This window comes from Falco biarmicus, chromosome Z (genome assembly GCF_023638135.1).
Source record: "Falco biarmicus isolate bFalBia1 chromosome Z, bFalBia1.pri, whole genome shotgun sequence".
Taxonomy (NCBI): Eukaryota; Metazoa; Chordata; class Aves; order Falconiformes; family Falconidae; genus Falco; species Falco biarmicus.
Window position 1 is genome coordinate 57603018 of NC_079311.1, and position 531456 is coordinate 58134473.

At 41.1% G+C, this 531456-nt stretch overlaps 7 protein-coding genes and 1 long non-coding RNA gene across 25 annotated transcripts; 5 read left to right on the forward strand and 3 right to left on the reverse strand.

Moving 5' to 3' along the window:
- Window positions 1-5093: 5093 nt before the first annotated feature.
- On the reverse strand, window positions 5094-220061 carry ZNF366 (zinc finger protein 366). 8 transcript variants are annotated; one of them, XM_056323668.1, is made up of 8 exons: window positions 43418-43552; window positions 42173-42499; window positions 40075-41241; window positions 26270-26339; window positions 20732-22060; window positions 18388-18579; window positions 12686-12860; window positions 5094-10168 (listed from the first exon to the last, which is right to left on the reverse strand). In XM_056323668.1, the coding sequence occupies exons 5-8, from the start codon at window positions 22028-22030 to the stop codon at window positions 9636-9638; spliced, it is 2199 nt and encodes a 732-aa protein (XP_056179643.1). In that variant the 5' UTR covers window positions 22031-22060; window positions 26270-26339; window positions 40075-41241; window positions 42173-42499; window positions 43418-43552; the 3' UTR covers window positions 5094-9635. The 8 variants fall into 8 exon arrangements, with proteins under 8 accessions (XP_056179643.1, XP_056179646.1, XP_056179645.1 ...); XM_056323671.1 differs by lacking the exon at window positions 40075-41241; XM_056323670.1 differs by lacking the exon at window positions 42173-42499 and having other exon boundaries at window positions 40075-40229; window positions 43418-43551.
- Window positions 136772-196470, forward strand: TNPO1 (transportin 1). 3 transcript variants are annotated; one of them, XM_056323658.1, is made up of 25 exons: window positions 136772-137051; window positions 137259-137372; window positions 141140-141215; window positions 157768-157917; window positions 161576-161682; window positions 162780-162913; window positions 165370-165451; window positions 166195-166317; window positions 167965-168083; window positions 170502-170562; window positions 171217-171385; window positions 171934-172086; window positions 173218-173443; window positions 176155-176326; window positions 177776-177862; window positions 178652-178759; window positions 178961-179119; window positions 179214-179301; window positions 179934-180032; window positions 180235-180330; window positions 183155-183230; window positions 184028-184127; window positions 185558-185632; window positions 189464-189606; window positions 191138-196470. In XM_056323658.1, the coding sequence occupies exons 2-24, from the start codon at window positions 137268-137270 to the stop codon at window positions 189569-189571; spliced, it is 2673 nt and encodes an 890-aa protein (XP_056179633.1). In that variant the 5' UTR covers window positions 136772-137051; window positions 137259-137267; the 3' UTR covers window positions 189572-189606; window positions 191138-196470. The 3 variants fall into 3 exon arrangements, with proteins under 3 accessions (XP_056179633.1, XP_056179634.1, XP_056179635.1); XM_056323659.1 differs by lacking the exon at window positions 136772-137051 and adding an exon at window positions 137063-137105; XM_056323660.1 differs by lacking the exon at window positions 136772-137051 and having other exon boundaries at window positions 137112-137372.
- On the forward strand, window positions 206194-306324 carry FCHO2 (FCH and mu domain containing endocytic adaptor 2). 5 transcript variants are annotated; one of them, XM_056323666.1, is made up of 27 exons: window positions 206194-206213; window positions 217357-217448; window positions 223810-223884; window positions 225238-225379; window positions 225471-225623; window positions 229694-229798; window positions 237540-237638; window positions 238754-238850; window positions 260349-260393; window positions 262187-262259; window positions 266453-266477; window positions 274455-274509; window positions 277089-277267; window positions 277825-277839; window positions 278251-278275; window positions 278988-279030; window positions 279715-279809; window positions 286843-286946; window positions 288908-289037; window positions 290595-290654; window positions 292891-293002; window positions 293598-293753; window positions 295845-295977; window positions 298711-298910; window positions 301046-301110; window positions 303620-303784; window positions 304028-306324. In XM_056323666.1, exons 2-27 carry the CDS (start codon window positions 217396-217398, stop codon window positions 304048-304050), a joined length of 2427 nt encoding a protein of 808 aa, XP_056179641.1. In that variant the 5' UTR covers window positions 206194-206213; window positions 217357-217395; the 3' UTR covers window positions 304051-306324. The 5 variants fall into 5 exon arrangements, with proteins under 5 accessions (XP_056179641.1, XP_056179636.1, XP_056179637.1 ...); XM_056323661.1 differs by lacking the exon at window positions 206194-206213 and adding an exon at window positions 206632-206816; XM_056323662.1 differs by lacking the exon at window positions 206194-206213 and adding an exon at window positions 206632-206816 and having other exon boundaries at window positions 277828-277839.
- A 14356-nt stretch (window positions 306325-320680) lies between these two features.
- Window positions 320681-323626, reverse strand: LOC130143112 (uncharacterized). 2 transcript variants are annotated; one of them, XR_008819640.1, is made up of 3 exons: window positions 323444-323626; window positions 322446-322539; window positions 320681-321999 (listed from the first exon to the last, which is right to left on the reverse strand). It is a non-coding gene; the product is annotated as an uncharacterized LOC130143112 (long non-coding RNA). The 2 variants fall into 2 exon arrangements; XR_008819641.1 differs by lacking the exon at window positions 323444-323626 and adding an exon at window positions 322790-323123.
- Window positions 323279-336976, forward strand: TMEM171 (transmembrane protein 171). 4 transcript variants are annotated; one of them, XM_056325740.1, is made up of 6 exons: window positions 323283-323395; window positions 324584-324845; window positions 329094-329222; window positions 329697-330416; window positions 332128-332269; window positions 336652-336976. In XM_056325740.1, the coding sequence occupies exons 4-6, from the start codon at window positions 329786-329788 to the stop codon at window positions 336878-336880; spliced, it is 1002 nt and encodes a 333-aa protein (XP_056181715.1). In that variant the 5' UTR covers window positions 323283-323395; window positions 324584-324845; window positions 329094-329222; window positions 329697-329785; the 3' UTR covers window positions 336881-336976. The 4 variants fall into 4 exon arrangements, with proteins under 4 accessions (XP_056181717.1, XP_056181715.1, XP_056181716.1 ...); XM_056325741.1 differs by having other exon boundaries at window positions 329098-329222; XM_056325742.1 differs by lacking the exon at window positions 324584-324845 and having other exon boundaries at window positions 323279-323395; window positions 329098-329222.
- Window positions 336977-343613: 6637 nt separating this feature from the next.
- TMEM174 (transmembrane protein 174) lies at window positions 343614-345654 on the forward strand. Its single transcript, XM_056325763.1, has 2 exons — window positions 343614-344260; window positions 345230-345654. The coding sequence occupies exons 1-2, from the start codon at window positions 343629-343631 to the stop codon at window positions 345327-345329; spliced, it is 732 nt and encodes a 243-aa protein (XP_056181738.1). The 5' UTR covers window positions 343614-343628; the 3' UTR covers window positions 345330-345654.
- A 154298-nt stretch (window positions 345655-499952) lies between these two features.
- FOXD1 (forkhead box D1) lies at window positions 499953-502231 on the reverse strand. The gene is given in 2 exon segments (XM_056325128.1): window positions 499953-500631; window positions 500633-502231. Coding segments are annotated over 2 exon segments (1266 nt in total). The 5' UTR covers window positions 501745-502231; the 3' UTR covers window positions 499953-500477.
- A 9748-nt stretch (window positions 502232-511979) lies between these two features.
- BTF3 (basic transcription factor 3) lies at window positions 511980-519532 on the forward strand. Its single transcript, XM_056325209.1, has 6 exons — window positions 511980-512132; window positions 512432-512500; window positions 515161-515274; window positions 515470-515671; window positions 518706-518762; window positions 519253-519532. The coding sequence occupies exons 2-6, from the start codon at window positions 512432-512434 to the stop codon at window positions 519297-519299; spliced, it is 489 nt and encodes a 162-aa protein (XP_056181184.1). The 5' UTR covers window positions 511980-512132; the 3' UTR covers window positions 519300-519532.
- The last annotated feature ends 11924 nt before the right edge of the window (window positions 519533-531456 follow it).

Consider the following 531456-nt stretch of genomic DNA (forward strand, 5'->3'; position numbering starts at 1 on the left):
TACTCATGGTAACGGTGATGCACAGGCATAGTGTAGTCCCTTTTTGTACGCCTTTTACATACACTTCTTACCTTTCTCCTACTAGTGGGAGGCTGACCCGAGTGCCCCTACCTGGGCAGCCCTGACAGCTGTCCTGTGGCTGCTTTGACCCAGAGAGCCTTTGGGTCCATTTGAAGGTTGTCACCCTCTTAAAAGCAGGGAAAAACTTCATGTCTCTTCTGTAAAACCAATTGCAATGGTTTGCACCCCACAAGATGAAGCTGGAAATCTTTTGCTCAGTAACCAGTTTGCAAAATGCAGTGGTCAGGAGGTACCATCTGAGGAGACACCTTGGATGGAGAGGACAGGGCTGCAGGGTGAGGAAGGTGTGGTTGCTCCTGGTTGCTCCGATGGCCTTGCCTCCAGGCACGCGTTTGTGTAACTGATTCAGAAAGCAGCAGGAGGGTCAGTAATGTGGAAGTACTAACAAAATCTAACAAAAAACCTGCAGAATAAGGCTTGAAAAGCTGCATATTTAATTAAATGTTTCTGGAGGATTTTCAGGTTTGAACAGTGTAGGATAGCTTTCTACTGGCTGGGCAGCTAGGCCTCGTCTTCATGTTAACATCATAAAGTAGCTCTGGAATGAAGGAAATTTTAGGGATATTTAATGCACAGATTGGAAGGTGTTTAATATTGGTAAGATTACATTTTTTTTTATCAACCTTGATCTCCAGAATGATTACGCTGTTTGTCCCTGTTCCCCTAACTCTTGTTTGTGTGACTCATGGCAATTCAGGTTAAGATTTTAAGGTCAAAAGCTGATGACAGTTGAAATAAAAAAATTAAACTGAAGAAAATCTTCTGATGTACAAGCAGATGTTCTGCTCGTTTTGACAACACTGTAATCAAGGTGCTCGAGCTGCAGAAGACAGGAGGCATATTATCTTTGGCAATGGGATCTTTAACTATGCACTTACAACCCCACATTTGTACAACAAAAGCAAACCTAGGTTTGCTGACTATGCTGCTTTATGAAGCTGTTGTTTTGGGATGACATGAATGGGATGAGATGACCTTCATACCCTGATTAGCAAGATTTTATGGTTGCTGTCAATCCAAAGGGATTTTTTCTTGTGTCATTGGAAGAACTCATATATGGAAACAGCCGCATCATAAATATACTCTGGTTGACTAGACTGCTAATTCATGGGACATAAAGATAAAAGGATGATTAACAATCTTTGTCCACTATGAGTGAATCTGCATGTTCCCACTGCCTGCTATTACTCACATATTCAGTCCGTAATCCGAAGAGTGCAAACCCTGAAACACTGAAACAGTGTTTCAAAATTAATCTAAAAATATGTAAATCTACATCTTGCTTAGAAGTGAGGACTAATGTGCTGTACTTATGGTGCTCTTGGAAATGATACTAAGTGCACCTGGGTCTGTCATTCTGCGTGCCTGTCCATCACACTGGGGTATTCTTCTTTGTTTCAAGCACTCCCTAAAAAATGATGGGAAATGGCTCTGCAGTAGTGGTCTCAGAGTAGATCACCCTGAACGCTTAGGGTCCCCTGTAGGAAGCTGATTAGTGGTCTGCGCACTAGGGTCCTAAAGAATTAATCAGAAAAAAAATACAATGAAAAAAGAGGAAACATATTGTAAACAATTCAAAATAAAAAAGTAAGAAAATATAATGTGCTAGTCTGCTACTATCTGTCAAAAATGCATGCAAGTCATCACTTGCATTTACTTCCCTCAGTATGCATGATAAGATTTACACAAAACCTGGTTCTACACAGAAGCTTAAAAATGCAGAACCAAAGCCCTGGAAAAATAAACCTGCAAGGTTGTGATTGCAAGGAACTGAGGAAGCAGATCAAACCATCTGCAAGGTTATTAGACTCCCACTTTGAGACTACTGGAGCAATGGAAATGGATAAGCCCTACATCAACCAATAGGGTATGAGTAGTTGGGTGGTTTCATGCTGTACAGGGGCTGGATTTGCTAATACAATTAGGGTGGGTAGAAGGACCACTGACCTCACTGCTGAAATCAAACATGTTAGTGAAGTCCTTCATTAGACGCTCCTTAGTGAAATGGGTGCAGCTATTCAAAATGTGTTTGTCCCACAGCTGCATGTTACAGAAGAGTGGGTGGAACAGGCTGCACAAGCATGCCTCATTCCCTCCAAAGTGAAATTACACAGGTTTGTTTAACCTGGGGATGATATAATTAAAATGGAGTTACTTCACTGGAGTGGGTGACATTTGCACAAATCCTCTCTCATGATCCATTCTGCTGGTTGACTCTAGGGTGGTTGCCTCCTGCAGAGTGAAGGTGACAAGCATGTATAAGCGACTGTTATCATAAACAATTCCAGACATTTCTGTAGGAGACATTTCAGAGTGGCATTATTTTGCTGGGGTCTAGTCTCAACTGATTGCTCATGTGAAACCTGCCTCATACAATCCTTTTGGAACCTCCAATGTAATTACTCCCAGTTTAAGAAAAACTCTCATTATGGAACAGCTTTTAATTTTTTTCCCTTAAGATCACATTTCATTCTAAGCTCCCAGGGAGTGTTTGCATGTGCATTTCCCAGACCTATACCATCTTGGACTTGTCTGGTCTCGGTTCTGCTCTCATAGACTTCCAAGATAGATTGTACTAGGCACAATCCTGCCTCAATTTTAATGTAACTTTCTTCACAGCAAGACTTCACGATTGTTGTCAGTTTTCACTATATTTATGTGGCTGGCTAGAGTGTTGATTCCCCCTCTTGTACAAATGCTTTATATACTGATTTTAAAAAAATATCTTGGCCTATGAAACAAAAAAGATCAGGATTCAGTGTTTCTAGAAAAGTCCTGTATCTTGTAGTAGACAATGGCAAGGTCTGCAAAGAATTAAGCAGCTTGCAGAATTCCCTGACACAGATATCACTCTATTGATAGGTATCTTTCTGGGTTGTATCTGCCACTTACCTTTCTAAACTACATTTCTTTTAGAGACATTACTATGATGCTTTATCTGTCATCTGAATCCTATTCCCATCTCCGTTCATTTTATAATATCTTTTCAGAGGATAGAAATAGATTTCTTGCTTTCACACAACTCCATCATTCTCATTTTACTGCACCCTGTCTTTTATTTGGCTAATTAGTCTCTCAATCATAATTTATTCTTTAATGATCTTCCATTCAGAACTGTAAGGGTACTTAAGTACTGAGAAAGTACAGTACAAGCAGAAGATCCCAGCTTCAAAACCACAAGCCAACATTCTCCCCTGATGTAAATTTACAGAGTTCTGTTGAACAAAATTTTCGCATTACAGAGATTTTTCAGTCCAATGAGTAATTCACTGAAGAACAGTGGTGTCTGGATCTTTCCAAATTAAATCATTTATGTAATTGGACTGGATACACAGTATTTTTTCAGACAGGGTAAACAGAACGACAGGACACCGAAGGTTTATTCACAAAGAGGATGTTCTTGGTTCAGCTGTACTTTCTTTGCAGGCTGATCATTAGGGAAATTTATGCTGTGTGATCCAACACACCACCATACCATATCTAGGGACAGCGTTAGCAGTGATCCCTGTTCAGTGTTTCACCATTTCTAGTTGCTGGAATGACGGACTCCCTGCATGTGTTTATTTATTTTTTTTAATATATATTTTTTAATTATTTTATTATTATTATTTTTTATTATGGACCTGTGGGCAAACACATTTATCTGTATCAAAGTACACAAGCTATAGAGTGTATTAATGGGATGAATTTGGCAAGAGGTTGTGTATGCGGCCTTGTTACTTAAACTAGGATTTTAATTTCTTAAAGGTCTAACACACTGCAGCTTAACAGAGACTTGCTCTTCTCAGAGATATCCCATATAATTTGTATCTTACTAGGGTTGGTTTTCCTTTTCATGATTCAACACTTCTTGTCATATCATCGGTATTAATTTGTCTGTCTTCATGAAAATACTTTAGATATACTGAGCCTTTCACCACTTCACTACAGGCACAGAAAAGCCCCCTGCGAACACCTGAGAGGCTCTCTCCTCTACTTGATTTCTGCTTGTTGGAAGACATAAGTGAGCATAGCTCAGTTTAAAAAAAAAAAAAAAATTAAAAGGAAATTTGTGAAAAGGATCAAACACATGTTTTTCTAAATTATATTTTTGTGACTGATAAAAGGGAAACTTTGAGATTCATTAGCACAGGGTCACATGAGAATGAACTATGTCACTCCCCAATATACGCTGTTCCTCCTCATGTAGAGGTAGTTTATAATCTTCACAGTGGTTGTTACGTGCAATCAAAACAAAAGGGAGGGGAAAGAAAACAAAAAAATAGGAAAGCAAAAAAGGCTTAACTCTGCTTCATTCAGCCTTTTACATGTATTTCTAGTGTTTCTATATAGCCTTCTTGCACTTGTTAAGGTATATACCTCTGACAGAAAGGGAATATCTCTGTTTTCTTTATTACTCGAGTTATTTTATAGCCAGCATGCCAGCCGCTTTCTCTCTGTGCTCACAAAGAGCTTAAAATGTTCTCTGTGAAGTCTGATTATGCCAATTCCATCAGGTTCTCATTAAAACAAACACATCCAGGAGTTTACTCCTCACTAGAAGTGATGTTTTCCATTAGAAAAAGAAATGCCGAGCCTCTGAGTTCAGTCTTATGCTTATTTCTTAAGTTGTAAACATATTCCTAATTTCTTAACATCAATTTTATAACTTACCTGGTTGGTTTTTCCTCTCTTTTTACATGATGCAGATATTTGAAACTTCTTTTAAGGATTACGTCTTTCCTTTTTAGCCTGTCTAGGACCAAGTTAACAAATACCATAACCATTCCAGAGCATTCTTTATGTCATCGCTGCAGTCTGTTACAATGAAGCGATGTCTCTACCTCAGATGACCTGGCAGCATTTCTGCCCTTGTCTTCTAACTAGACCTCCATCATTGATTTAGGCTTCCCTTTACAAGGATCACTCTTCATTGGTGCTGAGTGAAGTATGGTCTTGCCAGACCAGCCCCACGCATTTAGTATGTCAACTAGCTAGAGTACCAAGAACTCCAGATCCATTTCAATGCAAAGTACAGCAGTTTCTCCAGTACATGTTTATTTGCTTAAATTAATACAATACATCATACATGCTTTTACTATTGAGATAGAAAGTCAGAAACTAAATCTTCACAGATAGTTGGCCTGTTTTTTGAGTTGGGTCTTTAGATAGGAACCCAGCATTCTATGTTAAATAAATATACACCACAGTATTTGCAAAATCTGTTAGGAGTACAAAATGTTAGCTCTGTTACATCTTGTTCAGCTGAGCAGACATTACTTATTTGCAAAACTATTAATAATTATTAAAAACTCCTTGGAATAATAAATATAGTACTTATATTACTTCTTAACTGTACACTCACAACAGCGGAGTCCAGCAGCACCATAAGAAGACAGAAATCTGAGAATAGCTAGTGGACAAACACAGAGTTGTAAAAAGATGGGTATAGTAGCATTACTTGGTCTTTGCAGTAGCTCGTTTTATAGGACAAAGCACAGAACTTCTATTATAATATTATCATGAAGTGTTTTATCCTTTGAGTTGCTGAACACAGAGCACCTGTCTTTGCCTTCACTGACTGGAGGCTGCCTGGCAGCCAGAACTCAAGTTTACTAGGAGTCAGCTGAGTCCTGGTGGCCGTTCAAAACAGCTTGTTCCAGGGTGACCTACAACTTCACTTTCTCAGTAAATGTGTTGTCTTTCTTTACCTTCAGATTTTACAAACCCAGATTTTGACATTTCATCCACCTACTCTGTTCTTTACAGTGTCTTCTAGAATTCTCCCTGCTGCCCTTAACAGCAGAAAAGCCTCGAATTTAACAAACCACTTGCCTTCACTTGCTTAGACTCATAGTGTGGCCAATTTATCTTTCTTCAGCACAGCTTCTTGAAGTATCTCATTTTGTATGAGTTTGAAAAACACCTGAGTTATATGAGTTTGTGGCCACTCTACTTTGCTCTGATGCTTTGCAGGAGGGTGAAGTTAGGCTTCATATAGTAATGCAGGGAAACGGTATGGATGTGATTTAATATACAAGTGGTGGAGGCTGGGCTTTACTTTCATGTGTTACCATGAGCTGAAAACCCAAATAGCAGAGAAGAGTCAGATAAATACATTTTTTTTTCCACAACATAGCAAGAAGAAGGTAGATAGATTAGGAAGGAGGAAAAAGAGAAAATATATCCCCTAAGGTCCTGGACACAAGCAATGTCTCTACAGGACTTCTGAGCCTCTATTGAAAGCAAAACAAGGAAGCTAATCCCTCGAAAATTAGAGATGGGAAATAACTTTATTATGAGAGCAAATTACTATACAGCATTTTCAAAGCTATTAAAAACCAAAGGCTGTTACTGTCTGTTCCCAAAATGGTGCCAATGTAAATACGTTTGAAAAGCAAAGTGTTTCACAATGATGGCTGTTACTTCACTTTTAATTTGTCCCTTGGGGCCTCTTTGTAACAAATGTCTTAGACCCAGCTGCATTAGGCTCTGCAATACAGAGGACTATCATCTCCTAATGTCTTTGCATGGGTCACTTGGCACTGTCTTCTTATCTCGGTAATAGTTTTGTTTGCAATTCCTCTGACCAGTGACTTAGGGTTTTAGATGAGCTCTTTACTGTTCTAACATGAATTAGTCTTGGGTGTTTGTGAATTAACTTATATGACTATGTGACTGGGTACAGTCTCAAGGCTGCTTTCTAATGGAATATTCTCTGCTTCCTAGGAAGAACGTAAGGAAAGGGATTCACATTAATATTACTCCCAAATAGCATTGCCATTCAGGGACCTCTACTCCTTTCAGCCTGGCTGTATGTGTTTGGCAGTTGCTTTTGCTCCAGCGAGAAGTGGGATTGTAGAAGTGGGTAACTTGGCTGCAGTGACAGTGCCATTGAAAGTGTTTGGGTTAAGCATTGAGGCAACCCAAAACTGTTTGCAGTGATTCCCTTTCCTAAGGACACATCTGGCACTTTCCCTTACAAGTTCTTTAAGGGAACTCTGGACTGCATGGTTCCAGTAGACATAATTTTTGTGGTTACAATGTTATCTACTGGCAGCAGAGCCCTGCTGAAAATGTCTCCTTTGCTCCATTTGCCTGGAGTGCTATTGATAGGTAATCATTTGTCTCTTTCTTGATAAGGATTGCCTAGCTGTTCCATAACACTCTCCAATGCAATGGAAGGGCTGCATGCCTTTCTGCTTTACCCACCACAGAAGTGAAGACACTTGCTTAATTCAACTAATCTGCATGATCAGCATTCTAGAAATTGCAACCAGATTCCTGATTCTTTGCGTATTCACCTTGTCATAGGAACTAATATGGCTGCAAAGGTGGAGTGGACTGATCTTGAATCATGCACAGCTGGAAACTACACCACCTTGAGAAAGACATTTCTTAGAGTCAATGGCTCCCAGCCCTTGGCTGTATACATTCTCAGATTGGAGCTTTTGTCTGGCAGAGACATGATATTGCCAAGAAGGTAACCAAAGGACTTGTTGCCATCTCTGAGAGACGATCTCCTAGACCATGCTGGATTTCTATCTAATAATTTCCCCTCTAGTTTAATAAAGAATGCAGTTACACACATCACTAAAAATATCACTAAACATTTTACGATTCTTCTGCTTGATCACAGTAACTTCCTTGAAAGAAAGATGTCTGCTTTTTTAAGAGGACTTACCTTGCGGTGGAAGCAAGGAAGTTGAATGTATATAAGACAGTTCATCATTGAAATAACACGCTATGTACCTCTGAAATACACCTCATTTTGAAAGACATCATTAGTTCTAGGTCTCAAGTGACCTACATTCTACCTCAATTCAATATCCCCTTTTTATTTTAAAAAATTATGTACATTAGCTGTAGAGTTAATTACATTTTGAATAGTCACCTTTATGTTACAGCTTCTTTTATCAACCACTTTTTCTGTTCTTCATTCAGAATCTTTACTATGCTGTGTTTGAGCCCTGAAAAATGAAACTACCTTCTGCAACCTTAGACTACACAAACACAGTTTTATATGCTGAGTAAGGGCCGCTGCCCTATGAATTGTGATTAACTGGTAGGTGTGAGAATCATTAGCCCTGTGAGTGGTTTCTTAAAATGAGAGAGGGCTGCAGCTACATGACTCTAGCCTTAGCAAGCCATAAGTATATGACTATATTTAATTATAACTTGCTATATATCGAGCAAGGCATTTCAAATCAAGGACTTGACAGTTAAGTGAAGAAGGTAGCAATATTTGGAAAAGATGTACCATATATATGGATTTTAACCTTTTGAGCTGGGATGTCAGAATGACATAAGACTAATTAAATGAATGATTAAAACTTTACTTCCTTATAAGCAATAGGATGGTGTGGGGCTGTTTGTCACCTATCTGGAAGACACAAGCATCAAGATGCCGGTGAGTTATTCATGCAATTAATGGAATGTGTTTTCAGCATCTTTGTTATGAACATGTAATTGTATGGGAATCAGAGGATTAAATGCTGAGAATGACTCAGTAAAACCAGCAAGTTTTACTGGAGCTTACTGGTCAAGCCATGATGACAAGAGAAAAATTGTGACTCTGACAAGAGGAAATCCAAAACCAGTTTTCCTCTGTGAGGCACTGCTTGCCCTGTAAGGGCTGATTTTTGGCATACCTTCTAAAACAGTCTGATCAGACTTGTGTATTTAAAAATCATCCTTGCTAGCCAAGATAAACTGAAGAGATAAATGGTAAAATTGCATTTTCTCAATGAATTACTCATGTTGCTCTATGTGTAATTACAGCAAGCCTTGCAAATGCTACATGCTGCTGCTGCTTATCAGTTGTCTGAGTAGACAGTAGAACAAAATGTCAACACAGCCCATGCTATTTTACTTTAAGAATTGCTGAATATTCCCTCACTGACTGATATATAGCAAAGCACAAACATCCCTTGTGCCAGAGGAAAAGCTTCTGTGACTGTAATAAATTCCAGCCCTTTCAAAGCCTTACAGAGCTGCACTCCACTATCTCACAAAACATTAGTATTTCTTCTTAATTTGTTTCCCATTTCTCATTTTAAGTGGTTGAATTAACAGTCACTTCAGCAAATGAAAGTATTTGGACTGTGTTAGTTCATTCACTCTTAGAACTTTCATGCACATGATGTTTAACAGTACTCTTGTTTATACTTTGAAATTCTTAGTATTTTCAGAGTTTTTGAGACATATAGTTAGAAGTGTTCATATATATTTAGTCAGATAATAAATCAAACACTAAAGTATGCTGCTTGTTGATAACTAGAAAATTGCATATAAGTCTCTACCACCCCAGATAAAGGAAAATAAACTTCTGTACCCACCCCATTGTCTACATCAAATGGATAAGTATAAAAATGTTATTGTTCAATATCCATTGCATTTCTTGGTGACCTTGAACTGCTTTATTTTTTCAATGTATGTGTTCTACCTGAAACTATTTTTATTAATTTGGCTTTCTTATTTCTAAAGACTACTACAAACTTCCAGGCTTTGGTAAATTGTAGTTCCTGTTAAAAGCTATCTGGTTGCAATTTTCCAGCTGTTTTAAAATGTCCATTTTAAATGCCTATAAGCATTGTTTGTTTTTCCATTTTTCTTTCCAGCAATTCTTTCAAACTCTTGTTCCTGTGCTTGAAATACAAGTAATCAGAGAGAGAGTGGCCAAGCCTGGCCTTTTCAAAGGCTCTAAAGCTGAGGTGTTCTTTGTTGTTTGCAAGGTCTCTCTCTCCTTGGCTCTCCTGTTTGTCTGAATTTTCTATTCTCTTCTCCAGTCCTTCCTCACTTAGCACTTCCTTCTCATTGCAGTAGGACTCTCTGAAGTCCTTCATCATGCACTCACGTTTGCCAGACAGATCTTGAGCCACATACAGCTTGTTGTCATCATGGTGGTACGTGGTGGGGCTGTACTGCTCTGCCTCATAGCAGTTGTCTTCCTCTTCTTCCTGGCACAAGTTGCCCTTGGCACTCTCACCATCCAAATGAAATGAGATTGTCTTCCCTTGGCTTTTCTGGGAAAGATCAAAGGGCTCTTCCTGTTCCAAGCTCCTCAAGACATTTGTCTGTGACAGAGCAATTCTTCCTCTTCCAAAACCTTGTAGTGTTTTGAAGGAAGGAGAAAAGGAATGATTTATATATAAGAAACTTCATTACATGATACATGGTTAAAAAACAAAATGTGAGGCGGCCTTCTGTTTCATACTTCAGCTTTGTGTTCTACCCTGCAATTGCCAAGTACTCTACTGTTTACATCTCAGGGCATCTCCTTTCAGATGCTGTTAGAAGAAGTACTTTACAGCCAGCTCAGGACACACAAAATATTGGCTTGTACATGCCAGACACTTGGTGAGGGAGCTAGGAATAAAAGTGAAGTAGCCTGGCCTCTTGTAAACTATTTTTGCTAGTGAACCTACCCACTTCCTCATTACTATTTTTTTTTTTTTTAATGAAAACTTTGATCTAAAGCATCACAGGCCATAATCAAAGTCCCAGGTTTTGTACTTCTTTTTTTTTTCCCCCAGAGGAATGGAAGAGATTAAAAACATGTTAATGTGTTTGTTCTGTGGACACTCTGGTTCAAAGTTACTACTTTAAAAATGAAAAAAACAATCAACTCTCAGCAGTCTACAGCCTCCACTCTCCTTAATTTTTCCTCTTTAATCCACCAAGAAGCCACTTACACCACTGAAAAGCTCTATGGACTACATAGTGCTTCAGCACAAGGAAATCATTATAAACAAGTGATGATTTTGAGCAGTGCAGTGTAAGTCTGAGTGTAATTCTGGACATGGTTTATCTTAATATTTGTTAGAGTGCCTCCTTTCTTACTGGAAATCCAGGGGTTAGGCAGGAGGCATCCGTGGACACAAATACTCTCTGAGCATCGGGATGCACCAAAGATAATTCAGATGCTGCAGGCATAGTCCATCTTAATTAAAAGAATAGTGACATTACTTGGATGAGGATTTCACCCAATTGCAAATAACTACAAAAGCAACTATTTGGCTTTCTTTGGTTTGGTTTGGTTTGGTTTTTTTCTCACAGTAATTGAATTCAGTTTCTGCAGCATCTATGCAGCCTTACCAGATACAGCTGCTACTTTGCAACAGGTTGTATTTGTTAAAATGGTTCATGAGCAGGTGGCAGCCCTTGCAAATTGTTTTGTGCCTGATAAGCCTCCAGGGCTGAAATATCTCTGTACACTGAAAAGCTCTTAGGCTGTCTTCAATTACAAGTAATTGTGTAATTAGCATGGTGCTCTAGGAGATTTTTTTTTTAAAAAAGCACGTTTGTTTCATGACCTTTTAGGATCTTTTTACATTTTATGCCGAATATCATTAAAGTATGTGTTTAACATATGTGCTAGGCTGCCCTAAAGCTTGAATTTCAGAAACATCAAGAAATCTCACGCATGAAAGAATTATTTATCCAGGAAATCTTAACAAAAAACATCTTGGATACACAAGCTCTCAACATAATCCTCCCTAGTTCTCTCACTTTTTTAGATAACATTGGCACGTGTGCATACATAAGGATGACTTTAGGAAGTGTATGTGGTAAGTGGGAGCTAAGAAATGCTTTGCGGGGTACCACGGGTAGTCAAAAATCCATATGCTTTGAGATGGGGGAGGAGCGTTTCCTCCTGTTCACATGATTTTTTGTGAACTAGGTCTTGAACCTGTGGCCTTCACCTAATGTCAGCTATATTAATATGGTACAGAATAACCAAGACATAGAGCCATTCAGGCTTTCATTCTCATTCCAGACTGGAATCCAAAAAGCAGTGAGCAAGTCACATGAAATCTTCTAAATTTTTTTTGTTTCTGACAGTTTTGAATGAATTTATGGTTTATGATGTACCTCGAACATGAGAGAAAATCTATGAACTCCCAACCAGATGTGCCTAGGGCAAAATGTCTGCTTGTCCATGGCTGCTAGGCTGTGGTCTATCAGCCTCTGGGAATCAAGCCCCTTGAAACAGTAGTGTTTATCAAAAAATAACAGAACTACACCTTCAATCAGGAAGACCATGTTATCTAATTACTTCCCTGACCAACTACATGTGCCACAGCCTAACTAAGGCTGATTGTCCACCAGCTTGCTCCCATTTGTGTCTCAGAGTACCCACATGCTGGGAGAAGCTCTGTGGTGCTGTGGATATTTCATCTTGTCACAGTGATGGATGGGGAGCCCTGGGTTTAAGTACAAGAACAGTTGGTATGGCTTGATAAATCCTCTGCTGTCACACTGCTGATCATATTCTCCCTAACACCTGATGACAGCAATGTAGTTAAAATTATTTCCTTTGTGCTCATAAATACTGTCTCATTTTGTCTCCACCTTCTCCTATATCTTAGTCTGTACCTCTGTGTTATCACATATGTAGTCTGAAAGGTCTGACAAGGGTCAATAACTTGGGGATCTCCGATCTGTAGCACTGGAGTAATATAGATAGTTCACAACAACCTCCCAGGTTTATGGGATTTAAATTCTTCCAATAGCATTGGATCTATGGTACAAGATTGCAGATCTGTGGAACAAAGCCCATTTGGGTTTACTGATGCACATCTTCAAATCTTTCAGAGAATAACCTTGCTGAAAAAAAAATTACCTTGAGAATGAAATCCTCTTTCCATCACCCCATGTTTGACTTTCATGTGCCTGGTTAGGTTCCCCTTCAAAGTGAATTTGCTGGGACAGTAGAGGCACTTGAAAGGTTTACTGTCTGAGTGCAAGTGCATGTGTCCCATTAAATTGTGCATTCTGTTAAATTCCTTTCCACAAAGCTGTAAAAACAGTAAAAATAAAAATGATGAGTTCAAAGGGGTACTTTCAAGGAAAACATTTAAAAAGAAAATAGGACCTACTCTTCTCAACTTGAGCCCTGGCTGCTTCTGGATGTAACTTCTGGCTGTAAAGATACAGGCAAAAATCCTAGAGACAAGAATATGTGATTGAGTCTGATCTATCTGGGGCCTTCTGCACTGCTGCCATTTTTTAAGTTTGGTGACTAGGACATACAGTCAAAGATTCCCCCAAAGCAGGGAACATTGTTGTAGGGAGGGGAGAGCCTTAAGTGCATAAACTGGAAGGCTTGTAACTGGAAAGAAATTCAAGGTATAATGTTCTGCACTGGTGAACCATTTTTTTTGTAGTTTATAAATCCAGCCTTTAACCAAGAACAGGCAGAGATGGAGATAAAAAATAAAATCTATGAAGGGTTTCTGTGAAACACTCAAGCAGAATATTACTTCTCCTTAAGCGGAAATTTAATGACTGCATATTTTGCTTGAATTTAGAAAAAGCAATTATTTTTTTCCTTTTTTTCTTTGTCCCACAGTTTTCTCTGATCCTCTTGTCTTCTGTTTACCAACTTCTGTGTTTCGGTGTCTCTGGCGAGTAAGCTGCAATTTAAACAGTCATGGGGCTGCAAGAATGACTCAGCTTTCCCTGAAGCATGTTCCTGCCAGCTCAAGCTATTGATCGTGCAAGTTTCCCTTTGATGAAACAATAAGTGGGTTTTTTCCATTGTTGTTGTTTATCTAGATGTGTCCTTTTGTAGTCTGGTACCTTATAAATCAAATGTATTCTCAAGACATGAGAGTTCGACATTACTGTTACAAGCTTCTAGACTTACTTGTCTTCTGGTCTTTCCTTATAAGGATTTATATTTTTATTCACATTAAAGTGGCTATTTCCATCCTCTGCAAACTTCTGTGTTTGCTTTCGACTTCAACTCCTTCTTTTGGAATGCTTTCATAATCAGATTTTTTTTCTTCTAATGATCTTTATTACTATATGAGCCAGAATCACCACTAACGAGTAATTGAAAGTTTCATCAAGCAGTGTACTCATTTGGGAGAAAATTACTGACAAGCAACTACTGAGATTCCACCAAATTTTTGGTCTAACGACTTCTGATGTGATTTATTTTGATAGTACAGTAAGTCTTCTACCCTACTTTTTGATTCAAATTCACAAAGCCATCACCTGGAATATCTGGATGAAATGTAGGTAAGAAGCAATCCTTGGTGAAATAGTAATGTATCCTTTGCATTTTTAAACCATCTCTTGAGGGAAAATGGAAGCATTTCATTACTACAAAAATTTTAAAATAAAAACTAGACCTAAGTCAATGCTGCAAAAAGAAAGAGTCTGGAAATACTAACTTTTAAAAAAACATTTGCTTCAGCTGCATAATTTCTCTTCTGTGTCTTGCTGTCTGTGATTTTGTTAAAATGAACATTCTAGCAAATAAATTTGTCAGCAAAGTGTTCACCAAGACAGTGGAGGGGGGAAAAAAAAGCCTTTGAAAAAAAGTTATTAATTTGTAAAAGTAAGCTATCTGGTTCCAAGGGTCATCTATCCACTTAGGAAAGAGGACTGTCTTTTCTTTGCATTCAAAGAAAGCTAATATGCCAGATGACTTATATTCAGGGGAACGAATGCACCAGAAACAACTTCTGAAAGCGCTGGGAGGAAACAAAGAGGAGAAGAAGCACTGATGACCACAGAAAATTTACAAGGAAGAACAGCAGCTGATTATATCTTGACAGCTGCTGGAATGACAAGTCAATATTTCTGACTACAAGAACGCCAACAATAATACCTCAGTGCCTCTTAGCAGAAGGCTTCTGGTTATCTGCTTATATTGTGGCTGACCTGTGTTCTCACCAGCTTTTGCTTTCTGATAGCTAAGTCTTTACTTCTCTATCTGAACTGATAATCAAGGAAAATCAGGTTGAACAGGTGGATAGCTGGAGTACTTCCTGCAAATCTGTAACTGTTAAGGTATTGAGTATTAAAATGTGTCTAGTAGGAGCTTTTATTTTGTTTCTGTCAAGGCAATATTAATTTCTCTTTCTTCATAATGAAAAGACACAGGACTTTGTAAAGGATAGCTCCTTACAGCACAGAAGTTCTTTGTCTCTGAATAAAACGGGTAGGTTTTCTATTTCCCAAAGTCATACAGAATCTTACGGATGTGTGATGTGCTCTTGTCCTGAAATCTCTTCTGGGGACATGAGAAAATGGTACTAAAGTGGAGAGGTGTGGCAGGAAAATGAAAGAAACACAGATAGGATTTGTTTGGTTTTTTTTAATGGTGTCTCTATGTGGCACAGTCTCTGGGTAACCTATGCTTTTCAAAAGGCACAAGATGACTTTCAGATTACTGTTAATGATCCAGAGGGTGAAGAGAGCATGCTTTGGGCTCATGGGCTGAAAGACAGCAACTCAAAGCTAGCTGGGGTTCACAGCTAATGCTTCAAGAACAGCCTGAATCTGCAGAACAAACTAGGAAGGTGTACAAGAGTTTCTCTGTGACAGGGCAGTGGTGTGAGCACTGATGAGCAGAATGTGAAAGCTGACCTGAGCCAGTTGCATGGGAGGGAGCTCCAGCAGAACTCATCACAAATAACCTTAGCGCTCAGGGAGATGCAAAGGTCATGCAAGAGAACTTGGGATAGCAGGAACAGCATGGTTTATTTGTGGACCTTGTGTTAGGCTGTCTACTTTAGACAGAATAAAATTCAAGCCCTGAAAAGAAAGACCTCAACTACAAGTCTGCTGAACACACTTTGTTGCACTGACTGGTGAAACGGACTTCAGTACAGTTTGCTGGAAAAGTCTGAATTACTTCAACACTTTGTCTTCTGAAGCCACCACATGAAGTATTGCCCTTCTAGGTATGTCACTCAGTTTTGTTTCTTCCCTAAGTACTTATCTCTCACATTTTCTTTGGTTTTGACTTCTGATCTAATCTCAGGATTTTAAATGGGAGAGCAGTGGAGTTCAAAACATCAGCTTCAAAGTGTATTTGACTGGGCTGGAGAAAACTTCATTGCATTCTTTATCAGAGGTCTGAAACATTGCTGACTTCAGCACTAAAAGCTACTGTAAATTTCATAGAAGCTTCCTCTACAAATCAGAATTAGTACTATTACACCTGTTGGTGCAACTCCTTCAGAAGTCTTCTGTGTGCTTTTTTAAACAGAAACAACTAAGGCAGCGTGGGCTCAGGCCTTTACATGCTACAGACAAGTTGGCTTTTCAGAGAAAAATCAAACACAGATCCAGACTGCAGCTGGATGAGGAAACAGAAGGGACAACTATTTGCTACTGCCTCACTTCAGACAGTCTGTGCTTAGCTGTGATTAGACACATAGGAAAGCCTCATGTTTTCTTTTGTTGTGAGAAAAAGGTAAAGAAAACCATTGCATGCGGTGAAGTAGAAAGGCTACTGCTGTGCTCTCTTTCCCTTACATTCTTCGTCTTCTTTTTTTTTTTTTTCCCTTGGTAAGAAGGGTGTTCCTTTCCTCAAAGAGAGAGGGAGAGGGAGAAAGACTGTAAACTGTCCAAAAGGACCGTGAGAAAACAGGAAGCTTTGAAAAGTACAAGAGAAAGCAAGATGAAATCTATTTGCAGGCGGTTCCCCGGGGACATGTGAGCCATTGTTAAGCAGCCTGTTCATACAGCTATATCCTTCCTTCTGCTGAGGAGGAGCTTGGTGCCAAAAGGCTGCTATCTGGTCATTGCCTTAACCCTCTAAATACCAGCCAGAAATACTTGCTGAAGTCTTTCAAGGGCTCTGCCAGTGAGGTAAGTGATGTTCCTAACACCAAAGAGCAATTCCTGATTCAGCCTTAGCTTGTTACAATCTCCACTCCATTCAGGGGCACTGATGTTGATTCATACTCTTTCCACCATAGGAGAAGCTAGTTCACTGTGCATACTTGTTTCTTTCCTCCTAGGAACACTGGGTGGGGACAGAGAAGGAAAAAAAAAAAAAAGAAAAAAAGAAAAATAGGTGTTCCTGTAGAGCTTTTGTTACTGGTTGGAAAACATACTGGTGGTACTCCAGTTCTTGGTTCAAACTGTTGCCATATCCAAGTTTTAATAGTCTGTCATCATCAAACCCTAACCTGAACACAAACTTGCAGCTCATCTTCACATACCTAAAAAATAGTGTGGCTGCAGGTACTGCATCCAGAACAGATGATCAAACGATTAAGTTCCTTTTCTGAAATTTGACGGGTCAGAGGAGGAGTTTGACCAAATGGGAACAAAAAGACAGGCTTGAAGGTGTTCTCGAAGAGTGAAAGTCTCCAGCAGGCTTGACATGTAACTACCCAAGCATTTCAGTTATAGAAATTATTTTATCAATATAGAATAATGCAAGTTCTAGTATACCTTTTAATAGGACATAAACTAAAATGAAGCAAAATGCTAAAGTTGAAAGACTTTGCTGTTATTTTTTCAAAGCGTAATGTTTCAAACTTATCAAAGGAGAGTGAGGAAGTAAAAAAGATTCATTTTGACATTTTCCTACTAAAATTATCACTGAATGCCATATTTTCCTATGACATTTTGAAGTTCTACATTTTTCAAGAGAAAATAATTCTATTTAAAATTCTAGAAATTGCTTCCAGATCAATCTTCAGTTACTTAGGCATAAACTGTGTAATATGCTCCACTCTGTATTCATATGTCTCTTAGAGCAGGTCAAAGTGGGAATAAAACCTACAACCTTTGACTTCACAAGATATGACTACAGTAACGAACCAGATAAGCAGCAGAAGGAACAGATGTAGTGTCCAATAGCGGGTAAGAATATAAACATGAATCATTCATGAGGAAGTATTGAGCACGGTCAAGAAAACCAAGAAGAGAGGATGGTAAGGGAATGTCATCCTCAAATGTGCTAGAGGGAGGCAGCAAACTGGAATTTGCGCAGGAACCAATAAAGGCCCGATAGTCTTAGAGGCTGTTGTGTTAGGATAGTGATGTCCTGCCCTTAATTTCAGTCTGGTAATTACACTTGGCCCATTCAAATTCCTTCCTTAGCATATTTTGCTGTGGCTTAGAGTCCTTCCCCGAAGCATTGCATAGCATCACTGTGTGAAGTCATGGCTGCTACTTTTCCATGGTCCTCTGTGGGGTGCACAACTTGATATATGCTTTTAGTAAATGTTTCAAGCTACTAAGCACTTAGACTTCTGCAAATGTCAGGTATGTTTATTGTCCTCAAACCACCATGGCATTTAAATGCTCACAAAGCAGAAAAAATATTTAAGGATGAAAGTTACTGGTATTGAAGGAGAAGGGAATAAACCACAGATATTGACCTCAGTTATTTTGTGCTACTTAAGCAGAACCTGGATAAAGAAAGAAAAGCAGGCTGGTTTATGCTAATTTAAATGCAGCTGCAGTAGGTGTTAGCAAAACTTGTTTTTCTAATTCTACCATATTGCAAGATTATAACATCAGGAAAATATCCAATAGGTTAATGCCAGTGCCACCAAATGCACTTACCTTGCATTTAAAGGGTTTGACATCAGAGTGAACAATCATGTGGGCCTTGAGAGTCTGCTTTTGCACAAAGCTCTTGAAGCACAAATGGCATTGATAGGCTCTGATATTGGTGTGAATCAGGACATGTCGCTTCATGTTGGCCAGCAGAGTAAATTCCCGGCCACAAATTCCACATTTGTGCTCTTTCACACCCTGAAAGAAAACAAAAAAATCAGAAAATTATGTAGATGGAAAATTTTCTGGATCATCTCATCTTCAGTACTGCAATATATGAATTATTAATTTTGCATTAGCAAAGAAGGTAATAAATTATTTCACTTTTATCATCATTCATTGAAGTAATAGATACTATTTTTTTTTCTCCTGGCAAATTCTTACAAGGATCTGAGAAGCAGAGAGGGAAAACAAAACGTAAGCTTCATGAAATAATGAGTTTTGTTTCCATCAGTAAGTTTACAAATCAATGAGACATAGTCTGTAGCAGAGCTTCTTAGTCCAACTTTGCTGCTTATGTAAAGTATCAGTCAAATATATATACTTACTGACAAAGAGTAAAAGCTAACCAGTTGAGAGACTGAAGTAGTGCTTGCCTTTGATAATTGAAGGCCACTGGCTTCTAAAAAAGGCATAACCCTGTTTTGAAGAAGATAATCGGAAGTAACTGAGAACTAGTTAAGCAATGTTCACCAAGGAAGGATATACATGTTACATTCAATGAGGAGAAAAAACTGTTCACTCTTAGTGTGACTTGCATTAACCCTAATGGATTGATGGTGTTCTCTCTGTTGTTTACAGAGCATTTCTAGCATCTTTTAAGACATCCAGTCAATTTGCTAATGCATAATTCGATATTCTTGCTCACATCTATGTGGTCTCACTGCCAGCTTCTCAAAAAGTCATTTAGATGTTATGAAAATCAATGAATTTACCACTAAACACTTCAAGATTTTGAGCATAACTTGTTGAAGGTAATGAGGATTTCCTAGTGAAGTGTCGAGAGCAATTACTTCTCCAGCAGGCCCCAATTACAAAGATGACTTGAAACAATTTCTACTTTCAGGCCAGCCAGTGGTTTTCACAGTTAATTGCAAAGCTAAAACTGTGAATACCACAGCAGCTGTAAGTGTTTGCCTATCTGATGTGAGGCTGCATTTGGTCAGCTAAGTACTGCTAATTAGGTTCACAGCTGAGTCCACCTGCAGCTATGGACAAAGAAGCAGAAGCTCTCTAAAGGGTCAGGGGCATTGCACTTCCTGTGACAAAAAACTACCATGTCTTAAATTAGTAGAATTTTACATGGTAAATCCAAAGACCAGGGAATCTCCAAAAAGAGCAGAAATTATAATCATGTAGTAGGGAAGAAAAAGCAAATGTGGAAGTAGAGGCTGTTCCTTTTTAAAATAAAATGTGTTTGTACGACTGAAATGCTGTAGCTTTCTGTATTTTTGATGTTTTTCATAGAAAAACCAGAATTAAAGTGTTAAAAGAAGAAATATGCAAAGCTGGAAGCAAACTCATAAAATTTGGGGTGGTGGTGGTGACTTGACTTCACCACATTTTTATAAAGGTGAATAAGCCAATATCAGATTTTCTTGAATGGAACAGTTACATTTTTCCTATTTTTGAAAGCAATCTTTCTGGATGCATTCCAAAGCCCACTCCTAGCCTAACCTGACTGCTGTCATTGCTGTCAGCAGTGGCAAGACTACCACTTGATAAGAATTGCCTGGGATTACAGTCCTGCTTATCTGCTTTTATTAAGTGGCATTGTGGATAGCTTAAGCATGAAGGGGAATTTTTCTTACGTTGTTTTTGTTTTGTTTTTTTTACCTCAGTGTTTCATTAGAATGATTCTTCAAAATCTGTTGAGTATACTTTCTTTTGCTGCAGTCTACTGCAAATCCACCTACTTCCCAATTAAGGGAGCAAAGTAATAGAGCCAGTTTTCAGTAGAAAATTCCTTTTAAGATTTCAGGGGGGTTTGTGCAGCTCTACACAAGCGTGTTATGTTACAGAGGGTCATTCTGAAGATAAAACCCAGAAATGGAGAGATGTGAATATGGTTTTGGGAAGCAATACGGGTGGTTTAACCAAACAGCTGTCTGGAACAAAGCAGGTTTTGTGCGTACTTTCTTAAGACTGACAGAGACATCTAGCTTCTACTGTTGCCAGCACTGCTGGGGCTTTTGTTCTGCATAGAACTCCCCAGCTGGCAAAGGCCCAGCATGAGGCTCTATAGATTGATTACCTTCTTTCCGTGGCAGTACATACGAATATCTTCAGAGCCTGTAATTCTTGTGCTACCTCCTGATGCAACGTGAGAGCGCAACCCATGCAGGCTTACCTTGTGAGTCAGGGAGTGTTGTTTGAGATGGTGGGGCTGCACAAACTCCATGCCGCATTCAGTGCAGATGTATGGGCGGATGTCTTTGTGCTTCATCATGTGGTTTTGCAGCTGACTTGGGTACTGGAAGGTCTTATCACATTCGGTGCAATTGTACTGTATAGGGCCACGGTGGGTTGTTAAGTGTCTCTTCAGCTGGGCCAGGGTTGGGAAGTCCAGACCACACTCCACACAAATGTTCTCTCGGCCACTCTCGTGCTTCGACTCGTGTGCTTTTAGCTCACTGGGGTAGGCAAAACCTCTGCCACAGATCCTGCAGTTGTAAGGCTTGATGTCACTGTGTTGCATCATGTGTCTCTTAAGGTGACTAGTTTGAGTGAAAGCCTTGTGGCACACCTGGCACTTGTGTGGCCGGGTGCCCTGGTGTGTCAACATATGTGTGTGCAAGTGGCTTAGCTGCTTGAAAAGCTTGCCACATCGGGTGCAAGCATGTGGCTTAATGCCGCTGTGCCCCAAGATGTGCGTGACCAAATTGTACTTGGATGTATAGGACTTCTCACACATGGGACATTGCCAGCGTTTCTGTTCACCCCCCACATCAACATAGTAACTGTCATCTATCTGAAGGTTGACATCTACTCTTTCCACTTTCTGTTTATTTTCACCACCTCCTCTTACTTCAGCCCTCCTGAAGGGTGGCTCTGGAGGTCTTTTCATTTGAAAGGGGTTCCTGAAATGAAAGTTTGGTGGCACAATAAAAGGAAACATTAATCCAGGGTGGACTTTAGGATAATAAGGGTAAGGAGCCTGCATGAATGCTGGGCTGCTGGCCCATGCCATGTTAGGCTTCACTGGTTCTTGCTTAATGGGTTTGGTTCCACCGTGCTCCAGACTTCTATAGAACTGAAAACCAAAGTTACAGAGGTCAATCATCTGGGAACTGTACTTGGGCTGTGCTGGCTGTTGAAACACTAAGGGCAGACTGGAAGAGCCTATGTCATTGTGATCCTCAGATCTATCTGGTGGTGATGAGGAACCCTCAAGGGCGATAGAAGGAGGCATTTTTGTCGGCATGCTCTTGCGCTTCCGAGACCCTCCTTCCAAGGACCCCTGGAATGTTTCCATGTCTCCAAGAGGAGAAGGGCCATAGTGGAAATGTGAGAGGTGTGGTCTGAATTCTTCACCAAACGGAGTTGTTCTGTGTGGCTTTGTAACAGGGCTCAGTGGCTGCAGACAGTGGGAGAAGGGAGATGTTCGGGTACTACCCATATTAAAATTAGTTTCTTCATTCTTCATCATATTTGATTTTTTCCTGTGTTGCCCAAATTCCTTAAAACAAACAAACAAAAAAGCAAACAACCACTAAATCTCTTCATTTCTTCCTGTTCTCCCAGGTTTAACATTTATTGCCTATTTTATTCTTTTGAAGGTTGTTGGGTTTTTTTAACTAAATACAACTAAGGTTGTCTTAGACTCATATAAGACAAAGGCCTTTTAAAGCAGAATTAAATTGGTTAGAGAAGAACAAAGAAGCTTTGGTCTTCCTGCAGTAGAATTGATGGTTTAAATCAAGTTTGACCCATTCAATATTTTTGCAACATAAACGTGCTGTACCATGACCCACAATTTTGCAGTTGAATTCATATGTCAAATTTCTGCTTAATTTAATTCAGCCAGGCTATTTGTGGGCAAAATCCTGTCCTTGGCTGTGCATGCACAGGCTCTAGAAATTGGCGGTGCATCTAAAGGATATGGCAATACAAACAATAATGTGCACATTTATTATGGTTGTGACATGAAAAGCCAAAGCCAAAAAATGTCAAACTCCTTTGTATCATTAACATGTGCTGCTGCGAGAGAAAACAATGGCCAAGTGATCTAAGGACACTGTGTACCATCAGGTTTTGAGCCATATTTCCTGGCTTCTCTCACTTTGTATTGTAATAAGAAGGCGGAGATTAATTTATTTTCTTTTTTTTTTAATCCCAGAGATATTTACCTGGCAGATTTGGGGGAGGAAAGACCTTTGACGTCTCTCTGAGTTACGTTCAATTTTATAGACTTAATCTAGGGGGTTTTTTGTTTCTAAAGAGGTGGGCAAAATCTCTACTATAAAACTAAATAAAGAATTAATGACCACAGCCCCCAGGACTCCAGAGTAATTGACACCTAAAAATACTCAGAGCATTTCTAGTGGCACAATGTGACAAGGCAGATTAATAATTTTCTTCTAGCAAAATTTTGTGTTTTACTGATCATACAGGGAGCTTCTCCTGAATTTGGCACTTATCAAAAATATTGGTTATGAATTTTGGTTCATCTTGAACAAGTTTGCATCTTTTTGCCTTGGCTGTAGAATCATAAGTCCTTTAGGTTGGAAAAGACCTTTAAGATCATTGAGTCCAATTGTAAACCTAGCACTGCCAAGTCCACCACTAAACCATGACCCTAAGCACCATGGCTACATGTCTTTTAAATACCGCCAGGGATGGTGACTGAATCACTTCCCTCAGCAGCCTGTTCCAATGCTTGACAACACTTTTGGTGAAGAAATTTTTCCTAATATCCAAACTAAACCTCCCTTGGCACAACTTGAGGGCATTTACTCTTGTCCTATCACTTGTTACCTGGGAAAAGAGACCAACACCCACCTTGCTACAACCTCCTTTCAGGTAGTTGTAGTGATAGGGTCCCTCCTGAGCCTCTTTTTCTCTAGGCTAAACAACCCCAGTTCCCTCAGCCAGTCCTCACAGGACTTACTCACTAGACCCTTCCCCAGCCCCGTGGCCCTTCCCTGGACACGCTGCAGCCCCTCTACGTCCCTCCTGCAGTGAGGGGCCCAGACCTGAACACAGGGTTCGAGGTGCAGCCTCACCAGTGCCCAGTGCAGGGGGACAGTCCCTTCCCTTGCCCTGCTGGCCACACTGCTCCTGACACAAGCCAGGGTGCTGCTGGCCTCCTTGGCCACCTGGGCACACTGCTGGCTCATGCCCAGCCGGCTGCCGACCAGCACCCCCAGGCCCTTTCCCACCAGGCCCTTTCCAGCCGCTCTGCCCCAGCCTGTAGCGCTGTGTGGGGCTGGTGTGACCCAGGTGCAGGACCCGGCACGGAGCCTTCTTGAACCTCATCCAGCTGGCCTCGGCCCATCGGTCCGGCATGTCCAGACCCCTCTGCAGAGCCTCCTGCCCTCCCGCAGATCAACGCTCCTGCCCAGCTTGGTGTCATCGGCAAAGTTGCTGAGGGTGCACTTGATCCCCTTGTCCAGATCATTGTTAAACATATCAAACAAAACTGTCCCCAATCCTGAACCCTGGGGAGCACCACTTGTGACCAGTCGCCAACTGGATTTATGTCCATTCACTGCCACACTTTGGGTTCAGCTGTCCAGCCAGCTTTTAACCCAACATGGAGCACACCTGTCCAAGCCATGAGCAGCCAGTTTTTCCAGGAGAATGCTGTGGGAGATGGTGTCAAAGGCTTTACTAAAGTCCAGGTACACAACATCCACAGCCTTTCCCTCATGCACTAGGCAGGTCATCTTGTCATGAAAGGAGATCAGTTCATCAAGTAGGACCTGCCTTTCATAAACCCATGCTGGCTGGGCCTGATCCCCAGGTTGTCCCACACACGCTGTGTGATGGCACTTGGGATGATCTGCTCTATAACCTTCCCCATCACCAAGGTCAGGCTGACAGGCCTTTAGTTCCCCAGATCCTCCTTCTGGCCCTTACTGTAGATGGGCATCATGTTGGCTAACCTCCAGTCTTCTGGGACCTCCCTGGTTAGTCAAGACTGTTGATAAATGCTGGAAAGTGGCTTGGTGACCTCTTCTGCCAGGTCCCTCAGTACTCTCAGGTGGATCCCACCCAGCCCCATAGAATTCTATGTGTCTAAGTGTTGCAGCAGGTCACTGACCATTTCCCCTTGGATTAGGGGGTTTCATTCTGCTCACTGTGCATGTCTTCCAGCTCAGGGCCTGGGCACCTGAAGAACAAGGCTGAGGCAAAGTCAGCATTAAGTACCTCAGCCTTTTCTCCATCCTTTGTCACTATGTTTTCCCCCACATCCAATGAAGGATGGAGATTCTCCTTAACCCACCTTTTTTTCTAATGTGTTTATAGAAAAAAAATATATTGTCCTTTACTGCAGCAGCCAGATTAAGTTCTAGCTGGGTTTCAACCCTTCTGATTTTCTCCCTGCATAATGTCACAACATCCTTGTAGTCCTCCTGAGGGATGCACTTATCTAGATATGTGTGTGTGTGTTAGTGTGCACGCATCTATCCAACCAGGCAGAGGTCAGGTTGGAAATCTAGGCGTATTTTCCCTCTGTCACCTGTGACATGTCAGTACTATTTATAAGACTGTTCTTGGAAACGCTGGGTGGAAAGCATGAAGGTGGTTGGAGTACTAAAGACACTCCTGTTTCTTTTTCAGGACGGATAAACCTGCTTCTAAAGATAGATAAAATCACATCTCTGTGACCTAGTTAGGCTGTAGACAAGAGAAGGCATCTTAAAAACCTGCTTGCAAACGGATTACTTCCTTCTTACAAGGTAGACTGTGGAATTATCTTTGAGATACTGCATGAAGTGAAAGGCACAGGGACAAAACTTAAAGATGGAAAATTTAGACAAAGAAATGAATCAATGCACAAAGAAGGATTAGTAAATGAAGCAACAGCTATAGCTTCTCTACACTGATGATTTAAAAGACACCTGTGATGGTGGAAAAAGCTAGAAAAAATTGCTTACACCTGGGACAAGTATCTAATAATTATATCAGAATATGACTTTCAGTCCCTAGCTCAGTGATTTGAAACAGTGTACATATATACACACATGATAGATATCTCTATCTATCTATCTATCTACCTATCTATACACACACACTATATTTGGTGTGTGTGTGTGTATGTGTGAATATGTAATATATGTAACCATGTATGTTCAGAGTGGACTGTTAGGGAGTATGCCTTCTGCCATGTTTTCTTGTCACCCTAACTTCCTGGGCAAAATAAGGAATGGTTAGATCTTGAACACTCTTTGGGTACAAAGGCTTGACATACTAAAAAGGGAGAAAGGGAAGGAAATTCTTTAAATACCAAAAAAGACAACTTCTTTCCAGAATGGGAAAAAGGTGGGGTTTTAAAAATTCGTTTTAAGCAAAGTTAAACTCATAAAATGTGAACGTAAATTCCCTTTAAAGTAGAGGCCTGTCCCTCAAGTATTTTTCATCTTCTGTAACTGATTCTTTCCCAGCAGTATGGGTATAAAGTGCTTCAGAAAGCTCACAGCAGTTGAGAGCCCAACTATGTTATTTACTGCTTCTGTTAGGTTATTGAAATCCTGCCAAAAATGTTACAGAAGTGAGAGTGAGTTGTGTCTAATTGCTGTCTTGTCTTTTGGCTGCTAGCTACTCCCTTCTTCCATTGCCTGTTTTATGCAAAATTTCAATCTTTCTGAAACATGGAGTTAAGGCAGAGACTGTGGAACTGCTTGAAATTACTAGAAAGAAATAATTTCCTTGCACTACTAACCTTTGGATGCTTTCACTGAGCACATGGGTTTATTCCACTGTTCACGGCTATACACATCACAGGAACAAGCCTACAAGGGAAAGTGTTTAAAACAGTCAGTGACCAGCACAATCAGAGAGTTGCTATGTAGTCCAAAAAAGAGAACCTAAAAGGCGAAGGAAAGTGCAGACTTGCAGTCTAAATATGGATCACCTTGCTTCTTTTTTCCCCCTTCAGTCTGCCAAACCACATGATGTAGAAATTAATTCAGGAAATATTAAATGTAGCCTCTCTTCTCATCTCCTTTCATGTTGGTAGCAAACTCTTGCTAATTTGAATAGAAACATGATCTTCACCTTGACCAGAACTTAATCCCATAAAAATGTGAATCCTTAGGAAAGTGTAGAAGAGACTACAGATTTGACCACCATGCAAGAAATAGGTAAGGATCAGTCCCTTCTTCTTTAAATAACTTCAGTAGAGAACTAAAGCTTTTAATAACACAGTTCCCCAATAGTTTTGTTCCATCTGACTCTGGAGTAGCTACTCTCAGTTTAATACGCAAAAATAAATAAATAAATAATGGGGGTGAATTGGAAAAAAATTTGTTTTAAATATTTCTTAGGGACCTTATGTGTTTCCTATATTAGCACTTTAAAACTTTTTTCTTTCCTCAGCACTTAGTATTTAAAATGTCATGCTATGTAGCACAGCAGTACCTGATTCTAAACATTAAGGTTAGTTTAAACCTGGATAGACGTTAAAAATTCTAGCTTTTGTCAGTTGTATTTCATATACTAAGTTTTGAAAACTTGGTCTGGAAAGCTTACTGGGACAGGGATTTCCATGCTGTATTGGTACTCAAACATATACACACACACACTCCCCCGCCTAAATCTAGCACTCTAGAGCTTATGAAAAAGTTATTTTCTTTAGAACAGACAAGCATCCTCACAGTTTCTTTCTTTATGTAGATAAGTCTATTTTGAAATACACTATTTTGAAAAATACAACCACAAACAAGTTCTCTCCCTGCTCTTGCAAAAAAACAACCAACCAACCAACAACAACAAAAGGAGGGAAAAAAATGAAAAAGAAAGTCTGTGGTGAGCTCAGGTAGTTGTGGAGGTATTTCCAAAATAGAATATCTATGCAGCTAATGATGTTGTTAATTTCCATGAAAGAGGAAGAGAGTTTAATACAGAGTATGAATCATCATTTACCTTCTCATTTCCACTCATCGTATTTCTACAAAGGATTAAAAAAGTATGTAAAACATGCTATTTACTCTACAAGCATACACATTGTGACAGTCTCCAGTTAATATTCTGATCTGAAGTCAACAGCAAATTTTATTTATATCTCAGTAGAACCAAGATTCTGCTTCCCATATGAAAGTAACTTATGTCTATAAACTGATAATAATCCCAGCCATAAAAATGTAAGGTTATGAAGTTTCTCAAGCTTAAACACTGACTACTACTGTTCTGATTTTGCTCTTGGGTAACACAATGGCAAAACCAGAAATGAGACCAAGATGAGTGGAAGTCTTATGTCCCTTCTGTCAAAGGGAAATGGGCTACTTTTTAGAAGATTTTCATTTGGTTTTGCTGTTTCAGGAGATGAAACAGAGCAAAGTGTAGGAAACCTAAAGGTGGCTCAATAGGCTGAACAGCATCTCTTAGCTGGAAGAGAAATTCCATGTTTAATTGAACATCTATTACTGTAGAAACCCTAAGAGTGAATTTCTGCTCTCCCCTTGGGGGCCTGAAATATTGCCATCTATAAGGAAATAATGAAATCTAACAGCTGTTTCTATGTTGGATGTGGTAAGAATCAGTGGCAAATAACACACTGTTACACTCTACTAAGCTAAAACCGAGCAGCTGGTGAGCTTTAGCCTTATTGAACAACCAGCCGGGCATTTTTTTTTTTCCAATCTCTGACTTTTGTAAACTGTTATTATAGAGAGAGTATGGAGATTTTACCCCAACCAGCAACTAAGCTCTACACAGCCACTCTCTCCCTCCCTCCCAGTGGTGTTAGGGGAGAGAATCAGAAGAGTAAAAGTGAGAAAACTTGTGGGTTGAGATAAAGACAGTTAACAGGTAAAGAAAAAGCCACTCACGCAAGCAAAGCAAACCAAGGAGTTCATTCACCACTTCCCATGAGCAGGCAGGTGTTCGGCCATCCCCAGGAAAGCCAGGCTCCATCACTCCAAATGTCCCCCCTTCCTTCTCTTCCCCCAGCTTTATATGCTGAGCATGACGTGATATGGTATGGCATATCCCTTTGGCCACTTGGGATCAGCTGCCCCAGCTATGTCCCCTCCCAGCATCTTGTCCACCCCTAACCTACTCTCTGGTGGGGTGGGGTGGGGTGGGGTGAGGTGAGGAGCAGAAAAGGCCTTGACTCTGTGCAAGTTCTGCTCAGCAAGAACTAAAACATCTCCCTATTATCAACACTATATTCAGCATAAATCCAAAACATAGCCCCATACCAGCAACTATGAGGAAAATTCCAGCCAAAACCAGCACAGGGGGTTATGGAAATTTTAACAGGTTTAATGGGGTCTTCTTCATTCAATTCACTTCCAAATAGGTGTTGGTTTTAGATGTTTTCAGTCATACAGCTGTTGAACTAAGCACCAAATTCTTTACTTAGTTTTCACTCATTTGCTATTTATGCAAAACCTGCATCACTCTCAGGATCTGACCAAAGGGGCTTTACTATGATGAACTCATTTTATTTCAGTAGCAAATCAGTGTTTCCCACCAAATCTGCACTGCTTCAAGTTATTTGTCAGACTTTGAAAATGCCAGGAATACCTGTACAAACATGAATGTAATACATTACTGGTAACCAAGTATTTTCAGTGGGTAAGCATCTGATCCCTCCTTATGATTTTCTCTGCCAGTTTCCTTCAGTGGCAGGTCTAACTCTACATAAGCTACTTTTTATTTTCTCTTCCATTTTTTTAATGCTGTGTCCAGTGTGTTAATGGAGTTGTGAAATAATGTTGCAGTTCCTCATTTGTTTTTCTATTGGGAATTTCATAATTTTGGAGAGTTGGAAAACAATCATGGATGTTTTTAACCTGTAATTTTCAAGTGTTTCTTGTCTGTTTTGTTGGTTTTTATGGCCTGTCATAAGTAAGAAGTTGGACTAGATGATAATAATGTTCTGTATCTGTAAAATCTGTGCACCTGCTTTTCGTTTGGACAGTCAGATTTTTATTTGTAACAGTTGCCTTGGTGAATGATGCAGAAGTTCTAAATATGCTCAAAAGATTTAGAGTTATTTCTACACTATGTTCACTAGATATCGGCTCAAACTACCATTGTTATTCAATAATGGATTATTTGTACGGTTTTTTTCAAATGAAAGTATTTTATTTACTCTAGGTTTGAGTGACTATAGTCACTAGACGAGGGCAGAAGGTAAAAGACCATGTTCAGATCCATACCAGAACTTGTCTAAAATCAGTGTCAATCCTACTCTTCTACTCTTTAGAGAAGTACATGCAAGATGTGTTTTCCATCCATGTTCTGCAGGTATAAATATCCACATATCAAGCACACAAATCTGAAAAATGAGCCTCGTTAACATATACTGAGTGTTATGTTGATATACACGTGCTGAGTATATAAACTGAGTACATGTTGTATATAAACTGAGTATATGTTAATAGACCCAAATTGTCCTTGAAGTCTTTATGATACACTACTTGAAGCTAACCTAAAAGATTATTTAAATTCTAGATTAAGAGAGCACTTTTTCTGCCACAGTGTGTGTCCAGGAGAAGACAGAAATATGGACTAACTTGCAAAAATAAACACATGTATAGGGAAAATATCCAAAATCAATGAGTGCAGATACTGATTAGGGAGACGCAAATATTGGGGAAGCCTTAAAAAAGCAGGCCAGAGTTGGGAATAATAGCTGTTGTGGAGTTTAATCAATACTTTTCCAATACAGACACTTGCTTTCTCTCTCTTACATGTATGTAGACCTGGTGTCAAATGAAGCCCGTGATTTAACCATCAGCTTAGTTGTCTTCTGAGATAAGGTTTCTAGTCCCATCCCTTTTGTGAAACAGATATGTCTCCTTAAATGGAGAACACCATCAAGATAAAGATATTTCCATAAATATTCTTCCCCTTTTGTATTACCATAATTAATAGAATTGGAAACAAGTGTACATTTGTTCATGAAAAAGATCTACAATGACTGAAAATGAGAAGTGGACCATATCAGGTTCTTTCTTCCTACATTAGTATGATAGTACTGAGGAGCTCAGTGTCTTTTCACTTCTCCCTGGGAAATTACCTTCATCTACTGGTATAGGCTTCAGGATAAAACAACTTCTTTCCATCAACAAATGTGGTTTATTTCTCAGCAAATGCTTGGTAAAGGAAAACTGATAACCTTGTTAACTCTTCCTAAGGCATAACCAGAGCTCACTAAGGCTTATGGGAAGACTTCCAATGAGCTTTGAAACTAATCCTTCACAGTTTTCCTTGCTATTTATTATGAGTTCTGTTGTCCAATGAGATATGAAAACCCATCTATGTCATGACTGAAATTTGACAATTTTGACAAATGTATATCTATGGGAAAAAAAAATTATATCCTGAGCCAATATGTTAAAAGATGGTAACTTTTGCAGACAAACGTAATGGAAATCATGCAATCACACATCTAAGAAACTTGACTGATTAAAAAATCTGACACTTTTAAACAGTTTAACATCTCACATTAAACAGATGCAACAAGCAATGAACTTTCAAAGATATCTCATATATTAAATAATAATTGTTTTCCCTCCTTGACTCTCTTTTGGCATGTCTTCTTCGCTTCATGTTTGAAGTTTGATCATTTTAGGTATTCCTCCTGCTCTAAGGGATTCCTATGCAGTGTAGCTGCATTAATATTGTCTAGGAGATGACACCAATACAAAGAAACGAGTCTTCTTTCAGAAAACTGTACAACAGAAATACCCTGCCTGTATCATCTTTGTTGTTCCCAAACTTTAATATTTAATTTACATACTTTTTGTTTTATTTTAGCCAGGAAAAACATATTCATTTGCCTGCACTGGCAGTGTGGGCATTGGGTGTATGTGTAACTTTCAGGGAGCACTTTTACAGGAGTACATTTACTTTGGTATCTCTTGTAAAAGAGAAACAGTTTAAAATAGTATAAAATTAATGTGTATTCAGTTTCCACAACTTACAGCTATTTATTTTTTTTTAAATAATTATTGAAAGTATTAAACTAGACTCTGACTCTCCCTCTGCTGAAAGTCTGGAGGAGTCCCACCGCCCACCCTGCCAAGTCTGGTGCACTGTTTGTGGCATCAGATGTGCTTATAGAGCTGTTTATGGCATAATTTGCTTTTCAGTGGTGACACTGATTAGAATAACAAAAAATTGCCTGATGCTGTAGTGAGGTAGCTGTAGATAGTTTTCTTCTCTCCAGTACGAGTGCCGTGTTCTTAGTTTAGTAAAATGGTTTGCTGCCCCTCTAGTTGCTTTTATATATACTCTCTCCTCAGTTTAGAAAAACCTTTGCTGTCGTTCTCACTACTTTTCTGCTGCCTAACAAGACAAGGGGTGGAGGTCATAGAGCAGCATGGCTGGGTTAACCACCAAACATCTGCAGCAGGGCTTTACCAGTAATGCTCCTAGCAGTACTTAGGCCTCATAGACTATCTCAAATGACCACATTTCAATGTCACATACCAAGTGCCCTTTGAGCACAATTTAGGCTTGCTGCTGTTTTGGATCTTTATTTCTCTTTTTCTTATCCTCCTTTCTCCTTTTTTCTCTTTTTTCTTCCTCTTTCTGACTTTTCCTAGTTCTTCTCTAACGTTTCCTTCCCTCTTCACTTCTCTATTCTATCTGTGGTTCACTCCCTATCTGCTTCTCTATTCTATCTGCTGAAATGGTCAGCAACACGTAGACAACCTGGATAATGAAGCAGATGTTAAGTCCACAGGTTCTGAAGTGTCAGCTGCTTACACAAAGCCACCTCAGACCACAGCTATGAATGGTGGGAGCCTGAAAGTCACAGAAGTTTATGTGCTCAAAAGTGTGTGAGGGGACCAAAGGCATCTCCACCTGCCTGAATCTCTGGTACCAACAGGGAATTCAAGGCTTCTATGGGGTGGGAATGAAGGGGAGAGGGAACAGATGTTTGCTGGCAGATCCCTATCTCTGGGTCCACAGCACAGCCCTGCCCCATCCCAGCACCATGGGATCTGGCCCAGTCTCCTGCCTTTCTCTTTTCCTCCTCAGAAACCTGCTAAGTGTAGCCTGAAACAGCTGCTGATGAGGTACAGGAGGATGTAAAACCAACCATATCAGCTCAGGCTAGTAGTGTAGCTAACCCAAGATACCAGTCCTGTGAGGAATATAAGAAACAGGAGAGAGTATCCTGACAACTTCCCAGCATTGTCTGCAGGCCTCCAGCTGTCTGTGGCTCCGAACTTTCCTGATCCAAAGAGGCTGCATTCTGATTTTTTTTTTTAATTCCATGAAGGATGCATGTAGATAAAAGTTATTTAATATAAAAATCCAGAGACAACTGTTTTTGCAGGCTGAAGGGCCTACAGAGATAGGTACAATGTCTTGGGGAAGTGAGCTATCTCTGAGTACTTTGACGTAAGGTATTGCACCTCTGCAGATTTAGAAAGGAGCCAGCGCACTGTCAGCTGCACTGTTCAGGAGGAGAGATGCCCACCTATGCTTTTCTCATTGTACCTCTCCCTGAAAAACTTATATTTCTTCTCCTTAAAGTCCCCTGAAACCCAGGTGTACTGTAGGTCGTTTCACTCATGCCCCACTTTTCACCTCCCCACTAGCTCCCTGAACAGCTGACTCTGTCCTGCTTCAATCTCTCCCATCTTTAGAAACTTATTTTGCCACTGTAAAGCAGCATCATTTTTGCTAAAAACAGTTTAACTGCATAGTCATTATTGGTTAGGGTTTTTAAAATGTACTATGCCTCTCTTCTTTTCTTTTTTTTTCCCCACCAAAACAGGAAAGCAAAATACATTCATATTCTGGATAGAAATTTGGAGGATATGTGGGGGGAAATTTGCCTTAAGCAAGCTAACCACCGTGTGACCCTGGGTTGCTCTTTAAGGCACTCCTATGTTCACATCAAGAAGCAATTGTCTTGGGTACTTCAGACTATTGCACCTGTTTTGAAAAGAAAACAAAAAAGCAAGGCTGACTGCTGAGAGCTGTTGTCCAGGAAATTAGTCCAGGTCTGAGCTTAGGCTGATGATGCACCTTAACAAATTGCACTTACCCATACTGGACTCTCAGTCCCCTCTTCTGGAGCTTTGGCACAGCAGAGAAGGGGTTATGAGGCAGAATGAACTTAAAGGAGCCTCTGTGGCCAAGCCATAAATACAATCACTCAGGAGGCTGACGTGCATTTTAGCTTTCAGTAAACCTGGAGAAACAACACCTGGAGAGGAGCCTCTAGAGGGATGGAGTCTGCAGCCCCTGGCTACCTCCATCTGACTTCTTTCTGCTCCCTGTCCCTTGGCACTTGCATTTTTGTCTGTGTAATGGCCCAGCTACAGCCAAAGGAGAGCAGGGTTACCCTCACAGGCTCTAATTAGGGCATTCCGTTAAGAGGCTGGAGTTGTTCGTCCAGACTCCTCAGGGGGGAGAAGGGAAGTGAATCAAAGTCTCCCACCTTGTGGCTGTTACATTTTGCACTGAATTTGATGTCATTGATGTATATTCAGTTTCATATAAATATTCTCACAGGACTGGGTCCCCAAGAGCATATGGACATAGGTATACTGAGTCTGCAGACCCTGCCCAGGGTTCAGGGCTGACCAGAGCAGATTGGCCATGGTGTTGACATCAGGAGCACACACAGTAGCAGGGCTCCAAATGTATATAGCTTATCGGGTGCCAGCAGACTGCGTAGAAATACAGTTTGATCCTGCCCTCACTAGTTATTGGAACTAATGATGGGTTGGCCAGCTCAGTTAATTACTCAATTAAACAATGGCAGTAATTTGTCCTAAGTAACTGTCCTAATTTGCTCCCTGGCATCATCTACATTGTACTGAAATCATCATGGAAAATTTGGGGTGTAGCTGAGAACAAGATTCAGGATTTGACTGTTATGACGTGATACCAATAAGACAAATTTCTTCCTTTTCTTAAGTGGATAAGGAGCTCTTATGTCAAAACCTGGAACCATAGATCTGCCTCTGCCTTTATAAAGTATGTGGAGTCACTTTAATCACTGTTTATAGAAGTCCTATCACTCTATCCCTGTTTCCTGTCTACTTCCATATCTGCCACTGCAAATTAAAATAGTACCTTTCTGGCACCATAGGAATCCTATGCATTAAATAGTTTTTCCTCTGGAAAATCATCAGATAACAGTAACATGGTTTTAGGGTTTTTTTTCCTCATCATACAGATATAAGAGACAGGGTGAACAGAAGAACAAATAAATAAAAGGAAGGATCTGATCATAAAATAGTAATATTGAATAGAATGTGGAGCTCTTGAAAGAACACTTCGGACATAATCTTTCCACCTACAAAGCACAATCATTAAACACTATAAAGTGAAGTGGAGACAGAGCGGTTTTGTGCTGTACTGTAGTATTATTTTAGAATAAATAATGGAGCTATGCAGAACACCCAAAATTAGAATGATCAAAAAAGCATGCCCTTCCATAACCCTCATGCTGTCCTGCTTGGGCTGTTGTTTTGAAAATAAACCTTTCACTGGCATTCATGACCTTTAAAAAGGAAATAGATTGAGCTTTCCTTCCTACTGTAGTCCCAGTGTTCTTATCACCTCTATGGAGGCCAGAGAGATGGTCTGGCTCCTCCCACCTCTTTGTTGTCTTAAAGGGTAGCGAAGGGCCACCTTCAGCCTCGGTTCTTCAAGCCAGCCTGCTGGCAGCCTCCTTAAATCATCAGTAGTTAATTTCACCTTCTGGATGTTGCACGTGTAAAGCAACAGGTACCTCAAAAAAGAAAGTACCAGGTACTATGTGCATGTATGCTTGGAGAAGGGCCAAGGGAGAAGAGGACTGGATGGGAGAGTTTTCATATAGAGTCTCCAAAACAGATTAGTCAAAAAAGAGTCAAGCTTTATTTAAACATGGGGGAATATTATTAGTCTTCAGCAGGACCACTGTCTTTTGTATTTAATTTGCATTCAATTCTTTGTCTCACACAATTCAAAACTCCTAGTGAAACTGAAGGTTGCTAAAGTGGTAGGAATTGTGTGTTCCAGTAAGATACACCATGCCCTACAAGAACTGGAAGAAGAGGATTTCACCCAGAAACTGACAGAGTTAGGAAAAATATGTCTGCTACTGAATGTTTCTCTTGTTGTCCGGTTCATTAAGAGTAATTACCAGATGATGCTTTCCTAAACATTTAGAAAAGATGAATAGATTTGATTTCATCTGAAGTTTGAGCAGACCTTGCTGGAAAAGCTGCTTGGCTGAAAAGGCTGATTAATCCCTATTAACCTCTGTTACTCAGTTGCAATTAAGCTGGCTCAGTAGTGACTTAGACTTTCCCTCTGAATATAAGTTCAATAGGAAACACAGCAAAGGAATTAGAGATCAGTGCCACTCCTAGGACACCACTGTGTTTATTCCATTGCTATCCAAATAGAAAAAACTAGGAAGCATGAACAATGACACAGAGGTAAAAATGGCTCTTCAGGCAAAACACTGGAGTACTGGAGGAAAGTATTTTATATATATCTGCACTGTGATTAGGGACCTGTTTTCTAGACTGCCAGAGCATAAAAGCTGTGTTAAAGCATTGAAACAGTGCTGAATATCAATTTATTGTTCAGAAAAACTATCATCTTCACATACATCTCACAATGGCATTCAAATAAGGCTTCATTTTTAAAATTCAGTTTCTTTTGTTTGAAGAGGAATGTGCTTAGTTCTTCAGTTCCAGCATAAAATGGTATTTCTGACTGATCATATGAAGTGCCCATAAGGAAGTAATTTAAGATAACTTCCTCTCTGGCTTTGCCCTTCACCTGTGATGCCAAACTTGAGTTTTCTCCTTGACTGAACAGCAAAAAGCAAATGCTTTCCCTTTCTGATCCCCAAAATGCATGGTGCATATTGTCTTTAATTATTTTAGCTTCTAAAAAGTTTTAAAAATAGACATTAGTTTGTTGCCACAATAAAAGAAAATCTCAAATTTTAAACAAATTGTTATTGCTTCTGTGATTTTGATCAATTGGAAAACAAATCTCTGTGTAAATCAACTAGCAGGGAAAAATTATTGACATTAATTATTTTAAACCAAGACAGATTTAAAATACCAATTTTACTGAATTCAATAAACTAGCATGCAGAGTGGGAATGGCAGCTAAGACTTAGCCAAATGTCATCAGCAGATACTGGAGCAGAGACTAGAGCTACAAACAAGACATTACTTTTTGCCAAAGGTGGGGGGCAGGGGGGAAGAGTGAGAAGAAATTCAACATAGTTTGAAATCTGAAATTCTGAACATTTCCCAAACACTCTAGTAATAATCCTTCACCACTGGTGATGCCAAAGGCTTATTCTGTATGCTGAACACAGTTCAGATTTTCATCACAAGAAAAAAGAAACCAAAACCACCATCAAACCACTGTGACACTACCCCGTGACTAAGAATGGGCAACCAGCAATATAACATGAAGTTTTGTAAAACGTCACCTTATATATTAAATTGACTCTTTCTCTCAATCCCCACCCCCCATTCCCCATCATTCTATTCATGCTTTTTCCCTGGAAAAATCCAAGTGTCATGTACAAAAACCTGGAATATTTGATAGAGATTATTGTTGTGTTTTGGGAGGAATAGCAGGCAAGACTAATATATAGGCAGGGGGACATAACCCAGAGTATAAATAGTTGTGTGAATTCTGTTCCATCTTACTGTCCAACCACATTCAGTGCCTTCCACTGGGTGCCTGTTCATGCATTTTTTTCTGTGCTTAGTAATGAACATTCTGGTGAAAATCCTTACTGCAGAGAGAATCCCAAGCCCTGATCATTTGCCTACAGAATACAGTGACATCTGTTCAATTGCATTTCTTTAGCTGTGCTTAAGCTTAAGTGGGTTTCCCTTTTTGTGGGGCATGAAAAAATAAATTAGTGTATTTGGGATCAAAAGTCTTTAATTAGTGTTTTGATTTTTGTGGTGGAGGGAAGAGATAAGGAGATATGGAGGAGGAGCTGGTCAGCACCATTTCTCTGATGCATGTGACTGCTTCCATAGCATGCTGACAAAATGTTACCTACAGACATATAAAATTATTCTGGAAACCTTGGTGGCTTCATATTGTGAGTGCAGCATTATACAGAAAAACTCTTTGAAATAGCATTCACTCTGGTGTGATTCCTTACTGTAGTGCTGCAGAAAAAAATGCTGTTTTCCTGCACCTTCATAAATGGTTTGATTTCTGGGAAGCCTATGAGCACATTGTTGTCAACTTGCTCTTCCAGGAGATCCTCTACAGTTTTCTAGAATTCCTGTCACAGGACAATAGTTTTGGACAATACAAAACACTCTTCATAGCCTCAGAAACCTGCATTGGGGAACCAACCCAGTGTAGGCTGGTGCCTACCAGCTGGGTTTAGAAACTGATGGATGCTCTAAACTCCCCTTTCCTTTTCACCTCCTGGTGCTGTTTTCATTGCAGATATATTCTAAATCCTTTTAAGAAAAAATAGAGGGGTACAAAAATATCTTTCTACCAGAAGTACTGTATGAAAGACACTCCCCTTTCAAATAATTTTTATCTGAAGTTGAAACACTGAACAGAAACACTACTTGCTTTAGAAAGCACCTCAGAGAGAGGACTAAACCTCAAATAGCAGCTATATACCAATGTATTCTTCCTGGATATCTTTAGAGTAGATATATGTAAGTTTGGTTTAAATCTAGTGATTTGGGTGTTGGTAACAGCACATACTTTTTCGCATTTATGAAGTCATTAGTAGCTGACCCAGCATAGAGCCCTCCATAAAACAAAGTCTTTCGTCCCTGCAAGAAGAGTCCAACAGTTACATTGCAACCCTAACCAGAGAAGACTAAAGCATAAGTGGCGTTTGCACACTCAGGAACAGCAACAAACCAGTGAAAAGAAAGACTGGAAGTCATCTTGTCCCTCCCAGTCAACACACATGTGGCTTATCAGAGGGCCTGGTGTCAGAATAAGCTGCTCCCCAAGAAGGGGCAAAGCCATATGCTCCCTTTCCAGAGCTGCCACACCTGCTTCTCCACGTTGGAAACACCACCCTGCAGAATTCTTTCCATGTGGAGAAGTTAGGTGGTTTCTGTTCTTCATCAGGCTTCCAGACAGAGGACTTCGTGGGTAATGCCTGCTTGCTATGCATTAGCGTTCCTTGTAGGACAGCATCATCAAAGAACAACAGCTAAAAATGTATGACCCTTCTTACAGCCTTGCTTTCAATTTCAAATCAGTTGTGCCTTTCTCCAATTCATTAGCAAAAAGTGATATTACCAATGTATGAGACTCAGTTAATCTTGTAGCTTTTTATAATGAAATGAACCTTCAGACTGAATGAACATTTGTATTTTTCAGTGTTCTCTGAATTCTGGTGCTACTAATGAGCATAAGCAGCTGGAAAATTGAGTGTTTCCAGGTTTACTTTTTGTGAATATTGGCAGGGAGAAAATAGGTTTTCAGGAAACACACCTTTTATCCTATTTCTTCTTTTAAATCACATGAATTCATGGATATCCACAAAGTAGAGGGAAAATGTGACAGTGTTTTAGCTTTTCTAGTAGAAGAGGGAGGGAAGAGAAAGCAAGAATGCTATTTTTTTCATCCTTCATCCAAATAATTAATGTGTCTTCCTAACATACAGAGCAGGAAATAAGGAGTGACAGTAAAAAAAAAAGAAAAATATTCACATCATTTCTTCCCTTAACTTTCAGATCATGAAAATATTTTCTTTTAATACAAGATCATTTAGCTTCCAGTGACATGAGAAGTTTTTACAATACATTACACATTGTTGATTTAGAAGGAAAATGCTGAGTTTTGCTTATCAGGATCAGGGTAACATTAGTATAAAGCCATTTGTTTTACAAAAGCAAGTCACAAAGGTATTAAGTTTGGAAGGAACTAAAACAAAGACTAAATAATATTTTTTATTGGATCATTAGTATTTTAGAAGCCAGGCAAGAAGAACTAGTCCTTGCCAGATAGATATGAAGAAAAATCAGACATCCAGCATGCAGTTCAATATGTGTTTTAAATAGCCAGTAAGTGTTAACTTAGGCCTCTTCGTTGAATGAAAATCTGAATATCATCCATAAAATTCCACTGCATTTTAACAGCAACGGAGAGCTCCAGTCTCAGTTTCAGAATATCAGCTTTTCATCAGAAAGAAAATAATTCCAAGTCACCTTTTTTCCATATTTGTTTCTTTTTGAAGGCTTCACATTATTTGTCTCTCTATAATTCTTCCTTCTGCAATATGACATTCCTTCTTTTTCAGTGGTCTGGGATGGTAAACTAGAACAGGGAAAACTAGTGCATTTACAAAGAAAATGCTCCTTTGGTTTTAACAAGTGGTCTATTTTTGAAAATAGGTTGGGGTGTAAAATCAGTCCAGCAAATGAATGAATAATTTTACAACTATTTGTAGCAGTCTACACAGCATTTGTAAGGTCTGTTTGAAGAAGCAGTTTGTTTCTTTGGATCAAGAACATACATTAGTGCTCAGAAGCTATGTATCGTTTCTTATCAACTAACAAGAAGCTGCTTTTCCTTACATACCTTTGCCTGACTTGTGTCCTTAAACCACGGTCACAGAAAAATCCTGTTGCCTAATGCAGCCTGTATTGCTTTTGTTCCTCATGGTGGTATGCTGCTGACATCTCTGGCTGAATGGAGTGGTCCTTTCAGAAATCAGTCTTTCTGCATCATCAAGGCTTTGCAATATCAAAGATTGAAAACAATGTAAATGCTATCTGGGGTAATCCATACTCTTCTGCCTCTGTACATGAGGCTTGTCTTGGGTTGCTACAATGATTCATCCCCCTGTGCTTCTCCCATTCTAAAGCCTGCACATATATCTGGCACTACCAGAAACGGCACCTAAAAGGTATGCCAACATGTTCATCGGTGAGATAGATGCACATTGTGCCTCTGAGTCCACCAGTATCCGCTCTACATTCAGATATTCGTAAGGCAAGGCTCTTATTAATGTGCTTGTTTGAAAGAATGCAAAAAACAATTAAAAACTCCTTAAAATCCAAAGATTCAAATTATCTCCTGGTCAAAAATCCATATTAAAAATGCAAAATGTTACTAGGGAGGTAATTCAGTGCTACTATTCTACATCCAAAACTCATGTTCTCAACAGTTTCCACCATTAAAGAAGCTGATCCTAAAAATAAAAAGGCAATTGACACTTGCAAAAAGATTTCTATCAGTTTCTGGTTTTTAAATCAGACCTGTTAACTTGGGATTTCCATGGGCTGCAACTTATTTTTGGAACATCTTTGCCAGTATTAGTGTAGTTTTCATTTTGTTTTTCAGAACAAAAGCAAAATCTCTGTGTCTTCTTTTTCATTATAATTGAGAACAAATCAAATGGAAATAATGGCTTTAATTCTCTAGGTAAACATATACACTGACTGTCTACTTATGTATGCTATATACATAAATATGGCTTTTAGCAATAGAAGCAATAAGACTGTAAGGAAAATAAACAGAGCCTCTCTCTTTTCAGTCTTGGTTCATTGCTTCAAATTTAGAGGGGTTTTTATAACATTGAGGTGAATAACTGAAAATTCATTTCACAAATATTTAATTTGTGCCATAAGCTGGTAGTAGATCTGCACTCAACGCAGCTTCAGTCTATAACCTTCTCTGCTTGTAAATATCTCAGCATGTGGGATAAGGATAACACATCAGCCAAAACTCTCCTCTTCATGACACCTTGAGGCAGATATTAGTTGTGTTACAAATTACCATTATACTAAATCATGTTACAGTTATCCCAGCAATGAATTATACAATGTGAAAACAAATAAACTGAAAATTATTTTAAAGATGTATTATTTGAAAGAAAAGTAAATCTAATAGGTGAAATCTAAGAATAAAGTTCAAAATTCAAGTTCTATTTTTTACTGTCAAATTATTAAGCATTCCATTAAAAACGCTGTTTCTGTGTGATCATTACTGGGGAAACAGTATGTACTACTTTTGGTCACTTACTATGAGTTTGAACACACATATTCCTTTTTATGTATTTCAGACAATCTCCCAGAGAAATAATTTGTCATATACGTGGTCCATATCAAGAATATATTAATGTTTAGTATCTTGAGAAATAAAATATGTACCTAAAGGCTGGAACTGGCTCTTACCTACATGGTAGACTGAACTTCTGAGCTATCCAAATCAAAACTCACAAGTGATTGCAATCCAGACTACCACTCCGCAGCTGGAGCAAAATACCACAACAGAGTTTATGTACTTTTTTTTTAATGTTTGGGAGACTCCTCTGCTTCTCACTTGAAGTAAAAAGTGGTTTTCCAGTTGTCTGACATGTAGCTGTCAAAATAGCTGTCCAAATAGCTGTCCAAATAATCTATTCAATTTGAGTCAGTATTTAGTCACATAAAACATAAAACACCGTATCCTGAGCGAAAATGTGGCAAGTGGTTTTCAGGGCAACACCTGGCATTTACTTGCTATTAGCAGAGGATCATTTGTCGCTTAAATATAACCAGATAAACCTAATAATTGGTACCAAACTGGACAGAGCTGCAACATAAAGCTACAGAGTTCAAGAAACAAGTTATTTCCACCTCCCTTTAGCAGAATCCATCCACTGCTGCTAAAGTGAAGGGAATCTACAACTTACCCAGAAATCAGGCTGACTTTGGGGTAGATCACTCTTTCCTACGCAAAAACTTGCAGAAAGACACCAGGTTGAGGGGGGAGAAAATCCTTTCCACTGTTTGGCTCAGCAAGGGGTGGGAGCAGCGGGTTGTCCCGGCATGGAAGCACAGGCAGGTGCCCCAGTGGGAGCGGGAGCAGGGCAGCTGGAGCTGCCTGACGGCCCTCCACCATGCCTGCCCAGCATGTGGAGCCAATCTGTCTGGGCTGCAGGCGTCCCGCAGAGGACCCTGCACTTCAGAGAGCTGCAGCTTGAAGAAACACTGCACCAGAAGATGACCAAGCTCTCCTTCTGCAGGGAAATGGACACCTGTCCTGATTCCTTCCCCCACCTCTGCATTCTGCTTTTATAAAAGTGTGGCGCGGAGGGGAGAGGGGGACTTTTCTCTTGCAATATTTGTAATATACTCTTGCATTCAGTCACTCATTCTACATGCCAGTTCTGACTGTTCTGATGGATTTTATGCCCAACATGAAAAATACTGTCGATATCTGCAACAATACAAGCAACAAACGAACATTTGGGTCCATCCCATTTCTGATGCTGGTCATCAGCCTCAGTGTTGTTATATACTACACAACATGTACTTTTTTTTTTTTTTTTTTTTTCAAGTGAGAACCTGGAACTGTCTTACCATGTCTTAAATGTCACTTACCCTAGACGAATCATACACAGAGGTGAGTACAGATAAACATGTATAATCATAAACACAAGATGGTTAGAAGGAAAAAAAAAAGTCCTAGTAATTATTCGCCCACTATAGCACAGGTTGGTGGGTTGGAGCAGACTTCACTAGTGGCAGATGATATATGAAATGCATCAATTTGCATATGACACGGCTTCTGTCTTTGTTTCAGAAATGACCCAGTGAATCTTGCTGAAACGTTCAGGATAAAGCTAGTGAAGCCTGTAACAAGATTCTGGTAGCAGAAGCCATATATGCAAAATTCACAGCAGATTATGTTATGAATATTATCAGCCTCACTGGAAAATACTTTCTTGTCTACGTTGGTAAAAGCGTAGGCTATTATCACCAGTCTCTAAAACCCAGACTACAGGTATCTATAGCTTAAATATACTGCTTGTCAATGCATATGGTTATCTTTCTACCAGTTAAATGTGTATCTGATTAATGCCTTTTCTTAATACAAAAGCATATATATTGCACTTCTAAAGAGTTAACCATAAAAGCATTTTCACTTAACTTACCAGTTGCTGAAGCTGGAAGGAGTCTTGCCCTAAACTCTCTACCTGCTCTCATGTTGGTAATCTCTGTCTCTCCCTCTCTCTCCCTCCCCCTGTGCAGAGATTGCAGTAAACTTAGAAAACTAGCAGGGACAGTGTTTCAAATGACTTAAGAAAGAGAACAGGAACAATCATTTCGTTCTCTTTTTTTTCAGATGAGTACAGTACCTTCAGAAAGAAGGAAGGAAGGGAGGGGAGAGGAAGTCAACAACCCTTTGCTTTCCTGCAAGAAAATAAGGAAACAGCAGATAACAATCTCGTTTTCTCTCAAACAAAATGTTTGGAAAAATAAATATATCCAAACCAAAAGGAATTCCTTAAGTATTATATCTGCATTATTGGCTTCATAAAACCTACTTTACAGCTTGCTATGTGCAACTACATGAAATGCATTTCTGAAGTAGTGTAGGAATAAGACACCCATATCTTATCAGAAAAATTAGCCATAAGCTTGCACAGATAATGCAGGATTTTTCTCTAGAGAAGGAGCAGTCACAGATGTATACACATATCTTGTTTCCACAGTGATATAGGTACAAAACTTCCTAAGACACCTCTTTACTATGAACACAAGAAAATAAGACACTGGATATTTATAGAATGCTTGAAATAAAAAGGGGGATGGAAGGGTTCACAAAAATTATAGGATCATGGCTTAATATTGGAGTTGCAGTAACAAGTATCTTGAAGAATTGCATTATAGAAGGCATCCTGATTTATCCAAACAAAACCAATGTGCTATGTTCTAGAACAGATTTTATACTTTATTTTGTTTCTTTCTTTCCCCAGTAAACATATTTTGACAACCAGATAATGGCCAGCTGGCTGGAGTTATACTTGGGATAGGTTTAGTCCATTGTGCTTCACTGAGTTTTTGTTTGCTTATGCATTTTCCCCTAACTTTATCTATCATCTGAAGACCACTTATAGTGGCTAGATACTCCCCTTCTTTTTCCCCACTGATTTTTTTTCATTCTAGTATTCTTGCCAGTTAACACTTTCGCACTGTTGCTCGGGCTGAATTTTCAGCTAGCCTTGTAATGTGGTACCGAAGATGGGGCTGCTTATTGATGAGCAATTCAGGGTTGACTTCTGAGAGAGACATAAAATGAAAAGACATTTCAGATAGCCCTCTTTCATAAACTGTGCATCCAAACTTCGTTCTGGGAGCAATAGCTAGATTAATGCTGCTGAAATAAATTGAATTATTGCTGTAAATCCAGTGTTAATGGGAGGATGAGATGGTATGGTATCCCTAAAGATTCTACTTTTTTTAATTGTACAATAATGAGAATTGATAAGCTGCAACCTAACATAGGAAGTAGCTCTTCAGCACCTGTGTTCGTTCATGCAGTTCCTGGTGCTATTTCCAGAAGACATCTAGCAATTTTTTGGCTGGAGAGAATTTTATTTTAATATTCAGAAAGTTAAAGCTTCAATAATGGACATCAGTAGCTGACAGACCTGTGCAGGTGTTACAAGTGATCAACATCACCAGTGTTTCCTGGAATGGGTGAGAGCTTAACAGGAGGGTGAATTTTAAAAACAAAATAATGTAATGCACTTAAGGTATGTACTGCAAATGAAGACCTTGATAGTCCCTTGGGAATGGAAGCCCTAATCAAACAGAGCTCTAGTGCATACCAAGCACAAAAGAAGTGGAGGCATGGGAAGCCACTAAATTAATGTGTTGTCCCGTGGGGTCAGTCTAATAACTCAAAAAATCTTGTTCTGTTTTGAAATTGTTTATCAAGATCTTAAAGATGGCAGCAGCTTCCAGGCTTTTAAAATTTGGTTTATTTATTTATTTGCCAGGCATGCAAGGTTAATGAGACCCTGAAGACTGCCATTACATAGCATTTTGTTTCTCTGCACTGGGAACACATTGCAGAGGTTTAGTTGAAAAACTATATGACCAAGTTAGGATCATTCTTACGTAAGTCACTGAGAGTATGCGTTAGTCTGTATCCCTCTGTGAAGGACTTAATTGTCACAGATACCCGTACTTCTTCAAATAGCAGGTTTTCCTTTCTTGAAAATTGTAAAGCTAAAAGGTTGGCCGCAAACATCTACATACCGTTGTCCACAGGTTATAACACTTTGCTATTCTGATTGAAGGAGACTGTGAAAGCTCCTACTTCAGCCATGAAAGCGGCGCATGTAAGCTCTTTGCTAATCCTACCTCAGGTCCCATTGCCAGCAGCCTTTCCACCACCCAGGTGCTTCGAGCTTACTTAGTTGCCCCATGCAGGGCCAGGTAAAGTAATCTTGCTTCCCAGTGTGCAGTCACTGTAGCACTTGACTTGCTCTGACTTCTGCCAGTTTCTCCCAACTGCTGCCAGAAAAGCATAACCTAAGGAAGAAGAGGCACTGAAACTGATTTTCATGCCAGAAAAATTCCTTGCAAGGTCATTGCCTGTGCAAGGCCGAAATCATTGGTATCTAAAGTTAAACAAAACAAGTCACAACAGAAGGCTGTTTATATTTACCCAAGTTTTAAGGGACAAGCTCATCTATTTTTCAGGACATATTTCTGAAAGAAGAGTTAGCCTTTTTTTTTTTTTTAACCTTTTCTCACTGTGCTGTTACAAAAATGAAGCCACTGATACAAATTCAGAAAGGTACAGTAACAGCCTCAATGCAGGTAAGTGAACAACTTCAAGTGTAAGTGCTTTCCAGGTCCTGTACACAGTCACTTGTAAGGAGTGGCTAGAAAAAAAAATAAAATCTTGTGGTCATGCTCAGGGTAAGTCTTGAGGACCAAGAAGATTCCTCTAGTACCAGTCTATGATCAGACTAGATCTTCAACCAGAGTGATAACTACAATGTTAAGGCCTTGGTTTCTCTCTCTTTTTTTTTTTCTTTTTCATTTTTTTAACTCCAGAAGGAAATAAATTGTGTTTCACAGGCTCTTTCCAATGACAGCAGGGATGATTTCCTATATGTTCAAAATAAGAATGAAATAAACAAGTTCAGCAGGCTAAAAATAATTTGAGCCTCTATCCAGCATAGCTAGAAAAGAACATAGAGGTAACTGCAGCAGCAATAGTATTCCACTTCATTTTGGGAAAATGAGACCAGATGCAAAACCCAGAGACATTTACTGGTTTGCTTCATTGCTTTAAGACAATAACCATATATATCTGAACTGTCTGTGAAAAATAAGATTAATATGTTCCTTCTGGCCTACAGAATACCTGTGGCATTTTAGCTGAGTAAAAATAATAGGCTTCTCACTTAGCAACAAAAAACCTGAAGGACACCTAATTGTTTTCCATAAGTCACTCTCTGCTATGCTTTCCTGGTTGCTTTTCTGCATTGCATGTTTACCGCAGACTGTTCAGGAATGAGCTGGCAGAATGCTAATGGGACTAGAGACAAGCAGAGCTGAGCCTAAAGGGCTCTTCTGCACTGCAATGTGTGGGGAATGCGGCTCTAGTTACCGATATTCGATATTTGGTTATGTGTTGCAATTTGTTGTATTGCTGTGCATTAAGCCTGCATACATTGTTACACGATAATATATCTCCAGGGTTGTTGTTTGTTTTTTTATTATTATTTTATTTTTGCAGTCATACTATATGTATTACATTTCATTTCTCAGATTAGAAAACGTTAGCATATTAGAAAATATTCCAAAGATTTTACAGTACCACCTGCTTTTCACAATCATCGTGTGATTAAAGTGTTCTCACAACTATGTGCTTGTACAGCTAGATTTACTACTCTGTCATCTGCATATTTTTTACTTTTTGAGTCAGGTAATATCACTACTTTAATGAACTATTAGCAGTTACAGACTATATCCTTCGGACCAGCCACATTTGTCAATTGTTTGGGGCAGAGAAAAGTGGAAATCTGTATTAAAGAGAGGAGCTTTCCTGGCAATAAATATCTTATTATAATTTAAAGTGGCCTTTATAACTTATCATGGGCCAAACTCATTTCTGGTAAATGACATTGGCTGCAGTCATTTAAAGACAGGCTTTTCCTGTACCCTGTATGTAATCATCACAACTACCTTTATTAAAACAATACCATCAAAAGCTATTTTAAAATAAGATGGTATGATTAAGAGGATGTGTTTTCATCTTTTAACATACGTAAAGTTATGTGAGTAGGTTTGTGAGCCCTATTCAGGTCAGAGGTGGACAAGAACTTGGCTTTGGTCAGTAACTTTGAATTTGGTGTCATGTTTGAAGATCTGTAACATGTGGAAGGTTGCCAAAGTATCCACCAAGTTTTTTGGTGGTTTCTCAAAGCTGGCTATTTGACAGCAGTAAAGGCTGCAGTTTTATGTCTACTTAGACTGGGAAACTAATCCAGCACTACTTCTGGTCTTTCTTGGTAATCTTACTTAATTGCAAGTACTCATGTACTCTAATGTCTACTGTGTACTTTAGCACCTGAAATTACTTAACATGTTCACAGGCTTAGGCTGAGCATCTAATGCTGTAAAATGTGTCACTCTTCAGAAAATACCAGGAAAAGGCATATTTGCATATCCTTCCCTGTGCAGTGATGTTTCTTACTTTGTTAGCTCTGATAATATGACAGTATTTCTTCTGGAAACTCATCTTTCAAGATGGGTTTGAAATTTATATGAATTTATCTAGTTTTTGTGATCAGTCTGTAATTGCAGTAATTTTCATTTTAATTGTTTTAGTCACTTAGCTAATGTAGTGTCTGTCTTATATGAAGTAGATAGTGGTAAATAATTTTTGAGATACACTTTTGTCCTTTAGTTTGTAATATTTTTCCAGAGTATCCAACAGTTGTGCTACAATTGAAGTGTTGTAGGCATATAAAAAAGACCCTTTCTGGAAGCAAAATATAGTGAAAACCTACCACCACTGCTACCAAGTATTGCCCCTCTGATTTATAGCTGATAGGCTGTAAAGCCAAGAAAACTCTTGGGAAATCAGTATTCCACACCTGTGGGAAGGATAATAAAATTGTCTCTAAACCTTTTGCAAACTTTTGGTGCTTTAGAGAAAGAAAGAGAGAGAGAAAAAGAAAGAAAGGAAGAAAGAAAGAAAAAGAGGAAAAGAAAAAATGAATCTGTGTATTTCTTTTGGGTTGGGGTTTGGGGATGTTTATTTATTTTGAGTTTGGGCCTTGATTTTCTTGTAATTGTGGGTTTGTTTTGTACCTTGACACTTGGGAAGTACTAGGCAAAGCACACACGGTACTCTTGTAGTCCTCATTCATTTGCTGCTCTTACCAGCTGCTGTAAGACTTCTCCATAACTGGAGGTAATTGTATTAGGTCACAAGCGTATTAAAGGCTACAGCCAGTAGTCAGACAATGTAAAATAATTCACTGCCTGTGACAGAGCATATGGATTGACACATGAGCTCAAAGGAGTTATCAACAAATAAAAAGTGAGTGTTAAGACATCTAGCCAAGAATAATGAGGGGGAAAGAAAAGCAGAGCTCTTAGGTCTGTTATATTTCCTCTGTTTTTTAAAATGTTTAAATGGGGTTTGGTTTTCATCCTTTTTTATTATTATTTATACAAAACACTTTTTCTAAGACTGCTGTTGTTTTGTAGAAAAGCCTTTGGTTATAACTTAAAGCACAGGGGGAAAAAAAACATTTACAGAAAAAACTTCAGACTACACTAGAAGTCTTGCCACTGGGATTTCTTCAGCTGTACATGTTCCTTTTGCTCACCAGGACTGTTCACTTCAGTTCATACACCAAACCCATACCCTGATACACCACTGGAGACAGCCATTTTGTATATCCATAATGCCAGAATATCCCTTCTAAGAATTTATGACTCAGTAGACAGTGTTGCATGGTTCCTGGTTATTTCAGGAGAAGCTGTCTGTTTGTGTTGTGTGACTGACAACAGTGTTATCTTGTTGGGCAGTTTTAGTTATTTTTTAAAGTCTGTTGAGATTTTTGACCAGCAGCACTTGGTCCTAGACAACAGTCATTGAAAAGGAGGATGGAACAGATGTGGGGCAGAGCTGAAGACTGAAGCTACGGAACAGGTATTGTCTCTGGGCTGTTAGACTTGCATGACTGTGTGTTGAATTTTCTGCAGGTTTTTTGTCTTTGTCAAGCATGGACTTGAAATGCTGGATGCTTTCTCCTGCTGCTTGAGGTAGAGCATTGGAAATAGACTGGAGCTAGAAGCACTGGTGGGATGGATGCATTCAAATAAACTAGCAGGAGTTTGGTACAAGCACCAAAGGAGGTAAAAGCCTGTGTTGTTAACAGGCCAAGAACTCTTCTAGTTTCAATCTGTTCTCTGAAAACCCACAGAGCAGCAGAGTGACACAGAGAGCATCGATGCATATGAGCTTGGAACACTGATCACACAATTAACACATGAATAGCAGGTGGCTTTTCCAACAGTCATTTATCAAGGAACAAAGAAAGCTGTGGGTACAAGAAGTCTCATGCATACCTTTCCCATCGCATATAATTTGACTATAAGCCAACCACTTTATCTCACAAATATGGCAGCCTAGGTGAACCTTTGAGCTCTCCCCGCTAGGCAGTGTGGCTGCATGGCAGTGGTCTCCCCTTGAGCTGGGACGCCTCTCAAGGTTTCTCCTCATTGCTGAGAGACCTTTTTACCAACAGATCTGTAGCAAGCAACCAATATTGTGCATTACCTTGCAGTATGGTAATATTGATTAGTGACTTGGTAACTTCAGTTTTGTCTTTGTAACTTCAGTTAGTGCCTTGGTAACTTTGATTTGTTACTTGATAACTTTGGTTTGTATATTGGTAGACTGGAATCATTGTTCAAATGATGGTGCTGTACAATAGCGTGAACCTTGCCAGTGAACTTCATTAAGTCACACCTTTATAACATCATATCAAAAGCACTTTTGCTAATGCTTTTGACAGTGGTCCTTTAAGTGATCTAAATAACTGATTTGCAACTGTTCATAGTGACCACCTGCGCACTGTTTGCAGCTTTTTGCTGTCTCCTTCCAAGAAGGAATCCTTCCTAAAAGCTGCTGTTAGGTCCAATTACTTTATGCTGTTTGAAGTCTCCTAACTTCATAGGACTGGTTCTTCCTTTCCCACTAATGTATATCACAACTGGTCCCTTTTCACAGGGGTGCGTTAGACACTAAATTATTAGTGGTACTGTGTGGTTTCCTTCTCACCGGACTGTCCCTTTGGGAGATTTTCTCAGTCTAGAACACTGTCAGACCTAGACAACAACATCTGATCATAATTCCTTTTCTTGTGGTTGGTGGGGTTTTTCTGGTGCGACTGAGGCCTCAGATCAAGAGAAAATAAAATTCTCTGGCTGTATAAGTTCTCTACCCTCCACCCTCAGCTGCGTGGGCTGCTCCCCAGGCCCTGCCCCGCTCTGCCTATATTGCTTTTCTGTTTAGGAGTGAGACCCATCTACACAACGGTGAAGTGATCCCAGACACACAGTCTGGACAGAAACCGCCACAACCTCCAGTAGATGCCATCTTGGGGAAAGCTACCTAGAAGATGAACAGTCAGTCTATATACAGCATTGTCGTTTCTGGTTTGTCATAACGTGTCTGACAATGAATAGGTTAATAAGCTGGGGAAAGAGAAGAGAAACCCAAAGGAGCTCCTGAACCATCCCTCAGCATGGGGATGCCATCAGACAAGCCTGTTGTTCCCTTCTCAGACATGCTGTTCACTTTTCTTTTATTGGTCTGAAACCATCTACATTGCAAAGGCTGGTAGCTTACATGATGTGGGAACCTACATTCTCCAGGCACTGAGCATGAAAAGGGGGGAAAGAGAGTCTGTATGTTCTTTGCTTGGCAGCCATCCCATCCACAGAGGTTATGTCCGCACAGTACGTGCCCAGGTGGCTCCAAACCAGGTGGTTAACAAATAGCAATAACATAAAGAGCAGGTTTCTTCTGTGTTCTTTCTCTTAATAACTTCAACATCACAGTTCAGGCTGTGGGAGTGAATCAGCACTCCCAGGACCATACTGTAAACAGCTGTCAACAGGGAGCAACTGGGAGTGACATAATTCTCATGCTTAGATGAAGTATTGTTTTGTTAATTTTCCACATGTAAAGTTACAATGTGGATTAAGATTTTCATAACGCATGGCAAGATTGGTTCCAGCCTGCCCTGTATAACTGTGAAGATTATCTTAATCTCTTACATCAGCATGAACCCTGTGAAGTCCACCAAATTATTTTGGATTTAATGTGCTGCTAGAGCATTACAAAAACTGTCACCAATTGTTTTTCTTGTAATCATTTTTTTTCTGCACCCATCAAGAAAATGAAATTATGGATATTAGAAACCTATTTTATACTGCAGACATAATATAACGATAAACCCAGGCTTTCTTTGGCTCCTGAATTAACTGCTTTCTAATGAAAAATTGTTAGATTACTTACGAAATTGTTCCTGGTTATTATTTTATTTTTAAGTCTAAGATGAACAAAAGTTTACACTTAAACTGCTAAAACATGAAGTGCTAAAATCTCAAAGTTGTTACATAGGCTTCATCTCCTTTCTCATGTATATTTCCAACCAACCGCATGAGTTTTGATTTTCTGTGCAAGAGGAACAGGCTTATGACATATCTCTGCTTGGCCAGTCTGGATGTCTAGTTTTCACCGTGACTGAGCTCACTGAAAATGTCTGTGCTATTCCGAGTACCTTCCAGTTCCTGTGTGGGCCAGGAACCACTGAGGCCGATACACCTGGCTTTTCCAGCCACTCGCCTAGGCAGAGAGTGTGTTGAAAAAGCTAGCGGGATTTATTGAAATGTCTGGTTTTCGTGCAAAGTCTGCTTTCAGGTTGAAACCAAAACAGAAACTGAAAGTCTGATTCTGGTTATGTCTATAATTTCTTCGCTCTAAGTGAACAGAACAATTGTGGAGTCATGCTGGGAAAAACCTGGAGCTTTAAATGTCCCACATGTGGTAGAGGGAAGGTCCCAAGAGGGGCATGAGAGGTTTCTGCTAAGAACAGAAATAAAAGGCAAGATTGTTTAGGGGCAGTATGATTCTGGTTCAGAACCTAGGAAACTGATTCTCCATGGGTGAAAATGTTCATGAAAAAACTTAGAACAGTAAGGAATGGGGTTTTTTCCAAGTCACTTTCCAAGGGATGGCATTTCCAAGAATGCACACTGAATGTGATTCAGTGCAGGCTTAACAAAAAACCCACTCAGATAAGGTATTTTTTTCTTCCACTGGCTAGAACCACTGACAAGCTGTGTCATGCAGGGGGAGGGGAGAGGAGAAGGGAGGAGGAAGGGTCATAGTCTCTGACAGACAGCTGCCTACACCATGCTGATTCCTTGCATCTACCTTGCACAATGGCTGCACCACAGATTTAGCATTCATGGCCAGGGGTGGAAAGTAGCACACGCTCAGGCATCATGGAAAGGCCACCATGTGTCTCTGCAAATGAGGATCCCTGCTCCCTAGCAAGGGACAGTCAGACATTTTCATATCAAATTCAGTTAATTATTCTTGCATTGGCAGATTTAGAATTTTATTCTTGAATTTCAGTAGTATTTTTTCAAGTCCATATATTTTTCATTATTTCTCGTGTTTGCCTTCATTCAGTTCAGAAAAATAAGATTAATCAGTTATACCATCCTTACAAATCAGGTTTGGTATCATTTATCGGGTTTTTTTGGTTTTACAAAATCCAAAGTAAAACTTACCTTTTGGTAACACATTCATCTGAAAGATATTTCAATAATCATTAAGTTTTGTAAACCTTTATTTTATTGCTTTTGGAAAGCAGTAAAATTTGGACTTGAACTACCTGTTGGTTACTTCTAACATTTTTATTGTGACTAGCAAATAGCACACTCATAAAACTTCTTTAATGCAATAGTAAAAAAAATAACTCACAAACTGTGAAGACTTTTTTCTTTTCTTTTCATTCCCCCATGGCCAGCTGTAATACAGATTCCCTTTTCATCTTCTTTGCCAACAGCTGTCACTAAACCAGCTACATGGAGAGACCAACCACACAAAGGTCCTCTGTGTGTTAGCACTAATAATTTGCTCCTGTAATCTGCTAAGCAAACAGTCCTCAGTCTTCGGTGTGTCTCATCATTTTCACAGACTTCATAAAAGGCAGTGTCACTTAAGAATAAGACTTGAAGCACTTCACAGTTGCAAGACAGTTCACATCCTAGTAGAGAATAAAGCAGGAGCTAAGTACTTCATAAAATATCATCCATTCTTGGAAAAAACCTAAAAATTCTGGTTTGCTAGGCTTTTTACTGTGTTCTGTGTGCCATTGCTATAACGGTTCTAGCCTCACAGGTCCCTGTGCTATTTCCTTGGAAGACAGAGGAAGCTCAAGCGTGGCTGTTCATGGGGACGGGGTCTGTCCAGGTGAGCACCACAGAGAACATGTAGGCACCAATGCTTAGCAGTGCTAACTGATGAGGAAACCTCTTCACCCCTGGTCCCTCCAAATGCATGGCAGGGGCTGATCCACCAGGAGAAGAAATGCTGAAGGCTTTCTGTTTCTTGCACCAGCTGGCAGGTCCCAGCACTCAAGCTCAGGAAAGCAGAGCTGTGGTTTGTGCAGCCGTGTGGTCTCAGTATTCTGGACTGCTTTGGGTTTGTGGCTGTGGGACATGATGCAGAAGAGGGGAGCCTGGATGCCTGAGCCCTCAGCAAAGTCAGTGGAGTGAGAGAGACAGAGCCGTTCAGAAGACTAGTCAGAGCACATATGTTAGATATCTAGGATCAGACAGTGTGAATACATCTCTTGGGTGTTAATGTTGTCTCAGATAAGCTCTAGTTGTCTTATAAAGCATCCCAGGGGTTGATCGCAGTTCAAAGGGGAAGCAGAGCCCACAAAGATCCCTACTTTTCTCATGGCTGTCTCACTTCTCTCTTCATCTGGTCCTAAAATGACTTCATGCCTTGGGAGCCCCTGGAATAAGGAAGAAGATGAGAGAATGTGCTGTAAACATAAATGTGACCTTGCTAGCAGGCTTCCCACTTCTGGCAGTCATTCTTCCAGCTGGGCTGCAGAAGGGCAGGAATGAGCTACTGGTGGTGAAGAGAAGGAAAAGCTGGGACAGAGCTGCAGTACTTAGGGCAGGAAGGGTCCCACAGGCAGTACTGAGGTGTGGAAACCGGTGAGTAAACAGTGCCACCAGGCACAATGATTCATTAAAGGGGTAGTTGCTGTTTGCTGGGTCACTCAGAAACCTCAGCATCGCTGTGCAGTGTGCGTGTACCAGGGGGAATGGGGGCACCAGCACCTTGAACAGGTTCTGTCACTAAAACATAATGCTGGGAAGTCACAGACTCATGAATTAACCACCTTCTGGAAGGTGGGTGAAGGGGCAAGGGGAAAGGTATCATTTTAGACCCTTACCCAAAGGCCACCTGCAAGAGCTCTTGGATTGACAGCTCCTCTGCATCTTCAGCAAAGGGAGCTCGTGAGATGGCCAGAGACCTTCACCCTCCCTCTCCTTTAGGCAAAGAGGGAACTGGTCTTTATTTATTTATTTATGTTCTGAGCTTTCTTCCTAGTTTGCTGTTACAGGTCTTGGGACAGCCCATAGAAATGTAGGGACTTCCCCTCCCCGCCTGCTCATGTTTTCAGACCTCATTTTTTCAGGGTCTTTATTTTCATATCCTGAAAATAAAGGAAGACTTCCTTACTTATTATATATATATTTATATATTATCTATTATGCATTCGTTATTTTGGATTCCTGCTATCTCTATGGGCTTTCTTGCAAGCCAAAACAGATTTAAATTCCATGTTATATTTTGTGTGATGTGTATTCAAGAAAAAAAGGGGAAAAATTTCAATTGATATTCACCTTTTATCTGTACTATTGTCTAGGTGAAGACTAAATATGCTACCTAGAAATTATAAAACAAAACAACATGAGGATGGTGGGGTTTCAGCCTTCGCAACATCTCTGTCACAGTTTTAGGAGAGCTAAGTGTTATTTCAAGAAATTATATGGTTTTCTGAGAGGGTAAATTTCAGGTGAAGTATTCTAAAACCAGTGCCTTCTACATGGCTCGACCATTGACTGAGCCATATGACAGGAACAGCACAGTCTGGAAACTGCTTTGAATCCTCCTGATTTCATCTCACCAAAGTTATAGCTCTCCACTCAATCCATTTTGACAACTCATTTCTTTTACAATAGCCATAAAATTGGAAGGTAAGAGCAGTAACTCAAATTAGTTATTTTAGTATTGTCAGTCCTTTCTGTCATGTCTGTTCTTTGTTATGTTAGCTCAAAAGTATTAAAATATGATTTTGTTTGCTATTGCAGAGCAGCAAGCATGCTGTCAACATTAAACAAACAGTTATGATTGCTACATTTTGAAAAGCACGGCCTTAAGCAAGCACTGACATATTCACATATTGTGGTCTTTGCCTTTTATACCCTTTTTTGCTAAAGCAAAACAATTACATTTTGTCTAGACAAACTTGTGCGTTCTGGTGCATTCTGTAACGAATCAGTAGATTTTGTTTATGTATTTTGGATAAAACCCCGGATAAGTAGGTTACAGAAGATAGTACTAGCGCTAACATCACCAAAAATTTCATTTGCAGTAAGTTTAAATAATTCTCTAACTATGATTTATTAAAGGAATGTTTTCTCCATTTTATATCAATCGACAGCAAAACATGACACTATAGTTCCCTGAACACTACTCAGTTCCTGCAAGGTGCTGAATTCCCCAGTCCTCATTGAAAAGAAGAAGTGAGGACGTTCAGCAACATGCTTGGTAGGAGCCTCTGTTACTCCCAAGCACAGAAACTGTTAGTTAAAGAGTCAACTACTGAAGTTAGTACCCCAAAGACAAGCCACTGCCTTCATCTCTACAGCAAATGCCCGTGCTTGAGTGTTCTGCATAAGCTGTGGTTCCCAAGCTAAGTCCTTCTCACCAGCTTTTAAAAGGTGTCCAGTTTCTGATTTGAAATGCTAAATTCAATGTTTAAGCATGTGGAGGATGCTTATGCAACTATCTATCGGAATACAAAACCATATTAAGTAGAGGTGATCTGTGTGAGACTCCTGTGTTAATTCTTCAGCCTTTGATGAGTTGCCCCACCTGCCTTACTTCAATACATCAGGTGTTTCTTTGTTCCAGTGTTAGATATTTGATAAAAATAGTCCTCTACATCTAGTTGGATAGACACTCTGTAGCTTGGTATTTATCCTTTCCTTATAGTCTGTCTGATTTTAAGAATAGAATATGCTAAAAAATCCCCATAATTACTTATTCAGAATAATTTTCTGTGTAGTATGAGAAGCACGGGGCGGGGCGGAATTCACCTGTTAAAAATCTGGTTCTGAGGCTGGAAAGTAACAAAACATAGAACTTCTGGCAGTCTGTAAAACTTTCTCATTTTCAGGCTGACATTTTACCGAATTAATAGGGCACTCCTTATGATTTGAAATGGCTCATAATGATAGACTGTAAAAAATTATTTAAAACCTACCAGTAAAGCTTTGTGAAGACTCACACAAGAAGCCAGCTTGTTCCAGCTACTAGCCTCAGTCTTTACATACTTCTCTTGTCCCATTGCACCCAAGGATGAAAGAAATATTGCTATTAATATAGCTCTTTTGCGCCCAAACTTCCTGTAGGGCCTGAAAGAAACCAGACTTTTTTCCATCTCCCTGCCTGCTTTTCTTTTCTCCAGGCAAGGCTCTTTCCAGCATGCAGGCAGAGCAGAGTAGCGTTTCCACATGCAAGCCACAGAATTGCCCCATCCCATCCCATCCCATCCCATCCCATCCCATCCCATCCCAAGCAGGAAAAATCATGAAAGTAAGGTAATTTTTTGGTATCCCAGTTAACAAACTTAAGTCTCAGCAGCTGGCATTTGGCATGCTTTTTAAAGCCATGCCATTTCTTAAGACAAGTTGATTTCCCAGAGACCTTAAAGAAAACAAGAATATTTTAAATATAGGTTATTTAATTTGAACTGGAGCAATTTTTAAAGTTCCTTTTTATTTCTGTAGGGTTTTGACAGCTTAAAGTTGGTGTAGTCCTTTTGGATCTCAGTTGATACTGTTCTGAATGTTCTGAAATCAAACCAAAGATAAACTTGATATATGCAAGAAACAGCATGGGTTTCTGAAGAGCAAACTTTGTGAGCAGCTATGCATTTTAATAAAAGATGTCTATACTGCTAAATTCCTATATGGGTAGAGTTTTTTGTTTTCCTGCAGAATATTTAGGGATTGAAGTATCTCACCAGTTAATCCACTCACTGTTGAGGCTTGGTGTCTGAGACAGATGTAACCAAAGCAGCCACTGTGTACTAGCAATGTTGTGCAACCATTTTTGAGAAGGGAAATCAAAACCAGCACACTCAGTTTGAAACTACAGGAGAACTAAATGTTAGTACAAGAGAGGTAAATCAGAATTTAACCAGGACAACATGGACCTAATCTCTTATTGCCCAAAATGCTGATGAATTTCAGCCAAATACTTGAATCTGGGGTTTCTTATCACCATGCCTGATGATGAATCCCTGCTTCAAGGGGTAACCTGTTACTACTAAGTGGTAAGCAATAAGACTTTGGAGTAACTTGTCAACCAGTGAAGAAAGACTTGTAGTGGTCAGGTAGTTTCACAAGAAGCTCCACAAAACAGTGGGGATACTTAAGTAAGGTAGTACATTTTCAGAAATTGAAAGGTATATATATGATCCCATATCTTTACTATGGAATAGCAGTAAATGTTCTTAAAAAAGCTTTAGGTCACTAAAAATCCGCTGCACCTTTTATTTGTCTTGAACTGCTTTATTTATTTTCAGTTCTGATTTACATTTTCTACAGCATCTGAGTTCAAACTAACTGTATATACTAACACATTTATCACTTCAAATTTGAAAGAATATTCTTCAGAGTCACTCAGTGCTGGTTCTGCATTTACCTCACAGGGCAGGGGTAAATTCAGGTTCCCTTTTCCTTCTTCAGCTTGCAAGTATATGAAAGAACAGCCACAATCTGGCACAAGGAAAGGAATTTTTTACATGGGTGTTTAATTAGGGATAATTAGATGAAATTAAAAGAAGGAAATTTTAGGATGAATGTCAGGAAAACCTCCTTGACAGCGAGACATTTCAAATTGTGAAATAGTCTCCTAAAGGAAATGGTGGAAACTCCAGTACTTAGGACTTTTAAAGGTGACTGGGCAACACAATGGAAACTATAATGTAGGAAACAAGCAAGCCATGTGGACAGAAAGGTATTAGGCACAAGCTAATGCTTATTTTCTGTGTTTGCATTTCATCATGTGGAACTGCAGCAGCACAATGCTGCAAGTTGACATCAACCCAGAATTGCGACAACCTATAACTGTGACCCCAGAACCACTGGAGAACCACGCACAGCCAGAGATAGGGGGAATGCAAAGACATCTGTCAAGCCACTTCTAGCACTTCTTGTTTGGGGTAAGGGAACACATCTGTCCCTCAGCACCGGTAGAGCTGCACTTCCACAAAAGCACGTATCTCCTGGTAGTCTCTTTCCACTGCTGTAAGAATGGTGGAAAATTAATGTTGCACTATGGCGTTATCTGGGCTTCCAGGAATCTATGTAATGTCGATGTACTTCCTCAGAGTCATCTGTCTTTTGTGTGTGGTGAAAGTTAATATCAAGAAATGTGTAAGTATACAAAAGTTTAGTAAAACTGATGAAACAGCTGGTGTTGCTGCCCCTGAATCTGACTCCTAAATGAACTTTCTGGTTTTCCCAAGAGCACTTTGGGTCAACAACAAAAATGTTGTGCCGCACTTCTCCTGAACTAGAATAGTTGTGGCGCTGAAAATAAAAAACTGAGAGAGCACAGACCATGAGACATCTGTGCAGGGGCATTCCCCTTTAGGGGAAAATACAGGGCTCATCTGACGCTGTAAGCATGTTGTGAGCCTTCCCACTTGTTTCCAAACTCCTGCTGAGAACAGAAATACAGGAATCAACCCAGCACTTCACAGCAAACCAACATTTGCACCATATACTATGAAAATCACTGCTGTTCCTTTGTGAATTGTTAAACATTCATGGTTTAGCATTGGTGAGTGTGTGGTTATTTTTAATCCTGGATGTGCTCTGCAATGTGTCAGTGGTTATCTAAATATGACCCCTAGTGTTCAACTTGGATGACAATAATTTAAGAAAACTAAAGCCCTTGCTAGATGTCCTTTAAGAAGAGTGTCATCTTTTCTGGTTATCCCAATATCCTAACCCAGAAAATTAATACTGAATCATTCCTGTTGTGCAGTAAAAGTTCTTGAGCTCATACCATTTTTAAGGCATAGAACACTGAAGAATCATATGAGGATTTTAGTGGTAATTGTTACAAGCAGGGAATAATCTACATTCAAAAATGTTATTGCAATATTTTACTGTTTGCAGAAAAAGAAAATCTTAAGCAATAAAGCTGCTAATGGTAAAGCACCAGTGGAAGCAGTGGTACACTGCTATGGATTGCATCACAAGGACAGTGATGAAGGCTCAATGGTACAACGGCTGGTACAAGAAATGGTGAGGTAGGTCTTTTTAAGTTTTGTTTCATTCTTGATGCTGCCACTAATATTCTGGTGTCCTTTTCAATAGGTTAAATACTTTTCTGTTCTTGTGTTTCCATCTTGACAAAAATTCACAGACACATTTTTTTGTTTGAGGTTTGTGAGGTTTTAACAATTTGCTGTAACACTGCATGAAATGTTGGATAAAAAACAGAATAAAATTTACTTGCCACCTGCTAGTTTTTAACTACGGGAGAAGGCAGGGAGAAAATCTACATGTATTTTATTTGATTCAAACAATCAGAGCCACAATGTGGGACCATAGGCTGCAGAAGTGTGCAACATCATCAGGTGACACTGCAAGTTGCATGATGTTAAGAGAGGAAGGGCAAAGGTGCAGTGCTTTAGTGTCCAGGCTGCAGATGTCTACCACCTGCTCTGCATGATGCAGTTTAACTCCACCCAGCAACTAAGTCCTGTTCAGACACTTGCTCACACTCTGTACTCCCCCAGTGGGATGGAGAGAAGAATCGGGAAAAAGATAAAACCTGTGAGCTGAGAAAAGAACAGTTTAATTATAGAAATAAAGTAAAATTTAATTACAACAACAACAATAATAATAGTAGTAGTAGTAATAATAGCAATAATAGTAATGAAAAAGGAGATGACAAAAAGAAAGAGAAGAATAAAACCCAAGAAAGACAAGTGGTTCAAAATACAATTGCTCACCACCGTGAGCAGTGGTTTGCACCTCCCAGCCAGCTCCCCACAGTTTATTTACTGAGCATGACGTTCTGTGGTATGGAATGTCCTTTTGGCCAGTTCAAGTGAGCTCTCCTCATTGTGCTCCCTCCCAGTTTGTTGTGCACCTGCTCACTGGAAGAGCATGGGAAACTGAATAGACCTTTATGTAGATATGCACTGCCATCAGTGCGTTAACAACATTATTCTCACACTAAATCCAAAACAAGCACTGTACCAGCTACTGGTAAGAAAAATAACTTTTTTCCAGCCAAAACCAAGCTATCTACTTTGATAAAGGATGGACACAGTTAAACTACTGCTTTAGCCATGTTCCTTTCTTCCTGCTTTGGTGCTTGCTATATTGCCATATGTTTTTTAAAAGGACAAACAGTAATGATACGGACAAAACAGCAGTCACTAAAAGCTTAGAGAATCAGCAGTGACAAGCTGGTTTGCAATGCAGTCCTTTGCTGATTGTTTTAAAGTATGTCAGGCTGTGGATACAAACAAATGATTTATCACATCGTGATGGAAAGCAGTATGTATGACATATATTGTGAAAACACACAATACAGGGCCTCCTGCTTCCTGATTGTGTTTGTTAGCTCTGTGCACACAAGCGTCTTGCAAACTTTACTACTTTGCATCTTGTTCAGATATGGAATAGTTCCTACAGTCTCATTTTTGCTCTCATCTGAATACCTTAAGCATTAATGTGTATCTCTGATGTGCTCTCAAAGCCCTGTGGTTTTTTTGCTTGAGTATTGCTATCACCAGAAGAATCACTGACACTTCAGCTCTGGCCTACAGATCTCTTTTACAGTATGCTGCTTCTTACAGTCTTGTTATGTAAATGTTTCTCTGTGCCTGTTCAAATTTGATCTCCCTGGCAGGAAAGCATGCATCTGCTGGAGGCAGAAATCAGATGTTATTTTTAACTTCCGTGCCATACTCCTCTTAATGCTTTTGAGCTTAAAAATGGAGTGCTGCCACTTTCCATTCCTCCCACTTTACTTGCCCATGGTGGTGAGACAGGATCCAGGTATAGGCTGTTACTCTGAAAAGTAGATTGTAGATGCTGTAAAGGCTTTATTCACCTTTACAACTCTTTCCTTGATCCTTCCTGCCACAAGCAGGGAGAAACCACAGCAGCATGCACATGCTTTGTGTGTTGATGTGAACCAGTTTGTGCTTAAAGCCAGAGTGAGCACAGTCTTCAAGGCTGGAGTTTATTTTCCCAGTTAACGTAACCAGTGCCCTTTCTGTCCTAGGATAAAACTCACCCTGTGTGTACACAGTGTGGGAATCCTTCACCTCCTTGTGGCTCAAGGATCATATCTCTCAACCTGTGCCCGCTAAAAGCGTTGCCTGTGGCACCAGAACCCGAGCAGGGACCTGTCACCAAGGGCACCATTAGCAAAGGAAACACTCTGCTGCAGGACTAGAACTGAGGGAACTGCAAGGTAGGCAACCCAGCCTGGTGATCTTTCCTGACCTAAGAAGGTGATAATACAGCCACTATTGGTGCATCGTTGTGAGCACAAGTCAGAAATTGAAAAACAAGGGCCAGGGTATGGCTTTAGGGGAAGGCACAGCCCCACAGACATTCCTCCCTGCATAGGACACCCAGGGCTTTCTATGGAAAGTGACACTAAGTGAAGGAGTATCATCTGCACTGGTACCAGCTCCAGGGCCAAATTCTGTTCTTATGGAGCCATGGGATTCTGGCTGGGAACCATGGCTCAGATCAAGCACTTTCAGGGAAATGCAGTCAGCCGCTGAAACACAAAATTGTTTGGTCAGGTACAGATTCTGGCACTTTGCCTCTGAAGGGAAACCTGCCACAGGCTTCAAAGGGAGCAGGAAAAGGCCCCACCTGTCTATCTCTTGCTTTGTACGGAGATGATGAAAGACACCCAAAGCAGCAGCAAAATTAGCACATTTGGACGATATCAGCAGAATCTGCAGTTCTGTGCACTGGCTCCTGGGCAGGCCAGCAGGCAGCCAGCAGGGGTTTTCTGCATGCCAAACGTTCCCAAACACTGTGGAAAAATCTTCCTATCTTTTCTTTCCCAAAACTGCTTATTTTCCAAACAGTGATCAAGTGTTGGCAACGCAGCTGTGACTGCTTGGGTGAGGGCAACCCTGTTTGGGCTGCTGCTCTGCAAGGTGAAAGGAAAGCTATTTTAATTCCAGAGGATAAAAACGGCAGAGCTTCAGCTTTCATCTTCTCAGACCAGAACTTTTACTGCCAATGAGTGTTGAACAGACTGTGGGTGTATCTGCAACTATTGCTGTGTCTTTCCAAAAGGTCCTAGATCATGTCAGGGGGTGTGGGGGTGTCCAGGCGAGGAATGTTCCCATAAAATTGCTAGGGTTTTTATCTTTCCCAATTTGCTATTAAGTGTACAGTTTGGAAAAGTTTTGAACATACCTGTGTTGCTCTCTCTCACGTGCTGCTTATCCCTTACTTATCTGTGCCTTTGCCCAGGCGCTGAGCTGTTCTGTGGTTCTCATGTCATGGGCAGTACAGTCACAGCATATGCATTGTGCTTACTCTTGCCAATGCCTGGTAATGACAATAGTTGCAACTCCACAAGAATTTAAGGCAGGGTGAAAAATGTTACAGCAAACACGGGTCATATAACATTCTATGGTGACACTGCAAAGCCATGTTCTCTCCTGTTCAATGACTGGAAGTGCCTCTAGCATTGACCAGAATTGTGGTTCCCATATCACATGTCTGGTGCAAATCTAGTCACCTAACATCCCAATCATTGGAAGGGACGCGATGCTGTCTGTGGGCTGTCTGAGCAATTTGTCTGCCCCCAGCAGCCTCCCTGCCTGCCCCCAAGGATCCTCAGCACAGAGAGCAGTGGGGGCAGGTTGCAGAGTAGAGAAGGTGTTCTGGAAGCCAGCCCAGTCAGTGCCCCTTTCTTGAGATCTGTGTCTTGTACATGCCTTTTGTACAAATCCACGCTAGGCCCATAAGAAATACCATGGAGACAGAGTAGCCATTTTATGGTGACATTCTGCCTTCATTGGAAAGCAAAAGTGATTGCTGCAGACAGGCTGCTACAGGTACTTGAACTACTTCAAGTATTTGTGCAAGAATAATATAATATAATACCATCAGAAAGCCTATTTCTTACTGTACTGGTGAAAGAGCCAAGATATGACTGTGCTTTGGGCCCAGTACAATAGGCACTTTCACAGGAAAAAAAAACACCAGTGACCTTAAACACCAGCAAAGGGAAAGGCTGAGTTCATGCATCAATTATTTAGGACTGAAGATAAAAAAATCTGTTATAGACTGGCTGGCTTAATGTTTAGGGCAGACAGAACACAATAATATGCATTTAAGATACATGTGAACAACTTTTTAAAAGAATTGGTTTGATTTGTTTGTTTGTTTGCTTGCCTGAAGTAGTGCTTTCACACTCCTAGAGTTGTAATACGACTTCTGATATCTGCATTTTGGCTCTGGAATTAGAAGAAAGGGAAGATCATTTGGGTGGATGAATTTGTTATTTCAAGTTTGATTGAAAAGCACTGCTGATGTAAATTAAGCTGTGCTAACTTATACCAGCAGAATATTTGGCCCAACAACTTAGTATAACATCACAGATGGCATATTATCTGTGATTTGACAGTAGCTTGCAATTCCATTACGGTGCGAACCACAGTTCGTTAAATAAGACATAAAACCTACATTTTTCTCAAGTTCCAGAAAAATGAACAGATGAATTCAGAAAATAATGACTACAAAGCTGAAATGGTTATGTTTGGCGTTAATAATAATAAAAAAGATTTGTGCAGTCCCCTAAGCAGAGCTTCTGTATGTCTTTCTGGTAGAGATTGATGGTGCAGATAAAACGTAATGTCACAGAGAGCAGGATTTCCTTGAGTGATACAAATGAGAAAGACATGTTATTGGAGCAGCATTGCATTCAGTCAGAAGGTCAAGTTCAGTGTAATGTTATCCATTAAACAAGATCAGATGTTTTATTGTCCCAAGCCTGTACATTTCACAAACAATGTTATACTTCATCAGCAGGCAATGTGTGTCCTCACAATGCACAGCCTGTGTGTCCTCACAATGTACAGCCTGGCAGCAGGCCAAATGCAGAACTTTGGAGTCTGAGGGCTTTGTGCTAAAGCTTCTAAGATGTTGTCAATCCAGCCTCAGTGTCCAGCAGGTACCTGGGTAAGTGAAAGTGCCAGAGACTAATGTAACATAACTCCATAGAGGGACTCCTAAACGCAAGGAGAATAATTGGGAAAATGAAGGGAAGGAGCTCAGGCAGCTGGTGAAACTCCAAGGCAACCATGTCTCCCAGCAAGTCACAAGAGATAAACAGTGGTGGCAGAAACACAGCCTCTTCGCCTGGAGGAATAAGACGCTACTGCAGTGCCTGGCTACTGCCAGGTCCCATCAGTGGTTATACTAACCACAACTGTTATCAGGCAGGCCACCACGAAGTTCTTACCTGGATGTTAAAGAACACTTTGGTCAACAAGTCTCTGCATTGCACAGAAATCCAAATTCTAAAATGTCTTTAGAGGAGGATGAATGCCTTCAATCTCAGATCAAAATGAGATGCAGGGAAACATATGTTAGAAAATCAAGGCTAGGTCAATTTTTCGCTTGCCGAAGAAACAGTTATCAGTGATTAGAAGAAAGAAAATACAAGTTATTTTGCTGATGGCATGATGGCACTTCAGATCACACATCCTTCTGTTTACTGGAGCATGTTAATCATAAGTCCATTTAAGTCAACCCTTTTTCTGTATTTACTGCTCTGTAACTGGGAGAGAGGAAATTTTCCATGTTCTTTTTGGTTTTGTGTTTTCCTTTTCTTTACTTCCCTGTATGCTCTTCTCTTCAGTGTTGCCTGGCCTTACTTGAATCTTTTGCACCTCTTCAGGCCCGTATTAAGACGGAGTCCTCCAGACACAAAGACTGAGATCTCTTTTGAAGTCTGTAAGCATCAGTGCTTGCTGTGTGAAGCACCCCCTCAAGCTTTCAGCTCAGATGTTCTGCAATCAGAAAATGTGACAGGCCTGAAACCATCCCCCTGAAAAGTAAGTATGAACATTATAAAGTTAGCCACATGAGGGAATATGTACCTGTACCTGGGTATGTGTGTGCACATTTTATATCTGTGGTGAATTATAGGGTTGGAAGAACAAGTCTTCTGAGGAGCAGCTGAGGGAACTGGGGTTGTTTTGTCTGGAGAGGAAGAGGCTCAGGGGGGACCTTATCGCTCTCTACAGCTACCTGAAAGAAGATCGTAGCAAGGTGGGTGTCGGTCTTTTCTCCCAGTAGCAAGTGGCAGGACAAGAGGAAACAGCCTCGAGTTGTCCAACGGGAGGATTAGTTTAGATATTAAAAGGGTTATTAAGCATTGACACAGGCTGTCCAGGGAAGTGCTTGAGTCATCATCCCTGGTGGTATTTAGAAGACATGCAGATGTGGCATGTGGCACTCAGGGACATGGATTATTGGAGAACTTGGCAGTGCTAGGTTAACAGTTGGAGTAGATGATCTTAACAGATGATCCAAATGAATAGTTGTATGATTGTATGATCATTTTGCTGCTGCCTACTGAACCACTTTCATTGTTTCTTATTGCTTTGATGAAAGCACTTTCTCGCAAGCTAAAATCTTAGAGGTAACTAATTAACTCTTAGAGTCATTTTTATATGCTACAGCTACACTGTCCTTTTGTTATTCTCCCGTTTTCTCCTTTTCAGTATTTTTATTTTTTATAAGAATGTCAAGAAATGCCTAAGGGAAACACCTCATTCTTTTTCTTGGTTACCAAACATTACCATCATCTTCCAGTGCTTATGCATATCTGTAGGCTTTGAAGGTAAGAGGAGGGACTGTATTGATTGCAATGAGTGCTGTACTGGGTCAAGTCTGAAAGTCAGTCCTTTGGCAGGTGGACTCTTTTTAAAGTTCAGTTTTAATGCAAACTTGAGTTTAAAAAAAGGACCTACTGGTTTATTTTTCATTCATCTTGAGAATGAGGTGAAGGGAACAGCTGGTGGCACCTATAAGGAGCACAGTGGGTGGGTGAGTGCCCAGCTTCTCTTGCTCCCCTCTCCCTGTAGACACACATCTCTGACTTTGCATGAAATTTGCTTTAAAAATATTTTCAGAATGGCTAGGTGGGAAACCACAGAGGGAAACTTGCAACGATTTCTTGAGAATTTCTCACTGCTTGCCTGGGAACGGTATCTAGAAAGACCTTCAGGAGGCAGCCTCCTCAAGCACTCTCATGATCTGGATGTTCTCTGATTCATGAATCATTATTTTCTTTCTGTAGCATTTTGATGAGGTTTTTGTTTTGATTTTCTAATAAAAAAACACTCCTAGTGATCAAGTGCAGAAAATGTGCTTAGTGGTTAGAAGAGAAATGCAAGAGCCAGGTCATCCAGGTTCTACTTCCCAATCAGCCACTGACTCAACTTGTGTAATTCATGCAATTCCTCACACTTTATTTTCTTCCTTATTGCCCAACATTACTTTCTTCCAGACTGTTGTCTTAATGCTTAATTTATTCATGTCCATGAAGCCCTTGAAGATCATGAAATAAAGGGCATTATGTGAGTGTGACACATCATTGATATTCTTTTTACTTATTCTTCATCATAACTGAGGATGGAAGGAAAGCCAAATAATTTTCCTGAACACTACAATGTTAGGATTAAGTTGTGTTGCTGAAAATAGCCAAGAAGTGTCTTTCTAAAGCCATAATTTCAAGGTTAGCTATCTTCCCTTAATATGAAGGCAAGATTTTATTTAGAAAATCAGGGCCTGACTCAAGTCAGCCCTCCTGCATGTAGGTAAACTTATGTGACTAGGTAGTTAGCTAGATGAGAAAGGGGTTGCAGAATCAGACCCTTAAGATTTTCACTTGCAATTGCCTGCATTAGCATTTGTACTTCAGTTACATTGGTTTAAATATCCTGGGGTATATCATCTCTTTGAACTATACATACAATTAGTGTTAATGAGACTTAAGAGCTCACACCATGAAGTTACTACAGGCTTTTAACTTCGCTTCTGGTGTTTCATTTCAGTTTGATTTCCACCTAAAGAGCAGTATGTTGTATGTTTAATCTAAGCAGACTGTTTGTACAAGAACATCTTATTTATTTGCACATATTTTGCTGATTGTCAACCATTCCTGTTTTAGCAGTTTGATGAGGAGGTGCTGCTAAAGTCACGCACCCTTGACATCAAATTTTACGATGGAGATGTTGAAAAAGGAAATTGCCCTGTTTAGATTAAATAATATCTTACTTTGAAAAGTATCTAGATTTGACAGAAGTAGAATAAGAATTTTGCTGAAGCTATTATACTTTGGAGGAAGGGATGAAAGGATTTCTAGTGCCTACTATATGTTTTCTCAAGCTGACCTGATGTCTCTTAAGCTATATGTATAGTGATTTCAATTAGGAAAGAAAAAAATAAAAGCTGATCAATACGGTAGGGACATGACCTTGAGCTGGATAGAATAAGTAAGGAAGCTTAGACTGAGATCTGAGCAGGGACCTTGTGCTGAGATGGCATCTGAATTAGATACTTTGGGCTCTTTGTCCCCAACAACACTGGAAAAAGACTGGCCACTTTCTTGGAGAAAGTCTTGGAGAGAAGTGGCCCAGAAACAGATACACTGTCATCTGAGGACCTTTTCTAGAGATTTCACATAAAGGTATTTTCCATCTGCATTTTCCTACAGGATAGCTTCACATGAAGGTGGGTGTTTTGCTAGTCTTCTCTATTGTCATTTTATTTAGGGAGAATGTCATATCCAACTGCAACTCTACAATGAAACTTCCACAATTTCATTTAGCATGTCAGACTTTGGCTTTTCTGTTATGAGTTGGACAAGACTTTGTGCTATCCTTAGCCATAGCTTTTGAAATAATATTGTGATATGAATCTCAATGTTCTTTTTTTTTAAGTGGCTTTAACTAAAGGAAGCAGAAAAAAGCTTGAAATGTGAACTGTAAGTGCATGGACAACAGATACCCACCTAGCTAAAGCGTTTCAGCCACATCACTCTGATGGTTGGTTCCTCTTTCTCTAACACATAGGACAGAATTGTCCGTCTTCCTTTTCACAGGTCTTCTATAGCTTTTCTCCCATTCAGTATGACAACATCAGCTTCCACATCTGATCACTCATGATGCTGTCTTACAGTGCTCCCACGCTGGATTGTTACACAGCCTTTTTCCACTTATCATGGTTTAAACCCAGCAGGCGACTAAGACCCACATGGCCACTCGGTCACTTCCCCCCAGTGGGATTGGGGAGAGAATCGGAAAGGTAAAGACAAGAGAAAACTTGTGGGCTGAGATAAAGACAGCTTAACAGGTAAAGCAAAAGCCACGCATGTAAGCAGAGCAAAGCAAGGAATTCACTCACCACTTCCATGGGCAGGCAGGTGTTAAGCCATCTCCAGGAAAGCCGGGCTTTGTCATGTGTGATGGTTACTTGGGAAGACAAACACCATCGCTCCAAATGTCCCTCCCTTTCTTCTTCTTCCCCAGCTTTGTACACTGAGCATGACATGATACGGTACAGCATATCCCTTTGGTTAGCTGGGGACAGTTGTCCCAGCTGTGCCCCCTCCCAACCTATCCTCTGGTGGGGTGGGGTGAGGAGCAGAAAAGGCCTTGATTCTGTGTAAGCTCTGCTCAGCAATAATGAGAACATTTCTGTGTTATCAATGCTGTTTTCGGCACAAATCCAAAACGTAGGCCCATACCATTCACTATGAAGAATCACAGAACCACAGAATGGTCAGGTTTGGAAGGGACCTCTGGAGATCATCTAGTCCAATGCCCTGCCAAAGCAGGTTCCCCTACGGCAGGTTGCACAGGGTTGCATCCAGTCACGTTTTGAATGTCTCCAGAGAAGGAGACTCCACCGCCTCTCTGGGAAGCCTGTTCCAGTGCTCTGTCACCCTCAAAGTAAACAAGTTCTGCCTCATATTCGCATGGAACTTCTGGGGTTTCAGTCTGTGCCCATTGCCCCTTGTCCTGTCACTGAGCACCACTGAAAAGAGCCTGGCCCCATCCTCTTGACATGCACCCTGAAGATATTTGTAGACGTTGATAAGGTCCCCTCTCGGTCTTCTCTGCTCCAGGCTAAAGAGGCCCAGCTGTCTCAGCCTTTCCTCATAAGGGGGATGCTCCGCTCCCCTCATCGTCTTCATAGCCCTCCACTGGGCCCTCTCCAGCAGTTCTCTGTCTCTCTTGAACTGGGGAGCCCAGAACTGGACACAGCTCTCCAGAAGCAGCCTCACCAGGGCAGGGTAGAGGAGGAGGATAGGCTCCCTGGACCTGTTGGCCACGTATCTAATGCACCCCAGGATGACACCATTGGCCTTCTGGGCCACCAGGGCACACTGCTGGCTCATGGGCAACTTGCTGTTGACCAGACCTCCCAGGCCCTTCTCTACAGAGCTGCCTTCTGGCAGGTCAACCCCCAAGCCCCAGCCTGTGCTGGTGTGGGGGGTTGTTCCGCCCCAGGTGCAGGACCCTACACTTGCCCTTGTTGAACTTCATTAGGTTCCTCTCCACCCAGCTCCCCAGCCTGTCCCGGTCCTGCTGAATGGCAGCGCAGCCTGCTGGGGTATCAGCCACTGCTCCCAGTTTAGTGTCATCAGCAAACTGGCTGAGGGTGCACTCTGTGCCTGCGTCCAGGTCCCTGATGAGCGAGTTGAACAGGACTGGAGCAGCACTGACCCCGGGCACAGCGCTGGCCTCAGCCTCCAGCCAGGCTCTGCGCCGCTGATCACAGCCCCCCGGGCTCTGCCGTCCAGCCAGTTCTCAATCCACCTCTCTGTCCGCTCACCTGACCCACACTCCTGAGCTTACCTGGGAGGCTGTTGTGGGAGACAGTATCAGAAGCCTTGTTGAGATCAAGGTAGGCTACATCTACCACTCTCCCCTTGTTTACCCAACCAGTCATTCCATCATAGAAGGCTATCAAGTTGGTCAGGCATGATTTCCCCATGGTGAATGTGTTGACTGTTCCTGGTGATCTTCTTTTCCTCTACATGCTTTGAGATGACCTCCAGGATGAGCCTGTCCATCATCTTTCCAGGGATGAAGGTGGGACTGACTGGCCTGTAGTTTCCTGGGTCCTCCTTCTTGCCTTTTTGAAGACTGGAGTGACATTGTTTTTTTCCTCCAGTCCTCAGGCACATCTTGTGTTCTCCAAGGCCTTTCAAACACGATGGAGAGTAGCTTGACAATAACATCTTCCCACTCCTTCCGCATTTGGGGGTGCAACCCGTAGAGGCCCGTGGATTTGTGGGTGTCAATTTTGCTTAAGTGATCTTTAATGTGATCCTCCTTGGCCAAGGGAGAGTCTTCCTTTCTCCAAACTTCCTCTCTTGCCTCCAGGGTCTGGGAAACTAGAGGGCCAGCCTTGGCAGTGAAGACTGAAGCAAAGAAGGCGTTCAGTAACTCCGCCTTCTACGTATCCTTCATCATCAGGGCATCCACCTCACCCAGCAGTGGGTCTGCATATTCCCTAGTCATCCTTTTCCTGCTGAGGTACTTGAAGATGCCCTTCTTGTTGTCCTCACCCTCCCTCACCAGATTTAATTTCAAATGGACCTTAGCCACCTTCATTGCCTCCCTCCACATTCTGACAACATTACTATATTCCTCCCCAGTGGCCTGTCCCTTTTCCCACATCCCATAAACTTCCCTCTTCCATTTGAGGTTTGCCAGAAGGTACTTGCTCATCCATGCAGCCTTCCAGTCCGCTTTGCTTGATTTCCTACTCATGGGGATGTACCTATCTTGAGCTTAGAGGAATTGATGCTTGAATATTCACCAGCTCTCTTGGACCCCCCTATCTTCTAGGCCCTAACCTATGGGATTGCTCCAAGCAGGTCCTTGAAGTGGCCACATTTAGCTTTTCTGAAGTCGAGGGCTGCAGTCCTACTTGTCCTGCTTCTTGCACACAAGTTACTAAACTCCACCGTCTCGTGCTCACTGCAGCTAAGACTACCCCCAGCCTTCACATCCCCAACAAGCCTTTCTGTGTTTGTTTGTACAAGGTCTAAGAGCACAGCCTGCCTCATTGGCTCCTCCACCAACTGTATCAAAAAGTTATCATCAGTGCTCTGCAGGAATCTCCTGGACCGTGTGCCTGGCTGTGTTGCCTTTCCAACAGATATCAGGGTGGTTGAAGTACCCTATGAGAACCAGGGACATCACAGGCCCTGAGGCTACCACCAGTTGTCTGTAGGCAGCTTCATCGACGACTTCTTCCTGATCAGGTGGCCTGTAATAAACACCCACAACAGTGTCCCCCATGTTGGCCTGCCCCTTAATCTTTACTCATAAGCTCTTGACCTGTTCTGCATCCACCCCTAGGGAGAACTTGATAGATTCCAGTTGCAATTCCATCTCATGTTGCTGGCCTGTCTTTCCTGAAAAGCACACAGCCATCCATGACAGCATTGCAGTCATGCGAGCTATCCCACCATGCCTCTGTAATCGCAATGAGGTCATGGCCCTGTGACCACACACAGATCTCTCATTCTTTCTGTTTATTCCCCATGCTGCGTGCGTTGGTGTACAGGCATTTCAGAGAGGTCATCAAGCACGCCTGTTGCCCAGGAGGGGTGCAAGAGGATCCACCACAGCCACACGCACCATTGAGGTGGCTGGCCACCTGGCACTCATCGTGGGAGACAGCTAAGGCACAAATATTGCTGCTGTGGTTGGGACCGCTTATTCCACAGTTGGATGTGATGGCGTGAGCATTGCCACATTGGACCCCTCCCGCTGAGTCCTTCAGTTTAAAGCCCACCTCACCAAGCTGGCCAGCCTACTGCCCAAGACTCCCTTGCCTCTTCTAGAGAAATGGATCCTATCCCTCCCTAACAGGCTATAGTCAAAGGATGTCCCGTTATCACAGAAGCCAAACCCCTGACAAGGGCACCAACCACAAAGCTAGTAGTCAATGTGCATTACATGTCTATTTCTGGCTGCACCCTTTCCTCTTAACTGGTAAAACTGAAGAAAAATAACTCCATCCCAGCCAAAACCAGGACACTGCTTCATGTTTTGTTGCTCTTTACATCTCCGGGGGGCTCCTCTGCTCCAAGTCAATTAGCCTTGTCACCCATCTTCTTGACTGTGGTACCTACAAAAACATCTGTCTTTCTTAGGGCTAAGACTTTAGCTCATCAGGTTAGTTATTCTCCCTTACAGTTCACTGCCTGACAATATTCATCTGTTTCTTTTGTCTTACACTGTTAATTTTTTGATAACAAAGTCTCTCTGTGCTACTGTTTGTATAGCATGTAGCTGCAGGTTTTGGATCATCTGTTTGGGTCTCTAAGCAGGAACATTAGGCACAGGAACATTACCTACAGGCAAGAGAACTGGAGAAGAGCACCAAGGCTGAACAGGTGTCACTGCTGTTATTAATTGAAGGAACAACACATGGTGAGACTTCAGGAAAATCAGTACATAGTTACACTGTGAAATACAAAGGAGAAAGGAACATGGGAATGGAGGAAAGAGGGACAAAGAGGAGGAACAGGACAGAAAATGACTAAGGAAGAGTGCAGGAGAAATGAATAAGTGTAATGGAGACAAGAGGGGAAAAGGTGAGCTGAGAATGAAGTAAGAACAACAAATAGCCTGGTGAGAAGACAACTGGAAAACTCCAGTTTCTACCATCTCTGAAAGCTCATTTCAGTGATATACCTGAATGCCAAACACCATATTATGAAGCTGAGCTGATGAGTAAGTTAGACCTCTTGCCACATTTTTTCACTTCCATGTAGAGTTTCAAAAAGCTATTTCCACCCATCCATGAACATTGCTTGTATCAGCCCAGCCTATATCTCAGAGTTGACAGTATGCCTGCCCTAGGAGACTGCTGGTGCTCAGAGACAGATCCCCTGTTTACTCCTGTGTGTCCATTCACACCCTCCATCTACTTCTTGGCATAGCACAGTTAACTTTTAAAGGACTTTTTTAGTTCAGATGTTCCCATTCTTTCTTCCCCCAGTTTTTCTATACAAACAGCAGATTGCATTGCATCTTAGATGTCAGTTTGATATACAAAGGGAAAAACAAACCAAAAATACAGCTTTCCTGTTCCCTCTGTCAGGCCTCCTATGCCTCTCTCCTTTGCCAGATGTTTTTTCTTGGCCTTAATTCTAAAGATTTCTGTTTCATTTTCTGTACAGTTATTTAACTTGGCTTTCTATTGACTGCCTGCGTTTTGTTGCTTCTACAGTGCTTTACAAACATGCTGCTAATTCTTCCACTCTCTTTTGAAGCAGAGAGATATTATTCCTATTTTGCATACAAGGAAGATGAGGGAGGGAGGTAGTGAAGTTCATAGAAAGCACTCTGCCTGCACCCAGACCGCAAAACCACAGTATGGTCTCTTATTATTGCTGTAACCACTGTTCTGTGTCAGCCTCGCATTCCCAGATTTCCCCTTCTAAGTATCACAGGCACAAAGACTCCAGTGCCTGCACATCATGGTCATGAACAACTTCCTTTGAGCCTGGAGTGCAGTGACCTTCACAGGTCAGAAGGCAGTCTGTGAACCTCCTGTTACCTGGCAATACAACTGCAAAATCAACTGTAAGTACTGCTCCCTGGGGAATGGCATAAACTCTGTTGTGTCTCTCTGCCTTTTTGCTGGAGCGGTGCAGTCCCAGAGGCATGAAAGGGTTGGGGTTTTTTAATCTTTTTGCATTTGTTAACCAAATGGAAGCAGAGACAATTTTCAACAAATAGCATGGGAGAGCAAAAGCTACTACTTCAGCTTTAAATACTTGAAATAGCCAATTTCTGTAGAAGACTATTTAGAACACTAATACATATGGCAGTATGTGTTTGCTGATCAAATTTATTTTTTTTTTTGCCAAACTCAGTTCCACAATGTTGTTGTGGCTATTGTAAAATTAGCTTGCTCCTATTCTTCTAAACCAAACCACAAACAAAAATCTCGTATTAAAAAAAATCACCTATTATATGTTGATTTCCATTAAAACCTAAAACCTACCAGTTTTAACACATGTAGGGAGTTCTCTTTATTTAAGCCATTCCCTTTGCACTTAATATGTGAGATTGCTTTTTTACATGCTTTACCAAAATATAAATTTTGAAATTGGTGTCAGGAATGATCTCATACCTGGGAACAGAAACAGGGTTACTCCTACAACTTCACTGATACCTAACAACTGTCTAAAACAGCTGAGGTCTAACTTGTGTGTAATCCCTAAAGTAAACAGCGGACACTGAAACTGGCTAAGTAAGTTTGAGAAAAATTGGTTCTTAGACATTTCAGTAAAAGGAATTAAATTCTCGGATTAAATTGCTTGGTCTTGTTGGTCCTTTACTAATAATGTATTCCAGACGGTTTTCTAATTTGTGGAAAAGTACACAATTCTTACTTGATTCACAGTCATGTACATTCCATTCTTCCCTTTAAATTACGCATAGAAGAAAATACTTGGTTATTGAACAGTCTTTTTTTTTGTGAGGAGGATGTTTTTAAGCCCTGTCTGTCTGCAGACGGGTGGTGGAAAAGGCTACACTGTCTCAAGAAATATTACAAGCATTTTGGATAGCAGATGATTTGATCAGATGATCAATAATGAAGTTCATATATTACAGGCAAGTGTTTTTTGTTGTCAGCAGTTGCTCATTTCACTTTAATCTGCAATATCTGGTTTTGCTTTATTAGAAGAGAACAAGTTAGATTTCTCATATGCCTGACATTATATGATTGAATCAGTTCTGTAGTAAAATCACCATCATTACTGGTGATGAATTGGAAATTCCTTCTCAATAATGATGAAGAATGCATTTAAGTAATTGTTGTACATCTAAGTATACATGCAGTCTTTAACAACACTCATATCCCCAAAGCACAGAACTTCTTTCCCTGTACCTTTAAAGTTGGATCTCCAAAATACACATGCATAAAAACAGTGCCAGATTACACAACCTGAAATGAGCCCCACAACTCTTTAACACAGCTCTACAATGTATGGATGTAGGGAGGAGCTCTGTGTGAGAGCTCAAATTACTTCTTTTGGCAATAGAAGAGTACTGACATGAAATCTCTGTGGCATTCAGAGGTTTCCTGAGATTACGTAAATTGAAATAAAAATCAATGTATTTTCTAAAGGAGCCTGTCATTTCAAAGATTCAACACACTAGCAGAAGGACCCAAAATGCCACAGTAGTCCTTGTCTTCTCAGCTGCAAATGCATATGGTTTTCTCTCTGTCTCAAAGCTATTAACTGTACACATTGTTCCAGAGGCCCTTATAGGTAATACATTTCGTGTTAATATTTGCTGTGGAAATAAGTTTCAATTACATTTGGCCCTGAGGATTTCCCCCTGTATATAATTCTTAGCATAGTGTTGGTCTGTGCTGAAAAATTGGCACCATGATGTCATCTTCCAATAATTTCTGCAGCAAGAGGGCTCTTGCAAATTCCCACCAATAATTTGATTGTATAGCAATCTCTGTACATTTACTTAATGAGTATTCAAACAAGTTCAGTCTTATAAAGTCATTGCTCTGGGATCTGCTAGTATTTGTCACACTGTTGAAGCTCCTCTTTAGCCATATTCTCAGGATGCTCAAAGACAGAGTGATGCTTGCCTAGACTGCTGCTGTCTTTAAATTGGTACTACCAACGACACGGACAAATCCTGTTTGGCTCATGTTATGGCTCAAAAATCTAAACCTTCATTCTCTCATAAAGATAATGATCTTTCACATTCTGTTTTATTAAAGTGTAGAGTAAAATTTCTCCCAACTACTTGCCACTGACTGATTGTACTTACTTAAGGGCTGCACTGCTTCGCTATTCGATATTGATGAGTCAAAGCAAGTTTTTGGCGGTCTGACTGGGCTGTTGTAAGGGTTTTTTTGCATGTGGGTCAGCCACCTCCAGTTGGGAAAGTACAAGGATGGTCGTGGTGCCCAGATACCTGATGGCTTCATCAGTATCATGTGATGGTGAGACACAGTGCCCAGAAGATGGTAGTAAAGGTGCCTGTCTTCCCAGACCCCTCACAGTAAACCCTCTCCCAAACACAGTTTGAAAAGGGGACCATAGAAGTTCTTCCAGTACTTTATTTCTTTCTGTATATTTCCCCAAAACCTGATGAAGACATTGGGATCTGCAGTAGGACCATCCATAGATGAATAACTCACTGACTGGGACACCTATGTTCAAATACCTCTATAGAGCTAAATACACACTGGCCAAAGCTTTTAATTAAAATACCAACATACCTAAATAAATATCTAAGCTATCTTTTATTTCCAAGTCCCTGGAAGGTAGCTGGAGTGAGGTTTTTCTGTATTTGTACAAAGCCCCTCTCTTTCACAATCAGTCTTCATGTTCCCTAAGGCTTCTAGTTATGATTTTATTTATTATTTATAAAGCAGCTAAAGTATCTGAAGTATCTCTCAGAGACATAGTTCCTCACATCAGGAATTTACAACCTAAATAATGAAGCCTTGAGGCCAAATCCATTGCTGACATAGGCAGACACAGCTCCACTGTGCTCAGCTGAGTTGCACTTGTGTATTTTAGCAGCCAATGCTTAATCTTGTGTTTGCAAAATCAGATATTGCTACTGCAATAGTTTTGATGTAGTGAATTTGATTAAGTGACTTTATAGCAAGAGGAAAGGATTGCTTAGCTCTGTATGTGTCTTTGTCTATTTGAATTGAGTTTGATAATCAACATATGAAACAATGATTTAAAGAGCCAAATCATTAGATACTTGCTTCATCACAGGCACATAACTTAAAAAAGCAAATTATTTACGTTGTACTCTCCTTTAAGTTGAAACACAAGGGTTACAGATGTCAAAGATAAAAGAAAGTTAAAATGGCATAGTCTATAGCTGCAAGTGCATATGTGAACCAGGGCATACATTATGATGAGTTGAACCTTTGATTTATCTTGAATGGCTCCAACCATCTTGACCTGTCTTTCAGCATATCTTTTTACTATAAACCTGATAGAAGCAAAAAGGCTTTCTGTTTTCTGTATTCCGTCTACTACTATTACACCCTTAATATTGCAAGTATAAGCACTAAACTTTGAAATGTGTTGACAGTTGTGGGAGTGAATCTCTTCTCAGTATGCATTACCACAGACAAATAATAGATTTTAGATATTTCTTACTTGCAGTGGAAATACATAACCATAAATTTCAGGATTGCTGTCTCCATGAAGGAAACGGGAGACTGAAGACCATGTATTTTTCAGACCAAATTGTTACTCTTTGACAGTTTCGGACAGTTATGGGCCTTGGTTTGTTTAGTCAGTATTGGCTTATTCTTGATAACAGAATATCTCCTTGTTTCTCTTTATCAGATTTTTGTACTGAATTTGTAAACAGTGGTGTAAAAGGACATCTAAGCCAAACTCACGGAACTATGAAGTGTTAAAGGAGAGTTACCAACATTCACCTCATTTTAGTGTAGTGGTTTTGGCTCTCTGAAGAGGTATTTGGGAAATCAGGCATGGTGAGGGGATCCAGGGTCAGATGGGGGGATGGGGATGGGCCAAGGCTGGGACACAGTAGGGGTTCATTAAGGGCCACAGCTGGGCACAGCAGGGCAGCAGGGACAGAGCAACCCCTGGGGCCAGGGTTGGCCCCTGCCCCGAGCCCCACTGCCAAATCCACTGCTGGGGGGACCCTGACAGCAACAGCCCTTATCTCTGTGCAGTACTACCAAGATCTTCAAGGTGAAGTAGTTTAGGATGTCCTGGAAGACTATGGATGATATTTCACAGAGCAATTTCCCCATCTTTTCCTCTTGTCTTCTTTGCGGAGGACAAGAAGGCTCTAACACACAGCCCACCCTGCAGAAGACCCCACTGAGGATATGGCTGCCTTGGCAGGAGACACTGCCACAGCAATTCACACCCACGGGGACCAGCCAGCTGTGGCTCTGAGCAAAGCCAAGGAGAGTTATTTAAGTCTCACTTTTCCATTTTTTGCGCACTTAGGACAACCATCATAGAATAACAGTGGAATCAAACCCACATAGCTTCTGCCCTGGTAATCTCTGCCCAAATGATGGGGGCTTTTACCTCTGAGTCCTGAACTAGAAAGACAAATTCGATACTTACATATACCATGTACACTCCTGGCCATTTCTCAGAATGTCAATAATCACAGCATATGGATATTGGGTCTTTTCTTCAACAGCCAGACATCGTCAACAGTGACAAGCATAATCCCCAAGATTCTTCCCTATCTCCCACCCCCACTGTTGTTATTAATTTCTTTACCGAGCACTGGAGTAGGACATTATTTATGTAACACTGCAAAATATGCTAAATGAAATTAAAAACACCACTAGCCAAGGTTTTTGTGGATATTTTTTAATTACTAGGGTTGTACATTTATTGTCCCAAGATCTACCATGCATATTTATGTTCTGTCAGATTTTTTTTTTGGAGGCTTAAATAGACCACATAGCTTCTGGGCCTTTCTCCTAGGCTGTGCTGTGCTGCAGGGCGTCCTTCCCTCAGCCCCAGCTGCTGGAAAGGTACTCTGTCTGCAGGGCTGGTTCCAGGACAGCTCTCCTACTTTATCCATCAAATAGAGTGAGATGCTAGTGTCCTAAACAGATGTTATTCAGCAAAAGTGAGATCAGTGGTTCTCAATGAACATAGCATTTTCAACCGGAGTACACTCACCAAGGACCTTTCTGTGTGTCTGGGGAGAAAGTCCCATTTGGTGCAACTCCATCCGTTTAAATGAGTTCTGTACTCCCTTGTGCCAAGTCTGAACTTGGCGTGTGGTCAGGTTAGTGCTTTGTCACAAAGCCATGAACAGATTTCTACATCTGCAACTGTGTGTACAGTCCCATGGGTTGGTGAAATCATCACATTCCAGACAAGTTTTTAGATCATTTCCCTTCAAGGGTTTAACACACTTAGCATCTCAGCTACAATTCACTGATGGATTGATTGACTTATTAATGATGAATTTAGAGATTATCATTGCCACTATTTGGATGGCATGATGTCATTTAGAACAGAATCTGTTCTATTGCACCACAAAAGCTCCAGAGTAATTCTAAATGAGCTCAAAGTGGCTTGGAATTGAGCAAAAGCATGTGTATGTAAGCATATTTATATATATTCTGATAACCAAGTCTTTAAATCATGTTCAAATTCAGTTCTCCTGCTTCTATTTTTAATGTGACTGGTAGATACATTATGTTATTAGAACTTCTATTTGAGTTTTGTTTTGATCTATATATTCCTTTTCCTGCAATTTAGATCAAAGCCTACAGGATCAGAAACAAATCTGAAAAAATAGTAAAAATGGACCATTTTTGTTAAGGGTTTTTTTCTGTTATTATTTCTACAGTCAATTTATTTGAAGAGGTAGAGAGAGGGGTTACACATACATGAACAATGTAGAGGTCCAAATTACACATGGTTGATTGTGGGTAGAATCTGGCTCATGAAGCTCAGGAAAACAGAAACATGTTACCTTTTATGGGTAACATGTTGTACTTTCTGTTAACACCAAAAGAAAACAAATACTGTTTTCCTGTAGAAATCTTGGTGAACTGGAAAAACAATGGAGGGATGAACAGAAAAGCAAACAAATTCCACCAAGTGGATGTTGATTTTACCTCCCTCTGAACTGCGTCCATGAATTAAATGACTGAACCATGCACTATGTTATATCAAGCAGCTAGAACTTCTTAGACCTAGATGTAATCAAGTTTGTTTCCATGTGTTTTCTAACCTACAGACACAAATGAAAATGAATGGGTAGATGTAATTGTTTGCAGAAATAGGTTTGTTATTTTTTTTCTAGCAACAATTTCAATCCATGGTCTGTAGACCCTGGGGACCTGTGGTCTATTTCTAGTTTTTGAGAAAAGGAGTTAAGGATGGCAGCTCTGCAGTCAATAGGTTTATATTCTCTCAATGTCCCCTAAGAAATTTTTAGGGATCCTGAAATGGCACAAGTAGAACCATAATTTATGCTACTTCAGAATGAAGGTGTCTCAGAAGACCCACCAGAAACAAATAGTGAAATCCCCTTTTTAAGGGACAACACTTCGATCAACATTTTCAGCCCTAGGGCAGGTCTGTACAGCAGTACAAAACACCAAAATCTGCGCATAATCCCTGTGTGCTGCCCACCTGCTTGCAGGCAGTGGGATGGATACTTCCCCTGCACATACTGCCCAGTCCTCTGCCAGCAGCCAGTGTGCAGCCTGGGGTCTTTTGTGGGTCCCAGGTTCCTTTCTGAGGGCCCCACGTTCCTCTCGCAGCCAGCTGTGCTGTGGCTCCCTCCCTAGCTAGACTTCCTCCAGCCTCCCATGTCCTTGCCCTCACTGGCACCACAGTGGAGAATAGAAGGCTGGATATTGAACTGGGAGTTCATGTGGTAAGATGATGGTAGGTTAATTTGGATTCAGTTCTCTGTTTATACGTGCAGCACAGGGATGCCAGCTGTGGAGGCGAAGCCCTTTTGTACTGAGTGTGCCTGCAGCACGTGATTTTTGTATTTCACTGCAGCTTGGAGCTGTGTGCCCTGGCCAAATGTCAGAGCAAAAAGTATGTAAACATATGCACAGATGATTTCTTTTTACTTGGCACAGCAGAGCTGTAACAGCTGTGTTCATGTTTGCTCAGCATGTGTATGACTGTATCGCAGTGACTAGAAGTTTTGGGGGATTGGTTCTCTTTTTTTAAAAAAAATATTTTTATTTTCTTTTTAATAAACAGGAAAGAATGGCTTTAACTTCCCGTAGGAACACAAGAGCCCTTCTACACTCCTGTTGATCATGCATCCCTGCTAGATTTTTTTGAAGCTTCTTGAAGCACATTAGCAGATTTCTAAGAATAGAGTAATTTTCCAAAACACAGAGAGGTTTCCCTTTTCAAGGGATGGAATCAATTGCTAGCAAATTGATGCTTTTAGAATCATCATTTTTTATATGAAAAGAGCACACGCTGTTGTGCATAGAAGGATCTATGCAATGCTTATACAGTGGAACTATAAAATTAATTGATATTGTTTGTCAATTATTTGCTTGTTATTGCCTTTTAATATCAAAAGGGAAAGAGAAATCCATGCTACTCACATTCTGACACAGGGAAATATTAAGCTATATGCTCCTTCCCAAAAGTTTCATTTTTTATATTGCTCACTTTTAGAGTGAGAGAGGCTAAGAAATCACACATAACCGGAGAAAACTAATAGAAGTGCCAATTAAATTAGCCCTTTCATGGTAAACCTGAGTTTCTGCAAAGGACAGTGCTGTAGAACATAACACTTCAGCTCAGATGTCTGAGCTGTGTGGAAAGTCATCCCTGTGAAAACAGGGTAAAATTGAATTGATTTGGGGTGCACCTCCTCCCTTCTCATCACCTCTGCATCTTCTCTAGAGAGGAACAAGGTGTTTGTGTGCCGAGCTTCTCCACAAGAACAGTGCAGCCAGTACTAATCTTCCGAGTATGTTTTTTACCCACGGCCCATAAAGGAAAGATTGTAGAGTGAGCACATTTTTATTTTTAAAATTGTGACCTAGACTGAACTCCAGCTGCCTTATGTAACTCAAGCCTTCTCATTAATATTTTTTCAGCCTATGTTTACTTAGTTGGTAATAACTTATTAATTTAGGTACATGTTCAGACCAGATATTTGATCCTAGCTAAGAATTAAATTCAGGAAAAGTTAGACAGGTAAGAATAATTAGTATGTTTTCCCAGAGTGTTTCTTTGGAATAGAAGTTCTTTTGTTCTGGTAATTTTAGCGTACTTTTTAAAATTACTGTCACTGTGAATGTCTAATTATATGTTTGGAGCATTAGTTTAAAGTGTATTTATTCAAAACAGTTTAAAAAAAATTACAAATTACTGTTTAGAAGTAAATTTTGTCAGCATTTAAAATCATATCACATAATATGTAGTATTGGCTACATGGTAAGTGAGTGACATAGAAGCTGTAGTACCAGCTTCTTGTGTTCATTCCAGTGCCTGGAAGCAGTGGTTGGTTTATGTACCATCAGTACCTCTGAAGAATGAATGTTCATAATCTAACCTAATATAACGGAAGGGAGATCAATTATGTGTATCTTTTAAGAAATATTAAATTCACATAAATATATGTGAGACCAGTAACTATTTCATTTGAGTACCATGCACACAGAAATATTTCTGATATTACATAAGATCCAACAGATTGCATTATAGAGATTGCTTTATTAATTTCTATTATTAAAAAATGGTAAATGTACTATCCTGCAGGGGGAAAAAAATCTCTGAAATTTTGAGTTTCCTTTAAAGACTGAAAACCAAAAAGTGTTCCCTCCTTAGAGGAGGGAAAATGGAATTTTCTTTGTATGTGCCATTCAAAATTGCAGTATTTTGAATGAGGCTGATCATCTCATGAAAAATAATGGTTGCAAAAACAACAAAACATTTGACTTGAAAGTACTGATGAATTTCTTTAAAAGATAGTTACACTAATTGAGTTTAGAAAGTGGTTTACAAGGGGAAAGTCATTGCCAGTATGTTGTGATATTCCAGAAAATCTGGTTAACAGAATGACCTATACAAGACTATTGCACAGCACAATTTAGGGTAGTTTTGAGTTCTAGCAACTATTTTTTAAATATTTATTTATTTATTTATTTATTTATTTATTTATTTATTTATTAGCGATTAGGTTTATATATTATCAAGGCTCTCATATTTCTGAGTTTTGGTGCAAGTGATTTGTGGATTTGTGTTGCCAGTGAGACTCTGCTGAATAGCACTTCCAACCCTAAAAGTCCAGAAATCTGTTTTATTTGTGAATTTTCTTTTCAATTTTGAAGTCCATTAAAAGAAAATAGAGTCTGGCTAACCCACTGAATATTAATCTGCAGAGGAAATGTTTCCTCCAGTTACCCACATTAAAGCTTTTATCTGGTAAAGTTAGTTAGGATGTCCAGATGTCCACCTTCTGTGCTTCACAGGGAGCTTGTACAGAAGACTTGCTGGTCTTGAGAAGTCACTGTGCTTTTCTAGTCCCCTTTGGCAGCGTAAGTTAAACCACACAAAGGCACCCTTGATACAGCATGAATGTGACCACAAGAGGAGCCAGAGCACAGAAACTGTTCCACTCCACCCATTCTGGACTATTTTCCTTAGCAAAGTGTCAGGCTGAGCTTTAATGCTGCGCAAGCCAAGGCAGGAGATATGCTGCACCTTTGCATGGTGAGGGTGACCAAAAGGAGATGAGCAGGGTTCTGCACGATGGTTTTTTTGCTGAGCTGGAAGTATTCCCAATGAATGAGAGGGACTATGTGATCTGGAAGATGAGGCAAGGGACTTAAAATCCCAGCCACCTGTGGGCATTGCTGAAAGATCTGTGGCCTTGAAGCTCAGTTACATTCCAGTCTGCCTATTTTTGTGATGCACAGGGCTAGGGCATTGTGTCATTGTCTTAACAGAATCTGATGTCTAACGTGTTGTGCTGGAAGACCCCAAGACACCAGTGGCAGGGCACTAGGCTGTGCATCTGTTTCTGCCCCGGATTTGTGTAACCCCGCAGTCCAAGCTGAACTTAACAGTCACCACTGGCGTATTGGTGAACAGCAATGGCAAAACTCCCACTGGCCTTCACATTCACCCATTTACATCATCTCTATACTAGAAACATGGGATCTTCATGGGGATTAACAAGACAGAATGGAGCTGTTGGAGGACCTGGAGTTAGCGGGAGTACGAAGACAACTCAGCAGCAGCTTTGTCAGGGCTGCTTCAGCAGTTCCTGTCACCGCTTCTGCTCTTCAGCTGGGGAAGAGCTTTCACAATTAAATCACTTCATTTTGCCCTGCTAGTGTAGTCAGCCTAGCAGAGATTCTTTCATAACACTCAAATGATTAACAGCAGCAGCAGCTTTGACTGTAGCTGGACTAAATCCAGAAAACAACTCTTGAACCGCTTCATGTAATGGCAGCCAAATTCCACATACCAGTTAGAAAATTCACACAACATAGTGATCATCCAAGTGCTCAAGTGTTCTGATACTGACAAATATATTCAGTTATTCCATTTTAATTTGCTGCAAAGTCTTGGCAGAGCTCAAAATACATTCACTTCCAGACTCAGAGTCACTACAGCCTGGGGTAGGCAACAGATAAGGCTCCCTTCACAGGATACCTTTCAACACCATCTATATTTTCCTTTGGGTTGTTAAGATCTAACTTGACTATAGTCTGAGGATAGCCTGTTGTTTTTAAGTTTTAATGGGCTGTTTATTATGTTAGTAGTAGGACAGATTCCCTGCTCTTATTTCATTGTTTTCATAACTTAAAAGAATTTGCTGCTGATACAAAAATAACTTCATCGGAATTTCACTTGACATGAAACCTGAACCTCTAATTAATTGATTTCCTGACAATTCCCGTAGACCAGAAGCACAAGATGGGTCTTATGAAATGCTGGTGTCTTGCAGTAACAGAGAACTCTGATGCTGTGATACGCACAGTTATTCTACAGGCGTACTCACAGTAGCTGTTCAAAATCTGAGTGTTCACTTTTCATTACTAAGAGCTTTTTTATTTTTGCTATGCCTTATTGTCCATGCAGTACAATCTCTGATTCAACGTGCAGAGTGCTATTCATTTCAAACCAGCTCTGCACATTATGCTATTTTTAAAAAGTCATCATTTTAGTCAAACCATTATAATGTAATAGCTTTTGTATCCCAGCCAACACAAAGGCCCCATTACATTGTTGTATTTGTTAAGACAGGAGGAGACAACCCTGCTATGGAGTCACGTAACTGTGAAACAACGTGTTTAGATATTAAGTCAGATGTAACCTCTTAAGTAGGCACTCAACACAAATACGACATAAGCATCTCATTGTTCTTTTTTACTATACAGCTAGTGGAGACCGTCCACTTAGGTAGACTGACAAGTTTCATTTAAGAAGAACCCTGTGTGGTACAGCACCACAGGGAGTCACACGTTAAGGGCCATGTCAGATGTGACACACTGATAAGTTGTGATCGCAGAGCCTATTACATTACAACAAATGTGGGCAGTGTTATTTATAGTTACATATATATTTACATAGCTTTTTTTATATGTGTGTGTGTAATTGTAGTTGCAAAGAAAAATGCCATCTTCTTAAGTTCTTGATAAGAAACATAGGACCATAAAAGTTAAGACAGGCTGTTGACATGGAAGGGTTTTGTCAAAACATCAAGCAGCTTGCTGACCTGGTTTCCTAAATGGCACCGATCATTCACTGAGCTGTTTTGAAAATGGAGCCCCATTACACAAGCTCTACACTGCCGGGCTGTAGGAGCCTTTGCAGGTTTACTCAGCGCAGCGACTGGCAACCAGGATACTGTCAATTATTTCCCAAGCCACGCGATTGTGGCTTTCAGAGCTGCGAAAGCCAGCGCACCTCATCTGAACCACAAAACAGCTGAGGTTGGAAGGAGCCTCCTGCTCAAAACAGTCACAGAGATCAGGCTGCTTGAGGCCATGCAGATTTGGATTTTGAGTTATTGCTGAAGATGGACACTCCACAGCCTCCCTCGGCAACCTGTTCACTGACCCGTGTATCCCCTACAGACTTTATTCTGAGTAGAGGTTTCATTGAAGTCACTAGTATATCTACTTCTAGTCCCCACCAACCTACGACAGGAAAACGTGCTGACAGCAAGTCATCTGAGATAGCGAAGGGCCAGCTAAAAAAAAATGGCATAGTCCCCATAACAAAACATGGAACCAACCAGCAATATTAAGTGCTTAATATCAGAAAGAGTTTTTTAAAAGGCTGGGTGGGAAGGAACTATACTGCATAAATGCAAAGTATATTATTACTACCATCTCATTTGACTGACAGTTGAGATACAGCACCATCTTTAACCCTTTAATTTCTGATGTGCTCTATCTTTTCAGAGCTGTTTCATCCCCAGTCCAGCTGATTCTTGATTAAAGACCTACAAGGCAAAACTGTGAGCTGTTTTCTACTAAGTATGTAATATAATGTCTAAACTGTCGGTTTGTTTCTAAATTTTTAGCTGCTTGAGCTTTTACATTTATCAGAGCAACCTTCTGGACAGTATAAGTGGGAGTGTTATTAAAGGCTCTTGCCTCCAAAAGCTTTTCAGAACCAGTGTTCTCTGTTATCATTGTCCTGGAATTTGACATTGCTTTGCAACAAGAGCAGTAACAACCAACTTGTATTTCTCAGCCCTAGGAAGGAAACCTTTGTGGCCTATCACTATAGCTCCTGAGAACTAAGGCTTGTGGTCTAGATATGTAGTGCTCATTTATTTAAAAGCTAGTGATTTTTGAGTGTCATTAAGATTGACATTCTGGTTGTCGTTTGAGCTTTTAATGTCAATTTATTACTTCATTACTAGTTATAGCCAGTTCCAGAAAAAAATAATTTTGATAAAGCTGTTTGCAAATTAAATTGAAACAAAAGAAAACATTACACGCTATGGATGACCAGAAAGGCATCCCTTTGTATTAAAACATATTTTTTTTCTTGTGAATCAGAAAAAAGTGTCTTTTTCATGAAAAATTTTATGTGAAACATTGCTGACCTTTTCTGGTGAAAAAAAAAAAAAACGATGTAAAATTCTCACATGGCTAAGCTCATTAAAATTTCCTGTTAATGTTTTCTGAATCTGAAAAGAAAGACAGCATAAGAGATCACAACTTTCCTTTTTAATCACAAGATGTAACTGTTACCGAAATCTCGGAATGAAGAACTTATCGACACCAATGTGATGTAGATAAGCAGACACTTCTTTATTGATGGCCGGGTGCGTGAGTGAGTCCTCTCACGATCGACGCACACCAAGTTTCAAAATCAGACACTACATATAGAACTTATTCATACATATTCATTAAGTATTCATGCAGAATCATAATATTTCCCATAAATCATTAACATACTCTCCTCCCATATCCGATTCTGCGCAGTACAACTTAGAAAGGTCCGGAAATGGGTCTGGGGTACAATTTGGGTAGGTGGTATATGAGTCGGTGGTCTCCCCCTGCCGGAATTACCTTTCACTTAAGGTAAGTGTTTCTTGGCCGGCAACTATGGGTTGCTTCACTCGACTCTCCCCAGTTCACATTAATTCTCATTTTGACATTTTAGTACATTCTCCTATGTTACATATAAACAATCATCTCAAATCTTAAGTCTGTCATCTAAGTTCTAAACATTCCTACTAGGTGATTCTGACCAATTCCTCCGGCCTTGGTATGGGGCTGTACAGAGGATTTTTATAGCAGCTTTTACTGTATAACTATAAGTTTCATTAAAATATATTTCTTATCCTTCTATATTTCTATTACATAATTGATTTTATAAAATCAAATAATCAATCAAATAAAGTCAATCAATCTTAACTTATTAGCAAATCTGTAACATAACAATGGTATCTGAATGTACGTCATCTCAAGAGATACCTGAATATATATATACACCTGCATCTGGATCACTGCTCGCAGTGCAAATATCTCTCTACAATAAGCAAACAACTTCTACATGAAACATTTTCAATTGTACTAAAAATCAAGTCAACACTATGTCTGTCTTCTGCTGCAGGCTATAACAGCTCCCTGTAAAGTGGCTGATTTCTGCAGAGCATAGCTCTCAGAAACAGAAGTCAGCAGCATACCAAAAGCAGAAGCAACCATAGTGGCATAAGTCACACTTGCTAAATCCAAATAGCAAGAGTTTCAGTACAACTGTATTTCAGTTCAAATTTCCAGCCCTTGAGGGGGAAATCCAAAGTTTTGGAGCATGTGTTTATGTAAGCATGATACTCAAACCCAGCTTTTACACCTGAAGCTTCAGTGCTCATGTCCAGCATAATCGTTTATGGCCATTTGCTATTGCTTCAAAAAGCCTTGCAGGTCTATTTTTTGTCAGCTTCAGGATATGGTGAGGTACTTGATTTTTCTCACAGCTCCTGCATGAGAGTAGTTTGCCATTAGAAGAGCTATTGGACTGAATCTATGACTGATACAATTTCCATCATCAAAATGAAAATAAAATGCTGTAGGGGATCCTCTTCTTCAAACAGATGGCAAATATTTCTGAGAAATTGCGAATGGATGGGTTAGGAAGCACAGGGTACTACTGATTTTCATGGTCATCACTATGTTTTGTGCTGGCCATTGTACTTCATGGCAAATGCTTACAAAATTTATCAAAAGTTAAAGTCCTGTTGAAACAAAACAGAGCTTGATTTGCACATGACCTCGAATTGCCAATTCTGTGTAAATTACCGTAAGCACTTTTGTCAGGTTTTTTGGGGCTATTTTATTGTTACTGTTTTCATCCAAACACTGTAGTTGGTGGAGAGCCACAGCAATAGTATGAACTAATGAAAAAAATGCGCTGTGTGAGTACATGTTTATGTCCACATGTGAGGGTGCACGTGCATGTGCAAGCAAACAGCTCCCTATAGCAGTCTGCTGAGCGGTGGTTTGGCATCTGCTTCCACAGGTCTCAGCAGAGACCTAGGCCAGCTGTGTCACAGCCTGGTAAATGTTGCCATCTACGGCAGCTGAAGCCAGAACCACACAAACCTGCATCCCCACTCCTGGCACTGCGGATGGCAAGCCTCTGGCGCGGAGATGGGATTAGACAGCTGTGGGCAGAAACACCTGAGATGTTTCTGGAGCTTACCGTGCTGGACCACATCTGCCAGAATCCTGCTCGTAGATATCCCTTTGGAAAAGCAAACATGTTGCCAAAGTTTTACAGAGCAGAGTAACACTTCTAAAATGGAGACCCTTGGTCTCACCTCAGGGTCGTGTTACTAGGGAAAATACTGATAAAGACAGTTCTTGGTGATATAGGGGTTGCATCAGTCACTGGAAGTTAAGTAAATACTTAAAACACGATATTGAATGGTAAAATGCACATCCTTCAGAGCTAAGAGAGTCTGTGCACTTTCAGCTCGCTAGCATCTATGTGGGCCCTTCAAAACTGGTATATGCAAACCCACCTTTGCTCAAGCTCAGGAGAAGGGTGAGGGGCAGGGAGAGAAGTTGAGATGAGAGAGAGCAGCTGGGAGGGGATCAGGAATGCTGTTACCCTTCTGTAGATCCATTGTAGGTGCCTTCAGTGTATCAATGAACAATACCCAATTTGGCTCCAACACTACAAATTCAACTGCATTACAAAAAAAAAAAAAAAAAAGAAGGGAAGGGAAAAGGGAAGGGAAAAGGGAAGGGAAAAGGGAAGGGAAGGGAAGGGAAAGGGAAAGGGAAAGGGAAAGGGAAAGGGAAAGGGAAAGGGAAAGGGAAAGGGAAAGGGAAAGGGGAAAGAAAAAAGGGAAGGAAAAGCTGAAGATAGTTTCCCTGTCATCACATACCAGAGAGATCTCCAATGAAGGCTTGAACAGCCAGAATTGAGGATTTCATAAGTTTTTGCATCAGGACAGACATGAAGGGAAAAGGTTCTGTCCTGACTGTCCCAATTATTGTTTTTAAAACAATAGGCATTGTTCCCATAATGCAAATAATTAAATATATAAATTATCAATATTTTTAATAATTACACAATAATATATTGCATTTTATGTGTTACAGAAATTATATATTCATATCTCACAATCAGATTTTTAAGCTCTGTGTTGTCCAAACATGCAAATAGGGACCTAATTTCTTCACCACTTTCTAAAGTACTAAGACAGTAATTTACATATTCACATGCCTATATATCCTGGCAAGGGCAGCAATACAATACCTGTGTGTGAAAGTAATTGTAATACAGTGGTCTGAGCCTTGAGTGTAACATTGCTGAAAAAAAGAAAACATTGACTGAGATAAAGCAAAGGTCATGTGGCTATGGGGTGGTGCCACGCTTGCTCTTGAAGCACTACTGTTCTGAATGGTTTTTTCTTTAGTATTTTACAGACAACAGAAAGACAAGTAAAGTTACTGAAGCAGAAAATAATAAGAGATAGAAAGGATAAAAATATACCACAATTATACTGAAAGGAGATAGTAAATATATTTCTATTTCACGTGACAGTCAAAGCTCATGGGCAAAGACTCTCACCCACCCAAAAGAACTTTTTGAAGTTTCTGTGGATATATGTGGATATGTGCCTGCATACCCACATATACAGACACACACAAACATACTTGTATATATTTTACATGTAGAAGCTGTTTCATGTGTCAAGATGTGAACTCAATCTGCTTATCTTGATCACTTAGTGTGGCGTGGTAGACTGGCTTATTGAAAAGAATTTGGAAGAACTGGCTTCTCATTCCTGGCCCTTCTACAAAGCATTGTGAAAAGCATTATGTTTTCTTTTTACTCTTTGTTTTCCAGTTAGATAATAATGTAAATCCTGCACTCTTGACAGACCTTGCTGCCTATCTGAAGAATGGTTTCCTTAGTAGGATCCCAAACTAGTTGAAATCTCTTGGCTTTGACATAATAACAATAACAGATAAACCCATCATAACATTTTCATAAATGCAAGTACATTTTTAAGAACTGAACATTACACTTTCCTGGATGCTTTACAGATGAACTGTGGTATACTACCTGGATTTAACATTATTTCAAATTGTGGATACTGCAAGACTGCTCCAATATGCAAGACTGCTCTGGAACCACAAAGGTTGGACCAGATGTGCTTTCAAGGTCACTTCCAACCTGAGCTGTTCTATGATTCTGTGATTTATCAAAGGAAATATGGACCACATATACAGCAAGTGACTGCAAAGATTGAACCAGCTGGCCAAGGTCATCCCTCAGGTGGCTGATTTCAGTGGAGCTATAGAACAAGTTGTTTGGTGCAACATCTTTGGATGCAACTTTTTCTGTTTTGTTTTACAAATTGCTCAGTGGAACCAACAACCAGATTTTACAGAGTAATGTGTCACTTAGAGCAACAAGCAGAAGCAGAACAGATGCCATCATACCAGGTGAAATACTAACAAAACACAGCTTCTGTATCAATGGTATTTCTCCCATTGAGCTTAGTAAGTGTAGTGATAACGGTGAAATGGAAACTATGAACAAATTTGTGTGACTTGGGCATTTCATTCTCTGAATTAATAATGAAGAGAAAATGTCTTTTAAAGTGTTTCTTGTCCACTTAACAAGAGGCTTGGAGGGCTAAACAAGGCAATATGATTAAATTGAAGGCTCAGTCAAAAGGAACCAAATAAAGCTGACTTATAGAATGAGGACTAAATAAGACAATAAGAAAAATTCTTCTGCACCTATATGTTAACACAGTCTGAGCCTAAATTGAGATAGAAGTAGTAAATCCTTAACTGCTTTCACGTAACATCCTCAAAATCTTGAGTAGCTGGTGAAAAGCACTGTAAAGATGTTCAATGCTTTCAAAACCAGACTGTTTAAAAACAAAATCCAGATGTGTAACTCAACAAACTCTTGTTTTTCAGAGGCACTGAAAAATTACCATAACCTTTCACAAAAGTTAGCAGCCATGGTAGTTTGAAAACTATTCTTAAGCCTAAGGGAAGGTATCTTCATCATTGAAGTCATTACATTAATCAGGTTTAACATGTTATCTGCAAATCAGACAGGGTTTAAGCACCATGTCTTTGCATGGGTTTTCCCTGTGAGAAAAAAACATACTTCTCAAAATGTTTAAGACAGCTTCAGTTTATGGTTTTGTGATTTGAGTGAGTGCTTGGAAAGCTAACACCACCAAACTTCCTCAGAAAGAAATGCATTTTCACAGACAACACCAATGACTATATTTTCAGAAGAAAGAGGAAGGAATATCAGGGCAACTGTCCCACACGTTGTCTGTGATGTGAGACCTCTCTCACATCACCTCTCTGCTGTTATTAGGCAAAGCCAAAGTTTATCATCAATGCACCTAACAGCTTGACACACTATTCCTTCTTCTTTGCCACTAATACCATTCCTGGCTGCAGATGTCAGAAGAGAAAGTTCTTTCTTGGCACATACGATCCCTTGCACATACCGCCTCTGTGTTACTTAGTAGCATATATTTGCTTCATTCACAGTTTGAAATAATGCAGAACAGAGGTCCGTCTGCTTGTGAAGACCGTTGCAGGGTTGAGAGCAGCCTCTGTCTGCAGAGCCCGAGTCAGTCTGAACTGCCATCTAGCCAGGACTCTGGCTTCCAACCATGACAGTGAGCATGTGCTACTGCCCAAATGGGAGGGATTTTTCTGTATTTCTACACTTCTGCATTCTGCTCCAGAGCATTGCTCCCCAGCAGGACGCTGCTCCAGGTAGTTTGATTCTGTGAGGGTTATCCTGCAGAAGCACTGTGCGGTGAGATCTGCCTTACCTGGTGGTTTTGAGCAAAGCACAAGAAAGGTACTTTTTATAAACAGCTGGTTTATGGCATGCTTTCTTTGGGAGGCTCTTTTGTATTATCCTGTTATCCATTGAATAACTGAGTTGGAAGTGTTCTAAGCAATGTCATCTGCTGGCCCATAAAGCTCAGGCCAAGAGTTAGTCTGATAAATAAATCTCCAGGTCTGAGCCATACAAGAAATTTTCTGTTGGCCTCAGAACTTCAGAGATCCTGAGTATTGTTCAGCTAGGCATTGGGAAACACCAGGCACAGGGAATTAAATTTAGGCTAGGTGAGCAAGGATTTAATGCTAATTCAGACAGGGCAATCATGGCCAAAGTTCCCCACTTCCAAAAAATGAACATGGCTGTTGCCCATGCTAGTGATGAAATTAAACTGAGACTATTTCTTGGTTTGAGTAATTTTCTGCTAATAGTAACAACGCTAGCTGCCATTGCAGGACCAGATAATTGACTCATCATTTAGGCTATGAACAACTGGCTTTTTGAACCATTCATTCAAGTGGGCAGAAAGCCAGCTGCTTTGATAGGCATACTGTAGTCTCTGACTCCTAGATCAGCATATCACTCTACAAACCTATAGCTGGAATATGACAAGCACAATTTCTTTTAAATTAGCCCCAGTTACAGATCACTTCCCATTAAATTTTAATAAGCAACTCAGAGAAGGTTGTTTCTCTATGGCACCTTGTTTGGTGCAGGAGTCTTTCAGTAGGCACAAACTACCTATTGAGGCAAAGATTAAACTGAAGAATTGTGTGCAACTGTACATTTTGCCTCTGATGAAATGTGGGACTTTTCCAACCACAAAGTTCTATTGGGTTGTATGATTTGCTGCTGTTGGTAAGGTCTGGCATTTGCAATGGCAAAGATCACTATAAATGCCAAGGCTACAAGCTGATTATGGTGTTGGAGGTGTTGAACAGTTGCCAAAAAAGCTACATGTCTACAACTATTGCACTACTGCATACCTGTTACAAGGTTTGGGATTGACTTGACAAACTTCATTTTACTCACTTGTTGCTCAGACTAAGTAGCAGTTTATTTTGCAAGTGCTACTAACATTTTCAAGGGGCTACTCAAGGAGTAACTACTACTCAGGATGAGTAGCAGAAGTACAGTTTGGGGGTTTGTGCTCAATGGAATTTTACCGCTTTAGGAACTTCTTCTATTGAAATTATGGAGAAACTTCATAGCCACTTTTAGCATGACTTGACTGTGTGGGTACTGAAGAACTCAAAACTAAGGCAATGATATCAAAAATTCTCCACTAATACCTCGACTGTCTAAAGAACTCTGTTCAACACAAAACTAGACTATTTTGGAAGAATATTCCCCAAGGATGTTTGAAAATTTCATCTTTAGAGAGTCTTAGCACATATGTTTTGTGAGTTACTTTATTCAGTTGCTTCCTGTACCAGTTTTGACAGACATACGATGAAATTTGTGTTTCTGCCCAGAATGCAAAATAGGTCCTAGTTCTCAGACTGGCTTTTTCTCACTCTAAGTTTTTTCTCTCCATGATTCCTGTTATAATACTATACTGTAACTTCACATGTGTTCTACTATTAGATGGTGTTTCATAGTTTCCTCTGCTTTCAAAAATTGTCCCATTGATTCTTGCTGTTATGTTCCTCTATAGCTCCACATAAAATGCTACCACTGTAAATTTCATGGTATTTAAGAGCTACCACAAAAGGAAACTATGTGAGCTGTGACAGGGAGGGCAGCTGTTTTGTTGTTGAACTACAAGTGGAGCCACAGAACTTTCCTACCCTTTCTCAATAAATAGCCCTTTAGTAGATGATTTATTTCACTAAACATTTTTTTTGTGTGTAAAATACACCAATGTTACACATGTTTAGATGAATCAATTTCACCCAAAATGTGCTATAAACTGACCTGCTGTTGACCTTACTGCAGGGAATCAGATTTTAAAAGCAACAGTAACAAAACACTTATTAAGCAAAATAGAAAACTGCAGCACTTTTTCACATTGACAGACTCAGATTAGTTTATAGTTTCAGCAGGGAGGCTGCAGGTACAAAAACGCAAAAATTTCTGATGAGTATTGGTATGAAGCCATACTCCTCCATTCTTGTCTAACTCTGCTTCTAACTGAAGACATGTACAATAGTAAAACATTCTGGCCCACTCAAAATACCAAGGCCATACATGAGCTCCTCTTGCATACATTGTTGCCAAAGAATAGGCTATATATGGAAGCTTTCATATTTCTGTTTTGATCTTCGTAGATAATGCCCTGAAATAATTCATAATGTAGTGAACTCAGCTGGGGAAATTCTGTAAAACAATGGGACTGAGGCACGTAGTCCGGGGCATAGTACACCAAGAGAGAAACCCTATTTCTGCTCCCAGTCTATTGCTGACTTGCTGGGTATGAGCAGGGACCATTTGGTTGAGCTGTTAAGCACCGCAGCAATACAAATAGACAAGACTAGCAGCTGGCACTATCTCTATGTGTTTCAGGAATAAACATGATGTTCAGGGAGCTTATATGTGCTAGTCAGATACCTTACTGTGTCTAAAGTCAGGGTGAAAATCTTGTTTATCAGAAACTCAGAGAAAATAATCAAATTGCAGCAACAGAAGGTCAGTTTTACTTTCCTGCTGGATGAAGTGAGAAACAAGGAAGAACTTTCTCAATATACATTCTCAGTCTCTTGTGCCTCATTCTGACACTTGGGTTTCAAAAACCATAAATAATAGTCAAGCTTCTAGGGTATTTTCCTTTTGAAGAGTCTTATTTAAATTCTCATAAATTTTTTAATAAAACTTCAGTCTAGGTAGTGAGCCGAGAAATGATCACCAGGCAATGCTGCAGAATGTCCAAGACCCCAAACACAATTCCAACAGGTCACTAGACCATGCCAGTATTGACATAATAAGACAGCTGGGTGTGCAGATAAGGTACAGACCAGGGCACCGAGCAGATGGCTGGGAGCCAGGCATTGCTGCCCCAGCGGAGGAAGGGACACGCTGCCTTCGCAAACGTGTACTCAACATTCACAGCACATGACTGAACAGCAGCCTGGGGGGCAGATTTCCTGGGTGCATTAATAACTTCTGGTATTTTCTGCACCACTATACTTCTTATTATACTCCCATGGGAAAAATTTTCTAAATAACCATATTATTTCTGTTTTGTTTATCCCGCATATGTGATAATATTATACCATACCAGAGATAAGCCTTACCTTTGAATTAACTTTCTAATGCATTGAGAATTTTTACAAACTACATTTGAACATTCAATCTTCTATTCAGCCCCACCTCAGTTGGCATTTGTTCCTCCCCACACTGCAAATGAAGGTGTCAGACACCACTGTAGCTAACTTTTATTTTCTCCTCCAGTTTTCTGTCTCTCTGTCTCTGTCCATGCTGCCTTCTTGCCTTCTTTCTATTTAGATCTTTCCCAGAGACCTAGTTTATTTGTGATCTCACAGACACATTAATCAGCTGTCTTCACCACCCACATGTTTAAGATGAAGAAAGTGAAAAGAAAAATGGTGACGTTTTCTGTCGGAGTGTCAGAACATCCTACCTTGTCTGCATTTATTTCCTAAATAGTTCAGACAGAGACACTTGGGTCTGGGTTTTTTCTAAACAGCAGTGACTTTACAAACATAAGTAATAATAACTGAATTACTAGCTAGTTCAGAACAGTCTAAAATTGTCAGTTGTATGCAACGTGCATGTTGCATTCATGTATATTGCATAAGTACATATTCTTCTGTATCCTGTGAATAGATAAAGGAATGTGTGTCATGAAACCCCCTGCTTTAGACAGCTTATAGCATGAGGCTTGCAGACACTTTTCCCCTGTTATTTCTTTATCAATATGTATAAAAATCCATGCCTTTAACACCAGCCTAACAAGGTTTTCCTGGGAAATTGGATAAGCTGAACTGGCTGAGGCAGTGGGGACTGCCTCACCTAAGCCCTTGAAGAATCTGAGAACTTCTGGGCATTCAAAGCCTGCATATCAAAGTAACTCTCTTTGGTAAAAGGGGTATAATTTAACTCTTTCTAGAGAATGTTATCACATTTTCTAAAAACCTGCTGGGAAGATTACTATCGGTAAGTAAACCAAGCACTGATAGTGAGCATGTATTTGTGAGACATTCTGCACCTCCTTGCAGCTTAATTTCATTGCTTCACTGGGATCAAGCATGAACCTGTTTTCCTACCTGCTGGGATGGCACAAGGCCTTTGGAGCCAGGTGTTCCTGCTAACAGTAAGAAGGACCGTTTTTAACACCTTCTGCTGCAGTGACTCCAGTCATAACCACAAAGGCAAGGCACCCAAAGCAGATGCACATCAAAATCTTAAAATACAAAGCTGATAATACTGTAACTTACTTGAAAACTTCTTTCTCCTGTCGCAAGAACACTATGTTCTATTCTGGGAGACGGCTCTCTTCCCAAAGTGTTCTTGTTTGCCTAATGCATTTGCTGAAGGATAGGACATTATCTGCCTACGCACAAAATGCAGCAGTGGTGTTATTTCTCTAATTTGCATTATTCATCCAGAAGGAGAAAGCTTTTCTTGTCAAAAGGAAGCTTGCTGGGCTGACTTGCTCTGCCTATTATTAATAAATAACTGAAGCATCGTTTTAGTCACCTAAACATAGAACAATGCATTTTATTTGTTTAAAAGCCAGAGCCAAATGAATAAGCAAACATTAATTTTGGTAAAAAACAATAGAGTAAATTCTACGGAGAGGCAAGATTTTTCCAACATGTTCTTACCTGCAAAAGGGCAAGGAAAAAAAAAGAAGAAACGAAGGAGGAAAACAGAGTTCTGACAGTTTAAGGTACTGAATCACTAATTTCAGAAGATGCCCTTTGTAAAAACAGCAGGGTGTGAAAGGCAGACAGGAGAAGGCGAGGATCAAGCCAGGACAGGAACAGAGAGCCAGGCAACGGACTGCAGAATGGGCTCTCAAGTGTTCATTGTTACAACCCCTCGCGTTGGATGCTAGCAACAGCTGGATCCCCAGCAGTTCAATACATCTCACGGCAGTGTAACATTTGGCGCTGATGGGCTTAACATGCACAGTGTTATTTTCACATTTTGCAGAAATATAAATTTGATATCCCTCAGTCTGCCATAGAAACTAACTGCATAGAAGTTACATGCTTTTCTTTTTGGTGTGCTATGTTTTAACACCATTTCACTGTTATGCTTTACCCAATTAATCCAGAGTTAGAGCTCGAAGGTGGGGGAAGAAACCCTCAAAAACACAAAATGCAACTCTTTTCCAACATCGTTTAACTGTGGCTTTCCTGGCAGTCAAGGGAGACTAGCAGGGCTCTTGTCCCCCTATTTGTACCCATTCATGTAGTGGTGCAACCTCCCCAACCCAGCTGCAGCAGCCACAGCCATAGCGCAAACTTCTTGAAGCACAGGAGGAACAGGACTATTATTTCTGCCTGTGGTGATACTGATTTGTGCCACTTTGGAGAGTTCAACCTAAATCTACCTCTCTGCCAGTTTCAGTAGTCTTGAAAAAAAACTTCGTAAAAGTGTTTGATATTTAAAGAAGTAAGAGACTTATATAAAGTATTTATAATTATGATTTGATACTTAAACATGTGAGTTTAGGACAAACTGTGTTAGCCAAGATTTTTGTTCTTAACACATCTGCCTTCTGTATTTCCTACAAATTGGTGTACACATGTGCTTTTGTAGTTACAGTTGTAGTGATATGTTGCATTGACATTATGTCTGTTAACAAGTTGTTGTGCCAGTTTTGCATGACACACATGACAGCAAATTATTGCATAGATGAACAGTCTGCTTAAGCCTACTTGCACCAGCTTTCCAGTGGGAAGTCTCTTCTGTTTGGTATCAATGTCACAGTGACACACCTTGGCTTTGACTGTAGCTTTGAATATTCATGTGCTATTAGGTATTTGTCCTTTGGAAGGTGCTGAACTCACGGACTATAAGGATCGCAGGTGACTACATTTCTCTGGAAAATCCGGGAAATTATTAAGAGAAACTGCAAAATATGTGATGCATTCATAGAAATTCTGCACAGTATGGCCAATTTAATCAATGGCTTAAAAAACCAAAACACAGCTCAAGTGCATAAATCCAGGAGTTATACACTCACCCTAAAAACTAAATATAGACATATCCCTCAGGCTAGCATTTGACATTTAATACTTTTTAATGAGATGCTAAAAATGGTAGGGTTTGTATCATTCCTGCAGCACGGATATTTTTCAATGCCGTAAGTGGAAATAAGTAAATTTTTAGTTAAAGAAAACAATGGAAAAGGGTACAGTGCAAACATGTTACAGTCTACATGTTGCAACACACATAGTGGCTGATGACTGTAGTGGCAGGTCTAACCCTAAGGTGCACATAGGTCATTACTTCTCTGCAAAACATGGGTAAAAGTAAACATGGGTATGTCTGAAGTCATTCTCACAACAAAGTACAGGTAAGCTTTTCTACTTCAGCAGAGGAAACAACTGTGTGGAGTCAGTTGCTGTGGCATCTTTGTAGAGTTGCCCACCTTCCAGCTGGTAATTTCAGGGGACCAGAGCACAGTTACTCCAGGGAAGCCTCTCTGCTCACTGCAGGCAAGTCATCATAGACTCTTTCTAACCTGTTTTTGTCTCATACTTCAGGGAAGATTTCTTCAGTGTCCCCATCCCAGAAATTCATCCATACTGTTCATGTTTTACACAGATTCACTTTTCTGTATGAATGGCGAGTTAGTGTATTTCCTTGTTGCCACTGTCCTCACAGCTACTTTCCCTGTCTGTAGAAAAATGGCAACTTTAATTAAAAAAAAAAAAAGTTTGTCATATTCTAGCTATCATTTCAAAATTGTGTCACGATGTACCAGTCCTGCAAATTCATTTTTTAAAATTAACTGCATATTAAGGCATCTGCCTAGGCAACCAGCAGCTTAGCTACAACTACTACCTATGGTGAATAAGACCCGAAAATCCAGACCTAGCCAAAGACAAACAGAATGCTGGCCATGAGCCAAATGTTGTTCTCCCACATCACTGTGTGTCATTTTGGTGCTGCCAATCTTTTGCTTCTGTTTTCTATTTCATCAGCCTTCATGTCTTCCCTCTGCCTGACTTCACTGCTGGCTTGCCCTTCATCCCAGAGCCTGTTTTGCACGTGAGCTTTGTAGCTGCTTGACTTTCAGTCTTGTCTCTGACCACAGCTCCTGCACAAGTTCTTGGAAAGGTGCAAGTTTCTCCACTTCCTTACCAGGACTCACCCTGATTATCTACTGGCTGCTGGAGATCTGTCTTCTCCTAGCATGTTCCTCGTCATTGGCCACATCTGTCCATATCTAAATAAATATTGTCCTGCAACAGGAAGCAGGCAATAGTGTTACATCTGCCGTGCTGAAAATGAAATGCTTAAAATCTGAGTGTTTTAACTTGTTCCTTTTTCTTACGTAAACTTCCAGCTCAACGCAGCTAAAGGAGTCAGCTGCTGGAGCACCAGATACAATGTGGAGTGAAATATGAGTGTTGACAGGCCAGGGAAATGTCTGAACAAACAGGTTTTTTAACACACCTCCATACTTTTCATGGCAGAGTAGGAGTTGAGATACCTTTCATCACCATGAAAGTCCTAAAACAGTAGTAGAAACAGACCCCTTGTTGTTGCAGCAGCTTTATTACCCATCACTGGCTTTTATACTATTTCAGGCATTTTTGGTGGGAAAGAGACTAATGGAGAGAGAAAAGAAATGAACAGAGGATGGTAATTCTGGCACCAACTGAGCAAGCAGGTTTTCACTGTGCTATGAGCACAGGACATCTTTTGCAGGGTTGCTAGAATTGAAATAGCTTCTGAGAAGTTTCTGAAGTCAAACTTGCATCTCAAATGATCGATCTTCTCATTTTACCTCCTTCCTGCTCTCCCTCACTCAGTTGCACAGATCCTTGGCCATTAAGCAGTGGATTCTTAAAGCAGGGGGCTGGCTGGCATTATAAAGTACATCAAAGATAACTGTTGCAAAATTTCATTACAGTGGATGTACCAGACCTTATGAATCTGGTCTTCACTGAGTACCTAAATGTCTCTTCAAAAGCACAGCAAGTCCATGCCAGAACAGTTTCTGGGATCAGAATCACATTTACCCACCATGAACCAGATTTGCTTGACTAATGAAATAAACTGCTAGGGCAAGGGTTATGCTTAATTTTTCTTTCTTCTTTGAAATAGATAACAGATAGGCCTCTTGCAAATGCTCAAGGCACTCTGGCAGATGGAAAGCTCATAAACCCCAAAGAGGTCTTATGATTTATTAACAGAGTCTAACCAAGGCAATTTAGTGACGGGAATGGAGTGCAGGCTGCAAAGTAAAAGTCTTCCTTTTCTGCTCATCTTGTGTAATGACAGCATATGTACATGAAGAAGAAGAAGAAATTCCCTGTCTGGCAATCTGATATATTATCAATGTGCCACTGTTTGTTGATATCCACAGAGAAAGAATTTTGCTAGCCTGGGTGTGTCAGCAGCAAGGAAATAAAATTTGGATTTGCTATTCTGGTTATTACAAAGAGACATCTTTACTATCAGAAGTCAGCCTCCCAACTATCCACCATTTGAACTGGTGCCTCCTCTTCTTTCAGAAACCAGAACTTTGTCTGTTCTTCAGCATTCTTGTTTGTCATTTCTTTGGACATCGCAGAGGCAGATATTTTGGGAACTCCTTTGGACAATGGCTTCCCCAGCATTTTGCTGCATACCGGCTGGCTCAGAACTGGCATCCTGAAGTTCTGAAAGACAGGGAGAAGATAGGGTATATGTGGAGAAGGTAGAAAGGGAGATGGGCATAGGACAAAAGAAAATAAAACTGAAATAATTGTTTAGGTAATTAACTATATCTGCAGCCTTAGTCAGCCCTTGGTGGCTCATTGTCCCAGTAAAACAAATACGTATCTTTTTGTTCTGTTGAGTCTAGTAGTAAATATGTACTCCCATTTCACAGTATAATTTATTCCCAACCATTTCTTTTCAGATGGAACTTTCCACAGTTGAATTGTTTGTAATTTTTAAATTTTCACTCTGGTTTCATTCAAAACCTCATCAGCTCATCTTTGCTTGCTCCAAAGCCTCAATTAATCCTTTAGCACAGGGCCAATGAAAACTTTTTAAGCAAAGTAACTGGAAAACAAACAAACAAACAATTTGTCTAGAACTGTTTTTTCATTCTTATGCCCCAGAGAAACTTCTGCAGATGATGCTACATTATCATTTAATAATTAACCAGTCATTTTAGTATACAGACTTGCTTTTGTTGCCATGTTAATTACCAGATAGCTATAAATCGGGGGGGAGGGGAATGTTCTTATCAGCATTTAGAATTTCAGCAAGCACTTCATGATGTTATCAGCACTGCAATTTTCTACTCCAAAAATTAATAACTGGAATTATGTATCATACATCCCAAAATTCTTCCAGAATTCAGGTAAACTGTATCCTGCTTTTTTGTTATATTTTCCATAATATTGATTTCCCAAATATATCTAGACATTTGCAGATCTGAACATGGTTTTAAGTGTCTAGGGTACCTGTTGGAAAAATATTTTTGAAAAATAGTTGAACTGTTTATCCAAGAAACAAACCACAGAATCAATGTCAGATTTGACAAGATAACTCAGATACTATCACAACTAGCAGGAAAGAGAAGACTGCTTAAAATCATAAATTATTTAATTGTAATCTCTTTATATTTGGCAATAAAATAATGCAAATTTCTTATATTAACAAAACGGTGGTTCTTCTCTTTCTTTACATTTTCTAAAGTGTTACCCTGCATCTAAATACTGTCTAAAAAGTTGGTTTTAAAAACTAAATGACAGCCATTCCGTTCTTAGGAGCTAAAATTATCGAAGCAATTAGGCCAAGATATTTGTATGCATTGGTCTAAAATGGCTCAATCTTTGAAAAAATGAAGGTATTTTTTATCCTATGGCCAAATATTCTCTTTTCCCACTCAAAAAGTAAAAGAACCAGTAACTAGGAAAAAAATACACTATATAAGTATGGCTTTTTTCAACTGATGAAATGGGACAAGGGGTCCCATTATAAAGGAAAAGCATCAGTACAGTTATGTTTCTGTCACTGGGCCTTCCTGATGGGCTCTGTTTCATTGGTCTATTAACACTATAAATCTATTTTTTTACAGTTGGGATGGGGAGCTGTGCCTTTCTATTTATAGTAAAGACTCTTTTCTTAATCATCTTGTTAAAAATAGCTTCATGGATGGATAAAAGCACAGAATATAACAGTGCAGTCTGGGTTAGGGTCATCAACAGATTATTTCCAGATTATCTGGATTATGCAAATACTCCTGTGAAATGTAGGTGTGTTACAAATTAGAAATTAATCAGATTTTACAAAAACTATTATTAAATCAAGATGACAACTGTTGGCCTCCTTGTATCTAAATCATGATGTATTTTAGTGTGGACTTCATCATTAATACAGCAAAGCATGAAAAGACTAGTAAAACTCATATTCTTAAACTCATTTAAAAAGATCTTGCATTGACTATACCAAGTAGTCTTGGTGTAGGGGTTTTGCTGCTGTTACCCTGTCCACTCCCAAATGAATTTCAAATATGTCTTTATCGTCAAGATTTCCCCCTCCTCCAACATTCCTCCAACAGCTTTAACAAAGCAAACTTCATTTTCACTTGGCAAGTTGGAGCTTTGATTCTTCCTGGAATAGAGTGCAGAAAAAGGCCCATGCATTTCCCCAGTTACACAAAATTCAGTGCAATGGATCAAAACTGTAGCAAAGGGAAAGAACTCCTCTGGATTTTCTCTCATAAACCAAAACACCCTTTCCACAAGAAAGGTCATGCTCTGACCAGAAGAAGCAAGTCAATTCCAAGGGACTCTCCAGAACAGTCTGGCACATAAAATAGCCCTACTCACCAGCAGCTAACTGCAAGACCTACTAATCCCTCTGCATTTCTTGGAAAGAGATAACTTTACAAAATGTAGTGAAGACACAGTCCCACGCTGTATTCATATCTTAAAGTTTATAGACAGACATCGAAATCTCTCTTGCAACTATCATACAACAGAAGTTAGCCTTTGACTGGTGGACTAGAAAATAAATCAAAACACACATTCAAAATTCAGGCCAAAATTTGCTTCCACTCTTCACCAGGAACAGTTCATGTTACAATGGCATTGCTAATACCACTTCTTTGAAAAGGATATGTACAGGAAAATGTAAGCAGAGTTGGTTAGTGCCACTCAATGCACACTGCAGGATCCTAGCCCACCAGAGGAACTAAATTAAAATGCTGACTTAGAAATCAACAGTCAAATTTACTTCAGTCAAATTCACATTAAAACTAGCAAGAAATCAATGGAATGACTCAGAATAAAAAATTGAATGAGGTGCAAAGTATATGAAAATAATCCTTCTGTTCTCAATCATTAAATACTTCATGTGAAAGGAACTGTATTTCTCCTGCCCAAATAATGGCTGCCTATAATCTGTAGGTTAGCAAGGTTAACACAGAAACACATTAATGGACCACAATGGAGACAATTTGAAAGCTCTTCTGTGCACGCCTAATAACTACTTGCTATATGTAACTTACCTATGTGTGATTTAGGATTTCATTATTTGTAATGCAGTCTAATTACCATTTAGATATCTACTGTTGAAGATTCTATTATTTGTTTTAATTTACATGCTATGCATATTTTTGGCAAAATAACTTTCACATCCTCAGACGTGATCATTAGGAAGTACTCTGTCAAAGAAGACAGCCGTCAGAGCAACATCAGAAGCCCTGGGAGAGACTGAGAGGGTCACAGGTGGTTCAGGATGAATTTGCTCCTGTAACAGCCTGGTAACAGTGGTCATGAAATTTTGAATTGTCCACTATTACGCCCAGGTCTGAAAACCTTGTCCTCAACATTTTTTGACTCACTGCCTTGCAAAAGCAGGCTGCAACTTTCTAATTACTTAAGCTTGGAAGTCTTCCATAGATTTTAATGAGCTAGGAGCATTCAATCTGCAGTGTCATAAGCTGCCTTGAGATGTTCAAGTACATACAACCAGCTGTTAAATTCCTATGGAATTTAAGAATGCCAGCATGTTAGTGAATATATGCAGAATCTTTCACGCTTGCCTCTTTGTGCATAAAAAGTCTAAGGTCCTGGCTTTTATTGGCATATTTTTTATGTTTCAGCATTTACAGGGAGAAAGGCAGTCATATATTTCACCATTATGAAATATTAATAACTGGGAATAGAACATCAGTGTTACACAAAAATTTCTATCATCTCTTACTTTGTTGCTTTTGTGATTAGGTTGTGGGGGTTTTTTATTAAAAGGAAAAATATTGGTAGACTTCCTCTGTGATACTTTAATTGGGACCATGGATAGGATTACTGATACCATTTCATGGCACCAGCTTATATGTCTACAGGATTTATTACTCAGTTCATGTCTGCTCTTTTATGGATTTCATCCAAGAGATGCTTGAACACCGAGCTCTTGAAATGTCTCCCTTGTGGTGGTTCAACTGCACTGAGCTGCATCAGCAAATAGCATTGATACTCATGAAGGCAGCAACTGTTACATTCCAGCAGTTTGATTTAGTGCAGAATTTTTATAGATATATTCTGCTGTAACCCTTTTCTATCCATTACTTGATGTAAGCCAGGTCTAAAAATAAGTTTAATACCAGAGTTTAAAAGACTCTGGTATTCTTCTGAAATTTTATCTTGCAAATATGATAAATACTAACACAGATACAATCCATCATGTGAAGAAAAATCCAAATGCATAGTATTTTTCTTAAGTCATGCTTAACCACTTACAGAAAAATGGTTAAAGAAAATAATCTTAATTATCAAAGTATTTTTAAAGATACTTCAAAACATGTAAAATCAAAGATCATTTCTAGAAAGCAAGGCATAGCATCTCTACACAGCTGGCATCTATGTCTTCATATTCAGTTTCAGTGCTGATTCAGTTAGCCTGCTGCATACATAATGGTGGTAATGAGTGAAAATTTGGGTGTGGAATTATGGAAATATCATTAAATATTTGGCTCTAAGCTTTACACTGATATGTCAACATACAGTGAATATGAAGCAGGTTAAAGGAAGAGGTCAGTATGCTGCTAGTTCACTAATCAGCCACTGGCCTCTTACCAGAAACAGCACTCAAATCTCATTAAACTGCTCTTTATCCAAGAATGTACATCAGCTGCCTTCATTGGAGGACAAATGGCATGCAAGCATTAAGGCTCCTAATGCTCTCAGTGGTGAAGGGAAAGAACAAAAATGCAAACAAATAGCATCTGCCAGGTGTTATATTGTGATTATTAAATAATGGACAACACTGGAACAAGAAAAGACAATGACTGAGGCATGGTGACAGGTAGGAGGGAAGAGTCCTCAGTGTTGTGGTTATAAAGCACAAGTCTCAGAACTGATAGATTAAAATGAGGCTGGTAGCTGTTCCAAAGACTTCTCAGGTGATGCCAAGTCACCTAGGCATCAATTTTCAAAATTCTGCTTTTGGACAAGCTTGAAAAATGGGACATGGAAATTATCAGGAGCTCAGAATATCTCACTCTAACCCTAACTCTCTCAATAGTGCCCACAATACAGGTAGATTGTCATGCATTTGCCGTGGTTTAACCCTAGCCAGAGACTAAGTACCACGCAGCTGCTTGCTCACACACCATCTCCCATAGTGTGATGGGGAGTAGAACCAGAAAAAAAGTTAAAACCTGTGGGTTGAGATAAGAACAGTTTAATAACTGAAATAAAAGAAAATAAAATAATAATGATAACAACAACTATGATGACAACAATAATAGCAACAACAATAACAACAATAATATCATCATTTTAATGAAAAGGGAGACAACAAAAAGAGAGAGAGAAATAAAACCCAAGAAAGTGATGCACAATACAACTGCTCACCACCTGCTGACCGGTGGCCAGCCAGTCCCTGAGCAGCGATTGGCAGCCCCTGGCCAACTCCCCCAGTTTATATACTGAGCATGACGTTCCATGGTATGGAATATCCCTTTGGCTAGTTTGGGGCAGCTCTCCTGGCCATGCTCCCTCCCAGCTTCTTGTGCACCTGCTCCCTGGCAGAGCTGGGGAAACTGCAAAGTCCCTGACTTCGGGTAAGCACTGCTCAGCAACAACTAAGGCATCAGTGTGTTATCAACATTATTGTCATACTAAATCCAAACCACAGCACTGCACCAGCTACTAAGAAGAAAATTAACTCTATCCCAGCCAAAACCAGGACACTATTAAAGGTTAATGGACATCAAGTAGAATCTCTACTGCTTGAGGTTCCCCACCTGAAAAATGGCTGCTGCTTCAGGTTAACAAACATTAATGGGAGTGTCTTCACTGTCTCTTACTATAGCATCACTCTACCAAATCTGTATAATTCCAACTTGTATTGCCTGCCTTTCTTAGAAATATTTATTGAAACCTCAAACAGATAGACTTTGGTGGCCATTCTTCCTTTGTAATCTCCCCTACCTGCTGGCAACATCACTGTAAAGACTGACGGATGAAGTGCACAAAGAACTGATGCTCCTCTTGGTCCACTATGATTATGTAACTTCTTCACTTTCTCTGCCAGCTTGTCCTAATTGAGGATGGGCAATCCTAACTGATAGAATGAGCACCCAAAAGCATGCTACTTGTCCTGATTTCAGCTGGGATAGAGTTAATTTTCTGGTGCAGTACTGTGTTTTGGATTTGGTGTAAGAACAGTGCTGGTAACACTGACGCTTTTAGCTGTTGCTAGCCAATGTTTATATCAAGTCAAAGACTTTCAGTTTCTCAGGCCCTGCCAGGGAGAAGGCTGGAGGGGCACACAAAATTGGGAGGGGGCACAGCCACGTCAGCTGACGCAAACTAGCCAAAGGGATATTCCATATCATATGACATCATGCTGAGTATATATAAGCTGGAGGAAGAAGAAGGAAAGGGGGAGCACTCAGAGCAATGGCGTTTGTCTTCCCAAGTAACCATTATGTGTGATGGAGCCCGGCTTTCCTGCAGGTGGCTGAACACCTGCCTGCCCATGGGAAATGGTGAATGAATTCCTTGGTTTGCTTTGTTTGTGTGTGCGGCTTTTGCTTTACCTGTTAAACTGTCTTTATCTCAACCCACAAGTTTTCTCACTTTTACTCTTCCAATCCCCTCTCCCCCCCACTGTGGGGGGAGTGAGCGAGAGGCCACATGGTGCTTAGTTGCCAGCCAGGGTTAAACTACAACACTACTCCATTTCTGTGTACTCCATTTCTGGAACACCCTTCCATGGTCAATATAACGTGTTCTACCATGGCACAAGTATCCAAGGCACTGTATGAACATCAAAGCAACATTACAGTGTGCATGTCAATAACCATTCATTCATGGATTCTGTTCTGGGAAATTACTCGTTGTGCTGAACTACAAAACTGGTGCACTAGAGGTGGGGTATTATTTGGAAATTATCTCAAAATATGTACTACAGGTTAAATAATGAAGTAGATCCTGTTACGGTTAATTTTAGAAAAAATACTGCCTTCACATTGTCCCTGAAAAAAGCACCACAATAGCAAAAAGAAATGTGTTAAATGTTGAAAAAAAGTTAATTTTCCAGAAACAAGTCCCTAATAAAAACATTGCAAGAAAACAATTTCTTATGTAGATCCCTTGCTGCAGAGAAGGCTAATGATACCCGCTGCATTAGGAGGAATATTGCCAGCCGGTATAATTCAGTGTACCTGAATACCTGAAGGGAAGGCACATAGAAGATAGAGCCAAGCTCTTTCCAGTGGTGCCCAGTGGCAGGACCAGAGGTGGAAACACAGAAGGTTCCTCCTGAACACACACTTTTTTTACTGTGAGAATGACTGAGCAGTGGCACAGGTTGCTCAGAGATATTGTGGAGCCTCAATCCTTAGAGATCTTCAAAAGCCATCTGGACCTGGTCCTGGGAAACCATCTTTAGGTGGCCCTGCTTGAGCAGGGAGATTGCACCAGATGACCTCCAGAGGCCCCTTCCATCCTCAACCATTCTGGTATGCTATTCATTATGATTTGAAAAATACCTCCAAAAGAAAATAAAGCCATTCCTGAAGTCTATATAGAATCAGATCCTGTTATGTATTCAGAAATGAGATTTTTCTTACCTAGAACTGCCATATGCTACTTTCCTTGACTGCAAATGATCTGTCTATCAGTTCTAAAATTCAGCATACCAAAGGAATGAACGAAACAAATATTGAATTGCCTTATTGTACCTGAACACATTTTCAGGTTCATAACTTGTTTTTTTTTCTGATTTATGTGTATTTTTTTGTATTTTTTCATAAGGGATATAGCACAGTGATGAGCACAGTAAATCAGTCTTGAAGAATTATATCTATAAAGAAATCATTAGCATAGCTTTCAAAGAAACAAAAAGAAACACTTCTCCAACTGGGCAGTAATATAAATCTTTTGTGGAAAGAGACTTTCTTTTTTAATTGCTAGGGAAGTGAAGATGTTTGATGAATATAAATGTTATTTAAAGATGACAGGCAGAAAGGATGATCAGCTCCTTTGCAGAGCTGGGAAACAAATAGGTTCGCTAGTACACAGTATTTCTTATGGAATAGCCATGTTGGCTGTCAAGCTCTGCTACTAGCTGCTGTCTAGGAAAATTATTTTCAAACTGAAACCACTGATGATCCATGTGGTCATGGTAGTTGGTCATAGACATATAGAGAGCAATATAAAGCAGCAAACACCAAAATGTGGCATTTAGAGTTTTAATGTTAAACTGTGCAAAAAAAGGCTGCAAAAAAATTTGAGGGTTGGCAGAAGTCCATCTGTTCAAAAGGCTGTGGGAAAGAGTTTGCAGTAATGCCAGGAAATTGATACAGAGCCTAAGGTCTGCAAAATTATTACAAGCACCAAACAATCTGCTGTCCCTTTATGACAAGAGGAGGTACATATGAAATAAATACACAATCTGAACATGACAGATCATGAGGCACTTAGAGAAATTCTCCATGTAGAGCCTCTTGGGACTGGAGACTACCTGTTAAGAACTTTGAAAAAGAGACACAAGGTCTCACAGCCTCAAAAGAATTCAAACTAGAAATTTTATGCTTATATTAATAATAAAATCCAGAATTATAAAATTTTGCCCACTGTAGCTGTTTATTTTTCCTTTCAACATCCAACACTAGAAAATAGCACTGGATGAAGATAATGGGAGCCTTTTATTGTACTATATTGTACTCTATTGGCCTACAATATTGAGAGCCACAGACTGTATAAAAATAGAGTAAGTGTATAGAATTTCTCTTTGTAAATGAAAACAATATCTAGTAACACAGTGCTGCTAAGATTGAAAGATATAAACAGCTGACTTTCATCCCTTATGATGCACATTCCTTTCTTCAGCTCCCACGTCTCCACGGGGAATGTGCCTGGTGCAGTATGAAGTACCTCTCTGAAAGCATCTGTATGTCTTCCTGGAATTATCCTTTCCAATGCCCAGGGTTGCAGAGGCAGAAGAGAAAGGACCACAGGTATCACGTCCTCCCCAGTCCTCCACCTTTGAGATGGAGGTGAGAACTAACAATATACCATGCCCAAAGATACGCAAAAGAAATAAAAGTACATTGTGTAGTCTCCACCCGTCCTTTTATGTCTGCAATAGGATCAGACATTATTTTGTGATTTTTTGTGATTTTGTGAAATTATTCTTGCTTTCAAACTGCAACAGTGAACGTAAGAAAGGTTGTGCAATAAATGCCTTCAGTAATCTCCAGGATGATTCTGGCCAGCAGTCAGAATACCCCTGGGGATCATAAAGAAATACATGTCAAAGTAAGAGCTCTGCTGCCATCCAATCAAACTTAATACCTCAAATACTGTAAATTAACTTAGCCCAGTTAAGGACTGTTTAGAACTGTGAGTTTTTTTTCAGGCTCATCTCCAGTATTTTATAGGGGGATACACTGACCAGGAAAGGTCAGTTAATGTCTTTCTAAACATGTGTCCTTAGCAAGAATGTTTACAGCTTATACTGGAACACTTTCCAGGGATGTTTGTCCTTTGATAAATTTCCAGTATCTAAATAAACACAAGTCCAATTACTCATTGTTTCTTCTGGTGGGTTAGGGAAAGAGTGAATTTTTCTCTCATGCCTAACGTGTTCATCATTCTATCTTTTTTTTTTTTAATCAACTTGGAATTTGTTGTTTCAACAGCCATTTTAATCGCGGAGAAAAAAGAGTGATGTTTTTTAAATTACGGTAATGATGCCTTGCTCAAGAGCTGCTAGTATATTTTTCAAAGGTGCTTGTCACTGCAGTGCTGTAATCACCCAGAGTTCCTTTGGAATCATTTTTCTAAGTTAAACTTCAGCATTTTACTAAATATTGGACATCATTATTATATCAAATTGGGTATTCCCATATTTAAAAAGTTGGTGCCCTTTGTGAAATCCAGCTCTTTGGCCTTTTGGTCTCCATTGGGCAATGAGTGAAATGCTAGCACCATATAAAATGTGGGAATGCTGCCAATGCTTTTGATGCAGCCAGTTAGTTAGGGATGATGTCATAATTTTATATTTACTATACAACTTTCCTGGCTATGTAGACCTGGATATGACTTGGATACCATAATATATTTTAAGCTGTAATCATGAAACACATACGATTTTTTTCTTTATATCTGTCAACATAACAAAAAACTTCACCCTAAAACAGAGGAGAAAAGCAATCTAACCTTGTTTGTAATACTGAGATGCTTCATATTATAGCTTTTATACTTCATGCCATTTTGCCATGTCATCATTTTGGCTTTTAGTATTAAGTTATTTACAAATATAACTTGCTGGAATGCAAGCAATCAGTTTCTCTCTTTTTATATCATCATGGCTGAGCACTTTGGGACCATGTATCCTAATGGATGAGTAATTGCATTTCTTCTTAAGCATAGAGTGTAAGAGGGCACACAGAAGTCACAGCTGTGTCAAAGCTAGCACAAATCTAGCTGATGGAATTTGGCATTTTTCCTTTCACTAGATGAGGATTCATTGTCATCTCTTTGAGGATAATTGTGAGAGAAAACAGTAAAATTATATTATTTGGGCAAAATACTGCAACAAGTACTTTTATCAGAACATTTCAGGGCACATACAGATGTATGTGGTACATACAGGATACAAGATCCCTGGATATCCCTTGTATCCAGACCCTTTGAAACTATTCTAGTCCCTTTTTAAAGGATTTGGTAATCACTCTAGACCCCACAGACAGTGCATTTGTTGTGTGTGGGACTTCCAGCTGTCACACAAACCAATAATAACCTCTGCAATTGCTAAGCCAGACTTTCCAAAAGTCTTTTTAGCCAAAGACACTCTGAAAAATTAGTGGTATTCTACAGAGTGCTTGTTCAGCCTCCCATACCTGTCGCCACCTCTCCTTTGCCCTGCCAGCTGTACTGCTAGTGCTGGCAGGACTCTTACCCAGCCAGGCTCACCAGGCAGGCAGGACCCTGCATCAGCAGTGCAGTCAGCTCTGCCCTGGCTCCCAAGCACACCAGTCCCAGAAGCACTGTGCAACAACAGCCAGGCTGCTTCTTCAGGGCCAAGACAGCTTCACCAGGTACACTCCACACCTCAACATTTGAAGTGGGCTTCAGATATAGCAATTTATAAAAACTTAAGTCAAGGAGCAACAAATTAAGTTATACAACATTTTCTTCTAAGAAATAACTGAATAAACTAAAGAGAGGAGAAGAAAGCTGGCAATCCTCCTTCCCTTTCTCTGAGTCCTTTTTATTCCCAACTCCACTGCTCACACATCTTGGATATCTACCTGATATCCTCACTATCTTTTTGTCTCTTCTACAGCTTTTCTCTTTCTTCTAGTACCTTGTCTTAATTTCTTCTCCACAAAGTTTTCTTCATCTTTCTCAAGTTAGCCAATCTCTAACTTCTCACAGTATTTCCTTTCTTTTGATCTCCAGCACTGCTGTCTGGGAGATAACCCACATACAGACCTTCACAGCTGACTAATGTAGTCACCAGCACTGCTCCTGAAAAGAAGAGGGACTTTCAGTGCTCCTTTACTGCTGTTGCCTTCACTCACTGTACAGAAGGAAGCAAGCAGGCTTTGCCTGCATCTCTATGCCACTTTTTGTAAATTTTGTCATTCCCACATAATAAATCTTTGCCTGCTAGGCACTTAACATCTTTTCTGCCGGTTCTACTACTGTCACTTTTCTGGAGTTGAAAACTTCTATAAAACACAGTGCTAGTGGCAACAGATAACATTCTGAGTGCAGATCATTCATCTCCTTCAGATATCTTTAGAAATTTCCTCTGTCTACGAATTCCTACTGTTTCTAAGTGGACAACCAGTAGTTTTATGAAACAGGAATCAAACAGGTTCCATTGTTCTATTGAGAAAACTTGGTTGGCCAACCGAAAACAACAAGAAGATGACAGAAAATATTCATGACGAATTTTCAGCCAGAAATGCTACCTGGACAGATGGTGAATTTGTTTATTACATCTGCAGCTGCCACCAGCCTTGGTTTACATGTTGATGGCCTGCTTCACACGTTTTCCCTATTCCTTTATTTAACATACCAGCTTTTAACCTTTTTGACCTTCAGCCTGTTCAGTGAAACTATATCCATAAAGCATGTATTTTGTTTGGTTTATTTTAAACACAAGCTAATCAATACACTTTTACCTTTACTACAGAGCATTTATATTTTAAATTCCACTTAAAATGTACTTGGCATCCTATGACTAATCTCAGAGAAGTGGCTGGTGTAGATTGCTTCAGGCAGTAACAGCTTTAGTTGCTACTGTTAAATTTATCTTCAATTGTGAATCAAAACCTTTAGGAAGGCAGCTTATTCCTTTGTAGTGATAGGAAATAGGAACTAACTTGAGATAGATCTCAACAGCTAACACTAAACACCGTCTTGCCTGTATGTAGTTGAAAAAATATTTTTAGCTTGGAAAAACGGTGACCCACACGTAAAAAGTTCATAAACATTTCTGTTACCAGCGAGAACTTTCAGCCCCCAGCTTAACAGAGATAGTTTATGAACTTCACTAAAAGAAATACTCTTTGCATAGGCAAAATAGCAGAGATGTTTTCATATTCTTATAGATGAGGAACTAGTTAAGTTAGTAATTTTGCACATACTGAAGGTCAATGGAAAATGTTGTCTATGAAATTAATTAATTATTCTCTGATATTTCTGTCTGAGCAGCACCCCCGGCTGATAATGTATTTCTCACAGTTAGTGACCAAGTTACTCATCTTACTTTGTTCTCACATATAATGCTTCCAAAAGAAAGTTACTAGAGTAACTAGCTGTACACAAATATGTATTTCATTAACTACTTAAATCTTCTTTTCTTCCTTCCATCTGTCCTATTCTTCTTATTGTCTTAAAAAAGGTGTATTAATGCAAATACTCACATTTGCATTTTGTTCTCCCTTTTTAGGACAGCAGTTTTCTATCAGAGTTCTCATTTTTTGCCGGGTTTCTTCATCTCAGTTATTTCTTTTCTAAGGAACACAATAACCGCTAGTACTCTGAAAAATCCACCAACATTAAGAAAGAACAAACATCCTGGCTATCACATGATGGAGAATCACAATTTTGTTTTTCCCCTGACTTTGATGGTCAATAAAACAGTAATATTAACATTTAAATATGGTTCATAACCCTCTAAGTTGGCATCTCACTGATATAAATCGGACAATAACACCTCTTCTACCTGTTGTTTTGAAATTTGCACACTCAGACAAATATCACAGCACCTTTACATTAATTTCAAGGTTTTATTCAATCATAACTTTACACTTACAAATAAAAGACAAAAAATTGGGGCAATTGCGGGACACATTATCACCATCCATAGAACATGTCAGGTTGTTCCCTATTTCTCTGTTCAAAGAACCAAAAATTCAGTTAAGTGATTCTTTGTAAGCTACAGAACAAATTTGCATGGGAAGTGCACAGCTTTCCTCATGACTAAGAAAACTGCTCTTGCATCCAGATGACTTATCTCCACTGCTTGATCCTGCCAAGGAAAATCAGATGCATAAAAGACAGTTGATTAGGGTAACAAATAATAGTGAAAATAACTAGAACTGCTCCTAAGAAAAAAGATCTGTAGTCATGCAGACAGAATTGCAGCCTCCAAACAAAAGAAAATTAAATGCATGTCTGTATAATGCACCATCTAGTGCAATGTAGAGACAATTAAGCTGGTTCCAAATAAACTTAAGAATTCTCAAACACAGGACTTTGTCTTTCCAAGGCAAACTTATTCTGCTGAGAAAATAGGTTCATTAGCCCATGGTTTGCTATGTGCTGTCATGACTAGGCTGTGTTTAGTACCCAGGTAACTCACCCTCACAACATACTGCAGTGCATGAACATGGAGACAAAGTTCATTTTCAATAACCTGTTTCCTTTGTGCATTCTTGATAGAACATCAGCACCACCTGAAATGAACCACCAGGGAAGAACTTTCATTCGTACAGAAGACGTCTTTGATGGACCTCTTCAATTGATACTGAGTGTATGTGGAAAGCAGAAACTACCTAAACAGTTTGTGCTGCTGTCTGTCATTAGAACAAAAAAGAAATATATTTATGTGCCTTCTTTAGGTGTAGCAGCCTAGTGCATCAAGTCTGAAGGTACATTTCAATAGAGCCTAGCTAACCGAAAATGTGTTGTTTGCTTACAATATTTCATTTTATTAAAACAGAGAAATTGTAAGAAAGTTGTCAGGAAGTTAATACACTGTATTTACCTTAAATCTGGTTAAAGTCAGGCAAAGGTCATTCTCATCTTTCATTCTTCCATCCCTTGGTCTCCAGCCAGTGACACACTAGGCCTGGATTGGTTTAAGTGTAATAGCCACCAAAAAGGCTGTTCTGCAGTTGGATATTGTGAAGTACCAGGGCAATGTGGCCACACTGGCTTCCCTGTCACTTTTAGCAGGAATAATTGAATATTGATTATGACACTTTTGTAGCTTTCTTGCACTATGAACTTATTTTAAATACCTATAGTAGGAAGCAGGACATACACCACAACCTAGTATTCTTGTTCCCCACCATACCCACTGAACCCTGTGTTACCGCGAGCTCCTTCCCTCATCTTTGGACTGAAAGCAGGGCCAGAAACAGTGTTATGAGTCTCGTTTTAAATTATGTGTGTGGGACGGACTAGCCTGTATGTTGGTACTGACAAACAGGCAGAAACTATTCCTTCCTTCTACCCCTTCCAACATTAGTACAGTCCCTCTCCTCTACCTACCTCCCTGCTGTTTGTCACAAGACAAACTTCATTCTCAGTCAAATTTGACTGCAGCTGACCAACGGGTTGAAAACTCTTAGGAAAAGAATAGCAGAGGACTGGGCATCCAGGCAGACAACAGAATCACACCGCATTGTGTCAGGAGGAAAGCAGGCCAGGACTCAACTGATGCCATAAGAAATTGATAGGTATGTTTTGTGAATTAATTGCAAAAGTGTGAAAGCTATAGTACCCTGGATTTGAAGCAGCTGCTGTATTTGCAGTGTCCATTTAGATATTCTAGTTTGGATTTCATGCATTAAATGTAAAAAGTGAAAAAGTTAAATGGGCCCATTTTGCTTACATAAATGTACACCTTGTAAATGTTTGCCATATATCACCATGTAAAGCATACAATTTATACTGTGCAAATATATTGTAAATGATTTTCATTGCTGTGCTGTTTAACTTCTTTTTGATTAGAATAATTGTTCTGTTTCTTTCAATATAATAATGTATTATTAAAAAATTTCTACCACCAGCTTTTACTCCAGCCTGTCCAGTTTCATGTTTTCAACATGAGACTCAAGAATCTGGCTTTTATGTCCTTCTTCCTGGCCACAGTAACTGCAACTAATACATTTGCAGCCTAGCACTAAGGCATCTTGCCTGCTGTACCTGTAGCTGGCATGCAGATCCCCAAAGCTAGAGGTAAGCTATAGGACTTAGGTCTCTGTACTCAGGAAGGCTGAACTGGAAGACATAGCCCCATATACCTGCTTTCATGTTAGCTGAGAGATTGGGTTTTATTGTGAGATTGTGGATATACAGTGATTGTTACAGGTATAAGTATTAAGCTATAAATCAATGTATTGTAACTAAATACAGCCTATAACTACAATGCAATCTGCTCTGAACATTATGCAGTAAAATAATACCTGAGAAAAATAACAGGTATTTAATTGGATTGTGTGGATGGGGCTTTTTATAGGGGGAAGCAGCCTTCTGAATAGGCACATACAGGTCTTTCAGCAAGTGCTAGTACTTGCAGAATCACCAGACAGGTCCCATGAAAATCATCAAATTGGCATAAGCATTGGAATAATAGATGATGGACTTGTTATGGGTATAAACTTCTGGTATTCAGACCAGTTGTATTTTCAAGTTTCCCTCTGCAGTGATGAGGATTAGAAAATGACCTTTAAAAGATTTTAAAATTAAATTTAAAAAAAGTTGAAGTAGCCTGGCATATGCTAGAGCTGACGTAACACAGTGACATTAGACAAGTGGCTGGGAAAGCAGATCACTTTATGGAAGACACTGTCAAGGGATTTTGGTTGTTGGGAAAGCATGGTAGTATGCAGTGTGGGCAGGAGGGGCATGTCTATGCCTAAGAGGCAGACAGAGAGTAAGGGAGTATCATCTGGGTGAGGAGTGTGCCTGAGAGAAGGCCATGTGTCCCCAGAAACAGGAGATGCCCAAGGGGACTATAAGCAAAGTTACCAGCTCTGAGTTTGTCTCAAGACTGTGCTTTTCTAAATGTTCTGTAAGCTTTAGAAAATGGGTGAAAATATTTAGCTTTCATTGTTAAATAGCAGTCAAAGAGATAGGATTGCAGAGCAAGTAGAGTTTGCTGCTGTAACTCGCTGGGGTACGCACAGCCATGAATGAATGTGCAGTGGTCTTTCCATGAGAGCTGGCCACAAAAGTCTATCAACCATAGAACCACAGAATAGTTTGGGTTGGAAGGGATCTTTAAGGATCTATGAGTGCACCCACCCTGCTAGGGGCAGGGCCATCTTCCACTAATTCCAGTTGCTCAAAGCTGTGTCCAGCCTGACCTTGAACACTTGCAGGATGGGGCATTCACAACTTCTCTGGGCAACCTGTTCCACCCTCACTATAAAAGATTTCTTCTTTATATCTGGTTTAAACCTACCCTCTTTCAATTTAAAACCAGTGCCCTTTGTTTTGTCACTACAAGACCTGGTAAAAATTCCATCTCCATCTTTCTTACAAGCCCCTTTAAGTATTGAGAGGCCACAATAAGGTCTCCCCAGAGCCTTCTCTTTGCCAGGCTGCACAACCCCAGCTCTCTCAGCCTTTCCTCACAGCAGAGGTGTACCACCCCTCCTATCATTTTAGGGGCCCTCCTCTGGATCCCCTCCATGTCTTTCCTGCACTGAGGGCTCCACAGCTGGATGCAGTACTCCAGGTAGGGTCTCACCAGAGTTGAGTGGAGTGGTAGAATCACCTCCCTTGACCTGCTGGCCAGCATACAATTGTCTTTCTGGGATTTGAGCATACATTGTGAGCTCATGTCCAATTTTTCATCCACCCGTACCCCCAGCCTCTTCTCCACAGGGCCGCTCTCAATCTATTCACTCCTAGAGAAGTCTGGGAAGACCTTGCCTATGCACTTGCATGGCCTACCCTTGATGAAATTGAGGATGCTATGCCTTTGCTGCCTAGCCCTTCACCTCATTTTTCATTTTTGAGATGCTTGACATGCGTCAGCTGCCTCCTGTGGAGCCCCGGCAAGTCCCTGCTGCCACTGGTGTGGGGAGAGGAGCCTGGCCTGGGGGAGCCCAGTGGGGCCCGGGGGTAAGGGCACCTGAGGAGCCTGTTCTTGGCAGTGGGTTGGAGGGACAGGTGCTGCTGCTGAGGGATGAGAGCTCCCTAGGGGAGGTGTGCTGCCCGAGAAGCTCGTGGCCTTTCACTTTTGGGCCTCTCTGGAGGAGGTGGTGGCACGTCAGGAGAAAGGGTGCGTCTGAGGAGGGCACACCCATCCCCAGGGGGACAGCTGCTGGACGCAGTGCCTCGGCACAAAGCCTGCGTCCGAGGGTCTGCAGCGCAGAGCTGCGCGGCACCAGCGAGGCGCCACGAAGCAGCGTCCGTCTGCGTGGGAGCCCGCAGAGGCCGAGAGGCTGGGTGGGGCCGGGCGGCCATTTCACTGCCGTCTCCATCACACCCGCAGCCGCAGGCCTTAGCTGAGGCCACCGTTGCCGGGGTGACCGGCCAGCGGCGCCCCCGTCCTCGCCGGCACGCCGAGCCCCGCCCCGCCGCCGCCCCCGGCCAATCGGAGGGGCGGTGGCGGCGGAGCGAGGTTCCCTTTGTTCAGCCGTTTCGGGGGCCAGAGCGGGCTCGGGCGTAGCGCTGCGGAGGGAGAGGACGAGCTGCTCCCTCGCCACTCCCCTGCCGCCCACTCCCCTGCCGCCGGGCTCTGGGATGGTGTGGGTAGGTGTCCGGGCTGCGAGGGGCGGGCTGGGACGTCCCATCCCCGGCCGCCGCGGCCAGCCCGCGAGAGGGGTGCCGGGCCGGGCCGGGGCGGTCAGCTGCTGCCGGGGCTGCCCGGCGCCGCGGGCCCGGCCGGTGTCAGGGGCCTCCGCGCCGCCGCTGGGAGGGGAGCTGTGGGAGCCCGGCCGTGGGCTGCACCTTCCCGCCGCTGCCGCGGGCTCTGCCGCCTCATGCCGATGGATGGATGGATAGTGGTTGCGTGGGTGGCGGGCGGCCGGGACGGGCGGCGGCCCGAGGGGCGGTCGCGACCTGAGGGCCCACGCGTGGCCTGAGGGGCCGAGCACGCGCCACCTGCACCGCCCGGCTCCTCCCGCTGCTGCGGCTGGTGCCGTCCCCGCCGCCGGGCCGCGGAGTCCGGCACTGCAGCGCGCCGGGAAGTGGCAGCCGGCTCGGGATTCAGGAGCATGGCCGTATTTCCTGCCTCGTTTTCTGGAGCGCGTGGGGTCCCAGCTGTACAGATTTGGCTAGATGGGATAATTTCCAAACACACACACACACACACGCACACCCCACCACCACCACTACCCCCCGCGAAAATGAGAAAGGAGGGAAAACTTGTTTCTGTTTTGTATTTTTGTTAGCGTGCTTAGGGAGGTTGTTCATTTAGGCGCTCCGTGGAAATAGCCAGTGGAACTGGCAAAGCTTTCGTGGAGTAACTGCATAAAGGGCAGGATTGCTTTTCGAGTTGGTGTAAGTAGCTTGATTAGTCAGTAAGATATTTGTCTCCTTGCTGTGAAGGTAATAAATCTTCTCAGCTGAATTTCAGTGCAGGACCTGAGAGATCCTCCAACTGTGAAGATTGTTCTACATTGTATTCTGGCCATCACAGCTTCATAACTTGTTTGCTTGCCTTCTTGCACATTTAAGTAGTCCGTAATGTGGTATTTGAATACTTCACAGGTGTTCTTCAATCCTTACAACACTCATTGAACAAAAAGTTGACTTGTGTCCTATCTGTACATGAGTAGTTGAACAGAAAAAATAATCACATGCCCACAATCATATAAGGAGCCTTTGATAGAAATGGAAAGTAAGCCTGTAAGTCCTCATTCTGCGTCTGCTGTGTGAACTGTAGTTATTTTTGTGTTATATGTGGGAGGTTGGAAGAAAGGTGCCTACAACTGGGAAGAATAGTTTCTATATGATCAGAATTACTTTAGAATGTGTTTCTTAAAAATCTAGCTAGCTAATATTGAAAGCAGTGTAATACAAAAGGATGCTTTTGCAGGATCAAAAGGAAGGATAAAAAAGCAGTTTATCAACTGTCTTTCTCTTAAAGGAGTAAAACTTTGGTTAGAATTAATATAACTAAGGACAATGTTTACCATTGCATACAGGTAGGGATGCACATTTCAGTGACCTCGGAAACTAACACAGATGTAAGCACAGCTGAGAAATAGAGTTAAGCCTGTCTTGTGACAGGAAGGTGAAAATAACATTGATGGTTTTATGAATTTAAGCTTGTCTTGGACTATCTGGCATACCTTTCTATTATATTTATTTAAAACCCTGTTTAGGAGTTCTTGTATGTGGATATTCAAGAGAAGCCAGATATGTGTGCTCAATTTTAGATACATCGTGGCAACCCCAGGGACAGAGCTACCTTATAATCAGGTGATAGGTGTGCACAGAGCTGTCCAGCAGACTGGCAGAGCGGGAGTAGAGTATAATTCAAGTTTCCTTCCCATTCCTGCCTCAGGCACACCAAGATGCTGTGGCTACAAAGGAGGCTGGCAGAAGGCCAGGTATAATCTTCCTTCGTTGAAGCTGCTGTTCACGATCTGTACAGTTTGAAAACTGGGGCTGAAATCAAGATAGATTTTTATCCTTGAAATGTCTCATTGATAGAGATGTTCTTTTGTAGACCTAGTGTTGTTGTCACTGTCATAAAATAATTTGTACAGGTTTGTGAAATTGGTACGCACTGATTAATGCATTATTGTCAATAATTGAAGGTGTGCCAGTGACATGCAACAGGGGAAGGATTTTTTATTTGCTTGTTTTTTAAAGGATAGAACTGGTTTTCCATTATTTTCATGACTTAATTATGTTGCAACTTTGATTAATTTTGACCACAGAAATTAATTTTACCTGTTAATTCTGTTCCAGAATCTATGAACATTTAAACACATCTAAAACGTGTAGTATGTTTTGATCACCAATTCCACTTCTTTCCACTCTTTTCTAGTACTGATTTGGATAGTTTAGGTAGGTTTTCTATATGTTGATAGACTTCAGATATATATAATAAAGTATTACTTATTATATTTCTTCTATTATTAGATATCTTTTTAACATTATAAATATATTCATATAGCTATAGAATGCAATTCACACTGAAATTATATCTATTTTTAAATCTGTCATTGATAGATACATGTGTAGATTCAGTGTTGCTGGGTACATAATTGTTAATGTGTGTACACGTGGATGCCATGGAGTAGGGCATCTTTTAATGGTATGTTATGAAATAAACTTTTAAATGTCACTTTTAGCCTCTAGAAGGTTGTCCTTTGTAAACCAGACTCCAGAATGAAAATTAAACCATTTAAAATATTCCCTGATCATTTCCTGTGTACTGAATTCAAAATACAAAATTCTGAAATTTTGAATTTGCATATATATATATGTATGTGAGTCAAATCTGAAAGGAGACATAAAATCAATAAAATTAATGTTTAAAGGAAACTTGGTCTTTAAATATTGAGTATAAAATAGGAAGTTACTCTTAAATTATTCTTCTATTAAATTAATTTTGTAGAGCATTTTCTACAAGCCATTGTGAGATACCCTTAAATGTTCAAAACGTGCTGTTTCTGATGAGCCTGACGTTAAGTGCATTAGTTTAAATAATAGATCAATGCTAAATATAAAAGCAGAGGGAAAGGCAAGAAAGAATGGTTTTGGCAGGGAATAGAGAATAGGTAGCAGTTGAGTAGGTACAAAGACAGAAGAAAATTCTTACTGTATTAGAACCCAGAAAGGACATTTGCAGAAATGACGGTGAGGTACCCGAGACCACGGTTTCCAAACCTAGTTAGTGGTTATATGATCAGCATCAGTAACTTCTGGCATCCAGGGTCATGTGCTTTCCTAACGATGCAAAAGCAGAACCTTACATATGGTTCCCACCTTTCCTACTGCATGTTCCCTCTTCAAAGTTAGCGTTGTGCAATGCTCACACTTAACCTTCTGTATTCATTCATGCACCCACAGAAGCTTACTCTTAATTTCAGACGTCAGCTGCGTCCTTTGTCCTGTACACACCCAAATCCTGAACCTTCACTTTGAATAAATACAAAGCGGAACCTTGGCTTCCCCTGTGTGCATGTTCTTATTTGACCATGTCTTGGTCTTCCTGTATCCTGAACCAGCAGTGCTGATCTGCCCTGGCGGCAGGTAGAGCTGTTCATTATTGTTGAATGCCAGTGGTGGCTGCGATAGTTCCAAACTGTTTACACAGGCTTTACAGGACCTAGGACTTACTAGAAGTTACTTGTGTTGCTTGTATAAAAGCAGTGAGACACAGAACCTGTGGCTTGGTTCAGTATTTAACATACCATGGAAGCAGACACGAGTGGCTTGTGCACTAGAGTTTGGTTGCCTCTTTTATGAGAAACAAGGAAAAATCAGTAGCAGACAAGTGTGGAGAGGCAAGAGTCTAATTCTCATCAGAAACTAAAAAGCACAAGTCTGCTTTTTATACCAAATAAGCTAAATCAATGCAAAAGTCCAAATAGATACCTGTGTTTTAGTCTGGTTTATATCAGTTGAGCCCAAGTCAGTTGCTCAGGATGGGGGGAGCATAAGCCAACGTTGAATTGAAAGAAATTGTTTTGCACAGGATTTTCCAAATTGACGTATAGGCAAGTTTAAGCTAAATTAGCCTGACTTTCTTGTGCAGGCAAGCCCTGAACTACTTGGCTGGAAATCAGGAGTGACTTCACTGCACTCCGTTAGGTATGTAAGGAAGAAGTAGAAGCTTCAGTTGTTGAATCTGGCTGGTAAGAAGTAGTTCAAACAAGATGAGGTTTCAATGGAGCTTTTGAACAAATGAGAACCAACTGCATTAACAAGGACACAAGCGTCATGTTATTGTAGTCTTTGCTTGTGTGTGAGAAACGAGTTAGCACAAGGCTGAAAACACTAGAGTCTGAAGCAGTGGTGCTTTTGGAGCCCCTTGGAAAAAGAATTAAAGTAAGCCAACTGATGAGAGAAAGTGGTTGGTGTAAAAAAATTTAAAAATGTATGGTTGTTTCATGATGCTCAAAGTGTATACACTAGTGCAAATATGTGTGTGTTTGTTAAAATCTTCTAACCTTTTGTATGTACAAATCCAGTTTAGGCACGCTACCAAGTGACTACAGACACCTTCACTTCCTAAATCCTCCCCCTCTCTGTAGAAGACTTTCTATGGTCTTCCTCTGTTTCTTCATTTAACTGGGTAGGATGCTATAATTTCACACAATTCTTTGCTTCTGGAGAATACCCTATTCTCCCAGAAGAGAACCCTATTGGTTCTCTGAGCCAATGAGTACTTGTAATATGTTTTACAATTTATGGTGAATACATGCCTTTCAGTTTAGCAAGGAAGCGTATTTTAGGTTAGGCACTATCTGTTCTAGTGATTCTCTTGGTGATCACACAGATTCAGAATAGCAAACAAAAATTAAGTACAGCACAGTTGGCACTATTCACAGCTTCCTTCATTTGCAATGTATGTTTCAAGGTAGGCTTTATTTTGTCTGCTGATTCCATTTGCAGTCTTTTAGTGGGTTGGAAAAGACAATACTGATGGGGGAATTCTGTGAGAAAGAGGTTACTCTTGCATGTAACCACTTAAAAGCTTAGTCTTTTTTTGTTTAGTAATTGTACAGCATGTTTGAAGGATGAGGTATGTAGCTTCATATATTTTTTTTCTAATCTAAAAGAAACCTGGGTTTAGTATTTTTTCCTTTTTAGAATAGGGATTTTTATATTGGCGCATGAGATTGAGGATGATTATACGTTGAGATTACTGCCCTTGCTTTGTTTCCTTTACCCTAGGTAACAGGACTAATGGATCATAGTGAGGCTTTGATAACAACAGCTCCACTGTGGTGGGACTCTCCCATTATTTTTTTTTTTTTCTTTTAAAGATAAAATAAGTTAGTGCAGCCTTTTGAGGATCTGCTGGTAGGTTTTGCTTTGGATAAACATATTTCAGGATGTTTCTAAATTCAGAAGTAAAGCAGATTTAATTGGAAATAAGGATGTTTTAAAACTTCTTTACCACACTTATTTCTTGAAGCACTGGAGAAAGAGTATACCCCTGAAAACAAGTAACTATCCTAAATTATATGAGGTCATACAAGTTTGGTTTATACTATGATAGAAATTTTAAAAGTTGGCTTGTAAATTATTGGTAATCTGAGTTGCTGTTTTCACAAATAACACCTGATACTTTAAAAATATTTGGTTCTAATGTAAAATTCTACAGCTAGACAAATAATAGAAAACAACATTTCTATTTTTCATCTAGTTTTTCTGATGCTCTTGTTTTATCAGAGGTAATAGCAGAAGTCATAATGAAGTGTCAGAATTGAGAGATCTGGTGATAAAGTGATAAATAAGGAGGTGAGGTATTATCCAGTATAGGAGAACTTGATTTTAATGTGATAAAACATTTGAGAGATCTGGCGATAAAGTGATAAATAAGGAGGTGAGGTATTATCCAGTATAGGAGAACTTGATTTTTATGTGATAAAACATTAAATCTGTCAGAAGGAGTTCTGGAAAAGGTGCTATGGTGTGTGCTTTTGTGCTCTGCAGTATCCCTTGTGACAACTTCCGTGGAGCTTACAAGAGATACCTCAAGTTCAGAGGAAATTTAACAAGATGTCTCTTTAAGATAATAAAAATCATGACATGGTTGCGACCATATTGCATAGATGAATTATCTCAGCCTTGCATCTAGGAGTACCTGAATGAAGGCAAGCAAATGTATCTTTTCACTTGAGTGAAGTTTAGCTGTTCTGTCTACACTTTCGGTAAGCGCATATTAGAGAAAACTTGTTTATTATACAGATGTCCTTTAATATATGATTAGTCATAGGTGTGTTTGGGACTGAACTCTGCTTTCCTCAGTTAGACTTCTAAGTTCAATTTTGAAGTCCTGAAACAAATAATTAAATTTTGAGTTTGTCTTATCCATGCTAAGCAACTTTTAACACCATTGGTATGCTGTGATGGTAGGGCTAAGTTTCACAAATTTATTTTTTTAATTGTATGCGAGATGCCATTTTAAAGCTAGTACGTTGTCAAATGCTGTTTTGTTATTGAAGATAATTTGGAAGAAATTTTTGAAAAATAATTAAAAGAAAAAAATTGGCTGCCACATCATGTGGAAAGTAGCCAAATCTTTTTTGCAGCTGACTATATTTCATAGTTAATACTGAGTTACAGCAGTGCCCACTAGTTTCACATACAAATTAGGGCTCTAACACATCAGGCAAATGTAACAAAATAATGGCCTTTTCTGCATATGGTTTACAACCGAATTACAAAACAAAGGATAAGTGTTCTACAATAGGCAGATAAAGGGAGAATGAGAGCTATGAGAGAGGCTTAAGGTATCTGTGAACACTGCACCAAAGGAGAATTTCCACATGAAATGTGAGAAATGACAGAAAGTATCTAGTAATTTTTGAGGGGTTTTTTTGAGTGGTCTGATTTAAACAAACCTCAAACAAAAAAAGCCTTTTGTGTTACTTTTTTTTTTTAAGAGCAGCATATGAGAAAGCATGCTGCAAATCAGTAAGTTGAGCCTCAAAGTGAAGACCATAAAATCAGTAGTAGGAAAAAAAGCCCAGATTCTGCACGATGGTAATGATATGTGGTACTGAGACATTGATTTATTCATGTCTGTAGAGAGTTTAACCTGTGACTGTGATTTCAACTCTTCATAGTTTTTTGTTTCAGATAGTGGTTATTTTATTATTTTAAGACAAAGTTGGTATGTAGAATGCCAGCATATTTATTTAGTGGAGTTGGTAAAGCTATTTGCAACAGGGTTTTATTTAAAATGTATTAAAATGGCCTTAAAGTTATTAAATTACCTGTGCACTTAAGGTAAATTGAATTATTTTAAATTACAGTTTCTCCACTAAATAAATTTCCTTTACCTCTGGCAAGGGAAAAAGAAAAGCAAACCTTTAAAAGCCTTGAAATATTTGTTTTGTATTGGTTGCATTATTAGTAGCATTTTAAGGGAATTACTTTACATACGTAGCTATTTCATAAACTAATGTTAAAGTATTTAAATGCCTAAAATATTGAAATCTTACAACTCAAGAATGACAATGAAACTCATCATTCAAAAATTCATCATTAAGATTCATCAAATTAAACTTTTACAGGTTCAGATTCCTTAAGTCTGTCTGGCTTTTCTAACCTGAATGTGTAATGTACTTTTAAATTATTTTTTTTGTACTTTTAATTTATAATTTTTTTTAAAATACATACATTTTAAAATTTTTTTTATGTTTATTCTTTTTGGCATGAAATGCTGCATTTGAACTAGAACGAGGTAAAGTAATTGCTAAGGGGACTGGTATCACTTCGAATGTCTGTAATTTTTGGCAAAGGCTGCATTAACTCCCCAAAGAATGTTACCTGATTATTCATTTATGCAGCAGTCTCTATCTGTTCTGTGTAGAAACAGTAACGTAGCCACTTCAGTGCAGAAGCTTTATTATGGGTGCATTGCTTGCACTTGGACTTGCTTGCAATTTCTTTTACACTCGTTCAATATTGTTTCAAAGCTGGTTTAACAGATACAGTTGTGAGAATGCTTTTTCAAAATAAAAGGGTAGAAATGAGAGAATACGGTAAGAATTGTATCATTATACATTTTCAATTCCTTCCTGTATTTGTGCTTTTTTTTAACCAGACAGTGTAATTCCACCTGTCTAACTGGAATTATTCAGTGATCTCTTAACACCTGTTGCTGGAAAGGGTCATGAAGAACTGTGTAAAAGAACTATAGGATTTCTTTTGTGATATCTATTGGCTTCAAGCTGTAGCAACGTGAATATCTTGTTTAATTGAAAGTCCAAGACTTCTTTCAAATCTCATCGTCAGACATCAAGTCCAAGAGCATTTAGAATATGACTGAATATGCTGAAACTGAAGAAGTAGAAAAATTATTTTGTTGAAACATCCATTTGTATTAGGTAGTGTTCATCTATTTATTGAAATAGTCTTCACTGCTAAGATTATGCTATTTTCTTTACAGATTATCTGGCAAGTTTTATTGTTCTGGTGAGATGAAAACTGGAAATTTTCTAAAGGAGTTTTTAATACTGTTTTAATTTCTGAGGATATTTCTGTATTCTTTTATGTTTGCCTCACATAATTCCTTCTGAGTTAATGTTGAGGTACTGGTATCGTACTGGTTTTTATATTAAACAATAAACAAATCCAGCTCATTTTTATTTGCCGTCTAAAAATACTGATGTTCAGAGGAGGCAAAACCATAATGTGTCTGCAAATTCCTCTGTGTATTTATATGCAGGAACAATCTGGGGGTTGCGGAGGGGTGTCTGTACCTCTACATTTACCCCTCGTTCTTTTTTACCCTCTTCATCATCTGAGGCTTGAAAGGCAAAGAATGTCTGCAGTGATCCTTAGCAATCTCAGTAAGATCAAATAAGTCCTATTTGCTTGTTTACCTTAAGAATTTTGCTTCTTTGATTAAGGTGGCTAGAGCATCATTCCTTTTGTTTATGTGTATGGTTGGAGCAGTTAATTCCCCTCACTGCTAATCACATGTACAGCTTTTTTCTCTTTTGGAGGAAGCTCCTTTCCAGATGAGTAATTATTTGCTCACCCTTTTCCAGGAGGATGCAATTTCAGAATATTTATCTGACATTAGAGATTAGAGAAGGCCACATAACTATAGTCAGGCTCACAGGATAAAAGACTGAATTCGGTTTCTCTCTGAAGCTTTTTAAGTCTTCCATTCATGTCACTACCAATTCATATAGGACTCCCATTAGTCCCTATGCAGCACAGATACCAGCTTTCTGGAGTCACGCAGGGACTAATATAAACCCAAATACTGTCACTTCCTTGAGACAACAGCATCTTAAGGACCTTAGATAAGCCACTTACTGCAGTAAGGAAATTCATCAGCCATCCCGGGAACAATATACTAGCCTTCTGTTACAATGACCAGCAATGGTGGTTTAGCTTACAGTATTGGTGTCAGTATTGCAGGTATCACCAAAGCACCCATGTTGCCACCAATGACAGATCTGACTGTGGTAGTGTCACTGGCAGTAGTATGTCTTAATGTGTGTTCTGTATGTGGATGTTTCAATACACATTGAGTATTCAGGAAAAAACAGGAAGTAGGTGAGTGTGTGATTTTGAATTCTGTACATCCTGGATGCAATATCTTTTGCCATGAAGTAAAAATAAAACCTAATCCTGGCTAATCAGTTCTTAGTGTTCCCATTATCATTTTTGCCTTGACCCCTATACTGAATTCCTAATAATGCCTGATGAATTTTGACCTGAGGAGACTCAGGTTTTTTGAGACCTTTGTGCTCATTTATTTACAGTTGGTGCAGGTGCTTACTGTGAAAAGACAGTCTGATTTAAACAGTGTAAAATAACTAATTTAATGATTTACAACAGAAGGTAATTAAAAGCAAATACATAAAATTAAACTTTTTTTGCTTTACATTTGTAACTTTTTTGTCCTCAATAGATCAGTCATCTCATTTATGCATCAAAACATACCTGCAAATAAATACACCATTTGTCTTGTATTTGTTACTTCTTTCTGCTAGCAGAAGGACCTCAGTACCTTTACATATTCTGTTTCTTATTTAATGAGATTCCTAATTTTTACATTTTAATGTAAAATATACCAAAGATGTTTCTAATGCATAGTTATTATTTATGAGTGTTAAGATGGTGTTGTACAAAAAAAGTACTTAAGCTGGTGGAGTGTTTTACAGGGGATAGATAAGTGATTTATGCCTTAAAATTGGTTGGTTTATTAAAGTATGTATTGACTACAGTTAAGAGAACCACGGATGTATTTTGGTTCATCATGGTGCAGATTTTTCAAAGTTAGCTTAAAAACAGATCACCACTTACTTAAATTACACTTCTTCAGTAATTGTGAATGACTTAATTTTTAAGAAGCAATGCACTCTTTTCAGAGCCAAGAACTTCCCAGATTTGACACTACCCCATGATGAGGTGTACTGTCCTTTGAATTTGCGGTGGTGTACTTCTTAATTGTTGGAACAGGAGATCACTTCCTCTCAGAATGCTTTTGAGAGAGAGAGATGTTTACCATATGCCTATGTCATCAGACCTCCCCCTTGTGTGTCAAGAGTCATTGTCAGAGGATCAGGCACCTTGGAGTCTCATTCAATTACTTTCCTTCCAAGGTTTACAGGGGCTAGGCCACTTTGTCAGACAGGACGTAGAGATAGGAATCTCAGCTGTGTTTGTTGCTTTGGTTTTAGTAATTTCTTCTAGTTGACAAGGATGAGCACATAACTGAACAAAAGTAAATGCTAGAGTTTCAGGGAGCTTCACAGCCTTACATCATTCTCTTCCATGGATGTGGATTTTTCAGCTATAACTTAAATGTTAAAATTTTATCTGCTACTTTTCTCAGGTGTTTTCAAAAGTCTCAGTTCTGATGTATTAATGCGAAACAGGTTCAAAAGCTATGTAGCACTTGGTTTTGTCTCCATCTTGGTGCAGCCTGAATCATCAGTTACAGAAACTTAAGTTAAACCAAAATCCTGCAGCAGACACCAGCTGTTTTGCCTCCTACAGCTAAGAGAAAGAAAACTTAGGGAATTGAATAGGGTTCATATGCACCTGACACTAATCTTACTTGGAAGACTTTTAAGCTGGCAAAAAGCACATGCTGAATTACAGGCATGAGATTTGACAGTAGAGATTTAAGTAAGACTCAATATCCTCAAGAATGACTGCTGCCTTTGCATACGCATTTATCCCTTTGGAATAGACTTGGCCTGTTACAGTAATGACTGTTACCTAGGGCAGAGCATTACACTTTCACCTCCCAGTCAATACTTAATCTTTATTTTCCATGCCTTCAAAAATCCCTCTCACATTAGGCAATTACAGAGGTTCATATGCTTCATATAGGAGGGCTAAGTAAACTACTGTGGAATTTGGAGAAAGAAGTGTGTGTCCGCGAGGGGGAAAAAAAAAACCCAAACCCCACACAAAAAAGCAGAGTGGGGAACGGTTTTACCATTTTAGAATTCAGCTGACAGATCTGCTATCTTCTGTCACAAATTCAGGAGGTGGTGATTTTCTCAAACAGTTCTCCATTCAGTTTCAGATTGTTTTATGACTGCCAGCATTAAGAACATGTACTGCTATTTTAATAGCTAGCATGTGTGATTATAGTGGGGCAAATCATTAGCAAGACGGGATCCTTTCACTTGGCATCTCTGGCTGTGGAAATGAAGCAACAGCAAGTTCAATGCGTCCAAATATATCCTTGTGCAGACTACTAGTTGATCAAAGGCATTTTAAATCCAGGTATCTTTGCAGTTTTGCACTATGTCTACCACTTGTTCAGTCAGCTGGACATTTAATGAATTGTGAGAATGGTGTTTCATCCTATCAAAGTGGAATTCAAAGGACTCCTGATGGTTTCCAAATTGGTGAAAGCTTTACAAGTTTTTTGTCTCTACTGCCTGACAATGTCATGTATCTATTTGAACCCAACAACAGCAATAGACTTGGGTTTCAGTTCTAACTTGTACACAGGCCTGTGCTGTGTGTTGATGTTTGTAAATCAAATTTGCATTGTCTTGTTCTAGAGAACACTGAATGTTAGTGGGTGCTGTGGCCTGTCATCCATTTTATCTGCAATGGTGTGGTGGTTTCGCACCTTTGTCAGTATAGAAACTATATTGCTGTACTCTTTCCTTGGATGCATGAGCAGCAGAGGTATTCATTAAATAAAGAAGGAACATACTTCTGTCAGAAGAGTGGAGTTAGCGGCTGTCAGGTTATCATACATAGTATTTCATCCGCTCTGTGGGATTCCATAGTGCAGGCTTTTACAGATATCTGCAAAAAGAAATACTACTCTTCACCTTTGGGAAAAGGAACAATGAAAATGTGGACAGTTGATACCATAACGATGAGCCAGAACAGCTCTCCCTTTCTCACAGGCAACAGAGTAGCAGATTTCTCAGCAGGAATGTTGCCATAACTGCAGGTACTCTCAGAACAAGTCCATCGTCAAGCAGATGGAGAGCAAATCACATTACAGATTTACTTGCTTCCAGTATTGAAATATCCAGTGTTCTAGAAAATTTGAGTTCAGCTTTGTTACAGTGTGTCGTACTATGGGATCTATTGTACACATATACCACTTTCAGTATGATACACAACATGAGACAAAACCAATTATAGCTGTAATTGTCTCGGGAGAGTAGGAAGCTAGTTTCTTCAGCTTCTTACACTACTGCTAGACATACCAGCTGCAGGGAATGAATGACAGTAGGAAGTGAAGGTCAATTAACTACCCAAATCTGAAATTGTGTTATCTGAAAGCCCATACGTTTGCTACTTTGAATGTTGCTATTAAATTGTGCCTTACAGATAGAAGAAACTCTATCCATAGACAGAAGAAAAAAAGTTCTTTTTTAAGGTAACCTTAACCCTACCAATGAAGCAAATTCTTGGTTTGGTACATTACACAAAACATTTTACTTTAGTCCAAAGCTTACTGTTGGATTTGCCTTGCCTTCTGTTGGGTGGATTTCCTGCTGGTATTGTGTTAGTCAACCTTTTGTCATCCTCTGACATTGAAGAACTCCTAAAAAATGTTTTTTGTGTCCTTAATTACTGGAAGAAGATTCCACTCCTGCATATGGGAACTTTAATACCATTTGTGCAAATTTCACCATGAAGTCCTGCGTTCAACAGAATTGTACTTGCAACAGTGAAACTGTTGCATTAGCCGCCAAGTAGTAAGCTTACAGCCTGTTCTGACTCATGTCCAACGAGTCTCTACAATGTTGAGATCCCATCTTAAAAAAATTCTTCAAAAGTTTCCTCAGACTTCAGTTTAAAACTGTCCTACCTTAGTACCCAAACAGCTCTGGAAGAGTAGAAAATTAATTTCCTAGGTATTTCAGTCATGGATAGAAAATCCTTTCAGACTGTCTTTCTATCCGTCTCCTCAGTAACCTCTCTGGTGCTTCACAGGGTCAAACTGTCTTCTTCTAAAGACTATTCAAATAAATCATTGTGTAATAAATATTAATCTTATGGCTGAACTCAGGAAGACTGCACTAAATATTTTCTAATGGGTTCTCTGATATGCTAGATGTGAGGTGTTTAAGTGAAAGCTTAGGACATGTCTCAAGGTAGTTGGCATTGCAAAATAATGCAGCAGTAGCTATTCTCCATGAGCTCCTTCACATAGACACTTTTATTCTGTATTATGCGAGCTTTTTCTCTGCTCAGTTTAATTCACATTAGCCTAAAATAAGAGGGTTTACACAGAAAGGTATTGTGGAATATCAGATATTTCCTTTGTGCATACACACCTGCTATACACAGAGGTACAGAGAGACACTGTAAGTAGCCTGCACAGAGAATTGGAAGCCTAGATTTTAGCAATGGATTGAATAATCGATTCCATTATTAAATACCTATTTTACAGGTAGCAGTGCCTGAATTTTGTGACAAGAAGATAGCTTATTATAAGTCTTTCTAAAAGAAAAAATATCTAATATTACCAGTGTAGTACAACTAAAGACTGGAAAAAAATTTCTAAGTGGTAAAGTGGCTGAAAGTATCTAATCATTCTGAAATTAGGGCATATTTGAGAATTAATTTTGATTAGAGAGTCATTATTTGAAATGTGTTTCAAAACCGTAGCAGCAAGAAGTGGTACTTCCTAACGATACAGCTTGGAGGCTATGGCATTTGAGGGATGTGACATCTTCCTAGTAGTGCACATCTCTCTTCTGTCTGCTTGTTGGGAGGGATTTGCATCCATCCATCTCCCATTTCTCTTTTTAGTGCACTGAAGCTGCTGGAGGGGTGGGGAGGGTATTCTGTTATGAATCTCCTCTATTTGTACATTTGTCTGTTAACTGTCTATTATTATACAGGTTGCTGATTAGAAAACGGTTCTTAATCCAAGTTCCTGTAATACTTTTTATAACATAATAGAAAGAGATTAAAACACCTAGCACCAAGTACACTCTAATGTGATAGTAATGACACTTTCCGGAAGAAAGATTGGGTTCATCACCCTAGGAAGATGTAAGAATTGAAGCGTGCCTCGTGCATTCAGAGCTACTGTTCTAGCTAGTGGACTTGGAATAAGTTAGCAGCGCTACATATTGTTGCCATTCCTTTTGTCTCCTTGCATGACAGATGCCATGTATGTGTCATTTCAGCCTGATCTAATGGAACATTCTGTGAGAGAAAGGGAAGAGTGTATTGGCAACAAACCCAAATATAAGAAATTTACTTTTTGTGGATACTTGAGTAGAACATGGCAAGGTGTGTGGAGAAATTAATTAAAGATTAGTGTTTGGGGGGGATTTTTGATTATTTATTTTTTTAAATTGCACATTGTGATACCCATGGATTCTGCTAGTGCTTGACACCTGCAACTTGGATAACATAGAAACCAAAGATTAGCCTCAGCATTTGCACAAGGCTCCTGTCTTCAGTGAACTTCTGTCATCTTAACATATGTAGGTGAAGTGTTTCAAATTTATTTCTGGTGCATTCTGCTGATTGAGTGAGGTTGAACCAGGCTATCTTATGTTTTGAATGGTAGCTTTCCTGCCTCTGCCTGGTACTTTGTTTAACATTGATTCTGATTTCTACATGAGAAGATTTTTGCTTGAGGGAAGAAGGTAGTAGAAAACAATTTCTTCTTGACTCAGTTAAATTATTTTCCTCTGTCCTGCTTCCTTACAGAATTTATAGGTTTGTAGATGCATAAGAATAGCTTACAGGTAATGATCAAGAAGAGAAGGCATCCAGCAAGATAAGGGATCTACTTTGATTTCTATATATACTGAGTAGTTCCGAGTGGCAAAGGATCCTGTATGAAACCTAAGGAGGAACCTATCTTGGGGGATGATCATCTATAGGCATTTAAATGTCCCCATTAATTGTAGCAACTCCCATCCATACTCTGATTTGTACGTCTTTTTGTCTCCTTTGCACTGCAGAAAGATCTTACCAGGATTTGATTCTGGTCACAATCATGGAAAGGAAAGCTATGTTTTTCTTAGTTATGGATCCGTGGCCTGCTTCTCTTCCTGCTCTTTCTTGTTCTGTCTCTCAACCTTCCTTTGTGGTCTTTTCCCTTGTTACCCATATTTAATGTTATTTTTTGTCTAGTGCACTTGGTTTCTGATAAAATCAGACAAATGTAATTCTTCTGTATAATTTCTGAATAGTAACTTCTGAAGCTCTAATAAATTTCAAACAAACTTGACAGTGGGCCCAAAGTCTCAAAGATAATCAAGTTTCTACAGCCTTCCTGGTAAGGCAGCATTTAGGGAAATGAGGTACAAATTGGCATGTCCTTGATTTTTTGGACCTCAGCTTTCATCTGCTCCAGCTGTGCAAGCTTCAGTATGGGGAGCCCTCCTACGCGTATGGTATGAGCCATGAACATCAGTTTTAGTGGCCTGGGTCCACATCCTTTGTTTTGACTCTTTCTTGTACTAGAGGGAGACTAGTGGAGATTCACCCTGGTCACAAAAATGTCTTTTTTCATTGTGCCCATTCTTTCCTAGTAACTGGTGGCATGCCTTCACACACCTATCTTTGGTGACTCCATCTTGCAGACATTTTAGTGTGACAAGCTCTCAGGAGGTGTGCTGCTTTAGTAGTCTGTCTCCTAAACAACCCTGTGATAACTGTGGCAATTGGTTAAAGAGAAGAGCTTAAGAAACATTTCTTTTTTTTTTATAAGTTGGTTTTGTTCTCTCCATTGGTTTTGTTCTCTTGTGTGCTGTGCTGCATACTTCTCTGCTGTTTAGCAGGTTTTTGCTGCTTATTCCAGCATGCATGCTTTCCTGACCCATCAAGTAACCCCTTTCACTGTCCTCATTATCCAGATACGTAGATACTCTAAGTACACTGCCTGTCTTGTTGCCTGGGAGGTGCCTTTAGCTGTTTTGTTGGAGACTGTGGTACTAATTTTGTATTCTTCAAGGAACAGTGGTTCATAGTAATAGAAGGAAAGTTGGCTCAGGACACTTCTTAAAGGCACCTGTGGCTGGACAGCTGGCTGTCAGCGTTAGGAAGGTGAGGCACACCGTTAGGAGTCACCAATGTTCCCTGTCCTCAACACCTGTGATGTGCAGCACACATACGGAGTCCTATACTGCAGCAGAAGCAACAGAGCATGAAACTCATTTTCATACAGTCAAGCAAGATGCTTACACAGAGACTAGAAGTTAAGACCATAAAAAGCCAAGGAATTATTTTTTTTCATATTTTAGACCAATTTGAAGTGGCGTGTCTTCATATTTTGTCCATTAGCGTATCAATAAAATAACATTAAAATTGTCATATATAGGTATGTAAGGCGTATGTATTTTATGTATATATAAATATATATATATATATATCTAAATTTCTGATTATGACCTGAGATCTCCCCTGATCTATTTTGAGGCTAAAGATAAGAAACACTAGCTATGCAATGCAGTTTCCTTTGAGTTCCCCCCACCGTGCCTTCTTGTGTGGTTGGCCTTTCCCTCTTTACGCGGGTAATGGGGAGCTGCGCAGACAGGCTCCGCACCGAACCCAGTCACGCAGAGCTACGGCAGGCGGCCACGCAGCTACCGCGGCCCTGCCGCCTGCGCCGGCTCCGCACCGCGGCTGCCCCGCCGCTCGCTGCGCCCCCGCTCGGGCCCGGCGCAGCGGTGCACGCCCGCAGCTGCCCCAGGGGGCCGGGCCGGGGCCGCGCTTCGCCCCGCGTCTTTCGCGGCCGCGGGCGGTGTCCCTGTGCTCGGGCGGGGGGCTGCGGGTTTCCCGCCGGCCGGGATTGAGGGGCCCGCGTTTTGTCGCCACCAGGCTCCTGACGGTGTGGGACGCAGCAGGGACAGGCTGACGACGGCGCCGGCGGGCCCGAGGCGGTCCGGGCGGGCGGAGACGTGCCCGGCGCTAGGACCCAGGAGGACTACAAATTCGCCGTGACTCAGGCTGCTCGGCGCGCAACGCGGCGGGTGGTGACGGGAGTAGGTGGGTGTTGTCCGTGCAGCGGCGGGGCCGGGCGGCTGTGGGGCGCTTGGCTGGGTGCGCGCTGCGCGGCCGAGAGCCGGGGCGGGCCGGGCGCCGCGGTGCCCCTTCCCTCCCTGCGGCCTGCCTTCCTTCCCGCCCCACCGCCGCTCCCGGCCTGGGCCCTGCCGCGCCGCTAACCGCGGCCGCCTGTTGTCTGGTGTTTTCCAGGGAACCAAGATGGAGTATGAGTGGAAGCCGGACGAGCAGGGGCTCCAGCAGATTCTGCAGCTACTCAAGGAGTCCCAGTCCCCGGACACCACCACGCAGAGGGCTGTGCAACAAGTATCCTTGGCCGAGGCCTGCGCCGCGCGGGCGGGACGGGACGGGCGGAGCGAGGCCGCAGCGGCTCGGGCGGGCGCTGGGTAGGCCGGGGGCGGCGGGCGGGGGGAGCGCGGCCTGCGCGGCGTTGTGTCGGCGCTGCGGCAGGCGGCGGCCGGGCCTGCCCGGGAAGCGCCACAGCGCAGTGGGACGAGCCGCAGCCGGAGCAGGCAGCCGTGGCGCGGCGTTTGAACGGCCGAGGCGGCCTGTGGGCCGCGGGGCCGCCTTCCCTGCGGCGGGGCCCGGGCACCTGTTGCGAGCCTGGAGCCAAGGGCCGGGTTGTTTGGTGGGCTTTTTGTTGTTGTTGTTGTTTTGGTTTTTTCTTTTTAAAGCCCGGGCTCTGGCGCGGCTCCGCTGGCGTCCGCCGCTTTCCCGGGTTGCCCCGCGCTGGGCCGCCGTCAGCGCCCAACCCCCCGCCGCGGCGGGCGGGAGCGCGGCCCTGGCGGGTCCCGCCGAGGGGCCGGGGGTGGCCCGGGGAGGGCCGGGCTGAGCGGGCGGCGCGGCGCGGGGTACCCGTCGCCTCTGCGGCACAGCGGGGGCGAGCAGCGGCCTTCTGGGGTAATCCGGCTCTGGGATTCGAGGCGAAAGCCGTATCTGATGTGGGGGTGTGCCCCTGGCGGAGCTGCTGCCTGCACGCCCTCGCTGGCCTGCTGGCTCTGTCACTGCGCATTTTGTTACGTTGTGAGGATGCTTCTGCTTGCCTAGAAGCCCGAGCCGAAAATACTGCTCGTTACACTCGTTAAAATCCACGGGAAGCGGGTAATCTCTGTATGTGGCTTCTTGTGCTGCGTTGCAGGGCATTTGGTGTTGTGTTGTGGATTGTTGGGTTTTTTACCCCCTAAGTGTCTCTTGATTGTCGAAGTGATGAAATAGCAAGGCTTTAAGAACAAAGACTGAGTAAAATAAATCAAACAGAAGCATAGGTCTTGAAAAAGAAAGCCTCATCTGCTGTCTCCTGCTCCTTGAGCTAGCCATATAAGCACTTTAAAATATCTGGAAGTCATGATATTCTATGAAGCATATGAGTTTATAATCTTGATCCCTTTTTACTTAAGGCACTTGTGTGAAGACCTTCACACAAAGCAATGGAATTTATTTAAGTAGGTAAGAATACATATTTATGTGTCCGTATAGAGATATTTACATTATCTTTACAGTTTAGCTTGAAGACATATTTGTTCCACTTTCATAGCAGATGCGGTCAAGCTTAGGAAGGCATCTGTTTTTATGTGAGTGATGTAGGGAGTTTTCATCTCAATCATCTTGTTCCTGCAGATGTGTTTCAGACTTTTAAGATGCTATTGCTTCCTTTGAAAAATTCAAAACAGAAGTGCCCGACTAGGTAGAAAGTGTTCTGATAGTGCCCCCAACTTAAACTAGTGCTCTTTAGTATTTAAAAAGAAAAGGGTTTACAGCAACAGTGTTTGTAGCGTAGCTTTGATGTAAAATTGTATTTTAACGCTCTGCTTCAAATAATACTATCTGGTTTGTTTATTGAAAAATAAAAGTGTACATGTGGGATGGGCATTATGGTTCATGCTATCTGTCTTGAAGATGAGTAGAAATTAATTAACAGAACTTTTTTTTTCATTCAATGTTTGAAATTCTTTTTAAATGGTAGTGGTAACTCCCTGCTGTTCTGAGATACCTATGTGGGCATTCAAGGTCCTCATATATTGGCCTGTAAAGGTTAGAGAGGTGGTGTGTTTTTACCATTGTATTATACAGCAGTTTGGGAAAATGTTCTAATATAACTTGAATGGCCATGTCATATATTTAATTTTTAAATTATAGATGTATATGGCCTTTGAGACTATTTCCACAAAAAAATTGTGATGGCTGTTGTATTGTAGAATCCTACTTGGGTGGTGAATAATGGTTTCAAATTTAAAGTACTCTCAGCTGATAATTTTTCGTAAAATCTTCAGTGTGTTGATTCTGTCATGCTCTTCCATTACGACACTATTTTGGCACGTTTGGGTCCTTAGAACTCAAATATAACAAAGTGGGGAGTATAGATTAGCCAAAACCCTTCGTTAACAGTTATGAATGCTTAAGGTTTCAGATGTTTTTTAAATTAAGATGCTAGATGTTTCTTGGAGTAAAAAAGAAGTGGGTGAAGAAGTTGTTAAGAAAATAGGGCTTATAAGCTGTTCTTTGATTCCTAGACCAAGTAAGTGTTTTGTCATTAAGTTTCTGTTAAATACTGCTCTTCCAGTTCTTTCTGCTCACTGCTTCTGCTGCTTCTTGTTTGATCCATGGTTAGTTGGTCCATTGATCCAACTGCTAGTAATGTTCAACTGACTGATTTGGTGATTATGTTGCTGAAGCTTGGACAACAAGAAAAAAATCTTTGAAATGTGCTATCTTGCTACTTGGCTGTTCCTGGAGGAGCTCTTCGGCTTAGCAGCTTTGACAACAATCTTTGGATATGTAGTTTTTCATTTCTTGGGGCCATATAGAGTGTTCTATATTATTTTCACTTACCTTGACGGTCCTGTTTACATTTCATCTCCTGTGTGTTACACAGAAGAGGAGCTTGTGTGTCTGATCAGTATGCTTTACTCTCTTTATTGAGGGCAAGCTTCTCTAGCAAAGTTAGTACTTGATACGAACAGCCTAAATATCTAAAAACTAAGTTTCTTAGTGTTTGAGACACTGGCTGTTGGTTGTTGGGAAGAAGTAGATCCTTTAGAACTGGAAGGGATTTACTGGGCCATGAAGTCCTAACGTACATGTATTTGACTAAAGTTTAGTTGGTTTGAATGTTTGCAGATTTAGCTAAACAGCAAGCAAAATAACTGCCTATGGGACAAATGATGTTACTACTTCTAAAAGTAATTTTTTTTTAATGTCTTGATTGTTTGCCATACTGATGATATCTAGTAGGTTTAGTAACTTAGAACTGATACTGCACTGACTTAAAATATTGTCAAGCAGAGTACCTGTTAGTACCAGGGCATGAGAACAGGATACAAGGAGAATGCCAGATCACTGCACTAGCCAAGCAGTGTCAAAATAATGGGAAATTAGAGGCAGATGTAATGACAAATTTTGGGAAAAGCAACTACATACCTTCACAGCTGTTGATAAACGTAAGGATTCTTCCTGCAGTTAAGGAGGATTTTGTCATTTGTTTTTTTTGTTTTGTTTTATGAGGCTGTGGATGAGCGTGAACTTCTAGGTACAACTATCTGTGCATTTACAGTTAAACAGGTTCTCACTGCTGAAAACTCAGGCTGTGGCTAGTTACTATCATAAAGAAGTATGTGTCTACTGTTAAAATGAGTCACTTATCAAAATCATAGCTGTTGTATTTTGATGCTGAAATGCTTTTATTTATTGTGGACAGGAAAGAAAGATGTATTATGGGGATTATGTCTCAGTAGATTCCTTAGGTTTGGCAGTCTTGTAAGCGTAAATATTGAAATCCAAAACTGTACAGAGGAAGCTTTTTTGAGTGGCTTTACAAATATTTTTAAGGATCTATTACTTTCTGTGTCTGTCCCTGGATTTACTTTTTTTTCCCAGATTTTCCCAAAACTGAAAGGTATTTCTTCAGTAAAAAAATTACAGAAGCTGGTTTTAGATTGTTCATACTCTGCAATTATAAGCTTATAGTTACAGCTGGTTGAAGTGACACAGCAGTACATAACTCAATAATCTTTGTATCCAGAAAGATAAATGTTGTGTGTGAAGATTCAGCTTTCCTTAACAGTTTCTCTCTTCAGAAACTAGAACAACTCAATCAGTACCCAGATTTCAACAACTACCTGATTTTTGTTCTTACAAAGTTGAAGTCTGAAGGTAAGTTCTTGAGATGTTTACTGTTTTATTCCTTTTTTTTTTTTGTTTTTAAATTTACTTTATTTGGCTTGAAAGAAATAGGAAGCTGATGCCTATGGTCAGTTTGCTGGTTGGTTGAGCTGTATAGTCATGTAGAATTCATGTATCCTCTCGGAAGTCTTTTTGGAAAAAAAATCTGGTAACTTACTAATGCTTGTAGTTTCAGCTTTGGAATAGAATCCATTCTGAATGGCCTGTGAAATCTTCCCAGAAATGTTGGAGTGTCATACCTCTGTTAGACTGCAGTGAAATTGTGGAATAACTTTTATGAATCATGACTACACACATAATAGTACATGCTGATAAATTCAGTTATGATAATGATCTCCCTAGTAATGAGACTGAAATACTTTGGAGATCACATGCTAGAGCTGTCCAAAGATTATGTCTATCAGAATCTTCATTCTGAAGGCTTAATTCGAGTAAAATGCAGTTAGAAATCAACTGGCTACTTACTGTTGTCTTTTTCTTATGGATGTTAGTACAAACTGTATATGGCATACTATGTCGCCTTTACCAGCTGGTAAGTTCAGACAATTCCTTAGTAATGGTCAAGGTGTGTGAAAGACTTGTCTTTTTAGTGTACTAAAGCCACTAATTTGTGAGGTTCTTGACAGTGAAAGAAATTTGTTTCAAGATCTGTTTTAGCACATCTGGCTTCTTTATATTTGTTTCTAATTAATGTGTTCAATTGATTGGATTGTTTTCTGGTTATTTTTCTTTTTCCTTAATATCCTGATACTAGTGCTTTGTGTGCCTTCTAGTGTTTCACCTCTGGGTTTCTGGATGCTTGCTTTTTTCCCTTTGAATTAATTTTACCTACATGTGACCCTGTAACATTCAAAGAATCTGTAAGAACATTTATCTTAACTAGTGTTTTGGTTGTGCTGTCACCTTACTTTGGAAGGAAGGAAATGGAAAGAGGGGAACAAAGTAGATTTTCATATTTGAAGGGGAGAGTGTTTTTGTCCTATGTTGGAAGTCTCCTGATCATCTCCAGGGCCATGGGGGAATACCTCAGATTTGGGAGAGAAAGCTTTCAAGACCTAAATCAGCCAGGATACTGAACTTTTGAGCAAGGTGTCAGTGTAGATACACCATGTGCTTTAAACCATCAACAGAGAAATGAAAAGCAGAGCAAGTCCAGTAGTGGGATCTGGAGTCTGTACAGACGATGTGAGGAGAAGGATGTTCCACTTTTTTCCCCCACAAATTTGTTTTTAAACACTGCCTTACTTGCTAATTTCCCCGTTTTCATTCTATTCACCACTTGAAGTTCTGGATACTGTTCTGTGTTTAGCAGTGCATCAGAGTCTGTCTTCCCAACAGTTCATCTTAGATTATCCAGTAGTCTTCTTTTACCCTTCTTGATGTTTGGACACATAGAGTGTGTTTTCGTGGCAAGGTTCTGGTAGTGGGGCGGGGGGCTACAGGGGTGGCTTCTATGAGAAGACACTAGAAGCTTCCCCCATGTCCAATGGAGCCAATGCCAGCTGGCTCCAAGGTGGGCCCACCACTGGCCAAGGCCGACCCCATCACAACGGTGGTAGTGCCTCTGTGATAACATATTAAGAAGAGGGGATGGAGGTGAGAAATACGCACCAGCAGAAGAAAGGAGTGAGGCTATGCGAGAGCAACAACTCTGTAGATACTAAGGTCAGTGAAGAAGGATGGAGACAAGGTGCTACAGGCACCAGAGCAGAGAGATTCCCCTGCAGCCTGTGGTGAAGACCATGGTGAGGCAGGCTGTCCCCCTGCAGCCCATGGAGGTCTGTGGTGGGGCAGATATCCACCTGCAACCTGTGGAAGACCCCACACTGGATCAGGTGGATGCCCAAAGGAGTCGGTGACTGGTGGGAAGCCTGTGCTGAAGTAGGTTTGCTGGCAGGACTTGTGAACCCATTGAGAGAAAAGCCAACACGGAAACAGGTTTGCTGGCAAGACTTGTGACCCTGGTGGGGACCTATGCTGAAGCAGTCTGTTCCTGAAAAATGGCACTGGAGCAGTGTGTGAAGAACTGCAGCCCCTGGCAAGGACTCACATTGGAGAAGTTCATGGAGAACTGTCTTCCATGGGAGGGACCCCATGCTGGAGCAGGGGAAGAGTGTGAGGAGGAAGGTGCAGCAGAAACCTGTGATGGACTGACCGTAACTCCCATTCCTTGTTCCCCTGCGCCACTCAAGTGGGAGGAGGTAGAGAAATCAGGAATTAAGTTAAGCCTGGGAAGAAGGGAGGGGTGAGGGGGAAGGTGGGTTTTTTTCTGATATGAATGATAATATTTTTAATTTCCCCAAGTCAAGTCCGTTTTGGTCGTGATGGTAATTGCTGAGTGGTGTCCCTGTCCTGGTCTTGACCCATGAGCCTTTTGTTATGTTTTCTCTCCCTGTCTGTTGAGGTTGAGGAGGAGAGTGTTAGTTTTGGTGGGCACCTGGCATTCAGCCAGGGTCAACCCACCACAACACATCAATCTGTTTGGAATTGGATGAAGAGTAGGAGATGCTAACTGTTGCAAAATGGTTGGATGAAGCTGTTTTATCTGAGGGGGAAAAATTAGGATCTGGCAGATTGAGGGGGCAAGAAAGTTGGGGAGAAGTGACAAGTTAATGTCTAAGAAGAGATGTTTCAGATCAGACTGCACTGATACCTTTCACAGCTACATCAGGTCTTTTGGAGACTGCCGAGAAGCAACTGTTGCTTCAGACATGCTCTTGTGCTGCATCAGTGACATTTTTAGAGTCATAATCTTTTTGTCCAAAACCATTATTTCCTAACTTAGTATTTCTAGTTCAGGAAACTTGCAGAATATTGAGGGTGCCATAACTGAGTCTGGTGTTCATGCTTTTCATATTATTTGCCAAGTTCTAAATACCGTGTTACTTCCCTTGTTAGTCCTACCCAAGCAATGATGGAACACTGTTGGTTGGATTTACTTTGAATCCAACCAGCAACCCTCTGTCATCCCTTATTAGTCCTACCCCAGCATGGTAGAGAGACCATCAGATCTGCTGTTCAGTAGCTGCAATACTCTTGCAACTTCTTTTGGACCAGTAAGGGGAAATCGTGATGGACTCATCAGGTAGGTAACTGTCTTCAGTGCAACTGGGAAAGTATTCTTTCCTTTCCCCTCCTGAAGAAGATTCACTTGGCACTGTCCTACAGTCTTGCAAAGTTTGTTGACTAGGGGAAGGAACTTCTGTGCTTTACACCACAGACTAAAGCATAGATATTCATACTTTTGGAAGGTCACACTTTTGTTATGGCCATACTGTCTCAGCAGAAGGAGCTGAAAGTAAGGTTCCAAGATCACTGCCAGTTTATTCAATAAAAATTAATGTGTTTTGATAGTGCATGAGAAAGAGAGATTGGTTTGATAGCAGGTGGGACTAACCTTTTGATTCAGTTTCTGCCACTGTTGAAATCACTGCTGAGAAAACTTTGCTTAAGGATACATTTAGGTAACAGCTCCTCAATGTGGGAATTCTGTAATGGTTCATTGAAGTGTGTGTTGAATAGCCTAATTGTACGGCAGTGGAGGTTGTACACCTCTGCAGGCAAATAACTTTGCAAGCAAATAACGTCACTTGCAAAGCTGGCTGTTCCAAGGCCGGCCTCTAAGATGCATAGGTAAATCTTACGTGTAGGGAATTTGCTTTGGTTTAGCGCCAGAGAGACTGCTTTTCAGTTGCAAAAAGTAGTAACTTCATTTTCCCCCCAATGTTAGCTGCTTCAGATTTCTGTGTCTGAATGCTTGTGACTTGTCGGTTTTAGGTCTGCTGTGATACTCCTGCAAGTACGTGGTAGTTTTCTTGGTTTACAATTATGTGGGCCTTGTTAAGCTGTCAAAGCTTGTTAAGCTTGGGTATTCCTGGAAACAGATGTTGCCCTGCTACCATTTCATCTGTGAAAATATATAGCCTGGCTTGCAGCTTCCTTTCTTTTCCTGAAGTAGTGTGCATTTCTAAAGATAGTGCTGTGAATTTGGATGAACCACAGAATATAAATGATGTTGAGGAAACAGCCTTCAGTCCTGGAAGCCAGACAGTAGGTGGGCTGATGGAATAAAATATGATCCCAAGCCATTAAAGTTTGAGGTGTAGGTCTCTGGTATGTACTTCTCAGGAGGCATGGTGCTCGGAGGTCTTGCTTAGGTGGGTGAGATGGAATCCAGATTAAGATCTGAATGAAAGAAGCTTGGTTTTACTAATTTATCTGTAAATTAACATATTACTCAGATGCTTTGTTAGGTGTAGCTGTGCCTTCTTGGTTCAGTAGGTATAAAACCTCACAGACTATATAGCGGCACTGCCCTGCCTTAGTGTTGGTTTCATGGTTTTGTTTGAGTTCTCTGTGGGTTTTTTTTTCTGGTGTCCCCTGAGCTGAGCTCAGAATTCTGTAGGCTTCTGTATTTTGTTGAAGAGCTGTTTTGTGGAGTGTTTTGAGTTCTTTGATTGCTTTCTGTATTTTGTGTGGTTGACTGAAACAGTCCAGCACTGCAAGGGAGTACCAGCTTTGCCTCTTGTTGCTTTCTTTGCTTGCCTTCAGCTTCCCTTCCTTGTCCCAAGTCATACATTTAGATTCTCCTGCCCTTGTTCGCGTTTTTCTTCTTTAGTCCCAAGTCTGTTCCCTTGGTTGAAAATACAGGAAAGTATTGTCCCAATTTCAGCCTTCTTGCTGAGGCCAGTTCTAACCTTTAGTGAAGGTACGTTGGAGCAGTTGTCCCAAGACATCTGAAGACTGAAGGAGGTGTGAGGTCCTGCTCTGCTATATAGGGAGAGATGAGTGACTCAGATTCACTGGTTCCCCAGGCTGGATTAAGGTGAAATGGCACCAGGGCCCATAAACACGGGGTCTTTGTTCTGGGCTCACACATTGAAGTGGCAATAATAACACTTGGCAATTATCAGTAACTTACAAGGGTAAGGTCTGCATTTCTTGGGAAAGAGAGGTATTGAGTAAGAAAAGGAAAGGAGCAAGAGAAAGAGACGGTAAGGGAATGGGTGGGTGGGTGTAGCTGACAGTCCTGGATCCAGCATTGGTCTGGCCCACAGGGAGTGTCTGGTGCAAAGAGTCACCAGAACCTTTGGGGAGTCCCCCTTTACATATGGTCTTTCTCCACCCCCGACATGCCTTCTCCACTTCTCAGGTAAGTTAGCTCACATGCGTAGTTAACGGTTTCCAGGACATTCACCTTTTGAGGAAGGGTATTCATGAGCTGGGGTGCACCTGCCTCTGCATGGTGACTTTGCCTGCCTGCATGTCAGTTCGTCCTTATGATGCTGCCATGTCCTCGGCCGGGTGGCTTGGTTGGCGCAGTGATCCCTTGCAGTTGCCTCACTGCTTGAGAGAAACTTCTCAGCCCAAACTCTACATACTTAGTTTCTTCTGGGTGTCACAGCAGGTCAGAGGAGGGACCTCTAGGTGTCATAATGCAGACAATTCATACTGCAAGCGTAAGGTGAGTTTGTTTCAGACCTTGGTGACCGTAATGAAGAAACTCCTGAAGTTGTCTGTAGCAAAGCCTTGCTTTGTTTGTACCTTCTGTAGATAAATGTTTATAAGATCCCGTTTATCCCCCCATCTAAAATAGACTGACAAAAAGAGCATTCTTCTTAATTCTTCTGTCTTTTCCTTTTGTGGGACAACTTTGTGAATTGCCTAGTATTTTCTTATTTTTAGCCTGGAATTACTCCATGCTTCAACTCGCACAGCATCCTGAATTTTTGCAAATGATAGATCTGGCTTGCATTAAATTACCAAAAGATGGTGCCCATTGTCATTCACCAAGAATACTCTGTAATCTTCAGAAATTCAATTTGTCAGTTAGGGTGTTGGGTGTGATGACTCTGTTGTAATCGTGCCGTAATATTTTGTTGATGCGAGGTTGTATGAGCATACTGTGTGATGATAGGCCTTACTTGCATCAGTAAAGACTACTCTGTTGCCTTCTGGTAACATTTCTCCGTTCAGCTGTAAGGAGAAACTAAATTGAAACTTTGTAATCTCTGCAGAGCTTCCTGGTGTTTTCCTGCCTGTATCCATTGTTTGTGAACTTCACACCTGTGGGCAAAAAAAGGGAAGCTGTCTTTATTTGGGGGCAGAATTAATGCAGCATTCTGCTTGGCCTAGTGTGGCTTTCATGTTGGTGGATGTTTTATATAAATATTGCAAGAACAAAAGTGGTGTCAAAGGTTACCACTTCTTAAGTAAGATTTGACATACCTAATACCTCTTTATGTGGTGAAAAAGGAACAGAACTACTGATACGATGTGTATTCCAGTTAAAATTCAGACAGTCCGTCCTTATTCCCAAAACTCGCATGTCCTTTCTCAAATCTACCTTTTTATCCTTGGGCAAGAGACAGATGACATGGTTAGTTTGTGCACAGTTTCTGTAAAATTTTGCATTTGTCTCCTTCTCCCCTGTCTGCTGGGTTCTTGTCAGGACCTAGTCTAATGAGAACATATAGACACAAATGTGTGATGGTTGTGGTGGCGTTCTGCTGCCCCATATAGCTGTAGCTAGCTATCCTGTTGCAGCTGTGCAAAGCGTTTGCGATTCTGATCTTGGAATGTGTTTTAGCAACTGACTCTTCTCACCATCCTGACATAACATGGGAACTGTAGTCTTTGGTCTCAACAGGATGTTATCATGATGGATTGATCATGACTGGGTGTAAGGCTATCACAGTCAAGGATCAGAATCGGAACTCTTACTCTGAAGGTGAATGAGCTGGGATTGAGAACAACTGCCTTAGTACTGCCTTTATCATAGGCATTAAGAACGGTCTTTTTATTACCAAAATGCTTTGGATTTTTATAAATCAGTTAGAGCACTGTCTCTGCAATTTTTGATCTTGTTCGTGTGATGACTTAGTCATTTGGAGTACCTTATTTTGACATGGAACGTTGTCACGGAGAAGTATCCCCATCCTCCCGACCCCTCATTTTTGTTTCAGCAGAAGTCCACGAAGATGGTAATTTATTTTCTGGGAATCATGACACTAATAATTCATATAGCTTTGCAAGCGGAGTTTGGAATGGGGTTTTGTAACCCATTACTGGGATCCGAAGTGGTGGTGTGGGTTTGGTGTGAATGTTTTCTGATGAGTGTTGAAATTTGAATTTTATTTGGACAACAGGGCTCATGAGTCTATATATATTAGCTGTATACTAGATAATTCTTCCTTTCCATGCCTCTGTAGGGATATTGTAATGCAGATTTAAGGAAAAGGCTTTTCCTAAGTAGCTGTATGATATAGATGCCACATGTGAGAAGTGACAGATTGTTTATTTATTTATTTAAAGTCATGAAAGCAACTTTGAAGTTATCCAGTGGATTGAATTTTGTGATTCAGTGTTTCAGAAATGCTTTCCTGGAGCTCACTACTCTGAGGAGGCAGAATCAGAGTACGGGATTGCCATTTTTATCTTTCCCTGTCCCTGAAGCCCATACAAGGAAAGCATTGAAAAAGAACAAGTAGAGTAACAAGTTTCTTGATCATAGAGAGAATTTCTAAAGAGCTGCTGGGCATGAATCTTCCGTCAAAATACCCAATGGTCTTTGAGTAATTACCTTAGAGTCTGGGGCTGTTACCTGAGAATTGACTTACTTGTGTCCAGAAGAAACAAAGATCTGCCTGGAGATGCCTATGAGAAGCCCTGGTGACCTGACAGGAACGAAACCGCCTCTAACATTGAAAGAACTCCTCAGGTAGCTGCCTTGGAGGAGTCTGGGGCTGCTACCTGGGAATTCACCTGTATCCAGAGGAGACCAGCACACTCCTGGAGATGTCTGGGAGAATGCCCTGGACCTGCAACCAACATTGAGAAAACTCCTCAGGTAGTTACCTTGGAGGAGTCTAGCACTGTCATGAAGGGAGTGGTTTAGGTTAAGTCACGTGAAGAATCACCATCAAAGGCATGAGCAAAATATTTTGAATAGGAATTTGTGGCAATGCAACTTAACAAAGTTTGGTGGCAAGGTTCATTCTGTTACTTACTGCACAGATACATCACACAAAGAGGAATCAAGTTAAAATGAAGCTGGAATGATTTACAGAGACTAAAAATGTTAAAGGGTAAGAGAGACCCTCCCGTTGAGTCACAAGGTTCCCCTTGCTTTCTAAACTCTTAATAGAGCTTAGGTATGGCTAGATCCAGTCTTAGTCTCGGACTTGGTCAATGCTGTATATCTAAAGGATGTCTAAGGTTTGTTCACAGTTTAAGGTTTATCATAGGATTTAATTAAACTACAAAAGTAACTTAATTACAAATTTGAAATGGTAATACTTATTATGATGTACCTAAATCAATTCATACTGACATGCACGCAAACACAAAGGAATAGATACCTAGATATATGTATGTACAAAGGTATATATATACCTGTTAGAAGTTTTCCTTGAGTTTGGTGAAATACACCAAATGCCTTGGCATTTCTCAACAGGCAAGGGGGTTGAGACTTGAGAAGCAGTCAAATCAGCCTAGGCCTCATCGTCAGCTTTTGGCAATGGTCCCCCTTAGTATTGCAGACTTGGGAATTCGTGAGCCCTGAGTGGTGCCCCACTCCAGGGGAGATTGCTGGTCACAACCTGCTGCAGTCCAGGAGCTCAAAGGGTCTCACTTAGGACTGCTGTTCATAGGGTCAGAGATGATTTGCTTTAGTCAACAGTAACTTCCATCCTGTCCACAATCGTGAGTTTGTAATTACTGGAATTTTTCAAAATTCCAGTGATGGTGGTACATTAGATTCAGATAAAGAGTGTTCCTGGTCTTCTTAGGAGGTGTTATGTTTCAGATAAGGAATGCACCAAGGCTGTCAGGTGGTGCTGTGGTTGAGATAAGGAATGTTTCTGGTACAGCCAGTGCAGTTTTCCACTCCAGCCATGCAAGAGTTGCTGGTGTGGTCAGTGGATGCTTAACTGTCCAGTTCATTACATGGAGAACAAGGCTTAAGCGGGATTCCTAAGATTGTAGAGCAGCCCAGGAGAAGAGGGTGAGATGCACCACCACAGGCTGCTATCTGAGAACTCTGCTGTCTCCCAAGAAGACCAACACACTCCTGGAGATACTTGTTTCCAAGCTCCTGAATGGAGGGAGTCTTTTGTATGTTGGAGACTGATCCATGCTCTGTACCTTGCTGGGAGTGCTCGCAGGCAGCTTTGGAGTGTTTCAGCCTATTGAGTCACCTAGTGCCTTCATGTACTTAATCACATTGAGTTAGGTTCTTCAGAAGTCCTGTTCACTGTAAGCATTTTGGGGGCGAGTCTTGGTATATATTTTCTCTCTAGTAGCTTGTAGAGAGAAAGTACAAAAGTTTTCAGACTTTCCCTTGATTCTTAAGGTTATCAAACTTGTGGGTTTGTTTTCTGTGCCTATTTCTGAAGTTCAGGTAGTCTTGGATGAGGTCTGTTTTGGCCTTGCAATAGATGTGACTTCTGGGGGGTAAGTTGGAAGTATGTAGCCAGCTATTTGAAGCCTTTATTTAGTGTGTCCTGTGAGTTGAATGTAGTCTGCTGCAAGGGATAGCAGAGGATCAGTCACTTTGTTCCTAGTAAGAACTCTTGTGTAGCCAATACTAGGTCAACTAGTCCTTGGTCTGTGCCCCCCTCTGCCACCAACAAATAAACACCAGAGAGAGATGACAGTACTTTTTAGACCTTCTCAAACTGCAGCAATGTCCTGCGCTTGTTACATAGTTTGGGATCTTGTAGTGAAATCATACTCTCATCGCACTAAATCTCTATTTCTTATTAAGGATTCTTCTGGTCTTGATAGAATTCTAGCACTGGTTTAACTGCAGGATCAGGTGGTGATACATAAAATGGCATTAGATAGGAAAAGTGCCAAGACAACCAATTTGTGGTGATGTGACAGAGAAGATGAGAGTAGGAGTGAAACCTGAGGATTAGTTCTTTAAACTTTTTGTGGTTTTGGAAGCCTATAGGGATGTACAAATTTTGGCATTCTGATTGACCTGTGGTCATTATTAGTTAGAATGCAGAAAATTCTGTAACTAACCAACAAGCTAATTTTGATCAGCAGTTCAACACCCTTCCCATATTATCTGCAGCTCAGTTTTATTTACAACATTGTCTTCAGAAGCGCAGCTGTTGCTACTTATTCAATAAATATGCAACAATCAGCATTAGCAGACATTTTCAGCTTTGTTTTGGTGTCTTTACAGATGTTCCTAATCTTAGACAGTTGTGTCAGATTATTTTCTATGACTGACACAAGTCAACTGAGCACTGATTCATTTCAGACTAGCCACTATATTTCAAGGTCATTTTGTGTTCAGAAACACTGAAAGTTTTGAAACATCATCAGTCCTGCTTCTAACATGATACCAAACCATACCAGTTTAAGCAAGAAGTGGTATACTTAAGGTTACTTAAAAATCCAGCTTAAAAAAAAATACAAACCCAAAACTAGACAGTTTTTCTGCTAAGAATCTCCTGAAGGTTTCTCCATACTGTATTCTTATACATTAGGGCAGAAGAAGTTCTAAATCTTCTGCTTCCCATATGACACTGCTGTGGTGGAATATTTTTTTTATTATTATTTTATCTCTTTTAAAAGACAGTCTCTCAATAATGGATCAGAAATCTTCAAGTGCAGCAGACACTGGTCATGTTTTTTATCGCATTTTGTATTTGTATGTATTAAATCCATATCACTAGTTAAAACATTGAGAATGACAGCTTTTCTGAAAAATACTTAACCGGTTTAAGGCTGAAATCAACAGACACAGCAGTTTTGCTTTAGGGAAAAAGTCTTACCCTAACATTTAAAGTTGCCAACATTACAAGAGTAATAGGGAAAAATATAGCCATGCTCATAATCATTATATCACAATCTGTGAATGGATAAATGTTACCCTCATCCTAGTCACTCGGTTCTTTTAGCAATCTAGAAAGTTATGTTGTAAGGAAGAGAGGATGAAAAGGCATGGTGAAACAAAAGCTTACCTTGAACTTGCAGGTGAGCTACAAAAACCTCATTGCTTTCATATAGGCATCCTGTGTCATACAAATCCTCATTAGAGGAAATACAGCTGGTTGAGGACACAAAAGCACTGCAGTAGCCCTAAAAAAATTGAGATCCATGTAACATGGGTTTGTGTCCATTTGCTCTGTCTATAAACCATTAAAATCTGGAACTCATATTAAAGGCTTGCAACAGATTTGAAAATTTACCGAGAAACAAATGGTGATTACGTGATACAGCTTTATAATAAAGTGAGGCAGTGTAAGAGGGGAATCTTCCACTGAACTGATTGGCACCAAAGATGATAGCAAATGCCAGAGGTCTGCTTTGCTTTCTTTTTCTTGTTCTATATGTTCTTGTCAACTATATTTCCAGGTTGACAGAGATAGAAGGAGGCAAGACTGTGATCTTTTTTCTAATGGCTGAAGCATATGGCTGACAGCAGTTATCACAGAATCTATGAAGACTAAAGAGTGTATTACTCAGCTCATAGGCCATCTGCCTGTAATCTCTGTGTTACAGCAAGAACTCGATCCAGACCTATATTACTGTCTTCTGACAGTGTAGCTGTTAAGTTATTGAACACCCTGGATTCCATAAATACCTTTGTGTAGTCATATCAGAAAATCTTTCTCTCAAACTAATATTTTGACTATGGTATGTTTTGGTTTGGGTTTTTTTGTGTTTTTGGGTTGTTTTTTTCCCAAATGCCAGGGTATCAGGTTCTGTCCTGCTTCTCTAGCTCAAGTGATTGCTGTGTGCTTAGCACCAAGTCCTTTGTGACTTTTGCTTGTCACCTCTCAGTATGGTGATGGTTAGTTTTGCTTTTTTAAAAAAAAATCTTTATTCTTTTTCTCACTTGATGAATTCTTTTTCATTCATCAGAGATGCGTTTTTTGCTATGAATCCCGTGGAATCTTTGTTGCAGGTATATAATATAAACACTTAGCATACAGAATAGTCTTTCTTTTATGTTGGCTGAAAGAATCAATTTAACATTCTTCATGAGCTGCATACCATAGGATAGTTCATGAAGAAAAAAATGGTGCTAAAGTTTCACCTTCGTGTGACCTTGATTTTTATCTAAACCAGCTGGCTAATCTGCCTATTTCTGACACAAGGAACTTAATAGTACCTGTATCTCTGATTGGTTAAATTGGAGCTGTTGCCTTGTCCCTTTTGTAATTGTAGCCAGGCATTCTAAAGGATTAATGTTTTTCTTGAATGCACTGTTTAATATTTTCATATTGGACTTCATGCTAATAGTGGCTAATGTACTGTATTTAGTCAGGTTTGGTTTTGACTTCTTTCACCCCCAGAAGATACTGCTGGCTGATACAGAATGAGTAACTATTGCATTCTGCATCTAACCAGCTGCTGACAATGATGGGTTTATTGTGGCTTGAGAGCATTTTAAATCTGTGGAAGCATAGAACAGGCTGGGTTGGAAGGGACTGTAAAGATTATCTAGTTCCACCCCCATGCCATGGGCACGGACACTTTCACTAGACCAGGTTGCTCAAAGCCCCATCCAGCCTGGCCTTGAGCATTTCCAGGGATGGGGCATCCACAGCTTCTCTGGGCAACCTGTTCCAGTGACTCGCCGCTCTCACAGTAAGGGATTTCTTCCTAATGTCTAATGTAAATCTACCCTCTTTCAGTTTAAAGCCATTGCCTCTTGTCCTATCACCACATGCCCTTGCAAAAAGTCCCTCTCCCTACAAGCTCTCTTGCAGGCCCCCTTTAGGCACAAGAAGGCTGCTATAAGGTCTCCCCAGAGCCTTCTCTTCTCCAGGCTGAACAAACCCAGCTCTCTCAGCCTGTCTTCATAGGAGAGGTGCTCCAGCCCTCTGATCATCTGTGTGGCCCTCCTCTGGACTCACTCCAGCAGGCCCATGTCCTGTGCTGGTTTTGGCTGGGGTAGAGTTAATTTGCTGTATAGTAGCTGGTACGGGGCTATGTTTTGGACTTGTGCTGGCAATAGTGTTGATAATACAGAGATGTTTTTGTTACTGCTGAGCAGGCCTTACACAGAGTCAAGGCCTTTTCTACTTCTCACCCCACCCCACCAGAGAGTAGGTTGGGGGTGCGCAAGAATTTAGGAGGGAGAACAGCTGGGACAGCTGATCCCAAGTGGCCAAAGGGATATGCTATACTATATCACGTCATGCTCAGCGTATAAAGCTGGGGGAAGAAGGAGGAAGGAGGGGGACGTTTGGAGTGGTGACATCTGTCTTCCCAAGTAACCATCACACGTGATGGAGCCTGGCTTTCCTGGGGATGGATGAACACCTGCCGGCTGGTGGGAAGTGGTAAATTAGTTCCTTGTTTTGCTTTGCTTGTGTGCGTGGCTTTTGCTTTACCTATTAGCTCTCTTTATCTCAAGCCACGAGTTTTCTTACTTTCACTCTTCCAGTTCTCTCCCCCATCCCACTGCAGAGGAATGAGTCAGTGGCTGCATGGGGCTTAGCTGCTGGCTGGGGTTAAACCACAACACCTTATGTTGAGGGTCCCAGAGCTCAACACAGGACTCTGCATGGGGTCTTACAAGAGCAGAGTAAAGTGGGGAAATCGCCTCCTTTGACCTGCTGGTCATGCTTCCTTTGATGCAGCCCAGGGTACAGTTGCTGTTCTGGGCTGAAAGCACACATTACTTGGTCATATTGTCCTAATTGTTATCAATACCCCAAAGTCTTTCTCCTCAGGGCTGCTCTTAATCCATTGGCCAACCCAGCCTGTATCTGGGCTTGGGATTGCCCCAGCCCAGGTGCAGGACCTTGCACTTGGCCTTGTTGAACTTCATGAGGTTCACACAGGCCCACCTCTCAAACCCATCAAGGTCCCTCTGGATGGCACCCCTTACAATCCAGCATGTCAACCGCACCACACAGCTTGGTGTTGGCAAGCTTTCTGAGGGTGCACTTGATCCCATTGTCCATGTTGCCGACAAAGGTGTTCAACAGGACTTGTCCCAATACAGACCTCTGAGGAATGCCACTCATCACTGGTCTCCATTTGGACATGGAGCTGTTGACCACAACTGTAAGTGCGACCAGCCAGCCAGTTCCTTATCCACTGAGTGGTCCATCCATCAAATCCATGTCTCTCCAGTTCAGAGACAAGGATGTCATGTGGGAGGAGAGTCAGATGCTTTGCACAAGTCCAGGTAGATGACAGAGGAAATTAAGGAAGACATTTGGCTTCCTTCCTTGCCACAGGCAACTTTGAATCTTAGTAACAATTTGTGGAGGACTGGATTTCTTGAAGATGTGTGTACCTATCAGTGGGTTACAGTTATGTAAAACAATCAGAGTTTGATTTTTTTAATTGGTGTAAAAGTTCATGTGGAGATTTTACTTTTAATTCATAATATTTCAGGCAAATCTGAGACTGATAAAGAGTTCAAGTGAGAACTTATTTCTTTATGTCACTCTCCACCTCATCTTTATTAATAATATCTCCAAAACTTCAAACAAAATTACTTGATTTAACTTGCCAAGTAGTGACTACTAATAGTAGCAGTAGTACTTGCGACATCTCACAACCAAGTTATGTGGTTGAGAAATGTTTGTCCACTCATTCAGTCTTCAGTATTTTTACTTAAAATAATAAAGCCTTTCTTCTCTCCTTCTCCATTGTCCCAGATAAGTTATTGGCCCTTGAAATGCAGTGCTGTATAATTGAAATATCTAAACAATATAAAAATTAGAAGTTTTATATTGGTGGGTATTTACAGCTATAGTATAGGTAAAGCTATAGAGTTATTTCAAAGGTGTATGCATAGTGTGGCTTCCTGGTTTGTGATGTTACTGAATTCTATGTAAATGATACATTTGTAAATCAACACATATATAATTATGGAGCATGAAAAATAGTGCTTCTTTAGGAGAACTGAAATACGAACATAAAAACAAGACTCGTCATTATATGATGGCGGCCTGTTTTGGCATTCAAATAAAATCAGTTGAAATTAATTTTAGTTCCTGATCAGCCAGACAAAACCCCTCTTCAGAAAAGTTTCTGTTCTAACTAGCATAGATCACAATGGAAAGCGTCTTTAATGTTCATAAGTCAGACCTTGTGAGTGTAGTGAGTTTTGGTGTTGTGATGCAGTAGCTCTAGTTTGAAAATACTTTCTGTTTGAAAGTTGTATCTCTTATTTGGCTTATCCTTATTTCTGTTGGGATGTTAATAGTTTTGAATGCCCAGAATAGATCCATGTCTAAACTAATTCTTGACAAAAAGGAACTTTGAATTTTTTTTGTATGAAGTCTTGATTTGGGCAAGAAATAAGGATGCTCAAACAAGTGACTAAAATGCTAATTAAAATTCACTTACTGTGCTGATTAGGGTTGCTGGAAACTGTAAATTCAAGTTTTCATATACTAAAAACTAATCCTTTCTATCTAGAATATCTGGATCTCACTTCCAGCATATTTCAGAAGGATTGCCAAGTTACTCATGCTCTTGCTTGAAGAACCAAGCATGAGTCTGCTCCAATATAAATGAAAAATCTAGGCTGTTCTTTTTCTGTTCCTCTTATCCCAATAATTGACAGAAATTTGCAAGTGTCCTGCTTTTGTCAGGGATAGAACTCATTTTCTTCTCAGTAGCTGGAGCAGTGCTGTGTTTTGGATTTGGTGTGAGAACAATGCTGACAGCACACTGATGCCTTTAGTTGTTGCTGGGTAATATTTATACTGAGTCAAGCAGTTTTCAGTTTCTTAGGTCCTGCCAGCAAGAAGGCTGGAGGGGCACAAGAAATTGGTAGGGGACACAGCCGGGTGACCTGGACTAGCCAGAGGGATATTCCATACCATAGAATGTCATGCTTGGTATATAAACTGGTGGGAGTTGGCCAGGGTCTTGGGATTGCTGCTCGGGGACTGGCTGGGCATCGGTCAGCAAGTGGCGAGCAATTGAATTGTGCATCACTTGGGTTTTATTTCCCTTCCCTTTGGATTTTATTCCTTTCTCCCTCTCTCCTTTTTCTCATTATTATTATTATCATAATTATATTTCCATTATTAAACTGTTCTTACTTCAACCCTTGAGTTTTACCTTTTTCCAATTCTCTTCCCCATCGTGGGGGAGTTGGCAGGGGAGGGTGGAGTGATCAAGCTGCTGGTACTTTGTTGCTAGCCAGCCACCTACAGCAGGCAAAAAGAGCTTAGTGGAGAGTACTCAAACTGTTGTCTGAACTTAAATTCTTACTCAGTTCAAATCAGTTCTGGTCACTTTGTTCTTACAGTTCACACTATATAACACTTAACTGTTAACATTGTTTAAAATCTTTTTTCCCCCTTCTCTCTCTAATTATTAATTTAATAGATTAGTAGAACAGCTGATATTTAAAGGGATCACAATACCTTATTTTGTAGAAAAATTGAACACTTTCTGTGGGAGTAGGGGGTGGAGGATTTACTATATATGTGTATATAAGTTTTGCTTTTTTGCATTGTTCTGGCAGTCTGCCTTATTCCTATGAGCTGATTGAAGGTTGACGAGTTATTTTCTGTTGCAGATGAACCAACACGTTCCTTGAGTGGTCTCATCTTGAAGAATAATGTAAAAGCACATTTTCACAACTTTCCCAGTGGTGTAACTGACTTCATTAAAAGCGAATGTCTGAACAATATTGGTGATTCCTCCCCCTTAATTAGAGCTACTGTAGGTAAGTTTGCTCTTATTGCTGTCTTTTGCTTAGTCTATTGCTTCACTAGTGATGTGAAGAGTTACTAAACTCCTAAAACTGTTTGCTTCTGGTAATTGTCACAACTTCACTGTTTAAATGCTGATATTTCTCTTCAGTGTGAATATCCAAGTGTCACACTTAATTTTGCTTTCTGTTCTCTTAGAATTGATTTAGCAATTCAGTTCATATCCCTTGAAATATAACTGAACAGAAGTTTTATTTGAATCTACTGAAATTGAGCTTGCTGCCAATTTCAGTGCCTAAAAACAGGGACAAGGTGAAGGTTTGGCTTTAGAACTATGTAAGCACTCCTCCTGCATCGATGAAACACTTCTGTTACCTGACTTCCTGCCCCCTATATGCAGACATACACACATCCCTTTGGGGAATCATTATACTATGCATAACGCATTCACATAATGACTTTCTGTTTTTAAATACCTTCTGTCGTAAAATGGTAGATGAAGTGTGGTGTGCAGAACATCATAGAACTGGAAGTGACCTAAGAGATGATCTAGTTCCTTTGAAGTTTTGTTGTTACATGGATTTCTGATTTCTTAGGTACTTCTTGTTTTAGTGCACCTCTTCCATAAAATATGCATATTTGCTTTATGTTTACGTATTTCTAGGTAAAGTTGCTTTTCTGTCTGCTTTTTGAGAATATGATTTCCTCCAGTTACTGCAATCATTGTAGTAATTTTCTTGTCCACTCAAAGAACTAGAAAAAAGTAGAATGAATATATATTTGAGTATAGTAGAGAAAATGAAGGTGAGTGTCTGTTCAGAAAGAAATTCAGCTTGTATCAGCTAATTCCTCTTACAAAATAATCTAATTTTTCTATAGGATTCCTTCTCCAGACATCTGGCTTAGGGACTGTGGACTAGAGAAAAATGCTCATCTCTTAGCTTTTTCCTGCTGTCTTGTCAGTTGTTAAGCTGCTTTACTATGAATTTTATTAATGTCTTGTTTTCTTAATGACACTAGAAACAAGTCTTTGAGTGGCAGGTACTTTCGTGATTTCAGTTTGTAGAAGAGTCACACTTGCTTGTTTGTTCATAGGAATTGTCAGTGGAGTACAATGATGTTGACTGAAGAATATATTCCAGCTCTATTTAGTTTACTGCCTTGGGGTTTTTTGGTGGTGGTGGTTTGTGTCATGGGTTTTTTTGGCGAGTGGGAGAGTTGTTTGTTTTCAAGCAGTTATTCTTGATTTCTGCTAGTACAAAATACTTGCCGATTAGTGGCTCAGTTACTGTTCAGCTCTAAGGGATCCTTTCAGGGATTATTCAAGCATGTATGAACTCTGAAGATGAGTAGCAACTGATGAACTGTATGCTTGCCTAAAAGTTGCTATTTAGTGCATGCCATTTAAACTAATGACATGTTGGATCCTTGTAGCCTTAATAATGAGATTGGTCCTGTGCTTGCTGGTACTAGCTAGGTGTAAATGTATTACTGACTATCTAGGCTGCCTTGGTTGCATATGAGTTGGCATGTGATAGAGCTGCTCTTTGGGATGTGTACTGGTTTTTGCAGTTCAAGCACAATCAATTTAATTAGTCAATTTCAGATAAGATCTCTGGAATTCTGATAGGAAGATGACAAGTACATCAAAATACCATCATAGAAGATTTAATGCAGCATTCACTCTCCTTTGTGGTTCCTAGCTTTTGCCTGGTAAACACTAGATGCTGATAATACCTTTTGGCCAAGGTAGAAGGAAACTAATTAAAGCCCATCCTCAGAATTTACCTCACTGAGGACAATGAGCATGGCAATAGAGTCGATTTTAGAACTGTGACTTGAGACCAAATGGTGACTACATACTGTTGTATTCTCACTTATCTTTTACCTCTTCCAATCCTGAAATGTGTACGAGTGTGGAACTTATCTGTGCTGTTTTTAAACAGCTCTGGGTATACTTGTAATATGCGCAAGTTTTACAGCTGAAGGAAAGACTCTTTGAAAACTGCTTTAAGTGTTCTTCCAAAAGGCTTATCCCAAATAGTAACAGGATAACCTAGGAGGAAATACTTCCAGATGCATAGGCAAAAAGTGATCTGAGGCCACTGCCTCTTGCAACAGAGCTGTGCGCAGTTTAGACCATTCATGTCATTATGAACTTTCTGTACAGGTCTGAAAAGAAGCCATTTAATGCTGTGCTAGTGTTTTTTAAATGGTAAGGGGACACTTCGGTGGGGACAAATAAAAAGAACAGTATCAAACTGTTCAGTTTTTGTGATGTTCATTTGTGATGTTCAGTTTAATTAAAAAGAAAAAAAAGTGGATCATTAAGCTGCAGTACAAGTAAAATAAGTATTTTTTTTATTAATGCATCTGATATTCTTTGTAGGACCATAATATTCAGGAGAAGTGCAGTCTTTAAGACTCCATAGATCTCCATAGGCATAGGGAATCTTTTCTATTCGTTGCAGTTATGAAGAGAACTGGACAAACTACTTCCGGACCTGTAAAATTGTGTTTTAATTCTGTCCCCATTTTTGCCCTTTGTCTTTGTGGGCTTTGCAGCCTATTGCATCAAAGAAAACATCATGCAAAATACTTTTTAAGTTACTGTGTGTCTTTATTTACTGTGTCCAGAATGTCCTTATCTCTGTAATGGTGTCCCATATTCTGGTGTAAACAACAGGAATTGTAACATTTTCTGCCAAAGAAAAATGGTAAATTGTAATTTGCTCAATGAAAAAGCTTAGGAAAGCTTTTTCATCACTTGTCACTTAGGAGATTGCTAGTTGTAGTATCAAGTTCTGTGTTCATACTCATTAGAACTAACTGCGAGTAGAATAACGAATTATGCTACCCGTTCCATTTTGTCCTGAGGCAAAATGGATTCATAGAAAGTCAGTCCTAGTTCATACGCAGCCTTCCATGTTCCTGCCACCTAATTAGTTTTTCCTGGGGTTTCTGTGTGTGCTGGAAACAGAGCTGACCTGTCTGTTTGCTGGATCTCAGTCAGCCAGCCAACCCCTAAAGGTGATCACTGGATGACCTGTTTTAGCGTGTAAGCTCTTAGTAGGTATTTCGGTCTTAGAATGCCTCCTTAATGTTTTGTGTAAGCACAGTAAAGTTGTGAACACGTAACTTACCACTGGGTTGTAAGTTTACTGAATGACAGATTCCCACATTCATGCTTTTGTATTATAATAAAGAAATTACTTGAGGTGGGTACTCTATATTTACTGGATGTCTAGATTTGTACAGTGTCTAGTAAATTTAGAGCCAAAGCTGCCATGCAGTGTTTGGGCATGATTCTTTCCTTAACTGGATTTACTTTGTGCTTGATTTCTCATGACTGAGTCCTTCATGGTAGCAGGAAGGGATAACCCACCTTTACATTTCAAAGCCCTTCAAATACCATTTGTGATTAAATGTACTTCCTGGTTTTATGACTGAGTCCTTCATGGTAGCAGGAAGGGATAACCCACCTTTACATTTCAAAGCCCTTCAAATACCATTTGTGATTAAATGTACTTCCTGGTTTTATGCTTGCCAGTTCTTTACAAAATAAGAAATTTCTTAACTACCTAGGTCTTTGAGAGGAATGAGAAAAATTGGTATGAAATATGTGAAGGTGTATATAAGATCTCATTTTCTTCATCCCTCTCATTCCTTTAGGCATTTTGATAACAACCATTGCTTCAAAAGGGGAGTTACAGAATTGGCCTGAACTCTTACCAAAGCTTTGCAGCCTGTTGGATTCTGAAGATTACAATACCTGTGAGGTAAGGAGACTTTTAGAAATAGAAGATTATAATTTGAATTTGATTATTTTTATCTCTCTTCATAGACACGATGTATATGTATAGTATTGCATGTGTGTGTGTGTATATGCACATATGTTCTCCTCAGAGAACAGTGGCTCAAATTTGATGCTTTTTTTCTGCCTGCATTCCATGTTCTTACTGTTTATCAAAACAAATTTGTTTTCTTTGCATAAAAGCAGAAAAAGACTGCAGATGGGTAGTCATAGTATGTCAGCAGAGAAATGTTCTCAAGTTTCCACTCTATGGTGCCTGATCTTTTAAGTGTCGTCAGCATCATCAAGTTGACCCTGAATTTTCTCTTACTTAAAAGTAATGTTCGTTATTCTTGTAACTTAATCTGGAAAAACAATCTGTCATTCCTGTGTCAGGGTGAAATGAGCTGTCTTGTCCAGTTTAGATGAAGACAAAAAAACCAAAACAATTGTTTTAAACTTTGAGGAGACAAAAAGCATTGTCTGATTTTAAAAAAATTTAAAATTGGTGATCACATGGTTTTAGTTACTTGATACTGTCTCCATTGAATGCGTGTGAAGCATTTTGCCTAAAGTAATCCTCAGAGATAGGATAATGGTCCAACACATCATGCTGTTATGTAGTGGTTTAGTGCTGCTTTCTCAAGGAAAAGAAAAAAGCACTTGAAAATGAAACTCAAATTGACCATCATATCCAGAGTTCTGTTTTGCCCCATAATAAACTATGAAAGGAAATACAGTTAGATATGTAATTAAATTGGATAGTTCTGCATGTGGACATTTATTTCTCAAATAATATCTAGCTTTTAAGCCTTTTTTTTTTTTAAATATGACTGAATAGATGGGCATGGAATGCTGAAATTAAAACTGACTCATCTAGCTTGAGAGTTTACAGGTGCAAGTATAAAGTGCTTAAAAGCCTTTAAGGATGTTTCAATTTAACTCCATATTTAGTTAGCTGCATTTAATGTGTTAACTAGCTATATTTACTGTGTTGTGCTGAAATTACCTGTTCTGTACAAAACCTGAAATGTTGCTTTCTTCAGAATGTGTAATAAGAGATTTTTATATTTTTTTAAACAGGGTGCTTTTGGCGCTCTTCAGAAGATATGTGAAGATTCTGCTGAAATTTTAGATAGTGATGTATTGGACCGACCACTCAATATCATGATACCTAAGTTCTTGCAGTTCTTCAAGCATAGCAGTCCAAAAATAAGGTAGGTTTAGGTGTTGTACTACAGTTTCCTGTTAATTTTTTTTTACATGAGCAGCAAGGTAGCCATTTTATAGATCTGTTAAAAATGTGTTTAATTTTTTAAAATGATTCTGCAGAAAGCCACAGAGATTCCATGTGTCAGTAATTTCCTTGTTTATCTGCTTAGTTAATAAATCAGTGTCACGTCATTATAAATCTTCCAAATGTGCAGTCAGCCTACAGTTTTGAAAATCACAGTTTCTTTGAAGTTTTTGCATGTTTGTATGAAAAATTCGATGCTGTGGTTAGAACTTTAATACTCTGATTAGAAAGAACAATTTTGCATTCACTTTGTAATGACTTCAGCAATGGGAGAGTCAATATTATTTTCCTGACAATAATTTCTGAGTTCTTGCAGAAAATGTTTTCTGCTTTAATTGCACCTAAGCCTAGAAAGCTCTTTATCTTTCAGCTGAATCAAGTTAAATGGGTTCATCGTCTTGTCACTGTAAAACTGTATTAATCTCTTCAAAGTAACACAAGTATAGGATAGGATAAAAATTCCAGAATTAAATTGTTATTGCTAATATTCATTACAAAGAACAGTAGCTTTTACCCTGAAACAAGCCAGCTGTGTGCCTCTGCCACAAAGGAGGTTGATGGTATCCTGGGCTGGAGTGCTGCCAGCTCGTTAAGGGAGGTGGTTCTTCCCCCTCATCTTCCAGATGAGGCCACACCTGGGGGTGGTCCAGTGTACTGTGTCCAGTTCTGGGCTGTCCAGTGCAAGAGAGACATGGACATACTGGAGAGAGTCCAGAAAAGGGCTGTGAAGCTGATGAAGGGACTGAAGCACCTGTCCTATGAGGAAAGACTAAGGGAGCTGGGTGGGACTCGGGGAGCTCATCAATGTATGTAAATACCTGAAGGGAGGGAGCAAAAATGACATGGCCAGTCTCTTTCCAGAGGTGCCTAGTAACAAAACCAGAAGCAACAGACACAAACTGAAACACAGGAGGTTCCCTCTGAACGTCAGAAAACATTTTTTTTACTGTGAGAGCAACCAAGTACTAGGACAGATTGCCTACAGAAGTGATGGAGCGAGTCTTCATTCTTGGAGATACTCTGAAGCCACCTGGACATGGTCCTGGGCAATTGGCTGTAGGTAGCCCTGCTTGAGCAGCGGGCTTGGACCAGTTGACCTCCAGAGGTGCCTTCCAACCTCAACTGTTCTGTGATTCGCTGTAATTCTGAAAAATTTGGTTTTTTAACTCCTGTTTGAAAGTTAATTGGAAAGATTCTGCATGTTGGAGGTGGCAATTCTTTATTGCCTGCAGTAGTTGATGGTGAAGACTAAAAGGAAGAGTGTAACCTGGAATATTTCATGATAGGATTCAAATAAGATTTAGAAAATCACCTAAAATAGATGCACACTAAGAAAAATGGGTAACAAAGCATGAACTTGCTCTTATTATTGACAAACTTAATACTACTTCCCTGGAGCTGGAAGAGATGAGAAAAACATGCTTTTTTTCCTTACCACATTATACAGTCTTCACTTTTTTCCTGTGCTGCAATGTTTGTGGCTTTGAAACTGTTAAACGAGTTTCAAGTTTGAAGCAGGCCACCTGCTGACCTGCAGCCTGGTTTCAGTGCACAGTGCTGAAGTATGAAAACTGCTAGTAGTGTCAGTAAAATACTTTCTATTTAAATCTCTTTAAAAAGAGACAACTTTTGAACCATGTTTTGAGGCAGCCTTCCAAGAAACATCTGAACAGATTTGGAGTTACATTAGTAAAAATACTTTAATGGATCTTCAAAAGCTTTAACAGGTAGTTTTACATTGTGCCTTTACTTAGGGAATTTGACTTTTGTATCTGAGAATGAAAGAGACCTGTAAGTAGTGGCTTGCATGAAATGAAAAGGAAGAACTAACGTTTCTCTTTTTGGTATGTTTCTACCAGAAGTGTTTGAGTATGTATCCTACTATACGTGTGTGTTGTTCAAAGCTACAGCTATATTGTTGACAAATACAGGTCTTGCTAAATACTAAAACTATTGCAAAGGCAGTTGGATACTTAACAACAAAGAAGGTCATGCTAAAATGTCACTATTTCACTATGTTAACTTGTATGGAATTGTTAATAGCTAATAAGATCAGTAATGATAATATACTGAAAAAGAACATCCTTACATACTGTTTGGAACAAACGTGCCAGGTGTAGTCATTCTGCTCTTGTTTTTATTTACTGAATACTGTATTTTAAAATATTTATTAGATATATCAGAGTATAAGGTGGTACTTAAGATGTGGTTTAGTAATTTTGGTTGGTAATACTGCAGATGTGCAGATTTGTTCCCCCTTGCCTCTAGAAGATGTTCGAACCTTGCAGTTTGCTTCCTAATGTTTTCAATTTTATGAGCAGTTTAGAAATTGTTTGTAACTCAAAAAAGCATATATTTTAACTGTTCCATTTGTAGGTCTCATGCTGTTGCATGTGTCAATCAATTTATCATCAGCCGAACTCAAGCTCTTATGTTGCACATCGATTCTTTTATTGAGGTGGGTGTGCATTCTTGGTTTGGGGGGGTTGAGTCAGATTACATGTCTGATTTATCAAGAGTTTTGAATTATGTTTTACAACCGCTTCTGCCCTCAAACTCCTCGTTTCTGGCTGCCCATTTTTACTTCAATCCCCATGGATTGAAGTTCATTCTGTATGCTTATGCTCAGAATTGATTAGTCTAAGCACTCTTCCAGCCCAAAAATAGTATTTTGAAAATGCTTCCTCTTCCTAAGTAGAGGAAACACTTGTTCATAAAGGTGTAAAAATAATGGCAGCAGTCTGTCACTTAACTGTGATGGAAGGTGCAATACAAGGCTCATCATGTCACGTGGGTCCATCTGGGTGTCTCTGAATACTGCTACTGAATATGGATAACAAGAGTGGTATTTTAGGTTATCTAGAGTATTTAATTTGATGCTGTTGTTACTGACAGAGTTTTCTGGCTTCGGAAACATGGAGAACTTAATTCGTGTTCAGGAGGAAAAAAAAGTCTAGGAAATGCTGTTCTTGTGTCCATGCTAATATTACATAGTGTTTTGTTTATGTGTAAAATACACATCAAGAGTCTGTAGAGTTCATTTGATAAACCATATGTCTTTAAGAAATAAAATGGTATTCTGAGGTGTGGGAGAGTACAGAAGTACATATGTGCATACTTTTGCTTGCCAGTAATGTCAATTTAAATACAAGTTGAACTAGCTGAACAAGGGATTTTTATACTGGTACTGGTTTCCAACAGAATCTGTTTGCACTTGCTGGTGATGAGGAGCCTGAAGTGCGCAAAAATGTTTGCCGTGCTCTGGTAATGTTGCTGGAAGTTCGAATGGATCGCCTGCTTCCACATATGATTAGTATAGTTGAGGTGAGTCATTTCCCAAACTGCATGCTGAAAAACCTGTTTGGGGTTGCAGAAATAAATTTTTAAAAAGCAGCTTTCATCAGAACAGGTATGTTACTCTTGCACTTGTTTACTCTTAATTTTCCTTCAAGACTTGAGATTGCAAAACTTTCTTATTAGCTAATTGCCAACTTGACATTGTGTTTGATAGGCAATGTCTATGGCAGTTTATTCTTCATTAAGTTAATTGATCCGGAAACAGTCAGGATCAGCTATACTATGGAGCAGCCAGGCACTGCTTGACCCCCAAGTGAGAAGGTAGTGTTAAAAATCTAGTGCTAGTGCTGATACTGCCATAGTTTACACATTGAAGCTGTCACTTTTTTGGGATGTGTTGACCATAACAAGGATAAGGCATGTTATTAAATATAGCTGAGATGCTCTTTGAACTACTAACAATGTTGTCTCCCATTGCATTCAGCTGTAGAGGTTAATGTCGTTCAACAGTTCCTTTCCCTTTCTAAATTAGTGGAGACTTGTCTACCAGAGGACCAGTTGGCTTTGGATTTTCAAGCCCTCTGGGGGAAAAATGCCAAATCTCTTAAGGTACATTAAGGAAGTCTTGGCTGCAATGAGTAGGACATTTTTCAACTCTTCTGAGCTGCAATCTGTTGACAACTCAGAATAGAGCAGTATTTCTGTTACTGTGAGTTCTTAATCGCAATAGTGAACCTTTAGGAGCAGCTTGTGATTTAGTGCAATTCTGTAGGAAGGGGTGCTGTTCTTGGCAAGTCGTGCATCCCTGAAATGCATAAGGACAATAAAGGTCCCTCCATTTTATTTAATTATGAGAATAAAATGGTATTCTGAAGCAACTGAAGAGGGATTTCTTTTGCTCTAAATTAGTGTACGAGGAAAGGTGGCTGCACGGGCTTCCGTGAGGTTTTCTAAACCGAATGGGAGAACCAACTGTTTCAGAAATAAGGGCTGACATGAAAGAATACAGAAATTACTATTTTGGATGTTGCAAGAGCCTTCCCTAAATCATTTTGGCAGTTGTCTGTAAGAAATTAATGTACCAGCATTAGGCTTTCTGTTTGTGCAGCTATTTGATTATTTATGGATTAAATTTTAATAGCAAGCTGAAAGATTTTATACTGAATCTCTGAATTGCCGTTCATGCTAGAAAAATGTGAGATTGCCACCCCCTGGTTATAGGTTCTACTTAATTACATCCTGTCAGGTAATCAAGATTTGGAGGGGAAGCTTTTTTTATGGTACTGGAAATAAAAAGTATTTCCATCTTACTAAGGGTATAGTTGTAACTTTTTTATTCAAAAGTACAAAGGGGGAGTAAAAAACCAAAAATCTATTCACAGGAGACTGCTTTTAATTATCTTGGGTCTCTGCAGTTTCTGGGTAATAATGCTCTTGCTTAATCAGTGCAGAAATTTAGAATTAAATTATCGAGCATTAAGAAGGAAGTCCCTTAGCTTGTTCTCTCACCAGCCTTAAGCAGTCTCTTATGTCTGTTTCTTCTGTTTGCCCCAAGAAACAAAATTGCTATGGTAGCATAGTCTGGTTTTGCAAATGCATTTTCCAATGTTGGTACCTTCTTCTGGACACTTAAAATTTCAATTTATACAAGTAATTTATTTTCATATTGTGTAGTACATGCTTCAAAGGACCCAGGACCAAGATGAAAATGTGGCTTTGGAGGCTTGTGAGTTTTGGCTGACTTTGGCTGAACAGCCGATTTGTAAAGACGTATTATGTCGGCATCTTACTAAGTAAGTATTAAGAATTACAACTCCATTTATTTTGAAATAGTCATTTTTATACTTCAGTTCATTTGTTCCTGGTTACTTTTATAAAGAATGTATCTAGCTTGCAGCATTCTTCAAAGAATTTTCCTGTCGCTAGTTCTTGTGCATAGTGAAAATGCTGTAGGACAGCGTTCATTGAAAAGAATTCTGAGGATTTCAGACCAGTGACCTCCAGAAGCAACCCATACTGTGTCACTGTACTGCTTTACCTCAAGCTTAACAGGCTGTTAAGCTTTACATGGATGCAAAGGTGTGCTAACATGCACTTAATCTTCAACATACATCTCCACATGACAGTATCTATAATATCTGGTATACTGGTGTACTGTAAGCACATCGTGACTCCATGTTGTATGTGCATAGTCATGCAGAGGGATCTCCATTTTAACAAGAATGTAAACCAGCATGACATCAGTTGGATTTAGGAATTAAATTTATATTAATTTCTATTGCAATTTGAAGTTAACGAAAGCTTGTGCAATGTGTTCCTTCATACTTCTGCGGCCTGGTATTTGTTTCAAAATGTATTTTTTTTTTTAAGTTTCAAGAAGTTCCCTTATGCCTCAAAATGTTGATCTTTGATTGAATACGTGTTTTTGAGATGTCAACATCTGCATGTCTTTGTCAGTGCTTGTCACTTTTTTTCCAGATTAATCTGAAGTCTTCTGCAATAGGAAATGAATTTTTTTCAGTGTTCACAGTAAATGGATATTCTTTGGTTTTGTATATGGTGGAAGGTTTTTGAAATTACTGGGGCAGTTCTCTCAAGATCTGGAGTGAAAGAACAGAATCACAGACAGATGCATTTTTCTTAGCAATAAATCAGCAAAATTTCAGTTTTTGTAAGCAGTTAGGAAGTAGAAAGGAATGAAATACCTACTGTAGCAGTGGAGGGGAATAAAAGCTGAAAACAGAACCAATGTTATGAGAAATAGTTTTGAAGTTTTAAAATGGTTTTACTTAGTTCCTACTCTTGTAGCTCAAAAGGCAAAAGAATGATAGCATAATTCTTGAGTACCCAACATGTATATGTATGTGAATAATTGTAGTTTTTAACTACTAGTTAATAACTTTATACTGAGAATAGCAGTAGTTATTAATTACTAGCTAATAACTACTTGTATTAAACCTCTTTTGGCCTACATGAACATTGACACTGCAGCAGGATCATACTCACTCGATTTTTATTTTTCTTAAAAAAAGCTTTAAAATTTCTAGAAAAACAAATGTGAGTAACATTACATTTCTCGATCTTTCAGTGTCATGCTTGTTGAAAGCAACTTACTTGTTAGTGAGTCCTGTTTGACTAGTGAGCTATATAAGTTTGTCAATACTTGATGATAATCTTAAAATTTTATATATTAAACTAAAAGTGGGACAAGATCTTCTAAAAACCTGTTCATGTGGAATCTAACATCTTGTTCCATTCTGCTCCTGCAGGCTTTCTTATAAATTGCATGTCTCCTGCATACTTCATGAAGTATGCTGCAGAAATGCCAACGAATTAGTGATAATGTGTGTAATTACTGTTCCTTCATTAAAAGGTCAGAAGGTAATGTGCCATTGCAATGCCTGATTATTACTGGCCTGGTACCTTCAAAAACTAATACTCCTCACCTGCACTGTATAGAGAGATTGAGTCTGTCACTGCTACTGGGTCAGTCCATGATCATTATTAGCTTATCTTGGCTTGTAATACATATTTTTATGGATTTTTTTTCCTTTTTGTGGAGAATGTGGTTTTTTCCCAAGCATTTGATGTTTTTTGTCTTAGTACTTTTTTAAACTGTACGTCTGTAAAGTGAAGTCCCATAGCCATAACCAGTTTTAATAGCAAAGTAAGTCCTAATACAGATTAGTCAAGATCTCTGCAATGCTGGGGACTTGTCTTACTGAAGTAGTCACTAAAGGATAGGAGGGCTTAATGTAATTAGCCTTGTATCTTTAAGAGTAGTGAGGTAGAGTCGTCGGCAATAACTAAACAGTGACAAGTACTATTGGTGAGAGCCAACTTAGGCACATGATGGGAGTTTGAATTCTTACTGAAAACCTTTAGACTTAATTTCTGAAAGGTGCTTCAGAGTAAATCCATCATATGGAAGAATATCTGGTTTTTAAAATTTAAAACTTAGTTCTGCCATCTGGCTACCTCTAGTTAAAAGTTTGTAATTTGAAACAAACACTTTTTCAGATTTCAAAGTATTGATTAACCTTATGACATGGAGCTTGGTTTAGAGACTAGCTTTTGTTGTCAGGCTAAGTGGGGTTTTTCTTGGTTTGGTTTGGGCGGTGGGGGTTACAACCAAAATTATGGCCCAGGTAACTGAAAACTGGCTTGCTTTTTTATGTGTTACTTTGACATGTATCAATATTTCTTTGTAGGCTGATACCTGTGCTGGTAAATGGTATGAAATATTCAGAGATCGATATTATTCTGTTGAAGGTAAGCATCAACTTTTTTTACTCTTACAGAGTATCTGGTTAGCTTCTGACCTGTTAATCAGAATGATTCAGACCAGAATGGGCAGGTGCAGCCTACCATCCGTCAATGGAGAATTAGCTTTCCAGGGCAGGGTGTGCTGTTCCAAATACTAAATACAACTGCTACCATGTTTGTTGGGAAACACTTGGCGAGCTTTCCTGCTTTGCCCCTGTCCCCTCTCCCCCCGCTCAGACAGAGCTGTGATACCATTACCCATGAACTACTGCAACAATGCAGCTTGAAAAAGAAGTTCAGAATTAGTTTTGATGCCTTCCAGGTTGAATACATGGCTTTTTCCATCAATACATTTTAGAGTATGTCTGTGTACCAGAATTTGTCTATCACTTCTTTCAATTTCATTTCCGTCAAGAGCAGTTTCTTGACAAGAAGGATACCATGTGTGTGAGCTTACTTTTCTTGCTTATATTTTCCTGTTGTTTTTCTGGTAAATGTGGCAGCAGAATGCAGGAACAGCAGCATTTTTAGTTAGCTGGCCAGCACAAGTGGAATGTGAATCTTTTATATGCTTATAAAATCTTGAACTAAAACTACGTTCTTAACTTGCTCAAGCAATATAGTTGGACTAGTTTGTCTGATAAATCATTTTGATGACAGGGGGATGTTGAAGAAGATGAAGCTATTCCAGACAGTGAGCAAGACATACGACCTCGTTTTCATCGTTCACGGACAGTGGCTCAGCAGCATGAAGAAGATGGTATTGAAGATGATGACGATGATGATGATGAACTTGATGATGATGATACTATTTCTGACTGGAATTTAAGTATGTCAGAGTAACGTGTAAAATGTTTTTAAACTTGCATAATACAAGAACCACAGTAAAAAGGGGACTTTGCTTATAGGAATGCTGAGGCTTTGCTTTTGAATACAAAAAAACTATCTGCTGACATCATTGGTGGGAGGGGTGGAGGGGAAGTCTTTCAGATTGACTTACGTAAATGTATTGGCAAAATCTAGCCATTGGTAAGCTTATTTTGAGTATGGCAGATTGAGCTACAAATATTTACTGGATGCAGTTCAAGATAACTTTGGGGCTTAGAATTTTAATTCTACAAGATAATAAAAATCACGTATCACCTACTTCAGTTGAAAAAACCTCTTACACATTGGTAGATGGAGGAGGTTTAATAACCCTTTCTTTTACTTCAGTCTTCCCTCTAAAATTGGTTTGTTTTGTTTTGGGTTAGTTTTGGGTTTTTTTTTAACATGGTACTACTGACAGCCATTACTGGTAGTTCTTTTGAGGATTGTATTGCCTAACTGCAGCTACTTGTATAATAAGCAGAGACTAACGCTCTTAATTCCCCTCAGGAAAATGTTCTGCTGCTGCTCTAGATGTCCTAGCCAATGTGTTTCGTGATGAACTTCTGCCACACATCTTGCCCCTTTTGAAGGAATTGCTTTTCCATCCTGAATGGGTAGTTAAAGAATCTGGTATCCTTGTTCTTGGAGCAATTGCAGAAGGTAAGACAACAGTGCATGCTGAATTAAGCAGCTGTGTGATTCCTTCCAGGTGAATTTACTTATGCAAACAAGTATATGTCCTTAGCTGGTTTGGTTTTGGTCATCTATGTCCACATCTACTAATGGGTGATTACTGTTACTTAATTCTTCATTTTCAAATCCATGAATGTGTGGGAGGCTAAATAGCTTAGATAAATTATTTTCTCTCTTTCTTAACTTTCTTAACTACAGCAACAGAACATATTTATTGGTCTCTTGTGAAATAACACCTTAATTTCATAGAAGAGTAATACTTAATAAATTTGAGCCTTACATTTCATCCAAGTGTTTTCAGAAGACCACCACTCCTGTGACTTGAGTGCCCTGAGGTGCTTATTGTGGATGGTTCTCCAATTTAAATATGATAGCTTCCATTCCTTTGTACTTAGTCTTGCGCGCCTTTTTGCCTGCATTTCTATCCTTTTTGCAAGCTGCAGGAATCTATTTGTGTCAGTGCCAAGATTATTTTTCTCTTCCAACAGTGCCTAGTAAACATACTGTTTTCTTTGTTACTAGAAAACCTTTTTTTTTTTGTTGGTTTTGATTTTAAGTCAGGCCAAGGTAAAAGTAATTCTGGCAAATCTCAGTGTATTAGTGCTCTTGCTGACTTGAAATGTGTCGCTTTTGTTGCTGGTCAGTATTTGTATGGTATTAGGAGAAAACAAGAAGAAATTTAAATTTCTTAAGGTATCCTTTTTAATGATGTGATGATTTGTTGTCAAGATCAAGTCTTTCTCTGCTTGGCGTCTTGGTTACTCTTGAGTAGGACCTCCAAATTTTATAAACTCATTTAATTCGGATGTACTTGCCATACTCCGTTTAATAAAGAAGAATTTCTGCAGAGTAGAAGGAAGCACTGAAATTGAAATATAGATTAAATGAATCTAAGTTTGGTTGAGGATTTTAATTATTATTTAAGTAAAGTTTCTTTTTAGGACAATGTAAATTAGGTAGACTTGGTTTGTATATTGTTAAAATGTATTCCTGTTTATGTAAACGAAACATACAATGAAAGTATGCCCCTTCTAGGAAACAAAACAACAGAACTTTTTGTTAATTCTGGTACTGCAATAGCTGTCTTTTTCTTTCTAGGCTGCATGCAGGGTATGATTCCATATCTTCCTGAGCTGATCCCTCACCTTATTCAGTGCCTCTCCGACAAAAAGGCTCTTGTGCGCTCCATTACATGCTGGACTCTTAGTCGCTATGCACACTGGGTAGTTAGTCAACCCCCAGACACATACTTGAAGCCATTAATGACTGAGTTGCTAAAGCGTATCCTGGATAGCAACAAGAGAGTACAGGAAGCTGCCTGCAGGTGAGCCAAAGCTTGAGCAAAAAGCACTATCCATGACACTGCTTTTTCATGGGAAGCTGTTTTAACCAGTGAATGCATGACTCCGTTTCTAGCTTTTACTGTATTTCCTTCTTTTAAACTTGAGTAGATGCAGCTGCTTCTGAAGTAGTCAAAAACTACTGTGAGTTGTAATAACATGAAAAAAGTTATTTTGTATTTCTCTTGTCCAGTTTGTTTTCAGAGTATATGACTCACCAATCTCAGTAATTTATTGTAGTAAAAGGAACTACCTGTTTGTAACACTTTTTTTTTATTTTATTTCACTGACCTGGAATATGGCTTTTTTCTGATATGCCTATGAGTAAGGTTGTTACTGTTTGCAGTGGAAAACTATCCTATCATTGGATTAATGATGTTTATGTTTAGCTCAGGATTAACAAAACATTTGGGTTACGGTTATATCAAGGGATATTCTCTTTCTTTTGAAGGGAGAACCTGGGATATACGATTCTCTTCTTCCCCTTGTTTGACTATTTTTTTTTTTAATTAATAAATTAATGGTTCCATTAATGGACACACCATTAATGGAATGGAAATATGTGGACCTCTTGTGCAGGAAGCTCATAAATAAAGCTTTTACATGTCAATTTGTGTGGGGCAGGAGTATACACAGCAGACTGCCAAGAAGGTTTCTTCATAAAGCAAAGTTAGATCTGCATCTGATTGTATTCTAAATACTTGAACCAGGTAGCATTATTATTATTATTATTATTATTATTATTAGTGGTGGCAGAGGTAGAATGATGATGATGATGATTACTACACCCCACCCCCAATATCAGTAGTGGCTAAGGACAAGGCTGAGGTCAGAGTTCTTGTGATAAGCTTTGCCCAAAAAGGGACAGATGTATACTTGCCTGAGAACACATACAATGAATTTAATGATTAGTGAATTAGAGTATTAAATATGGTTTCCTTTTTTTCTCTAAATGTTTTCCAAGATTAGGCTAGCAAATTTGTTGGGCTTTAACACCTGCTTCGTTCTGTCTTTTCATAGTGAGTCTTCTGTTCCTTCCTGAATGAGCACAAAAATGTTGATATAACACTACTTCATGCATTTTCAGATCCAGGGAATCAGATTAAGTACAGATTCTACTAAAAAAAACCCAAACCACACCCACCCTCACCCCAAGAAAACCAACCCACACTTCTGATTATACATTCCTTGTCCAAAACATGGTTGAAATGTGCATGTAGTTGAACACAGCTATGTTGCAGTTGTTAAATAATCTCATGTAGAGCTTTTGAAGAAAGTGCAATGGGCAGTCAAAGCAGTTAAGTTGGTAGGAAAGAGATAAAATGGAAATATTAAAAATAACAATACACCTGATTACTGTTTTTATTTAAAGGTCAGTGTCAAACTTATAGCACATTTTTAAATGCTTTCTTTAGAGCAGAGATTCAGTAAAATTACTGTTGCAGCTAAAAAATAAACTGGGAGACTTCACATTAAGGAAAATGTAGAGCTGTTACAAGTCAAAACATACTCACTAGCTTTCTAAATTGCAAGGAAATACCATGGTCCTTCCTGGAGAGGAGCAAAATGCGGCATCCCTACAGTCAATAATTGCACAGTTAATTTCTACCAAACTGAAAATTGGTAGGATACTGGATGTTTTCATCATTGACTTCTGTATCCTAGCCAGATGTCTTAGCTTTCGTTTTTGTGCTGTTGAGAAACTGCTTCTTTAGTTGGTGACACCCAAAAAGGTAGTTTACTGAAACATGTTTTCCTGCTCACATTGGATGGCTTTCTGGAAGAATACTTCATAATAATATAAGTTATAAATAAGTAAAATAAGAATGCTAGCCACTTAGCATTCACAGTTGCATTGTGTTAAGAAAAAGGCATTTCTGTATTTGGTAGCACAGCAATAGGGAATGGTTTGCCTCGTGCGGTGATGCATGCATTTTTAGTGCAGGGATAGGCTAATAATAATCCTGCTGACACAAGCTAGGCCAGTAAATCTTCAATAGCTCATATTTTTTTCCTTTCTTTAGTGTTTCTCTCTGAAGCAGTATATCCAGGGCGGGGGCGGGGGGGTGCGCAGAAGAGTAAGTTTTGTTTGGTTTGGGTCAGTTTTTTTAATACTGTTGTTGAAACACTTGACAGACAACCTGAAAATTTTCCATGATGCCATGACATGTGTTTTGACCAAGCCTGGCTGAAATTGTTTATCCTCTGTCTTTGCTTTTGGTTTCCTGTGTCTTTCTCTATCTGTTTTCTATGCAGTGTACAGCTGAGAGTACAGGCTGATTTTGGCATAATACTGGCACAACAGCACTACCGCTTGTAGGTGCAGCTACAGCATACATTAACAATGTGGGCCATTTTTAAATTAAGTAAACAGCTTTTTGTTTAACCATTTCAGTTAGTATATTATAACTAGTTTACAGTAATGCTTTTCTTGGTCAGGGCTTCTTGTGTATACCTAAAGGGTTTTACAACAGTTTTAATTTTTTTCATCACAACGTAAGAGCCGAATCCTTACATGCTCAATCAAAATAGATCAAGGTTATCTCAGTAATACCATCTTGAAAACACATCTTTGATGAATTTTAGGACTAAATACAGCTTTATGTTTAAACAGAAGTGGATTGTGTGGTGCATTTGGGGTCATCTTGTTTTGTTTTTTCCAAGATACTAACTGGCCTGTTTTTTTGTCCCTCAGTGCCTTTGCTACTCTAGAAGAGGAGGCTTGTACAGAGCTTGTTCCTTATCTTGCATATATACTTGACACTTTGGTCTTCGCATTTAGTAAATACCAGCATAAAAATCTGCTCATTCTTTATGATGCGATAGGAACTCTAGCAGATTCTGTAGGACATCATCTAAATAAACCAGTGAGTATACCTTATGTTCTGTAGCAGCAGTCATAATTGAAAAACTGATTCAGTGGGTTTTGTAGTGTGCTTTACATGTTACAAAACAGAAATGCTGATATTTTCTGATACTAAATATTCACAGGTAAATTACATAGACTGCATGTAGTTTTCCCACTACATAAATACTTGCTATTTTGAATAAACAGTGGTGTGTGTGGTGGCTTGTGAAATGTGCTTCTCATCATATTTTTTCTCAGGCTCAGAATTATTTAGCTCAGAAGAGGTATATGTATCGCTATGGGACTTTAAAGGAATTGGCGGAACGTGTATTTTAATTTCCAATGGCCACTTTTTTTTGGTAACCACTTTAAGCATAGCTAAGCTGCTTTGTGTGTCTCCAATGTGTTGGAGCACATCATCACTAGAAATTGCTTTATCAGAGAGTGGGACAGCCATCCATTGTATATATAAAAACTTTGTCTTTGGACAAAGCACAGATAATTCACAAGAAAATACAGTGGGGGTTTCTTTTAGTGTACATATATTAATTAATAGAATATGTATACATGTCACCTGCATGCATCTTATGTTGGTTATTGAAATTTGTTTTATTTCTCTGGAGTGCTTCACTGACATAGACACACTAGAATAAACCAGTTTGAGTTGTTTTCATGGCATTGTACTTGCCATCCGTGACCCCACACCATCAAAGGACCTCTTTTTCAGTCTCTTTTTGGCTCTGACCACCTTGACATTTGACAATACCAAGAGGAAGCTAAATGGGAGCTCCTGGTGATGGTGGGACTTTCTTCAGTCACTTAGAATTTTATGTCATTGGACAAAGCATTAGCTGGCAGCATCTGTTGGCTTTTTAGATACCTTCTGGGAGCAACAGCACTATAGGGTTACTTTATTCAATGACCTTGTGACTGTGGCTGTGCAGTGACAGGGAAGATGGAACACCTTTATTCAGAAGGGTTAAGTGTCCTTCTGGAGGGACAGGAAGTTACTTTGTTCATGGATGCTTAATTGCTTGAGGAAGAAATTTCAGGAACTTGGGAGGATAGGGTTGTAGCACCAGGACAATGGGAAATCATTGAGAAAAGCAGGTGGCAGATGTACAGCCAGAGCACACTGCTAGTAAAAACATTTTCCCTAGCCTCTAAGGCAATCACAGAGTTTTGTAGCAACCCAGGCAGCTAGTCTGAAACTAAACCTGGAGGAAAAGATTCACTCTGCAAAGGTACATACAGGCTTCAGCAAAAAATCTTAAGACAAAAATTGTAAATTCTCTTGTTAAGCTACTTCTACACATTGCAACAATGATTGAATTACAGTACATCGGGGGAGAGGGGTGTTGCTGAAAAAGAATATATATTGATTCTTAATACATCAGTTTCCTAGCTTTGAAATGAAATGGTATGCAGTGAAGTGTTTCAGCAGCTGATGTGTTTTCATCCTGCACAGGAGTATATTCAGATGCTAATGCCTCCATTAATCCAGAAGTGGAACATGTTGAAGGATGAAGATAAAGATCTCTTCCCTTTATTAGAGGTAAATATTAAAATTTGAGTATTTTTTATCAATTTATTTTAGGAATTACACTTTCTACCAAAGATGCTCCCACTAGGAAGCATGACTATAAAAGCTGACAGAGTTTTCCATTATGGCGAAAATATTCTGGCCATAGTAAGAAAATCTTGTGACTGAGGAAATATCATTAGGTTTGGCAGAAATCTATCTTTTTTTTCACACACACACACACCCCGCCATTCTGGAGTGTTTTCTTCGGGATTCTTCTAGGAAAAAGAAATGTTCCATCCTCCTTTTATTCTTGTCTACTCTCTCCTTGGTCTCCATCCCTTCATTAAAACTGTTGTCAGACAGCCTGAAGGTACGAACCAGACCATGTAGTCTATTCTGTACTTCCTGAGCGTGAAGCAGGAAAGCACCTCTAGAAAAATTATTTTCATAACTCTTAGGTAGTGTTAGGGCTTGCACATGGTCAAGATACTGAAGTTTAGTGTAAGTCCCGGCTGAATTATCCTAATTGGTTTTGTATGCACTTTCTTGGGTACCTCTAAGAAGATGCTGCTGCTGAGAAGTTTTCTCAACTGGCATGCATGGGAGAGAGTAGTAACTTGCTGATAGTTGCCTTGGCTCAGCTAATCCGTACCGCCTTTCTAGGTTGTGTTTACTTAATCAGTTACATGTGCATATGCTTAAAATACTAATATCTTTTACTTTACCTCTCCCAAATAAAAGGCACTTCACAGGTGTGAAAAAAGTAGTGACTGTTTTCTCTCTCTCTCTCTTTTTTTCTTTTTTTTTTTTTATTTCCAGTGCCTGTCGTCAGTTGCTACTGCCTTGCAATCTGGCTTCCTTCCATACTGTGAACCTGTGTACCAGCGTTGTGTAAATCTGGTACAGAAGACACTTGCACAAGCCATGGTATTTTTTTACTGCTATTCCAATATTTTCAGAATCTCTCCTTAAACCAGTTTATTAACTGTATAAAGTTATGTGTGTGTTGGGAGGTTTGTAGTATAACCGTTCAATATATAAATGAAGCGGCAGTTCTGAAACTTTTTTCACACATTCCCCTGAGAAAATCTAATACTAATTTTGAAAATGCATACTTATTTGTTGCAGTTGCATAATGCTCAGCCAGACCAATATGAGGCTCCAGATAAAGATTTCATGATTGTGGCGCTTGATTTACTCAGTGGTTTAGCTGAAGGACTTGGAGGCAACATTGAACAGCTAGTGGCTCGCAGCAATATCCTGACACTAATGTACCAATGCATGCAGGTGAGATGAGTAACCTGTTTGATCCAAGGATTTTTCTTAAGAGAATCACGCTTCTAGATTCTAGAATTCTTTTTTTTTTTCTTCCTCTTTTTAGGATAAAATGCCTGAGGTACGGCAGAGTTCTTTTGCGTTGTTAGGTGATCTGACAAAGGCCTGTTTTCAGCATGTTAAACCTTGCATTGGTATGTTTCTTTTACTTGTTAAATGATCAACTTGTTTTACAAACTGATAGGAGGCTGGTTTAGCCATGTTAAGCTCCCTGTTCTGTGGATTGCCTTTTCATGGTGTTTTAAGTTTTCCTTTTCCTTATCCTTATTCCTGTCTTTGCGACTAATTCTTTCTTAAAATTTAATAAAAGATGTGATTGCATTCTAAGCTTCATTGCTTTTTCACACATAGCTGAATACATAGCTACACAGGTGATTTGAGGGTTATTCAACTATATTGTAACACTACAAGTACTTGGTACCCGTGGTTTTTGTCTTCTCTCATCTTCTCATCTCTCCCCAGCCCCAGTATGGGAAAAGCAGACAAAAGATTTCTAAAGCTGTATAAAGATAAAGCCTATTAAAAACATTTTAAAATTGTAATTTGAAAAGATTTTCATTGATCTGCTTAGGTTTGAAAACCCAGGTTAATCAGATACATAGCAGAAATACAGCTCTTGTTAATTATATGTAGCTCTTCCCAAGTGTTTAAATAGGCTTACATTACTTTTTTTAAAAAAAACCTTCTTTTTTCCTCCATGATCTTACAGTAATGGGACAAGATAGTTGTATTGTGTTATGAGATTTTAAAATGTTGTTCTTTCTAGCTGATTTCATGCCAATTTTGGGAACCAACCTAAACCCTGAATTCATTTCTGTGTGTAACAATGCCACGTGGGCAATTGGAGAAATCTCCATCCAGATGGGTAAGTTTTGGTTTTTTTTCTTTGAATCTCTGCACATTTAGCATGGTTTGTCTAGGGGTTCTGGATTTTTTTATAGTGATACTTCCATGTTAAAATTTAAATTAAATTTTAGATTCTTGTCCTTGTTCAATGTACCCAATCTATTTGGATTATGTATATTAATGGTAATTTTCTTCTGAATTTTTTTTTTTGGCTGTTCCAGGTATAGAGATGCAGCCTTATATTCCAATGGTGTTGCACCAGCTTGTAGAAATAATTAACAGACCAAACACACCAAAGACGTTGTTAGAGAACACAGGTACCCAAAAACTGAACGATACATGAAGGGAATGACAGATTATTTTTTTTTATAATGACTTTAAAAATTGCATAGGGGAACCACACCAGAACTGATATTATTGCTGTGTATTTGGCTTTTATAAGCAAAAGCAACTCTGTTTTGCAGAAGCTCTTACAAGTCTCAGTCTTGCAGCAAACCATCTATCATATATCTAGATTCTTAGTTATTGCTTTCTTACTTCTATAAGTTTTATTGTATTTATTTATCATCTGTTTAAGTATTCTTCCAGTTTTATTTATGTATTGAATATGACAAATGTATGCAGTAACACTTAAAGACCTAGTTCACAGATTTTAATATATGCATGTCCTTACACGTGTACTGTATATATATGTCTAGTGTTTGAGACAAATGTAATTGGCATATATAAAACAAATAATGAACTCATAGAATTTACAAAAAATGCACTCATTTTTTTTAAGACAGACTTGTAATATTGTGCACAAAAATCTAGATCTGTGATGGCAGTTTTACCACAACATAATGAAATTATGTTTAACTTCTATTGACTGGTCACTTAATAACAAATTTCTGAAAAGAATTCTAATAACGGCATGCATGGTTTAGGTTCTAGCCCACAGCTTTGCCTTCCAAATTGGGAGTAATCCCCAAATGCCTTACTGAATCAGAATTTCTGAGGCTTGTTTCTTTTGCATTGATAGAGGGCACGTTCTGGTATGAAGAGCACCTTCCATACTTCAGCAAAACTTTATTAATAATTTGACAGGTTCTGGTTTACTATTTTACTCATTGAGAATTTTTTTTTTTTCTGTTTGCAAACTTAACTGTCCTGCAAGAAAATGACACTTTAGTCATGATACCTGACATGTTTGAAAATGATGCAAATTCAGTGGTACAGTTACATTCTTTGAGCTAAGCAAGAGATAAATTTTCAATTTATATTTTTCCTCTGGCATTCTCTAAACTTAAAAGCTGTACTTTTTCTGCGTCACTTCCCCTACCCCTATTTAGTATGGAAGGTGAACTTGAAGGAAAAATTACCTAGTTGTCTGGCATATTATAGGTACTACTTTTTGCAGAGATAATTTTGGAGCAAATCCCTACTTGTTGTGAAATATACCATGGAATAGGATAGCCATATAAATTTTCTTTCCCCTGCTCCTTGCCCTGCCCCCCTTCCTCTACACCAGTGGATGTGTAATACTTGTAACTGAGAGGCATCCAGTATGTAAATGTTTGCTTCCAGCATTGTTAGAGAATTTTTGGAAGCATCCAGGCACTGACTTTTTCTTTATTCTCTTAATAGTTACTTTAAATGTGGATGCATAACTGCAAATAAATGTTGAGTGTGGTGTACTTATTATAGTTTGTTGTGGGATATTGTGCTGCATGCCACTAGTATATGCAAGAATATTACTGTTTTCTGGTTTAGCTTCTATGTACTGAGCTATGAAAACACTTCTCCAATGGAAACATGAGACCACTTACAGTAAAAGTAATTGCATAGAAAATAATCAGTACATGCCAAGAAGTTGATCTTTGATAGAGATGACTATTCCTGTGAGAATTTACAAACTTAGAAGTGTATTTTCATTTGAAAGTAGCACTTCAAATGCAGTTTTGTAAGTTAGATCTGCCAAAAATTTTACACACTGCGTATTGAAATTGAGTAACATCAGGGAAAAACAGTACATTACCAGTGAGCTGCAGCTTTCATGGAATGAGTATGTTTCAAACTGCTAGTATATCCTACACCAAACTTTTACTGGAGAAAGCATCATCTGCTTTATTGCATGTTTCATGAAACTGTTCACAAATGCCTGTTAATTAGAGTGTTGCATAGTATGTCCCTTGAACATAGGTTTCCTTTCTCTGCTTCATATAAATCTGCTGGATTTTAGTATTATTCATGTATTTTGCTTCAAGTAATCCTGATACATTATTCCCCACCCTTTCCTTTTTCTAAAGATTAATCTTCTGTGAGTTGAGCAAACACCATTAAAACACATTTACGTGATGATACTTTCTTCGGTCTGTCCCTTGGAACAAAGGACCATACTACCTAATCATGTGATGAAGCAGCTTTGCTTTTCATGTGTCCTTATGTCTTGTTTTCAGAAGTCTGATTCTTGCATGACTTCTATGAGGAAGTCTTTTGTGAACAAGAGAAATATTGGGATTAAAGAATAATTTTCTGCAGTCAGTTGCTGCGAGTTAGCATACAAGATAATGAACAAGACAAATATTTGGTGCTCTCTGAGAAGTGTTTCTCATCTATTTAGCATTTTTATATAGACCACTATTTTCCATGTTAAAGTATTTATAAATGTATTTTTACTGACACAGTAGATCTATTAAAATCTTGAATTCTAAATATTTAAAGAAAAATGTTTACAATACTTGATACTAAAACTGAAAATGGTTAATTACTTTTTATCAAGAATATCCATAATAGTACATTTCAATAGAAATTTTTAAATGTATGGTAGCTAAATTTATTGTAAGAGATTACTCTGAAGAGGACAGAATGACTACTTACATCAGAAAGCCTTTGGATTTTAAATTGTGTTTTTGGTGTTCTCTCATTTACTTTAATTTTTCTTTTACCCTGGAGAGTATACCATATATGTTGCTGCCTCTTATTTAGGGGGTGGTAATAAACAGCACTGGTGAAATCTTATGTTTATTATCATACACAGATTCTGTTGGTTTCTGTTTCTGAGTTATTTGTTGTTTTTTCTTTATTTTTTCTCCTCCCCCCTCATTTGCTCATGTCTTGGTTGGCGTTTGGTGGTGTATAACCGTGATTGCGTTACCTTAGCAATAACAATTGGTCGTCTTGGTTACGTTTGTCCTCAAGAGGTGGCCCCCATGCTACAGCAGTTTATAAGACCCTGGTGTGTATTATTCAATCTTTTTTTTTTAATTCATTTTTCTTCACTCTCTTTCTTTCTTTCTTCTCTCTATCTCACTTTTAGATATATTTTCAGTTGGTTACAAAATCTCAATCCTTAATCATTGCCAACCATGTGACTAATCTTGTCCTATCAGGTTTGTGAGTTTTTAGTAGCACCGTCATGTATCCTTTATGTTGTGGCTAACGACTAATTTATGCATGGGATAAGATTGTCACATGCTTGCTGTGTTAAAGCTTGATTATGAAAGAGCATTTTAAAATCCACCAGAATGATAATACAATGCATGCAAATACAGTAAAATTTAAACTGTGCATTACTTTACTTAAAATTCAGTCTGAGGCTTGAATTGCTGTAAGGAGTATATGTTTATAGATTTGTTATGTATAAAATAGCTTGCTTGCTGCTGTAAAAGTTAAATAACTGTTCTGTAAGTGGTACCTGACATAATTCATACTGTGATAGTAGTATATGTCCCGTTTCTAATAATGATAGTTCCTATAAATATTTCAGATACATGTTTCCTTTGTATTTAATGGAATACAGGTCACACTTTCTAACTGCATATAGTGCAACAGGAGAACAAGATTCAGGAGATGATGCCTGATGGGAATACACTAGTAAAGACTTTGGGCAACAAGTGTTTTTCTAAGTGTTCAAAGTAGTATTTCAGATCATCTGATCAGTGTGACTTATTCCATCAGATACTGTCATCTAGTTCTGACTTGATTGAAGAGAAAGTAGTAGAGTTAGCTAAATTTTGTTCTCCAACTTGCTAGGTGCACCTCTCTGCGAAACATAAGAGACAATGAGGAAAAGGATTCAGCGTTCCGTGGGATATGTACCATGATCTCGGTCAACCCTAGTGGAGTAGTCCAAGTAAGAAATATGAATAGATCTAAACTTCTTTTCTTTACTCGTGAAATTTAGTGAAAGCTGTATATGAGGTATGAAAAAGTTCAGTGTGACATGATTTCCTTCAGTACGTGATGTAGCTTTATTTTGAGGCCAAAATGTTTATATTGCAAATGATACATATCATGGTGCTTCGGTAATTGTCACCTAGCAAAGGAAAGGAGAAGAGCATTGTTAAATATAGGTTTGGTCTTTTACTTACAAATAATATGTAAATAATGAACTTCGACTAAAATAATTGTGTTTTGATACTTCTGTCAGGCTGTTGTCAGGTTCTGTATGAAAATAAAAGCCAAAAGCTGACATACTTAAACCTATTTTCCAGATGTAACCTAGGCTTTTAAAACAAGAAGCAGAACAAAAACAGTAACCACCCATGCATTCTTAAAACTTGGGTAGGGAAGGTTCTGTTTCAGCTTTGGATATTGCTTAAATACTCAATGTGACAAGGAACGTGGAACTCTTAAAATAGCTATTAGATCTGAAGAATAGACTGACTTGCTCTTTAGTCTCCACACCTCCAAAATAAAACTGTATCAGTGTAATATTTTCTAAGAGGAAAACAAAGGTAATTTTCCATCTCCCCTGCCTGGAATTCTTCCTGAAACACAAGAATTGAGCCTCTACCTTGTTTTGAAATGTTCAGTTCATTTCACTTGTGCCTTGTTCTGTACTTAGCATTTGCCTCTTCTACTTTCCCTTTTGTTCTTTCACATAGTTTGAGGGGATAATTAAGGACTTTTCATTATCCTGTGTCTCCTTCTCTGTAGCCGTTATCCTTGTTTCTTACCCAAAAGCAAGGGCATTATCAGCTTAATGATTAAATACGTAATGGTGTAGTAGGGGGTAATGCAGGACAGCAGATGAACTAAGTATAGGGATTTTGGGGTGGCTTTAGTTTTGAACCTGTATGATAAACATTCTGTGTGTCCCAGGAAAAACTTCTGGCTCTGATTAAAGTAGTACAACAGCTTTTTTTTCTCCAAATGGAAATGTGCGAGAGTGAGTGAGTGAGTTGTGACTGTCTTGAATTTGGTGCTTGTTATTAAGGTGATTGGTTCTTGAACTTAGTATGTGTACTGAAAGAATCAATGTTAGAGAAGCGTATGTGGGAGGGGAGGGTTGTTGGGGTTTTTTTCTAACTGTGGTTTCGTTTAGTCAAAAATCTGATTAAACCAAGCTATTCCTACACTCAGCTATTTCTATTTCTGAACACTTAGGCATACAATAACTTACTGTTACTGTCTGAATTAACTGAAAAATGAATACATAAAAGCAAAAGCAGTTGTGAATTAGGATGAAAGACCCTGCATAGTTCATAGAATGAACATCAAGCATTGTTTGCAGACCCATAAATTGAGGTTTCTAACCTGTGTGATTGTTTAATCTTATAGGACTTTATTTTTTTTTGTGATGCTGTTGCATCGTGGATTAGCCCAAAAGATGATCTCCGAGACATGTTCTGTAAGGTAATGTTTCTAATATAACAGTATATCCTAACAGTGGTTGTTTTGGATCCTCTGTTGTTTTTTTCTTCCTTTCTGTTCCCACCGTTAGCACTTACTGTATTTGTGTTCATGGAGGCTTCTTCAAAAGGTCATAAATTTTCAGACAAAACAAGATAGAAATTCTAACTTTTTCTTTTCTAACCTATATTTTCTTATATGCATTTGGATTATTCTGAACTTTTTTAAACAATATTGAAAAGTTCACTGGATATCTTATTTGAAAGGATAATCATCATCCTTAAAGAACTTTTCATAATGTCCACCTTACTGAGTTTTACCTGCATTTAAAAGAACATGGTTTTTTATACCATATGTAAAACTTTTATCTGTAGAAAATAAGATTTGTATGGTTCAAGATTCCTTTTCCATGAAGATGCTTACTTTAATTTCTCTTACTACTGCTGGAAGTAAGTTTTCAGGATTGCTTAATTCTCCACAGAATCTCTCTTGGATGAGTTATATGCAAGCAAAAGAACTGTTTGCCTTGTTTAAAATAAGCAAAAAAATCCCACCCGTAATGTGATATATTGTGTTTTGGCACTAATGTATCAGATTAAAAAAAACCAACCAAAAAAACACAACTTACTTCTGTTACATGAACAGTTGCTGTTACTGTTCAGTAGTGTGGCTCCCCTCACAAACTGTAAAGTGAAATCTCTGTTTTTAGGAAGGATGTATGTCAAAAGTTCATGATGCTCCTCTTAAAGAAGAAATAGAGTATATCCCTAAGCACTTACTAGGATAATGGGTTAGTACTGGTGCTTTTTTTTAAAGTAATGCCATGTGTGAGCATTGGAAGAGGAGATGGAACTTTTGTATCCCATCTGTAAGAGCGATGACAGAAATCTCGCTGTCTTAGCCTTTTGGATAACTGGTCTCCTCTGAAGGAGCACCAGGCCCAGGAAATGCACAGCTATGAGTGTTCTAGCATCAGCAAACAGTAAATACAGTCTTGAAAGACAATCCAGGATGCTGTCTGTGATGATTTTCCAAAGCAGTCTCAGTGTTTCTGCACTGGTCCTTCAGCATTGAATACTTGCATCAGTAAGTTAGGTTCCTCTTTTTCAGACTCTTTCCACATTATCCATGTGGGATCTAATGCATTCAAACAAGACACAGTGGTTCTTGGTCACTTGGCATAAGGAAATCCTTGCTTTTTGAAGTGTATTCTTTTGTGGTTTTTTCCATGCAAGAAAGGAAATGAAGCTTTCTTCAAGTGATGGCACGTACAGTTTTTAGATTACTGCCTCATGAATACATGACTGCTGTAGTCCAGTTAGATGTTTTTCCAACAATAATTATGCCTATCAGGAACAATGGGGAAAAAAAAAAAAGATTGCCCAGTGTTTCTTTTGTTTGTTTGTTTGGAGTGTTTTAGCACTAGAGTTGAGAGAGGAAATACCTCTTCCAAAAGTATGGGTGGATGAGCTGCTCATGTTGAACTCTGACACATACCCTAAGAATTTTATCACTTTTTATAAAAGCAAGGTTTCTGAAGACTAGCTGAAGCTCACTTGCTAAAACTCTACTGGAAGATGATTTTTTTCAAGTGTTCCTTTAGTTATACCTGAACATTCTTCAATTTTCAGTAGTTTCTTGGCAGCTGGCTAATCTGACTCTTGGGGTAAGGAAAGAGAGGTGAGCCTGCTTGTGGAAGGTCTTTTCCAGGGAGAAAAGCAGTAAGTTAACTGGGGGCACTGTAATGTCGTTATTACTACATCCTGTTTAAGAGCAACTCTGCTTGAGAACGTTGTGTTGAGGGTGAAATTGGTACCATGAGCTTTAACTTTGACATTGCCTTTTCTGTGAGCATGTGTTCATGACAGACTGTTGCACAATTCAGTATCATTGAATTTAAAAATAGAAAACTTCAGACTCTCTTGGCCTAATTTCCTATGAGGAGGAGCCATTTCATAGTATCACAGAATGGTCAGGGTTGGAAGGGACCTCTGGAGATCATCTAGTCCAATGCCCTGCCAAAGCAGGTTCCCCTACAGCAGGTTGCACAGGGTTGCATCCAGTCACGTTTTGAATGTCTCCAGAGAAGGAGACTCCACCGCCTCTCTGGGAAGCCTGTTCCAGTGCTCTGTCACCCTCAAAGTAAACAAGTTCTGCCTCATATTCGCATGGAACTTCTGGGGTTTCAGTCTGTGCCCATTGCCCCTTGTCCTGTCACTGAGCACCACTGAAAAGAGCCTGGCCCCATCCTCTTGACATGCACCCTGAAGATATTTGTAGACGTTGATAAGGTCCCCTCTCGGTCTTCTCTGCTCCAGGCTAAAGAGGCCCAGCTCCCCCAGCATTTCCTCATAAGGGGGATGCTCCACTCCCCTCATCGTCTTCATAGCCCTCCACTGGGCCCTCTCCAGCAGTTCTCTGTCTCTCTTGAACTGGGGAGCCCAGAACTGGACACAGCTCTCCAGAAGCAGCCTCACCAGGGCAGGGTAGAGGAGGAGGATAGGCTCCCTGGACCTGTTGGCCACGTATCTAATGCACCCCAGGATGACACCATTGGCCTTCTGGGCCACCAGGGCACACTGCTGGCTCATGGGCAACTTGCTGTTGACCAGACCTCCCAGGCCCTTCTCTACAGAGCTGCCTTCTGGCAGGTCAACCCCCAAGCCCCAGCCTGTGCTGGTGCGTGGGGTTGTTCCTCCCCAGGTGCAGGACCCTACACTTGCCCTTGTTGAACTTCATTAGGTTCCTCTCCACCCAGCTCCCCAGCCTGTCCCGGTCCTGCTGAATGGCAGCGCAGCCTGCTGGGGTATCAGCCACTGCTCCCAGTTTAGTGTCATCAGCAAACTGGCTGAGGGTGCACTCTGTGCCTGCGTCCAGGTCCCTGATGAGCGAGTTGAACAGGACTGGAGCAGCACTGACCCCGGGCACAGCGCTGGCCTCAGCCTCCAGCCAGGCTCTGCGCCGCTGATCACAGCCCCCCGGGCTCTGCCGTCCAGCCAGTTCTCAATCCACCTCTCTGTCCGCTCACCTGACCCACACTCCTGAGCTTACCTGGGAGGCTGTTGTGGGAGACTGTCATCTGCTTTTGTTCTTTCTAATATTTGCCTTTTAACCTGCTGTTCTCAGAGCTAACATACGAAGACCTTTTTGATAGTATCATTTAATTTTCATAGTTCTCAGCTAATTTATTACATTGGAAGGTCCAGACTGAAACCCGTAAATATTTTTTTTTTTTTCCCTTCTCACTGGCTTTTGACTACCACTGACTGTGGATCCCTGTTAATTCAAAGCACAAAAGATTTTAACAGCTTCCATTTTCAGTGACAGTCTTACAGATTCCATGGAAAAAACAGAGCTCTCAGCGGATGCTTTTGCATCTGTGCTAAAGCTAACAGGTATTCATTCTCTCAAGTGCTGGCTGCAGATTTGGCTCAGGTTTCTTCCCACAGTATATCACACATTTTGAAAAGAAACATGAATACAGTAATCTTAACATATGTAAGCCATTTTAATTGATGAAATATTTAGCCTTCTGAAGTGGCCTATCTCTAGGTTTTAAGTCACCTTACTCATTAAAAATACATATAGGTATGTATACACACACTAATTTTGTGTGGACAGCTATATTCCATCTGTCACCCTTAAAAGAAACATTTCCGTTAAAAAAGACATTACTAGACTTTCTTTCTTTCTTAGTAGCATTTCAGTATTAAATTGGAGAATTCAAATGGACAGATGTATGATCCAGCAGTTTGTGGCTTACTGCATATGTTGCTCATAAATAATGTAACCTCTGTTTAGTGATTATTTTGACTTCCCCCCTCTTATTTGTAGATTCTTCATGGATTTAAAAATCAAGTTGGGGATGAGAATTGGAGGCGTTTCTCTGACCAGTTTCCTCTTCCCTTAAAAGAGCGCCTTGCAGCTTACTATGGAGTTTAACCTCATGCACTGTAGCTGCAGTCCCATAATTAGAGGTAAGGACACAAATCTTTGGTAACAAGAGCTGTATGACAGACTTCCTCCCTGTTTGCATTATATGAATCAGAGTAGAATTTTTCAGATACACTGGATATCTTCCCTACCCATAAGAAGGAAAAAAAAGTGGGATGATAGTATACCTAAATGATGGTAGCTGTAGCAGAAGCAGTTGTCTGATCCTGTATTTTATTATTACAGAGAGAGAGAGAGAAAGAAGGAAAAAAGACGAGTGTATCGTACACAGGATAGTCTATCAAGATAAGACTGGAAGTGTAGGTATAACGAAGTGACAGTTCAAGTTTAATAAGCCAAGTGATGAACATGATCCTCAAGCCATCATACTCTCTTATGTCTTATGAATTAGTAGATGGCAGGTGTTGTCTAAGCAGGAATATTCATTCCTTTAGGCTGGGAAGGCAAGTTTGTTGATGCACTTCAGCTATGAGAGGTCCCGTATGCTCCAAATCGCATACTAGATCTTTGCACTGAATAAAAGATGTTATGCTGATCTGTAACTGCTGTAACTGTAGAGCATGCTGTTTTGGGGAGGCTGTTGTGTTTATTATTGCCACGTTCCATTTTGTGCATCAATTCAGAATTGTTACTGTTCTGTGCAGAGGATGATTCAACTTCAGCCAAGAAAAGTGACAGTGCATTCTAGAATAATTATATTATACTACCCTGCTTTGTATGCTATCTGTGCACACTATAAAGCAAATTTCCCACGTGTGAAGTAGATGATACTGTGAAGAGATTGTTACACTAACCAAAAAAGAATGTGAATTGAGTTTATTCATTCAGTATAAATTTGATACTTGCTGTAGAACTTTTATACTGAAAATATGTGAGTGAATCATGCAATTCTCTTCTCATTTATTGTTGAATAGACAACTATTTAAAAGTCAGCCTAAGATTTTTTTCAAAGTCAGTGACATAAGAAATCCTGTTTGAACTGTATGTTTGATTTGAACAATGGATTAAAAATAAACCAATGTCAAATATTTACACATTTATCAATGAGGGCGTTCTAGTTCTGGCATAAAGGTGTTTTCCTCTCCTAATGAAGAGGAATCCAAAGTGATAGAATTCATCATGATCTTCAGTTTGAACTGAGGAGACACTATCTATGGCTATCTTGTTTAATCTACCTAAAAGTAAAGTTGTCAGGTCAGTAGCAGATACGTTTAATATTCTTTCTCAGTGTCATCACTACCTCTTAAGTTTGTGCTATGAAAAGCTTGTGAGAATATATAGGACTCGTTTTATCTGTAATCCAAGCTTAGGCACAATAGTGAACTGTCAATGTAGCTTTAAAGCATACATTGTTTCATGAATAATAATTTACTTGATATAAATGGGCTTTTCTCTTAACACACTTAGAAGGTGTAATCTAGGTGTTAATTCATTTTTAAGTTAAAGGTTGGTGCCTACTGCTTAAAAAAGGCAAAAAACCTCTGTTTAAGCACAGATTTGTCAGTTAAGGTTAAAGATAAGATATAATTGTACCTTTATCTTTTTCTTTTACAGGTCCTTCAGTCTGGGAGACTATGAGGGAGCCTCTGCACCCAGGGAAAATGTTACCCTTTACTGGGGGGAAGGGTAAACCAGTAGGGAATACAGTACAATCCCAACCCTACTGGGAGGGGCGGGAGGGAGGTGTTGCCGTCACTGTATTAAGTCGATGTTGGGAAATGTTTTAACATCTGGAGCCTTTGTGGGTGGAAATCTGTCTCCTATTACAACTCTGCACTGTATGTGAAGAAGAAAAAAAAAAAAAAAGAATCTAGTCACAAAACAGCACATTCTGGAATATTATGGGGAATTGTACCAAAATAAGAACCATGTAATTGAATCATAGGGATATGTAAAGAGGAAAACTATTTTGCGCACAATAAAGGAAACCCAAGAATGGGGGTCGCAAACAGTAAAAGGCTTTCTTTTTTCTTTTATGTTTTTTTAAGTAAGGGTTTTCTACATTATTTCATCCTGCTTGATGGGATTCCTAGGTATTTGCATGTTAATGAAGAACTACACAAATGAAGTTAGTACAGTTAAAATGCAGCTTGCATCTGTATTAGGCGCAGGCACTTGCAGTGTACAATATAGAAACCCCATAGTAAATTTAATAAAGGTTAACTTGGACAAAGTGAAGCAACCTGCAAGCTGCCAAATGAGTCACTCCTTTCATTTTTAGGGTAAGGGGAGGGACACTTCAAAGGAAAGATTGACATCTTTATTTTTACATTAAAAAATAATTAAAGTAGTGGATATGATTTAATTATTGTACTTCATTAGATTTAATTTCTAGAGTAAAGCATTATTCTTAATGTGCAGTTTAAGGTTCGGGCATGCATTCTGGCTCATAGTGATCAGAAGTAATTTAGTGGGAAAGTAGCATGCTTGCATCACATAGATTGAAACTGGTATACTTTTACCTATGTTGCGCCAGTTTTGTGTTGCAGTTTACCAATTCAATATAGCCCTGCATTTAAAATTCCTTTTCAAGATTCTGTGGATTTTTATTTGATTAAGAATATAGATATAAAGTACTGTAGTTAACAATTAGGCCTTGAAATACCTTTTTAGGATCTGTTAAGAATAAGATTGATATTGTATTGTGTGTAACCTGCACAATGTGGAAAGCTGATATAGCTGTGCAAAATATTTGCCTCTGTGCTGTCAGTGTGATGTGCTTTCTGCATGGTTATATACTAGTGATTTTATCAGAATCTCTAAAAATGAGTTACATGGTAAGACCCGTTAAAGGCTGCATAAATGTTAGTTGGCACGTAAAGACAATTGTAGAAGTTGATGACATGATTGCTATATTTGTGTTTATTCCCACTCAACATACTACCTTCTATGCTTTCTTTTTGTTCAAAGCATGATCTTAAAGAGATGTTTTAAGTTAATAGATGTAATGCAGGGTATCTACACTGTATCGGCGCATGTTGGTGGCCCTTTGTGATGTAGTTAAATGCACAAGGGTGCAAGTTTAAAGCTACGGAGTGAAAGTTGGTTTGGATCCTCTTCATTTCATTTGTTTAGCTTTTCTGTTGTGGTTTTTTTTCCCTCTACTTACATGTGTTCCTGTGAATAAATCCTTGTTAAGTTAACCCTTTACTTTTCCTTCCATGTGTATTTTCTTAGTACTGTGAATGTGAAATCCTAACTGGTACACTTGATCTTGTGTCCATCTGAAAGTGGCAAGTCTTTAATAATTTAGATTGCCTAAAGAGTATCCCATGATGATAAAGGAAAATGGAGAGATTTTTAACTCTGCTGGTCAGAGGTGATGCCACACCTTTCCATTTTTCAAGTGCTGCATAATTAATCTGCAAAACAAAATTAAGCCATAACAGCCTTTTTGTAGATGTAGTTTCTCACCTTTGCATTGCAAAATGGATACTGGATAACAGGTTTTGGGTTTTTTTGTTTGGTTGGTATTTTTTTTAAGAACTTGCTCTTCTTTGCATGGTTCTGTTCTTCGACTGTTGAATGATTTAGCCATTGCACTGAAGTTTGAGCTGTGTGAGTGTGAACATTAACGAGTTTTTATTTTTATTTTTTTAATGCATGATAGCATGCATGTTTTACATGCCCCCACCCCCTCTTTTTTTGGCTTTGCAAATTTTAATGGATTATGCCTGAAAAATAGTTTGGGCATGTACTGTATGAAGTACATTCACTAATGCTAGTACATAGTATTTATTCAGTTTGGTCAAAATTGCATGTGGTAACTTGCTTTCAAATTACATCGCTTTGGTAGCAAATGCAAAATTCCTTCTTAACTAGTAACTCTGAAGCAAATTAGTAGTAGTCACTAAAACCACTTTAAAAGCAAATTCTGGAAGGGAAAAAACCCCAAACCTTTACAATTTAGCAAGGTGGGATGTTATTTTAGATCCAAACTTGCTTTAATTTTGAGTGTGTTTTGAACATTAGGGAAGAGTTTCAGAGAAATGACATTAAAAAATCTGTAGAAGAAAAAAACTACCCAAATAATTTAGAAAGCCCTTTTAACCAAATAAAACCACTCCACCTCACCCCGGATTAGCTTAGGATGCCACTTTTGTACATACATATTTTAATAGGTATTTGTACAGATGTGAACTGATCTCGTATAACAGCAAGGAAAATAATTAAAATAAGGCAGAAGTAAACAGTACTGACAAAGTAGTCTCTTGTATCAGTAAGTTCTGTCATGGTATATTTTACTGCAAATAAACCATTTCCTATTGCATAATATAGCACAGAGATTTGCAGAAGCCATTTAGGGTTTAATGTGAGGTAAGAAAAGTTCTGAAACAGCATTAACATTTATAATTCAATTATTGCATCATGGGATATGTAAAAAGCATCTTAATTCTTGTGGTGTAGTCTTGACAGTTCTTGAATGTGGACTGAATGTTTTTACTGGTAGAATTGTGAGTTTGTCTTTGTTACATTCCAGTGTTTCTGCCTCTTGGCATGCTAAAAGCACGGCTTACTTCATTTGCTCCTTACACACTGAATAAAGTGCTGTTAGTGTGCTAAACTACAGAAATAGCCGCTGCTAAGTAATGGTGTAGATTTTCTACTTGAATATTTTTGTTGTAGGAACCTCAGGAGGTCAGTGTTTACTGTTTTTTATATATGCCTTTTTCCTGTTTTGAGTTTCCCTTTTTGAAGGATGCTGAGAGTGAACAAAAGCTGCTGATCAACCTAAGTTGGTAACAGAAAGTATATTTACAATCTTTGTAAATGCATCTTTTTGGCAGTTCTAAATTGTTGTTAATCTTAAATGAAGTTCAATACTAAATTTTTTTTCATTACACATTCAGGAAACAGCTCATTTCATTTAGGGAAAAAGATCAGAATAGTTCATTATTTTAACCAGTGCAAGCAAAAATAATCAATTTTGTAAATTTTTTCCAAAGCTTGATTATTTTCTAAATCAGTGAATATGTATATATTTAAATTGTAATAAGCTAATTCTTATGCTTTAGTTTATTGCTCCTTAAAGCTTGTACTCAGAAGATTACTTTTAGAAGAATGGGTTTAAAATTTATAATCATTATAATTTTTAAAAGTTAAGAAATCAGATAAATTTTGTAACTACTGATATACACTGTGATTTTTTTTAATTTTTTTTTGTTAGGACTTTTATGTTAGCTTAGCATCAGTCTTAATTACTTAAACTGCATATATTGTATAGTAGTAAAAAGTATATTTTAAAGCTTCAAGTGGCTTTCCTCAAGCGAAACTCATTGCTACTTAGAAATATTCAAATACTAGCTTTATCTCAGGTGAATACTCTTGTACCCTTTTTGTTCAGAACACATGCTAATAAAAAAGTGTCTTAATTATATTAGTTTATGTATTTAATTTGGGCAGCTTCTCTGTCTTAAACTTACTCTAACCTTCTGTTGTGGGACAATAACAACTTGCTTCACCTATTTTATTCATATTGAACGTATTAACACATAAGGTGCAAAAACATTCTTCCCTTGAGGAGAATGCATCCATATTCAAACAATTAAAAATATTTCTTGAAAAAGGCTTTAAATGCACCGTTATATTAGATATCATTTGTTTCAGATTTTCTCAAGGAAAGAAGTTGCAACTTAACACTAATTGCTTCAATACTGTCTCTTTCATGAGGATGATAGATGCATAAAGCTTCTATATAGGGTCTAAAGAGTAACTTTCTGTCTTAGATAAAGGTTAAGCTCTACAGCAAAATGACAAAACATCCTGCCGTTATCTCAGTATAGACACTGATGTCGTTTGTATACATATTTGTTACATATTACATAAGTATTTCCAGTAACCTCATCTTGAATAACTAAAGCTTGATCAGTAGCTGTGTATTTCACTCACCTATGCATTCTCCAGAATGACTTGCATCCATCAGTCTTACAGGTGTTCTTCTCCAGTAGAAAAAGTTTTTGTCTGCCACTGATGCTTACTCTTTGCACTTAATGGTTGCAGCAAGCCAGTTTTAGATTATTGTTTTAAATGGGAAACTGAGGCAACTTAAGGAAACTTGTTGCTTGCCTTGACGAGTATATTCTGCTAAAATAATGATACTCACTTGAATGTACTTATATGAGGGAAGTTTAAAATGGCTCTATAAGATGAATCCCTGCGTGATGTTACATTATACTTTAAATAAGCCAAATCCACTTCTCAAAGAATTCAGCACTTGCAGTATAGTATCGTTTTCCTGTAAGCTGGTTCTGTTGTGCTACTTTCACCTTAGGTATCTATTTCCTTACTTTGGGTGAGCAACAAAATGGGGTGTTTCTTGCAAGGATGGAGATTAGAAAAAAAGATTTGTATAAGCAGGTTCATTTGGCTGTCGAAATCTCCAGTGTAATACTATCTCTTTTCATGGGAAGAAATAAGTATTTATGTTGTACGTTGTCTGACTTACTAATATTAGAAACTTAAAAAACCTTAAATTGGATGCAGTGTACAAAATAGTTTAAAATGAGAGATGACTGGATCTTTCTGCTGACAACTTAGGTTGTGTGAGTTTTGCTTGAAAGCTTTAAATCTGATGTTTCTGTATTCCACAATGTTGGACTGTTTCCTTCAAACATATCCTCCTGCAACCTCTCAAACTGTACTAAATTGAGTGATATTTCCTGAAGTCTGCCTATGTGCTAACAGAACTTCATTTTAAATAGAATATGGTTTTAATTTTTGATAAGCTGCTGAATTTTAAAGAGTTTTTGGGGCCACCAAATATTTTGGATCATGCAGAGAATATATATTGTACTGTAGTAATTTTGTATTTACATTTGTATGATGTGACATAATAGATGTGAATGTTAATCACTGCTTGATTATGTTAATAAAGTTGTTTAAATATAGATGTTGCATTCCAATTTTTAATGAAAGATGAAAATTTCATGTTCAATTATGTTTTGCCTGACCCAGTAGTGCACTCTTCTGGTTCAAAGGTGTAAGTTCTGGAGTCTTTTGAATAGGGATTTTCATTGTATCTGAAAGGAAATTATCCTAGGATAAGTTAAGGTCAGTTCAGTTTAGATGCTTCATGCAGCTGGAGGGCAGAGCAGTGTAGAAACAGGAGGTTTACATGAACTGAAATTAATGACTGTTGTTGGATGATAACTGGTAGCCGCTTTACTACTGAGAAATGGTACATTGACTGTATTTTTGTTTGAGACATCTGGTAATTGCTAAGTCTGACCAAATGGGAAAGGGGAGGAAAAAAAAAAAGTCTCATTGATTGTGCTATCAGTAATGTGAATAATATACAAGGAGTCAACTAGAAGTAAGTTAAAAATATTCAAGACCCTGAACCAAAACTTCCAGTGGTCTTGGTCTAATTTGATCTAGATTTTATGGGACCATGATAATACAAAATATTTAAAGACCTGTTCTTCCATTTATGTAACTTTATGATACAGTAGTCTCTAAAATAAAAGTATGAAACCAAGAGCAGCAGCTTTCTGGACAAAATTCACCCATGTTGATTTGAACATTTTACGTTTGCTTCTTCCAACATTTAACAGTTGGTCAATAGCATGTAGACAATTTGGAGATTTACATATACCTAGCACAGACAGCTTCTATAGTAATGATTAAATTCAATAAAATGCAGTTATAACTGCTTTCTAGAATAATAAAATTTATAGTATTAATTGCTGCATATTTAGCTGAAAGTCTGCTAATGAAGGACTTCAGTTTCCGCCTCCAGAAAGAGGAGCTGTTAATAGCAGTGTAGGTGTGTAGAGACCAAGCTGATGAGCAGAGATCAGTTCCTGTTGACTGACTGAACTGGTGGCTGTGTGGAAGGGGATGGAGGGAAGTCTTTTATAGCCCTCCTCACTCCCCTTAGGTTGCGGGGTACCTGTGATAGAACATCCTGCTGTCAGTCAGATGTTTTGTTCAAGTCTCCTACTATCAGCTTAGAGCCTGATCTTAAGCTGCGGCCTCTGATTTTGAGTCTGAGGTTAATTAATATCTGCATATACAAACGAGATGAGTAGAGTAAGTACTGTCATCTTCAGTAAGTGAAATGAATGTTATGACTAAGTTTGTGGTCAGGTTGCAGAAGTGCAAAGGATTGTAGTTTCAATGTAGGTCATTCTGTTTCTTAAAAAAAAAAAAAAACACAACCAAATTACATCTAATTTAAAGAGGTACTTGAATGAAAAAGTGTTTCTGTAGGAACATTGTGTGTGTAAAATGTATGTGTGTTAAGTGCTCACAGAGTAAATGTTGGTAGCTTTTATTATCCCAGAATGACTCGCAATGAAACATACTGTTTATATAAAGTATTAACATGTAAAGTACATCTCTTTCAGAGGCATTTACCCTTGTTTTGCATAAAATTAGCATTATATACCATCAAAACCTCCCCAAAGATACCCAAATGTTAATCTGAATAATGGCAGACTTAAAATGAGGTGGTTTCCAGTAATTGCTTTTTTAAGGAAAACATGCAATTATACTGCACATGTATTAATGCATATATGTGTAATTGATGGTATGTAAGGGTTTTTGTGACACCAATTCTTTTTTGCCATACTTTCATTTGAATCATAAAATGAAAATTGAGGTATTTATTTTGTAGCTTCAGGTATAAATTTTGTTGGATTTTAATTTATATTTAAAATGTGGAAATAAATGATGTTGAACTGTTATGCTGACAGTTTTAGCCATTTTTCCTTTTCTTATTGCCACTTGGCAAAATGGATAGTCATAAATTTGTCTATTAAATATACAGGAAAAGTTAACATCTTCCCCTCTGTTCACAACATACAGGTTAATTTGGATGCATAACTACTGCAGTATTACTGTAACTGATAACAATGCATTTAAATCTTCCATTATTTCATTCTGCACACCAGTGCCCAACACAAATTCCAAATAAAATTTTGTTTCCCTGATAATGTGCACAATGAGAAGCAATGTTAATTTGCCAGTCCTTTTACCTTGAAATGATTGTCAAGGAATGTCCATATACATACGGCATATTTAATTTGCAGTTTTCTCAAGCTGTCTTTCAGCTTTACATTCATGTTGACACGCTGAGGGGATTCTGTGGCTTACAGATAGAGAAAATGAAGGGTGTTTCATATTTTGAAAACTCAATAGCAATTGAGACCATAAAAAAAAAAGGAAAAAAAAATAGAGGGATTTGCAAATCCAACAACAACCAACCAACTGTTTTACAACAAAACTCTGAGATGGTACTTTCCTTGCCAGAACTGCTTCTTGACACAAGGCATTTTTCAGTGTCTTCCTTTAACTTAATCATTATCTCAAAAGGAAATGTTAAGTCATCTTATTGTGGGGTTTTTTTTCTTTTTAACATATTGATGGTCACTGTCTTGCATATACGTTTTTCATTCTGAAATGTACATTCTCAAATGAACATTTTGGAACCATGTCCAAAATATTCCCAGGCATATAAATACATGCACCTTTTCATTCTAGCTTTGTAATGCATTGGAAGAACAAATAGATTGCATGGCGAAGTAAGAATTAAGTATTTTCTTTACATACCTTAGCATAAGAGAGTAAGATAGTTGCATAATTTTCTCCAGTACTTTGCCATAAGATGTAGCTAATTTTAGTTTCGCTTATCCCCATCCTCCTTATTGAAGGCCTTGCACACCAGAGCTGTTGTATCTTTGGGCCAAAACCAGATGGAAGCTAGCTGGAACCTTAGGCCACAGCTCTGATATGTTACAAGCATTCACTCATCTGTGTAACTCGTCCATAAAATGGCAGTGTCTAACAGGGGGTTGTTGGACAAGTAATTGCCCAGTGTAATCACTAGTAATTCAGTTTGTCTAAGAACCATTAGGTATCTTGGCTACTTTTATTTCTTTAAAAAAAAAACAACATACCAACAAAAAAAACCCCACCAAACCTCAGTATCTCAATTTCAAATTCAGCAGAAACACCAGGATGCTTCTCAATGTGTGTGGAGACAGGAGGCCCTCTAAATCATTGCTAGTACAAGTCTGCACATCTGCATAAGCACTTAGGCTTTAAGAGTTTTATCAAGGTGATAAGGACACTATGAAGTTCACATCTTTCTTCCAGCCACTCGAGCTGGTGGCTGCCATTAGTAAGCACTGCTATGTGTATCTATGGAGGTTGTGAAGAATCAAAGGTAAGAGTTGTTTTCACATAGTGTGGCTTCTAACAAACGCAAATCATTCACTGTGCATTCTGCACATGCTGCCATTCTGATTTTTAACATGCAATCCTAATGAAGGACCTGCATAACCAAATGTCTTACCTTTCACAGTATTTCAAACAGCTGCTTCTTACCTAGACGGCTTAAGTCTGCCCAGACTAATATCTTTCATTATTTAATCTACTCTCTTCCATAAACTCATTCCCAAACCTTTGCACTTCCTCTTTAAGTATAGTAATAATTATGAGCTGTATTTGGTTTAATTAAGAACAAAAGCACTATTTATTCCATGATGCTGTACTAAGAATACTTTCCTGAGATACCATCTAGTCTTACTAGCTTAGCTTCAGACCCTTCTGCACCAGCTACACCTTTTCCGTTTCTGTTGTATATTATAACCAGGGTGAAGAAGATCTTTGTGGTCTGGACACTGTAACTTGCTTGTGTGGTTCGTACTATGGAGCGCTTTGGTACTAAGTGAAGTTACACAATCAGAGCTTGCTCTTCTAAACATTTCAGATTTGTTTGCTTTTCTCTGAGTTCAAATGCTTTAAATATTTACGTCTTTTTTCATTTAGGTTATTTTTAATAGTTGACTGTAAATAAAAAGCTGCTTCAAGTTCACTGATTGACATATTTGCAGGTAAGTGCCTAAAACATAGACAATGCCAAATACGTTGATATATCAACAGTATAAATTCAGCTAACCATTGAATGTCTTCTTGACAGTATTATAGTGTAATAATTTATAGTGCTATTTCCCCATCTTACATAGAATACAGATTAAAAAAATCACATCTCCTAAATATCTTAGAAATCTCCCAGAATTTTTCATGCAGGGCTGAAGTGTTATTTGAAGTCAGAATGGAATCTACAAACATCAGACTCTTCCAGTTTGTCATTACTAATGTTCACTAATGCTTTCTAATTCTTCCATTTGATTGAAGGTTGATTTGATGAAACATGCTTTTGGCAGCAACAGAGCATGAGAGTAATAAAGGTGCAGTATTGGCACCAAGTGACGCACTGTGAAACAATGCTGCTGGGTTCGTAATTCAAGTAATTGAAGTAATGAAAGGGATGGGATCAAGCTTGGTGACTAGATCAACAGAATTGTGCATTTAAGTATACAGTGAGTCAGATCATATAGCCTAATGGAATACATAATTCCAGGAATGTTGAAAACAGTGTCATTGAAACTTGCTGTAAATCTTCAACAGAACACAGAAATCACTACTAGCTTTGAAAGACCTTTGATGAGCTACTGGACCAAGTTGGGAAAAACTCATTTGACCTTACTGTAAAAAACGTGGCTCTGTAAGTGTGTGCAAGTATTTGTGTTTTATCTTAAACTCAGAAAGATGTTAGAAATATCCATCCAACCCCAAATGTAGGCCATAATCTCACCAGCGTTCTCTCATTAGACCATGATTTGAGTTTGTGCATATATTTCGGAAAAGGGCCCTAGCCTCTCTTAAGATTGTGTGGGAGAATTCCCAGTATCCTTTGAATAAATTACTTCAAGTTGGCTGCATTTGCTGCTAACATTATAACCTCTTTCTCCTACCCAGATTTTTTTTTCCTAAGCTTTTCTAGCTTTAACTTCTGTCTATGGTGGGATTTCATTACACTTTATGTACAACAAGGCTGCAGTAAATGTCTAGTCATGAAGGTAATGTGTAGGTTGTAAGCAAGTGAATTATTAAACCCTGGGTAATGTCTGCAAGTATTCAGGTACAATTGCTTGATTAGAAAATAATCCTGTTTTTTTAAAAATCCTACAAGGTAGCGTGACAGTAGCTACCAAAGTTAAATGACTTTTGAAAGGGATTTAGCTAACAATTCACTCAGTCTTCCTTTTCCCCATCTTTTGTCCTCACAGTGGTAAACAACTCTGACTTTTTATATCACCTTCTGGTGTTAATAATCTTCGGAATGTACCTCAGCTGGCAGTATAAATTCCTGTTTACCTGTCAAGATTCTTTGTGTAGCTCTTTTAACAAGGACAGTAAAAAAAGAAAATGCATTTTTCAAGGCATATTCTCAATCTGGTATACGAAATAGATACATAAAATGGCTCCACCTCCACCAGCTTCTTCAGGTTATCTTTAAAAATAAAGTGCTGTGTTAGATTATGTATTTTACCTGATCCAGTTTCTTACTCATCTTTAGTTTAGAAAGAGTTTTAAATATCAACTGGGTCTTTGGCAGTTCACTGTGAAATTAAGTAATGTAATAATCAGGATCGGTTTTGGCAGTTATTTGGATTCTTTATTCTTTTTTTTATAATCTTAAAATATTAGCATATTCAGTTGTAGGTTCATGTGTCAAGGGTTTTACTAATAATTCCATGCAGTTATTTTACCTAGAGCTCATAATCTATTTTCAAATGGCTTAACATAACGTAAATTAACTTAGGTGAAAATACAATATACAGTCTTTATTGTTCATTCATACTGATGTCTGTAGTCTAAATGCACTGTAATTGTAGTATCCTATTTGACAAGTTCTTTCAAATAACAATTTAGTGTATATAACACATCTCAAATTATCTACACCCTTTAAAAGAATTGATTGTTGAAAATAAGTTAATGTCAACACTTGTAAAACTAGAGGCTGGAAATATGGGAGGATGGGTAAACTGAGATGCGAGAGCAAACTGCCGAATCGGGGATGATTTTCTGAGAGGGTAACTCCAAGCTAAATACCTCCTTGCACATGTATGCCACCCACATTAATGCTAAATTGCAGGAGGGGGCCTGCAAATCAGGACCATAAAGTGGCAATCAGTTAGCTGAAAGGAATGTGCTCGAGCTTGTAGGCCACAAACCCTGGGAGAGCAAGGAATGTGAATAGATAACAATCAACAGGGTGAGTCATGCTGAGAGAAGCTAAGGGAATGAGGAATGGATGGCACCAAGGAAAGGTAACACCTTGCTGTTAATTGATGGCAGTTAACCACCAATCAGGGATTGCCTAGCCTGCAATGCTTAGCTTCAAGAACCAATCTGTTTAAAAAGCGCAGCTTCTGAAAGTGTATATAAACTCGTGCTTCTGTACAATAAATTGACATCTTGCTTGCATCAAGCTGCGTCCCGTCTCTTCATTCGCAGCACTAAACTTTTCAAAAACTAGGATTATATTAATGAAATATAATTTGACTAGTATAGCAAAGAAGAAGCCTCCTTAGCTCCTCATACCCTTGCTATAAGGTTTGTTGTTGTGGTTCTTTAACCTTAACGTTTATGTAGATGGCAAAAATGGGAGAGGAATTGCTTTTAGCTCTCTGCTGAAAAACTGGTAATCCAGAAAGCTACTTGGATCCTCCATGAAAGCTACTGAAAACATTGAACAGAGAGGTTTGTTTTATTATACAGGACTTACTGTGTAGTTACGGCTATCAAAATAATGTTTCTCTCTGTCCACCGCCATGACACCAGGAGAACAAAAAAGAACAAAAGAACAATTGTACTGGGTCAAACACAGTCCACCTAACCCAGTACCCTGTCTTCAGCAGCCAATACCTAGGGAAGATGATAAAATTAAAGTACTATAAGTGATACTATTACAAAGTATTCTCACAGGCTTCACTGACTTGCAGATCAGGGGCTTTTGGAGTAAGTGGTACTGTCTTTGTATTTAGTAACCCATTATGGGTTTCTCAGTCTAGAGAAACCTAGAAACTTTGTCCGGTTTCTCCTTCCTTCTAGCTTGACTGAATTCTCTGATTGTGCTCATCTCCTCTGTTCTTACTTATGAGTCCTCTGTATCGTATTCTTTCTCAGTCATCTCTTTTCCAGCCTGATGAATTCTAGTTTACGTGGTGGATGTTAGTTCCCATACCTTGGATCCTTTTTCTTGTTCTTATCTCAAGCCTTCTGAAGTGTTAGGTGGTTGGTTGGTTTGGGGTTTTTGTTTGTTTCTTTGTGCTTTTGGGTTTTTTGTTAGGGGGGTGGTGGTAAGATGAGGCATACCAGTACTGTGCACAGCATTCATGGTGCAGGCATTCACACACACAGGTTTGTACACTGGATGAGGTTCTCGATTCTTTGCCTAATATGCCTAACAATTTGTATTGAGTATGACTGAGCATCAGTCTCTGCCTTTAAGTACTGTATTAGCTGGTCCCACAAACATCAAGATCTCATGTGATTTATGGCTCAGAGCTTGTCACCTTCTAGAATGACCTTAATAAACTGTCTGGATATTGACCCAGCACATAAAGTTGCCCCCCCATCACACCTCTGTGTGCTTCTTTACACTAAAACTTAAATTCAAATGCAAGATCCTGAGTGCTGACATCTACTAAAACCCACTGCTGAGTATTATGCAAGCATTACTGAAAAAGTGTAGAAATACCCAGCTGGATATTGCCATGGCACTGGCACGCTACATGAACTGCTTCTTCACTCATGCTCACTACATAATATCCAGCAGCACCTAAAGCAAGGTAATCGGCAATCTAGGATTTCCTTATCTAGGCCGGTCTACAAAGAAGCAGCGTGCATACCAGGACTGTCCTTAGTAAGGATTTTTCAGTATGTGCTACTTTAAAAGGTAACTGACAAGATTGGCACGCAGCCTGCAGGTTGGTAAAGTTTAAGGACAGGCCTTTGTTGCTGGCAGAGCTAATTTTATGATACTTTATGGAGTTCAAAAGAAAGTTCACTCCTAAGAAATTAATTTTATTCTGGGGAATTCCAGTGTGCCTTAAGAATGTAACTATTGATCCTGATCATCATCCCTATCAAAGTGGTTTTCTATATAACTGTACCTATGCTGTAGGTTGCATTAAAGCTCAGGTTTATAATTTTGCATTTCTCTTGAATTTTTGTGGGAAGCTGTTGTTGAAAACCTGAGGATGGGTTTGATATTTGTGTGATGATAGATTGCTGCAGCACTGCAGCAGCTACTGCACATCTAGATGCAGCAGTAGATAAGGAATTCCTTTACTACATAGCTTTGAAAATGTGGAAGATGGGAACTTCTCTATGAAATGTGGAAGTGAACCCGACTCTCCATCCATCATAGCATAGTATCTGTCCCTGTGGAAAGTATTTTTCTATCTTCTACGGAATAAAAACCTTCGGCTTTGATCACGCAGCTTTTATCTCAGTTTGCCCTGGTATACGTCCTTACAGGTAACAATGCACAGGTACTGTATTTGTATCCTTCAGATCATAATGCAGGCTGCTTGCTTACGTCAAGTAAACAGATACATAAAGTAGTTTTTTTCTTAAATGTAGACGTACAGCATGTCGTTACTGTTTAGAATTACGGTGCACATGCTTACTGCTATTATCAAGAGACTGATCCAGATCTAACAGTCTTGGGACTTTGAAATTTGGACTGTGAAGGAGGTCCAAAAGTTTTCTCTGTCTTGGGATCAGCAATTTGGCAAGCTTTGCATATACTGAAACTTTGGGAGACACTGCTAGAAAGAAAGGAAGTCCTAAACTTACCATGGAGCTACAGGAAGCGATGGATTAAAGTTACAGCCAATTACTTATTACTGTAATACCAGTTCAGAATGATATGTTTATCTTCCATGAAAGTATCTTTAGTAAAGGTAGTTGAAAGTTTGTAATGCAGAATCACACTGATGTATATTGAGATGAATAATACAGATTTGGCTGTCTTGTTTGCCCGAACTTGTAATTTTTTGCTTGATGAAATTTTATAGCTCTGTAAACTTCTGAACTACATTTTTGCTAATTTGGCTTTCACAGATGTCTTTAATTAGCATAAATTTTATCTAAGTTGGTGAATTCATAAGGTTCTTAAGAGATGACTTGAATGTTCTGCTCTATGCCTTACCTACCTACAATCTTAAAGAATGAAGGCCGAAGGACATCAGTATTAAGGTGGAGGCAGATGAGATTTTTCAAACCAGAACAGATAGGGTTTCCCATGAGGGGGAAGGCAGGACCTTGAACACCCAGCTGCTTACATTTTGTATCTTGGATAAAGCTTTGTGCTGGCAAAACCATAGATAAAAGTCTGGATAAAGTGCTTACCACAAAACAGGACAATGAACTGCAGCCCCCCCCCCCCCCCCCCCCCCCCCCAACACTGCTTAGACCTGCCCCTCTGTTTGAGGGCCCTCAGTAATGAAAACCTCCTCGCTGCTGTACTGGGCAACGAGTCACCTCATTGAGGACTCTCTGGGGTCTCAGAAGGATCCCAGTGGTGCCGACTCCACCATGAAGAAAATACCGAAATACGGTCACTGAAAAGCAGGACTGCAGGTACAGACTGACCACAGATGTGCTCAGCCATCAGCATCACCCCACTGGCTGATAACCTACACCGAGTAAACGAAGGGTCTGGAAACTGAACTGCCGCTGAGGAAGATGAAGGTTTGAAGTAAACCGCTCTCCAGCCTCCATGGCTTCAAATGACGAGCATCATTCTTAGGAGCATGCCACTGAAACGGTAAAATCCTGCGCGCCGAGGCCGCGGGGAGGGTGGGCTGTGCTGGACCCGCAACGCTCCCGCGGCCCGAGCCAGCGCCTGCTCCAGGGACCGGGGACCGCACCCCCCCGGGCTGCAGCGGCGCCCGGCCGCGAAGCCAGCCGAACGGCGTGCACTCAGCCCCGTGCGCGCCGGCGCCCACCGCAGCCGTTCCCTAGCGGTTACTGACTACCTTTGAAGGGCTTTCCTCAAGATTTCGGGGGCAATTTTCCTCACAATTTCGGGGGGGGTGGGGAGTAGGGGGGTGGGGGGGAACTGCCGGCCGCCGCCCCCCCCCCGCCCCGCTGCGGCTCGGCGGGCCCGGCCCCGCGCATGCCCCGGGCGCACGGCACTCTGCGACTGCGCGGGGGCCGCGGCGGCCGGCGGCGGCGGGGCGCATGCGCGAGGCCGGGGCGGCGGGGCTGTGTGGAGGGCGGCGTTCGCACCGTAACGGGAAGGCAGCGCGCCGCCGCGGCGCCCGTTTCCTCCGTTGCGTTCTCGGCGGCTGAGGCGGCCGGGGCCGCGCTCGCTGGTGGCCGGGGCGGCGGCGGGGTGATGATGGCGTACTTCGTGGAGAACTTCTGGGTAGGGAAACGCCGCGGGCCGGTTCCGCCGCGCCGCGGGTGGAGCGGGCAGGGCACGGCACGGCAAGGTGCAGCCGGGGTCCCCTCTGCCGGAGCAGCCTCGGCTCTTACGCCACCCCCGGGACTGGGCCGGGGCCTTGCCGCGGAGGGTGCGGCCGCGGGGACGGTGGCTGCCGCCTCCCCCTGCGCCCGCCGCGGCTCGCTTCGGCCGGGCTGGGCCGTGAGGGAAGCGGCTACCTGCCTGCGCCGCCGCTGCCCCCGCCCGGGCTGCCCGCGGCGGGGAGAGGGGACCGCCGCCCCCCTGCCCCTGCGCCGCCCCCGGCCTCGCTGCGTGCCCCGGGGTCCGCTGGGCGGGGGCGGCGGGGAGAGGGGCCGCTGGGCCGCGGGGGGCGCGGGCACGAGCGGGGGACCCGCGCCCGGGGGTCTGTGCCGCAGGCAGCGCGGTGCGTGGGGGCGGCGTGGGCTGCGGGGCGGTCTGTGGTGGTGAAGCCTCCCAGAACGCAGCGGTCGGGGGAATGGCACCGGCTGGCAGAACTTGGCAGCTGTATCACGCAAACGCAAAGCTGCGCCTCGCAGCGCTGCGCCTTTGTACCGGTAACTTGTCCGTGCCCGCATGTCAGAGGGGGACAGCCCGAGCGGTGGCCAGCTGGGGGGACAGCGGACCTCCCAGCCTGTTGTGGGAACGATGTTGCTCAGCCACCTCTGTGCAGATGTGTATGTTTTTAAGTGGGTAGGTAAATACGCAGAGGGAGAAAATAAAAATACGGATCTGGATTATTACGGAGCCTCACCTGAAATGAAACTTTTCATGGTGACCGTGGCTGGTCTGTAACGTTAAAGTTAAGTGTTATTGTAGCCACTGAGCTGTTTACAATGTTGCTACTTCTTTGCATGTTTAGTTTTTCATCTGCATCTCTAACAGCTAATAGGGGAAACACAAAAATGGTTGGTTGTTGAGACTGAAGCCAAAAAAGGTGAAAATATCTTTTAAATGTCAGCTTTCTCTGTGTAAGCAACAGTTAATATTTAGGAAAAAGTAGTTTCACAAATACGCTATACTATTCTTGAACATAAAGCATAGGTCAAGCCAATTTTCATGCCTTGTTTGCAGCATTGTGTTTAATTTCAACTCTGTAAGTTTTGCTGTCAACAGAATATTAAGATTTAATGAAACAAGATATCACTTTTGCTCTCCTGGCATACAAATCTGTTTAGTTTGAAGCCTTGCTGTGGGAGATCAGCATTAATCTAATATATGGAAATTCTTTTATCTTTCATAAAAATAAGACTTAAATTAATATTAAAGTCACATTTTCTTCGGAAAAGTAACTATCTCCTCCTAAGATTAAAGTAGAAGCTTTTTATTCAGTTATCTCAACTGAAATCAAATACTTTTATATTTAACTATGTTAGGTACTGTGGCGTGTTCATGGTTGATTAGTTGTATTTTATTTTGTTACTAAGTCATTAATTTTGTTAATGTAGTGAAGGCCATGGGCCATTCCCATACACTGTGTTTTCCTGTCTGTGTCTTCCTGAATGCTATCAGCAAATGTGAGGTAGCAGACATCTACCCAAACTTCCCATTCCCTCTTTGTGCTCTACAAAGTCTCTGCCTTATAGCTCTTTTGGCAAAACTCCTAGTGTGGGTCAGCAATGTGTGCCAGGGGAAGGACGTTTTCTTCTGTTGCAGATTTTTCTCCTGCCTCCAAAAATGACACTAAGTAGGACAAAAACAAGTATATTCTTGGTTGTCTTGCAGTTTGCAACAAAGACATTAGACAGGGTCTTAATCTTGCAAAACTTGACTGAGAAACCTTTATAATACCATGGACAGTGTTTATTTTGTGAGAAGTAAAATAAAAAGGAATAGGAACTGCTCCTTCATTGCTGTTGTGGGTAAATATTTTTCAAGATTAACTGTAGTATCTAAATATGGTGGATTTTTAAAATCAGAAGGTATTGAGTTTCTGTATCCTCAGAACCAAGCATAAATTATAGGTTTGTGTGTTTTAAATCATTAGGCTTCTCCATTTCTACTAACTTTTCAGAACAAGTTATTGTTCAGAATTGTTACTGCAGTGCGTTGGAAGACTTGGTGTACAAGCTATGTATGCTTTGAAATGTGGTGAGAAGGTTAAGACAGAAATTGAAAGATTGCTGTTAAAATGCACTGAATGCATAATGACTAAAAATAACCAAGAGAAATCCGTAAGGAGAAGGAAAGGTGGTATTGTGTAGAACTTTGGAACAATTGCCTTCCGTTTTTTGCTTTTGCCTTGCCATTCTTGATAATGCCACACAAAATAATTGTGTCGCCTATGGAATGAGAAATTACACTTTCTAAAAGCACTGATGTGAAAATTAATCCAAAATGTAATTAATATTTAATTTCGATGTACATGCTGTCATTAATTTGCAGCTGAAATTGTGCATTGGAAATGGAATTCTGGATCCTGAGCTGTAGGATGTTCTTTCATGGTTTGTTAATTTGCTGTAACTGATAGGAAAAAACATCAGAAACTTAAGGGACTTAACTGATTCCTTCACAAAAGGGAAGTAACATGTACGTGAATGCGTATCAATTTCTTGAACATTCTTTAGGCTGCTGTTTTTTAAGAACTTCATTAAAGTGCTCACATAAAGAAAACAAATCTTAGCTTCTTTGTGGTGATAATCTGGAAGTCTATGGTGAGACTTTCATCTTGTACTGCTTTTAAAAGTATTTGAATAGTTGCAATTTTGTTTTGTTTTGTTAGAGAATGTAAGAAAAATTGATGTTTTATGGGCTTGCCATCTGTTGACTGCGTCTAAGATGTCATTGAGAGATAAGCAAGACTAATTTTCAGGATGTGTAAAGTTGAGCTAGAGAGACCTGTAATGTCACTTGAAAATTTTTGCTGTAATTTGAAAAATGTAGGCGTCTGTTAATAGACTAGTGCAGCACTCTAGAGCAGCAGTTTTCAAAGCCAGTAGGATACAGTTACTTTTTTTGTGGTATCAAAAATTATAAATTAGCAGTACAGGCTATAAATGGCTCTGATTCTTGAGTTTTAGTCATTCAAGTCACATGGCCAAACATTCCCAACTCCTAGTTCGGATGTTGTCATAAAACATTGGGTGCTTGCTGCTATGTATGTGCTACATCAAAACCATGATGTAATTTAAAGGGAACACTTTCATAAGTTATTTCCGTTATATGTTTTGTCACTTTGAGTACACTTATACTGGTACAGTAGTATGTACCAGTATACTACTATGTAGAGTAAAAAGCATTTGTTATCAGTGACTTACTCTTTTCTTTACACTGCTTCAGAAGTGTTGCATAAGCTTTTACATTGTATTTAAAGTGACTGGTGCAGGTGATACTTCTGTAAATTGTAAGTCTATCAAGTCAACTAAATTAAGCCACTTCATAGACTGTCAGTGTTTTCTTTTATTAATCATTCTAAATTGATTTGATTAAGCTGTTGGAAGTTCTTTGTATAGCTAAAACTGGTCTCTGTAATGCCATTCTTGGTAACTCTGAATGTTCTGGGATATGAAAATGTGTGTTTAAAGTGGCTTTGACAAACTTCTTTTATTTAATTTTTTTTAATTCCTTGTGTTACCTGTAGCTTTTGAGAATGGCTATGAGAATTTTGAGGAGAAAGGAAGATTCTTTTCAAGAGCTTTTCTAACATGTAAGCACTGGTGGTATCCAGGGGTTGATAACCTTAGCTTTGTGAAGAGGCTTGCTCTGGTAAGTGTAAGACGTGTTGTCTTATGCACTTACGTGGTATGAGTGACACCGAGACTTGTCATGCTTCCATCTGGAGTTCCGTTCATGTTTACGCAGTGCTGCTCTTTGGCTTGGCATGCAGTTGGATGCTCACTTTCAGGAGAGCTGTGGTGCAATATTGGCTTAGTCTCCTCCCTCTGCGTGTCTGCATCTAGTATGAGTTGGCAACTTTCCATCTTTTTGTTCAAAAAATATTTTTCATTATCAAGATATAGCGGAAACTCTGTCATTCCTAATATGTGTAGAGCTTCTCTGGAGCAGATCTTTATTTAATTCATTGAAGCTGGAAGAAGAAAATTGAAATTGCCAGGTTGCTTTTGTCTTCAAACTTCACAAAACTTTCAGAACTGAGTTGCCTGTGTAAACATCAGGTGATTGCTTCGTTCTATGTTTTGATGCTCTCAATTTTCTGTAGCTTTTTCAGACACCCAGAGATTGAAATATACTGAAATATACTTTCAAAAATGTAACACCATAATATTAATCACTAGAGTATTTTCCCATATATGGGGCCCATTAAATTAACTAAATTGCCTAGGTGGAAAGGATGAAACACATGTTATTTATTTGAAACTGCAACAAGGCATAACAGTTTAAAGAAAATGATGACAAATTTTTTCAACACATCTGAGTTTACGTATCCCTGGAGTCGGGGGAACTTCTGTTTATTTCTTTGAAGTGTTACTCCTGTATGAGTGACTGAAAAGTCGACAGTACAAATGGACAAACCATAATGAATAATATATGTCTTTCTAAGTTGGTGGCTAAAGAAAAGATTGGGTTTGGTTCATATTTGGAAATTCTATTTTAGAATTGCAGGAATGAACACCCAGGCTCTATTGTTCTGTTGCACTAACATCTGTATGTTAATTGTTACGATAGGATGTCTTTTAAACTGAGTAAGTCAAATCTTATCATTGCTGAACAGTTGCACCTTGTTTCAGCAAATACTGAATTTCACCCCTATGAAGGAGTTGTGCTCCCCCACCCCTCCATTAATGGATTATCTACAGTAACTACTTGGCATATCAGTGCAACTCTGAAATTTTCTTGCTACAAAAATTTTTTTACCAATAGGACTTCTATGGCATTTATGACTTGTGTTAGGATTCTTGCAGGCATAATCTGCTGATCAGAGCTGTGGTTTTTACATACTTGTATCTGACAGAGGAGCATGAGCAGTAATTCATGTGTAAAACTAGCTGTGTAGGACAGCTTCTCTGGACTTGACCAAAACAAGAGGCAAAGGATACAATTTTTTCTATTCTTACCCCCAAGACTAAAGCTATTCTATTTCCCACATTCACTCTTTTCTAGGCTTTTCCTATTTAGCATTTATCTAACAAGGTGGGAAGATGTTGGTCATATTTCATTGATGTATCATGTTTGCCAAAAGCAGTTTTAGAGTTTAACTAGGGTTTGAAAACTTAATTTGGACATTATCCAGTTTTCATTTTATAACAATTTGAAGTAAATTAGGGACCTACGCTTTTTTATGGTTAAAAAGAAATCCTGTAGTTAAATTGGAGTACCACTTCCAAATGTTGTAGTTTGAGTATTTGTCTGCCTGTTCCCTGGGGAATAAGTTATGGGTTTGGTAGGCTATTTTAAAAAGAGGATTGGGCAAGTTATAACTTAAGTGGTTTGTAATTAAAAGTACAGTTTTCTCAGTCTGATCTGTTTCTTCTTTGTAATGTGGCAACGTGGTCACGTTTAAAGGGTTGAAGGAATGATCATGCATGCTTAACCACTGCTGATGCAGGTTCTAAAAGCATAGTTTGAAACGACAGTAATTCACTTATTACTGAAGTGAGTTAGGAAAAAAATCAACTTCATTTGAACTGTCATCAAGCTTCTGAAGTTTGACCAAAAATCAAAACATATTTAAGAACTGCATGTGCCTCCTCTTGTCTCATGTGCTTAGTTTTGCTGTGAAAACAAAATCTGCAGCTGTCTTTTCTTGCTTCTTACACTAGCTAAATGAGTAGTATGTATTTGACCAGTCATAGGAACTTTAAAATCACCTTAATAATTCAGAAACATTTGTTTATGCTGGGTAGAAAGACTGTGTTACTATAGAGAGTATTGACTTTTAACACCAATAGGCATTAGCGTTGAACAGTTTTAGTCCAAAGGAGACAGCTTGCACTTGCGCTTAGGTAATTTGATCAGAAATCTAGGAAATAAATACTGCTGCAGATTGCCTAGAAATTTCTGGCTACTTTACCAAATGTAGATTTTAAATTCAGAATTATCTTGATATGCAACAAACTAACTTATTCTTAACAATTTTCAAAGTCTGTTAAGTAGCTCAGTAAAACAGTTCCTGTAATCTGTTTCCTGTTATGCACAAGTCATGGAAATGCTGAATTCTGACTTCACATTTGCTGACAGGGTTGCTTTCATTTCCATGAGAAAATCATTGCAGTTCGTTCTTGATGAAGGGAAATGGAAGGACTGTCTGCCCTTGCTTTCTGTGACATAATTTATTTTGTATATAGAGTTGGTCAGTAATGCCTTACTGTAGTCATATTGAAATATTAACTTGTATTTGAAGTCTTGTTTCCACGTACAGCTTGCTGTCAGGGGACGTCCATACTATATATACAAAAGAGCTCTTTTACAGCATTATAAAATGGGAAACCATCTCAACAAGAACACTAGCTTCTGAAGAGAGCGTTTTGTTAGCTCTAGGGAAGGAGGAGAAAACTGCTAATGAACTTCAAAGTAATTAAATTGAGCCTATATGGAAAGGGGACCACTTAATGTTTTGCATTCTCATACACACTTTTACAGTTGTTTCTGTTGAGTAATGATGGAATCATCCTCAACAGATGGTGTTTTACCTGCAAAATGACATTCAGAGTGGTCTTTCAAACTGATCTTGGGAGTTTGTTCAATAGAACCTGATGCTTTATGTGGAAACAGAGGTTCCTCTTTCTCCAAGATGCAACTTCTAGAAGAATCGCCATCTGACTTCACTGTCTGTCATAGCAGTGGATGGTAATTGTTGCTGAATGTGAGTGGAAGGTCTTATTTGTTCTCTCTGCTATGTGGTGCATTTATTTTTAAGTAGGCCAGTACTGGGCTTTTAGTGATCCCCGCCATTACTGTCACCACCAGGAAGGAGAAGGTAAAAATACTTAACGAAGAAATATTAGCTAGACACACAATTCCCACATACAGAATTTTATGTGTGTGGGGAGGGGCAGCTTTGAGGAAAAACCACCAAAACACAAATAAACAGTGTTGATGGCATATGTGCACGTAAGAGGATACATACCTGATTTTTGTAAATTGAACTACTTTTCCTCTTAGGCATAGTGTAAATCTCTGTTTTTATTTATTCTATTTATCCTAATGTATTGTGTTTATCCTAGATACAGAGCCTTAACTCTGGTGCTTATTGTATGAATTACTTGAGCTACTCTTTGTGAACGTAGCTGCTGAATGAAGGAGTTGTGGATAGGCCATATAGCTTTCCCTAAGCAGAAAATTGTCTGCTCTCTGCGTTGAGATACCATACTACATTTGACATAGGTACACATATGTCTCCAAACACAAGTAGAAGATAACTCAGTTTATAGAATTGTCATCAGGTTAATCATCAGAACTCTTGATCATGTAAATTTTTTGGCATCTAGATGTTTGTGTGTATAGGCAGAACCTGGTATTTGTAAGGTAGGCTATGCCTGACATTATATTCACAAATGAAAACATGTCCTTTAGTTGTGCAAGCTTAAACCACATAGGCCCTCAAATCTGGGAGCCTGCTTTGGACTTCCTGCTTTGTTTAAACCTTAATATATTTTTCACATAGTCTCTTATCCTGTGATAACTATTGATAATGCATAAAAGATGTGGCTTTCAGGGGACTTTTTTTAATTGAGGAAAGTATCTATTCTGTTTCTCTTGTACTTTCTGCTATGCAATATGATGTCAGGAACAAGAGTAAGACTGATTAGAAAACTTGATTTAAGTGGAAAGATGAGTTCCTTTGCAGTAACCTTCAGTTACAGTTAGGGAATCACATGATATTTGGAATTGGTTCTGGCTCATTTTGTTCTCAAAAGGTTTGCAGAGTTAGATTTCTGATAGATTATCAGCCATCAGGAAGGCTGCAGCCAGAGACTAGGTCATGGCTATGCTACCCTTCCTGTATTTCTGAAGTGGCAGGAAATTTATGGAGCTGCAATATAGAAAAGTCCCTGTTAAAGGTCCCGTTATGAAAAGTTCAGAAGCAGTGTTCAGCACATTTTGATCAATGTGTTGGTTTAGCTAGAAGAAATGCCTTAAGACAAAGGGAAAGAACGTTTCCTAAAGGAGAATTCTGTAAGCTTTTCCGGAAGAAATGCACTTCTTTGTCTGTCTCCAAATTTGGATACAGTAACAACTTCGAAGTAGTTAAGTAAAAATTTTATTTTGTATTCTAATTGAAAATATCAATGATGTTGTAATTATGGAGTTATTCTGGTGGTTTTGTATTACAAAATACAGTGGCATTCAGGGTTTATTCTGTGTAAATAGAGAAGGTTAATAAGCTACCTGTTAGTGCACAAGTAGTCAAAATTATTGTGGGCTTCAAACTACAAGGAGTAATGGTTACATAGAAGTGAAAGGGCAGTGAAACTGTTTAGACTGGTACTTGAGATAATAAGATAGCATATTAAAAAGAAACAAAACATTTCCTACTAATTGATGTTCATATAGTTTTATTTTTCAAACATAGATTCTGCCTTGCTCCATAGACCTGTTAGTTTGCTGTATTTTCACCCATTTAGTTCAGCTTTTACTTTTTACAGACCTTTCTGTAATTGCCCTTACGCCAAAATGATCTGCCTTTTGATGAACTTTTCAGGTTACAACTTGCTGCAGCCTTCGAAAACTGTGATTTTATAGGTGTTTTTTCTTTTTGTTTGTGTTTGTTTTCCCACATGCTTGGAAGAAGTAGAGCAAATAATCATGGCTAGTAATCTGAATCAAATTGCCTTCCATCATATGCTATTTGTAAATGTATGTGTCTGTGCATGATGTACTTTAAGGCAACTTGCTATATTATTGACTGGTGTATTCTCTAGTGCAGTTAACACTTCAGTGTAGTGGGCCTACTACTGTGGCTGCCGCAAAGTTCTTCCATCCACCCGTGGTTGCTTCCACCTACTTAAGCTGGCAGATCCCTGTCTGCCTTCTCCTTGCTGTCACCAATTCTGCTGAGCAGTGCAACTGTTTGTGCCCTCATAGTGATCTGGATCACCAGGTTTTTTTTTTTTATTTGCCAGCTTTATTTTTCTGCTATATAATTTCCCTGATCAGGTGCGCTTTATGGCTGCAAACCCAAATGTTTTTCCAGAAGAGAAAGGACATAAATGTTCGGAGCGGTGTGTGGCCAAATCCTCAGGCTCGTCTCACTGGAGATGTAGAGCGGCCATTGTGAAAGGTCCATGGTTTTAAGGATGTTAAGGTCCTTGAATTCATCCAGAGGAGAACAACAAAGCTGGTGAAAAGGCTGGAAGGAATGTTGTATGAGAAGCAGCTGAGGACTTTGGGTTTGTCTAGTATGGAGAAAAAAAGGCTGAGGGGGTGACCTCATTGTTCATTTATGGCTTCCTGAGGAGAGGAATCAAAGAAGGTTCTGATCTCTTCTCCCTGGGATCCAATGGTAGGATGCATGGGAACAGTTCAAAGCTGTGCCAGGTGAGGTTCAGATATGAGATATTCTTTACTGAGAGGATGGTCGAACCCTGGAACAGGCTTCCTAGAGAGGCGATTGATGCCCCAGGCCTGTCAATGTTTGTGAGGCATTTGGACAATACTCTTAACAACATGCTTTAACTTCTGGTCAGCCCTGAAGTGGTCAGGCAGTTGGGCTAGATGATTGATGTAGGTTCTTTCCAACTGAAATATTCTATTCCTTTCTATTCTGTTCTGTTCTGTTCTGTTCCATTTCACTCTGAACATGCATGCAGTTTTCCTGAGGGCATCCTTCTGCATCTTTTATATCAGCAGTGTTATAGATCGCTTTTGGAAGGCAGGAGGGGAATGAGTAGTCTGATACTAAAAATTCTATAGTAGCACTGCTATTATGCCATGCCTTCCTTTCATTCCTATTGTTGCTATCTCCTGTCCAGAGGAAGTTCATCACAGTGGTGGTAAGCTGGCTGCGTTTATTATCAGTGTTTAGGGCAGTGTCTCAGTTTTAATGGTGAGGTACACCTTACTCACTGGAAAATATTTTAACTTTCAAAAGGGAAGCTACCTGTGAGAAGGAAGGTATTAGTGATTTGGGGTTTTTTTTTACCAATTTAAGAAAAAAAAAGAGAGGAGGAAGATGCATGAAGTGTGAAGAGTTAGAATATCCAGTGATCCCAAAGTGTGCATTTTAGTTTGTGGAAAATAATGAAAGATATGAGAGAATGAAGAGAGACTACAATATGTAGTATGTGTTTATTAAGATGGGAAGTGAAAGAATAAAAGGCATATAGAAATCTAGAAAATAAATTACTTTGAACATAGCTTAGAAATACATAATAGAAGAGTTACCATTAGAAGAGCCGTAGTAGCTGCTGAGGTGATTTTAGACTGTTTTACTTATAGGGGATTGAAGGGAACTAACAGCAATTGGTAAAAAGCTGAAGCATTAGAAATCATGTACTTCATGGAAATTGATCAGTTATTAAAATGCGTAGGTTCTGTAATTTGACCTGTAATAGCTTTATCGTGTTGTGTTTCATAGTTCTACTTTCTTTTCATTAATCTTTAGGGGGAAAGGAACAATGGCTTTGATGTCCTCTATCACAACATGAAACATGGACATTTGTCAACAAAAGACTTAGCAGACTTTATAAGAGAAAGGTAAGTATTCATCCTTGGTAATCCTGGCTCTTTAATATATTGTTTGTGGTTTTCATTTAAGTTTATAATTATCTTTAACAGTAACATGCCAAATATGTCAAAATCAATAAGCATTTTAAAATATCTCTTATAACCTACAAGAATATCTATAGTTTTATTCCATTCGCTTAGAACCGAATTGTGACTCTTAAATATTGATTAGTAACAAGCTTCTAATTTTTTGGATTGGAATTAAAAAACAGGAATGAAAAGCTAGAAGTGTCAAATTAGGTGTCCAGGATTTTATTCAAATTAATCCAAATTTTCCATCATGTTTGGTAGAAAAGCAATAATATAAAGTTGCAGAAATTATCAGTTTAACAAAGTTTTTGACCATAGCTGTAGAATTGGGGTATTAGTGACTGCTAGTATGATCTTATAAAAACTATACTTTTTAAGATGTTGAGAAACTAGGTTCATTAAAGACAGGCAGTGATACATAGGGACAAGAAAATAATATGCAGAAAATAGTAGAGGTTCTTCTTTATGGGGTGGACGGGACAGAACTGCAGTCTGCAGATGTGACAGCTTCCAAAACAGATGACCTAGTGCTGGTTTTCGTTCTTGGTGAGAGAAGATTGCTGCTGTTACATTGAACTTAAGAATTCTGGACAAAATTATTTGTATGTCTACTTTAAAATTTTGTCTTAGTTCAGTTACTGACATCAGGTGACACATGGAAAAAACTTGCAAGAGACTGATTGAGGACCTGTTTCAGTTTCTTGCGATAAAAGGTGACCAAAAAACCAGCTTTTGTTTTCTGGACTTTTCCATCAAAATTTCTGTTTTGGTCTTAAATAGAACTCAACAAAGATTTTCTTTTAAATTTCCACAAAATGTAACCACCACAGATCTGGAAGGTACTCTGTTGCACTGACATTTGCATAGTTTCAAAGTGAATTGGAGAAAATGAGAAAAATCTTTCCACTAAGAAGAAACAAGTGAGTTCCAGACTCCGTATGTGATGGGCAGTCTCCTGTTGTAAAGACTACACCACCCAAGGAATCTTATGTTTCAGGAATCCCCAATTCCAAAGAACTCATTATGAAGTCAGACAGGGTTCCAGTGAAATCCTGCATTGGGTTAAGCAGAGGGATATCGCACTGTTCGTGTTTACCTTGAAATGCTTAAGGTTCACAATCAGAAGCTTGTACTTCTGATATTGACTGTTAAAAATGTTTGCTTTGTGTTATCTTTGTGAGTGCCTGGATCCTTCCTTTGAAACATGCTTTAATTTTTGGAATCACTCAGTTTTTATAGCAGTAGCTCATAGACCTAAGTTGTGTATCACCTGGGCACACTTAATTTTATTAGTTTTACATCTGTTGCATTTTGATTTACCTCCATATTTAGATCAGAAGCTCTCTCACTCATTCTGCTTATCTCCTTTATGTTGTATTCTTTGGGCATGCTCCATTTTATTTATGTTGATATTAAGGAGGAGGGTCTTAAGTAAATGGGTAAAAATAATTTGATGCTATATCTGTCTTAGATTCTTTGCTTTATTATAGTGATACGTAGAATTAACAGTCAAGTTTTATTTGTAACATTCCTAGTAAAAAGAATGTGGCGTTCTAGTTTTTTTCACTCTATAAGCTCCTCCAAATTAAATTTTAAAGAAAATTTGCCTTTGCAATCAATCAATAAAGTATCTGGACCTTTCTCCACATATTAAAAATATTTCAGCTGACGTTTCTGTTAATTAATTCTAGTGATTTGTCAAGAAGGTGACTTTTCTTTTTCCACAGTTAAACAAGATCAAATAACATTTAAGACTAGAGATTAATGACTATGTTTGTGGCATATAGTTTGTAGTTTCAAAGAAAGAGATGGACTTTAAATATTTGGTATCCTCACTTTAAGTGAGTTTATGGGTGCCTGTAGCTAGGCAGGGAAGCCGTTCACTACCATTGTGAAGTTACTGTAGGATGTCAGTCAGTTTCTCAGGAAATCACAGAATGGTCAGGGTTGGAAGGGACCTCTGGAGATCATCTAGTCTAATGCCCTGCCAAAGCAGGTTCCCCTACAGCAGGTTGCACAGGGTTGCATCCAGTCACGTTTTGAATGTCTCCAGAGAAGGAGACTCCACCGCCTCTCTGGGAAGCCTGTTCCAGTGCTCTGTCACCCTCAAAGTAAACAAGTTCTGCCTCATATTCGCATGGAACTTCTGGGGTTTCAGTCTGTGCCCATTGCCCCTTGTCCTGTCACTGAGCACCACTGAAAAGAGCCTGGCCCCATCCTCTTGACATGCACCCTGAAGATATTTGTAGACGTTGATAAGGTCCCCTCTCAGTCTTCTCTGCTCCAGGCTAAAGAGGCCCAGCTCCCCCAGCATTTCCTCATAAGGGGGATGCTCCGCTCCCCTCATCGTCTTCATAGCCCTCCGCTGGGCCCTCTCCAGCAGTTCTCTGTCTCTCTTGAACTGGGGAGCCCAGAACTGGACACAGTGGATTGAGGGAAAGAATCAGAAAAGTAAAAGTGAAAAAACTTGTGGGCTGAGATAAAGGCAGTTTAATAGGTAAATCGAAAGCCGCACACGCAAGCAAAGCAAAACAAGGAATTCATTCACCACTTCCCACCGGCAGGCAGGTGTTCAGCCGGGCTCCATCATGTGTAACAGTTGCTTGGGAAGACAAATGCCATTGCTCTGAACATCCCCCCTTTCTTTCTGCATCCTCAGTTTTATATGCTGAGCATGAGCATGTTATGGACTATCCCTTTGGCTAGTTTGGGTCAACTCTCCTGGCTCTGCTCCCTCCCAGCTTCTTGTGGACCTGCTCTCTGGCAGAGCTGGGGAAATGTGAAAAGTCCTTGATTTAGTATAAACATCACCCAGCAACAACTAAAAAAATCTGTGTATTGTCAACATTATTCTCACACTAAATCCAAAATGCAGCACTGTACCAGCTACTAAGAAGAAAATTAACTCTGTCCTAGCTGAAACTGGGGCAGTAGCATGCATTTATTGCCATAGGTTAAATTCTTGATCTCAAAAGAAATTAGATTGAGCAGTACTTCAACAATATTTTACAACATTGCCCAGTTGTCTCTTGAGTATGTTCTATTTTGCATCTTTGTTTATTTCAAAGAGATTAAGATATGTTGCACACAATTATGTGTTCTCCTCCTTGCTTCACAGAGTATAGTGTGAATATGTGACTGGATGAACAACATTAGGATCCTCCTAAATCTAGTGGGTTTGTGCCCTGGCTTTTAAATACCTGATTTTCTGAACTAATGCCTATGAAAACTAAACACATACGTTTGAACTTTCTTCACATCTGTCCTTTTGAACATATTGGCCACCTTTTTTTCAGAAGTGGAGACACAGGAGAGTGAAAACTACTGAATAAGTAGAGACAGATCAGAGTTGGTGATACTACTTTCAACAAGTTAGAGTACTTAACCTTTGTATGTACTGTTTGACAGTAGTCACCTGTTCAGTCAGGATTGCTGGAGTCTCCAGACTACCCAGATAATTTGCTTTTTTTATGGAGTGATCTCACAGAGAAAGGAAAGATGGCTGAGTGTATTTGGATGTGTAGACTGCTTAGGGCACAAAGGACACATCTGTATGAGGCCAACCTGTTACTTTTGCTGTTCAGGTTTGTGTTTTGGTTGTATGCAGCCTCATAGGGGAAGAACCTATCATTCCCTTTTCTCCTTAGAAATAGTAATGAAAAAGAAAAATTCTATAGGATGTGGGATTTTTTTTTTAAAATTTATAGACAGTTTAAGCATTTTTTAAAGATTTTTCTTCCAAAACTTCTATAAGAACCTCTGAAATTACATGGTTGTTTCCTCTGAAAAAATACCCCAAACTTTGAAATGTGTACATAATATAGTATTTCTGTACTGTATCTGCTGTTCCAAAGAAGGAGCAGAGTTTACCTCCTTGGCTCTGTTCAGTTAGTCAATACCAATTTAGTTTTCAACAGTGTTTTAATAGTTTTTCATTTGTGTTTTTGAGTACTTGTTAATGGTCAAGTACTAAAAGAACTGTGACACAGTTGGATCTTTGGTTCAGAAATATGTCACCTGAAGGAGTGAATTTTGTGGCAAGCAATGTGCTCAATGTTGATAAATCTTGGGTGGGGCAGGTTATCTACTTATCTGTTGGAAGATAGATATCTTTGTTCTATTCTTGGTAAAGCATGTAGAATTTTAATTTTTTTAAAGATGTAAAAATATGAAAAGGTTGGGCTGTCCCCACAGGTTTTTTTTTCTTTAAATACTGGGAAGATTTTGTAGGTGAACTGTATTGTGTTTGTGTGTATTTAACACCTAAACTGTTTACATGTGAGAAGCCACTGTGCTCAGCTAGGGACTGAATAGGTATTGTGTTAGCTTTTCTCCAGAAGTCTTTCAAACATTTTTCTGCACCATTTGCCTGTGAGTGTCATAAAAAGAATCTCCTGGGTCATAAGAAACTGGCAGTGGGTATATTCCAGTTTAACTTTTAAATGTTTAACAGATCCCAAGCAAAGACAGATTTTCAAGTGGGTAAAAATTAATTTACTGAGGCGTTTATACAGTGTTACATTGTGCACCACAGTACTCTGGAAGGTCAGTCAATAGAACAAATGTAGATACATGTACCCAACTGGTCAATAAGAGCATCTTGCAGTTGTTAGTGTTTGTAACTGTTGTTTGTTGATATTATGTGGTAGATTGTGGAACTCCTGTTTTCTGGAGACTGTTCAGGTAACTATGCTGTAAATTGGTCCAAAGAAAAAAAGGTGTGGATTTTGGTCAGAAATCTTGTGTTTAAAAGAAAAAAAAAAAAAAAAAGGCACTGATCTATCAGATTTGGAAAACTTCTACAGAAGCTATTCGTAATTAATGGAAATATATTGTTCATCATGGAAATTAAAAAACCTGTCAGTGTGTCTTCTGGGTGTCTGTGTATATGTGCTTGTTGCTGTGCAGCAAGCAAGAATTCCAAACTTTGGAAACTTGAACTTTTTCTTATCATTAAAATATGTACATATGTAGAAGGAGGATAAAGTTAATTGACTTCTTTTATGGTGAATAACTTCGTGGTTTTTTGTAGATGGTATTTAAAATGTAATTGAGTTACTGCATTTTACAGTTTAATACCCTTTTCCAAACTGATGGTCCAACTGATCGGATGGTTATTTTGTAAGTTCACTAGGTTTAAATGCACACCCCTCTGCTTCAAGTGACCACTGCTGCTTTGTTCTTTTTGCTTGGAAAGTGTTGCTGTAAAGGAGAAATAAAAACCTTTGCCTCAGCAATAACTAGTTATAGCCATGGTATAACTTGAAAGGGGTGAATTCTTCATCTCCCTTTTTTTCCTCTTTTTATTCAGTAGCCCCGGAATAAAGGTACTACATAGCAGGAAAGAAATCACTTCAAGCTTTTGCATTTTCAGGAAAAGGCACTTACAGTATATACTCAAATCCAGGATGCTTCTAAATCTGAGTAGAGACTATGTACTGAATACTGAGTTAGGGTGGAAAATTAAAATAGTGTTTACTCTTTACCTTAGTAATAGGAGGGTGAGGAAGATTAATGGAGGAGGGACTTTCAGGGATTCACTGCTGTGATACCCTGTGTGTGACTGCTACTCCATGGCAAGTGGCCCAGCAGAGGCTGTAAAGAGGAAATCTATGCTGACCCTTGGATTCTGAATTTCCAAAAGACAAATAAAATTGTGGGTTTGAGTGCAGGAAAGGGTAATGAAAATTTATGTATGGAAGAGGTTTTCCAAGATCAGAATATATTGAGACAACCTTCTTCAAAGACGAGTATAAATAGTAGAACGCAATACTTTTCATAGCATGTTATTTTACTGTTTTCCAAACTCCAATATCATTATGTGGGGAACTTAAAACCCCAAAACACCCCATTTTATTTAACATTATTTCTTGGTAAGCATTCCATTTGTTTATGTTAATGTTTTTATTACAAATATATTTGATTTTGTTGCTCTGTAAATCTGTGGTGTTTAGACAGTGTTAGGTGGGTGATTTTTATGTCACTTTGTTCTGACTGTTACCAAAGAATGTTAAAGTCAGAGGGGAACAGCAGAGTATAGGAAGGAAGGAATAGTCTTTTTCAAGTCTTGAGTCCCTAGGTTTTACTTCTTTCTGTTCCCTGCAACATTCTGTCACAGGGTTCTTTGATTTATTTTTAAAATACACTTCTGTGATTTTGCATGTGGTGTTTGAGGTGTCATTAAAGTGAGTCATTTTCAGCTAAAGAAAATAGTCCTGTTTTGGACCTTTAGAATGCATATTCATGCGTCTTCAAATATCTTCAAAATTTCCATTATGCTTTTGATGGCTTTCTTTGACAGGGCTACAATAGAGGAGGCATATTCAAGGTCAATGACAAAACTAGCCAAATCAGCGAGCAATTACACACAACTTGGGTAAGTAGGTGTACGTAAGAAAGAAATACATAACTGCACAGATTCAAGCTTGATTCTTCAACATCATCAATAAAATAATCAGGTACCATAACTTTGTCACCTTTAAAAATGTTTGTTAGTTCTTCAGTAACCATGCAAAATATCATGCAGCTATGACAGAAACAAAGACAGCACAGTTCTTTGTTCACAGTTTGAAAAAATCCAGAGCCCAAACACAGAGGAACTGTCTTTCCTCTGTGTTTAAAGCTGAGTTCTTTTCAGACATAATAAAGAACGTGACTTTCTATTCTGTGCTTCCAACCCTATGGTAATTACTCTGAGGAGGGAACATGTGGTCCACAAATGTGGCAATAATTTATTTATTTATATTATTTCTGCTTTCTGGAGTGTCTTCTCTGTCCTCAGAGATGTTAAGAATGAGAGTTTTCAATAGATTTATTCCATAGTTTAATTAAAGCTTTCTAAGTGAGGTATGTTTTTAAAAACTGAATGATTGATGGTTGTCTTTTCATTAGAAAGATGATGCCAACAAGAACTCAGACTTCTTAGATGAGGCTAGATTTTTTTTTATTTGTAGTAATAACAGCTAGAAAGGGAGCTTTCGTCAGTGCATAATTTGATACCAGTTGCTGCTGCTCTTCAAAGGTTCTGTATCTGCATGTTAGTTTGAACTTCAGTGCTTTAAAAACTGTATAGTACTGATTTTTCAGCAGTGTTAACTAGGAAACTGAGGTAAGAGTGTGTCTTTAGTAGAGAAGCCGTAGCTGGAGAAGTCCATTCAGTATAGAAATCTGAATCTGAGGAATGACCTGTCCCCCACCTCCCTGTCCCATACAGTTAATCTCTGTTAATAAGTAAATCCCTTTTACTGGCAGACCATCTTTGCCAATTTTTTTTCCCAGTATCTTGTAGCTGTAATGATGTAAGATAACTAGAAACTTAACTAACCAAGTAATTTCTGATTTGTTTGCACTTTTCAAGTATATGCATAAAAGTACTTCTACATGTTAAAGTATTTTGAGCTGCTCTTGCATCATCTTTAGGAATACCACTTGGCATTATTGTGTGCTGATGATAGAGAAGATTAAGTGACCTGTGCTGTGTTTTACTCATTAGAGTTAATACAGGTAAAATATAAACCATGGAAAAATTAGTAGATAGGATTCCAAAAACATTTGAAAATTATTTAATAAGAATATGTAGCAGTTGTCGCAGGTTTTGTTTGTTGCAGTTTTAGAAACAGAAGTGAACTTCTATGAACTTATATACTTCAGCACTATTTTAAAAATAGATCATATACAGCTAAAAGGAAAAAATCCAAATGAACATTAAATACTATTTTCCTCAATCTAGGACATTTGCACCGGTTTGGGATGTTTTCAAAACCTCAACAGAAAAACTAGCAAGTTGTCACTTGGATCTTGTGCGAAGATTACAAGAGCTAATAAAAGAAGTTCACAAGTATGGAGATGAACAAATCAAAGCTTACAAAAAGGTTATTAATTTTTTTTCTTAAATATGTCCAGTGACTAGTTAACATTAAAATTAAAATGGATTGGTTTTGACAATCATGTGATATTTGGCAGACTAAAGAAGATGTTTCAGGAACATTGGAAGCAGTGCAAAATATTCAAAGTATCACTCAGGCCTTACAGAAATCAAAGGAAAACTACAATGCAAAGTGTGTTGAACAAGAACGTTTGAAAAAGGAAGGAGCAACACAGAGAGAAGTTGATAAGGTAGTTCTGTGACATCTTACTTTAATTCGTAGTCTTGTCAATCAGTAACCTGTATTCACCTTGTATTAGTAAGTGAAATGCTCAGAAGGGGTTATAAGTAGTTAAAAGTAGTAATTGTGACTATTTCATAATGTGCATGACATTTTGAATACCTAGTTATGTTTTGTTTACACTTACTCCTTATCTCTTCTAACTGCACTGCAGTTCTAATCCTGTATTTTTTGAGTATTTGCATCATATGATAATTTTTTTTAGTGGCTTTTACAGAAATTGCATGTAATTCTTTAAGCATCTATGATGATTTTGGATAAATATCCTTAGGTAAATATTCAATGCCTTGGTATTGAATTGAGGAGTAGGAGGTTTTGTGTTGTCCTTTCAGTGAAACAAAGTAGCTAATTACATGAGTATTTGAAGTCTGTTCCATTGAGAAGAAAAAGAAGTTAACTTTACTTTCAGTGCTAATTTAGAAGGTTCCAGTTTTATGGACCAAAAACCCAAGCGATGTGTATCTTGATGTTGTATTTAATACTGTCCTTGGGTTTTGGGGGAGTGCAATCCAGTCACAGAATCACAAAATTACTAAGGTTGGAAAAGACCTCTGGAGATCATCCTGTCCAACTCTGCTGCTCAAGCAGGGCCACCTAGAGCCAGTTGCCCAGTACATATCCAGAGCTTTTGAATATCTCCGAAGATCAACCTCTGCGGGCAACCTGTTCCATTGCTGACCCACAGAGGAAAAAAGTGTTTCCTGATGTTCAGAGGGAGCCTTCTGTGTTTCTTTTTGTGCCCATTGCCCGTGGTCCTGTCACTGGGCACCACAGGAAAGAGGTTGGCTTTGTCTTCTACATACCCTCCTTTCAGGTATTCATATCTATTGATAAGATCCTCCCTAAGCCTTCGCTTCCTCAGGCTGAAAAATCCCAGCCCTCTCATGGAGGAGATATTCCAGTCCTTTCATCATCTTTGTGGCCCTTTACTGGACTCTCCAGTATGTCCATGTCTCTCTTGCAATGGACAACCCAGAACTGGAGGAGTACTCCCGGTGTGGCCTCACTAGTGCTGAGGGGAAGGGTCACCTCCCTTGACCTTGCTGGCATCACTGTAACTTTTTCCTGTTTTCAGGAAACTAAATAGTAGAGAAAAAGAGGTCATGTTTCCCTGTCTGTAATGATGTCTTCTCTTTTTTAAATCTTGATACCTCTGCCTATTTCTGTTCCAATTGCCTGATCTGTGTAGAACCCTGCCTGTTAGAATGGTCTTAGTGCCTCTTATACCGCTGTCTTCATGGAGCGATAGAGTTGGTTATTGTCTTTTTGCTGGTGACAAAAGTGATCCTTTGACCATGTTCTTCTGATTGTTTTGTCTTTGATATAGATGTATTTTTCCAAGCTTCTGTCTCGAGTGATAGTCATTGTTGGATTCTAGACATGAATCAGAAATATGTGGGTTGGCAGGTGTTTTCCTACCAGTGTATTCAAAGTATAATTTTTCTGAATTCTTTTAAATAGATTGAAACTTTTCAGTAGAAAAAGTTGACGTGATAGAAGGTTTGTTTTTAAAATGTAACATTATCATTGTTCAGCTGGAAACAAAAAAATGTCCAGTCTTCCTGATGTCTACATGAGAAGGGAGAAAGAGGAAGCACTGTAGGATGAAGGCCATTTTTTACTGCTTTATGCATATCCCCTAAATACTTCTGTTTGAGCAATAGGCCATAGTTTAATGCTTTGCAGATACTTAAAAAATGTTTCCAGTGTGAGCAGGTGACCATGACCCTCACATCTCTTCAGTCATGTCTTTATTCAGGTTTACACTTGTAATTTCAGAAACACGGTGACAAAGATTGTATTCATTTATTTTTGGTAGAGAATAGGTTTATTACTTTTAGCACATGAGAAGTGTTTTCTGTCAAAATCTCATAATAACTTCTTAATCAGAAAGCAGAGGATCTGCACCAATATGCTGAGAGCTTATCACAAAGCTAAATATTTGGAAAAATACTTTATTGAATAATCTGAGATATCTGAGACCTTGCAATTTTCATTGCAGCTGAAAGTCAGTGTGAACTTGTGTAATAATTTCCTGTTGTTCTCTGACATGTGAACTTCTCTATTTATAGTGACTTGACAAAAATTCGTTGACTGATCCCTATTATTTCACTTGCTGTAAATCTGCTAAATAGAGTTCTAGCAGTTGCTGCACCTGAGAATAGACATGTCCTGTTTTCAGAAGAGATTACTAATTAATCATACAGTGTTCATGTGTTTTATCATTTTGTCTGTCCTGCTGAGTAGTTGGTTTTTGTAGGTGCTCTTCAGCACATAACACTTAGGTTCTGCTTTCATTAAACATTACAAGAGACAGAGGACATTTTGATTTTGTCAAAATACTATGCATATGGCGTTCAATTACATAACGCTCTACAAAACCCCTTGGTTTTGAAGTCTTTTAACTTGGCATTTCCTTCCTTTTAAATGGTTAAGTTTGAAATAACCTTATTGCTAAGTAGTCTTAATTATTTTTTAAAGGAAGTGTTCATAGAGCACTTTGTACTTGCAGTGTAGTAAATGGCATTTGGAGAGCAAGTTGGGACTGTTTTCTTCTTGGTAATTCTCCTGTGTGAATGTGCAAAGTTAGCAATCATGAAGTAAAATTCAGAACAAGTAACTGGTGAGTTGGATACAACCTGTCATGCTTTCCCTTTAATGCCTGAAGGATCCATATTCTTCATGCAGTGTAGTGTTTTCAGGCTCTGTTACGCTGGGTTTAGAAGACTACATGGTTAAGATCTGCTTAAGCTTTCTTTGTAACTGGAAAAATGGAACTGCAGGTTTGGTTCCTTTTCCTTTGAAGTCCTGGTTGATGTTTCCCCAGGTGAACAAGTGCTAGTACTATCCTGTTGCTCATGAGTTTCAGTTATTTTTCTCTTGGAAATTGCAGAATATAACTCTTTCCTGAGGGCATCTTTGTGTTAATTAATTTGAGTTAATAGATAGTGGTCAGCTTTGCAAGTCATTGCAAGTGATAAACAGTTTTTACTGTGGGAGAGATGAAATTAATTTGAAAGAGGGAAGGAGAGGTATTCAGAGCTAGAACAAATAGTAAATACACAGCTATCTTTACTGCTATCATTAACTACTCAGGATTTCTTCTGAGTTACAACTGATGGGAAATTTCAATGAGATAAAGTAGGCATGTTGAACAAAGAGGCTAGAAAAATGCTGGTGTTCAAGTTTATTTTTATTTTCATTGGCTTTTAAGTAGGAAATAGCAAGAATATCGAAGGTTTGAAAAAATCCATATCCTGTGTCATGCTGTAAACTTTGAAAATAACTTCTTCTCTAACACGAACAATCACTTCATTTAATTTTGTTTTGCATGTAATGTTGGGATTCTCCTGTATTTTGCTTTGTCTTTTGAGAAACTCCCAGAAAGATTTTTTTTTTAATTATTAGTAACCAATAATGGGAGAAAAAAATGAATAAATTATAAAGACAAAAAGGACTATTATAAACAACACCGTGCTGCATAAATTTGGCCATCAGTGTGTTCTGCATTAGCTTCACTTTCAAATACCTCTTAATCTTAAAACTCTCGTTGATGTAATGTCTGTACTTACAAATTGCTTCCTTCATTTCTAGCAGAGAACTGTACCTTCTTGGGTTTTTAACCATTGAGTCTTTCAGAATTGCACAACCCTGCATCATTCCTGTTGCAAATCTAAATATTTGACAGGAGCTAATTTGTTAACTTCAGCAATACAAATTTGATTTCAAAGTAAGTGTATTACAGATTTGTCATTGCTGATAAGGGGAAGAGATTTAAATGAAGTAATTGCTTGGTTACTGTTTTATGTGGTTTATGCATACCTTTAAATAGAAATCTCTAATGGCTTGAATCTGAGTTATTTGGTGGTGAAATTCTGTTATGACACTTAACTGTTTTGATATGCCCCTGGTTACTTTTTATAGATCATCCCAGGCTTTCTTTTAATAGTGACTTTAAAAACCTTAGGTCAGATTGTATGTGTGACATTTGACACTTTTTTTTTTTTTACTGATCTGCAGGCAGCAGTTAAAACAAAAAAAGCTACAGATACTTATAAACTGTATGTGGAGAAATATGCTGCATTTAAATCTGATTTTGAACAGAAAATGACAGAAACTGCACAGGTAAGTGTTACATTAAATGAGTTACCTTTAAAATAGATGAATATATGCTATTTCATCTATGAAGGCATCTGAAATCAAAGCTTTTGGAAAAGTGGTTCAAGATAGAATGGTCTCCTTTGGAAATTAATATGAACAATTATGTCAGAAATAATATGTTTGAAGGGCAAACACTGACCATGTATATTGTGATGGCACTGGCCTTGAACGACACAGTTGAGCACTAGCAGTCTAGAAAGACTTTTTGAAGATATTGTCAGGAAGAAAACAAAATGAACTCCTGGAAATATCGTAGATGCATTGTGATCACGTGGGAAATCCTGTGAATTGCTCTAATTCCAGAACTGATTCATAGGAGTTTTACGTTTTGGGATCCATCATGGTTTTTTCATTATTATTGCAGCAAAACATTTAGTTATTTGCTAAAGTGTCTTCCCAGGGTTTACCTGAGGTTGTAAAAAGTCCTTATATCTGTTGAAGTTTCTAGGGTTTTTTTTAAAGGCTTTTGATCTGTGTTCCAGAGGGTATCAAGTTCTCTGTATCATTTCATATGCTGCTGCTTGTTACATTTTAAAGTTTCTCTTTCAAATCTGTTGATACCAGACTTTTTTTACTGCCCCAGATTTAAAAAAGCAAACATCATCATTCTGATTTTTATGGTTGACATATTTATTTCTACATGTTTCTTGGTTTAGTAAAGCTTTTACAAGATAGGAAATTTCTTTTTAGTTGAAAATTATTTGCACTTTTCATTGTTTTCAAAGGTTCAATTTTTAGGCATAGATGAAATTATTAGAGAGATTCAGTCATATTTGTATTTTTGACATCTAATTGTTAGGGTTTTCCGTAACTCCTTGGAAATTAAGATTTCACAGCATGAGTATTATTTAGGTTGGCATGTAAAAAGCTGCCCTGTCCTAAACTGTAAACTGCTTTCCTACTTCGAGAACTTCGTTAGAATCCGATCTAATTCATCTCTGAATAGATGCTCAACACAGCTGTTAGAGAAAGGAAGCCACATATATCACATACCAGAACTCTTCTCTCCCACCCCTCCATCCAGGCATTTGCAGCAAAGAATTGCACAGGCATGCTACTGCAAAATTCTGCTCTTGACATGACTGTTACATTAGGAGTCTTGACAATCTGCCCCTGAAGAGTTCACAGAAGGCATCTTTTTGTGCAGTATCTTGACGTGGTTCTGGTTGAAGGAGCTGTACTCCCTATGCTTTTTCTTTCCAGTTTGAGTTAAATTTGGTTATGTGCATTGCAAATGCTTGAGGCCAGCTGGATGAGGTTCAAGAAGGCTCCGTGCCGGGTCCTGCACCTGGGTCACACCAGCCCCACACAGCGCTACAGGCTGGGGCAGAGCGGCTGGAAAGGGCCTGGTGGGAAAGGGCCTGGGGGTGCTGGTCGGCAGCCGGCTGGGCATGAGCCAGCAGTGTGCCCAGGTGGCCAAGGAGGCCAGCAGCACCCTGGCTTGTGTCAGAAGCAGTGTGGCCAGCAGGGCAAGGGAAGGGACTGTCCCCCTGCACTGGGCACTGGTGAGGCTGCACCTCGAACCCTGTGTTCAGGTTTGGGCCCCTCACTGCAGGAGGGACGTAGAGGGGCTGCAGCGTGTCCAGGGAAGGGCCACGGGGCTGGGGAAGGGTCTGGAGCACAGGGCTTGCGAGGAGCAGCTGAGGGAGCTGGGGTTGTTCAGCCTGGAGAGGAGAAGGCTCAGGAGGGACCTTATTGCTGCCTACAACTACCTGTGAGGAGGCTGTAGGCAGGTGGGGGTGGGTCTCTTCTACCAGGTAACAAGTGACAGAGTGACAGGACAAGAGGAGATTGCCTCAAGCTGCACCGGGGAGGTTTAGATTGGATATTAGGACAGATTTCTTCACTGAAAGGGTGGTCAAACATTGGAAGAGGCTGCCCAGGGAGGTGTTTGAGTCACTGGACTCAACCTTACTGGAGGTATTTAAAAGACATGTAGGTGTGGAGCTTTGGGACGTGGTTTAGGGGTGGACCTGGCACTGCCAGATTAACAGTTGGACCTGATGATCTCAAAGGTCTTTTCCAACCTAAATGATTCTATGATTATTCTTCATTCCTTTTAAAAAATCTGTCCCTTTTAAATATTATTTCAGAATTTATTTTGAAGTGTAAAACAGTGATGATTGCAGTTACTCACTGCTATAATAACACTTTATTTAAAATAAAAATTCAATAAGAGAACTCATGGGTACCATGGTTGAGGCCATACGGCCTGTTGTACTTCTCTCTCATCTCTGATGTGTGAAGCTGTGTTTTCAGTATGTTTTAAATGAGTACTGCTGATAAATACAGCAGTTGTCCTAGTTCCATGCTTCTTCCTTTGTCACTTATTTGTGTGAGGAACTACCTTGCAGAACTAATCCAGCTAAAACTAATGTTTGAAGGAAGGTTGGCTTTAACCCAGAAGAGACGAGACACTTATGGTCTGGTTAATTAAGAGATCTCACAATCATTTGTGCTGGCACAAATGCAGAGGCAATGTAGTACCAAGAGGAGAGAACTGCATCTTTAAGCTGGTTTAATGTGTGACACTGGTGTGGACTCACTTGCACGTGGCAGTTTGTTTAGCATTGTGTATCTTTAAGTAAAAACATTTGCATATCAGTTATCTTTTTTATATCAATTATGGTATCAAAAATGCCTAGGGCAGTTTGACTAGGATTAGGGTTGGAATTGGCATGTATGATTACAAGCGCTTGAGAATTTTTAGTCTAGGCAACCTTTTAAACTTAACCAATATGTATCTTAAAACAATTCTTGGAAGCAAGTATAATATAAGAGCAACAAAAGAATCATTGAAGTGTAACATTCCTCCTGGAAGTTTTCCAGAAGTAATAGTAGGTGGGATCAAACTGACATGTGAATACATACTGCTGCTACCCAAAATGGTAACATTTTTTGTAGTGTTCCTGTTAGTGTAGCTATTGTATATGCTCAGTAAGCATTCCAGTAACTCCATCATTGTGTGGTTTGTATAGTGTGTGGCTCTTCTGGATCAGGAAGTTCCCACCCTGTTTGTTATTTGCCTTGCTCTGGAAGTTACTGAACCGCCACTGAAGCAGATCCTGTGAATGCTTCTGATCCACTGCAGAACAAGTTCAGTCAGGTGGCTTTAAATCTTTATAGTCTCACAAAAGCTGTCTGCAGTCTATACTTTTACCTTACAAGAAGGAGAATGTGTTTATAGCAGTTGACTTACTGCTCTTTGAAACAGTAAGAAAAAATTTAACAAGTATGATTTCAATAAGCTGGCCTTGCTAAATTGCCCTGTAAACTTGTTCCAAGTAAGCAAGAAAGCTGCAAGTAACGAAAAGGAGTTCCTGTTTAGAACTGACAGAAGATAAACATGAAATGGGTTTTGTTGTCAGTGAATTAGTGGAGGAAAATGTAGGGGCTTTCAGCAAGAAGAATAGCTGAGCTCTTCAGTATGTACTAAAAAAAATATCCATTTGAAAATCATCTACAACAGAAGAAGACAAAAGTAACAGCTTATTTTGTATCTAGGGACAGAATATAAAAGTGCTCTTTCTTCAGCTTTCTTATTTGTGTTATTAGGTAGGTATTATGTATTTAAACCAGGCTGAGATGTAGAGGAGGAAAAAAAAATCTTTTTACTGTATCAGATGTTACAGCTGGGGAAACCTCACCATGCTTTTGGGCTGCTTTGTTGTTTTGGATTTTTTTTGGGAGGTGGCGGTGGGGGGGCAGGGGGGGAGTGGGTAAGCAGGGAGCATGGGGAAGTTGGTTAGGATCTGGTTGGGTTGGGTTGTTTCCCAGTACAAAAGTGGTACAAAGTTACCTCTCTCTACAGACCACGCTTACCTAAATATCTTTACTTCCTTAACTGCAGCAGCCCTTTTAATTAAAATTTTAATTTTCACTTAACATGATAATGGACACCTTGTCACTTTCCACAGCTGGCCACATTGGAAATAAAAATTGCCATTCTGCCAGTAAAAGTCATACCTGTGGAATTTGTTTTAAGTATAATGGTGTAGCTGCATCTACAGTTTGGTTGTAGGAGAGCTACTTTAAAGATGATGCAGTAGGAAAAATAACAGTGCCCATGAATATGTGGAAGCCCACTTTACATGAAACACATCTTAGATTATCTTAATTTAGAGTACATTTCACCTGAAACATACTAGTTCAGAAAAGAAAACCAATGAGGAGTGTGAGCATTCTCAGCTGACTCAGTGCAAAATCAGTAGGCTTAGCTTAAATCTGCCTTATACTGTTCACATTCTGTTTTTCTGAGGACAAACATTTTGAATTGCAGTGGTGTTACGCCAGAAATCATGTAGTAGTCCTCATTTAGCTGTTCCTTTTCTCAGTTAAACTCCACCAATCTTGTTGTATAAAATTTACTTATTGTTCCTCTTCTGTCATTTACAATCTCACCTGCAGTTATCAGCTGAAGTGACTCATGATATGTGATTTTGAGAGGCTGAATTTTGAAACATACTATCTTCCTAATCTTGAATTGCAGGTTGTTATTTTTTGCTGGTTTTATTGTGATTAAAGAAGCAGCATGTCCTGGTTTTGGCTGGCATAGATGTAATTTCCTTCTTAGTAGCTGGTGCAGTGCTATGTTTTGGGTTTCATGTGAGAATAATGTTGATAACGTACCCATGGTTTTAGTTCTTGCTAAGTAATGTTTATACTAAGTCAAGGAGTTTTCAGGTTTTTAGGCCCTGCCAGCGAGAGGGCTGGAGGGGCACAAGAAATTGCGAGGAGATACAGCCAGGACTGCTGACCCCAATGGGCCAAATGGATTTTCCGTAACATACACCATCACGCTCAGTATATAAACTGGTGCGAGTTGGCCAGGGCCTGCCGATTGCTGCTCAGGGACTGGCTGGGCATTGGTCAGTGGGTGGTGAGCAATTGTATTGTGCATCACTTGTTTTTTTCCCTTGTGGATTCTATTCCTCTCTCCCCTTCTCATTGCAATTGTTGTTGTTGTTATCACTATTATTATATTTTATTTTAATTATTAAATTGTTCTAATCTCAACCCTCAAATTTTACCTTTTTCCCAAATCTCCTCCCCATCCCTTTGGGACAGAGGGACTAAGCAAGCAGCTGTGTGGTACTTAGTTGCTGGCTGGGGTTAAACCATGACATGGGAAAATATAGTTCACTGTTGTTTAGAAATTGGATTTGACAGAAATTCCTCACGTTGAAAGATTCTTCTGGGTAAGGTTGTCTTATGCAATTGTTGTGCAGTTGCTAAGAAAGTATATCTTATTTGCCAGATTTTTCACCTTGCTAGAAGCTTTTTTTAAAATCAGGTAGCCCAGTCAATTATTGGAAAGGCTCAAACAGCTAGAAGTGCTAAATTACTCTTCCAACAGTCTTCGGTCCTATCTAGAACTGCATAGACTTGAGTTTTGATGATTCTGCTTTTGAGCAGTCTGTTCAAGAATGATTTTTTAAAAAACATTGTAAAACTTATAGGAAAACATGCATGTTTATAAACAGCAGTAACGCTTACTTAAACTTGGACAGCTAAAGATCCTGTTGATGATGATTTCTCATTTGTATTGTACCTTAAAACACTCAGTGGCTTGCATTTGTGGTGTCATTAACATTACAGATTTATTTTAGTACATCTTTTTTCAATGGACTGGTCATTCAAAAGTGAAAGTAAACAATTTGGTTAGTGATTATATCTGTGATATGAATTACATGGTTGTGTTATAGTAGCTCATTTTATTCTTTGATCAGAACCTTTTTGTATTAGATACTGTACAAGGCCAAGATGGCTCTGCTTCAAGGATTTTCAGTCTTAAGTATAAACAATAAATAAGAAATAGGGAAACAGTTGGGGAAGGGGGATGCTTTCCACTGACATAAGACCAAAAATATCCCTGAATGGCCAACTGTTTTGATATAAATTATAGAGAAGAGTTTAAAGGAGACTGGTACCTCTGTTTTGATGAGTTTTATAGGGAGTTCAGACCAAACATGAAGGAAACATCATTGGCATAATTTCAAAAGCTGACTTTGTGTTTGGGTTAAAATTAAGTAGTGGAAACAGGTACACATTGGAAGGACACATTGTGTACATGTGTTGACACACCAATAGTGACTGACAGCAGATAGTACCATAAGTAGTTTTGAAAGCAAGGGAATATAGTTTATATAATAAGGCAATCAGTAAAATAACTAATATCACAGAGGGTGACCGTATCCTCTGTAATTAAGGGGAAGGCTGCTGGAGACAAAAACTAATTTTAATCCCCTTGATTGATGGCTAGAGAGGCACGTAAATATGGCAGAAGATTGAGGGTTCAGAAGTTAGAAGTACTTGTCTGTATGGAATTGTGTTTGTGAATCACAGTAGCAGGAGGTGTGAAACATGGAGAGATGGTCTTCAGAAAACCCTGTACAAACCAGACAGAGGATTAAGTGGTGCGTCAAAGTCTGGACACACTTGAAAGGACAGTTACAGAAGTAGGAAGAGAACTAGCAAAGAGAAGAAGTAAACAAAGATTTCAAGACAATTATACTTGTCTGTTGGGGAGGATGAGGACATTTTTAGTTCTGATCTTTGGCTAGGAAGGCATCATTGAAAACACTGGAAGAGATTTTGAAATGGCTGTTGGCTGGAAGTCTGCAAAGGTTATATATGGTGAGTTTAAAAATCAAAAAAATGAATCATATGTAAAGAAGCAAAGGATGTAAGTGTTAAAGGAAAAATTCACACAGATGGTGGGTACCACTAGGCTTGCTTTAATCACAACTCAGAGTTGAGCCACTATCTCAGTGAGTGGCAGAGAACAAAGGGATGCAGCACAGCTTAGTACACACTTATAAAATCATTAGTCAATGTCCAGAGGTTTTTAGACGTTCCCTTTGGCCTTGTCAGTTCTGCAAATCCATCACCTGACTGTCCCAGGTGATTCATCTATTCGGTTCCAGTCTCTGCCTCGGTTCCAAGGTCCTCCTCGGATCATGATCTCCTTTCTGCCTGCTTTAACTCACATAGTCCTTCAAGCACAATTAGTCTTTGAACAAGCAATTCCTATTCACATATACTATTTTTTTTAAAAACACCTGCGTTTCTGAGAGCACCTGTGTATACAAATTGATCAGCTATTGTTTCTCTATTCTCCTACTGATTAACTTGACTAAATTTTAAACCAGCCTTGGATTAGGGCTATAAAAGGGACAAGGCCTGGTTCTGCCATTTAGTAGCTCCAGCACTTTAAATTTCTTAATTCAAAATACATTTTCTTTAACAGTAGGTTTAACTAGAAAAAGAGAAAGCATGTGTATATTGTGAGAAGGAGGAGAGGGTGCTAAGAAGGAGGTGGAAAGCAGATCCAAAAATAAGATTTCTGGGTTTAGGTGAAAAAACGAGACTCCTGAATAAGAAGAGGTTTTGGTTTTTTTAAGGATCCTCTAACCCTGTTTTCTTTTGGTAGAAATAGGTCAGATTACGTGGCCGGTTAAAGAGCTAAGTAAAAGAATTGGATGATGGTTATGAAACGATATATTATATTTTAAAGTACATTATTTTGTAACTCTGAATTCCACACCTTCCTTTCTTAAACATTGTAAATACCGTGATCAAGGTCCGGAGGGGGAAAAAAAGGCCGATTTCTTTTTTCCATTTAGTGTATTTAATTACTAGAATTTCAGGTTTAGTATTTCAAGAAATATTTCCATTATGATTAACTGTTTGTATTGCTTTACAGAAATTTCAAGACATTGAAGAAACACACCTTCTTCGCATGAAAGACATTATAGAATCATTGTCAAATACCATAAAAGAAATTCATTTACAAATAGGAGAGGTAATTTTTATATTATCATTTCTTTGTTTGAATTATGCTACATAGTTTTCTTAACCATTAAATGGAACATTTCTTACTGTCTTTGTGTTAATTACAAGATCACATCTTTCAAATGATGGTGAGTTCAAGATAAACTCAAATTTTGATGGCTTCCTGTTCCATTTATAAGTTCAGTATAGCAAAATCTACAGAGTCAGTCTGAATAAATTTTGTCTTAACAGAAAACAAAATATTTTGACAATTTGGAGAACTTTTAGTGTATTTCAAAGTTCTGTTCCCTAGATACTGAAGTAGCACTCATTTCACACAATTAGGGTACCTGTGCTTTTCTTTGACTAAAACTTGAGATTATATCTCTCTGAAAAGTTTCTAAATTTTTTTACACACTTTGGGTTTTAAGAACAAAAGTCGTTCAGTAACAGATTTTGTAGTATCTTTTCTTTAGCTGTAAGTTGGTTTAATTATTAATCCTTGTAAGTAGACCTTAATTTTTAGATGTTTTGTGTGTAATTTTATTTGCATACACTTAAGAGTCGATAATCTCTTCAGTTTTGAGGTTTTCTGCTAATGAATGATGGTCACAAGGGTCATGCTATTTATTTCTAAAGCATATGCATACTGTCTTGTTGGAAAAACTCCTTATTGACAACATGTGATTATTCCTTTATCACACCAAAAACATTACGATAGTAATGCTTTTACTCAAGCAGGTGGGAGCTGTGATAATACAGTAGTTACTGTTCACACCCTTAACTGGTGGTGGCTTAAGAGACTGTTCATATTCCTGACATAGACATGTTGCTGACAAATGCAGAATATGATACATAGACAAGTTGTTTACATGGAAGAAATGGATGTAAATCCTAGACCTGTCATCAAGCTATATTCTTCCATTCTTAATTTGTATCTGTATTGTAGTCACACTTGCTAATACTGAAACAAAGAAGGGATTTCCTTCATAAAATGCCTGTTAATTTGTGGAAGCCCTCTAATATATTTTATAGGGAAGTATTTGGATCCTTAACTCTAAAGAAAACCACTTCTTAAAGTTAATTACATTTTTTTCAATTACTGCTTTTTAAGTTCTTTTTATGTGTGGTGTCTATTTTTTGAAGGTACATGAAGAGTTTATTAATAACATGACAAATACTACAGTTGAGAGTTTAATACAGAAATTTGCTGAGTCAAAAGGAACTGGAAAGGAGAGACCTGGTAAGAGATTAAAAATAAGGGTAGGAAATGTTGATTTTGAAATTATAGATTTCCACTCCTAATAAAAGGTCAAACAAACAAATATTTGTTAATCTGTTATATTTTTAATGTACTTATTTCAAATTTTCAAAATTAATTAGGTTTAATATTAAATAATCCATAGAAATCCACAAATTATTATGTACATATAACATTTGTGTTCATAAAACGTGGCAATTTGTAGCTCTGAGTAGACCTTCATGGAAGCTTTTAAACTATACTGTTCCTTGGTATGACAGTGAAATTTGTCAAGAAACTTCAGTTTCTTGCACAACCTACGTGTTGTCTGCTATGTGTTTCTGTATAAATTCTATTTCAGAACTTTATTTAATAGAAGTTTATTAATATATTTAGAACAGGTGTCTATAAAGCTGGTTATTGAACTGCTGCAACAGTTGCATGAGTTTATTTGGTTATCTTACAAAATTACCCATTTTAATAGATTGTATATGGAGTGTTTCTTTACTAAGCAGTAAATTGAGTAGTACTTTCTGAAAGTATTGCTTTTCGGGTGTGGTGTATATGACTTTCCTGGACTAGCATAAAAAGACAATCTCACATTACTGTGTATCTAGCATTATAGGAAAAATGAAGAGTTCACTTTAATATTAGGGCATGAATACAGAGTCACTAGGTGTGTGAATACAGAATTTCAGTAGTGCTGTTTTCTATTCAGCACTGGGACTCTTGACTAGTATCTCTGTCTTCTGCTATAGAAGCACAAAGGCTTTTTCAGAGTGAGGATGTATTACATAACAGAGTAGAACTTGAGAATTTATATTAAATTGTTAAATATGTTTAGCAGGTATCTTACAATACCTCTGCGAGGTGTTTTGAACATAACATTGTTTCATGTTCTTTCTGTGATCCACTAATGCTGATATCTGAGTGGGCTGAGGTAAGATTGTACATGGAACAATTTTCAAATGTTTCCTGTGTATTTTGCAATTTTCCAGTAAAGATTAAAAAAGGAAAAGTATGAATCTTAGGATTTCAAATTCAGTTGGTCTGATCAGGATAAAGGTGTGAAAATTCAGTGTTCAGACCTCTTGGACTAGCTATTGCCGAGACGTTGTGGCTGGGAATCTCCATCTTGCATTTAGGATTCTGAGTCCCTGAGTTCCAAAGACCCTTGCTAATGTGTCCTAGAGCATTGTGCGCTTCAAGTCATTTATGTTATTAGTGTGATTTTTTTGCTAGACAACATAGTAATTGTAAGAAAAATAACACTTTGCTTTTTAATTTAGTGGGAGCAGTTATACAAACTCTGTACTTGCTGCTTTACAGATTTTTCAAATCCTATTTGTATTCTCTGGGGCCAAATAAAAGCTTTTGCAATAGCAAATGTAATTTCTTCAACTCTTTTAGTAGCAAAGTATTCAAAGAAAAGGTAGTGTGTTTAGTGTGGAAGTGTTTGCACCTTTAATTGTCTTTACAGTGTTAAATTATTGTGTTGATATCAACTTTATAACATGGTGCAGAGGAAAAGCACAGGCAAATTCAGCAGTAAAAGAATCAATTAACAAGAAGTTATGAAGTGTCAAAGACTAGAGACACCAACTGCTAGTGATGTTAATTACAGTTACTGCTTCTATTATACTCATTTTATTAACTTAAGAGTTATGCAGCTTTGATAATTACAAAAATCTGGGAGGCAAAGTGAGGTATCAGTCTTCTAAGAATGAAATGGAAATGTCCAGTGTGGTAAACACTGCTTTTTCTTGATTAAAAAAAATACTTTTCTTCATAGCAAAGTATTTTAACTCATGGAACGAATGTTGAAAGTCTTTCTCTGTGTGATGTATTTATTAATTAGGCTGGAGGAACATAGCTCCTCAGATAAATCTAAATGTGCAATGTAAAAATTACACTGACTTGGTGTATGAAACAGCTGCAGAAAAAAGGTCTTACGGATGCTTAAGATTCCAGTCCTAAATCTGAAGGAAATGCTTTGAAATTCCCCAGGACTATGTAGGTCTTCTCCCTTCCATGTTATTTGTGGGCTAGTATACTAAGATGATGAGTTGCTTTCTGAAATACTGAATTCTGAGAACAAAATAAACTAAAATGATAATACATAACGAAGTAGTTTATTTTAGTATATTCCATCTATAGTTAAAGTTCCTTATAGCTCACTTGCTTCTGTTTAATCTGTAAAAATAAGAATTAATCTGAAATTAAGTACAGAGGAGGGATGTTTTATTGCATGGGCTATAAAGAATTTACAGTAAGATTTTCTAGATATAGGCAATTTTTTTCTTAAACATTCATCTGTGTATCTGAAATTTCTTTGTGCAGTAAATTCCTTTGTACCGGATTATATGGGCTCCCTCTGGTGGCTAATTTCTGTCACCTGAAGTGATAATATACAGGGCCTTGTAGAGTTTTAGTTTTAACACTGTTTTTCTAGTACAAATAACGTTTCTTTCAAGCAGTAATGCTTTGTGATTTTTTTTAACTTCACTTATGGACTTTACAATGGCTCTTTTTTAACTGCTACCTAAACAACTTATCTAGTCAGCTTTATCACCTTCTTACTAAATTTACATTAATTTTTTTAAAATCTTAGTTTATTTTTTAGTTTGCAATTTTTAGTATATATACTATATATATATTATATATACAAATACAGTATTTGAAGAAGTTGGATTCATTATTTGTTTTCTCAATTCCATTCAGTGTAAAAGTAATAGCCACATACATCCAGTTGCAAATCTTTTCATTTTAACTGAAGAAAGAATCACTTATTGTAAAACATTTTAGAACAGAAAGAGAGCTGGCAGGACCTGCAATAACCATTAAGGCTTCAGGTCAGAATTTAATGTGTTCTCTGAACTGTTTCTCACATCCAGAGGGACCTGGGCAAGGTCAAGAAATGGGCCCATGTGAACCTCATGAAGTTCAACAAGGCCAAGGGCAAGGTCCTGCACCTGGGCTGGGGCAATCCCAGGCATCAATACAGGCTGGGGATAAAGGGATTGAGAGTAGCCCTGCAGAGGACTTGAAGTTACTGGTGGATGAAAAGCTGGACAAGAGCCAGCAATATGTACTCACAGCCCAGAAAGCCAACTGTATCCTAGGCCACATCAAAAGAAGCGTGCCCAGCAGGTTGAGGGAGGTGATTCTGCCCCTTTTCTCTGGTGAGACCTCAACTGGCGTGCATCCAGCTTTAGAGTCCTCAATACAAGCAAGACATGGATCTGTTGGAGGGAGTCCAAATGAGGACCGTGAAAATTATAAGAGGAGTGGAACACCTCTCCTGTGAGGAAAGGCTGAGAGAGTTGGGGGTGTTCAGCCTGGAGAAGAGATGGCTCCAAGGAGGTCTTATTGTGGCCTTTCAATACTTAAAGGGGGCTTATAAGAAAAATGACAGACTTTTTAGTAGGGCCTGTGATGATAGGACAAGTGCTAATGGCTTTAAACTAAAAGAGGGTACATTCAGACTAGATATAAGGAAGAAACTTTTTACAATAAGGGTGGTGAAACACTGGAACAGTATGCCCCATGCCTGGTAACATTCAAGGCCAGGTTGGACAGGGCTCTGAGCAACTTGATCTAAGTGGAGATGTCCCTGCTCGTTGCAGGAGGGATTTGGACTTGATGAGCTTTAAAGGTCCCTTCCAGCCCAAACTATTTTATGATTCTGCAATATGTTCCTGCTGTTAGGTCTAATAAATGGTAGGTTTGAAACCATCTGTTGGAAGAAAGTTTTGTCACACACATGGTCTTGCAGTGTTCATCAAAACTTGTTGCTCACTTCGGACGAATCAATTTTCTGTTAGTGATAGGCTGTTGCTCCACGTTCTTAGGAAAATTCATTCATTGCATGGCAGAAAATGTCTGCTTTTCTTCCACCCAAAGTGTATGTTAAATCAATAACAGAGATTATGTTTAGTCCAGATTAATGATATACCAATGAGTGCTAGCTTTATTTACCTAATCTTCTAAGAATCCATCAAAAAAATTGGCTTGTTCCAATATGAAATGTTGATACCGCATGAAATACAAATGCTAGGAAGTATGAGCTCATGTTCTTCCTAGATCTTATGTCTGAAATTGGCATGATAATATCTAATGCATTTGATTGCCTTTATAGCTGTGGTTTATCACAAATTACTTCTAATTTTTAGCTACTGAATTACTGTACCCTGTTCTCATATGTGGGGAGCTAACTGTGTGTTTGTCCCTGTATTAGTTTTTGCCCACTATACAATTTACCCAGAAGGTACCTTGAAGGCCAAGTAAGAAGAATGAGTTGTGTTGCATTGTCCAAAAAACCAGGAATGAAGGCCAAATTCATTAATTAGTTCTGGTGTCATTGTTAGTGGCTGTTTGTAATCTATTAAGTTGTTCCTCTTATTTTTGCATTTTTTTCTTAAAAATCTAATAAGGAAGAAATAAAATTTTGTATTATAATATTAAAAAAAAATTAAAGCCATAATCTTTGTTGGCTCCTGTGCCCTCCAATAAAACAATGATCTGCAGATAGCAACTGCTACATATGCTGTGCCATTATTCAGTGTGGGAGGTGTGGTGAGTCATCTTTTAACTGTAATTTAAAAATTGCACAGTCTGAAGAAGCCAGAACAAGATTTGCAACTGGAACACACAAGTAGGCAGAGAAGATCTGGTAAAGAGGAATAGTCAAATGCAAGTTGTCCTTGAAGTATACTAGTAAAAGCATTAGAATGTGAGCTGTGGAAAACACAATATCCAAAAAGATACTGCATGTCTCTTTTCATTATCCATCCAATAAAGTTGAACTTTATGGAGAGTCTAGAAGAAGTTCGCATTTTTTAAAACATTGTAAAACTAGTGCCTGCAATCCATCAGCTCTTTGGATTAAATGATAACAAAAGTACTTTACACTATTTATTGTCCCCAGTTGTTGTTGGTCAGTCATCACTGGCTCTTGCACATATATTAAAACATTTGACTTTTGTCCTCCTTATCCGTTTAGATATTAAGAATAATAGTGTAAGTCCTTTTAATCAAGTGGTGCTTCCACAGATGATAAGATTCAGAAAAGGACAAATGTAAAATTCCTATACGTTTCCTTCTCCACAAAATCAAAAAAATGGCAATTTGGTCAATAATTGATCAGTGATAGTGGTTAAAAAAATGTTTGGTCTGTTGCTTTTTGGAGCTAATGAAACCTATTTTGGTTTATTTGCCCATGCAGAAAAAATTGTCTCAAGGCTGCTGGTAACTCCAGTCATGGGAAAGTTTAAGGTCATAGATGTCAAATGGGGACATTTATTCAGGATTATTATTTTTTTAAAATGTTGAAGTTCTTTCTGGGAAGGCTGTTGAGTAGTCTAGACTTGAAAAATTTATCAGTGACTTAGGACAGATTTAATGTCAAGATCTCCACTTCCTCAGAATGTAGCACATATCAGAAAAAAATAATCTTGGCATCCTTGTCAATGTGCTAGTGATCCTTGTCTGTTCTGAGGGAACACGTTTGGGAGCTCTGTTTCTGCAGAGCTAACTCATTTTGTATTTTGAAGTCTTAAACAGTAATGGTTTATTTAGGTATGGCATTCCTGCTGAAAGTGTTGTGGACTTTTCACAGGGTGCAGAACTATTGGTAAACCATAATGTTAACAATTTGGATGGCAAGCAAAGCAGTTTAATCTGGATTCCTTACTAGTTCATTAATGCTGCCAGCATTGTCTGTTAGCAGAATCATAAAGCATTAAAGCTTCAATTTAGTAAACATTTCAAAACCAAATTTTACCTAGGCTTTAATTCAACTGATTTCAGATTCCATGAAACCAACTGGATTGTTGGTTATTTGATTAGAATAATGTTTTATGTGGCTGTCTGTTGGCTGTGCTGGGGAGTTAGTGCAGACTTTGGTGTGAACTTATGATGTGCTGTCAGGTCTTTTTTATGTTGCTTATGTGGGCATTTTCGTCCTAAATCCCTATGGGACTTACTCCTTCTGTGTTTTTTCCGAAGAGCTTAAAGTAAGCTGCACAACTGGAAAGCTAGTGCAAATAGCTAGTGCAAATATGTAAATGTACAGTTGTGCTTACTCCATGTTAATCATAGAATCATAGAATTATTTAGGTTGGAAAAGACCTTTGAGATCATCAGGTCCAACTGTTAATCTGGCAGTGCCAGGTCCACCCCTAAACCACATCCCAAAGCTCCACACCTACATGTCTTTTAAATACCTCCAGTAAGGTTGAGTCCAGTGACTCAAACACCTCCCTGGGCAGCCTCTTCCAATGTTTGACCACCCTTTCAGTGAAGAAATCTGTCCTAATATCCAATCTAAACCTCCCCGGTGCAGCTTGAGGCGATCTCCTCTTGTCCTGTCACTCTGTCACTTGTTACCTGGTAGAAGAGACCCACCCCCACCTGCCTACAGCCTCCTCACAGGTAGTTGTAGGCAGCAATAAGGTCCCTCCTGAGCCTTCTCCTCTCCAGGCTGAACAACCCCAGCTCCCTCAGCTGCTCCTCGCAAGCCCTGTGCTCCAGACCCTTCCCCAGCCCCGCTGCCCTTCCCTGGACACGCTGCAGCCCCTCTACGTCCCTCCTGCAGTGAGGGGCCCAAACCTGAACACAGGGTTCGAGGTGCAGCCTCACCAGTGCCCAGTGCAGGGGGACAGTCCCTTCCCTTGCCCTGCTGGCCACACTGCTCCTGACACAAGCCAGGGTGCTGCTGGCCTCCTTGGCCACCTGGGCACACTGCTGGCTCATGCCCAGCCGGCTGCCGACCAGCACCCCCAGGCCCTTTCCCCCCAGGCCCTTTCCAGCCGCTCTGCCCCAGCCTGTAGCGCTGTGTGGGGCTGGTGTGACCCAGGTGCAGGACCCGGCACGGAGCCTTCTTGAACCTCATCCAGCTGGCCTCGGCCCATCGGTCCGGCATGTCCAGACCCCTCTGCAGAACCTCCTGCCCTCCCACAGATCAACGCTCCTGCCCAGCTTGGTGTCATTGGCAAACTTACTGAGGGTGCATTTGATCCTCTTTTCCAGATCATTGTTAAAGATATTAAACAGAACTGGCCCCATTACTCAACCCTGGGGAGCCCCACTGGGGGCTGGATGTAACTCCATTCACAACCACTCTTTGGGTTCAGCTGTCCAGCCAGCTTTTAACCCAACATGGAGCACACCTGTCCAAGCCACGAGCAGCCAGTTTTTCCAGGAGAATGCTGTGGGAGATGGTGTCAAAGGCTTTGCTAAGGTCCAGGTACACAACATCCACAGCCTTTCCCTCATCCACTAGGCCAGTCATCTTCTTGTAGAAGATGAGGTTTGTCAAGCAGGAGCTGCCTTTCTTAAGCTCATGCTGTCTGGGCCTGATCCCCTAGTTGACCCACACGTGCTATGTGATGGCACCCAGGATGATCTGCTCCATAACCTTCCCCAGCACCCAGGTCAGGGTGACAGGCCCAGATCCTCCTTCCTGCCCTTCTTGTAGATGGGTGTTGCACTGGCTAACCTCCAGTCAAGTGGGACCTCCCCAGTTAGCCAGGACTGCTGATCAATGATGGAGAGCAGCTTGGCGAGCTCCTCCAGCAGCTCCCTCAGTACCCTTAAGTGGATCCCATCCAGCCCCATAGACTTGTGCATGCCCAAGTGGAGCAGCAGGTCAGTTACTTTTTCCTCCTGGGCTGTGGGGACCTCATTCTGCTCCTCCTTGTCCCTGTCTTCCAGCTCAGGGGGCTGAGTGCCCTGAGGGCAACTGCTCTTGCTATTAAAGACTGAGGCAAAGGCAGCATGAAGCACCTCAGCCTTTTCCTTACCCTTTGTGGCAGTGTTCCCCCCAACATCCAATAAAGGGTGGAGATTATTCTTGGCCCTCCTTTTGTTTTTAATGTGTTTGTAAAAACATTTTTTGTTATCTTTTAGAGCAGTGGCCAGTCTGAGTTCCAGCTGGGCTTTCACCTTTGTAATCTTTTACCTGCATAACCTTGTGACATCCTTATAGTTCTCCAGAGTTGTCTGCTCCTTCTTCCGAAGATGCTAAACTCTCCTTTTTCCCCTGAGTTCGAGCCAAAGCTCTCTGTTCAGCCAGGCTGGGCTTCTCCCCTGCTGACTTGTCTTCCAGCACACGGGGACAGCCTGCTCCTCTGCCTTTAAGATCTCCTTCTTGAGGAACGCCCAGCCCTCCTGGACCCCTTGGCCCCTCAGAACTATCTCCCAGGGGACTCTGTCAACCAGGCTCTTAAACAGGCCAAGTTTAAGGTAGCCATTCTGCTGACACTCCCTCCTTACTTCACCAAGAATCAAAAACTCTTATCATCTCATGCTCGCTAAGTGCAAGTTGTCCTGTGACCACCACATACCCACCAGCGCTTCCCTGTGTGCAAACAGCAGGCCCAGCGGGACATCTCCCCTGGCTGGCTCACTGACAGCTGTGTCAGGCAGGCATCTGCCCCACACTCCAGGAACCTCCTGGTCTGTGTCCTATCCGCTGTGCTGTATTTCCAGCAGACATCGGTAGGTTGAAGTCCCCCACAAGAACAAGGGCTAGTGATCGGGAGACTTCTCCCAGCTGCTTGCAGAATGTTTCAGCTGCCTGTCTGGCTGGGTGGATCCCTGATCCTTACCCACAAACATTGAACCCTACTGTCCCATCACTCAGCTCCAAGCAGTGGAAACAGTCCCTGACATACGGAGCTACCCCACTGCCTCTCCTTCCTTGCCTGTCCCTTCTGAAGAGCCTGTAGCCATCCCTTGCAGCACTCCAGTCATGCGAGTTTCCCCCCATGTTTCTGTGATGGCGACTATGTCATGGTCTTCCTGCTGCAAGTTCCTTCTGCAAGTGCACATTCCTGTTCAGTTAGTGTGTTGTGTTAAACTACATGTTTTCTATATAATGAAGAAATGTACAACAGGGTAAAGTAGGGAAAAAAAAGGGTTAAGAATAACTGTAATTGTATTGCTGCTAAGAATTTTTAGAAACTAATCCTTTCCCAGACACTGAGAGGCTATGGTGTATTGAAGCTTTCTTTGATTGAAGCTACTTGCTTTTTATGTCCTTCAATAATGAATTCTGCTTTGAGAGAAAGATTTGAAAAAGTGCTGGGTATGGCATTTATTTTTTCCATGGGTTTGTTTGATAACAAAATATATTTATAACTTTTATGAAAATGCTTTTCTAGGACACTAAACAGCAACAAAACAGATGGAAATAAATGCTGAAAATGGTTAATACTAAGTTTTAAACAGCTCTGCATGACATTTGAGCTTCTTTTACACAGAGAAGTGTAACAAAGCAAGTATTTATTTTATGTTCCTATAAATTATTTTTCTTTGTATTTTCTGTAAATATTGTGAATATTTTAGTATTTCCAACACTTGTAATTAGGTGCATAAATAGCCTGAAGTGTCACGATTTCTGAAGGCCTGTGCCCATGCGTAATTCCACACAGAAAGCTGACTGAGGAATGAGTTTAATTTATCAACACTGACAGTATCCAAGCAGTTCAGAAAAGTATTGTTTGTAAAGGAAGGCAGACCATTGCTGTACTTCAGAAGTTAATGGAAGAAATTAAGTGTGGATATCTTCAAGGATTTTTATGAGAAGCTGGGCTTGAGGCAGGTAAAAAAGTATTTAAGGGTTCTGTGCTGTAGAGATCTGGTTTTGATAAGGAGCTGCAAGCTCAAGAGCTGGACCATCAAATGTGTCTTAATTCCTGTCCTAGATATCTATTTTATTTTACCTGCAAAAATTGCATCCCTTCATAACCAACAAATGTCCCAAAACTGATGTGGACTTAAGGAAGTCTCATCTGCCAGCATAGATTTTTAATAATCATATATACCTACGTTGCAAACCTGTTTTAGATTGTGATGTATTTATTTTTAATGGTCTGGAGAGTTATAAATGTACAAGTTTTCTTCAGAAAGTCTCTTAATGCAAGTGGAAGACTAGTAGCATTGATGAAAATACCTTGGACAATGTGTGTAGATACAACAGGGCAAAAGCTGCGTTTTGAATGATCTTGGACACACAGTAAGATGAAGTACTGTTGGGTCCTCTTGAATTTTCTTGCTACAAACAAAAACAGTTGCAGCCTGAGGCAAATAATTTCTCAGGGCTGTGGGAGTAAAGCAATGTCCATTTCAGTAACTTAAGTAGGAAGAAGATATTATTAGGTGATAGTTGTCAGAAGATGCAGTAGCATGCAGGATAGGTGCTATGAGCTTTTATGCACCTGAAAATAGAAATAACATCCTGAGATGTGTTTTATGCTAATAAAGAAAATAAGACCTCTACTTCAGTTACATAAAGTAACGTAACCTGACATAGGATGAATTTTCAGGGAAAGGTTTGGGGTTTTTACTTTGTTTGTTGGAGGCTGGTTTTGTTTGGTTTTTTTTAAGATCGGAAACGTTCTTTGGACAGGATTAACTAGGCCGTTAACTAAATGGCCTTTTCAAACACAAGATTTTCACATGAAGCATATTTATCAAAATCAGAAGGAAGAATTGTATTCTTTTCTCTGGGTTTGGGGTTGGGTTTTTTTCTATCAGAAGATAAAGCTTACAAGAAATTATATTTCCTTAAATCTGGAAAGATTTGGAAACCTGTTTGTAAACATATATGCATGTAGTTCATTCATAGTAGACTGCAATGTTAGAGAAGAACAGTGGCTTGACTTTTAACACAAGCTTTTTGAGGAAAAATGTGGTTTTAAACTAAGGAAGCAAACACAGGAGGGTAAAGTTGGACTTAAAAACAAACTTAAAACCATCTATCTTGTCTAATAGTCTACCTTTCTAATAAAATTTAAATAAATCCAAAACCTTGCATATAATAGTCTATCTAGTATTAGTAGTCACTAAGTTGTGTTGCACAGGTTTCTGCTTCTAATTAACTCAGAATTTCATTGATGATAATACTGCAACATAATAGTACATTATACCAGGACAAACTACTATTGGACAACATCTGCATTGAATTGACTGCCTGGTCAACTACATTTGTATGTCATACTCTTTCTTGAACACAAATATTTATTCAGGCATTTAAAAATGAATTCCCACTTGACTTGTATTTGACCTTTTGTGTCCATGGTGGTTCTCCAGAAGTGCAGGATCTTTTCTGCTTTGTCTTCATTATCTCTTTATTGTGGTCTTAACTGTTATAGATCACCTGGGTGACCTTCAGTGTCAGTAATTCCATTTTAAATGATGTATATTGATTTGTCTGCATTTTGGTAATGTAGGGTACAGTAGGGTACCCCCTGACCTGTTGCCTGAATAGTATGAGGGTAGGAAAAAGGAAAATGTCTAAGCAGTAGCTAATTGAGCTAGCTGCACAGACCCAAGCCCAGTTTTAACCACAGCAATAAAATTCCAAATTCCTATCTTTTACTAATAGTGTCTGTAATTTAAATTCTTTGTATAATTTTGTAACTAATTTGTTTTGAAGAATTTTCTCTGTTGGTTGCTTTTTTTCAGGGGAAAGCGATACCAGAAAAACAGTATAAGAAATGCTGTAACTGTCATTAAACTTCTTCCTAAGCCTTGGAAATTGAGTTTCAGAGAGTCCCTCTCTGTTTTACTGTCATAGCTGATACAGTGCTTTAAAAGGCTATGTAATTCTGTGTCATTTTTGATAGCCCGGTTCAGGAAGAACGGACAGGAGTGGAAAACTGGGGTCTTGTTACATGGATTTGTCCTCTTTGCAACCACCAAGTTGGATACTACTATGGATAATATTGGATAATAGTATGCGTATTTTGTGTCTTTAAATGCTGAGGTACATTTCAAGGTCAAACCTATACTGTCTTGGGCTCCAAGTAGCTCTTTGGGCATAAACATGGGGAAAGATTTTAGGGTAGTCCTTAGTAACATGTCTTGTTGTGCCCGTAGTTTCAACTTTCTTCCCCCACAAAGCAGAAAAAGCAAACCAGGAAGAATTTCACCCTCACTCTCTTTGCTTATTGATGGCACATGTATGGAAACTGATACTTCCCATTTTACAGTTGGGGTGGAGGTGGTTAAGCATGTATACTTTTCTTCCTTTCCCTACAAAATTAATCTTTGTACAAGTAAACACTTTCAAAGCACTACAAAGCAGGAAGATGCTGCCATGGAGAGGATTTTGCCTTAATTGAAAAAAGATTTTTTCTGTCTGAAAAATTCTGGGTATTATAAAATGTATTTTCCTCTTCTTTTGAAGAAACAGGTCCCATTAAACATCTTAACTTCTGATGATTTCATATGTTTAAGTTCAGAACATCAGTAAGAAACCATTCCCCTCTTCATTTACAGGGGCAATGTATGACTGTTACAAAGACATGATTCTTTCAAGTGGTCTTTAAAAGATGAGGGCTATAATTTAACATATTTACAATGTCTAGTGTTCCAAAATCTTAGCTGACTTTAAGAAGAAAACTACTGGAACATTTCTCTGAATTTCTTTCATCGCTGTACTTGCATGGTCTGTTTTCAGCAGGTGAATCACGCAGCATGCAGTCAGGCAGAGGCATTTTTTGCAGATGCTTATATTTATACACTAGGCTTATGCAGTTCTGCTGCTTTGCAGGATTTTCCCACAGGCACCCTGTCGCAAGACTTCACTACTTTCAACCCAATCTGACAGAAAAGTAGAGGTTTCAAAGACTTTATAAAAGTGATGAGTTGAGGAGAGAAGAAGGACCCAAACTAGTCATGCCCTGTAAGGGAAGGGCAGTTGTAATGGTGTAAGTTACTCACCTGGAGAGTTGGCAGACAGTTGTGTGTGTATGTGTGTGTGTTAGCCACCGACTTAAGACTGTGGATACTTCAAACCCAGCCACATGTCACACCCTGTTGTTTATGCAGCCAGAAAGGAAATACGGAGTGAAGCTTAAGTATAGAATCATAGAATGGGTTTAGTTCTAAGTGACCTTAAAGATAATCTAGTTCCAAATATAAAGCAGAAGAAGAATAGAAATGGAAGAGAAAAGGGACTGGGAGTGATGTGGAGGATGGGACACAGGGAACATAACGTTCTGCAGATTGGTCTCTTAGCTGACTTTAATTTTGCGGCTCACACACCTCATGCTTTCATAAACTGTGGCTGAAATTTCCAGTGCTGTTGTCATATTCAGGTATTGCAGGCTAGTTAGATCTCTACTTGAAATGTTGTCTTGGGTATGTGTATAATGTCTCTTGTTAAAAATCCTTGTGTTACCTGAGCACTAAAAATACTTAATTTGTAACAGATGATGTTTGGCACTTTTTTCATTTACAGGAGAAAAAAAAATATTTCTACTTGCTGCTGATAAACATCTTAATTGATAATAATTATTTTAAAGCTACTCAGATTATGATCCTTTTCTGCTTTGTTTTTGCTCTGTAAGCCACATGGAAATACTTCTCCTTGAGAGCAGTGTGCTTGCAAGCATTCATACAGCTTGTGTCAGAAGAGCATGAGATGAATAATGTTTCCTTTGATCCAGTGAACTGAGTGCAGAACTAGAAGCCTAGTAACAGAATTAGTGTTAGAACTGATTGCTTATTTAGTAGATGCTCTCCTTGTATGTTAATTTTTTTATCTAAAAAAATACTTGCTTTGGAAGTGCTACATATGTTGCTACTGATAATTGTAGTTATTTATGCTGCCACTGTCACCCCTATCTTTTCTTTTTCGAAAGGAGTACTATCACCATGCTATAGTTTTCTTTATTCAACATGAATTTGTTTTTAAAAAGAGGATTCAGTCAAGTCTTAAGCATCTCTAGAGGCTATATATCAGCTATGCTGATATATGATCCTGAGGATGCGGTCAAGAGTAGTCAGAAATTCAGTGGTTATTGTGGTGGAACTGTGTATTTGTAGAATCAGAGTAAAGGATACCATTTTACCAGCCTTATTGAAATATTTTCCCTTAGACTGGCCAGTTAACAGGCCAGTTGTATTTTCTGTCCCTTAACCTCTTTTTGGCAAAGTTGAGCTGACTGAAATCCACAAACTAATGTTTACTTGCAGTAGTCTGGTACTAGCATGGTAAATATATCACAAATATATTTTTACCTCAAAGACAGTAATAGCCATTCATCTTTAGTCTGCATTCCTGCAAATAAGCTATGCTTGAATTTGGGTCTGTTTCTTCTTTTTTCAAATTTAGAATAAGTCCTTTTCAGGGGAAAAATAAAATTATCTTTATCTTTTGTAAAAATCACTCTTTTCTTTTTTTTTTTTTTTTTTTTTTTTTTTGACCGGCAACAAAAATGACAAGTTAGTGTTAGAAACAGTAATGTTGAGAAAATACATTTTGGCTTCCTGGCTTCTAAATTTGAAAGCTTGAATTTTTTTATAAACATGTCACAGTATCAGATGATAGCAAGAAAAAGATTGCTTATGTGTTTGTGTACATACATAATTGACCTTTGTGATGCAGCTTGACATCTAAACACTAAAAGCAGTCATTTGTTTTAACAGCAGAATTAATTGAGGCTAAAACAGTCGAAATTCCACTTGTATCAAGCTGTTCGTTAGGAATTGCTGTCTGGCTTTAGTGCTGTCAGAAAAATAACCTGTTCTGCTATGATTAAATAGCAGAATGATGGTCGGTCCACTGAATTTGAGAGAGAGGTTGAATAAACTTTATACTGCGGAAACAATTCAGAAGTGACACGCTGCAAGGGGGGGCAGAATGTGCATTGATATCCAGCTGAGCTGTCAACTGGCACTGAGCCAGGCACGCAAAGCTTTGCCATTTGAAGCAGCATGTGAAGCATATGTAGTTTAAAAAAAATTGTCCTCCTTTCATGCATGATTTACACTTAGAGACAAAGTTCTGTTTTTATCAAATACAAGAATATGGTTTGTTATCACATTTGTAACTACAAGTACAGATTTACAGAGTTTTCTTAAAAGCTTTTGCTTGAAACAGATATGTTAATGTTTATATGTGTGCATGCATGAACTGATTCCTCAGGATGGGAGGAAGGGCAGATAGGGGTTTTTTGAGTGTGAGAGTTTCTGGTTATTAACAATTAAACATCGTGAGTAAAAATACATGCTTAGGTGGGATGATGTTTCTTTCAGTCATGCATATGCCCTTAAACTAGAAAGGAGACAGTTTCCAAAAGCAGATGCAAATGTAACGCAGTTTTTAGTTGATTTGTGACTTCTTGATTTGTTTACCTTTTTAGCTCCACAGGATTTTCCAGTTCATTGATATACTTACTGGGGGCTCTTTTTCAGGGTATGACATAATATTATGTTTTCCTTCCTAGTAATAGTAGTTGGCTTTTATATTTGCCTTGTTTGTTTAAGAATCCAAACAGTATAACTTTTTTTATGACTTTGTTGAGGAAAGTGCAAATTATGGTATTGTTTTGACCTTAGCAAAACATTCTCCGAGTGTCTGCCTCACAGAGGTTTTGTGTAATAAGTATACAGATAGGTTAGAAAACCCGTCTGTAGGGTTTTGCAGCGATAGGTTTTGTAGCTCTTTTCAAGGCAGTTGACAACAAATTTAGCTGTCTTCAAGATAATTAGTGTCACTTGTAGATAGATCAAGTAGCAGGTGTAAGGTTATTTATAAACTCTCTTCTGTAGTTGCCTCATGTATACTCTGAAAATACTGTTCCCATAGATGGGAGCTAAATATGTAGTAGATACTGTAATATAACTTACAGTGTAATTACATCTTCTTCTTTCATCTTTGAATAACATCAGTATCTCCTTATTGCTAGCCATCCACTTTGCCTCATAGTGTCATGAAAGCCCACATACTTACATGCCTTTTGTAACAAGAAAAACAGTACATGTATTTTCCAAACAGTCTAGGAGATGCATCCTGAGCTGCAGACTCACTGGTGCTTAATTTATGCCAGTGTTACTTATTTTAAGTTATTAAATTAATTGAAATAAAATATTTCATTTGGAAAATTGCCTTTTGCCTTTTCTGTTCTAGCAAACCAAAGCTTCCTCATTTTCAGGAGCCTGAGAACTGACCCACCGCCGATTTATTTGCTTCAGTCTCTTGTCAAATAGCAGCTGTCTGTTTCCATGTGCATGTAAAACCCTCATCCAATTGCCCTTTTTTCATGTCTGTATCTGTCCCAGCTGGTAGAATGCTGTGAGCTGCAGCAGCTTGCCTTGGAAAATGCTTTAGGATGGCGCTTGGTGGGAATGTTTACATACAAGTAAAGGAGCTTGCTGATTTTTGACGCCTGCTCACTTTGTAGAATACTAAATTCTCATTAGCAACCTGACAGCTAGGGATCCTTAAGTGACTGAAATCCCACTAGATACTCGTATCTTTTCCTGTTATAAAGGCTACTCTTCATTTACGTACTGTATTTTTTTTTCCGTTCCGTGTGTGAACAATAACAGATACTTTCAAGTCTATGTACAGGCATTTGAAATGCTTAAACCACAGTTACCGTTGTATGGTTCAATGTAACTACAGGCTGACCAGACTGTAAAAAAGTTATCTTGAGTCTGAAACAATCCATCCTTAACCCAACAGAACAGTAATTCAGAGACTTTTGCAAGGGCTGGACTAGTTCTCAGCTATAACTTTTTACTTACATCGATAAATGTCTTAAAATGTATTTTTTATTTTTACAGTGCTGCTTTAGTTCTAGTATTTGCTTTAATTTTGTGTTCATATGAATGCTTGAGAATAGGCTTCCTCCTCAATTCACATTGTTTTCTTGTCATGAAGAAAAGAAAAAAGTAAACTTCAGTGCTCTGACTGTAGTGCTACAGAATATCATCATCAATGTTACTGTCCTCATTGCAGTATGGCAACATGTAGATGGTCTTAGGTGCTTTGGGCTATCATGTGGCAGGACTGTAGAGCCTGCTTTGGGGAATTACTTCAGTCCCCAATATCAGCAATACTTCCTAAATGTGAAACAACCACTCTTCTTTCTTGGCATATTGCAACAGATGGTGAATCTGTGTGCTTGCTTCAGAAATTTGGGCCATTATAAACTCTCAGATTTTGAGCTGAAATCCTTGTTGGTGCTAAGGCTTTGTCCATACTTTAATCACTGGGCACAAGTCCATCAAGAAAACGTTTCTGCCTCATAAAGAAGAGGTAGGGCATTCACCTTCAAATGTTTGTGTAGTTGTTACAAAAATTATTGTGATATCAGCACATGAGTTTGCATGCTTTGACTTGCAACTGTAGATTTTACCTGTCTGGCATTCTCCATTCATGCCAGCCCACTGCGAGCTTTTGACTATACCATCGGATGATGAAAGAATCAGGAATCAGAAAGATAGATGTTGTAGTGGTTCAGAGAAGAATGCTTTTTGAGTGTTTTTTTCAGGGATAGTGCAGATTCTTTTGTTTTCATATGCATAAGTACAGTGGACAATGCAAGGGAACTTCTTACAGAAAGCATCAGAATTCCTTGTTGATGCTGTGCTCCCATAGCAATATGTGCGCCTGAGGCCTTGTGCCTGGCTCAGAGACTGCAGCTGGTTCTAGAAGGAGGCAATGTGGTCACAGTACACACTTTTGGCTGGGCTATAGTATTATTACCTCTTTGGGCACGAAGACATCTGCCCACAGAAGACTCTAGCTGTTATGTGGGCTACCAAAAGCTCATCACAACTATCCCATTTTCTAAACTGGTTCACCATAGAGTGCTACAGAAAATGTCTATTTCTGTAATGTTACTTTGATTTAAAAATACTACTCCCCAGGCAAAACATGGTACTCTTTACAGCAGGCATATAGGAAGCAGATCTGTTGGGAGATCTGAAGTTACAAAACAAAACTCTAGGAAAATAAAAAACAGCTACAAATTTCACTCTTCTCTGCTCAAAAGGGCAAAATGTATGAATTTGCCTTTGCTGCAAGCAAATAATGCAACGTGTTTTATATTGGTGGGGGGTGAGTTAAGTACAAGTTTTACAAAACCAGCAAACATCTTTGGGCATTGGAGGAACATGCTGAACTTAATTTTTTAATGTTTGAAGATTCATTAGGGACAGCCTCTGGCAACATGAACTTCTGAGATTCCAGAGGATGAAAGGCGCTATAGAAATTTGAGTTAACTGGGAGAAGTAAGTTAGGATCAAAAGATGCTTTCAAATTGTAACCGATGCACACAATTTGTTGTAACAAAATGCTGGTTTCATGATCGCTATTCATCTTTCCTGCGGTAAAGCAGGTGGTAGATGCAGGGGAAGGAAAGAGGGCACATGTGGGAGTAAGGGACTCCTATGATAACTCTGCCCACTTTGGTGAAGCATAAAATAAGCTGATAGGTGTCATTAAGAATATTTAAAATTTCCAAGTTAACTTCACAGGCCTTAGTGAAAGGTGGGACCTGCTTACTGAAATTTTTTGCACAGCTTCCATCTCATTACTATCTTGGGCAATACTTCAGTAACTGAGATTTTTTTCTGGTCCTGTTTTATACTCTTCCCTATGAAAAAAGAATGTTGCAAGAGTGAAGTGAATTTTTGGGAGATTAAATGAGCTTTAGTTAAATTAATTAAAAATACTAATCTGATCTTCCTATCTATGCCTTTCTGTACTAAGGATGAATGTTTGTCTCTTCAAATAAAAAGTTAGCAAGCTGTAAAAAAAACCCACCTTCAAAGACTATTGTTATGCAAGTGTAATGGATAAAATACAGGAACTTGGATATGTTGTTAAAGAAAATCTTTGCTTTCTGTTGATGTTAGAAGTGAAATTAAAGATACTGATCTGAAATAAGGATGAGTTTTATATGAACCTTGAATATTTATTTCAATCATTAGTGTAAAAGTCTTGAAAGTCTGGGGATCAGTCTTAGTAGCTGGAAAGGATAAAGAAAAAGAGGGTAGTCTGAAAAAGCTTAAGTATTGTTTTTCTCTAAAAAAGCTTAAGTCTCTGTTGATTACAATTTTTTTCCCTTCTGTTTTTGTTTTGGGGATATGTGTTTGTGGTTGCTTTGGCTTTGGGATTTTTTTTCCCTGACCAAATGAGAATATGTGTAGAAGCAAGAAACAGAAGTAGTTGGATCCTTAGCAAAGTGATGAGAAATATATAGTCTGAAGTGTAATTCTGAAGAAGTAATGTCTTTGTTCTTCAGCTTCTATGTTTTATGGCATTTTTCTGAATTTGCTGCTCAATATATTCTCTACAGGAGAGGTTAAATTCCTAAAGTAAAATGTCGATGAAAACGTTGTAAGGATGTAGGCATTTACAGTTGTCTAAATAATTTTTCTGGACTTTTTTGCTGTTTTTTGTTTTGTGAGATACCCAAATTTGCTGATTTTTGGAGCACGCTGACTTTGGTTTACTGTGAGTTTAATGGAGAGCAAAGGAGAAGGGATTGGGACACCAGCTTAAAATACCCATGTATTTACGATACTTAGTATTTACAACAGATAGAGCTGTTAGGAATTTATATTTCATCTTACTATATTGAATAATTGGACATGCAACTGATATTATTTAAAAATAAAAATTTAAAGGGCAGTCTAAGACTGCCATTTGAGATTGGTCTTTTGATATTCTGCTCTCAAGAGCTTCATCTGAAGGCCAAACAATTACATTATGGTAAGTGGGACAGTAATGGATTCTAGTCCCAGATTCTCATCCTGCTGGTAGTTTTACAACACAAATCTTTTTTGACTGGCAGGGAAAATTTTGCAGACTCATTCTTAATAACATGAAATAAAAGTCATTACTTTGAGCATACCTTTTTTTTTTTTTTTAATTCATTAGAAGTCTGCAAAATTTCAAAGAAAACACCTGGTAGATTTCATCTAATACGTTTAAAATAATTCAGGCTGCTTAACATTGGTGAGCATTGAGTTACAACATCAGTTTCTCAATTGTCTTTCTATTTGTTTGACATAAGCATAATTTTTTTCATTTGCAGTTTTGAGAAATGCTATCAAAATGTAGCTTTTGTACAGAGCTGAACACAATTTTGCACTGCAAGAGTTAAATATATATACTGGGGATTATATTACAAACAGAACTGTTTGAGGTACTTAACTGCATGAATCAAATACAAATTAATCCCAGTTGTATAACTTACAATGCTAGTTTACAGCAACATTATTTTTTTACTTTCATTGTGGCATCTCCAATTGCATCACATTGAACTGCTATGGCGTACAATTTAAAGTCAAACTGAAGCTTGTAGTCTTACAGTTTTTTGTATCTGAGATTTGTTTTTATCAACTGTTTATTTTAAGCAAAGAGTATCACATGCTCATTTTGAGAAGAATGCAAATGAAAATCCTGGAAAACACTTTCAAGTACAGCTTTTATTTTATGTGAAAACACCCTGAAAATTGCACAGCTCTTGATTTTATAGTGGATACTCACGAATAATCATGACTAAAGATAAATAAATCAGAGCAGTTACTAGCAAGTGTGTTTTGGGGCAGCAATGAAAGTAGTTTCTGTTTGAGGTTTTCACAATCACTTAATTTCCAGTTGGTTTTAATTGAAATTTTCAAGATTTTAAACTCTTCACTTGAAGTAGCTGCACAAGTGTGGAGGCAGGGGACAATGTTGGCTGCCTTTGGGTGAAGAATTGAGAATGGGATTTTTTCCCCTCCATTTTATCTCTAATGTGCCTATATATAAACTTGTGTGCACGCCCTCAAAATAGTTACAGAAGGGTAAGCAATAACCCCTATGTCACAGTGCTAGTATGCTAAAATTTTGGGTTTTCTTCTGTGGATACACTTACAAGCTACTGTTTCAAACGAGTCAAAGGGCTCATTCTTAGTATGGGTTGAAAGTAATGAAACCTGCCTGCATTTACTCTGTTTTCTTTGCACTTGCACAAGTGCTGGTGTGATTCTGCCGTTCCCTGAACAGGGTCCTAAGAAGATCACTTTTTTCTGCGCATTTGCTCTGTAAAATGGCTTACATTGGGATTAAATAAATTCTAGACCTGGCCAGGCTGAAGGAGTGAGGGTTAGGACTTCACTTTGCAAGGACAATTTACTGTTACTTCCTGTCAGCTGTAATCAAAAGCTATAATAATGAATTTATTTAATCTTTATTGCTATATTTAGGATGCTGCATGCCTCTTTTGACTTTTAATTTGCTATGAAGAGGAAACAGAAGAATTAACGATACAAGTTAGCAGAAGTGTGAACCTCAAAATTAGGCCTATAGCAGTGCTTTTTTCCTTTTCAATTTTTCTATGTATAACTCTTGTTATTAAAGAGAAATTGAAAATTTTACACTAATACTATATCATAGAAGCAGTTTTGAATGAGGACACCAATTAGAGATGCTTCATGTGGTTGTAATAACATAGGCAATTTAATTTTGTTTGGATAGTGTGCACTAGCATTTTAATTTTCCACTGTGAAAGAGTGAAAATTTTTAATTGTTTGCTGCATACGTATGATTTTGCAGTCTGCTTGACCGTTGTCAGGGTAATTGTGCTTTCCAGTTTCCACCTAAATTTATAATTAGATTATCTAGTATTTTCAGGAAATAGTAATAATTGTTAAAGTATCTCAGATTAAATTTGACCTAATGTTTATATTCACTGTAATTTTTTTAAGGCTCTATTGAATTTGAAGAATGTAACACATCCAGTGCAGTTGAAGGTGAGTTGTTGTGGCATAGTTATTTACATAAGAATGCTGCAGATAAGGACCTGAAACTGTGGAGGGGGGGTATAGTCACTGTGTGAATCTGTTATACTTTAAAGTACTCCAGTGGAGTAAAAAGCAGTTTTCCTTTAAGAAACAATAAGACCTATGATACTTTATAAGCCTAATGCACGAAGGTTGGAGAATGTTAATGTTTCTTATAAATACACTTTGGCTAAGATCCTGCCTTTGCAGAGGTTTGGATATGGTTCATTTATGACTGTGTTGTAACAATTTGCAAGTGTCAAAACATGGCCCAGGCTCTTTCCATTGTTACCATGTTAGTTATACCAAGTTTATTGCAGTGTTATGGTTGCAAAGCCTTTCTTTGTTGTCATAGCTTATTTTGCTTAGGGGATTGTTTTAAGCAGTTAAGAACTGCTTTATTTGCATAAGCTATGTATTTACTTTTGGGACAGAGGAGCTGACAGTATAACTATAGCAGATGACAACTTTTAAGTTGCCAACATTGCAGCAGAGACTTAAAATCTTTTTTGACTGAAGCAGAGACGATCCATATTCAGAAACTACTCTCATACTCCATCTGTCATTGTTTTGGGCTGCATAAAGCACCAAAGTAAATAAAGCCCAGACTAGCATTTAAAAATAATTTTGGAGCAAATTCTGTCTCCATTTAAATATAAGATGTGGCTGAGTTTTCAGCTACCTGATTTGAGAAGTTTTGAGTTATTTAGCCTTAAAAATTTCTAAGAGTAGAGAGATTCTTTATGTGCTGTGTAATGTATTTAAGGGGAATATAATGACTTGGGATTTTTTGATGATGTTCTTGAATTGTCAGTTGTTACATTTTGGATACCAAATTATTTCCACCATTTTGCTCAAAAGCATGCTGTCAGTAGTATCATGTGTCAAAACAAATTGTAGACTAGTTGGATATGATGTTTGCACTTAGTAATTTTGTTTGGCAATCTACTTTGCTTCAGCAAAAATTGGGGAGCAAAGCAAATATTGCAGCAAGTCTGGTAGAATATTTAAATGTGCTTTAATTTTAGTACATTAAACAGGTATGAAAGCAAGCAAACTTTTTTTCTGTATTATAGCTACGTGTATCTGGTGCTAAAAACAGGAAAGAAACAACAGAGGGGAGGCATGGCTCCAGACTCGGTGAGAGCCAGCCTTAGAGCTGGCTACAGCACTGGGAAATCATGAGCTCAGCATCAGCTGGGAAGCCAGAACAGATTCTCTGGCTTTTTACAGGACCAAGATCCTAATTCTTAGGAAAGACAGGGGCTTGCAGCTACTGGGAACATGCAGGGAAATAGCAACAGGGTGTTGAACTGCAGTATGTGAGGGAGGCAGGGTTCAGTTTCTGATCCAAGCGCATTGGCTATTCAGAACTGGCAGGAGCAATAGCTGCCACTGAGTTTCTGTGAGCCGAGTCCCTTTTCTGAAAACTGGCAGTACACCCATTTTTTTTTTTTTAAAAAAAGTGATAGCCTGCATACCCAGCTTGGAGAGTTGGAAGTACAATGCAAGTCAGTTTTAGAAGGACTTATGTTATTAATGTGTTGAACCATATTTTAGTTTAATTTTTTGATTTGCCTGTTACTTAACAACAAATTGGAATAATGTTCCCCTAGTTTGGCTCCATACTTATCTCCACTGTTAGATTTTTGTATCACTTGCCGCAGCATTTAAAATGTATGCATTGGTATGCACTTAAGTTTGACATGGCTCAATACATACTTATCTCCTTGATTTTTAAGTGAAAAGTTTTTATTCCATAGGAGTAAAACCACGGAAAAGAAAGCCTTTTGGTTTATCAGGAATCATGAAAAAAGAAAAAGATGCTGAATCTGTGTAAGTATATTTTCCATCTTGAAGCCTTGTCTTGTATGAAAACTAGTGAAAGTATGGGGATATACATTAGCTGATGCTTAACAAAAGGCATGAGTATGAAAACACAGCTATTGAACATTTTTATAACTTAAGGATTTTAAGGAAGTAACATAGTAGTCTACTCATGTTTCATTCTTTCCTGTGCATTGATGCATAGTTCTCCCTTGTTTTACATTTGAACATTGTAGATAATGTGATTCTCATGTGTGCTGCTAATGAAATAGGACCTCTGTACATGGAAAAAGTACTGGATGTCTGTGTTTGCAGAATTGAAGCTCCAGTTATTCTTTTATTAGAAAAACTTCTGTGTACAGTATTGAGGACAAAAAAATCTTTTAGTGTTTTTTCAGTACTATATCATGTGCACACTCATTTTAAAGACCATCATTTTAACTCTGATGTCCCAGCTGTGCCCTTTGCCATACTGATTGCCTGTGCTCTGTCTCTCAAGAGTTAAAACTCTCCAGAAAGTGAGTTTGAATAAAAGTTCTTAGATGGATAGGTTAAAGTCTGCATATTATTAATGGTCACTATATTACAATATGTTTTCTTTGTAATTTCTAGATGTGTTTTCTCAGTAGAAGTATTTGTTTTAGAAGAAAATAGCTTACAATTTGACAAACTTAACAATATAGAAATATTCTCAAAGGCAACATCTGCAAACATACTTTTTAAAGTTACTTTTAAAAAATATTTTAGCAGCCTTAGCTTTTAATATAATTCTGAAAAACTAATAGCCTAAGAACTGCAGTTGCTAATTATTTGCTTATACAAAGTGCCTTATACGTGTTTTTCTTTTGGTGTTTAGCTTTAATAGTGATATACTCCTAAACCATGCTTTTTCATATCTGTCATGATGCCTTTAGTGCTTGAAGCTGTTGGGGTTTTAATCCATTCCTCTATATTTCTGTTCTTTCTGTGACTTAGTTTTCCCCCAACTTCTCTTCTGTACTTTATGAAGCTGGAGTAAATGGTGACAGAAGTGTTGTATATCATGTGATTTTGGCCAGTAATACTCAGAGAATACTATTTTTTTACAAAGAATTATTTTTTCTGATGAGGTTTAGCTTAAAATAATTAAAATATTTAAAATATTTTATGATACTCATGTTTTAAACAGCTTTAATGCCCTTTTTGAAAGTAATCCATTCTCTGTGGAATTTGTTTACTACATTTTTTGTGATTGCAAAACTGTTGCAGTATCAAATAGCAGCAAAAAATATGTTCAATCATTTGCATTTTATGCCTTATAAAGCAGTGATTTTGATAGTATTGAGTACTGTTGTATGATTGAATTCTGTAGCTGTCAGCTTTTCTTGTCCAACAAGATAATTATTTTGCCATCACTTGGGTTATTATGCAAGCTAATCTCATGTCATGTGTGTTATAAGCCTCCTTGCAAACCAGGCATCTCCTTCCATCCATTCTTTGACAGATGATGAAACATAATCTGGCCCCATCAAAGATTTAGGGCTCTTAATAGTAGCTTTCTGGAGCCAGTAAAGACCTGGAAGCTCCAAATTAACTCTTCCTAGGTGTATGACTCAGTGTATCCTTGCTTAGAGATCATGTTTTTTCTTTGACCTGTAAGAGAAAGAAAATGTCCTTTGGCACTAAGGGCTGAAAGCTGGCTTCTATGCTATGTGAAATACTTTCTACCTTGTAGAAATGTTTACCTGTTGTAGATCTGAATACCTTTCCTGAAAGGTGCTTCTTCCCAAAGATATTTTATTTAATGATGAAAGGTAATATCAGTGTCTCTGTCTAGAAATAATTTTGTTTTTCATAGCACAATGATGTCATCAGAAAATATAAATCAGCTCAGCTACTCCGAAATGGGAAAAGGATTTGCCTTATTTTCAACAAGTTGGACTGAAATTTGGTTTATTTTTTTTATACTTGTTACTATGTTTACACACAATACAAAAATACATAGATTCTGATGTCAGAAAGCAGTATGACAGCATGATATTGACTTCCTGTCTAACACATGACATAGTCTTTTACAGAGATTTTCGCAATAATCCATGACTTCTAAATAAACTAGAACATCACACATAAAAACCCAGAGAATTCATTATGTGCTTAAGTGAAATACTCCAATAGTTATTTATGATTTCTTTTAAAAAAAATTATTACTAGTTAAATTTTGTGTGATTTAATCTTTAGCTGATGATCCTGTTATAGGCTGTAATGATAAAACTCTGTATCATCAGAAATGTTGCTGCACATAGACGTCAAGTCCTTCCTTAATCTCTTGTTAAATTAGGCTGTAATTTTGTTTAGTTTTTGTAGGAAAAGCTTTCCACATCTAGAAAAACTCCTAAGGTTTGCTTGCTTTTCATTTCATCAGTACTGTTTTTAAAGTGTTGACACCTAAGCTGGATGTTGTGTCTAGTAGTGGTTTTACACAGTGAGATACCATACACAGTGTGTTCTACTATATATTGCTATACAAGTTAGTCAAGAATTTCCCTTCTTTTTCCTAACCACTGCTTTGCATGATTTGGTTGCTCTGGTTTCTATCTACAGTCTTTAAATTCCTTTATAGAATCCCCATTTGCTGAAATGTTACCTTATACTAGAAGTATGGCCTAGTTCTTTAATCTTGAAAGAAGATCATGCATCTAGTGACGTAAAAGCACATCTTTCCAAAACCTGATGTCCTCATTTTCCAATTCACCAGCATTTGCAAACTATTGAGTTTTCCTTTGTGTCTGGTGAGCAGATCTTGGAAAGTGCTGTTGGTGCTCCTCTGAATGATACTAGATCTGCCCTTACTTTTTAAGATCTATCGGCTCGCTAGTTTTGAAAATCCTCATTTTAGGCTGACTTCGCTGTGGTTTGCCTCACATCTTTCACAGTTCTTAACAAGCTGTCCTGTTCACATACAGACACTTTTTAAAACCATCTCAGGAAATCTGTTTGTTATATCTTTTGAGAGAAGTCTTGCTGTAAAATAGCTGTTACAGTAGCAGTTTCTATTGCTATGAATTCAGCTTAGCCAGCAGAGGGAGGTAAAGACGTTAAGTCAATGAGGAAGGTCACATGCGTTTTCTTTTGTTTGAGGCCTTTAAGAGGAGGTGGGATCCTTCATCTCACTGTCAATTCTTTAAAAGAGCGTACTGTGTTTCATATTAATGCTTTCATGTTAGCAAGTTTTTGTATCTGTTTTTAAAGACGTTGTAGTTTTTACTTTTAACCTGTTTAGCCTTTCAGAGAAGATGATTTAGATTGCAATAAATTTGACGGTTTTTCCTCTTCTTTTCTGTAAATGCATGTTTAGGATGTTCAATTTGATTATATAAAAACGCTGTTGTTCAGTTACACTGGCACTTGCCGCTTTATTTCTCAGGGTGAAAATTGGAGAGGACTTGTATGCTACTCAAGTATTCCCTCAGTCTGTAAATGTGGTTGCTTCTGCTTCTGCAGACGTCAAAAATAATTGGTGTCATTAATTTTTTAAAATACTACTGCTTCAATTGAGGTTATAGCAGAAAAATATAACACTTGTGAATAATGTGCTTACAATCACTGCCCTTCTGCTGACACCTTTTTTTTTTTTTTTAACTGCTTATTAAGAGGGTGCTCCATTATTTTTTCTGACATCTAGTTTCTAGTGTTTGACTGTAACTGTGCTTGACAAACACAAACTAAGAGTGAAATTCCAAAAGAGGGAAGCTCTGAATACCTCTAAGAATAGTCTTAATTTCTTGGGGAGCTGGTTATTGTCCGAAATGTTTTGCAATTGCATGTGGACTGTTTCATTAGGTTTGGTGACCTCTACTTATTGTGCGCATCAACCACAGAGACCTGACTCTTAAAGGATATTCATGCAGAATACAGCATGGTACTCCTGGCTTCCCTTGATTATTTTTTTTATTATTAATTTTTCATTGTATGTGAGTTTGCTTTTTCAGAGCTTCTTTTGAGGTTTTCTTCTGTGGTGTTTTGAGCATAAACTTTCAGCTTTTATTTAAATCTCATTCAGTTAAATGTGGATTACAGTGAAAATTTTAACAGAGTCTGAGAAGCAAAAGGGTCAAATGCAATGTTTCAAATTAATTGAAAATATTTAAGGAAGTACCAGAACTGTATGAATAAAATAATTTGTGCATTTTATAATTGTATATTCTCTTTGGGTTTTTTAACAGGGAGTGTCCGGATGCAGACTCAGTTGTAAGTAGATTTATTTCCAAAACATGCATATGCTGATATTGTCAAGCGCTACAGTCTGATGAAACTTAACATGTACAGTCCCTGCAATGGATTGTTTATCTGATAGAGGAGTTAATATTTTGATAACACTTGAAGTATTAATTTTGCTCAGTACATAATCTTTAGCGGTATATACAAATATGTGTCAGTACTGCATTTATATTTCCTAATATTTTTAGGTTCTAAACAAGGTGTTTTTACTGCGGGTATTTGCTACTTTACTTTTCAAGTTATATAGTTTAAATTGCTTGCCTAATAGATTCTCAGTAAGAAAAACATTCAGTTTATTGAAGAGACCCAACTTTGTGTCATTATATTCCTCTGCTTACTACTGTTTCCTTTGAGAAATTATTCTAATATACTTATTAAAATATAACTTTAAATGCAGTTTTTCTAGATGCACTTTATTAATGGCCTGTTTTTCATCAGTTTGATCTGTGATATGTCCTACAATTTTATTTATTAAATTCAAATAAGTGACAGTTGCAAATTAAATTGCTATGTTAATGCTTTTTTATTTCCTTAATTGAGCTTTTTTATTTAAACACGTATGTTGTCTTGAATTATATGTAACAGAGATTGCAGCTCCCCACAGCTATAGTAGGGAATAATTTATAGAATAATTTAAATTATTTTCTGTAGACTGATTTGGTTTTCAGTTCATTTATTTATAAGCTAATTATATTAAACAATGTAAGTTTTCACATTCACCTATTTTGTGGAATTTCTTCTTTGCATTTAATATCTGGGATTTCTAGTACCTAATATTAAAAATTCTTTTGAGAAACTTGGTTTGAAAAATCTGTCGGAACCATTCTTCTGAATAAGGAAAAGTAACTTTTGCCACATAATGGAACATCAAGACAGTTATTATATCCTGTGCAAAGTCATCTTGATTTAGAGAAATTTCTTCTATAGGGTACATTTAAAGTAAAGTAACTTTAGAATTATCCCCATGATTATCAGGCTTTTCATGGAAATAATATCTTTTGACAGTTCAGGTTGAGTCACTGGAGTGAACCACAACTGGGTTTGACTTGCAATGTTTATTTTCTTCTGTGTTTATTTTGGTCTCTACATTTTTAAGAAATAATTAGTTCAAAAAATCAACTCTAAATGTGTTTGACATTCTTTCTGGCTGCATGAAGCATGCCATATGATCATTGAAGTTAATTGTTCTGTCTATATGAAATATATATTTGGTTTAAAAAAACCCTTAACTTTCATAGTGTCTAACAACAAAACTGATACTTTTGTTGCATTCTGGTTTGGGTTTTTTATGGCCAACATGTTATGACTGCATTTGGAACTTAAAACTTGGTCTGCCATTTATTCTTGCCTTTTACAAGCAACAGTATTATTTTGAATGGTGGAATGCTTTAATAGCAGAAGCTACCATTCTCATGAAAAATAATGCAGCATAGCATAGATGAGATTCATTTCACCCCTTGCAAACAAGCACCCCAGAGTGCTTTTATGTCCTTTTCTGGAAGGTCCCATTTCAAATGTTTTTCATTTTTCTTGTCATTTACTTTTACGATTTCCTTTCTGTTTAATTTTTGAAACTTGATCTAAAAAGTTAGAGCTATCTGTACTGTTATCTTTATGAGGATTTCATTTATATGGATTTTTGCAATAAATTACACATTTCAAGAAATTGAACCTGGAAAATCATAGTTGTCAAAAAAGTGTTTTTGAAAGCAATTATCATTTGTGTTTGATTGCTAGAAAATACTAAGGACCAGCCCTCAGAAAATCCAACTTATTTAAGGTGTTCCAATTATGATTTTGGTCAGCTTTGGTCACTCACAGAAAATTTGTCTGGCTTTTATATTATTAACATAATCTTTTTTTAAAAGATGGTTTTTATTTGTTTGTCAATAATTTTAATTGTGTGAAAGGAATGTAAGAGTTAACCATTTTGCAGTTATTTATAACTGTAAACACTGAGGTAACTGTATTGAAATTTTAGAAGTTAAGGATCCAGTAAGAATTGACTTCAATACTTACTGGTTCTACATGGTATTGTGGATCTTTGGACATACGGTGTGTAGCCAATACCGTTAAGGCTCTCACTAGTCCAAAATGTAAAATGCAGTGTATTCAAACTTGTTCTCTGGGTTTCCAGAAAACAAAACAGTGAGATGGTCCTAAAAAATGTCTTTTGTACCAAAATGGAAGTTCTCATCTGTGGGAAGCCATCTGCTTTTGCTCATTCTTTTCCTAACTGCCAGATTGTACGTATTGGAAAATGTAATGCAGTTGAACAAATTGTTAATTCCTATCAATATTTTTTTATAACTGCTAAAAGAGGTTTTTATGTGCTCGTGAGTAGGAAGGCAGCTGTGAACTGAGAACTGGTATTTATTAAAAAGATTGGCCACTTCAGTAAGCAGTCTCTGTTTAAATATAGATGACAGTATGTGTTACTATATGACAAGCTATGCATGTAACTTTCATTAAGCAAAGCCTTGATAATTAAGAAACGTAGAAAGCAACTGTGTGTGCACTAGAAAGAGATAGCAACTAAAACCTGGCTCTGTATATGCTTATTACCTAGAAAGTTTTTCTAAAGGCAGAACTAGTTGTCTTGTTTCCCATGGGTTTGTCATGTCTCTAGGGCTGGTCTATAGGAAGATAAAAGCTGTAGTAAAAACTTTTATTTTGGGGAGGCATTTACAAGGTTCCACTTGCATCCAGCAAGATCTGAATCTGGATTGCAACCCTTCCACTGGTTGGGATACTTGCAGGTCTTCTACTTGACTGCCTATTTTCATGAAGACTGTAGTAATGTAATTATCTTTGAGTCCTCTGTTCTTTCTGTCAGATCCATTTGAAATTGTCCAGTAAGTTCAAAAGTAATTAAGAATTGAGCCACAGATACATGGAACATAATGCTGAAACTTTTTTTTCATTGGAAACCAGAATGCAAACAAAGGTATTGAGGCATCCAAAACTTGCCATTAACCTCTTTACATATCAGTGTAGCATAATTGCAGTTGTGTAGAATATATATTGCTGGGGACTGATTGAATTTGGAACCACCGAATTCTAATTAGTGGAAGACAAGAGTAACCTTATATTTAGTGAAATTCAAATGGTTTTCTTTATTTGCATTTTGAATGTTTAGTTCTGGCATATTTTGAACAGCTGCCATTGATAACAGGGTATGAGGCTTTGTAGTTACAGCACAAGACAGGGGAACTTTGAATATCTGTTTTCTTTCTTCCTTCCTGCATCTCTGGCAATGGAAGAAACTGACTGGCTACTCTCTTCTTTCATGTCTTTTGGGTTAATAGGCACCCTAAGCAGAGGAGACTGATAATATGTAATACTTCTGTCTTAACCTAAGGATATACCTCAGTCAAATCTACATCTCAAATATGTTAAAAGTAGAGAGGCTTTTTTCTCTTGTTCCAGACTATGAGCTTCAACTGCTTACTTTGCGTTCACTTCAGTCCTCATCTGAGTTACAGGAAGTCAGTCCAGTTCAGTAAAACAGCAGAAAGTTCATCTGGCAGAAAAAGAAATGGTGTTCAGCTGTGCTGTATCTTGAAGCACTGCCTGAGGAAAACTTGATAAGGAGCTCTCATAACCGCTGTAGATATCCCAGGAGAAGCGAAAATGGAGAGAGATCAAGCTGAAGTGTAGTGAAGCTGCTTTGCTTCTTGACCGATGCCCAGCCTGTAAGCAGTGCTGACATTGCTGAGGAAGGGCCAAATGAAGTAGCTAGACTGCAATATGCTCCACATGTTCCTCTCTCGTATGTAGCCCAGAGGAACTAATGACATGGTAATGGTGTGACTTTTTCTGTTGCTTTTGGGTGACAGATGGGACAAAAAAAGGAAACTGAGACAAAGCATTCTCCAAAACTCAATTGAGTTTTGGCAACAGAATGCTTAGTCCTCACACTTTTTGTATAGCCACTTCTACTTCACTATTTATTATGTCCTTATGTTTTATTTCTTTAAAAAATTATTCACCCCAGAAAGTTCATAGAACATACTAATGCAAAGACAGAGTTATGAACCCTGTATTTTTAATGTATATTTAAAACTATGTAATACCTTAGTTTGTAATGTGTTGTATTACATCTACAAACACAGGGAAACCTGTGGGGTTTATAGCTGTATGTTTAGTTGCTTAACAGAACCTCTGAGAATGTGAAACTTTCTTCCAAAGAAGTCTGTCTTTCCAGTTACTTCCACAGAGTTCAATTCACATCCATATTGAGCTTGCTTTTTTTTTTTTTCTTCTACAAAGAGTATAAGTAACATGTTTGGGTAGGGGACTAGACCAGACCGTCATCCCTGTTCTATTAATAACTACTTCTTTCAACAGAAACCCTAAGTTTGCAGAGATCTTATTTCCTGTGTTGAAGTTCAAAAATTACACAGGTATATGTGAAGGCTGGGGTAAGGTTGGGGTTTTTTTCCTCTGATCAGCATGGTAGGCAAATCAGGTCTCTTCTGCATGCTGTGCCTGCTGATACTTAAAAAACACACTAGCCATGACATAACATACAGTTCTGTAACTGTAGGAGTGGGGAGAAGGGAGTAAGAATTAGTCAAGTAAATGAAAATGCCTTCATTAACATCAAATTTGTGAATGTGTCTCTGTAAAAATTCTGTGTCCTCTACCACTGTTACAAAATTTAGATTAGTAAATAAAATTCTGATGTTTCAGAAAGCAGAACCATTCACCTGTTTACCAGTTCAAAATATTGAAAAAAGTATTTTGAAATTACTGCTTAACTTGTAAGTCAGATTTTGAGGTAACGTCTTGCTCGTATGTGACACAATTTGTCAGTACAAATGTAGATTAAGTACTTTGTACTGAAGTGCAAAAGCTCAGGGACCTCGTTGCTCTCTACAACTACTTGAAAGGAGGCTGTAGGCAGGTGGGGGTCAGTCTCTTCTCCCAGATACAAAGCAGTAGAGCAAGAGGAAAAGGCCTCAAGTTGCACGAAGTTTAGATTGGATATTAGGACAAATTTTGTCACTGACAGGGTGGTCAAGCACTGGAACAGTCTGCCCAGGGAGGTGGTGGAATTGCCATCCCTGCAAGTTTTTAAAAAACATGTGGATGTGGTGCATAGGGACATGGTTTAGTGGTGAACTTGGCAGTCCTGGGTTAACAGTTGGACTTGATGATCTTAAAGATCTTTTCCAACCTAAATGATTCTATGATCCCAGATACCTCTTCCACCCTTTTCTACAATTGGTTTACTTCAGAATCTCATTAATTAAAGCAGGTGTTTTAAGAATGATCATAAATTGGTACAAGACCAATCTGAGTCACTGACAAAGCTGGATACACAAAGAGGATGATTCCTGACTCTGTATACACTGTGAAGAGTCAGATGTTTTAAGTTACGTATATTTAAATTTTTAAAATGGGAAAAAGAAATTACAAATTCAGTTTTCTGCACAGTGTTAGAAAGAAGTGATAAGGTAGCCCTGCTGGAAGAGAAGCAAGGGATTTTTCAGTTGCTGTGTTCAGAACTTAAGCTGTAAAGCATCCATCTGTGTTATGTATGTATTTGAGTTTTTGTCTGAAGTAATAAATATAAGCTACATGGTAAAGTGCCATTCCTGAGGAATAGATCATTCAAATATCTCTTCAAGATCAGAAATAATTTACATGAAAGTATTAAGAAAGAAATTTAATACTTAAGAACTTTTAAGATTTTAGTGCTTGCTAAGGATTTACTTGATTCTAGGGATTATTCAGTAAATTAAAATAACAGTGAAAATAACTTGTGAAAATAACTTCTGCAAATTAGGTTCTTTCACAATTCTGTATCAAAATAAGTCAGATTTGCCAGCTAGTTTGTTCATGCTGTGTGTGCCCTGTAATAATATCCTTTACATATATGGCCCAGCTGGAAGAAAAACTAAATGTTGTATATTTAAAGATTTTTGTTGGTTTTCAGTTCATCTTAACCATGAATGATCCTGATCTATTGAAAATTGCCAAGTATGACAACTAAAATAATCTTAGAATTCAGAAGTTGTAGTATTGTAGGAAAATGTACCTACCCTCTAGCTATATGTTTTTGTTCTGTTTACTTTGATGTCAAGTTTCATTAGTGTATTTTGGTATATAAACAAGGTCGACCTGAGGTCAAGCGTAGCTAAGAACCCTGATTTGAGCAAGTAGAGCTAAGGTACTGGACCGTGTGATCCTCTCTTATTACTTTTTTTTTTGTTCAGTTCTTTTTCTTCTTCTTCTTGTTATTTTTGTTGGTGGTTTGTTGTTTTGGTTTTTTTTGGTTTTTTTTAATCAAATAGTGGTGAAGTCCAGGTCTTACAAGTATTTCAAGAAATTGCATCTGTATGTTCCATATTTTAAGATCTGAGCTTAAAGATTATTTTTTGGCCTTAGTTTAATGTGCTACTTAATTGGGTATGGTATTACATCCCACATACAGGATTGTATTTCTTACTGTATTTAGCAGAAATATTTGATCTATGTTTAAATTCATTCCATTTAATTCAGAAGTGCTAGATTTAGAGAGCTTTATAGAGGAGAATCTTTCTTAGTAAAATATCAGACATCCCATTTGTAGTATCTGTAAAACGAATAGAGGGACTACTATGTTTTTGTTTATCTTCCTCTGTAATTCAAAAGCTATTCAAAGTTAATCTCTTTAAAATTGGCTTCAAATTTTAGCTGAAGTCAAGTGGTTCCTTGCTAGTCCACTTGAAGTCTCCAGTGTAAGTCACTCGTGACATACAACAACAAGGTATATTTTGGCCATACTGTACATACCTCTATTAATCAAACTGCTTCCCAGTACCTACTTTCTGGTAAAATAAACTGATTGGTACACTAGAATAAATCACTGTTTTATATGAATCTTGTAATTTTTATAAGGAATTTGTAACTGGTGAAATCACTGCATTTTGAAGGCATTTGAGTTGTGGGGTTTTCATAATAAACTTACTGAGGCATCTCGGCTGCTCACATAGATTAACTATGCCTCCAAAGTCATGAGTGGGCTTTTCTGTTCAGAATGGGGAGAGTATCTGTGCATCCAAGTTTATCCCTTCATATATAATATACATGAGTGTGGGGGTTTGCATGTTTTTTAAATTTATATTGTTATATTAGAGACTTGTTCCTTTCTGCCCCAAAGCTATTTTATGAAACTAAGTTCTTTTCTAAGCATTCTGAATGATTTAAACATAATTCTCTTCAATTTATATTTAATTGCCTGCAAAAAAACCCAAAAAACGGAACTAGTCTGAAGTTCTCAGGTACTTACTAGCTTTGAAAATCCAGGATGGTGCTGGAGGTGTGTAAAGGAAAACTTTGGAACCTAATTTTGAGCACTTTTATTAAGTTTCATCCACACCCTTAAATTAATGTGGATATTCTTTGCTAAAGCAAAAGTGCAGGCTTGCTGCCTTTTCAAGAGGGAAGAGGAAATTGCAACTTGTGCAACCTGGAATGCTTTTATTCACATATTAAAGTACTGACTAGTACTTAGGAAGGATTTTGCTCCTGCACCATCAGTGCTTCCAGCAACTTAACTGAAAAGAGTTACATGTAGAAATCGGGAAAATAGGGGCTGAGAGAACTGTAGGCTTATTTAACACTCAATAGTAAAGCTGAAATGCTTCTGTTGGTTTCTGACCTTTCTGGTAAGAGCACCAGTAAAAGCAGATGCATTCAAACTTGCCAGTTTTCATAGCAAATTTTCAGGTTGTTTTGTTGTATTCTGTTCCTGACAGAATGATTCTGTTCACACTATTTCTGAATTACAGATCATAGCTTGAGGTAACTGTAATAATTAATGGTGAAGAACAATGACTTTCATGAGTGTTCATAATCAAGTTTTAATTTGTCAATGATACAAAATTCGGTCTGATTTAAGAACAACACTTTTTTTTTAGTCATTTGTCAATATAATAATTTTTGTTGTTGTTTTAGAACATTCCTGATGTAGATGATGAAGGATACAGCATTAAACCGGAAACAACACAGGATATCCTTTTCACTGTTATTGTGCCAAGTTATCTGATGTTATTACAATTCTTTGGAGAGAGGAATTACTAATTAAATGCTATGTAAAGGAAGATGAATTACATTCATGCTTATGTTGCAACCTTGTATTCTTATGTTCATAGCTTTTACAAAATATACAATATTTTGTCTTAGATTTTGTGTGTGTGCAAATGTCAAAAGATTAGATCTTGTGTATTGGGACCTTTAAGTAGATCTAGGTGTATTGGGACCTTTAAGAGGGTGGGGGTTGTCTCACAGTAAAAGAACAAAATAAACCAAAAAAAGTCTGAACAAAAGCTCTAAGGTGACCATGCAGATCTTTCTCCTTGAAAAGCTCTTAGAGAGTTTTTAAAGTGAAGTTTGTAAACTTTTTTAAGCATACAGAGTGGTTATCTGTTCTATACCTGCACCTTTCCACTTTTTTGTAACACCATTAAAAAGACTGGGAGCTCCAGCAGTCTAGAAATATAATTTCTGTTACTTAATGAAGTCATTACACCACATGCTGTTTCTAACTGATGCTCATAGATGCTATTGTCTTTTTAAAAATAGCTATGATATGCAGAATAGATTTTTGTTATGGGTCTTTTTTTATGGATGCTTGTGATTTTTCTTTGCTCTTCCTTTGAAGGAAAAAATTCTTGTCCTCTTTTTTTCCATCAAAAACAGAGGGAAGCTGTACTTGAGCTGGAAATAATTGCTGTATATCTAAGCAAGTCTAATATGCTAGCAAGATAGCTCATTTTTTAAAATGTATTCACTGAATTCTTTAGGCACTGCAGATAAAAAGTAAACTTATGCTTTACAGTTAATGTAAATTGTGAAACTTTTAAGCAGTTAACAGCACTTAAAAGTGGACCAGTCCATCATCATAGCTTCTCTGTTTTCATCAGCTTCGCAGAATATGCCGCTATTACCCCTGGTGAAGATTCTTGTGCCAATAAAAGCATTTCATGTTATCTTCTATTTACAAAATTGATATAAAAATGGAACACTTTTATCCAGTTCTGAGAAGGACAGTGTTTCGTGCTTTGCATATATTTATAGGAGGCATGAACAACATTCATGCTTTGTAAATGATTCATCTGAGCATCTTTTTCTGCATTATCCTGTTTGTTGTGAAACAATAGAAAAGGCCATACATACAGTGAAATAGCTCAGTGATTTGCAATCCCTGTCAGCCAGGTAGTACTTCAGCTTCTGAAAATCTGGACCAGATTCAGGAAGTCATCAGTTCCCTTCCTGTTCCCCTCCCTTACCTTCCAGGAGTGGATATTTATTCTGTTGATGGAAAATCTTGAGATGATTTGTTGGAGGACATTATTTTACCATAATGGCAGTCAGTCTTAATAAGTCCAGTATTAAGTGTTTGAAAAACACTTTACAAGAGCTGCCTGATTTGGAGAAAATCAATCTTGAAAGTTGGTGATAATGTTCATAACAAGAGAACTTTTGATGAAATGAAAAATGACTTGCTTTGAAACTTTCACTTCTAGATATGATCCATTTGGGAGGACAGGTAGGCTGTAAGATGAACACTTGACTTTTTCCTCACCATGACTTAGGGATTCTTACAGTTGAAAAGGATTTGGAATCTCATTAGGGTTCAGGTTTTAATCTTTGTCAGGTAATAGTTTGAAGAAATGTCATTCAAATGGCTGGCATATTTCCAAGTGAAAATAATGGAAGCAAGGTATAGAGTATATATGCTCCCCTAAGTGGTACAAAACTTGAAGTAGAGGAAAATTTTCAAATTCTTTCTTACCAAAACAAATGCATCTTTTAAGACTTAGCATAGCCATTTTCAGAGCTTTTGTTTGGTGCAGCTCCATTCATATAAAGAACCAAGGCTAAATTTGTCTGTATATTTTGCTTATTTTGAGGGCTGAATTGTCATTATGATTCCTTTTTTTGCCAAGGATGACAGTGCTTTAAGCAGCTGACATTGTTCAGTTTACTGTGCAGCCTTCTATGTAACTGACATCCTTTCTTGCAAAATTTTCAGTGCCACTCTGCAAAAGGGGCAAGTAATGGTGGCTGCCACCGCTGCTTCCTCCACTGTTAATGCTTGTTACAGGTACCATGGGCATTTCATTTCCAATTAAAAAGCCTAGGGCTTTCCTTCACTTGGTTTAAAAGGATTTCCACATTTTTCATATGTGTGTTAGAATCCATGATTGAATCTTACAAATCATAAATTTAAGATGCAGAAATGTTGCTGCTGTAGAATCTTTAATTTATCCTGATGCCTTCATATATGCAGTTGTTACATGATACTGCAGTTCAGTTATATGACAGACACTGCAGTTGTTCATTTAGATGACATAGTGCCTTTCAGAACAGAATGCTGTTATGAAGATGACTGGAATATAAAAACTAAATTTTAACTCTCAGTTGTGAATTTTGGACAGTGGATATATTTGAAGTGTCTGTATAAGCACACAAAGAGGTTAGGCAGCATTGTTTATCTGTGGTGTTCACTTAATATAAGCATTTTGTGGGGTGTAATTACAACATTGATTAAGCAGATGAAGTATTTCCATCTTAACTGAGAAAAACATACCAAAGAGAACCATTTCTATTCATCCAGTGATTCTGACTCCGACGATGATGAACCCAGGAGGTTCCATGTAGAAATAAAACCTGTCCAGCCAAATAATAGCTCTCAATATACCATGCCTTCCTTGGATGAATTAAAAGTATCTATAGGGAACATCACCCTTTCTCCAGCAATATCTGTAAGTTCCTTTGCTTCTTGTATTTTTAATGCATAGAAAAGTGGCAAAGAATCTTTAGTATAAACAGGTATTTTACTGTTCTGAATTTATTCTAGGTTCAGTTCCAATGATTATTTTTTTCTTGTGCACTAGGTCATCTGTGGTACCCGTTATTGCAGTAATTCTCCCTTCTCCAACTAACCTTCCTTTGAGTCTTGGGAGTGCTCAGTCCTTGTCTTTCTGCTGCTGCCACCACAAGACACTGGAATGCATCGTAGAGTTTGCTGAGCATGGCTTTCAACATAGCTTACTAATTAGTATTCTGTAATATACAGACCTTTAAAATAGATCATATCATGTGGACACATGTAACATTTACAGTGCCACTTTATTGATGTATTTTGCCAATCCACAGAGTGATCCTTTATACCCCGAGATAATACTACAAATAAATAGTAGTAAAGTGTGCTTATACAATATTCAGATCAGAATAAGAATGACTCTGATTATAAGGAAAATATTGTGCATAACAAATTAAAATAATGATTTTTTTCTTTTTTTCCCCCACATTTTGAAAGCAGAGACACAGTCCTGTAAGTACAGAATGGCTTTATATTTACATTTTTAGATTAAAACCAAGTAAGGGTAGTATGTGAGGGGAGTTTTTGGGAAAACCTTAGGAATGTTTCATTGTCTATATACCACGTGATATATAAGCTATTCAATTTTACTTCCCCAGCCTGTAAAGGGATTTGGTAATACTGCTCCCTTTGTCAGCTGTACAGTGTTTGTTCCTGCCTTTTCTTACTGGTGTGCTGGGTGTGCACTGGTTGCTCTGTCCTGGCTGATGTTCTGGTCTTCTGCAAGCTCAGAATGTTTTGCCAGGCATTGAAACAGAGTATCTCATAGAAAGTTGAGTGGAAATAAGAACCCTGGGACTATTAAGTGGTTTATTTGACAGCTGGTAAAAGAATATATTGCTAATTTACTTTGTCCTCTTTCAGGCACAAATGAACCAAAATTCATCCAGTAAGTGTGAATCTTTAACTTTTAGTCTATTTATGTCAGTTTTTTTAACAGAGCATGAAAATGGTGTTTAATTGTTGAAGAAATAAATGTCTTAAGTATCTGTATTTTAAATAGAAAAAAAATACTTATCTTGTCAGTTCTAAATACCTCCTCTTTTTCTATATATTCAGCTGTTCCCTACTCTGGGAAACAGATGAGGCTGTCTGTGACAGTGATGAGGAACATACTCAAGAGCCAAAGGGGAGATCCCATGGAAAAGACTCCTGTACAAGTTCTTAAAATGTTTCTACCCACTAAAGTTTAGTATGATCCACAAACCAGGCTCTGTTTTATAGTCAAACACATAAAATGTGGCCATGGAGATCGAGGATAGAGCATTAGTATCTATCCTGTAGGGTTTTTTTCAGTGGGAAACCAAGCCAGATTTGCTGAAGAGTAGTATTTTGTAAAGAGTATAATTCAAGGAAGAAGTTTCAAATGTCCAACACTTCCTCCCCAAATGCATTACTCTATGTAGTCCTCTCCTGTCAGTAGGTATTTCAGGAATGTCTGAATTTATATTATCAGAAAAAATGCATTTTTGCTTTTCAATTTTAATAATTAATAATCAGTTTCAAACTGCAAACATTTATTTTAGTATTTTTTTAATGAAGATGAGTTTTTTGTTTTAGAGTGTCACAGCTTTGGTGATAATATTGTGTCTTTTCCTTAGGTGAAGAGCTAACAAAATCAAAGCTTTCTGCTCCAACTAATGAGTAAGTTCAAATTTAAAATTCTATGAAATGTAGGTTTGCCACAATTTGGTCTTATTTTGATCTAATACTCAGAAACTCAATGGAAATACCAGCTGACTGCTATTTTAAGTTGGGCGTCTATTGTATTATAAGACCTAGGGAGTAATTATGTAATAGTGGTGATTTAATTTTTCCCCTTCTAATGCATTTGCTTCATTGTGATCTGTCTCAATTGCTGTTTATAATTACATGATTACAAAATGCTGCTTTTATTAAAATCTCAGATTTTAAATAAAACAGGTTTAGTTTCTATCCTATAGTGTTCCATGGTAAAGTGTTTAAGTGTTTACAAGCCCCAAATTTGGACAGCTCTGTATATGTTGCTTATATATGTAGATACTGAAATAAATGGATTTGAAGATGTATGTCTCCTTGAAAAGGACAATCATTTAACTGATGTTATGAATTTGTCCACACACAAACTTGTACCATGGTGTCAGTTCAGATATTCTCCTCACATGTAAATCAGTTCCTTGATCTATAATTTCTAAGTACATTTTAGATGCGAGATTAATAAAGGTGATCTGTCAAATGTATTTATCATATCATTGTTTTTGTTATATTATCAAACTACTGAAGTTGTAGTTTGATTTTTATGAGTATGTGCATCTTTCATTTATATTCCAATTGTAACTTTTAATGTAGAAAAGGGAACAGTGACCTCCTGACATGGGATCCGCTCTTCAGCAGTTCTCTTGAGTCTTCCTCTTCAGCTTCCTTGGCATCCTCATCCTCCTCAGGTAGAATATTGATAGTAGAAAAATGTTTCCTCTACATGCTTCTTAATGTTCTGTTGTTGTTTTTTTAATTACTGCCAAGGGGACATGCTTTGACTATGGAAATTAAAGACTTTTGTAAAGAGTGTACTATCTTATAAGTAATACACAACTGAAGGTGCAGTCTATCAGACTTTCAAGCTAGGGAGCAATGGGGAAGAGGGGACACTAGACGCCTTAGGAAAATTCTGTCTTGCTTCTACCATTTTTTATCACCTTTTCTCACTTTCCAAAAAAAATCACCATCTAGAAAATAATCCTATTTTTTCAGCTGGTAGGGCTGGGAGATTAAATGGAGGTTGTTGCAGCAACTGTGAGACAAGCTGAGCTTGCACTGTGAATAGGGACAGGTTTCTTCTTTCCAGGAAAGTCCATTGAGCTTTGCAGTTTGAAGGCACCTTGGAGCTTTGCTGTGAGGAACTCATTTCCTGTAGGAAACCATGATTCTGTTAGCAGATGTGTGAACATAATCCAAGGGGAGCCAAATGAAAATGGCAGGACTGAGAACAGAATTAAGGGGAGACCCTGAAGCTGGGGCATTGGGAGGAAAAGGGTGGACTGAGGAGTATGAGAGGGGTAGGGCAGATGTTGCGTGGGAATTTTGAGGAGCAAGATTCTGGAAGATATTAGTGTGGGCAGGACACTGTTAGGCTTTCCTGAAACCTGTTTTTGGGGAGAAAAAAAATTCCACACAAATAGTCAATATTGATTGTCACATTCAAAAGGCAGTGAAGGAGAGGGAGGCAGAACAGCATATGAGTGGGTATATGTGTTAAAGATGCTGAGAGCACGAGATGTTGAGAAACCAGTTCAGAAAAAGGAATGAGAGACTGAAACAATAGCAGGTATTATGGCAATGTTAGAACCTGCTTACTAAAAGTACTTACTTAAATTGTTTATTATTTATGTTAATTTTCTCAGATTTAAAGCACAATCTACTATTTACTAACAGCAGGTATGCTGTTTCCATAGCTTTTCTCAGTCTACCTACTGCATATCTGTTTTCAAACCCCTGCTATCTTGTTGCACGGAAATGAATGCCACATGCCTGAGGAAGTGTTTACTATGTCTTTTAGCTAGGTATTCATGTTCAAAAAATTGTAACAGACTATACTTCTTTGTTCACAATCATGGCTTTCTAGCTTTTTTTCTCTGTACTTGATTGAAGAATAATAAGGAAGAGTACTTGTATTGATAGGGGAATTCTGCACAGCTAGTGTTAATTCTTCTTGGCCTTCATAATGTCCTTTTAGCGGCAACCAGCATTGCTATGTAACCCTTCGGGTTTTAAGTAGAGCTTATTCTTTTGCTACAAATTCACATTCCTTAACAGTTACGGGTTTTAACAGTAATGTTTCTGGCTTACAGAAATCATTACATTGTCTCTTCCTCACTTAGATACCCAGTTATTGGTTAGTATTGGATCCAAATTTGTAACATATTTAAGGATAAATTATATATAGATGTATATTACTGTAATATGCTGAAAAGAAGTGCTGCTTTCTCAAAATAATGTTTTGCTAGCTTTTGTCTGGTGTTGGAATCTGTAGAGGAAGGCAGAGGACACTTTATTTGTTGTGCTGTTGTTGTTATTGTATCAAGTTGTTTATTGCTATTCCTGGATGGGAAGTCAAAGCAGGGTGGGAAATGTTCATACAGTCCCTTTGGCAGCAAAGTGTGGAGAAAGTAGTCTCTGGCTGTTGAATACTGGCAGGTAATTGGTATTCATAACATCCTCTGCAGCCATATCGAGGGGAGGGAGTCATCTAGCCAAGCCTTCATACCCAAAAGAAGCATATGCACAGAGCCCTACATTTCACTGAAACTGGAGGAAAATAGTGTGCTGTGAGCATAAGTCAATTTTAAATATAAGACATCTGTGCCTTGGCAAACTTTTATCTGCTACATAATTATTTAAAGGATTGTTCGTTCAGGAGTTATATAAGATACTTAGACTTGTGAAATGATCCATGTAGTTAAGTAAAAAGTGGGTGTTCAAAAGCATAACTAATTATTCATGTATTTTGGGGGGAAAAATACTGGATCAATGTAGGTCATATTCTTGTTTAAATCAAGTTCTGATGCTCACTAACCTGCAGCTTTGTTCTAAAGACTTAAAAAAATACACAAGTGATCTGATTTTATTTTCCTTGAAGTCAGTGTTTTATCTTCAACATGAAGGTTAATGTAGGTAAGCTGATGCTTAAAGCTATTGAAAATCTCAATCTAAAACTTAATTTACTTAAATTAGTTGTTTTGTACACAGCATATCTGCATATCATGGTGTAGCATGTCCCACAGATTACGGGTTTTTTTCCTGTTAAAACATTTTAGATACTGTTTTCTAACTCTGTATTAATGATTGAACACTTACACTACCATGGTATTCCAGCAGACAGTGATTTATGCATCACAGAAGTAAACTTTGGTCATCCATTAATAATTCTGCTTTATTAGAAGTTTAAGCTAACTTTGTTACCTTGAACAAACACAACAGTTTTTTTAGCCAGTGTCGTGGTTTAACCAAGCACCACACAGTCACTTGCTCACTTACCCCCCTACACCTCGAGGGGTGGGGAGAAGAATTGGAGAGGAGTGTAAAACTCGAGGGTTGAGATAAGAAAAATTTAATAATTTAAACAGAATTTTAAAATAAAGGTAAGAACAAAACAATAACACTAATAATAATAACAACAGTTATAACAAAAAGGTGGGGAAAAGGATAAAATCCAAAGGAAAAGGGAGAAAAGAAAACAAGTGATGCACAGCACAGCTGCTCACCACCTGCTGACAGATGCAGAGCCAGTCCCCAAGCAATGATCCCCACCCCCAGCTAACCCACCAAGTTTACATACCAAGCATGATGTCCCATGGTATGGAATACTTTTTTGGCTGGTTCAGGTCAGCTGTCCTGGCTGTGTCCCTTCCCAGTCTCTTGTGCCCCTCCAGCCCTCTGGCTGGCAGGGCCCAAGAAACCAAAAAATCCCTGACTTAGCATAAACATTACCCAGCAACAACTAAAAAAATCAGTGTGTTATCTCACATCAGAGCCAAAACACAGCACTGTACTAGCTACTAAGAAGGTTAACTCCATCCCAGCCAAAACCAGGACAGCCAGCTATTGATATTGTAAAATTGGTTCTTTTTATTTATCTTCCTCATTTTCATCCATATGTATTTTTTAAATAGTTTCAGACATTTCCACATTGGGTTTTGAATAGGATTTATAGTAGTATTTTAAAGCTTTTGAATTATATTTAAGATATCTGTTAGAAAGGGAAGGCTGCATTAAAACTGTTTATGTGGGCTTGTTACCGAAATCTCGGAATGAAGAACTTATCGACATCAATGTGATGTAGATAAGCAGACACTTCTTTATTGACGGCCGGGTGCGTGAGTGAGTCCTCTCACGATCGACGCACACCAGGTTTCAAAATCAGACACCATATATAGAACTTATTCATGCATATTCATTAAGTATTCATGCATAATCATAACATTTCCCATAAATCTTTAACATACTCTCCTCCCATATCCGATTCTGCGCAGTAAAGGTTAGAAGGGTCCAGAAATGGGTCTGGGGTACGATTTGGGTAGGTGGTATATGAGTCGGTGGTTGCGGTCTCCCCCTGCCGGAATTACCTTTTACTAAAGTTCACGGTTCCTTGGCAGGCAACTACAAGCTGTTCCAGTCGACTCTCCCCAGTTCCCATTAATCCTATATTCAGACATTTCAATACACTTTCTACATACGGAAGACTAGTTAACTACAAAAAAACCTTTCAAACCCTAAATTTATTACCTAAGTTTTAACAATGATTCTAGCCCATTCTTCTGGCCTTGGTATGGGACTATGCAGAGGATCTCATAACAGCTTTTACTGTACAAGTTTCACCAAAAATCATTTTTTTACCCCTCTATATCAAAAAATGATTTTATAAAATCAAATAAAGTCAATCAATCTTAACTTATTAACAAATCTGTAACAGGCTTAGAGAATGTACTTGTTCGTGGCAAAAGGACTGCAGTGAAGAGGGTAGCTATACTTCTGATCTGAACTTCTAAACGTGTTGCCCTCTTTTTTTGATTCTGTATGTCACTCTGCTGTTGCTCCTAGCTTTGCCAATCTGCAAGATGTTGAGAATTGACTTTTTTTGAGTTGAGAATTTGTATTTCCTGCTTCTGTTGTCACCTACTGCAACAGGCACAGCCAAGTGCAGGGGATATTTGGGGAAACTCCTGTTTTCCAGAAGCCTGAAGACTGCAGGATAGGAGAGGAAATAAACTGCCTCATGCTTAAAGTTACTTACTAGATATGGGTTAATACAGATAGAAGAATTTCAAACAGTGTCTCATGACTGCATTGCCTTCATTCATTCACTGGACCGCTGTTTATGTTGGACCTTCCCATTACAAATGTTGAGGGTAAAAGGGTAAAAAAGTTTGGAAGGAATAGGATAGGTTTGATTAAATAAATTTGAAAGAAATTAAAAGCGGAAAGCTATGTACAGGAAACAAAAATAGAGTAGGGTGCAAGAAGAAGACAAAGATCAGAGGAAAACGACAGGGAGGAAGTTGGAGGAATAAGGAAAGTCATGAGATGTAGGGCCTTACCGGGAGACAAACACAGTAAATTACTTTTTGGGTTACTTAGAAAAATGGGAAGTGACATGGTTAGCAGTATGCGTGAAGTACCTGTGATGTTTTCTTTCATTTGTAAGTGATGGGATTTTTAGCCTAGTAGAGCAGTTATTTTTCATGCTGGCTAGTAATCCTCTTGCAGTGGATATTGAATACTTTTTTGAATATTGAAAATTTTATCTTTTGGTCCTAGTTTCAATTCTATCCTTTTCCTTCAGCTACACTAAAAGAACACAATATGAACTCCTCCTCATCTACCACTGATTTGCCTGGGTGTAGAATATCTCAGTCTTTGCTTGGACGCCAGACAGATTCTGGGTCTACAAGCCCATCCTCACCAGATTTTACCATTAGCACTTTGTGCAAATCTGGTGTTACAGGAGCGCCATCAGGGAGTACCAGTACTTTATCCTCTGTGTCCTGGTCTCAGAGTCAGTGGATTTCCTTTGCTGATGAACTTCTTACAATTAGACACACAAGCACAGACAAGAAGGACCCCCAAAGATTGCATTTTAAACCTGAAAATGCCTGCCTTGCCTCTTCTGCCTTGCTTGGGAATTATTCCAGCGGCTGTGCTTCTGAGGATCAAAGTGACCTTTTCAATAATACTATATGCCATGAACAATTACTCATTGAAGAAACTGGCACTACTGCTGAAATTTCTTCTGCATCATCTTCAGCACTACTGGACTTTAGTTTAGTGTCTTCTTGTGCTCATACAAATAAGGGTATGACAAGCATGCATTGTGTACTGCTTTTTGCTAATAGCTGATTCCAAAAAGAAAGCTTTGGAATTATTTTTCTTTTTGTTATTATTGCTCACCTGATGTTAAAATTAACTCATCTTCTTACTTTGAATATACTAAACTGCTTGTTAGCACCAACTTCCTTGACAGTTAGGACAATGTAGTAAATATTCAGCTTGAAATAATAAAAATTCAAATTATTCAATTGAAAGCATTGCTTTCTCTTAACTGTGCAGAGCTTTACTTTTCTAGAAATAGGAATGTCTATGGGATGTGGGACAGCAGCGAGATGTCAAAGATTTAAGTGATTGAATTTGCAAAAACAATTCCGTTCCCAAATGGCTTTGTATAAATATTTTCATATTAAATAAAGTTAAATAAATTGGATTTAAAACTGTTCCTTTTTAACACCCAGTATTTTGAAGCACAGATGCTATCATGGTAATGCTACATACTAAGAGGGCAAAGGAAAGTGCATTTGGGCAAGCATGCCATGACTCATTGAATACCTCTGGTACTGCCACAGACTACTCAGTGTTTAGTATGCACTGTTGTCTTGGGGCATAATAAGAATTTTGCAGGAATGACTGATATTTTAGAAGTTAATTTATCTGGGGACATTTGAGTTTGCAGCTCATAAGGTGGATGTGGTCAGTATTAGCCTAATTTCCTTCTTCCCAAGTCAGTGATGAAAATCCTGTACTTAAATGACAGCAGAGTTGTGCTGAATGGCTGAGACCACTCCCCACTTAAAAGTTGCCTTTTAAATAATATTAACTAATTTAATTTAAAAAGAACCATCCAGAATAATTTGAGGGAGACAACAGGATGTGCTGCAACAACATAGTCATATATTAGGATTTCAGTTTGATTTGGAGTTAATTTTATATCTGGCATACTCATTGGATAGGATCTAACATTTATTTTTAAATACAGTTCTATTCGTTCAATTCAGAAAAGTGACTTTGTAAAAGTGGCATCTTTGTACTGCTGCCACCATCTGTTAGTTGTTTGTTAGGTTTAGAAGGACATGGGGGCAGGTGGTTTTTTAAACATCTTATAGCTCAGCTAAACAATTATTAATATATTAATAAAAACAAGTAGAAGTTAGTGTGTTCTTACAATCAACAGAGTAATTTAACTCTTACACTGGTGTATACTTATTGAAGTCAGTGGTATTTCAGTGGGCAAAATTTTATATAAGCAGTTATGCCATTGTCAGCCAGGATGAAATATGAATTTCCACTGAATTTTCCATTTGTGGTGAGACATTAAGTACTATCCTATATTCTGAATCCACATCAATTATACATAAGAGGAAACTCGGTTAAACCATCTTTTTGCATACAAACCTCCAAGAAAAGCTGGTATAAAATCATTTGAGAGCAATGAGAAAGCCCATGATGCCATTTTTAGGGTCACTTTTCAGGGTATCACATGGTCCCATTTTAAAAGCATTTGTGATTTGTAGTAAATCTTACAGAATGGAGCTTGTAAGATAGGAACTTCTAACCAAAACTTAACTTCCAGTTGTTCTGTTCAAGTGAGTATGTATTTATGTTCAGTGTGACTTTTCTAATATTTGTTTCCTTAAATTTGCTTTCTTCCAGCAAGACCCACAACTCCTCTCTCTGTAGGCACCATTGTACCCCCTCCAAGGCCTGCTTCAAGAACAAAGCTGTCTACTGGGAAACTTAGTGGGATTAATGAAATAGTATGTATTGATTGTTTATTAATTTTCCATTGTAACTTGATTTTAGATATACCTTTCATTTACACTGTTACAGTGGAGTTATTTTACAGCTAATGTTCAAAGAATCACATAAGCAGATTTTCACCATTGGCAATCAGGCATGGAAGGTGTTCATGATAATTATATTACTATAACAAAGTAATTCTTAACAGAACTATGAAGGTCCAAAACATAATTTTTGCATCAGCTGAATGTTTTTAATTGAATGAATCAGTAATTTGATAATGAAGGGATAGCAAGTGTATGAATTTGAAGTTTTCAAAATGTAAAATACTAGAGAGGTTACTAACAAAGCTCCATTGATTCAGGGATATCACCAAAGCTTTGCGGAATGCATGGCATTAAGTAGATCTTTATCAGTCGTGTGTTGACACAAGTAGCCCTGCTGTGACTTCTCCCTGCACTTGCCCTTGGTGCGGGTTGGTGGAGAAGGGAAGTGGCAGGCTGCAGCAGCTGCCCGTTGGGATAGTGAGAGGCTACACACTTGCCTGCATCTCTGCTTACGGCCCGCAGTGCAGGTCCACCTGCTGATACGGAGTGTGGCAAAGAATGCAGATACGCAGACAGCATGTCAGACCAAGCTGTGCTAGTATTAGAGTTCTTTGGGTTTCATTTGACTTACTGACTTGCACAAATCTTACCATGATAAGATCCTCTTACTTTCTTTCAAAGTAGCAAGGTATTTTCACCATGTTCTTGTTAGGGACAAAATTCTGGTCTTATGCTTTGACAAAACTGAAACATTTTAAACTGTTCTGTATTTTTGTAAGTTCAGAATAGGGTTCATTTTGACATTCTTTTCTCATTCCAATATAAAATTGTAGTAATTGGTCTTAAACCAAGGAATCTGTTCTTCATGTCATCATAATTAAAGAGACAAATTTAGCTGGTACTGTTCTGCTATAAAGTAAGATTCTGCACAAAGATGCATTCATTTTATACTGTTATTTTAGAAATTGGCTATTACCTGTATACAAGTTGAAGCTTGTCAGTCGTCTTCCACTCCTATTACAATTTCCATAGTCTGTATAAAAAGCTACATACTCAGCAACAAGCTTGACAGAACCAAAATTTAAAAAAAAAAAACAAAACAAAAAAACCCCAAAAACGAAAAACCCCAAACAACCAAACAGTTAAGTGAATCATAAAACCACCCAGAGATTTAGGATGGAAGGGACTTTTGAAGATCTCTAGGCCAACCTCCTGCTCAAAGAAGGTCCAAAGAAGGTTGCTTAGGGACATGCTGAGTTGTGAAAATATCCAGAGAGGGAAATCTTAATATCTCTTTAGGCAACCAGTCCCAGGGTCTAACCATGAGGTTACAAGAAGGAATTTTGTCCCTGAGTTCCTTTGCTGTAGCTCTTGCATCTCTGAGAAGGGCCTGTCTCCTCCTCCTTTGTACCCCCTTTTAGCTAGTAAAGGACTGCTAGTAGATCCTTCCTTAGACTTCTGTTCTCCAGGCTGAACAAACCCAGGTTCTTGAGGTTGTCCCTCTCTCTCACTTACTCCAGTCTCAACTATTTTAGTTGCCCTCTGCTGGACTCAGTTCCAGTTTGTTAGTAGCTCTCCTTTAGCTCTGTAAATCCACATTTGCTGACACATACACAGGGCTGTAGGCTTAGGTTCCGCTACAGTGTTATAGCACAATTATTGACCAGCTGCTACATAATCAAATATATTAGACTTAACTACCTAGGCAAAAAATTAATAATGGTAATCTATGAAATAATGGAATTGATTCCAATGGAAAATGTGGATTCTCTGTTTTACTCTAAACCCCAGGGTAGATAAAGCAATAAAGGAATTGTGTTAAGAAACACTGTGAAATTGACTGGGGCATGAAATTAAGACTCTTTTTACAGTCTTTTTTTCATCTCTTTAAAACCACATTATGTAATACTTTTGTAATCTCTTTTGTTCAGCCTAGGCCATTCAGCCCTCCGTTGACTTCTAACTCAAGTCCACCTCCTGCAGCTCCCTTGGCACGTGCAGAGAGCATTTCCTCAATATCCTCTTCTGCATCCCTCAGTGCAGCAAACACACCTACAGTTGGTAAGTTAAAGTAACCATTTTAACTTATTTTAGAAATAGCATAATTCTGCCACTAGGTTCCATTGGACTTAGTTGTTCCATATGTGAGTCCAGTCTAGGTACTTCAAGCATCCTTTGCAATACCTGCTTCTAAATGACACAGAAAGACAGGAGAGTGGATTAATTAGATTAGACCATAGATCAAATTATGGCATGTTCTTTAGAGAAATATTTTTCAAAATTAGTATTCCATGGATTCTTATTTGGTATGCTTGTATATCCATTCATCAAGCACAAAATGTTAACATGTATTTATTCAGATATTATTATATAGGTGCAGAAATATTTTGGGATACTGATAAATTTAAATGAATACAAATGTTCTTAAAATGGAGTCCTTTTATGCTCTTTTTATTTTATTTGTTATCCTGTAATTGCAGTTTCCAAAAAATTAAACTAATGCATCTTTTTCTTCAAGTTAGTGAAGTATATAGGCTAAACAGAGGTGTTTAGTAAAAGCAAAACAAACATCCAAAAAAGATGATGAAAAGCAAATGTGTTGCCACTAATTTCATGTTTTTAAAGGAAAGTCCTTCAGTTTTGGTATTTGGTTATAACAAATCAAAAGGAGAGTTATTAGGGTCTTTTGGTTTGTTGTGGGTTTATTTAAGATGTTTTAACTTGTTTCTTTAGCAGAAAAGTATTTAGTTCCTGGACATTATTACAACTTAAACCCCAAATTAAATCAGATTCTTGAGTTAGCACTCAGTTGGTTATCTGTGAATGTTACTGATGTGAAGGATTCCTTGCCCAGGCTCAGCAGCTCAGGAGAGCATCTGCACAGCTTCTAGTGGGAGTTCTGCAGTGAAAGCAGTGCAGCAGTTGCCACCCTATGCAGGACCAGAACTAGTAAGGTCTGCCCAGCCTTAGGTGCTACAGTTCAGTGTACACCAGTTTTCCAAATGCTGAGAAGAACCATCACAGAAAGATAACTGGTATTTTGGTTGCCAAAGTCCATCTGGGCTCACATCCTCAGGCCTCAGCACTGGTAGCAAGGAACCAGCAGTTGGCAGCAGCATCAATAACACCAGCTCTGAGTGTGTGTGTTGTTGGGGACAGTGACAGAGTGAAATCATGAGATGAGGGAGGACATAAGGAGGTATGTGCTGACACCAAGGTTTGACATGGTTATTAACCTGGCCTAGCAAAAATAAACAAAGCCAGTTCCATCTGCACTGACTGTTTGAATTAAATAGTCCTGAAGGGCTGGGAAGGACAGTGCAAACAGCTGAAAGACTTTGGCACATGAGGATATACTCTGCACTCCATTCTCTATTCTTTTGGCTTTTGCACAAACCAGTGTTCCCCTTACCCCATTTGTTCTGAATAATGGAAAGTTTAATGGAGACTCTAATTTTCCAAGCGAACTTTAAGGCATGCATAATTGAATGTTTCTTTTATGCTTTAGCCTTGTTTTAATTTGCAAAGTATTTTTATATACATTGATTTTTTTAACATCTATTTTTGCTTGAAATATTTTGTTTTCTTGCAATGTTCTGTTTCATTTAAATGTAATAGAGGATGATCTTTTGATTGGAAATCTTCCCACAATTGAAAAGCTTTGTGAGACACCACCAGGTATTGTACTCAAAGCAGATTTACATGTTAACTAATCATCCTAATACACTACATCTAATAAAATTGTATTTCTTTTGAAATAAGTTTCTCCAGCTATTCCTGGTACCTGGGAGATACAAGTATTTTGAACTCTCAATTACTTAACACGTTTTATTTTGCTGAAATCACCAAAACTTGATATAACTGCTTTTATGTAATTTCTGTCTATCCCCCCGCTCCTCAGCCCCCCAAAACAAGCTGAAATTCCGTCTCGCTTCTTTGGTTTGTCATTAACTACTTTCTTTCAAGTAAAGTGAATACATTTTCACTTTGACAATCCTTATTCTCATAAGACAAGTAGGTAAAAATATTTCTGTATTTACATGTAATACAAATATTTGATAACAAAGATAGTCTTTTTCAAAAAATATTTCGTTTTCATGACAGCGATTTAGCCAATATTAAAATTGCCTGAATCTCTGTTCCTAAACTGATGTAAAACCATTTGATCAGGTTTATTTATTTGCCCATTTTATGACCAATGATAAAGTCTTTTGTCCTGCAGTTTGGCATCTTCCTTGAGTGTGTCAATGCAACTGTTGGCATGGTTGTATCACTGGCTGTTGTGTCAGCTCAGCTCAGGGGCTGTTAATGAGGCGGAGGCAGGTAGCAGGGCATCAAAGCAAGTTTTGCTGTTACTGCCGAGGGTACTAGAACTGCAGCCTTAAGCTCGGCTGCAGCCTGAGATGCAGCAAGCCCACCTTGGTGCAGCTCTGTGACGTCCCGTCCCTCTGAGAGCTTGCAGCAGGCGTGGAAGGCCCTGAAGTTGGATATCACTGCATCGCATGGTGTTTTCAGCAGCCAGATAACAAACCAATGACTTCCAGAGTTAGGTTAAACAATTATGCTTGCTTCAATTTATTGCTGTTTAGGAGAATGCTTAGATCTTTGATGAATCAAAGAGTAATGAACAGTGAGGGCAGAAGCAAATAAGAGAGAAGTGATCTCATTTGTAGTCCCTCAAATACATCTCGGAGAAGTGTGTGAAAGAGAGAGAGTGTGTGTGTGTGTGTGTATTTGCTTTGGTGTTCCCCAAAAACAGTGTAAGTAGTGTTGTTATTTGCAATAAATTTCACTCGCCACTCAAGAAATCAGTCTTTGTCTTTCACTGATAGGAATATAATTTATATATTGGCATTATTCTTCATGATTTTCAGATACTAGACCTGTGAAGGACGTCCAGACTTCCTTTTTGCTTCTGAAAGAGCTGAGGAGGCACAGCCACAGTTTTAGAGTAATTAGGATTAGTTTGCCATGAGCAGTATTATATGGATGAGCAGGATTATATGTATTGTAAAGTATTCTACAGTATGAAAGAAAAATTTCTCATTTTGCTCATGAAAAGAGAAAGATTGCGCCTCCTTTTTGATAGATAATATTATGTGATACAGGCCATTTCAGCAGTGGTACAAAAAATTAGTAAGATGCTCTCCACTGTGCTGCTGCACTAATAAAAAGATGGAACTTCCAGTATTGTCTTTTATATTCAGTACAGATATAAAACACTGGCAAAAAGTAAAATCTCCTGACAACTGGTTTCATCAATTGTACGCACATATTTCAAAAAGCTGTAGCATGAGGTCAGAGTTGATTTTTATAGCCATGCGTTGGAATTGTGTTGTTTTGGCATAGTCTTCTGTGAAGGCTTCTCCAGCAATTTCTCCTGGGGAATTGTAGTCTTTGTTGGCTGAAATAGTCAAAAGAGTATTCAACAGTTTGTTTATGTGGGGTAATATTAATGCATTTGCATTTAAATTCATGCATACTTTAAGTGAAGTCTTTGCATTTCTCTGGCCATGTTATCATGCATTCTTCGGTACAATAAGCATACAGTAGAGGGGGTTTTTTAAAGTATCTTAGTCAATGTCTAATTTTCTTTGAATCTGTTGACTTCACTCTCCTCTGTAGCCATTTTAATGCAGTGTTGCTCTGTCTCATATGTATTTCCTTGTGTCCATTTACATAATGTCATACTGATAGTCCTGTTTTCTTAGGCTGCTAAGCAGTGTTTTGATGGTACAACTGTACTGTACTATGTTTATATTTTTCTACTTATATATCGAGTAATACTTCAGATGCTACTGTGACCTTGATGGTAGTAACCTCTTGTGAAAATTACAGATGTAGTAAACCATTCTGAAATCTATTGCTAAGCTCTTTGAAAATTAAACCTATACACTGTATGTATGTATTCTAGGTGTTTCACGTGGTCCCAGCCCTGTCAGCCTTGGAAACCAGGACACCTTGCCTGTTGCAGTAGCCCTTACTGAATCTGTTAACGCCTACTTTAAAGGAGCAGATCCCACAAAGTTAGTTAAATAGTGAATTGTTTTGAATGTAATAAATTACAATAAAAAAACACACCGGGTTTATTTTTTATATTTTTGGGGGAAAATGTATATATATTAGAAGGGGGATTCAAAGGGGTCTTTTTGTCCCCTGTGTAAATGACAACAGTGGCTTGTTGCTCTGTATTGGCGGGCATCCCACTGGGAATTCATATATCCCTGCTTTACAAAAATGTGTTCAATGAGAACACTGAAACTGAGAAGTTTTTTATCATAGTCAGGTAGGTGCTATGTGTATATTTGGGCAACTAAAAGCACTTCATTCCCTCTGTCACATCCCTTGCTATGCTACTTAGACCTCGCCTAAGCATAGTTGTGCCATGTTTTCAAAGCCTGAAAAATATCCACCAAGACTACTGTATGCTTAACCAGCTAAACTTTTTTCTTTACTTATTTCATCTGACTTCCAAGATGAAAATGACAGTACATTGTCACATTACCCATATTTGAAATTTCAGTCATCAGATTATGAAAGCACAGTGATTACTTTAAAATTAGTATTAAAATTAGACAGTTAATGAGTTGCAATGAAACTGATATTTTCTTTCTCTTCTAGATGCATTGTGAAGATTACTGGTGATATGACTGTATCATTCCCAAGTGGGATTATTAAAGTCTTCACCAGCAACCCATCTCCAGCTGTGCTCTGCTTCAGGGTGAAAAACACAAGCAAACTAGAGCAGATTCTTCCAAATGCACAACTTGTATACAGGTTTTGTATTTTTTTAATATAATAGCAAACTACGTGATTTGTAAAATTTGAATTGTTATATATGTAAATCTGAATTCTCTTCAGTCTTGTTGATTTGGTAATACATAATTTAATTTCCTGAATTAGTCTTGCTCAGCTCAGTTCTCTCCACTGCCACCATTTAAAATCTCAGTGATTACTGGACTTGAAAATTCTGCTAACAGCCATAAAAATTAGTTTGTAAATGTAGCTGTGTTTTTACATGCATTTTATGAATTATTTCTTTTTACAGTAGTAACTGGTAAGATTAAATGATGAAACAGTAGATTTAAATGGAAAACAAGTAGTAGGAGCTACACCTAATCTCATTTGTCAGTTACTGGTGTATTTTTAAACTGTGTCATTTCTACAGTAGATCAGATCAGCTACATAACTGTATCTCCTAGGTGTCTAGCAGCATGTTTGGGAGAAGTCTTAAGAAAAATGTTTGCCAATTGAGTAGAATAAGTGTTGAAATCACAGCATTTGGAGATCTTTTAAAAAAATCTTAAAAGCTGTAATTATTGAGCAGACATCTGTTTCAGCTGAGCAGTTTCTATTTTATTTATGGGATAAATTATTTGAAAACAAATACTTTTAGATGCTACATTTTATAAATTACTGAATTAAAGACTCAAACCATATGCATCTATTCTTTTGTATTTAATTTCATTTTGATCATTCATAATATAATGAATGATTCATACAAATTTAAACCTCATTGCTTTTTGACATGAAAGTTTATAACTGAAATGTTAGCAGAGCTGTATATGACAGGGTGAATTATACTGAAAAAGTACGTTTTGAAAAAAAAATAAAAATGGTATTCTTGTGTGAGTGCAATAACACTTCATTAGTTAGAGAGGATGCATGTAATGATATTTACAAAGTTAAACCCAAATAATAGTAATTTGACTTTTCATCATATATTGCAAAGGGTATCATTTGCTTGGTATTTGTAAAGTTTTTAATGAGAGTGATATTTGTGGTGATGTCCAAATTTCTGATTTGAATTTAACTTGGTTGTAGAGCAGCAGTAAGATTGTACTACTGGCTTCATTTATTTAAGTTGTGGAAGGCCTCTGTAGTGATACATGTTTATATTTTACTGAAAATGGAAATTTCATTAATTGCAACAGTGTATTGAGAACCAAATTCTAAGAAAATTGGACAGAATACTGGTACATAAGTTACTGTTCTAGGACATTGAACACATTGCAGTCATATTTACTTTTACTCTGCAGACACACTCTGTACTCCTCTTTAGGGATGAATGTAGCTCCTTACTGTATCCGTAGACATTCAGATGAGGTCTTTGATTCTTAAGTGATGTGAATTTTGGTTTTGAATCAGTTTTCTTAAAAGCTTCATCCTTATTCAAAATAAGGCTGATGCAACCAGAGCTGAAAATATTCTCGATCTGCAGAACACCATGCTCCAGTACCTCCCAAACAGGATTTTGCTTTTGCAGTCATGTACACTCTTTCCTACATATAGAAGTGATATACAAATTGTTACTAAGATTGAATGCAACTATAAGTATCTGAGAAACAATTGTCTATAATACTCTGAAAATCACTTTTAACTGAACAGATTTTGAAAGCTCACACTGTACAAATATATGACAGTATGGTTACACATACAGCACATCTTAATTCAGTGCATATGTTATAACCCAAGCTAATTATGATTTTAGGATTTATTCCAAATTGGATAATGTTCCTCTTCAAATCCCACTTTCATCCCCATGTCCCACACATCCTTAAGGCACCTAATTTTATTAAAATTGTGTTTTATTAAGTGTAAAATCCCAATTCAGCACTAACTCCGTTTTGTGATACAGATCATCATTGGAGGAAACTCACTGCTCCACAACCTGGAAGCAGAACTTTTACCAGATAAAACAAACAGTTAATTTGTCTTAATATTTAGGAAGGTACAATTATGTGTAATGAAGCGTTAGAACAAATTCTTGCTTGAAATAGTGAGGAAGAGGAAAGATCTAATCTTAATTTTTAGAGATCCAAAATAATAACTCACTGTTGCCTTTTGACTTACCTTTCTTCCTTGTAGTGATCAGTCACAAAGTGACTCCAGTACTAAGGATTTTTGGATGAACATGCAAGCTATAACTGTCTACCTCAAGAAATTATCAGAGCAGAATCCATCTGCATCCTATTACAATGTGGATGTTTTAAAGTATCAGGTAAACACTTTTTTTTCCCTTTGGAAATTTTAAGGCATATTTGGTATGTACACAGAAATTAAAAGAATTGTTCTTTGCCTGCTAGCATGCAGATGAACTGTCATCTGTCATCTAGACCAGTCCTGGGTATGTCACTGTTTACAATGCATAGGCTCTGCCTAGACTTAGTGCCTTCCTGCTACACTTATGTCATTCCCTTGGATTCATGACCTGTTTCAGCTTGCTCACACATCACTCTAGTTCACAAGTGCAAGCTTCAGACATTACTTCTTTAGGTATTTGTTAGCAAAGCCTAATTTTCCTTGAATTTAGGAGTTTTGGTGGGAGGTTGGTTGAGTTTGTAGTGGTACTGTCTTTGAGATTATAGTTGCCCAAGTTTTGGATGCTGTAGCTGATGAATTCTGATATATGAGAACGTCTGATATTCTGACCTCTCACAATGTAATGGAACATCTCATCCTGGAAACCATTTACAGGCACACAAAAGACAAGAAGGTCGTCAGGAATAGTCAGCATGGATTTACCAAAGAAAAGTCATGCTTGACCAACCTGATAAACTTATGTGATAAAGAGACTGCCCTGGTGGATGAGGGGAGAGCAGTGGATATTGTCTACTTAGACTTCAGGAAGGCTTCTGATGTTGTTTCCCATAGCATCCTCCCAGAGAAGCTGGTGAAGTACAGGCTGAATGAGCAGACACTGAGGTGGACTGAAAACTAGCTGAATAGCCAGGCCCGGAGGGTGATGGTCAGTGGCATGACATCTAGTTGGAGGCTAGTAACTAGCAGCATACCCCAGGGGTCAATACTGAGTTTACAGTCCTGTTTGACAGCTTCATTAATGATCTGGTTGGTAGGGCAGAGTGTACCCTCAGCAAGTTTGCTAATGCCACTGAACTGGGAGGACCTTTTGGATACACCAGAGGGTCATTCTGCCCTCCAGAGAGACCTCAACCAGCTGAAGAAACGGGCTGACAGGAACCTCATAAAGTTCAACAAGGAGAAGCATACCTGGGGAGGAACAACCCCATGCACCAATATATGCTGGGGGCTGCCCAGCTGGAAATCAGCTTGGCAAAAAAGGACCTGGGGGTCCTGGGGGACACCATGATGAACAGGAGCTAATCATGTACCCTTGCTGCAAAGGCAGCAAATGGTCTCATGGACAGCATTGGGCAAAGTATTGCTAGTAGGGCAAGGGAGATGATCCTTCACTTCTCAGCACTGATGAGGCCACACCTGGAGTACTGTGTCCAGTCCTGGGTGGTCCATTGCAAGAGGGCCATGGACATACTGGAGAGAGTCCAGTAAAGGGCCACAAAGGTGATGAAGTATCTGTCCTGCAAAGAAAGGCTCAGAGAGCTAGGACTGTTCAGCCTGGAGAAGGGAAGGCTCAGGGGGGATCTTACCAATGTATACAAATACCTGAAGGGAGATTGTAAAGATGACAGAGCCAGGCTCTTTTCAGTGGTGCCCAGTGACAGAACCAGAGGCAATGAGCACAAAAAGAAACACAGGAGGTTCCCTCTGAACATCAGGAAACACCTTTTTTTTCCTGTGAGGGTGACTGAGCAGTGGAACAGGTTGCCCATAGGAGTGTTAGGAGTGTGGGAGTCTCCATACTTGGAGATAAGCAAAAGCCACCTGGACATGGTCCTGGGCAGCTGGCTCAAGGTGGCCCTGCTTGCACAGCAGGGTTGAACAGGATGACCTCCTGAAGTCCCTTCCAACCTCAACTATTTGGTGAACCTGTGAGAAGGTGTTCTGGCTGTCAATAAAAAATCTTGAAAATTCAAGACGGACAGACTCATTCCAAAGGGAGAACAGGGATTCGCTAGGCCGCCGTTGAAATCATTGAACATCAGAGACAACTGTCTACACCAGAGAACAAAATAACCTGTTAGTCCAGCTATTAATACCATTGTAGTTTCCACATCCTCCCAATATAGTTTAAAATCTTGGCATACTGAATCTATAAAAATCATGTTAGGCACACAGAATTCCTGAGAAAGATGGAAGGAGCAAAACATTTCTTTGGATTGGAGAAATGAGTACTGTGGAAGAATGATATCTATTTATGATCTTTACTCTTGGGGAAAAAATGAGGCATTGGCACGCAGAAGCCCTGACAAATAGAAAAGGTTCTGGGCTGCCAAGGAAAGGTGAGAAGGGACACTAGGACATAGCAGTATCCTCGGGTACACTAGGAGGGTGGTAGAGATGCAGCAGGGCAGTAGCACAAGCTCAGCCACAGAAGCAGCATCCAGCTTATCTGCAGCAGGGAGATAATGCTTTGAATAGGTAAGAACTGTTTTGCTGGCTGCCTGTCTCATAATGACAGGTATTGCCCTCTGCTGCTGGCTGCTTGGGCAACTGAATTGGTATGGCACGCAACTGCTAAAGATGAAGGCGTTTTGCTGCAGGTATGCTTCTTGTGTGGGGCAGAACACAAGACTAAAACAAAATTATTTTGACTTACAAAAGCCAGAACAGGAAGGAGCTTCATGAGCCAAAGGCAGTTTAAACCTTTTCTTTAATTATTTTAATTTAAAATTAAAAGAAGAGGAATTACTTTAGGCTGCGACGGTCTTCAGAATTCTGCAATTAAGGACTCGGAGGTCAATTGTTGTCTTGATCTTCTGTCAGGATTTAGTTGTATTTGTATCATTACCTCATTCTGCCCAAAAGGGGAATATTTTAATTAAGCTACTTTCAATGGTTTATTCTTTTACAGGTATCCTCAAATGGCATCCAGTCCACTCCCTTAAATCTTGCAACTTACTGGAAATGTAATGCTAGCACTACTGATGTGAGAGTGGATTATAAGTACAATCCAGAGTCTATGAATGTGCCTAGTATGCTCTCTAACGTCCAGGTTGTGGTACCAGTAGATGGAGGAGTAACAAACATGCAATCACTTCCACCTGCAAAATGGTAATATTAATACTTTTGAGGTTATTATTTTGGATTCATTTCAGGGTATTCATTAGTGTCATAGACAGCCTGAAAATTTTCACTGGAAGAAACAGCTGATTTTTTTTTGTTTTGTTGTGATAAAATGCATAGTATCAGATATTTAGGACATTTTCTGGTTCACAACAGACCATGTGCAGCCAATTTGAATAAACTAAAATGAGACAATATACACCCATTCCAATTGTGTAATAAACAGGCCTTTATGAAATTTCCAATGTTTGCTTTCTTTTGGCCAATAGACAGGATAGACATTTTTAATACAGTAACTTGAAAACATAATCTCTTAATGGTTAAAACACATTTTGTGTGTTTATATAAATATATTTATGTATATGGATTAGAGAGAGAGAGTAGAAGAAAAGCAGTTCTTGAAAGAATTTCTTGATTTTCTAGCTTAAAAATTAGCTTCTAATTGAAATGGGTTTAAACCAAACCTGAGTAACTGAGGAACTCTTCATAAGACAAGTAGCACTGTCACTCAATTCAAGCATCATGCAGAGTATTATCTGACTAGCAGCTACCAGCCACCACCTTCTAAGCCTACATGTACAGCAGCACTTGAAAGTGAGACACAGACCATGGGTAATTATGTTTCTGGAAGTTAATGAAAACAAGCAGAGGGTAGTGGGAATAGGTAAAGCAGAAGGTGAGCAGATTTCAACCACTGCACCTGTGGTTTGGTAGCACATAGGTACCTTCCCAGCTGTAAGGTAACTCCTGGACTGTTAATTCCCAGAAGAGTCTTTTTAATTTGAAGAGGGCAAAGAATACCAAGTTCAAGGAAGCCAGGCTTTTTTAACTTTGTTATTTACAGGTCAGTTTACCTTATAAAGCAAGGTTCAGAAGAAAAATAAACTGCATGCATTTATCAGGGAGGTTCTGGTGTTTATGGAGGGAAAACATTCAAATGTGTTAATTGGACAAAATGGTAATACCATTTTAAGTGGAAAAAATCCTGGCAGGACTGAATCTTTCTTGACTTGGTATTTCAAGAGAGCAATACCTTTAACAAAATCACCTTAAGTTTATTCTGAGCGAGGGTAGGTTCAGTATCCTGCCTGAACAACGTGACTAGAATGACTGGTGAAGCCAGTCTCCCTGCCCGGGCTCCTTGCACAAAACCTTCTGTAATGACGCCTGAGTGAGAGCAGGAATGCCCGGGACCCAGCACACCTAGTGTTAGCTAGGAAGACTCAAATCTGAGTGACAGTTTCATTACAGATCATCTGATTAAAGGATTTGAGCCAGATTCTTTCACCTAGGTAACTACCCAAGGCCAGAATTTTGAGCCTGGAAAACTGACAAAAAACCAAAAAAAACCCCAAACAAAACAAAATACAGTCATGTTCCAGGCAGCTGTAGTATTTGTGGTGTGCTACCTGCTTGGTCTAGTGGATTGGGTGGTGGGGTTTTGATTTTTTAAAAATAAATGGTTTATGACTTGACCTCCTGCAACTAACCACTACCATCTGTGCTACTTGTGTGAGCATTTCACTCCTGCTACACCAATGCCAAAGGCAACTGCAAACCTGTCAGCGCTTCATGCTGCTCACAGCTTTGAGTTGTTGACTTTCCTTCAATGCAACTGCTGCAAAGTGCTCCAGGAGGTAAAATGCCCTGCCAGCTTAGGTACTTTGGTGCTTGGTGCCCTCCTCTGCCCCTTTACAGCTCAGAAGTGAGCGTAAACCCTGTATCACTTACAACAATTCGTTTTACTAGAGTGGAAGCACACTAACATTCATGCTGCCAGGAGTATCTCATCCCATCATCATGAGGCATAAAGACATAGCTTTCAAACTGCTTGCAGAGTGTTTGGCCTGTCTTTACCCTTTGAGACTATGGAGGGGGTTGAGTTGTGGAGACACAGCCGGGCCGTAAGATAGCATGAACTGTATCAAAAGGTCCAGAGCTCTGCTGCTCAGGGGCAATGCAGACACACCCTTCTCTTCATCTGTTTGCTTTGTATAGTTCCCACAAACATACCTTGTGTAATATTTTTATAAACCTCCATTTAGAGATGTCTGTAACCAGTGTAAATCTGGGTATAATATGCCAAAACTGGTGCTTATAACTAACCTGCCATTCTCTTACAGGAATGCAGACCAGATGAAAGCGTATTGGAAAATATCTAGCATTTCAGAGAAGTCTGAGAATGGAGGCAAGTTGAACTCTTATTATGTTTCCTTGTACATAAAAATTGTAACAGTAAAAAGGTAATTATTATAGCCTCTACACTCTCACGCTTGTTTACACATCATCTCACACTGTATCCTGTTTACCAGTTTACCTTGTTCTCAACTAACTTCCTCCTGAAGAGTTTCCATTAACAGTGAGATGTCAAAATATAAATGTATTAATTAGCTATAAAAGAAAAAAAATGAATGAAGCCCCCTGAAAGCAGTTGGTAGGTCTAAAATAGAGTTTAGACTTAGTGAGAAATTATTACATTAATGCTATTTGGAAATGAGCAGTTATTCAAAGGAAAATATGTTCAATATCTGTGTCTTGCCACACACTAACAATAGCAATAAAGTAGAAAGATGCACAGGCAAGACCTAGGGGACTGTGGAGAAGGGGAAAAAAAAAAAGATCCAAAAGTCCTGTGCTGAGGTAGGCTCAACAATAGATGATTCTTGACCAGCATTTTGAGGGTCTTTGTTTTGGTCACATGTTGTATATGGTCATATGTACGACTCCAGAAAAAAAATTAATCTATGCACATCTGCTGAGAGTGGTAATTTATATAGCATTTTATAAGGTATCAATAGTTGTCCTCTGCCCACCTGCCTTTCCCTGAGGCCTAGTCGATGTTGCAGCCCTTACAGCCTACGCAGGTGCAATGTTCTTCTGAAGCAGAAAACAGATGGCAAAGGGAGTCATCTTATCCTCAAAGCCTCTGTAGAGAATGAACTCATGGTGTAAAGGGCGGTCCTTAAGCCCTGTTTAAGAATTTAGTGTAGGGCATTATGAGAGCACAGATTTGCTTATAAATATGGCTGGTTTCATGTGGAAACCACAATCCTGGGAAGGGAAGACCTCTTGTATGCCTGCAAAGGCTGCAGAGTTGTGGTCATCATTCAAACAAAACCAGAGAGAATTTTATGTGACAGAAGTTGTTGCTGTGTTCTGGTGTACTTTGTCCTTCACTGACCTCACAGTTCTTTGCCATCTGTCTTCCATTATGATTATGTAGGGATAGCTGTCTTCTTTTCCAAACTGTGAGCTTCTTTTAAGAAAAATTACACTAAAATACAAATGCAGCCAGATGAACAGCTACTGTATACCTGCAGAGCAGCATAAAATGGACTGCCAGTGATGCAGATTGCATCTTGTGTGCGTTCAACAGACTGGCACATATCCCACTGCTTCTGATATATTCCCTTCTCTTTCCACCATCTTTCTTCCCCTTTTCTTTGAGTATAAACATGTAGTACTCAAAATACGCTGTCTAAGAAGAAGTAATACTGTGATGGTTTTACACTTACAGAAACAAAGGGAGAAGTTGCACAAACACTGTTAATAATAGGTCAAATGTGTTGAAGTCTTCTTTGTTCTAGTGTACAGGGTGGTAAAGTGTTTTGGGGTTTTTTTATGCTCAAACACATTTATGTAAATTGTCAATTGCAGACAGATAAAACAGAACAAACTTTCAGAGCACTTGAATATATGAGTTTCTATACTTAGAGTGGAAAGAAGTTCCAGTTTACCCTAACCGTGGCAGACCTACTGAGGAAATGAAATGGACTTTAAGCCAAATTTATCAAGAGCAAGCCATTGCATAAAAGAGTTTCATTCATTAATTCAGGCTTTTACCCCAGTAACATTTCACTTACTAACTTTTCTCATCATTTAGCAGTTCCTATTGGAATAGCAAGTTGTTGTAAAGAAAAAATACTTGACTTTCATTATTTCATTATTAATTATTTAAAATTCATTCTTCCCAGCATATTTCGCAAGAACAAGAAGTCTTGTTTAAGAACTAGAAAAAAGAATCTAGTAACAACATTGAGGGCTTTTTAAGTGCCTTGTATTGACTACAGAAATGTACATAAAATTATTTTGAAATATTGCTGCTTTATAACAGCATCAAAGTGATGACACTTCACCACTGTCTCTGAAAAATCAACTGAAATTTCTGGGTTAAAGTATTTAATGAGACCTTGTCTTTATTAGAAAAAAAAGAATTTTTCATCTGGGTACATTGCTGTATAGCTGCATTTCTTCCAGTGGTTTTGTTTGTGTACATTCATCCAGACAGATTGTGACAACACTTAAATATTCTGATGTACTTTCAAATCTGCCGATGAAAAGTACGAGACAGGTGTTATTAAGTACTTACAGACCAGAAAGCTTAAGTGATTATTTAAGGACCAATCAGATATTTCAAGTGATAAGTGATTACCAGGCTGTCTAATACACACATTCTTTATAATCTTGCAGAAATGTGTATAATTTCTCTTTAAATTATTCGCTAGTCATTGTCTTAAACAGAGTATTGGGGAAAAAACAGACTTTCACTGTCATCTTTTTTGAAAATTTTGTAGGACTGCTGCTAAGAATAGATCTCAAAGGTCACCATGTTAGTTTCACTTCTTACTGCTAAAAAGTTTGGGACATCATCTTGTTCTTGCAAAACAACCAGCTTTTCGGTTTTGTTATTTTTATAGGTTCTGGATCCCTCAGGGCAAAATTTGAACTTTCAGAAGGGCCCAGTAAACCAGCAACACTTGCAGTGCAATTCATTAGTGAAGGAAGCACCCTTTCTGGAGTAGATGTAGAGCTTGTAGGCACTGGCTATCGGCTTTCCCTCCTTAAGAAGAGATTTGCCACTGGTAAGACACTGACATGCTTATATATTCAAGTTAATATTACATATTCTATAGTGCTGAATTATAAAACATGAAACTGTTAAGTAAGTGATGCATAAATAGTTGCTTTTTATTAAAATGTGGCTGAAAACTGTTTCACAGATTTTTTTATTCTCCATAGTCACTCAAACTGCTCACAGGAAAATACTGATAAAATCTGTTTTGTCTAGTGACTACAAAAAAACTGCTTTTTTTTTTTTTTTTCAGGACGGTATATGGCAGATTGCTGATGTACCTGTGAAAGTCATTGGATCAAAGGAGTGCAAGAAGCTCACTCTGCCCCTCTTTACTTGTCAAACACTATTTTAATATGCATTAATTTTTTTAAAATGTTGACCTACTTTGAGGCTGAACTACGGAACAGGAAATGCACTTTTAAAAGTCATTTTGCGAACTTTTTATTACTTTATAATAGCACTGAAGTTAACTTCAACACTGTCTGTAAATGATCAACTGCAATATTTGGGAAAATTTGCTGAAATTTTAGTAAATTTCTATAGATGAAATCAAAACAGTAATCCATAGTTGTAATGGAAGTATAAAATTGTATGTTATACTGTAAGCAGTAAACCTAAAAATGTAGGAGATTAAGAAATATTTGAGGTTTCCATAAGTAATATTAATTTTTCAGATTCTTCAACTGCCAGTTTTTAAAGAAAGCAGAGGCAAAGTCTCATGTAATTCTTGTATCCACTCATGCCACAAAACCAGCTGAGTTAGAGATGTATAAAAGAAATGTACCTTGATGCCCATGTATCATATATTATTAACATAAAAGTTGTTTCATATAGGGTTTTTTCCTAAGTGCAATGTGTTACAAAATTGCAAAAGACAGCAGAGGTTTACTTCTGCAGTTAGTAAATTTTATGGGCATTGTGATTGTTTTAATTAATGGTGTAGATTTAATTTATTTTTATATGAACTGCATAACATTTGTGCCTTTAAAAAAAGCCCGTGCCTATCCAATTTGTAATTCATGTGCCTCACTTCATTTTTCAAAGTTTGGCTCTTCATCAAGAAAGCACAGTGTTTGTATAATACACACAACTTTATAAAAATTTCTTTGACTGGGATTTATTTAGAAGGCACATTTGCAAAGACTTAAGATTGTTTTAAAAGGAGTTTAAAATACTGGATTACTTCCTCATGGAGTAATTCCAATAAATGTGGCTGTAGTAAAGGGTGATGCATTATGCAGGACTTCGAAACTTTGAGATAGTAACTTTAATGTCACCAAAGATGAGAATCCTGAAAAATCTCCGAAGATGGTAAAAGCAAACTTTCAAAAGCAAACAGCATTTCCCTTCACTTTTACTGCAGGTCTTCAGACTGTGAGTGGTTTTGGGATATATGATGTGAATGTAAACTTAATACTTTGGCAGGAATAGCATTTTAGAAGTATATTTTATGGCAGCAGGATGACAAGTACTGCCATTTATATTAGTTTAATTTTTTTCTGTAACCACCAATTTTAATATTTGTATTGTCACCTAATCTGCTTGCCACAGCCTAAGCACAGGGAAGTGACACATAAGTAACATTTTTTAAAGCAAGTCACTAATTTAGAAAATCTTCTACGTATTTCTATCAAGTGTTTTTTCAGTGCTGAAATCAAAAGTACTGGGGCAAACAGTAACCTGCCCATGGGGATATATGACTATTTTGAATACCTGTATCTATTTTAAGTTCTGTATTATATATATGTTTTCAGTGAAACGTGCTTGAACTAATTAATGCAAAACCAGTAATGAATGGACTGATGAAGCTTTACAAGAAATTGAGCTTTGTAGAAGCTGCGTAAATACTAATGTATACTACACACTTTCGCAGATGAGAGTTCTATTGTTAGCACTAAGCACATACTGTACTGTAGATTTGATGGGAAGAGTATATTTGGCTTTTAATTTGCTAATCTGATGGAATGGTAAATTCCTAACTCATAAAATGGTACAGTCTTTTTACTGGAATCTTAATTGTAATCTGCTTTGCAATCAAACTGTGTTTAACAAGACAATATTTTATTAATGAAAACCCAAAACTGCGTTGCTATTTTTAATCAAGTATTACTTTCTTTTATAAGTTAAATGAAGTAGTTATGTTTCAGCACTTTTAAACTAGCCTTCATTCAGGTAATTATACATACTTTTGCATTGGGTGCAGGTTACAATTTTGAAGCCATACAAGTTTATATAGACTTTTTGTAAAGAAATTCAAAAACAATGTAAAAAGCACATGTAGCTATCTGATAAAAGCAAAAACAAAACATACATAGCAAGCTGGTTCTTGCTTGTGTGTACAACAATATCCATTGTAGCTGCCTCCTAAGAAAATTAACTTGTAAACACAACTCTAAAGAATCTGAAATTTTATGAATTGTTATTACATCAGACTGTAAATTAGAGCATACAAGTTTATCTTACAAAAATTGTAAATACTTCTGATTTTTCATAAAATGTAAATTTTTAAAAATATGCACCCATAATAAACATGTAATATATAATTTACATACTGATTTATATTGCCTGTACTTTTGCATAGTCCCACAGAGCTTCTAAGCGATAATAGAACAAAACTATACCTGTACTGAAAAATGTTAATTTCTTTTTAAGTGATAAGGGGTAGAGATAATATACAAAGTCTTTTACATATTCAAAAAACACCACACAGAATGTGGGTGGAAAGATGACTTCTGCAAAGAGTTGCAGCTTTACTAAACTGGAATGCCTGAGATGTCTACAAAAAATGGATTATGCCTTTATGATTAACTAACCACTTAGATTAGGCAGAACTGTAGATACATTTATTAGAAAAATCTCAACTTGATAGGCATGAGCTGCTCTGTAAATTGTGCTATCAAATGCTGTACATTCCGTAACTTCCTTAAGCCTGTATCTTGTTGAGTGCACAGGGAAAAAATCAGTAGCAAGATTAAAGTAATTCTTTCTGATTTCTTCTGTTCCACCAGTCTATAAAAGTAGACCATTTAAGTACTACTACAGCAGCCTGAGAGTAGTCCTTCTAAGCTGCAACTACAGAAACAAAAGTTGAAACTGAATAAATGTGTTTGAATCTGTCTCTTTCCTACTAATCCCACAGCCTATGTAAGTTTAGTCAGTCATGACATTAGATTCATTTTCTCAGCTGGTTAAATATCATTGCACGAAGTACCATTCTTGTCATGCTGGAAGGCAATAGTCCAAGAGCTTGATTCTTATCTTCTGCTAGAAGGCAGGAGTGAAGAATGTAAGTGCCTGATAGTCAGACCAAATGGTCCATCTAGCCCAGCAGCCTGTCCAACAATGGCCAAAGAACAGACTGTGGCATGGAGAGCTCACAAGCCATTTCCATTCTACTCCTCCAGCATCCTCAGTTACTGGATGATAGGGATGTAAACAAGTATAGAGCTGCTCAGTTCTTCTAGTATTCATTGAACTTCAAAGTGTCAGAGATCATTGCTCTGCTCTGGGACTTCTGTTAACATTTGACTTTTGTTATTGTAAGCCAGTGCCCACATACTACTCACAACTACTGTAAACTGGATTTATACTGCTCAGGCAGGTTTGTGATTATCTGAGTACGTGATCAGGTAGTTTTTCAGGGGTAACTGACTACCTCTACCACTGCCAAATTTATGTAGGGTATTTGAAGGAGGTAAGATATTTGATTATCAACTGCAACAGCATGGGAGTTACAGCTGTGTTGGGGTTTGCTATCTATCTAGAAAGGAAGGTCTTGCATCATGCCAACAAGGATTAAATTTTAAAACTTGTGTGTTTGAGAAGCTTAAGATAGGCATCTTAATATCTGTGTACCTTTTGTTTTCTTGGAATTGCTACATAATTAGTTTCCATTTCAGTTGTCATGAAAGGGCAATTTTACTTTAGAACATGCAAGTAAAAACTCTGGAATTCCTCCAAGGATAGAGTAAGCTAAAAACAGTTCAAGGTACTAAAGCAGCAAATAACATACTGTGTGGTGCCCTTGACGGGACTGATAACCAGGCCTCTTCATTTAAAACTTAATGCTTATATTCCAGTTTGCATATTATTACGCTACTGAGTATTCCTTCTCAACTCAGTTTGACCTCCATGTTTACCAACATGTTGATTTTTAAGTTCTCCCTTAGCTCATTCAATAACCAACAGAAAGCAAACAGTCTTTAAAGAATAAAATAATCTTAAAAACACAAGAGGCCTTTTCTGGATTACTTATTAAATATTTAATACTCATATTCTGCATTTTCTGTAGTTGCTTGCACTTCCTTTGGAATCCATTCTTTCCATTTTTAAATCTGGGATGGCTATTTTAATTATTATAACTGAAGTATGATTTTTTTTGCTATTGTCCCAGCTGTATTTCTTTCAAAAAGCCTTGTTCTGTAACTTAGCTTTTATTTTTTCATTATTAAAACCTAGCTGGTATAGTTTTTTTAAAAAATAGGTTTAATAATTACAAGCCATAAATCATGCTAACTTCACCACTTTGATTACAATTCAACTTCTTCTCTTAGCATCACCCTTAGCATCATCTGCCTTCTTGAGGTTCTTGTTTCCGAAGTCATGTTTTCTGCTCCAGAAAGCAGTGGTAATGTGTTCAGTGATGACTCAGTTCTTTCTTCATCATGGCTAAATGAAGCAGCCCATTTTTACAACAATTGCTGATTGTCCCCTCCAGATGTCCCCCCATGCTTTGTAATTAGATTAACTCCTTATATAATCCCCACAGCCTTCCTTTCCACTTCACACTACTGTCATCAGTAGGTTATATGAATAGTCATCACTAATACAGAAATACTAAAGCTGCCCCAGTGTTAGTACTGAGAAGACATTGCATCCAGGCAAGATGCACCAATACAACTTGGGAAGGAAAAAAACCCACAAAAAAACAAAACACAACCACCAGAGCTCAGAAACTGTTACTTACTTACCTTCTACTTCTGTTGCACCGAATTTCTCTGGAGCCTTACAGGACTGTGGGTTTTGACAGAGAACTAAAGTCCAAACAGACAGAGCTTTCAGCCTCTGACTAAGCACCTCACCTCGCTCCTGAACACAAGCTTGTCCTCCACACGCCAGTATCCCTCAGCCTCTGTGTATAAGTCTCTTCTTGCTTCTGAGCAGTTCCTAGATTACATCACACACCAAGTACTTGAGTATGTGAGCACAGGAGTGTCACAGTCTCTGATCTGCCATCTCTGCAGCTGACATCTCTCCAAAGTCTCACCAGCCTGTTCCCATGTACAGACCAAATGCTGCTGCAGTTTTTCTCCTGCTCAAATCACGTTTCCATGTTCTGAGTCACTTGATAACACAGTAAGCTGGATGTCCACTTCTACTGAGAAGATAGATTGAATTTAGTTTTGTTTAAGGTCTAAAATGCAGAAGATTTCTCAATTTAAGAACTGCATCTTGCACACCTAGGACAAGAAACAGCCTCAGGCAAACACACTGTTACTTTGCTGTAATTTCTCGAGTTAATACAGAGCAAACACTGCTCTCACAGGAGACAGAATAAGGAAATTACATGGAAAAACAAATGTGGGCTCCAGTGTTCTCTTTAGATTAAGGGGTAGAAGAGGTATTTGACATAACTTCCCCATAAAGGAGTTGAAAATTTTTAAAAAGTCAGGGTGATGGGCCATTACAGCTATTCTTTTGGTGTTCTGCAATTTATTTGTGGCCCTCAGCCTTCTCAAAACTGAAGTTGTACCTTTAATACTGTGGGAGAGCATGCAGGATGTCTTCCCTTGCAAGAAGTGCTGTTCTGTCCACAGAGCTGTGAGCTAAAACTTGGCATTACTGCACTCCGCTGACTGAACATGGGGAGCACAGTTCATCTAAGCATCTGCCTTTGCTTCCAGGCAACAAGAGGGAGAAGTGGGGAACAAGTACCCCCATTTCCCTGACCTTTCCAGATTGCTCAAGGTGGCAGCACTTTTGCCAGCTGATCCCCAGGAGATGCCACAAAAACAGGCATTAAGAATTCAGAGGGTTTTGGCAAATAGCATCTTCTAGCATTTCATCCAAGGGATCATCCATCTTAAAACAGTCCTACAATAACCTGGGTTTGGTCAAAGAGTAAAACCATAATTTGTGTTTCAGGAAGTGGTTCATCCCCTGTTTAGGCACCAACAGTGCAGTCTCCTGCTTTTCATGCTGCTGATGGTTAGGAAAAGACTACAGTTGTCACAAGTTGAAAACAAACTTTCAAAAAATGATGCATCTTTCTTAAAGTGGTGAGTATTACCTCAACACCAGTGTGTAAGCAAAAATTGTGCCAAGTTTCACCCTTGAAGAGCCATTCCCAGCCCAGGGGAGCATAGACTCGGCTATACCTCCTGTTCAGGTCATCAGTAAAGGTAAGTGTGCAGTAGTATCTAGAAGACATGTTCACTATTTCAGCTACTCACAACAATCTACAAGCCATTATTTTAGCATCTGGAGCAAATCTTAAGACCTTGCTCCAATGTCCAGCAGCACCAGTAGCCTGCTACATCCTCCTCGTAGAAGCTGTATTCACAGCATACTGTGCCATATACAACACACTTTGAACACAAGACAGATTACTACATCAACCTTGTAAAAGTTAACTGGTAACACTGGGCATCTCCTGCTGCTATATTTGAAACCCTGTGATCTCTTCTATTGGTTTTTTCTGGAATTAAGAAAACAGAATATTTTTAAGAACTTGATTAGTATTCATAATGAACATCAGTATCTGCCATCACCCATCTGTCCAGTCCAAAGATGGGTTATCCAACTGCATTAAAATTCTTGTTAAGTCTCTTCTGGACACTTCCCTTTAGTTAAAGGATCTTCTATTCTCTTAGACTTTGTAGAGCATTTTGTACTTGCCTCTGTATCTCTGCCATGAATGTTTAGCAAAGCCGCCTTCACCTCTCTCCCAGCAAGGCAGGGTTTTTTACTGTTACTGCTGCCATTAGCTATATTTAAAGACACACATGAATTGTCATGTTCACAGTAGATACACAACCAGATCTAACCAGACATTTGCAAATAATGATTCAAATGAACGTCAGGTCACATCAGGTATGTCTTTCAGTGTTCTCCCCAGACTTTACTGGCTCTACAGAGAATACTCTCAGCATCTTGCATGAACTCCACTGTCATCTCTGTAACCCAACTATGGTAATTGTAGCGACTGGGTCAAGACAAGGAATTTGTTAAAAACAATGTGGGAGTATTTCTGTAGGGAATAAACTGATGCCATCCTTCCAGAATAAAGCACACTGCACCAAGATTCGAGAAACGTTGCTGTAGTCAAGATGTACTTTCAAATCAGGACGTGCAGGGCTGCTGGTAAGGACCATATTAGAACTACTTACAGCCTGATCACACTTTGACTTTGAGAGATACTGTTAGGATTCAAGTGATCTGCTGTCAGCCACATCTAATCTTGGAGACCCCCTTCGGCTTGTCACCTTCCTGAGTTAAGAAATGCTGCACAACTGCTTTCCTGTAGGAGTGTCCTAAACTCTGCAGAAACTTGCATGCTTGCTGGCTGTGAGTAGATTATGAGCAACTCATTTGTAGTGCTCCAAACTGGGCTCAAAACTGAAGGTTGGAGAATAGAAGTTGTGAAAAGAATTGAACATAAATTAAACACTCTCTGATGCAGTTGCCAAACAAAGAATCATAAATTATACCTCATCTTAAGCTGCCTGGCTGGACTGCACAACCAAGTATTAGTGACAACCAGGTCACCATAACTTGATTGCATTTGTTGTTTATAATCAGGTTCAAATAAGTATGAGCAGGTGGTACTTGAAAAGGTCAGCTTTTAGATTTTCTAGATGCTCATAAAGCAATAATCAATGACTGTGTTGCCTACACTAATTAAAACCAGCCAAACAGGCTTAGGCTGCAGCTTCATGATGAGCCAGCTGAACAGTCCAATACTGCCAAAAGACATGGGCCACGCTCTCCATCTTCACCCACCACACCTTGTACCAGTTCTGGCCATGCATCATGTCTGTTTATGAGTCAACTCACCAACCAGACACACATTGAACCCAGTGGGGAGGAAAAAAAATATTTGTGCTAAGTTAAGCCAACTGAACCAGCTTGCAGCTGCAAACATCAGGCACAGGAATTCCCAACTCAAGAGCAGGAAGGGGTAGGGAATTTTGGCAGGAACACACCATCAACCCAGCTCAGCTGTTCACTAAACTGCAGCCAGAGAGGGGAACTGAAAGCAGCTGGCTCCAATGACATAATGGAAGACTTCTCTTAATAGTGGCTATAAACCCTGAAGTCATAAACTGTGAGAGATTGATAAGAAAAGCAAATAAACACAGGAGGTAGGAAAGTTCATTTAGATAGTTTAACTGAGGGTGATATAAAGGAGTCTGTTCTGAAAAACAACAACAAAAATACTTAACTTCTACTGTGTTACTGGACCCATACTAGCTGAAAATGCCAGAATCAGTAAGAACACAAAACAGAAAGAAAGAAATATGTTCAATTAATATTTTGTCACATTTCTTAAAGGATACCTAGCTTATGTAGTCCCATGGTGAAAATGCTTTGCAATCCAGCAGTATGTAAACAGAGATGTTAACACATCTAAAGCTAAATATTTTTAAACCACCAGATCAGATAAACAACATCCAAGAATTTAGGAAGCTGAATAAGCCATACTATGGACCATTAATTTTTACTTCAGTGAGTCCTAAAATGCTGGAAAGTATTAGAAGATTAGGAGAAAGCTAACACTGTACCACCACAAAGAGAAGAAAAGGTAACAATCCAAATAACTGTAATATAGAACTTGGTAAGAAAACTAAAATACAGTTAAGACAATTAGTGTCAGTCATGGATGTACTGAATATAGGTCTTAAACTAACTTGGGATTAGGTTGAAAATCTGGATCATAAGAGTAATAGGGTAAAAAGAAAACAAGATTTATGTAAGATACCCAATATAGCAGTACATGACATTTTGGGTTGTAACTAGAGCAATGCAAGAACATGATGCATTTAAAAATTAGTCTTAAGATGTATCTAAACAGGAAAACAACTTTAAGCACTTTTCTTGTAGATTCCTGCAGACTTCATAATATTTACTATCTTTCCAGTTACCTGATGTTGAAAATACTGAAGTTTTACAGATGACAAAAAACTGGGGGAGAAAACTAATAAGCTACAACTCATGTATAAGCCATTTTTACCACTTAATCATCACACAAAATAGTAGGAAGAGACTTTAGGATCAAATAAATAAAGACAAAATAACATAGCACTTTTGGATAACTAAGGACTTTTCTGAACTTATTCTTAAAAGACATCCAGGGCTAGAACTGCTGACAAATCTGCAGATCTTCATGGGATCACAGAAAAGCTGAGGCTAGAAGGAAACTCTGGAGATCATCTAGCCATTTCCCTTGCTCCAAGCAGGACAAAGACCTGGAGTCTTACAAAATTAATGAACTCTTCTGAAATTAAAATGTGGGTTTTAACAACAAAAAGGTCCAAAAAAGAGTGATTACTGTGGAACCAATTGTTCCCTCATTTACCAGTACAACCTCCTCCAGGTGATACTGGCTTTCTGGACCTTCCATTAGTTCAGTGAACATCTATTTAAGTATCACTCTCGCCTTACTCTTTTCCTCATTTTACCCCACTTGACTGAAGCTCCATGCTCAACACCCTCCTTTGAGTTTTTCTTTCAATAAAGAAACAAGTTCCCTGAAGAGAGCTCGATTTTACTCTCTTGATCTCAAAGGAATAGTGAGGTAAGCCTTTGTTTCTATTTATTCTTTTCCACCTCAATAAAACTTGATACCTGGCATCTTCTACTTTAGCGACTGGAAAAGACATAGGCCAGTGTGACAGATCTGCCTATACAAAGGAGTTTTGGAGGCAAAGTTCACTTCAGACTGATGTAAAGTTCCTACCAGAGGATAATTTCTGAGCTCACCTAGAGCAACTACCCCTCCCTGAATCCTGTCCTAAGTCTTGTTGATCCAAGACAAAAGCAACACTCTCTACCCTCATACTACATGCTCAGATTTTCTTTATTTGGACAGAATACATTGCTGTTGTTGCTTTCTCCAAGGATCTTCCTGCAATCTCCACCCATGTTTTTCCAGTGTCCATGTCAGACCCTACCAGGCCCTTAAAGGCAATTAAGCTGTCTGATATGATTCAAGCACATATTATGGGACCAAGTCAAATGTTCTTATCCCTTAAATAAGAGCTGTACCCACAAAGCTGATCTAAATTCTATGCACTATAGGATAGTCAGGTACCGTGCAGAGAAGACACGAAGCTTGGGGGAGCACTCTCCTAGTCACTGGTTTCTGGAATCTTTATCCAGATAATTCAAGGTTTATCAGTGACTACCTGCTTGGAGTCACTCATGGTATGAAAAGGCCTGTAGACCACATGTCAGAAAAAAGATACGATCTGTATTCAGAAATTCTTCTTCACGGCACATAACCCAGCCCTTTCCCTTTCTCTCTATCTCAAGGTTTTCAAAATTACCTCTAGCTCTGAGTTTCCTGAATAAGTAAGAGAAATACAAGTTTGAGAGAATCCAACTGTCAGAGAATCCAACTATCTGTGGTGCTGCACAGCCATTTAAATCACTTTCCGCATTGGGAGACAAGTAGCTTAGGTGTGTGACAGTGGTATCCCATAGATACCATTAATTAGAAAAAGGCTTTCAGCTTCAGTGCCTGGATGCATCCACGCATAGGCATGTACTTACAACACTCAGAAAAACCTGTAATCTGCCTTTCTTCTGTGATGATTAATTTCAATACAGGAGAACAAACTTTGAGATTGCATGGAAATTAACTCTCATAATTTATAATGGCAAAATAATCAGATAAAGCAAGCAAAACATCACCAAAAAATCAGCTCAGGCAAGGTCCCTCTAAAAAACAAAAAAATGTAATAGATAAAACCTTATAATTACATGTGAAAGTACTGGCTGTGATTAAGCTACCACTTCTTGCTTCTCAATTTTTATTTTTAAACAAGATGTACTAAAGTGTAAAATCCAGAGGCAGAGACACTAAAAATAGTATTATTCCATTTAACTTACTTTAAAGCCAATATTGAGAGTCTTAAAATAAAAATAAAAAGCCATGGGACTTGCAAAATCAGCGGAACAGGACACCAATGATTTGAGTCTATTTTATACTGTCAAAGTCTAAGGAGTGACTTCATTACAGATGATATGAACACAGGTAGAAAAACAGCACTGTACAGGAAAGGTGAACTGAACTTAGGTATGACTAACAGGGCTTATGCTAGATCCTTTAGTTTGAATTTTAAAACAAAGACTGTGTAACTTTTTAAGACATCTGCTCTAATTTAAGGAGATCACATAGAAATATTCCATGGCCTGCACTTTACCGGCTGTACTAGAAAATTGCAGTGCTTTGAAAGTTGTGAGTTTGAACAACAAATCTTGGGAATTGCCTTAAATGCAATTCCAATAAACAGGTCTTCTAGGTCTATAATCTCTGTGTTGAAGGATGAGAAAACAAATGCTTGTAGATTTTTTCCCTTTTTTTTTTTTTACTTTATTTTTTAACTTGTGGATCCATCAGAATGGAGTTCCATCCTTATTTTGAAACTGAAGATGCCTATCCTTCAAATATTACCCCAAAACGAGAACTTGCAAGCTGAGACAAACAGTATTAGAAAGCATCATCCTAAGTTTGGACTGATCACCTATACAACAAAAACACATTACACTCTATGCACATGTCTGCTTTAGATAAAATTAATCAAGAAAAAAATGTTGAAGAGAAAGACATAGCATGTCAAAATAGCATTACTAACAGACAGTAAACTGTACTTTAGTTACAGAATTCTTACTTTTCCTTCAGCTCTCTATATATTTAATTAAAGGCATCATTAAACCTTCTCAGGGATATGCTCTACATGAAAGCATGCCCAGTGTGATGACACCTTCATTTACTGTGTGGCCTGGTGATATCAGCAGGCAAACTGAACTTTATATGGCTCGTTTCATTTACCCACAAGGATCGGTTAATCTTGCTCAATGAAACACAGTGAAATCTGAAATTCACTACAGAAGTCCTCCTCTCTAAATACTAAGTAGACTTATTAAGAGGAAATTTCTGTTGTTTGAGAGCAATCCACCTACACACATCACTCATGCAACTGTTTGGTTAGTTCACGAAGCAGTGAATCCCATGCAAAAGCCTGTAATCTCAGGAACTTCATAAATATAAACAGCTGGAGGCAAAAGACCTCTGCAATCACAACGTGCACTGGCATGCCTCTAACACATTCTGTATGTTCTACTTAAAAGTGTCTCTCTGAATATTCAGGATTCGCTTAAAAAAGGAGTAGTCCAGTAAAGAACTAGAGAAAAAAATGTTCATAAATCAAAAAGCATCTCCTTCAAGTCCCACTTGCATGCTGTATGTCTGGCAGGACCTAAATCTTTCTTTGAATTACCTGGCTGTTACAATCACTAGGCACCTAAACGGCACCTGCTTCAGCACAGGGAGAGGGAAGGGAGACGCAGCTTCAACAGCAACAACAACCTGGTTATCCTGCCCAGCCACAGTTCACTGGTTAGCCACGTTTATGTTTTCAAATATATCCAAGCCCCAGTCTTTGAGAGAAATGAAACCAAATTCAAAGAGGACTTTCCCCTATATGAGTGAAACTATCAAAACAAAGCTAAATATCACCTTGGAAGCTCAGAACATAAAAGTTACTTAGAAAGTGTAAGAACTGATTAGACCCTGAAATAGAATCTAGATGGAAAATGTACAGGCTGCTATGGTGAAAGTAGTTAAAGCTGATGATCTAATAGCCTAGTAATTTCTGCCTTAAAATAAATTAGATTTCATTAGAAGTATTAAGAAAAAATCCAAATAAGACTGCTAAAATAATCACAGTTCATTAAGACTTGTTATTCCCCTCCCCCGGGAAAAAATTTTCATATTCCAGGAAGTTTGTCCTTCCTCAAGTTGCAGTGTCACAACATCAAATTAAATGCTCTAATTTTTTGTATCAGATGACAGACGATTATTTAGTCTTAGCTAAGAAATGAGTCAGATGCGTGAAAAGCCTTCAATACATTATAAACAGTAAGTTCAGTACTGTTCATACTACAACACAAAATTTTACCTTTGCAAATGGTTTTCCAGCCAAAAAGCTCTACAGGTATATGTTACAGAGATAAATTTATCTAGTCAAAAGGTTAATAATAATTTCAATGCTCTTACTGACAGGAGAAGACACAAAGTACAAAATGAGCAGCTATGCACCACCACTTGCACATCTGAATTTAAAAAGTATTTTCCAAAACTGTACTCAGGAGGTAATTGTGGTTAATATTAACCACAGAAGATTAATTAAAGGAATGCTTAAAATATTTATCAAGCCAATAACATTTGGCACACAACCTGGTAAGGTTCTGCTCTATAACCTTAAGAAATTTTATTTCCCATTCAACACGTGTCAATCCATAAGGGCTAAGTATAGCATCCTTAGCTCTGGTATCACACACTGGTGATACAGGGTTACCATCTTTCTCATATAAACATTCATCTTTTCACTAAGACAGAGGTAAACCAGTACATTTTGGCCACTCAACTCAAGCACTTGGGACAGTGCACACCTCTAAATGGCAGAACTCATTGTATACTTCCAAACAGATCCTCTCCTGCAAATAATCTCACAACTGGGACCTACCCTCAGTCTTGAGAAGTTCAAGGTTTCTCCTCTACTCAAACTCTGCTGTAATTTGGGCAAGGGCAAAACCAGCACCTACAACTCTGGAAAATATAATAGGATGGGAGACAAAAACACGTGGATGCAGACCTCTGGCAAATCGAAATACAGTACTCCCAGGTCACAGAAAGTAAGCAGTCGGACCTTGTAGCCTAGAAATGAACACTCAGCCTTCCGAGTCATAGAATCATAGAACTCTTTAGGTTAAAAAAGGCCTTTAAGATCATCAAGTCCAACCCTTACCCTAGCACTGCCAAGTCCACCACTAAACCATGTCCCTAAGCATCACTTCTATCAGTTTTTTAAATACCTCCAGGGATGGTGATTCCACCCCGGGCAGCCTCTTTCAATGCTTGACCACCCTTTCAGTGAAGAAAGTCTTCCTAACATTCAATCCAAACCTCCCCTGGAGCAACTTAAGACTGTTTTTCTCGTGTCCTATCACTTGTCACTTGGGAGAAGAGATTGACACCTCACTATAACCTCCTTTCAGGCAGCTGTAGAGAGCAATAAGGTCCCCCCTGAGCCTTCTCCTCTCCAGGCTAAACAACCCCAGTTCCCTCAGCTGCTCCTCACAAGCCTTGTGCTCCAGACCCTTCCCCAGCCCCATTGCCCTTCTCTGGGCACGCTGCAGCACCTCAATGTCTTCCTTGTAGTGAGGGGTTTCTCCTGGAAAGGCCTCACTGTAGCATGTCCTTTCTCCTGGCCAGGAGCCACTTACTCATCTACATTTAAAAGTTAATTGAACTCAATCAATGACACACCATCAATGTGCATTTTCTCCTGGTTAAGTGTATGTGTTCCTTTTAAATAAGGGCACTGATGATAAACGCCTAAACAGAAAATCACAGCTTTTTTCAGACTGCTTTAGAAGCTTGCAGCTTACACAGGGAAAGATTTCCTCAAGTCCAGATGGGGTCTCCATGTGGCCCGGATGAGAAGAAATGGAGGAGCTTTGCATCCTGCTTTGCATCCTTCTTTGCTTCCTTCCCCAGCACACTCAAGCTGCCCTTCTCCAGGCTTCAACTCCTGACCACAAGAGGCAGCACAGCTTTCAGCCATGGAAGGGGTGTCTGCCACCAGCCCCTGCGCTGGTGGGTGCAGCATGTAGGAGCACTCACAGGGCCCACCTCCATTTCCTGATCCCGGTGCCATCACAGTGCAGTGCAACAGGTTAAGGGTTACCAGCGCCACCACCTGAGGTATCTGTCCCACCTTCCTCTTAAAAATCAAATGCACGCACGATAAGCAAACCCAACAAATTAAGATACAGATGTGAGATACGGTTCTAACTCTCCTGGCCAAAACAAAGCTATTTGATTTTTATTAGGGTTAATGCATGATCTCTTTGAATCGTTAATTTTGAATCATTAATAATGAATCATAAATTGAATCATTAATCACTTCTCTCTAAACATCTCAGTTTCCTCTCAGTACTTAGAGGGAGCTTATAAGAAAGATAGGGACAGACTTTTTAGTAGGGCCTGTAGTGATAGGACAAGGGGTAATGACTTTAAACCAGAAAGAGGGTAGATTCAGGATATGTATAATAAAGACATATTTTACAATGAGTGTGTTGAAACACTGGCACAGGTTGCCTAGAGAGGTGGTAGGTGCCCCACCCAATCCCTGGAAACATTCAGGGTCAGGCTGGACAGGGCTCTAAGCGACCTGCTCTAGCTGAAGATGTTCCTGCTCATTGCAGGGCAGTTGGACTAGATGAGCTTTAAAGGTCCATTTCAACACAAAACATTCTGTGATTCTATGATCTACTAACAGAAATACTGAAGGAGTCTGTTGCATTCACACAGTTTCTAGAAGGAAGGTGGGGCAGGTGGGGAAGAAGGTTTATGAAGAGGAGGCAGTCACTGCCAGCCAAGTCATGAACACTCCTGGCATGCCCAGGCCCTGAAGAGAGCAGTGATCTTGGTTTTGCTATTGGGGTTTTCTCAGTTCCTCCTAGAGGAGGGACCTTCACAGGTCACTAGGGTACACTGCATGAGTACACCCCACAGACCCAGGGGGCTACTGGTTTGGGGGCGGGGAGGTTGTCAACGTTCACCCTCCCTTCCAGCACAGCCAGCGTGATACTCTTTTCTGTGGTTCTTTTGTAGCTATCTGCCAAACTGCAAGGAACAACTATTTCAGGGTTAATTAAATTTGGTTCAAAAGCTTACTGAAAGTTGGCAGCAATGCTTTTGTCATTTCTGGGCCTATGAATTGACAATTCTAATAAAACAAACATTTTTATATCCTCTTATTTCTAAATACAGCTCTTTTGAGTCTACCAGAACTTAAATTAACCAAAACACACAGTTCTTAGCTACCCAACTGAGCCTTGCAGTTTCTATGCACACTTGCTGTGAACTGGTCATACATAACTTAATGGAAGTTGGAGAATTGGGTCACTCTTGACTTCTGCACCATCATCTCATTTTGTCCACACCATCACAGCAAGCAAGTTGCAATTTATAAAGTAAAATCTTCAATGTGTTACCTCCATGCATTCTTCAGCAGCTCTTGCTTCAAAGTATACTAACTAAAGGTCAGCTCTCACTGAAACAAAACAAGTAGCACCAGCCTTGACTCAGGGATCTTGTACAATTTCAGAAAAATAGACTGGAAAATCTTGCAAGTGTGCTGTGAATTATAAACACTAGCTATTTCTCTAGTGGTTACACTCTCATCAGGACAGTTTAGCACATCTGGATTCTCTCACTGTGTTTTCAAACATGTGAACAAGTTCTGCAGATCATATTCAGTGTTTTGAACTGAAGCACAATCTCAGGGACATCCAGTATTTTGCATGTCTAATCTCAAAAGAGAAATATTACTCTAACATCTGTGATTCTATTGACCAGTTTCATATTGCCCATAACAGATTAACACCTCTTCCACACAGTGGAGTTTTATTGCAGAAGTGACCAGAATTTAGTCCTACTGCACTTGTGCCCTCATTTCTAGACACCATCATCGTTAGGCAAACAATCCAAACCACGTAGTTGGCTTTGCTGTTTATAAGCATGTTTGACAATTTAAAGAAAAAGAGGAATGCAAAGTTAATCAACTTCATTTATATTTCATCAGACTACTGCTGTAATTAGTGGTTTCCATCAAAACAGCTTCAACTAATACCCAACCAATAAAGTATCAACAACCGTATTTCTCTGCACATCATCCCAAATGGTACTCTTCTTGTCAGTGTCTTCACAAGCATTACTGTGACTCCAGAAATAATCTCAAAAGCATTGACTTTCTGGTAGGTCTGGGTCCCTCGTCATACTCCAGGTGCAAAGCACTGTGGTTTTCCATAGCTCTAGGATTGCTCTCCATGCCAGTTCAAAATACGCTGTTTTCTTTCTTAGCATAAACGTCCAAAAAACAGTGTCATACAACTATGTCCAGACTTAACACAAACAACCCTCTCAGTACTCTCCTGTATGGCAAAAAACACTTTAGCTCCATTTTTGCCAAATATTACCACTTAGGGTCTGGAATTAAAATATGCATTGCTCACAGTTAAACAGTTACTATGTTAAAAGTAAAAAAAAAAAAGTTAAAAAATACTTCTTATCTTAAGTCACAAGATATGGCTCAAGATTAGTTTTATGACTACAGTCATATGACAGGAACCATTATCCACTTAATCCACTGAAAACTCATACCAGGCTGAGTCAGAATCTCACAACCTGAAGAATGACATTCCTGAAACCCCTTCTTTCATCATTGGTGTCAAATCTTGAAGCCCAACACTACAAGAAAACCAAGTAGTAGATGGAGGGGAAAAACTGATTGCAAGCTTTGGGGAGAGACATCATTTGCATGTAGACGCAAGTCAACAAGCTTGTTAACTTTTTTCATGACTGACTTTTTGTTTAAAAAAAGTACTTCCACAAAAAGAAACAAAGTATTTAGGTAACTGGAAAAGAGAGAGAATGTATATCACAGCAGTGGTCCAATCATTTCATGGTATCAGACAACTGGAGAAAGTTTAGCCTGACAAAATACTTCGTACAGAAAGGAGCATCAAGGAAAATGGGGATTTTGTTTGGTTGGGGTTTTTTTATTATTATTTTTAACGACCTACGTTGAAAGAACAACAGAAACAGAATCAGATAATAGAAACCTGGTATATAAACAAAATTAAATCTTCTTGTGTCACTGTTGTCACACTCCACAAAGTAGTGTGGTTATACATTTTGATGCTCTTTCACTTTTTGCTTGACTTCAGCTTGTGTTTGTAATGATGCTCAACTTTTGTTCTCTTCAGGCTTTTTTTCTAATTCTCTGCTTTTTTTCTTTGCTGAAACACCTCACTCTTCACAGAATACAGGAATCATTACTTCCCAGTCTCTCCTTACCATGTGACTCTTCACAACAGTATCCAAGTGTTTCACAACTGAAGCCCACCTTCCAGTTAGTGATAGCTGAGCTGCGATATAAAACAATCAAGACAGCAAAGGGTCACTAACATCCAGGAATCCACAACTCTGGAAAGCCTGAAGCCTTCTACCCCAATCACAAGCTCCTTCCTACACCCCATATGTATTTTCATACACTTTTTGTTTCTTCATTGAATTCCAAGTCTTCCCTAGTTCTCTACTCAAACCCGGATCCCCCCAAAAAACCTACATATCCCACTTCCCCCCCAATATCATTGTCTTACAAAACCACACTTTAACCCACTCCTTTCCCTTCTGCCATCTATTTCCTGTGCACCACACCACCTTTCACCCCTGTTACCGCTCCTCTCAACTCACATAAACTTGTTTCCCTCACACCTCACTGGCTTTGTGCCTAACCAGTGGGGCAGCTTTAGTCCCACTGTCAGTCAGGTCCTACCGCTGCTGCACACACATCCGAATGGCACATCCAGACCTTCCTTCCCGGCTCCTCATCAGCTGCTTCCTGCACTTCGCAGCTCTCTCATCTCCACCACCAAAGCCAGCTTCTTCCTCCACACTGCCAGCACCTAGCAAGCAAGAGAAAAAGCATCTTCTCCCATTTCCAGTGACTGAACTGGCTCACCACTCAAGGAAATCACTCACATCTAGGCTTGGCCCGTCTTTAATTCCCAATTGTGCCGAATTGTCTCACGCTGGTAAGCCCAAAGTGACTATAAGAAGACGTGGCACAGCCTCCCTGAGCGGGCTGCTCACCCCCATCACCTCGAAGCCACCGGTATTTCAGGGGCACACTAGACCTCGGCCACGTACACACACCTCCAGAGACGCCTACAATGGCCCGGCTGTTCCTGCCAGTCCAGCCCATCGGCCTGACAACCTCCCAGCCTGGCGGCAAACCCACCCCGCCGCGGAGCCGGCTGGCCCTCTCCTGGCCTTCAGCGCCCAGGGGCGGTCAGTTGCCTCAGCGCCTCGAGGAGGGTGACAAACATGGCGTCGCCCCCCACCGCCTCCTCCGCCTCACCCGCCAGGGCAGCGGGCACGGCTCCAACGCGGAGCCGGCCGCCAGCACGGCCCCCCGAGGCCGGTCGGGCCTGCGGGCGAGAGACAACGTAGCCGTCCCCGCCGCGGCCGCCCCCACCCCGGGGGCCGCGGGAGGGCGAGAAGCGCCCCGGCTCCAGCGGGGCGGGGCGGCGGAGGGGCGCCGCCAGGCGGCCGAGGCACCGCCGGGCAGGGCGCCGGGCACCGGGGGAGGCGGCGCCGCAGCAGCCATCGCCGCGCCCATGACCCCCCGGGGCGGGGCGGCTCGGCTGGGCGCGGCTCAGTCCTGCCTCGCGCCGCCGCCGCCCAGGTGCGCGCCGCCTGGCGCAGGTGCTTAAATAGCGGCGCCGGCCGCGCTGCCACAGTCCTTCGCGCCGCAGCCAGGTAAGGGGCGGGCGCTAGGCGCCCTTCGCCGGCGACCGATTGCCGCACCTGCTGCGCTCCGCCCGCCCCCGGCCAGCCCGGGTCCCGAGGCCGGGCCGTGTCGCGCCGCACTGCGGGGTGGCCGCCCCGCTGCCCGCCGCCATGGCGGGACGCCGCCCCTCGGCGCCGGGGCCGGCGCAGCGCCCGCCGTGGGCTGAGGAAAGCCGCCGCGCGGGCGCAGCAGTAGCGGGCGGCGCCGGCCGCTCCTCCGGGGGTCGGTGAGGGAAGCGCGGGTGCGAGGAGGCAGAGCGCGGTGGGAGGGCGGGCAGGCCTGCTGCCGGGGGGGCGGCTCGTCCTCCGGCCGCCCCGTGGCGGGGCCGCGGCGGGCGGGTGGGCTTGCGCCGTGTGTCCCAGCGGCTGGCGTCGGCTCAGCCCCTGTCGCTGCCCGCAAGGGCGGAGGCTAGGGCTGCGCCCCTGCGTGGCACTGACCTAAGGCACGAATGCTCTGGGGTTAGAAAAGCCAGTTTATCTCCTCCCTGGAGAGTCCACCGCTCCCCACGCTGCGTCCCCGCAGTGACCTTTATGCCATCCCTGTGGAGGATGGGATGTGGCTGAAGGGGCCTCTACAGACCATTCCGTTGCTGTGTAACGCCCCGGTTGCTGCTGGTGGCGTGCCTCAGAGCAGGCGCTGGTGGGCAGGCTCTCTCTCGCTGGGGCGGTGGGCTGGCGCCGCACGGGCCGGGCCCCTCTCCCCCACGGGAGCCGGTGGACAGGCTGCCCTGTCTCCCTGCAGCATGTGCGCTTGGGGCATAGTCCATCCTGTGAAGATCATAGGGTGACTGGGAAGGCTTAGTGACTTAGAAGAGAGCGTGCCTGACAGGCTGGTGCATGAGGAGGGGTGTGACATGGGATGCTGCATTTTCCACATGGAGCAGAGCTTAGTTGCTTGCTCATGAGTTAGCAGTGGTTTAATGCCCCAGACCAACCCCAAGAAACTGGGACAGGAAGGCTTTGGGTAGCTTTTGGGGTCCTACATCATCTTGAGTCATATCTGTCTCAAAGACTTGTGTAAGTCTCTCTGCCACTTGCCTTTTGCTGCTTTGACGTGCATCAGCCCCATGGGACAGGCTTCAAGTTGCTCTGTCCTGATTTAGCTTTTTGAAGAAAGTCACCTCTGGCTTTAACTGTGTCTGTTTACCTTTTCCCCAGTCTCCCTGCAGGTACTACAGAAAATAGGAGCTGCTTTGTCCTGGCTCTTCTATACCACCAGCGTGTTGTGTACAAAGCATCTCACCCACATGTGTGGGACCCTTCACAGCCTGTTGTTGAAGCTACGTGCTGTCTTAGTTGCCTGCATGGCATCCAACCAATGAGTTACCAGACTTTGCTTTGCAAGCTTTTCTTTGTGTCCAGACACGCTTTTGGTGTCCTCGCATCCAACTGTGGCATCAGGACTCTTCCCCCTGCCAAAGTGAGTGGGAAACATTTGTGGACCAGCTTTTTACTCTAGCTGTTTTTCTCTTGTAGCCCACAGGGATAGTAGTTGGCAGCTTCTTCAGAGCACAGTTCTGTCTGGCACAGGTCAGAATCCCTGACTCTGCTGGTTTGTGTTAAGGAGGATCCCTGGTGCACATGTGCCTGGAGACTGGCAGGATTCATCCCAGTTTCTGGAAACTCCTACCCTAGCTGCTTTCCAGCACTTCTCCAGACATTGATTCCTGCCCCACCTGCAGTGGTTGTAAACAACAGCATAACATTACCCTTCTTATACTGTGAGCTAACATAATCATTTTCTCAACCGATATGGGCAGAGTTTCCCTCTGTGGCATCTGCTCCCTGCATAGGAATCTTCTTGCACAGCAGCATCCAAATCTTGGAAGTCCTTCTCCCTGGGATATCAGAGTTTATGCTCAGTGAGATGAGAGCACTGTCAGGCACTAATTAGAGACTGCATACACAAGAGGTCAGGTTGGGTATTTGGCATCTCAAAACTTGTTAGTGCTTGTAGACTTAACGTTGCTTGAAAGTAGAAAACTTAGAAGTACATCCTGTTGAGCATTTCGCCTTAGCTCTTCACATAAGTGATTAAAAACACTGTGGGGAGGGCAGCGTGTGAGAATGAAGGTGGCAAGCTCCAATTTAGTTTAATTTAACCAGCTATGCTCATGGCTGGGTGCTTCTGCTGAATGTCAAGTGAAGAGTGCAATCCAGGGGGGAATTGTGATATGATAAAGACCGGAAAAATGGCACAGGTACAGAGGCAGATGTGAATGGAGGAGAAAATGGGATATAAGGAGTGAGGGGAAGTGGAGAGCCATTATGTTTTGACATGGAAGTTAAAGTGAATGAAGTTGTGAGGACTTTTTCCTTCCAGGTAGCTTGTCCTGTCAAGAGTCATGGTTTAAAGTGAACCTGGGGGGGGGGGGGGGGGCAGGGGGCAGTGCTGGGGAATCAAAAATTTAATAAAAAAATAATCACACAATGGTGGTGGTGGTGGTTCCCAGTAGCAGCTCAAAACTTGGAAGTATGGGTGAAAACACCTAAAAGGAAAACTCTTGACAAGGGTGGCTTGTAACTTCTAAGGGGGTTTCCATTGTGGACTACAACTGGCAAGGTATTGTAGTTCTTGAAATAATAACACAGACCAGACCTGGTCCTTCTACGTGAAATCATTTGGGTCCTTTTGCAAGTGAAAGAACAGGAATGGGGCCTACTCTGGGAAGCATAAAACAGAGGGACAGCAGTGGTTTCGTTCTTCCAGTGCTTTTTTCTTTTAATGCTCAGTTCCTGAATTCATATGGTTGCATGAGGCTATCAAATTTCATATGAGTAGGGGGGAGTAGATTTATAGCCCTGCAGTTTGCAGTGGAAATACTGGACAATATGAACTCTCTGAAGGTTCAAGCAGAAAGCAAGAAGTCTCAGTTTCATCATTAAAACTTTTATTTTAAAACCCTTGGAGTTGTTCATAATATGAAAGTTGTAATACAAGTGTTACACAGAAAAATGACAAGGAATTGTGATGTTATTTCCTGTTTTATATACCTGGCATGGGCCAAACTTACAAAAGGGTAAAGCACTATATCATCTAAGTTAAGCTCATAACCAGACTTCCTTTACAAGCTATGTTTCCAATTCCCTCTTCTCTCATACTTAGCTGCCTCTACACCACTGGATTTTGTTCTAAGCAGTTTCTGACCTGGTATTTCCATGTCTGGTCTCAGACTTGGGGTCAATATGAAAGGCAAATTCTCTTATATCAATATTCCAGAGGAGATACCAGATCTAATGGAATTGTTTCAAGCACATGCTCAATATAAGGCTGGCTGCTTTCTTAAAATATTTTTTCTTGAAACACAAGAAATAAAGCTTAATCTTGCATTGGGCTTTCCATTAAAATTTAGTGGTAGTGTAAATGAAAAGTAGTCCTCCCTTAGACTTTGCAGCATAAAATCTGTGGCTTTCATCTTCAAAGCCACAACAGACTGTTCTGAATGTTCCTTCTTCTGTGGCCTGAAAGAATTAAGAAAAAATGCACATGCTTCATTTCTAATGTGTGTTTTAATTTAATCTCATGACAAGATTGGTGGAAGAGAAGCGGGCACTGTTGGAGTAATAAGAACAGATCTCTAGTTTTTTTCTTCTTAAGGGCTAATTGTTTGAAAATTTTTTCCTTCACATTATTTCCTTTTGTCCTCATTTACTTGTACTTATGTCCATATTTTCTTCCCTAGAGGGAACGGCAAAGAAAGGATTCAGAGTTCTTTCTAATTATAGTGTATTGCTGTTATAACAGTTAATGTGCCTTAGCAGAAAAATACCTCAAGACAGTTGTGTTTGAAACTGGGCTTTGCTGGGGTTGGGGGTTTTTTGTATTTCGGGTGACCCTTACTCAGTTTTGGGCCTTTGTTGGTAGGTCAGAAAATCTGAGCCACCTCAGATGAATTATGAAAACAGAAATTTTTCAATATGAAGGAGCATATGCAGTTATGAGAAACTATGTTATTAATTTAGGAAAGACCAGTAAAATTGAGGAAGGAGGAGTAATCAGCCTAATCCCACTTTCTGTGCTTGGTAGTGCCTTCAGACTGACTCGAGCTCACACAATATTGAAAGTGTACTTGGCTAAAGGTCTTCAGTTTGAAGTCTACCAGAATGTCTAATATATGGGGGTTTTGTGACATACTGTCCTATCTTTAGTGCTCTTCGTAACCTTTTTTTTTTTTTCCAGACTATGACTCTTCTACCAAGGGCGCCTTAGCAGTTTTTCAAACCAGTGTTAGTAAAGGGGTAGACTGAATTCAGAACAGGGAAGAAACACTTAGCAGACATAGTTTACAAATTAACTGACCATAGTAATGGAGTGCGTTAAGGGAGGTCCCTCAGTTTTGATATTTGAGATGGCTAGCTGGGAGATTTTGTTGCTTCCTGCAGTGGCCATCTTTTTGAGCGGTGCTGCTCTTTCCTTGCCCGTCAAGTCTTATGCTTATTGTGCCTTTTACCAGCATGCAGCTCTCTGCCTTCTCCCTTGTTGCTGGGGGTCTGGTTTGATGTTCAGCAGTAAAACATCTAATAACTTCATCATTCGTGTGTCTGCTCAGCCAATTCTTTAATTGGGTCCTACTCTTACAAGTGGCTAAGTAAAGTGACTCAATAGATTGCCTTGCGTTGCAGACAGATAATTATGTATTTGAGTGACTAGTGGGTTTTATGGATGTGTTTTGTTTTTATCTCAGTGGGGCACTGCAGTTACAGGGGAGTCATGCAAAGCTTGTTGTGGCTGACACATGTTCAACAGTTTGTTTCCAGAAATTACATAATACTTTGTATTTGTTGTGGATTAACTGTTGGGGCGTACGTAAGGAGGAAGCAGTATAACCTGACTTTTAGCTTACAGTCATCTGAATTAGTGGCAGGGCAGTGAAAGCTGGTAGAGGAAAGGCTGAAGGTTAACTAACAAACAGCAGCAACCAAACCAATTCTCTACTTGCATCTGTGACAGACTCCTGCAGTCCCTATATATCCTTCCAGATATATCCAAATCACAGATGAAGTTGCCTGTCATGGGAGGCGACTAGTGAGGGGAAGAAGGTCATGCTAAAATGCTGCGAGATGAGTACACTGAAGTACCTCTTACACTTGGTAGGGAACAGCTTTCTCATGGTCTCTTCAGACTTGTTATTTTCCATAGTCTGAAATTCCGCAGGTTTCAGGTTGGCTTTTGGTGGATGGTAGCCACTGGGGCAGAGATGTCTGTAGTTGCTAGTCACTGTGGTATGGAGTACAGGTGGCTGTCTTGAGTCCTTTAGGTCAGGATCCCACAAACTTCCTTGTGGGTAATGGCAGAATTTATTACTTTTTTTTCCCCTACAGCTCACTGAATGGCACTCTGTCCTAACTTTCAGTCAGGCTTTCACTGCCACAGTTTGTCCACATCCAGTGCATTTCTCATCCATACTACCATATGGACTGTTATTTGCCTCAGCACTATTTTCTTTTGTTTTACTTCTGAATCTAGACTCCTATGGGCATTCTGGGAGCCACCTTTGGTATTTCTTTTTAAAGCTTTCTTGGAGCATAGACAGGATTCAGAATTAGAAGAAGTTGAAAGGAAGTGTGGGAGCAGTATGCTTACCAAGTCTAACTGTGGAATCTGTGAGACTTAAAGTATATGGTCCTTAGTATGTTTTTTTCCTTTTTTTTTTTCTGTCTTTTCAAGAGAGAAGCCCAAAATCTTCTGTGTACTAGCTCTTGCAGCTGTATAGGACAGGAAACTGATTTAAGGAGAGAAACAGAAAAGTCTTCATAGCCGGTGGAAGGAGAAGCAAGATTTATATGCTTTGAAAAGGTATGTATTAGAAGATTTACTTGGTTATAAGTCCAATAGTCAGCAGTACTCATTTGCAGTAAGGTTCTTTCTCTCAAGAGCTGTCACTTCCTGCCATTCACTACAGAAATTTTCCATAGCTTTCTGTTTTCAAGGGGAAAGCTACCCTGTCCTTGTTTCTAAAATTCAGACTTTGAAAATTACGTACCCTTAATCGTAAGACTGTTATCTGAAGAAACAAATCATTTAGGTGTGAAACAGCATTTACAGTTGTTTCCAGTCTAACTGTAAAGCAAATTCTGTCGTTTCATCAGCATTCAATGGCAGCAAAATTGGTTAGGCCCTTAAATCCATAATGGAGGTAATACAAAACAGAAAATACACCACGAGTGTACAATACAAGGAGAGTAGCAAATGCAGAAGTAAATACTATAATGTAGCTAATTCCACTGATTGTTTTTTCTTCTTTTGATTCGTGTATTTTCATGTTCACAGATCTACTGTAGTTTTCTGCCACTTAATGGTAACGGGGGGAAAAAAATCCAAAAAAACCCAACTCATCTGCTTGAGGAGATTCTCTTGTAATGTATCCAGTGGCTGTTCCTGCATCAGGAGGTGAAGGAAATAATGGACAACATGGGAAACTTATTTTTTTCCTTTTTGTTTTTGGAGCTGTGTTGCTTTGTGCTGGATTCCTGCTTTCAGTCTTTATTCTCCAGTCATGCCCATCTGGAACCTTCAGTGACTGTAATGAGGTCCTTAAGGCTGCTGGGCCTGTGCTGGCTGTAACTGGACTGGTTTGTGTTTTACTGGCACGATCAAGGGCCAGGCTGTATATAAGACAAAGACAATTGCAAAATGAGCAGGTGTACAGCCTTGTTTTTTGTCAAGGGAGCTGTCAGTTTGCCCAGTTTCTCATATTTGGATTCCTGTTTTTAACTAGTGGTATGCTAATTAGCATCCTGGGCATTTGGGTTCCTGGCTGCAGCCCCGGTTGGCACACCATACAGCTCAACCACACCGGCAGTTCTGATGTGGACCTCCAGGGCTGTGGATTCCTGTCACTTCAAATCATGGGACCTTTGATTGTGCTCACTGGGTTGTGTTTCTTCGTGATAGCTCATGTTAAAAAGAAACAAACCTTAAATCTCAACCAAGAATCCTGCGAAAGTGAAGAACACCCTCAGAGCCCTGAATCTTTTCAGATTACAGTAGGTGGGTAAAAAATGTGTGAACTTTACATTTAAGAGTTAGTAGGGGTTTTTTCCCACTCATGATTTGCCTCTGAATATTACTTGTTTGAGCTCTAAATGTGTCCGTTCTGGCATGTCAGACTATCCAAAACTGAAAAATGTTGCTTTGTCACTTAAGTTTTCTGTATGGTCAGCTGGGTTACCTTTCTATTAAAGACAGAACCTCTCCTTTGGCATAAAAAGGAAAGGTCTCATGGTCTGTGCAAAAGAAGCCATGTAATCTGACACAAATGGGTCCAATCCCACTTCCTTTCCCAAAGGGTATAGCTGACACTGCAAATCACAGGTCTAATGACTTCTGTGACTATATTTAAGATTTATTTTAGTCCTGAGCTCTGACCCCTTAAACAGAAGAATCTGACTCATAAGCATTGTATTGTATTTCTTTTTAATCATGGCCACATCTTCCATCACTCAGAGGTGTAATTACAAAATGTTTCTGTTAATTGCACAGTTATTTGAATAAATGTAAGTTAGCAGGGAATGCTCCCCTGCATATAGTGCTACTTTTAATACCCCATGAATACATTTTATGCATAGATTATTCTGATAACTTTCTAGCTCTCAGAAAGGTTTGAGTCAATCATAGTGTTGCTTGACTATCATCTGACTAACTGGACTTGGAATACATTATGCAAAGCTTTTTTTGTTCTGCCTGTCAAACCAATGTACAGACCTGTAGCCTGGTAATCCTTAGAAAATGCGAGGATTTAAAGTCAGCTTTCCAGCCACCAGAATAAATCACAGGGTCAGAGAAAGGAATTTGGATTGTCTTTAAAGGCAAGAAAGCAAAATCAGTGGATTCCTTTTATACTTCCATCAGGAAAAGTAAAACTGAAAGGCTGAGGTCTGGTTGGCATAGTGACGTTCTGGAACAGTGGTGACTCAGCTAGAAAACACCCCTTCCTCACTCAACACTCTTGATGCTCCCTGACCTGTCCCTGCACACAAATTACAAAGGAAAAAAAGTGCCAACCAGCTGTGAATATTTATATAAATTATGCAAGCTCAGTGGCCAACAGGAACTTTCTGCTTAAAGAAAAAATAAGTGTGAAACTCCGCAATAACGAAGTTGAAATTGGCAGATATATGCTGCACAGTATGATAGTGAGTTATATATCAGTAGTGTTGTGGTACTAATGTTAATAGTGTGCCTTCAGCTACAAGTAATTTAGTAGGGAAACTGTCAAGGCACACAATCAGTCATCAGAACCATTAATGACTTTTGTTATAACACTGCAGTAGATGTGGAGAAACTTAAACTGTCCTGTTTTGGCTATGTGAGGAAAATTAAATACTTGGCTACCCTTAAAATGAGCCAACAATAACTGTATGCTTTGCACTTTCAGTTTCTGAAGACAGCCAGCAACGAGAGGTTTATGTCTCTTCCCTAGATGGAACACTCCCCTGCCCTAGCTGTATTTCCTAAATGAAATCTTCCGTTTATCAATATGCTGCATGTTTTATTTTTTGGTTTTGAACATACCTCCGTGTATTCTTAACAGCGCAGAATATAAGAGTTCTGTATGTGGGATCATTGCACTTTATCCTAAATGGCAGACAAGTACAAATACTGTCATTCCAAAGACAGAAAATATTCTAGGATACAGTTAGAATAAACAGTGGTGCCTAATGTTTCAGAGGTAGTAATCGCTGGGGGTTTTTTTCCCTAGGTGATACTGTAATGGTATTCCCACCTCCACCGCCTCCTTATTTTGCTGACCCTGTGTCACCAACTGTGACACATTGTCTTATGTCAAGCGGCTTGCCTACAAGTGAAAGTCCTCCACCATACCACTCTATCTTCAGTAATGGGTAAGACTTTTCTTCTCTGTCTTGGGAAATCTGAACTATTTCTTAAGGTATCAGAGACAATGTTCTTAAATAATCATTGTGAATTAACTTTACTAGGTGCTGCAAAGTTTTCTAGTGCATCACTCAACTTACCTCACATACCTTACTTGAAATGGCATTAAAATATTCTAGTATAAAAGGGAAATCACAAGCCACTGTGTGTCCTTTATGAAGGTTAAATTCTTACCAGTTTATGACTGAAAACTTCTGAAGTGAAAACAAAGCCTTATTTAAACACTTACGCAGATTGTCCAAGAGAAGGTGCCTCTGACAGCAATGCTCCAGTGGCATAATATTCACACTGCCAGATTTTAGGAAGCCTCTGTAGAACCAGTGCAGCAAGCCCTACATGATACTATCTACAGGCCCTGTGACCCTGGGAATGCCACTTTAGTGTGTTCTGTGCTCCCTGTGACCCTTATCTCTCCACCGTGAGGAAATGAGACCTGCCATGCTGGTTTGTCTTGTTGCTGTGTCAAGATAAAAGGATACCTTGATACTGCAGGAGTCTTCAGAGAGCTTGAAGGGAAGGTTGCAATGCCAGCTTCATCTCAGGATGTTGTACATGACACATGCAGCCACTTTTCCATACACGAGTACAGCTGATTTGCTAGATGCCGCCACCACCAAGCTCAGGGAGGAAGAGCTGCCAACTGACAGAGTTGTCTGCACCACAAGAACTTGCAGGGTTATTTAGCCCCTGTGGGTTACCACCAGTGGGCTGCTAACTTGCCACTGCAAGGGCCATACTAGGAGCCGAGAGTAGGTCTGGCCAGGAGAGCTAGATGCCACATGCCTAGAGCCCCCAAATACTTTTCAGGCCCGTAATGATTCAGAATTGACTTGGGTTTATCTTCTGGTAGATCCTATGTCAGCTTGTTTTTGATCTGTGAGTCAGTAGGTGGTGTGGTATTTTTTTCATTGGATGACTTTATTTTACAAGACTGTACCTGCAGCATCCTAAGCACCATCACTGCAACAAAAGCCCCAGCCTGCCTGGCTGTATTCCATTGTAGTACTTGTTGTGCCATTGCTTTAATAGCTTTCTGCTATACTCCAGACTTCTCTGCTCTCTTGAGGCAGTGTGTTTCATGACCAGCTGTACCAGCTGTGTGCCTGATGCTGTGTACTTCTTCAAAATTCAAGTACTAATCTTCCTTTTGAAGCAAGCAAGCAAGCACGAACCCTCTTCCTGCTCGAAGACCTACATGACACAGGAGGAAGATACTTGTGTTCGCAGTGGTACTTATTACTATGCTGTGAGCAGCCATGTCTGTGGGTTTTTAGTCATAATTTGAAGTATACCTGGTGGATTCTTGAGGCTCAGCCCCAGCTTGCAAAGCATTCTGTTCTGTAGGCAGTCACCATCAACAACTACTCATGTTGTCTTCCATTTCCTAGTGCCCTCCTTCAAACATTTTCTCCCCGTGTTTGTTGGACACAGCAGATGCCTCCTTTTGTTGCTTTTATCACAAGCCAGAATGTCCTTCTGCCTCCTGTCAAAATATCTTTATTTTTTAACATAAAATAAACACCTCTATCAAAAACCCTACTCACTCTTACTTGCTACTAGTGCAACACTCTCTAGTGCACAGAGGAACTGGCTCCCAAACAAAAAAACCGATCATGTATATACCACCTAGGGAAGGGAGACACTCAGTATTTGCTTCCCACTGACTGAGGTTCAGCTTAAGGTTGATGACCTATGCTGAAGGATGCAATGTCTAATAAACCTGAGCTACACACATAATTCATGCAGTCTGCTGTTTTTGCACTTAAATTTTCAGACCAAGTACTTTTTCTACAAAGCTTGTGAGAATCTGTTGATTATTCCTTGCCCTAAACACCTGCCAATTCAGGATGACAAGGGCAGATGCAGGGATGGGAAGATGTCAGGACTGATAAAGAAAAAGTGCTTTCCAGAGAGCAGTGGCTCTTATGACCTGGCACAAATCATTGTGTGAAGAAATATTTTATTTTAAGTATAAATGTATTTGCCTGTTCTCAAATTGTAAGTGAAATCTACCAGCTCTCAGAGCTATACACAGAGCAAGCAGGAGAGAAAATAAACTCCTGCTGCTGAAAGAAGGAATTTACATGAGGTCTCTGTGTTCTAACTAGGCTGGGTGAAGGTGTCCACAGCTGGAAGGTGTTTCATACCAGCTGCTGCTAGTCCTGGAGTTAGGCACCACACTGAGCCTGTCTGTGCTACAACTCCAGCATGTGCTGTATTCCCTTCTGGCATGTACATCCCAGATGTACATACAAAGCAAATGGATGTGTGTGGAGAAATTACTTGCCCTGACTGTGAACCTGGACCTCTGGTAGCTCTGCAACAGCCAATTCAAATACAGTCCATGAGCACCCTCAAAAACCATTTCAGTTTGAACACAATTAGAAGACCAGGCTGGAGTGGATGACTGGAAGAAATACAGGAATATGCATGTTCTCCTGTAGCCTTGCAAGCAGCTGAAAGACAGCAATTCATGTACCACCACTCTGTAAAAGTACGATGCAAAAAACTGAGGGCCACAGCTCCTTTCTACCCTGTATTTCAGGCCCTGAGTTCAGATGTGGGCTGCCTGCCCATGTGCTTGGTAAAATGTGTGGATTATCAAATGGAGTTAAAGAATACAGTGAGTGCATCCTGCACTGAAAAAGAAGAAATAAAGGGCAGTGGGAAAACGACACAAAAGCTAGTTCATCAGACTTCTTGTGGGCTTTCCCTGCAGGCACACATACCAGAGGACCCCTCTTTCCCTCATCCATTCTGCTACAAAATCCCCTGCAGCTGGATCAGCTGCCTCAACCCACAAACGTCCAGTTCTGGTGCGCCAAACTTGTGTGTGTGATCCCATCAACTCAATCGTTGATTGTCTGTCTGGACTTCTCCGTCTTGTGAGCATATGTACACAAAGAGGCAGCTGTAGGCCAGCTTGTTGGGGCAGTTTCTAGTAGAGTGGACAAAACACCTCAAACTTGGATGCAGAAACCCTGACCTCCTGCTTTGGTGTTCTGTGGCTGGGGGTGCGCATGCTTTGTGCCCATCCATGCTCCCCAGGGTCCTCACAGAGACCCTGTGAGTTGATACCACCTCTGGCTATTTCAATCAATCATACTCTCCCATGGCTCAGCACTTGGTAGCAGCCACAGCATCTTGACTAGTACAGATTGGTTCCCAAGACCTTTCGTTGAGAAGCAGTTGCCTCATTCCTCATAATGTAATGCCATGCTTGAAGATCCCAAAGGTGGAAGGGAATACCCATTTTATATGTGGATGGTTACAGGCAAATATAATTTGCTCTTAAGTGCATTGCTCCATGTTCTGTCAACAAGTGCTGTGGTGGAGGCAGTGCTGCATGAGAGAGCTTGTAGGAAGCTGAGTCATGGTCTGATCCCAGAAGTGGTTGGGTTTTTTCCTGCAATCTATTATATAGTGTTTCAGCATTTTTCTTGTATATTCTCTCTCTCCTTTAAACACACACACTCACACACCAGTAACAGCACTGAAAATGAATTAACTATGCTCTGTATTCCTGCTCCTCACAGAATGTTAGTGGGATTACAGATGTATGCACAAAAGCAAGAGTCAGCTCTCAGAGTGAGTCGTGAGAAATGAGGAGGTCTTCCCTTCCCTTAGGAAGCAGCTGAAGCGGTATGCTGAGAGCTAACTCCAGGGCGAGATGAGCAGGGTACCGGAACCATGCGGGTGCAACCGATTGGGATCCAGTTATGATGGTCAGAGGAGAGCAGTGAATACTTTGCTGCCCTCCTTGACTGTCATTTGGAACTTAGCATTCTGGTCATGCCCAGTTGCTTCTGTTTCTCTAGTTCTGAGCAGGACTGCTACTCCTTATGTCTGTCGTGGGTTGCTGGAAAGCCTAATAAAAGTTTCAAGTTGCCTTTCCTGGAAGATCTCAAATGGCCAAGGATTGTGATTTTTGAGATACAATTCTAAGTCTGGTAACTGTCTTTCATAAGGGAGGGGGACTGTGTCTGTGATACGACTACAGAAGGAAAGATACATTAGGAGCTGAGGATCAAGAGATTTAATAAGATTGTGAGACAGCCCTGCCAGAAGCAGCTGATACCCATAAGCCAGGCTGTGACTAGTGATGTGAAAGGTTAGAAGGGAGCATGTTTGCCCTTCCCCTCTGAAGAAAGAGTTGTCCTATGAGTCATAATGTAGCCCACAGAATGAAATCCTAATGCTTATGCAAGTTCCTTGCTTCAGGGATTTTTAGAGAGAGTGTGTGCCTACATACATGTTTATATAAGTCAAGTAGCATTTCACTCGCTGTAGAGAAATGAATTATGCTAATATGCAGTTTTGTGTTTTATAGAGCACAGCTTGCAGATGATGAAAGAACAGTTGCTGTTAGAGACTATGAAACCATATATACAATTTCTGGAAGCAGCTCACCTTCAGACATTTTACCGATGCTTTACCTCTCCTCTGAATCACCTCCAAAATATGAAGAAAAAGCATCAATAACAAGTAATGACTATTCTCCATGTTCTTCTTCATCTTCATCATCTATTTCCTTAGCCACAACTGACACCAGCTCATAGAGAACTGTCAGTTAGATTTAATTTTAAATTAAATTGTACACTCAGATTTAGAATTTTTGAATTTATTTACATTTTGTAATAAAACCAATAATGTTGGATGTGTCTCATTTTTCATTAAAAAGCATAAATGATGAATCTGGGTTTCAAGAAGTATTAGGTAATGTTGGTCTCCTGAGCCAGCAGTCTGAAGGGATTCAGTTCCCTGCAAGAATATTAAATGCTCATCTTCTATTACAGCTTCAGTTTCTATTTTTAGTTGTGCTTTATATAATGGGAGGTGCTAAGTAGAGACCAACTTTTTTTGCTTATTTTATTTAAATCCATTTGGAGCTTCAAAAAAGAAATAATTAGGAAGTGGTTTTATTTCTGTATGACTTTTATGGAAAATACTTGTTTGCAAAGTTACTGACTTTATATGTGCTCTGAGAGCATTACAAATAGGGTGTTGAATATTGGGACCAAGTATATTGTGGAGAACTTAAATGGTTACTTTTTGGTCTGCCTAGTAACAAACACTCCATAGCTTAATTTAGACCCTCTCTGGTCGTTATGTAAGTATAATCCCTATGAAAATCAGTTTTAGCCAGCAGTTAAGAGCCCTAAGGCAGCACTGAGGATAGTTAATAGGCTAACAGTTTAACTGTGGCAATGACTGTTTCAGGGGGATTAAGCTACTGTTATATATCATCATTCATGTTTTATACAAGGAGAGCTTGTTTTGTGAGAGTGAGTGCCACTCAGCGATGTTATCTTCCAGGTGCAGACATTACCAGCAAATGCAAGAGATGCAGTTTCATGGAAATCCATGCAACAGGCGTTTTTAACTGACACAGAACTTGACAGACCCTTCAGAAATACAGCCCTCTCAGCTCCTCTGTCCCTATGCTAACCCTAAGTTAGCAGTAGCTGCCTGCCTTCACGATGGGGTGACAACAGGCTTTAGTTTGACTTTGTGATTGTTTGCACCCATTCCCAAACTGAACGATTTGCTTGTAGTAGGTAAGGACAATTAGCAGCAACTGAGTTGCTGCTGTCTAATGCTTTACAACTTGCTCTGAACCTGATGCTGTGTCCAAAACCAGAAGGTGGCAGAGCTACCGTTTGGGCTTGGTTCAGCGTGGTGAACTTACTGGCGTTAAAACATCTTGCAAGAGCGATCTATGTCTTAATCATCTGAGTCTCTGAACACCTGTGTGCTCTGGGACCTCAGCTACAGCTTGACTTAGTCTTCTGCCATGCTGAATTTCAGGGAACCTGGCTGCAGCAGAATGCCAAGCTTTGAATTAAGCACTGAAGTTCCTTCCTGTGCCTGGGGAAAGGTGATTGCCTTGTGTCATCTTTCTATGACCATGCCTTTCACCTGCAGAGTTCTTCGGAGAGATGTTCAGGTCCTGCATTTGGCCATTTAATTCTACCTCTGTGTTGTTCCCTGAGTCATGCTAGGGCAGCTCTTTGTGCAGGCACACAAAAACAAACCAGCCAGTCAAGGGAGGTATATTTAGCCATCAACAGAGCTCAGGGGTTTAAGCGTGCAGAGTAATAAGCAAACACAGCATAGAGAGGGATTTAGTGTGTGGGAGCTGATTAAACTGGCATGGCTTAGCCATGGGAAATGTCTGTATGAAGAAAGGGGATCCACAAAAGCCAGCAGGTATTTTGTCCTCTTTTCTCAAGTGTTTTTTACCTAGTGAGTTTTTCAAGGATGCTATTCCTTGAATGCCTTCTGTAATCCAAGCTATGGTGTACAATCTCTTTCATTATTTTTTTTTAAGCTTTTGTTTGTAACCTGAAGCAGTGGTGCCCACTGCCCTGCATGGTTCATGCTTACAAGGCCTTGCACATGTCAAAGAAGCTTCTTTCTGTCTCTGGATTTATCATGCTGTTATATAGCAAGTACAGAAGCTGGGGTATTTTACCTGTGCAAAGATCAATGTTGGGTTTGTTCTGTTATTTGAATTACAAGTGAACACTCATTTGCTGAAAAGGTTAAACATCAAAAAGCATTTACTCTAAACAAATAAATCTTGAAATATGGTACCGTCTTCAAAAAAAAACCTACAGTCATGTCTGATTGCTAACTGTAAAGGTATTAACCTTTTGTGCTGCCTGCACTTTGCTCAATCAGTTGTTCCCAAGATGTACCCAGGAGACCAGACAAATCAAGTATGTTGACTCTAAGCTGAGTCCTCTGGAACTGAAACATGATCTTGTTTTTCTTCAGGGTTATTGTGTTTTGATCTTCTACTGCAGAGTCTCCAGTGCAGATCACCTTATTTCTGAAAAAGCAGTCTTCATGGAAAGCATGCTCTAGAGAGCTGCTGACCTGACTCTTTGGAGTCAGTACCTGAATTTCCTGGGAAGGGTAGGTGCTAACTTACCTCTGAAAAAGAGGATTGAAAACTGGTTCTCTCTGTGTCATCTTGATAAGATGCTTAAGAAATAGTTCAAGTTATGGCTGTATTAGTATCTCCAATTTCTGACTTGGAGAATCTTTCCTTGAAAACTTGGTGGGTGAGCTGGTTGCATTTCCATAACCTGCTCAGCACAGAGAGAGCTAACATAGCCAGGGCAACAGTATTTGCTTACTGTGCTGTCAAAATCTGTTTCAGCAAGGTCAGAAAATATAAGAGGCTAGCAGATCTGCCTCCACCACTGAAGGCTACCACTGGTCGAACAGCATTAGTGGGAGGAATTTTTGATGTGGGGAGTAGGGGTGAAATGTCTGTATTAGAAAGGAAGCAACACCTTGTAAAACTATAAAAGTAGCTTAAAATAATACAGAATAGCATTTTTATTGAGGAAGTGAGATACTTTACTGTCACACTAATGGTGCTATAACCCCCTTTCTGCCCTAAGGTTAGCTTAAGTGCTTGACATACAAATGCTAGGGTGCAAATCAAGTTGGTTACTGATTCACACTTACTTAAACAGGCAAAGTGGGAGGTAAGGATTGCTTAGCATTTGTAAGTGAAGTTAAAGTCTCTCTTCCTTGCTGCCTGCACTGACATTGCTCTGCTTCTAACTGCAACACTGCAATCCTTTGGATATGAGAAGGATTTACTAAAATATAAATGGATACCTCTTCTCTGGCAGAAGTCTTTCTTCTTGCATCACCAGCAGCTAAAAATAAATAGAAAGCTAACTCATCTGAAAAACTTGAGATTGCACAGATCTCTGCAATGATGCTGGTTTTAGGACAGCAGCACTTGCTGGATTGCACCCACCCCATCCTTGGCCCTTGTGGTTAGTAGCGCTGTATCCATCTATCCCTTTTCTATCCTGCCTCTTCAGAGTCATGGTTCGTGGAGCACTTCTGTGTCCAGGCAGACATTTTTGTCAATATCTCCACATTTCTGCAGCGAACATGTCAACCTTCATCTAGCATGGTGCTCCTCCCTCTATCACACGTGTGTATGTGGATCATTAGGTATGGGAATACCTTTAATTTGGTGTGCCTGCTCACAAGACAACATTTCCTGGGAGCATACAAAGCTACCTTGCAGGCAGATGCAGTTGCGGGCAGCTGGCTGAACCTGCTCCTCACAGCTTATTTATGCTTTGAGGCTGGCACTGTGCTGGTACAGGGCAGGAGTGCAAGGCCCACTTGTGATGGTTATTTAGGTTCTGCTCTTACACACGTAATGCATGTTTTCCACTGGAGTTGCCGTGTACAGTTGCCTTTCTCTAGGAAAAAGTCTCTCTTAGTCAAATCATTGACTCCTTAATCTTCCTTCAACTGAATGTTTCAATATGGAGTATACCTTGTACCTACTCTTTTTAAAGCCAATCAGTATGTGATAGCATGGTATAATTTTCTTTTATACAACATCTTTTGCATGTTCTGTGACTGAGTCCCTGACTATATTATAGGCATGTAAGAAAATAAAACTTCACTACAACAGGCTGATAATGTGAACAACTATGTAAAAATAAATAGCAGAAGGACAGGAGAAAAGGATTAAGTGTAGGCCTGTCAGTGTTTACTAGGATGACTCTTGAAACAGGTTAGAGAACTGAGGAGGTGCAGAGCCTTGCAGGAAACCTGCTTCTGACAGCAAGTACTGCAGGGGAAGACTGCATTGGTGACAGAAAATTGTGTAGAGGAACAGAAAGCAAAGAAGCACTTGTGTTCAGGGGTAAGGTCACTGAAACAGATGGGAGCAAAACTGTAGTGAGATCTCAAAATGGCACCCATTCTGAAAACCTTGCTCTGACCAATTCCTTAAGGTTTCACAAATGTATTTTCCTTTGTTTAAGAGTTATTTCAGGTAAAAGGGGATGCATTTAGTAAATCAGCATGTTTAAGTGAATTCCCAGAGCGTACGCTTACTTGGCAAAGAAAAGTACTGGCCTTAAAAACTCAATGTGATCCAGTGATCTCTTAAGATTGCCTGAATGCAGCATTGCCACCGTGTCTGGAAATAATGGGAGAAATCTTGGGAGGCTTAGAATAAATTGTATCTTACAAAGAGGGGCAGTTTACAGGGAAAGGTGTAATTTCAATTTAGATCCTGCTGCACCAAACAGAAGGTGTTTTCCATCCCATTTTCAAAGTTCAAGAGACAAGTAGCCTTGGAAGAAACCACCTGTATTCTCCAGCTGTGCTGCGGGCTTGCTTAACAGCCATGAAGTCATGTCCTAGGCCAGAGGCAAAGAGCATCAGCCATGGGATGATGCAACACCCAATTTGGAAAACTCTGACTCCAGCCAGCATCTAAGGACCATTGTGTAGGACCAAGGAAGCACTCCAGCACAAGCTTGTTGCAAATAGCAGTTGCAGAGTTCTTGAATGAATGAGGGGAGGAAGGTGATACTACATCTGTACATACCATTAGTTACCCAGCTATTGTGATACAGTGCTGCTTTCAAAAGGATGTTGGAAAGCCTGGAAGATTCAGCATTCAGTGACAAGAGTGATTCATGGTATGGAAAAACCTGACTTGTGGGGAGCAGTAACACAAGTCATTCCATTCAGTTTACCAAATGCAAGGCTAAAGGTGACTTAGATTTTAGCTATAATTACTAATATAAGGACAGCTTATCTAGTATTTCAGCACTTTCTGATGTAGTTGTCATCATAGGAACCCACTGCATTGCAAGCCCTAACACTTTGCTCAAGTGGTGCGGACTGTCCTGACTAGACTTGGTGCTCTGGGAAAGGCTGGTTAGAGAATTTGTTGGCACCCTTGGTGATAGAAAACACGTAATACTGACTTCGGAAACTTCCCAGATGTTTTTTGAAGGAGTCCACCACTAATAATCCCTCAAGGTCTATCTGCTAACAAATGAGAAAAACACATCTGCAATTGCATTCAGCAGCAGTTGATGCTTCAGCTAAAGGTGCCAAATTTGGTGAGCAGCCCCTTTCAGAAGTGAGCTGTTGTCACACATTGTGCTATGAACGAACGCACAGTAGACTAAAAAGGCACCTTTACTGATTTTGAAGAAGCAGTCTGAAAGGTGGATTTTCTAGTTCTAGAGCTATTTTTATCTTACAAATCTGAGGATAAGCTTGCTTCCCCAGAGCCGCTGGTAGCAGGAAATAGCACTATATGTTCTACCACCCGAGTAGTAATCTCTGTCCTGCGTGTACTCCCCTGCTATGCTAGTCAAAACAGATCGAGTAGTTGGGAGATTTTTCCTCCTTAAGGAATTATACAGGCATTCTACCAGAACCCTCTGGCAGCAGTTACTTTAGTCTGAAACTGTTAGGAGAGAGAAGATCTCAACATTCAATTAATCTGTCTGTTTAATATATGGGACATATGTTCAACAGACCGATTCATTGTGATGTAAAAAAACATTCTAGGTACTTCTGAGTACAGTGTAAGGTCCCTCAATTCACCAGGTTTAAGATTACGGAAGATGCTTTCTCATGTCTGCAATAGTGTGCTATTCAGTGTATGTGGGCTTCATTCAGTGTAAACTTTAAGGAAGGGGTGGAGACCCCACAACAAAAAATGTCCATAATTAAGGGGAAATTACAGAGCAGTTACGCTACCTTCAAACAGCTGGAAAGCTTTGGCTGGCTTGAAATAACTTCTCCCACAACCAGCAGCTCTCCCAAGCTGTTCAGCACTCACCACCCTGTTGCCGCTTACCCTCCCACCCACCTACTGCTCCCCCTTGGCAAAGTATCAGAAAACCTACTTTGATATTTTTTAAACCACGGAAGCTCTGGGCTGCAGAACAAGCTGCAACAGGGGTCCAGGCATGGCTATAAATGTCACACTTCAGAGCACTGCAAAGCACCCCCAGCAATGGCCACACATTTTCCTGCAGAAAATGGAGCTGGATGTGGTGGCCAAAGGACAGCGAGAGTCACCACACTGCTGTTGACTAAACGTATGCTGTCCATATGTTGGATGCGTCAGCTGGCAGGGGGCCTAGGAAAAGCTGCGGTGGCTGCAGCTTCCTTTCTCTCCCATCTGGCATGGGCACAGCGAGGAAGTATCTGTGGGTGCCAAATTAAAGAAGAGGACAAACAAAGAGATAAGCAGCCAGGCAAGGATGAAGCCATTTTGGAAGCAACGGTGGTAATTCAAGGAGTCTTTAGTGATCACTTCAGGCTTCACTTCTCAGACCTTTATTCTTCTAAGCAAAGTTTATTCTTTCACATGATGGACTCTGTTAACCATACACACACACAGTTCTTGTATAACTAACTTGAACCTTTGACTTTCAAAGCTCTGCCAAGTCCCTTACAAGCTCCCTTTCTCTTGAGGCAGAAGATACATTACACTCAGTAATGGAGCAGAACAACAACAATGTAGAAGATTTCTCCTTGAATGTCTTTTCTGTCACTCCTTATCAGCCAAACAGATCCGATGCCCTGGTGTCAGATGGGGATAAAGCTGGTGCCACTTTGCTCTTTTCAGGTGTGTTTTTGGGACTGGTGGGGATCACTTTCACTGTGATGGGATGGATAAAATACGACGGCATTACTCACCTGGAGTGGACTCAGTTACTAGGGCCTATTCTGCTGTCTGTTGGAGTAACTTTTATTCTGATTGCTGTTTGTAAATTTAACATGCTTACATGCAAGCCCTGTAAAGAAAGAGAGGAAAATACATCAGACCTTGACCAGACCACCAGCGGACAGTCCTTTGTCTTCACCGGCATTAACCAGCCTATAACTTTTCACGGTGCCACGGTGGTACAGTACATCCCTCCGCCATACCCACCCCAGGAAGGCATTGCTGTGAGTCCTGGCTACCTTCACCCGGTACTCAGCTGCTGCGGTGCTGCTTCCTCCAGCACCTCACCGATTCCCACTCCGGGCTCCTCTCACTTCTGCCCTGCCTACCCCCTGGATAATCCAGCTTTTACTGGAGATGAGAACTACACTACTTATCCTGCAGAGAATACCAGGTATCAGAGGTACATCTTCTGAAATGCCTTAGTGTGTTTGGACAGAGGCTTCTGAGTATTTTAAGTGCTTTGTATGGTTTCAAAGGAAACAAAAGCTAGTCCAGGGTGTTACCCTTCTTCAGACATATTTTTTGTCTTTGTTAGGAGTATTTCTTGAGTGAAGGCTATGGAGTCATAATTTTTCTGGAAAGCATTTTTATCCAAATTAAATTAATTTACGAATCCCTTTCAATATTCAATCTACTAAATCTCATGTTATTTTTTAAGATATTAGCATATATGCTCCTGCCTGGGTGGGGTGAGGGGTGGTGGTGTATGCTTATATTACTACCTTTAGGCTGTTGACCAGAAGGTTATCATATGTACAGCCACAGGCTTCCACTCAAACACAATCACAACACACGAGTCAGCGCACAAACAGCATTTTTACAACAATGCAAGAATCAGTTTGGTACCAGATGCTTTACCTCCTGATTATGCCTGGTCACAACACACTGCTTTTGCACTGTAGCAACCTTCCAGCCCTTAATCTTTTCCTGGTTTTGGGGCATAAGTAAGATCACTGCTATTACAGAGCAGTACGAAACTGCTTTAATCAAAATAATTTTCTATAGTTCTTTCCCCTAAGGAAAAATATTCTAATTATAGAAATTAGCGTTATATCCTTCTTAGAACATGTCACTTTTAGTTCATTTATGAAAGTCTGTTTGAAAAACTGCTGACTGACCCATTGTCTTCAGCAAGATGTGTGACAGGCATAGGCAGCACGAAAACAAAGGTCACCTCCTGACACTTTTATACCTCATGAAAAGAACACAGCAAATGGTTGAATCACAGTAAAACTTCATCTTGTAGCATTTCTGAAGAAGTCGGGAAGTGCTTTGCTCAGATAAGGCTGACAGAATGCAGCACTGAGGTTACTTGCATGTTTTGTGTTTGCTAAATTCTTCTTGTGCCCACTCACCTTCCTATTTTCAGGTCAGATGACAGTTCTGATGAACCAGAACTGCTGGAAGTCTATGCCTGTGATGACTTGTCACCTCCACGTTATGAGGAACTATACCCACTGTCTTCATAAAATAACCACAGACAACAGATGACAATTTTAAGAGACACCAGCTTTTTAATCCCAAGAATCTTTTTCTTTAAACACTTGCATGATAAGTGAATGTGAGCAAGGTCTTGTTACTGATACACAGTTTAGTATCACTGAAGATATTTAACCAATCCCTTATTTTTTTGCCTCAAAATTCATTAGCCTTTTGCTATGCAGTTTAATAGCAGAGCTATTAATTATTTGATGCCAAAACTATTAATACCAAAGCTATAAACTCAAGGTTCTAAACCCATATTAGAGTTGCCAAAAAAGAAGCCCGATTTTCAGACTTGCTGAAACCAGTGTGAACTGTGAATGCACAAGATGCTTGTGGAAGGTCGTGATTGCTGCTGGACATTCAGCATTATTAGAAAGCACTTGATGTATTCTTGATGTATTTTCCCTCTTGATTGCTTGGAAAACTTCAGAAGTGCTCAAGTGTCTGATCCATGAAAATGCCTGTGATATTTTAATTCTTTCTGATTCCTTAGACTAGCACATTTATTAGCAACTCCAGTCAACAGATCAGACTTCTTCTGCTTTGTTCACCTGTACCACATGGTCCTGTGGGCATTTTTGGAGTGCCCTGCTTGAACCAGAGCATCCCAAAGCAGAGAAAATACAAATAGTGACCACTGCCCAGTTTTACGGAGACCTCTGAGAGATCCTGTTTGCATCAAATTCAGTTCCCTTCCCCCCCTGATGGGATGTAAAACACCGTCTTCCACCAGGAGTCCTAACAACTACTAGGTTAATGTCCCTGAAGAAAATGGAACCTTTCTGGAATGTCGACAGAGGCATGTGGTCCTACCAGTTTTAAAGGCTTCGAAAATCACAGCTTTTCCCTGCTGCACCCTCACTCTATGGGAGACCTGTGGTGGAACCCCTCCTGAGGTCCCTTTCTTGGTTGAATGTGGGTTCTAGGCACACAACTTGGGCATTAGGTTCCTCCAGAGTATCCAGACAACTATGGGTTGCAGTGAACTTTCTTGTTCAGTTTCAACTTTCAAGATCAGCATGATTCCAGATGTATCCACAACTGTATTTACAGCCATATCTAACAAAGGATGAGGTGCATAAGCTCCAAAATCTGGCAATCCAGGATGGAGGTCCCAGAAACCTTTACTCAGGTACTGCATAAACCCCAGAGCAATGAGAATGCCATGAATCTTTTCATTTTTGTTTTGTATTTGCACCTATGCTTCAAGTTCTGCTTTTGAGTGTGCCCAGAAACACCCTGATGCCCTGACACAGCTGAAGAAGTCAATACCTCCCCATGCAAGATCCCATCAGTTTTGCCTATCATCTCCCTCGAAGGGCTCAAAGTAGAAGCTGTTCTCAGCCCACACCTGCTGGAGCAGGCACCATGCAAAATGATCTAGAGGGCCATGGTCACTGTCCAAAGTAACCAAGCAGTGTGCTGATGGTGTGCCTGTGGGTCAGTGTCCTGGTCTGGAATAGCAGAGCTAAAAGCTGGTGTCCATTACGGAATGCATGAACTTTCTCTTACTTGCCAACACAGCTGTCTCAGCTCCTGCCAGTTGTCATCAATCTCATTGATCTCATTCCCGAGGGCTGGAGAAGCCTGGTGTCGAGCACAGGCAGGTGGTACAGGATATACCTGGCAGCTGGAAGTCACCAAGTGTCCATGCAGCCTCACTAGCAATCAGGACACATAGCTCTGGATGCAGACATGCATTCAGAACATTGTTCAGTTGCACAGAGCTGCAGATGCACACCAACCTCCTTGTCTTATATACTTAGAGGGCACCAAGAAAGAAAGCATTTGCAGAGGGACACAAGACAACCATGGTGCTCCACAGTGATGGACATGACACTGACAGAGGTTGTATTTGGGACACAGCATTTAAACAGACTCAGAGGTGGGTTAGCAACTGCAGCAGCAGCTACTGGTCAGTGACTACAAGCTGTGTGCCAGGTTCTTCTCACTAAAGAAATATGTGGCATGCTGATTTTCAGCAGGAATGGCCTGATGTTAGCAGGTAGAGGTGTAGCTGGAGAAAGGCAAGCACTTTTTGTTCAGCGTGATCTCTACGGGATTCAGTGCGAGAACAGAAGGTCTAAAAATAAATGCAGCTTTCTCTTATGGAAATCTCTTGCTCCTCTTCCAGAATTTAAACGGAGGTGAACTCATCCTCCCTTCACAGCAGGAAACTGGAAGGTCCCAAATCCCCAGTTAGTTCCACATGGACAGATCCCTGCACTTAGCACATAGTTCTGCTGACACCAGCAAGCACTGCAGGAAGACAGAGGTCAGGCTTGATGGATCCAATTGCAGGACCAGGGTCAAAATTTCTACCCAGTCACCCTCCCCCACAAGAAGAAAATTCCTTTGGTTAGAAACCAAGAAACCACAGACTTTTGCTGCTTCTCATCCCACCACTGCTGCCCCCCCTCCCTCCGCCCCCCCCCCCCCCAATACATGGCGTAAGCATGTTTTATGGGGTAATAATAGCTTTATTTTTATGACATCAAATCATACTGTCAGACTAAATATGAGAAATCCAGAAAGTTGCACTGTGAATTCCATACTGGTTTTAAAGTTTACTTCTGTAGACATTAAATTTGTTGAAAGAGCCCTGGGTTTCTTTTTAGAGAAAAGGCTGTATAAATAAAGTTAAATAACTATGTATTAAAATTATCTTGACCTGTCAGATGAATTCTGCCTGAATTCTATAGAAGTTTTTTCATGCTGCACAGGTATCTTGAGAAGCTCCAGTCTGATGACATTTCCTTGATATACTGATTGCTGATTATTGTTTGTAAGAGTACAGCAATAGGCTATGAAGGTTTTTTCTTCCTCCTCTTCCTTCCACCTTCTTCCATCCTTTTTTCTATTTTAACAAATCTTTTATCATTAGGGTTTTTTTTTTGCTTTTGTTACTGGATGCTTAGTGATTTAACCATCACATTAATTCACGTCTCAGCTTTATGACCTCTTTCTGCCCTATGATGAGTGAAAGAACAAACCTATTTGGCCAGACCTTCAACCAAGGTGAACTGACAGAGCTCTGCTAGATTATACTGATTTAGCACCTTAGAGCACCTGGAAGATTTATTTGAGATTTTGCTCAATCCACTTTTCGTTTAAACTAATGCTCTTTAAACAAAATTACCTTCTCCCACATTGCCTGCAATGCTACTGCAGACCCGCAGAATGATGCTTTATTATAGTTAGATGCATCTGGACTTCTAGCCTTGGTGGCAGGCTGTTGTGTGCAAGTATTCAACTATGTAACACTGAATGAGTTACTGGGATTTTTTCTAATATGATTCCATTGGTAAGATTTTGACCATAAGATGGTTAACATATGAAGTTGGTGGAGATGTGTCTATTAATACGAAGCTGAGCACAACCTGTTCGTAGCAGTAAAAATTCTGCACAGAGGTGCTCTAAGATTGAGGAGCTATTTAGAAACACTAAATGCCACATGCCAAATGCAGCTGCAGGATGCGAATTGCTTCTCAGATAAAATCTAAATCTGAAGTCTGTTTTTTAACCTCGGTGCTGCCAAATCTGTGAGGAAGTACAGGACCGTATGAGCCAGTGCTCTGGTGTGCAGCATCTTCTCACGAAAGCCCGATTCCACCAGAGGTACCAGTTTCTGCCACTGGTGCTCCTGTGCCAGGTCCTGCACACATACTCGAGCGGAACGCCTGTACGAGTGGGTGTTCAAAAGCAGTAGTGGTGAAACTCTTCAAAGCGTTATTTTTAAACTGAACCGGGATTTAGAAAATTGAGGTCTCGGGGAAAAAATAAACCCGTAAGTAGGGCTTGTTCCTTTCCAGAGAGCCCTGTTTGCACACAGGGCAGCCTTCGGCGCGGGGCCCCGCAGGATGCTCGGGGGCTCTGCGCCGCGCCCTGAATCCCCCCGGGGCCGGCCGCCCCCGGCCCGCGGGCTCACCCCGCCAGCGCCCGCAGCGCTCGCCCGGCCCCGGCCCGGCCCCCCACGTCCTGCCGCCCGCCGCCGCCAGGGGGCGCCGCGGTGGCCCGGAGCCACCCGGTGGGGCCGGGCCGGGCCGGGGGCGGGGCGGAGCCGCTCCGGGCGCGCCCCGTCCCGCGGAGCTGCTGTGCCGCCGGCGGCAGCCGCAGCGCGGCGCGGCATCCCGCAGGCGCCGCTGGGCCCCCGTCCGCTCGGCCGTGTGGCGGTGGCGTGTCCCCGCTGACCCGGCAGGTGGCAAGGCTGCGGAGCCGGTACGCGGTAACGTGCTGCCTCGTTGTGTGCCACCTGGTTTTGAGCTGGGAGCGCTGAGGCTTTTCTCCCTTACGACGGATAGTAAAGATGCCATTAAAAAGTAGGCTGAGCTCCCGCACCGCTGGGAGCTGCCTTAAGGGGAAAAAAAGCTGTGGTGAAAGATCCAGCGAAACCACTGAAGAACCGAGTATCCCCACCCTCACAGGAGAGACGGACATCTGGAGGGACTTCAGCTTGGGGAGAGCTGCTGCACAGTGCACTCACATGCACCTTCCTCCCCCTCCTCCTCATCGTCCCTGTGACCTAATGGGACAGGCTTCTCTCTGCCTGAAGGAGCAGGGGGAGGTCCAGGGGTCATCTGAGAAGAACTAGGGCATGCTGTTTGTATACAGCGCGGAGAATAATCTGTGCCTGCTGCAAGTATCATTATTGGCTCCACTTTAGCTGTCAGAGCGAATAGACGTCAGCAGGACGTGCCGAACATTGCTGTTGCTGCCCCATTCCCCAGTGTGCACCAGCGTGTCTGGCAGAGACGCGCACAGCACGGACAGGTGGGGTTCTCGCGGGCGGTGTCTGCATCAGCTGAGCAGCACTGCTCAGCGGGAGCGGGTCTGCAAAGTGAAACAGCAGGTGCGGGGAGCCCAGCGCCCGTGCTGGGGGGGGTGGGGGGGTGGTGCAGGTGCAGGGCTGTGTGTCCGACTGTGGACTGAACGCCAATTAACACTTGGCATACACAAGTTGCTCTCCTAGGGTGTATTTTCTGTTGCTCGGCTCATGCTTGTGATGCGATGCGAAGCCTCACAGGGCAAGTGAGGACTGTGGGGAGAGCCTCTTCCAAGGTGCCTGATCCAGAAACACTCGTTGCCCTGCAGGCGTAGGGTGACTTGCAGCAGCTGCCAGAGTTCCATGTGTGGAAGCATACCCTTGTGGACCTACGTGAGAGGCTTGCCTCTGCATCCTGACACCAGCGAGCCCATGGCAGAGCCTCTCCCAGTACTGATGGAGGGGACTTTGAGAGGTGTCAGGGCGGTGTCGACACCTCCAAAGTTACATTGTGTCTAATTTAGAGACATAGCAGGCCTATGTCTTCCTGAATAACATTTGCAAAGCGATGGCGTTTTTCCATAGGGAACAGCCAAAAATGGCTTTCTAGTTCATGTGATCGGTCAGAAAATGCCCTCCTGAACTTCACCCCGTATGTCATAACAGCACAGGGTCAAGGAGAAATCAGTAATGCCATGTTTGCTTGTATCTGTGCCATGTGTGGCAACTCTAATGAACAATTGATTGCAGCTACACACGCTATTTAGCAAACACGATGGGACATGCTGTAGCAGGGGAGCTGCTGTACATCTTCTATAAAATCCTGGGATGGCATTATTGCTCTCCTGCTTGGGTTATATTGTGTCAGATTTTTTAAAAAGATAGTGGATGGTTTTTGTTTATTTCTGAGGGTGAATCATCACACTATATGTAAGATGCTGTGCTTGCTACTTAGTGAACAGGGCATGCTATTTAACAGCCCTGGGTATATGGCCTGGTATTTTCATGTTTTGTGTAGCTGCAGCTTCCTCTTTACTTATGGTTCAGTGAGTACTGTCAAGAGCTTAGCTTTAAGGTAAAGGTTCAGGCTTTGTCAGCCTGAAGACATACTTAAGAAAATACTGAACATTATGCAGTCTGAGTAGGTGACTGCCAAAAAAGAAATAGGCATGCATTTTAAACTTGTAACCATGAAACTGGTGGTAGTTTCCATGCTTGAGGTACCTTTATTGTTTTTCTGCTGCTTTGCAGCCCAGACCCAGCCAGCAACAGGCCACGCCAGCATTCAAGGCATCATTGGCTTGTCACAGCCTTGTGTTCCCAGGCTCCTGCCACACATGACTCTGGTCGGCTCAGACAGTGCTGCCTCACAGGGAGGCCTGGCAAAAGCTGGCAGCTTGAGAAAGCTGCAGTTTGCACCTCTTTGCTGCTTTTGTCACCTGTGGTCACTTCTTTTTTGCCATTTAGCATGCCACCTTTGTCATTTATGTAGAGCAGGAGAGCAGATACCATAGTGCATGCATTATGATAATTGTTTCATTATCTTTTTCCAAAGCCACATTATTTAGATAATCAGTTGGCTTCACACAGCTTATGCCATCTTAAGAGAGGGAGGAAAACTAACTAATAAGACTTCAGCAGAAATTAATCTCTTCAGAACTGTAGATGTGCAACAGGATTTTTGCCAAAAAGCAACAGTTCCCTGGAAAATCTTCTGTGGAAAGGGACAGAAAAAGATGGATTATTGTAAACAGTGAAGTCAAATTGGTACATACATAATTCATTGGGTCTGTGGTTTTACTAAATCCTGATAAAATAGTAAGGGAAAATAAATATTATTTTAACCATATTTGCCCAAATAAGGCTTATATATTCCACTTCCCCTGATTTTGTCCTTAAAATCAGAGGTACCTGAGTGTTTCATGATGTGCCAATGCTCTGCATTATTATAGCCTTCTATGTCTTTTTGGTCCTTTGCAGACACATATGTGCTTTCTCCTCCTGCCTTCCAAGCTGGCTGGACAGGAACCGATCAGGACACCCATAGGCAGCACTGTGCTGCCACAGGGGCACAGAGCTCCCTTTGCATCAGGATTGGGTTTTGACCAGATGCCTTTTTTCACAGAATAAGCACGGTTGTGCCTGCAAAAGCTGTGCAGATACACACATGCTTCGTCTTTACGAATTGATCACATCATATATGGACTTTATTCTTGTGTTTTAAGATCCTTGAATGTGGCCTTTATTTGTATCTATCAAATCTTGTGAGGACAGAATTCTTGATAGAGTGAGTAAAGACAGTAGTATGAAAAGTCTAATGCTTCTTGTGTGTTTATGGTTTTTTTCAGCCTGTTAAAACCTGGATAGGCTTGGAAAGAACAGGAAAGAACATAGAGAAGAAGCTGTGGTACGAATCACATCTGCAAATCCTTCCCTTAACTGTAGTGACACAAAATTCTACCCAGCTTCAAGAAAGCCACAGGGCAAAGGCATAAATGCCCAGAAAAGTGGAAAGATAGAAAGATGGAGAATTGCAGGAATGCCTGTGGAGGATGGCTTCTATTCTTATACTTCTATAATGAAAAGGAAAGGCAAGAAAAATAGAGCAAGCATAACAAATCAGTAATAGAGAGAGAAAAATATAGGGAGCTCTTCACCCCACCAAATCACGCAAGTGAACACTTTCCTAAGCAATGTTTCAGTTAAAAATAATTTCTTAACTCTTCCAACAAAAAACATTTGAGATTCTCTCCTAGAGCTGCATTTCTGAATAAATTCCATTATATTCGAAAAAGCTGCAAGATAGATGTGCAAAGCACAAAAATATGCAAAGAAAGATACACATGAACGCCAGTACCCACACTCAAAGAGCAGAATAACTTGCTTAAAATCACTGACTGTAGGGATGTGTCAGTGGGAGCAGGACTAATGCAGCAATTGATGAGAGACTGCATCACTGGGAGCATCAAAGTGGAAAAGATTTGCACAGCTCCTGCTGTGGTAGGCAACTGCACAAGCCCCTTCATAAATTGTTTAAGCTCCATGTTAAAATTAGGATTTGGTTTTTTCCTAGCTTTTAATGGAAGGTAGGAAAAAGTCAAGAAGAAAGAATAAGATCCAACATGGTAGAAAAATAAAAACCAGGTAATAGCTAAGGGGGAAAAAATCAACTCCTTTTACACATTATGCTACCTGTTTTAAATGCTTCTACTTTCTTAGCCCATGCTCTGTATGTTGCACTTAACATTGATGGTTCATCAAAATCAAGCAACAAATGTGTTAATCTTTAATGTTTTCTTAGCCTTACAGACCAGGAGGTGGTGACCCATAGGGTAGCATTACTAAGCTATTTCAGTTTTACGTTACATGTTCAAGTATTTTATGTTACCTTCCTGTTATTTTCATAAAAAGCAAGCTTTCCTCCATCTGTTTAGTAAAAAAAAAAAATTAAAAAATCCAAATGAGCTGCAAAACTATGACCCTACTTCCAAACAAATAATGAAACCTTAATGTGAATAAACATGCCTGCCTAATCAAAGCTGGGCTTGTGATCTAACTGGATAATAATTCACTTGTAATATCATCAGCACAGAATGAGTATCAGCCTAAGTATTGTTGGTGCAGGTGTAACTTAATGAATTCAGGCTCATTTTGTCTGGCATTTAGTTGCTTATATTGGTGTTGGGAACAGTTAGTCCTTCAATTTTTTGTAACAAGCAACACCATTAAACTGCCACAGAGCAATGTAAATCAGAGATTTTTCTTAGACCCCATAAAACAACCTACAAAAATGTTATTGCCAGATTAATCATGTGCTTTTATATATCCAGCAAACAGAACTGACTATAACTATTTTCATTTGGCTATTATTTTTTGCTATTATTTCAACAGTATATGGAAATACAAAAGAAAGAGTATAGTCTGAACAACTTGCTGTCAAAGGCGTAGAGATAACAGGATCCCAAACACAGAACAAGATCCCTGCTTGTATGCTTCTCTGCTGCACTGGGACACATATTTTAGTCAAGCTACATGCACGGTACAAGTAATGAGGACAGAAAACTGTGTGATTGCAGAGTCGAGTCACGTACCCATTTAGAGCATCTTGGGGTGCATGAGTGTATGTACTTTGTTTTGATTTGCACATGCGGGCATGACTAAAATACATATACCTTGATTTAACCTGTTAACACATAGCTGTATTAAGTCACTGAAGGGTGAAAAACAAGAATGGAAATACTAAGGAAAAAGCATCCACTGGTATTTTTCAGAAGTTGATGTTATTGTTCATTGTTTATGAGTGCATAAATCATTTTCATACATTTCAATAGGAACTGTGATACATTGTATAATAAAAATATTTCAGAATTTGTATCTTGCAGGTATATTTTCCATCCTCCATTTACTACAGAGTCATCTAATCCTGATTTGATGCCCCTCAACAGCAGAATTTTAAGTTACTGATCTCTCTTGCCTCTCACCAGTTTGACTAACTTTGCCTGACCTGCCACAGAGGACTGAAGGAAATCTGTCCATTTCAAAAGTGGAACATTACACACTGCCTTTCATGTTTCATACATGAATATGTTTTTCAGTCCTCTGTGAAAGCTTCTAAGATGTACATTACCTGCAATAGTGGAATAAATTCAGCTGTGCTTCCCTAGGTGCAACCATTTAAAATAAAGTCCCTTGTCCCCAGTTATGCCAGATTGGCCCAATAGATCTGAAAAATAATTATCTTCATATCGGGTACTTGTTACCATTTACCAACGAGCTATAGGAGCTGAAGAATATGATGAACTCTTCAAACCAGTTTTAATCAAATAGCTGCCAGAAAATGGCCAAAACAGAAAACTTTGCTGCTTTTATAAACAATTCATAATTAATGCATGAATAAACAGTGTATTTGAATTTTCACCAGCACAACTGTTTCCCCCAGCAAAAAGTTAATAGCTGAAGTACATGTTCCTTTAGAAAGTGCACTTTGTTATATAGAAATAATCTTAGCAGTTAATGTCTGGCAAAGCTTCAAACTCGGAATTACATTATGTTGGTAATTTTAACTTTATCATCTTAAATTGATCTAGTTTGGATGTATGAACACAAGCGAAGTAGAACAGCCCTCAAAGAGCTGCCTTTAAGCAGGCTTTATTCTATCCCATGAAGCTTTGTAATTCCTTCTGTTATTATTAATAGCTGTTAAGTGCTGACAGCATGCTTGGCACTGAATGAAACGCAGGAGCAGACATGGTTCTTGTTAAGGGTGGCTCTCGGGAGGCCATTTACTGTGTGTAACAACAACAACAACTTTATTGGAGCAGTAACCCACTGACACAGCTGCAGCTCGTGTATCAGGAGGTGTCGCTGTTTAGACAAAATAGTGATGTGCACATTTGATGTATGCAGATATGAATATGCAGAATTTTGCCACAGCTAACAAGGCTACCAGCTGAGTAGCCAAGACTTTCTGAGGTAGCCTTTGGCCCAGAGTGCCATTTATGCAGGAGTTTCTCCCTCAGCAGTGGGAGTACAGACCGCTGGAACACACTAAGAGCTTAGGAGCATCACAGGTGCTGGATGCACTGGGGTGGAAGGAGGGTCTCAAAGGGCAAACGTCTGCTGCTAGGGGTTATGGAAGGTGCAGCCACTGGATTAAAGGAAATGGCAGAAAAGGACAGGCAAGAATTTCAAGCAGAAGAGCCTTGAAGCTGTCTTATGTGGATGGTGTCCTTTAGAACCAGGAGCTATGGAAGCGTTGGAAAAAGGATTTAAAGGGACTGAGTTGGTAGTGTAGGAGGCAGCTGCAAACCTTGAACCCAAGACACCTGGAGGGAGCCAGGCTGGTGCTCCAGATTGGAAGACAGGGTGTCTGCTCCTCTGCTGCAGGGAAGGCTGGCAGGCCCACTGGACACCATCTGTCAACAGTCACAGGTAACCTGCAGGGATGATGCCAAATTTCCAACCTCCAAGGTCCTATCAGGTGTTATTGGTTGGTTTTAGCCTAGCCAATATCAGACCTCTGCTGCATTATCACTTGTGGAGGGTAGAAGAGAGAGAGGAGAGGCAGTGGCACCAAAACTCTGCCAAAAACGTCACGCTTTAACATGTATGTGAGTCGAGAGCTTTTTAGGGAATAATTACCCTCCAGCTCCTGATCAGGCATCTGTGTGGTGTCCAAAGCAGAAGAAAATGTGACTGGCTCCCACACACAGTGAGACGGGTGCTGACACCCACCAGTGGGTCCGACCTGACACATAAATGCCACAAAGGCAAGGATGGCCATCCTCTGCTGTCTTGTCCTTTGGATCTGCTCTAAAACTTCATTGCTGTGTCCGAGAACAGCTCTTGATACTGCAGGTGGAGTCATGTTTGCTTCTGCTTCGCCAGGGATCTACTCTGCTACTCCAGCCACAACCAGCCTTAGGTTAAGCACGTCTTGCTGTGGGCTTCTGACTTGGAAGCACAGGGACTAAAGCTCCACTGCACTAGATGCTGCACCGTATGGGAAGTAAGTTACCCCTGGGTGTACAGATGCTGGCTGGCGACAACGGCAGGAGAAAATAGGTCCAAACAGGCTAAAAAGTTCTCTTGAAACTGTTTATTTTAGTTTCTTTGTAATTGCCTGGCTGGCTTGTTTCCTGCTGCACAAAACCTTCCCTCCCCCTTCAACATCACCTACTCTCGAGCAAATTCTAACAAGCCTCGCCCCCTTTTTGCTGTCTGTCTTCTAACACTAATTTTAGATGCATCTGCTTTTTGAATACCTTTGCCTAAAAGCAACCCAATTGTCAGAAAATGCCTAATAACACTCTGAAAAACACAATAGCTTTAAGCTGTTACAGCTGGGTACTCAAAAAATGATTAATTCAGAAGTCATTAGTCACCTGTGACCATTTAGGCTGTAAAATATATGAATGAAATGGATTTTTTAACTTCCTAGGGAACAGCCTTGCTTTCCGTACTCCAGTATGCAGTGTTCCCAGTGCTGTTAATCTCTGCATTCCTGTAAACCATTGATTCTGTCTGGTGTATTAACACTTGAGTTTTTAAAGGCTGTTCTCTGCACAGTGTCTAGAAGAGTTACACCCATTTGCTCGTGATGTGTTCATAAAAGGACCATTGGAGGGGGTGGTATGGAAGGGGGGAAAGGTCTGCAGGAACTGTATAGTGACTGTGCAGAATGAGCTAATTTCCCTATCACTCCTCTGCTGGGAACATGCTCTCACACCTCACACAAGAGTAAAGTTGTGACAGCATTATTTGCAGACAGGCAGTATGAGGTAGATGTTTCCCAGTGCACCAAAGGGATCTGAGATCATAAACACCCTGCCCAGATTGCTGGGATCTACTGCGCTGCTGTGCCTGCAATACAAGAGGCAGAAGTCCCAGCGAGGCTAGAGCTAGTCACCTTGGGTACTGGCAATCATGGAGCAGAGGCAGCATGGAAGGATGAACAAGCTGTTTGAAAAGCTGAGTAAATATTCAAACAGTTCACCCATGATGCTACAGCTGGACTAAGAGTGTCAAAGTTGTTTTTCAGCTGCGCTACATCGTGTTGCAGTGGCTGTAGAGCAGACCTCCTCCCCAACTCCTTGCACCACTATGGTGCTGATATAATGTTAGTCTAAGGAAAAGATAAAAGATACAACATGCCAGCCAGTCCAGAAGTGGCTCATTTTCTACAAGACTTTAATTGTGACAGCAGAAATAATGTATCTGTTACAAGATAGCAAATAGAAAGGACTTCACTGAAATTACTGTTGTCTGTGTGGAAATTGATACTTATATATCCCTGGTTTCTCCTGTCTCCCCATCTCTCAAAGAAAAATCTAAATTAAAAGACTGAGCAATAGAGAAGATGTCTCACTCACACTACTATTTACTACTGCTTGATTCATTTCACTTCATAGTTTTTCTTTAAGCCCAAGGCCGTTCCCAGTCTCCCTCCTCAACAACACACCCACTTCACGTGTCTCCTATCACTGCTCCTTGTTTCCTTCTGCACTGAGGACAGAGTATGCTTGATTTAATTAGTTTTTAAACATTAACTCCTCCATCACCACCCGAAGAAAAGCAACCTTGTTCCTCTACCATAGAAGTAGCCTCTTTGTTTTGCTGTTGTATTAGTAAATTAGTTAGCCTTTTGTTTCCCCAGTGTCATTGCAGATAAGATGGTCATAAAGGCATTGCCAAGCAAGCTTTAAGAAAAATTAAACATAGAGTTGCAAAGCATTGTAATTAAGGCACAAAATAGGCCTGGCAATCCTCATGGTAATTAATATGTCATCTTCTTCCTATCTCTTAAACCAAATAATCTGCAAACCACCACTATATTGGAGCATTATATCTGCTATAACTTATGTCAGCTTGGATCATGCATCCCCCTTTTTCTTAAACAATGTTTGGCAGACAACTGAGTGTGGAAACTAGACTGTTTTACATTAGTCAGCAGTACATTTAAATCATTCTTACCAAATGATTTACTGTAGATTACAAATTCTTATATGGCATTTTAAGTTAGTTATTAGGCAAAGTAATATATCACCAAAATGATGGGGTGCATATGTATTTTCCTTCAACATTTCTAAATTTCTCTTTGGTTTGGAAGACCTCCCTACTCCTATTTTCCCTAGTTGAAGAAAAAAAAAATGTTTTTAAGAAAAAAGGGTAGAAGACCCCAACGTTTCTGCCTGTCTTCTCCAACTATTGCTTGTCAAGAGGATTTTTCTGCCTGTGGGAAAGTCAGGTCATGAGGAGATACTGTTAAGTTGGTTAGTGCTCTCCAGATAGATATTAGCAGGTGTCAGTATTGCACAGCATTTCCATACCTTACTGTGTCCCAACAACAGGAGGAAAAGCTTGGAGGAAAAGGGTTAAGACTTTATATCAAACTGGAAAGGCAAACTGTTGTGGCAGAATATATAAAGTGGAGTATCTCACAGGAAAAAAGAAACAATGTACTCATTCTCTATGCACAGACATCTCTGCAGACTTCTGAAAATTGTAGGTGCTGTATGACAGTGTAAAAAGAAGGATTTGCTGACTTTGTCTAGCAAGTGGACTTTGAAACCCAAATGAAAGAAAGGTAGAGCACACTAATAAAGCATGGGCTGTTGCACCAGATGCTCACAGGTAACTGGAATCCTTAAAAAGAAACACTGACATAAAATAAATTATGTGGTTGGGGTTTTTTTGCTGTGGCCCAGGGTCCTGCAAGCACTAAAAGACAGCAAGCAACTTTGCATTTACAACATAAATGAAATAAGGTGTACTATTATCTCTGCTTCAGAGGCAATAAAAATAAAGGAAGCTGTTCATCAGAGCAAAGTTACCTGTGTGTAACTGTGTAAATCAGGACCTATGGCCCTAACTCTGTAGCCTGCTGCATGCAAACACTGGCACAGTTGGTTTCACCAGGTCTGTGTGTGGCTGCAAGGATCCATTCATGTGAGCTTTGTGCCTGGCACAGCCAAAATAGACAAGATCTGCACTGCATGCTCATTTTGGCACCAATCAAGTCTTTATCTGCAGTTTCAGATGGTTGACAAATAACCCATGGGATTACTACAACATTTATTTCATTTATTAATGTTGTAAGGTCTTACTCAAAGCATATAGCAAATAAAAAAAGTAAGTGCCCAAAACAAAGGAGTGATCTAATATCCATTATTAACTGCTGCTTGAACTTCCCTATCCCCTCCTCAGGTTTCCAGCACATTCTGTAAGAGATCAGACTCTGTACACTCCTCAGAGAAGTCTACCCCAGATGATACCAGAGGAGGTATGCGGTTCCCACCATCATGACTCTTCACTGGAAGCTTTCAAAGAAAGGCACCTCCCTCTCCCTGCACCAAAACCAGAGATGTTAGGTCTTTTTCCTCAGCCAGTGCCAACACTCCAGACATGAGATGAGGACAGAGGCATTTACTGGGACAAGATTTCAGATTATCAGACAAAGCCGATGTTTTATGTTCACCCTAGGACAAAATTGAAAATCATTGCCAATTATTAATCATAGGCACAGTGTTGTCTGATGAAGAAGTAGGTTGAAATGGATGATGTTCAGAAGGAGTGTCCAAAAAAAAAGGGTTCAAGAGAAATCTGATCTTGAAGTGAACAAGGCACAGGTAACTATAGCAATGTGAGCCTACCTGGAAAAAAAACCCTACAGATTCTCACCCCATCAAATCATGAGACTGCAATACAATAAGGAATTAAACTAGGGGTAATACCAGTCATTCTGGACTGAAACCCAGAATTCAGTCTAAAGTGCTCGGGTTTCCTCTACAGTGCATATACACCTAAGAAGAGGGCCCAAGCAGTTATGAGTCAGAGCACAGAGCTGTACAGAATGGGCTAATGAAGAATGCTAGGAAAAGGGGAGCCTGTGAAATTGCATCTGACCTTGTGCAGTTTAAGCACCTGATGGGTATCTCTGTAGGAAGCTGTCTTCACCTACATAAGTAATACAGCCCAGTACCCTCTCTGGATCCACACAGAGCATGGGGTTTATCTCAAGTGAAGGAAATGTTAACATTGGATATACAGTTTAAAAAAAGAAAAAAAAAAAGAAGTGGATTACAGCATTTTGTCTGCAAGTGGGAAGGATGGCTTCATTTCCTGTCTTAGCCCACTTGCTGGTGACTCACACTTCCTTCTGACCAACCCATAGAAGCATAGACATTTCTCATTCCTCTCGTAGCTGTATGGACTGAAGAATTTAGTGAAGGAACATGGCTCTGGCCTCATAACCAGCATCACCTGGAAGGCATGGGAGTTTTGGCACTTTGAGTCCTCTTCTGAGGAATTAAAAATAAAAGCATTATATTAAAAATATTAGCAGACCAGGAAGCAGGTGCTAGAATGCCTGGAAACCAAGGATCCAGAGCTGTGCTCTATCACACCGAGTTTTGGATTAACTTCTGCAGTGCAGCTCAGCTTAAGAAGGGAAGTGGCTTAGATACTCTCATGACAAATGGGACACAGATTTCATCTAAGACTTTTCAGCCTCTGAGGCTGAGGGGGACGTTGAACCCAGGTGTCTCACTTCTGTTTCAGTGTTATATATACAATGAGCTCCATCCATTTAGTCTGTCTTTCAAGCTGGCATCTGGAAGCACATTTAATCCAAAATAAATTAGATCCAAAGTCAGATCTTTCCAGTGTCTCCTAGATGAGCTTAAAAGTCACCTGCTCAGACAGGTCACATAGGGAAGGTTAGGAAGAAAACCAGCAAAAATTTCAGGCTGAAATTGGACTCTTGGGATCCACATTGCACTCATCAACCCCTGGGAAGGGAAGGGGGAAAGAGAAAGACTGTTTAGTAACCTTCAGCAAAATTGTATGATGGTGCCCATATAAAATGCAAGTTCTCCTACACAGCCAGTGAAGCCCAGTATTAACTGGGACACCCAGGTTTCCAGATTTGGAACAGACCTAAATAAGAGTGATGGTCTCAGGGTTCAGAGTAAAATGATTCAAGGTAGGGGGACTGTAAATGTGAATATCTGGAGAGTTATACAGCTGCCTAGCTGGGATTTTGTGGGACCCAGTGGCTATCCAGCCCTTCCTGAGCCCTTTCTAAATACCTATGTATTTCATTGTAGCCTACCCCAAAAGATCGCATAAATTGTCCAATGTTGCACAATAGTATAGTGGTGACAAGACAGCTCTAAGCCTTAGAACACATTGCTTCTGCTTTCAAAAAGGTGAAGTCTAGTAAATAACAATTTTGTATGTACTACTCAGTGAGCTAGAAAAAAGACAATCTTAGCTGAACAGTCTCCTTATAAAGGCCCAAGACACAATCCGCATGGAATTTATTTTTTCTTCCAGCTAAGACAGCAGGATTGAGCCTTAAAGATTCTTTGTTAAACTGGTTAATAGATTATTGTCCAAAGTAAACATATTTCAGTAAGTGCAAGGCTGGTTTTTTCCTCCCTCTTTCCGTCTTTTGTTCAACTCAGCTATTTATGATTCATTTCATGAGACACTAGGTTTTCTCTGAAGGCACTAAAAAGAGCCAGAGCTATCAAACAGTTTTAGTGACTACTGCCAACAAGGAACTGTTTTCCCCTATGCCATAAAGCAGGCACTGTCAATAGACTACAACCGGCAATAAACTATTAAAAAAGGAATTTATGATGGCTACTTATTATCCTCCTGAAATAATGTTGTTACAAGGCTGCCCTTTCCAGTCCTCCACCCGGATCACATGGCAGATGTCTAACAAAGGGAAAGGCCCAGATCCGCAAGGACTGGCTGCGAAGGGCCGGGAATTGCCCTGCATTTCGTGGGCACACACCGCACGGGGGTTTCAAAGCAGCACGGCAATTGTCCCATGTTGGACTGGGATTGCTATACAGGAGTGTTTGATTTAAGGTGGGATCTTAATTAAATTATGTATAGAACATGTTGAATCATTTTAATAGCTAAATATCAAATTATGTAGGAATGTCTATTATTGTTTAGCAAGAAATTGGTGAACCACAAAGACGAAATAAGAAACGGCAAAAACCTCAAGTGGAATCAGATCTGCCTCCTTTTTTAGACTTCAGAAAAAGTCCCAGTTCTAGTTCTTGTCCCTTCTTCTCCAACCCCATAACAGGCTTTCTTCTTTGCTGAAGTGTCTGCCTCTGTTAGGTTGACATTTGACTGTGATACAGATCTGCAATTGGCATAAATTGTGGCATACCGCTGGCATCAATAGAGCTATCATATCTTACTCCAATTAATGAACTGTTGCCTTCAACAAATATTTTAGAAAGAAGGGAAAAACAATACAGCTCAAGCTTCAGCGTCATTTGAGTTGTCTCCTTTTGATCTGGACCTTCATCCAGTGTGCCTCTTGAATTCCCAGTATGTCAGACTGGAGACACACAGGCTGCGGTCAAGGCTGAATGCACTGCCCGGGGGGATGTCTCCTAATAACGAATGTCTTTCAGGAATGATGGAGAAGGCCCTAAAGGTGTGTAGGGGAAAGAGGGGGGTGGTTTGAAGACCTTAAGGGAGAAGGAGCTTTTGGGTCTAGAGGAGGGAAAGTTAGGCTAGGCTGAGAAAAAGAGCCAAAAATGAAGTGTGGAAGAATGGGAAGGGGATAGTCACTGAGTTTCAGTTTAAAACAAAACAAAAACAAAAACAAAAAAACCCCAACAAAACACAATTGCAGCATCAAGGTTTCTTAATGTCCTGATCTATCACGGTGGTGTTACAGAGGGGGATCCTCCTCTCCTCCACATCGCTGCAAACAAAGAACGGTTGCCTGATACCCTGTACCCCAGACAGTTCATCTCAGGGAAAGAACTATTTTTTTAATAGCATATATTAGCCTGAGAACACAACACTTAGTCTCAGCAAGGGACAGCTCTGGAGTTTTTAAATTCAGTTCTGTTAATTTTATGAACTCCAAACAATGTACACCACAGAAGATCAGGAAAAGGCGTGCATAGAGACCTCAAGCAAAAATGAACCATTTTACTACGGAGAATTTTTTACAAATAGTGTCTCTGTGCTAAGAGCACTGATGAGCATGAGTTAAACTACTGCTGAGATTATAACATTGGGTTTGCAATGTGTTCAGTTATTATTTCTCAGGGAAGGACACAGTCTTGCCTGTGACTGTCTCTTGCTGGCTTCTTGACTTCACAGCTCAGCTGTGTCAAGACTACATCTCTACAGCAAGAGCAGCAACAATTAAAATGCCAAGACCATATGAGAAGCCATATATCCCGCAAAACCACTGGAACTAGGAGTTGTGCACTTCCATCTCAGAGTGCCTGTTTAATTATTGCTTTTCAGTAATAATAATAATAATAATATTAGTAACAGAGTTATTGTTGGTTTTGTTATTGTTATTGTTATTGTTATTATCATTATTATTACAATGCAACCTTTTATTTCCACAGCACCTTCTGTCCCTGCGACATTCCCACAGCCCGCGAGCACCCACCCAGCGGGCCGGGGGCACGGGGGGGAGCCCAGCCTGCGGCCGGTCACACAGCAAAACCTCCCCTTCTCTGGGACGCCACTGAAATATGCTCGTTAATCATTATTTGACTCTTCCTGCCAGTGTATGAACGGTCTGAAGTGAAACCATCACCTTTCATTTAGTCCAGAGAAGACCGCAGTAAAAAAAACCTAACCCTTTAAAATCTATCGTTTGGTAGTATTTTTTAAGCAAGGGGCTTCGACGGCAAGTAGAAAAGTGTTTAAGTGCACGAAGAGAAAGAATCGTTTAATTAAAAGCATGAAAGAGGACGAAAGACCACATTCGTTCTTGCTGTCGGGTAACGTATGCTTATCCTGTAATTGCCTGTAAATAGCCACTGCAAAAGCAGTTCAGATTAGTGGTTTTCAGAATGAGGGATGGAAATTCTGACGACTTTAGCTCTCGAAAGCTTGCTTACATGAACTTGTGTTGTACCCGGGAAGGGGGTGGGGTGGGGGTGGTGGGGTGGTGATAAAACCAAACCTATAGAAACGCTGGCTTGCAGGAATATTTTTCCAATTATCACCTTGGCAAGATACAGTTCGTACTTCCAAAGCCAAGCTCTCCCTCTCCAGCACGGGTTTTGCACTCTCCCAAATGTCCTCCACTTCCCTCCCTTCCTCCGTCTCCCGAGCCTCCCACGGGTTTGTACAAATCACTCACAAAAATGCCCCTGGGTGTCGTCGCTTCGCGGTGCTCGGAGGCGGCGGGCGAGCTGGGCTGTGCCAGAGGCTCCCGCGCCCACCGGACGTCAGCAGCCCCGCCGGGGTACAGGCAGCGAAAGCCGCTCTCCTGGGCCACCCCATGTCCCTCACATAGGCTCGAAAACCTTTCATTATTTTTTTTTCTTGCTGGTGAGAGGTACCTCTCTGTAAAGCGCCTCGGTAAGACGCCGCACATTTTAGGACATGGCTGCAGAGTGGTCCGTGGGGAGAAACGAGAGGGTCGACGGAAGGCAAAGAGCAGGGTTGTGCCCATGGGGAGCCCTGCGGGTCCGCTCGCAAGCCCGCAGCCCCCGGAGCGGGGGCAGCCGAAGCCCCGCAGCGGCGACGTTCCCTGAAGCACCCACCCGCCGCCCCACAGCCCGGCGTGAAGCTGGAGGAAAGCCGGGCTCCTTGCTGGGGGACGAGGAGGTAGCGCCGAGCTGGGGGTCTCCTCCCCCGGCAGGGCAGCGACTGGCACCGGTGCCCCCGCAGGGGCTGGCGGAGCCACCGGCCACGGCGCGTTAAGGGTGCGAGCGGCTCCGCGGTGTGGGGGGACCCGACTGCAACGAGAGCCCGTGCGCCCCTCGGGAGGGTGGGGGGCTGCGGAGGTAACCCTGTGGGGCGGCGTTTTGATTTCTGAGACGTTCTGTTAATAACGCGTTGGTCACAGCACGCTCGTGCTTCCCGGTGTCGTGGCGCCGGGCTATGATTTTATGAGGGGACCGAGCCAGGAAATAGGGACTCGCACCACATCACGCATACTGCCCACCCCGTCTTACTGAAACACAACAGGCTACGTGGCTACATCGACAGCTTATTTCAGGCACAAATATTAGCGTGCCAGGTGGCCGCAAACAGCACCCAGTTCCCCGACTTGCATCCGCGCAATTGCATCGGGACAACCACAGATGCTCGGGGAAAGATTTATTCCCAAAAATTCAGCTCCCGCGCGTTCCCTTCGGCCGCCGGCGGCCGCGTGTGCGCAGCTGGGAGCGGGGAGCCCAGCACCGACGTGTGGGCTCCCCGCCGCCCCCCGCACCGACGCTGCTCCCCTCCGCGCCACCGGCCGCAGCCCCGGGGCCGGGGAACCGGGTCCTCGGTGCGGGCTCCCTCTGCTCCTGGAAAGGCAGCGCCGGGGTGCGTTTGCTGTACGTGCGGCACCGGGCGGATCTGGGAGACGAGATGAAGGCAGACCTCCTCTCGTCTCCTGACCGCGAAAATCTGGTTTTGAATACGTGTGCGTTTTTTCCAGACGGAGTTTTCCACTACCTGTTGACTGGAATCACGTATACAGGGGAAGCTTTCGATATAATGCTGTTTTCGCTCACTGTAAATCCCACATGTTGCAGTCAAATTCTTACCAGCTGGGAGGGCCAGAGCAGTAAAACCCAGCAATTCCGTTTCATCATAAATCAAGTTTATGAACTGTAGTACGAGGTACATAACTCTGGAAGCTGCGCTCTTTAGTGGTAAATGGCTGTTGAAACGTTCAACTGCGGCATTGCCAAATTCCCTTTTCCAGCTAAAACTTGACACAAGGTAATTCTTACAGTGATCGGCATCTCTTGCTTAATTTGGACGCAGACCACCTGGCATAAATTGTATTAGACAAACAGAAACGTAAACCTCGGAGCGTAACATTTAGAATAAAACCCCCAGGCGCTGATGAAGCATTCAGCCTGCGGTTCTGATCCGTATATTTGTAATCAGATGCGTGCAGGCGCTTGGCCGCGGCAGGCTGTCACGCAGTTGTAGTCGAAGAATAAGTGACCTCATTTTAAAAGGAAATATAAAAGAACCCGTTCAAATTTCGTTTTAAATGGCACCTTCCCCCCTCTCTACACTTGCAATGTGTACAAGATCGGAAGAGAATTATGCCCGCACAAGAAAAATCGCCCATCCTAGCGTCCCAGCGTACGTGATATTTCCTCCTGGCCTTAAATTTCTTACTGGTTTATTCAGGAGCTTTTTAGGAAAAGGGGAGCTGAAGGAACAAACCGGTGGTGTCCTCTCGTTCGTGCTCGGAGGCTGCTTTGCAGTAGACTGAGATGACTCTTGCGCCTCTCATGTAAATTACTTCAGGTTACCATCTACACCGAACTTCAGCGTTTCTTGTTTGAGGTCTGATCCTGCACTAGGTACGAAGGTTCTCCAGGAGTTTGTGGGGGAAAGTAGTTTAGCCCAGTATTTGCTCTTATTTTTTTTCATAACTGCACTTATCGTTTCTAGCAGGCTTTCAGAACGAGCTACGGCGTTTAGCAAGTGACTGGCGATTATTACCATTATAACACAACTAGGAATATTGCGACGACGACCAATAAAATATATCGGTCCAGCAGCGGAGAACACCGCAATTACGGCAACCTAATAAAAGACTTGGGTAGACTCCTCTGAGTCCCGGGAGGCAGGATAGGGTCTTTATCAGAGCTCTGTAGCTTGTCAAAACTTGTCTAATCAAAGGAAGTGAAAGTGAGGAGAAGGACTGGGATTTCGCGGTGTACCTTTGGAGCTGGGAGATGGTTAGGGATCGAGTCGAATTGGGTTTGCTCATGCCAGCGTGCTGGTGAGGCTGCTGCGGGCATTTGGGCTAGGAAAAGTCTCTTATACGTTGACAATTTTTCTCCATATAAAAACCACATGAAAGATTCTCAGGATTTTACCCTTGGGAGAAAAAAAAAAAAAAAAAACAAACCACACGCCACACACCCACACACACCGCATTTAAATGACAACCTGTTATATGCTGGGGGCTCCCAGGACTCTCAAAGAGGTGTCTCTTGAGTTTGAACCAGCTGAGAGATACTTTAAAAGTAATTGTGACTCTGTTTAATAATTGTTCCATTTTCCCGTCCGGTAGCAGAGGATTTAGTCATAGAAAAAGCTCCATAGATATGTGCAACAGCTTCGAGAAAGTACAGAGACATGCTGCGTCTCTCCCCGTGGGACCGGCCTTGCGTTTTGTGTTGTAATGTACGTATTTTAATATTTCTCCATTCAAACTTCCACTCAGTATTTTTGTGCAGTTGAGGAAAAAAGTAACAAAAAGCAACCCCGAGGATGCTCTGGCTGGCACGGCTCTGTGTGAAAAAACGTGTTTCCTTGCAGAGTTTTCTGTCTGCGGTTGTGATTCTTGCATGGAGTGACCGCGCAGGCAAACGCGGGACAGGGGCAGCCCGTCCAGCCCGGTGCTGCGCCTGCATCTGCTCGGGGGGAACGGGAGCACGGATACGGGCAACTTACTCGCTCCGTGTTCTGGAGTTATGGGAGCAGGCTGTAATTTTTATAGATATGTATATCTCCTTAACAGTTTTTTATAAAAAATAAAAATTGCCGGGTTTTTTCTGTATAAAGTATAGACAGAGTATAAAGTCTGCGCAGGCAGATTTTATATTAGCAGCTGAGAATGCTTGAAGTCCAGGATAACGGGAAGAAAATTGCTACCGTTTGTAAGGTGGTCATAATACTGTAAAACAAGATTGGGAGATTTAAACCCTCCCATGCATTTTATTCCTCGGTGTATTCTGAAGTCAACCAGCTTCTGGGTGTATGGGATGTTACACAGATGTAAAAAAAAAGACAAACCAACAAAACAAAACAAAACACTTTTTTTTTTTTTTTAACGGAAGCGAGCTTTAGCAGTGGAGACTGCTCTGCTGGAATTAGATACGTTACCGTTTTCCTTGCCTTGTTTTAGCCACCCTTCAGACCAGTTTTGTGTGATAATCCGTATTGGCACCCCACCACCTAACCCACAACAGTTCCAAAAATGCGTCTTGATTCATGTTCGCAAGCGCCGCTGCCACAGCAGTAGTGATGCTTCTACGAAGGATCGCGTTTAGGAAACGCGTTCGCTGTGCCTCATTCTTCTGGAGGCATACAGCTCCATTTTCATCTCCGCTTTCACAGGAGAGATCATAACCTTGCTTTACCTTCCAAATGGAAAAGAAAAGCGTCTGCCTGTTCCCGGTGTTTTAATGTCCGACGCCTTAACGCTACCATATTGACCATTAACACACAGATATAATCTCTTGTTAAAAGGTTTAGCTCGTCCGCTCAGTCAGCGAACTGCTGGCTGAGCCGGCCCTAATGTGAGGCAGAAGAAGAAGGCAGGACCAGGCGAGAGACAGAAGGCGACCGGGAAGAGCTGAAGAGCTTTATTAGATAAATGTATTAATCTGGATCCCAGCTGTATTTGCAGTGTTTTCCAAGATTCCTTTCAAAAATCTTTCTTGTCGGATGTGGGTTTCCCTAATTAATCACTCATGCCGTTGTATACATTACAGCTCGAGAGTGTAATTTTAGTCAGTTGTTTTGAAGCGCGTTACCGATCCCATCTGATTTGCATTTGTCGATTAGGCGTAGAAGAAACGCAGCACTTGCAGATAGGAGCCCCGGTGCCCGGCGCCCCCGGCCCCGCGCCCGCCGCCGCCCCTCGGGCGCGCCCCTCGGCCGCGCCCCTCGGCGGAGCGGTGCCACGCTGCGCCGCCGCCCCGGGCGGGATGCGGCCGCCCGGCGCCGCTCCCCGCGGCAGCGCGGCCCGCGGGCCGGCCCCCCCGGGGCGGAGCCCATCGCCCCCGCCCGCCCTCCCGCCGAGCCGGGGCCCCGGCGGGCTGGCAGCGCGGAGCGGCGGCGGCGGGCAACGCTCAAACCACCGCGTCTTCTTGCCTAGCCTCCTCCTCCACGTGGGCCGCCACCCCCCGCCGCAGGGACGGCACGACCCCCGGGGACCGCCCGGGTGCTGGGGTGCCGGCGCCGCCGAGCCCCGCGGCCGCTGCGGGCAACTGCGGCGCCGCCGGCCGGAGCCGGCCCGAGGGCGCGGCCGCCATCGCCTCCGGGCCGCGGCCGTCACCGCCTCGGGGCGGCGCGGCCATCCCGGGGCGGCGCGGCCATCCCGGGGCGGCGCGGCGGCTCCGCCCGCGGAGGGGAGGGCTGAGGCGGGGCCGCCCAGGCCGCTGCCGGCCTCGGCCCGCCCGGGCCCGCCCCGCTGCGCCGCGGATGCCCGGGGACGTCTCGCTTCATCTGTCACCAGGTCTGCTCGCCTGCCCAGCTGTCAAAACAGGGGGTGTCTTTTTCATTCCAGCTCACAAAGTACCAAAGGGGAAAGGGGCTTTAATGCCTGTGTTTGGACACAAGCAATTATCCCTAATTATTGTTTTTCTTTTGAGCCTGCCCGTCCTGCTGGAGAGCCAGCAGATGAGCATGCTCTAATCCTCCCCAGTCGGTTGATCTCAGTGGGTTTTGCGGGACAAACCGGGCGAGAAGGCGTCGTAGCTTTCATCTCGATGTGAGTTTTGAACTGATTGAAACTCGTTGCGATGGGAGAATTAACCTCGGAGAGCAGGCTTTCAATGGCCCCTGATAAGAGATTATACGTGTTGATGGCAAGCTTTTCTTGGCAAAATGGTTTCAAAGGACTCGGAGCTGTTAAATCAAAGCCCTATTGAATTGGTGGTAGGCCCCCCTTTAGAGTTCTCCCTCCTTCTTCATCCCCCGGTACTGTGTGTTGGTAATTACTAGCAGGGGTGGGAGAAGGAAATCAGAAAATCTTCCAGGAGGGTACACACCCCAGCGCACAAGGGTGATGAGCAACATCAGCCAGAGAACTACGGCGAAACCAAAAGAAAATTTTTTTAATCCCACAGAGCATAACTCCATAAACACTCAGGGCCAGAGCAAGATAAATCCTGTTCTGCTGCAGTCTCCTGTCACATGTCTGCTTCTTGCTTTGGTGGGGGTGCAACAGCAACCCAAGGACTCTGTGTGTGTGTTGAAAAGCTAGATAATATTTAAGATCAGCAAAAACCTTGATGATATCTCTTTAAACAGAAGCCACTTATTCTTCGATTTTACTTCTTCTCCACCTGTCTAAAGTGTGTGTCCTGGGCTGCGGAATTACACATCTTGGTAAAGAGTCACCATTATTACAAAATTTGAGTCACATTTAGTTGAATACTTTCTCTTCCCCTGTCTCAGAATGGGGACTTTGAAAAAGCCTGCGCCCAAAAGTGAAAGTTGTCTGCTCCCACCACTTATGACTTAGGGAATCTTTGTGTGCTGATCCACCCTGGATTTCGTAAATGAATGTGTGTTTGTTCAGAGGCAGTTCTGGGACAATAGATGTGGTTCTGATTTTGATTGTGGAAAGCTAAAACCTAACAGAAGAAAATCTTCTCAGAATTACAGGAGGAGATAAAAGTTTTCCATCAGACAGACAATCCACTTCATGAGAATCGCTGACAAGAATGCAGCACCCACTGCAGAAAGCTGTTGAGACTGAAGTTTTTCCAGCTTTTAGTTCCGCATTGGGATCTGCTGGCAGGCAAGGAGAGATGTTTGGATGGGCCAACCTTTATTTATATGGGTATTATATAGGACTTTGGGACTTTCTTATTGAAATTATGTGCCAGTTGGGTGTTGACAAGAATAAAACATTAATATCCAAATCCAGAAACATATGAATTAAGTAATTTTATGAGTGCTGCTGACAGTAAAAGATTAACCTCTCCAACACTGTAGCCTGCAGTGGTAATGAAGAGCCAGTGGAAGCAGTGGCAATATGGTGACAGGCAAACAGCTTAATGGTGAAACAGCTGGAAACTGCCTTAAAGGGAAGAGATCAGTGTGGCCAGGAGCTGAATTTCTGTAAACCTGGACACTGACCTACGGAGCCATTACAGCTAGCTGCCTTAGCCGATGATCCAGCTGTAAGAGGGAGGCCTAAGTTTAGGGTTATTGGAAGTATGCGCCGCGTGCTGGTAGTCACGCTACCCAGACTGTCAGGTTTTGAAGTTGGTATTTTGTTACATTTGCCTTTTCTCTCCAGTAATGTTCCACTATTTGAAGTCTTTTGTTTAAAATCTTTGTGTGTGAGGGAACATTGCTGGTTTTAGAGTGCTGCGCTGGTTACTGATATGCCTTGGGTTTCCAGCTCCTGATCCAAGCTCAAGCGAAGGTAATTTACTGAAACCTCCATGACCTTGAACCCAGCCCTTTTTAATGCCCAGAAGTATTTGCCAGAATATAAACATATAAATTTTTTTAAAATCTAGAAGATTAAACTATGATTATGATTAAACTGCAATTGCCTATGCAATTGCACAGGCAGTATGAGTGCCAGAACAGTAACCTTTACTTTTTAAGTGACATTAAATTGCCACAAAAATCCAAGTTGTTTGGGATCCATTCAGCTTGTATTGAATCATGGAAGTTTTCTGCCAGCAGATTGTTTAGTGGAAAGCCTGATAGTAATTGGAAAACATGGGTTTGAGTGGAAAATTAGTAGAGGTTTTTTGTTTGCTTTTGTCAAACTGTATCTCAAGCACCACTGGAATTACAAAATGCTACTCAGTTCTTACTGTTGACTGGGCCTGTGAGTATTGTGGAAATTTTGGGAAGAAGAGTAATAGCTTTACTTGTTCTTACTGTTTTGGTTGTTGGATTGCTCTGCAAATGATCCTAGAGAGTTCACAGACTGTGCAGGGTCTCGGAACTCATACACTGCACAGAATCTCTTCTTCTTTGGTGAAGTGCCTGAATCACCACTAAACTTTTGCAGAGCTTGTCAGGAAGAATGAACTTGCAGAGTTTATACTCTCCATAGAAGCAAACAGCTGCAATGTGGATTTTATAGCTTACATAGGATGAAAGAAACCTGTAATCGTTAGAGCAGATAGAATAGAGTGGCTTTATATATATTTGGCAACTCTGAAGAGACATCTGGGGCAAGGCTTTTTCATCGTTACTTCAGAAATGCCTGCGAGTCCTGAACAGTTAGAAAGTTTGCCACATAAAATAGCGTGCATACAATTTATCAAATGAAAGGGCTGGTTTCAGCCCCAAAGACCCTAAAATTTATATACTCAGTGAGAAGCAGCACTTGGATCCAACAAGCAGATGGTGGAAATGTGGTATAACAGCAACACCTTCATCAGTCCCAGCAACAGCTGCAGCACACCAGCTTTCAGCCATGGTCACAGACTGACATCCCAGGCAGATGTAGTCTCTTTCACCAAAGGAGAGAGACTCCCACAGTATCTAATACTGTGATGGATCTCCTGAGGTTCTTGGGCTCAGGAAGGTATTTTGGCTCAGTAGCTTCTGTGGTCTTGACATGTGGAACAGTTTTGGCTCTAGCAGCCTCTGGACAAAAGAAACTCTGTGACAGAGAAATAAAAAAAAAATCCCATTTATACACCTCCATCCCATTCATACCAGGATTACCTCTCACTCTCCAGACTCCGCAGGAGTCCTTGTTCAGATATTTCCCAGACAAACTCCACATGTCACAGAATCACTGTTGGTCACATGAACTGACTAACCCACCCATGAAGAGTTCCAACATGTTTCTGTCCAGCCCTTCAGTAGCAGAAACCAACATCGCTATAACTATTTTCTCTCCTCAAACAGACTTGCTATGTAATCAGACACAAATAGCTATATAGTCCAACCCCTTCCACTGCATTATCCCTTGCCATAGGTCAACAAATGCTTCATTCTACAAAGCAATAACTAGACCATGTAGAATTAGACTTCAGCTGTTGCTCAGCAGGAACAAAGGTGAGCTCTTACGTGAAAGTATGGTATGGGCCAAATCCCACAGTCCTTATTTTTATACAGACTACTTGTGAAAATTTCTATTGGTCCCTGTAATTGTTTTCAACATTTATTACCATAAAAGGATGAAAAATACTGGGAATAGTTACCATACTTGCTGTGTCACGTACTTAATAAGGTGCTACCGAGAGAGAGGAATGTTTGTGCCCAGAACTTGGTTGCAGAGCATTAAATCTTCTTTAGCATTGTGAGTCCTGTTTTTAAACTCACATTTGTTTTTCAACAGCAAGGTGGATTTTTTTTTAATTAAAAGATAAATATTTGGAGTTTCATTTCTTGATTAACAAAAGTTTTCCCAGGTAAGATAACTATGTTTCTGAATATCTTGATATAATGTAGCAGGATTTGAAGAAAATTGGCTCAAGGCAATCTGCAAACACTTCAGAGAGGACTTTTACAGAAGACTTTTTTTTATGGCTTATGAGAGCCAAAAGTGAAAATGTTCCAGCCTATAGCAGGTGCCACAAGCTTCAGAGAAGAAATCACAAAGAAATGCTAGCCAGTAGGGTTTAATAACATTTTAAAAATGCAGTCAAAGGCAAGTTAAGATGCACAACAATGGGCTCAGGCATTACTCAGTGGCTAAAAGACCCTTTGCTGACATGATGTTGGGTACTTAGGTCCTTCTGGCATACTGTCCGTCGATTAACTTTCTAAGATGCAGAGTAACTTGTACAAAACCAGGCCTTCTTCACAAAGGCAGAAGCTTTAACTCAGTTTTTACTATTAACTCAGTTTTACTATTCTGCTTTCTCTAGCCATATCATTCTTAGAATTATATCAGAATATTTTGCTTAATGTCCCATATATATATAGCTCAATTAAATGTATTATATTATTATTTTTACCAATTGTTTCACTTACTATTCCACTGATGCTCTCTGAAATAGTACTGTTTTTTAAATACCTACAACTACATAGGTCTTAAAAATCAAATCTCCTTGCACATTCTAAAAAGCATACTTATTTCCCAGCACAAAGCTATGGATCTTCCCCAAACTCTGCCTTTTACCCTAAATGAAATACCATAGCTTTCCTACACAGATCCCCCAGACACTCCAGTATGTTCAGCTGCAGAACACTTACCAACTCATGGCCTTCCTTTCAGCTCCAGACATACTGTCTTTAGTGGCCCTACACAGATGGACATAGACATGATCAGAGATATGTGTTTAAAGGATTTATTTAAAGGAAACTTACTCATTGGCTGATATTTTGAATAGTTTGTCATTATGAGGGCCTTAGCTTTTTTACAGATCCATTCTAACCTGCTCAGTGATTAACAAGGCTAAGCAGCCTTTTGTTTTTTAAAAGTTGGGCAGATGACAAGCACTTTCAGTTTAAAATCACCAAGACTGTAGAATTTTTTCTTTGATTTTTCATTTTTCTGTGGGTTTTTTTTTTTGTGGTTTATTTTTTCGTTGTATTTTATGTTTGTTGATTGTTGTTGGTGGTGGTGGTTTTTTAATGGGTGTAATATTTATTGAACTGCTTGTCTGAATTCTGACATTTTATACCCATCCTTACTTTTTGTTTTGATGGTAAGCCTTGCTGTCCTCTCATCCCACATCCTCAAAACCATCTGTGCAAATTTCCCTGGGCACATGTGAGAGGAGAATGGGATGCAAGGGGCATCCAAGCATCAAGGACTTGTGAAAGGGGCTGTGGGAAGTGCTGACTGAGTGGTTGGCTGAATGGCAGCAAGTGGGGCTGGATTTTGCAAGCTTATGCAGCTAGCTGGGTTATGCAAAGAAATACATTTGTGCATGAAATGATCCTGGCATAGCTTTGAAATCAAGATGCTGTCTGCACCAGGGCTCCCATAGCCACAGAAATGAGAACTTAGAAACACAGGACATCACAGGCATCAAAATATCCTCGATTATAACATTGCCTGAAAAAAACACTGAGATAGTCCTTGGAAACTGATGACTTTCTAGCAGAGTGACCAGTCTGTGACTCACAAACTGGGCAGTTTGTAGGCAGCCAGTGCAGCTCCTGTGCCTCATGATCTGTGGCTGGCTGTGAACAAATACCCCATGAACTGCACAATAGGTGCTGAAGAGCCTAAAAACACCATGTAATCTTGTAATGTAGCTTCATACACAGCCCAGCCATGTCTCCTAGTGAAGCAGTGGGACCTCAGCTAGCCTTTGCCGTATCTCAGGTGCTCTCTATTTCCCTCTTTTCAGAAGTATAAAATATATGTCTTTCATCTCTCAGCCCCTGAAGATCCTGGCATACAGCTTGTTGTATGAGATAGTGGTCATGAGACCCCTGGCCTCAAGTCTGGAGCACAGGCTTGGGAGACTTTGACTTTATGTAGACAAGGCAATCTATATTCCCTGCATAAAAGCAAGGGATAAAGTCCTAATACGCCTCACAAATTAACCTGATAGCTCCCTCTGGATCTGAAATAGTAGCACATAATCAAAATCCCACAGCAAGCAGCAAAAAGGAAAAGCATTCTTTGTGCTACCTGAAAGCACCAACACAGACTTTACTGCAGCCTCCACTGGTGACCAGTCTTGGAGACAAGTAGAAAAGACAACCCTCTAAAATAGAATATATATGCTGTAGAATGTTCTAGAGGAAAAAAAAAACCTTATTTTCCCATTGCAAGATCCTAGATGAAACCATAGCACATGACATGCTTTTCTTCACTAGAGTTTTGGCAAATCTTTTACTTTAATTGTACATTTGAGATACTTCCATTTGAAACACTGAAGGTATAACTCAAGAACAAGGCCATAGTTCAAAAGAAAAAGAAATTCTTGTGTGTCTGCATTTTAGCTAAGATGCATATCTGTCATTTTTGTGTGTTGTTGTGTTTGCATGGCAAGGTTTTGGTAGCAGGGGTGCTACAGGGGTGGCTTCTGTGAGAAGATGCTAGAAGTTTCTCCTGTGTCTGACAGAGCCAATGCCAGCCGGCTCCAAGATAGACCCACCACTGGTCAAGGCTGAGCCCATCAGCAATGGTGGTAGGTGCCACTGGGATAGCATATTTAAGAAGGGGGGAAAAAACCTGCTGGAACAGCAGCCAGAATAAAGGAGTGAGACTATGTGAGAGCAACAACTCTGCAGACCCCAAGGCCAGTGAAGAAGGAGAGGCAGGAGGTGCTCCAGGTGCCAGAACAGAGATTCCACTGCAGCCTGTGGTGAAGACCACGGTGAGGCAGGCTGTGCCCCTGCAGCCCATGGAGGTTAGCGGTGGAAGAGATCTCCACCTGAGCCCGTGGAGAACCTGACACTAGACCAGAGGGGTGCCCAAAGGAGGCTGTGACCCTGTAGGGAGCCCGTGCTAAGGCAGGCTCCTGGCAGGACCTGTGGACCCATGGAGACAGAGCAGCCCGCACTGGAGCAGGTTTCCTGGCAGGACTTGTGACCCCGTGGGGGACCCAGCTGGAGCAGGGTGTGAAGAGCAGCAGCCACAGGGAGGGACTCATGTTGGAGGAGCTCATGCAGGACTGTCTCCCGTGGGAGCGACCCCACGCTGGGGCAGGGCAGAGCGTGAGGAGCCTCCCCTGAGGGGGCAGGAGCAGCAGAGACAGTGTGTGAGGGGCTGACCGCAGCCCCCACGCCCCGACCCCTGTGCCGCACAGGGGAGAGGCAGAGGAACTGGGAGTGAAATTGAGCCCTGGAAGAAGGGAGGGGTGAGAGGGAAGTTGTTACAAGATTTGGTCTTATTTCTCATTATCCTGCTCTGATTTGATTGGTAATCAACTAAACTGATTTCCCCAAGTCAAGGCTGTTTTGCCTGCAACAGTAATTAGTCAATGGTCTCTCCCCGTCCTTTTCTTGACCCACATGCCTTTTGTTGTATTTTCTCTCCTCTGTCCAGCTGAGGAGGGGAGCAGCTTTTGTGGGTACCTGGTGTCCAGCCAGGGTCAACCCACCACAATTGTGTTTCATTTACCTCAAGATGAAAGAACACTTTCCTTGTTTCTAATACTCGACGGTGTAGAGAGAAATGCCCAAGTGCATGGACAACAACAGTTATAAAACTGGAAAACCATTGCAAATTGACCTACAGGACCAGGAAAGTAAAATTTCTCCTGGTAGACAATAGGAGGTGATTCACACAATCGCATTGGCCTTGATGATCTTAAAGGTTTTTTCCAACCAAAATGATTCTATCATTCTGTGCTTCTATTAAAAGTTTTCAGTCTTTGACTTTAGTTTCCAACAAATGGTTTTGTAGAAGCACGAGAAAGAAACCCTGATATATAGCTAACTGCATGAATAATGTAAAAAAATATTCATATGTTGAATTTTGCCCTTTTATCTCAATCCTATTGGATTTACTTTAGCAGATGTCAGCATTTTAAATGCAGTTGGAGCATGTCTTCTGAAAGAATTTTTAAAGTTGTTTATGATCAGCTGTAGTGATGATGTGCTGTAGATTAGAACCTAGAAAGCAGAACATTACAGGCATGCTCAGTTTACAGATGTTGCTGTGTTAGTTTTTGGTGCCCTAGAGAAAAGTATTCAAAGATATTGAAACCAGCTGTTTCTCCTGTCAGTGCACCGGATGCTTATCTTCTTGCTCTATATATCAAAATATCAGTGTCAAAATTTACCATTACTGCATAAATTGGAGACACTTTGATCTAAAGATAAGATAAGATGTTTCAGTCAGTATTATGAGCAGCTGTACTTAGTATATTTAAAAACAAAATGTAAAGGAATATTTTTATTATTATTCTGCAAAAATATTCTGTAAAAATATGTAAATTATGTAAAATATAGTATTCTGTAAAGAAAAGCATGAAGTAAAGGAAAATAAAGCAAGTGATAGAACAGTCACAAAATAATTCCAAATCAACAAATTATTTTGAAAATAAATAAATGTATTTTTAGCAACACTTTCAGTTTAAGTATTTTTACATTTCTGGTTTTCAGGGAATTCAAAATGTCTATTTTTTTCTAATTCAGTGGAAGGAAAATTCAAGTCTCACTACAATCTGTAAAGTCAAACTTCTGAGTGCCAGCTGTCTTTAAATGTTTCTTGGGTCCTGCAAAACTTTTAAGACCAGTACTAAAAAGTAAAGACATAAGACACAGAAAATGTAAGGAACTTTCAAAGTGCATCTCTGAAATGACAAGGGATTCTTTAAAAAATGGAAATGTAACTGGAACAAAGGGAGGAAGGGAAAGAACACAGAGAATAGAGGGAGAAGGTGACAGCTAAACATCTACACACAGGAGATGGTGTACATTTATTGAGGGTTAAAGGAGGATCTCATACACCTGTACGTCTTTGGCAGAACATGAGAGGTGGCTCACAACAATTAGTGATTTCTGTGATTCTTTTCTGGCAATGGTCACAAAAGGGCTGCTCACAAATGTGCTTGTTTGGCAAACTGCATTATCAGACACCACCTCCCAGATGCCCTCAATACTGCATCCAGTCAGCAAAAGTGACTGCCAACATCCCTTGGTTCACAATAAGGCCCAGCAGAAGCTCTGCTCTTCTACCCATTTGCTGAAACTTTTATCTGAGGCAGCTAATTATATGTTTCACTTTTTCATTGCCAGAATCAAATCTATCTCAGTCTCTGTCTCATTGATTACATTAACTAGAAATATTTGCAGGAATCATGGACAGTGAACTTTACTTCACTCTGAGGATAGTGATAATAGTCTTTCCACCTCTTCTTTTTTACATTGTAAAACCGCTTAGAAGAGGGATAGCAAATCTGCTACAGATAAAAGTCTCTCTAAGTTTACCCTACAATAAATCTCACATTTTTGGTAAAATTGTACTTATATTTAATTTTTATACCTTGCCGCTGGTATGGTGTCTAGATATACTAAGTGCTGTGCAAGCAGTTTTTGATCTTTTAGTACTTCCATGTTTTTCAAGATAGCACCGAAAGATGCTGATTACACTGTGTACTGAAACAACCAAATACTTCTCTGGAGGGCGGCCTTACTAGTTTCAACTCTAGATGAATTTAGTGTGGAGCAATGCCTGGCTGGGAAGAAATTGCAGTGAAAAGTTACTGGGTTGCACGAAGTTGATAATGAGAGATTCAGCAAGCAGCACTCCCCTCCAGGTGTTAAAAGTAAGCCAATACTCCAGAACCGTTCTGGGAGGCCATCTGGTACAAAGGTACCTGGATACCCATGTCCCACCAAAAGTGAGTTGCCTAAAAATCTTGTGGAAGGTGTAGCTTACCCAGTTGAAAGATGCTGTCTCAGGCTAAAGCACAGCAATTAGACTGTGGTTATTCGTGCATATGACCTATTCTGTCTCTCTGGTCTCCTTCTCTTGTTTCAACTGGTTACAGTGCACATACCCTTTCTGCCCAAAACTTCTCTGAACTGCTGTGACTCATTTTGCTTCACACAATAGCATACTGGGTGTTGATCTAAGTAATTTCATAGTCAATGTCCTATTATTTGTTCTTGAAAGATGATTCAAAAAAGGCAAGCTATTTTTGCATATAGAATCATAGAACCACAGAATCATAAATTGTTTAGGTTGGAGAAGATCTTTGAGATGATCATCATGGTCAGAAAGTCTGACTTTGGCCTAAATTCAGGAATATCTAGGACTTCATAGGAATTTGTTTTAACCCCTCCCATGTTCTGCGTAATCATAAAATCAGTTATGTGTCATGCTTCTCACATGACAGACATTTATAAGTGTTGCTCATGAGCTGGTAATCAAAATATATTCTATCAGATCATCTATATTGGCCTATTTTGTATTTTTTATTCTTTTTCAGCACTGTATTGCTGCAGCAGACAGCAGCAACTGGGAGCTCACTGCTCTACATGAGGAAAATGTTCCAGAAATGCAGTGATTTCCCTAGGGCCACTGGTAATAACTTGGTGATAGGAAGTGTGTGCTGGGCAAGCATTGCTGGACAGTTACAGTGGCTACAAGCAGATGAGAGTAGGGGTAAAGCTGTACCGCCAGCAATGAGCTGTTGGATCCAACTTAAACCACTAACAGGCATTTTTATTGTTATTGTACTTATTAACCTTCATGACTAAAACAGGCTTTATCAGCAAGAAACTAGTTGGCTGGCTGACTCTACGTTAGGAATAATTAGCCTTAGTTATCAAAACATTGCTTGCATATTTTACAAAATGCAATGTTAAAAAAGGTAACAAATCCTAAACATAGTTTAATCCAGCAGAATTTAGCACTAACATAGTATATCTTCCTCAGTGGAAGCTGCCCATACAGAGTTCTGTTTGTATATTCAGAGAATGACATTATTTGTGAGAAATACATTTGTCTGCTCTTTTCATATCACTTACCACCATCCATGGCCAAAGTAATGTAAGTGGTGGGATGTACTATGGGTTTCCTGATCTTTTCTTCTTTGGGATCCTTTTCAGTAGGAACAATTTCAGCCTTAAGGAAAATGCCCTTTTGGGGATGATATGAAACCAGAAATTCTCTGAAGTCATTGTCACTGGAAAACTGCTTAAACAAGAATAGTATGTTCAGATAAAAATCCTCCCTTCCTCTGCAAGATGTTCTTAGGCTGAATTCATAAAGCTCTTTCTTTTTATTGTTGCTTCCACAGTTTTACTGATAGTTTTGTTTTACATTATCTGATGGAAATTTATGCAAATTAATAGAACAGAAGAAGACCAGGATTGAAGACAATTTTCTTTAGGAAGAAGATTTTATATACCATTATGTAAAATCTGCTATTTAAAGTTAAATTAAAAGTTAAAATTAAATATTATGTGTGATGTTCTTGAAATTCTTCAAAAGAAAACTTGAGAAGGTCCTGGGAAATGTTCATTAGTGCTACTTCTGCATTGTGTCAGAGGTGGTTAAAGCAATTTAGTTGTCATGTATAAGCACCAGGACCTTCTTGGTGTTGGAAAGTTGGTTATTGTGAGCTGGGTGGCCTAAACTTTGTGTGTGATGGCCCCACTTCACTTAGGGATGACTCCAGATTAAGAACATGGGAGAACTATGTTTGGTTTGAAATGCTTGTGGAGCCTCCCACTGGATTTTCAGGCATCACTTCTGACATCCTGTGATCTGAAACTACTTGCATGCAAGACCCGTTCACAATAAGCTAATAGAAAACTGTTGAATCCAATGGGAGCAGCATTACTAAGTATCTCTAAAGTTAAGAGAAGGAAAACAGTGCAACTCATGCACCATGCAGTGCATCAGAGATGTGTGTGTGATCACACAAGCATATTTTCGTTGCTTATCTGCTGGTAGATGTGTGTGTTATCAGCCATGAAATTGGTTACAGTGCTGGAAACAATCCCTTTCAGAACAGGCTTTGTATTCTTGTTCTTTCCACAGGAATTTTGAAAATACCACTTACCTGACTGCTGTCAGGGTATTCGTTATACTTTGCTGACACACCAGTAAGAACATATATAAAATCTGTTTCAGAGTTTTAGGTCAAATTTTGCTTTTCACTATGCTAATGTTAATACAGAGAAAAGCTACTGCACTTCCACTTGTGTAACCAAAAGCAGAGTTTTGCCTTAAGGAACATGAGTGCAAATGGCAAGGTATTAAAAACACAGATGGAGAGAGAGAGAGAGAGGTCCATGTGTGGAAATGGTTTATATTAAGAGTCACTTGCAGAAGCAAATGAGAGTTTTGCCCATGCAAGGCCCATTTGACCCAACATTTTTCTTTGTGAATGGTAGTTTTAGGGCAATCTGTAATGAAGACGATTTGTTCTGCCTAGGCATGAATGCCCCATATCACTTCCACTCTCCTTTCACCCTTTTGGTATTTTTCTGGACTGATGCTGAACCAAGCCTCAAATCCTAGTTGTCTATATATTCAACAAGGGTTGGCAGTGCAGCCCTGATTTTTTGATGTCATCAGAGGACTGTTTCCAGTCAATCGGGAATGTTGTCTCTTGTGATAACTGGCTGCATAGAAGATATAAACCTGTCAGTTTCCCGGTGCATTAAAGGTCTGCTAAATTCTCTGCACAAAATGTCAGTGTGTCATTGTAACACCTGAAGAAATTTCTGAAGAGAAATTTTTAGTAAAAAACAAATTCAGGTCTGCTTGTGTTGAACGGAGATGGTAGAAAATAGTAAACAAACTGATTTCTGTTTTCCATTGCCTCCTGAGCAACCTTGGCGTCTGGTTTCAGCATCTCTAGTAACAGGCTAATAATAGGCAAGTAATACTGAAATAATAGAGTAACACTCTAATAATAGAGTGATATTCTTATTTTTTTGGTTCCCTTTCTGAGATGTAGATCTTGGACACTGTGGTCAGAGCTTCTGCTCCCTTCATCAAAATATTCCTCAGGATCAAAGTTAACTGTGATAAAAGTTATCAGTCATTGAGTTACTGGCTGGATCATAACAAGCAATCATAATAATTCTAAATTTGACAATGTTTGAATGTTTTATTTTTCATGCCAAAGTTCTTTTCACATAATTTAAGCACTAAGGAAATAATACAATTACTTTTACGCTCTCTTGTGCTGTTTCACCAGTCACAGCACTGTGCTGTTTCTAATGACCCAACCACACTTAAAATTTCTGATTAGGTAGAAGTCACTGCATGATTTGCTTATCTGGAGATTACATCACTGCTAACGTGTTTTGTATTGAAAGATGCAATCATGCCCGTGGAGTTGGTGGATCTCCTGTTACTGTCCACCACCAGGCGGAGTTTGGGTGGCCTCTAGGAAGTGTGTGTGTGCAAGTGGACACATGAGACTGACAGAGCTCTGGGGGCACACCGGGGCCCTCCAGCATGGCTTGTTACTGATGCTTTCTACCCTGGGAAACAACGATTTGTTTGAATCTTCTGAGGCTCATCCACAGTGCAGGTAAGAATGTTATAAAATCATAGAAAAGCTTGGAAAGACCTTTAAGATCACCAAGTCCAACCATTAATGTAGCATTGCCAAGTCCACCCCTAAACCACATCCCTAAGCACCACATCTACACATCTTTTAGATACTTCCAGGGATGGTGATTCAACCACTTCCCTGAGCAGCCTGTTCCAATGCTTGACAACTCTTTCAATGAAGAAATTTTTCCTTATATCCAATCAAACCTCCCCTGGCACAACTTGAAGATGTTTTAATGCTTAGTGCACATGTGAGGGTTTCCCCGAGCAAACTAGTTGAATGGCCCCCAACTGGACGAAAAACTGCAGCAGGTAAGCAGCATAGATGGATGGTGAACTTAGCTTCAAAGCCACTTGGCATTGCAGGGTAGATGGTATCACCTCAAGATTAATATTTGCATTTGTTTGAGCAAAGGAAAACTGCCATAATCTACTGCCCTCAGAGGAAGTGCAGTTATTTTTCTTGCCAGTTTATACTGGGTTTTGTTTGACCTCTATCTTTTTTAATAATCTGAGCAAGCAGCCAGAAACCTTTCACTTCTAAGCCAGGAAGAAACAGTAGTATTGTGAGTTCCAGGTATCTGCATTGGTGTAGGCTTTGTGTGTGCATAATTATTTATTACAGTAAATGGCAACATCTACTAACATATGCAGAATTGCTCATAACTTAGTAGAATCTTTAAAGCTGTGTTATTTCTTGCAAATGTATTTTTGAGTATGTCTCTTAGCATGGCGCCAGAAGTGAAATAAATTTCACTGCTTAACTCCTTTGCTGTGGCTGACTGAATGATTTCAGGCATGGCTGTGAGCAATACTTCATTCTCTGGTGCAATCTGCATACATGGGTTATTTGTGAAAAATGGGCTTTTTCCAGGGAAGCATGGAAAATGATGCAGAATAGATAAAGGAAGGACAGCTATCAGGGTGCCATATTGAAATAGAACATATGGCAAAGGATGTTTTTTGACATCTGTGTTTAGAGCTAAACTAAAGAAAGATCCAACAAAATCTTAAATAGCTTGGAAAAGTAATAGGTACCTAAAAGAAATGTAATGTTTCCTATTATATCCACTGGCAAAAAAAATGAAATCAGAACAAAGAATGATGTTTCTGTGAGAGTTTGGCAGATGTGCAGATGAACTTACTAGATACTAGAAAGTGCTAAGAATCAGTAACAATGCAGTTACCAAGCTTATATTGTCATGGCATTGGAACTGGGCGCAGCTGGATCATTGGTATTGATCAGGAAACACGCAAAAAAGTGTAGGACAAAACCAGCTGAAATAACAGATGATTCACACAAGGTCAAGTAAAGACATAAACACAGGCTGAAACAAACCGAAGCAGTTTACGCACAGAAGGATAAGCAATGTAGATGTTATGGGAAAGCGTTTGACAGTCACTTTTACCATGACCTTGCCTCCAAAAAAGAAATCACTATGCAGAAATGTACTTGTAATACTAGAACCATTTCCCTCTAAGTGGATGGTGAGAGTAACATCTCCTTTGGTGGGTTTGCCTTCACTAACACATGCTAGATGAATCCCTGTAAAACAAGGATTAAATATTGTATGCAATTTCAGCCATGACCAAAGCAAGTAGCTCAGACTCTAGTGCAGCAAGCATTAAGAGTAACAGCAGGATGAACTTGCAAGATAAATCCTTCTTGTGAGTTGGCAAGACGTTCTGGGCAAGAATCATTCAATAGCACTTGAGGGCAGGTGCTTTGGGGTGATACCCACTGACAGATCTAGCCAAAAGCAGGTCCCACAGAAAGCACCTTCAGAACACATCTGGGAAGCACAGAGAGCCCCTTCCGTGCTATTTGAAGGCAGAGGATGAAGTGAATGGAGTAAAAAGCTGTGAACAATGTAACATGATGTCATGCCATGCACAATTCCAGCTCAGTGCACTCCATGTAAGAAGAGATACTTCATTTGTATCAGGGTGCTTTTAGAGGCAATTCACACCTGCTTGAAGAACAGCACCTGGAAATCAGCTCTGAGTTGAAACCAATACAATTGCCACCAGTGACAGAGAAAACTTAAAAAAAAAAACAGATTGAGAACCATGTGGAGATGGGGAATGTTAAATAAAGTTATACAATTAACAGAATGGATGAGCAATACGGTAGCTGTTAAAAACCAGACAAACTATACACATGTATTGTTCAAATCCAAAATAATATTGCATGATATGAAAGAGAGAGAATTGCCCTGTAATTACACTGATAATTGAATGTGTTCAGCATCATATAGGAAGAGATGTATACTAGTTCTACAAATCAAGTACACATACTCTCACATTTGTGTAGTTCATTTTCATGTCAACTATTTATTGGCAGAAAAATTGTGTTGCAATGTTGATAAATTTGTAGGTTGAGCAAAGTTGCAGAATGATTCCTGAGCACATCTGCTGTGCAGCTTATGTTATACAGCTCCAAAGCAAAGAAGTATGCATTGTGCCTTTCTACTGCTTGTACAATTTTTGACGTAAAAAAAAAAAAAAAAGTGAAAAAGAAGGAAAGAAAAATATCATAACATCCCTTTCTATATTAGTGGGAGTGTGCATGGTTGTGTAGAATGCCAAGCACAAACATTGGGATCAGAGACGTGGAACTGCTCAGTGCTTTTCCCCCTGGCATCGATGAAAAGAAATCACCGAAGGGAAGGCAAGGTGGTTCTTTTATGGTTCCTGACAGTGAAGACTGTTGCCCCAGCAGGGCAGATCAGAGACTGGCAATGAAAGTCTAGGCTCAGCATCTGGAAAGAGTGAGGCATTGCAGGAAGCTGAGCCACAACAACACACACAGATTGTAGAGGTCCTTAGGGAGAGGTCGCCAGCATCCAGTGTGGAACAAAGCTGTAAACAAGCTGCTGTTCCTCACTGGAGCATGGCACTTCCATTACTTGGGATTTGGTCTTTGGCTGTCAAACTGAGCCAGGCTCCTCTCTAAAACACAGCCACCAAAGCTACTGTTCTCTTTTGGTAGTCTTGAAGTTTGTTCATTAGAGCAGAGAGTGAGATACTTGTGTGCAGCCCGTGGAGGCCTATCTCTTCGTCTCTGGTGCAGACAAGTGTCAGAAAGGAGCTTCAGCCTCTGTTGCAGAAGTGCACAGCTTGCATAGCCACTGTATAGGCAGGACTATGAGATCCCGTGCATACTGGCAACTGGACATGGACATTTTAGGATGGGTAAGTTGGTATTCAATTACTGAAAGCTCAGACAAACTTTGCAGCTACTGGAGCATGAATTTTCTGGATTATTTTCTTAGATTTGAGTACTTTGTAAGTGTAATTTTGTATGTCAAAGTAGCCTTTCTACTCCTTCCCATTAGTGCCTCCAGCTACATGTGCACTGTCTCTTGGAGGTCAGATAAGGCAACAACGCAAGGTCCAATGTGTTTTTTGACCCAGATCTTACACCTATATTGCCACTGGTAAGACCCAAGCATTTTCCCTGTTTCTTACCCTGCAATACCTCTACATTTGGATGATATTACTATACAGGGGCTTTCCTGCCAAAAGGTCCTCCATAGGATGCTTCCCTAGGAAACTTTATTGTGAGAAGGAACCCCTGCCCCATCTGCTGTGAGATGACAATGACATTCTAATACCACATTTAAAGACATGATGCAGGCTACAGAGTCATGTAACTTTATTACTTGCTTAATTTGAAAACAACCTAGAAAAAAAATTAATTCTACTCACTTGTGGCTTCCCCATCTGGAGGGCATTGAGCTAGTCTCACTGAGAGAGCTGCCACAAGCATATTGGGGGTGGATCAGATCCCTGTTAATGTCAGTGGTATGTGCACACTATCACTCATTGATTCTACTGGCATGTAGTACAAGCAGCAAGGAAAGCCTATGTTCCTCCATTAACTGACTTTGCCATATAAATTAGGATCTCCCAGTATCTGGAATTTATAAATGGATTAAACTAAAACCAAATCGTGTTACTGCTCAGTTATACCATCTTTTTGCAGGCTGACAATGTTTTATAGTTCTAGGTGTAAGCCCTAGAAAAAAACAGCAGCTATTGTGACATGTTTGAAACACTGAAAGGCTAAAGTGAGCAAAGAGGAAGGAGCAATCTTAGATGACTAATGGAAAGAGCGCTGCTAGGAGAGCATGTGCCACTTAGCAAGGCCTGGGGGTCTCATGGCCCCAGAGGAGGTTCTGCTGCTGCTTAGTGCACATCAGGGCACTCCCATTGCTGCGTGACTGGCTGCATCACGATGCGAGGTGCACCACGGAAACCTGAGCAGGGCTCCTTTCAGCTGTATTTGAATACCTCCCAGACATAAATCTGCATCCAAACTGGACATCTAGGCTGCTTTATAGCCAACTAAAACTGGTGGAGAAGAAATTATCTCACTGAGTTTTTATTAGTGAATCAAATTGCACTTTTCTTACTACTGTAAAGGAAATCTAGATGATTTGCTTGATATACAGCCTATTGTTATACAGCAAGGAGGTTTCACCCTCTATACATGAGTTTCCATGCTAGGAGAACAGTATACCAACTCTATGGAGGAGAGTTTGGAGTTTACCAGAATTACCTGTGTGCATGTACTTCACTCAACAGCCAATTTATTAGCACTAACTTGCAAAGTAACAGGCTGTTTTCAAAACTTTCTTCACCCTTCATTTGGAGTAGGGACTGAACTCAGCTCTCCCACATCCCAGGAGAGTAGATTCACTGCCAATCTGTTGGATAATTGCACTCCCTCTCTCCCAGAGAAGCTGTTCCGTTTTGTATGAATAATTAACTAGTCATTGCAGCAGTGGTTGGTACCTCACTTGCCCACATCCCAGATGAGCATGCTAACCAGCAGGCTGGAGAATCACTCCCTTACATTTCCCATTCTCCCGTCTGGCTTGCTGAACACTTATTTATACAAAGGGATTTATGTAGCTTAAAGAGTAGAAAGGCTCGTTTTGGAATAGCCTGGGGAATGGGAGACCTGAATCCAAGTCCTTGCTCTGAATCAAGCCAAAATAGAATCAGAAAGCTGGCCTCTCTGTCAGGACCATTGAGTTGTCTGGTTGTTCATACAACAGGGCTCAGGGAAAGACCTTTCTCCTTGAAATACTGTAGCAATGAAGCCTAGCTGTCTGCTTCCAAAAGAGGGGCTGTAGCTGAGAACCCCAGCTGGATGTAGCTGGGAGTCATGCACCTGCTTATCTCAGACACTGCTGTCCCTAGCATTTCACACCAGGCAAGTGTCTCTCTTAGACACCAAACCCTTCCTACAGTGTGTGCAGGATGTAAGAACTGCCACTTTTCAGAATGAGGATCCCAAAGGGACTGTAAGCCTCAGTGTTACATCTTTGTCATCTCTCCTTTTGTTCCCCTGATTCTATAAATTGACCACAGGGGCTCCAGGAAATTATAACTGAGTCTTTGGACACTGCCATTAGGTCTAATATCTGATGTGAACTTGAACTCTTCAGCTGAATCAGTGCACTTTGCCTGCATCTCTACTGCCCAGGCTTTTGTGTTTCTGTCAAGTGTGGCAGTAAGATCTGCCCTGAGTGTAGGAGTAGGATGCCAGTGTATACTGGGTACTCCTACCACCTGGGTGCCTTTTTCAAAAGGAGTCAGGAGAACATAGGCAAAAACAGTGTCTCTCTGCACACTGACATGTGCGTGCCCATGGGCAGTTCAGAGACTCTGCTCCAGTGCAGAATCAGGCTTTACTGGTTTACCAGAGTCCTCCAGAGTCTTCACTGTGCTTTGCAAGTATTCAAGGGAAAAAAAATGCTTCTGATGATGCTCTGGTGTGTTCTAAAGAAAGCTGCAGTCCAGAAAAAGGGGAAAATCCACCTGAAACTACTTTATGAACTGCATGAGGACTAATCAGTGACTTGAAAAATGTGTTCCAACTCCATCCCATTAGAAGTGCCTGTGCCAGCAAAGATATGAGGAGAGATCAATACCTGCTTCTACCAGATAATTGTGTGGCCCTCAAGATACTGCACAACACAGTGTCTTTACCTACCTGACTCAGAAATGTTGCTTCAGCATGTGATCGCACAGCAGGGTGAGGGGGGAAGTGGTCTGCCTGGGTGTGCAGATTCACCTGGTGCAGAAACCCCAGCTTTCTGCATTAATGGCACCTGCAAGAGGTAAGATCCGTTGCAACAGGTTTCAACTCACAACAATTTGCTTAAGTGTACACATTCCTTCACCAAAGTGTCTCAAAACAGTAGTTAGGTCAGCTCACCTAAAGAATTACCACCACCTATTTAACTGAAATGGATTTAATATGAATTTGTGGAAATGTGACCGCACAACTTTCGACAGCAAGGTTTTTTCTATTGCTTATGATACGGAGTAAATAAACAGAGATAAATCAAGTTGAAATCAAGTCCAAATAGAGTTGGAAACATCTTATAAAGATCAAAGATATAAAATGGTAAAGGACGTCCTTCTGTTGGGCCTTGAGATTTAGGGTAGACCCCCTTACTTTCTAAACTGTCATAGAGCTCAGGTGTGGCTGGATCTATTCCTAGTCTCAGACTTGAACAATGGATTAGATTTAAAGGGGAGAGAGAGAGAATTTGTTCACCATTCAAGATTTTAACAGCAAATAAATGTATTTTCAATCACAAAATTACATAATCAACCTAACTACTTCAAGCTTGCTATATATATATATATATATTATAGCAAAGGTATATGTACAAAATACATACTAAATTAGTATTACACGTACTTAAAAGTTTGCCCTTGACTTCAGTGAAATACTTGTGTCCCATGCCTTTGCATTCCTCAACAGGTGAAGGGTTGAGACTAGAGGAGCAGGGTAATCAGCCCAGACCCCACTGTTGACTTGCCCTGAAGGTCCCCATAGTATCACAAACTTAGTAGTCTGCAAGCTCTAAGCAGTGTCCCGCTCGGAGGGAGATGCTAGCCACAGCCCACTGTGGTCCAGGAGACCAGAGAGGTCTCACTGTTTATAAGACTGTGAGATGATTGGCTTTAGTCATCTGCTAATTTCCATTCTAACCACAACCTGAGTTGGTAATTTCTCAAAAATTCTGGGAACAGTATGTCATTCCGCTCAGTTACCACTCAGGCTATGATCTGGCAGGAACGTTCCAGTGTTTTAACTGTTCCCATTCTTCTTCCCTGTTTTGACCAGTCAACAGAGTTCCAGTACAGAAAGTGCCATTCTCTGTCTTAGCCAAGTAAGAGTTACTGGTACAGTCAAGAGGTGCTTAACCGTCCAACTCATTACTCAAGGCACCGATGCCTAGCTGGCAGCTCCTGAGGTTGTAGAACAGCCCAGAGAAGGGGGAGAAGTGCACCACCACAATCCATCCCATGACTAAAGTCCATCTATCCCTTTCATAGAATGCTCTTGTGGTGACCTCTTGCCTCTGTGCTTATAAACAGAGTGTTGTTATATTCCCATCATGATCAGTGGGAAACTTTTACTTATGTTGCCCTTGTTAAATATGATACATAAGCGCTGTTATATATGTGAGGGTTTTGTAGTGGTGCTGTCTGTTTATCTATCCTCCATACTTTAACATATAAACCAATGTTTAACAGTAAGCATAACACAATAGAGTTTAACAAAATTACAATGAGATATCGTATTCAATTCAGGATTCCCATGGTTGCCAGTGACCGTGCGAGTAACATGGTTTTCTCCATTTTTCTTCACTCTTTCTAGGACATGGTGAATCTTCTGTGTAACATGATAGATGGCAATTGGAGTCTTTTGTTCATTGTGTCAGATTTGCTTTAGCAATTGAGTTAGGTCATCATGTTGAGTAGTTTTCTTAGCAATTTAAGATTTATTCCAATGGGCGTAGGTAGTAACTTTTTATAAGATGTATAGTCTGATTGTAAAAATTGATAGGTGGTTATGGGAGCTGAATAGTTAAATTTGCATCCTATAATTTTGGTAAAGTTGCAAGCACAGATATTTGAGTCATCATATGTTTCTATGGTGGTGTCATCTATAAGTATAAGATTACAAAGGGTTCTCGTACAAACACACCCATTCCCAACGTATAAAAGTACGGTTTCAGGGGTTTCATTAGGGTGTATTTCAAAATGACAAACATTTGCTTAATGTCAAGACAGATGTCTTGGGCCTTGATGGTGTTCCTTTCATGAATAAATCCTTGTTGTTTTCATACAGCACACACATCAACATAAACTTTTTCATTTGCCCTAATTTTGTTGGGCCTATACTTTCTGTTCGAGTACAGTTCCATTGTGATTTAATTCCAGTGTGATGATTCGGTATACAGTGTATACCAAATCATTGGATAGCATTAAAACAAAGGCTGTGATTTTACTGTCAGTGGGGTTATAAGTGAAATTAACTGGATGCCACCAAAACTGGAATTCCCTTTCAAATTTAGTTGCAATCAACCCATGGCCATGCTGTCATACACAAATCCCACAACGGGCATTCCATAATCATAGAATCAAACAATTCTGTATCATGACTTCCCCAGAGGCAGGATGCAAGTACAGTTTTGTAAAGGTAAAATTATACCAACAATCTGTCTCTAGTATCCTGTAACAGCATTTCTCATTGTCCTTTGGTTTGGGAAAGTCAGTGTGGTATATTTTAATTTCAGTGGGTCTTTTATTAGTGGATCCATTAATTACCCTGCATCTTGTTTTTATTTCCTCTCCAGGTTTTGTTTGAAGAGAGAGTATTTGGTGGATGTCCTTGCTGTTATGTGATATTCCAATTCTCTTCTCATGTAATGTTTCTAATTTCCATTCATCTCTATGAGGTATGTGCCTCACTTTTGTGTACCACCAGGGTAGCAAGGTTCAGGTTTATTTTATCTTTTGGTGGGATTCCAGCACTTCTGGTGTAATTCAGTATTGTACGGTACCAAAGATCTTGTGTCTGTGTAGGAGGTATTACAGTTGTTGGAATTAAAAGGAAAAATGGGATTGTATGAGGAATGTATTGTTGGTGTGTTTGCCATCAATATGGGTTCATCTTCCCCTGCAAGAGAAAAGATGAAAGATCTCAGTGGGGATGACTGCATGGGTTAACCCTTTTATGATACAGGATAGATCCATAGACTCCAAGGTTAGAGAAAGTCAGGGAGGGGAATTGTATTTGTTTGTGGGTTTGCTTTTTAAAAAAGAAGTAAAACCAGCCTTGATGTAGAGGCGTTATCAAAGGTGTCAAAATAAAGCAGGTGGCTTAAAAACACGGTCTGAATCTTCATCTATTATTTTTTATAGTGTTAGCTTGACCTGCTGTTGTTCTCCAAAGGAATACTTCTTTTTCAGGGGCATGAACCTACACTTACCCAGCTTGAGGTGTTAAGGCTGCAATTTCTGTCTTCCACTAGGAGAAAGTATTAAGATTAGCTCAGGAAAATGTTAGGAAATTTACACAGGAATATCTGTTAAATTGAGTCATTTCTGAAGAGCAAATATCTACCTGCTGTCCACTTCAGCATGAAGGCTGGATGTGCTGGATGTGTGCTACAAAATCTGAAATACCGTCCAGCTGGCTGGTAGAGTGCCACTCTTTGTTCTTTTGTGAGACTTGAGGATCTCCTGTGTGGTTATTTTTGTTAATGGGAAAGGTTTTCTCGTTCCTTGTCTGCCTCCACCTCTGAAAGCTGCTCCCTCTTGTGGCCTAGTGAGATTTATGGCATAGTATATGAATTATGCTATGCTTGACCCTTTGCATAAAAGGAGGAACAAGCCAGAGGTTTATGAACTGTAAAAGGGAGCATTTAATAAATTTGATTTGTGTCTGACTGTCTTCATTGTTATAAGGTACCCATGTTCACACTCCTTAGAGACAAGAGATGAGTAAATAAACATTTGCAAGTTCTTAAAAAAAAAAAAAGGATCGTCCTCTTGAGTAATGATTCTCCTCTCTAGGAAACAAAAGGCAGTGAGGCAGTGTCCCATTTCTCATCAGTATTATAATAATACATGGCACTTACATATCCATTTTCCTCTGTAGGAAATAACCTCATGGCAGTTTACAAAGGAAGTAATTATCATAATGCCTTAGGCATGCGGAAGTGAAGGAGCTGCTCAACATCGTAGTGGTTTCTTTCTATTGCTAATTCTAAATGCCAGTTTGGTGTATATATTCAAAACACTCAAACATGATGTCAGTAAGCTGAGGGTCAGTTTCTGTTCTGGCTGTCATAAGCATTGGTATTCTCAGGTGGTGGTGTTTTTGATGGACTATGGTAAAACATCTTTCTGAACTTTTAATTTTTACCATATGCCTTTGTCCAACAGCAGGTAACTTAAAATCAAAGAAGACCTGCAGTTAGTGTGCCTATAATCTCAGATACTCACAGATGTATCCTTCTGGATGCTAGTATGAAAATATTTCCCTCATTGTCCACAGTGACATCTTTTGACTCTGGTGATACCTTTCATCAACCCATTTCACAGAGCAATATAGGAGATTATGTGGAATCTCCTCTGTTTGTCTCCCTCCTCCTTGTCCCTGGAGGTCTCTGGCTGCTGGGCTATTGGTACAGCCAAAAAAAGGCAACAGTTCTCTCTTGCCTTTCATCTGTCAGACCCTAAAGGACTAATTATATTTAGGGTCTCTGCCCCAAAATCGAGGATGAGTAGTGAGAAGAGTCTAGCTCTGAATTATGCCCTTCCCGTCCTACCGACCCACTTAGAGGTTCTTTTATTAGGTTCCTTCTCTTTTGTGAGTCTCACATATACATTTGGTTACCTTCACCCCTTGAGCAGCCTGAGTGCCCACCTGGGGCTGGGGCCTGCTTCAGGAGGCAGGTAACCACTCTCCTTTTGCTAACTGCAACCTTCATTTTAGATCACGCTGCCAACAGACTTGAGGCTCACTGTGTTCTCTTTCACCTCTTTTCTCTTTAATTCTGTGACCTGTTCTTGATCTTTCTCTGCCTTCATGTTTTGGCTTTGGCCCAGTGCCTACTGTCGCCAGCGTGAGAACCGGGTGCAGGGGAGGCTGGACCTCTCCTCTCTCACGTGGCTATGGGAGTCTGTGCTGGTCTTGCTCTCCTCCCTTTCCACGTGCCCTCTGGGATCTGCTGATCCCTTTCTGTACCCATTATCTTTATTCCTCCAGCCCCAAAGCCTTATTATTTCATTCCTTAACTTTGACAACCTACAGTTACCAGGCCTCTTGCTTTACCACCCTCAACTCTTTCCATCCGAATCACTTGGAATCACATGCTCTCTCTCTGGCCAGTCATTTTCTTCTCCTGTCAATACCTTTCTTTAGCTTTTCACACTAAATTCTAAGTTTTATTTCTCATCTATGGCCTGAACTGAATTGCTTCTGCCTGCTTTTCTCCTTGTGGCATTTATCTCACTGTGTCAACTGGTCTCTTCACTCTGCCCGCCCCAGCGTCCCCCTTCCTGTCTCTCTTCTGGTCAGGTTCCCTGTCAGTCTGTATCTTCCATCTGCTCTGTCCCTCCAGAACTTCCTCTAAGCCTCCCTGTAAACATGCAATTCATCAACCAATAAACAATTCTCTGCTCTCCTCTTCAGCCACAGAAAACTTTTTTTAAAAAAAAAAAAAAAGAAAGAAGGTCTCAAAGACTGTGAGGGTCTAAGAAAACAAACGAATGATTTGTTTATTTATTATCATTTCAGATCCAAGTGTCTCCTAGGATCTATATAGAGTGCCTGACACATGACTCTGTAAGCACTTCATCTGGAAATAATTGTTTGCAGGACCTTCCCCACCTCCCCAGGACTGTAAGCTCTCCAGGATAGGGATGTTGTCTTCAATTTGCTTATAACGTAGAATGCACAGTTGTGATGCACAGTAAATGTGACGCATTACAATGTCTTAGTAATAGTGACGTCGCTGTAATGATGATTAATAATGTTATCTCAAGCAGCTGATGTATATTTTAATGAAGGAATGCCTTCCAATGAATTTGGATTAAAAGCTAATCTTTTGCCTTCCATTGTTTACATATTTTAGTTTCTAATCTTCTCTGTACCAGATATTTATGCAGCCTGAAGCAGACTACCTGTTTCTGTTCATTGTGGTAGAGAACCAGTTATGAACTGGAGGGTAAGAAAGAGGGAAGGAAGGGTTCATGCAAGGATATGAGTTGTTCTGAGTCATCTTTGGAACCTATAATTTTTCCACTCACTTTAAAAACAAACAACCAAACAACAAAACTTGGTTTCTTTGTGCTTTTTGTGCAGTGTGTTGAGGGCATCTTATGTCACTTTATGTAGCATCACATGCTGAGATGTTTGCTATCCTCAGATAACCTGAAGCAACACAATGCTTTTAGAAATGGAATTGCAGATGGTATCTCATATCTGAAATGAAACATTTTTGTTCTGGTGTACTGAGTAGATTTTAAATGTACAAATTCAGCAGAAGTGTGATGTACTCTTTCAAAATGCTTTTTGCTTATCTTTCATGTCCCCCATGACTTTGCTATAAAACTTTACAGCTGTAGAAATCTGTTGCCTTTGCATGTTGACAACATGAAATGAAAAGCACATAGAGGCATTTTGGAGGTACCCCTTTTTACAGTAGCATGTATACATACATGAAATAGTAGCTTCACTCAGTCTTCACTTCCACTACCACATGTACCACACACATGCCTTTTTAATTGGCACAGACACATTTCATGTATCTGTGCCATCACACCTATTCTGAAGTTAAGGCTGTACTGCTCAAGGTGCCACAAGTCTGTTTTAGTGACCTCTCAGTGACCTCTGATGTTGCCTGGGTCACTAGATTAGATGCACTAATGCATCCAGCCTATAGTTTTCTAGACCCATCACTCCCAGGCTTAGTCAAAGCATCCTTGATTATGACAGCAACTTGCTGCTGGTATAGTGGTATGGCCCCAGTTCACAGCAATGTTCATGTTTGTATGCAGAAAGTGGGAAGACAAGGATCCATAAAATTTTCATTAGAACAAACTGAAGTCAGAAGAGGAACCTTTTTTGAATCACAGAGACAGGAACTTTGCACTTGATCTGCCCAGCTCTTACCAGTGGGTTTCACTACAGCCACTTAGAATTACTAGAAAGCGCTAATTCAGCTACCTAACGCTGTCAAAAGATATATTTGATCTAATTTAAATAAAAGATCTTTAGGTAATGGTACCATCACACTTTGTTAGAAATAACTAATCCAAAAATTGGAAAGATGAGTTCCGAAAGTGTATGGAAAATATACATTATGCTATTTGAAGTAATAAAAGATGCTAGTTAGTTTTCAAAAATATTTAAAATAACATCAAATATGCAAGTAATCTTTCCTCTGAAGCCATTACAACCAATACAAGTATCCACATACTTTTTCAAAATCACGTAAGTATACTTTTATATGATAGCTCATCAAGAAATCATTATAATTTATTGGGACTTATAAATATTTGAAACAATTGTTATGTATATATAAAAATTTCAAATCTCAGGTAGTGCTTATTAGTAGCATAATCAATATAGATATATTATTTTCACAGCTATTTTATGTGCCATGTGTTTCCATACATATGCATGTAAGTAAATGTTAACTTTTCCTCTTCTTTGACATGCACATTTCAGGATGTGCCCAGACGTCCCCCTTCACCCAAGAGTGCAGCAGTCTGCAGCTGCATCGCTACAACCAAACTCAGTATTTTCAACTGTTTTTTATCTAACCTTATTACACCTCCCTGGTTAGACAGTGCAGCACCTTCCACTTGAGAAAGACCACACTGAAGGGCCCACCCCTAATTTGTCTCATTTAGCCTGAAGGAAAAGTCCTCCCAATGGGACAGCAGAAGCAGTGCTGTTTCTCTTCAGAGAAACAACTCAACGGTGCTGTGGCGTATACTGTACACTTAATCTAAGACATATTTTGCTAAAAACCTCAAGTTATATTCAACATATGGCAGAGGATCATTATTTTCAGTCTTTAAGTCAAACCAGATATCAAGTTGGAGGTGGATCTATCATGATCTGGCAAAATTTTCCTTGAGTGCTTAGTTTTAACAAGTGTAAAAAGGAATTAAAACTTAGACTAAAGCTAAGTGATGTGCTGCAATGGTCTCATGGAGGCTTCTTGGTTGCCTTTTATTAGTGTCCTGCTACTAAAATGACTGGAGATTGGGATAATTTCTAAGGCCATTTGCCTTCTCTCATGACTCTGCTAAACCAACCCAGCCAGAAACGACATGCAGACTCATAAAAATTCTTCTGTAGAGGAAATTTTTGCCCCAAAAAACCAAACCAAGCCCTCTTTGGTACAAGCTGGTTAATCCCAAATGACAGGTATTAAAAACTTTTGGTAGCAAAGATCTGCTAGGTCTTTACAGTCATTTTTATGTTATACAGGGTGAAAAACATTATGTTTTGGGCTTCAGTTTCACATTGAAATTGCGTTACCATCCATCATCTGTGCTTAAGATGAGCTTCTCCATCTTATTCTTCTGCCCCCATATCTCACTGCTGTATCCTCACTCATCCCTTCCGCAGTGCTTCCACCAGGCTCATGAATACCTATTGTAATAAAAGATTAAAACATTCGTGATATGGCCTGCTGACATTTTGAAAACACAAAACCATTCATGATAATGTTCCTTAAAGGGGTTTGCATAGAACCAAATACAAACAAAAAGGATAATTGTTAAAAAGAAATGGCAAATAAACAAGCAGACCCCCAAGTAGTCAGGACAGGTGTATTTGCCCAAAATCTTCACTGTGCTGTCACTAAGCAACAGCATAAACAACCCTGATTTTGCATCCGCATGATGCCTCTCAGACCCAGGAAACAATTTACGAGATACACAATACTGTTGTGGAAAAATAGTTTGGGAATATGATATAAGTGTGAGATAACTGTACCTTAAAATTAGAGGTATCTATCAGGTCCACAATATGGCAGTAGTTGTTACTAGAAAGCCTGAAGTGTGCTAAGATGTGTTTGAGTTTAGGCAGGACTGGATTACAAAAAATAAATCTGCATCTGTTGTGGATTTTAAGTTGCTGAAAATCCAGGTGATCTGGACTCAATTAATCTAACTCAGTTTTCTTAAAATGCAAAATTTATTTACTTTCAGCTCATCATAACTAATATAAACTGCAAAACAGACTGACTTGATGAATAAGTAAGAACTGTATCTTGCAACATCCTCTTCCCAAGAAGGACCAATCTCTTTCTCCTTTCATTTTTAACAGTTACTTGTTAGACAATGTTTTGAAAAAAATAAGCTGCAAGTGTTTCCAATGTTTATAACACAGTCTTTATTTTTTTCTTAACAGTGGTGATTTTACACTCCCAAATATTCCTTTGTAAATGCTGGCTTAGTATTTGAGGTTAGCATACTTAAGTAAATATTTAAAGAAATAAATGAAAAATATCCAATGTTCATGGTCTTTGCCTGATATCAAGCAGCCGGACTCAAAGCCTGCAGTGAACTCAGTGTTACTTGTTTCTCCCAAGTATCACAAATTCCACTCAGCACCTTGAGGACCAATGCACACAAAGAGACTTTTTTTTTTTTTTCACTTTTGGGGTAGAAACCATGTTGTTTGATCTAAGGAGTTTTGCTAGTCAGTTTGCTTCCTGTTTTGAAAAAAAAGGAGCAGAACAAGACGAATGACACCTCTTTTGGGGAGTAATGTATCCATCCCGTTATACGCTCCGTTTCCTGCGTAAGATCATGATTATTATTCCATTTTTCCTTTTAAGACATGTCTAAAATCTTAGTCATGTAACTTGCTGAGAGGTTATTAGCAGTATGTATAGACTCGGTGTTGTGTTGCAGGTGTCTATGTTTATTATGAAAAACTGAAATTTAAAAACGGCAATCAGTACTCTGTTTCAACTTTCAGTTCAGCCTGTGTAATCTGATGCTCCAAACCCCACAGCTGTTGTCTGCCCCTATATGAGATCTCAGCGAGGGGCCAGGCTCTGCTCTTATTTTCTGCAGTGCAATTTCACTATGCCAATGGAGTCACTGGAAGTCTAGAATACATGAGAGTGTATTTTGGCACCAAGAGTCTCTGCAATGGAAGGGGCATGGTATGTTTTACTGATGAGCAGAGCTGCATTGCTCTGCTGAGAAGGGGAGCTGTGACAGGGAGTGGGCTCCAACTGTGCCACAGAGTATCCTTTGGTTAACATCAATGCAACTGTGGCTGCAAGAACGTTTTTCTAGTTTTGCAGTCATTTCTGTAGTCAATGACAAAATGTTTTGGTGGATGCATCTTACAGGCAGGAATTCTTTGCAACTGATTTTTATTTCAGGCCTCGGATGAAAGAGTTAAGTGGGTCAGAGACACAAAAGGGGCAGCTCAGGCAGGACAGGAGACTCAGATAAGTGACCACCTCTGTTGTGTGTGACTATCAGTTGGCAGAAAACACCCTCAAAATAACGTTTTTCTTTACAGAAACACTAGCTTAATTGTATATTGCTTATATTTGATGTTAGCTGATGCTTTTCCTTCTATTAGTGACGCTTCCAGGATTTCCTGTACAAATTACTTGAAATAAATTTGGATTTAGAAAAGATTTGTGTTTTATTTTCCTTGATCTTCACAGAAGCAGAGATTCTGCCTGCCTTCCATTTCATTATGCAGTACAGAGGGAGAATAAACCAGTTGCAGGCATGTCACAGTTAGTTAGAACCAGGACCAGGAAATCTCTTCTCTCTGGATTCAAATGCATTTGGAATAGTTGGGCTATTTCCAAACTATGAAAGTTTTTAAAATATGTATTTAAAAAATGACCCAAACCTGTTTTGTTTTTTTACAATGCATCAAAACATCTGAGAAGACTCTTTGAAATATTGTTTCTGAGCATTTATTACCTTTGCAATATCAGTAATATCAAGTTCGAGTCTCCATACGTTCATTATGTAACTTCTTCGTGATTTACGCTGAGTTCACTGTTCTAAATAAAACTTTAACAAGATACCCTTTCTTCAAAATGGATGCTAAAAATCATGCTTGCATTCAGTGGGATATTTTCAGTTCTCTTGCAGATTACAAAAGTACAAAATACTTCAATTTACCTGTTTTTGAAGGAATCTGTCTTGTTAGAAATGTTTGTAGTCCTTAAGTAAGACTGGACAGGCAGAAATACTAGATTATGGCTTAGTGGGATGATGTTCTTTATTATCATGAAGCCACGTTTTTTGTTTTTTTTTGGGGGGGGGGGGGGGGGGTACAGTTACATTGACTGCTTCCCCACTGAACGCTTGCATGTAACAGGGAAAACTCCAATAAGGTACTTAAAATTTGTGAACATTGATCCCTCCATTAACCTCCCCAAGGGCGCTTAGAAGAAATGATGAAATGTGACTGGCCTGGCCACATTAAGCAGGTACCTTCCACAACTTGCAGTAGGGAATCCAACTCTGAGAAATGTTAAGCACAGATGCAAAAGCTTTGGGTTCAAGCAAATACAAATCTTTGTTTGACATAAACCTAACAGACTCATGGAGCTCTGACACAGCAGCAGAAGTTTGCCAGCCTTCCCTGTTACTGATGTGCTAATCAATCAACATCACATTGTGCTAAGCGTTGTTCAGTGCCAGAAGAACATTTGACTGCAGAGCTTGTAATAGAACATGGGGGCTAGACAAAGAAAGCAGAAAGATACATTTAAACAAAATGAGGGAGGAGTGGCTAATTACATCTGAGCTGCATCTCTATTTATCAGAACTCTAGGGAGGACACATGGGGATTCTTACTGTTTCCTGCAGTTTTATTATTTATTTATTATATTTATTATTATTTATTATATTCATGTCCACAGCAGTGATTCCCACACTGGGATTTATGGATTACCAGGGAACTGTGAGGACATGGCAGATTGTCTATGGAAATACAGTATGCTGCAATGTTTTGGAGCAAAGAATATTCAAGTAAAAGTTTCATGAGAAGCAAGCAGACTGGTCCCTTATCACTGAAGAGTCACAATGGTCTGTTGCCCTAAAAAATTTAGAAACCTTTACAGCTTTCCATTTTTTTATGTTTTTTCAGCCCACTAATATCAAAGTTTACTACAGCCACGTTTTGAAGCATTTTGGTTTTCATTTTTGAAAGCTGTTAATAAAAATTTCCTATTCTTCTAATTTGTGGACTCCACCCAGTTTTGGCAATTCACAGTTCTTAAGCAATGTACATCATATGTAGTCTGAAGCACTAATAATAAAATTGGATCATACTAACACATAACAGATCGCGGAAGAAAAAAAAAGGGATCTTGGTAATCTTGGCTGTGTCGTAACTACAGCATTAACATGCTGGCTATAGAGAAAATTGCATGCAGAGTCTTCCATGTATCTCCAGGCAGACCTGGTGGAAAGCTGCAGCTCTGGGCTTTTCTGTGCAGATACAATAATTCAAATTTAGGACTCCTTTAAACAGAGAATATTTTCTTCCTTCATTATTGTGTGAGTGTATATAAGCTGGTGTATTTTAAATATTTTAGGATTCTTCAGCCCTATAATCACCACAAGCCAAGCCTGAGATCCCAGAGCTAAGAAAAGAAAACTTTTTAAGAGTTCTGGGACTGCACTGAAAGCCAGCTAGACAAAGGAGAAAAGACCTGTAAAGAAGGTGTTGTGGCTGTTGCCTGTGCAACATATGTTTTTCAGGCAAGACCTCAAGAAGGAAAAGAAATGGGGTCAGTGTTTCCTTGGCCTCAAATCAAAAAGTTCCTCTTGTGAATCTGGAATATGAAGTGGCTCTTCGTGAAAAAGCAAATAGTTTTGGAGTTCAGCAATGGAGAGGTCTTGAAAGAATTTTCAGAGACATCGGCCCAAGGTTCAAAAACGCAATGACTTCATGCCAAGGAGCAGAAAAAGCTGAAACACAACATAAGACCATCGAGCCCACAGCTAAACATGGAGGAAAACATTCTGCAGAAAATTAAAAGGGGAAAGAAAGCTCACACCAGAAAAGGAACAACACCACTGATGTGGTGGCTGGCACAGGAATGGAGAATATCCATTGATTTGCAAAACCTCCACTGAAATATGCCAGCAAAGGAAAGGCACAAATTCTAGTTGGAGTTTGGGGTCCTAAATGATGGATGGGAATTTTTCGTAAAAGCACACAAAAAAGGAGGAAGTTACAAATTGAAAATGAAGACAGGTAAAAAAATACTTAGGAATGACACTTGGGGATGCAAGTGAAGTTAACGTCTGCAATGGAACAATGCTGATGAAGCATTGTACTTAAAGGTTCAATATGAGACCGGGTGAGGAACAAGTCCCAGCCCTACGGAAATGTGAACAGAGGACAATCACCAGCTGGAACAAGAGCTTATGGGAACATGCCAGCTCTCTCTGTGGTCAGATGGAGCAATCATGCTGGTGGCCATGAGGCCACCAGTCACCTGGCATGCTGGCAGGAGTGGCATTGCTCTGGGACACAGACTCACTAGTGAGGCAGTTCCCACTGTATCTGTCAGAAAACCCACAGTGTTGGATCATCTTTTGAGGGGAAAACTGACCAGTGGAAGAACTATACAACATGACAGCAGATGGCATTATTTGTAGAATCAAAAAGCCAGCAGTCTCAGCCAAGGCCCTAAAACCTGTAGGGAAGAGGGACTCAGACTCTACATTGACCTCAAGGAGCTGAGCAAGAACATTAAAAGGAAATGTTTCCACTTGCTTGCAAGTAACAACATGTGTGCTGGGAGAGTGGGAGCCAAATTCCTAAGCAAATTTGTTGCCTTGGTAGGGCTTTGGCAGATTCTCCTGGACAAAGAAAGCTAAGGAGTATTGGCTTCTCAACAAACTGCTTGGCAGATGCTGGTGTGTAAGGTCACCTCTGGGCACGTGTCTAGGACCAGAAACGGTTCTGCTGGCATTGCTACAACTATCCTACTATTAAACTACTTAAGGTTTGTGGTTGCCCTATTGAAACAACTGTTTCACTGTGACGCCTGATGCTGCTGGAAAAGGCCTTTCCTGGAGAGCTAAGGGACAAGAAGGGACTCTGAAGATCCATCCCACCCCATATTTCCTGTGTGATCTTGCATGTTGTGTCTATTAGAAGAGTCTTTTGCAAGTGAGTTGTGGGATCAAAACATGCCAGAGAGTGAGGAACTCAAGTACTGTGCTGAGGGAAGCTGGAGCAAACACAGCTCTTCTCCTCCCTCCCTCAACTGTCATGCCACAACTATGAAAGAGAAGCATGGATGGCATTTTTCATGACTGTAGCAAAAGTCACCGATATTGAGAGAAAAATTGCCAGCTGGTGTAAATGGACCCAAAGGAGCTCTGCTGACTCACACCCACTGAAGACATGGCTTTACCAATATTTTAAATGAGGTATTAACTAGATAATAACAATTTGGTCAGAAAGCTAAGAGAACTGAATTTGGCATGGGTGACAACCCCAGCTCTGCTCTCCATGCCTCCCCAGGGGCTATGGAACACTGAATGGCAATAGCTTGTAAATCTTCACACCCGCTCTTCCTCAGTATAGGCTGCAAAGGCCAGCCCTTTCTCCTGCTTTTGCAGAGCCTTGTGCCCAAGCCCTCCGCAAAGAGAATAATCATTGAACCATAGAATGCTTTAGGTTGGAAGGGACCACAAAGATCATCTAGTTCAAACTTCCCTGCCATGGGCAGGGACACCTTCCATTAGACCAGGATACTCAAAGCTCCATCCAACATGGTTTTCCAGGGATGGGGCATCCACAACTTCCCTGGGCAACCTGTTCCAGTCTCTCACCACTCTCACAGTAAGGAATTTCTTCCTAATGTCTAATCTAAATCTACCCTCTTTCAGTTTAAAGCCATTACTCCTTGTCCTATCAGTACATGCCCTTGTAAAAAGTCCCTTTCCAGCTTTCCTGTAGGCCCCCTTTAGGCACTGGAAGGCTGCTATGATGATGCATCATTCTGGCTGTTTTGGATGTTCACAGGTGGCTGCTGGCTTGCAGGGGGCTCGTTTTCACCTGCCATGCATATCACCTAGGCTATCGTTATCGTCTGTCTTCTGCTAACACAGCTGCCTTTTCTGTTGTGTAGGGAAGTAAGTGTACTGCCCCAAATTGCTTGCCATAAGTAGAAACTGAGTAGCAAATGCCAACCATTTCCCAAAATCTCCTTGCTTCGAATGTCACATTGGTTCTGGTCACACTCACTCTGCTGCTGGGCAGAGGTGATCCCCAGGCAGCCTGGGTAGTGCCAGTGTCCAACTCTAGACGCAGAGCAAATCACAAGCAAGGCAAGCAACCTCCACAGCAGCCCAGTGAGAGGACCACCAAGACGAGGGCTGCTGCCGTTCCTGTGCCCAGGCCATCCCCGGCCACTGCTGGGGCTGCCGACAATGGTGCCAATTAGTGCCAGTCGTGCAAGCGGTTCCCACGGTGTGGACACCTGTCTGCAAAGGAGAGCACTGAAATCCCCCACGAATCTCAGAGAGGTCACTGAGCAGCCATTCGATGCTAATAACTTTTGGTCACTACCAACTTGGGCCGCAATCGAACCATTGACCTAGAGGTGAAAGGCTGTATATCCCATTACCAATCTGCTAAACCATCCAGTCTCCCTATTACTGCAATTTTAATTAACTGAGCCAATGACATGAAAGCTGAAGGGAGGGGGAGCAGGCAAGGAAGCGAGAACACATTGGCTTTTACACCAGATTTGTTTCTTTTGAGTGGATTCCACTTTTTGTTGAACAGCCTTGTGCTAACCAGTGCCCATGAGACACTCCTTAACCTTCTGCTCAGCACAGGACAGGACCATGCAGTCTGTTAATAGCCAAATGGGTGCAACAATGCTGCTGCCCTTGCTTTGCAATGCAGCCCCTAGTAGAGCAGCTCCTGACATGAAGATCCGAATTTTACTCTCATCAGGAACCTTCCTTAAAGTAAAACAAAGAAAAAAATGAAAGGAAGTTCCCACATGATAAATTCTGATACAGTCTTTTTCTGGAACAAACAAAAAACTCTTTGCTCTCAAGTCCCTGGATGCTAGGACCCAGAGATAGCCTGCCTTTATGCTCCATAACAGGGATGCGCTCAATAAGCAGAAAAGCAAAGGTCTCTGATGAGAAAGTGATTTGACCAGCCCCAAGCTCAGCTGATACAAATCGCTGAGAATGGCTCCACACTTGTTTGAAAGAAGCACAAAACACTGTACTCCTCTGGTGAGAAATCATGTCATTGCCAGATGCAGAAGAGAAATAGAAAATCACAATTTGTTCAACTTTGGCAACAGTGCACATTATTTCTTCAGTCGCTCCTTTCCATGAATTTCAGTCAGTGTCTCCCCTGCTGGTTGGGAGCACTGAAGGAAGAATCGTGAGCCCTACAGGAACTCTGAGGTTGCCATCCTCAGTTTCACTTGTGCCATTATCACCAACAGTTTCTCATGGAGAAGAACCTCTGTAGCTTTCCTGTCAATTCTATCACCATCACTTGAAGGCTGTATGCAGCCTCTCTGGGTTCAGAAACACGGGAAACAAATCATTGCCTCAGCCTCTGAGCAGCTCTGTTGCCTTGCGCTCTGCCTGCACGTGAACCTTGCGCTGGAATTAGACAGCAGTTAGTATTGCTCCTTCGTGCTCATGTGTTTCCTTACCCAAGCACCTACATTTCAAACAGCATCCACCGCACTGCCAAGCCTGGAGTGTTTCATGCTTGTTCTTGCATGTGAGTTTGATGACTCATGGCATGACTATTTTTTGGGTGTGTGGTGATTATCCACCATGGTCTAATCCTACTGCATAAACGACAGACAGAGAGTCCCTAAAACACAGCAGCTCCTTGGGGTCTAGCATCCTGTGAAAACCCTGCTCCTCACAGGCTGTTCCTGTCTCCAGCTGCACAAGCACCGGGGGAGGCTGATTGCAGCCTGATTCCAGTCCCCAGCGGTCTGCAAAAGCCGCTTTTTGCTCAGGGCCTCACACACAGTGTAGACCAATCCTTAACGCAGGGCTTCCCAGCAGCAGGGAATGGCTCAGCTGAAAGCCTGTGCAAGCCCTCATATGTACCAGCTTCTTTGATGCTCTCTTGCCTTGTTATTTCAAATGCTTTGCATGTGTAAATTGCGTAACATATCTAGAAAAAGAAAATGAGCAAAGAGAAGCCAGGACTAAACTGTGATTTTAATTATACCTGTGGTTGGATGGAAAGTAACAAACCCAAGCTATGTGCCCTTCTGGCTCTTCTCTCCCTCCACCACTTTCCTGTACCCTACGGACTCTTCTCAGGATGCACTAGCTTTTTCTTTAATGGTCTCCATTTTGCTCTTAGCACCCCTCTGGAGCACAGCCTTGCTCTATTCCCTGCTGCCCTGCCGTCCTTCAATGACCCCTCTCCCTGTTGCCAAAGAAGGCATTGAAGTGTCACTGCACAGACCTGGGAGTTTGTTGCGATGTGAGGAGACAGGTCAGAAATGCCACGGCAGCTTCACAGCTCAGAATGGGGGGAGTGGGAAGGGGTGAATTATATGAGGAACAAAGAGCAGCATCCCTGCTAATGAGCTGACCTTCAACTCCTCTATCAATCTTCATCTGAAGATCTAAGTGCTAGAGGTTTGAATATAAGAACTGCATTGCAGCATCAAAAGTGTTGCCGAGGAGTGACAACAGCTGCTTGGGAAAGAGTCAGTGCAGTACTTCTAGAGGAACCTCCGCACTACCGGTTTGAGTCAGGTCCCTGTCCTGGCATTCCTGCTCTCCTGCTGCTGCTGTGCTCAGGTTGGTTAGGTGTGTACCTAGGTAGCAACCAAGAGGCAGTGAGGAAAAGCATCTCCATTGCATCTTCACTGGCTCTGAAGGTATGGGCACTCCTCCTCTCTCACAGTGTAAAGCCAAAGAGGACTACCTTAGCCCTGAATGCTTACCACCCCTCAGTAGCTGGCTGCTGGAGTTTCTGTAAAGCTAACCACCCAGCTTTCCTAACAGAGGCAACACAGCTCCTTGGAGGAGAGTGGGCTCTCTGCTGGTGGTCTGGTCTCAGAAGGCATCTGCCTGTGCTCAGTGGATGGTGGAATGGAAAACAGTGCATTAACTGATTGGATGGCCCACAAACTCAGGCAAAAGCTTAGATACGGAGACAGGCCTAACACCATGACTGCTCTCTGAGTAATGAAAAGGATGGTTGCAGGCTCTGTTTGCTACAGCCCCCTGCTAATGTGAGCAGGGAGTAAGGCATTAATAGCACTGGCTTTTGTGCTTTTAGACTGAAAGCTTCAAAGTTAATAACCTGTTGAGATGAATGAGACAGTTCACCCACTTCAGAGCTCTTTCCCAGGCTGCTTGCAAACTCAGCATGACAAAGATTTACACTTGGTTCCTGCTTTTAATAATTTGTTTTCATACCCATCCTGACTTAAAGTGTGTGTTATACATGGAAATGAAACTCTAGATTCTGGAGCACATTTCTTGCATGAGAGTTGGATGCCGCAGCAAATCCCACTAGCACAGAAGCACAACCCTGGGTTATGCTTATAATACATCCATACCTCAGGCAGGCATAGAATGGTTTTGTATGCTGATCTACAAAAGTCTGCCACAGAGGATTTATCTCCTCTTTAGTGACAATGCACTCCACTTTTACCTCTGCAGAACTAGCTATTGGGAAACACTACAGCCAAGGTCCCCAAAGCAGACCTCTCCAATGCTACTTTCCCTCTAAGAGTGTGAGGCAATGCTGTAGCGCAGAGCACTATCTGATGCATCACGATAAATCATGGAGAAGAGGTCCTGGAGTGCTTTGCAGCTGGTGGATGCTCTGCTTAGTGGAGCAGTGTGGAGGGCACACCTGGCTCAGTGGCTTACCCGTGGCAGTGGCACAGTGCTGCAGACTCCCCCTGCCTGGGACTGCAATGCAAGGCACAGCTGGATGTGTGGGACAGAGGGGGAGGCAGCGGGAGTGTGCTGCACTAATGTGAAAGGTAGTTTTAGCTGTGGGAGAACATGAGGAGGATGGGAGTCTAGAGATATGACAGGACTCAGAGGTCTTGTGGAGGTTTTACTCCCACTTGCTTCAGTGAGTTTTACCCACCAGTGTTGCTCAGAGTATTTTGAACAGGAAATACTTCAGCAGAATTGCTGAGTTTCCTGTGACCTCACCCTTTCTCCATCTTCTCTCAGTGATTTGTGAGTCTCTGCATCAGATGCTTTCACTCCTGACCTGCTGTAGTACTTGAAAATCATGGTTCCTGGATGTCCCCCAGAAGCCTCTGCTGCCTGCTATAGAGCAGCTTAAACTCACATACTTCTTCCTTAATTTCGATGCTTACTGGATTTGGACTTTTTACCTGCTGCAAAGCTCTTCATGTGACCTCCAGTCACATCAACATTCAGCCACTAAAGACAGCATCAGACTGACACCCTAGGGACCAGGCTCAGCTCACACAAAAATGAGCCACAGGACAGACTATGCCCTTGGCCATCATGGTCCCAGGCGCTGCCACTGTGATGCCCAGCGAAGATGCAGGAGTCTTCTTGGATCACCACCCCAGGCTGGCAGCTGCCTCTGGGAGCTGCAAGCAAGGGCTACCGGCAATGTTGTCTCCCTGCAGATGCCTTGCCACAGACACGGCAGAGGTCAGGAACAGCACTGGACTAAAACTGAGCATCTGAAGTGGAGCTGCAGCAGACAAGAAGAGGCAGTCCCGAGGCACCAGAGTGACAGAAAGCTGCTGCTGGGAGCTTGACTGCATGTCAGACAGCATGTGAATGCTAACCACACAGCTTGGACCTTCAGGGGGATTTTGGCTTTCCAAGTACTGGAGATTTGAAAATCATTGGCTACTTTAAGTAAGAAGAGCAAGGCTCAGGGCAATAAAAGCCACTGGAAGGTGAAGGAGAGGAGATCCTGCAATCCTGACCCAGGTCCTACCCTAGGTGTCTCTCAGGCCACTTGCTGTTTCCAGTTTAGGTTTTGTTTGTTTCGTTCTGGACATGGCACTAGTTCCTGGCCACTTTACCACACTCCACAACCCAGCCTAGACCTGAGGTGGCGAAGTGCCCTAGCTCTACCACTGCCATACCTCTGGCACAATGCTTCCTTCCTTTCCCCCAAGCCTGACTCCCTAAGCTTGCCGCTCTCAGGACACATAGTAGCAGTCCTGAGAAAGCAAAGGCAGGCACAGCCAGTGACACAGATGTTTCATTTCCCAGGGGGAATGCCATTGCTACAGCAAGAGCTTGTGTCCCTGCCCTGTGTGTAATCACTAAGCTTCAGCTAATGCGTCAAGGGTTACTAAACCAAGTTTTAGCTCAGAAGAGTTGAGCAGCATCTCCCAGCTCCCAGGACAGCAAATTCATTTCCCTGGATAGCAGGTTCTCCACTGACCCTGCACCAATCATTGCTCCTGTCCTGGTGTTAAGAACTTGTGTAAGCATTCCTCACTGGGTTTCCCTGGGCCTGCATGAAGATGACACTTTGTTGGTCCGCAGTGGCATCACTTACTGTTATGTGACCCACTGTGACTGTTACCTGCTCACCATCAGAGGCTGCCAGCAGGATAGACCATCCATTACCTACATCCTTCATCTCTCCCTGGCTGTGGGTTCTTTTCCCATTGATCTGCACTTAATACCCCTCTCCCTTTATTTACATGCCTGTTGTCCCCAGGCACACACAGACATGACATGCCATAGGCAGCACATAGACTTTTCTCCTCTGCTTTACTCACTGTTCCTGTTATATCGCTGGTCTGTACTTTTCAGGCATGGGTACCCAGACCAGACAAACATCAGGGACAAAGGATCAGACGCTGGAGCAGACAGAGCAGACCACCAGCCACAGATTGTTTAAAGCAGGGAAAATATGCTGGTGCTGCTTTACTTTAAGGAAGGGGAAGGAAAGATGCTTTATCTGCCTTTCTGCAGCTCCCAGTTTCTTGTTCAAGGAGTTTTGGGTTCCCTGGGGGAAGCTGGACCACCCAAGGATGTAGCCACACTCTGAGGCGCAGAGGAGGGTGAACATCTGCTGGCAAATACAGAAGGGTGGGAAGGAGGGACAGCAACAACAGGGGAGAGATATATGCTGAAAGTCATAGGCTGCAGAGTGCAAACAAGCTCAACAAATGTCCATGATGCTGATGAAATCTTGTATCTCAGGGGGACGAAGAGCAGTGATGAACGGTACCTGTATTCATTTATGCATGCCAACATCACTGAAATTTATGCATCTAGTCACTCTAACAATTCTTCTAAACAGATTTACATGCTCTTTTCACTCATCTTACTAAAAAGCTCTCTGTACATCCCTTACTCTTGCAAATGCCCCCTGACATGTCAGTGGTGGAGTGCATGAAGTGCCTTACAGCACGGCAGATAGGTCTTGCTGGGATTCACAGTCATCTCAGCCTCTAACCCCAGGCTTCTTCATTTTAAACCTCTGCATGTTTGTACACATCTCTTGATATCTTTACATATGGGTTCTCTGTAAACAAGAGGGGGTTCGGTTTGGGCGTTTTTTTTCACTTTTTTGTTTTTGTCAAATGCATTTATCCTTCATTCAGCTGACCAGTTTTCATTAGCATCTCTAGGAGAGTGAAGGCCTGAGGGTACAGGCTGCAGGGGACAGCACTGCTAAGACTATGGGCTGAGGGTGTGGGCAAGGTGTGGAAGACAACATTTGAAACCAAGAGATGTTTTATTGCTTGCAAAGCAAAACACACAATGGGGTAACACTACAAGCATTGAGGATTTCTGCATAGCTTGCCAAAGCACCTTTCCAGTTTTGCTCTCCCAGTGAAGTGAAAAAGCTACATGAGTGCTCAGCATCCCATACTGCATGCCTTCCCCTCCCCAAGTATCCTGCTCCCCTTGGCCCCGTCTCTCAGCAGTACTATGTTGAGGGCAGCTGGCATGCAGGAATCTTGTAGGGAACAGCCCTGAGTCTAACAGCAAGGAACTGTTGCCTTACTTTCAAGCCGCCAAAAGACAATCAACACTGTTTATTTTGCTTTCCTTATCAGTGGTCTCCCTAATCTGCTCTAGTTGTCCCACATCAATCTTAAAACATGAGCATTGCCCTGTGTATAACATTTTTTATCAGTATTTTGAGGTCTCAAAACACAGCAGTGACACAAAATATCTGTGACACCTGTCACAAGAGAGAAGGAAAAAAAATTTCTTGTTTCAAATCCACTCCTAACAACGTATTTCAGAAAGTTGTTTCAGATTGGAAGACCCACCCTAAAGCAGGTTTTCCCACCAAAGGAGGAAGGTTTTTCCACCAAAATTGATAAAGAGGGGTTGTGGGGTTTTTTTAGAGCACAGGGCCATGAGTGGCTTCTGACAACATCTTCATCTGCCCTTTCATCTCCCGCCCAAACACTTGTGTTTTACTGTGGTGGGGATAAAATTCCCTCAGCTAAGACTTTCTTCATGTGCCTACAGAAGCTGGCTGGCTACCTGTGAGCTCTGCTATGTGTCCAGGATTTCCACCAAATACAGACTTTGGAAGGGGGTTGTGCTTGTGGAAATCCTTGTCTTTTCCATAGATCTCCATTCCCCATTGCTGTATGGGCCTATCCTAACAAACCATAAGTATAATCTATTACAAAATTACAGTGTTTTGCAGGTTTAACAGGTTACATTTACATACATGGATGCCTTCCTAGCTTATTCTAGCTAATGCTTCCTTACAGATTCCCCTAGGGAAAATTACGTCCTCCTTACTGATACAGATGACAACAGGAGTATCTCCTAGCATTTGATCACACTTCTAAAAATAAGGCCACTACACCACAGAGTACACTTTTGCTGTGGTATCCCAACGAAAGGTATAAAAACAAAGGCTGAGAGTTCTCTTTGTAGTGCCCTTTGCTGCTCCTCTGATCACATCTAATGATATCATCTAATAGATATATCTTCAGAAATAGTGTGTTCAGTGGCTGACTGAGAACTGGCGTTGTTAGCTGAACTGATTTTCAGATTTGTGCATTAGTTTTCAATAGAAAAGGTACATTTCATAAACAGAAAGAAAGCTCAGTGCTGTTGCTTGTAGTATGCAGTTTATCCAAAGCAGCATTTGGAAACTGATGAAAAGCAAGAGAGGATGTTTAGATAGTGTAATAACTCTGAGTTCATGTTGTAACTTAATTAAAGTGTTGTGTGATGCCATTTGTGAGTCTTCGATAGGCTATTGCCACATGCTGCCTTACGCAGCTTTTCTAACCTTACAGCCACCACCATGTTTTATCATTTACATGTGTTCAGCTTGGAAAATAAACAACCAGAAAAAGTGAACGGTCTCAAAAGGAGACAATTGTCTCTGTGTGGAGACAGCGGTATAGCTGTCTATCCCCATGCGCTCAGTGCAGCTTGTATTGCTTTCTCTTAAACATTTGGATTAATTTCCTGCTTAGAGTAGACCGATCCCTCACCAAAGTAAAACCCGTGTCAGCTTTAGCAGGAATGTTTTCAAAGTCTCCACCTGGGAAGACTATGTCTCTGAGTGGGAAAATAAACACATTGGCCTTCAGTTGGTTCACTGACTATTTTCTCTGCTGACAACGCTAATTGTTCTGTCAGTCAGGATGATGATGGTTTTCAGCACCAGATCCTGAAAGAAAGAGAGGATAATGTTGCCTTTTGTTAGTATGTGGGCTCAGAAAATGTGGCGGTACTTAATTTCACCTGTATTCATAAAATTAGCTTAGAAACCAGAGGAGGCTGGATAGCACCTCCCAAATGGCCATGAGCTGACACAGATAATGACAGCTTTCACTGTGTCTTTCTTTATGTTTCAGATTTAGCAGATCAGGAGGAATATTTCATATATGCTCACAAGTTTTTGAACTGCACTGTACCCTCAATTATGTCATTACACTGGGAAGTGACGCATTTCACGTAACAGAGCAAAGCTGAGGTTGTTATTCATATCACAACTGACATGCAGGAAAGATAATTTGCAAATCATAAGATTTTTTTCCTCCTAAATGAACATCTTTTTATAAAGGGGGACTTTGGCAGAACGCTAGTAGTACCAATGGGAAAACACCAGTGACATATGCCACAAAATATTCATTCAAGTCAGCACCAATTGCTAGTATAAAGCAGATAAAAACCTGTAGCCAGTAGCTGAAATTACTTTAACAGACTTCTAGACCACCTAGATCCACATCTGCACTGACAGTGCTTTTCTGAAAATTCAGTGATTTTTTTTTTCTTAAAGCAATCAGGGTACCAATGCTGTAATACAGGAGCACAGAACCCTCCCTCGTTATGTGTAAGACAGTGAATATACCCATTTCACACACAAGAAGGGGAAATAAAAAATGTGTCCAGAGCATTTCTTATACAGTAATTTCTTACACAGTATGTGTACAACATAGGAAATTTAAATATTCTCTCACAGAAAACACTAATACCTCCAAACATGGTGCCACCATCATCTTTCTCACAAGCCACTCATTTCCTACTCAGTTAATAGAACATACCCAGAAAGAACTCTTCATCCTTTAATTCCACTTCCCCAAAACCTCTGAATGTTACAACACATAGAAATTTGGGGGAACTACACAGCATGCAGTTTCCCTGTAGATGGCAATACACTGTGTATTTATGAACGTGTATGCGTTTATGCAAATAGATAAACCCTCCATCTGACAAAATACTGTACAAGAAACCACAATGTCAATGTGCATATATATATTGCATAAAGTTGGTTACACTGGTGTCATATATGTGAAATATCTATTCAAGGCACTGGCGTACCCTCACAGCAGACTGTATTTGCAGCTGTGTAGTGAGCTACTTGTGCTCCTTCATCCATTAAGACAGCTGCAAAAGTCGTGCATCGCTTCCTCTTGTGTTGCACCACTTACACAGTTCATTATGGCCCTCACACACAAAACCTATGGTTTAGGTGTGAGGGCAAATAAAGAAATACCCACAATGGAAGGCAGCACTGAGCTGCTGCCTGCTCTTGGGGAGGTCTGCTTACCCTTCTGTGCCCTGGTGTCCCATCTTGCTCACCATCTGGCTTCTCTATTTCAATTGCAGAGACTTGCTCTTACTCCACATCCTCAAGTGCCCACAACAATGAAAACCTCTAAATAAGATCAAGGCCACTAGCACATAAAGTATAGTAAGTAACAAAGATGATGTGGCGCACATATGAAATGCCTGCCTTGTTCTGAAATAGACATCACGTAAGTCACAATACACAGATCATCTGACAGTCAACCCCATCTACCTTTCATACTGTGTCACACCACCATTGCTACCCTATATTCCAGATTTCTCATTGCTTTCAGACCAAAAAGCTACATAACAAATACTGAAGGGTTAATATTACAAATACTCAACACTCTAAAGGATTCACTAAAAAAAAATGCACTGATGAAACTCTGTACAGTGCCATGTGTTTAATCAGTCTAGGCCTGCATTGCATTCTCCAAAACCAGAATTTTCTGTAGGCAAATACTCACAGTATTAAAGTCAGTTACCTTACTCTATTCTGTGTCTGAGAATAAGCATTTTGTCATGTTGGATATACATAGTGCCTATCTATCACCCCTCCACACGCACAGAAATAAGATTGTGGGTGTGGGAACAACTTCTGTTTTGTGGGCTATATACTACTGCTTCAAATTACTGGGTGATTATGTAATTTATTATTATTGTATGTGGGTTTTGTTGTGCTGCAGGGTGGTTCTTCTTGTTAGGATCTTTCTTTTAAATACTGATTACATTGCCAAGGGATGTGAATGGCCATCCTTGAAATCAAAAGGAATAATTAACACACAGTATCATTAAGACCTATCTTCAGTCCTACATATAATATGTATATGTTATGCTCTTTTTTGTTTCATTCTTGCTCTATAGCTGTTAAGGACAGCTTCAAACATGGCTAGCAGGGACATCAGTCAACTAATAACTGGCTCAGCCTTTCTTCCCTTGTTAATTAATGTTGGCTGTAACTGGAGTTAACACATTAAACGAACTCAGAACTGAAGTACATGTTTTGGAACTCTGCAAAGCAGGGAGCTGGGGCTAGACAGCTGGAACCAAGAGTTTTATAGTATTATACCCTTAACAAGGAGACTTGTTAAAATCTAAAGATTTTGATGGCATCAGATCTGAGATGGAGATTTAGCAATGTTTTTCTCAAGTCCATGTCAAACAATGAATAAAATAGAGATGGAAAAAGTTTATCAAGCTGCATCACTACTGCAGAAAAACTTTCATCTTTCAGTGCCTTTCTTGTGTCTTTTTTCACCTGTTTCATCTTCTAACCTGTCCTCCTGATTCTTTCCCTTTTCCACAATATGGCAACGCTCCTCTAGCTCGTTTGCTCTCCTCACTTGTTATTGCTGCCACACTTCACCAGACCTCAGACTGACCTACTATCAATCATTTATGTTATTCAGATTTTGCTTTTCTGAGTGAAGGAAAACATGGAACTTCTCACAATGAAGTAACAGTTTGTATCTTCTTATTACTTAATGAAATAAAAGGCTGCTGCTGGAAATTCTGAATGAGTTCTTGAAAATCTGGTTTTAATACAGTAATCCTATTTTTTTGGCGTAATAGTACTGCAAGATTACTTATGAAAGGGAGAAACAATAGCAATAGTTAACAGAACAAACATATATTAATCCTTTAATGTGGAGCTACCTTATTTCTTCACTATAAGCTAAGCTTCAAGCTCTTATTTCTTCTGAAAACTAAGCCTGACTCAAACAAAGACTTTCTGCACTACCCTTCTGTGTCCAAAAGACTACAAAATATTTTAAAAGATGCAACGGCAAGTAAGTAAACAAAAGATATGTAATAATATTTGAAAGTAGAATTTGCTTTTTTACCCTTCCATGCTAGTATCAGAAAAAGCATATCAAAGTCATGTTAATGGGATGGGATGGGATGGGATGGGATGGGACATGCTTTAGGGAGTTACATATTTATATTTTATTATCATGATAGCAGCGGACTGTCTCACTCTATGTATTGGCAGTAAGCTGCTTTATCACAAATGGCTACTTCATTTTCTTACTGAATTAATCCTGTTGACAGACATGACATACTTTTGCTGCTGGGTTATTGCTGGTCATTGCTGATGGGCTGATTTATGGTTGAGAGGGATTGCAAGAGTGCTCCATTTTCATTCTAAGGTCTTGTTGAGAACTGCCTAAAGTAAGTGAAGGCACATCTCCCCGCTAAATACACATACACATCTGCCTTAGGATTCACATCCCTGCAATATCTAGGCCTGAGACTCACTTGGAAAGTTATTGGAGGATTGGAGTTAGTAGGAATTGACACCACACTTTGGTGCTTTTTCTAAAACTTTGAGCTGTGTCTGACATCTGTCCGCAGACTCACTGGGTTTTTCCCAGGCCTGTAACCTGTCTGTAGCTCTGTCTGGGCTCTTCTGTAAGTTTTTACTCCCAGGTTATGGCTACCGAGGTTTTACACAGAGGTTTTCTTCTTCACCTGCACAGTCATAGCTCTCATTTTGGTTTGTATTGTTTCACCTTTTGAAAACTGCAGTCTCTTTTTCTGTGGTGGTGGCAAATGCTGCTTTTGTCCCTATCTGTTGATTCAGAGGAACCCTGCAAAGATCCTTCTCACTTTGACCGTCTTCCTCTTTGCATCTCTCTGTTGGATCCTGTTTCTCTAAGGCACCAGACATCACCAGTATGGTCTTCATGTCCCATTCCTATCATAGCATCTCCACACCCCACTACTCTTGCTCTCTCTTTCTTGGGGTTTGAGGTGACCCACCTCTGCAGATCACCACGGGAAATGGAAGTGTCAGCAGTGAAGGACTTATTGCTCCCTCCACAGAGGAGGCCCAGGAGATGATACTAAACTTTAAGTAGTAAAAGTACGTTGTTCAAACACTGAGTCATCTCTAGCCCAGGCACTCCACAATGAACCTGTCTGTAGAGCAGTCTGTGATGTGCCCAGCGCAACACTGGTACAATTACTTGTTGGGAGAGATGTGAGCCCTAATGAAGGCCTATGGCCATGAGAGGGTTCCTGTAGGGACTGGTGACTGGAATCCACAATGACACCTCAGAATTGTCCCCTGGTTTCTTTCTGACAGTGCATTGCACTAAGCAGCTGGCCAGCTTGCTGCCACCCTACTTTTGCTCGGGGGGGGGGGGGGGGGGGGGGAGGGGGGGGGGGGGGGCAATGCCGCAGTAGTCCTACAACCCAGACAAGTGGCACCATGATGGAGGAATTTTGGTTTCTTTCTGCAACTGAGCGGCCTCCCAACACCAGTCACTGCCTACAGCCCTCTTTATATGTAAGTGCTCATATCTCCTGAGCTAACACTTTACTTTCTGTCCTAGCCAGGCACCACTTACATTAAAAAAAACAAAAAACAAAAAACAAAAAAACCCCACCAAAACCCAAACTAAAAACAACACACACAAAAAAACCCAAAACCAACAACAAAACAGAAAGCATCCAAAAAAAGCACACCAACACAAACAGGAGGCTGCAGGAGTGTCTGTCAGGACGTGGGGTGGGAAAGATTCCCTGGGTGGTGAGTGTGTCTGTGCTCGGCCCCGGCCCCGGCGCGGTGCCGCAGCAGTTGCCAGCCGACCGCGGGCGCGGAGCAGCGCCGTGTCGCCGCACGCTCCCGCCGGGGCGGCCGAGCTGCTGCCCCCGCCGCCAGGCCACCCCAGCCCTCCGCCCCAGGCGGGCTGCAGCAAGCACAGCGAGAGGGGCTTTTTTTTGTTTGTTTTAGGTTGCGCCCCCCCCCCCTTTTTTTTTCCCCCAAGGGGGGCTTAAAAATAACTCCGCGGTCGTCACTGGGCACCGGGCGAGGACGTGGCAGGCTTCGCCAGAGCAGAGGCACTGCACATTTGCCATTTCTATTAAAAAGCTAGTAAAGTTAACACAGCCTCATCGGCATCTGAAATACCAGTTTCAACCCCATTCCTCACTGGAGGGGATACACTAGTATGTTTCTTATTTTTATTTTCCTTATAGCCTGTTAAATTGACTAATAAAGTCAACACAGAGTTCTCTGTGTGGCTTCAAAAAACTCGGTAATTTTGTTAGAAAACGTTGAAATCCAACCCCAAAGTATTCAGCCCAAATATTTAGTTAAAGTAACCCTGTGGGTTAATAAACTAAACAAAGGCAAACCATGCAAAACTGCAGCAATGAAAACCAGGCTTAAATAAACGAAGGAAAGTTTATAAGAACCCTTTAGCTGGAAAAAAACAGCGAAGGAAAGCTGCATGAAAGTTTAATACGAAGCATGTGATACGCAGGGTCTCGTTTTACAGGTACGCCGCTTCGCCTCGGACGGTCGTTGTCCCCAGCAAAATTTCGAAAATTATTTTTCTGCTAAGCTGCATTTCCTTCTAGGCTCACGGCCGCGGTTTCTGCTGAAGAAACCCCTCGGCAGCTCCTGGCAGGTTAGAGGAGCGTCTCTGCGCGGCAGCTCTCTCTCACCGCCCGCGCCCGCTGCTGATTTCGGTGTCTGACTTGTTCAGTTATTTCAGCTCCAGTAATGTGGTTGCAAAATATTTACCTTTCACACAAGAATCTGGATTATTTTGATTAGAGACCGATGCGCTCTTCAAAAGGTTTGCTTATGTGCAAGAGTCCTTCGAAGAGAGGCAGGACAAAAGATCCCTATTTTCAACCGCCGCTTTTAGACGAGTTATAGCTAAAAACCGGTTCGCTGTAGGGATCGAGTAAGCCTTTTTAAAAAAGAGATAGGGAGATTTAAAACAAGCTGTTTAAAATCTCTACGCTAAATTATCTCAAACTGCCTTCAGCGCGTTGTCGGTTTGGTAACAATTATAACCGTTGCTGTTCCGTAGTTTAGATCATCACGACAGAGATCTTCATGACAATTGTTTTTTGATCAAATAAAGGGCATGGGATTGGTGACATGTTTTTCTCTACGGAATAATGGGTTTCCAAAACTATTTTCTTTCGCATTATATCCCCAAAGAAGCAGCCGGGGAGGAGAGCGCTGGAAAAACAAGTCCCAAAATAACAAGAGATTGTTTAAACTTCTCTTAGTTGCTTTTCATTTTCAAGAAAAGCTGAATAAACAGCGTCGGCCCTGCCTGACGGCGCAGAAAGCAGGTTTGCAATGAAAGAGGCATGCAAAGGAAAAAGAGGAGGGTTGGGTTTTTTCTTCCCTTTTCGAGCACTTAACTTTCCCCTTTTCAAAAAGGAGCTGCGTGCAGCCCAGGGAGGACTTTATTTACCGTGTATAGAAGAAAGAAGAAACAAGTCAAATTTAAAACTAAACTCGAGGTGTGCTGGGAATAGATCGGACCAAATGTTGGGGAAATTCTTTTATTTCCCCCTTCTGATATTTTTGCCTAATTCCGCTGCTTAACTATCACCCCCCTGTACTGCCAAGGAAGGGAACGGTCCCTTTCCGTGGGGAGCTCCGATGAAATGATTTTCTTTAAAAAGAAAAAGAAGAAGAGAAAGATGGACTAAGGAACTTGGGGCAACAAAGCTTTACAAGGAGAGAAGAAAGACTGGGGTAAAATACGACACATTTATCTATCAATTGCTAGACAAGACAAAGAAGGCTTAACAACAGTTTGAAAAGAGTGGCCTGTGAATGGTTACTATTCAATTTGTATTTTATTCCCCGCTGGTCATGGAACTGAGATCAGAAGAAAAAGTGAAAACACATGGCTGAGGTCAGTAGGATCAGAGAACCACCACATACAGCAAAGGGAAGGAAAAGCAATGGGAACTTGTGTGAAGAAATGGATTATATAAACAGAGCTTACCATCGCCTGCACCCCATTATCCTATAATTTACACTGCATGGGAGCATAGAAATATATTAAACTAGTGATAGGTTTCACTGTTGCTTTATGCCAATCAATTCCATTATATACTTTCAGACATGTTTAGAATTCTTGGACTAATGTGTTTATTTTAAATATCACAGGGAAATTATGACATCACCGGCAAATAATGCTGGGGAAGGTTGTCTTCCTTTTGAAGTATGCTGCAGTGAAACATGATTTTAATTACATAATCACTTTGAAACCGTAATTATATAATAAACGAGGGGGATTAAGCGGGAAGTATATAGTACATTAAAAATTGCTTAGGTCTTGGAAAAACAAACCGAACACACAACGAGAAACGCTCGGTCACGGGGACCGCTTGATAAATTCGGGCTATCGCATTCAGTTGCGTTTCGTCCGGGGCGATGAAAAGATGTCACCTCCGACAGCCGGCGACGTTTCCCGGCCCCTTAGGAAGCTAATCCGGCGCTGGTTTCACAGGTTTCACCGCCAGCCCTGCCGCTGGCTTCGCCGAGCGGGATCGCGGGCGCGGGGCGAGCCTGGCCCGCAAGCAGCCGCCGCCGCACGGCCGCGCCGGGCAGGGACACATTTGTTCCCGAAAGGGGACGTGGTGGCCCTGTCCTCAGCCCGGCGGGCCCCGCACAGGCTGGCAGCGGGGCCGGCCCCCCCCCCGCCCCGCCGGCCGGCAGCGCCGCGGGGTCTGCGCCGGGCCCGCGCGGGGACGTGCCCGTGCACCCGCCGGCCGGTGCGCCCCATAGCTCCCCTCCCAGCCCCCCCCAGCACCCCAGCACCCCCCTAGCCCTCCCCCAGCACCCCCCGGCTCGCGGGGCCGGCAGCCCCCCGCCCGGCGCCCCGGCCCTGGCCCTGGCCCCGGCGCCCATCGCCCATCGCGCCGCTTTCCTCCGGAGGGGCGGGGGGGGGGGAAGTTCTGTTTCGCTTTTTAGTTTTTGTGTTTTTTCTGTTGCAAGTTGTTGGTTTGGCGGAGCCTTTTGGTTTCTTTGGGGTTTGGTGGTTTTTTTTAAAGCGCTAGACCGGAACGAGGCACGGTGGTAGGGTCCCTCCCTGTCCCGGGGCTGCCATCGCCTCTGCCCTCCCTGCGGCGGCGGGCAGCCCCCTGCCCCTGCCCCCCGCCCCCGGGTCTGCCGGCCGCCCCCCGGCCGCGGGGCCGGGACCCGCACGGCTCTGCCGGGGCTTGCGCGCTGGCCACCGAGAGCGCCAGAAGCCCGGCGGGGAGGGGTGGACCGTGGATGGATCCTCGGACCCACGCGAAATTCAGACCCGGTTGAACCCAGCACAAGAGTCTCCGCTGGCGCAGACGACGTCTGAGCTGCACCGGGGGTGGTATACTTCACACCTTGTTTCCAGTGGTTTATTAGGGGTCATCTTGGATCTCTGGGTACATAGGCTCGGCTCTTGCCATGCTGCCAGTGAGCTGCTCTTGACACCTACCCAAGAGGTTTCTCCCATCAGGGACATGCCTGGTCTTTGGGTCTGCACTGTGGATTTCCTCCCCAACAGGACACCCCGTTTTCTAGAAGGTGGAGGGGAACCACAACAGCACCAATGCCCCGCACCATAGCAATGGCTTGGACTGCCCCACACAGCTTTATGCTGGACAGGGAAGCTGTAGGTCTGTCTTCCCTCCAAAGACCTGGAGATGGTCTCCTTTTGGTGTGCTTCTGGCAAATCCGCTGCTCAGAGGAGACCCCTGCAAGTGCGGACAGGTCATGCGAAGAGCTGGCTTATGGAGGGGCAAGCAAGCATAGGCACTCTGCTTGGTGCGGCTTGACCTGGCCTCTACCTGCGGGGAGCAAAGCAGACCAGCAGACCAGCACCCAGGGGCCAGGCAGCTCCATGCTTCGGTCCAGAGAGTCTCCAGCCACCCCCCACGCCCAGTCCATCTAGCAGGCTTTTGCTTTGTCCCTGAAGTCCAAGATCAGCCTTTGTGGGAGCTGCAACTCCAACACACTGCCACGTGGCTGGCCTGGAAAGCGCAAAGGCAGGCGACTGCTTGCAGATGGCACGGAAAGCCAAACTGTATGGGAGCCTCATCAGGTGGCTCTGGACCTGGGCAGACCAGTTGACTCCCCACACTTCCCTGTGGACCAGCCCTAAACCCCTGGTTCATCTTCAGCAAGGCAGCTTACGCACACACGCAGATGCTAACCACATACCCAAGAGACTGTCCCAGAGAGAGTCATTTCCCCAGATGCTAGCTGTGTGGTCATGGATTCTCAGGAATATATTTTTTTCATATGAAAATATTTATTTTTCCTCCAGATGTCATGGTAATTAATGCGGAAGGATGCACTCTGTTAAATATGTGAGGGAGATCATGGTGCCTCACAAGTCTGTAGGAGTCCCTGGAGCACCCAGTACCAGATGGCAGTGATGAGGCTCTGATGAGTGCATGTGGGTGTACAAAACAAGCCTCATCAAAAGTCTCATGAGAAGCTACCACAAGAGAAGAGAAGCTGGTCACAAAGAGAGGGATAGGAAATGGGGGCAGGTTTGTGGTGGAGGGAGGTGGCTCCAAAGTTTTCTAACTGGTGTTCCTGCACTGGTCAAAGGGCAAGTGCAACACAGGTGTTTTGATCAGAAATTAATCTGCTTTCTGTGCTCCTCATGGTGTAATGCCAGCTGTGGTATTGCCAAGAAATCCTGGTTTCCTCAACTCATGGGGGAGAACTACAGAGGAACAGAGTGATGTTTGGAGTATGCCAAAAAGAGAAGACGGTAGTCCTGAGTCTAGAGAGTCATTCACTGGCACCTGTAAGCCACAGGTAGCAAGGCAAGGGAAACAGGGCAACATTCAGGAGCTAAAGGGCAAAAAAGTAGTGAGAGGACTTGAAGCACCCATAAGAAATCTGTTTTCCACTGTGCAGATGTGGAACTCCTCACCTCAGGAGCCCTTGGAGCCTGGAAGCATAAATGAGCTAAAAACCAAAGAGATGAATTCATGCTTAGTTCGTGACAGGACAGCCCATGGGGTTTGCCTCTGCAGTAAATTCTTGAAGTGCAGGTGGAGGCTAGGAGATTGCAGGGCAGTACCATTCTCAGCTCTCTTGGCCCTCATGCTTTTTTTTCCTCCCATTTTGGCATATTTTACTCTCTGTGTAAGCCAGATTGTTTTGGAACATCTCAGTAACAATGATAATGTAACAATTCATACTTAAATAGCTTATTTCATTCAAGCACCTCAGAGCCCTGCTCAGACATTGGTTAGGCTGCAAAATAGCCTTGGACTGACGCTGTAGTTTGTTTGCTTCATATTTAGTAAACTGTGTGTACACTTGGACCAACAGATGGAAAGGCATGACAAAATTATTTAAATAGACTTTCCCTCAGTGGAAGTCCTTCCTTAAATACAGTGTGTTGCAAAAATCTCACTGGTAGTTTGAAAAGCAAAGGAAACGAATGAGAACTACGCTGGGAAACTGTAAGGGTATGAGGTAATTCAATGCAACTTACTGGGTTGTGTATTCTCAATTTGATTTGGTGTAGGTTTATATCAAGTTCATTTAAATTTAATTGTAATTGTTTAGCTTACAGTGAAATAAGTTACTTTGAGATATGTCCTTCCACAGTCTTTGATTTGATTTGAGAAAAAAAAAATGCCGTTGCTTCAGCAAGCATCTAGCAAAAATCTGATAGAAACGTCTAGTGTATTTGCCTTCTCCAAAGGTTCCTCTTACTTGCCAAGGCTCACTTTTTCTGTCTGGACTGAGTGACAGTGAGATTGTGCCCAAGGCTTTTTCTCTGGGGTGTAAGATATCCAGTTCTGACAGAAGATGCATCTCCTGCACACTGATGGTAATGCAGCCATGCTTTGCATTCACAATACACAGGCTGTGGAACGGAAGCTCAGTAAGGCCTTAAATGCACATAATCATCCTCTGGCAACAGAGGTCAGTTCCAGTCACTGTTGGTGCAAGGATGTTTTTCACATAAACCTTGGCAGAGTCACAGAGAAGAGGACCTGAGCAGAAATCTCAGGTGTCCCTGCTTGTGAAACCAAAATGTTGGGAAGTACAATGTACCTCTTGCTATTGATGGAACTATCTGAGCCTATTTATGGACTCTGGGACCTACCAACAGACTTGCAAAGTCATGGAAATGGAGGAGGAGAAAGAGCAGTTTAAGCAGTGAGGGGGGAGCACTGCCATATATATCACTGATTTTCTCATGTGCAATCCAGCTACAAAGACGTTGCAAGGTGCTGAGCTAGAAGAAAGAGCAGAATAAGCAAATACAATGACTATTCCTCCTACTGTTCATACTCAAGTAAACAAAACCTCTGTTTCAAGGCTGTTGATTCATGTAACAGAATCAACCAGACCAAAAAAATGAAACTGAGAAACGTTTTTTCCTTCTCAAAAGACAGCACATTTAAAAATATCCTCTTAATAGTCACAGATACCCATTAAGTAATGAAAAACTGCTTTCCAGGTTTTATGAAACACAGGGGAGCAAGTGTGTAACTTCATCAGTGTGTCCAGCATGTCTGGAAGTAAAACCTTCCAGAGAAGAAAAGTAGTTTATTCTTTTTCATTACTTATCTGCTACCAGAAAGAAGTCTGTCCATTCTGAAGCTCCTTGGTATAAAAAGGAAATAGACAACTCCTGAGAGTGAGAACTCGTCCCAGAGGAAATGACCCAGATGTAAGCTGGGGCTGGGAATACTGTTGTATCAGTATTAGGCCTTATATAGATATTTGTGTTCTCATATACTTCTTTTAACCTTATAGTATGTAGGAAATGGTTTGAGAAAAATGGGAAGAGCCATTTTACTCCAGAATGAGGACATGAACGTGGAGGGGTTTCTGGCGGTTTTGTTTCAATAGTGCCACTGGAAGCAGAGAGTATCCTTTGCAGATGAGCCTTAGGAGCTGTTCATCTCTGTTTTGGGAGCAGGCAACTTTCTGCCTGGGATTTTGTAAATACAAAGATGGAGAAAGAAAATTGATTGTCCTTTGGTTGAAGCCATACCTTCCTTGAAGTCCAGACACATGCTTATTTATTTCTTTGCCTTCAGACATGATTAACTGACAATGAAAGCAACATTGAATATTTCATCATAGTAGAGAAACTGAAATTTCTGAGCTTAAGATATTTAAATAAGAATTGTTGCACTATTCATAAGACTGGAGCAGGATGAAACTCTGCCCAAACATGGTCAAAGTAACCATCCACCAAAGAAATACATTTTATGAGACCTAAGGGTCTTTTAGGACCTTTAGGAGAGAGTTGAATATTATATACAGGCATCAACTTTTTTCCTCCAAAGTGTCTCAGTGGATCTGGAGCTCTGTATGGCTCAAAGGCTACATGCGTGAAGTGCAATCATTTCCAACAACACTGAAAAAATTTAAAGTAGTATGCATGCTAGGAAGTTTTGAATACATGGAGTCACAGGTTTGTTTCACACAGAACACTGAGCGCCTTGCTGAAATATTCCTCTTGCTCTGATACCACAATATCCTCAGGATGACATGAAAATAAGCCATTAAACAATTTTTATTATCTTCCACCTACTCTTACAACTTTTGACCTTTTTCAGTCTGTGGTGCCAAAAAGAAATTTCCACTGGTGCTGCTGATAACTAAACCCTACACGTAGCCTTGCATCCTGCACAAATGCATTTCTTAGTCACCTTTCACAGGTGTTTTAAAACAGTCCAGAAACCTTTATGTCTGTGAAACACAAGCTGATCAAGCAAATTATTTGTTTGGTTCAAGCCTGTTACCAAAATTCCTGATGAGACCACCAAGCACACTTAACTGAGCAATAGAGATCATGATAGACCATCCCTTTTAGAGTCTTCTTTATAAGAGTGTTTAGTTCTAGAGGAATAATCTTTCTATTTGAGGGAGACCTTTCTGCTTTTGAAACCTTCTCAGAGGCATTTTCATTTCTTATCTGAGACACTGCATAAGCTGAAGACAAGTTTTCCAATACTTGCCAGCTGAGCTTCCTTCAGACTGTTTCTATACCCTCCTCCCTGCTGCTGGCTGGGCTGGGCTCTCCACTGCAGTTAACCCATTGCCAATGCCATCTTTTGTGCATTATTCAATTTGAATTATCTCTGTAATGGTTCTTTGATGTGACATGGTTAAAACCAGTCCAATGATAACAGAAATTATGAATCTTTGCTGTATGTTAACAGCATTACTATTTTCCCCACATTGGCAGCCCCAGACCTGTTGACCTAGACACACAGCTTGCAGAGAGCACTTGAGGAGACACATGCCAACCTCCCTGCTCACTTTGCTACATGTTGCTCTTTTAATGCACACAGAAAATATTGTGAATACATGGTGCTCACACAGAATGATCTGGTCTAAGTATATGTGGTGACTTTCTGAAGCTTCAGAAAATAAGCCCTTAAGTAGGATCTGGTCCAATTGATCAGGTCATTGTGGGTTCTGAAAATGTGATGAGGATCTGCGCAGGCTGCTGTCCTGAACCAGTATGATCACTAGTTCTGTCTTGGATTTAGAAGACTCCCCCAGAAGGTCAGACAAGGTTATGCTAAGTATCACCTCTGTCTCTCAGAGGGAGACAAGCCAACATGTTGCACTTGAAGCAGATCATGTTGTTGGTATCTTACAGATAAATAGCACTTATGGCACCAATATCACACAGCAGGGCAAAATCATAATAGAGGACACACAGTGAAAACAAATGTATTTAAACATAACCACATGTTCTGTGATTCCACAGGTCTAAGTCTTCAAAGTAATAATATTATTTGTAAAACACCTCCCTTGGCAAATTATGCTGGGCTGTGCAAATACTGCAGTAAAAATGTCATTTGGAATGTTATGTAAAATCACTCAAGTAAAACTCCAGATGAGAAGAGCAAATAAAGGAGCCTGGGATGGAGAAATTGTGGCTGGATAACAGTGAAAGACATGGGATCAAGAGGGATCCATCTAGAAAAGACCTGGGGAAGGAAAAGGTATGTAGCTGCCTAGAAGATTGCTGGGGAAGGCAGCAGAGAAGCAGGGAAGTGGTGATGAGCACCGTCAGTTTCAAGCAGGAAGACAGGCTGTTAAATAGTATGCTATTTCTGTAAAAGAGGCACACTGTATCAAGAAATAAACAAGACACCTGGCAGTGATCAAGGCCCACATCCTCAAGAGTAACAGCCTGGAAGATCTGTGCCAAGCCAATGCTCTGCCAGGTCTGTGTTTGAATCTGTTTCACTTCCTCCCTCGAGCACCCGCTTGTCTGAGCAGCTGGGTCTGCATATGGTGCAGGGGTCCTCCCACCCCATGCGCAGGGCAGAACACAGGATTTGGCAAAATTGGTCATGGCCACAGGTGACCCATGGAGAACTTGCTGGTGGGTGGTAGGACCTACCAGTTGAACGGTGCTGATCGTAGCCACCCTGCTAACTGCCAATCATATAAAAAAAGCCAGCTAAATTAAATAGTGAATTAATTGCTATACTTACTGGTAAGGCAAATGGTTTAATTTTTATGGAGAGCTTACAGGAACATAAATGCCATTGAGATGTTCATTTAGGGCAGCTCTGCCTCTTAACACACACTGTCAGCACTGGACTCTTGCTTGGTGCTGGACGCTGATTTCAGCAGTGATGCTGGGTTGCTAAGCATCAAAATTGCTTTAAAAAATAGGCCCTTCAACCAAATCCATTCAGATTTTTCCTGCAGGAGGCTGCAGCCATGAGGTCAGAGAAGGCACCTAGCTGTGATTGGGAAGCTGTTAAGGGGGACAGATGACCTGCAGCAACTCTGTCCCATTTACCCGACAGCTTCAGAACTCCATGTTGGTGCCTGAGTACAGATGTCAGGATCTTCTCTGACAAAAGCAATTGTAAACTTTTTTATATTTCCAAGGAAGACTTTTTTTAGCTGCTCAGACACCTAACAATGTGACATTTTAGTGACCTAGCAATGGCATGGATTCTGGAAACAGGGCTGCTCCTGCCACTGGGGATGTAAAAGGGCTTTATGGTTCCTGCCCTGTAAAATGATAAATCCTAAAAACTTTCATCCACCTCTTAAATATCTGAAGCATATTTGTGAGGCAACAAGTGAAGTGAAAAAGTAGGCATGCATCGATTTTTATGCCATACAGATGCTGATATAAGTTGTTATATGTCTGCAGGTTTCTTAATGTTTGTATTCATTCTCTGCCAGTTGGAAGACATCCACAAGCAACACATCAGCTGAAGTGTTCAGGCTAATGATGCCTAGACGTAAAAAGAGATGGCTTTATGATTGAGCTTCCTCAGTGTAAAGCTTCTTCCCCCTCACCCCCCACCCTGGAATTTACTGTTGTATTTTCATATCATACATTTCAAAGTATCAGGATTGTTGAAAGTTAGGTCATACATGTGACAGGGCCACTTGTAAAGCACACAAAGTCATTCCACTCATGTAAAGGAAAAGGAAGAGGCCAGTGGGAAAACTAGTGTGTGATGGGTTGCATGAACCAATAGGTTAGAAAAGGGAGGAGAGGAGCAGATGAGTTAAAAGCACCGGAAAAAAACTCTCATTGAGAACCTGCTATTGAGTCATGAAATCTTGAACACCCATATTCTTCCACACACAGCAGAATGGTTGTCAAGGCCTCAGAAAGTGTGCATCTCAGTTTTTGCAACAGCATAGCCCATATGAAAGCATGACGGTCTGTTTTTATGCTTGCTGTATTAGCTTTGTGATCAAGATTCTGCGCTGAGGGTTTGAAATGTCCAGCCCCATTAATCTTTCAAACTGGAAGAAGTCAGCTTTATTTCAGAGACAAAGGGAATTATATTTTTAAGAAAACATAAAGAATGTTGAGCCAAGCACTCGAAATCTAGGAAAGAAAGAAGCTTGTGCAACTTAATTCACCCCCTCCATGTGCTGGCATGAGAGGTAGTCCTATTGCATATTTACATGCTGGGTTTTTTCCCCACAGGAGTTTTGCATGAGTCAGAGCATGCGATGTGATACTTGGGGGATAAAACGATCTTGTTTACTGAAGAAACCTGCTGTGTGGAGGTCCCTTGACTCATTTATTGCAGAAGCTGTAAAACATGCAAGGAATAAGGCAGTAGAGTTACAAAGAGATGGTCTCAAGGCTAAGGTAGTTGAAAAAGCTTGTAACACTGTTGTTCATCTCTGTATCACAAAATTACTCTATGATACTAGGCAAGTTGCTTAAATTAAGTGATATGAGCTGGTGGTTTGTATAGCAAGCCAGAAACAGAGAACCAGCTTGCAGAACTGAGAGCAGAATCCAAGGCAAAGGGCTGAAGGCAGCCTGCACGTCCGGAGGGAGCCTCTCACCCAGGCATTGTCTGGGCATCAGGCATCAGGTTCTATGGCTCCATTTGAGTCAGGGTCTGTTCTCTGTCAGCACAGGGGCCAGTACCTGCTGCCTGTGGGGTGAGGCATCCCAGCCAGGCAGTCACTTGTTCCCACAGCAGCATTGACTTCCCCTACCCAGGCACGCACGTGAACCTGAGTACCAGCCCATGGCAGCTGAGGTCAGTCTGGCTCACTCAACTTCTACGGTAACGGTGATATTGCCTATACCAGGGAAAGAGAAAAAAGAACTATGTGTTAAAAGCAATAGAGGACAAGAAGTCCAAAGAAGTGGCAAAGTCAGAACTAAGCAAACAAGTAATCATTTATAGGCCACAAAATCAGTGCTAAGCTGCCAAACTAAAGAGGCCCTTCAGAGTTGCCTAACAGGAAAACCAGCAAAGAAAACAATCTATATTACTCCTACAAAATGCCTTACAGCTAGAAAAAAGAAGTCAAAAATCCCTCAATTATTAAAAAGCCATAGAAACACCAAGAAAAAAAAGCTGGAACATGTTTCAAACAGCCAGAAGTGAGAGAAGATGTAATTAAATAGCGCCATGCCTATGGTGCTATATGACAAGACTCAAACCACTCTAAAGCACTCTCTTTTTTGCCTGTTTCTGCCACATTTTGCCATACATCAAGCAACCAATAGATTTAATGAAAAGAAATTCTATTTCACAGCTTTACTTCTTCTTCTTTCATCTATCCCTCTCTTCTATGCTTTTACCTTCCTCGGTGTTGAACCTCACGGTTCGGATAATGTTTAGTCTTTTCTTTCAGTGAAAATATAGAGAAAATAAGAGCAAAGGTGTTCTAATCAGTGGCTCAGCTGTAAAGTACAAACCATCCAGGGAACACAAGAGTGGAGAGCAAGAATTACAGATAAGGTGCATATAGTGAGGAGGAATTCACAACACAGTTTCAAATATCCCTATGATGTTTGAAAGATCTGTTAGTCCAACAGCATATTGCCATGAAGGACTTCTAGTGATGGGTTACATATATATCAGTCAATTTAAGTGTTCAGCCTTCATCAAGGATTTCTAGGTTTGTCTAGGAACTAGACAACCCCGACCTTTGGCAAATCACAACTTTCCCTTTGCTGTCATTACAATGCTTCATTCACTGACCCCTTCATCCTTCTGTTTTGTCCCTCAGCACTATCACACCATAGCAGTAATAACAATAGTAAATTGCACCATGGACTTAGTGGAGTATTTCATCATTTAATTCATAAAGTGCTTTGTGTTCATTTTCACAATGAATAAAAATGGACTACTGTAGGTGTGTTGTGCCCCAGGTGGAACAGGGAGAGATGCATTGGGGTCACAGAGGAGCAGGGTAGGCAAAGCGTTCTTGCTGCAGGTAAGGGCACCCTGAGCATCACTCTTCACAAGTGGGGTACAGCCTCCAGCTGCCAGGTTCCCTCTACCATACATTGCATTTGAATCATGGCACGATATCTGTAATCAATACATTGCCCAGATCCTATCATCATCCTGGGTTAAATGTCAAGGTCAGGTTGACAGGGGAACTAAGCTGACACTAGCTGAGATATGCAAAAATAAAAGTCTTTGGATGGTGTCAGGGCCATAGCTTCTTAACATTTTAGTCCTCTGTAGCCTGGAAATAGAAGCAGTGAACACTGCATCACAGAGATACTGTTTGGAACACATAAACACTTTCTTGACATGTATATTTTTAAATACATTTTTATGCAAGCCATTGAAATGATAGCACAGAGGATGCACTTCATCCATGATATTTGTTAGAGTTCAACGATGACAGGAGAAGGCACTACAGATCCTTCACAGGAGTCTGTTCTTGTATAACATTGCAATCTAAAAGTGAAAACTTTTTTTTACTGGAGTTAAATCCACATGCAATTAGACAGGCATCTTTGGTATAATAAGCCATTGCTTCTTATGCTGTTGCCTAGCAGATGCTGTAGTTGTCTGTCTTCAAATGAGACAATGTGCTTTCACTTCTGTGCAGATATCTACAAGCAGGTACTTCCCAACTAAAACCATCAGGATGGATGGTTGCTTCGCTCTCCAGCAAGGGCCATTGTTTATACCAAGGTGGTTGCTAGCAGCTTATGTGTGTGCACTGCTGAAGGGCAGTTTCTGAAAACAGTAGTGTCATTTTTTTCCCAGAAATGCTCTTAATACTTCGCTGTGCAATGATTGCCAGGGTGCTGATCCTTATATCGTATTATGAACTGTGTTAAATCAGAGGACAGCCTATGAAATCATGGGTGATGCAGCATAGATTACAGCAGCAGAACGTATCTCCCAGTATGCCAAGGCAATGAAGACAGTTCAGCTTGCTTTCTTACTTGAACTGCATTAATACACAAAATTGAAATATTTTCTTCTGAATTTTACAAGGCTTAATCATGATTTTCCCTTTCATTTAGACTAGCATTTATGATTTTTTTTATATGTCTATTATATTATGATCATTGCTAGAGCAGTGAAACTGCTTCTGAAATCTTATCATTATATGAGTGGCAAAAAATCAGGCTAACAATGCAAACATCAACGAAAAACATGTTGTAAAACAAAGTTGTTTTCATGTACCTAATAGAGAATGTTATGCAATCTACATATAGTAAATATTTGCATTGGTATTTGACAGCGTAATTGTGACTGCCATACACACTATCATACACTTGTTCCAGTTGTCACCCTTTAAAATTGTACTTTTTTATCATATTCTATTTACTCTTCCAATTTTTCCTGTGACAGGGTACGATACTATCAGTTTAGGAATGTAAGCCAGGGATCCCTATGCCTGAATTTCGCTCTAGCACTACCCTGGGGACTTCGAAGAGAATGGCTAGACCACAGCAGTTTCAGATGTGGTGGGCAAAAGTTGGGCAGGTACATTTCTGTCTAAGTGCTTGGCTAAAGAGAAGCTTGGTTTTCCTGTCTTATCTGCCTGTCAGTTTAATATGGAGCTGGCTTTTGATGTGAATCCCATCTTTTTTGTGCTATAGATACCTTGCTCCAAATACATTAAGGACTTACAAGACCATCAGGTTTGCAAACCTTGCGTTTGTGTGTGTGTATGGGGTATTGCTGTATGCAGCATGAGCCTTGAAAGGGGTACTATCAATTAATTTGTGTGAAAGCAGTATTTTAAGGGCACAGAGTTGGAGCCTGTGTATTTGTGGGGGATCTGTTAGTCTTTGGTCCCTGGAGTTAATATAACTGATCTCATAATGACTTGTATGAACAAACCTGATTTGTACTGGCTGTCCAAAATGCCGTTCTCAGGACCAAGACAGCATTTTATTTTAATGACCAGTAATTTTAAAGGAATGCAATGAGTTCAATTGTTGTTCATGTCTTTCTTTTTTAATTTTGCATATATCAAACACTAATAAAAATCATCAGAATTCAAAGGCAATTTTCACTATAGAGATAATTAGACATGGATGTGACACCTCTGTAGCTTACTGTGGTAGCACTACCTTCTAATGTTATTTATCCCTGATATGGTTTGTTTGCACTCTTAACCCACAGCATCATCAACAGTCATTTAAGTAATTTGCAGGTCATCCCAAACCTGGGACCCAAGACACTTGAATTTGGGTAAGTTCTGGTCACTACTTGCGGTCTTAAGTTCTGAGGATACACTTTAGTCTTGGACCTCCTATTGGATCCTTTCACTGGGACAAACGACATTGTTGTCCAGATGCTTTTAGGCTCCTAAACTGATTTCTGAGACCTTCCAAGTCTCTGTTACTTTCACAAGCCCATTCTGCAAGCTTCATTTGGCTTTCCAAGAAGTCACAGAAAAGCAAGGAACATAGTCTCAGCAAAGGAACCTCTTGACCGGAGTAATTTTGCTCTGTGAAACAGCTGAAAGTTGCAATTCTTTGGCAGGGGGACAGGGACTGGGATGCACCAAGCAACAAACAAACCCAACAGAAATTGTGAGACACACCTTTTCCAAGGCTGTGAATCTTGAACTGCTTTCTTGAGGGTTTCTCAGCAACAGTTGTCAAATAACTTCTTGGATACTTTCTCTAATCAGAATTGCTTCGTGAGAAGAAATTTGTTGGATTTTGACTGAGTAGATCTAGCACTAAGACACTCAACAAAATTCATGACATGTTAGAAGACTGAAATCATAATTCAAAAATAGATGTTCTGACTTCATCAGAAGAAATTGCAACCTAGTGAAACTCAGCTAAGCTCCATGAACTTAACATAGTCTTCGTATCTGCTCAGCTGGAGGTATGTTTTTTCTATTAGTCACAGATATTGTGGCCTAGCAAGCCTCGAGCTGTGATGACACTGGCAGTAGAAAAGCATTTTGCAGATTGATGTTCACCATTCAATGGAAAGGTGAATCTTCTGTTCCTCAGCATTGGGTGCCATATCCTCAGGACTAGCCTGGCAGTGGAATAAGAACCACATAGGCTCTGTGACTCCCTTGTCCTCAGGCCATCAGGCATCCCTCTGATTTCAGGGTGGCACAAATTTAGCAAGTCAGGCAACCTAGTCCAGCTAAATATAGTCCACACTACTTGCTGGAAGTACTCTCAGTGCTCTAATTATCTTCAGACTTCTTAACAGATTTCTGAGTCCTTCAGCATTTGCTTCAGCATAGAACTCTGTAAATAATTAAATATGTTGATTACAATGAAAAAAATTTGGATTGTGCTGTAAGTACTTATCCTCTGTGGTTTTACTGAGAAAGTCATGCTATTCTCAGGTAGGACTGTGCAATCAACATGTGAAAAAATGTGTCACATATATAAGTGACATTTCACAGCTTTTCAACCACTAGCACTGGTTTGTTCATTCCTATATTACAGATGGAACTTATGTATCAATTTCATGTTATGTGAAGTTAAAGGCACAAAGCCAAATCCCAGTGCCCTAAGCAAAATCCCACCAATGTAACAGAAATGAGGAATTACCAGATTTTTCAGTTGAAGAGCTTACTTTCCTGGTTGCTGTTTCAATATGCTTATCAGTTAGTCCATGTGCTGAACCAGGTGATATTTAAAGCGGTATCTGATGGGCAACCTTCTTCCTTGCAAGGAGGTGAGAGTGTCTTCTCACAGCATAGGGCATGTCTTGTTAAAGAACTGCAGAGTGGAGATTTGAGGGTATTTTTTGCCTTTCTCCCTTTCAGCATGCCATAAAAGGTTTCAGGAAAACAGGGTTGGGCAGAAAAGCAAGATTTCTGGTTCTTGGATGTAAAGTGAGCTGAGAACAGAAAAGCAAGTCCCACTATGGAATTCACCATAGATGTTACATTTGCAAAAGAAAAGTCATCTAGGTTTTAGGGAAAGTTTGTAAGCTGCAAAGGTTCCATCAATATACGAGGACTTGTAAGCTCTCATATTAAAAGCTGCTAAATCTATTTTATGCAGTGCATATCTAGAGATAGAAAAATTGAAGATGTTTGAAATACTCCTCTCTGAAATAATTTCAATTTGAGCTGGGTTTACAGCTGGGAAACAATGAAGGCTTATTCAGAATTTTGCTGTGTCTGAATGGTCCAAATTGTGTGTGTGTTTGGAATGATGAAGATGATGGGGTTTCTCAGCTGCTCCTCAAATCATCTGCAGTTTCACTCAGCATGAAGGACACAGAGCACCTGCTGCCAGCCATGTTAGCTTTCTTGGGTATGTGGTCTCACCTTCTTATCCCTCAGACTTGCTTTGCCAGATTTGTTTTTCCAGCATCGTAACAACCTAAATAAAAAGGCTGATTTGGCCACATGGAGTCATACATATCACTTAAATTGCTGTCTGATAAAGGGATTGTGCACCCAAAATATCAACTTCTCCAATAAAAATACTATCTTTCCCTATGATTTTTGTCAGTTAAACATGGACAATCACTCTAAAAATATTAATAAAGTTATAGAAATTACTAAGAAGTGGTTTTTTTCCTAGATTCTTGCAATGCTGATATTAGAAATACCTGGAGTCGGGGGGTGAAGGGGATGTGGATGTTCAGCACATTTGCCATTGTGCAGTTCAATGATATTCTGCCTCACTGAGATTCATCAATTCATAGAGCTTCAGGAGTCACCCGAGTGATTTGGACAAACACATTCAGCTACTTACACTATGGAAAACAGCCTGGAAAAATATGGTGAAAAATCACCTACAGCTGACAGTACCTCAGGCTGCTGTTTGTCTGTCAGTGGGTCCAGGCAAAGGTGCAGAATGCTTCTACCCAAGTAGGTTCCCTACTTGAGACAACCAGAGGCTCAGTGATGTTCAGAGCCTCTTCTTCTTTACCAACCTGAGTTTGTCCAGCCCAGGCTGGGGTCTGGAGCAGTCTGGGAGATTTGGCGGCTAGTGCCTCCTTTCTGCACACTCTGAATTTCCCAGACACTGCTGAATCTCTTCAGCTCGTTTCACCGCCCCAGCGTCTGCTGATCTGAGTGCCCAATTAGAAGTGTTCAGCAAGCTCTGATTTTAATTTGCATCTGCAAAAGAAGGAGTATGTAGCTCATGTTACAAAACATTTCAGATTAAGAGACCAAATTCTGAGTGCTGCTGCACTGCTTTTGTGCAAAGCAAAGACAGCCCACAGTCTACTTCAGAAAGAACTTACAGTAATTTTGCACTCTAGCTGTGCCATCTTTTAAACTTTTTTTCCATCTCCTATTTCCAGTGTTATTTCAAGTATCAAGCATTTTACCACATTTTAAAAGTTAAGTACGATCACATTGTTTGGGTATCTTCTTTTAATTTTCTGCTTTACCATTTGTAATTACTGTACAGATCATAACTAATTGATTATAAGTAGTAATAAGTTTTGGTTAATATTACAGAGCCAGTATTGAATTTTGCAACCCCTCCACTTCCATGCATCCTGCTCTCCTACACTGTACAGTGTGACCATATTTAGGAAGAAAAATGACAGCCCACAACAATTTTCCACCTCCAAGTGCTCCAATGATCCTTGGATAAAAGCCTGAATCCACTGAAGCCCCCAGTTAACTTTGCGTTTCAAATTTCAGTGACAGTTAGTGTAAGTAATATCATTAGCAGAATGAGAAAAGGCAATTAAAATACTCACAAATGGCTTTGTGAAGACAAGCTTTTTTTTTCTTTTGTATTATAAAAATATTTGCACTCATTATAAAATCATGTTGGAATGTCAGTACCTGTGGAACAGCTCTGTCCTCACGTCTGATGATTTAGTCCAAGTTTCACTACTATGGCTCCACCTTCATCAGAGTTACTACATGCTTACACATGTGTAACTGAGCACTACTGCATGTTACTACCAGCTTCTGGAAACTGCAAGTACACTGCATGAAATATTTTTAAAACTTACAAACATTAGAGGATAGTGCCGGCAGTTTTACTCTATATGTAGTATAGTCTATACTCCTTAGTCTATACATAGTAAAACCCAACAGAATATAGAAATATTGACCTAAATCAAAATACACTGAATCTGTTGTCATCAAAAGTGCATATGCACATAAAAAAAGAGCCTGCCCCAAGCCCCTGATCCAGATTTGAAACTGGCCCAGCCAGTTACTGTAGCTAGATGTGCTTGCTCAACAGCAGAGATGCTAAATTGAGAACCAGTCGAATAACAATTCATTCAGTTGAAAATAAAACAACAAATGTAAAACATTTTACAAGCTGAAGAAAAGAATCCAGATCCCATACATCTGAGACTTAATATTGTCACACTTTTTTGGAGAGAAGTTCCCCATTTGGCATCTTGCACCACCCATTTCCAAAACTGTATTAGCTGCTTCCCTAGAGTTGGTATGTACACCTATGGACTTATATCGACGCGGTGTATGTGAGATCTGCTTTGCACCAAGCATTTCCAGAGACAAGGCTCTGCAGAGGCAGCAGGTGCGTGGGACAGGGACTTTGACGGCTGGGAAACCCAGCTAATGAAGAGAAGGACCCCTCAAACTTCAGTTTTAGCCATGTCAACACACATTTTTCTCTGCTGACTACATACACAGCTCACCAGCCAGTTCCAAGTCTGTTTATCATTAGTTTATTGCTTTCATAATCAAACTGTTCTGCACAAACAGCAGATCCTTTATCTTCTGTAACAGCATTTGCTTTGGAGAGCGAAGGGCATATCAGTCACTTGTTAATAACAAGGTCAGACCACTTTCATCCCCATAGTCTGCTGCAGCAGCTCAGCTTGGTGGCTGCAAGGAAACAGAGCCACAGGAGTCACTGTTCTGACTGCGGCAGACAGAGAGGATTTTAGGGTCCTCCCCACACCCCCTAATCACAACAGGCATTTCTAGCTTTCCTCCTGAGAGCCACATACTTTACATTTTCCCTGTACAAATAACTGCTTAGGCCCTTCTTTCAAAGAGCCTTTATTAAACCACCAACTATTTGCTGTCAAGACATTTAGGATGAAATCATTGTGTTAAACAAATAAACGCAGCTTCATACAGATCTCTGCTCTGGGAGCAGAGTAAGAAAATAATTTCTGTCTGCTTTCCACAAAAGCGGCTGGAAAGGCCGAAAGAAAAATATTATTTTTACTTCATTGTGTGAAATATCGTTTTGGAGGATCTGACGCGTTGAGCGTTTGAAGAGTTTTTGCTGGCAGGTTTCAAGGGTCCCCTGGGTTGACCCCCTGGGATTGTTTTCTTCATTAATAAACTTAGCATGATGTGTGTTAAAAGGAACATTCTGTTTGCTTTGTAAATAAGGGATGTCAAACAAGACGCAGAAGCCTCACAGACACTAGGTGAGGTGCTTTTCAAAGGCAGGGGGATGCCTGCATGGAAAAATAAAAGCCTCGGAAAACTCAAGAATAATGTGACTGCCTTATCCCAGCTGAGGCTTTGCTGGGCAAACAATCCTGCCTGCAAACCCAGACAAGGTAGCTTCCTTGCAGATCCCAGTGGGAGAGCTGCACGCTCTGCCCCAAAGCAGCAGGCGAGGAGCTTGGGAAGGAAAGTGCAGGAGCATCTGCCCACAGCCGGGCAGGGCACGCAGGATGGTGCAGAGCAGGTACTCCCATTGCTGCTTGGAAGGTGTGTTTTGACAGCTCTACAAGCAGCCCTGGGGAGGACTGGAGAGGGTTTCTGCACCAGCATTTGAAAAATCTTGTGCTGCTGTGGAAATTACTATGGTAAAGCTTCTGACCGGATTTAAGAGAGTAATTTGCAAGAAAGTAATCATCCTTCTGCTGTTCCTGGGGTTTTCTCTCCCATCACAAAGCAGAAGAAAAAACAGCCTGCTGTTTAGCAGTGTTTATTTTCTACCAGCTGCCTCCTGCCTGTATCACCGCTCATCTCTCCCTGTGCTTCTGAACACATTCATTTCCCATCTGTTGCTTGCTGCCTTGAAGAACTCTAATAAGCCTTATAAGATGGCTTAGCTCCTGTCATTCACAGCACATGTATTTGAGAAGCATCAGGAATGCCATAGCCAGGCAAAGAAAACATCCCCAGTGTTGCTCTGTGCCCTGTTGGCAGGCAGGGGCAGACGCAGGCAGGGCACGCAACTGCTGCTAGGTGTGCGTGGACAAAACCCTCAGCTCGCTTTGCCCAGCCTTCACATATTCCTGCTGTATGCCATCATTGCTCCAGCTGTCATCACAGGGGAAGAAAAAATTCCCAGACTGCTTAAAACCCGTTTACTTGAGGAAGAAAGTAGTTAAGTACACAGTTTAAAAGATGAGGCAGGGTCAGTTCTGTAACTTAAATGATCCAGGAGGGGAAACATTTCAGTGTCCAATAGTCCTCAGATGTAACTGCAGCTCGTGGGATCCTAGTTACATTTACCATTTTGTGCAAAGCTGTGCACTGCAGCAAGAAGAGATGCTGCTTGCACAGCTAAGCCTCAGGCTGGCTTTAGAAGTAATTCTAAAACAAACATGAAATTAGCAATATTACCTTTTTCTTAAGCTGTACTGCATCTATATTACTGAAATATTTATCATATGTAGGTCACATGCCACGTAGTCAGTAAGTTTTCCAATTCCATTGGAAAGCTATTGACCTCACTAAGCTGATTTTGGAGTTATGTTAATAACTGCAAGAACAAATGTTTAATTTGTCTAAAATGAATATATCATTTCAGACATTTTTGTCACAAAAATGGTGAAATGCAAATAGTTGTTTGAAGAACTGAAAGAGCTGCAGAATCTTAAGAGCCACCATAACAGGTCATGGTGACAAATAGGAGGATTTTCAGCTAATCTAATCTACCAATAAACATAAACAATGTCTACCAAAAATGGTAAAAGAAAAACTGTTTGCTAAGTGATTTATAGTGGATTTAGAATGGTGAAAATAAGATAAGAAATCTGTTTTGACTTTACAAATTCAGCTGCATGCATGTCATTCTGCAAGCAGTCTTTGCCTGGAGTCCTATCTTGCATTGTGCTGACTTGGAGTTACCATCAAGCTTAATGATTTTGGTTTGTGCAATGGATAATATTCATTAAGAGTTTGCTCTGTGTACTGCTTATGTCATATATAGTCTTCCTATGTACAGATGTTGCTATTTTGATTCTGCATCCAAATTCCCCTTTACTCTTACCTTATTACCAAGAAACCTGAATTTGACTCACAAAATTCACTTGATCTGCCAAGAGGAAACAAGTTTATTCCTGGTCTGAGTTAACTGAACTATAGTAGCGGCATCCAGTTATTTATACAACTTGTGAGTTTACATAAGGGTAGGACACTTACAAGAGACCAGATGGTCTAGAAAGCTGTCACAATTTTTTCCAGGTTTGGGTAGTTAGTGGTAAGACAGGTCAAGTGTTAACATCTACAGATCTTGGCGATTATGGGAAGTTACTGATCTTCATCTTACTCTTTTCTAGACAAAGATACCTTTTGTACGGATGGCAACCACATCAGAGAAGCCGAAAAGCGTATGATTATGAAGATTGAGTTGATCCATTTGAAAGCAAAGACCCAATCAGATAGCAGGTTATTAAAAAAAAAATATATTGTTGATCGAAAATAGGGTTGGAGGAAGTAAGGTGTTGTCCAAGTTATGTCAAGCAAGATGTACTTAAATGCACCAAATGTGGAAGCATCCTTAAATGACATACAGGTATTTTAAAAAGAAATTAGCGTATGTACTGGTATCCTGAAGAAGTAAGGTCACAATGTAGTGACAAGTGAAGTATCCTGAAGCATTGCCATACCAAGTTTTAATAGTAGAATACCATGATATGCAACCTTTGGAGTCTCCACCTGCTTCAGACAGCAGGCATTTGTTATAGCTGCTACATGGATCTTTGGTGATAAAGCTCCAAGGGTTGTATGATAACAATGCTACGGACAGCTCTGCTACCCATGTGAAAGGTGTTCAACACACACTCTTTGAACAGATTAGAAAATCAGCATGCAAATTACTTCTAGAAAGATTGAACTGAATATTTGGAAAGGACTTCAGGACTTCATATAACTGACATGAAGGAGGCAGGTCATATCTGTCAGGTGTTTGGATAACTGCTTTTAAAATGAAGATTCTTCCATGAGCTTCTCTAGGTAGCCTGTTCACTAGCAATAAAGTTAAAAATTGTCTAATCTATCTTCTTGCCTCAAGTCAGTGCATTTTTTCACATTCTGTCCCCAGTGGACATGGAAAACGATTGATCACTGTCCACTTCATAACAAATTCTTACATATTGCGAAATTGTTATCCCTTCCTCCCCCTCCACTTGAGCCTCATGCTTAGTCTTCTCTTTTCTAGACTAAACAAACCCAGTTCTTTCAACCTTTTCTTGTAGGTCATATTTTCTAAACCTCTGATCATTCTTGCTGCTCTCCTTTGCACTCTCTTCAATTTGTCTACATCTTTCTTGAACTGTGATTCCCAAAGCTGGACACAGTACACAAGCTGAGGCCTTACACATGTAACCTAAAGCAAACACTTACTACTTTTTTCACTGGTAAGACATTCCAGATGAATCACCAAAGAATAAGATTTGCTTTGATTCTAACATTGCATCAGCAAGTCATGCTTTTGTGATTGCCCGTGACCTCCAGATCAGTTTCTACAATGCTGCTGCAGAGTCATAACCTGTCTCGTCTTGTTTCTGTGTACTTAGATTCTTAGCAAGTCTAACACATTTCTCTGGCCTTTATTGCATTTCACCTTGAAGACTGCAGGCCATCTCTCCAATTTACCAAGATTCTTTTGTATTCTGATCATACTCTCCAAAGTTACCAATTTCCATAGTTCAAAGAGATAAGGACCAGGATGTCATTCGCTGTGGTCCATAACCCTTTACAGTCCCGGGGCTGTATGGCCATGTCATGTCTCTAATAGCAATGACATTTGTGACAGTCACCAGTCCTAGGACCTCACCACACATGCAGAGAGAAGTTCTACCACACATGCATTGCAAGGGATGCACTGCTGACAGCACCCCAGTGAGCAACTTCAGCCTCGATTCCTTTAGCTGGGGAACTGCTCTGAGCACACACCCGCCCTGGTTAAATGCATCCTATGTGATAACAACTATGAATCAAATGCACCCTATGTATATATCTTCTTTGAACTAGCATAGTCTGCGTTTCAGATGACTTCATCAGCCTGGACTGCTTTGCCTCATACTTCATCTTCTCCCAAAACCTGATGCACCTGTTCTCTGTCTACTTCTTTGAAATTTAGTACCCTTATCTTGCCACTCTTCTTACTTTTTTCCATCTGTTCCAACTTTCTTTTTCATCCTATGGTCAATTTTCCTCTACCTTCAGATTCCTCACCACTTTCTTCCTAGGACCAGTGGCTCTGCCCCCTGGTAACTGCCCCTTCCCTTGAAGTATTTTCTGAAGATGACTTGTCATTTCCAACGTATTCTGGAAATGTGATGGACCATTTTTCACTTTTGCTAAGCAAACCAGTAGTAGGAACTGTCCTTTAGGTATTTCTGTACTGGAGTATTTGGAGCTTGTATACTTCACAATGCCTCCTCACCATCCAGCAGGATGGTTTGTAGTCAAACTCTGCTACAACTTCCATTTACATTTTTTATCTTTTCTAGCCCTAGACACAGTCAACCATGCTGTCTCATGCATCTCTCTGAATTTCAAAATAATTATATGTCCAGTATTTAAATTATTGTATCAGTACTTGATAGGACTAATACTAGCATTCTTAAAATAAATCTACAAAATAATATAATTAAGTCTACAAATTTTTTAAAAAAGAGAGATAAAAATCAAAATAAATCTACAAAATAAAGCTCCATTTCTCAGCACCCACCCTCTATGTCCTTCCTAAGCTATACAAACTCCTCTGTGCTCATCTGCCATGTCCTGTTACATCTCTGTGAACACAGCTGTTGTAAACCTGGTGGTGTATTAAGACCAAAACCTGCTTTGGTGTGCTCGTCAAATTCCTGGCATTTGCCTGGAGATGCATCAACAAAGTGTTTTCCTATCTTCCTCCATTCCTCTCCACTTATGTTCAGTTCCTCCCATTCACTATCTACTTCCAAGCTTTTTCCTGGATCTCTATTTTTTGCTCAGTTGAGGATCCTGCCAGCAGTTCTCCCCAAAGCCAGTGCAAGCCCTGGCTCCACAGAAAGCTTTTCACCAGAGGGATCTCATTTCTGCCTAGGAATTCTCCTTTGTAACATACTGTCTGGTGGCTAAGAAAGCCAAAATCCTTCTGTCAACACCCTCTGTGCAGCCGAGCATTCTCCTGCAGTCCAGGCCACTATAATCTGCAGGATGACATTCAGACCCTCTGTTCTTACCCTTCCAGCACTGAGCAGCTGCCAGTCATGTGGATCTACCAAAGGTCTTCCTTCTCCCAGCCTCCAGCTTCCCTCAGCCTGGTTCTGGCTTATTGCAATCTACCTTTCTTCTGTGCTCCACCACTGTCCGCTCTCACCACTCCTCTGCAGTGCATGTGTGGGGCCACCTGAGGTTCTTTTTATAGCAGATGCTGCCCCTGGGCATCCCTTGCCTGGCCAAGGGTCCTCATGGCTCAGCTGTCAAGTCTGTCTCTCCCATGTCACCTCACCACTTTCTGCTTCCCCCATGCAAGGCTGCCACAGCCTTTCCACTTGCGCGTCTTCTGCCTGAAGACCTCAAAAGGCATTGCAGGGTTTTTCCAGTGATGGGTGATACCAGGGGGTAAACTGGTGAAGTAATTAATGACATGTGACCTGGTAAATTAAGAGCTGGATTAGAAATAAAATTAGCCAGTCAGCAGCCTCCAGTCATGTCTGAGTCATGGAACATCTGCAGAGGTCTATTGGGTCTCTTAACTCTTGTGCAGATCAGGAAATATTATTAAGCCTGTTTTATACTCCTGGCATGGGTAGTCCAAGTGATTTGTCCTGGGTCAGTCAGCAGAAAATTTCCATTGCTCCTAATCATTATCAGACTAAGCTCTGCTGCTTTCCAGGTTTAAAGTTGTTAAGTTACTTCTCCTATGTTTCTTTATTGCTTCATTTGCATGAGATGAGATATTTTAAAACATTGCTGCTCTGCCATTTCTTTGAGGCAATGGGTTTTACAATTATCAGCTTTGTTCATCAGCTGGTTCTGTGCCCTTGGAGGAAGCCTGTCCGTTCCTTTATATTACTTCAGTCACAGAAAAAAGATGTATCTATTGCAGAATGAAAATCAAATTTTGGAACCTTTTACTTCAAAGCCATCTACAAAAGACATTTTCCTTAATTATTTTTTTTTATATTTTAATAATGAACTCTTTCCACTGATGAGTTTTTGGCACAGCCTGTTTTGAAACCTTGCTATTTGAAACAGCTTGCTGATGTTTTCTTAAATTACATCCTCTTGCGGGTCCATAAAATCCTGAAGTTATTACAAATAAATAAACGGAGTTTCTCTTCATGATGTAAACCAGCTTTGAATGAAGTCATTGAGTGGAAGTTTGACTTGGATTGCTTCTGAAAAGCTGCTCAGACCCAGGGCAAAGTTCTGCTTTTCCTCTCTGTGCTGCAGAAATTGGTGAGCAGCTGTTCTAAGTCAACTGAGGGGAGCAAACCCCTGTTGCTTAATGTCTTGTTTTAATTTCCAGTGGGAAACCAAGTATCAGAAAGTCCATACTCTCCACTCCCTTTCCTTTCTCTCACTTTTTCCAAGTAGTATCCTCCTGAGTGGGTCGCACAGCTGAGTGTTAGTGAAAGAGATGAGATCTGAGAATTTTCCATTCTCTCTCGTGCATCCTATTCCACCCAGCAACACATGGGGCCTTAAGCTTCCCTTAGGTCAGCGGAGTTGGCATTGCTATTTAATGACCAGTGGTCCTCTGAGCTGGACCACAAAGTTTTTGGCACCACCATGAAGAGCAGACAGCACAGTGCAGTCTCTGCTGTGGGCTGCCACAAACAGGCACCTCTTCACCTGGTTCCGTCCCCGTTCCTTCTCACTGTGTTCTGTGCTTCCATAGATCTTCAAGGATATCCTTCCTAGCCTTTTTGTCACTGAAAGAAAAAAATTAGACCTTCTCTGACACCCTGCAAAGGTCCAAATCCAAGCCTGTATCACCTCAAGGAAGGTTTGCTCCAGTGTACTACAAGGACATGCCAGAAAGTTTTGTTGAATGATCATGGATTCAGGAAATCTTTTTAGTCTTAGGACAAAGTTGCACTTTTCTTTCACTGGCCTCTGCAACATTGATCATATATATTGATCATTTTTTCTTTCCAGATTTAGTGCAGTTTTCACAAATACCCACTGACAACCTACTCAAACAGGAATAATTCTGTGTGTTGAGCAAGCAAACCAAAATGCTCACAACTTGTTTTTTTAATTATTTCATTAGCTGTACTATAACTAAGTAATGTAACCAATAAACTCAGCAGTCTATCTCATAATACTGACTGTAATGGCCAGGACAACCTGTTCTCACTTCTACTGACAGAGGGCCAGACTCTGACACTAGGGTTGCATATCACCTTTTAAATGATGTTGCTATGTGAAAAGCCCTGTGCAAACACCAGGACTGTTTGGGGAGTGATGTACTACCAAACTCCTGACCAAAACTAACAAGTATCTGCCCATAATCTCAGGAAACAACTCACGGATGAGAAGAAAGATAGACAAGGTGGCAGGACACTGGAAAAATAAAATGCAAGCTATATTACAAGATACATCGTGAATTAGAAAGAACAGTTTGTTAATAAGTGAAAATCAATGTAAGTATGTCATTTATCACTACAATTGAGACCTATGTGTTATTTTCTCCTTCTCAGTTGAGATATTTTAGTCTCTTGTTTATGAGCTGGCTGCTGGAGGGTTGTGACTCTGATCTGCTAAGGGCTAAGCACTCACACCACCACACACACCTGTGCTTTGTCCACAGGCAGAGTCTAGCACTGGTGGGACCACAATGCTGTATTCCCACCGATCTCTCTCCCTACCCTGAAAACCGAGCTGAAAGCCAATATATTGGCAGATATTTCTTTGTACATGGAAACACTTTTCCTGCAGCCCATGGTGGAGCAGGGGGCATCCAAGCCCACCTCTCCCACTTCTCCCAGTGAGATGGGGAGGTGGTCTATCACATCCTGCTCTGTGGGGTGGAGGGGGCAGTGGGTTAGGTCAGTTAGGCAGCAGTACAATTTGGCAGATGAAGTGTAACCAGAAATCCTGACTGAGAGAGGAGAGCCAGTATGTACAGCTTCCAACTACAGCTCCCATGAAACTCTATGGCAGCATTTCAGTGTGGAAATATTTAAGTTTTCAGACATTAGGGAGTAGGGTAGTGTATGGAAAAAGCTTGTTGAAAAACTGAAACTGTTCACAGAAAGCTGATACTTAAACAAATAGTTCATTTAGCTGCACACCAATTTTCTGTCAATAAAGAGTTTCAAAAAAATCCTGATCATCCCTAGTTGAGTCTGCAACCCATACTGAGCTTTTTTATTACTCTGAGTACCTCTGAACCAGTTCACCCTGCTGTTTTCTCTTCCTCCACATAAGGTAGAGATTTGTTCATCTCATGGGATGCTCAGTCAGCCCTTGGCTCCCCACACTGACAGCCAAGTTACAGTTTCAGCTCCATGAAACAGTGTTTATGTAAGAGCCTGAGAGAAAAGACACCTATGAACAAAGAAAAATAATTATATTTGTTTGTGTTATAGAAGCCCTTAGCAGCCCCACTCATGCTTGGGCCCCAGTACATAGCACAGGGTAAGATCATAGTTGCAATCCAAAGCTGTTTGCAATCTAATTAAGACAAGATGTAACCCACTGGTGCAATGAACAGTTAAGAAGGGGATCGAGGATGGGAGAGGCAGTCTTTGCTTGAAAGGAAGAGAAAGAAATGATAGATTTTTGCCAGTTGCCCAATTCCAGAAGCTGGGGCTTGAAAAATCTCACTGAATATCACAAGACCAACAAATAATCAGGAGTCTGTAATAAACCTTGAGAGTGGGTAAAGATTTGACTTACTACTTGACATTTTCTTATTTTTTTTTCTTTACGTGGGTGCTTCGCGTTTGTGCCTTTAACTGAAAAGTGAATTAACACGAATTATATCAGTCCTTATTTTGGAGTGCCACATATACTGTGACTATCTACCCATGGCACTAGGTGTGGAGTAGTCTCCAGAAGGCAAGGTTCTGTTAAGGGGGTATAATTGTTAAGAAAGTCTTAAAAACTGGTAAGTTGTGTACAGTCCTGACAGATTTGCTCCTTGCACCTGTAAATACAATGCTGAAGAAACAGGTCATTATCCATAACCATTCATGTTCAATATCAATTACTTCCCCATGGATTGTCTTCCTGTGGGTACTCGGGTAATGTGCTTATCTCAAAGTCCTAGGAACAAAGTCCCTGTGTCCTCACATGTGCCAGCTCCCACCGATTTCTAACTACTTGCCCAGATTTCTGGATTCTGGAAGGAGCAACTATACCTTTTCCTATTTAATCCACCAGAACAACTTTCTTTTAACAACTGTAGGGATCAGGCAGTAGGGACATGAATGTGCAGGAAGTTGTATATCAATCAGAATTATGGTTATCCATTGCAGTGTCACACGGAAACATGGTAAAGGCAACAATATGCTCCCCTAGACAAGGTTTAGGATGTCTTGGTTTAATACTAACACACTGGCTTGCTCAGTAGGAGTAGTTTCAGTTACTGTTTAGAAACTACCTGTAAAAGAAAAATGCCTGGCAGAAGCAGAAGGTAACAGCAATTCAGTCTGCAACACTCTTCTCTGGACCTGTCTTCAATACAAAACTAAACTACAGCACTGAGACAGTCACAATTTTGTTTGAAAGAGTTCAACTAAAATAACATTTTATTGTTTTAAAAGTTATAGAGTGATAACTAGGGAAAAGGCAAAATAAATACAGTAAAATATTCTTCAGCATGAAATGGTCCATGACTGTTGGTAGAGGAAGTTGGAAGGAGAAAACAAAAAAAAATAAAATTTTCAGCAAGCTCTTGACTGCAGATTTCCACCTCAGAAAGAGCATACTGAAATCCCAACACTTCCACGTAACATAGTCTTTAAAACTTGTAAATATATTCATTTTCTAAAATGCTGACAAAACTTTACAGCTGCTACAGGCAAGTGCTCTAGTATTTAGGTCTGTTACCACCAGATATGGTTAGATTATCAATCAGCCATTTGTAAAGTACTGTAGTCACTGAGTTACAGCTCAACCAGCCTAGGCTGAGAGCACCAGTCTCCATCTCTAATGATTTCAGCATCATTCTTAGAATTGCATAGTTCTAAATACCCTCAAAACTTTACTCCAATCTGATCTAATTCTTCAGAAAATATAATCCTTCAAAACCAGTACTGGGTTAATACTTCGATAGGATAAAAAGGGATATTCATTATGCTGATTAGGATGGACTGTCAGTTTGACAAACCATGAACATGAAATGCAAACTGCTTGTGATCATTTAACTCCTTGGAACACAGCATCCCAAAACTAGGCTGTTAACTCAATTTCCCTGCTAAACCAATTACAACTTGTCTATGTACAGGTTTTCAAAAATTTGTACATAAATGTGATATATTTCTTCATTTCCTGCCCTGAGCTGATGTAGTCTTGCTGCATTTTGTTAATGCCACGTTCCACCTCACCGTTGGCTGTATTTCAAAAGTAATTGAAGTACTTGATGAAGTATACACAGAGTACTCATACCACAAAACCTGTTTGCATAGTTATTTTGAGATATGTTTCTGTTCTAGTGGAAAAGAATGCTTGTATGAGGACTATTCATATTTTTCTACACTTAATATCTTTGCTCTTTAGAATAGTATCAACATTCCCCTTCAGCAGGAATGTAAGATGGTAAAACACGATCATGGGGGCTCCTGTTACTGAGCTGTGAATCTGCCATTCTCCATACCCATTTCTATTGCTTCCTGGTCAAATCCCAGTGACATGTCTCTCATGTGGCTCAGTAGGGCTCCCAAGCTTGCAAAGCCAGCATGAAGGGAATGCATATTTTCCCATGTGCTGCTGGTAGAAGCTATATCCAGTAAATGTGAGCTAGTGATCTAAAACCTTTTGCAAATTTGCAGCCAAGGCGACCTTGAAAATCTAGGCTGCAACAGCAATATTTAGTTTGATAAAATAACATCTCCTCTTCTAATATGCAGTTTATTAGAATAATAGGGGTCTGAACACTAAAGAAAGGGTAAACATTGAATTATTTTGGCTGGGATCTGATAATCTGGAAGGACATTTTGGGAAAGAGATGTTTTTAAAATAATTTTTCAGATAGTAAGCCTCCCTTCTCATGCTGTCAACAGATTTAGTCCTTTCCCTAAGCCTGATCAATGACTTTCTGCACTTTTATGAAAGCAGTCCTTTCCCCAAGTCTTCACTGAAACTTGTTTGTGGCTTGGAGGAGAAGAAAGAGGAGATGGGCAGCCCTCTTCTAACCAGGCAGCCCATGTTCTGTAAGGTTTCTCCGGATGAAACCGCTGCTGTTAGGAGCTGCCCATAGGCTGGCTGACTGCAGATTGCAGCAAAGCACTGATGAGGAAGCGCCTGGGGAATATGAGGAAATACCCCTGTTGTGCCATGAATAGTTTTCCCCCTTTACAAATGTGAGTAATGTAAACAGGAGCCTTTCTGCATGTGTCATGGCAAGGAGACCAAGACTATCATGGAAGGTGCTCGTTTAATGGCTCTGGCACATGGCCAACTAAAAGGCTACAAGGTCACACCATTTCCAAAGGAACGGGGTGTGAGCTGGTGCTGGAGAAGAGGCAGCCGTTATATTCACTGATGTAAAACAGGGTCTCCCACCAGCTGCCCTGATTTATAAGAGCTGCAACTGTGCAAGCCAGCCTCAAAACCATGGGAGTACAAAACAAGGTTTATGTCCTTCATGCCCCTATCTTTGCAGTTGTGCATTCTGCTCGCTTCCCTTTCGGAGTTTCTAGCTTTCCAGTGAAACGTCAGAGGTTCTTCCAGGTCTCTGAACCAGCTCAGACTTGCCTTGTTTAGAGACAGCAGACTGTTTTCTTAGCCATGGACTGGTTATCAGTCAGTTTGCCCACTCTGTTTATTGGTCAGAGTCGGTTGAGGAGGTGTCTCATTTGTACAGCTAGCCATACCTCAGATAAAATATTATTGCAATATATTGATCCATATGCATTAGTCTCAGATGTTGAGGTCTATAGGTGAGCTACCTGCTCATCGGTTGGCATCCAAAAACAGATGTACACCTGCCGTTTTCTACTGTAATACAAGAAAATATATACAGATAGCACTGTACAGCAAGGAAAGGAAAACTTGCAGATGCTTCCTCTTAAAAGTGTAAACTTTAGTTGTGATACAGATGCTAGCAATGCAAATAGAAGTACTCAGATCTTGTAGATGAGGGCTCATAGCCTTCTTCCAAAAAAAAGGTCCATACTGCACCCAGCTCAGAGAAACCCTATTACACATCTCTTCAGATCCCACTGGTTGCACACTGGGATGTCCTTCAGCCTGAAGGCTGACTCTCTCCTGAGTGGAGTCCATGGCCAGAAGACTCTGGGCTTCCCACATTGAAGGGTTTGAAGCAGAGGGAGCCAGGCTCCAAGCCTGGCAGCCACGCTCCCTTTTCAAAAAAGATAAAAGCATCAGTGGAGAGTTACAGCACAACCACAGCATCTCAGTTGTTAAACAGTACTTGAACACAATGTGTTTCTGCTTAGTTTAAGGAAGGATAAACAAGATTTAATATCTGGCAATGAACACAAGTTTTTTTTCTTGCCCTATAAATGATACTTGGATTCATTCAGATTCATGTAGCTTCCACTCACGTAAGACTCCATTCCATTTCCTAATTTTCCATCTTCCTTATTTCCTAAAACATGAGTTGTTGAGCTAATGAATTAAAACACTCTGAGGTTTGGTTTTGGCTCTGTGTGCATCTGTGCTCTTTTACTACCATAATTCAATGTGACAAGTTTATTGTCCCAACAAACACTAGCACCTATTGTAGAACTATAATAAAAAAAGAAAGATTGCCTTAAGCACCACATTTTCTGCAGAGAAGACCAAATGCTACCTATTGACATTTTGTTTTCCTCAAATCATTTTCCCCTTTTCATTCCATAGTGGTCACTAAACATGCAAGTCTGTAGGCAAAATGGGCTAGATTAGAGTTTAAGGATCAGCCTCTGCAATGAGCTGGATCAGATGGAATTCATTCTTCTTACTCGCTTTCAGCTGATACTTATGAGCCTGAGCTCAGGACTCCGTTTGTGCAAGGCACGTTAAACACTGTGAATGCAACCCCTGCCCCAACGAGCTTGCAGCTCGAAAAGACAAGTATGCAAAGATAAGGCAGATAAAAAGAAAAGCCTAGGACTTTGCAGAAAACAAAGCCTTTGCTAAATCAATGTGCAAAAAGCCAACACAAATGAGAGGTCGATTTCTGCATAATAACCGACTTAAATGTTTCTATACAAATCAGTCACGTTCAGCACAAGGCTGGCCCTCCAGATGAATGCCTGTCCAAAAAAAACCCCAACCCCCCAGATCTACAGCTAAGTAAATAAACTACAGTGACCCCAAAATAAAATGTGAAACACTCTGTTTTCCAAGGCTCACAAAACAAGATTTTAATGACGCATATGGTCTTTATTTGACCCATAATGGTTCTTTGATATATAGTGGCAAGACTTTAACTTACTGATGGAATAACATTTCCATGTAACTCGTCTTATTGCTAATGAAATAATCAAAACCTCTTTCCTTATATCTGTTTGAAAAGCTATATTTAATAGCAGGTCTTGGAATATTTTTACCAGCAGAGGAATGACGGAATGGGGCACACAGGTAGAAACTAAACAGGAGTCACTCTGTCCCACTTGTTCTCTGAAAAATATTGATACTTCTGCAGAGAAACACTAGTTCTTTATGAGTCTGGCTCAGCACAAGTAACAAAGCAGTTGCCCACTGCAGAAGACTCCTTTAGGAAGAGAAAGTGTCTTCTGCTAAGCCAGTTATGCTAGCGATGCAAGAGCCCTGGCAAGGTGGGCTTCCTGCTGTAGTTGTTGCAGTGGGATGTTTGGCACAGGCCAGGGGTGGTGGTAAGCTCCTTGCAAAAGCACCCTTCCCTGCTCCCTTCCTTCCTCTTCTCCTTGAAGCACAGCAGAAGCAGTGACCTGAGGTCTCCAGGTTTTGCTTCCCTTGCCCCTCTCCTCAGCCTTGCTGTGGCAGAAGCAATCTGTCCCCAGACAGGTCCAGTTCTTCATCTGTGGGCAGCAGTTCAGCCCTGCCTACACTACCAAGGAGTCTTGGGCTGCCTTTCATGGGCGAACTGGGGGGAAATCTAGATAGGGGGGGTCACACTGATCTCCTGTCTCTCAGACCAGTTATTTCCATGCAGTTGAGTGTTTAAGAATCTGGCTGAGAGTAATTAATGCATTTCACCACAGTAAGGGTTCTCTCAGATTCATGTTACTTTCTACCTTTGTGAAGCAGCTGTGTCATTAAGCAGCAGAGGTACGGCCTCTTCTTACAATATTACATCCTATTTATTACATTAACCAATGCCAGGCTTGTGATATTCTGTGGCCTTTGGCATCCTAGCAGACTGCATTAAGCACTGGAGGGATCAATCTCATATTGAGTTTTTATGATATTTTGTTTAAACAGTTATACAAATACAGCAGGCATCTGTTTGAGCATCTTTGGCACAGTTCAGAGAAAATATATTTCACTCAGCTTTCATTCCTGACTTAGATTAATTATTACTCAAGGAAGGGGCAGGAACAGACCCAGGTATGTACAATACATGTGTTACATACACTTTTTTTCCCTGAAGGGAAGGGAGTGGTAGGGGGATGCAATTTTTAAAACTTCCCACTTAGCCTGCTTTTTTCTGCCCTGGTCTAACTAAAGAGGCTACACAGCCACAGCTGTTTGATGCAGCGAGAAATGATGTGTAATCCTTGAGGAAGAAGAAGAGGCAAGCATCCTCTCACACCCCCAGCAAATCCATACTCATCCCATGATCCACTCCATCAAACAGACTGAGATGTTCCACCCTCAGCCCTCCAGGACCTGGTGAGGGCACAGACCCCCACCTCCAGCACACAAATAAGAGGGACCCAAGAGTTGCAGGGGAACAGTCAGTGGCTAATCACATTTTTCAGCAGGGACACTATCTGGCATATCTGCATACAATGGCGAAAACTCCAAATAAACTTTGGAGGGCAAGGGAAGTCAGATCCTGTTCTTCTTTTCATTGGTGGGCGACAGCACATTGCACAGCACAGAGAACAGAATTTAGCTCATTGTATGTGAAAGTAAAAAAAAAGACAAGTTATTCACAATATGTTTTGCAACTAGTCTTAGAAAAGGAAAGTCAGTTACGAAACATGAGGTGTTCATTGTATTTGTCAATAACTAAGAGAAAGAATAACATATCTTTTGCTAATAAAATGTTTTATCTGCAGGTTATGTTGCATCTGAGTAGATCTCTGTACCCGTTTATTTCCAGACTCAGGGAGAACAGAAATTAATTGTCTTGCACTTTTTTCACATGCAGCAATTTCCCAGGTGGAAGTTTACTATTGAGACTAACAGCTAACATACTGAAATGTATTAAGAGGGTTTAAGGCCTCCATTTATCTTCATTAAAACCAGTTTGAGTTTGAAAGCTGACTCAAGGATAATTTTTCATATCAGGAGTGAGAAGACAGAGGTTTCACCCCAGCTCTTCAGCTGACTTAGGCAGTGATTTCAGACAAATCCCATCAGTGTGGGATATGAAAAGTGAGGTTAATAGCACATATCTCTCTCCTAAGTAGTCTGGTATGTCTTCAGAAAAACCTCTGTGAAGGAATAAGATAGCATTGTAAGTGAAATGGTTAAATTCTCTTGTCTAATTCAGAATCTGAGCAGATGGACCTACATATACGTAATCTGTGCTGCAAGTTTTATAAACTGGGAGACAGCGTCCAGCTTTTACGGAGCATTCTGTTAAAAAAAAAATTAAAATGCTGTTTATAATAAATACTTTTGAATAGCATATATGAGTACAATAACACAAACTTTCATGTCGCCCACTCTTTGGGAAATCATGTCTCTCCTGCATTTTAAACAGAAAGTTATATATCCTCACTGTCTTGTGCAGATAAGCACAACAGTGCAGTCTTATCCTGCTGGATGAGGGTGAAGAGAGTGATGTTCTCTGCAACTTCACCTTTCCCCCTTCACATCTTCTCAAAGTGGTGCTGTGTCCCTGAGGCCACACAGAGCACCCAGGGCTGGGTGGGAAAGGAGCCAGGAGTGAAACACAGTCCTGACCCCTTCACCTTGCCACCAATCTGCAAGTGAAAGCAGCAGCAGAAAGCATGAGTGCCCATGGCAGCCTCCATTGGGTCAGAGCCCTGCAGGCCACGGCACTACAAAATCGTCCCCGCAGCACGGAGCTGCCACAGGTGCTGGCACGGACTCAAAGAACGGTGCAGGGAAAAGGTGTAACTGAGTGGGAATGTACCTGTGAGCCCAGTGCCCAGTACTGCAGTTCTCTGTTCAGTCGTTAGCAAAATGGAAAGAGTGAGCAGTCCTTTTTCCAGCTTACAAACAGTCTGTGGATAGCTGTGGCTGGGAACAGGCATCCAGCAGAGATCATAAATAAACACTTTGTCCCAAACCTCTGGATTTTTTTATCTTTTTTGAAAGAGGGCAACAGGATATTGCATTTTTGGTCTTCAGCTGCTCTGACTGAGAGCACCACAGTGCCTGACATAAGCACCGCACAATCCTGCCACCATTTGTGTGTTGTAGGTGACACCCCAGCTATAGACTTCACTGTTCTAACACCCCTGCTGGTGCTCAGCAAATAATGTACTTGTTACATCTCACGGGAACCTCAACTGAAGCAAGACTGGAGTAAAGGTGTGTTGAAGTGGCCTGAAGTTAAAGGCATCTCAGCTCTTTGGCTCCACTTGGAAGGGAGCTTTTAGTGTCTTGGAAATTTTCTGTCTCCATTGTCTTTCCTTTAAAATGGGTGTTATGATAAAGATATGCCTTGCCAAATGCTGTGAGATGTACACATGAAAATGCTATATGGGAATTAGGTGTTTTTGTTGTTGTTATGACTGCTGCTGTTGTGCATTTGCACTGAAAGTAAAGTTACTGTGCAAGGCCATCGGCCAAAAAATCTTACTACAAGAACTTAAGTGTGTGATTAATCCCCAAAAGTAAATTCACATGCTCTAAGTTAAGCAAAATATCTTGCAGAATTAGGTCAGACTCTGCAGACAACACTTTCAAAATTCAGCCCCCAATTTTTTATTGATTCACCCTTTAAACAAAACTCAACTTTGATTTCAACTGCTTTTCAGTGGTGCTGTGAAAAAAGCCAAAACACCCTCTCAGGGATTATGCCAAGCAGTAGTTTTGAACAAGTTTGGGGCAATATTCAGTGAACTGTAACTAATCATTTTCATCTTATCGCCTACAGAGTCATTGCATTGGAATGATGTTTGGCTAATTTTCCAAAGGACACATTTACTATGGATTGTTCTACATAGCTGTCAGGAGCAACAGTGAGCCAAAACATACTCTGTCAAGGGAAGTGTTTGGTTGATGAAATTATAAATAAGTCATCAACCAAAAGTCTGTTAAAATGAATCGTCATTAAATGTTTCTCTAAATGCAGTGTTTAATCTCAAACTCCAAAATAGGAACTGCAAGACCATCTTTCCCTACCTCATTCACAGATCTCCTCTTTGAATACATCATGAGAATATTAAGTTAGTTAATTTAAGCTATATGTGCATGCGAGCACATGCAGAGAAGCAAAGACTGTGATATGTTTTACATAAAGCAGGCCATTGTGCACTGATTATAATGTGTAAAGAGGAAATATGTTTATACCACAATCTATTCTAGACTCAAATAGGCAGCAGTACTCTGTGTTTATAAATATAAATGCAAAACCTATGTTAAAATAATGTTAAGGGTCTGGATTCTAACCACAAAAGCCAGGAAATTCAGAGCAAACCTTGAAAGTTTGGGCCTGATTCTGATTTCGTGCTCTTGCCATGTAACTTCAGTGTCTTCAACAATGGTTTGTACTGCAAAGAACACAATCTTTTGTCCATGGCTCTCTAGGTATGACAAGATTTGTGCAAAGTATTAATCATATTTAGGTCTGAAGGCTAGTTACAAGAAAAGGATGTAGGCAGCTGTGACAGCATCCCCCAGGGCTTCTCTTAATCTAATGAAGTGTGTGTATGCATATGTGGGTATGTGCAGGCAGGGAAGGATGGAAATGTGCAGTCTTGACAAGCACATCCTCAAAACTCTTTTTGTCCTCCAGGACACATGTAGGCTTTATGGGAAGCTTGGAACTAGCTGAATATTATCAGTCTTTAGAAGGTGCTTATACAATGAATATTTCTCATGATGCATAATTTACAACAGTTTACTACTACATTTTAAGAAGATTATAACAAAGAAGCGCTGCCAGGGATATCCCTATTGAGATACACAACTGAAATTAAATCAAAAGACTTCAATGAGGAAGGGGGAGGAGATGGCCTAACCCTGTACAGTCCTGTGTGGAGTTCTAGTGCACAGTCATGACAGGAAAAGAAATTCTGACAAAAGCAAGAACAAGGCTGGATCACTCTACCTAGACCAGGAAAAGACATGGAAATGAAGAACAGTAAGACTGGTAGCCACCTCTAACAGGAGCACATGTTGGCTGTGGCCTGTTGGCAGAAATGAACTAGCCACCCGCATGGTGTTGCTGAGACTTTGCAGCAGCCTATAACCCGTCTCATGTTCTACCTTTCTGCAGCTTTGTTCCTCAAAATTCCAGATACACATCCTCTAGTAAAACTGGGTTTGAATACCTAATTTTCCCTAGCAATAAAGCTGGTGCTCTGCTGAATACTGCAAAACCTTTCTTGAGGGATAATCTTCTATGAGTGTCTTCTAGACAAGGCATTGTGGAGTTCATGGGTATTTGTAGGTATTTGTAGGGCAATCCAGTATCTATCTGGAAGGGACAAACAGGTGGTTAAAAAAAGTGACCAAGTTACAGTGGGATATCTCTCAGTAAATGCTCACCAAAGACCAGGGGTCAAACTTGGAGATCCCAATGAGCTTCTTGGAAGAACCCTGAAAGGATAGTTCAGGTGGAATTTAGGCACTAAAGAGAAATTGAGCTAACCACAAAAGCACATACAGTTTCTTTGCTCTTAAGGATCTATAGATGCCAAAGTATGCAGCACCATGTAGCACAGATACCATAAGTTCTGCTCTCATGGTGGCTAGGGACCCTACACCTTGACTGGCCTGAATTTGCCTAAAAGGAAGAGTTGACACCCACCTTTTCTATGACAGCTGATGGTTGGGAACCTCCTGAAGAAGAAGACAGGTGGGCTGCACACCCTCCTCAGCCTGGGCAGTCCACACTCATGCCCTGTCATGCATCCAGTGCTTTCCTACTGACTGTGCTGGAGGTGCTCAACCATTCCTTGTATTGGAGCTTTCTCCCTTATTGGAAGGCAAACAGCACAGTCAGAGAGGGTGTAGAGACAGTGTCCACATCTGTGTCTTAATAACAACAGCACTCTGCTGGCGAGACTGAGTCCCAGATCAAGCAGAGGAAGGGCCTGGTGTCACAATTCCCCAACCTCCACTGACAAATCCAGGGAGCAGAACTGACAGGCTTCATCAGCAGGCTGGCCGCCTCACTTCATCCAAAAGAAAAGGCAGTCTAGTGCACAGACAATGTGAAAGAGTGGAAAAGAAACATGGTGAAATCATGGTGGGTGCTGGTAGAGTCCCAAAACACATCAAGAAGAGTGGAATATACCTAGAGGAAATGTTTCAATAATGGGTATGTTTGCTTAGATGTATATAATTTTCAAAGGAATTATGAAAGGGAGTCATGTTAATACCTTTGTTCCCAGTTAATGAAAATTATGTTTCTCATGTTTCTCCTACTTTTCTGTACTATCCATTAAATAACATTTAATGAGACACAACTTCAGCTGCAAATACACTGATCATCTTTCCACAAATAATGCTGACACACTTTATACAATCAAGGATCTTTGCCTTACTAGCCAGTCCTAGCAAGTCCATTACTGTAGAAAACCTGAAAAAATGGGTATGTCATTTGCTATGAATTCTCAGTTTACTTAAACAAGTATTTGCTTTCAGATTAGCTTATTCAAGAACTCTATATCCATAATAAGTAAAGTAACTAAACGCTTAAAAATATATAAAAACCATCGTAAGTGTGTATGGAAATGAAAGGATTGGGACTGTAGTCCCAGTTGACATACTCTAGTGAAAGCCAGGTATCAATTCACCTAAAGCAGCCTTCTGTGGGCAAACAACTGATGAGAGAAAACTCGGGATCCATCCATTGTTCCTACCCCAAGGACAGCAAAGAAAATGCCAGGAAACTCGTTCTTTATTAAAAAGCCATAACAAGACACACTGTACAAATAAGTGTACCAGATGAGAGCATTACTATATAAGGCTGGGTACAGAAGCCAAATGCAGAGATAGAAACCCTGCCTCCAGCCAAATACACCAACACAGAGCATCACAAAAGCAAAGGGAAGGTCCCAAGTAAATTTTGTTGTCCTGCATCAGCCAGTTTGACACACTGATACAAGATGAACCTCAGTAAGGCAGAAATCATCCCAAAGGAATAATATTCTTGTCTTCCTGTGAGAAGAGCATGTTTGCATATAATGCATATGTTGTTAATGTGTCCTAGGAGATTGATACGTAAATTCTGTTGTGTCTAGATGGAGTCGTCTCCTTAAGCATGTGCTGAAGTGCTGAATTTTTGTGATATGCCCTTTGTACAAAGAACTCAGAATCAAACCCAAGTAATTTTTGATCTAGACTTAGAAAAGATTTTGATGTTCACTGCAAACTTATATTTATCGTATCGGTTTTATCTGACAAAGATTAGATATAGATGGTTAGTCTGACAGATCAGTCTCAAGCCAGAGATCAGCAAGTCTGATAGTCTGCCTGGAGACTGTGCATTTCATCGCAAAGCTCATCACCCTGTGCTGAAAGGAGGCCTCAAGACCACAGTCCACAAGTTATGGAGATGGCTGCCTGACATCATGTTGGTTATGGTTTTCAGGCTTCATTCCATTTGTCATTGTGCTGATATAAATCTGGAATAACTCCATTAGGGATTGCTAGACAATTCTATAGTTCTGTGTTAGTGGGTCAGCCTAGATCTGCATCTCTGGGGCCTTACTTGGTAGAATAGAGAGTGAGAGAGTATGTCCAGGCCGCTCATTTATTTACTGTCTGCTCCTGATAAAGCAATTACTAGCCAGCTACACATAGAGAAAATCAGATTATTTAAAATTAGTAATAAAATTAATTGCATAAGAACTAATTATATCTAAAAATCAGACTAAAATCTTCTGAGAAGAAAAATAATTTATTAAAAGCTTAGAGTTTTGACATGTTTTTATTATTATAACAGACAAGTAAGAAAACACCTAGATCCTTATCAACTGTATTTTTTCTTTTGCTTCATAATCACTGTTTTAAGCATTTTCCACAAGCTATTTCTAAATGATTAAATTTTTTATGTCATCACTTTGATGGTAGAACGGCTTTGCAGTTTCTGTGCCATACCCTAGATTGCTTTGCTGTGGAGAAATATCATGGGTTTTGTTTATTGATAATCTACCTGGTGATTTATCACCAAGTGGTAATATAGGTCATAATATATTTTTTTGGACTTGCAAGTGTCAGGCATTTCAGAGTTATGACGAATGTCATCAAGAAAGCTCCGCCATCAAAAGAAGTAGAGGTTCCACAGTGTTAAATTTCTAGTTTAGGTTGGAGGTAACCTCATTCTGCTCAAAGGCACAGCTGGAGAAGAAATCAATAATTAACAAATTAATCTCACTGAAATCACTGAGAGAGGAAGATTACGCAACATGGTATATGTGAACCATATGTTGGTATATGTGTACCAACATGGAATGTGAAGGAAGGGTAGATGCATCTGAGACATAAGGAGGGGTACAGTGTCTGTTTCTTCCTTGAGCCAAAAATAATTCCAAAAGATGTAGCCCTGATCTGAGTCAGGGAGCTAGACTAAGGGAAGGAAAGCAAGAAGGGACAAAACCTTATTAGCTTCTGAGTAACTCTGAACAAGAAGGGAGGAAGGGAGGGAGGGAGGGAGGGAGGGGGGGAGGAAGGAAGGAAGGAAGGAAAGAAGGAAGGAAGGAAGGAAGGAAGGAAGGAAGGAATGAATGAAGGAAGGAAGGAAGGAGGGAAGGAAGGAAGGAAGGAAGGAAGGAAGGAAGGAAGGAAGGAAGGAAGGAAGGAAGGAAGGAAGGAAGGGGGGAAGGAAGGAAGGAAGGAAGGAAGGAAGGAGGGAAGGAAGGAAGGAAGGAAGGAAGGAAGGAAGGAAGGAAGGAAGGAAGGAAGGAAGGAAGTGGGGAAGGAAGGAAGGAAGGAGGGAAGGAAGGAAGGGAGGAAGGAAGGAATGCCTTTCCCTCCCAGGGGACAAGAAAACTTTAAAGGAGTGTCTTGCACAAGGGGACAGACAACATGCCTTAGATTTTGCCCAGCATTTGCGCAGCACTTCATGCATCTGCCACAAAGTCTTGCAGAGGTATCTGAGGTCTGAGAGCTGTTTGTTCTCACCTAAACTTTGAACTTTGCCCAGGATGCCACTTGACGGCTTTGCTGAATAGGCTCTGTTCCATGACCAGCTGGTGTGTGATTTTGAAATCTTTTCCCAGCAATACTAAAATTCTATTACATTAAGAGGCATAAGGTCTGGGAGTTCAATGTCACCCTTATTTAATGAACTAACGCAAATTTCAAGCAGCTTTTCAGATATTGAGGTGTTAAAAGTAATGTTAGATACAAGACAGGTTGCCAAATTTTGTGCTTTGATTTATGCTTTTGTACTGAAAGTGCTCACACCAAGCCATACGTTATTCATCATTTGGAATATTTTTTATAAATTTATGTGGTTCTTTCTTTTATTCTTTTTTTTTTTTGTCTTCCAAATCAAGTCTGAAAGGGTCATTTTTATGTCTGAAAATACATTCAAAGCCTGTGGAGGGAGTCCCTGTCTTCAGGCAACATGGTGCTGTCTTCATGCCCATTTTCCACAGTGGTTTCATTCTTTTCTGTCTTTGATGTGGCCTCTGGCACCTTGAAAGCAAGTAAGCCTATCTCAGCTCCTGTGTGCCAGCAGTGCAATACCCCCAGCCACCATGCCAGCACCTACAGTGAAAGCTGGGGTTGGCATGTAGGTGGAGGGGTGTGAGGGGACATCCTGAATTACATCTCTGCACAGCCTAACTTCCAATTCTGAAACCAACAGCACAGCAGTTAGCCAGAAAGCTTTACCACCAGAGTCAAATAACATAAAAAAAATTAGGATTTACGCATACGTCAAAGACTGATTGCAGCTTGTCAGACACTCCAGGCTAAGTGATTTTAGAGCAATTTCTCCGATTACCAGTCTTTTTGTTTGTGTGGACCACCATGAGCAGACACCCAGAAATCTCACCACTCCATTAAAGACTTGGCATGATATACATACTCACATGTACACATACACATGCGCGCACACACACACAGAAAGAAAAAAATACTGTAATGCCTGCAATTTCCTACTTCATTGACTGGATTACTTTTTTGAGACTGGTTAAACAGACGCTGTGCTGGGTGGTTAGTGATTATCATTTTTCTGCAGTGTTAGGGTACTTGACATTTTCATTCCTCAGTGACTTCAGTTAAAAACAAATAGGTCTACCTGCAGTCCACATCTGATCGCCAGATGGTCTCTGTGCCTATGAAGCTCCCATCTCCAAGTGAATTCAAATGACCTCACACATACATCTTCAAACATTGCTATCTGACCACAAAAATGTATGGAAAAAGGAACATCTGTACGTGTCTGCATCTTAAATCCCTGTTGTTTTACAAAATATATTGCTTGTCACCCTAAAGTCTAAAGTCTCTTAATGATCTACAGGGGGAGATGCAAATGGTAGCCTATGAGTTTAGAGGTTGTTTGTTGCATTAAACCATTTCATTTCAACCAAAGGTCAAAAGATACAAAACTATTCATTTGAATGCACTGAAGCAAACAAATAGATCCCATTAAGTACTCCAAATGGTCCCCAAAGCACAGCTGTGTGTGACTGCATGTCTCTATGTTGTGTGTATTATTCATGCAGCTGATGGTTCCAAGAAGTTAAAATAAACTTGAGATCTTACAAAACTGTCACTAAAACCATGGAATTATTTTTGCCTACGTAACAAAGTATTATTGAGAGTCACACAGCCTGTAAGATCTAGTGTTGTTTCAAGGGAATACCTTGTCATATTAACATCATTGTACGTGTAAACCCAACAAGACAGTAAACACAGGCCCACTCAAATGGCTGGATGAAAAAACAGATGGGATATCACAAACATTTTCCAAACTACAACAGACTTCTAGGCCAATTAAACATGGTTAGCTTTGAATGGGAGAGGAAATAGTTTTCTTTGCTGTTAAATGTCAAAAAAAGAAAATTTTCCTGGAGGCATAAAAGCCCGGTTCATTTTTGGAAACTTGCTAAAATTAATCAACCCTGCATGAACTTTTAACCAAAACAAAACAACAAAAAAAGTAGAAATATATAGAGGAATATCACTGGAAACACAGAAGCAGAAACAAAAGACTTTAAGTTGTACAGTACATAAATAAGAAGTTTTTTCTCAAGGTGACTTAACTAAGCAGCATGGAAAATAATTTGCTTGCTTGTTAGCAGAATATGAAGTTGACAAAAAAAAGGTTATTTTATTACTACATTCTTTTCAGTTTAAATGCAATAATGAGAAGCCAGACTGAGATATTTTTTCAGGACAAAGTCAGTCCGCACCATTTAAATTTCAAACTTTTTTTTTTGTTGTTTCATAAACAAACTTAAATTTTGACACCTGAAAACTGTGATTTGCCTTCTGTGAAGTTCATTAAGATGACTGCTTACCAAGTAGGAAATGTCAGTCTAAGTTATTTGCCCCTTTTGCTTTAGTGTGACTCCATTTTAAAAGGGAAGAAATCATATATGAAAGCCCTCAGAATAACAAGGCACCCCAAAGTTAAGGCATGCCAGGTTTCCTGTCCTGATGCATGTTTAGCTCCTTCGAAAGCCTTCATCACATAGCAAAGTCAATAGTGGCCATCAGGAAGTAAAGAAAACATTGGAGAAATTTGGTTAATCTATCCTAGTAGACGAGGTCATGACAGGACCACGTGCATAAATAGCAGAGGTATTATTTTCAGATGTAGATGTCCCAAACAGGAATGGACCAGCTGGGGAAAGGCTTCCTTCCAAGTCCCCTGAATAAATGGCAGCTTTTGGCTAGGGAGAGTGTGGGCTGGGATGTCATCCTTTTCTATCAGGGTCAGCTCAAGGGAAAGTGAGAGCAAACCATCACACCAAAGACACACAAAGAACATCTCTTCCACTACACCTGAGGGACAGTCGTGCAGAAGAGTGAGAGAAAAGGAAGGGGAGAAAAAGTTTTTTCTCTTCCATTTGTTTTCATTCTCATTGTCTTCTTTTGTCTGAAGGAGATATGCGTATGAATACTCTGCCTGCAGTATGCAGAGTGGTTTTTAATACTGAACTCAGATGGGCTCCTTCATCCTGCGCACATGAGATCTGCCCGATTGCCATGCAGTTTAATTCATTGACAGTTGTTGTGGTTTAACCCCAGCCAGCAACTAAGGACCATGCAGCCGCTCACTCACACACCCCTGGTGGGATGGAGGAAAGAGTCAGAAGAGTAGAAGTGAGTAAACTTGTGCAATAAAGGCAGTTTAATAGGTAAAGCAAAAACTGCATGCACAAGCAAAGCAACACAAGGAATTCATTCACCACTTCCCACCAGCAGGCAGGTGCTCGGCCATCCCCAGGAAAGTCGGGCTCCTTCACGTGTGATGGTTACTTGGGAAGACAGATGCCATCACTGCGAGTGTCCCCCTCTTCCTTCTCCACTCAGCTTTATATGCTGAGTGTGACATTCTATGTTACGGCACATCCCTTTGGCCAGCTGGGGTCAGCTGTGCCAGCTGTGCCCCCTCCCAGCTTCTCGTGCACCCCCAGACCACTCGCTGGTGGGTGGGAGGCAGAAGAGCCCTTGGCTCTGTGTCAGCCCTGCTCAGCAGTAACGAAAACACCCCTGTGTTATTAAACACTGTTTTCATCACAAATCCAAAACATAGCCCCGTACCAGCTACTATGAAGAAAATCAACTCTAACCCAGCCAAAAGCAGTACAATAGTGTAGGGATTAACCAACCATCTACCCTCTAAACCAAACAAATGCAATCAGACCAGTGTCCTGAAGGATTTTTCAGTAATTCTGTGGCATCTGACATTTTAAAGTGTTTGGACCTAGATTCCCTTCATACTCCGGACTGGCAGCAGCAACTCGCAACCAAAGAGTTTCCTTTCTCTTGAAGCTGCTATTGGAAACACCTTTTGCACTGCTTGTCAGATGTGAAGAGAGGATGATATAATTGAGCCTGCTTTAAAAAAAAATCAAACTGACATAATATTGCTAGTAACTTGACAGCTTTATGTAAAGCCTTCCTTAGAAAACCCAAGCTGATCACACTGCTGAAGACAAGCAAAGGTTAGGGAGAAACTTTAGGCTCCAGGACTCCTAGACTCAGCCTTTCAGTGGTTCGGTCATATTTAGCTTGCCCTTTGACATGACCCAGCCTTAAACAATAGCTTTGTGAGTATGCTAAATGGCCACATCTTGCCAGTTGCTGCCAAATTAATGAGCCCATGTCATTTTTAGTTTACAGTTCAGTCATAAAGCAGCCAAGTGGAAAATGAGGCAGGGACCGTTAAGGAGTGTCACACAAATTTTCAAAGAGTATAGTCCCTAATTCCTCACTGACCCTTTCAGAAGTCTCTAATCATCATTCCCTTTCCTCCTCTTGCTTTCTTCAGACCCTCTAAAGATCCCCCTCACTGTGCAAGAGAGGCTGGCCAGAGAAACTAGATGCTGGTGGCTCAATGCAAGAGCATTGAGGACAATTAAAATGCAACCTGCACTCATAATTTACACAAAAACTAAAGTGATCTGAGTGGTCACCTGAGCTCCCTAGCTCACAGCAGGGGGATATGGGCAGAGCACAAGTGTTTCATAACCGCAGGGGACAGAGGCAAAGGGAAGCTTTCTTCTAAAAAAGGGATAGTGTTAAAGGATATCTCATCCAGAAAAACGCTCAGAGACAAGCACAGTGTGATTTTCCACTCCTTTACATCATTTCCAGATAGGAGAAATTTTCTCAATGAAACCTAGCTTCCCACTCCCGCTCTCAAAACTGCTGTCTTGGTTTGTGGTTTGATCAAAACCCCAAAACTCAGTTCAGAGCTGAAAAATCTGTCTGCTTCAACCCTTCAGTGATAGACATACTGTGCAAGTGGTTTTACATGCTTTCAATCTGAAAGCCATCTTTCCAGTTTGGCTTTGAAATTTTGAGCAACTTTGCTCCTTCCCATCTCACTCAGCTCCCACCTGTGGTTTACCTCCTCCTGACAGCTGTAATGGCATGTTTCCTCATTCTTAATCCTTCTTCCACATCTTCTGTGTCTATTTCTCAGTAGCTGTGGATCTCACCCTTCTACTCCACAGCCTGGGCTTCTACCTTGCAAGTGTCTTGGCTCCTCTAAGTTCAGCTGTTGAATTTTCTTGTGTGTGGCCTTACCTGTGTGTACAGGAATCTCTCTTTCAAAAGTGTCAGGGATCAGCTTTTGCGTTATCCTCAGGCAGCCTCCTTGGTTCCCTATTCAAGTCAAATTTGTCCTTGTTTTTAAAGCCTGCCTCAGGCTCTTTCATGCAATTTGTCTCTTTCTGTTCCTCTTGTCTAGCACTCTGTTTCCTGTGTCCTTCCAGGACCTAAGTGTATTCCTTGAAAATTTTTCTAGGTGTATTCATTTGAACAAAAAATATTTTTACTTCGTGCTGCCTTCACACCCTTTTTTGGCTTCAGAGTAGGAAATTAATTTGTTGGCAGGAATATTTGTGGAAGCAGCAAATTTGATGAATATAGGTCAGAATATTCTTGGAATATAAATGCTGGAACCCTAAATACAAGTATTTGCAACGGAACTCAAATCTAGGAGGTACATTCTTCCAATTGGGAAGCAGAGCAGTTGTCACATGACCTCTGTGCCCAGCCAAAATTTGAAACACATTTCACATTTTAAACACAGAATTTTCTCACGGAACCTCTTGCAAACCATTTACAGGCCCTGGGTTAGATTGTGGTGCTCCACCACATGCCCTAAATAGCAAGCAGTTCAAGGCCACACAGGAAGAACCAAAGAGATTGAGCCTGTCTAAGAAATACTCTTCCGCAGGGCTGCTCCCTAGTTGTGGAGGTGAGCAGCTGGCATCAGCTGGTAGGAGTAAAGAAAAAGTTCTTCAGACTACCCCAACTGTCTTGGGGTGCCCCTCAGGTCATCCTTCTCTTGATCTGAGCAAGCTTCCCCCAAAAGCAGGTATGGTCCTGTCCTCCTGCTCCAGCTAGGAGCCTGTCACAGCACCCCTGAATCTGAGGAAGCTTCTCCCAGTTCCCAGCCTAGCCTTGTTCCTAGCTGTTTCAGACACTTGTATCTTTCTGATAAGAGTACCATTAAGCTATCATAAAGCTATTTTTTCCTTCTTCCTGTGACAGCCCTTTTGGTTTCTTGAGCAGCAAACAGATAATCTCTCAGCCTTTGTTTTGCTGGGCTATGCAAGCTAAGCGACCCTAGTTTTCTTCTGCAAGATCAGTTCTCTGTTCCCCTAAATGTTCTCCCAGTCAGCCCTTCTTGGCTTCTGTTCCTCTTTGAATTCTTCTTCCTGAAACACAGGTGCCCAGAAAGGTACATTTTATTGCAGGGCCCTCGTTGATACCTGAACGATTAGCAACAGTCCTTTTTTATCTAGTGGAAGTGCCTCTTTTGACGTATACTATAACCACACCTGAGTCATTAATTGCTATAGCATGCCCATAGCTATTATTTTCAACTGACAAGCTTGAATTTTAGTGCAAAATCCCTATTACTTAGCAGTAGATGCATGATCTAGCAATTTGCGGTAATGACTGTTATCCTGTTTCTGTTATTTCAAACCCAAAGTAATTCTGGTTTTCTTGTATATTCTGGCTCACCACCATACTGCCTTCTTCTGTGTTGATAACAAATGTCATTAGCACATTCCCATGCTTTCGACCAAGTCATTATTTCTGTCATTAATTAAAAGCTTAAACAAGTTTAGCTCAAGATTAGTCCTTTAAGAGCTCTCTCAATAACCTTCAGCCAGCCAGATGCTTCCCCTTTCCATATAACTCCTTTGGCTGTCTTGTTGATCTTCCACTAGTTCCCATATCTTCTCCACATAAACTGATTAATTTCTCATGTAATACCATGTGACATGCTTTGGTGAAGTTGAGATAAAATAGATCACTCTTGCTTCCCTTGTTTATTAAGGCAATTATCAAGGAAAGTCATTATTTTAGTCTGGTATGTTTCACCTTATTCTAACTCAAATGCTATTTTTCAGTAACTTCCATATGTGTAACTATCCTTGTCTCAGAAATTTGTTGCAAAACTGGCATACTGCTGAGGTTCAGACTAAAAGGACTAGTTTTCTGGATTACCAGTTTCCTTTTTTTAAAAAAAAAAAAAAAGAAAGAAAAAAAAAAGTACTACTTTTGCTCTCCTCTAGGCAGATGCTACCAGATTTGATTTAACTTAACTCATTTATTTAGGATCCCATAACCTGGAAGTGCAGTCTCACCTATCAGTTCCTTAGGGAATCAGGAAAAAGCTATCCCTTCCCAAAGCACCTTGTGGTCTCTGAATCACATTCCTCCTCAGGCAACAAATTTCCATGCTCATACCCTCATTCTTAATTGGCTGCCCTGTTCCCACAAAAACAACATTACAGAGAGGGAGGGAAAACTATTAGCTTTTCAGACCATATTCAAACTACATGAAGTCTCGGCACTTCTTTTTCTTCAGCAGTGCATGGTTGTATTTTTTTTTTTTTTTTTTTTTTTTGGCTTTCCTCAACTTCTTTCCTCCCCTTCCATTTCCTTTTTTCCTTTTGCATGGAGTCAGCTTTGACCTCAGCAGTTTTCACTCAACGCCTGCACTTCTGGTGCTGGCACCTTCCTCCTCATTGCCTCCCTTGGCATGGGACCTCAGACCAACGTGCTAACCCTACTCAACAAAATGTGCACCAACACCTGTGCCCAGGCCTTGTCTCCTCATCTTGCTGGTTTAAGCACCCTGGTGAAGTAGAGCATAAGTCCTGCAAGCAGGTGCTTTAAGAGAAAGGAGGAGGTACCTGGTGATTTAATCTCATCATACATCTGTGGAGATGATCTCAACCTTCCTTCAAGGGCTGCCTTCAAAAGTTATCAGGAAAGTGCTTGGAGCAATGGGCAAACTTGAAAAAATTTGGGGTGGGTTGCATGAGCTATACCCCCAAAGAAGAAGGGAGACCATTAATTGATATGAATAAAACAACAGTTGTAAGTTAATCACTCTAATCTGCGCACAATCTTTCTCTCCCTTTTTCTTCCCCTTTCTCTCTTTCCCTCCTTCTCTCTCTCATCTTTTTTCTTCCAGTTCCTCATTTCTCCATCACTATTACTGTTCAATGGATTTCCCTACAGCTGTTAGAAAGCTGGTCAGACAGCATCAGATGCTTCATTCTGAAGTGGTGGAGGTGTAAGGTACTGCCCCTCCACTTGGTGCAAGACAGACTGAAGCTGGTACACACAAATGCTGGCACTGGTTTCAGCCTCTTCTTTTCAGTCTGGTGTTGGGAACAGTGGTGTCACTTGAATCCTTCATAATAGTAATTTCTCCAAAATTATCATCTGTGGCAAGGAATGGAGGGCAAAGATGGGCCACTCAGAAAAGAGTAAAAATTGACCTCAGAGAGGCACCCAGGACTGACCACAGAGATACTGACATACTGCAACAGTATCTACACCAAATAACTTTGATATTATTTGGCATCAGAGAAATTTAGACTATGGCTGTGGTACCAGCTTTCTGTGCACTGCTGCTGCTGTGTGCCCTACAGGGAAGCCCTCTTTCATCAGCAGTGTAACTGGGCTTTGCATGGGACCTGCCCAGGGGAGGACGCATGCTCTGTTTCGTTGACTCTTTCAGAGAGGCAGTAGACTTCAGCACCGGAGCAGAGTGAGCAACTGGGAGCGGCAATTCCTGAAAAAGTTAGAGCAAGAGTTGCCAGAGGAGAAAAAAAAAATTACAAACCCAAAAACCAGTGCCAGGTCTATGTTGTAAAATGCCTGGTGGAAGACTGACTTTTCTTCATTTGAAGCTAAAGACCTTGCTCCCACTGGTGATGTCATTCACAAGACAGGCCTGTTGCCCTGACCAAACACTTCTTTCTGTGCAGCTGAATTTTAGACTAATCATGTATTCAATAGGATGCAAATCTTGACTTAGAAAGTTACAGATGAAGCTTTTAAAAGGCAAATATATTTCTAATGATGCAAGCTCATACTCTAAATCACTGAAGAGCTGTCTATTGTGCTGTATTTTCTCACCTAGTGGGTATTTTATCCCTCACCTTGTGCCCTTGACCACTCCACACAGCAGCTCTGAAGCTTCCTCAGTTAGTTCCTTAGGACCTAGGCTGGCATGATCAACTGCCTTCGCATCTACAGGCATTCAGCCATGACCTGAGCAGCTAGATTTGCTTTAATCTGATAAAAAGTAGGCAGCAATATAAATGTGGCAGATTATCAGCTGAGGCAAACTAGCTCTGCATCACTGGGTTTAGTGATGCTGTGCTGATTGAATCCATAGAAACATTTGGCCTCAATATATCCTAGAGAAACAGTCTTTCAAAAAAGTAATCAATGCAAAACAATGTTGTCATTGGAAGCCTGGAACTGATGCAAATTAGAATTACTTCAGTTCTTTAGTGTGATATTTAAGCAGCAGTATTTGAGTGCCAGGGAACTAGAGGCCAAAGAAACTATTCCAAGTTGGATTTGGTAAGCACAGGGTTTTGCTTTTATTAGTCAGACAAGTTCAGTCAGAAGTCATATGTAGGATTATTAGCTCTTTTGCAGGGGTTTTCTCATTTGTGTTGGCTCTGCAGATGCTGTGGAAGCCATACTGAGCAAAACACTGAACAGCTGAAGATGGTTGTGCTGGAGGTGTTTTTTTTCCATGTCCTCTTCACTATGCATCCACTTGCTTTGGAATCCTGCAAGAAAAAAGTTCCATTCTTATAATCATAATTTTGGGAAGGTGGTTCAGAAAAAGGAATGGAAAAATATTATGATGAAGCTTCCTTTTTCCAGCTTGCTTAGTATTAGAGACAGTGGAACCTATGGTGTCTCAGTAAATAAGAGAAAGTAATGAATAGCATAGTCATGCTAGAAGAATGTTTCTAACCCTAGGACTCCAAATTGTGAAATGATGGCACAACTTTAACACTGCCTCTTGAGTATATCAGAAGAAAGCCCCTAATTACTTGATTATTTATTAACCCCATCACTGAAATGCACTCATTACATGAATTAAAATATGATTCAAGCCAGAAAGAACAGTGTGTGAAGCCCAACAGGTGGCCTTTGTAAAACTAGGAGCTTGGGCTCATGTAAGTGTGGTCAACCTTCAGCAGCCAGACAGCTCAGGGACTAGCAGAAGCTCCTCGACAGCATGCTGAGGCTCCCAGTGGCCAAGGGACCTACAGCACTGGAGTAAGGACAGGGAAGCAACTATGAAACTTGAGGTTAATTGGATTGCATGTAAACACCATAGAGGCAGGATCCTTTGAGCACAGGGCAAGCTATGATCAGTGTAGCCTGGCAGGTGAGCTGCCTACCTGGGTACCTCACAGATCAGTCTGGCTCACATTAGGTCATCCACAGCCAAACCAGTGGCAGGAGCTTCACATGGGAGTGTTGCTGCGTTCTCCTATCCTTCCCTTAGCATCTGTTGCAATACATGAAACTAGATGGACTTTAGTCTAACTGCATAAACCTTGTATTTTGTGTTTTTGTGACTTTATGCCAAGTGCAGCAGACAGTGGGTTTGGGGCCCAGCTCACCTCAGCTGTAGCAGAAATGCCAGGGAAGAACGCCTATGACAGATCCCTTCTCCTTGGCAGTGAAAGCAAAAAGGCTAAATGCATCTGCCCCTGACCCCATGGCTCTTTCGCTTTTTTCATTTTGTTTTCATACCTCGTATCCCACATAAATTCTGAAATCAAGTTCATGTTCACATCTGACTAGGTTATCTTTTAATTAACTTTTTTCTAGATTGGCCCAAGGCTGAGCTGCTACTCCTAAGCAACACCATCAGCATTCCCATGGAAGGAAAGAGGGAACAAGCACCTCTCAGCTCAGGCTCCCTCTCCCTCCTTCTGCATAGGCAGTCTCAGCTTTCAGCCACGCTGGCCTCCTGAACAGCCTGTGAGTGTCTTTGGGAAGAAAGCCCAAGAATCACTTTGAATATGGCTTAGGCACAGCAGCCTCTGTGAATCTCTTCTGCTTCTCTATTTAGTTACAATTGTTATTTGGCACTAAGGCAAAGGACGTGGAAGTAACCTCCAGTGTATTAACTTTATCTCACATCACATGGCTCTAGAACTAGATTTATGCCTCCTATAAATCAGTGTCTCTCAAAGTGTAGCTGAAGCCAAAGCTACACTTCAACACCAAGTTAAAGGTGTGTGTGAATGCATAAACATATGTGCTTTCCCTTTTTTCCCCAGCCTCCCCAGTTAACTGTGGTGACAAGGCCAGCACCCTAGTGGCAGATCAATATGCTGTCATCAAGTGGTTCAGAGCAGACCCTCCCACCAAGTGGGGAGCAGGGCTACACCATCCAGTTATCACACCTGCAGCACATCCTCCTCCCGTCCCAAACGGGGGGCTCCAGCTTCCTTCACTCACCTTGGTCTAAGGCTTAGACCTCTGGCTCGTCTCGTGGGTTTTTTTTAACTCACTCCCTAGGCAACTGATGTTGGATATCTGAAAACTCTGATCAAGCTGCCTTATGTCATGACTTCACAAACTGCTGGCCAGTCTAACGCAGGAACGGAGGCTGGAAGTGAAACTGTTGGAGTAAGAGTCAATAGTAAATACAAAGCAAGAGAGAAGGTCCTCTTTCTCCGGTTACAAAAGGCTTTTCTTTCCCCTTTTTTTTTATGAAATAGTGAAAAAGAACAACAGAAGGGAGTTGTTAGGCATTTGTATTTTATAAACATGAAAAAAATATCCCTTTCTCCTTTGCTCACTTTCTCTGTACTCACTAGTAACCAGTCCCGGTTACAGACCTGAAATCACTGATTAGCATCTTGAACTTACACAAATACACAATGCACGAACAAGACTGTCAGTGTATTCTGAGCAGAAAAACATTAATGATTATCATGTTTATAGCTGAAGTTGAAATGAGAAAGCCATAAAGACAAGCCTCTGTTAAGTCAATGTACACACCCCAGTGAACTGGGAATTTTCTGCTGGGCACCAAGGTCTCCAGTCTCATTACTGAGACACACAGGCAAGCTGCTTACACAACTGAGTGTAGGACAATGTAGTTTAATTTAGCAAGACTAAATTTGGTCAGTGGCTGTAGCAGCACTAGCGTGACTGCTTGCTTTGGTCAGCCAGTGATGTTCTAGACCTCCCGCTTAGGTGTAATGCTAAAGGAGTGTTATTTTTCCCTTCTGTTTACTTTGAAAATCCAACAGAGCTTATCTAACAAGAAGCGGACGTTTCTAAATTACAGTATGCAGCTTGTATGTACATTGGTGCAACCCATGTGTTTGCTTCATCTCTGTGTCATACTGTAATAGATGGGTCTTTCATCAACAGCGTGAGAAACAGAAGAACCTGCCAAAGTCAGAAAGGGAGCTTTGTCTTAAGATCCCAGACTTTTAACAGTAACATGTGCCATTGCCCTCTAATACTGCAACTGGTGTACCCATCTGCTCTGTAGCATGTTGCCACAGGTGTAGTTTGTTGTTGTTTCTAACCTTTTACATATGTTCATCTAAACAACCAGACAAGTGTCTTTTTGTTTCATAAATGCTGTGAAGTCTGTTATTTTCCCTGCAGCTAGAGTTTTGTATAGCAAGAACTTCATGTAAAGCATTACTGGAGTACAAACTAAGATCTTCAAAACTTACCTTGATTGCTCTTGCAGTCACTGAAATTGGACTTGGAACGGGAGCGCTGTAACACAGAGGAGGTTGGAGAGCATGAGATCCATTTTGCCTGCTGGAAGAGAAAGCTATAGCCAGCTGGATGGTATCGCCTCTGTGGCCCTAAAAATTATAGCTAACTGGTTAGGATGAATGGTTACAGACAGTGAAACAAAAGAGTGAGGAATAGCTACAAACTTCAGATAAAATGTGTAATTGCATCACACCTGAGGTAGAAATCATTCCCCGTAGTACTTTTGCAAACATTGGCCTGTGTCCAGGAAAAAGGACGAAAGTTCTAAACCCTAGTTTAGAGGTTTGAGAGGTCTCAGGACACTGCAGAAAGCCAACAGCTGCTGCTGGAATACTCCGTTCTTTCCTGTGTGTCAGATTTGGAAAGGAAAGTATACAAATAACATCGAGGTAAAATGGAATAAACAAGCATAATTCTTCATTCAGTAAAGCTCTGGAAAACAAAAGGGCTACCTTGCAAGAGCGTGGACAAGGAGACAGAAGGAGTTACGATATTTTGCAAGATGAGAAAATGTTTATAGAAAACATTTTCTACTGCTCCTTGTACCATCATAACTCTGAGAAACAACAATCAATTGCATGGGAGCTATATAGGTTTGCGCATGAGGTTTGCGCTTTGCTAGTCAACATATTGCAGTGAATGGTTGGATTTGATTAATTTGCTCATGTGTTTTTGCCATCAAACTACAAGTAAGGAATGCATTTTAAAATTACTGATCTCTCTTAAACTTATAAAATATATGCCACATGAAAACTGAGAAGAGCTACATCTGTAATTAGAGGACTTTCAATGGCACTGTATTATTTTGCTTTTGGAACATCTGGGAACTGAAAATGTCTTCATTGGCAGAAGCATATTCAGCCTAAAATGTGAAAAATTTTTATTACCAATTAGTATTTTTCATTTTCTAATTAACTAATGACTCCTCAAAAATAAGCAGAGAGTGCAAGACAAGTGCTGTCCCCATATTATAAAATCAGCAGAGGTAGAAAAGCAAGGATTGTACTTGACATACTTGTTCATTTTTTTTGTGGTATGATGGCTAGACCATGATACCAAGCAACAGTCCAACAATTTCCAAGCATGTGACTCTCAGTCACTTGCTAGGAGCTGGTGTGGGGTTAGTGGAACATGCAGTTCTTGCTGTCTTTTGTGTTTTTGGCTGTCATCATTGCAGAGATAAATTTGGAGCTCTGCAGAATCCAGCTTCACTGTCTCTTGGGGACTGTTAATTAGCAGGAGTGGAGCCACCACTGAATACAGGGTGGCTAAATACCACAAAGTAAGGTCTGGCATAGGGAAAATGAGAAATTCATCAAGGCAAGAATGAGATACACAGAGGAACCCAATTAGCCAACACCAAAGCAACGAATTAAGAAACAAAGAAAAATAAATTACAAGAAAAAATACAAAGAAGTATCAAACATACTGCATTAGAAACAGCTACAAACACACTCTCCTAAAACAACTTTTCTTTGCAAATGAATGCTCTAGTTACCACAGAAATGTTACTTATCTGTGATAGGAAGGGAAAATGTACAGAACTTTGTTCTATTTAGATACATGAATATGAGATGTGCAATACTGTGTGAGCCCACAGGTTTTTATGACTGGGAGAGGAGTCTCTCTCTGCTTCTGGCTACAGGAAAATACTGACGAAAGAGTATGAAGAGCAGGGCAAGGATAAAGCGATCCTCCTCTGGCACCCTTTATCTTCTGGTAACCAGCATCCTACAGATTCCCTGAGCCAGAAGTTGAATCTGAGTCATCACAAACCAGCCCCCTTTCTAGAACCAACCCCACATTGCTGGGTATTTGGAGCCACTTACTGGGGCTTTTTTCCTGCCACACATTTGCCACTGAGTTTTTCCTTCTGTGAAAGAGTCCTTGGTCTAGCTGGTTTTCAGCCTGAGTGCCATTATACTTTGCTCTGGAAATTTTGAACAACTCTGTGATCAGATGATCAGTAAATAACCTGGGGGGAAAACTCAGCTGCTTTATTTAAAGAATTATTCAACTAAAGGAAGTCCCACAGAAGTTTTTAACTTTCTCTGAAACATCAGATTCTCAATTCTCAAAAAAAAAGGTATCGATATGACACTTTTTAGCAGATCATGTATTAATGAGAATAAGATTCCCAAAGATGGGTTGAAGCATTTCAGGAGATTTTAAGCCAAAAATGATTACATTTCTTCCAGCTACAGGACACTAAAAAAAAAACCAAACAAACAAAAAAAAAACCCCACACCATTATTTAATTAGACTTCTTTTTATATCTGTGTAACAAATCTGGACTGGCAGATTTTTTTTCATTATAGCCTCCTAAAGAATGATTATTTCATGTAGTAGATTAGTCAAGTATAAAGTACTTATAGAGATATTAGCCAGTTCCATGTGAATTATTGTCTATGCACTAAAAGAATGAATGACTTTTTAGTAACTAATTTACTGAGAGTTGGAGGTGGTTTAATGTGCAGTAGATTTGATTTATAGGGTTTGGATGAGGAAATCATATAATTCATGTTCTATGCACAGGTAAAGCAAGTACTCTATTCAGTGAGTTCACACAGTAAAACATTTTAATGTTTCTGTCAGTAAACTTAACTCTAAACTTAAGCTGCAGAAATGGTATGGAATTTTCAGCATAAACTATGCTAAAGGAAATTAAAGTGTAAAGTTTAGAAAGGAAAAAACTGTACAGGTGAAGGCAAAACCTCCACCACTTTGTGCTGTGGACAGCATTTACAATGTCACTACTTCTTACCTTTTGCACCTAGAATATCAGAATATTTCTGAACCCATTTTATTCACTTAATGCATAGGAATTGTATTTTTTTCTAGTAATGCCATATGAAGAGATGAAAGGAATTTCAACACAAAACATCCCTTCTACTTTCTCAATTTGCTCAGAATTCCAACAAAATACTTTTTCAGCCTGTAGCTGCATACATCTGGCTAAAGCCTGAATGATTTGTCGGCATACATGTATACATGTGTGTGCATAAAAGTGCCCATGTGCACAAAAGCTGGTAGGAAGAATGCCTCTGTAAAATATAAACAGTATAATACCATCAGATAAAGTTAATATTCACTCCTGAATATAGATAACTGAAAAACAACCCTTTGTGGCAAAAGCTGAAAGGCCCTTTGTGTTTAATACAGCCCTAAATAAACATATATTAGAAATTAGATATTAAATAACTGGTGTAGGTGATGAAAACTGGGTATAGCTGTCCTACGTTGATTAGGTAGCCTAATCAATGGAAACTGCTGCTATTAGCAAACTGTTATGATGCCCAATGTACCTTCCTTTCTGTAGCTGACTTCTGGACTCCACCTTTGCAAAACCTCTGCATACTAAACGGGTGGAGATACTTAATAATGCTGACTAGACTCTTCCATGGGTATAAAAGCAATCTATACATAACAGAATCTATACATCACAGAATCAGGTTATTGTCACTACAAGCGATATAACATTGTGAAAACTATTGACATCTCTGTTTCACGGTTAACAGAAGAAAATACAAGGCACGTGCTAAAATTACAATGCCTTTTGTCAGTTGTTTTTTAATTTCCACAGAGTAGTGGAAAGATTATAATCATGAAATCAGAATCCTTCACTGAGTTCTGTGTGGCTGTTGCCATCTGCCCTGTGGGGAAGCAGGAAGGGTGAGATTTCAAAATTGAGTCAATAACAAAGGAAGTGGTAGAAATGAATTCTTGGGACTCCATCTTATGACCAGTTAAACAAGGCAAAGCCTGAAACAAAAATGTCCCTCCAGCTGGGAAGGTCATTCAGACACCAGCATGCTTCAGAATGACCTTCAGAAAAATGGGGACACAGGGCATGAAAAGGACAGCAGAAAGAGCACCTTGGGAAAGCCTGGGTTGTTACATTATGCAGGGGATGTTCTAGGGACTCAGGACCCCGAGATCCCCTTTGGTGACCCAGCTTCCATCACCTCCACTCTCCAGATATTTTCTAAATTATTACTATTTCTGTTGCTCTGTAACTCCCTGGAAGTGATTTCAGAGAAAATACGTTCTAGCACTAGTAGCACTAATACTATTTAGACTTCTGATCTCAATAAATTGTGTTTCTTTTGATACCTCCTGTTGTCTGGAAGACAATGCAACACAATTCCAGATTTATAAATGTTATTGTCAAGAGATTCTGGTAAATATGTATTCATACACACATGCATTTTTATATATATTTATATTTTTATATATGTATATACTTAGAAAACACTTAAAGTTCACATAAACATTTATCAAGTATACCCAAATGACAATATAGTTTGTAACAATTGGCCACAGGTGTTTATAAAGACCTGTGCTGTCTAAACTAGTCTCCCTGTCTATATTGGTCTGTTGCTCTGTCTGTGGAGTTAGAGCCCAAATGAAGGAATTGTTGAAGACCCCCCACAAGACAAATAATTATCAAAGCAATCTGACAGAGCAAAACTGTTTAACTGATGGCAAGCTGCTTCAAACTGTGCTACATTATGTTTTACCAATCAAATGCCTCAGTGGTTAAAATTAATTCATTGAGCTCCACATGGATTAAACAGGCTAGAGTGCACTTATCCTCTCCTTACGCAAAAGGAGAAGATTTGGTTCAAATGTTGATTTGTAACATGTCGGGAAATACTTACTTCAATTAAGTAATCTCATTTTAAAGCAAGTTCTGTGCCAGAAAAACAAACAGTACAACTTTTCTACACACGCGCAGTAGTTACATGCAGGATACAATCTTATGATTTCTGGGAGGCTGCTCTTGAAAGCCAAGAAATTTATATTTATAACAGGATCAAAGATACAAAAGTATTAGGCGAATTCTGCTTTCAATTGCATCTGTATGAATCTATCGTACATGCATTTCCAGTGGATGTACACAGATTTAGTGATCATAACAGAGAGGCTCTAATGTGAATCTTTGTGTTTCATATTGGAGCTCTTTAGTGAAGATTAATTACACCATAGACTTTGCTTCACAGCCTTCATTATTTATACTCCTTATATGCAGCTTAATTCCTCACAGAAGGTTTTTTTCGTCAGATCAGAAACTAATTGACTAGAACAAAAATAATCAGATAATTAGTACTAAAAATAATAATAAACATATCTTCCCTGGTCTTTACTAAGGAGATCAGAGATACAAGATACTCACACTCCTAAAATGAATGAAAACAAAAGAAGAACACCACCACGGTCAAACAAAAGAAAGCTACAGAAAAGTAAATGTGCTATCTGGTTTTATCTCAGCTTTGAGCCCAATGACTGTGGGTTGACCACACACATCCCAAAGTCAATGTAGTTACAGCAAAGATGATTTTTGGCCTGGCAATGGGGAGTTTGGCATAGCTAAACTGGACCTAATGAAAATATTTTCACAGCGCTTTGTGGTGGCATAGCTGACCAAGAATTATGAATGGTTACTGCCGCTATGCCATCTGACAGCCCAAGAAGTGTATCGTTATGCTGCACACCACATCTCCTGGGAACCTGAGAGCAGGGCAGTTTCACTTCTCTCTGCAGCTTTGTTCGCCCGGCTGCAGTAGCTGGCATGCAAGGGAAGGAGGCTAAGCTCATCTCTCTGCTGTGGCACATGCAGCAGTGGAACAACGACACGCTGGGAGTGTGACCCTGAAGGTGGGTCGACCCAGGGAGGTGGGGTGGCCAGCACAAATGTATGTTCCAGGTCATTATTTGTTCCCTTGATCAAGTTTTTAGAGAGCACAAGCTAGAGTTTTTGGGGGTTTGGGGTTTTTGGGGAGGGCAAGCGCTAACACATATGAATTAGCTAGTGAGTCAGCACTTCTTTTCATATTTTCTTCAAATAAAAACATCTGTGATTTTCTGTTACTTATAATGAAAGGAACAGAACAAACATTTTTCTAAAAAATGCAGACAGCCTAAGTGTCTACCATACCTATTGATTCTCCCTTGCTGTCATTCAGGGGGAAAAAATGCCAGAGGAACTGATAATGTACCAGGTGCTAGATACCCCACCAACCAAATCTAATAAGATCTGTTGGAAGCTTTAGAAGCTGGTGGTATGATCCATCCCCTACTGCTCTAAGTGGGAATTCATACATGCTGCAGCGTCCTTTGCAGAGTTAATGCCGAGGAAGGCTTATGATACACCATGATTCCCCACTGCTGGTCTTATACCACCTCATCCTTGGTGTGATCCCACTGAAGCCACATATCCTGGCAGAACATTATGCACCCAGTGATGTTCTGATTCAGGAACTTCATCCATACCCATTCTGTAAATACAGCCCAGGAAACAGGCTCAGACATGGTCCCTGGCCCATGCATGTGCTGATACCAGCCTCACGGTGCATTGTAACACATAGTCCATGTCCTCTAGGAGGGGAAAAAGCCTGATGCTGTTGCTCATGTGGAGGAAGAGTTATGGTGGCCAGAACTGACAGGCTGTGGAACTTCAGGGTTTCGTCTCACCTTTCCCAGCCCTGCAGTTTGCACAGATGCTTAAATGTGTGCAAGTATTGAAACACTTTGGACAAATTGCAAATTTGAATTCAAGTGCAGGAAGAGGTTTGCATTCGTATGACAAGCTAGATGTGGTAAAGTAACCAAGTCATCCTCCAAGAATGAACACAAATACTAGTGAAAGCATCTAATTAATCAAGCTATGACCTGACATAAATTACTTAATCACAAAATTACAATGGATTTTTAAATGAAGGTTTAAAAATACTTCTGAAAAATGTTTTCAATTTTGCAGTCACTGTGGGATCTTTGAATTTTAAAGAGAGGTAACAGCCTCTTCATGAGAAAAAGAACTAACCCCTACTGGTTACTGGGATTCAATTTGGCACCACCACCCTGCACAGGTAATCTGTCTGAATTTAACACCTCTCCTTGATTCTGCTTTGCCTTCTATCAGAGGAGGCTGAGCAAAGTCAGTAGATTTTCTTCTTCCTTGTGACTGGCTGTTTGGCTAGGGGTGAAGCCTCATTTCCCCTTCTGTGCACAGGTCTTAATTTGCTTTAACCTCTGGTGCTGCAAAGACCAAGTGCTGTTTTGCGCAGCATCACACAAGATGTAAGTAGGATCCCGTTGAGCAGCTGGCAGTGAACAGCACAGGCAGTAGTGCAGGTAGGGCAAGGCTGGCTGCCCCTTAACAACCTCTTTCCCTGAAAAGTTCCTATGTTTTATTCCAGATAAGCTGTTGGGTGCAGCAGATACACTCCTGTGAAGCTCACCACATACGCACACGTACACTTTCTGTTTCATTTGCAACACTGATACCTTGTTCCTACAGTTTGCAGAGAAGATTTGTTTCAATGGTTTTAACTGGGCCACTGCTTGTTCTCAGCTTCCTGTTGCTTTGATCATTGGTTTCCAGCTCTCCTCAAGTAAGTTGTATCCTCCAAGGTGGATTTTCCCCTTTCCTGTGCTGGGCAAAGCATGCAAGTGACCTTTGAATTTTTTCTTCTTCTCTCTCCTTTTTTTTCTCTTTGGCCTTTTTTTTGTTTTGTTTTGTTTCTGACTCGCCATATGTGAGATAATTGTGCCCACAGGAATTCCTTTCAGAGTGCCTAAGCACAAAAGAAAAACACCCGGCCAGCTTTTTTTCTAGAGCAGTACAAACATTTCCTTAAACCTAAGTGTCTCAGGAGGGGCATTGACAGAAGGCTCCTTTCACCCAGAAAGCCCATTCTGCGCTGAGCTGCCCGTGAACCCTCAGCTGCCTCCTGCATTTTGACGTCACTGATGGAGCAGGGGTTTTGCCAATAAAAGCAGTCACGTTCTTTGATTCCAGCTTTATGACAATGGAAGGGAGGCCAGAGCCATTCGCACCGTGGTGGGGTGTATTAATGGCAAAGGGCGGTGGGAGCCAGTAACTCTCTAGCAGCTTTGCTCCTTTGACTGCTGTCCCCCTGAATTGCACATGGTGGATGGAGAGCTACAGGCTCTCCTCTGCAGTGAGACGTTTTCCCATGCTAATAAGCTCCTCAGTAAGAAGCCCCGGACTATCATGAGGAACTTGCGCAGCTAGGGGAGGGCAAAGTGGATCTCAAAACCACCCATGTGATTTGATGGCCATAAGGAACCATGTTAAGAAAATATCCCTGTTCTCTGAACTCATCTTAATAAGGGAATAAATCTGATTTCTTCTTTGAGCTCTTCTCCCCTGGGGACTGAACTGCTAACCCCTTGGCTTTAATAGAAGAGTTATGTCCCTGGACAATGAAACACAAATTTTAGTCCTATCTTCAGCAGTTTCCAAGAAAATTAGTTGTGCCCTCTCCCCAGCACAGCTGCGCTTCAGGATGTTTCTGTCCATCACAGCACTAACAAGGCATGGGGTTGCCAAGTAGCTTATCAGGAGGTCATTTTTCCCAGGTTCAACACACCTCTGTGGTGAGGAAAAGGGCTTTGTAGTCTGAACCCAAATTTGTGGAAAAGGCAGCTAGCCATTGCCACTCCTCCTTTCCCTGCTCTGTCACTATCACTGCCAGCAAATGCCTGGAACTTGTGCTCCAAAGCAGGAATGATACCTGTTCCATGGACCACTATAATGATAGTGCTGGGGGGACATCTTCTGCTTCAGTGACCAAGCCAGCATTAGAGAAGAGTAAAATCAGGGTAAGGAGCAAGACAGGCCAGAGCTTGGCTGGCAGGTAAGAAGGAAGGGGGGAAATGCCAGTTCATTGGGAAACAAATTCCACCAAGCAAGTGGAATTCCACCAAGAACAGCCTACTGTGCAGAAGAGCTGGGAGATACTTCCCTCTCCATTTGGGGATGTGAGGCTCAGCACCAGGCACTCTCAGTGTAGTCAGCAGTCACCCAAGTTGACCGATTGTTCATGGACCTTTGGTGGGCACAAGCAAAGAGGCAAGCACATAAACCACATCCTGAGCAGTACACTCCGAAAAGCACTTCCCAAGGAGGCTGTAGCCATAGAGGATATGAAATTCCTGCACAGAAGACTTTTGCAGCACAGTCTAAAATAATGTCAATTAAAAACCTGAAAAAGCACAGCTCTTTAGAAGCCCATGCTTTAGGACACACTTTTGGTGTGATGTTTCTATTTCTGTTTTTATAAAAACAGAAAGATTTCATTTGAGCTAAACATCTCCATCTGCAGTTGTAGAAAACAGATTTCAGAAGAATCATTGCAAAGAGACTGTACAGATGAGAAAACAACAATTTATTCCTCTCTGCCTGAGAAGGAATAAAACATGTCTCTTCCCAAAAGCACTTTAGATAGCTAAATCTTTCTTAAAGTGCATGGAAAACCAACTGCATTCAAATATGATTTATTTATTGGCATTTGTGGAGGGCAAGGGTGCTAAATGTCCAGGGATTTGGAATTTTTATGACATGGAGCCTGATTCATACAGATAAGTTTGATATATGTATTTGGGGTAGGGGGTGGGGCGTTGGGTGTATGGCGTTGGCTAATGTTCCCAATACGCCACTCAAGTTACGTATTGCAACTCGAGACCAAAATTTGTAGAGAGCTATTAAAATCTCTTGGTTGTGTTGGATCTTGACTGCAGCTGGATTCACCTTTACATTTGGTTTGGTTTTTTTTTAATAAGATGAGGAAGAATGTGGCTGTGCATCCTGGCATGTGAGTGAGTTTATCAAATATGAGGCAGCACCCGGAACAACAGGAGATCGCATGAGCGAGCCCAGCTCCTGGATGGCAGAAGCACGTTAACCTCCCATTCATGTCACTGGGTTTAATACTCTAGTTCTGCAGTTAAAGCGTCTTCCCTGAGCCCAGGTTCATAAAAGTGTTAGCAGTCCTTGATGTTCCCAGCAGAGGATAGTAAGGAAAACAGAGCCCTGAATAGCTCACATTGATTGCAGCAAATACAGAGCAGGAGGGTCAGCACCATTTCCCAGCCCAGAGCCAGCGTTGTAGAACTGAGCAGCTATTCATAGCCACTGGACTCTCTCCAAGCCGTGAGTGTAAATTTACTTGTATCATCTTTGCAGAGAGGAATTGTGGTCCCCAGTGCCTCCCGCTTGATTCGGATAGGCTGTTTATTTGTTTAGTCCTGTAATGATATTATCCACAGGGCTAGAGCCACACAGGGAGGATTAGAAATTCCTGGAGGAGAGGCCGTGTGTTTACCACCATGACAGCCCTGTGTGACACAAGCCAACAGTTACTTGTATTTGTTCTTTACAGTCTCTGAAAATCAGGACCTTGCAGCTGAGGGGCAAGGGTGTAGGATCGATCTCTCAAAGGCAGAAGGTGAAGAGGCTATTAGGGGGAAATTGGTGGAATTAACATGCTGGAAACTTCTTCCTGGGTATCTGCAAACAGCCGTATCTCAGGGTGTTTGCAAATGTAAATGACAGGAGTAGGATCATCAGAGACTGAAGTCTTTCCACAAATTATAACATTCCCAAATCTGTGCATTTAACCTGCCCTTCAAGAATACTTAGTAAGACATGCGAATGAGATTTTAAGTTTTTCAAAGAGAAGCCCTGTGTTTCTACAACAAAAAAAGCACTGGCACAAAAAGCTCTTGCAGATATCTGCATAAGCCCAGTGAAAGCGGAAAAAGGGGCCAAGGGGGAGGAAGAAGGGATTTTTTCCTTTTGTTTTCCTTCCCCCCCCCTTTTTTATTTCCTATTTTAATAAATATTTAATCATGGAAAGGGAGGGAAAGGCCAAAAGTAACAAAGAACCTTAGGTTGTTTAGATTGCTTGGGAACTCCCTCTTTGCAGCTGACCATTGCTACATATAGGTTAATTTCCACATGGAGCTAGAGAAACTCTATCCCCGGTTTGTGAAGTATGGGTCAGCCGAAGCATGTTAATCTGTTTAGCATGTGTGCTTCGTGGAGGTGCCAGACCACCACCGTGCAAGAGCAGAAGCAGCAGCAGCCATGGTCCTTGGGGGTAGTTAATAAAGACTTTAAGGGAAGCAAGTTTATAAAGGTTTCAGTTCATGCACCGTGCCAGCTTTGGACATTTCAGGCTTCCAGCCCTGCAGACCAGAAAGCTGAGAAACCTATGGTCTGTTTATAGCAGCCCTGGAAGAGCAAACACCGGTGCCGTGCTGCAGCCTATGTGGCCAGGGGCAAAGCGGGGACAGCCGTGGTGCTTCTTCTCCCTGGGAACAGGGGGTAGTGGCACCAGCCAAGCCTCCCAACACTCCAGGGACACCCTGAATCCCCCGTGGCCCGACACACAAGGGCATTTTCTCCACTTTGGGCAGCCTGAGATGTTTTCAGAACCTTGGCTTTAATCTGTGCCCTTCCCAGTGCCGAGCCTCAGACCCAGCTGGAGGCTTGGATCATCATGCGAGCCACTAGACGAGATAATAGCAAATGAAACTTCACAAGTCTATTCCTGTAGCCCCACACAATGCAGACTAATCAACGTCTCATCCCTCGCTTGGGGATGCTTAGCAAAGCATATGGCACTCAGGCTGACTCTCTGCTTCTCCCTCACCATTTTTTTAATTTTCTTTTGAAATGCTAGACATTTATTAAAACATTTTTAAATAACCAAAGTATTTGCTGATGAGTATTTATTTTGACAAGGGTTTTGGTTTGGCTTTTGACTTCCCATTCAACTATATAGACTACAGTATTAATTTACTATAAAACCAAATGTGGTTGACATTATTCTGCCTCGGCTCTAGATTTCAGTCAGTCGGGAGAGGTTTCTCTGGTAGATGAAATGAACGGTCACAAACACGTCTCTTTCCATTTTCTGGAGTGCTTCACCATGTGTTCCTCAGAGTCGAAGGAAGTTAAGCATTGCTCAAGAGGAAAAATCTCCCATGAACAGATACCTCCCTTCGTCATATCCAGAAAACAAGGACATCCACACAGTTCCCATCCTTGCTGTGTTTAAAGTACAGCGGCCAGGCAGGCTCTGCACATCGAGGCTCAGTAAAAGTCACAAACTGGGACAACAGGGAGGCTCTGCCCTGGAGGGCTGCCGCGGGGCTCCCCTGCACACTCAGGTGCTCAGACCACAGCCCAGGGAGCGACCCCCCATTTGGGCAGTCACCACCCAGCAGGGCTTTCTCTTTCCTCCAGGCCCAAGCGCTCATTTCTGTTCTTTAAAGTGTGTTGGCAGTAAGATAGCAGAGAAGGGGCCAAGACCAGGAGAAGCCACAATATAACCGCAGCTGCCTGGGGAAACCTTTCTTTCTTTCTTTCTTTCTTTCTTTCTTTCTTTCCTTCTTTCTTTCTTTCTTTCTTTCTTTCTTTCTTTCTTACAACCTTTCCTGTATTCTTCTTAGTGCACTTTTTTATTAAGGAAGGAATCGGGACCTAAACCGTGTGCTAGCTTATATGCTGGCTGTCCTTGCTGCTCACTCTTACCTGTACTGATGGAAGATACTCTCCATCACCTTGAGAAGGGTGGTGGCTCACGCCTTAAGCTCACTGCTGGAAGCAGCCTGACACGCCATGAAAACACACTGACCCTCAACATCAAGTGTCCTTGGGCTGAGTGTGCGGGGGGAAGGTGTCACCTGTTTCAGAACAGGATTTCCCTCCCAGTTTACTCTTGCAGGGCCAACACAGGCGCACACACAGACATCTAAAGATATTACTGGAATAAGAAATGTGTGTACAAAGTAAGAAGTTTCCAGTACCAAACTGCGCCCCACTCTACTTTCCCCCTTGAAACTTTTCACAAAATGTTATTTCCTTGGGGAGAGTCAGGGAGACGGTATCCCTGAATCAGCACTGTCCCTTACTGTAAGAAGCCTTTTTCCACCTAGAGCATTTAACGCTCTGAGGTACCCTCGGGAAGTAGTCCTGCCTTTCCCGAGGGGCAGACATTTCCCCTGAGCCATGCCATTGCTCCTGCCCTGAGCAGGCCCGCTCTGTCCCCAGAAGCCAGGCACGGCACATCGGGGCAGGGGGGTGGGGTAGGGGGGAACCATGTCTGTTCAAGCCATCGAAACCCTCTTTATTGCTTTAATGACCTTCAGCCTATTTTATTTCCCTAAGGGATCCAGTCAGAGCTATTCTGTTTGAAGCAGTCACTGTACAGCCTGACAGCAAGCCAAGTGGGAGTCCTGTGAGAGGAAGTTTAACAATAAGTTTTGGGGAAACGTGTCTATTTTTCTCTTGAAATGTGCTCTTAGTCAGAAACCTAAGCACGCCTCACCTGGCAGCTCTGCTCCTGAGCATCTCTGCTTCTTTTGAACCAAGGCACTATCATATTCACTTCAGTCAGCGATGCCAGATTAGGAAAATGTGGCGCCTGCACTGGTTTATGCATAATCACGACAGTTTAATGACGTCTGACTAACAGACCTGATATTTCTGACAGCCCGATCTATTTGGAGACCAGGACAATGGCAGGGGTTGTGTGATGGTACCAGGCTGGTTTTCCAGCAGTTAGGGAAGCTCAGTTGCCTTCAAGCAGCCTGAGCCCCTGCCTGTGCTGGTACTGCTGCACCGGCAGCCGGGCAGACTGCATGGATGGGGAAGGTCCCTGTCACGCCAACCCGCATGAAGGGGCCAAACACTTGGTGATGACAGCCTATTCGTGCCACTGCACAGCAGGTGCCAGGTCTGGGGGAACTCTCAGAAGCAATGCAGGGAGGCCCAGTGCATCACTCACACCAGGGTGAGGGTGCTGTGGGTATGGGCACACACATGGCGGAGGGTGAGGGGGAAGGGGCACGAAGTCAATTTATGTTAAGCACAATAATTCTGCAGTGGTATCAGGAGGTTTCCTGAGAAGTTTGCTGGGAGCACTGATGTATTTCAGAGTGGAGTCAGGGCACTAGTGCCGAGTGCACCCTCTGCCACTGTAGAGGGGAGAGGAAGGCAGCAGCAGTGACAGCAGGGATACCCATGCCCCAGGACTTTCAATGCAGCTTGGTAGTAAGGAAACTTCAAGTGGGAGCACCTGTGCAGTGACCCTCCAGCCAGAATGCCCCGCTCCCTGGTGAGCAAGGCTGTTTGGAAACCAGTGCGGAAAAAAACCAAAACAAACAAGAAAACCCACCCCAACCTATCCACAAGATCAAGATGTGAAATTATGATTTTGCAAGAGGCAGAGCAGGTGGGCACCACTGCCTGCTGCGCATAGGGGCTGCAGACCCATGCACCAGCTGGGTCTGCATGCACACCTCCCAGGGCTTCCGGCAGCCACCACCTGTAGGGGTCCTACCTGTCAGACAGCTCCGTGGGTTCTGTGCTGGCACTGCAGGCAGGTCCCACTGTCCTCAGCTTTGCCCACCACGGGCAGAGGGCTTCCATGGCAGGATGCCATGGGCCCTGCTCCCTCAGCAGCTGTGGGGCACACATGGGGCAGGGTGGGCACGCATGGGAGCAATCAGGGATCTGCCCTGCTGCTGTTGGCACCAGGGCCAGGAGCACTTGCCATGGTTTCTGCGTGTCTCGTAGGACAAATGGCGTTAGAAAATAACATACCCCAGGCCAATAAATTCCCCTAGGGTGATGCAGAATAGGCTTCCCACTTTAGAAGCTCTCCCTGAGTAAAGAGGTATTTGGTTTGTCTCTGAAATAATAAATCCCAACAGCAGACAATAAAATTTACTATCACAGGAGTAACAGAAGCCTAAAATATTCTGAACATGTTCCTTGAACAAATAACATAATCCCTGGCACAGTGGAACACATGGTTTGCTTCAAACATGTTTCATTTTGTCATCGCATTGAGTGTACAGTATTTCTCTTTGGGTGCAAGAGTGATTGATATCTTTGGAAGAATTGTTTGCAAGAACATGAAAGTTGCCAAAGCAAACACGTTGGAGGGAAGTGTGCAGAAGGGGGAGCAGAAGTATTTGGAGTAGATCTGGGTTTGGGGAGTTCATACAGAGGTGAGACAGCTAGAAGTAGAACAAATAAAAACATTCTGCACACTTCATCTAAATAAATTATATACAAAAATTGCCCTTTTGTAGCCGGCAACAGCATAGTTACTACACTTCCTTCATGCGCCTATAGAATGTGGGCTGGAAGCCAACTTTCTTCAGCTAATGATTTGTAACTTTTGCTCCACTTGAATGAATCTATTAATATTTAGACCTCTCAAATTCTGCTCCATACAAGCTGTCAGCATTGTTAAACAAAATAATCTATTTACCTTCTGTTGTATGTGTCCAGCAGTGTCTTGTATGGCTCAATGATATACGTTAATCGGTTTTTCTTACACTCCATTGCACCAGCCAAAGGCAAAACTTCACATATTTTGATCTTTCATTTTAAAAAATAATGTTTGACAAAACTCATTAGATCACGCAAACTTTGGGGTGTTAATTTAATAACTTCCATTCCTGAAGGACAAATATTTATCTTAATTCCACTTTTATCTCTTTCTGCCATCAACATCTGGGGAAAGCCTTTGCTTTGGCTGGTCGAGGTGGCCAGATCTCAAAGGTGCTTTGGCAGGAGATGGCGAGGCGTGCATGTTTTCACACATGTATTTCTGAGGCAAAATCCTTTGCTCAGTCAGATCTCCACCCCTCCAAAATTCCCCTTAGTAAAGCCCCTGACCCTCTGTGCCCCACTTTCACCAGGGCAGCGGCCCCCGGGTGGTCCCCGGGGCCCTGGGAAGGGCCGTTCCCCAGCGTGGTGAAGCTGGGGGGGGGGGGGGGTTGGGGGGGGGGGGGTTGGCTCCTGCATCAACCCACTGCCCAGTCACTTTCTGGCCTGCTTCTATCCGGAGCAAGCAGTATGGTTGGGAGGTGGGTGTGAATAAAAAAAAAAACAAAGAACTCCACAGCTCCTTATATTGCAGAGGGTTCCCACTTCCCCGGGGGTGAAATTCCCTGGCCACGGGGAGGCTCTGACCCTGCGCCTCCCCTGCAAGGGATTTTAACCGAGGACTGCATTTAAGAGAGGCTTAACCCATCTTCCCCTCCCCCAAAACACCCAGTCCCCCTTCTCCTGCCTTCCTGCCTAGCCCAGGGCAAATGGCATAACTGCACAAGGGAACCCCGGGGTAAGGATAGGGACAGACCTCACAGGAGCAAAGGAGCAGATAGGTGCCAGGGCAGAGATTTCAGCTAAACCTCTCAATATGAAGCTCTGACGCATGTTCATGTTGCTTGCAGAATATTCCCCATTTGGATTTAAATAAATAGATACATACATACAAATTCCTGGTGCTAACAAGAAAACTTGATATGTAACGTCCACGAGGAAAAAAATGTGAAATATGTAAAATGTAGACAAACAGCTCAGCCACCTGCTGATTGCGACGGACTACAAGGCACACACACAGCTGCAGCTGCCCCTGGGTCTGAACAGGGAGCATCCTCAGCCCTCATCTACTTGTTTTCCAAAAGAGAGAGGTCACCAGCATCAGGGGTTCCCCTGGGGCCCCAGAAATGCAGATACTGGCCCTGGGAAGATCTCGCACACTAAAATTCAGAAAACTCTGAAACTGACTAAAACTCAGCAAACTTTCAAGTACCCCTCATGCCGTCCTTTGATCCTTGCAGGTCGGGCACCCTCTCCTAACCGTCCCTTGGGTACCTCCAGAGCTGCGTTTCGGGATGAAGGGCCCCAGAAGCTGTCCCTGCCGGAGGGGTGCGGGCCGGGGCACAGCCAGGACATGAGCCAGGACATGAGCCAGGACAGGCGACAAGCCCGCCTTTTGGGAGGGGGTGGCCCCTCCATCCTCAGCGACCCGGCCAGCCCCTGAGAGAAAGTCTCCTGCTCTCCCTCCCGGGCGGACGCGGGTCCCCTCTCGCTCCCTGAGCTGGCCCCGGGGTACCCCGGCCCCGCGGGCCGCGGCGGAGCGGGGGTGGCATCCTCCGGGAGCGTGTGGCAGAGAGAGGCGCTCACTGCAGCCCGGCAGATCTGTCCTCTCAGCCGCGCTCGGTTCTGAAGTGGGGGTTGCGGAGCGTGGGGGGAGAATATCCCTAAGGGCAATATTTGATCGGTTTTGTCCTTCGGACTCGTCCTGTTGAGTTCACTGGAATTAGACGTGATACAGCGTGAGCAGCTCCCGTATGTCCCTAAGGGCAATATTTGATCGCGTTTGTCTTTCGGACTCGTCCTGCTGAGTTCACTGGGATTAGAGTGACACAGCGTGAGCAGCTCCCCGCCTGGCGAGGGCAGGGGACGGCGCGCCTGGGAGAGCGCGGCGGGGCCGGGACACGGCGGGGGCTGCCCCGCGTCCCACCTGCCTGTTCGCCCGGTGCTCCGGGACAGCCCTTCCCCCGCCGGCACCGCCGCCTGATCGCTGGGGCAGAGAAGCACACGTAACAGAGCCTCCCAGTTCTCTCCCATTCCCCTCCCCAGCAGAGAGTCTCTGGAGAAAGTGACTCTGGAGGCCTGGACGAAAAGGAAAGATGACACTTTCGTTTTCGGCGCTTGTTACTCCTGTAGGTCTTTCTCCCATGAGTTTCCACCCGGCAGCAACTCAAAGGGGCCTCTCCTGGGCAGGGAGAACGGGACGCAGTTACTTTCCCTGGCAGATACGACTGTTTCTCCACAAGGGTCCACCGAGTCGTTCTTTTAAAAAAATAATTTAAAAAAAAATCCCGCCCCAACTTTACCCCACTCTGCTGTCACGTGCTGCGCTGCAATCACCAAAGGCCCCGGGGTGAAATCCGCACCGCACTGCGCCCCCCCCCCCCCCCCCGACGGCACCGGCGGGGCCGCAGGCACCCCCGCGGCCTGGTTTGCCGGCACAATGGGGGTGCGGCCCCCCGGGTGGGCGCTGTCCTTGGCACCGGCTGCCGGGGGCTCCTCGGCTGCCAGGTCATGAGGGCGAGCTCTTTTTCAGGCGCTTTTGCTCGTATCTATCCCTTAAATCAAAGCATCTGGGTGTAGCAAGCTGGTGTTAATGAAAATAATATTTTCCTCCTCCCTTCCCCCGTCAGCACCAATCTTTTATTCGCGTTTACGAGGACAAAAATCCCTGTATCGTAGGGGGAAGAAGCGGCGCCGCAGATTTGCGAGGTGCTAAGGCACGGCAGGGCTCCGCCGGGCCTGGCCCCCGGGAGCGGGGCGTCCCGAGGGCTGCTCGCGCACATCCCGGAGGCGCGCGGCGGGGAACCCGGGCCTGCGCCGCTCTGGGGGGGCAAATGCGTGTGCGCTGCTTGGGTGCGCGGGGGTGCTCCCAGCTCCGGTCTGGGGGCACGGGACACCCCGGGGACGGGCTCCCGGCCGCCTTCCCCCACCCCGCCCGGCGGCCCGCTGGAACCTGCTGCTCTTCCTGGGCTTCCCGCGGGCAGCGTTCTGCAGGCAGGAGCAGCCCCCGGCGGGCGACCTTTCCCCACCCGGCATCCGCCCCTTTTTCACCCCGCCGGTGCTCCCGGGCCGGGCACAGCGGAGGGGGCAGGCAGGCGCTGCGGAGAGCCGGGCGCCGGGCTCCGCACCTGCGCCCGCACCGCGCCCGCGGGAGCCCCGGGCGAGGGGGACCGGGCAGCGGCCTCTTCCCTTCACCGAGCTCCCTCCTCGCTGGCAGCACAGCCCGAACTGTGGAGCCCAGGGCAGCCCCCCTCCCCTGTCGCCCCGCCGAGGTCGGGAGCATCCCGACCGCCGAGAAATCCCGGAAACGGAGAGCCGGGGCCTGCGAGAAGGACAGCTGGGGCCGAGCATAACTTAGGGCTTGGGGAGGAAGACTTCGGTCTAGCGCCGCTTTTCTGCCCTCCGTTTTTATAGCCGCGTTATCTCTGTCTCCCCCCTTTTTTCATTTTCTCTTTCTTTTTCGAGGTGGGGGCGGGGTGGTGGTGGAGAGAAGTAATTCTGGTGAACTGAAAAGCCAGGCCCGGGAAGGAGTTTCTTTTGACTGCTCAGGGTGATCTATCCAGGCCCTCTAATTAGAGAGGGATCCAGGGTGGCATTAGTTTCCAAACATTCTAATCGAGCTTTAAGCAGAGCTCTTTTCAATGGGAGGAGATAAATGTAGCAACAGTTACTGTCCCCTTGAATGGCCACCTCCCATGGCGGGCATTCAGCCTTCCTTTCACAAGCTCTAAGCAGTTTAGTCTATGGACCCAGCAACACTCCACATATCTTCTAATTAGTCTAATTAGAAAGGTGGATTGATAGATGCAAGGAAGACAGAGTTAAGTTAGGAAGATGCTCAATGCTGCCAATCTGCGCCGTGGAGCGGCTTATTCTCTGTGGGAGGAAAAAGAAATAAAGGAAAAGAAAAAAAAAAAAAAGGGGGGGGGGGTTGGCGGGGGGAAGAAAGAGAGAAAGAAGGAGAATCCCGGAGCCTGACACCAATGATAAGTCCCGAGGAATCCGAGGGGCAGGAGCTGCTGTCTCTTAATTGAGGGAGACACCTAACTGAGGTGCCTTTCCTGGCTGGGTTTTCCCTCAGTAGGTTTGGCTGTTTGCCGTCCCGGGCTGAAAGCGCTCCCTGCTGCACGGCACAGCCCCGGCCGGGCCGCGCCGTCGGGACACCGCTCTGGCCCCTGCCGGCTCGCCCCTGGGTCGCGCAGCCCGGCGGTCACACACGCGTGGCGGAGAAGGCATGGGAAGGGGAAGGCGCCCAGAAGCGGCTTGCTTAATGGGTCCCCGCCTCGGTCCAGCACCTCCCAGGCTGTCGCCGGGAAGCGGGGAGCCGAAATCCGCGGAGACCTCATCGCGGCTGCGTTTGCGCAGGGATACGTGATAAGGGTCTGATGGGCGTGCAGGGACAGGCGGGGGGCTGGGGAGGGTCTCCGCCCCACATTCCAGTTCACCACCTCCTCCTCGCAGGGAGGAAGGCGCGCAGGGAAGCAGCGCAGGGGCTCGTGGAAGGCTGAACCTTTAACTGGGCGATAAATCAGGGAGAGGAGCATGGCGCAGTGCGCGCAGGTGTCAAAACAGAAGGAAAGTCGGTCGGCCAGCACGGCAGGGCAGGGCCTTCTGGACCCGCTCCCCTGCTGTCATCCTGATAAGTCCCCTGCCCGCAGACGGGACGGGGAGCGACGATGGGGGACGAGGCAGGCCCGGCGGATGGCGAGTCCCTCCGGGCCGCAGGGGGAAGCGGGCCACTGGTGGGATCCTCTGCTGGCCACCGCCCGGGCGAGCGCGTCCACCCGGTGGGCTTTCCCCTTCTCTTCCTTCCGCCAGGCCGGCACAAGAGCCCGCAGGAGAAGCGTGGCGGAGGGAAAGGCTCTCACCTCGGCACCCTACCGAGCTCCGCTCCCGCCCGCTCCCCTTGCTTCCCCCACCACCACGCACCCCACACACACACGCACACCCGCATTTCCCCGCACTTGTTTGCTCTCTGGCAGATTGCGATTGCGGACCGAACTATGAGAGATCTCAAATTCAATATTTCGCTCGCGAAAAGGACGGGTGGGTGGTGGAATTAAGACCCAGCCTGTCAAAGTCCTTAATCAAACTGCTGGCGAAAGGGGATTCGTAGACAAAAGGAAACAATGGAAGTCTCGTTAGATCATTTTTCTGGACATTGTTTATGGTCTAGAAGGGATCAATCGTTTCAAAATGTTACCAGTAAAAATGATCCTGTGTGGAATGCAGCTAATCCTTTTAGGTTCCTGTCAACTGTTTCCACTCAAGGAATCCGATTTTTCAAATCAAAGGTGCAGAACTCAATTGCCGAGGGATTTATAGCGCCGGCACCGGGCTCCCCGCCCCCCCAACCCCTCATCCCGGCCCGCCCCCCCCCCATCCCGAGCCCCACGGTGTCTCCAAACGCCCCGCGTGGGTGCCGAAAGCAGCACCGGGCCGGGCGGCGGATTGTCCCCGCCGGGGCGCGCTGTCAGCCCGGGGCGCGCCTTCTGCTGCAGCCGTGGGCTGCCCTGCCGGCGAGCGGCCGGGTGCCCAGCGCCGCCGAGGCGGGGCGGCAGCGTACCTGGGCCGGGAGAAGGCACGGAGCAGCCGGTCCCTCCGGCCGGGCGACCCGCAGCGCCCCGGCTCTGCCCCGCCGCGGCCGCGGAGGTTCGCGCCGCTCACACGGGCGAACCGCGCCGTCTCGCAGCCGCAGGCGCAGCAGCAGCTCCGGGGCTGGGTCCAAAAACTCTTGTGGGAGCGCTGGGTTTGTCTTGCCCGTGTGTTAGCAAGTTGTTGAGGGATTCTTCTGGATGGGGAGGAGGCTGGAGGGGAAGGGGAGTCGGTTTGAAAGCAGAGACAGCCACATGGCTTGTCGGTAGCTCCGCTCCGGTGCGCGGGACGGGGTTCTGCCTCGTGTGCGGGAGAGTGGGGCCGGGGTCTCCCCCGAAAAATGTGTCCCGCTGGGCAGATGTCTGAACACCCGGAGAAGAGCCATGGCGCGGGGAGCCGTGCTGAAAGCGATCTAAAGAGGTTAATTTCAGGAGAAGGGCCGCCCTTTGGCTTCCCGTACAGAAGCGGGAGGCAGAGGGGAGGAGGTCTGCAGTTTGGTGTGAGCGGGGCCGCCGGCTGCCGAGCGCTTGCGGGACAGTACGAGGACACACACTCGTGTGCACTGCCCCACACGCAGCACCGTACGCCCGGGGAAAGACAAGGACTTCCAGGAAAGCGGGGAGGATGTTTGACAGAGCCCACCGAGCTGCCTCAGGCGGGATTTTGTGCAGTCAGGGGCAGGTTGGAATCAACAGCATAAATTATTTTCCACGGTCCATAATTTCCGACCCCATTCACTTTTCGGGCAAACCAATCACCTGACATACCGCCTCTCCTCGCTCTACGCTGAGCAATTTTTTTCCCCCACCAATGGTTCCTTTAACCGTGAACTACTGATCCTAAAAGACTGCCTTCCTTTACCTCTCCCTTCGTGCAGCCGACAGGTGGATTTTCACTGTATACGCGTATATCAGAAAGCTATCGGTTTCGTCTAGCGGCTGCTGAATAAGCAGACATGACAGTGTTTGTTTTACGAAAAGAAAACCCGAGGAAGACACCTCATTTATCTTGATTGTGTGTATTTAATGTATTCCGTGTATACAGGTGTATATGTGCCCTCCTGTAATGAAAGTCGAGAAACAGACCTACGTCCGCCGCGGGAGGAAAAGCCATATTCCTGGGTTTTACAAGGACTTTCCAAAGCGTCGGCGTTTGCCGGAGCGGCCACCGCAGAGCTACGGTTGCGTGGGTGCCGGTCGGTGGCAGCCACCGGGTCCCAGGCACACACGCCCTTCGATGCACACAGATGGCTTTCTGTTGCGAAGAGGGGAGAGAAACACCTTCGGATTAACCGTGGATAACGCTTTCCCAGTCTCAGACAACGAATTAAGGCAACAACTGAAATCTCTATTTATCCTTTTGCTTCCAACATAAATTGTATAATTTATCATCTAAATATGGGGCCCCGCAGACTTCTGCGGGCCGTTTTGCTCCATCAACGAAAGGGAAACTTAGGATCAATTCAACAAGTCTCCTGTGCCTTGGAGAAAGGGCAAATTTAATTATTTTGAATAAAAAAACAACACAACTTTCCCTCTTAATCCATCTCAAGGATATAATTTCTGAAATCGGCTGGACGCTACATTTAAAGAAAAATAAAATTTTTAAATGCCTTCCATACAGTTCAGTCCATGTTTTTTGCGACTTCGCGGGCACTCCGGGGCCTAGCCAGTAGGTCTCTCCTCTCCTCCGAGGTGCAGACCACAGCAGGACCCCCCACCGCCTCTCGCCGCGGAGCCCAAGCCCTGCCCTGAAGGCACATCTTCGTTCGAGGCGCATCTTACGCGGGATTCCCGCGGTGATTCCCGCCGAGCAGCCGCCGGGTGCGTCCCCGCTCCTACGGGCGGGCTGGGCGCGGAGCACCGCCGCGACCGCGGAGCCTTCGCCCCTTTGCGCAGCCGCGCACGGCCCGCGGTGCGACCAGCGCTGCTGCAGCCGGGCGGGCCGAGGGGTTGCGGCGGGGCGCCCTGCAACCCCCCCAGCCCCTCAGCTGTTGTCTCTCCTCTCTTGGGTCGCGCCGGGAGCTGGGCGGAGAGCCGGGCTGGGCGGCGGGGTGCGGGCTGGCGAGGCTACGGGGCCGGCAGTCCTCAGCACCCCTCCGGGAGGGGACAGGCGGCGGGGCACGGCGCTCTTCTGCAAGAGAAAAACAGGAATAAGTACATTTATCGATCTGGGGCTCGCCTGCAGGTCTCCCCCTCCACGAAAATCGATGTGCACCCATCTGCGCCGAGAGGCAACGAGCACATTTGCTGCCGCAGCACGGATCCGAAAGCATCTCGTTACCGTCGGGAGTGTCATTCTCCCGCACGCACGTACACACGCACATTTATGCCCGAATCTTCCCTCCGAACCCCAGCCGTGCTTCCTAGCGTGGGAAGGGGCAGCGAGTGGAAAGCCCACGGCGGCTGCTCGAGGTGGGTCCCACGGTGGGGGCTGAGGAGGGGAAAGGATTTGCGGCGAAGGGCGGGGAAGCCCAGCAGTCACCTGCGGCAGGTCACCGGGGCGTGCGGATGACGGGCGGCGGAGGCGGAGGGCGAGAGGGCACCTACCGGCTCAGGAGCAGCCCGGCTGCGGGCATGCAGCGCCGGTCCCCGCCGGTCCCCGGGTCCCGCCGGTGCCTGCGGCCCAGCGCCGCGCCGAAAGGGGAGTGGGAGAAACTTCGCTGCGGATGGGGGAGCCGCTGGCAGCGAGCTGAAAAACGGATCTGCTTTGGTTAGCAAGTCGCAGAGCGGGGAGCATTTGGCCGCGGTCATAATTTCCATGATTTCTGTCAAATACAGCATTATCAGAGACTACTGAAGTACGTGCTGTAAGTAATGAGGGAAAGTATTACATACGGCGCGTAGCCTCCGGGCCGTGCCAAGGGGCTATTAAACCAGATCCACTTTCCAACGGATCCCCCGCACAGGCCTCAGCCTCGGCAGGGGCGACCGTGCGCCCTGTCCTCGCCACCAGCGCTGCAAGGAAGGGAACAGCTGGGAGCAGGTGACGCCCTCGACCCCACTTTTACCCTCCAGACTCGGGGACGGGCCTGGCCCTGGGTACTTTGAGACCAGCCTGCAAGGGACGACGGCGGTACCAGCCGACACCGCGCTGCCCCCAGAAAAATAACCAGGAGAAAATGTACAGTTCGAAGAAGCTGCGGACGGGGAAGGTTCGGGAGGAGACCATCTTCAGGGCCGGGGAGCCGCGCACGGGGGCCCCAAGGCTCGGCCAGACCCCCGGGCTGCGCTGCCCGCCGCAGCCCTCACCGGTGCCGGCAGAGCCGGCGCGATGTCGGGCCCCTCTGCACCAGGCGGGGGGAGCGCTCCGGCGGGAAGGGCGCGGTGTGCGGACTTGCAAACTAATCAGCTTCCAAAGGGAGAGGGAAGGGGAAACTTCTTTTATAGAGGATGTGGGAAGGGACCTAACACAGTCCCGCTTGAGCGAAACGTTATACAAGATGCTTGAAAAGAAATAATTAAAAAAAAAACTAATTACAAATATATAAATCACCCAACAGAACCAAAGAAATATATGGAAGGAAACGTTTCTGGATAGAGACACTGTGTGTGGCATAAAAAGCGATTGAATACATAAGGGCTTCATTAAATTCCCAATAGATAACATTTGGCTAAATCTATCCCTAGATTAAAACTCTACATAATAGCACCATAAACTAAAAAGTTTCTTTTTGTGTGGTCCTTCTGGAGGAACTGATTGAAACATTAGCCCCCTCATAGAGCAATCCCCTCCCAATTCAGCTCCAGTAATTCGCCTCTCAGCCCTACGGGGATATGATGAGAAAAGGAGACGGGTTAATGAATCCACACTTTGTAGCTGGGAGGAGGAGAAGGAGGCGACACCATCCCCGTTTGTCCCACCAGCTTGTTTTCAGGGCCCACCCTATTCTGGAGGAATTGTTCGTCTGGGCTCCGTCCCTGAGAGGGCTGCGCGTCCCCTCTGCTCGCCGTGCAGGTCGCGGGGGAGCGGCGGGCCGTTTGCGTGCGAGCGGTGCGGTGCAGCGAGCCCCTCGGCGGGCTGCGGGGACGGCGCCCGTTCTGGCGGCACCTGCTCCGGCGGAGCCGCGCGGGGAGCGGGGCAGCGGGCCCCGCCGCCCAGGCCGAGAGGCCTCCCGCACACGCGGGGAAAGCAAGCGAAGGGGTCCTCCCCCCGGCACCACCGGCCCCTTCTCCGACCCCTTTCCTCAGCGCTTAAAAAAAATATAAATAAAATAAAGCTACCCCACGTATTGCAGTTTGCTCCTGCTGGCCTCCCTGCGAACTCCCAAGTGAAGGTGTCCGCACAAGATGCGGACTACTGGGATAAAGCATGGAAGAAACAAGCGGCCGAGCAGTTTCCTTGCCATACACCCTTGAGCACGGTTCTCCTCGGAAGGGAGCCGAGGGGAGGGCGGCGGGCGCGTTCGGACCCCACCGCCCGCCGGGCCGGCCGGCCTCCACGCAGGGCGGGTCGCCGTACTCCCCAGGGTCTGCTGCGGGGAAGCCAAGAGAAACAAATACCGGGTCACCGGGACTGCTCTTCCCATCTAACTGCACCGGGGCAGCGCAAGGAGACACATGGCCCCTCGGCCCAGGCCGCTGCTCGAGCAGCCAGACGCCAGACAGACCGCAAGCAGCATCCCTCCTCGGGGAGCCCGGCACCGCCGCGCTCACGGCTGCAGCCGCCTTCTTCCTCGCAAAGCCTTTCCCTGCGTGATTTCAGCTGCGTCTCCGAGGGGCGCCACAGCCGAGCCCGGTACCCGGCGCTGGACCGGCGCGGTGGCCCGGCGGGTCGCCTCACCCGGGGAAAGCGAGTTAACCGGTCCCTCGTGAACAGGGACGCGCTCTCCCCAAGGGGTACGTACACGATGCCTGTGGGATCTTTTCCCTTTGGTTTTAGAAATTAAACGGGACTCTGCTTCCTGGTCCTGTAAGGGACCCCGGGCACCCAAATTGGCCCTCCAGCTGGCAGACTGTAAATGAAGCCCAGCAGAGGTTTTAGGTCTAGCCTTTCCGCTTATTGAAAACCATTAATTTAACCCTGTATTGCTACAGACAAAACAGAAAAGCGCCACTTTTCTACCCACGAGAATACTTAAAACCAAAGCAACGAAGTACTTCGATACGTAAAAGCATGTAACCACACAAACTTCCCTTCCTCACTCCAAAGAGCAATAAAAGGCATACCTCCTTTTTTTTCTTTTTGACTAAAATTCACATAATTTATCCCTGAATCTACTAAATTGTTCTAAGTACAGTCGTACTCGAAAAGCGCCTCCCTGTTTTGAAAAACGCGTGTTCCTAGTCCACTACAAGCAGCCACACGCCTACTCTTAAAACCTGCGATTTTCTTTTCATGCCTAAGCTCCGAGTATTTGAGGAGGGCTTTTTGGTTAAAAAATAATTTTAGTTTAAGGAATACATATCCATCGACCTTACGCGGGTTAAGACGAGAGTTCAGAATCAGAAAAGTTGCTGCCACGGTTTGTTCCGTACACTTCCACATATCCTTACTTCAGTAGCTCCTGCACTCAATCAGCTCATCACACGAGGATATTCCAATGCTAATTTTATATTATATGTATTGAAAAGTAGAAACATATGTCTCTGTTATCGTCACAGAAACATAAGTTTCTAGGACAAATCTCTCTGAAGTTCTGTACGTGCCCCTTGTTAATAGTATTTTCCTTTGGGCCTCTTGCAAACCAAACTGTGATGCAGTTGTGATTTAGAACATAACCAAAAGTATAAAAATAGTTTTAAACCGTTTTTTTTAATCAGTCCCCTGATAGAGCCTTACAGAACTGGGCTTTATTCCCACGAGACAGACCTATTTCTATTTATTCCCTATTTTGTCCACACTCTTTTCAACCCCACCCCCACCCCCTCTTTCTTTCTCTGCTAGGGTTAACAATGGTTTGACTGCAAAGATCATATCCTGATCTTCTTTGCGATCAAATCCAGACATAAACATTTGAAACTATAAAATTCCTTGGCTATTGTGCTATTAATCCCGAAGAAAAAACTATCAATGTCCCAAAGAAGGGAGAAGTATCAGGGAGGGAAAGATCCAAAGCCAATTGTTTGGCTGGGCTCCTTTGGTCTTTGGGTTTTTCTTTTTCTTTTTTTTTTTAAATTAAAAATTTTATTTTTGAAAACGTGTAAAAATTTTACATTAAAACGGTACAATAATACTTGCCAGTAATTTTTAACAATATTCCTTGTAAAGAATAAGCATAAAGTACAAAATAAAAAACTCCGTAAGTCTATTATAATACAAAACACAGGTTAAAATAAGAAATGATAATCTTGACTTTCTTCTGTGTAAACATGTTAATCTTTTCTTTTATAAAAGTACATGAGACAAGTGTACTAAAATGAAAAAGTATTGCTTTGCTGTCCTCCCTCAAGCCTTTTTTTTTTCCTGTACATTACCGTTTTCAAGCTCCTAGACCTGAGAATCTCTAAACTTTAACTGTTTAGAGACGTTATTTATCACCATTTTTCTCTTTTTAAGGATAACGAGTAACTTTCCAACAGCGTGACCGCCTGCCCATGCAGCACCGAGACCTGGGTCTGCACCAGCACAGGTCCGGGCGGCCCGCCACCGCGGCGGATGCTCCCCGAGCCCCACCACGAAATCCCCATGCAAAGCCCGCAGTTCCTGGGCGCCGTCCGCCGGGCATGCGAGCGGCGCCGAAAGGGATACCCCCGGTCCTACCTTCGGAAAGACTCCCAAACCCTTAACAGTTAGAGATCCGGGCCGCGAAGCCGGGGGCGGCTGGCAGGGCGGCGGCGGGGGGCAGGCCGCCCCCGGCGCTCCCCAGCGAGCGGGCTAGCCCCGGCGCTGCGGCCGACTGCGAGGCGCAGCTGCTCCCCGCGCCGGGGCCGGCCCCCCCCCCCGATGATGCTCTCGATGGAGAAGGGCGAGCGGGCCAGCGCCGCGCCGCTGCCCGGCTTGGCGGCGTGCAGCGAGGCCGCCAGCGCCGGGCCCAGCGGGTGCGGGTAGCCGAAGGGCGTCCGTGCCAGCTCCGCCGCCGGCAGCAAGGGGCCCGGCGGCGCGGCGGCGGCGGCGGGGGGCAGCGCCGCGCCGGGGGCGGCGGGGGGCTGGCGGGGCGGCGGGGAGGGGTGGTGGAAGGCGAAAAGGGCGGAGTGGGGGTGGTAGGGCTGGAGCTGGAGGCCGTAGCCGCAGCCGTAGGGTCCGTAGGCGCAGGGCGGCTGCTGCGGCGGCTGGGGCGGGGGCTGCGGGAGGAAGGCGGCGGGGTCCACGGCGCGCAGCAGCAGCTCGGGCCCCGGGAGCTGCTGCCGCTTGAAGCGCTTTCGGCGGCGCAGGAAGCTCCCGTTGTCGAACATGTCGGCGGACTCGGGGTCCAGCGTCCAGTAGTTGCCCTTGCCCGGGTTGCCGGGCTCCCGGGGGATCTTGACGAAGCAGTCGTTGAGGGAGAGGTTGTGGCGGATGCTGTTCTGCCAGGCGGGGAACTTCTCCCGGTAGTAGGGGAAGCGCCCGCTGATGAACTCGCAGATCTCGCTCAGCGTCAGCCGCTTCTTGGGGCTCTGCAGGATGGCCATGGTGATAAGGGCGATGTAGGAGTAGGGCGGCTTCACCAGGCTGTTCTTGCCGCCGCCGCCGCCCGCCGCGCCGCCGCCGCTGCCGCCGCCGCTGCCGCCTGCCCCGCCGCCGCCCGCCGCCGCCGCCTTCTGCGGGCCACCCCGCGAGGGGGGCCGAGAGCCGCCGGCACCGTCCCCGCCGCCCGCCCCAGCGCCGCCGCCGCCGCCTCCGCCGCGCACGGGCGACCGCGGCAGCAGGGCGTCGTCGTGGAGGTCGCCCACATCCTCCTCGTCCTCTTCCTCCTCCTCCTCCTCCTCCTCCTCCTCCTCGTTGTAGGAGCGGCGGCGGCGGCGGGGCTGCGGCTCCTCGTCGTCCTCCTCGTCGTCCTCCTCGCCCACCACATCGATGTCGGTCTCCTCAGCCAGCGCCGACGCCTCGGACATCTCCGAGCTCAGGGTCATGGCGCGGCGGCGGGGCAGCGCATCGGTGGCGGACGGCGCGGTGCGGCGGGCGGGCGAGCGCCCTCCCCGCCGCCGCCAGGCCCCCGCGCCGCTCCGCGGAGAGCCGCCCCGCCGCCGCCGCCGCCGCCGCGGGCAGGCGGGCCGCTCCGAGCCGCGCCGGCCCCCAGCGCCGCCGCCGAGCTGCGGGAGCGCTCCCGCTGCCCGCTCGGAGGCGGCGGCTGTTTCGGGTTTTGTTTCGGGGTATTTTTTGCTGCTTTTAGGATTTCTTTCTCTTTCTTTTTCCTCCTCCCCTCTTTTGGGGGTCTTTGTTTTTGGAAGGGGTTGGGGTCGGGGTTTGGGGGGCGGGGGGGGCCTGTGCCGCCGCTCCTGGAAGTCGGTTCCCCCTTCTTTCTCCTCACCTCAGCCCCCAGACATTAATGGATGCGGGGCAGGAGGGAGTGCGCCTAGTCCTGGGAGGAGGAGAGGGGAGGAGGCTGGCGAGGAGGGAGGGCGGAGGGGGCGGCTTGCCAGGCCTTAGGAAAGACGGCAGAATGGCTGGGGCCGAGTCCCAGAGAGGGCGGCCTTCCTCCCTCCTTATAGCGAGGGGGGCCATCACATGGCTCCCAGCGTCAGAGCGCAGAGGGGCGAGCGGCGGCCCCGGGCGGCGCCGTGCCCCCCCCCCCCCCCCCGCCTCCGCGGGGCGCCTCGCCGCCCTCCCCGGCCCCCCACCCGCAACCCGCCAGGAGGGCTCTGAGGGGCCGTGGGGCGAGCGGGGCCGTCTTTAGTTGAAAAGAGGCGAAATAAAAAAAAAAACACCCTCCCCGGGTAACAAAAAAAAAAAAAAAAAAAAAGTGCAAGTCTGTCCCAAAGTGCTGGATCGTCTTCCCAGGAGCCGTCCGGCGTCTTCTCGGGCTGCCCCCCAGGGACGGGGTCTTGATTCCCGTAGGAAAGAGGAGGGGGGGGGGCGGGGAAGAAATCAGGCCGGAGAGGGAGGTGGTGAATTAATAAACTTCAGAGTTCTGTCCACTGGATGCTTTAGAGACACCTGCCCCCCCCCGCCCCCCCGAGTTTAATTCATTTAAGAATGAAATCAAATTTCTCTCTTGTCGACCTCGCAAGCTCTCAAAGAACTTCCTCCAAAGCACACCGCTAATCTCACAGTTTATTTGTAAGGCTGTTGTTTATAAAGGGAGAGAAGTAGTTCCCTCTATTATGGGAAATACCAGCAGAGAATTAGCGTTACCTCTTTCGTACGCAAAGGAAAACAATTCACCAGCCTTTAAAATGCGAATTGTGCTCTAAGTGTAGGAGCAACACCCCCGGGAAAGGGACAAAAAGGACTGATTCCTAATTAAATCCCACCGTTCCCCGTTTCAGGTGATGCAGGCGGTAACAGCAGAGGCGCGGCGACTCCCATTACCCGAGGGCTGTCAGGGGAAAAAACACAAACTTGGACATAAATGCAATTATTGCGGTCTTAAAAAGAAAAGCACTGAAAATTCCCATCGCTCCCAGTTCTGACAGGATAACCCACGATCAGGAACCGATTGGGAGTAGGAGAGCACTTCGTGCTCCGGCAGAAATCGTCGTGAGAAGGGCAGACGGATGCCTAGTGTCCTTACTGCTCAAATCTCGTTTCTTGAACAACCCACACCCCCAATTTTCTGGAAGCACATTTTCGATATATCGTCCTACTGCAAAGCTACAAGCCACTCTGTTTCAAACCCAGTTCCATGGATTTACAACATAATCCTTTCTACTATTTCCAAATAATCCTATTTACATTTTGTTCACTACTAAGGCGCCTGCAGGAGAATACCACCAAAAGTTACAAAAGGGTGTGTGTGTGTGAGAGAGAAAGAAGAAAAAAGAACCCCCAAACCCAGTAGCTGACTACTATTTTTTCCTGTAGAAAGACTGATAACGTCGCTCGAGATTTATAGTTCTTAGGAAGTAAAACGCCTCTTTCAATTAGTTTTGGGGTCCCAGGGCAAGTTCCTAAAAGGAAGACAGAAAAGAGGACTTTTCCTCTCTGAGAGGTTTCACCTCTTCACAAAGAGTATTTCTTCCTTTTTACTCTCCTTTTCTTCCTTTTATTCTTGCTCTTCTCCCGGCCTGAACGTTTTAAAACCATCCCAAAAACAAAAGAACATGCTCTTCAATAGGAAGAACGGTTTGAAACTTTATGGGGAAGCACCGCTGTAGCGACAAACCGGAGGAGCCGGACCTGCCCGCCGCTCCCCGCTAACACCGCGCAGAGCACACTGGTGTTCCATCGAGAGGCTGATACCGGCGGCTCGTCGCCAGCACCGAAACGCCGGGAGCCCGGTGGTCCCGCCGTCCCGGGAGGGCCCCGGCTGGGGCGCGTGTCCTCCTGGACGTGGCCGGCTAGGGTGGCCTCGGGGGGGGCGGGGCTGGGGACCCTCCTGGCAGAATTGGGCAATACTGCAAGCCCTCGTCCGTCGCCGCGGTGGAGTCTGAGGAGGGCTTGCTTTCTGGGGGGTAGCTGAGCCAGTCCCCAGTGCGGACAACCAAAACCTGGTGTTACTGCAGCCCCTGGGGATCGCGACTTTCTGTGCCTCTGCCGCTCGCTCCCGTCCCAGCCCGGCAGGTGCCTTCACAAAAGGGAGAGAAAAAAGCGAAGGGAGGCGAGCAGTGGCGGCACAGCCACCAGCGGCCTTTCCCCAGGTCGGACCTCGGTGCTCCCGGGGCCCCGGGTTTGCCCGGTCTCCCGCCCCGCTGCGTGCCTCTCCGCTGCCGGCGGTGCGCTGCGCGGACAGGGGATGCCACCTACCGGCAAGGCGCACGGGGCGGCGGCGGGGCGGCCGGCTGCGGGGCGCCGCGTGCTGGGGCAGGGCGCCCGGGCTGGGAGGGGCAGGGCAGGGCCCCCCTGCCCGGGAACTGACCCCGAGACCCTACGGAAAAGCTTCGGGGGGGACCTTAGAAACACTTCTCCATGGAAAGGCTGGAATTTCCGCCACCACTTTCCCACCCCCGCCCCGGGGCTCTGCAGCCCGGCAGCGCTCCTCAAGGCTGCGGGGCTGCCCCCTCGGGCCACACACCCACCGCGAAACGGCCACCCGGGGCCTGGAACCTCGGAGCTGTCTTCCCTGGTTTCCTGCTGCTCGTGCGTGATGTAGTAAAACACACACCTCAAACCAGGGTAGCATAGAAGTGAGACATGAAATACAGGGACGCTTGTAGGGTTTATCTTTTTATTGCTTGGGTTTATTAATATTAATTATAAATTTTAATTATGTTATACATGCAATTCCTGCACGTGTGTCCAGAACATCCCACATTTCGTCAGAGTGGTGCATGCATAGGACCAAAGCACGCTGGCAATCCATACAAGTGGTTCTGGTGGCTCCTGCTCCTGACCTGAGCCCATGCTCCTCCTCCACAGCAAGGCTGGGCCTCTGGCATCTGCAGCTCCTGCAAAGCAGTGAGTACAGCAGCTTCCCCCGCAAGCCTCATCCCTCAGATCCAAACATGAAAAAGTGTTGGGTATTTTGGCAGCTCTTGGCTCCTGGAGGTGGCCAGACCAAGAGCATCCTGAATTAGATTGTGTGTCCAGGGACACTGGGCAGGAGCCAAACTGGATGGATCTATCACTTCCCCTTAACATCTCCTTTGTTCTGGGGGACGATGTCCCTTGTGACCCACGCAGCACCCAGGCCACACACCCTATGACTGGGGAGCGTGTGCCCCAGCACCCAGAAGCCCACGTGGGACAGGGGATAGACCTACAGACCTTTCCTGGCCCATTATTCAGAATCAAAGAGTACCTAGGGTACTGTTTAGGGCACTTTCAATCAGCCGTACTGGTACACTGGCTGAGGTGCTCTGGATTTTCTGGAGCTGACCCTGACCATGCACAAGGATACCAGAGCCACCTTCATCACCACACGGGTCAGGTGCCTGGAGGTGGTGTGCACCCCTAGGTGATTTGTTTAGTGTTTGGCTAGGTGCAGCCAGTGGAAAGCAAGGCAGAGCCTGGCCACCCGCTACACACACTGTGGATGAAGAGCCTTCCCTGGGCCTGCTGCACTTTGCAAAACTCCAACACCAAAGGCTGCACATCTTTTGGCATGGCTTCATACATCCCCACAATCAGATCTGAGTCTTAGCTGCAGAACTGGACTTTCTGTTATTGAATAGAACCATTTCTTGAATGATTTATATTTTTTGTCCATGTAGTTCTTTGGGCCAAAGGTTGGACTGGATTCAAAACTGCTTGTGTCATAGAAAGCACAAATCCTCCAGCAATGACCTTCCAACAGGTGGTGTCCATGACAGGGACCATTGCAGTGATAGCTGTCATCTCCATTGCCCAGTATCACAGTGACCACCATTTCAGTTCCACTTTTTTGTGGCTTTATCTCTCCCTGTTCCCTTGCTGTGCAGTTTTGGGGGAAGGTAACACTTCCCTTAAGCCTTCTGTAGAGGCTGGGCCTTTAATTTCTATAAAATGTGATTAAGTGTTCTCAGGACCCTTCTGCACTTCTTGTCTAACAGAGCACATGGAGAGTTTATACCAGCTTAGACCAAGCCCTATCTAGGCAGCGTAAGCTCACTTCAACATCAGACAATACCAGATGTTCAGGGAAGAATACAGGAACAGGACAAGTGTGTAAAATTGGTTCCTAGCTGCCAGAAATGTAGGTTTCAGGATTTTTTTAGGCCAGAGATAACATCGGAATTTAACAGCCTGTGATGGAATTTCTTCTGCGAATTTGCCCAGTCACTTTTTGAAATCACGTATATTTACGCTGCTGAACACGTTCTATGGTGAAACGTTCCCCAGCTCTAACCACGTCTGGTATGAAGCGTCTCTTTTTGTTTGCTTTAAGCCAGTCACCTGCTCATTTAATCCAATGTGCTCTCATTTTTGTACTAGAAAAGGCAAGCAACAACTGCTGTTGTTAACCACCCCCTCCCTGCTGTAGATCTTACCAAAATTATTTTCATTGGTCAGCTCTTTTTCAGGCTGAGGGGTTCTGCTTCAGAATAACTGGATTAGCACGGAAGTAATCTTGTACCCTTGACAATCCTCACCATCCTCTCCACCTTTTCTCATTCAGTTCAGGCTGATTATTATTGTAATAATCCTCCAGAACAGCATGAGATGCCTAGATTTGCTTTTTCAGTTTTAATTTCAACTTATTATTTCTACTTTTTTATGCCAGTGTCTATTCCCAATGCTAGTGGAGGGATGCAGGATACCTGATTTTCAAAATGGAGCACAGGATTTCAGTGCTGGTACAGCAGGGTACTTGTCATATGAACAAATTGTGTTTGTTTTTGATTTAATGACTCCACTGATTATTGGAAACCTTTCTAACATTTGCCATATAACCCTTGAATTCTTCGTTGTAGACAAAGTTCTTGCAAATTAGGAGCGAGATCCCATAATTAATGTCTCAGATACTTCAGATACTTTCCATTTAATTCTGTGGCAATGCAAGTAAGCCCCGAAGGAGTATGAACCCATTCATAAATGCAGTGAGTATTGACAGGTGCGCTCTTTGTTCACTTAGAAATCCTTGGGGATAAACTATACTGTGATCAAAGACAGAGAAGATTGATTTTTCCATCTAAAATTAAGTGGGTGGTGGGCTCCTGCCAGGGCTTGAGCAGAAGTAGCAGCTACCTGCTGCAGAAGGGGGAAGGCCCTTCCATGTCCAGCTTCCCCACCTGCTGTCACCTGTACTCACTTCCAGCTGTGCACCATGCTGGACCAGCAAGCCTAAAAAGCCAAAGGCAAAATCCATAATGCATCACACCTTCACAGCCACCGAGACACTCGTCAAAGGTGGCACACTGACAGCTACACATCTAAAGTGGCAAAAATTTAGTCCTGATTCATCCTGGCCTACGTGTGCTATCCTCAGGTGGAGCTATGCCGATTTTGAGTCATGTCTTTAACGTTTCTGACTTGTAACTAATTGTCTTAGCAGGGGTGAAAACATTTCTGTGATCCTGGCTCTTGAATTCTGTGTATGGGATGTCTATGTCTTCAGGAATAATCTGTTTGTTTCTCTGACATCTGCATGTAATTTTTAGGTACCATATTTTTCACACACAGCCAATGAGGAATGTGGTGACTTCTGACTTTTACCTATTCTCTAGCAAGACCTTAATTGTTAATGAAGACTAACACAAAAGCCTTTCCTGGCGAGCCTTCATCCGTCTGATTAACATGTACTCCCAAATATCTGGCAATGCCTGTTTGAACCACATTCAGTGAAGGCAGGGGACTGATTCTTCATGTAGCACTGCTCTGACTACTCTCTCGTCAGCCTCTGCGGGGTGTTACAAACAGAGAGAGGCATCCCACAGCTCATGAAAGGCTTGTGATGTGGCTTGGAGCCCAGGTATTTTGGGTTGCTGAGTATAAGGGTTACAGGCATGGTGAGAAAAAGACAGTTTGCTGAGTAGCATGGTCTCTTCCTTGACACAGAAGTCTATTACGGATTACCCTATACAACTCACCAGTATGCGGTACAACACTGTAATATGTGAGATGAAAACAGCATTGCACTTAAGTTCATTTTTCCTGGGCTCCCATCCAGTGTTTATACATTTAGATTTCTTAAAAAGTTAAGAGCTCTTCAGTGACTCTTCTGTCTAGGCTTTCAGAGATGTTTTCTTTTCCACTGGTATCTCTCACAACCCTTTTGCTCCTGTACCCCATGATGTTGCTACTTTCCTCCATTAAATTACTAACGTATATGTGTATTTGTCCAAATAACTTAGTACTTTCCACCTCATGTCCTGATGCTGAATACAGCATTCTTTTTAACAAATGTTTCCTAATGAAATTTTTAATATCAGACAGATTTCCTTCACTGCCTGAAAATACATAGCATTCTTTGTGGTCACTGGCAATCAGGAAAAATATTACTGCACTTTAACCTGATCACTTACGTTTATGATCTGTGATTTGTCTCCTGAATACAACACTAACTTAACACCTCTTCTCAACATACCCTGTTATTACTTGCACAGCATGCATCATGTCTTTCAGGAGCACTTTTCCACTGGCATTTTGACAGCAAATATTATCATTCTTCTGCTTTTAAACTTCCACATAATTTAGAGACTATTTTCCTGAGTAACCAGTTTAATGGTCTTCTTTCACTCTATGCTGCTTCTGTGCAGCTAAGGAACTTTGCTTTAGCAATGTGTATTCTGTGATAGTTTTGAGATCCTAACTTTCACCCTTTTTCAGAACTGAAAAGATGTTTATTGAGCTCAGACTCTGTTCCAGTGGCTTTGGATCTGTTTGATTTCTCAACAGAAGTTCTTCAGCTACAACTAAATCCAGGTTTAGGTTTATGTTTCCCATTATGCAATTACACGAAAAGGACTGGAGGAAACAAGCCAATACTATTTTAGCATTCTGAAATACTTTTTCTCTGATGCAAAGTTTGTTTTTTGAAGGTCTGCTATTTGTTCCAGGAAATGTAAACAAATCTTACAGAGTCCCTTGAACTGCAGTTCTTGAACTGCTTTGGTTGATTCCTGATACAAGTCAGTGATGTGGTTTTCAGCATAATTTGTCTTCGAAATCTCAGATGAGGGAGTATGAAAGCATACCTTCAGCACAGTTAATCCCAGGCTGACAGCTGGGACAACACTTTCTACAGCTTCTATCTTGGAATAATCTTTCTGTGACTCATTTTCACTTCAGTATTTCAGCCTATTAAAACATTTTGCATGTTTGTAATCATCAATTGGCCTAGTAATTCTGAAATCTTTCTTATATATTGATGGAAGACTGATAATTCTGAAGCTGAAGTATTTATTGCTTTTACTTCCAACAGTGATTCAGTTGTTTTGGTTTGGGTTTGGGGTTTTTTTTCCTTCTCATCTTGGCTCTGTTCCCCTTTGCTGCAGGTACATTGCCAATTGCATCTTGCAATAAATTTTTATGCTTTCTTTTTAGTTTGGAACAAAGTGTCCTCCCAAATCCCCCCTTACCCGGATCTCTTTTGTTTCTTTCCTTCTGAATTAGATACTGGGTTTGCTACCTCAGGTACAGTAACATTGGCCACCCCACCCCCTACTCCCACCCCCCTCCCTCTTTTCTGAGCAAACTGATTTACTGTTCAATTTTACAGATATGCTGGACCAAATTTCTGCAGATCCCCTCACCATCCTTCATAGCTATTTGATCATCTTCTAATTTTCAGCTCGGATATTAGTCTGCTGAGAGGCACAGGTTGCTCCTCAGCAGCCCCTTTTGAACCATCACTTCCCTGAGACCTTTTATCACCACCAGATGGAGTACTTTCCGGTTTATCATTCATTTTCACTAATTACAAATGTCTCAGTTTAAAAGCGAATGAAGTTTTTGCACAAATTAACACTCAGCTCCAGTGTAGTGAAAAGTTATAAGAGCAAATAAAATTTACACACACACGAAAAGCACTGCCTTGGCATAGCCTTGGCTCTGGGGATTACTGACATGGGAGCCTTAACATTAATCAATAAAGAAGGATAAATTATTAACATAGTCTTACAGAAACAAGAACAAAGGGAATCGTTTATTGAGAATACTCCAGAGAAGAACTGTTTTAAAAGGCATTAAAATACAAGATGAGATGGCAAAGCCAGCAGTATTACCACCGATGCCAGGAAGCTCATTGGGTTCGGTTACGGTGGCGATGGGGGCAGAATCACAGAGCAACACAAGCTTCCCTCTTGCATCACTCTCTGAGCACGTGCAGCACTTATGGGAGCACCAGATTTCTTCCCCGGTAAATCTGCTCCTACGCCTTGCTGTGCAGCACAGGCCCAGACCCTGCAAAGGCTGCTGAGCTTTTGGTACGTCGAGAACAGCTGCTGGAGCCAGGCGTGCAAGTTCCTGATCACCATGCGATTAGTCCCACCAGGCTCTTGGAGAGAGCAAACTGGAACACATGCGTACACCTGTGGAGGACCGACATTGAAGACTGTGAATCCTGTCTGCCCTGAGGAACACGGGCTGAGGATCAGGGTTTATGGATACGCAAATGCAGAAGCAGGTGCTTGGGTTAGGAGCTTGGGGATGGGCATTTGGTTCTTAGGATGGGGTTCAGGGAACACAGTACAGGAGAAGGGCACGTTAAGGCCTCAGTGATGGAAAATACCGCTACAGGGGAAAAGCTCAGGGAGCACAAGCAGAGTGCGCTCGACGGCCAGCACAAAGCACAGCTGCACGCGTGTGCCTGGTGACATCAAAAGGGACGGAAAGGCACAGCGGAACGCACCCGACACCCGAGGTGCAAGGAGAGCAAAAGGAGCGAAGAGCGGCCGCTTGGGCAGTGTGACACGTAGCCTTGCGGAAAGTAAAGAGAAAGCCCCAGCGGCGTGGCTGAGGGGGGCGGCCGGGCAGCGCACATCGCGGCGCCGTGCGGGGCAGGTTACCAGGGGGCTGAGCGGGGAGGGGAAACCATGGGGCGGAGCGGGCGGAGGTTTGCGTGCCACAAGCCAGAAGGAAAGCACAACGCTTACGTGTTTTCTAGGAAGAGAACAAGAGTTAAATAGATAACGATAACGCCAGATCGGGGACGCACCCGTCCGCGGCAGGGAGAGCCGGGGGCGGGCCGGGGAAGGGGAGGGGGGTGCGACGGGGGCGGGAGGCTGTTGTCCCTCGCGGGGGGGGGGCGGGGCCGGCCGCTGCTGCTGTCTCTGGGTCCTTCGCCCGGTGCGCGGGAGCGGACCCACCCGCGGGGCCGGGACACCCGCTCATGCAACGGCTGCGCAGGGGGCGGGGCGGGGCGGTGGGTCCGCACAACCCCGCACCTCCCAGCGCGTGCCTGGACACCCCGCACAGCTGTGCTCGGGCAGGTTCAGGCACAGCTGTCACCGGGTCTTCCCTGCGTGTCCCAGTTCGGAGGGACTGCGCTCTTCGCCGCCGCGCACGTGCTGGGGGGGCTTTGTTAGCAGGGGGCTCTCTTTGCTCGGGGGTGGATCTCTCGGTGTGCTCATTAGGGCAGGCCAGGCGCGGTTCAATTAATTTTCCGTTTCGCCTTATCACCCATTGGCTTCTCCGCGAGTTTACCGCGGTGCGTCGCAGCGTGACGCACGCACGGCGCCCCTCCCCGGAGGCCGGGCCGCGTGAACGCTGTGCATCGCCCCCCCCCGCTCTCCTCTCTCTCTCTCGGATACTTGCGCATTTTGCGCACATCTCACGCTCGCCGGCCGACGAGCCGCCCACCCACCCCGTACCCGCCCGCGGCCTCGTCCCTCCCCTCCCCCCGCGGGCACCGCCCGGGCAGCGGCGCACGCGCAGTGCGGGGCGCGGCGGCTTCCTTCCGGCCGCCATCTCGCTCCGGCCCGCGTGTTGCGCCCGGTCCCGCGCAGCCCGCCGCCTTTGCGCCTCCCCTCGTCTCCGGCGCCGCCGCTGCCGCACCGGGAAGGTACGAAGGGGGCGGCGGGGGGCCACTGTTGCGCGGCCGAGGGCTGCGAGGCGGGGGGCGGCGGGGGGAAGGCGAGGCAAGGCGGGTACGGGCGGGGCCTGCGGGGAGCCGTGTGTCGCCTCAGCGGCGCCGCGCGGGAGCAGCCCCCTTCCCTGTGCGGGGCTGGGGCGCCCTGCTGCGGGGGGACGTGTGTGCGGGGCCGTGTGCTGAGGGGTGGCAGCCGACCCCCTCAGGCCCACCGTCCTCGCCGCCGGGCGCTCCGGACCCGTGTTCCATAAGCGCCCTGCTTGCTTCCACAGATGAAAGAAACAATCATGAACCAGGAAAAGCTCGCCAAGCTGCAGGCCCAAGTGCGCATCGGGGGCAAGGTAGGAGCTGCCTCCTCACCCTGCTCTCGGGCCTGCCGGCGTGAGGGGTCCTGAGCACCGGGGTGGGGGCAGCCCGGGGCGCTCAGCCGCCGGGGGGGCTGTGCTGCTGCAGGGGTCTCTGGACAGTGTCGTAGAAGCAGTATGTAGCGGCTGGAGGTTCGGCCTTTGCGCTTTGAGATTTTTACAATACGTTTCAGCAGACTGGCAGCCTCTGTTCTTGTGTAGGCTGTTTTAAAAGGCACGTAGGGTTTGAAGCGAGTAGATCTTACAGCAGGTGAGCTTAAGTAATAGTTTTCATCACAGATTGTAAAGGGTCCTGTTCCAGACTCTAGTCAGAAGTCTTTGAGATGCCCATGTCTGTTTTTTTGCCTTTCGGGACAAAGTTGGAAATTCTGTACTTGCCATACTTGTGTACTTGTATACTAACATTGTGCTCAGAAGACCTTTTTATTTTGTCACAATGTCTGACTGTGTGTAGCTGTGTGATTTCGTATAATGTCGTTGTGTGGTAGTACGCATTTTAATTAACAATGTCAGTTTTAAGGCAAGAATTTGTTAGGTTTTTTTTTATATACCCGAGGAAGTGTACACAAAGTATGTTAGAATACAAAGGATGCAACAGAACTCTTTCAGAAAGTCAGTTTCCAGGAACCTTGATTCCTGTGTTGAATATTTTTTTTTTTTTTTTTTTTTTTGCTTGTAGTTGGAGGTTTAGGCAGCCTTAAGTCAGGGTTGATGCAGTGATTGACTGGCTTGGTGATTTTTTACTGGTTGAGTAGAGAACTGCTGTTTTATATTTATGATTGCACGTTACCAGTGCATTTTATTGACTGTAGAGGCTTTTAATGTTTGTCATGGAAGAGCATGCATTTAGATTACAGCTCTTAACAGTTTTCTGGTCAACATATGTCAATTAGAGACATTAAGCAGAGCTTAGAATATGCTGGTGGTGCTGTCATTCTGTTTTAAAATTGGCCTGTGAAATACTTTGGGTGCCTGAAACTGACTTTTTTACTTGTTTTATAACTAGAAATTACTACTGGGATTCTTTGTAGCATTGTTACTGTGTAAGTTAAGATTGGTGTGGAGGAGGCAGAGGGGGAAGAGCCACTCCTTGTGAGGAAAGCTTGCACATTGCCTCACCTGCAAGATTTTTATGATGCAAGGCTGCAGATCTTACAGATAAGCTAAATATGATGTTTAGGTGGAGGGCTACTGTAGGACTTTGTGTGAAATTCGAGATTTTATATAGAGTATAGCTACAGCTAAATATCATGGCTCTTCTTCCAGACCTTTTTAGAGGAGTGGCAGAGGAGTCTGTGCTATTCCATTGATGGCCTGCTGTACCCAGGCCTCTATCATAGAGGTAGAGGGGTGTGAACAGCATGTCTTGGCATGATCAGGATAGAATTTGCGTAGTAAAAACTTGTAATCTTTAGAAGCTTAAATCTGGGGGGATGAAAGCAGCTGCTCTTCATTTAAATTAAACTTGGATTGTCTGAAGTTTGGTATCTGTTTAGTACGGGTAAAAAGGAGGTACGTGTTCCTACATAGCCTTCAGTTCAAGACACTATGTTTCTAAAACTTGAGAGGTTGTTTGTCCAGAGAGGCTTAATGTATGCCTTATGTGGCATAATTTCTGGGTAGTCACGGTCTTCCAAGTATTGGTTTCATGTGACTTCATCATTAAAGTTCCTCATTGTTTCTAACTGGATTGCCTTAAAGGTGGTAGTGTCCAGCCAGTTTTCTAACTTATGTCAGTTAACTCAGCAAGATATTGAAGCTATTCATATGGCCAGGCAACAACACGTTTGCTTACTGCTAGCATGTGGTGGATGGGCAGCTCAGGTAGGAGGACTTAGATTAGTAGTTACAGTGTGTCAAAAAGCTTAGTTTCATGTATTCCTACACATCTTATGTCAACATTTACTGAAGTCTTAAGATTGTGCAAGGAAATACAGAATGATACCTTCCTCTCTTTTGTAGGTATAGATATCTTCTAATATGGGACAGTGATTTCCCTGGAGAAATCTAGAGCTCTGTTTGCTTTCTATACAGGGATAGTCTGGAATACGATGTAGAAGTGTTTTTTTAAACACACTTATAAAATACTTTAGGAAAATTTTCAAAATTCTTCAAAATTTCAAAAATTCTTCAAATAGGTATGCCCATCAGATGGGAGATGTCTGGAATAAAAATTGAGTCTCTTGACTTTTCTTGTTAATTATGTGTGGATAACTTTATGGCTTCTAACTTACCAAAATTTGACTACAATTTAGGATGATTTAAGGAAAAATTCATGAGCTTCAGAAATACCTAAAACTGCTGATTCTTCAGTTTTATGCCTATGATAACTGGCAAGGGTAGACTAGCAATTCTTTTTTTCTAAGGTGCTGCAGAATCTGTATAAGAATTGTGGAATAAATGTTCTCTGGTGCGTTGCCTCCAGAAACTTTTTGCTTCTCACAGGCATGTAAAGCTTGCCTTATAGCAAAGGAAAGACTGCTGCAGTGCAGTTGGAGGGGTGGGGTTGTGTGTGCTATAACACTGAAGTAGAACTTAAGTTGATTTATAAATGACTGCAGAGTAGTTGAACAGCCCTGTGGATTAGAGGTTGTGAAGAACTATGTAAGTATTAATTTGTAATGTTTTTTGGAAAGGGTACTGCCCGCAGAAAGAAGAAGGTTGTCCACAGAACAGCTACGGCAGATGACAAGAAACTTCAGTTTTCATTGAAGAAACTGGGGGTCAACAATATTTCTGGAATTGAAGAGGTAATTGCTTCAAAGGAAAAATTACATTTCTGTATAGAAGTAGAAAATGTGACTAAATCAGTTTCCTGTTAAGTAACATCCTAAACATGTCTGTAAATTATCATTAGGTCTTCTCTGAGCTTTAAGAACCTCTGTTTCCTGGTAAGTTGAAAAATCTTGCCAAACTGCTTCAAATACTGTTTCTTTGTCTTGCAGGTAAACATGTTTACCAACCAGGGATCAGTCATTCACTTCAATAACCCTAAAGTTCAGGCATCTCTGGCTGCCAACACTTTCACTATCACTGGTCATGCTGAGACAAAGCAGCTGACAGAAATGCTTCCTAGCATCTTAAACCAGCTCGGAGCTGACAGTCTGACCAGCCTGAGGAGATTGGCAGAAGCTCTTCCCAAGCAATGTAAGTTGAAACTTGAATGCGTTTCATGCTAACAGCTGACACAAGGCTTATTTGTATAGCAGCAGTGAAATTCAGTGCACTGTTGTTGTCTGCAAGCGTATAAAATGCTTATAAAGAAATGGAACTGTTAAACTTCCTTATAGTTGAAATCCAACGACGAGTATAACCAAATAAAGCAGAGGCATCTGCTAGCATATCTTGCAGCTGGTCTAGGACTAGAAAGCTGAAGCCAGACTTGATTTTGTGATATTTTAGTTCTTGGTGTGGCTACCACATTTTGACATACCCCATTTGTTAAAGCTAGATAGATGGGTTACTGTGGAAGAGGCAGGTTTTAAAAGAAGACAAACTTCAAGTATGTCTTTTTCAACACTTTGAATGGGGACATAAGTAATGGGGAAAGTGACTTAGACATCTTGCAGCTGCTTTGCTGCCTCAAGGTGTGGTGAAGGTGTTTCTTGCATGGGCTTTTTGATAGCTAGGAGGAATGACATGGTATTTGTAAGTGTCGTGGTTTAACCCTAGCTGGTAACCAAGTACCACGCAGCCGGTTTCTCTCTCCCCCCTCACCCAGAGGGATGGGGAGGAAAATAGGAAAGGAATGTAGAACTCGAGGATTGAGATAAGAACAATTTAATAGGTAAAGCAAAAGCCACCCACCCAAGCAAAGCAAAACAAGGAATTCACTTCCCATGGGCAGGCAGGTGCTCGGCCATCCCCAGGAAAGCCGGGCTCCATCACACATAACGGTTACTTGGGAAGACAAACACCATAACGCCAAGTGTGTATCCCCCTTCCTTCTTCTTCCCCCAGCTTATATACTCAGCATGGTGTCATCTGGTATGGAATAGCTCCTGGGCTAGTACAGGTCGCCTGTCCTGGCTGTGTCCCCTCCCAGTTCCCCGTGCCCCTCCAGCCCTCTGGCTGGCAGGTCCCAAGAAACCAGAAAGTCCTTGATTTAGTATAAACATCACCCAGCAACAACTGAAAACATCAGTGTGCTGTCAATATTGTTCTCTCACCAAATCCAAAACACAGCGCTGCACCAGCTACTAAGAAGAAAATTAACTCTATGCCACCTGAAACCAGGGCAGTAAGTATGTATGTTACAATTTCTGTATGTGTAGAACAGTGTAGAGAATGTCATGAACATTAAGCTAGATACACTGACTTCCTGTTCCATTCTTAAATTAGTAAAAGAATGTGAACTTCTGTTTTTCCTAAGAGTGTGGGATAAGTAGATGAGGGACTAAGTATATGGTGTTTGGAAAAAATGCTGCCGCTACAGTGTGAGAATTGAAAAACAGGCTTGTTGACATTGGGAACATGCCTTGTGTTCTGTATATACAGTCTTCCTACTTTTCTGAAATACCTTAAACACATTCCTTCCAAGGTCTGGAGTATGTAAATACGGAGAAAATGGGAGAAGCTTACTGTGAACAGCTTCTGGTAGCTCTGAACTTGACGTTTATAATTTTTTCTTCCTGTGCTTTGCTGCCAACAAGATAGCCTCTGTTTTCCGTCCTAAAGTTGATGATAGTTCTCTCTTAACAACTTTCCACTGGAAAAAAAAAAATCCTACTAGAAGTAGTCTTCAGGAGGTGGGGCAGACTGCTTCTTTTCCTGTGCAGCTGAGGTCCTTCCGTTGTGGCTTCCTTGGGTAGGATTGAAAGAAAGCCTTGAAGGATTTAAAAGGATCCCCAAAGATCTGTCTTCTCATAACAAGGCTGGTGTGTACTGAGTAAGCTGAATTGTGCAGTTTTAATATTAGGGAAGCTTGTTTAAAGTCCTTGCTTTGTATGACCTAGCAAGTGACTATTCCTTTCCACTTTGGATGGATGCCAGAGTGGTTGCACAAAACTTCCAATTCAGCATTGTCTGCTAGATTTGGAAGCCTGACTTTGAAGAGTGAAGTGTCTGAGATGACTGCAGGTGCTGAAGTAAACTTGGTGTGGTCTTGGTGATGAGAGAGAATGCAGACATTTTAGGAAGAAGTAACATGATTTGCTTTTAAAATGTATTTGACGCTAAGATGCACGTAAGCTGGAGTAGCTTTCTGCTGCTAAAAAACAAAAGGAAGGGTTAGTGGTGACCTTGTCCCAGGCCCTTCCAGACCAAACTCTGTGCAGTTACCTGTTTACATTCTCTAGAAATCAGGATACAGATCTAGTATGAACCCACCTTTTCCCTCATGCTTTTGTTGAAAACTGGGAAGGATTAATTAGGATAAAACTGAGATGATAAGAGAGTATGACACAGCTTACCCTTGCTAGTACTGCTGAGAATAGCAGTAGAAGTAGTGGCACAGGCACCCAGGGACCTGAGATACCTATTCTTAGCGTTACACTGCTGCAGTTCAACAGATGCTCGTTGTTCTGCTACCGGGGATATGGTTAAGTCTGACTAGCTCTGGCAAATGTAATGGGAATAGTTAAGAAATTACTCAGTCAGCAGAGCTGTGGACCAGAACACAGGGTTACCTCAGCCACCTAAGTGTAAAATTGTGTATCCAGTTCCATGTTCCTCTGACTTTGCCAGGGAACAGTAATAACCTTTAAGTACCTCTAGTCATGTGTGTCTGCTGCAGCTTCCCAGTTAGACCTGGATTTTCTTTGAAGGCCTAGGATCCTAACATCAGATCCTTTCTTTTCCTGAAAATCTGATAATGTAAACCTTGAGAAACACAGAGTAGTCAGCAAACCAAGCTGCTTTTAAGAGACATTTGTAAAATCCGTCCCTGCGTTTGCAGCTGAAAACTTACCACAAAAGGCACCTGGTATATCTAGATGCAAGATGGTGACTAGTTAAGCTGGTATATAATGCATCTTCTCATTTCCCCACTGGGCTGTTTGAGCATTATCAGTAACAAATGAAATCTGAACTTCCCAGGTTAGTTGAAGATTTTTATTTAGTAGGGGAACTGGATAAAGCATTGCAGTGTAGCTCAGAATCTTTGGTAATGTTTTCAAAAAACACGAAGTGTGTGTGCCTATGGTGAGCTTGACTGATGCTTTTGAACTACTTGCTCTTGCAGCTGTGGATGGCAAAGCACCACTTGCTACTGGTGAAGATGATGATGATGAAGTTCCAGGTAAGAACAAGCATGCAACAGAAGAAAAGGAAGTGAATTTTACTGAGAGTTAACATGTATAGCATGAGATTGGGCCGTGGGTGGTAAGAGTATTGACGAGTCACTTGCTGTCACAGAATTTCCGTGGGCAAACTAGAGACTTACTGGTTTGAGCTAGCTATGGCTAAGATGATAATTTAATATGCAACAAAAAGAGTGGGAAGAAGCTACCTTCTTGGTATCACTTTGTCCAGGTGTGGGTATACTGAAGTTAAATGCTCTTAGAATTGTGCTTTATAATGAATCATCCAAAAATAAAATGATTGAGCCAGAAGAATGAACTGTGAAGCGCTTAAAAGTTATTTTGTCTATATTTTTATTCAGCTGAACATTTTTAATGCTGTAAGCACTTCATATGAAGTCAAACTTTGGGGGGAAGAAGGAAAAGCAAACCCAAAATGTTTGGCAAAGCAGAAGTGAGTCTTTAATTTCAACATTCTTCTTTTTCTAGATCTTGTTGAAAACTTCGATGAAGCTTCAAAGAATGAGACAAACTGAACTGAACTAAGTGTCACTTTCTGAATAAAGTTAAAACTTGAAAAAGCTACGTGGAGCTGCTATTTTATATTGTGACTGCTTTCATTTTATTACGTCCTGATGAGAAATCAAGATCTGTGATATTTGGAAACCCTTTGAACCTGCAGCTCTTTAGTTACTGCTTGTACACAATACTATTTTTGTGGCCTGATAGAATAAACATATGCTTTGAAATAAATCAGATTGCTAACAAATCTCTGCCTAGACACATTTTTTGAGTAACTTGTACACAAGCAAAATCCTATCTTTAATGAACTTTGGTATGCAATAAAAATATAAAAGAAACTTGTGTGGCTTCTTGTCAGAAAAGCAGGAAAAAAATAGCCATAAATATTAAACAACTGTAAAAGGTTTTGCTTTTCTGCAGACTGTCTTGCTGAATTGGAAAACTAACTTCTAAAAATTTTTTTCTGTGCATAATGGAGCATTTTGGACTTAATTGGTGAATTCCCAGTGTTCATAGGTCAGAGCTAAGTGACTCTTAAGTCACTTTGTATGTACAGAATTTAAGAATTTCTGTTTTAGAAACAATTGTTTGTGGATTAATATTACATAAAATTTGCAAGTTGGGAGAGAACTTTGCTTGGTCTTGAACAGCAGCAAGCTGTTGGCATCTTGGGGGAATTTGATATTAATGTTAATTTTTTACCTTCAGGGAGTGTTTTAATAGCAATTTCCAGGGTATAACTGTCTGATGAGTCAAATTGTACTTTCCCAGTATTTTAATTTTACTTACCTAGAATGTCTGTTGTGTGAGGGCATGAAGTATGAGAAGGGGAAAAAGCCTTAACAGAATTGATAATAGCTCTTTAGTTAAGATTGTATTCAGCATCTCCAGATCTGTTAACTAATTATATTTGGATATTTCAGGAATATGTTGTTTCTATTGCTTTTTTGTGTTCCAGAGAAAAAGTGAATTTGCTTTTTGGGCACAAAGAAGAATTCTTAAATTCAGTCTGACCCTTTGCATAGCTGGAGCTTCCAGGAGTGAGGGTTAAACTTTGTGGGGGGGCGGGGGTGGTGTCTTTTGTGATAATGATCACATCACTTCCATAACAAAAGCTAAGCTGGGATAGAAGAGTGCTCAACTACCAGCCTTCTAAGGTCCTCTCTGGGGTAGAAGTTGCAATTCATCATGGCTTGTGCAGGGTAAAATTCAGGGTAAAACTTCGCTGTAACGATAACAAAGTTCTTGTGCCTGGGAAAAGGTGAGGCTGTGCCTGACTTGCCAAGCACGTTTGTCTTGGTGTTCTTTGCTGTTGGGAAACAGCGGAAGAACTCGTTCAAGCTGTGTAGCTCCCGTGGTTTGAGGTAAGACAGCAGTCTGATGTGAACATGACATGACTGAAATCATGTACAAGAACTTGCAGTAACAGTTTCAGTTTGTCTTAGTTTGCAAGTACTTTATCAGTAAATTGCACTTTCAGCACTGAATTAAAGTGCATTCATTGAGTTGTGACAGTAAGGTGGAAAAACTACACTATGCAAATTTGAGTTTTGAAATGAGGGTGACTAAGTGAATTGCCCTGTAAAAGGTAAAAACAAATTCTACAGAGTTGTTTACCACCCTTCCTGTGACCTGTCGAGTCAATAAATGTGTGCTGGTATATTTTGAGAAATCTTAATGTGATGGCTGTTGTGTGGTTCAAATATGTAAGTCCTCAGAAATACTTCCTTTAAACCATTGTGTAGCCCTTACATATGAAATGTTTCATACTGGTTTCTGTCTCATTAAGCGACTTAGTGTCTTGCTTAGATGATCTAAACAGTGTTAGCCTTTTCCCCACTAACAGACATACTTGTGCTTCAAAAATAAGATCCTTTCTAAAACTGCCTTTGAAATGCAAAATAAAGCTAATCCAGTGATAAGGTGCCATGTGATGTGTTTGGAAGTCTAAGTGCTAGGTGTGCTTGCACACACCCAGTCAGGAAATACTGACATACCTCTGTGTCTCCAAACTAACAGAGGATCAAGATACAATCAAAATGTGCTGTTCATTATAGCAGAGTCTAAATGGAAGTAGTTGTCCTGTTTAAAGTTTATAGTAGTCTTCATGTTTTAACGCTTAAATGTTCAGTCCTGAACTCAACGCTGTGATTACTCTCTCTTGGTAAGAAGTAGTTATGATCTTCCTGGTTGCATTGATGTTTCTCATTAGGTTGAACTTCTATGTAACCATACTGTGATTATGCCATTACAGATTCACATCTGTAGTCTTGCTCAAGAAAAATGGTGTCATATCTCCATTCCAAATACCTTGGACAATAGAGAAATTAAAAGAGATGCCTGCATTTCTGTTGAAACAAAGGTTTGTTTGAGCTTTTTATTTTTGAAAGGCTAAGGGAATGTTCTGGTTCTTTCACATTGAGCTTTGTCACAGCTTGACTCCAATGCAGTAGTGGATATTAGTGAGATTTTTTTCATTTTTGCAACAGATTTAGAAATACCTTCATAATTGTTAATCTCATGCTTCGAGGGCTTTGCTCTGGTTTAAAATTAATATATTCTAATTACAGATCAAAATCCTTTTGGAAGATTGTGAAACGTATTTTATGAAGCTAGAGTGGTGCATATATAAAAATCTAAAGCTCCCTGCTATGGTTTTAAAATAACATATTTTTTTTTTTAAAGTTCTAGAAGATGTCTTGTGTTATTACAGGTTGGATTCTTCTTTCTTTCTTTGAGTCTTGTATATTTGAGGTTGTGTCCTTTAGGAAGTGTTCCTGGTGAGAATTTTACATAATCAGTAGTGCATATTTAACATATATGACCAAGGAATATCACTTGAGTTTAAAATGTTCACAGCTCAATACCTCAAATAATAAATCAATAGTTGTGTATCTTACTGTGCTGATACGCTGGTGGTGCGGGGAAAGTTCATGTAGTTGCCACTTCATTCTGTAAGATTTTGTGCTGCTCATGCGTTTTGTGTGTGGAAACATCATACAGAAGTTTCACCTTCCCTAAAGTGATTTCCTGTATCTCTGCTGAAAACTCACCTGTGCCATAATGTGACTTTTAGAGTAACGAAGGATATTTCAAATTAAAATAATAGCTTGTGTTCATTGTCAGAGGCGGTGGAAGAATTAAAAGAAAAACCAAGATGTGATCGGAACAGTGGCTAGGAAAAAAGTGCGTGTGTGTGGATTATGGGTGGGGGGAGGTGAGTAGGGGAAGTTAGGATTTTTCCAAGGGAGGCTGGGGGGTGGGGGGGCGGGGTGGTGGTGGAGGCTGAGAAGCCAGAACATGGAAGCTGGTTGATTGTCCTGTTTGTGAGAATGGTTTCGTAAGTAGAGAGTTAATAATTCAGCGCAGATAGGAAAGCCGTCTGTGTTGATGACTATTACAGCCTTAAGTGACTGGCAAGATGGTGGTGTATGTAAAGAGAGATTTTTCAGCTAGGTAGTTTAAAACATTTACAAGTATTCAACATGTCTTGGGCTTATGTAAAAACGTGCAATGTGGCTCCTTTTTTCTAAGGTATTCTTTCTTTGTTTTGAGATCTATAGTTTCAGCCACATTAGCAATTTGTGAGAGTTGCTGAAAATGTTTTCCACTGGATGTAATAGTTGAAAGTTCCTGACCTGTAACAGGGATTGGACTCTGAGTGTAAGTTTGTTTGTTTTGTTTTGTTTTTTTTACAGAAAAGGAGTTGATAGTGCAGCTAAGCCAAGTTTACTGAGCTAAGGTGAACAGTATGTAGCGTGAGGGAGTGTCATGATTAGTTCGACTGTGGGTTGAACTCCGCCAGTTTAAAGATGGGTAAGAAGTGGATGCATGTGGAAGATCTGAGAAATAGGAGTATAACTATTTCTGTGTATTCTAATCAACTTTTTCTTGGTAGCATGAACTACTTGCAGTCTTACCATGAAAGTCTTTCATTGCTCTGTTATTTTGCCTTCATGCATGAGTTATAAGAAAATAATGTTACTGAACAGAAGGAAGACAGCTTATGTAATACTGTGTAATACTGTTACTGTACTGTCTTGCTATAATCTGGGATTTTTTTTCCCTGAGAAATAGCTTTAACAGATGCAACTTAATGTATTGCTTTTACAATGCAGTGAAGGTATCCTGGCAATGAAAAAGCCATTCTAACAACGTTTGTGTGGTGCAGGCATTAGTAATGCTTCTACAGATGAGTTACAGCACAACCTTTTGTGTTAGTGATGAATCTGAACAAATCAGAACAGCTGATGAACAATTAGTGTTGTAATGGCATAAACACTAATCATTTTTATAGCTCCAGCTATTCAGATCCTTGGCTTGATTGAAGGTCAGTTTGGTCATGCAGCACAGTGCTTTTGCTTTTGATACCAAACAACCAACATTTGCAACGCTGTTCTCAGCCAGGGATTTGATGTGCTGTGCAGGGTATTGGCAGATAACCGTGGAAGTATCTGCTGCACATGAAATCCTTATTCTACATTCTTCTTAAGTATGAGTATTGGTGTGGTGGTTTGGTTTTTTTAAAAGTACTGGAAAAATGGAGATGCGGCTTTTGTCCTGCTCTCCCAGTTTTCAGGAGACACCTGAAGTTGAGTTGAACAGGTCTTGCTTCCTCTGATTTTGAGACTTATGTAGTTGTTTATGGAGCTGCACCTGAGTTAGTAACCCTAGTAGGCTTATGCTGGTATCTTTGAAAGTTTCGGCCATGTATACCTGAGCACCCTCCTGCTTCGCAACCAACATGTAACGTGTACCCAGTGTTTGCACCTGCTTCACCAGGGTTTACGCAGTAGGATTAAGCAAGATTTGAAGGTGTCAGAAGTTATCTACTGAAATGGGAGAAATTCTGGGTGTAAGCCATGGCTCCAGGAACTGTGGCTAGTCCTGCTATGCTTCCCTGTTATTTCCAGCAACTGCATCAGGCAATTGCAGAGGTAACAGAGTATGGCTTGAGGGTCAGATCTCTCAGCAGTAGCATTTTGTGGGCTGCTGTTTTGCAATGAGTTCCTAATAACTATGCATAAGTAAGACTGCTGCCACCTCTGAAGACCCAACTGAGATCCAGGAGGGCTTCTTACACTCTTGTGACTGTGCAGGCTGAAGATAGTATAAAGATGGTTATGTGGGCTGAAATCTCTGCTAGATCTGTGACGCCAGTGTTTGAGACCTGTGGCATTGCATACCTGTTGAGTGTAACCAGCAGTCATGGTAGAATGAATGCTGTTGGTTAGTGCATGTGGTGATTAAGATCATTGCTGCTTCTTCAGCACTAGCAGGAGTTGGAAATGGTAATGCCTCATTAGAGCCACTTAAGTGAGTGACACGGCTGTGATAGTGAGCAGACTTGAATGGGCAGGAGCCACTTTTACAATATTTTTTATGATACTGTTTTATTTCTGCGTATTACTTATCAGCAAAAATGCACATTGATTTCTGTCATGGTTTGGCTTCACCTATACAGGTCACTCAACTCACATTTCGTTGTGTTATAGTTGGGGGGATTCATCTGCCCCCACCAGGCATGAGCCTTATGTAAACACATGGTGAGAGACAGCTACTGCCTCAAGGCTCCTGATCCCGTAAAGGTAATGTCAGCGTGTGTTTGTAGGATGCATGCCTAAACTAAACGAGATGAAGTGAAAAAACTGAACGCTTGTGGCAGCCGAGAGGCAGGCTTATTGATTTGAGGGGTGCATTACAAATTTTTGTCCCTGGGACAGTTGATGTCCAAAGCAGCAGGGAGGAGTTAATGTGAAAATTCATTTATTTCCCCTCTGTCTGATTTGCACCACTCGGTGTTCGGAATCAGGAGATGGTGCAGTTCTTCCTGGTTTAGGGAGGTTCCTAAACAGTGTGAAACCAGTGTAGCCAGTTCATGCAGCTGGCGTTTGCCTTCAGCATATGTTGGGGGCAGCATTTGGATAAACAATTCCCATGTACATCTGCAGCGTTTCATGCTCCAGTAATTCCTACTCGGGGGTGATTATCTTTAAGATTTTTTTGGTGTGTGTGTGGTTTTTTTAGAAGCTGGAGTAGCCTACAGGTCTCAGGATTCACTGAGTCATGTTCTTCCACCAGTATACAAAATTCAGACTTGCTTAGATGTGACCTCATGCACGTATACACTGGTGTCCAGCTGACCTCTGTCAGGAACTGTAGACTAGATGGACTGTCATTCTGCTTTAGTGTGTCAGCCTTCTCACGTTGGTAGAACAGGCCTCTACATCCATTATATTCCCTCATATTTTAGCATTGTCCTATTTTAATTATTTGTACTTTGAAAATTAACCACTATTACTTGTTTCAAAACCTGAAATTGTTTTTACTTCTGCTTTTTCAGTTATGCTCCCATCTCAGTAGCTCTCCAGTTTCATCAGGAAATACAGTGCATTTGACAGACAAACTATGTCAGCAAGCTCTTAAGTTAAATTCCAAGGGGAACTTGAACCTTAAAGGATGCACTACTGTATTTTCTGGGAGCCTGTGGATCTCCTTGAAACCTTCATGTTTTATGTGAGAAAAGCATAATGCTTCTAAACAAAAGCCTTCTTGGAGACAATGGCAATGTTGTTCTGCCTGTGATCTTACCCTATGTTTGTAGTAGACATACAACAGATGCAGAGTAGCTAGGCAAACTTTTTGTGATGCATTTTCAGAAGCAACTGTGTTTTGAGTTCTTTAGGTTATAACATCTAAGATAATCTAGGTGTAGAATAGTAGCTACAAAATGCAGGATGCAGGGATTTGTAGGGTGTAGTCAGAGCTTCCCATTTCTCAGCTATGCTAGATGCCTGGCTACGTGCTGGCACAACTTTGCCTGCAGATTGCACATCATCCAGTGTCTGCTAGCTGACAGTAAAATAGGTTGAGCTGAGCCATTGGGTGGTATGATACCATCCTCATGAAATACTTGCAAGTGATGCATGCTAGCACTTGTGTGAAAATGATACTGTCCTGTAAGCTGTATTTTCCATTTATGAAGTAGAAATGCTGATGTGCTATAAAAACCCATGGGCTGTGAAAGCTTGTCACGTGGCTGTATTTGCCATGTTTTGATAGCAGTGCTAAGGAAGAGCATGTGCAGATCAAACCAATACTCACCACAATGCAGGTTAGGTTTGGGTTTGTGTTGGTTTTTTTGTTTGGTTTTTTTTTTTTCCCCCAGAGGATTTTTCAGAGATTACTTGGGTTTCTTCTTGCAGGAAAGGATGAGCTGTACAGCACAGCCCCACAGCTGTAATCCACCTTGTTGCTGTGCAGTTTACGTCTCTGTTTCTGTCAGGCTTTGCAACCTTCCCCGCTGATTTCTGCGTGCATGGTTGGCTTCATCACTGCTCATCTGCTGTAGATTGACTGACATGCTTTACAGTCCTGTATGCCTGGAGAGCTGCTAGCTTAATTTGGTGACAAATCACCCTCAACGGAAAGATCTATTCAGATGTCATTCCTAGGACTAACCTCTAACAATATCTTTGATCTTTAAAGTTCCAAGTGACTGGATTCCTAATTCACTCAGTTATACATTTATTGCCAGACAGAGCAGTGTACTTCCTGAAAGCATTATGTGCTGCACAGCGGGAGGCACATGCAAGCGGAACTGCTATAACAATACTAATGATGATCATTCTAGTGATGGGCTGTGTCTGAACTCCAGTGATTTATACTGTTGTTGCAGAGGGAAAAAAGTCTGGTCCACAGTGTTCAGGAAAAACTCTGCTGGAATGCCTGTAACAATCAGCTTCCTAGTGAAAAAATGCAGAACAGATTTTAGTTTATCATACCAGTAAATACAGTCTTTTTCTTTCCTTTTCTGTCCCTTATCCTTTACAGTTTCATCAGAATATGGAGTTGCATCTGGTTTAAGCTAGGGATTAGCTAGAGCTGTGAATGTGAACTGCTTAGGCAGGACAAGTTACCTAGAATTAGGATAAGGTTTAATGGGTGCTTTACTTCGGATACTTTCTGTCCTCAAGTACTGTTATAAAACACTTGTAGAAAATAAATTGTAGTTCTGGCCTTAGTTTACAGCTGTCTTTTCAGGCTGTGAGTTAAGTAGCATCATCAGGGTTTAAAGAAGTAAGCTTCAAGATTACTTAAAGGTTACTGGAATTCTGTAGGACCGAGGCACAGTAAAACAGCTTTGCAAATCCAGAATTGGTGGATGCCCCAAGCAGAGGTCAATGTTGTGTCTCAGCCAAGTAAGGATAAGGTTCAGTGGCTGATTTCCATCTCTTTGGAGCCGAGGAACAGTCCTTCTGCAGCAATACCATTGGGATACCAACTGCTGAATTCTCGGGGGGGAGGGGAAAGAGTGCCGTGGTGGAAACCTTGCATCTTGGCCCTGGGACAAGGTTTACCTCTGGTGCCACAGTGAGGAGCTGCAATCACCTCGCATGAATCTTGGGAAAGGTAGAGTGCAGACCTTATCTTCCATCCCTTGGCTCCCTGCTGAGGGACACCAGCTCCTTGTGTGGCATAAGGAGGTGCAGGATACTGTTTGGGGGTTTGTTTTGGGTTTTTTGTTCTTTTTTTTTTTTTTTTTTTTTTTTTAAATACCAAGGAAAAACCCACTGGAGGCTGAAGGGAGACAAGGCTTTACCCTGGGAAGGTCCAGCAGGAGGTTGCTGCTTTCTGTAACTGTCTCAGGAGTACAAGTGGGGAATTCAAAGTACAAGACACATGAACAAAGAAGGCAACAGAGTGGAACTAGTCACAGACCCAGGGAAAACCAGAACAGACAGGGAAGAGTGTTACAAGGTGCTCATCAAATTTACATGCAAATAGTAATGCTAACATTGTACTTAATTAACTCTTCACTTGACTGAATCCTGTCTGGATGAAAATGTATAGAGGTAAAGTTTTGTTTCTGTCCCCTGATGCTGCAGGGACAGACGGGTTCTTTTAGGGCTTCGTGGTAGAATGGTGATGGCACTGAGCTGTAGTTTCAAGTCACAGTTCCTCTTAGAATCGCTTTAGAGACAACATCTTAACTTCTTTTAATCGAATATTAATGGTTATTATTCACTGTCTTCATTGGTTCAGCTTCTCTCTAAGCCATTACCTAACCGTGAGGAGGCAGAATTTCCCTGAGCAATTACTAAGTGGATGTGTACAAATTTTGTCTTCTCCTTGGTAGAATTATTTCACACCTATGTTATTGCCCTCTATGAACAGAGCTGCTTGCTGCCTTAGCTTGCTTTTTTCTCCCTGCCAGACAAAGCCTGTCTGTCTTGCACTGCAAAGTTTGTAAGCTGTTGTAGCCAGTAGTAGCAGCTATAAATGAATACTAATTCTGACAAATGTCATACCCACTGCATTGCAGACTAGAGTTCATTTGTTGTGTACTCCCTCTGTTAAACAGACCAGCATACCCTGCAAAGTCAAATGTGAGTCAATGAGACAAAGACCTTGTGTAGCTCTGAAGCATTTGGCTGTTACTACTACATGGAGCTGCTAGGCAGTCTGCTTTGTGAGGCAGAATTCATGACATTGTGATTACATGCTCCACATTGAATTTGGCAAAAATAATTCAGTTAATTAGGAAAAGCAACTTGTTTGCTAAAGCTCTGAAATACAGTATGATGTCATTCAAGTTTGAATGTAAGGTATTTTATTAACAGCCCCGTAAGAAATTACATTGGCAAGAGCTTCTGGTAAAAGGTTTGGAGAGAATCAACTTGGAGTTAAAATTTTAGCTGCAGAATTTTTGAACTCCTCTGGTCTTGTGGCATGGTGTGGCAAGGAAACACTGCTGCCTTCAGACTCATGGGTGCAGTTCGCAGGTAATTCCTGATGTCTTCTCCCTGCCATCAGACGCTATAGAAATTGTTCACCAAAACAAAATCAGCAGGCTGATGTTTCAAAACACTTACCAATGCTGAATCAGGGCTTTACAATTTTTACTGCTATAAACTAAGAAAACTGGATACTGAGAAGTATTTACACCAAGAGAAACAAAACTTTATTATTGTGCCTCAGAGAAACACAAAGTATGTGGAGTGAAGCATGCTGTCAATATTGCATGATCAACGGTTGTCTGTGCTTTCTTGACTTTTTTTACCAGTGAGTAAAGCTTTTTTTTTTTTTTTTTTTTTTTTTTTTGCATATATTCTCCCCCTGCTCCAGTTTGTAACTCTTCAGTTTTGCTCAAGGTGTCTGAATCATAGCTTACAAAATACTGATTGTTCCCTGCCCTCAGAAGAGTCACTGAAAGCTTCAACTCCACGCTCATTGCCTGAGCAGCATAATGTTATGCTACAGGAAGGGCTCTTAATGCAGGAAACAGCTTCTGAAAGATGACTGCCTTCACCTTTGTACTGACTTTTGCAGGACGTGTGATGATGGCAATCTGACAGTTGCTTGAGATTTTACAGCAAAAAGATGGAAGAAGTTTTATGAAAAAGAAAATTCTGTTCCTCATGCATACTTATATAGCATGCCTGTACAGAAGATGTCTTAAAGATTAATTAGAAATGGTGGCTTAGGTTATGGTGATTCAAGAAGACACAGACTGCATTTTATTTGCATTGCTTTTCAACAAAATTTGTTTATTACAGAGGCCATAAAGTCTCAGTATTCCTAATACACAACTTTATGGTAATTGCCAGTTCATGTTATTTTATTTTAAAAGTATTTTTATTTAAAAATTATAATTAAGACAACTCTTTTCAGAGTTTGATTATGAAACAATTTACCTCTCTTGCTTCCAAGGCATGTCAGATTTACTGTTTCTTTCATCTGATTTAATCATGCATGATACAGTAAAACTGGTGTAAACCCCACATAAAAATACAAGTGTCAAAGCCTGGGTGACAAACAGTACTCAAACGCAGCAAAGATTTCACCAACACCTGGAAGATCAGTTACATTTTCTTGCTTCACCTCCCTTAAGGTTCATTCCATTTTGGATTTCGGCTTCATAAAAGGAATGGATCTCTGGACTGGCTTTCACACAACCTTGCAGAGGTTAATTCTGAGCTGATTTACACCTATATACCATAGATGTTTCAGTACAGAGTTAGAAACGTGGTCAGAAATTCAGCTTTATTCTGTGTAGGTCTGGGGTTTTTTCCCTATGTTCTCCCCTGTTGTATATTTAGTCACTTTGAAATAACAAAATTATCATTTTGGATTCATTGTTTCGGACTTAAAAGAACTTGGCTGGATTATTCCCCAGCCTTCCAGTATATGTGTGTGTACGTTAAACAGTATTTTACTTTCTTTGTGTATGGAATGATTTTCAAATAGAAAAATTAAAACATGGAAGTGACACTGTATTAGTCACTATGTAGCGACTATGGAAGTGAATAGATGGGGCTTGCTATGCGTGGGCGGGGGAGGAGGGCAGGGACTGGGGTGTGCGTGTGTCAGCTGGTGCCAGACCTCTAGTGGACACAACGGAGAAACGCTTAAGGAAACACTGTGGGATCCTATGTACTGTCGGGGGAGAAGCTTCTGAGAAGTCTTTCTCAAAAGCTTATCATTTGTGGGAAACTATGACACATCCCATCACTCAGTGTAGTTTTGATTAAGTGTAGAGGTCCCAGAAAATTGGTTAACATTGCCTGATTTTTCAACTAATTGCAAAATTGTAATTGCTGTTGCAACTAAACAGCTGTACTGGGACATCCCCCCCAAACTGGGGGATGTGAGTCTGGAGAGCAGCCCTTGCAGAAAGAGATCTGGTGGATGGCAAGTTGAAGGTGAATCAACAGTGTGACCTGGCAGCCAGAAGGGCCAACCACGTTCTGGGGTGCATCAAGCACAGCGTAACTAGCTGGTGCAGGGAGGCGACTGTCCCACTCTGTGCTGCACTGGTGCAGCCCCACCTTGAGCACGGCGTGCAGTTTTGGGTGCCTCGATATAATGTAAGGAGGACATCAGAGTGTGTCCAGAGGATGGTGACAGGCCTCAAGGGCAAGAATTTGCGGAAGGAGCGGGTGAGGTCACATGGTTTGCTCAGCTTGGAGAAGGTTGAGGAGTTACCTTGTTGTAGTGTATTGTGGCAGGGAGCCCCCCCTGCCCCCCCATCCTGTCCTAACAATGACTGACTGTATTTGGCTGCAAGTGGCATTGGGAGTTTGACGTGAGCAGCGTGTGTATCTCACAGAGCAGTTAACAGATGCAGACTAACAGGCAAGCTGAGTGATGCCTGGGCTGCGGCGGGGG

Coding starts and splice junctions, on each gene's coding strand:
- ZNF366 (XM_056323673.1), bottom strand. CDS start 22,030: ATGATGAAGAATGAAGAAACTAATTTTAATATGGGTAGTACCCGAACA. Junction 18,580..20,731: donor AACACTCCCTGACTCACAAG/GTAAGCCTGCAT, acceptor GTTTTCTTTCAG/GGTGTGAAAGAGCACAAATG. Junction 12,861..18,387: donor TCAAACCCTTTAAATGCAAG/GTAAGTGCATTT, acceptor CTGTTTTTACAG/CTTTGTGGAAAGGAATTTAA.
- TNPO1 (XM_056323658.1), top strand. CDS start 137,268: ATGGAGTATGAGTGGAAGCCGGACGAGCAGGGGCTCCAGCAGATTCTG. Junction 137,373..141,139: donor CGCAGAGGGCTGTGCAACAA/GTATCCTTGGCC, acceptor TTCTCTCTTCAG/AAACTAGAACAACTCAATCA. Junction 180,033..180,234: donor AGAAATCTCCATCCAGATGG/GTAAGTTTTGGT, acceptor TGGCTGTTCCAG/GTATAGAGATGCAGCCTTAT.
- FCHO2 (XM_056323661.1), top strand. CDS start 206,787: ATGATGGCGTACTTCGTGGAGAACTTCTGG. Junction 206,817..217,356: donor ACTTCGTGGAGAACTTCTGG/GTAGGGAAACGC, acceptor ATTAATCTTTAG/GGGGAAAGGAACAATGGCTT. Junction 237,639..238,753: donor TTCATTTACAAATAGGAGAG/GTAATTTTTATA, acceptor TATTTTTTGAAG/GTACATGAAGAGTTTATTAA.
- TMEM171 (XM_056325742.1), top strand. CDS start 329,786: ATGTATCCAGTGGCTGTTCCTGCATCAGGAGGTGAAGGAAATAATGGA. Junction 330,417..332,127: donor ATCTTTTCAGATTACAGTAG/GTGGGTAAAAAA, acceptor TTTTTTCCCTAG/GTGATACTGTAATGGTATTC. Junction 332,270..336,651: donor CACTCTATCTTCAGTAATGG/GTAAGACTTTTC, acceptor TGTGTTTTATAG/AGCACAGCTTGCAGATGATG.
- TMEM174 (XM_056325763.1), top strand. CDS start 343,629: ATGGAGCAGAACAACAACAATGTAGAAGATTTCTCCTTGAATGTCTTT. Junction 344,261..345,229: donor GAGAATACCAGGTATCAGAG/GTACATCTTCTG, acceptor TCCTATTTTCAG/GTCAGATGACAGTTCTGATG.
- BTF3 (XM_056325209.1), top strand. CDS start 512,432: ATGAAAGAAACAATCATGAACCAGGAAAAGCTCGCCAAGCTGCAGGCC. Junction 512,501..515,160: donor AAGTGCGCATCGGGGGCAAG/GTAGGAGCTGCC, acceptor TTTTTTGGAAAG/GGTACTGCCCGCAGAAAGAA. Junction 515,275..515,469: donor ATATTTCTGGAATTGAAGAG/GTAATTGCTTCA, acceptor TTTGTCTTGCAG/GTAAACATGTTTACCAACCA.